We start from the raw sequence: 576,716 nt of genomic DNA, 5'->3' as shown, positions 1-576,716 counted from the left end.
TGCCAGCCCTGATCCCATGCGACTTCACCTTCTGCACCAGTCTGCCATGAGGAACCTTGTCATGGTTTTAGTAAATGGTTCGGGCACATAAAGACTGACTTGAGACAGTCAATTAGAGGTTGAGGATAACTGGCATGTGCGTCCACTGCATGTTGGCAGGGAGGGGTTCTGATGGGGAGTGCTGGTGGTGGGAGGGGTGCATTGAGGAAAATGCTGGGGGGTTTGGTACTGGGAGGTTGCAAAGTGGCACCATCCAAAGCTGATGGAAGGGTTGGAGGCTGAAGGAAATGGGGGGCACTGCACCGTTGCAGATCATAGGAGATCATCCATCTTTTTAGAAGCTCTCACCCTTTTGGTTATGCTGTTCACACTGACCACTACTGTCACTGTCGCCCAGGCCGGATTCACCCCATTGCTGGGGACTTCCTGCCAACCCACGGGTAGATCGTTGCTTCCCTCTCCTCCACTATATATTAAATTCTTGTGAGGACCCCATCAAAGATCTTGGAGCTGGTCTTCAAGAGGCCATCCTCCTGCCTTGAATGAGAGTGAGTGTTGTGGAGTTATGACTGAAGTGCTCCAATAATACCAAGGCAAGTGAATCAGGTGCTTTGTGGCTCAGGAGTGGCAAGAGAAACATTTTTTCAAAGCGCCTGAAGATTGCATTCCGGATTGTGCTGCTGCCGATGGGATTCGCACCGATTTTCACACCAGATAATGACACTTTGCCATTTTTTAGGAAAATTCCTTCTTGTCTATACCTTAATCTTGAGCCTCCTCCAATTTTCCTTCTTCCCATCACTTTTCTGCTCAAAGTGGATCATTACAGCTGCCATTTAGAGGGATGTCCCACATTTCTGCAACCATCCCCCCCCACAACCCCCCATCCTCCCCCCTCCCCACCAACTACTGGCAGCAGCAGCAGTAGATGCCTGGGAACAGACGATCTGTCCAACAGCCTCAGGAGCAGAAAAGCTCAATTTACTCTGAGACTAAAAGAGTGATTTAAAAGGATATTTCCCTGTCACAACACCCATCAATACAGCATATCTATAAAAATTGTACTCACAAACATAATGAATATTTTTAGGTGATGGAAATGTTTCAGTTAGCAGTATATGCTGACAAATATTATAGGGAACAAAGTATGCAACACAAGGTGCATGCCGCTACTCATGATACCATGTAGAAAATGGAACATTTTAATCTTCTATTATTTTTGATGTGGTGAACAAATGATACTGCAGCACTCAAACAGCATCTGGATGCTTGCTTTGACCTTTTGAATGTGTTGTTTTATTGGACGTGGAATTCAAGATTAAGATATGGAAAAGTACTAGCTGACTACAATTGACAATGCCACTGATGATGCTACAAGAGCGAGCAGAAAGCACGAGCCTATAGCTTACATGAAGCGTGTAAGTTACACAAAGGTGGTTATATGCAGTAAACTTATCTTTGAAACATATTCAAGTTGTATTGTTTGAGATATATCACAGACATATCAGTCGACCCCAGAAGCTTCAAAAAAAACCGTCCCAAAAATGGGTGCAGGAGGGTGTGGTGGCAATTTACACATGAGTATGAAATGTGAACTGTCGATGTTGGCGTGGTGGATGCCATCTGCAATGTGAAAAAAGAAACATAACTCCAGTAATTGAGATGAAATCAATGTGACAAGTTTTATTGAATTAACACCACAAGCAAACCTATAACTACAATGTGGGGAAGCTGGTGGCACAGTTGTAATGTCAATAGGCTAGCAGTCCAGAGGCCCAGGCAAATTATTGGGGACTTGTGTTCAAATCCCACCATGGAAACTGGCATGGCTTATTGAGGCATGCATCCAAAGGTGGAACAATGGATGTTAGATCCCCTGGTACAACTGCAAGAATGGTGTTATTTCTTCACAGGCTATTCTATGTGTTATTGATTCAAAGTTTCTTTCCATCCAACTGTTGCCACAAAATGGCATTTCATCCATATTGCCAGTGTGGCTCAATGGGTACTCGTGTTTCTGTCACTATAAGATGATGAATATTGGGAACTAGTAATTTTAGCATTGAGATATTTTGGTTGTCTCTGAGCAACCTTGATATTATGCCGTTTTGTTCCATAGAGTAGCTACACCAATTGACTGTTGCTCTGAAATCTTTAACTAAGATAGAATGAAAACAAAGGGGTTAGGGTGGGTTGAGTAAATCACCAGGAGCTGTTGAATTTGATGTTGAGACCAGAAGTCTGTGAAGTGCCTACCTGGAAGATGAGATGCTGTTCCTCCAGTTTGCATTGGTGTGTTGCATTTGCTGCTCCCAATGTGGTCTCCTCTATATCAGAGAGACCAAGCGTAGACTGGGTGATCGCTTTGCTGAGCACCTTTGATCCGTGCATAATCAGGACCCTGACCTTCTGGTTGCTTGCCATTTTAACACACGATCCTGCTCCCATGCCCACTTATCTGTCCTTGGTTTGCTGCAATGTTCCAGTGAAGTTCAATGCAAACTGGAGGAATAGCATCTCATCTTCTGGTTAGGCACTTTACAACCTTCCGGTCTGAACATCAAATTCAACAACTTCAGATGATTTGCTCTTCCCCACTTCAATCCCTTTGTTTTCATTTAATTTAATTTAATTTTTTACTGTTCTCTACCTTTTATCTCTTTTTTATCTTTCTTCATTTTTCTCCCCCCCCCCGACTCTCTCCCCCTACTTTATCCCCCTTCCCTTACCTTTTCTCTCCCTTTGTTTCTCTTTTCCTAAATTTTACCTCTGTGCCATCCATTTTCCTCCCCTCCACCCTTCCCCAACATCTTCATTTTAGCTTCTTTGCCATGTGGCCACTCACACCCTTTATTCTCTTTGGGAACAGCTGTTAGCAATCTTTTCCCCTGGTTTCTGTGGCTATGACTCATCTTTTGTTCCCACACCCTGCAGTATAAATATCTTCCACTTTCTATGCCCTTTAGCTTTGACAAAGGGTAGGCTGGACTCAAAATGTAAGTCCTTTTCTCTCCTTACAGATGCTGCCAGACCTGCTGAGATTTTCCAGCATTTTTTCTTTTGGTTTCAGATTCCAGCATCCACAGTAATTTGCTTTTAGCTCTGAAATCTTTGCTGGAATCAGGGTTTGATTTGGCCAACTCAAAATTGCACATACGTATTGCATTTGTGGTGATGATATAACCATTCTGACGATATTTGAAAACAAATTCCAGTACATGGTTCTCAAGATCAGGCCACTGGCCCGGTCCGTGCTCTCATGCCATATTTGGTTGTAGACAACTTCTTCTGGGTGGATTCTTCTATTCTCACACCAATTGTTCATTAACAATAACTTCCCTCACTGCAGCACAGTTAATTGATGAGCTAGCAAATGTTATAACTTTCAGCTTGGAACTAGTTTCATATTTCATTCCTTTTGGCAGAGGACCATTTCTGCTTGTTATTCACCTTGACATTCTGCTCTATGTAATCCTAAACCTGTACACATCTTCCTGACAGTACAGCCTGTATCGTCTGCTTGATCATATGCACCAACTCATAAAGTGAGTAAAACATGCATTTCTGAGGTGGAAGATTGAGGCGGACTGCAAATGCAACTATGGCATGGCTTAGCAGGAGCAGAGGGTGGGGGGAGTGGCGGTGGGGCGGTCAACTATGCAGTGACTATAGGTGTAAACAATGATTGAGGGCACCAAAAAAATGCCAGGTTGACTTATGCACAAAATTTATAATGTATGAGTGTCATCCAGAAGTGTGAGTTAATTCTATTGCTATAAGAACAGATTTCTTAGTGGAGAGCATAATGTGAATAGTGGCACATCGCTGGCTACCATGATTAGTCAAATGATTCAACAAACATACTGTTGTACCATGAAATTTGAACCTAAGTGATGACAGCTTTCGTTTCATAGAATGAGGAAGAAGTAACCCCATTTGTTATTTTGAACCTGTAGGCCTCACACAAAATGAAATCCCGAACAAACCATTATCTGTCCAGTATTTTCTTAGCCATCTTAAAGACTATCTATTGCTTTCCTACACCTGCAGTCAGTACTGTATTCTTTTGGAAACATGATTGCGCAATGTATAGTTTGACCTCCAACCATTTAGTTTAATATAGGCTAAATTAAAGAGGTTAACATCTGCTAAAGAATCTCAGTCAGTCAATGCTCCTCCAGGTTAGAGATTATAACCATCTTATCCTGTTTAAGCCTTTGGAGACTTAATTCAAACTTCTGCTTTGGACTGAATGGCATCTTAGCTTTAGCTGTGTCAAGGAGGTGGCTCCTAATATTATCAAATATTTGGATGATAGGCAGTGAGACGTGGAAGCCATTTAAGTGGTTACAGAAATTTTATTCATCTACAACATTCTAGGAACTGGCAGAGAACTTTATGGCATGTCTAAGGTTCAACTCACCATTACATAAAAGTCGTCACGGAGAAAACATCACAAGATTCCCTGAAGTTTAAAATGTGATCAATTGCACACATGTGACTGAGAAAACGCCATCTGGTCAGCCAGGGTCTGTTGTCATTTGCAGATGTTTCCATTCCATTGATGTCCAGCTAGTGTAATCATTGTCAAATGCTGGCATGTGCCCACTATCCTGGGAGTAGTCAAGACTCTTACTTCGTTAGGCATGCCCAAGTGGCATAGATGTTTTGTCTACCAGAGCCATTGGAGAGTTGGCTTCTTGGAGACACACGACAAACACTAATAGGGCTCATGGCCCCAGTTAGAAATCTGCAGACAGAGGCTGAGATTCATTAAAATGAGAGCCATCCATATACCAGGGCTATCACTGAGCAGACCACCGATCATTGTGATCTGCTGCACCATACACAAGATGGCATTCCAGACTGGGGAAATCCTGGCAGAGATGATCTAATGGAATGAGCCAAATCTTCTGACATGGAATCTCAGGACAAGCAGGAAGTCATCATCAAACTGTGGGGCTGTCTTTGATCTCAGCCTCACTATATGACCTGCTGCTGTGTGACAACCCCTTAAAGAAAAGAACATTTACCTTAAAATGGGAGTCCAGGAATTCGGTTCCCAGTGGGACTCAGGGGTTCTGCATATGCACCAGCTGAAGAATGACTGCATATGCTTATTTGGTGGATTTTCTTGACTTTAGGTCAAGAACTGCACTTGAGCAGAAGGAAAATAAATGGCATGAAACCACAGGTCAAGTGACTGGAACAGAAGCATCATTGGAGAGGAGTCCCATGGAAGAAGATAATGGGAGGAGAACAGTGAGAAGGTCCCAGAAGAAGGTCTCAGGCGGCGACAAAAGTGGCAATCAGAACAGATCCCAAATAATAACTACATATATCCTCTATAAAGGACGAGGACAAAGATCAGAAATAGATCTAGTTGAACAAAGATGTGAGAAAGGAGCAGAGCAATTGACTCTGAGTTAAAGAGAAAGCTGTGGGAGCTGACTTAAAGCAAAGTAGGCTCGAGAGAAGCTGGAAGATTCAAAAAGGCAGCCAAAGATTGGTGACTCCTTACTGTAGGTCTTTAGTGCAACTGCATTCTGCATGGCACAACTTGATTTGATTTATTATTGTCACATGTATTAGCATACGGTGAAAAGTATTGCATTTTGCACACTGTATAGACAAAGCATGTCATTCATAGAGAAGGAAACAAGAGAATGCAGAATGTAGTGTTACAGTCATAGCTAGGGTGTAGAAAAAGATCAACTTAATGCAAGGTAAGTCCATTCAAAAGTCTGAGAGCAGCAGGGAAGAAGCTGTTCTTGAGTCGTTTGGTACGTAACCTCAGACTTCTGTATCTTTTTCCTGAAGCAAGAAGGTGGAAGAGAGAACGTCCAGGGTGCATGGGGTCCTTAATTATGTTGGCTGCTTTGCTGAGGCAGCGGGAAGTGTAAACAGAGTCAATGGATGGGAGGCTGGCTTGCATGATGGATCGAGCTATATTCACGACCTTTGGTAACTTCTTGAGGTCTTGGACAGAGCAGGAGCCATACCAAGTTGTGATACAACCAGAAAGAATGCTTTCTATGGTGCATCTGTAAAAGTTGGTGAGAGTTGTAGCCGACAGGCCAAATTTCCTTAGTCTTCTGAGAAAGTAGTCATTGGTGAGCTTTTTTAACTATAATGTCAGACTGGGGGGACCAGGACACTTAAAAACTTGAAGCTCTCGACCCTTTCTACTTCATCCCCATTGATGTAGACAGGGGCATGTTCTCCTTTATGCTTCCTGAAGTCAATGACTATCTTCTTCATTTTGTTGACATTGAGGGAGAGATTATTGTTGCTGCACCAGTTCACCAGATTCTCTATCTCATTCCTGTACTATATCTTGTTATTTTTTGAGATCTGACTTGCTACATTGGTGTCGTTAGCAAATTTGGAAATCAAATTGGAGGGGAATTTGGCTGCAGTCATAAGTGTATAAAGTGTAGGGGGCTGAGAACACAGCCGTGTGGGGCACTGGTGTTGAGGATGATCACGAAGGAAGTGTTGTTGCCTATTCTTACTGATTGTGGTCTGGGAGTTAGGAAGTTCAGGATCCAGCACGCAGAGGGAGATGCCAAGGCCCAGGCCACGGAGTTTGGAGGTGAATTTCATGGAAATAATTGTGTTGAAGGCTGAGCTATAGTCAATAAATAGGAATCTGACATAGGTGTCCTTGTTATCCAGATGTTCCAGGATTGAGTGCAGAGCTAGGGAGATGACCCCTGCTGTGGACCTGTTGTGGCGGTAAGCAAACTGTAGTGGATCCAGGCAAGCCAGGAGGCTGGAATTGATTCATGCCATGACTAATCTTTCAAAGCACTTCATAATGATGGATGTCAGAGCCACTGGCCAATAGCTATTAAGGAATGCTGCTTGGTTTTTCTTAGGTATTGGGATGATGGTCATCTTCTTGAAGTAGATAGGTATTTCAGATTGTTGTAAAGAGAGGTTGAAGATGTCTGTAGTATCTCCACCAGCTGATCCACACAGGATCTGAGTGCTCGTCCAGGTACCCCATCTGGGCCAGTCACTTTCTATGGGTTGACCTTCAAGAAAGCTGCTCTGACATCTGCAGTGGTGACCCCAGGTACAGGTTCATCCAAGGCTTTCAGGATAGAGGACATGGTCTCGCCGACCTCTTGCTCAAAACAGGCATAGGATGCATTGAGCTCATCAGGGAGGGATGCTTTGGAGCCGGTGATTTTACATGCCTTTGATCACATATCTGGAAGTGTGTTAGGGAAGTGGAGCTATTGTGTGCGTGGAAATCCAGTAAAGGGACATAGGAAGACACGATTAAAACTCTGGAAGTGTATCCTTGTTGAACGCATCCAAGTAGTTCACTGTATCCCAATACATGTGACAATAATAAATCAAATCAAATCATTAGGAAGAGAATTCCAAGGTGATTTGTTCAAGGTGGAGATTGGAGGCTCCTGTGAGAAAGATAGATGATGACATTTCCTGGCCCCATAGCCCACATTGTGCTTTTTGGCAGTTGAGCTATCTCGCCATTGGCTACCAGCGGGATCTTCCGGTCCTGCCAATGTCTCCAGTGTTTTGCCTGGCTCGCCTGTCCTGTGGCTCGGAGGAAGGAGTGGTCACTTTCGGCAGGACCAGAAGATCCCACCAGTGGGAAGGGTCAGAAAATTCAGTCCGGAGTGTCAGTGAGACCAGTCGGCTCACAGCATAACAGGCCTTTAAGGAGAGGTTGTTGAGAAATTCTTGGAATATGCTTTGGTAGCATCTGTCACTCATTTGGGATATGTATGTCTGACCACGTTTCATCTATTTGGTCATATATACTGCCTATTTACTCTGAATATTAGAGTATAAGATGGCCATTGTAAATGGTGTTATTTTTATGAATTTGTACGTATCTGTAATGGCATAGTTTACTTGAAGGAATATTGTGGCTTGAATCATTTACTGGGTTTGGATTGAGATCTTTCCAACTTTTTTGTTGAATGTAATAAAGCTCATTTTTCTTGTTTAATAAATGTTTTATTCTTTGTACTATTCTTTTCGACAAGGTCCTCATGGTAGGCTCATCCAGAAGATTAAGATGCATGGGATCTATGGTGACTTAACCACTTGGATTCAGAATTGGCTTGCCCATAGAAGTCAGAGAGTAGTGGCTGGAGGTCTGTGACTAGTGACTAGGGATCTGTACTTGGGCCCCTCTGTTTCTGATATATATAAATGACTTGGATGAAAACTCAGATGGGTGGGTTAGCAAGTTTGCGGACAACGCAAAGATAGGTGGAGTTGTGGATCATGTAGAAGGTTGTCAAAGGATACAGATCAATTGCAGATATGGATGGAGAAATGGCAGATGGAGTTTAAGCCAGGCAAGTGTGAAGTGCTGCACTTTAGGAGATCAAATGTTAAGGGTAAGTACACAGTTAATGGCAGGATCATGAACAGCATTGACATACAGAGGGATCTTGTGGGTTCAAGTCCATAGCTCCCTGTAAGTGTCCACACAAGTAGATAGATTGGTAAAGAAGGCATAAGGCATGCTACCCTTTTATTGATCGGAGCATTGAATACAAGAGTCAGGGTGTCATGTTGCAGCTTTATGAAACTTTGGTAAAGCCCCATTTAGAGTATTGCATTCAATTCTGGTTGCCACATTACAGGAAAGATGTGGAGGCTTTGGAGAAGGTGATGAAGAGGTTTACTCGGATGCTGCCTGGATTAGAGGATATGAGTTATAAGGAGAGGCTGGACAAACTAGAGTTGTTTTCTCTGGAGTGGCGGAGGCAGAGGGAAAACCTGATAGAAGTCTATAAATTATGAGAGGCATAGGGAGGGCTGACAGTCAGAATCTTTAGCCCAGAATTGAAATGTTTAATACTAAGTGGCATGAACTTAAGGTGAGGGGGAAAAGTTCAAAGAAGATGGGACGGGCAATTTGTTTTACACAGAGAGTGGTAGGTGTCTGGAACGCACTGCCAGGTGTGGTGGTGTAGGCAGAAACGATAGGGATACTTAAGGGGCTTTTAGATAAACACACGAATATACAAAGAATTGAGGGATATAGATCAAAGGGAGGCAGAAGGGATAGTTTAATTTGGCATCATATTTGGCACAACATCATGGACTGAAGGGCCTGTTCCTGTGCTGTACTGTTCTATGTTCTATGTTAAAAGTACACCAGCAGACTCCTGTGAATGTGTTCAGTAGCTGCTCTCAAAGGTTTCTAACAAAACCAAAGTTAGGATCTATCAAGCCAGGTTTCACCCTGGATCTCATGTGTCCAGTATTATCAGCTGGGTTTGTAACTGCTGAGAATTCAAAACAGAAAGTGCTGGAAATAGATGGTCTTTCAACCAATCTAGAGAAAATTGAGTTAAAGTACAGGATATGATTCTTTTCCTGAACACTTGTTGCTTCAAAGGGGAATGGACCAGATGTGCTCACATGTTACTTCCTCCCTGGCAAGAATCCTGCATGATACACTGCTGGCACAACAGTCCATAAGACCACAAGACATAGAGACAGAATTACGCCACTCAGCACATTGAGTCTGCTCTGCCATTCAATCATGGCTGATATTTTTCTCATCACCATTTTCCTGCCTTTTCCCCATAACCCCTGATCCTCTTATTAATCAAGAACCTAGCTATCTCTGTCTTAAAGACCCTTAGTGATCTAGCCTCCACAGCCTTCTGTGGCAAAGAGTTTCACAGATTCACCATTCTCTGGCTGAAGAAATTCCTCCTCATCTCAGTTTTAAAGGATTGTCTGTTTAGCCTGAGGTTGTGCCCTCTAAATCCAGCTTTTCCTACTAGTGGAAACATCCTCTGCACATCCACTCTTTCCAGGTCTCGCAGTATCCTGTAAGTTTCAATAAGATCTCTCCTCATCCTTCTAACCTCCAATGAGTGCAGACCCAGATTCCTCAGCTGTTCCTCATACGACAAGCTCTTCATTCCAGGATCATTCTTGTGAACCTCCTCTGGACTCTTTCCAAGACCAGCACATCCTTCCTTAGATTTGGGGCCCCAAACTGTTCACAATTCTTCAAGTGGGGTCTGACCAGAATCTTATACAGCCTCAGAAGTACATCACTGCTCTTGTATTCCAGCCCTCTCGACATGAATGTTAACATTACATTTGCCTTCCTAACTGCCAACTGAACCTGCATGTTAACCTTAAGAGAATCTGGAAAAACAACTCCCAAGTCCCTTTGTGTTTCTGATTTCCTAAGCATTTTCCCATTTAGAAAATAGTTTATGCCTCCATTCCTCCTTTCAAAGTGCATAACCTCACACTTTTCCACATTGTATTCCATCAGTCACTTCTTTGCCCACTTTCCTAACCTGTCCAAGTCATTCTGCAGCCCCCCCACCCCACCCTCCAGCTTCCTCAATATTACCTCTCTCTCTACATATCTTAGTATCATCTGCAAACTTAGCAACAGTGCCTTCAGTTCCTTCTTCCAAATCGTTAATGTATAGTGTGAAAAGTTGTGGCTGTGCACCGACCCCTGAGGCACACCACTAGTCACCTGCTGCCATCCTGAAAAAGACCCCTTTATCCCCACTCCATTCCTCCGCTAGTCAGCCAATCCTCTATCCATGCCAGAATCTTATCCTTAACACAAGGGGCTCTTATTTAACAGTTCCTACGTGGCATCTTGTCAAAGGCCTTCTGGAAATCTAAATGAATCACGTTCACTGTTTCTCCTTTATCTAACTTCCTTGTTACCTCCTCAAAGAACTCTAACAGATTTATCAGACATGACCTCCTCTTGACAAAGCCGTGCTGACTCAATCCTATTTTATCACCCACTTCCAAGTACTCTGCGATCTCATCTTTAATAATGGTCTCTAAAATCTTGCCAATGACTGAAGTCAGCCTATCCGGCCTATAATTTCCCGTCTGCTGCCTCCCTCCCTTCTTAAACAGCAGCATTACATCAGCTACTTTCCGGTCCTCTGGTACCCTCCCTGCCTCCGGTGGGTGATTCCTGGAAAATAACCACCAAGGCCTCTACAATTTCCTCAGCTATCAGCCCACACGATGGAAACACATGCTCTCATCCTACTGCTGCTTCACTGTTTCTGTGGCCACTATAGATACTGCCTTCTTCAAAGAGAACTATCACCAATTTCATTGAGGCTGCCACCATGCCGATTCCAGCACTTCTTTAAATGGACGCAAGAAATAGAAGCAGGAGTAGGCCACCAGGCCCTTCAGGTCTGCCTCACCATTCAATACAATCATGGCTGATATATGCTGACCTCAACTCCTCTTCTGTGCCATTTCCCTGTAGCCCTCTATTCCTCGATCTATCAAATATTCATCCACCTCCATTTTAAATACTTCGACTGATCCAGCCTTTACCACCCTTTAGGGCAGAGGATTCCAGGGATTCAATACCCTCTGTGAGAAGCACTTTCGACGTACTTCAGTTTTAAATGACCAGCCCTTTGTCTTGTATCTATGTTTTCTTGTTCGAGGTTCTCCCACTAGTGAAAGCATCTCACCAGCTCCCTATCAAGCTCCTTCAGGGTTTTATATGTTTGAACAAGATCATCCCTCACTCTTCTAAACTCCAAGGAATACAGGCTCAGACTATTTAGTCTTTCTTGATAGGATACCGCTCTCATCCCAGGAGTTAGCCTGGTGAATCTCCTTGGACATCCTCCAATGCTACTATAACATTTTTTAGGTAAAGCGAACAAAACCAAATGCAGTATTCCAGATAAGACCTCCCCACACCCTGTACAATTGCAACAAAATCTCTCTATTTTTAAATTCCAACCCTTTTGCAATGAAAGTCAAAATGCTTTCTGCCTTCTTAATTACCTGTTGGGCCTTTCTGCTCACTGTTTGTGATTCATGCACTAGATTACCTAGATCCCTCTGTACCTCACTCATCTGCAAATGGGTGGCCGGAACAGACTTCCGGATCATAGTCTAACCCTTTCCATTTCCCACCCAATACAATTCATTGGGTGCAGAGAGCCTCTTCCCAGTGCTAAATGGCTGGCATTTCTGCCAGGAAACTGATACTTGGCCAGCTAATGCGCGATTCTTCATGCTAAATAGGCAGGAGGGAGTGGAGCACACACTTCCTGTTCTCCTTCCCTTACCCTGCCAGAAATCGTATAAGCCAGTTCCATGTGTTACTTGTGGTACTGTGATGACTCCCAGAAACCCAATATTTTGTTGCTTATCCTAAGAGTTTTGCTATTAATTGGAATAGGATTCAGCAAATACCTCCTAAAATTAAAAGACTTAAGTGATCATTTTAACTTCTGCTGAAAAACCAATGAGATGATGTGGACCAGAATTTTACAGGCATGCGGAATTCTCTTTTGGCCCCGAATGGGATCTTGTGAGCCTCAGGCGGGCGAGATGGTAAAATTCTGGCAGTGGAGCTAACAGCCCATGATAACATTGGGGTAAATTTTCCAGTCCTACACCCCTGCCTCCGCAGGAATCATCATAGTTGGGATGGAAACTTTGATGGAGTATTTAAAGGTCCATTGACCTTGAACGGGAATTTCTGGTCTCAAGGTGGACGCGACCGGAAAGTCCTGACACTTATCTGTAGAATATCTATAGAATTCCCATTGAGGTTATTCATATATTCGTGTCCACAGCTGTAAGCTGAGTGTACAGGAGGAAATTGAAGCATCTTCAGATCACTCCAAAAGAGTATGTGCAAAGCCTTATTCAGGCAGAGGTTAAGTCAAGCACTAACAATGCCCTTTACAGAATATTCTAAAGTTCTTGGAATCTCCTTAAGGTGCATAAAGGAACTTGCCCCTGTTTCTTCTGTGGGTTACTTAGTCTCCTGCCAGATTTACAGTGGGAGAGGTCATTGGAACCACTGTGGGCTTTCAGAATCTATTTGTTTATTTTCTAGGAACTATTCAAAACATCTCACTCACGTAAACACATAAAAACAGAAAATGCTGGAAAATCCCAACAGGTCTGACAGCATTTGTGAAGAGAGAACAGAGCCAAAGTTTCGAATCTGGATGTGGGCCATCCTGACTAGAAACTTCGGCTCTATTCTCTCTCTACAGATGCTGTTAGGCTTGTTGAGATTTTCCAGCATTTTCTGTTTTTGTTTTGGATTCCAGCATGTGCAACATTTTACCTTTTAAAAAATCCTAGTGTTTCTTTTACAAACTTCATTCCACCTCTTTCAGTGAAGTTGCGCATCCCTCCCTCACTTTCATATTTCTCCCCTTGTAACTTACCAGAACTAACACTTTGGAGGAATCTGTTACTATTATACTAAATGTATTTTGCACATTGCACACCTGTTAATATAAGTAAAAACATTTTGGGTTTTCACTCTCACTGGGACTGCTACAATGGAAACAAGAATCCAGTTTCCATTGCTTCTCCCATTCTCCCTCTCCCAGCCGGACTTTTCCGATCTGTCTCCATTCCACCCTGACATCCGTGATGTCTGCTTACATCTATTCCTCCCTCTTCTATGGCTGGTATTGCAGGGCTTTGCACAGGGCAGAAAGCTAGCCTCTCAATCTGGCTCACTGTGAAACGGAGGCACAAAATTTGAACCCCTAGATTACTTGCATTTTCTTGGCCTCTACAACCACCTCTCCCATCAACTCTACTCTGTCCCTGCAACCTGAAAATGTTACAGTTTTCAAATCTAAAATAATGCTTTTTGCTCGTGGCAATGAACAATGATAACCAGCTCAGATTTTTAAGCTCATAATCATATTTTTCCCTTCCAAAAAGAGCAATGTCTCTGGTTTTGACTGAGCCATATGTTTTGTACTATTGATGATGAGACTTAAATGTTAAGGACTCTAAAAATATATGCCAGTACTCTTCTAAATAATGTTTTAAATGTTGTTTAGACATTATCTTCTTATCCTCCTTTTATTGTGTGAATTTAGAAGCACGTAGTTATTAAATGTCTACTTAAAGATGTGCTCATAGACTTACATGTCAGTCATTTGACCACATGTAACCAGCGACTTAATGACTTACAATGCAGTGTCAGTGAGATCCGTGGCAACAGAGTTCATTCCTATCGTCATGCTTATCGACACGACCTACTCAATATGGCTGCAAAGAAATTGATTCACGTTGTTAATTAGCCTGTATCCTTATCAGATTTCTCAAACAATTTCCTTCTGTCAAGTAATTTCAATACATTTTAAAGACATTTGGAACTAATTTATAAATCTTTCTTTGCAGCTTATACTCTAGTGTTGCTTTAATATTCTCCAAGAAACATTTATCTCTCCAACTCTTTTGCCATTTTTCATACGAAATGCAAGTCATGATCTCAAAAGTATGTGATCAGTGATCCAGTTAGTCAGGAGTTCCTAGGTGATGTTATGTGTAGATTCAGAATATTAATCTCAATGGAAAAGGCATTTTAAAATATTTTCTGCAGTATCTATTAGTGCGTGTGAAGTTCAAAATAGCCAGTGACTAAGATTTGAGTAGGTGGGGAAATACCCTAGCTCCTGACTTTGAATTACATCCTTACAAAGATATGCTCAGCCAAAGTGTTATGTCAGCCTATCACACACTAATTGCACAATGATAGTTAAAGGTCATGGACATATGACAAAGTTGTGTTTTTATTACAGCTTTGTATCTTGGGGCTTTATTTTTTTCCAAACTGCACACCAATTTGAATCTGGGTGCAAAACATGCAAAGAGTGTCCACAGTCTGTGGTGAAGACGAGCTGGACAGTTGGAGGCTGACAAGTTCAAAAAGCAGCATGGTGGCACAGTGGTTAGCACTGTTGCCTCTCAGTGCTAGAGACCTAGGTTCAATTTCTGGCTTGGGTCACTGGCTGTGTGAACTTTTCACATTCTCCCAGTGTCTGCACAGGTTTCCTCCAGGTGCTCCGTTCTCCTCCCACAGTCCAAAGATGTGCGGGTTCGGTGTATTGGCCATGCTAACTTCTCCCTCAGTGTACCCGAACAGGCACCGGAGTGTGGCGACTAGGGGATTTCCACAGTAACTTAATTGCAGTGTGAACGTAAACCTACTTGTGACTAATAAAAAAACTTAGGGTGACACAGTGGTAAGCGCTGCTGCCTCACAGCGCCAGGGACCCGGTTCAATTCTGGCCTCAGTTCACTGTCTGTGTCGAGTCTGCACGTTCTCCCTGTGGTGCGTGGATTTCCTTTGGGTGCTCCAATTTCCTCCCTTAGCCTAAAGATGTGTGGGTTAGGTTGATTGGCCATGCTAAATTTCCCCTTAGTATCAGAGGGATTAGCAGTGTAAATATGCAGGGTTACAGGTATAGGACCTGGATGGGATCATGGTCAGTGTAGTCTCGATAGGCCAAATGATTCCTTCTGCACTGTAGAGATTCTGTGATTCAAATGTCATCTGTTAAGCATCCTGAATGTATCTGGTAAGCCCAGAGAAGGACGATAATCACCAAGTTTCTGATATTGTGCAAGGACAAATCTGTTGGGATCCATAATGAATTGTAAAATGTGATTGGATATGTAAACTTCACAATTATAATTTGGTGAGAAGTTAACATACTGAGATGAATCAATAGAATGGGCCAGTTTTCAGCTCTTGTGAGTTTGGTTCTGTTTCATTGCTTAAAGCACCTGAATAAATCATTGAACTCTGACACCACGATCAAAAATTGATTGTCAAAGTGCCAGAAATTTGTTTTATCCATCCCCCATAAAAATATAAAAGTTATAAGATAAATTAAAATGCTTTTGTCAAGTGGTTTCCACAAAATAAGTAAAGTACCTCAATTTTGGTAATGCCATTTGTCAAAATTGTATTGCCTGTGTTTTATCTACGTTTCGTATGTATATCAAATAAAACTCCGGTGATTCCTTTGTATCTCAGTGCTGTACCACATCTATTTATGTTTTGAATACACTTAAAATCTAGTTCAAAACATACTCATTGACATCCAGAATTTGGCTATGAAATTGAAGGGGAAAATTGCAAAATGACTGGTTGTTAATGCACACATGGGGTGGGATTTTGAGGCCTCACACCTCTCAAACCCACAAAATCCCACTCAAGGTCAACAGACCTTCCCATTGTCTGCCTCTCGCCCGCTCCGATTCCCATGGCGGGTGGGGTGGCCAAATTCTGGCTATGAAGTTCAGAAATGAGAATGGGTAATCAACTTCCAAACCTACCCGGAGAGAAACAGCGAAATGGCGTGAACAAATCATTTTAGCTTTTGTACCTGGAACAAAACTCATTTGTGAAAAAATGTGCACTGTACAACAAATAAAATGAGGCTTTCTGGCCTAAATATTTCTACTGCCACGAACGCCATTCTCAATTCAATGGCAATGGTAATTATTGTGGAGTGGGGGTAAATATACCATGATGTAATTGTTATTTTTGTGAATGCTGTTCATGAATAATGGCCTGTGGTGGTGCTTAACAACAGAGTCAACAAAGATCAATTAATCTCATAATGAAAGGGGGGAAGAGCGGGAACACTACACGATTACAATTTTCTAACAAAATTCTACTGTTAACCACTGGCAGCATTCAAAACTGCCTGTAAAAGTGCTTAGAGCCTAACACACAGCGGGAGCTGTGAGACTGAAAATGAATTGTTCACATTCTTAGCCCCAGGGATTTTATTTGCTTAAAATGGCAGTTAAAGCTCTAAGGCTTTTGATTTTGTAGGCAGCACCTGAATGAAGTGGAACAGGTACACAAGTTAAAAAGAAGTTACATAACAGACCCTGTTAAAGCACATTTTGGAAGTTAGACCTAAACAGCCCATGGTTTTATGTACAGTAAACTATGTGACAAAAAGGTGTGCCAACCACTCTTGACCTCAAATGAAAATAGAAACATACAGACAGCTATCCAGACTTCCAAACAAGAAAAATGCAAATAAATGTTTATGTATTATGTATTATGAACAAAATAAAAAACTGAGCAGATTCGACTTTCCCATTTATTTAGGAACATAAGAACAGGAGTAGGTCATTCAGACCCTCAGGCCAAATAGATCTTGGTAGATCTGCACTTCAACAGTAACCCGCTTTTGGTCCATTTTCCTGAATAAACTTTCCCAATAAAAATCTATCAGTCTCAGTCTTGAGAATTTCAATTGACTCATAACCATTTTGGGAGAAGAATACCAGATTTCTGCTACACCTTTCATCTAAGTGGCCTCACTCTCATTTGACTACAGTAATTAAATCATCCCTCAATCTTATCAATTCAAGAGAATGCATGATGTCTTCATAATTCAACTATTTTAATCCTAGAATAATTCTGGTGAATCCAGACTTTATTCTTCCAAGATAAATATGCTTTTCTGAGGTACAGTGCCAAAACTAAATGCAATATTCTAAATAAGGTCTGACTGATCGTCATCACTTTTGAATGCAAAACCCTTGAAGTTCCATTAATCTTCATGATTACTTTTTGCACCAATCCACTAGCTTTGAGTGATGTGTGTAAAGAATAGAATCAGAGAAACTCAACAATGCAGAAGGAGGCCATTCAACCCATCGAGGATGCACCAACTCTCCAGCCCAGCATCCGACCAAGGCCCTATCCCTGTAACCTCATGTACTTAGCTCACTGATCCCCCTAAACTACACATTTTGGGATAATTTAACATGACCAATTAACTTAATCTGCAAATCTTTGAACTATGGGAAGAAACCCACGCAGACACAGGGAGAATGTACAATTTCCACACAGATAATCACTTGAGGCTGGAATTGAACCTGGGTCCCTGGCACTGTGAGGCAGACATGCTAACCACTGTGCCACCGTACTGTCTAAACCTAGACATGGATGCTTAAATCACTTTTCTCCTCCATAGTTATTGGTCTCATTATTAAGAAAATATTATGATAAATAAGTTCAGGTTGAAAATGGATGACCTCACATTCTTCCACATTGAGCTTCATCTGTCCATTCATTTGTCTATGTTTCTTTATAAATCTCTGCTCCATCTACACAACTCACTGCTTTTCTCTAATCTAGAATCATTCAGAAGCTTGAATACACAATTGCCTATAATAAATATTTTCCAGTCAACAGCTCTTGGCTATTGTAATGGGTGAATCAGCATTAAGAAACTGAATAAGGTCAGCCTCAGAATTAAGTTGCATTTCAATTACTGTAGCATTTCAAACATTATACAGTCATGCCTACAGCACTCCTTGTTTGACTGGTGACTTTCCTGTGCTATGTAGAACAGAATAATGAAGGGACTTTGCTGATCAATGAACTAGCTGCTCAATGGTCGATTAAATATTCCTCCCTCAATTCCTGTTTCTCTGGATCTTATTCAGCTGGGTCAAGATACCTTACAGGGGATTTTTTATCACTCTGATACCTGAAACTGTTTGCACACCTTCGTGTTCCTTGATGGTAATAACATGATAGCTGGTGATCCTAGAGTTTGATAAGTCTTTCTTTCTTATCGACCTTTCTGTGCTCAATAAATCCAAACAATACGGGAGAATACCTAAGACCAGAGGAGATTACAGAGTTAAGATGAGGCAAAGGTTTGGTGACTTGATAGATAGGAATGAGGATTTTAAAATTTAGTGTGTTGGAGGATAGGGAGATAACATGGAATAGTTTGACTGAAGTGATGGGTAAGTGGGGTAAGTATGGGTGGTTTTAGATCAGGGCCAAATTTAAATTTATGGAGTGTGAAAACTGAGAGATGGCAAGTAGAGGAGTCTGGAGGGTTAAAACATGTTGTTATGATGATTGTGGAACTGAGTAGGGGCAGAAGAAACCAGTGATGCAGAGGTGCGTGTAAACAGTTTTAGCAAGAATGCCAGATTTCAATGGGAGCAATAATTTATACTGCATGAGAAAAAGTGCTAATTAAGTGGCAAACTGCCTCTGATTGGTTGAGGTGTGGCTATGAAGAACGCACCAGGGAACCATTATCCACGACACCTCTGTTTAATTCAAAAAAGGTGCAATGCCTGTATTGCAGGCATTTTGCCTGCAGGACACAGGTCCCTGTGTATGAATATACACAACTTCAGCAAGCGTAAGTGAGGTACATTGTCAGTCCGACTGATAGTCTTAAATTGATTGTTAGTGTCACTGTTAGCACATTAGAGATTGTTCAGCAAGTGCTGTCCAACTGCGAAATCAAATTTGATATTTGACAATATATTCTGAGTTTGCAAACATGGGCTTATGGACGGGTTGAAAATGATGGCTTTGGTTTCCCACAGAAAGCAGTGACAGTCACATAGATTTCTACAAAATAATGGCGCAGTGCAGGCAAGGAATACTACTGTAAAGCTGATGCTTCACAAACTGGGCAAAAGGAGGCTTGTCCCTGTTTATTATGACAGGGCACCTACCTAGTAGAGTATATCAGTAAAGGCTCTGCCCAACACACAAAGGACCTGGATGAATATGGGCAAAAACTGCAGACTGACAAAATCTGTCAAAAACAAAGTTTGCCAGGATTTTCTTGTTCTGATTGAAAGGACAAAATGTATTAAAGAGAAAGCATTTCTCCTTGACTTCTTAAACCTTGACTGTGGGCTTATCAAAAGCTTGAAGATTGCATTGCCATAAATTTACATATATGCCCACATTGCAGAAGGGGTACATTCTAGCAGCAACTTAAAAGTGGAATCATTGTCACAGTAACACCTGGAAAGGTGAGCACACAACCCACACTTACCACAAAACCCATCAATCTGCATGATGTATGTTCAGTTACTAACACATGCTGGGAGGCAGGGTAGGCATTTGATTGTCACAATTTATAGTCTTCAATGTTCCAACAGAACATCATTGCTTGCAGGACAGTATGAAGCAAATGTTAGTGGAGGGGGGACAGCCCACCAGTTTTATGCCCTCTTAAAAGATGCCGCTTTCAAAATCATAAGAATGGAGAGTTAGGAGGATTGAATACAGAGAACAAGCTGGGTCTCTTCCTCCCAACTCAGGGCTAATATCTGCTATTCCTGCATTTGCTGCTCACTCCCCCTCATAGAGACATGCACCCCACTACTGTCCTCTTTGAATGAGTGTCTTGCATTCAGTGTTCTGACAAATATTCATTTTCTCATGCTGTGTAATCCTCTTCTGCTTTATCTGGAGGTCAAAAATGGGGGTGGGGGGAGGGAATCCCATTTCTTCATTATCCTTAGGCTGGTATCCTGGAATTATTTAAATTACCATCATTATAGGAGCAACATCACAAGGACTGCAGCAGATCATGAAGAAAATCCACTGTCACTTCCAACAACACAAGGACAAAACTTGAATGTTACTGAAAAGCTTTTTATCGTGAATCATCAGGACAAATGCAAGAATACCAAATTTCAAATGATCACAACAATTTTTACCACAGGAGAAGGGTGCTGATTGGTTGGCAAGTTGACTCTGATTGGATAAGGATTTGTGTCTGCAACCAGTGGATATCACAGGGGCTGGAGTACATAATCAGCCATAGGAACACCATTTTGATCTAATGAGCTGTCTTTGAAAGTTTGTTACAGTGCTCCTTTAAAGGGCTGGTCATTATTTATTTGTTTTTTTTAAATTGGTTTCAAACAGAGTATAAACACTGGCCATGAGCAGGCCAGCGGATGGGAGCGCTGTGGTGGGTAACTCACTTCCTGAAGACCTGTCCATCATCTCCAATGTACAAATGGAATGCTCCTAGGAATGATGGAATATTCCTCGCTTGCATGAGTGAAGTTCCAATAATTTTTTGCTCCCATTTTTGACCTCCAGATAAAGCAGAAGAGGATTTCACAGCAAGAGGAAATGAATATTTGTAAGGAAAGCACCAAGGAACTGTAGGCTCCTGAAATGAGCTGAGTAGGTAATGACACAGAGATGAATTACTACGATTACGGCAAGCGAGATTAGTCAATTAATCAGCCATCGCTCACATTTTGTAAATTTATCAGTGGGATGTGCATGTTGCTAACAAAACCAGCATTTATTGCCCATTCTAAACTGATCTTGAACCACCTTGGTGAGTCATCTTCTTGAACCGCTGCAGTTCCTGTCCTATAGGAAAACCCACAATACTGTTAGGTAGGGAGCTCCAGGATTTTGAACTAGCAGAAGTGAAAAAACAATGGTATATTTTCAAGTCAGAATTGCGTTTTGCTTGGAGATAAACTTATCGGTGGCAGTGTTTCCCTGCATCTGCTGCTGTTGTTCTTCCAGGCATCTTGTTCGGAAAGTGCTGTAAAAGAAACATTGGCAAATTGCTGCAGTTCCATTTGCATATGGCACACACTACAGACACAGTGTGCTTGTGGTGGAGGGAGTGATTATTTAAAGTGATGGATGGGGTGCTGCTTTGTCACGGACAGTATCAAACTTCTTGGGTGTTATTGGAGCTTCACTCATGCAAGCGAGGAATATTCCATCATACTCCTGACTTGCACATTGGAGATGGTGGACAGGTCTTCAGGAGGTGAGCTACCCACCACAGTGTTCCCAGCCTCTGACCTGCTCATAACCAGTGCTTATACTCTGTTTGAAACCAATTAAACAAATAAATAATGAACAGCCTTTTAAAGGAGCACTGTAACAAACTTTCAAAGACAGCTCATTAGATCAACATGGTGTTCCTATGACAGATGATATACTCCAGCCCCGTGACATCAAGTGTACCGGTGAACACAACATGCTCCCTTTCCAGGGACACCCTGGCATGAACATAAGCACAGAAGATGGCTAGACACAGCTCACTCCCTGGATCTGTTAATGGCCACCTTAGCCAGGTTCAGGACCAGGGTCACAAGTAGGCCATCAAATCTGCCAGGCTCCCTCCACCCCCATACTTGATATCTAAAAGTCAGGAGCATAGGTCTGAAACTCAATCAAAATTGAGGAGCATCCCTTTCAAATAACCTAATGAAATCTCTGGCTTGCTGTATAAACATGGAATACAGACTTCTCAAAGCCGCAGAAAATACAGGTCATCTGGAGTCCACGAACTATCTCAACCTAAGATGGCACAAGACTGCTGCACGTCAAATCTCCGATGGTAAAAGGCAGGAGCCTACATATAGAGGCCTCCACTGTGGACACCCGGCCATCCCTGCACGGTAGATTGGGATGCTATGGTGTGTCCAGATGATTGACAAGGGTGGGGATGTAAAAGGTATGCAGCAGCAAGTGGATTGTACAGGAAACCCCTCTGTGTGGACCAAAGACAGAAAGGGAGTTTCCACTAACTGGCTCAAATTATAGGTTCCCAAAAGAAGTTTTGGGACACAGGGTAAATGTGAAATTCCATCCGAATGGGAATGAGTTCACCCAGGAGTCCACCATACACTTGAGCCACCTCAACACCTCAAGTGCAGTTGGGACCAAGCACACAGTTTTAAGATTGTAGATGACTTTGACTGTGAGATGGACATCAGTAGATGCATGACGTGCAAGCTGTTGTGATGTCATTCACCCCATTCCTCCACCATCCAACACGACCCTAATTCTGAATATCCCAGAAACCTGGGCTCTCTCCTTTTCCAGCTGTAGGAACTCACACTGGTGGAAGTGTCTCTCTGTCCATGATCAATACTCAGGACAGAGAGAGCTCCAGCATGAGGCAGCCATATTCCAGACTTATTCCTGATAAAAGACAGGTGACTCCTGTGTGGAGGCACTGAGACCACCCAGGTTTATAAACAGGAGCTGCAGGTCATAAATGAGATCATGCACCTTAGGGAAGAAACAGGTCGCCAGTGCTTCCCATTAGGGAGGAGGCTCGACATAAAGGTGTTGCTGCAGGGTCTGAAGGTGGCAAGTCGCCATTTGGGTGCTAACCACACCAGTACCTGACTGCCCTCCCTAAGCAGGAGACTCAGCACCTTAGCAGTGACCCAATGCATCAATGAGCTTCTTCTGTATCTTAGTGACAAATTTCAGGGGAGCGATCAAATTGACAAATAAGTATCACAACATAATGGCTTACAACCAGCATTCAACCTCTGTAAGATAACGCTCAGAACAGTCTTATCTGGCGTCCTAGGCGAGTGGTGACTTTGTCCCCTAACTATTGCCAGTTTGCAGCCAGGATCCCTCAGTAGGGATGTCTTATATTTATCACCCCTCAATTTAAAGCTATGTCCCCTCATGTTAGGATGGACCACATGGTCCAGGACAGTGACAAGGTAAGAGGATATGGCCCTGGCAAAGATTTTATAATCCATGCCGAAGCGTGCCAACAAGGCAGAGCTCCTCCCTTTAGGGAACAGGACAATAAATTCCATGCATCATGAGAAATGTATCTCTCTAGTCCCCAGGATGTCCCAGAACTCTCCTCTTTGGGGAGCAAGGATATTGACTTTGCATGAGTTTCCTCCCAAAGTCCAAAGATGTGTAGGTTAGATTGCTTGGCCACCCGAAATTGCCCCTTAGTGTTCCAAGATGTGCAGGTTAGGGGAATTAGCAGGGTAAATGTGAGAGATTATAAGGATAGAGCCTGGGTAAGATGCTTTGACAGAGTCGGTGCAGCCTTAATGGCCCGAATGACTTCCTCTGCACTGTAGGGATTCTATGATGATGAGGAGTTCCCACAGGTACTCAATTCTTATAGGTAAAACATGTAGAAGGAACACGAAACTAAAGTTAAGAAGAAGAATATCACGATGACTCTCAAGTGGGATGGTGGCGTAGTGGTAACGTAATTGGACCAGTAATCCAGAGGCCTGGATTATTTCTCTGAACCAGAAATTAAATCTCACTATGGCATTTGGGGAATTTAATTGCTCGTCTCATTAAAAATGATCATGAAATTACTGGGTTATCATAAAAACCCAGCTGGTGTACTAATGTCAGAAGTCAGAGATTGGGGATGAAGGGGTCTTTTTCAGGATGGCAGCGGGTGACTAGTGGTGTGCCTCAGGGGTCAGCGTTGGGACCACAACATTTCACAATATACATTAACGATTTGAAGGAAGGAACTGAAGGCACTGTTGCTAAGTTTGCAGCTGATACAAAGATACATAGAGTGACAGGTAGTATTGAGGTAGCAGGGGGCTGCGGGAGGACTTAGACAGGTTAGGAGAGTGGGCAAAGAGGTGGCAGATGGAATACAATGTGGAAAAGTGTGAGGTTATGCACTTTGGAAGGTGGAATGAAGGCATAGACTATTTTCTAAATGGAAGAATGCATAGGAAATCTAAAAACAAAGAGACTTGGAGTCTTTGTTCAAGATTCCCTTAAGGTTAACATACAGGATCAGTCGGCAGTTAGGGAGGCAAATGCAATGTTAGCATTCATGTTGAGAGGGCTAGAATACAAGAGTAGGGATGCATTTCTGAGGCTGTACAAGGCGCTGGTCAGACCCCATTTGGAGTATTGTGAGCAGCTTTGGGCCTCATATTTAAGAAAACATGTGGTGGCTTTGGAAAGGGTCCACAGGAGGTTCACAAGAATGGTCCCTGGAATGGAGAGCTTGTCTTATGAGGAATGTTTGAGAACTCTAGGTCTGTACTCATTGGAGTTTAGAAGGATGAGGGTGGATCTTATTGAAAGACCTGGATAGAATGGATATGGAGAGAATGTTTCCACAAGTAGGGAAAACTAGAACCAGAGGGTACAACCTCAGGCTAAAGGGACGATCCTTTAAAACAGAGATGAGGAGGAATTTCTTTAGCCAGCAAGTGGTGAATCTGTGGAATTTTTTTGCTGCAGAAGGCTGTGGAGGCCAGGTTATTGAGTGTCTTTAAGACAGAGATAGATAGGTTCTTGATTAATAAGGGGATCAGGGGTTATGAGGAAAAGGCAGGTGAATGGGGAAGAGAAAAATATCAACCATGACTGAATGGTGAAGCAAATTCAATGGGCCGAGTGCCTAATTCTGCTCCTATATCTTATGGTCTTATGGTCCTTTAGGAAAGGAAATCTGCCATCTTATTTGGTCTGGCCTACACATGACTCCAGATCCACATACACTGTGGTTGACGAGCAAGCCAGAGATCCAATAAGAGAAAACAAGTTGATTACTTTGACCAGAGAGGTTATGATCTCGAGTGAGGCTGGGGAGAGCTGTTGGTTTCACTGCAGTTGTTCCATCTGAATGCTGGACATATCTGCTGCCTCAAGCCCCCAGTGCTGTAGGCATGTGTACTGTACAACCTGTGACAAAAAATGAGTTATCTCTTACAACTGAAAACACTGTAGCGAGGTCACGTCCGTTGGTGCAGAACAGGGCCGCAGAAGGATACAGCATAGAATTGAATATTTGGAAATACAAGATTTTTGTGGAAAAAGATAATTAGACTTGGAATGAAGGAAAGTTGGATGATGTGCAAGAAATTGTATTCATAAGACATGAAGTGCACTACCCTAAGTGAATAAAGTCTTTTTAAAAAACAAATGGAATAGTGGGTTTATGGTAAAGTATAGAAAATATAAAATAATGATGTAAATCTATATATAAATCCTGGTAAGACCACAGTTGGAGAACTGGGTGCACTCTTGGGTTCCACACTATAGGAAGGATGTTGAGGCAATAGATGCAATGCAGATTCACCAGGCTGCTGCCTACTATGAGGAAATACAAATATGATGAAAGACTTGAAATAGGGGAGATTAAGACAGTTTAAAAGATGAGAATGAGTAGATAGGAACGGACAGTCCAACACAGAGGATTGTAATATTGTGGCATGTGCCTTCAGTGTCAGTGATTGAAGAAAGGATCATGAGGATCAAATTCAATATCATTATTTTTTGTTTTGGGCAAAAAAAGGAATCTTAGATCACAATCTCCCAAGCCCAGATTGCCTTTTTAGCTGTCACAGGACTCCACTTGTCAACAACTCCTTAAGATAATAAAACTAGGATCTTTCATCTGTTGAAAACCCAACCAGTAATTCTGAGTGCCAACAGTCTGTAAGCAGAGTGCATTAGCCAGGTGCGCAAAGGTAAGAATTTTTAACTGCAGGTGCGAGCTTTATAAGCGTTTTGTGCCCAATGTTGCCACAGCTTTTTGCAAAATGCAAATCAGGAGCACAGTACGAGATTTGTGCCAGCTCATTCAGGGTATAAGATGAGTGTATGGATCAGACTGTCATCGAGTCTGCAAAGTGAGGAATAAGAACAGAAATAACTGGGAAAAGGGAAGGGAACTGCAGTTGCAGACAGAAGTCTTTCACAGTGGCAGGTGTCTCACAGTGGAACATCCTATCTCTAGTGAAGTAAGGAGAAGTTCTCCTGTTTCACATGGGTAGTTGTTATAGAGCTAAGTCACCCTTTGCATTATTAGAATCATAGAATACCTACAGCGCAGAATTTTGGCCCATTAAGTCTGCACCGGCTCTCTGTCAGAGCATCCCAACCAGGCCCTATCCCTGAAACCCTATGTATTTACCCCACTAATCTCCCTAACCTACATTGGGACAATAAGGGGCTGTTTAGCATGGCCAATGTACCAAACCTGCTCATCTTTGGACAGTGGGAGGAAACTGGAGCACCCAGAGGAAATCCATGCTGACACAGGGAGAATGTGCAAACTCCACGCAGTCACCCAAGGTTGGAATTGAATCCAGGTCTCTAGGGCTGTGAGGCAGCAGTGCTAATCATTGGGCCACCATGCCACCCACTCTGCGCTGTAATGTTCTATGTTCTATGTTCTATAACTCTGCCCACTCACATAAGTGACCATGGCTGTTGTAGCCATGGTGGCCCTCAATCCTTATGCCTCTGGGAATTCCAGGTAGCAATATGTGACATAAGCAACATCAGTCAAAATGCTGCATGTGCACTGTTTTATTGGGCTGGTCACAGATACCCACTTCAAACAGTGCAACCAATTTATTACCTTTCCAATGGGTGCAGCTGAACAAGAGAAAACTGCTATAATGTTCAATTCTGGTCTCCACACTACTGGAAGGATGTGGAGGCTTTGGAGAGGGTACAGAAAAGATTTACCAGCATGTTGCCTAGTGTGGAGGACATCAGCTGTGAGGAGAGGTTGGAGAAACTTGGTTTGTTCTCACTGGAATGATGAAGATTGAGGGGTGACCTGATGGAAGTCTACAAAATAATGAGAGGCATGGACAGAGTGGATAGTTACATGCCTTTTCCTAGGGTGGAAGAGTCAATTACTAGGGAGCACAGGTTTAAGGTGCAAGGGGCAAGGTTTAAAGGAGATGTACAAAGTAGATTTTTTACACAGAGAGTGGGGGGCACCTAGAACTCATTGCTGGGGGAGGTAGTGAAAACAGATAAGATAGTGACTTTTAAGGGATGTGTTGACAAGTACATGAATAGGACGGGAATAGAGGGATATGGACCATGGAAGGGTAGGGGATTTTAGTTAAGTCAGGCAGTATGGTCAGTGCAGGCTTGGAGGGCTGAAGAGCCTGTTCCTGTGCTGTAATTGTCTTTGTCCTTTGTAAGCTCTAGGCTTTGCCAGAATTGTGAGCTTCCCATACAGCCAGGCATCTTTGATTGTACATACATTTCTGGGAGTGTTACGTTTGAAGGCCTCAGATTATTCATCAACAGGGCCTCCATTTCTTGGTTCTGCAGCTGTTCAGAATCCACAGGAGTGGATCATGTAGGCTTCATTCCCAGCAGTAGTCAAGGTGCCTTTCTCCGGTGCCAGTCATCATTTCTCCTCCTCTTCCATTCATTCCCTTAGGTGTCTGGAGACAGATTGAGAACCTGGTTCATGATACTGAGGAGCACGATATTAGCCTTCTAAAGGATGTACCTGAAGCTATCCTTCAGTACAGCCCCACGAAGGTCTGCAGATTTGTCTGACTGCATTCTCTAAAACTTTACCATGCAAAGGGAACAACTCTTGGATACACCTCAGGGGGAGGAAAGGCTGGAGGAGCAAAGTGAAGAGGTTGAGCATGAAGTGAGGATAAACAGGAAGAGCAAGGGATAGCCTACACTCAATCTCCCATAGGCTTCCACTGCCAAATATATTAGGCCACTTGAATGCCCCTTAGCGTTTATTAACAGCAGGTTTGAGTTTAAGAGCAACTATACCAGAGCTTGGTGAGACCACATTTGGAATATTGTGTGCAGTTCTGGCCACGTCACTATAAGAAGGATGTGGAAGCTTTAGAGAAAGTGCAGAGGAGATTTACCAGGATGCTGCCTGGTTTGGAGGGTAGGTCTTATGAGGAAAGGTTGAGGGAGCTGGGGCTTTTCTCTTTAGAGCGGAGAAGGATGAGAGGCGACTTAATAGGAGTTTATAAGATGATGAGGGGGATAGATAGAGTGGACGTGCAGAGACCATTTGCTCGGTTGGATGTAGTTGTTACTAGGGAGCGTAACTATAAGGTTCATGGTGGGAGATATAGGAGGGATGTCTGAGGTATATTCTTTACTCAAAGGGTAGTTGGGGTGTAGAATGCATTGCCTGCTGTGATAATGGAGTCGGACACTTTAGGAACTTTCAAGCGGTCATTGGATAAGGACATGGAGCTCACCAGAATGATAGGGAGTGGGATAGCTTGATCTTGGGTTTGGACATAGCTCAGCACAACATCGAGGGCCAAAGGGCCTGTACTGTGCTGTACTGTTCTATGTTCTATGAATATGTAAATTACAGACCCAATGCCTGTTGAGGAACCCAGTTCAATCCAGAGATTTTTCATATCGCATTCTCTAAGCTGCCAGAGCAACATGGCGGCACATACCAACGAACATTATCATTAATTGCATAAGTTAATTTATGCAGTAATCCAAATGCCACAGAAGGTAAAGCTAATGAAGGATAAGGGACAACTGATCATACATCTTTTGTAGTCAGATTACTTATTTCTAGCCATGCATCAACCATGGTTCAGAGGTAGCTCTCTCACCTCTGAGCCTGAAGGCGCTGGATTCCAAGTTCCACTCCAGGAGTTGAGCACAAAAATCAAGGCTGATTCTCCAATACAGTATTGATGGAGTGCTGCACTGTCGGAGTTGCCATTTTTCAGATGAGATGTTAAAGTGGGGACTAGCTGCTCTCCCAGATGGGTATAAAAGGTTGTATGGTGCTATTTTGAAGACAAACAGGGGAGCTATTCCTGGGGTGTCTTAGCCAACATTTATCCCTCATTCAACATCACAAAAGCAGATCGGTCATTATCACATTGCTGTTTGTGGGAGCTTGCTGTGCAGAGATTAGCTGCTGCATTTCCTACCTTACAAGAAGTGACTACATTTCAGAAGTACTTCATTCAACGTGAAGTGTTTTGAGGGGGTTCAATGGTTGTAAAGGGTGTTATATGAATGCAAGTTGTTCTCTTCTTATAGGCAAGCTCCTTATAAAGATGCCGGGAAAATGACTTTGTAAGATACCCAAGGTGAACTGACATAAATCCAAATAAATTTAAACTCAACGTGCAGTAAAATATACAAATGAAAATGTCAATTTCTGAACTAGAAATACTATGCATACCACTTTAGCTGTGGGACAGCCTGCACTCAATCTCCCATAGGCTTTCACTGCCAAATATATTAGGCCCCTTGAATATGTAAATGACAGACCTAATGTCTGTTGAAGAATCCATTTATCTCTTTTAGCAGGACAGGTTTTGGGCCCAAACTATTTTCAACCCACTTCTACCTATTCTGCTCATTCTCACGGTGGTTAACCTCTCACTTCACTACCTTCTGATAGCTCTAGTTGGAAAACTGTTTACAAGTGAAGTTTATGAGCACCATTGGAAAGGTTGACTTATTGCCCAGCCCCCAATTGCTCTAATGTGATAGTGTTAGTAGACCTGAGTCAGCTGCAGGAGAAGATTCACTGGAGGATCTGAAAGATCCCCTTTTTATTTTTCTTTTTTCTCTGAGGATCCTCACCTGGTAAATCCCTCAGAAATTCAGGGGTGTGGAATATCAGATCAGATTCATTGCTGTGTGTTACTTGTGGGAGCTTCAATTTAATAAAATCTACTTACAGCATGAATAGTACACTAATTATAGATGTGCTTGGGGAATCCTGTGCTGAATCATACACTGTAATTTGTCAGGCCCACAGAGTTTTTAGAAGTGCAACAAATAACCTGCTGGAAACTCCAGTTAACACTTATCACATCGGTAAAAGCTCCCCCATATTGAAGTACCTGTGCTTAATTGAGCTGATTTAAACTTTTATTTAGTAGCATGTCCAAATATTTTTGTGTTTCCAGTACTGGTGTTAGGGTTTCTGTAACACCGTCTGTGAAATACATAAAAACATACTTTTGAGGGGATTAGTTTTGCATATGTCCACTCTCGGTACATTGCTATCCCATTCCACCATACAGATTCGAGCTGAACTCAAAGTGCTTCCTGGTGAAATTAATAAAGCCTTTGCAAATTACTCTACCTCTTTCTGCTGCTCTACTGCAAGCCACATAATAGGAAGCTAAATGACACTGAGCAGATCTTCCACTCTTCTGCATGTCAAAAGAGAGTGTGCATCCACCACATAATCTAATTTTGGCTAACAACTTTCAAAATGCAGTTCGTGGCTTGCAGTTAGGCAAAGCCTCAGGGGCAAAGGCTTGACCCCCAGTTAATCCTTCAGCTACCTGCAAGACAAAGAATTTCCAAAATGCATGATCTTGCCAAGCTTTACTCCAAGTAGAAAGAAAGTAAATTCCTCAGTTCTGACATAATCGGAACATATCCTGTACCATACATCTAGTACACCAGTTAACATGAGACACAGACTGTATCTGGAGACAAGAAAATGCCATTGGTATGGGGGTTCTTCCTGTATGACCATCTCTCCATCATTCCAAGTCTATATCCGAATGGGTGACCCCTGCTGGCCCACAAGCTGACCCCAGAATGACAGACTTATGACATCCACCTAACCCTCACACTCCTTAAGTGCCAGGGATGGCACCATATCAGATTCCTTGGCACTGTCTCCCTTCCTCCTATAATTTGTGCTTGCTGATGCAGAAAGAAAATGAGATTTGTGAATCATAACCCTGATACATAATGAAGAATTGTATCATTGTATACAGACCTCAGTTTATGCATTTGCAGATTCCAGGCTACCTACACAGCAAGAATTCTGTCATTTGGTTCTCTGTTACTACTTGAGAAATTCTGCAAACATTTGTAATAATTAATGATAAAAGATTTTTAGGGGAAAAACAGATTCTTAGTGACTGATCAATGTTGGCCCAATGCCACCATAAGAAACCGTTTAATATTGACCTACTGCTATAGTTCTGATCATTATTCAAATTTTTCTATATATGATAATTCTTTCTATACATGATACATGGAACTTCTTTGTTCATTTACATTCACATTATGGTGAATTTTAGGAGTATAGCCCATAACTTTTGAAGAGCCAATTTTTTAACAAATGTCTTTTTATATTGTTATGTTAATACTGAAAAAAAAGGACAGCAACCTTTATAATCTGACCTCTGTGAGATAATTTATTTACAGTGGCTTGGATGCAGTTAATTAATACATTTCAAGCACAAAATCCTACGCCACAGTATAAAGCATATATTTAATTTGCTCCAAACTTTTCAACTTCAACTGCAAACCTTAAGTGGCTGTTCTGCAGAATGCCAAAGTTAGATTTAACAGACTGTTGGAAAAATACCATGAACTGCCAAAGTTTTAGTAACATGAGCTGCAACATGCAAATAATTGTGTTTTCTAAATTTCCCCATGAATAGTAGCACATTCATTTCTGCACCATTAATGATGGAGTGAGGATGAGCAAATACCCAAAGAGACGCTGCTGTGTATGCTGAAGTTATTTTGCAGGTTTCCTCCTTAGAATATCTTTATAAGTCTTCAACATCTCATCAAATCATAAAATCCCTACAATGCAAAAAGAGGTCATTTGACCCAACACAGACCGCAATCCCACCCAGGCCCTATCCCCATAACCCCACCTATTTATCCTGCGAGTCCTCTTGACACTAAAGGACAATTTTTGCTTGGCCAATCCACCTAACCCACATATTTCTGGACTGTACGAGGCAACTGAAAACCCAAGCAGAGGTGAGGAGAATGTGCAAACTCCACATAGGCACCCAAGGCCAGAATTGAACCTGGTTCCCTGGTGCTATGAGGCAGTAGTGCTAACCACTGTGCCACCATACACCCACGAATCAAACATTGATGGAAATGGCAGGCAAATTACTTGCTTACAAGTCACTGTAAATCAGTTATCGGCTGCAGCTCCATGGGGTAGACTAGAAGAACTCTTTCTGGCTTTCTTTCCCTCCGGGTTCTGGAGAAGAATCTGGCTGTGTTTCAAGACAGCATGACAGAAGGTGGAAATTGAATGTTAATCATAAATCAAAAGAACTTCATTTTTAATTGATTATTCTGAGTTTCAAATTAAGGTGAAACATAAAAAAACCAAGCACTTTAAACAATGCTATCAATAGTAAATAAAATCATTGTGCTTTCTGTCCAGTAAGATGGTGGTTTGCACTGTGGTGGTCAACTCTGTTAACCAACTCCCAATGTGGCTCAGGTGTTCCACACTGGCAGCCTTTGCCCCACTTCATGCAGAAGAAGACAGAGCCTTTTTCTTGGCCAAAGGGTGTTGGTGCCTGAACACAACACTGTTTGAATTGACTGCAGATCTCAAAGGTGGCACGGTGGCACAGTGGTTAGCATTGCTAACTCACAGTACCACAGACCTGGATTCGATTCTTAGCTTGGGTCATTGTCTGTGTGGAGTCTGCACATTCTCCCCGTGTCTGCATGGGTTTCCTCTGGGTGCTCCAGTTTCCTCTCACAGTCTGAAAGACATGCTAGTTAGGTACATTGGCCGTGCTAAATTCTCCTTCAGTGTACCCGAACTAGAGAATTTCACAGTAACTTTATTGCAGTGTTAATGTAAGCCTACATGTGACTAATAAATAAACTTTAACTTTAAACTTTTTTGTACCATCAAAGCTGACCTCACTCATCCTGTTGTCAGAGAAAGAGATCACACTAAGCAGCTTTGCTGAGTAGACGATTTTCTCCAGCAGTTTAAATTTCTGTTCACATGGTCAAATACCTTGGTGAGATCGATGAGGGCAATAAATAACGATCTCCTTTGTCCATGGCACTCCTTTTTGCAGTTGCAGGACTGAGAAGATGGATGCATTTGTAGATCTTCCAGTTCGGAAACCACAACTGCGATTCAGGATAGATGCATTCAGCCCAGATCTGCAGTTAGACAAGGGAAACATGGTCAAATACTTACCCATAATGTTCAGCAGGGAGATGCCTCAATGGTTGTTGCAATTGTTGGGGTCACCCCAGTTGGACAGGGCACAATCGGTGCATCATGCATATCCTGGTACACTGCCTTTAGCAGAGACAGACAAGTCCATGCAAACACTGCAGGTGGGCTGTTTGTTAAGTTCAGGCAGTGTAGCATCAGACCTGGAGTTTTGCCTGTAGCAAGTGAGTCACAATGGGTGGGAGTTGGACATTAAAAGAATGAAATATGGGGAAAACGGTGCCAGCCCAAAATGTGGAAGCCTGTTTTTTTCACTGCGGTAGTCAGCAAGGCATCTGAATGTCTGACCTTAGAGAGGTGGGACACTTAATTCACATATTTAAATCATGTTCTCACAGAGTATTTGGGAAATGTGGATATCAGTCAGCCTAATTTATGACACTGTACAGATCCAAGCTATTGCAGTTAAGAAGACCTGTTAGATTTATGAAAATACAATGGACAAAAACTTACCATTTCTTTCATTAGCTTGCACCCGCACCGCCCCCCCTCCCTGAACGTAGGAAGCTACTGTAACCCTCGCTGGACTGAAACACTCTGGCGGGATGGGAGAGGCCAGCTGGTCCAGAGAATTCAGTCCCTGGCCCGCTGATAGCATTTAAATGATGTGTAAAATATCATTTAAATGATAGCTCCATCTCCCCATCGATTTCCGGCGCAGGGCAGACTGCGCCGGAAATCCAGTGCTGGGAGACATAGCGGGGTGCGACTGCTCATGGGAATCCCACAAATCACTCCCTGCGTGATTCTCCCAGCCCACTGTGCTGATGGGAGAATCGCCCCCAGGGATGTTTGCTTATAATAGGCATGTTTAAAACAAAGGAAGGTCCCTAGCTTAATTAAATTCTCATAAATGAAGTAATTAGTTTAATTGAGAAAGAAATCATGGCAGGAAACCCGTGGGGTCATCCTCTTGTGCAATGTGGGATATAAGTTTACCTAACAACCACATGTGCAGGAAATGTGCCAACTGCAGCTACTGGCTAATCACATTTTGGAACTGGAGCTGCAGGTGGACTCACTGTGGGACACCGCAATGCTGAAATGATCATTGGATAGTATGTTTAGCGACGTGGTCACACTGCAGGTGAGGATTACACAGGCAGAAAGGGAATGGTGACCATCAGGCAAAATAAAACACACAGGAAGGAAGTGCAGGAATCCCTGTGATCACACCCCCTCTCAAATAGACATATCGCTTTAGGTACTGTTGGGGGAAGGGGAGGTGGTATGACCTCTCAGGGGAAAGTAGCAACAGCCAAGTTCATGGCACCATGGGTGGATCTGTTGCACAGAAAGGAAGGAAAAGGAGCGGCAGAGCTATAGTAATAGGGGATTCAAAAGTAAGGGGTACAGGCAGATACTTCTGTGGCCACAGACATGAATCTAGGCTGGTGTATTGATTCTTTGGTGCCAGGGGCAGGGACGTCATGGACTAGCTGTAGGACACTGAGGAGAAGGAGGGTGAACAGCCAGTGGCCGTGACATAGGTAAATAAAGCATGAGGTCCTGAAAGCTGAATATAAGAACATAAGAAATAGGAGCAGGAGTAGGCCATCCAGCCCCTCGAGCCTGCCCCGCCATTCAACAAGATCATGGCTGATCCGCTGTGGCTCAGTTCCACTTTCCCGCCCTCTCCCCATAACCCTTAATCCCCTCTCTTATCAAGAACCCATCAACCCGCTTCTTAAAAATATTTAGCGAGGCAGCCTCCACCACTTCAACGGGCAGAGAATTCCAGAGATTCACCACCCTTTGAGTGAAGAAGTTCCTCCTCAACTCCGTTCTAAACCGCCTCCCCTTTATCTTGAGGCTGTGCCCCCTAGTCCTACTGTCTTTTTTGAGCGGGAAGAGTCTCTCCACCTCTATCCTATCCATCCCATTCATCATCTTATACGTCTCAATGAGATCTCCCCTCATTCTTCTAAACTCTAACGAGTACAAGCCTAGTTTATTCAGCCTCTCCTCATAGCTCAATCCCCTCAACTCCGGTATCAGCCTAGTAAACCTCCTCTGCACTCCCTCCAGGGCCAAAATATCCTTGCGCAGGTGCGGCGCCCAAAACTGCACACAGTACTCCAGCTGCGGCCTCACCAATGCCCTATACAATATAGGAAGTTAGGAGATAAATTAAAATGCAGAACCTCAAATGTAGTAATCTCAGGATAATTTCCAGTGCCACATGCTGCAGAGAGCAGGAATATGAGGATAGATCAGATTAATGCGTGGCTGGAGAAATTGTGTACCGGGGACTAGCTAGATAAATGCATGGGATAATGGAGATAGGGCTTGGGTGGGATTGTGGTCAGTACAGACTCAATAGGCCAAATGGCCTCCTTCTATACGAGAGGGATTCTATTGATTCTATAGGAGGGTTTAAATTCTTAAGGCATTGAGACTGGTTCTGGGGAAGGTGAGGTCAGTACAAGCTGAACGAGTTACATCTGGGCAGAGCTGGGACAAATAACCTTGTGAGGGTTTTTGCTAGTTCTGTTGGGGAGGTTTTATGCTGGTATGGCAAAGGGGTGGGAACCAAAGGGTAGACTTAGATGGGTCAGATTCAGATTAGGAAATAGGAGGTAGATGTGGTGATATAGTCAGCAACTCAGAAAAACTAAGGAAGTGAGGGTTAAACAACATCCAACAAAGGACGTTGATGGGTTGAGCTGTTTATACTTCAATGCAAGGAGTAATACAAATAAGGCAGATGAACTAATGGTGTAGATCAACACATGGCAGCATGATGATGTTGCTTTAATGGGAACCTAGCTAAAGGAGTGACAAAATTGGCAAATCAATAGCCCTGGACGTAGAGTTTTCAGGCAGGATAGAATGGGTGACAAAAAAGGAGGGGTAATAGCATTATTGGTTAAAGAATTAATTACAGCTGTAAGAAGGGATGATATACTAAATGGGTTAAGAAATTAATCTTTATGAATTTAGTTTAGAAATAAAACAGGGGCAGTCACACAACTATTACTTTATTACAGACCCCCAAATAGTGAGAGGAGAATAGAAGAACAAATATGTAACCAAATTTCTACTTTGGAGGGTTATAATAGTAGGATACTTTAACTATCCCAGTATCAACTGGGTTTCAAACAGTATAAGAAGCCTTAAGGGTGAAAAATGCATGTGCTGTGTCTAGGATTTTTGTTTTCAAACAATACATGACAAGCCCAACAAGAGATGCAATTCTGGATTTAGTCTTGGGGAATGGAGACAAATGGGTGAAGTGACAATGGGTGACCATATCAGAGATAGTGATCACAGTTCAGTAAGATTTAGTATTATTATGGGAAAGGGTTAAATCAGAGTAAAAGTTTTAAGCTGGGGCAAGGCAAATTTTACAGAACTGAGAAGTGATTTGGCTGAGGTGGACTGGACAAGACTGCTCAAGAATAATTTGATGGTAAACCAGTGGGAAGCAGTAATAAGTGAGACACTTAGGGTACAAAAAAGACATGTCCCATCCAAAAATAAGAATGACACTGCCAAATCTAGATCCCCCCTCCCTCGTGCAGTTGTCTACAAACAGAAAAAGAGAAAGCTTGTGATCGTCACAAAAAACTCAACACTGCAGATAGAACAAAGAACAAAGAACAACCCAGCACGGGAAACAGGCCCTTCGGCCCAACGAGCCCGCGCCACTATTTCAACAAAGCATTTTCCTACACCTATCCTGCCCTGTGTGTATGTGAATGGTTAAGATGAGCATAGGAAGGACAGGGATCCGGTGAAAAGAGAAATAAATAAATCAAAGAGAGGGCATGAAAACACATTAGTAAGCAAGAATAAGGAAAACCCAAAGACGTTTTACCAGTATATAAAAAGCAAAAGGACAGTTAAGGAAAAAGTGGGACCTATCAAAGATAAAAAAGGGAACTTATGTGAAGATGCAGAGGATATGGGAAGAGTTTTAAAGGAATTTTTCTTGCATTCACGAAAGGGTTGATGTGGATATAACAATCCAAGAGGAGTAGTATGAAATATTGGATAAAATAATCATAACAACAGGGCAAATGTTAGAGGAGTTAGAATCCTTGAAAGTAGAAAAGTCACTATGGCTAGATGAATTGTTCCCTAGGATGTTGAAGGAGATCAGGAAGGAGGTAACAGGTGCTCTGAAGATTATTTTCAAATCTTCGTTAGACACACGTGAGGCGTTGGAGGAATGCAAATGTGGTCCCACTGTTTAAGAAGGGTACAGAGGAATTGCTAAACAATTAAAGGCCAGTTAGTCTTATTTCAGAGGTGGCCAAAGTGTTAAAATCAATCCTGGGAGATCGAATGAACTGTCACTTGGAAAGACATGGACTATTCAGAGATAGTGAGTATGGCCTTATTAAAGGAAGATCATGCGCCTTACAAATTTGATTGAATTCTTTGAGGAAGTGGCAAAGAGGATTGATGAGGGTAGTGCAGTGGATGTTGTCTACATGGATTTTAGCAAGGCATTCGACTAAGTCCCACATACAGTCATAGAGTGATAGAGATTTGCAGCATGGAAACAGGCCCTTTGACCCAATTTGTCCATGCAGCCTTTTTTTTTAAATGCCTAAGCTAATCCTAATTGCCCGCATTTGGCCCATATCCCTCTATGCCCATTTAACCAAGTAACTGTCTGAAAACTTTTTAAAAGACAAAATTTTACCCCCCTCTACTACTACCTCTGGCAGCTTGTTCCAGACACTCACCACCCTCTGTGTAAAAAAATGCCCCCCTGGACACTTTTGTATCTCTCTCCTCTCATCTTAAACCTATGCCCTCTAGTTTTAAACTCACCTACCTTTGGGAAAAGATATTGACTATCTACCTTGTCTATGCCCCTCATTATTTTATAGGCCTCTGTCACACCTCAGCCTGCTACACTCCAGAGAAAAAAAGCCCCAGTCTATCCTGCCTCTCCTTATTACTCAAACCATCAAGTCCCGGTAGCATCCCAGTAAATCTCTTCTGCATTCTTTCTAGTTTAATAATATCCTTTCTATAATAGGGTGACCAGAAATGTACACACTATTCCAAGTGTGGCCTTACCGATGCCTTGAACAACTTCAATAAGACATCTCAATTCCTGTATTCAATGTTCCGACCGATGAAATTAAGAATGCTGAATGCTTCTTCACCACTCTGTCCACCTGTGATTCCACTTTCAAGGAGCTATGAATATGTACCCCTAGCTTCCTTTGTTCTGTAACTCTTCCCAGTGCCCGACCATTAACTGAGTCTGTCCTGTCCTGGTTCAATCTACCAAAATGTATCACCTCACATTTATCTAAATTAAACTCTATCTGCCATTTATCAGCCCACTGGCCCAATTGATCAAGATCCCGTTGCAATCGAAGGTAACTTTCTTCACTGTTCACTATGCCATCAATCGCGGTGTCATCTGCAAACTTACTAACTATGCCTCCTATATTCTCATCCAAATCATAAATGACAAATAAAAGTTGACCCAGCACTGATCCCTGAGGCACACCGCTGGGTACAGGTCTCCAGTTTGAAAAACAATGCTCTACAATGATTCTCTGGCTTCTGTCAAAAAGTCAATTTTGTATCCATTTAGCTACCTCATCCTGGATCCCATGAGATTTAATGTTATGCAACAACCTACCATGCAGTACCTTGTCAAAGGCCTTGTTAAAGTCCATGTAGACAACATCAACTGCACTGCCCTCATCTACCTACATGGCAGACTAGTCAAAAAAAAAGCCCTTGGGATATAGGGTAATGTGCAGGAATCTCAAGGAGTTGGTTTGCAGATGCAGCAGGTAATTAAAACAGCAACTGGAATTTTGTCCTTCGTTGCTAGAGGGATGGAGTTTAAAAACAGCGAGAATATGTTGCAGCTGTATAACATATTGGTGAGGCCACACCTGGAGTACTGTATGCAGTTTTGATCTCATTTGAGAAAGGATATACTGGCACTGGAGGGAGTGCAGAGGAGATTCACTAGATTAAGTCTGGAGTTGAGAGAGTTGGCTTATGAGGAGAGACTGAGTAGACTGTGGCTATACTCATTGGAATTCAGAAGAATAATTGGAGATCTTATAGAAACATATAAGATTATGGAGGGAATAGATAAGATAGAAGCAGGGAAGTTGTTTCCAGTGGTGTGTGAATTTAGAATTAAGGGACATAGCCTCAAAGTAAAGGGAAGCAGATTTAGGACTGAGTTGAGGAGGAACTTCTTCACACAAAGGGTTGTGAATCTGTGGAATTCCCTGCCCAGTGAAGCAGTTGAGGGTACCTCATTGAATGTTTTTAAGGGAAGGATAAATACATTTTTGAACAGTAAAAGAATTAAGGGTTATGGTGAGTGAACGGGTAAGTGGAGCTGAGGCCACAGAAAGATCAGCCATGATCTTATTGAATGGCAGAGCGGGCTCAAGGCCCTACTCCTGTTCCTAGTTCTTATGTTCTTATTTCTTAATGTGACAAATTGGATTCAAAGTTGGCACAGAAACAGGAAACAAAACATAAAGGTCAATGGCTGCCTTTGCGAATGGAAAAGTATTTCAAGTGATGTTCCACAGGGCTCAGTGTTGGGACGCCAGCTGTTTGTTTTATATATTAATGATTTGGACTTGAACATGGAGGGTACGATTGGGAAATTTGCAGCCAACACAAAAATTGGCCAAGTAGTGGATAGTGTAGATGATAGCTGAAAGCTCCAAAGTGATATAGATAAGTTGAGGGATTGACAGGAAAGTGGCAGAGTTCAACTCTGATAAGTGTGAGGTAATGCATTTGGGGAGGTCAAACAGTAAAAGGGAATAAATAATAAATGGGAATATATTGAGAGAGGTAGATGAAGTGAGAGATATTGATCTCCAAGTGCACAGGTCCCTATAGGTAGCAGTACAGATAGATAAGGTTGTGAGGAAGGCATATGGAATGCTCTCCTTCATTGGTAGACGTATAGAGTACAAAAGTAGGGATATAATGCTGAAACTGTATAAGACACTGGTGAGGCCACAACTGGAGTATCATGTGCATTCCTGGTCATCATATTAGAGGAAGGACATAATTGCTCTAGAGAGAGTGCACAGAAAATTTACTAGAATGTTGCCAGAGCTGGAGAATTGATTTGATTTAATTTATTAGTGCCACATGTATTTACAGTGAAAAGTATTGTTTCTTGCATGCTATACAGGCAAAGTATACCATTCATACAGAAGGAAATGAGAGAGTGTAGAATGTAATGTTACAGTCATAGGTAGGGTGTAGAAAAAGATCAACTCAATGCAAGGTAAGTCCATTCAAAGTCTGACAACAGCAGGGAAGAAGCTGTTCCTGAGTCGGTTGGTACGTGACCTCAGACTTCTGTATCTTCTTCCCAAAGGAAGAAGTTGGAAAAGAGAATGTCCGGGGTGCGTGGGGTCCTTAATTATGCTGGCTGCTTTGCTGAGGCAGCGGGAAGTGTAGACAGAGTCAATGGGGATGGGAGGCTGGTTTGTGTGATGGATTGGGATTCATTCACAACTTTTGGTAATTTCTTGTGGTCTTGAGCAGAGCAGGAGCCATACCAAGCTGTGATATGTGCAGAAAGAATGTTTTCAATGGTGCATCTGTAAAAGTTGGTGAGAGTCGTGGCTGACGTGCCAAATTTCCTTAGTCTTCTGAGAAAGTGGAGGCATTGGTGGGCTTTCTTAACTATAGTGTCAGCATGGGGGGGCCAGGACAGGTTGTTGGTGATCTGGACACCCAAAAACTTGAAGCTCTCAGGCCTTTCTACTCTGTCCCCATTGACGTAGACAGGGGCATGTACTCCTTTATGCTTCCTGAAGTCAATGACAATCTCCTTCATTTTGTTGACATTGAGGGAGAGGTTATTGTTGACACACTATTCACCAGATTCTCTACCTCATTCCCGTACTCTGTCTCGTCATTATTTGAGATTCAACCCACTACGGTGGTGTCATCAGCAAACTTGAAAATCAATTTGGAGGGGAATTTGGCCACACAGTCTTAGGTGTACAAGGGGTATAGTAGGAGGCTGAGAACACATTCTTGTGGGGAACCAGTGTTGAGGATTAGTGTGGAGGAGGTGTTGTTGCCTATACTTACTGATTGTGGTCTGTGAGTTAGGAAGTCCAGGATCCAATCGCAGAGGGAGGTGCCGAGGCCCAGGCCACAAAGTTTGTTGTAGCTACAAGGAGAGGTTGGAGAAGTTTTCTTTGGAACATAGAAGGCTGAGTGGTGACATGACTGAAGTATTTAAAAGTGTGAGAGTTAGGGAGAGAGTAGACAGGAGAACCTGTTTTCTTTGACAGATCATTCAAAAATCAAAGGTCATAGATTCAAGCTAAGTGACTGAAGGATTAGAGGGAACATGAGGAAAATCATTTTTAGAGAGGGTGATGGATGTCTAGAATTCCCTGAGTTAATGGTGGAGGCAGAGACCCTAAACTCATTTAAAATTTGCACCTTAAGTGCTGTAACTTGCAGGGCTATGGACCATGTGCAGGAAGATGGCATTTGAAAGGACACCTGGCATCTTTGGGTCAGCATGCATAACATGGGCTGAATCACCCCCTTCTATACGAGGTCATTTTTATGGTTTTAAGAGCTGTTGGGGACATAGATTTAAGATTCTGGGCAGATGTGAGAGAGAACTCATCAAATGGTAATGAACAAACTCATAGTGCGGAAGTGGATCTGGATTTTCTGGCGAGCCGACATGAACTTGGGCCACAGCGGTGGTGGGAGGCAGTGTTCCCAATATGACTCAACAGCCAGAATTTTATGACCCCTCCCATCTTGTGGGACATTACAGTCCCTCCAAAGTAAACAGCAATTTTACATGTCCCAGTTCATCTGTCAGTGGGAGACAGGCCATGGTTGGGCCAGTAAGTCCTGGTCCTTGACCCCTCATAACTCAATTTACATTCTCTAAGTCAACTTGTTAAATCACTCTTTTGCAAATTGTTAATACATTTCTTCCAACCTCACACAACTTTCCTAGTTCTCATATGGAGTGTTTTCTCAGTGGCACGGTAGCCACTGAGTGGAGGTAGGCTGCTGTTCTTCCCTCGATACAAATTCAGATGCCTGTGGTGGGTGACTGTGAGCAACTCCAATTTGGGAGAACCTGGCTAAGACTGGTTAACTATGGTAAAGCTGCATTTTCCAGAAAGCAGCCTTCCCCTTCCTAAACCAGCACAACTGCTGAAATTAAAGACAGGCATGATTTGCTTGTGGTGTGCAAGGAGAGCAGAGAGAGACGTGGCTGGTGAAAGTAACTGTTCATGGGGCAGGATTGAACTTCACGAGCTTGGTGTTTGAAACGTGAATGTGCTGGTTCTCCTTACCTGACCATAACATTTCAATCAGGATTAAGCTGATGTGACCAGTTAGTTTCCCAACCAAAGCTAGCACTTAGCAGCACACCTGGCTTCTTGCAGTGCGATGATCTAAACTCTGTGTTCATGTAGATCAGGATTTGAACTTTAAGAACCATCACTTTCCCTTTTGGCTTCATTCCAGACAAAATGTGACACAAACATGGCATGGCGCCTTGCACTCTACACAATTTTCCATTGAACTTTAGCTTATTAAGAAAATATATACATATATACATATGTGCCCATGAGGTTTTGAAGTTCCATAAGTTATTTCAGTTCAACATCTCAAGAATATAAATTGTGTTTCTTTGTGGTTACATAACACCTGGAAAATGTTAACTTTCCTTTCAGCCTCAGCCTGTAAGTGGCCTGGGTGGGAGGAAGTGAAATTAGAGTGATTTGCCTTTAAATTTACTAAAAAAATACACATGAAAACGTCTTGATTTTATGAAGAAAAAAGCATTCATCAGTGTACAGAATTCCTATTTCTCGATTTCCACAAATAATGAATTTCTAAGGCTCAACAATAAAAACTTCATGTATAAAATGTCCTAAAAATGGAAAAACACAATCAATGAATGTTGAGCTAAAGAAAGATATTGCGCTGGCTGACTAAAGATTTAGTTAAAGTTGTGAAGTTTTAAAGGAGTGTTTTATGAGAGGAAAGGGAGCTGGAGAAGTGGAGAGGTTTTGGGTGACAATTTTAGAGGGGTCTGGACAGCTTAAAGTATAGTCACTCTTCAAAGTGCCAAGCTATTATAGGTAGTGTTTTACCGCACAGACTTATCCTTTGAAATGAGATGATGAGATGCTCTCGACATTGAGAAGTAACAGGAAAATGCAGTGATGAGATGAGCAAAGAGTTCTAGAAGCCATTGAATTCATCTTGTAGTTTCATCCTTCCCATTGTACAGCATGACTTGTCCAGACTTGAAACATTAACTGTATTCTCTCTCCACAGATGCTGTCAAACCTCTGGAGATTTTCTAGCATTTTCTGTTTTTGTTCCAGATTCCAGCATTCGCAGTAATTTGCTTTTATCTTAAGCTGAGGTCTGGCAACCTCTACTCATTTGTCTTAGATGTCAGATCCTCTGGAGACTTGATCTGTTTCCATTGAAAAGGCACTCGAATATAGTCATCAGTGATTTATATTGCCTCTATGACTTATTTCAGCTGCAGGCAGTGTAGTCACCTAAACTGACCTCTTCTTGCGCCAGTAATCATAGTGTCTTTTTGTCAGTCTCAATCCTCGTCTATCTGCTTGTGGGTGAAATGCACATGGTGGATGTTGTCAGCAGACAGGGATGCAAGGATTACAAATGATTGTTGTGATGAAGACTACTTTGTTAGGATTCAACTTTGACAGGGTCGTGGTTGTTCCTACATCATCTTGTTTGTCATAGAATCAGTATGGTACAGAAGGAGGCCATTTGGCCATCCAGTCTATACCAACAACAATCCCACCCAAGCCCTATTCCTATACCCCCACACATTTAGCCTGCTAATTCCCCTGAAACTAGGGTCAATTTAGCATGGCTAATCAACCTAACCCACACATTTTTGGACTGTGGGAGGAAACCAGAGTCCCCGAAGGAAACCCATGCAGGCACGGTGAGAAATGCAAACTCCACACAGTGACCTGAGGCCGGAATTGAACCCGAGTCCCTGGTGCCGTGAGGCAACAGTGCTAACCAGAGTTTCATTTATTTAATAAAATGTGGCAAGTCATCAGTCCCATTAGTGGTTAATAGATGGCAAATGAAGAAACACAAATTTCCTATATTACTTTTTTTATTCCTTTGTGAGACATGGGTGTTGCTGGCTGGCCAACATTCATTGTTCATCTCTTGTTGCCACAAGAAACTGTGTGTCTTGCTCTGCCATTCCAGAGGGCTGTTGAGAGTCAACCACATTGCTGTGACTCTGGAATCACATGTAGGCCAGACCAGCTAAGGATGGCAGATCTCCTTCCCTAAAGGACTTTAGTGAACCAGATGGGTTTTTCCGATAATCGACAATAGTTTCATGGTCATCAGTAGATTCTTAATGCCAGATTTTTTTGTTGAATTCAAATTCCACCAACTGCTGTGGAAGATTTGAAGCCGGGTCCCCAGAACATTAGCTGAGTTTCTGGATTAATAGTCTAGCAATAATAGCACAAGGTATTAACCTTCCAGATTTACAAACTAAAGGTTTGATATTGATATTGGCAAATTTTTGTTCAAGTGTAAAGCATGATTGAATAGTATTTGACTAAAATTAATACCAGTGGATAATGCATGATTTGTATTATAAAGATTTTTCACCATGTTAAATAAGGTCAATCATCTTCAAAAATTAGACATGCGCATGTCTTTTTGTCACATCTAACATGCTGCATTGCCACCATAATTACATATTTACAAAAAATATAGTTGCTCTTCTTCATTCATGTGGTGGTGCCAATGCCCATTTAGCAGTTATACCAAAAACTAATTTTATTTGAATAATCCCACAAACACAAAATTTGCAGTGCTATTCACTGACATTGTACACTGGTCCTTGAGTTCTGAATCACCAACTAAATGAATTATTATGGTTTAAATTAGCATGATTAAATTACATCACCAGCAGTTTGTACTCCTTTTTTGTGGTAAATACATATGCAACATAACATATCTGAAGCAAGAGGTAATACTTATTTGATATAACATGAATGTTTAATTCTAAATCTGCTTTTTAAAAATGTTCTCAGGATGTTGACAATACTGACATGGCCACAGTTATTGCTGCCCATGGCACTGGGAATAAAAGTTGGCCATTCAGCCCCTTGAGTATGTGCCACCTTTCAGTTAAATCACAGCTGACCTGAATCTCAATTCCGCTGACCCAAGCTTTGCTTTAAATGACATGATACCATGAGTTCCGGATTTCCACTGCCTATTGCGTGAAATGAAATCAGAAATTGCTGGCCTGGCATTGAGAAACTTTTTCTCTCTCCACAGATACCTGTTAAGCTGTTCCAGCACTTCCTCTTTTCATTTCAGATTTCCGGCATCTGCACTATTTTACTCCTTTGTGACCTTCTGCATGAAAAGATGCTGACGGCCTTCACTCCTAAATGACCAAACGCTATCTTTATGTAAAGCAATGGAAAAGGATAAGGTACCTTAAAGTTCAAAGGCAGAATGCATTTGGTGAGAATTAAGGAACAATTACACTGCTGGGCATGTACTTACTGGAGGCTGCCAAATAGTGGGAAGGGCATGGAGGAGCAGGAAATTTGCAGGATTTAAGAACTTTAGAGTACATAAATTAACCTCATATAGAGGGGGGAAAAGCACATTTCAGAAATATATACAGGAGAATTTTCTTAATCATTTTTTCCAGTCCAATGATGCTGGATGTTGTTCAGTGGAAGTCAAATAAGTGGGGCATTTGGAAAAGTGATCATAAAGACATTAGTTTTAGATCAATTACAGAAAAAAAGGGGCTGGGGGTTTTTGGGCTCCACTGGGGTTTGGGATGGAGGCGGATGGGGCCCGATCAAACCAGCATCGGTTGGCATGCCGCTTTCCTGAAGTTGTTTCCAGTGCCAGTGGAGGCAGGATCAGGGCTAGCACATGGTGGGTAGCCAATCTGTCGTGTGTGCAATTAAATGAGACCAACATGAGCTTTTAGTTTCCTGCGAAGGAAAGGTCCATTTCAGATTCCTGCAGGCCCAGCAGTAGGCCAAGGTGGAGTCCAATGCTTTAGGCAGGTCTACGGGCAACCATACATGGCCGGATCCAATAGCCACAAGCTGACCTGTAAGAAGGTGACCATCCCATCTGCCAACACTGCCCCCCCCTCCCCCATTCTCCCACCAACTACTATGGTGGCCAGGGTGCAGGCGTCATTTCTGCTGAACATTTTACAAAAGCTGGTGAGAAAGCGCGGCCATGTTGAAGCACTCCCTCTGTTACTCACCTGTTGACACAGTCTGCTACTCCACTCAAGCTGGAAGGCTTCTTGACTGGCTCTCCAGCCTTCAGAGCCAGCTTGCCACCCTTAACGGGACAGGGAACTTGTCTCTGTAAGTGACTATTTTCCCTCGGAAGTAGGTTGGACCCTGGAAGCAGTCCCATCCTCTTTTTCCCAGCCCTGTAGCCAAAATCCAGCCATGGGGAAAAATCAAGTTTGAAAACTCTCAACTGGAGGACTAACTTCAATGGGTTGAATCTGCACTGACATAATTAACACTAAATCACACTAATCTCATTTTCCAGCACTTGTCCCCATATGTTGTGGTATTTCAAGTGCTCATCCAAATACTTCTTAAAGTTATAAGCTTTCGGGCCTCCACTACCTTCCCAGGCAGCACACTCCAGATTCTCAACACCCTCTGAGTGAAAAATATTTTTCTCAAATCCCATCTGAATCTCCATCCTCTTATTCTAAAATTATGCCCCCTCGTGACTGACCCCTCAACCAAAAACAGCTGCTTCGTATTTACCCTGTCCGTACCCTTCATAACCTTATACATTCAATCATGTCCCGCCTCAGCTTTCCCTGCTCTAAAGAAAAAAGTCTCTCCTTACAGCTCAAATGCTTCATTCCAGCCAACATTCTGGTGAATCCCCTCTGTATCCCCTCTATTGCAAACACATCCTTTCTATAGTGAAGTGACCAGAACAGAGCTGTAGCCTAACCAATGTTCTGTACAGCTCCAACATAATCTCCTTGCTCTTATTATCTATGCCACTACTGATAAAACCAAGTGTCCCATATACCTTCTTAACTACCCAATTTACCTGCGCTGCCACTTGTAGAGATCTGTGAATAAGTATCCCAAGAGCCATCTGTTCCTCTGAGCTTCCTAATGTCCTGCCAATCATTAAATGCTCCCTTCTTTGTTACTTTGTCCAAAGTGCGTCACCTTGCATTTATCGGGGTTGAATATCATTTTCTACTGCTCTGTCCATCTGACTAACCCATCTATATCTCCCTGTAATCCACAACCTTCTTCCTCACTATTAACTATGCTACCAACCTTGGTGTCATCTGCAAACGTATTTATCATTCCCCCATATTCTTAACATTTATATGTATAACAAACAACAGGCCCTGCACTGAACCTGGGTACACCATTAAAGTTTATGTATTGGTCACAATTAGGCTTACATTAACACTGCAATGAAGTTAGTGTGAAAATCCCTCAGTTGGCAAACTCAGTGCCTGTTTGGGGACACTGAAGGGGAATTTAGCATGGCCAATGCACCTAACCTGCACATCCTTTGGACTGTGGGAGGAAACCAGAGCACCTGGAGGAAACCCACACAGACATAGGGAGAACATGCAGACTCTGCACAGACAGTGATCCAAGATGGGAATCGAACCCAGATCCCTGATGCTGTGATGCAGCAGTGATAATCACTGTGCCACTGTGCCACCCCACACTGGCCTTCAGTCATTCAAACAGCCTTCTACTATAACCCTTTGTGTCCTATTCCTCAGCCAGTTAATTTTGGATCCATCTTGCCAAGTTTCCCAGAATTCCATGTGCTTCAGCCTTCTCAAACAGCCTTCCATGTGGGACCTTACGAAAGACTTTGCTAAAATCCATGTAAACTGAATCAACTGCATTTTCCTCATCCACAAACTCAATCATTTTTTCAAAAAATTCAATCATATTCATTAGGCATGATCTTCCTCTGACAAAGCCATGCTGACTATCCCTGATCAATCCATGCCTTTCTCTACCCTCGCTAGAACATGGCACCAGGAGCTATCCAAAGATTACAACCTTAGAGATCATACTTTATAATCTAATGCGAATTCTTGATGCAAGTCCTCATTCTTTGGTTTACCTATATTGTTGGTACCAACATGTAGCACAACTTCTAACTCATCACCCTCCCCTTTCAAGATGCTCTGCAACTGTTCAGTGACATTTCTGATCCTGGCATCAGGGAGGCAACATATCATCCTGGAATTACGCCTTCAGTCACAGAAATGTCTGCCTGCTCCCTTGACTAATGAATCTCTTATCATTATTGCTCTTATTTCCTTCTTCCTCTGCACCAACCGCTACCCACAGCCCCCCCCCCCCCCACCACAGTCAAGCTGCTTGTGGTGCCAGAAATGTGGCTTTGACTTCACTCCTCTGAGGCACCAGCGCCCTCAACAGCTTCCAAAATGGAATATCAATTTGTGAATGGGACCCCAGGGGCCTCCTGCACTACCTGCCTGTTCTTCCTGGATTGCCTGGTGGTCACCCATTCCCTTGTTTCCTCTAAACCCTTGACCACATCGCTAAACATGCGATCCACATAATTCTCAGCCTCGCGAATGCATCGCAGTGTCTCCATCTGCTGCTCAAGTTCTGAAGCCCAGAGCTCCAGTTTCTGCAGCTGGGAGCACTTCCTGCACACGTGGTCATCTAGGACACTGGCAGAGTTCAAGACTCCCCAAGTGACAAGCCACACATTCCAACTCGGCTGTCCTCATCTGACATGCCTTAAATGTAAAATTTACCACTTAGACTAGAACAAACCTAGATACCGATAATAAATAATACTTTTCCCAATAAATAATGTTTCTTTTAGCTTCATTTAAACACAGTCCCACTTCTTCACTCCAAAGATGCCAGCTAGTTCCTCTTTTTCGATTTGAGACCAAGTTTTTTCAGCATTGGTCAGAGACCTCAAGAGATAGATGATAGGCTTTTGCGCACCATCTTATGTGATAAAACTGTTCGAATCTGTAAGGAGACACATGGTTATCCGTTTTGGCAGAAAAAAATAGAAACGCAAATTATTACCTAAATGGAAAACAGGTTCATAATGCGTCCGGGCAGATGGATCTGGGTGTCTATGTTCATGAATCGCAGAAAGTCGGTATTCAAGTGCAGCATGTAATAAAAAAGGCAAATTGGATGTTGGTATTTATTGCAAAAGGACTGGAATATAAAATTAGAGACTGTTGTTGCAATTGTATAGGGTGTTGTTAAAATCACATCTGGAGTACTGTGTCCAATTTTGGTCTCCTTATTTGAGGAAGAATGTGGCGGCGTTAGAGACAGTTCAGAGGAGGTTCACCGGATTGATTCCGGGAATGAAGGGTTTGACCTATGAGGAGAGATTAAACAGTTTGGGCTTGCACTCGCTGGATTTTCGAAGGATGAGATGGAATTTGATCGTGCTACTTAAAAAGTTAAAAGGGATTGATAAAGTAAATGTAGACCAAATGTTTCCTCTTATGGAGCAATCTCGAACAAGGGTCACAGGTATAGGTTGTGAGGCGGTAGATTTAAAACTGAGTTGAGAAGGAACTACTTCTCACAGAGAGTGGTGAATTTGTGGAACTCGCTGCCTCTTAGCGCGGTGGAGTCTGAATCATTGAATGGTTTGAAGAGGGAGATAGACACATTTCTAAGAAAAAGGACAGGGGGATATAGGGACCAGGTGGGGAGGTGGTATTGAGACCAGGGAGATCAGCCATGATCTGATTGAATGGTAAGGCAGGCTCAAAGAGCTGAATTTGCCTACTTCAGCTTTTAGTTCCTATGTTCACAGGTAAGAATGATCTGAGGGATCACCATAAACTAAGACTGGTTGACTTCAATGCCAGTTCAATATGTTCAAAGGCTTCTTTCTAATGCTCTCTCTAATATCATCTCTTGCCTTCTTGAGCAGTGTGTGTAGTGGTGTCAACATTGTAGAAAGATTAGGAGTAAATTGTCTGTAATAATTCACCACTCTTGAAAACAGTTTCAATTCTGACACATTTTTGGGGGCTGATGCTTCCTTAATTGCTTTTATCTTCTTGTCAATGAAATGCAGCGCTTAAGTGTCTAATCTAAACCGAAAGTAAGTTACTCCACGAGCCTTCTTTAAAGTAATTTCTGCCTTTGTTCATAATTTTTTTTGAATGGCCATGTTGTTAACACCACAGACTAGCCTGTCTCTCAATATGTCATTGAGCACATACTCCATGATCCAGATTCCTAACTGCCGCACTCAGCCCCAAGATTTGTGTGCTTTGGCCAAACAGGTCACAGGATCATCCAAGAACTTACCCCTTAAATGGGGCGCACCACCACACTCACGTGCCTTTCGACTCCCAGCTCACCCTGCTATCTGACATGATTATCTGCAGATGGTGCTGCCATAGACTTCTGCTTTCTATCCTAGCCTTTTTGGCTTTCAGATACCCAAGAACTGATGTCTACCTTGCCACAGCAACCTAGAAGAGAGCAACAGCTTGGCATTTACGAATGGGCCCTGCCAGACACTCACATCCACAAGATACTGGCACCACGCATACTTTAAAAGGTCTTGGGATCAGCTCTTCGTGAGTCAGCAGGCACAAATAGACTGTAACACGGCCAGGGATAAAAGATAGTATGTGTGTTAATGCTCCTGAGGGCAACAGTCCAGGAATGCTGCAGATGTAGGGCTTTGAGGAGTTATAGAACATTGTTTCATGCACACTAAGATGCTAGGTGCATTGGCTGGCCTGCCAGACAATCTTTTATCACAGACAAGGAGCACAGAAGAGTCTGGCTCCACTTTCATAGCGGGTATAGCATAGAGCTTGCCCCACTGTATCATTGCATTATCAATGAGTGATTCAGTTCATAATGTCCCTGGACTAATTCCACAAGCTCCTCAAACACTTTGGAGTTGGTGACTTCACCTTGACGTTGTGCTGTAGAACTGATGAGCCAATATCTGTTGCAGCCTGCATCTGAATAAGTCACCTACGCCTTTGCCTTCCCTGTGAGATGCTGGAACAAAGGAGCTACTGATTTGATTTTGCATCCAGCCATTGAATGAAGTCAAAAAAGGAAGCAATTTGTTAAAGACAAATTGTGTTTGTCCAACTTAATTGAGTTATTTGATTAAGTATCAAAGAAGGTTGATGAGAGTAGTGCACTTTATGTTGTGTACATAGGATTTGAGAATGTTCTTTTTAAAGTAACATGTAATAGACTTTCTGGCAAAGTTGAAGCCCATGGATAGGTGGCTGTGAGGATATGAAATTGGCTAAGGGATAGAAAGCAGGTGAGGCAGGTGATTATTTTTCACACTGGAGGAAAGCAAACCATTGGGTGCCTGTCAATGATTTGTGTTGGGATCATAGCTCTTTCTGATATTGTGTACACAAGGCATAATTACAAAATTGGAACTGAGACAAAACTCATAAATGTAGTAAACAGTGAGGAGAATAATAAAGGCTGGTGAAATAGGCAGACACATGGCAGATTAAATTAAATGCCAAGAAATGTGGAAATATTCATTTTGGTACAAAGAATAAGGAAAGGCAATCTAAACTAAATGGTATAATTTTAAATTGGTGCAGGAACTGATGTTGCATATATACTCGGCAGAATTCACCCAAAAAATGACTAAGTGTCATCTCCGGCAGCAAACATAATGCAATTCCCGCTGGCTGGGTGAGTGCAATCCCAATCGCAATCCATCCACAGTTAAGTCATTTTTTAGAAGGGGGTGTGATTTGCACTGCTAATAAAAGGATGGGATCTAAACATGCCAGCAGGTCAGGTTCCTCAGAGACTGGGGCTCTTTTTTGAAAGGCACTGACTGGTAGGCAGTAATTAGTGGTACCACAGGGATCTGTGCGAGAACCCCAATTGTTCACATTATATATTAATCATTTGGAAGATGGAACTAAATGTATAATCTCCAAATTTGCAGATGATATAAAGTTGGGTGGGAGGGTGAGCTGTGAGGAGGATGCAGAGATGCTTCAGTGTGATTTGGATAGGGTGAGTGTGTGGACATACAAATGGCATATTATTGCTACCAAAGTGGATAAGCAATTATCCACTTTAGTAGCAATAATAGGAAGATGGATTATTTCTTGATTTGGTGTAAATTGAGAGGTAGATACTCAGCAAGACCTTGGTGTCTTTGTATATCTGTTGCTGAAAGCACGCAGATACAACAGGCAGAAGACAAATGGTATGTTGGCCTCCATAGCAAAAGGATTTGAGTACAGGAAGAAAGATGTTTTACTGCAATTCTATAGGGCTTTGGTGAGGCCACACCTGGAGTGTAGTTTTGGTGTCCTTTTCTGAGGAAGGACGTCCTTGCTATAGAGCGAATACAGCGAAGGTTTATCAGACTGATTCCTGGAATGGCAGGTCTATTGTATGAGGAGACACAAAGTTGGTTAACATTGTGTTCATTTGATTTTAGAAGAGTGAGAGGGGATCTCATAGAAGCTTATAAAATTCTAATAGGGTTCAACATGTTAGATTCAGAAAGAATGCTCCCAATGGTGGGGGAATCCGGGACTAGGGGTCATAGTTTGAGGACAAGGGGTAAAACCATTAGAACTGAAATGTACAATTGTCTGTACCTTTTAAGACTTGATTACCTGTAAAGACTCGCATTCCAACCATTATTTTGTAAATTGAGTTTGTGTCTGTATATGCCCTGTTCGTGAACAGAACTCCCACTTACCTGATGAAGGAGCAGTGCTCAAAAAGAAAGCTTGACAGCAAATTCACTGAATAATTTTGAAAAGGCAATGGATAAGTGCCCAGAGAGAAAGTTTTCAGGGATGTGGAAAAGAGCAGGAAAATGGGTCTAAGAACTAACAGACATAATGAGCCAAATGGTCTCCTTCTTTGCTGTATCAGTCTATGATTGGAAAGTAAATAGTATGCTATAATTTATTGCAAGGGGAATTGAATACAAAAGTAGGAAAGTTATGCTTCAATTGCACAGAGCATTGGTGAAACCACATCTACAGTATTGGTCTCCTTATTTGAAAAAGGATGGAAGTCCATTGGAAGCAATCCAGGCAAGGTTTACTAAACTAATACTTGGATCGGGTATGCTATCTAACGAGCAATGATTGGACAGATTAGGTTTGTAGCCGCGTGATGTTTGCAAGAGTAAGAGGCAACTTGATAGAAACTTATAAGATCCTGAGGGGTCAAGATCGGGTCAATGTAGAAAGAGTGTTTGCTCTTGTAGGAGAATCTAGTGCTAGGGGCCACTGTTTAAAAATAAGGGGTCATCTGTTTAGAACAGAGGTCAAGAGGTTTTTTTAGTTTTGGCTGGTTGTGAGTTCATGGAACTCGTTCTCAAAAGTCAGTGGAAGTAGAATCTTTAAATATTTTTAAAACAGATGTAGATAGGTTCTTGTGAAAGAAGAATTTGGCAGATTATCGGGATGGGTGGGAATATGGAGCAGAGACTACAATTAGACCAGCAATGACCTTAATGAATGGTGGAGCAGAATTGAGTGGCCTACTTTTAATTCATTTAATTCAATTTCTCCTTGCTCTGGATACCTCCACAGGTAAATTTGTTTTTGCATATCTGCAAATTAAATTTTTGCAACCTGTCCTCATAATTTAGCCTGTTTAAGGCTGATATCGCTGATTAAGTTTTAGCCTTTATTTCTCCCACCTCCTCCAATGAGTTATACTTTCACTGTACCTAACCACCCATCTCAAATCCAACCCAATCAGAATGGTTATTCTAAATGTAACAATTGCTTTTTCAAATGAATGACTTGTTTGGTCACTTCAGAGAGGATTAAGAGATATCCACAGCGTGGAGCGGAGTTACTATACACCACAACAGAGTCTAGTTGACAGATTCAAACGTGCTAATTTTTTTTAGAGAAGTACACTCTTTTTATATTTCTAAATTGCACAATTTTTAGAGGCATTTTTAATGTCAATACACTGGTGTCTATTGCATCACGTTGTGCTTTATTATTGGCCTACTCTATATATTTTGCTTAATTTTCCCCATTTTTGATTATTTAATTTGTATTTTTATTGTTTTCAAAATGCCTAATATCTGAAAAGTTATTAGCTATCTGCCAATGAATTGTCTTTTATCTGCAGAAACATCCTTTCCAGCAGGGGTAACTGCGAGTTTTTTGTTCAGTTCTGTTAAAATCTTTGTCAGAAAGAATAAGGAATTGATCGAAGTATAGAAAACAGCAGGATATTGTGTCAGGCATATGCTGAGTGAGCAGCCTGAAGGATCAGTGTTAGGAAAGTGATAATTCAAATTTTAATTGTCTTTCATTCAGAAGCTGAGTGCAAACTAGCCAAAATTGCAGATAACACCAAACAAGAAGAAGCAATTGACTCTAATGAGGTGGCCCAGGAACTATAGAATTATTTTAAAAATGCACAACAGGACAAGTCAATTGGCAGATGACATTTAACATGGACAAATGTAAAGTCAGCACTTAGGAAAAAACAGGTACAAATTATTATATAATTGTTTGAAATAACTAAGGATGAATTAGGTCTGGATAGACTTATAATTTATAGTGCAAAATTTTATTCAACAAAAATCAGCTATGAACATGCTAGTATTGCATGCCCTACACTATTTTAAATTAGAATTAAAACCTTAATTTTAAACAGGGAAATACATGCATAGAAAGCCCAGAAAGCGTAATAACATTAAGTGAATTTCACCTAACAATGAAGCAAATATAATGCTAACCTATGTAGACAAAATAGTAGTCTCGACAGGGATACTGCAAAAACTAGTTGTCTGCTATGGTGAGGAATTTTCTGGCTGGATAAAGGAAGGGATGGATGGCCTTCCTTACGTGTTTTTATCTTTTGTTCATTTGGCTGCCACAAATGTTAATAATCTGAATTTTACATTGAAATATTACATAAACAATATGGCACACAAACAGGAGAGTTAACCCAAGCAGTCTATGCTGGTGTTTATGGTTCACACAAGTCATGAATATTGTCTACGGACTACCTACACCTTTTGTTTAAAAGAAAAAAGTACGTGGAAACATAAAAAATAATCATTTGTAAACAAAAAAGATTTAATGCTGGCTGTTAGTTGAAAATTATCTAAACAATTCTAATTTCACAGTACATAGAAAACAAATTCTATATGATCTTAAAGGATCATGTCTACTATATTGCTTATTTATAAAGGACTAACTGCAATTGTTAATTTTCAGAGTGCAAATGTGCTTCATTGATTTTCCATGGTAAAAGAGATTCCCCAGAACAGCTGCAATTGTAATTCAGTTGTTCACAATGAAAAAAGTGTCTTGTAATTTATGGAATATAACAGGGTGTGGAAGGGAATTTCCAGAAAGGGCAATCGCTACTGCATTTCTTATCAAGCTAACTTCTAGCAAGAATGTCAAAGCTGACAGCACTGGTAGTGTTTTCATATTTCTAACCGCCCTCCCCACCCTCAACACCATGGATTTTTTTTTGGCAGGCGTTCAGGATAATGGTTGAGAATCGCTTCAGGGGCGAGAAGCTGGAGCAAGAGAGGTGTGGGGAAGGAAAGACGGTCAAATGTAAATACCACGCAAAACAGGTTGTCTCCGGCTGGCAGGCAGCTGCCGGCCCTGGGAACGCACGCGGCTTGGCGAACCTCGGAACAGTGATGGAGTTCGCCTCACGCGCTGCTCCCCTCCAGCCCCTCGTGCTTGTCGCCTACACCTGCTGGGGCAGCAACACCGTGCCTGCTCACCCGTTAGCGCGCATGCGTGACAGTCCGCACCCCTCAACACCCGCCACAATCCGCGCGTGCTGAACACATCGACGCACCCCATTCCCATCCACGCTGCCTCTCCGCTCCACAAACACGCGCATGCGAAACTCATCCCACTCAGGACACCCACGTTCCTCCCCCCCCACGTCCTTCTCTACCTACACCCCACAACCCGCGCATGCGAGATTCATCATCCCCACTACATTCCCCCCCCCCCCAGCCCTGAGCCCAACCAACCTGGTTTATCTCTCCCTTTCTTACACTCCGCGCATGCGAGATTCTGAACTACTTCGACAACGTCTTCCCCCCCCCCCGCACCCCGAGCCCGGGCTGCCACCCCCACCCCACAAAATCCGCGCATGCGAGATTCTTAACTAACTCGACACCACACCCCCTACCCAATCTGACTTCTCTGCCCCCGCCCCTCCCCACAATGAGCGCCTGCGATATTCATGAGTCCTTCGATCATACCCTCCCCACCTAAACCGGGCTTCCTGTCTCCCCCGCCCTCCCCCCACCTCACCCCGCACCTTCCATCGGCCAGCGCGTGCAGTGGGGCGGGCGCGAGGGCGTTCCCGGGGAGAACCCGCCGCGATTTGAATCGAGAGGATTCCAGATGTGGGGCAGGTTTTGTGGAATAGGGAGCTGTAGTCAGTCACAACAAGTTACCACCAACAAATTCTTGAGGGGGATGGGGGTGTGGGTGGTGGGCTGAAAACAAAAAGTGTTACTTGGGATCAGAATCCCCTCCCTCCCGTCGCACCATTTTACCAGCTGCTTGAGCCCCACTTTCCCCCCCCCCTCCTCTAAAGGGGGAGGTGGTGGGAAAGGGGGAGGTAGGGGTGGGGTGGGAGGGGGGGAAAAACAGTGTCAATTTTTTTTCTCTGGCCGGTGCTGAGGAAAAAGCAGCGCTGACGGATCGACTCCCGCCCAATGGACACCTCCTTCGGGTACGTGTGAAAGCAATGGTGTGGAGGCGGGGGGTGGAGGAAGGGGGCGACAGTTAGCGGCGTCACGTGGCTGCGGGTTTTGGGGGGGGTTGGTGGGAAAGGGGATGCCCACTCTTTCCCGGTTCATGGTGGGCATGCAAGGTGGGAAGGAGAGAGACACTCTAAATAAACACACATCTCCCTCTCCCCCTCCCCACCCACTACCACCACCATTTTCCTCCCTCCATCCCACAGATGCCGGCTTTGGGCTGGGGTTGTTGGCACAGCGAGGAAGTTCTCACAGCACCCGCTTAAAGTCCCAACATGTATGATGAAGGAGCAGCGCTCCGCAAGCTCGTGCTACCAAATTAAACCTGTTGGACTTTAACCTGGCGCTGTGGGACTTCTGACTGTGCCCCACCCCCACAGTGAGAGAGCAGATAGTGTGCGACGGGGTGGAGGGAATTTAATGGGTGATGTGGTTTGCACCATCGGGTTATTGAACTGCGCTTTCCAGCGGGCATTGGGGGTGGATGGGTGGGTTTTGTTTGACGTTTGTAGAGATCTGTGCATCTTCGTGTTTATTTGTTGATCGTTTACAGAGCCTTATTTATGTCGCGTGTATGTATTTACCGTTCCAAGAGATTTATTTCCCTGTAAACAACCGGTTGGTTGAGGTTTGTGTTTTGTTTGCGCTAGTTGTTGACATGCCAGTGCCTGTGTCGAGATGCACCTTTGGGCATCGGGCATTTGTGACTGACCTGGACCCAAACAAAAAAAAGAAAAATGCTGCTGGAAATCCGATTTTGCTTTTAAACGAGAGAAAGAGGGAAAATGTTGAAAACCACTCAGCAGGTCAGGCAGGTGGAAAGAGAGAAAGGGAAAAAGTTAAGTTTTCAACTCCAAGACTTATTTTCTTTCATAAGGACCTGGAAGAAAATGAGAACTGCAACAATTTTCGTCCATTGGTGAAGTATTTATTTACTCATTAGCCCTGCCATTGTTTTTGACAACAATTTTTAATGCTTTAATCTCCAGAAGCCTGTTGAGTGTTGCTCCAGCATTTTCTGACCCTTTCATTGCAATCCATACTGGAGAAAGAAAAAGCTGTGACAAGAGAGGCAGGCAGTGACACTGCACCTGGTTAAAGTGAAATGTAAACGTTGGATACTATGATATAAAGATTTTTTAAAGCCGCCTTTCCTGTAAGTCAGCTTGGGAAACCTAAGACAGGGTGATTTTCAGAAAAAGAGCATCAGCTGACGGAAATGCAAAGTAACTGGATTATTTTGCACAGGTAAAGGAAAGGTGCAGATACCTGGAGAAAGGAATCGATGGGACAAATATTACTACTAAAGCGGGGGGAGGGGGGGGGGCTAGAGGTGATGGTGCTGAAAGAAAAGTTGAAGAGAAACACAAGGGGAAAGCGACGATAACGGAAATGAGGAAACTAATCTACAAAAAAGAGGAAGATGACAAACTGAAGACATATAGCAATAAAGGTTAAAAAAAGAATTGGCACGACCAAACAAAAAAAATGCAGGCCGGGACAAGTGTGTTCGTCGAATATTAAAAAATGTTAAAGTTGGTTGAAGGTTCAGAGTCTGCCAAGAACCTAATGTGAAGTTATTTTCCCTTCTGAATTTAAGAAATGCAACAAAAAGAAGCCCTAACCAAAAAAGCAAGTGCAGCACGTTGCCACAAATTTTAAATTATAAACGGAATGCCGAAGAGATTCCAAATGGTCCCAGACTCAACATGGATCTACACTGAGATATTGACATTTGAAGTAACAAAAAAAACTATTACCATAATTCCAGAGAAAATAACTTTCTGGGCTGAATTTTGCAGCAATAAATTACAAAGTGACAAGTTAACAGGTATTATAGATTCATGGCAATTAAAAATTAAATGCAAGTTTACCCGAATTAAGTTGTAAACGCAACAAATTACAGACCTTGCAATATTTTGTTTATTTAAGCATTAAATAGTACAGCATTAATCAGATGGAGTTAAGTATATGGGCAAAACATTTAGGAATTTTAGTTGTGGGGAGACTTAGTTATTTTGAATTTGGTTTAATCTGAAGTTTCTGCATATTCTCTGCAGTCCACCTGTGAGAAATATGACCCCAAAATCTTGTGTCAAGCGACTCCAAGTGCTTTATAGGTTTATTGTCCCGTTGTATTACACACGTGCCAGGAGTGTGCAGGAAAGAGGAAGTCTATCACTGCGATCCAAGATCCCAAATTACTGCTTTCACTAAATCTGTAAATCTATTGCTGTGGACAATACATCTAGAAAGTTTATGTTGCTTTATAGTATCTATAACATAAATGGAGATGTTAAGCTTTAATTATAGCAAAACATAACCTAGAATTTTAATCCATGTTTTTTGAATATCACAAGAATGTAGCAAACGTTTTTATAATTAAGCTTGAATTTCGGAAGCTACATAGAGGAAAAATATACATTTTGCTTTGTTGTTTTGTTTAACACCGATACGTTTGCGAACAAAGGACCCTCGTTACTCCATATTTAGGTTTTATTGCAAAACTGCAGGTTGCGCCATCTATAGAATAAGCACTCGACTTTTCGTTCAGTCTAAAATGTGTCATATAATCACTTAAATGTGTAGCCTGACTTTCTTGTAGGTATAAATGTTCATAAAATCATATTTTCTAATAAACCATTTTGTACTCACTTCCAAGAAACAGTAACTGGGACATAACTTCCCCCCCCCCTTCCACTTTTCCTCAAGCAACATTTCACTAATAATCAAACTGTTAAACAAATTTATTGGGTTGTACAACATCTCTGTTTGCGTCTGACTTTCTCTCTGCGGGAGAAAGTAATTCTTTTAGAAACAATATGGTAATTGTATAGATTAGCTGCAGGGAACCCCGCGACTGGATGCTGCGAAAGAGCTGACAGATGAAGGACAAAAGCACATTATCTTTACTTGTTTACTTTCTAAAACTCGTTGTGGGGGCGGGGGGGGGGTAGCTGTGGTACCGGACAGAGCGGGGATTGCAGGAAAAAGGCGGGTTTCACCGAGGACCGCCAAGTAGTACGCAGCGCGCCTGCGTACTACTTTGACTCTGCTTTGGGCGCGAGATTTGGCGGGAGGGGAGGGTCCAAGGGCTTTGTTTGTAGGAATCTGTGTTTACAGAGCGTACACTTTAATCTCAATTTGCTTCCTCCTCGTGTGAGTTTGGGTGATCACTTGCAGCGACACTTCTTCCGCACTCTGAGAGAGACTCATGGCTCGGCGGCCACGGAATAGGTAACAATTCTATGTTTTGGCTGCTGCCTAAATGAACAAAAGTGATTATTGCAGAAAGAGGAAGAACTTTCACTTGAAATTTTGTTAGCTTTATACTGGTTAGAGAAGACTTGCTGAGTAGCGAGCCAGAAGTTCGCTCCTGCTCGTACTTCACATAGCTAAATTATGAATGGATTCGCGTCCTTTTATGTCTACTACGCGGAGTTTCTGCAATACACTTTCCAATCGTAATTGAAAAGCTGGTTACAATGGAGATTATATATATATCGGTCATTGAATTTAGTGTCCTAAATTATGTGGGCATGCTGTAGAAAGCAGATTTAAAATGCAGAACTTTCATTCATATACGCAAGTTCTGAGTGGCAACAACAATCAGTCTTAAATTGAGAAGGGCATTGCAGTATCTAGTAAGAATCCTCTGTACGGGCTGAAGAGACACACTTTACATGATATGTCTCCAAAATATTCACCTAAGTGGAGCTGCAACATTAATATTTTTGGTCTTTTCGCACGTTGTTCATATAGGAAATACTTGACTGTTCGTGTTTATATGTTATGTAGGTTCTCAGTTGCTATGTTCAGCACCCACTGAACTCCGCACGAGTATGAGACAAGTTATTGACGTAGCCGAATGCTTTCATGCATGAAAAGAAAATAAGTGTATCCAGTATTGAGCAATGAAGTAGATCACATATATTGCTAGTACATGGGCTGTGGAATGACACGTGGATTTTAACTTGTTGCAAGTTGTGTGAAACTGCCGAACACAAGATCCTGACCCTAATTTTTCAACATAATAAGGTGGTTCCTGGATGTGTCATGATATGATCTCGGCGAAGGCTGCTACCTAAGTTGTCAAAGTTATACGTAGCAGTGGCTGAAATTGCTAAGAGCTTTTTCTCCTATTTAATCAACATTTGTGGTCACAGAAAACTGAATATATCAGATGCATTATCGAAATTAAAATGTGAATGAAATAGGGAACAGTGACACTAGCAAGTGTGTGGTGCACTACCAGAAGCCACGCAAGGTCCTTTGTATGCTGAACGTATGGAAGTTCCATATGGCCGATCTACTCTTAAAAGAAACTAGTTTCCAATAGGATTCTTTCAAAATTTCAGGACTACCAAAAATACACAGAGTTATAGTATTACGGAAATTTGTGGTTCTTTTGAATTTAGTGTAACAAGCATCTACAGATTGCGAATTTGACTAGTCAAGAGGTCCAGTTGTCATACTTTAACCCATTAACTGCTGAGTTGGTGGTTTAATTTCCTCGCGTCTATGGGTCACTAACAAAACTGTCTATAATCTGGATGTAGGGACATTATAACCACGATGCTGTGAACTCAGCAATACATATTTGATTTGTAAAAAGTTTGCCTTTCATTCTATTTTCAGTAACAGGTTGGTTTGATTTTTTTTCTACAAGCAATGTTGAATCAAATCATTTTCAGTTATATTTAAGCTATAGACACACTTGAATTTTAAATATTTAAATTTCATTTGCCTATGACATTGAGCCTTGTAGACAGATACTAAGAAAATTAGTGTATTTATTTAAATTTAGGAATTGTTTTATTGTGTCCAAATGAATATTGTCACCTCAAGCACTCTTAAGTCAGCAATATACTAACTGGACTTCAGGAGTGCGTCCTTACTGCAACAATGTGAATTCCTCTGCTTTCCTCGCTGAGTGAAACTGTCAATTATTGCTGAATTATAGACTATTGCTCTAAATACATATTGGCTAAGATGTGGATTGTGAGTACCCTAACACAGCCAATAGGAAGAGAAATACCTTCCATTAATTTAGGGTGAATTTGAACCCAGGTGAGAGAGTAGTTAATTGCATATTTCAGTTCCTGTCATCTTTGCTGTGTTTTTTGCTGTGGACCCATGCTAAGTTTAAATTGTCCACATAACTTTCTAGAGCAAAGAAAGCACCTATGCAAGCAATAAGGTGTGTTCTGAACTTAAACATTACGTATAAACATCTCTCTCAGGCATTAAGGAAAATCAGTGACAAGGGCGTGGCCCTTGATGTTACAAGTTGATTCACAATCTCCAAAATAATGAGTTGACATTCCTGACCTGGTATCCAGACCAATGTTCAAGTGGGGCAGTTCTGTTGGTTCTTGTCCATACCACTAGATGGGGTGATGTGTTAGGTGAGAAAAAATGAAGAACATTTTGAATCATATGCCTGTTGGAACAGTGCCTCCTGCAGGCTGAACTTAGAGAATCCTACATTGCAGAAGGAAGCCATTCAGCCCATCGAGTCTTCACCAACCACAATGCCACCCAGGCCCTATCCCCATAACCCCATGCATTTACCCTAGCTAGTACCCCTGACACTAAGGGGCAATTTAGCATGGCCAATCCACTTGACCTGCACATCTTTGGACTATGGGAGGAAACCGGAGCACCCAGAGGAAACCCACACACAGACACAGAGGGAATATGCATAGTGACCCAAGCCAGGAATCGAACTCGGGTCCCTGGCATTGTAAGGCAACAGCGTTTACAACTGTGCCATCGCCCCATACCACTTGGTGTTGAGTTAGTGATTATGAAGTTTAGACCAAGTCTAGAAAGTAGAGCTTAAGAAAAGTAATTGTAACTGCACCTTTGGGGTACTGTTTCTAGAGCACAATGTATTTTTTTGATGAGATTGGAATGACAAGGACTAAAATCCTGCTTTGTTAATAATAATTCATTCTTAATCAGATAAGGTTATTGATGCTGGACTCTTCAAATATCCAGTTGTATTGTGCTTAGACTAGTTAACTTTTGACAAAGTATTGAAACAAAATATAGAGTCATAGAGGTTTACAGCATGGAAACAAGCCCTCAACTGGTCCATGCTGCCCTTTTTTTTGAAACCCCTAAGTTAATCCCAGTTGCCCGCATTTGGCCCATATCCCTCTATACCCATTGTACTCATGTAACTATGTTTTTTAAAAGATATAATTGTACCCCCCTCTACTACTACCTTTGGCAGCTTGTTCCAGACACTTACCACCCTCTGTGTGAAAAAATTGCCCTTCTGGACACTTCTGTATCTCTCCCCTCTTACCTGAAACCTATGCCCTCTAGTGTTAGACTCCCCTACCTTTGGGAAAAGATTTTGCCTATCTACCTTATCTGTGCCTCTATTATTATTTTATAGACCTCTATAAGGGCACCCCTCAGCTTCTTGCGCTCCAGAGCAAAAAGTCCCAATTTATTCAGCCTCTTTATAACTCAATCCATCAAGTCCAGGTAGCATCCTAGTAAATCTTTTCTGCACTCTTTCTAGTTTAATATATTTAAAGGTTTTAGTTAACTTATTTTCAGAAATTTTGAGCTAATTTCCCCTTTTTCTTTAGTTTTCCAATGGTATTAAATTTATGTAGTGCTCTCATCTATTGCTGGTCTAAAGCTTGGAGCTGAGAGTACACAAATGTGACATTGAGTGATAACTCTGTTATATCCGTTTTTGAGGGAAACCCTGAACTAATCTTGCCTTTTCATAATGGCAGCATTGAACTCATAGAAACATAGGAGCAGGAATATGTCATTTAGACCTTCAAGTCTCCTCCGCCATTCAATAAGATTATGCCTGATCTAATTGTGGTCTCAACTGCAGTTTTCTATCTATCCCCCATGAGCCTTAGATCATGTCTATTAACAATCTGTCTAAATCTGCCTGAATAATTTCAATGACCTAGCCCCAGTGCTTTCTGGGGAAGAAAATTCCACATGCATTTGACCCTCAGAAAAAATCTCTTCATTTCAATCTAAAAAGGGAGGTGTCTTATTCTTAAACTACATTCTCTAGTTCCCACGAGTGGAAACTTCCTGGTATCCTATCAAGTAGAATAGGATGAAGTTGCTTTTACTAAAAAAGTTGTCCTCTTATTTTCCCCAAATAGCTATTTTTTTATACAAGCTTTTACAGACTATTTGATAATAGAGGACATCACTGCTGAATCCAAATTATGATCTCATGTGACATCCATACATACACACACCTATGTAAGTTATTAAAAGTCAAGAATAGGAACTTCACCCAAGTTAGATATTCTTCTCTCTACGTAACTATGGGTTCTGAGGTCAATTTATGGTTCTTTCACTACCTCAGCCAAGGTCAGCTAACTCATTGGAGATCAGAGTTCTGACTGTGCCTGTATGGCTCAGCTGTGCATTATATGAAGGGTACATACTAAGTTTTTTATTGCAAGTACATATAGACTATTAGTATAATAAATTAATTTGCCTAATGCAGGAATTAAAAAAAGTCACAAATCTTATTTCTTTAGCACTGAAATTTTGAGCGGACAAAAACCTATTAATCTGTAATAAAACCACTTGTATTCTAGAATTATATGGTCAACTTATTAGGTATGATTGTAAAATATGCTAATGAAGCTTCTTGTGAATGGAAATATACTGCTAACTTAATGTTTTTACTGATCCATTAAGTGTCTCACATGTGTTAATTCTGAGCCATTCTCTCATTAATAGGATTATTTTGCTATTTGAGAGTATGTTTTAAGTGATCTGGCTATCAAAATAGAAGTAAACAATTAAAATAAGGATGCATTTAACTGTGAAGTAATTGGATTGTACTATTAACGATTTAATTGTAGTAACTCATGCTTTTCCAGGCAGTACTGAAAAGGTTATTTGGAATATACTTGTGAATGCTCTACTGAACCTAAATATCTGATATTTCCAGATTTTGAATTTGAAAATACAGTAATTGTTTTCCTCTTTGTTCAACCGTGCAATTTTCTTTGAAAAGAATATGAAAAAAATTATTGCTGCCGAATTTTTAAAATTATTTTGTTTGTAGTTTATACAGTAGTGATGAGGAAGAAGAAGAGATTGAAATGTTTGATCATGATTATGATGGTCCACAACCAAAGTCTTGTAAACGGCAATTAAGCAAAACCAGGTGGACACGTGAAGAGGTATGTCAAGATTAATTGAACATGCTCTTTTTAAACACCTCTCAGCTGAAAGTGTAATCAAATTAAACTAAAAATGGTTTGTCATATTCAAGTTATACCAGGTTACTTTGATTTGCATAATTGTGTATGTCCAGATCCAATAAAAACAAAATAACACTTGTTTTTTTTAAAGGATGAAAAGCTGAAGAAATTAGTTGAACAACATGGAACAGAAGACTGGAAAGTGATTGCCAATTTCCTTCCAGTAAGTGCTATCTTCTGTGGTCTTTACATATACTTCAAAATGTTATTCTTACTTTAAGTAAAAATATATGTACCGATTTTCTGAAAATTCATTGTTGTTCTTGTTTGAAAATAGTATAACAGCATGTATAAATGTTAAGCCTATATGAATAATAATATTATTATTTTAAAGATAATAGTAATATTTTAAAGATAAATCCAATTGCTTATCATCACCTCACCATGACTCAATGACCAAGTTTGAAATGAGGTTTGACAAAGGATTTACTTTACAGTACCTGGTTGAATAAGTTTTCTAATTGCAATGCTCTTCCAGAGAGTTGAATGAGTTTAAAAATACAAATATTATGCAGAGATGTAAAACTTTTGGGTCAGAACAATAAGATATGTCATATTCCATGGGACACATGAGCACGTGTATTGAATGACCCTTAAAAGGGTTGTTTAATTTCTGGATAATTTATGGATCATTTAATTTCACTTTCAGTAATCAGAATTGAACAGTCTTACTGTCAAGCACCTGGTAAACTATCTGACACCTGACTTGCCACAGCTGTTCCATTAATATTATATGTAATTTGATGTTAAGAACTGAAAAGCATGCCATACCGAAAGACAAAAAATATTTTAGTTTAAATTTTTAAATAGAATAATTTCCTCACCATGACAAATTGTTATGTTAAATGGCTATTGATATATGCAGTTGTTGTATTTGACAAGTTATTTCCCTTATCTTACACAGATGCTTGAAAAGTGAAATGCAGAAATGAAACTTGTCTGCTGAGTATTGCATTGAATTAAAGCCACAAAGTGTTGTACATTTTCTTGAAAATGCTTTAAAACATTAGAATTAGTTCCTGTATTCCTTTACAAATCTAGAATCGGACCGATGTGCAGTGCCAACACCGATGGCAAAAGGTTCTAAATCCTGAACTTATTAAAGGCCCTTGGACAAAGGAAGAGGATCAAAGGGTATGGTCATTTATTAAACAGTTGAGTAGTAGAAGTGTGTTATTTTTTCGCCTGGCTTTTGACTCAACCTGACAGACCAGAAACTCACCACTCACCCAAGGGAAATGTCAAATATTGGAGGGCCATGTTTATAGAGGAAGGAGGGGAAACGGGAGTAAGGATTATCATGTCCTGGATTGCATACCTCCCAGAAGTGCATACCTTAATGGTAGGTAACTTGATTGTAATCTGGATGTAATACAGCTTTTTTTATTTGTTCAGGGAATGTGGGCATCACTGGCTGGGCCAGCATTTATTGCCCCTTCCTAATTGCCCTTGAACTGGGCATTTGAGAGTCAACCAAATTGCTGTGGGTCTGGAGTCACATGTAGGCCAGACCAGGTAAATATGACAGCTTTCTTTCCCTAAAGGACATTATATGGGTTTTTACGACAATTGACATTGGTTTCATGGACATCATTGGACCTTTAATTCTAGATTTTTTTTATTGATTTATCAAGTTTAACCATCTGCCATGGTGGATTCAAACCTGTTCCCCAAATAGTCTGGGTTTCTGGATTATTAGTCTGGTGACATTACCACTACGCCATCACTTCTCCCAAAAAAGGAGAAAAATAACTTGGAAATGGTTTGTGAAAGGAAAAGGAACTAGAAAAGTACCTTTCTGCCCAAAAGGTAAAATATGCAATTTATTTAATGGTATGTTGTCCTTTACTGCATGTGGTTAGAGTATAAAAGTAAGAAATATTATGGAGTTTCTGTGAGATCACACCTAAAGTGCTGTTTCCAGTTTTGGCACTTTACTTAAGAAAGGATATACTTGCTTTTGAAGGAAAACAAAGTTTCGCTAGATTGATTCCTGGGCTGAGAAGGTTGTTCTGTCAGGAATGATTAAGTAAAATGGCCCTATGGAGTTTAGAGGAATGAGCGATGATCTCATTACAACATAATTCTGAGAAAGTTTGATGCTGCTGGTAGCTGTTGATAGGCCCTTTCCCCAGCTGAAGATTCTAGAACTATGGTGCATAGTCTTAGAATAAGGGGGTGAGTCATTTAGGACCAAGATAAGGAGAAATTTCAGGGGCGATTCTCCCAAAGGTGCTGAATTGGCTGGATAACTATTCTAAATCCAGACTTCTGACAGTTTAGCTTCTCACTTGAATCTCCACACTCTGTGCACTGAAGAGGTCCCAGTTGTGAATATCATCAAAAACCCAATAAGGCGGGGCCAAATCACGCCAGAGTTTGACAGTTCTGGAGCTCTGCACATGTGCAGTGGCCCCAAACTGTCAACCTCCCATTTGCTGGCCAGCTCGATTGATGGGAGATTCAATCAAATTAACAAATATACATATTTAAAATACATGCAGAAAAGATTTAAATGACTTACCTACCTTCCCGTCGGTTTCCAGCGTGGTCTGGCCGGCGACTGTTCGCCAGCTCTGGGAGATGCGCATGCGTTCCTGGCACAAGCACAAATCTCTGTTCAAGGCTGCAGGCACGTGTCTCTCACCACAACCTGCCAGAAAAGCTGCGGGCTATAATGGAAGAAACGCGGCCTTCATTACTGAGGGTTAGGAATCATTGGAATTTTCTACTTCAGAGGGCTATGTTTGCTCAGTCATTGAGTACGTTCAAGGCTGAGATTTTTGGATGCAAAGAGAAATGTGGGATATGACGATTGAATGGGAAAATGGAATTATGACTGAAGATCAGCCATGATTTTACTGAGAGGCTTGTGGCCTGTTTCTGCTCCGATTTCTTGTATTCTTAAAGTTGCTTAGATATCATGCTGCGAATAATATATGACATAATAAACAATTTTAATCAGCTTGGAATGCCATAACTGTTTAATGATTTTTTTTTCAAGAACGTTTGAGGTCTTGAATGACCTCTTCACAATTCCTAAGTTTTTAATGTCATTAGTTGCAATTCAGAATTGTTGCAAGGAGGACAATTGAAAGAACATTATAACAGTGTACATTAGAGTTTTTTCATACTCAGGAATACATTTCTTTAATGTTGTGGGTGCTATTATCTAGTAGTTCTTACTCCTCTGTCTGTGCTTCATTCAAATATAAAATATATTACATACCTTATAAATTTTAGACAAGTAAGAAATTATTAAAGAATGAATATTGTTTTGTTTACTTAAGAATTCATAATTTACTAAACTATTTTAAGATAAATTTTATAATTCAGAATAATGTTAAATCTGCATAACTTGCATAGGGCATTTCTAAAACAAAAATTTTGTTATAGGTAATAGAACTTGTTCAGAAATATGGCCCAAAACGCTGGTCTGTTATTGCAAAGCACTTAAAAGGCAGAATAGGAAAACAATGCCGGGAGCGGTGGCACAATCATCTGAATCCTGAAGTGAAAAAAACTTCCTGGACTGAAGAGGAAGATCGAATTATATATCAAGCGCATAAAAGACTTGGAAATAGATGGGCAGAAATAGCAAAGCTACTTCCTGGAAGGTAAGCAATGTTGAAGCCTAACCTGCAGAAAATAAGAGCCTGAATTCTAGTGGATCATAAAAAAAGTTACCCTGTAATAAATTATAGAATGATAGCATCCATATTACCATACTGTATAATAATGAGGATCTTTGGAACACTTTGCAACCTCTAGCGAGATAAATTGAGTTGGTAACAACAACATGTAATTATTGGAGGAATTGTCAGAATGTGTGTGGGAAGCTTAATGAATGGGGGCCAAAGGGATAATTGGAACTGGGATATAAGAAACTATGCAAATTTGCAGATGACACTAAATTAAGGCACATTAAAATAAAGAGGAAACTCAGAGATTACATTGACTTATTTAAATATTTAAGTAGACAGGACAATGGCAAATAAAATTAAAAGGAACTGTGCATGAAGTAATGCATGTAGAAAGAAATTTGACGATGCAAGTACAATGACATAGCTAAAGAAGAAGTTAAAAGGCCTGGAAATCTTAATTAAACCAATGTTTGATATGTCTAATCAATGCAAAATGGCCCTCAACAAAATTAATGAAATATTATAATCAAAACAGAAGAATAAATACAGGTCAGAGGGTGCCATGGTCTAATTGTGGAGTACTCTGGTCAGACCATACCTTGAAAATTTTACCCATTATGCTCACTGGAGCACGAAACTGACAGATGAATACTGAAGTCTGCATTGAGATGATCTGTGAGGCTAAACCCTATTTGAGCTATGAAAAAGATGAGTAGTGGAGACAGAAAATCATGTCAGAACCAATTAGATGCTGCAACAGAGGTACTTTAGGGTCCCTTTGGATGCACTCATTGACTGGCTTTGATCTCTGAAAAATGGGGAGGCTTTGGGATGGTAGATGCTAAATTGGTATTCATCTCAGAATGTCAAAAATGAAAGTGTGCAGGGATCCCCAGTATGTTGATCCTCTTGAATCATTGACAGATCACTTAGAGCTGGATCATGTAGGTGCCAAATGGATGACTTGTATTCCCAAAGACATGCTCAATGATGAGCTTGTGATCGGTATAAGACCAACAAATTGCCCACATTTACGAGACAAGGATGTCTGAAAGTAAGACGTTTGAGTTGATATGTGGATGACACATGGAAATGGCTGCATGGGATGTCCCTTGCTGCTGACTGAAGTGCCTGGAGACAAGCTGTCAGACAGGGTGTAGGATAAGCAGAAGATAAAAGAAACATCCAGATGGCAGAAAAGAGAGCCCAAAAGAAGGAAGAAGCATCAGTTAGCCTTGGATCAATGCTATTCATTAATGCCAGCTGTGGGAGGGACTGTCACTCATGAGTCAGCCTGTGTTGCCACAACAGATATGTTCTATTCAACACCATCGGACAGTCCATCTGAAGTGGAAGAGTGCCTTCCCTCTACTATAAATCTCAAAGCTGACCCATCTACTTTTGCTTTTAATCAAATCACAATTGAGATGTGGCATTCTGCTCTAGGAGACAAATTACTCTTTGAATATTTTAATAAGACTTCACATTTTTTCAATATTTAACATTTAGCCCTGATTGACCAAATTTCCTATGCCTTGCGGAAACTCAGCGGCTAAAGGGAGGTGAGAAATACTATAGTATCTAGCAGATATGTGCTTTTTTAACGCTGCATGTGAGTTAAGAGAAGAATTGTTTTCCCTTCGTCCCCAAAGCTTAACTGTGAATTACTACTGTGAGCAACTGGCTAACTTCCAAACCCCCAACAATGTGTAGGTAGGTGAACCCTTCATTCATTCTGAACTCATCCGAGGTGGAGAAACTGGTCAATGCTCATAATTCGCTTTAATAGTTTATTGTAACATTTCTAAACTGAAAACCGTCAGTACCCTGTCCCCCTTGTAAGTGAAATCATTATCATATCTAGTTTCTCTAACTTCTGAGCTTCACTTATGCTCAGAACCTTTGAATTGCTGCTTCTGAAAAGTTGTTGCTTTGGTTCCAGCTGTTCTTTTAGGTTAGATCCAATCCCCACGTTAAACTTAGTTTCTGAGAAGCCTTTTACTGTGCAGTACTACCATTGCAGTGCTGCTGTTTTTACTGTCCTGTTTCTACTGTTACTGCTATCTGCTAGTAAATTATCCTTACTGGTAAACATATGTTTCTTTGAACTACCAAAAAAATCATATCTGTGACAAAGATTGCCACAGACCCCTCGCCAAACCTGTGTCTCCTTACATATTATAATGGTCTCATACCGGGATCATGAATAGACCAGTAACAAACAAAGGCGTTGTGATGGAGAAGAGTCTGCTTATCTGAGGTAGCTTTTGCTCTAAACCAAAGGTTCTCTGAGATTAGCATTTCCATACATTGAGGCCACATTCACAATGGTTCCACAAAGCTTGTTAGCCTGTAGCTATTATTTACAGTTCTGTAGTTTTGTCAACAGGTGCTTAATGGTCAGTACACATACACATCAAATAGCCTAATAGCTTTGTTAGCTGTCTCTCAACTAGCATAGTGAAAAGTCACTCGGATTTTGAAGGTCTCAGATTTTCAAGGTCCTGTAGAATGTTGGGAGGCAGAATTTGGCCAATTTCTGAAAATTGTCCATTACAAATAATCTTTTTGCAGTACATAACTTTGTGCTTTAAATGTTGACTTTGTTTAAGTTGGAATTGTTCTTGCTAAACGACTGGTGACACATGATCTACAGACCATGTATTTTGATCCTCCTTCCTATGCACTGAGGGTGTGGAGAGTCTACAGAAGGATCTAGATAGGCTGGGTGAATGGGCCAGGAACTGGCAAATGGAATTTAATGTTGGCAAGTGCGAGGTGGTCCACTTTGGTAGGAATAATGGTAGGAAGGATTATTACTTATGTGGCGAAAAACTGCAGCAGGCGACGGTGCAGAGGGACCTCGGGGGTCCTTGTGCATGAGTCGCAAAAACCCAGTTTGCAGGTGCAGCAGGTGGTCAGGAAGGCGAATGGGATGCTGGCCTTCATAGCGAGGGGGATTGAATATAAAAGTAGGGAGGTCTTGCTGCAGCTGTATAGGGCATTGGTGAGGCCGCAGCTGGAGTACTGTGTGCAGTTTTGGGCGCCGTACTTACACAAGGATATTTTGGCCTTGGAGGGAGTGCAGAGGAGGTTTACTAGGCTGATGCCGGAGTTGAGGGGGTTGAGCTATGAGGAGAGGCTGAATAAACTAGGCTTGTACTCGTTAGAGTTTAGAAGAATGAGGGGAGATCTCATTGAGACATATAAGATGATGAATGGGATGGATAGGATAGAGGTGGAGAGACTCTTCCCGCTCAGAAAGGACAGTAGGACTAGGGGGCACAGCCTCAAGATAAAGGGGGGGGTGCGGTTTAGAACGGAGTTGAGGAAAAACTTCTTCACTCAAAGGGTGGTGAATCTCTGGAATTCCCTGCCCATTGAAGTGGTGGAGGCTACCTCACTAAATATTTTTAAGACGCGGGTTGATGGGTTTTTGATAAGAGAGGGGATTAAGGGTTATGGGGAGAGGGCGGGAATGTGGAACTGAGCCACAACAGATCAGCCATGATCTTATTGAATGGCGGGGCAGGCTCGAAGGGCTAGATGGCCTACTCCTGCTCCTATTTCTTATGTTCTTATGTCCAGCAATGACCTTCAGTCTCCTCACAATCCTCTGATCTGACCCTGACCATTCCAATGTCCCTTGGTATTTTGAATCTTACCCTGACCTTTCTCTTCCTACTGCAACCTCCAGTTCTTCTGTCCATTCCCTGGCTGTGGCCTTGTGCTGGACAGGTTGTTGGCCTTAATCTGGCTGACTGTGGTCAGGAAATAGGGAGAAATTTGGAAAAGACTTTACAGGAAATTCATGCTTGCAAATTGCTCATCTTATGCGATTTGTAGTTCTTTATTGTTTCACAACGTACCATATATAATGTACATGGTATATAGACATTGTCATTGATATTTACAATGTGGAGCAGCAGACTTTAGTGACTATTTCTATTAAGCGAAGAACCCTACAGTGCAGAAAGAGGCCCTTCGGCCCATCAAGTCTGCACCAAACACAATCCCTCCCAGGCCCTACCCCCATATTCCTACAAATTTTACCCACTATTCCCTCTAACCTACACACCTCAGGACTCTAAGGGACAATTTTTTTTAAGGATTGCCAATCAACCTAACCCGCACATCTTTGGACTGTGGGAGGAAACCAGAGTACCCAGAGGAAACCCACGCAAACATGAGGGGAAGATGCAAACTCAACGCAGACAGTGACCTGAGCTGGGAATCGAATCCAGGTCCCTGGAACTGTGAAGCAGCGGCGCTAACCACTGTGCTATTAAGTAGAAAAAGATGTGGTGTATCTTTCAGTTGCCTATTGCATCAAATGTCTCGGCTTCAGTTGCACTGTTTTTTCCATATTTGATGAACAAACATACAACAGATTTCAAATAATTTTTCTTGATTCAACTTGAGTATATTACAGCAGTGATGATACTTTCATTGACTGGAAAATGCTTTAGGACATCTTGAGGTTGTGAAAAGTTCCATAGAGACAACTCTCTTTTATGATTTTTGAAACTGGGCCCATATCAGTTCTGCCTGTAGGTTATTGTTACAAGAATAATCCCAGTATGATTAGATTTTTGATTTAATAGAATCATGTGGCACAGAGGTTAGCACTGCTTACCCCACAACGCCAGGGACCTGCGTTCGGTCTGTATGGAGTCTGCACGTTCTCCCCATGTCTGTGTGAGTTTCTTCCGGGTGCTTTAGCTTCCTCCCACAGTCCGGAAGGCATGCTGGTTATGTGCATAGGCCATGCTAAATTCTCCCTCTGTGTACCCAAACAGGTGCCAGAGTGTGGCGGCTAGGGGATTTTCACAGTAACTTTATTGCAGTGTTAATGTAAGCCTACTCATGACACTAACAAATAAACTTAAAACGATTATTTGTCCATAAATTACTGACTTGTACACATTTTTATGTTATCTCTGTGTAGGACTGATAACGCTATCAAGAATCATTGGAATTCCACAATGCGTCGTAAAGTAGAGCAAGAGGGCTATCTACAAGAGTCTTCTAAAATTAGCCAGCCAACGGTGACCACAAACTTCCAAAAAAATAATCACGTTATGGGTTTTGCCCATACTCCTCCATCTGCCCAGTTGCCAACCACCCAGCCCCAAGTGAATGGTGACTATGCATATTTTCACATTCCTGATCCACAAGAGGTAGGATGTTAAAATTTTTTTTTTGCTTTTTATTCTCTTCTAGTAACTTGATGGTTTTTGTATACTAATCCTGTAGTATGCATATCCATGCATTAATTTTGAAAGGTTAGTGGAATGAAAGCTGCCCAATTTTTTTTTCTGGAAGGCAGCTTTGTAGTTAAATAGTAGTTTTACTTTTCACTGAAGTTACTTTTATGCATAAATTAAAAATAAATGTTACATGTCCTTAATTGCTTACAAGATGAGCTTTAATAGGGACTTGAGTGCAAAATAATTCTAAATAGTTGAATTTATCATTAGAATCTGAAATAAGTTTTCTTAAAATATAGAAAGTTGCAGCTGTTTCGGAGATATAAATATTTATTACTCTTTTACATGATTTACAAATCATGTAAATATAAAAAGATTAATCCCAGCAGAATTGATTTTAACCATGCTTTATTGTTTTTCCCAGATTTCTAATTCGGTGCCCTACCCAGTAGCTCTACATATGAACATGGCCAATATTCCCCAACCAGGCACTGCAGCTATTCAGGTAGGTTGAATTTGTTTTCTTCCTGATCATTTTTATATGAGCTACAGAGACCACTATTCTTCAAGGTTAGTTTAAATTCAATGAATTCATCCTTCAGAAAATATATGAACAAAATGTCGTTTTGAAAGAAATGTATCCTCTCTATATTAACAGCAAGTCATTATTATTTATCCACGAAAAAGTTCATTTAGTAATTGGTTTTGACCTTCATGGTTGCCTTGACCTCAGCTGTGGTAGCTGAAGTCCGAAAGTCTTAATCAGTATAACATTATATTTAAAGTCATATCCTTTGATCTTTTCTTTCTTTTCCCTCAACTCTTAATTTCAGAGGCACTATAATGATGAAGATCCTGAAAAAGAGAAAAGAATAAAGGAATTAGAGTTGCTACTAATGTCGACTGAAAATGAACTGAGAGGGCAGCAGGCATTACCAGTAAGAATGTCACTGTGTGGCTTGGATAAAGGGCTAGCAGCTTCACCCCAGTGCTCCTCTCTTTCATTTCCACCTTTTAAAGGCTCTATATTAATTTTAAATCTGTGAAACCAAAAATTAATTTTAAAATTGATATCTCTGCAAGATAACTAGAGTAATAGTGGATGCATTTTATGTTGAATTCCAACATAAGTACATTTCCAAAAATCTTAAAAGTTACAATTTGATTAAATACATTTAACACTGATTTACTGAAGTATTCTCATAGTATCACACCCAAAACAATTTAATTTGCTGAAAAAACTAATCTAGAGCCTATTTCCAAATCTGTCATTTGCTTTCTAAGGCTGTGCTCTTTTTTGCATTGCATTTCATTGCTTGCCTACATTAATTTTTAAGGTGCATGTTTGACTGTTTACTTCAATGTTCTTTTTAAACTATGCATTATTTTCCTGGCTGGTTATATTAACCCATTTTGTTTAAATTATCAGCAGATAGTGATGCATGACAAAAACATGTGCTGGCTTTTCAATCAATTCCACAATGTATGAACAGTATTTCAGTTATAAAAGCAACAGTACTGGTTTTGGTTTTACTGTATGTGGTAAAAGCCAGACAAACCCAAGTGACAATAAATGTCCAGCACACTCGGAGGGGGTTTTGAGAGGGTATTGTGGTACATGGGTTTGCATGAAAAATAACCTGCATGAGAATTTATGTAACTGTACTAATAGTTTACATTTAGAAACTATGTAAACCTGGTTTTATTTTAAAAGTTTACCATTTCTTCCATCATCTGACTACATATTAAGCTTGTCTCTAATTTCTGCTCTATTTTCTGATAATTTTGATTTGCACACCCCTGTGTTGCGTTGGTGTGAGCTGCAGCATTAAAAAGGTTAGCTGCAGTAATTCACTGCTACAAAAGCAACTCTAACTCACCATTCTAAAATAGCCTGCAGTAGAATATTAACTAGCTCAGGATGAAAGCCACATGGAACACACAACTACGTAAACTCTATTATGTTGCCCAAAAATGTTCTTTAATTAGACAGAAGCCATGGCCCAATTGTTTTATTGGCTAAAGAAGATATTTAAACCTTGGTTACTATATTGTAATACCTGAAATTTTTTGTTGAGGGAAGAAAAAAGTCAAGAATATGTTTAGCAAATGTGAAGTAGACAGTAGGGCACCATTTTTTTGTAGTGCAGAAAAAGCTCTTTACATAATGTTTCAAAAGTAACTTACAAGAATGATGCAACTACTAAAATGCTTCTGCTAATATCTGATTCAACCTTGTGCAATCTAATTACTAACTTCCTTTACTTTCTCTCTTCCTTTTCTGCAGTCTCAGGCATCAGACTACTCTAGTTGGAATGGTACGGTAGTCATTGATAATGCAGGCGTTCACAACAGCAGCGTGGCCATTACTTGCCTGGGAGAACATAGGCAGCCAGCACATCCACCTCATGTGGATCATGGTTGCTTGCCAGAAGAAAGTGCATCACCAGCAAAATGGATGATTCATTCTAATGGAATACTCTCACCATTGAGAAATGTTCCAAATTCTGAATACACTGAAACACTTCAACTCATAGATTCAGTGAGTGACTTTATCAGTTTTGGGGTCTTTGGTTAAAGTCAGACGTGCATAGCTCATGTTTTTACATAGGATTGCATCTTAAGTGTGGGATTTGAAATTATGGATAATAGATTAGTCAGTGTCACAGGTTTAAAAAAAATAGCATTATCAAAATATTTAATTGCTACACTTAATTACTTTATTTGTTAACCTTTAAATACTAACATGGTACATGATGTGAAATTCAAGGTAACAGTGACATAAAAGCAAAATTTCTGTGTATGAAAAGTTCATCGTTACAGTTTTCAACATCAATGGGGTTGTAAAACAGGCATTATTAGACTGACTGCTCCTTATATACCTCACTGGAAAGGAGAATTGGGTGAGGTGTAGAATAGGCAGCTGATTAGACATTGCTCATTTTGCAACTCTGTCAAAGTTGCATGTTCAACCTTATTAGTTTGCTTTTTCAGTATCGTGAATCGAGTTGCACTGTTAAACCTTAAAATAAGTTTGATTTGGGGGGGGGGAAATGTACATAAGCCTTTAATTAATTTTAATACATTCACAGTCAGTAGGTAAGATTAGCAGAGGCCAAACTGATTTGGGAAAACAAGTTTATATACAATGCATTGCATTTACGTAGCCTGTATAGATCTTACTGTGAAAATCTTGGAGGAAGAATTTAAACGTTTTTAAGACTGACTTAAGTACAAGTAGTTGAAAAAAGGGTATTCCCAGCAAACGTTACCTTGCCTTTGAAAGCTATAGCATTTAGTTACCCAGGTGGCACTGTTCGCCGTTTATAGCTTCGTGCCTCCCAAATTGTTTCAGGATCCATCTACTTGGGGTGATATCAACAGTTTCGACTTCCTCGAAGGGGAAGACAACACACCTAGCAAAAATGTTACAACCAAAATCATGCAGCTTCAGCACAAAGAGAGCAGCGTTTGCCAGTGTGAAGGACTTACTAACACAAGCCTAAGCAAAAGCATGGTATGCCAGGGCTCCCCTGCTTCGCTCAGCTCACTCTCTCCTTCAAAGTTCAGCACTCCGTCAACTATCCTTCGCCGCAAAAAGAGAGGGCAGCCTAACCAATCAACTAGTAGTGATAGTAATTGCTCCACATTAGCTGACTTCAGCTGCTCTACTCCTAAGCGTACCCATGTCAAAGGTCTACCCTTCTCTCCCTCGCAGGTAGATGAATAGTAATCAACAGATATTACTAATACTGCAACAGACATGAAATGGTTAACAATTTAGAAACTAATTCTATGGAACAAATGACTAATCAGTTTTGTATTCACTGATTTGACTATGTATTTTTAACCCACTCACTACTGTCCCTCTGACCACTCTCTCAGATCAGCACAATGCTAATTAGTTATGCTTTCATTTTTGTGCATTAAAATGCCAACATTTTTCATTGAGTTCTCTAGAACATGATTGGCTTCTCTTTTACATTTTGTATTCAGTTTAGTCAAAAGTTGTGTTTCCTGTAACCAAAGCTTGGCCTCTTTTTCTCATTTCCCAAGTACAAAGGTTTCCTATGTTGCAAGTTCAACACAATTTTTTTTGCATCTTGATGCATTTAACTTGTGTCCTTTTAGCTGAATTATTCTAAGACTGCAATTTTAAATGCTATTATTGAGCTTATTAAAAAGAAAGGCATGATCACTCAGCTTGCCATTAAAGTTATCGGGATCGGCTATTGGATGCAAAATTTCAGCCTGTCGTAAATATGACCAACAACGTAAGGGGATGTGTTTACATTGAGCTTATTGCATTCCTACTCCCTGGAACTTCATTAGAACTCAGCGCATGTCAGGTGGGATAGGTCTGGTGAGAGTATTAGCTGAGCAATGGGCTGATGTGGGGAGGGTCTAGGGATGTAGACTGAGATCAGGCTGTATCTGTAAGATTTAGGTACAGTTATTTTTAATTTCTAACTAGGCCCCTTTGTAAATTAGATAACTTCATGACACCCCAGAAAAGTTGTCACAATCAGTATCAGAAGTTCCATTGAACAATGCAAACAAAGATATAGTATCTCTTGCTGATCTGTGGATTTTCAGGGCCTATGTTTTCCTCTTTGTTTTAACATAAGGATAACAGATGTTTAAAAGTGAAATGCTTCCAAATTTAAATTCTGAAATTTTACATTTCATTAGTATCATACTGTTACAACCTTTTATTAAAACTCCTGAAAGTCACATTATGAAGTTACTGGAAACAGAACTTTTTTCTCTTAGGTATCATGTTGTGTTGTGTGATTGCACCTATTAGTAATTTTAATTGTTTGAAAATCATTTCTGTTAGAGGTTAACTTTTTTTTAGCCCTGGCCTCTTCAGATGATACTTTACACTTCAGTTTTTGGTTGCATTCAGTTCAATCTAATGGCTCTTTTCCTTTTCAGTTTTTAAATACATCCACAAATGACCACTTAGAAATGGAATCTCCTGCATTAACTTCTACTCCAGTGTGCAATCAAAAGATTGTTGTAACAACTCCACTACATCGTGACCAAACACCTAAGCCTCAAAAAGAAAATGATGCGTCAGTATGCTTCTGCTTCTTGTCAGTTTTTGTTTGCTTTCTCATAGCATTAATTAATAAAGAAAGCATCTATGAGGATTTGTCTTCTTTGTGATAGTTTTGTTGTGAATTCTGATATAGAATATATATCATTTGTTCAGGAAATTGTCCTTTTGTCATAATTGAATGCAAGTGTTTTGTCTAAATATTTTGTTACCTGATTGACAGTATTTAAGAAAATAATGGCCAGTGCATAAAGAATTTATTTTGTTATGTACTACAACTATGGCTTCCCACTAGACAGATTTACAGCGTTATTACATGTTTTACATTTGTTCATGGAATATGGGTGTTGTTTGCTGGCCAGTATTTATTGCAGTCCCTAATTGCCTGTAAGAAGGTAGTGGCCTTCTGGAATAAATTAATAAATAAAATTTATTTATTAATGTCACAAATAGGCTTACATTAACACTGCAATGAAGTTACTATGGAAATCCCCTAGTCGCCACACTCAGCACCTGTTCATGTAGGGTTAGGAAGGGAGTTTTGGGATTTTGCTCCAGCAACAGTGAGGTATGGCTATTTGGTTCCAGCTCAGGATTGTCTAGCTTGGAGGGCAACTTCCAGGATGGAGGGTTCCCATGCATCTGCTGCCCATGTCTTTTCTGATGATAATGGTTGCAGGTTTGGAAGCTGTTGCCCACAATTTTCCCAAAGGAATTCTAAGTCCACAATTTGTGTGAAAACTGGAGTAGCTCCTGGTTTATTAGCAGGATTTTCAGATTGAATCTCCCACACTCAGAACGCTGAAGAGTGCCCTAGTTGGATTCCCTCTGAAAATCTGTGGGCGGGGCCTATTCCAGCTATGGTGCTGAGCAGGTCACTGCGAATGCGCTGATCTGTCAGCGCCGAGATCAGCGCAAGAGCAGTGATCCTGCACTGCTGGCCTCCTAGCCCGATTGTTGGCCAGCCCTGCAAACACCCATCGTTGCTCCTCAGTGCCCCCACTTCCCCTCTCCCTCCCTCCAATCGGTGGTCTCCTGGGCAAGCCCCAATGTCCCCAATCCATGGCCCGCTCTGATCACCGTCTTCCCTTCCTCTACCATGGATCCCATTGCAGAATGGCAGTGAGATCTCCACCCCCTCTGATTGCCTACCCCCCACCCCCGCCATAGGCACTGCCCCCTTCTGACCCTGTCCCTTCGGCACTGCCTGATGCCTGGTGAGTTGTGCCAAGCTGCCCCTTGGGCATTCCCAGTTTGCCCTTTGGGCAGTGAGGGGACCAGACTGGAACTACCCAGGGTGCACCCCTCCCCCCTTACTCCTGACCTCCAGGAGGGAGCTTCCATGGCCTCTCTTCACTCCAGCAGGGTCATCCACCTGTTCCCTCATTAGCGGGGAGCAATTGCAAATCTCTGGAGTGAACCACTCCTGGTGGTGGGGTTGGCGGTGGTTTTGGAGGGGGGGAAGTTTGCTAGCGGACCAGGAGACTTTATCCCAGGCCTGCTAATGATATGTAAGCGCTGATTATAATACTGAAATCAGCCCTGTGCCGATTTCCAGCACGGAGCTGATGACGCGGAAAAACTTTGCCACAAAGACTGTGGTGTCCAGCAGGAAGCCCGCAATACATCCTCTGATGTCAGGGAGCCTTGGTAAGCTGCTGCTTTGCAGATCTTCAATGGTACACATTGCTGCCCTATGAATTAGTTGTGGAGGGACTGAACATTTATTGTGGTTAATGGGGTGCCAATCAAGTGGGTTGCTTTGTCATGGATGGTGTTGAGCTTCTTGAGTTGTTGGAGCTGCACACATCCAAGCAAATGGAGATTATTCCATTACATGCCTGACTTATGCCTTGTATATTCCACTTTTCCCAGACCTAATGGAAAGTAAACTTTTGTCCATTTCCATAGCTAGTAATTCCCAGAACAGGTTGCTAGTCTGTCCTCAGGCTTATAGCTCAAGGAGCATCACTCCACGTAAAGCATGCTGACCTGGAGTCTCTCCCATTCTTACCACCAGCCATTGGCACGTCGGAAGGATTTGTAGGTTGATACACTCAACCTGTTTGACCACGTTATGAACGCATCTTCCGTGGCCATCAAGTCTAGGGGTGGGACTCAAACATGAAGTTTCTGGCTCAGAGGAAAGGACGCTAGATGGTGGACACATTATGTGGAGTCAGGAGGTGTGTTACTCTCTGTAGAATTCCTAGTTAAAGTATTCATATGGCTGATCCAGTTCAGTTTCTGGGCTAATCCAGGATGTTGATAGTGAGGGATTCAACAGTGATAATGGTCTGTAAGAGCCATAGTGTGACAGATGAGCACTTACTCAGAGTTTACACGTGAAGTACGTGTCTCTTGATATTGTTTTTATGCACCTTAACAAGTCATGTTAAAATTAGCAGTTGAGGAGGACAAGGACTGAAAGATCTTGTGTGTTCATTTCGGCAATATAAGCAGGGAAGTTTAAAAGTGATATGTTGATGTTGAATTTTTAGAAAAATAGTAATCCAGCTGTTCTTGTTTAATCAGTTTCAGAACTCCAAATATCAGACGATCAATATTAGAAGGCTCACCGAGAACACCCACACCTTTTAAAAATGCACTAGCTGCCCAAGAAATCAAATATGGACCTTTGAAGATGCTGGTAAGAAAGTCTAGGTGATGGCTTAGCATTGTGTAAATATTAATTTGAAACTGATCGATAGAAAGATTTTGATAACATTTCATTTTCTTGCATTGTAAGACACCGTCTCACCTTGCAGAAGAGACTCGAGACATAATTAAACAAGAAGCCAGTGAAACTACAATTATAAGTAGTCTTCATGAAAATGGGCAACCCCTTTTGAAGAAAATTAAGCAAGAAGTAAGTTATTTCCTTTCTTTATAACAGGTCTCATCCACGCACAGAACTGGCAGAAAGTCTAGTGCTAGATTTAGGAGATTTCATTTTATTGAGAATACATATGCAAGCGATTAAAGAACCACCCCTTGCACTGTGATTCTTACTCCAACCATGTTTCTATTCTTAGCTTATTGGAGGCAGTAAAGTCTGGAAATTTTATATTGTTATATATAAATGCTTAACATTGCTCTATCAAGATTCTAACTTACTTTAATGAAGGTCTTAACCTGTTTATTTTAAATGGGTTAACAACTATTAAAATAGTCGGGAGAGGAATTTAAAGCATATTGTACAATAATATCTCTCGTAATTCCCAGGTTATGTTTTTAAACCTCGGTTACACCATGCATTCTTTATATCTGCAAGGTTAATAGTACAGCATTGATGCATTACTACATCAATATGCTTTTTTTAAAATAGTTTTGAAACTTTTATTCATGAAACTCTTGAATTCTTACAATTTATCAAGCGGGATCTAAAACACAAACTGTTTAATGGTTTTAACCAAGTCTTTTTTAATTCTTCTTTTACTTGGATGTCTAGGTAAAAACAAGGATGGTACTAAAAATGTTTTTGAATATTGACTTTGTGCTGAACTTCGCTTTCTGCCAAAATAAGTAGACTTTCTAGCTCTAATTCTCCGGTTGTTCACACTGGCAGGATTCTCCAGTCCTACTGTCAGTGCACCACCACCCCATGAGTTTTGTGGCAGCATGGAGTGACATCAATGGGAAATCCATTGACAGTGGCAGGACCAGAGAATGCTGTCACTGGCTAACAGTACACTGCCTTCCACTGCTGGGAAATCCACGGCTGGGAATCTGGAGAATCCCTCCCTCCATTTGGCTGTTTTGGTCCATTGTAAAACTGACATTGCCTAATGGATCATCTTGTTTGTATGTCAAGAAGGCCTTCATTCAGAGAATGAGGATCATTGAATAGAATTGCATGTAATGTACGACACAGAAACACGCCATTTGGCTGAACCAGTCGATGCCAGATTTTATGCTCCACTTGAGCCTCCTCCTGTCTCTACTCATCTAAATCTATCATCATAGCCCTTTACTCTCTTATCCCTCAATGTTTGCCTCACTTCCTCTTAAATGCATTTATACTATTCACTTACTTTTTTATTCTTTTATGGGATGTGAATGTTGCTGGCAAAGCCAACACTTTGTTGCCCATCCCCAATTGCCCTTGAGAAAATAACCACTTGCTATGGCAGTGAATTCCTCATTCTCCACACTCTTTGGGTAAAGAAGTTGATACTGCACTCCTCTTTGGATTCTTTGTGATTATCTTATATTGATGGCCAGTAGTTAAGCTTGTCCCCACAAGACGAAACATTCTCTCTGTATCTATGCTATCCAAATCCTTCATAAGGACCTTATAATCAACTTTCATTTTCAGACCCAGCCTGTAAAGCTTTACAGGTGTTTATGCTCACATGTTTCTGATATCATCCATGTAAATCTTCTCTACAGCCTCTCCATTGAATCCTCATCCTTTTTACAGTATGGCTACCAGAATTGTATACTTGGTGTGGTCTAACAAAGATTTTTTATGTACACTCAAGGAATGTGCATTTCGTTGATTAGGCCAGCATTTATTGCCCATTCCTAATTGCCCTTGAGAAGGAGTTGTGAACATAGTGGTGGTCCCAGTACTTACCTTTATAGAATACCACTTCCAACCTTCTGCTACTCTGAATAACTTTCCTTTATTCTCAGCCTGTTTTCTGTCTTGAAGCCAGTTAGCAATCCATTCTGTCACTTGTCTCCTGACTCCACATCCTCTGATCTTACTCATTAGCTTATGAGTTAACTTATCAAAAGCTTTTTGAAAAGACTGATGAATTACATCTACTACATTACATTGTCTACTCTCTCTGTTATATCCAGATAATTAAATACTGTTTCTTGGTATTTCAGATGTTTTTCCTGATATTCCAGCAGTGTAATCATTATATTTATTTCAGGTGGAATCTCCTGATAAGAAAATGAGAAAGTTCCTTACATTGGCACCATGGGAAAGGGAACACTTGCATTCTCAGCTTTTCTCACAGGGTCCTTTGGAAGAAGTGCCAGTACGTATGCTAAACCTTTCTACACTGTGCTCTCTTTCAACCATTTCAGTTAATAAGATAGCAGTTCATGTTCAAATACAATGCATTGTCAGCTGTTGTGGAGAGATGGTGGTGTAATGGTAATATCATTGAACTAATAAACCAAAAGCCCAGGCTAATCCCCTGGGGCACGGTTTCAAATTCATGGCAGAAATTGGTGGAATTTGCATTCAATTGATGAATAAATTCAATTGGTTCTTAAAAATATGGAATTAGAAGCTAATCTCAGCTATGGTGACCATTAAACTATCATTAATTTTCAGAAAATTCATCTCATTGATTAATATATTTTAAGGAAGGAAATCTGCCATCCTTACCTGGCCTTCGTATGACTTCAGACTCATAGCAATGTGGTTAACTTTTAATCACCTTCTGAAATGGCCTAGCAATCCATCAGTTCAAGGGCAATTAGAGATAGGCAACATATGCTCATCTTGCTAGCAACACCCATGTCCCAAAGATTTTTTTAAAAATGAGGAATGGATTGTATCATCTTGTGTTGTTGAAAATAATTCCAAAACTCCATCACTGAAGACCACCTTGGTGAACAAATTCTGAGTTCTGCAAAATGATTGTACCCTGCTTCCTTATAAGAATACTTCTACTGTGAACACATCCTAACTGCCCAATGTTACACTAGTGAGCTGTGGCAGGGAGATAGCATTTGTAGCTCACTGGCCAAACAGTAATGAAGCCCAGCCTCTAAAATGGACTGGCCACCTAACAACACTAACATTCAGTAAATGGGCATGCTCCACCTGGTAGTGACAATCTACCTGTAGGGTTCTTTCTACTCTGATATTAGATGACCCTGAATACAGGATATGAAGATATAAGGAAAATGTTTTTGTTTTCTTTAAGTCTGACTTCACACACAAGGCTCTGCAGGGACCACATGTACCAAAAACACAATGTGCAGTTGGTGTCCTACCATGCAAGGAACATTATGTTTGTGAATGCTTTCTATCCTCATTTTCAACCTGTGCCGGCAGCTTTTCCTGCCATTCTCAGGCTACCACTATGAACGAGAGGCTTCTTGATGATGAGGGTCACCCAATAAACAGATGGCTCATGACTTCCCTCTGTGCTTTGAACACAAATGCACAGGGCATATATGATGAGAATCATGCTGCCACCAGGAAGGCTTTGTAGAAAGCATCGCTGTTCTAGAACAATGGTTCTGTTATTTGGACCACTTGAAAGCAGCAATTTTTGCTGAAGTGTGTCTCCAAATTTTTGGTTACCTGTTGTATGTTATACAATCTGACTCACCAGGGTGCAGTTCTTGCCATTAGGCCTTGCAAGAAGGAGCTGGATGGGAGGAAGCATTTGAGACTCCATCATTGAATGGTTAATCCCAAAATTATCCAATTATCCCATCACCACTAATGCTCCACAATTTTCCACCTATCCATCCCTCCACTAGGGACAACCACAGCATTCTCTTGTTCAAAATCCTGAAATAAATGACAGCCCAAAAAATATTGAGTGACAACCATATCGAACATTATTCCAATAATACATACATAAGCTGCATCTTTGTACATTCTCTTAATATTAGTCTTGTGGATCTCTGTCTCACATTCATGTAGCCAAGGCAGCTTAAAGTCTAACTTTCTGACTTGGCTACAGCAAGTATTGAGCTGGAGAAAACTTTCAAGGGCAAGTTTTAATTGAATACCAGATATTTTGTGATAAAAGAGGAAATGAAGATTAAAATTACACTGGATAGCTTTCATGAACATCCATATGCGAGGAGAGGTCTGGAAGTAGATCAGCTGGCAATCATCACACAAGTTGATAAAACATACCGAAGAAAGATAGAGGAAGGGAAAGAAATTACCCTTTTAAAAAAGTATAAAATGGAAATTGATTTTGATCATATGCTTCATTCTAGATGCCAAATCTCCTGACTAGTTCTGTATTAATGATGCCTGTATCAGAGAAGACTGATGATTTTCTTAACAAAGCATTTGCAGTACAAATGAGCAAGCAAATGGGTAGTCCCTTGCAGGTGTGTATAAAATGTCATGAACAAAGATTAAGCTACAAAACCGAGTTTTGCAACCTTACAGCATGTAATTTGCTAGTATTCCGATTCAGTGTGTAATATTGTACACAATACGTGTAAAATTCAAATTTGTCAGAGGCAACAAACTGGTGTTAATGGATTGTCTACACCTTACCAGACTTTTCCATTGAATTCAGTGGATGGGGTGTACAATAGGCAGCCACGTTGTTGCCCTGCAGAGGTTGAATTTCATCTCATCATCTTATGCAGTTTAATTGCATTTAATCAATGTGAATGTAATAAATAATTATAATTTATCTGAATTGATCTATATAATTTATCTAACTGTAGTTTATCTGAATTTATCATGTTGTAAGCACAAAGTTATAGTTTTTATATCGCACAAGTTTGCAAAGTTTACATTCACTTTAAAACATTTTTACATTTTTATAAATCAGAAATATATGTCATGCATTTAAAACCAGCATTCAGAACATAAAATTGTTGTACTTACATATCCTGGGGTACTTGTCCACGGTGGTAATTCTATTTTTTATTTTTCTAGCAATCAAAATGTTTGTTTATAATTTTTGCGGTGTGCAGTTTTAAGATTTTACAAGTAACTGGTTAAAACAGGAGGGTGGTGGCAAGTCTTTGACATTGTTATATTGAGGCATTATTTTCCTTTCTGTTTGTTTAATTAATGTTTTTGGAAAATAATAAAAACAAAATTTAGAATTACATTTGCCAAGAATCCAGTGTACATTCAGGTTTTTTTAATGCTGCTTGTGTGATTATTAAAGTAATTGAATTACTGAAGAACGTCAGATTTTTCCCTGCAGGTACTAATTAACAGCATCACATTCTTATAGCTAAAGAATTACATGGTACAACATTAGGCTCTCTAAATGCTTAAAGTCCTCAATTTTCCATTGTTTAAATGCTAAAATGTGAGAAGCTCGTGCTTTGAATTTTCATTCATCGAAGCCTGAAATTAAATCTAACTATATTTAACAGAAAACAAATTGCATGTTGCCTGGACTGGATTCAATCCCAAGACCCAGAGATTTTTCATAAACACTTCCAACCCACTATACTAACTATTTCATCAAAATTTGTTTCATTATTCAATTAGTTCCTATAGAATTCCAAAATTTAATCTTTTCTGGGATGGGGAAAGTTTGATGGTGTAATTATTGTGTACATTCTGTACTTGAATGTGAAATACTGGCAGCTGGACTCGTGTAATATATTTTCAGGTATCCCAGCTGGATTTGAGAAGTCCCTGGACCTGGAACCCTGGTTAGCTGAAACTCAGTTCCAGCACTCCATACGGCCAGTAAGAGATTCATAATAGGAACAATTAGATATTTAATTGTTCTTTTCATTTAATTGCATCTATATTTTCCTTTTTTGTTAAATGTGAATTGTTTTAGTGAAAATGAAGTAAATACTTTGAGGTGGCATTATTTATCACAATATACTTACTTGCAGAATTAGAAAGGTTTAATGAAAAATGTAGGTAACTACAATGGGATAAATTTAACTTTTCCCTATATCTGCTAGTTGGCCATAGTGGAGTCTTGAACTCCAGGTTTTAGGCAGAGGATTTAATTGTTCAGTTTTCAAACTGAGATATAATTTCTGCTGTCTTTTTTTGCAGTTTGCTAATACCTGGGAGGCTGTGGCTTGTGGGAAAACAGAAGATCAACTAATTGTAACTGAACAAGCGCGCAAATACATGAACACATTTTCTACCAGAACATTAGTAATGTAATCTTTTCCATCTAAGCATTAAGAAGTTTTGAAACACATACTGTTGAGTGATGATCAGCATTTCTTCTTATGAAGTTTCCATTGATGGATGTAGAGTAATGTTGTATTACAATAATTCAAAATGGCACAAATTTCATTCTTCACTAAGCACGTTTCTGTTGTTTGTCAAACTAGAGAGGTTTAATGTCACCAGCCAAAAAGACAAGTATCACAGTTACCTACAAGATGCTTGAGGTTACAACAATTACTCCTTGTATTTAAAAAAGGATTGAATAAATATTTTCAGTTGTGGGCAGCAGACTAGAACATATCAGTATTTCTTTTGTATTGGGTGGCGGAAAAGCAATTAGTCTTTGGAAGTACTTCAGGACTAATGTAATTTAAACATGTAAGTTAATAAATTAAATGAAATGCACTGTTGACAAAATAGAGGTATAGCATTACTACAAACCAAATTAGATTTTTTAAAAATCAAGCTTTCAAAGACATAAAATTGACAGGGTTTGAAGTATTGTTTTTGTTTGTTTTTTTGGGCCTTGTTTTAAGCCATATATATATTATATATACATACATATATATAATATGTATGTGCATGTATGTTTTTGTGTGTAGCTTGGATAATACTGATACTGTATGTAAAAAAAACAAAAAGTTTTATGTATGAAAAATGTATATTTTATCCAGTAAGTTAATTTTGTAAATGCCAAATGGATAATGTGTTGTGCTGCTAAAGACTTTAGCATGTAGACATGCTGCATGAAATGGGCAGCAGAGTTATCAGAGAAAATGGTGTTAGCTGATCAACAATGCACTGGTAGCTAGAATTTTTTTAAACCTAGCATTTACAAATACAAACCTTTGGGAAGTAAAATGTTTTGTCTTGTGACAAAATGAATATGATGCACCTTTTGTATTTTGGGAGAACACTGATACATTCACTAATTTTTTTACTTTTGTCCCATTCATTTCATATTTAATTCAAGGCACTCTGGCCCAGATATATTTTCAATTCATTGAACAACTCATGCAAGAAGTCTTGGTTTCAATCTGTTTGCTATATCAAGCGCCTCTGATATACATGTACTGAACACTTGATTTTAAAACAAAATAGTTGATTTTCAAAATGTACTACCTTAGTATCAGTTTGGTGCAATCACCTGCACCAACATTTCGATTACTATTGTATATCCACTGCCATGTACAGAAAATAAAGTGTGTTTTTTACTTAAAACATTTATGTTTCATTTTATTTTAGGAAGTTAATGACGCACAAACTATAACTTCTAAGTTGAATTATTTTTAAATATATGTGCCTGAACTTGGACTAAGGACTTTATTATTCTACGATCTCTCTTATATGGATTTTTTCGTATATAGTTAAAAATGAGTTAATATCAACATTGATTTTTCCAGTACTTGAGAAGGCAATGGGCTAGTGGTATTATCATGACTATTAATCCAGAAACACAGCTAACGTTGTGGGGACCCGGGTTCAAATCCCACCACTGCAGATATTGAAATTTGAATTCAATAAAAAATATCTGGAATTAAAAGTCTACTGATGACCATGAAATCATTATCGGAAAAATCCATCTGGTTCACTAATATCCTTTAGGGAGGGAAATCTGATGTCTTTACCTGGTCTGGCCTACATGCGACTCCAGAGCAATATTGTTGATTCTCAATGTGGTTAACTGGCAGCCGATGGGCAATAAATGCTGGCCAGCATTAATTGCCCACGTCCACGGCCCACAAATGAATAAAAAAACTTTTAAAATTAAGGTTAAGTTTACGTAATTTTGGTATAATGTTGCAAAAAACATCTGTAACATAATTACAAAATATTAGTGAAATGTTTAGATATAGAGGATCTTGCATCAGTCAGTGCTTCCCACATTATTTAACAATGTGACTTCATTTTAACACTTGAACACTAATGTAACTCACTGAATCTATAGAGTACCCTTATAAAGATTAAAAATTGAATACTGTAGTTTAAAATTCCATCTGTTCTATAGAAAATATTCTATAAAACAAGGTTACTATCCACCAGCAGTCAAAACAAAATGGCACTCTAGCAGCATAGGAATATTCAGTATATAATTATTAAAGTTCATTTATGTATTCTCTTATCATAAATATGAAAATGTATTTTAAAGTACTGTGTAAAATTCATCATTTCTTGTATTTATGTAGCTTTCAGTGAAGTTCTCCAAGGCCTGAATCTTGCAATCAGCACGGCCTGAAATGAATGCGATATGCACTTCTTGAGGCGATTGGATCCTGTCTGCAAGATCACGCTGGCTGGCCAATTAAGTGGCAGCCAGCGTGAAACATGCACTAGGGAAAGGCTCTGCAGTGCTTATGGAAAGGGAAGAGGATGGGTGCTGAGCAAAGTGAGGGTGGACTTTTCCAACATGCTTCCTGAAGACTGACGGCTGCTGTGAAGAGTAGTCGCTCACCTCAGTGTACAGTTGCAAGACTATAAATCAAAGACTTGCAAATTCAAACATATGATAGCTTGTACTTTATATCATCCCGGGTGTTTTATTCCGTCCTAGAATGTATTTGTTGCAAAAGTGTGTGGCCGATTGGCCCATCGTTCAGCTGTAAAAGTAGATGGGCTGTATAAAATCACCACCAATTGCCTCCCTAAATGAATGAATTGTCAGCAGTCAGACTCCTGCGCATGTGTCCTTGCCAGCTGTAATGCGCACGAGTGCAATGAGATGAGGATTGCACTTCTTGCAAGATTCCATGCGCTTCTGCTCAATGTAAAATTACATCCCATATTCTTTGGCAACAAGACTCTTCTCTCTGACCCAGAAAGGCCATGCATGAATCGTGTTCCATATTGTTGCCATAAAAATGACAACCCTGGGAGAAACCCCACAACTGCTGCCCACTGGTGCAAATGCAGCAACACTAGCTTCTCATCCAAGGTTCGTGGCGTACATGTGTTCTTTATGAAGCCTCTCAGCCTGTCCGCTGGGGCAATCACTCTTTTCTGTCCCAGCTCAGAGAGCGATGAAATAGGAAAGGACGGCACTGATTTAAATGGTGCAGGGTACAATCTTGAAGGAGACAATAAGGAACAGAAGCAAGCCATTCAGCCCATTAAGTCTGCTTCACCATTCAATAAGACCATACTAATAAAACAAACTTGACAAGCTCGCAACCTCATTTGCTGTTTCTGTGACTCCAGTGGGGATTGTGACCCACAGTTTGGGAAGCTGGCATAAGTGCTTATATATTTCATGAGACAACTTCTAAGCGAATAATCCAAATTGAGTCTAAAGCTTAGAAAACTGTTTGCTCCGAATGGCAAGATGTGATAAACAGAATGCCCCAGGGATATGTACTGGAGCCTCAACTTTTTAATGGAAGTATTAATGATTTGAGTCTTGAAATAGTGTTGTATATCTAAGGTTGCTGAGGCACATTAAGTTGATTGGGGGTCCAAAAAGTTGCGGGATCTAGCCTAGAGTGGACAAAGCTATGACACAAAGGAGTTCAATCTGGAGGAAGAATTAGATTATCCACTCTTGATCTGAGGAAGCTATGTATGAACATTTTCTTATAGAGACTAGGAGCTCTGGAGGAGGAAAGGGATGCAAGTGTCCATGTATATTAATCACTAAAAAAAAGTGCACAGATACAAAAATAATCAAAAAAAGCCAGTACAGAATAGTGAAATGTTTTTGAGATCTTGCTTCAGTATAATTGCCTTATAACCATGATATAGCAGTGCCCACACTTTCAAAAGCACGTTTATATCTGAGAAATAAATTTGCCCTTCCTGAGGTTGTGAAAGGTGGAACATAAAGGAACATAACAGTTGGAAACACTAAGAGTTCACTATCCTAGTGTTGCAAAGTCAAAACCAGAATTATAAAGTTAAAATGGTGTCACTTTATAAACAAAAACAGCAAATACTGGAAAATCTCAGCAGGCCTGCCAGCATCTGTGGTGAGAGAATAGAACAAACGTTTCGAGTCTGGATGACCCTTCCTTAGAGCTCTGATGAAGGGTCGTCCAGTCTCAATGTTGACTCTATTCTAGAACATAGAACAATACAGCACAGTACAGGCCCTTCGGCCCTCAATATTGTGCCAAGCTATGTCCAATCCCAAGATCAAGCTATCCCCTCCCTATAATTCTGGAGTGCTCCATGTGCCCATCTAATTTGTCTGTTCCTCCACATTTCTTAGAACCCTGCCATTGACCCTGTAATCCGCATTCAAGTTTGTCCTACCAAAATGAATCACCTCACACTTATCAGGGTTAAACTCTATCTGCCACTTTTTGGCCCAGCTCTGCATCCTATCAATGTCTCTTTGCAGCTTGCAAGAGCCGGCCACCTCATCCACTACTCCACCAATCTTGGTGTCGTCAGCAAATTTACTAACCCACCCTTCAGCCCCTTCTTCCAAGTCATTGATTAAAAATCACAAAAAGCAGAGGATCCAGCACTGACCCCTGTGGTACACCGCTGGTAACTGGCCTCCAGTCTGAAAATTTTCCCTCCACCAGCACCCTCTGTCTTCTATGATACAGCCAATTACTTATCCAATTGGCCAAATATCCTTCTATCCCACACTTCCTTACCTTCTTCATGAGCCTACCATGGGGAAACTCACTAAAATCAAATGCCTCACTACAATCCATGTATACGACATCAACAGCTCTACCTTCGTCTACACACTTTACCTCCTCAAAGAATTCAATCAAATTTGTGAGGCAGGACTTACCCTTCACAAAACCGTGCTGACTATCCCGGACTAAACTGAATCTTTCCAAATGGTCATAAATCTTATCTGTCAGAATCCTTTCCATTAACTTACCAACCACTGAAGTAAACCTAACTGGCCTATAGTTACCAGGGTCATTCCTATTTCCTTTCTTGAAAAGAAGAACAACATTTGCCACTCTCCAGTCCTCTGGCACTATCCCAGTGAGGACCCAAAGATCAAAGCTAAAGGCGCCGCAATCTCATCCCTTGCCTCTCAAAGTATCCTAGGATGTATCCCATCTGGCCCAGGGGACTTATCCACCCTCAGGTTTTTCAAAATTGTTAATACATCTTCCTTCAGAACATCTACCTCCTCCATCCTATCAGCCTGTATTACGCACTCCTCCTCAAAAACATGGCCCCGCTCCTTAGTGAACACTGAAGAAAAGTATTCATTCAATGACTCACCTATCTCTTCTGATTCCATGCACAAGTTCCTACTACTATCCTTGACTGGCCCTAATCTCACCTTGGTCATCCTTTTATTTCTGACACAAGAGTAAAAAGCCTTAGGGTTTTCTTTCATCCGACCCGCCAAGGACATTTCATGTCCCCTCCTAGCTCTCCTAAGCCTTTTCTTTAACTCATTCCTAGCTACTTTGTAACATTCAAGCGACCCAACTGAACCTTGTTTTTTTCATCCTTACATACGCTTCCTTTTCCCTCTTGACAAGACATTCAACCTCCTTTGTGAACCATGGTTCCCTCACTCGGCCATTTCCTCCCTGCCTGCCAGGGACATACCTATCAAGGACACACAGTATTTGTTCCTTGGAAAAAGCTCCACTTTTCATTTGTGCCCATACCTGCTCCCATCTTATGCTCCCTGATTCTTGCCTAATTGCATCATAATTACCCTGCCCCAATTATAAACCTTGCCCTGTCATGTGACCCTATCCCTCTCCATTGCAATAATGAAGGACGCCGAATTGTGGTCACTATCTCCATAGTGCTGTCCCACAAACAAATATAACACTTGGCCTGGTTTATTACCCAGTACCAAGTCCAATGTGGCCCCACCTCTTGTTGGCTTATCCACATGTTGTATCAGGGAACTCTCCTGCACACACAGTACAAAAAGTGCCCCATCTGAACTATTTGACCTATAAAGGTTCCAATCAATATTTGGAAAGTTAAAGTCACCCATGATAACTACCCTATGACCTCCACACCTATCCATAATCTGCTTTGCCATTTCCTCCTCCACATCTCTATTACTATTTGGGGCCTATAGAAAACTCCTAACAACGTGACTGATCCTTTCCTATTTCTAACTTCAGCCCATATTACCTCAGTGGGCAGATCATCCTTGAAATGCCTTTCAGCAGCCGTTAAACTATCCTTGATTAACAATGCTACTCCTCCACCTCTTTTACCGCCTTCCTTACTCTTACTGAAACATCTATCCCCTGGAACTGCCAACAACCATTCTTGTCCCTGTTCTAACCCCACAGATGATGTCAGACCAGCTGAGATTTTCCAGCATTTTCTGTTTTTGTTTCAGATTCCAGCATCCACGTATTCTGCTTCGAGTCAATTTATAAATATTTGTCAGCGCCATTCATTGTAACTTGAATGTCAAGAAGTCAAGCACTGTCTGTATTTGTACACCTTTGAAGGGCAATTCGAAAAGACAGTTAAGGAAGTGTATGAGATATTCGAATTTAGACCATAAGACAAAGGAGCAGAATTAGGCCACTCAGCCCATCGAGACTGCTCTGCCATTCAATCATGGCTGATTTTTTTTCTCCTTTTTCCCCATAACCCCGGATCCCCTTATTAATCAAGAACCTATCTATCTCTGTCTTAAAGACACGAATGACCTGGCGTCCACAGCCTTCTGCAGCAATGAGTTCCACAGATTCACCACTCTCTGGCTGGAGAAATTCCTCCTCATCTCTGTTTTAAAGGATTGTCCCTTTAGCCTGAGGTTGTGCCCCCTGGTTCTAGTTTTTCCTACTAGGCCTTGCAGTATCCTGTAACTTTCAATAAGATCCTCCCTCAACCATCTAAACTCCAACGAGTACAGACCCAAAGTCCTCAACCATTTGGAAATATAGAGGCATTAAATACAAAAACAAATAACTCATGCTTAACCTTGATAAATCTGCTTAGGCCTTCAGGACAGTATTGTGACATCATACTGTAGGAATTATGTCGAGACCCTCGTATAAGATTTGATCAGGGTAACATTACTCAAGGAGTCACAAGCAGTTTAGCTTAAAGCAGCTTATTGAGACACAGCAGTTAAAATATAACACCTAACCACAACAGGTAAAAATACATGACCTGTGACAGGTGAACAAAGAACAAAGAACAAAATCAGCCCGGGAAACAGGCCCTTCGGCCCAACGAGCCCACGCTGCCATCTCAACACCACCTCTCTACCCATGACCCCTATCTAATGTTTTATGGCCATCCAGATTGAGGGAAAACTGATTTAGGGACAATTTATTCCTGCCAATCAGCCTAACAGTACATCTTTGGGGTGTGGGAGGAAACCGGAGCACCCGGAGAAAACCCACGCAAGCACGGGGAGAATGCGCAAACTCCCACAGACACCGGCCCAAATCCATGTGTCTGCACAGCAATCAGCGATAGTCACTGAGCTGTCGTCTTGCCCAGTATCTTGTCCAGTTTAGGCACACACTAACGACATGAAGCACTAGGCCAATCTCGAACAACCAAGAGCAGCCCCAGTACGACCCATTGTGTGTATGCCCCTCGTTGGACACAAGGTGGACCGACTTAAAACCTGTGAATGAAAAGAGAAAAACATTATTATCATACTATACCCATTTACATTACCAGGGATGCCCCAATGCTAATGACCCTTAATTAAAAGGATCTCCGAAATCCACCCATCTCCAACTCAGTCATGTGCCTGTCTAAGTTACTCTTAAAGGACTCTAGCGTGTTTGCTTCCACCACCTTACTTGGCAGAGCATTCCATACCCCCACTACCCTCTGTGTGAAAAACCTCCCTCTAATATCTGTGTTGTACCTCTCCCCCCTCACCTTAAGTCCATGGCCCCTTGTCCTACATGACTCTATTATAGGAGGTTTACCTTTGCCTGGATTGGAGAGATGGAACAGCCTGGACTTTGCAGCCTGTATTAATGATCTGAAATGAACACACTCAACAATCATGTTCATGCTTTCATGAATTTCTTAAACTTCCACAAATTCACACAGTTTCACCTAATCCAAAATCCCAGCATTCTTTAAGACTTACTGATGTTTGAATTTTAATGTTTTCATTTTGTCCGCACAGAAGCTGGCAGCATTTTAAACCAAACTTCCAACTGTTTTTAAATCTGTTAGCCTCTTCAAACTGATTTTTCACTTTCCGATATTTGCTGTCAACTTCCTCCATTTAACAATGATTCATTAGTGACCGCAGAATATGGAGCTGCAACTTCCAAACTTCCTAGTGTCAAAGATGCGCTGGTGAATCCTTCTCAGACTTTTATAGGTTAGGCTTTGCACAGCAATTGCCCAGAAGCACAGACTTCCTACGACAAATTTTGGAAACCATCTGAAAATGCAATTTAAATTGCTAACTTCACATGGTTCTGCGAGGGTTCTGCTGGTGTTGGGGCACACACAGCCTGAAAGTCCCACTTGTAGTTTGATCAGGGATAGTCACCATGACCTTGTCAAAGAGAGGTCATGCCAAACAAATCTGATGAATTTTTCAAGGAGGGGATTGGGTGTGTAGATGAGAGTAGTGCAGTTGAAGTAGTTTATATGAATTTAAGCAAAACCTTAGCAAGGTCCCACATGGGAGACTGATTGAGAAGGTAAAAGCACATGGGATCCAGGGTAACTTGACACGTTGGATCCAAAACTGGCTTAGTGATAGGACAGTAAGAAGTCTCACATCACCAGGTTAAAGTCCAACAGGTTTTTTTGGTAGCAAACGCTACTAGCTTTCGGGGCTCTGCCCCTTCATCAGGTGAGTGGGGAGTTTTGATCACAAACAGGGCATATAATGACCCATACTTGGTTTACAGAATACTGATTGGAATGTGAGTCTTCACAGCTAATTAAGTCTTAAAGGTGCAGACAATGTAGTGGAGATAGCATTAAGCATAGAATAAAGAGATGTGTATTGTCTCCAGTGTTGGTGAACACTTCAGCGGTCATGGGCATTCGGTCTCTGATCTTCGGGTAAGTGTTCTCCAAGGCGGCCTTCACGACACACGACAGCAGTCGCTGAGCAGAGACTGACAGCCAAGTTCCGTACATATGAGGATGGTCTCAACCAGGATCTTGGGTTCATGTCACATTATTTGTAACCCCCATGACTTGCCTGGGCTTGCAAAGTCTCACTTACTGTCCTGTCTGGAGACAATATGCATCTCTTTAACCTATGGTACCGTGGGTGGCATGGTAGCACAGTGGTTAATACTGTGCTTCACAACTCCAGGGACCTGGGTTCGATTCCCAGCTTGGGTCACTCTGTGTGGAGTTTGCATGTTCTCCTCGTGTCTGCGTGAGTTTCCTCTGGGTGCTCCGGTTTCCTCCCACAGTCCAAAGATGTGCGGGTTAGGTTTATTGGCCATGCTAAAAAAATTGCCCTTAGTGCCCTGGGATGCATAGGTTGGAGGGATTAGTGGGTAAATACGTAGGGATACGGGGGTGGGGCCTGGGTGGGATTGTGTCGGTGCAGACTTGATGGGCTGAATGGCCTGTTTCTGTACTGTGGGGTTTCTATGATTCTATGAAAACAACTCTAGCCTATCAAATCTTTCCTCAGAGGTAAAATTCTCCAAACCTGACAACATATTTGTAAATCTCCTAGTACCTTCTGGAATGATTACATTCTTCCTGTGTTGTCGTGGCTAGGACTGTATGCAGCTCCCTACTGGGGAGATTGTGACAGAGTGGTAATGTCTAGCGATCCAGAGGCCTTGGCTAATGCTGAGTTAACATGGATCTGAATCACACTACAGTGGAATTTAAATTCAATTAATAAAATCTGGTGTCCATAAAACTATCATCAATTGTCATAAAAACCCATTTGGTTCACCAATGTCCTTTAGGGAAGGAAATCTGCTATCCTTCCTTGGTCTGGCCTGCATGTGACTTCAGACCCACAGCAATGTGGTTCACTCTCAACTGTCCTCTGAACAGCCTAACAATCCACTCAATTGTTTGAAAAACCATTATAAAATCCACAAAAAGGAATGAAACTGAACAGACCATCTGGTATCAACCTGGGCACCAGAAACGACAATGGCAAATGCAGCCCTATAGACCCTTCTTACTTGTGCCAAGATTTGGAGAGCTGTTTCACACACTAGTCAAGAAAGTGACTGTCATATTCATAGAACTGTATCTTACAGACATCACCATCACCACACCTGGGTATGTCCTTTCTCACCAACAGGACAGACCCACTAGAAGAGACAGCATAGTGGATATAGAGTGAGGAGGGAATTGACCACATCAGCTCTGGATCCTATGAAATCTCATAGTATTTGCTTGTTCATATTTGATCTGGTACCCTGTTGATTCCCATCTATCACACCCCACCCCCCAGCCATTGATGAATCAGTACTTTTCTGGGTTGAGCACCATTTGGAGGAAATACTGAAAGCTGCAAGGATACAGAATGTGGTCTGGGTGGGGGACTTCTGTGTCCATCATAAAGAGTGGCTCCAAAACACTACGGCTGACAGAACTGGCTGGGTCCTAAAGTAGTCATGATGTGGAGATGCTGGCATTGGACTGGGGTAAACACAGTAAGAAGTCTTTAACCTGGTGTTGTGAGACTTCTCACTGGGTCCTAAAGGACACAGCTGCTACATTCGGTCTGCAACAGGTGATAAGGAAATCAACAGAGGGAATAACCTACTTGACCTCATTCTCACTGCCATTCACAGATACATTTCTCCATGACTAGGAGTGACCACCGCACATTCCTGGTGGAGATGAAGTTCTGTCTTTGCATCAAGGATATCCTCCACTGTGTTGTGTGGAGCTGCCATCGTGCTAAATGGGATAGCGTTTGAACATGTCCAGCAACTCAAGAGTGGATATCCATGAGGCACTATGGGACATCAGCAGCAGCAGAATTGTACTCAAGTACAATTTATAATCTCATGGCCCAGTATATCCCCCACTCTATCATTTGCTAGGGCATCAACCCTTGTTCAATGTCGGGGCAGCAATAAAAATGAAGCATAAGCTTGGTGAAGTTACAACATGGGACTACCTACATGTCAAATAGCGAAAGCAGTATGCATAGACAAGGCAAGCCAAGGCTAAGCAATTCCATTAATGACTCAGATATAAGGTCTGCAATCCAGTAGTGAATGGTGGTGGAGAATTAAATAACTAAGAAGAAGAAGAAGCAGGGATGGAGCAGCCCAGCACATCAGTGCTAAAGATAAGGCTGCTACATTTGCAAACATCCTCAGCTAGACATGCTGATTGGGTGATCCATCTTGGCTGCCTCCTGAGATCTCCAGCATCACTGAAGTCAGTCTCCAACCAATTTGATTCACTCTGGGTGATAGCATGAAACAGGTGAAGGCATTCAATACAGCAAAGGCTATAGGCCCTGACAATATTCTGGCAATAATACTGAAGACTTGCACTCCAGAACTTGCCGTTCTCCTAGCCAAGCCATTCCAGTGCAGCCACAACACCAGCATCTTCTGGGCAACGTGGAAAAATGCCCAGGTATGTCCTGTATACAAAAGGTAGGACAAATCCAACCTGGCCAATTTCCACCCAATCAGTCGACTCTCAATCATCAGTACAGTGATAAAAGATGTCGTCAACAGTGCTAGTGAGTGGAACTTGCTCAGCAATAACCTGCTCACTGACTCTCACTTTGGGACCTTCCAGGATCACTTAGCTCTTGATCTCATTACTTTGACATCAAGGCAGCATTTGACTGAGTATGGCATCAAGAAGTATTTATAAAACTGGACTCAATGGAAATCAGGGCGAAAACCTTCCACTGGTTGGAGTCATACCTGACACAAAGGAAGATGGTTGTGGTTGTTGGAGATCAATCATCTCAATTCTGGAACATCACTGCAGGAGTTCCTCAGGACATCGTCCTAGAGCCAACCATCTTCAGCTGCTTCATCAATGACCTTCCCTCCATCATAAGGTCAGCAGTGGGGATGTACACTGATGATTGCACAATATTCAGCTCTGTCCATGACTCCTCAGACACTGAAGCAGTCTGTGCCCACATGCAGCAGGACCTGAACAATATCCAGGCTTGGGCTGATGTGTGCATAAATGTTATTTTCCACTTAAATGTCGGGCAATGACCGTCTTCAACAAGAGAGAATCTAACCATCTCCCCATGAAATTCAAAGGCATGACCTTTGCTGAATCCCCTATCAACACCCTCCTGCAGATCACCATTAACCAAAAATTGAACTGGATCAGCCATAAAAATACTGTGGCTGCAAGAGCAGGTCAGGGACGGGGAATTTTGAAGCGAGAAACTCACTGACTCTCCAAAGCTGTACACCATCATGTCACTGGAGTCAGTAACACAGAAAGACCAACCTGATGGGATTCTGTCACATACATATTAATGATTGCCATTTTGACATAACAAGCTAATTGAATACTGACATTTTTCCATGTGGTTTAGCCTATGTCCAGCCTGTCTCAATTTAACCAATTTTCTCTCGCAAAGTACCAATAGTCCAACTTAAGTCAGGGAGGCATACTTCAATCTATATCATTGTGAGTAAAATGAATAATTCTAAAGAGGTAGCCCACTATGGCATTTGTTGATGCTTTAATAGTGGAAGGTGTAAAAACATGATGGCTGCTGCAACACCATAAACACTGCACATTTCCGATGCAACGCAAACTTGCTGATGCAGTTCAAACATTAATCCTGTTGAAAAATGATATGGTCCATTTAATGAAGATTTTTAAAAGTCTATTTTAAAGCTTTCAAACAAGTCTGGGGATGTTTTCCCATCCCAACCACCACGGGAGTTGTAGCGGGCTGGGGGCGGACCATATAAAGGTCCATTGACCTCGGGCAGTATTTTCCAATTTTGGACTGAGCGCGGCTGGGAAATTTTGCCCGTGAAGACATTCCACTGTGATTAACTATCTGTATCCAGATGTCAGAATCCAGATATCAGAGTGTAAAGAACCATAAAAACAAAGCTCTTTTGCAAGATGATCTGTCAGAAATGTAGTTTACCCAAAGAAAACATTGATTTGAAAAGAATTTAAATAATTTGATTGTAATGATTACTGTGCAAATTGCTACAATTTAAAAAAAATCTTAGTTGTGACAATACTTTATACTTTCTCCCTAACTAGCCTCTTACTAAATGTAATGACCTTGCAACAGCATAAAGAAACTTGAAAAAAGGAACCACTTTGAAACAAATAACTCCTCCTGGGACAATGCTCTTGCCAGACTTTGCATAAATAAAAGTTAATATGTCTCCTGTAACTTTGTACTGGTCTAATGGGTTAAAAAAATGAACTGCAGTTCATGTACTAACTCCTAAAGATCAGTAGCTTCCATGTTTAATTCTCAGTCCATTGTGAATGGTTTAATTCAATATCATGCTACAATTTACCTCTACACTCTGAAGAAAGAGGAAAAGTTGGCCAGAATTCCTGTTCTTGAAATTTAGTATGCCCTACTGAAAAGTGTATGAGGAAGAATCCTTTGTTTCAAATTCATTCATGGGATATAGGTGTAGCTGGCTAGGCCAGTATTTATTGCCCATCCCTAGTTGCCCTGCAGAAGGTGGTGGTGAGCTGCTTTCTTGAACTACTGCAGCGCTGAGGTGCAGGTACACCCACAATGCTGTTAGGTAAGGAATTCCAGGATTTTGACCCAGCAACAGTGAAGGAATGGTGATACATTTTCAAGTCAGGACAGTGAGTGATTTGGAGAGGAACAGCCAGGTGATGTTCCCAAGTATCTGCAGTTCCTGGCCTTTTAAATGGTAGTGACTGTGGGTCTGGAAGGTGCTGCCTAAGGAACCTTGGTGAGTTCCTGCAGTGCATATTGTAGATGGTACACACAGCTGCCACTGTTGGTCAGTAATGGAGGGATTGCATGTTTGTGGAAGGGGTAGCAATCAAGCAGTGTGCTTTGTCCTGAATGGTGTTGAGGTTTTTGAATGTTGCTGGAGCTGCATTCATCCAGGCAAGTAGAAAGAATTCCATAGCACACCTGCCTTGTAGATGGGTTTTAGAGAGTCAGGAGGTGAGTTACTCATCATAGGAATCCTAGCCTTTGGCCAACTCTGGTAGCCACAGAATTTATATGGCTAATCCAGTTCAGTTTTTGCTAAATGGTAACCCCTAAGATGTTGATAATGGTAATACCATTGAATGTCAACAGGCATTGGTTAGATTCACTCTTGTTAGAGATGGTCATTGCCTGACATTTGTGTGGCATGTTACTTGCCACTTGTCAGCCCAAGTCTGGAAATTGTCTAGGTCCTATTGTATTTAGTATCTGAGGAGTTGAGAATGGTGCTGAACATTGTGCAATCATCAACAAAACATTGCCACTTCTGATCTTATAGAGTCATAGAGTCATAAAAGCTTACTTCACGGAAACAGGCCCTTTGGCCCAACTTGTTCATGCTACCATTTTTTTAAACCTCTAAGCTAATCCCAATTGCCCGCATTTGGCCCATATCCCTCTATACCCATCTTATCCATGTAACTATCTAAATGCTTTTTAAAAGACAAAATTGTATCCGCCTCTACTATTACCTCTGGCAGCTTGTTCCAGACACTCACCACCCTCTGTATGAAAAACTTGCCCTTCTGGACACTTCTGTATCTCTCCCTTCTTACCTTAAACCCATATCCTTTAGGAAAAGATTTTGACTGTCTACCTTATCGATGCCTCTCATTATTTTATAGGCCTCTATAAGGTCACCCCTAAGCCTCCTACCCTTCAGGGAAAAAAGTCCCAGTCTATCCAGCCTCTCCTTTTAACTCAAACCATCAAGTCCCGGTAGCATCCTAGTAAATCTTTTCTGCAGTCTTTCTAGTTTAATAATATCTTTTCTATAATAGGGTGACCAGAACTGTTCACATTATTCCAAATGTGGCCTTACCAATTTCTTGTACAACTTCAACAAGATGTCCTGACTCCTGTATTTAATGTTCTGACTGATGAAACCAAGCATGCTGGATGCCTTCTTCACCACTCTGTCTACCTGTGACTCCACTTTCAAGGAGCTATGAACACATACCCCTAGATCTCTTTGTTCTGTAGCTCTCCTCAATACCCTATCATTAACTGAGTAAATCCTGCCCTGGTTCAATCTACCAAAATACATCACTTCACATATGTCTAAATTAAACTTCATGCGCGATTCATCAGCCCACTGGCCCAATTGATCAAGATCAAAAGGGTGGTGATGGCACTGTCTTGGACATATCTGTAAGGTGTGATTCAGTGAATATGACTATTTCAGGCTATTGCTTGACTAGTCTGTAAGCTCTCTCAGTTTTGGTTCAAGCCCCCAGATGTTAGCAAGGAAGACTTTGCAGGATCAACAAGGCTGGGTTTGCTGTTGTCATTTCCAGTGCCTAGGTCAATGCCGGGTAGTCTGTCTGATTTCATTCCTCTTTGTTCCATTTAAGTAACTTGCTAGGCCATTACAGAAAGCATTAAAGAGTTGTGAGAGTCTGGAATCACATGTAAGCCAAACAAGGTACAGACAGCAGATTTCCTTTCCTAAAGGATATTAGTGAACCAGGTGGGTTTTTACAACAATCAACAATGGTTTCATGGTCATCATAAGACTTTTCATTCCAGATTTTATTGAGTTTTTAAATTCTACCATGTGCTATGCTGGGATTCAAACCCAGGTTCCCACAGCATTACCCTGGGCCGTGAACACCACTGTGCCATCTTCTCCCCTTGGATCACGCAGTGTGTGGAAGTAACTAAAATAGAAGACTATAGATTGGTTTAATCATTACGCAATTGCCTAGAGTGGTCTCTTATTGAGGGGGAGCAAAAAAAGATGAACTACATAAATAAACAATCAGGCTTTGGCAGGGGAGAGAAAGGTCTAAATCTACTGTTATACATCCACTAACATAAATGTCGATTTCCATTTATTTTCATTGCAATGCATTCAAAATTCCAGATCATATTCCATTCTGTTTGAGTGTTTTAAAAATTTGTACATTGACATGACAATTCAAAAATGGCAAACCAGTAAATAATATTGAAAAACATAATATATTTCAGCCCATTCTATTGTAATGATTATTGTGCAAATTGCTACAATTTAAAAAAAATCTTAATTGTGACAATGCTTCAAATCTTCTCCCTAACTAGGTTGTAAATGTAATGACCTTGCCACAGCTGTGATGAACAAACTTTTTAAAAAAGGAACCACTTTCAAGCAAACAACTTCTGGTACAATGCTCTTGCCAGGCTTTGCATAAATAAAAGTTAGCATGTCTACTGTAACACTGCACTTGTTCAGGAACATGATGATTTAAAAGAAATGAATGATTAAAAATGATAACCTACAAAATGTTCTACAAAAATTTAAAATCATAATTTGTTAATAGGCTTTAAACTTTAAATGAAACCTGCCTCACTTATTTGTCTTATTTCAGACAATGGAGTGGAACGGTCAGATATAGCTGTGCAAAAAAAACTTTTGAATTGTTGACTGTTCTCAACTGTTAAGAGTCTTCGGTAATCTAGGTTTTGTGCAATGTGCCACAATGTGCGGCTGACCCCTTTGGGAGTTAAAACGGAAACAGGTCTTGCATTTGAAAATGTTAAAGCACTACAGTGATTCCTCAAAACATCTGTATCCAAAAGTTCTAATCATTTGTTTGAGCATAATTTCTATCTGGTAAGGAAATAACTTAGCAGTGTGGGTTTAAGACACAGGTGCATTGCATCCTCTTGTTTATATTCCATCCTAGACCCAGTCCCAATAGACTGAAAGTGCCGCTCTATGATAACTGTAATCTATCAAGCAAATAGAATTTGCACTTAATGTTTCCTTTTCACAGTGTGCATCAGTCTGATGCTACATTTAGTAGATAATACCTTAATTGAGTTCAGTGAATGCTTGTTTTCTGGTCAGGCAAATGAATTATCATGGCATAATTTTCAGCTCACGTTCCACCATTATCTACTTAGTTTTAAACCAGTACAGCACTTTCACTTTTTTCCTTTTGGGTTTATCACATCTCCATAAAGTGACAAAGAATGTTCATTTAGCCAGCATTGTAGCAACCACATTGTATGTATTTGGAACAAACCAAACTGGGTGTTTCAGTTTGCCTGACCTGTCATATAAAAATTAATTGCAGGATGTTGCGAAAATGGCTTGGCTCCAAGTATTTCATGTCACATTCTATTGAACTTAGTTTCCCCATTTCTAAATTTGTGAACTTCAAAATCACCAAGTGATTAACAACTTTGCAACAATGCATTCTATGATCTTCTTCACGTGTGGCATATTACATTTAAATCATTTCTCTTAAGCTAAATATGAGAACCTCTTCCAAGAACCCATGTTTATTTCCAATTAAAATATACTGTTAATTTCCACTTTTAGATAGGGTCAGTAGTAGCTAATTCATTGTTATTGTAATGACTTATAATACCATCCACTGCAGTGGAATGCGATAAAGAATTGTGACGTTCCTGATTCAAGCTGTTTAATTTGCATGGTTTACTGTTCCATTGTAATTAAAGAAAGAGCAGTCTATTATTTAGTTACACAATGCCAGATGGAAAGTCCTTGGATGACTGCTGACATGTGCCAAGCATGTTGTCTGCCTGTTGCTGTTCAAGGCTCCATCTACTTCAGAATCTCCAGGGGACATATTATTCTCCCCTCTGAAATGGTCTCTGCAAGGCACTCTGCAGTACTTGCAGACAAAATAAGAAAGGCAAGTTCAAGTTAAGAGTGTGTCCCTCCCAGGAAGTTAGCAATTCCAGAATGTATATGAGCTCCTCCTTGTAAATAATGTGATGATATAGACACCATTAAATAATAAAAAATATTCACATTTGTGCATTTCATGGTTTAAACATCTATTTTTACACTGCAGATAAACAATAAAATCAACTAAAGCCATATCCTTTAAAGTGGCAGCAGTGGTGATTCAACTTTCACACTTCAGTCTCAGTGCACGCTTTATTAACAGAGATAGTGATTATGTTTATTTCCTTAAACCTTTTTTAAAATCTCCAAACTTGGCCATGGCTTCGCTACAGCCAGAGAGGGAAATACCAACTTGTTTTTGCTTCTAATGTTAGTACGATTGATACTCAATATATTTTGGCAGTCTCTTTTTAGATTGAGGTATAGATAGGTCCCTTAATGTTCAACTAGACTACTAGTAATGCTGAGTTTTATTTTCTGTGTACTGCTACGATTCAGCAGGAAATATATTAAAGCAATTCATTTACTGTTTGTTTAAGGCTTAGTGTCAAAATATTAGTCATTATTCTATTGGTAGAATCATTGGTGTGGTGTGCGGCCTTAATTTACACAGTAAGGAGTAGCAACTGCATTGATCTAACTTTTGTCTGCAAACATGTACAAATTTCATGGGAGACACAAATATACCTTAGCAGATACATAAAAAGCTGACTATAAATACTGTTAAAACTCCAAATAATTTTGACGGATTTTTAAAATTTTGGCCGTGAAGCTAACGATTGATTTAATACATGAAACATTTATTGTATGTAGAGGAACAAAAAGGTCATCAGTAAATAAACATACTTTTAAATTATTAAAGCACTCACTAATTTTTTTTACAATTCTGATACTTTTGTGAGCAACACTGTCACTTTGAAGGTCATCAAGCAAGTGACAAAGAATGTGACTAACATCCCATTTTAAAAGCTAAACTCTCCAGTACTGGTATAATCATAGTGACAGTTCACGGAAAGGGAGGAGGAAAATTGTAAACATATATTTCAAATTCTTTCCAACTACGCAGCCTAATATTTATTAAAGAAGTGCTTTTGCTTTTCCTCATTTTGCTTTAGACAAAGTATACTCCATTCACCTGAGGAATTAGAGCAGAAGGAAGTAATGAATGTGGTACCTCATTAGTAACTCTGCATCTCCAGCTTCTGCAGAAAGGCCAACAGCCCAGCCATTTTTTATTGCTGTCTGTGCAGGCTTACATTGGACCATTGTTCACTCTAAATGATCCTGACATTCAATTACCAGGAAACAATTATGGCTGGTCTGCCGTTTTAGGCCACTTGTCAGCAAGGACTTTCTGCTGTCATTCCTACTCGTGTTCTCCTAATCACTCCCTACTTGGGTGTGATCCACCCATATTCATTTCTCCATCTTTTAAACTGTTGCAGCAACACTGCAAGATACTGCCCAACAGTTTCTCCCGATAATCCTGCTCACCAAAAATATATAGAAGATAAGGCTCTGATCAAGACAATGGGCTGAACTATCATTCTCAAGTCAGGAGCTCAAAGTTGGGGGAAAAAAAATTCAGGAGGATGTTTCCCAGATTATTTGGGAAAATTCACAATTCCTATGCAATCCTATACCCATCTACCCAATCCACCAATTTAGTGCCAAATCATGACAAACCATTGACCCCCACGTTTTCTCTTATATCTTCCGTGCCAATTCACCTGGTATCTGCCATTGGCTCACGTCAGGATTCATGCTGAGAGGAAATAAACTAAAGTTTAAGTATATTCATTATTTTTAAAAAAAGTTTAGTTGATAAAAAAACACTATTTAAACTACTAAATCACTCATAAAAGCAAACATTTCCTTCAAGTACTTAATCCCCTGTAAAATAAGCATTTGTATTTACAGACTTTATAGCCACTTGGAACTGTTAATCAAACTGTGAACTGACAGGCATCTATCTCACTGTAATGTTAGGTTGTGAAAGTCATGTATTACAAGTCCTGTAACGATAACTCTCAGGATCACGTCAACAGATTGAGTGAAATGGCAAGCTTTGATTTTTTTTTTAATAGCAGCCTTTTCTAAACTCAAAAGGCAAGAAGAGTTAAATGTTCTGGCAGCATCAATGACTTCATCCATTTTTATGCACGTTCATGCTTAACTATCCAAAGACCTCTGCCAAAAGTCACCTGATCCCTTTCAAAAGGACACTAAACCTATGTAAAGGGTTGCCTACCTCTCTAAACAGGTTGCCTGTCTCTTCAAAAGGATTCTCTCTCTCTCTCCAAGATAATACCCTGCCACTTCAAAGGAATCTAGTATGTTTAGACATTTTTCTGAAAAGTGCAAAGCCCAGGAGATATATTTCTGAAACCTAGGTAATGAAAATCATACCTGACTGAAAGCAGCTGCCATTTTACATATGTAGTTGTCTCCATAAGTGATGAATGTGCAAACTACAACCTGTCCCTGTTCAACATCCTTCCTTACCCCCACCCAGGTGAAAATGGTGGGTGCTGAGTCCTGGACCCCCGGAATTGAGGCTGTAAAGTTCTAAGTATCTTCACTATTTTTTAAAAGTCTAACTATTAAAAAAAGACACTACACTTAAAGTTGGCGATCCTCTGTCTTCATGAGATTTCTCATGAACAATAACTGTTCTGCAACAAATTATTTGAATGTATGTTTTCACAAAGCACCATTACCCAATATAATGGAATAAAAATATGCTCTGAAGAAAACTTTGTAATAATCTGACAGTCACATTGCAACATTCTTAAGTTACATTCATACCTTCTCATTAGCAGCCACGTGTTTAACATTCTTTCACAATCAGTCACATTTATTTATTACTCATTCACTAGTAATATTTGTTCTATTCTCTCACTAATACTCCTTCACTAGTAGTTATTGCAGAGTGATCAATGAAGCAGAAGTAGTTTTCCTCCAAAATCATTACAAGGCAGTCATCTGTCAAATATATAAAAAATATATAATAAAAAAATCATTTCAGGCAGAAACAGCAAAACAATTGCTGAATTTAGGTTACAATATTGAAGCATTTTTAGACCTCCTCCCAGGAAAGAAAACTCATATGCATGAATATAGGTGACTTATGATAATGATGTAGATAAACTAGTCACCAGAAATCCTAAAGCATCCCAATATGTTAAAGGCTCAATCTATTTTTTTTCATTTTAAGTGGTAAAAGTGATTTTATCACTGATTGGGTTTCTCCTTTTGCTGACCTACTTTGGAAAAACTCTGATATCAATATGATTATAACATTCAAATATAAAATAGCCCAAGAAAATAGTATTAATGCAGCATTACCACAGCCCTTTTTATTATTCATGGGATAAGTGTCTTCATTATTTTTTTTAAAGTCTAACCAATAAAGAAAACACTACACTCCGCAATCCTCTGTGTCTTCATGAGATTTCAGGCCAATGATGTTGTTGACGAGGCCTGGCATTTATTGTCAATCCCCTAACTGCCCTGGTGAAGGTGCTTTCTTGAACCACTACAATCCAGGTAAGTACACGCAGAGTGCTGCTAGGGAGTGAATTCTAGGCTTTTGACCCAGCGACATTAAAGGAACGGCGATATATTTCCAAATAAGAATGGTGTGCTGCTTGGAGGGGAAACTGTAATGTCCTGGTGTTCCCATGTGCCTGCCATCCATTCTTCTAGGTGATAGAGTCCGAGGGTTTGGAATTTGCTGTCTAAGGAGCTTTGGTGAAGTGCATCTTGCAGATAGCACATACTGCTATTTGGTGTTGGTGGTGAAGGGAGCGAATGTTGAAGATGGTTGATGGGATGCCAATCAAGTGGGTTCTTTGTCCTGGATGGTGACAAGCTTCTTGAGTGTTGTTGGTGTTGCACTCAACCAGGTAAGTGCAGAGGATTCCATCATACTCCTGATTTGTGTCTTGTAGATGGAGGACAGGTTTTGGTGTCAGGAGTTGAATTACCCGCTGCAGGATTCCTAGAGCTTGACCTGCTTCTATTGCCGCCTGGCTGGTCCAGTTCAGTTTCTGGTCAGTGATAACCCTCAGGATGAGGGGCATTCAGTGATGGTAATGTAATTGAATATCAAAGGGTGACAGTTAGCTTCTCTCTCCAAATCAAAGCTTCATCACTTACTTTTAAGTGTACATTAGTATTATAACAATTGAAGGCAGAATGCAGGAATAAATGTCCTGGGATTCAAGAATTCCCATCAAATACTACAGCAACATAATCTATTAAGAATAAAAATTTGAGGGAAAATGTTGCCAAAAATTTCCATTCCCTTTCATGGCTGGGGTTCTCTGGTGCCACTAAAAGTTAATGAGCATTTTGCCTGGAAGGTCAAATTCTCAGTTCTCACTTGCAGCAGGGCAGCCACAGATGAGACCAGAGAATCCTACCCAATGTTTGGATGTTATACTTTGAGCTAGCTCTGTTCTGATCAGTAAACATCCCAGGCGATTCAAGGTCTTTCACTTACAAAAAAGTTTTCACCAAGATTTTCAAAAGCCTGCGAAGCACCATGAAAATTATTTTTACATTCAAGTTGCTATGTAAATGTAAGTTATTGGTGAACACTGAAGCAGCAATAATAAAATTACATTTGGGGCACAATTCTATGGTGAATACTGCTGCAATTGAAGGCTTGGGTTTTTAAAAATGCAGCATGTAAGCCCGCCCACTACCTTACTTGACCTGCCTTCCATTTTAGAAAGGGCAGTACAGGTGTTGGAGAACCCACTTGACCTTGGGCCATTTGTAACCCTTAATTGCCAATTAACTGTCTCGTGCTGCCTTGCTGCTATTTTACCTGCAGCATAGAGTGGCCCACACCAGGTGGGTAATGTGGAAGCTTTATCAGCAAGAAAGAGGATCCTCCTTTGCACTCCTTTAAATGCATTGGAGACACACACTCAATAAAGTCATACACTCCCAGTAATCCTCTGCTCTTCCTGTTGGAGTCTGCCAGCTAGAACCTGTCGATAACCCAGACATACCTGAAGTTTGGCTTTCATTAGCCCAGCTTCTTCAGGCCTGCCTGTAGTCCTAGTAGTGGCTACCACTAGCACTGCTGAGACTTAAAAGCTTGGTGACCAATTGGATTGGCCAACAGGTCCATAAAAGGGAACTTCTTTCCCAGGAGGAGGTGGAAGTCTTACTCCTGTCCAGTTAACACTGCCTCTAATATTAAACAGCTGCAGCAATCAGAAGTGATATGTTCCCATCTACTCTTTGGGTGCTCCCAATTTATTCTGCTTTGTTACTGATGCATGCAAAAAATGACAGATCTTCACTGATGGCACTGGAAGATTCATCCTTCTTGCCTTAATTAAGAAAAGCAGAAAATGTTAAATTTCCACTGGGTACAAAACAATATAACAAAGCATCAGGTTAATAAGAAAATATTTATTGCTTCCAGCATGTTCATTTACTACTGAAAAAGATAAATAAAAGACAATCTCAACAATTATAGGTATAAATCCAGTGGCCCAAAACATGGTAAGGATTTCAAAAATATCTGATACTATAACACGTGAGAGCATTCTTCAGCTGATAATTAAGGCTAAAACGGTGTTGCTTTTCTTATAGTTACAACAAGCAAAACATTTACAGATAAGTAAATCAAGTGTGTAATGGACAAAAAAATTCAAGCTTCTGAAAAGTAAATCTTTGCTTATGAAAAAGTGTATTCAAAGTAAATTTTAACTAGCTGTTTTTCCATAGATAGATCGGCTTGTCTAAAGGGAGACTAAAATTGCCATTACCTTGGAAAAAAATACAAATTGACACTATTTTACATTAAGTTATTCTAGGAGATTGAGGGCTGAAAATAAACTTAACAGACAGCAAATTTGCCATTGTGGATGTTCCTCCTCGAAATATTCTGATTGGTTTCAAGACTGTTTATATAAATTATACTGCAACCATCGAATTTTCCACATTACTGTGAAATAGAAAATAAATATTGACCTTCATCAAACAACAGAAACACGCAGAAGTTAATACTCTACTAAAAAATCATGAAAATAAGACAAACAAATTAAGTTTGGTAAGAAAGGCTTATTTAAATATAATACATCTAAGATAGGCATTCATTTTATTAATAACAATGGCTTATTTAAATATAATACATTTTGTTCTCAGTTAGTAATTTTGCTGCAGCTGATGCAAACACAATACACACTAAATGTACTTTCCTTCAAATAAATTAATCAATCCTTTCCATAATAAACCTAATCATTTGGTACAGTGTTGTTTAAGCTTTTTTTGATATTGTTAGAGATCACCTCTATCAAGTTAGTTCACTGCACTATAAACCAGTCAACATTTTCTATACTTTAAAAGTTATTGCAACTCACTCTGTAAAAGTAATAGACAGATCCACTGCTTTCTTCCACATTATTATTTTGACAATTAAGAGTCATTTTGCTTTATTGAGATGCTGTTCTAGTCCAGCTCAAAAGCATAATTCGTTCCTCCACTTGAACATTGGTCTTTAACAGCTTTCTTCTTTTTTTTCTTGTATGTGGTCTGTGCGCAAATTTTAGGCTTGCTTTCAATGATTGTTAAATTGGATTCAGGAGCTGTCACGCTTGATGATTCAGTTGCTGATTTTTTCTTCTTCTTCTTCTTTTTCTGCAATACTCTGGAAAAAGAGGCAAGTATTATTCATTCAAGTTTGAGGTTTTGTTTGTAGATTTAGGCTGTAGGGCTTAAATTAACTTGCAGAGTACAACATGATTTCACAGAAAGCACCAAGGTGTGTTTCAGTAAAAATAACGCCCATGATTTGGTTACTTCATCGTTGTCCATCATTTAAAGGCAATTCCCACCATATGTTAATGGGAAAGTATTCTTCATGGGTGTGGTACTGAGTAATGCAAATGGAGAAGATACATGGTTTATCCCTTAATTATATCAACTGTATGCTAATCTTGAATTGGGGCAGCACTGAGGAGACTATTCTGGCATTAGTGTCTCTGAACTAAAATGTTGAAAGAGAAAATGTAAGGTAGGGTTCTAAATGCTTCACTGTTGTCTAGTGACGCCTGCTCAGAGTGTATAGTGGATGTTGTGGACAAAAGACAGGTTCAACAGTTATAGCCCATCATCTCTAGCTTCACTGTCTGGTCACTTGGTTAATTCATTACAGGGCTACAACTAGCTGTGGAATTGTGCACCAGCATAAATTGTAACCTTAAGGAGAGGAGACTAAGAGTGGAAAGTTGGAGGATAAAACACAGCAACAAACAAATGGCAGCCTTCCATCTCATAGAATGATAGTCTGCACTGTGATGGTCAATTCTGTGTTATGCTTGTTTCTCATGTTACATTAACATTCTGCAGCGAAACAGGAGTGTTCTTTCCAGGGAGAAAGTCTGGGCATTTATGGAACCCCTGGGCTAACCAAATGTCAGCAGCCCCTCTTGACTTTCCAGGTTGAGTCCAAAATAATGCAAAGCACTATGTTTGGCACTGGCTTGTTTAAGTAGTAATTGGAAAGATGACATGTTTAGATATCAGTTCATCTTTGGGCTCCATTCCAATTCTTTTGTCAGGGTTTACACCCTTAGGCTTACACATTTGGTTTCACTGAAACACCACACACGTCACATCGGTTTGTTGGACACATCAACAAATTTTGATAATGTTTCTGCTTGGGTAAGGTGCAAATAAAAGGAAAACATTGAAGTGGCAATTGTTCTGTTTTCCTCTGGTTTTTAAATACATAAACATTCATCCTATTATTTGTTTTACAGTCCAACACATCATTACACATTAGTGTCTTCACAAAGTGAATTTATGAAATAATATGACAGATCTGGTAAATTAAATTCAACATTCACTTTGTCAATCAATTAAAATAACACTGACCTTGGACAGTTTTTATGGTTTCATATAATACACTAAAATAGAATTTGACTGCTTAATCTTGCAGGCAAGCTTCGGTTAGTTAAAAAAGACTAAACTAAAAAGAAAATCCTAATTGAAAAACTTCTCAGTACCTCTGTTGAAGTGCTTCCTCTGAAAAGATAATAATTCTAATCTCATAGCCAAGGATCCAACTCTCTCTTATGAATTACTTTATGTTAGAATTAAAATTCTATATTAAAATCTAACCATTCATCAACACTCACCTTGTGTATGATTTATTACTTTTATACTTAATAATACAATATTTTAATTATACAATATTTCAATTCTACGGTCTTGCAATTGTTTTGACATGCCATCGTAGCAGATATCAGAATAAAAGTGAGACTGAAATATTGCAATTGGATAAAAAATGAGAATATGAAGTTAATTTCCTGGAATGTACAATGCCTATGGATATAAAAAGCATGAATACAAAGAATTTGCACAAATAGTTGAATTTCAGAGAGGGCTGTGAGTTATAAATTTGGAATCCTGAAGCTTAATTTACATGGGGCAGCATGGTAGCACAGTAGTTAGCACTGCTGCTTCACAGCTCCAGGGACCTGGGTTCGATTCCTGGCTCGGGTCACTGTCTGTGTGGACTTTGCATGTTCTCCTCGTGTCTGCACGGGTTTCCTCCGGGTGCTCTGGTTTCCTCCCACAGTCCAAAGATGTGCGGGTTAGGTTGATTGGCCATGCTAAAAATTGCCTCTTAGAGTCCTGAAATGTGTAGGTTAGAGGGATGAGTGGATAGGATATGGGGGTAGGTACCATTTGGACTCCCACAGTCCAAAGTTGTGTGGGTTAGGTTGATTGGCCATGCTAAAAATTGCCTCTTAGAGTCCTGAAATGTGTAGGTTAGAGGGATTAGTGAATAGGATATGGGGGTAGGGGTTGGGTGGGATTGCGGTCAGTGCAGACTCGATGGGCCGAATGGTCTCTTTCTGCACTGTAGGGTTCTATGATTCTATGACTCCCAATATTGTATTTTATTGTACAGTTAGTCATTGATTCAGAACAAGTATACTCAGTGTGAGATTTGGATTGGAATCATCTTTTACCTGAATAATTCAGCTCCAAAATCTATTGGATTTGAAAGGCATCATTCAAGGGAATCTCACACAAAACAGCCTTTTAATTGTTCAGCTACAACGCCACTGGTTCAATTAATGCAAGATTGAATTCAAAGCTTAAGTAAAACAAAGGATTGAACAATATCTGCATATTATTTATGGTGCTATACAATTACTGACTGTTTTACTTCATGTGTTTATATATTTATAAGTTAGCTTGATCACATTAAGTGGAAAGTAGACAATAACTTCAGGTTCAAGTGATGTGATTCATCACGCTAAAAAGTTGTGACTCATTTGAAAATACTGATGGCAGAATGATTGGTTTACTTAATATGGTTCAGTATTGAGATGATCGGAAGTCTTGCGGCAAGTGATAGCATCACCACCTTTGGGCCAGAAGCTTACGGTTCAGGTTCCATGCTAAGACATGATAGTCATGAAAGATGCCTTTATAATTTGGCCAAATAGGTTGATAGTCTGCCTGTAAAGTCTTCCAATGTTCCCAAAGGCTGGTTTCAAGAGCAAGAGTTTCCTGGTCAGCCATAATGCAGAAGATAATGGCAGTATTTTGCCAAGCATAATCATGGAAAAACCCAAGGGAAATCTACGGTCATCAATGACCTCTTAGAGCATGGTACTTGGAGGAGGAAGGGGATTGAGATGATTCCCAACAATAATCTCCTAAAATCCACAAACTCCAATAAATCCGGCTGAACCAGGAACTGTCATTGCATAAAGGGAGGAGACTGTTCTTGGAAGATCAGGCTCTTTAATGAATTAAGAAATAAAGGAGTGTCAAGACCGTTAATCAAGAGCATCAGGTGTCACAGAGGAAGTGGTGAACACCACTCCTTTTCATGAATGTGAACTCCATCATAATAGTCTAGCAATCTTCCTCATCAATATTAGTTTCCTTCATTACAGCCTCTAGCCAACCCACTGCTATAAGGCAAGAATATTCTGGATTGTAGGCATCATAGAGTGCTGTCCGCATTAGGTGGAAAGAACTGATGAAGGGATTGATCTGAAATCTTAAACTATCCATTCCCTCTGGACTGATTAAGCCACTGAGTTTCAGCAGCACCTTTCTGTTCTTCAGTAAAACTACCTTTTTCATTTAACAAATCTTCATCTGGAAGCAAAGGAGGGCTTGAGCTCTTCTGAAATCAGACCCAGGGCATAATATTGCTCAAATGGTTAATATGCTCTGAACAACATTCTTCTAATTTTGAAATAATTCAAGGAAACACTGCCCATATTTCTTAGTAAAACTGAAAGCTTTTAAGATTTGATGTGTGTTGAATTGAACTGGTGTTACTTACGGTTTCACAGGTGACTCTGTATCTGTGTCATGCTCAGAGATCAACTTGAGTTCTCCTGACTTGCTGATGACTGCTGACATCTGTAGGAGAACAAGATGAGCAAAAGATGTAAGAAATGAAGGGGAGGGGTACTCATGCTGCTTTGTTTGAGCACATATGCAAAGCCACAGGCTTCCTGTACTTGGAATGTATGCAGCTTGTTTGAAAATGCTAAACCTGTCTGCCCTGATCTATCTACCCATGTGTGGTTACAATCTGTAGACTTAACAGGAAAAAAAAGAGGCCCTGACCATTCCCATGATACAGGAGATACCACTTTCAATACTGAGGTAAAACCAAAATAAACCTGGGGCCATGATCTATTGTATGAGTGCAGCTCTTAACTTTTTAATGACTGGAATAATAAACTTTAGCTTAAAAAGTTTGTTTATTAGTGTGACAAGTAGACTTATATTAACACTGAAATAAATTAACTGTGAAAATCTGCTAGTTGCCACACCCCAGCACATGTTTAGGTACACGGAGGGCGAATTTAGCACGGCCAATGCACCTAACCAGCACATCTTTTGGTATTTCTCTCTTCCGGCTCCGGTCACTGTCTGTGTGGAGTTTGCACATTCTTGTCGTGTCTGCTTGGGTTTCTCCGGGTGCTCCAGTTTCCTCCCACAGTCCAAAGATGTGTGGGTTAGGTTGATTGGCCATGCTAAAAAATTGCCCCTTACTGTCCTGAGATGCATAGTTTCAAGGGATTAGCGGGTAAAATATGTAGGGATATGAGCGTTGGGCCTATGTGGGATTGTGGTCAGTGCAGACGCGATGGGCCAAATGGCCTCTTTCTGGACTGTAGGGTTCCTATGATTCCAAGATTAAAAATGGTAAGATCTAATTTGCTTCTTTTGTTTGTTAATAATATAAATAAATGACCAATAGGACTGTACATTACTGTATTTATTTCCTACATAATTCAGGAATTCTACATTTGAAAATTGATTAAAACAAAAACTGCTGGAACTACTCAGTAGGCCTGGCAGCATTTGTGGAGAAAAATCGAGTTAATGTGTGGAATTTTTACTTCTGGAGATTAAGAGCAGAATTTTCTAGCTATCCCGCGGTAGGTTTTCCTGTGGTGCAAATGGCTTGTCATTGGCCATTTGGATCTTCTGGTCCTACTGAAGTGTACGGAGTTTTGCATGGCTCGCCTGGCCCATCACCAGAGAACCTGCAGCAGGGATCGACTTCGGTGAGAATCCCACCGTGGGAAGGATGCCTAAAAGTGCGTGGCACTGAGTGGTCGGGTGGGAAATAGCGCCCGATTTCAGGCTCGGAAAATCATTAATTATGCATCGGTGATTAGCTCTCCGAATCACAAGGCGAGGCTGGCACTGACTGGGGCCAAGGATCTGGGCCATCCAGTGCAGGAAGATCTCATCCGTTCTGCCAGGATAAGTCAACCTTCAGATCACTCCAGTCTCTCACTTACATAATGGCATCATCCAAGCAAAACAGTTGCACTGATCAGGGATCTCACATAAATAGGCAAAAATTTCTGACATTTTCTCAAAGTGTCGGTTTCTGCCCCCTGAGCAGCTCCGGAAGAAATATAGAACATAGAACATTACGGGGCAGTACAGGCCCTTCGGCCCTTGATGTTGCGCCGATCTGTGAAACCAATCTAAAGACCATCTAACTTACACTATTCCAATATCATCCTTATGTTTGTCCAATGAGCATTTAAATGCCCTTAATGTTGGCGAATCCACTACTGTTGCAGGCGGGGCATTCCACGCTCTTACTACTCTCTGAGTAAAGAACCTACCTCTGACATCTGTCCTATATCTATCACCCCTCAATTTAAAGCAATGTCCCCTCATGCTAGAGATGGTGAACACAATCATAGCCATCGTATTAATATACTCTACCACTTAACCACTCTACAAGCCTAAATCATTAGATTAATCTCTTCTAAAAAAGAGCATATTAATTAGCACTAAGTAAGGAATTAAAATACATATTGTATTAGAGATAACAGATAGAACTTAAATATTTGGAACGAAGTGCATGGTACGAGATAACATAAGAGCTAATATCTTGGAGAATAGCACTGAACAGGTATCACAGCTGTCACGCGCACCCTCCACCAGGGCAGATATTCACACCTCGATGGGAGTCATTAGTAGGCAGGCTTCTGGGTCACTCACTGGCAAGTGCCTCACTATTAATGATCCACAGCAGGCGCAGGTAGGGATGTCCCAGGGAACCGGCATTTGGAATAATGCTGGAGCCCAGGACTTTTCTGAGTTCTAGTCAAGTGATGTGCCCCTGGGACCAGTCGTCCAAGACTTTTGGAACTACAAAGGCAGAGATATCAGGAAGAGGTGACAGCATCCCTCTTCGGACTGCAAGGCATTCTGTCCCAGGAAGTGGTGCTGTCACTCCAAGGCAACCTGGTTAACACTACGAGGGCAGTATCTGCCATTTGGAGACCTTGGTGCAGAACATGCATTCCATGGTGGGTGACGTCCACTCCATGGTTCAGGTCTTGCACTCCACGGCTGAAAGCATGAACTCCATGGTTCAGAGCTTTAACTGCATGGTGCAGGCACTGGTGGGAATCCACGACTGTCAGCACCAGAGGACAGCAGGGCTAATGGATCTCATTTCAGATGTTTCTCCATTCCATGGAGGAGCCCAGGATCCCCCAGGTACCGACGGGGAAGAGGATTCTTTGGTGCACAGCCTGTGGCCTTCCATTGAGGAGATCCTGGGAGTGTCCAATCAGTTTGACTCCTTTCCTGTGACACACCTCCAGCCCTGGGTATCGGGGAGGGTGGCAATACAACAACCATGCTGTTCGAAAGCAGGCCCGGACCGTCAAGGTCCTGGCTCTCCAGGTAATCTCAGGCAACAGGGCATGGCCAAGCAGGTCGCCTCATTCTCAGCAGTGAATTCTGGAAAGACACCTAGACACAGCGATAGGGTAAGGAAGGCTTAGAATTGCAGTCACAGCATGGGTGAGTTTAGACATGAGTAGATATTAACCACCAAAGTTCGCACCATTTTATCTATTAAAACTCACACTAACCATCCTTAAAGTGCTGCCTGTTCTCATTTCATTGCAGCACGCAGAGCCAACCTCAATGTTTAGGCGTGAAGTGCAACGCTAGTGGATCTTCAATCTCCTCAGAGGATGGTAGCTCAATGTTTTCCTCCAAACCCACTGGAATGACTCAGTCATGCTGATCTAGATCACAGGCATCAGTTGAAAGCTTGTAAGGGTCTGTCTGCCTGCACCAATGAGAATTTCCTTGATAGCTTGGCCTCCTGGACCATTGGCAGTGTCCGTCTACATTTCTTATGCCCTATATCAGTCCCTTGCAGCCTGAGGATGATTGGCCTTGTTGTCCCCTTTATGTCAGCTACTCACCACCCCATGTAATAGTCCCCCACAGTGCCCACGCGACCTAGAGCATCACCAAACCCCACCTTGGGACCTCACAGTCACCTTCTGTGCTATCCTATGGATTTTCCCATTTCCACTCACTTCCAGCTGCCAGTCCTAAAAAGCAATACCTCCGAAGAACCATTACTCAGACCCCAGCAAGGGCGGCCCAAGATGTGCAAAGCCCACACTAATCTCCCACTCAGCTCCAAACTCCTTTGAGAGCACAAGCACCATGACAACCAGAGGACCATGAAGGCATGCACACACGCAGCAAACAACAGCTGCACCCCCACCCCCCCACCCCCACATTCCTGAGAATGACTTAGCTGGCTCCCCTACATCCTCTCCGTTGCCCTCCCTCCATTGGATTCCCTGGTTGGGCAGTGATAACTTGCGTGCTCACATCCGATATTCCCTTCAGAACTGAGGTCACCAGGTTCACATTTTCATAGAGCTGTTGAAAATCATGCTGTTGTGCAGGCTCGGTTTACATACTCAGTGAGGGTGGAAGTGCTGGCAGGAGGGCTTATTCATGGTATTATGTATTTAAATGAGATTCCTGACCTCCCTGGGCGAGAGCTGCGTATGCCGCGGGCGAGGGGTAGGGAAAACTGGGAAATGAAACCTTGCCAGTGAGAATTGCATTTCCTGCCTCTTGTGAGATTTTGGACCCATGTCGTTGTTTACACTGACAGCTAACACGAGCTCTAAATTCCACCTTATATTAGCAAGGGAGACATCAGCACTGATTGTCTCACAGACATTTTAACATCTCCAGTATCTCATCTAATATGCTGCAGAATTCCATCCAGAGCCTTCAAACAGCAGGCAGGCATTATTCCCAACCTCCTCTAGCCATTCTCATCACATTCCATTCCATTCCTTTATCTTCATAACGTGATAATACCCTTCCATGGACACCTCTTGGTGCTTGCATGGCCCATGACCGCAGGGTCATATCCCAGATGGGAACTGGCACGGCAGACTTCCAGAGCTTTGGGGATAATGCTGTCCAAGAACAGAGATCACTCCCGTGGAGAAGGTGTGATCAGCCTCTCCCAGCAAACCAGCATGGATGAGCCCTCCAGAAGTTGATCACATCCTGATAATCACAGACAGTGCCATGCAATGCTGTGTTCTGCCTGCTTATAAACTATATCTATCTTTTCTCTTACAGCACCAACAGGCCCTGGCAGACCACCAGGACTACCATAAGCCACAGCCCCCAGACCATTTCAGGAAATGCTGAGGGTGCATCAGACAAAGAAATCACTGCTCTCACCTGCACCAATGCAGACACACTGATAATGGATCTAAATTAGATCAGGAATCACATTCTGGAGAACACCGCACAGGCGCGTCTCCGCAATAGCCGGTGGCAGTTACAGCCCAAGTGTCTGGCACTCAGAGGACTGCTGGGGATCAGGCATTTTGCTAAGTCTGAGTCAGATGATGAGCCTCTGCAAGCGACTGTCTCAAACAAGGTGAAGATGGCACAACATATGGTGGAATATCAGGTAGAATTGTGAGAAGCAGTCAACAGATTAGGGCAAAGGATGGAGGAGGTTGTCCACATTCTGTCTGATATCGTGACTCCTTCTTGCAAGCACCACAAGGTCTCCATGAAAGGTAATAGTGCCTTAGAGATCTTGGTCCAGCAACATCACTGTGAGTGCTGGCTAGGATTAGAATGACCAGCAGTTGCATTACTCTGTGAGGTCCACCTAAGTCTGGAGTTGGTGATCTTGGTAAGGCAGAGTGAGTGGGGTGGGAGGGTGAGGAACTTGAAATGGATGTACCTACAGTGGCCCCAGCATTTTCACTAAGGAAGATCGCCTTGCCCAGCATCATCCCATGCAGCTGAAGCTGCTGAGATACTGACCTCCCACCTGCGCAGATGAAATGCAGAGGCTGCAGGATGAGGTCCTCAAGTAGTCAATAATTGGATATTTAAGGGCCTCAATAGGCTCGAGGGTGGACAGGTCATGCCATGCCTTTACCGATCCTATAAAGTTTCAGACACATAGGGTTAGGGTTACCCTAAAACACGCCCAAGGTCAACGGACCTTCCCATGCTCCACCGCTCACCTGCTCCGATTCCCATGGCAGGTAGGCTGGTAAGATTCTGGTCTATACGTGGAATTTTACAGTTGCATCCACACCAAGACCAGAAATTGCCACCTGAGGTCAATGGACCTTTAAATGGTCTGCCAAATTTTCCGTCCTGCCTGTGGTGGATCCCACAGTGGGTGGGTCCAGAAAATTTACCCCTATGGATAGACAGAAAGTACCAAGCAAACAAATGGGACTAAAGGCTGACTAATCCCCTGATAAGATGGCTTCCATCATAGTGCAATAAGTGATTGTGTAAATAGTGGATGCACTGCTTGTAATCTTCCAAAATTCCCTCAATTTTAATGGATTGGAAAATTGCAGATGTAAGACCTCTTTTCAAGAAAAAGAGGGAGGCAGAGAGGAGGAAATTATATGGCCAGATGGTCTAATCACCTGCCATTGGGAATATGTTGCAATTTATTATTAAGAAAGTAGCAGCAGACATTCAGAAATTTATAATGCAATCAATCAGTCAACACGGTTTTACGCTAGGGCAAGAGTGTATTGGAGTTCTTTGAGGATGCAATGAGTATCACTGTTTGTGGGACCTTGCTGTGTAGAAAATTAGCTTCACAAGCCTTACATTATCATGGTGATAAATGTTTCAAAATCATTTCATTGTTTGTAGTCATTTAGGACATTTCAAGGTTGTGAAAAGCATGATACAAATGCAAGCTTTTTTAATAAATTGTCTGGCAAATTCAACAGCAATGTTTGTGCAAATATATTTAAAGCCAAGTCACATTTTGCCCATTTAGGTAAGCCCTTCCCTGCTGTCAGGAAAGATCTAAGAGATATGCCATGCTGAATTTCTGGCATACCACAGATGGGACTTACAGGCCAAGTTGCCTGCAGTCAAATATGGTATAGTGACATTATCCATTGGTCACTGATAACACTTAGTGGTTGTAAGTAGCCTAAGAAATTCCACTTCAAGTGAATCCTGATGCATTGAATGGAACAGGAACCCCTTTATCCTTTAAAACACCACATGATAAAATGCTAGTTTTTTGAGGAAACCCTGGAAAACTAAGATAATTAGTTCAGAAATAGACTGTCTTTGAGGTGAAGGCAAATAATGCTTGGTTTGAAGAGAAATAGAATATCCTTGTAAGAGTTCAATGTGAATGAGTTCCAAGATGGGTCAAGGGTGAAGGGCAAGTCCTACTAGGCTCCACATGGCACAATGGAAAAATGGTCTGAATTGATAAGATAATCTGGATTGTGCTCAAGGAGATTCTTGAGTATCATCAAAATTCCAAATGTAAGTTACATGGCAAGCAAATGGGATTGGAAGCAAGCACATGATATTAAAGAAAGAAGTCTCACAACACCAAATTAAAGTCTAACAGGTTTATTTGGAATCACGAGCGCAGCTCCTTCATCAGGTGAGTCGTCTGATGAAAGAGCAGTGCTTCAAAAGTTAATGATTCCAAATGAACCTGTTGGACTTTAACCTGGTGTTGTGAGACTTCTTACTGTGTCCACTCCAGTCCAACGCCAGCATCTTCACATGATATTAAAGAGCAGAGGTAACTTGAGGCAGTAGAATAGTGATGAACAGATGTTTTTCTGACTGGAAAGGAGTATGCATGTGGTATAATGACCTTTACTGGAATTTTGAAGTTTTCAGATGTCACACATCTTGACAATGGTAATAAATAATGCGCGTTGTTTGTAGCAGGCTTTAGGAAGTCATGGACAGAAGTGTGAAATGGCCCAATACGCAGGAGATGGAAGTGATGTGAAGTGATGTACTTTGGCAGGAACAAGATGTAGGGGCAATGTAATATAAATGGTAGCATCTTAAAAAAGTTCAGGAACAGCAGGGGCCTGAAGGTACATTTTCACAATTGAAGGTGACAGGGTAAGTTTAAAAAGCATATCGGATACCTGGCTTTGAAAACGGGCCACTAAATACAAGGTTATGTTAAACCTTTACAAATCTCTGGTCAGACCTTAGCTGGAGTATTGTGTACAATCCTGGGTGCCACACTTTAAGGAAAGATAAAAGGAGAGTAAAGTGAAGTTTATTTATTAGTCACAAGTAAGGTTTACTTGCGAAATTTCCCTAGTCGCCACACTCCGGTGCCTGTTTGGCTCGATGCACCTAACCAGCACGTCTTTCAGTCTGTGGGAGGAAACCGGGGCACTGGGAGGAAACCCACGCAGACACGGGGAGAATGTGCAAACTCCACACAGACAGTGACCCAAGCCAGGAATCGAACTCAGGTCCCTGGCGCTATGAGGCAACAGTGCTAACTACTGGCTTTGGAGAGAGTGTAGAGGAGGTTTGTCTGCCTGATAGCAAGAATAAGTTTATGTAGAAAGATAGGAGAAGCTGAGGTTAAGAAATAAAAAATTAGAAAGTGCTGGAAAATCTCAACAGGTCTGGCAGCATCTGTGGAGTGAAAATCAGAATGTTTCTCTCCCCACAGATGCTGCCAGACTTGCTTATATTGTGAGCAATTTTGGATCCCGTATCTAAAGAAGGATGTGCTGGCCTTGGAAAGGGTCCAGAGGTTCACCAGAATGATCCCTGGAATGAAGAACTTGTCATATGTGGAATGGTTGAGGACTCTGGGTCTGTACTTGATGGAGTTTAGAAGGATAAGGGAGAATCTTTTAAAACTTGCAGGATATTGTGAGGCCTGGATAGAGTGGATGTGGAGAGGATGTTTCCACTAGTAGGGAAAACCAGAACCAGAGGGCACAACTTCAAACTAAAAGGCTGATTCTTTAAAACAGAGATGAGAAGGAATTTCTTCAGCCAGAGAGTGGTGGATCTGTGGAACTCTTTGCCGTAGAAGGCTGTGGAGGCCAGGTCACTGAGTGGCTTTAAAAGAGAGATAGATAGGTCCTTGATAAACAAGGGGATCAGGGGTTATGGGGAAAAAGGCAGGAGAATGGGGATGAGAAAAATATCAGCCATGATTGAATAGCAGAGCAGACTTGATGGGCTGAGTGGCCTAATTCTGCTCCTATGTCTTATGGTCTTGTTGAATTTTTCCAGAACTTCCTTCCTTTATTTCAAATCTCCAGTAGTATTTCATTTTTATGATAGGGAAGGTTGAGGATATTTAAGAGGTATACAAAGTAAAGGGGAGTTGGTTGAACAAATAGGAAGAAAATTATTTTCTTTGACAATTGTACCCTGCAAAGTATACAACTAAGGCCTGAACAAACTTACTCTAGTTGAGATGTTGTGAAAAAGATTTTCTTTCTCTAGCTCTGATACATGCATTATGAATTAGTCATCAGTCATTATATACTGCACATTTTGTTTTTGTATTTATTTTGAATATTTTGCTTTGCAATGTTGTAACAGGTAAGGTGATTTTTAGTTGGCAAAAAATGCATTGAAAAAATGTTTGTTGATTGTATTTTATCCTTAAATGGGCTGCTGTGCATTGTACCACCTCCTGACTCCCCACTCCCCAAAGCCTGGATCCCATTGACAAGACACAAGTGCAAAGTGTGATGGAATACCCTCTGCTTGCTTTGGTGAGTGCAGCTCCCAATACACTCAAGAAGCTCAACACCATTCAGGCAAAGAAGTGGACATGGTTTGTACCTACCCATCACCTTAAACATTTATCCCCTCCCCAGCTTGTGCATAGTGAGCATAGTGCATCACCTGTAAGATGCACTGGAGCAACTTGTCAAAGTTCCTATGGAGCAGCTTCCAAACTAGCAACCTCTACCACTTAAAAATATGAGGGCAGCAGGTCTATGGGAATGCCACCACTTGTAAATTCCCCTCCAGGTCACACACCACCCTAATTTGGAAATATATCACTGTTTGCTCCTTCACTTGTGCTGGGTCAAAATGCTGAAACTACCTTCCTAACTGCATTGTGAGTGTATCTGAACAAAGGGGACTGCAGTGGTTCAAGAAGGCTCACCACCAGCTTCTCAGGAGCAATTAGGGATGGGCAATAATCACTTTGCCAGCGATGCTCATATTGCAGGAATGAATAGGAAGACATTTAATGTGTGCCAGCACAAATCGTGAGCAAGAAATTAGAATTTTCCATGTAGAACAGCGTAACAATCAAATTTATCCCAAATTCCTCAGGTCATAATCACAGCACTCAATCTGAGGTTATGCTCACCCAATGCTGACTCCACGAAGGATTCTGGGAGCAGCATTGGAGCATACTGAGATAAGGAGACATTTTTTCACGCAGAGAGTGGCAGCTTCCAAACTAGCAAACTCTACCACTTAAAAATATGAGGGCAGCAGATCTATGGGAATGTCACCACTTGTAAATTCCCTTTCAAGTCACACACCACCCTAACTTGGAAATATATCACTGTTTGCTCCTTCATTTTTACTGGGTCAAAATGCTCCAGTATATCTTAAAGGTGATGCACTACGATCACTATGCACCTGCTGTGGGGGGAGTAAATGTTTAAAGTGATGGGTGGTGTACAAACCAAATCCACTGCAGTGCCTGGATGGCATTGAGCTTCTTGAGTATTGTGGGAGTGTAGAATTCACTGCCGCAGAAAACGGTTGAAGTCAAAACATTATGGGTGCAATTTTCTCAGCCCACTACACTGCTTGAGAAGTGCAGTGGGCCAGGAAATGGATTTGCAATCCGGCCAGTCGTAATCTTCCCAGTCCATTTTTTTATAGCGTAATCAGCCTTGCACTGGAACTCAATTGGCTCAGCTTGTTAAAGTTTCTGCCCCCACCAGTGGAGGTCAACACCAGCAGAGATCACATATGGATTCTATCAATGGGAACCAGATGTGATACCATCGCTGGTAGGACCAGAGGCCATTGAGGACACCTGGGAGATTGATGGCAGGGGAATGCCTCTTGGGCAATGGCAACCTGGCAATTCCAGCCTGGCACCCTGGCAATGCCCAGTAGGGACCTAGCAGTGTCAAGGGGGCAGGACCTGAGTGGGCAGGGCCACAGCCAGACCCAGGGGAATGGGGTGAGGGGAGGTAGGGCATCAGGGAATGGGGGGAAACTCTGTACTGGGAGTGCTTGGAGGTAAATGGAGACAATCCATGGGGAGGGGATCTGAGGCCTATCATTGGTGGGGGGCATTGGGAGATGCCTGTCAACCAATCTCCCAATATACTGGAGGTTGGTGCATATACATTGGTGCCCTCTGCAGTCTGAAGCTGGCATTTCTGGCAGGATTAGCCAGTCCCAGTACCAACACAAATCCTTTGACAGACACTACGTTGCAAAGGGTGCTTTAAATTCATTCCACTCAGCTCACCCAAAACATGGGGTGGGAAAAAGTTCCATATTCCTGCCCATGGGCACTTGGGAAAATCACCCACTATATGTTTTCAAGGGGGAATTAGATATAGCTCTTGGGATGAAAGAAATCAAAGGATATGGGTGGGAAAGGTGGGATCAGGCAAATGAGTTGGGTGATCAGCCATGTTCTAATGAACGATGCAACAGGCTCAAAGCACCTTCTCTTATTTTCTACGTTTCTTTACTGGTGAGCGTAACCTCAGTATGATTGCTGGAAAATCTGATGCTTGCTTACCATTGAATGAGGAATCACCCAGGATTTCCCTTACTTCCACTCAATGGCCCTCAGAAGAGGAATGAGCCAAGAATTATTGGGAAAAAAGTTCCTTTGCTTTGGTGCTCTGGCTGTAAACCTTGCTCCCAATGGTGTGTGGCTGAAGGCCAATCAGAAGGTTTTATCCCATTTGGTACATCAGTTTCATATATCAGTATTATATAAGTTAGCTCTTGGCTGAGTGCCATAAGCAGGAATTTCTAATGTCCTGGGGCTGCACTCTGACATCTTTGGCCTTCTGGTAAGAATATAGAGACTTCATCCCTTAATGGCAGACAAAAACTTCTGCAATGATCTGGGATCAGGCGCACATCATATTTTTAAACAGCTTTGGCCTGCCTGTACTTTAAGTTGTTAAAAACAAAGTTTTGCAGCACTAATTCCAAAATAAAGAATCTGGGACAGTGGAGAATTCTGTGCTTATGACCAGAAATAGTTGAACTTGACACTGAGTCAAGTGCACAATTGAATGATGAGCTTCATTGGAACAATGCCTAGGTCAGAGGGGGACTGGGATGAGGAATTAATTCTCAGGTCATGATTAATGCTTCTGTTTATTTTCAGATAGCTGAAGCAGGTAAAGATTCTGTTGTTGCCATTTTTCGATTCTTGTCATATTACCACCACCTTTGCTGTACACCATTTTTGCTATTTAACCTCCTGTCTTCCACACTATCACAGTATCCATGCTTGTTTTTCCCTCCCGTCCGCCCTTTACCTGATGTGAAAGTTGTTACACCTCTCAACATTATCCATGAAGGAACACTGCCTGAACTTTTAGGTATTTCCAGCATCTGCAGTATTTTGTTTCAGGATTCCTACATTTTCACTTTCTAAATCGCTCTATTTCAACCAATGTTTCTACCTGTGTTGGGGTTGGGGATTTCACTTCTGCCTCTCCATCCTCATGTCTGGACGCAGGGTTGATGACCTCTTGATGTGGCTTTGTTTCTTCAGGTATTCCTGTTAAAATGGCACATATTTACAATATAATTAAGTTCCTCTTTTTTAAAAGTGAGTAGGAAAAAAATCTTATGTTATCTGTTACAGACATATTAATAAAGGAGGAAGGGCGAAAGTCAACTTACTTTCATTAGCCACATAATTTGCTGGAAAGTAGCCCTGCTTTCCATTGGCTAGGCAACCAAACCACCAGCTCGCATTATCTTTGTACAGCACTTGGATAATGTCATAACGCTGGATGGTTAGCTCATCTGATCGATTCGCTGTGTAGTCATAAAGAGCTACGACCTAAGGGAGAGATAAGACCGCCACAGTTTTATCACAACTATGCCACAGAGAGAAACCCCTAAGACTAACTTCCTCCTGCAGCAGGGCAGCTGAAACCAAAGCTGCAGTATGGTAAGACTTGAGGCTGTCTAAGGTTTTGATGATGGGATCAGAGGTGGTGGGAACGTAGCAGGAGTTATGAGATAAAGGACTGTGGGATTCAAAAGATGGTTAAACCATTCAAAAAGACTAAGATTAGTTCACAACAGCTGCTGTTGTATTAATGATCTTATTAAACAATGACTGTAGCTTCACCTGCACATGTTGAGAATTTTAACGACAGAACTCTTGAGAAAAAACAACCTGCATTTTTACTACAAAATGCTTTTACATAAGACCACAGACATTTTAAATAACAAAGAATATTTTCAAATTTAAAACACTGTGGAGAATAAAAAGCAGTTGTAATATGCTGGAACAGATGTCGTCATTTTCCGCTGCTACTGATCAAACAGCTTCGATCAAAATACACATAGCTAACCCTTAGAAGATTTTGGAAGAATTACATTTTTAAAACATCTTTATTTAACTTTCTGAGAGAACATCATTCAGTTAGTCTTATAATTCTATTGATTTATCCAATACTATTTTTTATATGTGTTTTTTTTTGCAGCTGCTATAAGGTTAAAAAAAAGCAGACACTGAAAGCTGCAAAAGCATTCAGTACTCACAAGGTTAATTTCCAATCACAAACCGATACGTTTTGGAAAGTTTGAGTGGGATTTTTTTTCTCTGCTATTAATATCTTGTGAAGACTAGTTATGTGGCAGCTGTACATTAAATTATCAATGTGAGGAAACACTGTCATATTGAAAGTATCTGCAATATAAAAATCAGCACAATACCAAATAGTCTGGAAATAGGAGGCACTTCTGCCTTCAACCTATCATGTTTTTTAAAAATTCCCTTCAATTTTCTTTATTTCTTTGATGAAGTTCTTCTCCCACCCTCTTTCCCGCCCGCAAAATTCAAGTCATTTTCCTTTTAGATTCTCCCAAAAACAGACTGAGGGTAGGCCACGAAGCAATTTCTCACAACTCTGTGTCAATGCTGTTTTTGAGCTGGCTGCTCTGTGCTGTGCAGGAAAGAGGCCCATCTTTGTTGGAGGGGGCCTATCTTCCAACCTCTGTCTCTTTCGACAGTAACATTGATATTGTGAATTATCACAAGAAACTGTAGATCTCTACTATTACCAATGGCACATGACGTTTGATGCTAAATAATGCATCATCATTTTTTTTTAACTTTCAAAATAAATGGTATGTCAATAACAATGGTTGAATGGAATTCCCCTCCCCAATCAAAGCTACCTTTACCACGTACAATACTTCTGGTAACTAAACGGGAGCTAAATGGGAAAATTTATTTTGATATATTTGCTGACAGGCATTACAAATATCTAGTCTGTGAAAGTACTTTTGTGTTTCTTATTTGGGTTCATTGGTGTGTCAATTACAGTAAAAACATTAAATGCCAAAAGTTAGTGTATTGTGCTGACAGTATTTGGCTTCCTATCAACATGATAAAGTTTACTAAAATTCAGCACCGACTTTACCTCTCTTCACTCAGAGGTGTTCCTACTGTTAATGGAAGTGGTTGATGGGAATTCCTCAGAGAATCAGGAACAGTGTGCTGTGGCTGAAATAACTCAGCAGCAATGTTAAGAAAAGAAGGCAAAGTGAAAGCAAAAGGTGGAAGGTGGATGTAAGGAATGCTGCTTTGGGTGTGTTCAATTTTTATTGCATGGTAAAGTAATAAAACAACTTTAGAAGTAGAAAAAGGCAACTTCAGACTTCCAGCATTTTGGAGCCAACAGAACAAAAAAAATCAAATAAAATATGTTCATATATCTTGAAATCATATAGGACAGAATTTTCTCAAAAAAATTCCAAGTGTACAGCGGACGAGAAAACGGAGGTTTTTTTCAGTAAGGTAAGTAATGGTAATTTACGGCACTCTGTACAATACAGAGGTCATAATCTGAATCTGCTTCACAATGCAGCATCACGTGATCAGAAAATGCCTTATCTCAGAGGGACGAACTGACAACTTGCTCTGCTTGATTTAGTGTTCCTACTGAAGCACCACAGTGCAGCAAGTTAGCTTTGAGTAATATTGTAGCCCAGGTTTTACATATATTCCAACAATGAGCGTGTCAACTCAAACGCCAACATGCTCACTTTCCAGAGGAAAAAGCATCTGTTTTCATTGAGAATGAAGTTGTCTAATGGTCAGGTCTATTGGAAGACTCAATTAGAACAATGTTCACAATGCTTTTTCCCTTACAAACAGAGCCGAAAAGCTTTAATGGCATCTGAGACACTTAATCACATTTATGAGGCTCTGATTTTCCCTCCTGGGTTAGGTGTGCAGAGACGGGAGAATTCTCAGCTCTGCGAGCCTGGCCTTTAAAAATGGTTGCCTGGATGTCAGATTTTCAATCCAGGTGAGTGCAGTATTACAAATAGGGCAGGTGGTTGCGGCAAACCGAGGAGGTTTTTGGGTATGGAGGCAGGTTTGGTGGAAGGCTGATAGAAGGCCTGTAGAAGTTCAAAATCCCAAGAGGGCTGGTCAGTTATTAAGGAGAAACTGATCCTATTTGGAAAAGGATCAAGAATGAGAGGGCACAGATTTAAAGTGATTTACGAAAAAAGGAAATGCAATGTAAGAAACAAACTTTTTCACACAGAGTGGTTTGAGTCTGGAATGCACTGCCTGGAAGTGTGGCAGAGGCAGATTCAATTAAGGCATTCAAGAGGGCATTAGATGATTATTTGAATAGAAAAAAACATGCAGGGTTTTAGGGAAAAGACAGGAGAACGGTACTAAGTCATGATGCTCTTTTGGAGAGCCAGTGCAGACACGTTGATTGAATGGTCTCCTTCTGTACCATAAAGATTCTTTGATTCTGTGATTCTAACTTGGGGATCCAGCACTGTGCCCAAAGTTTAAAAATAAATAATGAAACATACCTCCAGCCCTCACACACCCATGTCCCAATTATGCCAACTGATGGCCCCTCATGCCCCATGCCAAGCCATGCTCCCTCAAGCATCCTTATGGCCCCTCCATCCACCCATGTCCCCTCACTCTCTCCATGCCAACCTATATCTTCTAACAACATTTCATGGCTCTTTATATCCTCTATGCCAATTTAGTGCTGAATTATGTTGTCCCATATTCCTCCACCTTTGCTTTTGTACAGCGTGCCAATTCACCTCGCATCCAACGTGCAAACTTCAGGACCCATGCAGGAATGATATTAAATAAAGTTCCACAAAATAAAAAAACATTATTCACAAAAAGTTATTTACTACATACACTTTTTCAACTAAATTAAGCCTTATAATAAATATTTCATTCAAGTATACAATTCCTTTTAACAACAAGCAGTGAAACTTACAGACCACATCAAACTACCAAATATTCCACTGTGATAATAGATGGCTGTCAAATCCATTTCGTACCACTAATTTAATAATGGATGTACTCAGACTTATGCCTACAGAGTGAAATAGCAAGTAATTATTTCTTTCAAATTTAAATGGCAGGACATTTAAATGCCTTGACAGCTCATTTTGAAAGGTCCCCTTGACACTTTTGACAGATCCTCTTAACAGCTATTTCTGCCAGATTTGGCAACTGATTTTGTCAAGTTCCAATGAACTTGACAATATTGAGTTTATGCACATTTATGTTTACATTTAAAAATTTCAAAAGTACCTGACCTACCCTAAATGGCACATGAACGCCATCAAAGGATACTTTACCTCCACCAAAAGGGTCCTGGGACCAAATTCAAAGCAGTATATTTTTTCTTCCAAAGGGGTACCCTGGCTATCCAAATGAAACCACAAAGTTCAAGCCTGCTCTTACCAGGCTTAAAACTGCACACTTTGAGCTTCACACTCCAAGGCCAACCAAAATCTTATTTCTGAAGAGATGTTTGATGATTTAAATGGCTAGCTGCCTTCGTAAAACTCACAGGCATGAAGTGCATCTTGCCTGCAGTTTTGCCCCTGTGAAAATGGGCAGTTCAAGGGCAGGATTTACAATTTTCAGGCAATTCTGCTATTTTTGTCACAATGAGAGAACATAAGGACATAAGAACATAAGAAATAGGAGCAGGAGTAGACCATCTAGCCCTTCGAGCCTGCTCCGCCATTCAATAAGATCCTGACTGATCTGAAGTGGATCAGTTCCACTTTCCCGCTTTCTCCCCATAACCCTTAATTCCCTTGTCTATCAAAAACCTATCTACCCGTGACTTAAATATATTTAGCGAGGTAGCCTCCACCACTTCAATGGGCAGAGAATTCCAGAGATTCACCACCCTTTGAGTGAAGAAGTTCCTCCTCAACTCCGATCTAAACTGCATCCCACCCCCCTATCTTGAGGCTGTGCCCTCTAGTCCTGCTATCCTTTCTAAGCAGGAAGAATCTCTCTAGCTCTACCCTATCCAGCCCTTTCATTATCTTATACGTCTCTATAAGATCCCCCCTCATCCTTCTAAACTCCAGACTGACATGATGAAAATGTAAGCCTTAATACTTGTCTCCAGAAGTTGTATATGACAATTAAGAGGGAAAATGTGGCTTGTAAACACTTTCAATTTGTTCGGGGGAGCCTTCTGGGACATATGAAGGATTATTTACATAGGGCTGGTTACATCTGTTTTTTTAAGATAAGGAAGATGTCCTTTGTGGCATCTATCCATTATCTGGTGTTTGGGAAAGTCAGTTTTACATTTAAAAAATTATAGTATCTGGATTTTACTATAGGATACTATTTGGATAGGTTATTGGCCTATTTATTGTGAGTTCCATAACTTTGAATGCTGTTGGTTAATTTGTGCATAAACAGGGGTGGCTCATTTGTTAGCGTGCAGCAACAAGGAAGAGATTGCATAGTATTTATTGGTTAACGTTCACACAGAAAATGAGAAGCATGACTTTATTAATCCATAATGGTTGGAGTTACCATGCCAGAACCATTCAGGACTAATTGATAACCAAAACATTAATAGCCCTGTGACTGGACAAAAACAATAAGACTTAAAAAAAAGTGCATAATGACTTTTATTCACACTACAAGAGATCTTTTTGACAGGTCAACAAAGACTTGAGATTATTGGAGGTGATAAGAGACAAAGGAATATTATATGAACAATTATGAATTCATCTGCTATTAGTAAAAGCAAATTCTGGCCTTAATGTTGAAAACTGAAAGGACATAATTTTCCTGTGGGCTTTGGGAACATGACATCAAAATCAAATGGAGTTCCTGAGCCTACATCAGGAATCAAACCAGGACAGCTAATTGGCTACCTCCAGGCTCAACATCAAATTAAGCTTGGTCTCCCCAGCGCTGCAGGCCCACTCAGAGTCTCAGGAGCCCGAAAGGGCCAAGTGGGTGAAACTGAGGCAGTCAGGACATCTCAAGACGGAGGTGCCTGAATAGGCACACATTTAAACTACAAATTCAAACAGGTATATATCCCTTTGAGCAGAGATCCAGCCTTTGCTACTGGTGGTCCCTTTTTGAGGGCTGGAGCCTCTGGGTCCAATAGTTACCAGTCTCCTGCAGAGAGGCTGCCTCCATTAAGGCTGCTGCCAAAATACTAGAGGACCCTCTAAACTTCCTCTAACTGAGGCTTTAATTATTTAAATTGGTTACCTACCTCTGTTCTGATCGTCATCCTAACCCTACTCTGAGAAATTTTCCACATAATAGAAACATGTCAGGAAGCAGCCGCACATGGCCCCCCATTTTCCCAGCAATTTCTTTCTCTCCAGCCCACCTGCCATCACCCCACAGAATGGTTAAAATGCACAATAGGTTGCCACCTTTCATTGGAACTTTGACCTAATGTTTGGTGGGCTAAGGTTCTGATTCAATCATGCCCTTCTCCCTTCTGAAGCAACTTAAAAGAAATTGATAAATCCGATAGCTTCAAAAATCAATATTTTTAAGGGGGAAATGCCTTGAGGTTTCTTAGAAAAAAATCCTTCAATAATGGCTGTCGGGCAGAAATGCAAGCCACACATATATGCACCTTAAGCATTTTATTTCAGCTTTAAAAGGAATAGACGGTAAATCTGCAGTTTACGTTGCAACATGAAGACCCATTACACTTTTTATATGTTTTTTTCACATGGGAAAAGCATATTTTAAAGTTATTTTAAATTGCCAGCATTTTAGGGTTGTGCTACCTTTTGCAAGATGTCGGAATAGTTTCTGCTAGCTTTCTGGATTAGCATACTAGACTTACCTGGTTAAAGGATATTACAATATAAACAAAATAATTTTTAAAAATAATGCATCAGTCATGTAACTGAGCAATTAAATATGTTCACCGATCAGCCATGTACTTGGCAATGTTAATTATTACATGGTTAATCTGATGATTTAAGGGAAAGTCCAGTTGGGGGAAAGATGCAAAGAAGCTCTCCATAAGTGGCAAATGCTTACTTACAGTTTCTTCCACTGGTGCATTAGAATCAGCTTCTACTTTGATTGAGGATATCGAAGGATTTGCACAAGTCTAAAGAAAAGGAAAAATCCATTAAGCAGTTGAATGTACATTAAGGCATATCAAATAGCTAATTTCTGCTTATCCCACCTCAATGTCCTTCTTGCATTTTACAGAGGACATTTTCTTCACTTTAAAGATTTTGGTGATTGTTTTTGTTTATTGGGCGGCACGGTAGCACAGTGGTTAGCACTGCTGCTTCACAGCTCCAGGAACCTGGGTTCAATTCCTGGCTTGGGTCACTGTCTATGTGGAGTTTGCATATTCTCCTTGTGTCTGTATGGGTTTCCTCTGTGTGCTCCGGATTCCTCCCGCAGTCCAAAAGTGTGCGGGTTAGGTGGATTGGCCATGCTAAATTGCCGCTTAGTGTCCTGAGATGCATAGGTTAGAGGGATTAGCGGATAAATATGTAGGAATATGGGGGTAGGGCCTGGGTTGGACTGTGGTCGGTGCAGACTCAATGGGCCAAATGGCCTCTTTCTGCACTGTAGGTTTCTATGAATGTGTTTCATACTGGAAATAATGTCAGAGGATCTGATTCTGCCAATAAAAACATGAACTCTATTTAATAAGTTCAAAAATATCCTTTTGATCAATTTTTGTTCAATTGCTGAATGAGAATTGTTCCAATTAGCCTGGATTAAACTTTGTCACGATCACCCATAAATGTAAGATAGTTAATCAGAATCCTCCTTCTCCAATCCAGAGCTTTACATAGAGCACTGGAGTCACAGAATGGTTACAGCACAGGAGAGGTCAATTAGCTCATCATTTTGGAACTTCTCTGCGAGAGCAAGTCACCTAGTGGCAATCCCCTGGCTTTTCCCAGTTACCGTGCAAATCTATTCTCTTCAGATACTTATCCAACTCCCCTTTTGCCTCCACCACACACTCAAGCAGTGCATTCTCAATCCTAACCAATACTGCTCAAAGACTTTCCTCATGGCACTATTGCTATTTTTGCCAATAATCTTAAATCAATGGTCTCTGGTTCTCCACCAACAGAAACATTTGCCCCCTCACCTAATCTACTCTGTCTTGACCTCTTGAAATTTTGAATACCTCTATCAAATCTCCTCTCAAACCTCTCTTCTCCAAGGGCCCAGCTCTCTCAATCTAGCCACGTCATTGATGTTCCTTATCCCTAGAGCCATTGTTGTGACCTTTTCAGCACTCTCTCAGATGCATTTACAGCAGTCATCAAATGTGACATTTCTGCTCAATGACCTGTACTCTCATGGAAGGTAGAAGGATATAAGAGTATCATTCCAGGGATGAAAGGCTTCTGTTAATTAGGGTGACTCAATAGGGGGAAGCAGTGGCATTGTGGTATTGTCACTAGACTAATAATGGGTAATGCTCTGAGGACCTGGGTTTGAATCCCAACATGGCAGGTGGGGGAATTTGAATTAAATAAAAATTTGGAATTAAAAGTATAATGATGAGCATAAAAAGCATTATTGATTGTTGTAAAAATCCACCTGCTTCACTAATGTCCTTTAGGGAAGGGTATCTGCCGTCATTACCTTGTCTGGCCTATCTGTGACTCCAGACCCGCAGGAACGTGCGGTTGATTCTTAAATACCCGCTAAATAGCTGGACACTCAGTTTAAGGGCAATTAGAGATGAGCAATAAATGCTGGCTCAGCCAGCGACGTCCACATCGCCTGAACAAATAAAAAAGATAGGTTGGAGAAGCTGGAGTTGTTCTTTTGACTGAAGAGAAAGTTGAGACTAAATTTAGTAAATGTGTTCAAAATTATGAAGTGGCTAGGCAGAACAGATAGGGACAAACTGTTCTCATTGGTATAGTAGTTGAGAATCTGAGGCCACATTTAAGGGTGAACCAATGGCAACAAGAAGAATTTTTTTTTACACAGGGGGTGGTTAGGATCTGCAATGCGTTGAGAGTGTGCTGGAAACAGATCAATTTTGGCTTTTAAAGGGGAAATAGATAAGCACGTGAAGAGAATAAATTTGAGCTCCATGCGGCGGGGGAAGTGGGACTACATGGGTTGCTTTTTCAAGGAGCCAGTTCAGACATGAAGAACCAAGTGGCCTCCTTCTGCGCAGTAAGCCTCTCTAAGATTCTATTCCATATACCAAGACCCTGTCTGATGTCTCAGTTGAATTGAAAAGGTCCCATGACACTATTTCAAAGGACAGTGGAATTATTCCCGGTGTTCTGAACAATACTTATTCCTGAATTAACATTAAATACTGAATTTCTTGTTACTGTCATATTGTGAAAGCTTACTGAACAAAATGGCCACTGTGATTCCTACATCACAACAATGACTACCCTTCAAAAATATTTAATTGGTTGAAAACTGCGTTAGGTCTTCTTGTGGTCACGAAAAAGTGCTATAAAATGCAAATCTGTATTATCCATCCTTTGTTTAGCCACTTAGGTCATTATTAGGGACTTGGATCAGACTGCTATACAACTCTGTGTTACTGACTAGCTAGAAAGCATTATGGGGGCGATTCTCTCATCTCGCTGCACTGATTTTTTAGCACAGCGGGCTGGGTGAATTGTGTGTCGGCCAATTTGCAGGATTCCTGTGGGTGTTCGTGCTGCACTTGGGTCTCCCAGGCCTGGATTTCCGGTGGCGTCTGCATGGCGCTGGAAATTGGCTGGGAGACAGGATTAGCATTTCAATAGTATTTTACATACTAATTAAATGCTATTAGTGGGGCCGGGACTGGATTCTCTGGGCCCGCTAGCATCTCTAACTCCGCCAGTGTGTTTCATTCAAGCTGGGAATACTATAGCTCCTCATTTCCAGGAAACTAGTGGGACGACCCCACTGGAGTGAAGGGGAGGGTGCAATCGGGGCCCCTCAGGGGGTCAAGCGGTGTAGAAGTGGTGCCTGGGTCATGGGCACCCTAGCAGTGCCAGTCTGTGCCCACTGGCACTGCCCAAAAGATAAAGTGCCCATGTCCAGGGGGCAGTTGGCATTGCCCACTGGACATGGGGCTGTGCCAAAGGGGCAGGGCCTATTGGGGAGGGGCCTACAAGGTGGTTGGTGGGGTGGAGGTCCTGCTGCCACTCTACATTGGGATTTGGTCAGGGCTGAAGCGAGGCCAGGAATCAGGGTGGGATGTGGGGGAAAGGGCAGGGGGCACTGAGGGGGGGTTCTGCCAGGGGAGGGGGTCTGCCTATGGGAGGAGGGGAGCTGGAGATCAGGGCAGGCTGGGATGGTGTTTCAGGACTAACCCACAAATGGACCAGGGGCCGCAATCGGGCGGGGGCAGGGCAGCACTGCAGTGGTCCTGGGCTGGTCAGCAATCCAGTTGGCCAGGAAAACAAGAGACTGACACTTCAGGGCCACTATGCACACAGTGATCTCTGCAGTGCACAGAGTGTGGGAAATTCTGTCTGAATTCCCAGAGGGAAAAAAAACCAGCGTGAATTACTCCAGTTGTCCCATGAATTTGACACTTAAAACCTTTTTGGGAGAATTCCACCCTATAAATCTCTCTGTAAACTCCATTCTTTTTAAACCTGGGTTTTGTAGCAGTTGAACTTGATGTAGAAACTGACAATATCCAAATAACAAGCAATGCTTACTGTTTCAGGACTTTTAATCTAAAAAAAACAGAAAATGCTGGCAGATCAGGCGTATTCATTGGAGAGAAACAGAGTTAATAGGTCCACGACCCTTCACGAGAACAGACCAGCATATTTTTAATATTTGGCAATGGCTAATGGGCCTTCTACAGTAATGTCCTGGGGTTGATCAAGAGAGCTGCGATAGGAAATGAAATTGGCATGCAAGGAACATTAAAAGAAATGTTATAAATGTTAAAAAAGGTAAATGAAATATCCCAAGGCAGAGAAAGTCTTGTAAAAAGTAAAAAAGCCTTTATAATCACAAGCGAATTAAGTCTGTGTCGAGTTAATGCCAGATTTTATAGTTAGCTGTCTCAAGTTTTGTTGTTCTTCCCTTCTTATTTTGACATGAGTGCACCTTCTATAGCCTTAACCACCTTTATATCAGCCAATAAGATGTTTAGTCATCTATGGCAGGTTGTTTATGGATTCCCAAGCCCACGCAATAGGAACTTGGCACTCACAACTACCAGACAGGAGCATGGGGCTTGAACCCTGCACTTTCTTACACAAATTCTATCACTGAGTTAAATGCTTCTTCCAGTTTGCAAAGTTGGTGAAGGAGGTGAGTAATGTTAAGCTTTTAAAAAATAAAATGAGGTTTTTATGAAAAGACTGCCCCTTTCTTCCCCATCGGCGCATTAGGATTAATGTTCACGTAGGTAACCAAAATCTGACATTGAGCCAGATAGAAGCTCAGGGAATACCACTACTAAACAAAAGGAAGAAATGCAAAACAGATTGTTTGAATTACAATGTAAACACCATGTGGGTCAGAATTGCTGTAGTGGGGTACAGTATGCAGTGCAAGAATAGTAAATTTGACCATGTTATTTACTGGCAGCTATACAGCAGAAAACATTGTAGGAATATAGTTGCTCTGCTACGTTCCTGGAGTGAGGGCAGCTAATCAATATGAGGGTAGAAAGAGCATTAAATGGAATGCCTAAAGGAGATTTTGTTCATATTCATGTAGGGCAAATACTACTTACAAATGGAGCAAAGTCTGAGAACATCAACTGATGGCATTACAAAAAAATCAACTTTCAGATCTTACACCACCCACGAAGGGTGTTGCTGATAGAACCAGCAGAAATTAATGACCCTCACTCTTGATCAGTTTCCATTCCTGCTAGGTCACCCTTATTCAGCTTTTCCTTCTTGTGAATGTTCTTTGCATGGCTCTCCCTCTTTGATTTCCTTTCGTTGTTTTCCGCTTGCCTCTCTCTCTCTGTACATCATCTCATTCCACCTGTCACATCACCGCCCTTTCTCTCTTTAGCACATTTCCTTTCCCTCTCTGCTATTTTTTGAGAAACATTTTTATCACAGGTACATTATTCCAGGAATCTCCCCGTAAGTGGAAGTGCTTACTCACAGTAAGTATTATCAGTGAAACTAAATTGAGCAGTTTCAGCTGAGAGCGCGAGTATGTGCCTGAGTTAGTGTGTGATATGACTCACTCCCCAAAAATGAACAGTCTGACGTTCTACAATTTTAGTGTTAAGCAGTGATCGATGAGGTGGCAGCGAAGAGTTTTTAACCACGTTAGATCGTAAGCAATGACATGGCTAAAGCGGATGATACAATACTGGCCACAAACATCCTTGGTGGTTTTCCATGCAACTTTGTACTCTAAATTATTAATTTAGAAATTCTTAAAAGTATGTTACAAAAAAAGAGCAAAACTGGTTCTTCATGTAATAGTCCAGGTATTATGGCCAAAGATATTGACCTTGGAGACTCTAGATCCTGAGATGGGGAACATAGCGCATATTGATGCATTGGGGTGTAGCATTATAAAACTGAAACCCATGAACAACATCGGATATTAGCTTCTGAATTCAAATGTAGAGTTTTTTTCAAGTCCATCTGATAAAAGAAGAATGTTTACAGAGTGTACCATCTATGTGAGCAAACAATGGGTAGATTATAAGAACATGGAGCAATAGGGAAGATGATGGCCTGGTGGTATTATTTCTAGACTATCAACCCAGAAACTCAGCTAATGTTCTGGAGACTTGGGTTTGAATCACACCATGCCTGATGGTGGAATTTGAATTAAAACAAAAATCTGGAATGAAAAATTGACTGATGATCATGAAACCACTATTGATTGTTGGAAAAACCCATCTGATTCACTAATGTCCTTCAGGGAAAGAAATCTGCTGTTCTTATCTGATCTGGCCCACATGTGACTCCAGAGCCACAGAAATGTGGTTGACTCTCAACTGCCCTCAGAAATGGCCTAGCAAGTCACTCAGTCCAAGGGTGACTAGGAATGGGCAATAAATGTTGACCAGCCAGTGATGCCCATGTCCCACGAGTAAAAAAAAAATTCATGGCCACCTTTGGTAGGGCTTTAGGGAATGACTTTGTAAATTAGTCAGCAGTGCGTCAACCTCAGCATGTCTAAATAATCATAATTGCTCAGGCCATTGAAGCAAGGCACCTTTTACACTGGTAGATATGTGAGGTTGTGGAACATCACTGTGTTTAGACATAACATCTGCAAAGCCACATCTACCTTCTATCAGAATACAGACCATTGCAGTGGGGAGAAATGCTATCCTGGCGAAACCACATACATGTGCTGCCTGCTTCGCTCTTCCCTTTTTCTGGCATGCAGACCATCAGCTATTTGTACAAGAATTAGCAACAGAGGTAGGCCATTTGGCCCTTGACTCTGCTCCAATATTCAATCAGATTACAGCTGATCTGATTGTGGCCTTGACTCTGCTTTCATGTCTATCCCCCATAACTCCCTTGTCCATCAAAAATTTCCCTAACAGCCTGGAATATATTCAATGACCAAGTTCCACCGCTGTCTGGGGAAGAGAATTCCACAGGCTAACAAACCCTGGGGCCATGGCCTTCAGCCCATGCCTACTTCCTACAGAAGTAGGGGGAATAAAAGGCATTACAGCAAGCAGAGGCATCCAGGAGCTTAGTACACACAAGTGGCCATGATGCAATGTGTAACGTCACCATGCTGGCTGCGCTTGCGCAGAAGTGCTGCCCAGCCTGCCTGTAAAATTCTGCTCAGTAAAATACACTCTGGTTGCCACATGAGAGTCAATTGACTAATAGGAAGTCCAATCGTTTAAAATCTCCTTGGCTGTTTTTAATAACTGCCAGCAGATTGGGACCAATCCTAGGAGTTTTCTGGCCATTCTGGGAAGTTTGGCAACTCTAGTGAGAAGGGAAAACATATACCAAGTTGAAGTTAGGGTTCAGAGATAAGTAAAGCAAGTGACTTAAACACAAATTCATCTCAAGAACATATGAAACAGAATAGGCCATTCGGCCCTCAAGCCTCCTCTGCAATTCCATGCAATCATGACTTATCTGATTTAAAGTTTATTTATTAGTGTCACAAGTAGGCCTACATTAATATTGCAATGAAGTTACTGTGAAAATCTCCTAGTTGCCAGATTCCGATGCCTGTTCAGGTACACTGAGTGAGGATTTAGCATGGCCAATCCACCTAACCAGCATGCTTTTTGGACTGTGGGAAGAAACCTGAGCATCTGGTGGAAACCCACGCAAATACAGGGAGAATGTGCAGACTCCACACAGACTGTGACTCAAGCTGGGAAACAAACCCAGGTCTCTGGTGCTGTGAGGCAGCAGTGTTAACTACTATGCTGCCCATTGTAGCCGTAAGTCCACTTTCCTTCTCGCCTCCTACTACCCTGGACTCCCTTGTCAATCACAAATCTATCAAACTCAGACTTGAATATATTTGATGACCCATCTTAAAATGGAAGACAATTCCAAATACTAACAACCATCAGAAGAAATTCCTCACCTTCACAATTAATGGGTGATCCCTTATTTTTAAACTAGTTCTAGATTCCTCCATGAGTGGAAACATCCTCTCAGCCTCCAGCTTATGAAGCTTCCTCAGAATCTTGTCTTTCGTTATATCACCTCGCTTTCTTCTAAACTCCACTGAATATTGGCCAATCTGCTCAAGCTTCCCTCAGAAAATGATCATTTCATCTCAGGAATGCAAGCAAGTTCCTCCTTAAGTAAAGTGATCAACCAAACATGTAAACAGTACTCTGGATGCAATCTCACCAATGCCCTGTACAGTTACAGCAAGATTTCTTCACTTTAATATTCCAAATCTCTTGCAAAGCATTCTATTCGCCTTTTGAATTTCTTGCTGTCTCTACATGTTGCCTTTTTATGAATCATCTACAAGGACACCAGGTCCCTCTATACCACAGCACTCTGCAGCCTCTCTCCATTTAAATAATATTCTGTTCTTTTATTTTTCTGCCAAAGCGAACAACTCTCATTTTCCCACATTTATATTCCACTTACAAATTTTTGCCCAGTACTAACCAATCTATATCCTTTGGCAAACTCTGTATCCCCTTCCTTGCTTTCCTACCTTAACATCAGCAGCAACTTTGGCTACAATGCAGCCAGTCCTTTCATCCAAGTCATTGGCATATATTGTAAATAGTTGGCCTCAACACTGATCCCTGCGGCACTCTACTGGTTACAGTATTCCATCCTAAAAATGGCCCAGAGATGGTAGCTACCATGATGATTGCAGAACTGGTCTTGAACTCATCCATAATTTCTTGATGCATATTCTGACCCAATGTGTGGCTCCTGTTTGAGCGCTAATAAACAACTCCCACCAAGTGACTTCTTTTCTGTTTCTTATCTTCACCCAAGCCCATCTTGACCTTCTCTACTAATATCCTTTATTAACTGAGATAACTCATATCTCCTTTTCCTTTCCTCCTGAAATTTCAAATACCTTGAATATTCAGATGCCATCCCTGGTCACTTTGCAACCACATCTCTGTAACGGCTATCATGTCATACACATTTATTTCTATTTGCACTACTAAATTATCCATCCAAGGGTACAATTTGGCAACCGTTACTGAGAAGTTGGACATAAATGGGATTTCAATCTTCCTTTTTCAAATAAGTCAAGGGTGGCACGGTGACACAGTAGTTAGCACCGCTGCCTCAATTCTGGTCTTGGGCCACAGTCTGTGGAGTTTGCACATTCTCTCCCTTTCTGCAGGAATTTTCTCTGGGTGCTTCACTTTCCAGCAACAGTCAAAAGACGTTCCGGATTTGGTGGACTGGCCATGCTAAATTGCCCCTTAGTGTCAGGGGGATTAACAAGGTAAATATGTGGGATTATGGGGAAAGAGCATGGGTGGGATTGTTGTTGCTGTAGACTCGGTTGGCAAAATGGCCTTCTTCTGCATTGCAGGTATTCTATGATTTAGAGATGGGGGTTGAGGCCAAAGCTCTAAATTTCCAGGTGATACTAAGCTAGGGGGAAGAATGAATTGTGAGGATGACGCTGAACGACTTCAGGCACATTGACAAGTTGGCCAAACGGACAGACACTTGGCAGATGAATTTCAGTGCAGTGAAATGTGAGGTAATGCATTCTGGCAGAAGAAACATGGGGAGTCAATACAAGTTCAATGGTACAACTTTGAGGGGAACACAGGAGCAGAGGGGCCTCAGGGTTCAAGTGCATAATTCTCTGAAGGTGACCAGGCAAGTTGAAGCAGTTGTTAAGGTTTACAGGACACATGGGTTTATAAATAGAGGCACAAAGTATAAAAGCAAGGAAGTGATACTACACCTGTACAACTCATTGGTCAGACCACATTTGGAGTATTATGTTCCGTTCTGGGCATCTTATTTAAGGAAGGACGTTAAAGCCTCACAGTGTAAAGAAGATTTAATAGAATGAAACCAGGAGTGAGGAATTTTAGACACAGTGAAAGATCACAGAAATTGGGCTTATTCTCCTTGGAGCAGAAAAGATTAAGAGGTAACTTTAATGAGGTATCCAAAATTATGAACAATTCTGACAGGGTAAAGAAGGATCATAGAATCTCTGCAGTGCAGAAGGAGGCCATTTGGCCCATCGAACATGCACCGGCAATGATCCCACCTCAGCCCTATCCCCGTAACCCCACGCTCACCCCGCTAATCCCTCTAACCTCTGCATTCCCTGACCTTAAGGGGCAATTTATCATAGCCAATACACCTAACCCACACATTTCTGGATAGTGGGGAACCGGAGCATCTGGAGGAAACCCACTTAGACATGGGGAGAACACGCAAACTCCACACAGTCACCCAAGGCTAGAATTGAACTGGGTTCCCTGAAGCTATGAGGCAGCAGTGCTAACCACTGTGCCACCATGCCACCCATTCTGTTCATTCCGGATATCCTGTTTATACTAGTTGGTATGTCACTGACTAGGGGATCACAATTTCAAGATGGTCAGCAAGAGAGATTGCAGTGAGATAAGAAGAAACATCTTTACTCAGCATTGTTGGGATTTGGAATGCACTGCCTGGGAGACTGGTGGAGGCAGATTCCATTAGAGGTTCCAAAAGAGAGTTGGATACAGTGATGAATTTAAAGGGGATACAGCTGGAGAATGGGACTATCTGGGCAGTTCATTTGGGAGCCGATGCAGACACAAAGGGGCCAAATGGCCTCCTTCCGAGTTTTAACATTCGATCATTACATTTCAGTGCCTCCAACATGTGTGATGCACACCTGCACAACGTAACCTGAAGTCCACAACTGAAAGGGCTAATGTAGAAATTGAATTTGAAGGGAGTGATGGGGTGTTGAAGATGGACAGAAGGCAATGGCAGCATCCAGATTTAATGTTACTTCCCTGATTGCAGTCAGGAACAGGAGGAACATACTTTTCCCCAGCCAAGGGGAAAAGAAACCAGGCAGTTGTTATCAAGAAAGTAGCCTTTGAGCTGGCTGAGGAGAAGTGCAGCAGAAGCATTGCACTTAGGTCTTGAATGTTGTGCAGGAAGCGGTTTAATGGCCTAACTCTGTCAGAGAAAGTGAATATATTTGTTGGTTCATCTACATCCTGTGGTGTAACCCCACCCCTTTCACTCTGTTTGATCAAGCGCCACTCCTCACACCTACTTCAGTTTCAGCAGCACCTATCCTCCTTATTCTATTGCACTTCTTCACCAACTCACATATCAATCACTGTCACTCACCCCAAACTTTAATCTACCACACAATTATTCACAGAAGACATGATCATCACTAACCCATAGATCTGTTTGCTCACTCCAGTAGAAACTGGAGGTGAACCCCACAAATTGTGCAGCTTACAGATGGATAAGTGGCAGCCATGATGTTAAGTGGCACATGTTTTCTCCCTCTTAACTGGGGATGGAGAGACTGAGAACGTGCAGCTGCCTGAGGACAAGACTAATAATATCTTTGACACACATGTTGACTTTACTTTGACAATTACTGAATAATGAGTAAACTGAATATGGTGATTAAAGGTCAGCAGTTTGCTTGCTTCGACTTTGAAGATGTAGGAGGATGATTCCTTGGGGGATCTCATTCCTGCTGAAGGTGCACAGGACATATCAGCATGCATGAATGCAAATAATTGCAATTTGGTGGATCCAATTGCTGGTGGGTTTGTGAGCAATCCTTCTCTTCAGCTGGATAAAGAGAGAGAGAGAGAGGGAGTTGAGAAGAGAGGAGGGCGGAGAGGGGGGGCGGAGAAGAGAGGGGGGACGGAGAAGAGAGGGGGTCGGAGAAGAGAGGGGGGACGGAGAAGAGAGGGGGGACGGAGAAGGGGGGGGGACGGAGAAGGGGGGGGGACGGAGAAGGTGGGTATGGAGAAGAGGGGGGGACGGAGAAGGCGGGGGCGGCAGAGGAGAGAGGGGGCAGAGAGGGAAGTAAGGGGGGCTGGGGGGGTTGAGAAGGAAGGGGTGATGGAGAGGGGGAGCGACGGAGAGGGGGTGCAATGGAGAAGGGGGTGTGACGGAGGGATGGGGGCGATGGGGGCGGCGACAGAGGGGGGCGACGGAGGGTGGGGGGGACGGAGAGTGGGGGGCAGAGGGTGGGGGGGGGGGCGACAGAGTGGGAGGGGATGACGGAGTCAGGGGGCAGCAGAGTGGGGGGGGGGCGACAGAGTGAGGGGGTGATGGAGTGGGGTGCGACGTCATGAGAGAGACAGAGAGAGAGATACTTAAAGGATTACGTAAATATGAAATAAAGACACAAACAGTTTTTTTCAGCATAGTGGAGATCAATCCAGGAGGAAGCAGTAAAAATCCAACAGATTTATGCAATCACTTCATATTCTTGAAATTTGCAGATGATACAAAATTGGCTGCGAGGATGAGCAGTGAGGACGATGCAGAGATGCTTCAGCATGACTTGGACAGGCTGAGTGTGTGAGCATCTGCATGGCAGATGCAGCATAATGTGGATGAATGTGAGGATTTCCACTTTGGTAGCAATAACAGGAGATTTTAACTTGAATGGGTGTAAATTGAGAGATGGATACTCAGCAAGGCCTGCAGTCCTCGAGTATCAGTTGTTGAAAGTAAGCGCCCAGGTACAGCGGACAGGAAAGAGCGCAAATGGTATGTTGGCCTTCATAGCAAATAGATTTGAGTATCAGGGTACAGATGTTTTGCTGCAATTGTATAGGGAATTGGTGAGGTCACACCTGGAATAGTGTGGATGAACAGAGGGATCTAGGTGTATGTGTACATAGATCCCTGAAGGTTGGGAATCAAGTGGATAGGGTTGTTAAGAAGGCATACGGTGTCTTGGCGTTTATTGGTAGGGGGATTGAATTTAGGAGTCGCAGCGTCATGTTGCAACTGTACACAACTCTGGTGCGGCCGCACTTGGAGTACTGTGTGCAGTTCTGGTCCCCACATTACAGGAAGGATGTGGAGGCTTTGGAGAGGGTGCAGAGGAGGTTTACCAGGATGTTGCCTGGTATGGAGGGGAGGTCCTATGAGGAGAGGCTGAGGGATTTGGGGTTGTTTTCGCTGGAAAGAAGGCGGCTAAGAGGGGATCTTATTGAAACATATAAGATGATTAGAGGTTTAGTTAGGGTGAACAGTGATAGCCTTTTTTCTCGGATGGAGAAAGCTAGCACGAGGGGGCATGGCTTTAAATTAAGGGGGGGTAGTTATAGGACGGATGTCAGGGGTAGGTTCTTTACCCAGAGGGTGGTGAGGGATTGGAATGCCCTGCCTGCTGCGGTTGTAAATGCGCCTAGTTTGGGGGCGTTTAAGAGATCCGTGGATAGGTTTATGGATGAAAAGGGATTGGTTTAGGTTAGTGGGTCATTGTTTTTTAACTGGTCGGCGCAACATCGTGGGCCGAAGGGCCTGTTCTGCGCTGTAATGTTCTATGTTCTATAGTGTATGCAGTTTTGGTGTCCTTATCTGAGGAAGGACGTCCTTGCTATAGAAGGAGTACAACAAAGGTTTACCAAGCAGATTCCTGGGATGGCAGGTCTGTCATATGAGGAGGGATTAAGTCAGTTAGGATTATATTCACTGAAGTTCAAAAGAGTGAAAGGGGGTCTCATAGAAACTTCTAAAATTCTCACAGGGTTAGACAGGATAGATTCAGAAAGAATGTTCCCAATGTGAGGGAGTCCAGAACTAGTAGTCATAATGTGAGGATAAGGGGTAAATCTTTTAGGCCTGAGGAGAAATTTCTTCACCCAGAGGATGATGTACATTTGGAATTCACCACCACAGAACGTAGTTGAGCCAAAACGTTGTCTGATTTCAAGAAGAAATTAGATATAGCTCTTGGAGATAAAGGGATCAAGGAATATGGGGGAGAAGGGGGAAATCAGGATATTGAATTTGATGATCTGCCATGATCATAGTGAGTGGCAGATCAGGCACAAAGGGCTGACTGGCCTACTCCTGCTTCTAGTTTCTGTTTTCCATTAGTGGTCCAAATATCATCACCTGTATGGCATTATCACACTTGTGGCTATAAAGCAATGTATCCCCCAAAAGCACTGCCACAAGAAACCTGCTGCCTCCTATATACTTTCAATGTCTTTTCTCTTCCATCTTACACTATGCAATATTCATCATTCAAACAATCTGTGTATCCCAGCTGCAGCCTTCTACGTATATAGAATTAGCCACTGGATAGGGCCTGACGGACCGAACTAATTCTCTTTGATTTTACTACATATTTCAGTGGTGTGCATCACTTTTGGTTGACAGTCCCCAACAAAGATAAAGAATTCAAGATACAGAATGCCAATCTGCATCACACTACAATATATTTATTTATTGTGTTGTTAAGGTTGACAGTTAGAAACCTATTAATCCCTGTTCCCATATTTAAATACTTGCGGCTGTGAGCACGTGATTGAATGAACAAAGGACAGGAATGCAAACTTTAATAGATATGAAAAGTTGCATGCCAGAGCAATGCAAGTAAAATATTTCAATACTCTTAAGTTATTAGTTAATACAAAGTGTAATTTATCAAGTGAACTGGTAGTGACTCCCTTTCAGTTTTGAACTGGAAGCCTTCTGCCAATTCCTCAATACTGTTCAAATGCCTCTCTGCAGTTTCTGCAACCTGGTAAATAATATTTCTGATTTGATTTGATTTATTGTCACATGTATTAGTGTACAGTGAAAAGTATTGCTTCTTGCGTGCTATACAGACAAAGCATACTGTTCATAGAGAAGGAAACAAGAGAGTGCAGAATGTAGTGTTACAGTCATAGCTAGGGTATAGAGAAAAATCTGCTTCATGCAAGGTAAGTTCATTCAAGAGTCTGATAGCAGCAAGGAAGAAGCTGTTCTCGAGTTGGTTGGTACATGACCTCAGACTTTTGTATCTTTTTCCCGATGGAAGAACGTGTAAGAGAGAATGTCTAGGATGCATGGGGTCCTTAATTATGTTGGCCGCTTTGCCGAGGCAGTGGGAAGTGTAGATAGAGTCAATGGATGGGAGGCAGGTCTGTGTGATGGATTGGGCTACATTCACGACTTTTTGTAGTTCCTTGTGGTCTTGGGCACAGCAGGAGCTATATCAAGCTGTGATACAACCAAAAAGAATGTTTTCTACGGTGCATCTGTAAAAGTTGCTGAGACTCATAGCTGACATGCCAAATTTCATTTATTTTCTGAGAAAGCAGAGGCTTTGGTGGGTTTTTTAACTATAGTGTTGGCATGGTGGGACCAGGACAGGTTGTTGGTGATGTGGACACTTGAAAACTTGAAGCTCTCGACCCTTTCTACTTGGTCCCCGTTGATGTAGACAGGGCATGTTCTTCTTTATGCTCCCTGAAGTTGATGACAATCTCCTTTGTTTTGTTGATATTGAGGGAGAGATTATTGTTGCTGCATCAGTTCACCAGCTTCTCTATCTCATTCCTGTATTCTGTCTGGTCATTGTTTGAGATCCAACCCACTTACGGTGGTGTCATCAGCAAACTTGGAAATTGAATTGAAGGGGAATTTGGCCACACAGTCATGGGTGTATAAGGAGTATAATACAAAATAGTAGAATAATATATATATTTATATAGTATAACCAATCCATGTAGAATCATCGAATCCTACAGTACAGAAAGAGACTTTTGGGTTCATTGAGCTTGCACTGACAACAATCTCACTTAGCTGTAACCCCGTAACCGCATATATTTACCCTGCTAACCTCCCTGACACTAAAGGGCAATTTAGCACGGCCAATCAACCTAACCTGCACACCTTTATTCCATTAAACTTTGATCATGAGTGAGAAATAGGTTATGGCAGTTTTTCTTTCGCATAAAAGCTTGTATTGTTTTGTTTGGTCACCAATGGCAATGTCCTGATGTCTGAGATTCCTTTCCCAATCACTGGTCAGCTTCTGTTTCCCAATGATATTGGGCTGATTCTAGATTGGGCTCACAAATTAGAAAAGTCTGGGCTTCATCCTGCTCAGGTCAGGTTTGGTTCTCTTCCCAAGATAAGATGGGAGCTTTTGTGTCAGCTCCAAGAGGGCCAACTATGCTGGTTTCTTAGTAACCACATCTCTCACTGAGAATTTTTTTTAGTTTCTCTGGAGTCTGGAAAGGTCCCCGTGGTTTAGAAAACCAGAAATGTAACACCTCTGTTCAAGCAAGGAGGGAGATGGAAAGCAGAAACTATCGGCTAGTTAATATAACACCTGCCATTGGGAAAATGCTTGAATCTATTATTAAAGAGGTAGGGGCATTCAGAAAATTATAATACAATCAGGCAGAGTCAACATAGTTTTGTGAAAGGGAAAATGTGTTTGACTAACTTATTAGAGGTGTATGAAGATGTAACAAACAGGGCGGATAAAGTTGATATAGTGCGTTTGGATTTCCAAAGCACATTTAATAAAGTGCCGCATAAAAGGTTATTACATAAATTAAGAGCTCATGATGCTGGGGGAAGGCTTGATAAATGATTATGGATCAAGGATTGGCTAACTAACAGGAAACAAAGAGCTGGAATAAAAGAGCCATTTTTAAGTTGGCAAGCTGTAATTTGTGGAGTACAGCAGGGATCAGTACTGGGGTCACAACTTGGGATCGAGTATATTGTAGCCAAATTTGATAACAACGTGGAGATAAATAGGAGAGCAAGGTTTGGAGGAAGAAAGAGAGAGTCGGCAACTAGATAGAGATAAGAGAATGGACAGAAATTTGGCAGATAGCGTATAATGTAGGCAAATGAGAAGTTTCCCAGCTTGGAAGAAATAAGAAAAATTATTGAAGTGGACAAAGACAGCAGTGTGCTGCATTGCAGAGGCATGTTCTTTTACATGAATCACAAAAAGTCAAAAGGCAAGTGGAAAGTTGGTCTTTGTTGCATGAGGGAATGGAATATAAGAAGTCTTGCAACAACTGTACTGGTCTTTGGTGTGGCACACCTGGAGTACTGTGTACAGTTTTGATCTCCTTAAGAAGGGGTATATTTTCATTGGAAGTAGAGATTCACAAGGCTAATTCCTGGGTCAAAGTGTTTGTCTTATGTGGAAAAATTGAGCAGATTTGGTCTATACTCAGTGGAGTTTAGAAGAATGCAAGGTGACCTTATTAAGGCATATAAGATTCTGAGGAGGCTTAATGGGGTAGATGCTGAGAGGATGTTTTCTCTTGTTGGGGAATCAAGAACAAAGGGGCTGTTTAAAACGAAGGGCTATCTGAGACAAAGGTGAGGAGGAATTTCTTCTCTCAGAGGGTTGTTCATTTTAGAAATTCTCTTCCACAATCAGTGGTCCACGCTGGGTCATTGATCATATTTAAGGCTGAGTTAGACTAATTTTGATCTACAAGTGTATTAAAGGTTATGGGGGAGCTGCAGAAAAGTGGGGTTAAGGTACGATCAGATCAGCCATGATCTTACTGAATAGCAGAGCTGGTTTAATGGGCTGAATGGCCTTTTCTGAAAGATCTGAGGTTCAAGCTCCATTCTAGGATTTGAGCAGCCACAGCAGATTGAGGGAAAATATTGCATTATTAGAGATATTAAACTGAAGCCTAATTTGCCTGCCCAGGTGGATGTTAAATTATTCAACAAAAAGCTGGAAATTTTTCCTCCAGTGTCTTAACCAACATTTCTACCTGGGGCTTGGGAGAGAGGGGGAGGGCACGGTGGGTATGGGTGGTTACAGGTGCAAGGTGGGCCCAGACCTTGGGAGCACTGGGCCTCCATCTTAGGAGCCTTGGAAATCAGCCATCTTCAATCTGTTGAGGCGGTCGAGGGGTGCGAGGGGTGGGGAAGGGCGCGAGGGGGAGGACTGAGTCTGAATTACAAGCAGGCATGCGAGGGGGACATGCGAGAGATCGAGGGAGAGTTCAAGGGAGGGAGGGATCAAGGGAAAGTTCAAGAGAGGGAGGGATCAAGGGAGGGAGGGAGAGATCGAGGGTGGGAGGGAGAGATCGAGGGTGGGAGGGAGATATCGAGGGTGGGAGGGAGAGATCGAGGGTGGGAGGGAGAGATCGAGGGTGGGAGGGAGAGATCGAGGGAGGGAGGGAGAGATCGAAAGAGGGAGGGAGACATCGAGGGAGGGAGACATCGAGGGAGGGAGGGAGAGATTGAGGGTGGGAGGGAGACTTCGAGGGAAAAAGAGATCGAGGGAGAGAGAGAGAGATCGAGGGGGAGAGAAAGAGAGAGATCGAGGGAGAGAGAGAGATCGAGGGAGAGAGAGATCGAGGGAGAGAGGTCGAGGGGGAGAGAGAGAGATCGAGGGAGAGAGAGATCGAGGGAGAGAAAGCGAGAGATCGAGGGAGAGAGAGATCGAGGGAGAGAGAGATCGAGGGAGAGAGTGAGAGAGAGAGATAGAACATAGAACATAGAACATTACAGCGCGGAACAGGCCCTTCGGCCCACAATGTTGCGCCGACCAGTCTTATTTTTAAAAAAAAACATTGACCCACTAATCTAAACCAATCTCTTTTCGTCCATAAACCTATCCACCAATCTCTTAAACGCCCCCAAACTAGGCGCATTTACAACTGCAGCAGGCAGGGCATTCCAGTCCCTCACCACCCTCTGGGTAAAGAACCTGCCCCTGACATCCGTCCTATAACTACCCCCCCTTAATTTAAAGCCATGCCCCCTCGTGCTAGATTTCTCCATCCGAGGAAACAGGCTATCACCATCCACCCTATCTAAACCTCTAATCATCTTATATGTTTCTATAAGATCCCCTCTTAGCCACCTTCTTTCCAGTGAAAACAACCCCAAATCCCTCAGTCTCTCCTCATAGGACCTCCCCTGCATACCAGGCAACATCCTGGTAAACCTCCTCTGCACCCTCTCCAAAGCCTCCACATCCTTCCTGTAATGTGGGGACCAGAACTGCACACAGTACTCCAAGTGCGGCCGCACCAGAGTTGTGTACAGTTGCAACATGACGCTGCGACTCCTAAATTCAATCCCCCTACCAATAAACGCCAAGACACCGTACGCCTTCTTAACAACCTTATCTACTTGATTCCCAACTTTCAGGGATCTATGTACACATACACCTAGATCCCTCTGCTCCTCCACTCTATTCAAAGTCCTCCCGTTAGCCCTATACTCAACACATCTGTTATTCCTACCGAAATGGATTACCTCACACTTCTCCGCATTAAACTCCATCCGCCACCTCGCGGCCCAGCTCTGCAACCTGTCCAAGTCACCCTGCAAACTTCGACACCCTTCCTCACAATCTACCACACCTCCGACTTTGGTGTCATCAGCAAACTTACTAATCCACCCAACTATACCCTCATCCAGATCATTAATAAAGATTACAAACAGCAGTGGCCCCAAAACAGATCCCTGAGGCACACCACTTGTAACCGAACTCCATAATGAATAATTACCATCAACCACCACCCTCTGTCTCCTATCTGCTAACCAATTCCTGATCCAAGTACCTAAATTACCACCAATCCCATACATCTGCATTTTCTGCAGAAGCATACCATGGTGAACCTTATCAAACGCCTTACTAAAATCCATATATACCACATCTACTGCCTTACCCCTATCCACCTCTTTGGTCACCTTCTCAAAGAACTCAATAAGGTTAGTAAGGCACGACCTTCCCGCTACAAAACCATGCTGACTATCTCTAATCAATTCATTACTCTCCAAATAACTATAAATCCTATCCCTAATAATTCTTTCTAAAACCTTGCCCACTACAGAAGTAAGACTCACTGGTCTGTAATTCCCAGGGAAGTCTCTGCTCCCCTTCTTAAACAATGGGACAACATTCGCTGTCCTCCAATCTTCCGGTACTATACCAGAGACCAACGACGACCTGAAGATCAGAGCCAGTGGCTCTGCAATCACCTCTCTTGCCTCCCATAGAATCCTAGGGTAAATCCCGTCTGGACCAGGGGACTTATCTATTTTCAACCCTTCTAGAATATCCAACACATCCTCTGTATCAACTACAATACTTTCTATTTTACACCCCTTCACCCCAGTGACCTCCTCAGCTACATTCATATCGTCCTGCATGAACACCGAAGAGAAATAATGGTTCAATGCCTCTCCAATCTCTTCCGGTTCCACACACAACTTCCCCCTACTGTCTGTAACTGGCCCTAATCTTGCCCTAACCAACCTTCTGTTCTTGACATACCTATAGAACGCCTTAGGATTCTCCTTAATCCTATCAGCCAAAGTCATCTCATGCCCTCTTCTAGCCCTTCTTAACTCCCTCTTCAACTCCCTCCTAGCCAATCTAAAGATCGAGGGAGAGAGAGAGAGAGATCGAGGGAGAGAGTGAGAGAGAGAGAGATTGAGGGGGAGAGAGAGAGATGGAGAGAGGGAGATCAAGGGAGGGAGAAACAGAGAGCGATCGAGGGAGAGAGAGCGATCGAGGGAGAAAGAGCGAGAGATCGAGGGAGAAAGAGCGAGAGATCGAGGGAGAAAGAGACAGATCGAGGGAGAGAGAGAGATCAAGGGAGAGAGAGAGATCGAGGGAGAGAGAGAGAGATCGAGGGAGAGAGAGAGATCGAGGGAGAGAGAGAGATCGAGGGAGAGAGAGAGATCGAGGGAGGGAGAGAGATTAAGGGAGAGATTGAGGGAGAGGGCGAGGGTGAGAGGTCAAGGGACAGGGAGATAGATTGAGGGAGAGGGAGAAAGATCGAGGGAGAGGCAGAGAGATCGAGGGAGAGGGATCGCGGGAGAGGGAGAAAGTTTGAGGGAGAGGGAGAAAGTTCAAAGGAGAGGGAGAAAGTTTGAGGGAGGGAGAAAGTTCAAAGGTGAGAGAGAGAGTTTGAGAGAGATTGAGGAGAGAGAGGGGCAGTGTGAGAGTCTGTTTCTTTTGATAGCTCTTGCTTAAATTCATATAATGCCATATGAAACTTTATCTTTCTGAAATTTGCTCATCAGCAAGTTGAGTGAGAAAAATTTTGAAATGTGGTCCCCTCACATGTGACGAAACTATTGGACAAGTCTTTTTGAAGGAGTGCTGCCAGAATCAAGTCCATGGCACTAGCTGTCAACTGTACAAGGTGGTTCGAGGAAGGTGGCATGGTGGCACAGTGGTTAGCACTGCTGCCTCACAGTGTCAGGGACCTGGATTCAATTCTAGCCCTGGGTGACTGTGTGGAGTTTGCATGTTCTCCCCATGTCTGCATGGGTTTCCTCCGGGTGCTCTGGTTTTCTTCCACAGTCCAAACATGTACGGGTTAAGTGGATTGACCATGTTAAATTACCCCTTAAGTGTCCCAAAATGTGTAAATTAGATGGATTAACCATGGGAAATGTGGGGGGTTACAGGAATAGGGCCTGGATGAAATATTCTGTTAGAGAGTCGGTGCAGAATCAATGGGCCAAATGGTCTCTTCTGCACTGTAGGGATTATGTGATTCTATGAAGATTGGGAAAGCAACTGTTGTAGAAGGTTTTATAATTAGGGGAACAGATTTATGTTTCTCCAGCAGAAGATAAAACTCTAGGATAGAATGTTGTTTCACTGGTGTTAGTGTCAAGGATGTCACTGAGCAGCTGCTCAGCACTCTGGGGGCTCAGCACTCTAGGGGCTGGGATCAGAGCCTGTGGTCCATATTGGCACCTAAACCATAGGTTGAGGTACTACATGAATAATTTGCATCAGTCTTTACCAAGGAAGAAAATATTACCAAAGTCATAATAAAAGAGGAGGTAGTGGAAATACCAAATAGGCTAGAAGTTGTTAAAGACTGAAGTAAATAAATTATGACAAACCTTTGCAAAACATACGTTTGACTCAACTGAAGTGCCATGTCCAATTCTGGGCACCACACTTTAGGAACAATGTGCAGGATTTAGAGAAGATGTAAAAAAGATTTCATGGTTCATGGATGACAGAATTCATTTACGTGGATATATTGATGAAGTTGGGGTTGTTCTTCTTAAAAGAGAAAGTCAAGGGGAAATTTAATAAAGGAATTCAAAGTTATGATGGGGTCTTGACAGAATTGATCGGGAAAAACTATTCACATTGGTGGAAGGATCAAGAACCAGAGGGTATCGACTTAAAGTGACTGACAAAAAATCCAGAAGCAACAAAGAGAAACAATTTTTACGCAGTGAGTGATTAGGATCTGGAATACATTGCCCAAGAATGTGGTAGAGGTAGATTCCATTGCGGCTTTCAAAAAGAATTGGAGAAGTAAATCAAGAGAAAAATTCACAGGGCTACAAGAAGCTGGACTTGCTGACTTGCTCTTAAAGAAGATGGGTATGGACGTGATAGCATAGACGAATGATCTCCTTTTGAGCTGTAACCATTCCATGATCTTGATATGAAATTATGAGATTACTCTTTGGCAAATTTGGAAACTGGTAGAATTATAGTTCATACCTTCTCGAGCTTGACTGATGGGGGTCTGCTAAAACGATGACCCACAGGACTGAATCCACCTAACAAAGTGAAGATTGAAATCAATCATATGTTTCGGTGAAAAGAATAAGTTGTGTTTTTTTTGCTCAATAAACAGACTCTCAATATATTCCAAATTCAAACAATCCTTTTGGCAGAAAAACACTTAAATCATATTCCTGAATCCAGAGATGCTGCACTTTGGGTCAGAGCAGCAAGAAATAAATGTATCAGAGGGTCAGCTATTTTTCCATAACATCAGTTCAGCATTGCAGCAATACCTTTTAAAATAACAAATGCTAATCAGAATTTTAACACATTAGGCATTTTTCTCACTTCATACTTGAGAGCAGTAAAAATGCTTTTACTAAAACTCAAAGAAAACGTAAAATGGACAAATTAGAGTCAAACTTCTCGTCAATGGAAGTGTCATTCAGATACATTTGTTTGATCAGCTTAATTTTTAACTCTTTAGCTCTTGCTTATTCTATGATCAGATAGACAGCAAAATCCAATTGGATTACATAAAATTTATAATGGAGTGAGAACTTAAAAACTTTTGTTTACAAAATTATAAATTAGGTACAGAAAGCCTCAATTATTTCCAATACAACCTTTCATAGCTAGTTCATAGCCTAGTTTCTGCCCAGTAACTGAATAACATGGGCACATTTATTTTTAGTGCTCCTGACATTATGGAATGGAAGGACACAGAATTGCACCTGCAATTTCCACTCGGTCAGTTTCTGGCCTATAAGAACCTCAGTGGTTTTGCAAGGGGGTGGGGAGCACAGGTGGAAATCGGGGAAGAGGTAGAAAGTATAAAATAACATGAAAGAGCAAAGAAAAAGAATGTCCCATTCTCAAAGGAGGATTCCATTGAAACATACCAATTAAGAGTAGGTCATTTGGCCCCTTGAGCCCACTCAGCCATTTGATAAGACTTTAACAAATCAGAATATGCCCTCAAGTTTACTTTCCTATCTATACCTTATAACCTTTGACTTCCTTGTCAATCAAGAATCCATCTAGCTCAGCCTTAAAATATTAAGTGAAAGTGCCCCCATTTCTCTCTGAGTAGAGAATCCCAACTCTAATCAAAACACAGCTTTCAAACATGAGTTGATGATACAGGGAAAAGATAGCCATCTAAATGTAAATGGTGATAGCACAAACAATACTGAACATTAGATGCGCTTTGAAGTACAAATAGTCATTCATTCAAACACTGCCAGAAATATGATTAAAATACAAGTGATGAATGTTTTGATTGTGCTGGATAATGTTAGCTTCATAGAAATCATAGAAACCCTACAGTGCAGGAGGAGTTATTCAGCCCAACGAGTCTACACTGACAATAACCCCACTACAGGCTCTATTCCCACAATCCCACACATTTACCTTGCTAATCCCTCTAATCTACACATCCAGGGACACTAAGGGGCAACTTAGCATGGCCAATCAACATAACCTGCACATTTTTGGACTGAGGGAGGAAACTGGAGCACCCGAAAAGAAACCCATGCAGACAGTGACCCAAGCCGGGAATCAAACCCAGGTGCTAACCACTCTGCCACCATGCCACCCCAGCTGCCACCATTCTGAATAGTCAGCTTGAAAACCTTTCAAAAACAAAACCGCCTTGGAGAAAGCCATCACATTGAGTCCCTACTGGAACTTGAAATTTTCAGCTGCATATGAGGTAGATAGAGGAGTTAGCATTGATTTGCACAAAATGCATTCCCAGCTGGCTGACTCACTGAATCACATCCAGTGAGATTCAGGTTTTTTCCAAATAGGGATACCCAATATGGCACATTTTCATAGTGCTTTGCCTTTGCATGCAGAACAATGAAGACCTCCTCTTAAGAGGCACATCAATGCACAGTTTAACTTGTCTTTTCTATGCAGAATAGATTACAAATGGAAAGTTTGTCAATTTTCCCCCCTACCCTTTGACCTTCAAGTTTAGCCCACCTGGGGGATACAAGTGACTGTATATCAACTGATTAGCTGATCAGAACCAACTCAATGTCATCAAATGTAAACAATGTGAATCGACTGCTGTAAATTGGGTAACTACTAGCCTATTTAAAAAAAAATACAAAGGAACAACAAAACTACTACTGTTTTTCCTGTCACATGGTGCTGATTCACCACATGCAGACCCAAATGTCAAAACTGCAAGTCGGTGAAGAGTGGAAGATAAAAATCCTAACGGCAAAATGAAATGTTTTATACATATATTAAACAAAAGTTGGATTAGATAGTGGCCCACAAAGGAATGGCACAACATCAGTGTTGAGATGAAGTTTTGAAACCTTTTGTGGTTCATGATGTAATCAGGCTTCTTGAATTGTACTACAACGTTGTAACACATTTCAAGTTAGCTATTCAACTTGCTAAAACCGAAATACACTTGAAGTATTAAAGCAAGATAATATTAATATAATGGAAAATGTCAAAAAGCATTTTTTAAAAATTCATTTATGGGGGTGTGGGTGTCGCTGGTAAGCCAGCATTTATTGCCCATCCTTAACTGCCTTCTTTTTCAGAGGCCATTTTGAGACTCAACCACATTGCTGTAGATCTGGAGTCACACATAGGCCAGATCAGGTAAGGATGGCAGATTTCCTCATTAGTAAACCAGATTGTTTTTACAATGATCAACAATGGTCAATATGATCATCATCAGACTTGTCATTCCAGATGTTTATTGAATTCAGATTTCACTATGGTGGGATTTTAACTCGGGTCTCTGGGTTGCTAGTCCAGTGACAATACCACTGTCTCCCCTCTGAGCATAAACATTTGCCATTGAAATTATCTTACAAGTAGTGGAAAACTGGTACAATACTGTGGCTACAAGAGCAGATAGGAGACTGAGAATTCTGTGACAAATGACTCACCTCCTGATTCCCCTAACCTGTTCACCATCTATAAAGTGCAAGTCAGGAATGTGATGGAAGACTTTCCACTTGCCTGGGTGACTGCAGCTCCAAAACTCAAGAACCTTGATAACCATCCAGGACATAACAGCTAGCTTGATTGGCATCACATCCAACACTTCAGACATTCACTCCCCTCCACCACCATTGTGAAGTTGCAGCAACAACTTCCCAAGGTTTCATTAAAGCAGCTTCCAAGCTTATAACCTTTACCTTCTAGAAGGGCAGCAGGCACATGGGTTCAGAATTTTGTGAAGTTGGGGAGATTTTGTGGACTTTTAAAAATGGCAAACAGGACCCAGATGTGGAAGATTCTCTCCCATTTCCAATAGATCAAATTTTTGTCAGTGTAGGGAGGGATCAGGGTATAATTCAAACAGATGAGAAGTTCAAACTCAGCAGGGCCACTTATTATTGATTTCAAACTGGCTCCATTTTGGCTGTTGCAAGGACATCTGATAGAGTTGACGTAAATGCTCTTGCAGGGTGGAAGATGTCTGCTTAAGCACCATGATCTGAAGTTTTTAAATTTCCTGCCCTTTAAACTTAAAACAATACAGGCTGAAGTTGTCAGTGAAAATTAAAAAAAAACTCTGCTGGACTATTTTGATTCACAGACCATCAGCTATAGATTAGAAAAAAAATACCATATGGTCATGCAATTTCAATAGAGTTCTTTGTTGACATTCCCCCAAAAGGCTATTATGTAATTATGAATGTTTGGCTGAGTTTAAAAAATTATAGTTCTCTCTGCATGGAGTTCTGAATTCAGTTTGATTGACAATGTAAAGAGGCTATGAAAGATTAGCTCTCTTCGATGTGCGTTCTGAATAGAACTGCGTTCAAGATTTGAGGAGGTTTAAAATCAAAATCTCCCAATTAAGTGTGTAGGAGTAAGAACTGTATTAGATCATTAAAAGTTGATTTTGTTCATCTCCACATGACTCCTGATGTTTGCCCATGATGGATACTGGGTGAATAACTATGGAGGAGTCATGGGCAGATATGAGGCAGGGTGGTGGGCGAGGAGCATGAGCGTATGAGGGGATGTGGAGGGCAGCTGGGACGCATGAGTTGGCATGGAGATGGCATGAGGAGTTTGAGGGGGTGAGTAAAAGAGGGCCTAACAACTCAGATCATATCCAAGAAAATCAAGGCAGGCCTTCTAATGAGCCCACCTCAGTACTCGCCCCTGGCTGCCCAGGATCTGCTATAGGAGTTGGCTGACCTTAGTCAATCCCACCCTGTCTTTCCAGAGCAAACTTTGGATCTAATGGGGCCTCCGAAACCAAGCTACCCACCTCAGTAGTGAAAATCCAGTCCATGGGATCCTGAACACCTACAAGTTCCCCTCCAATCTTGGCTTGGAAATATACTGTTGTTATTTCATCATTGTTGAGTCAAATTCCTGGAACTCCCTACCTAACACCAGTGTGGGTACACCTCCCTCACATGAGCTACAGAATTTAAGAAGGTGACTCATCACGAATGTCTCAAGGGCAATTAGAAACAGGCAATCAATGGTGGTCTTGCCATTCATCACAGAAATGAATTTTAAAAAGTGCAGGAAATCTTTCAGTGGCATCAAATCATGCTTATATGCTTCTCAGTAAAATTTAAAACAACATATTCCATAATTTTCTTCATAAGCAAAATGTAGCTTACTTCTGCTTTCTCTGCATTTTTCCACAAGGCATATTTCAAGTTATGTAACAGTTTGTGAAATTTAGCGTTTTGATATAAAGAGAAAAAACACTCTCTACAAACTATTTAGTACAAAGTATTTTCCATTAACTTAATAATTAATGCTAGACAAAGGTTTATCATGCCCTAGATAGGTTTGATATTTCTTGTGCTTTTTAGCTATATTAGGTTTTTACTACACTATATGTAAGGTTTGTCCTGTTTCCAATGTGTATAAATTTAATTTATTTTTGCCCTTTCAATCATTTTACCTGGTGTTGCTCATATGTATCAGCAAACTCATTTTGTCTCAGTTAAGATAGATAATACGTTTGAAATGACTATGCTACACAACACAACATTCAGTTTGCTGCAACTAACAGAGACATTTTTACAAGACAAACCAATGAACATCTGTTGCATCAATGAATTGAGAACACAGAGTATGGATTTCAGTTCTACTTCATAAGAATTTATTGGTCAGATGCCAAGTGGTTCCCCAATTGGCGGAAGAGAAAGCTAGAAGCAGAAAAAGCAGCAGGCCAAGTGTCTAAATATTTAAATAACTTATGAAATAACAAATCCAATTGCCTTTTCTTATACTTAAGAAGCATATCAGAAATCCTGCGGCACTTTATAATTGTTGCAATAGTGGAAACTTATGTTGACGAACTGACCTTTATTTATTTGACAGAGCACCTTGAGGTATTGTAACGCACTGTACTACAATAAAGATTGGTCTCTAATGAAAACAAAATATAAAAAAGTGCACTGTAAAAATTAATGGGAAATTCCCAGAAAGAAATAAAGCACAAGGAAAAACTAGATGCCTTTCCATTGAGAAAGAGATAAGGGAGGAAGGGGAGTAATTGGGAGCAGACATTCCCCCTTGTTGCTCCTATCAATTATCAAATTCAGAACAGCAGATCACTTATCCCAGCCTCTCCTCTGTGCTTGAAATGTAGACTGGGGTAAATAGTGCAAGGTCAGAAAAATAGCTTCAAAAATGAGGACATCTCAATCTTCAAACTTCAGACAAGAGGAAACGGAGTAATAGAGTGGGTAAGAACACGTACTTCTATGCCTGACAAAAAGATTCAGATTTAGGTTTTACTAAAAGGTGGAATGGTTTTTCTTCTCCCAAATGGTTGAAAATAGGTTTTGGAGGTTTACAACATCTCTCCCATTTTGCATATCCAAGTACTTTGTAAATACAACAAGGATTTCTGTCTCTTCTATCCTATCAAGCAGTGAGTTCTAGAACCAGAATCAGAACCACCACCACCCCCTGCCCTCTGGATGAAATATATCTCCTCCCAACTTCTCTAATCCTTTTGCAAATTATTTGACTCTATGTCCTAGTTGCACAAGCCATTGGTGGCCATGCTTTCAGCCATCAGGCCTTAACCTATTCCCTTTGGACAGTTGTTGTAAGAAAGCCTCGTGTGATTTGGTGTCAAATTTTGTTTGGTGACCTCCATGTCTTTGGGATGTTTAACTATATTAAAGGCAAGTTGTTTTAACTCTTATTGAATTCTTGAAAACAAATAGAAATTTTGAAAAACCATGCAATAAAAATCAAAATCAACTTATTTTGACTGATCGTGATAATTCCATATCTGGTAATTCACAGCATGTGGTACCAGAGATATCTGTTAGTAGTAAACATTCTTCAACTTACTATGCACAGTGTCAGAGTTTGACTATTACTACATGAAAAATGATGGGAATTAATTTGCATAACCTTGGTGGAAGCTGTGTAGAAATACCAGAACGCCAGTGTAAATTACTTTTTGATTTGCTTTATTATTATCACATGTACTAACATACAGTGAAAGGTATTGTTTCTTGACCACTATACAGACAAAGCATACCGTTCATAGGGAATCAAAGAGAATGCAAGATGTAGTGTTACAGTCATAGGTGTAGAGAAAGATCAACTTAATGCGAGGTAAGTCCATTCAAAAGTCTGACAGCAGGGGGGAAGAAGCTGTTCTTGAGTCGGTTCGTACATGACCTCAGACTTTTGTATCTTTTTCCTGATGGAAGAAGGTAGAAGAAAGAGTACCTGGGGTGTGCAGGGTCCTTAATTATACTGGCTGCTTTGCCAAGACAGAGGGAAGTGTAGTTAGAGTCAATGGATGGGAGGCTGGTTTGTTTGATGGATTGGGCCAAATTCACAACCTTTTGTAGTTCCTTGCGATCTTGGGCACAGCAGGAGCCATACCAAGCTGTGATACAACCAGAAAGAATGCTCTCTACGGTGCATCTGTAAAAGTTGGTGAGTGTCATAGCTGACATGCCAAATTTCATTTGCCTTCTGAGAAAGTAGAGGCTTTCTTAACTATAGTGTCAGCATGGGGGGACCAGGACAGGTTATTGGTGATCTGGACACCTAAAAACTTGAAGCTCTCGTCCCTTTCTACTTCATCCCCATTGATGTAGACAGGGACATGTTCTCCTTTACACTTCTTGAAGTCGATGACTATCTCCTTTGTTCTGTTGACATTTTGGGAGAGGTTATTGTTGTCGCACCAGTTCACCAGATTCTCTATCTCATTCTTTTCCACTTTCGTTACGAGAGAGGCGTGGGAGAAACCCTATTGTAACCTTCTTGCTGCTTGTTTAGTATTTAGACACTTTGCTAATAACACAAAACAAATTTGTTAAGTGCCAAAACTGATGAATAGCTTCCAAATTCCACAGTAAGTTTACTCACATCAGCTTCTGTTTACTTAACAATTGGACTTCAATTGGTCTTTGTTAACTTAATAATCAGATTTTGTTATCTTAGGACAAGAACTTGCTGTCAAAATTAACAATAAGTTTAAATGGTGCTTACCATTCTTAATGTATGAATCAGCACTTGCGAGAAAGAAATGCCGCAAGAGCAGTGAATCATGATAAGTTGCTGGATACTGCACACACTTTCATGCCTCCTGAGAGTTTCATGAAGTTGTTGCAGTTCAGCATTTATTGCCAATTAAACTCATGACATAAAGTCAGGGCTGGTACTTACCAGCGTAAGTACCTTTCAAATGATCATTGCCAAGCAACCTCTCCACCCCTGAAACAGAACAACCAAAAGTATGCAATCTAATTTCCATAACTTATAGATATATTGTTAAAGGCTTTTAAAATCAGAAGTTTTGAGTTTAATTTATTTATGTTTTTCCTTTGTCTTTATCTTTCCCCTTCTCTCTTAACCCAATCTTTCTCTCCCTCTCTACTTCTTTTTCTGCACCCAGTTTGCCTCTATTTCACCATTTTTCCTACTCTGACATTTCCTGGTTTCTTTCTCAACCTTTAATCTTTATTATTTATTTATTGGTCCCATCCTTCACTAAAGTCTCAGCTGCATCCTGCTGTTTGTCATATTATCAGGTCGCATATCCAGTTACATAGCAGGACCAAACCTGTTCAAACCAAAGAGCGAAAGAGAAAGTCTGCAGGGCAAGCTCCAACAAAATCAAGCCTGATTTACAACTGACCAGATCTTTGGTTTCAACAACACAAGGCAATATCACCTTGCAGCCTTAAATGGGCAGACTTCAATATTTCAGCAGCAAAATGTTACATTTCTGTAAACAGTGAATACTCGAATTTAGCATGAACCAAACCAGGAAATGCAAATGTAGTAGGATAGTAGGATAGAAATGGTATTTTTGCCACACCCTTACATTGCAACTGGTTGCAATACTTGTTGCCGCGTGTAGAAAAATTTAAGAAAACTAATTTGAAGTAAGCATTACTTTAAAGCCTGGAATAAGCCTTGTTTAAATATCTGGTTATCTACACAATGTTAAAATTCAGAAATTTCTGTGGCTAAGCTTCAATGGTTCCATTAATGGGTTCAGTTGAAATGCCCACCTTACCGACAAGAACATTTTCATTCTATTTTTAAAATCATATTGTGAATGTTTGAAATACTCAAGGAAACTTAGTGTAATCTACTGTCAGGCAGACTATCAATCCTACAAGAATATCTGTCAGTCTGGAAAGTTCAGTTTAAGTGGCTTTGCCATGCAGCCAGCTTAATTTAATCTATTCAACAACTTCAAACTATTCATTCAGGTTGCGATGGATTTAATGCTGATAAAGAGAAAGAAAATAAATTTCTGTAAGAGTTTTCTAGTTTGTTCATTAGCTTTAGTAGGAATGCCTTGGAACACCTGATAAAACAGTTCTTTCACCAAAACTATGGCGGACAAGTGGAAAACCATTCTAGAAATTACCTCTTGATTCCTATGTAAAATTCTTAGTGGCTTGTGTTTCCTATCAGCAATTTTCATATTTCTTATAGACCTATCTTAATAGGAAATGCATGAATATATCAAGCTTAAAACATATCCTTTTGCACCTCAAACAATATTTTGGTACTCTAGGAGTTAATTGGATCACACTTTTTCTGCTCACTTGCTAAAAACTCACTTCTAAAACATCAAGAATATCAAAATCTATGCAACATAGAATCATACAACATTTACTGCACAGAAAGAGGTTATTTAACCCATCATGTCTGTGAAGTACCTAGTGTTATCCCACATATTGATTGACTTTTATACAGTAAACGTAACAGGCTGTTAGTCGTACATGCATTTTTTATGTTTTAATATTCTCTTTTCATTCATCTACAAAGTTTAATTGTTCAGGATATTGGCATCTCTTAACTATTCTAAGCAATCATAGTTTCCCTGCATGCCTGAACAAATGTAGCAAATATTTTATGAACAATATACAGTGCAAGCCTGCTGTTCACCATCATTTAGTTTGATGCACATAATTACAGTATTGTGACACATACTGTCTAAAAACAAACAAAGCTACAGACAGATGAACTATGCTCATGATCCAGTTGCTATCATTCCATATTCTTCATACGCATTTAGAAATTTGCAATGCAAAAACACTTCAGGCTACAGAAAATGACCAGTCATTGCTTGCAACTTAGCAACACTCAAGTTTCAAAATATGTCATCCATCTGTGACTAAAAGTATTAAGTTTAAAAAAAATCCCTTGTTACATTCAGCTAAAATATCATTTAAATTATTATGTTTCTGACACTTGATCATATGTTATCTTGCAGAAAGCTTAGAACATTATGGGTGTTTCAAGTTTATGAAGGGGGGGTAAAATAGTTTAAAACTTTAAAGTTGCACTTCATTGCAACCACTGCTTGTTATGTTCAATTCATTCTCCATTGAGTTAGCACTTTCAGAGTGTAATGAGTATTCATTTTCTGATAAGGCTGCCAGGAAATCATTGAGTATCAACAACCAAGAATCCCAACAGAACATGACTTTACTGTGACAAAACAAATATAGGAGGAAAAACACACTTCCACAGGTATGTATGTCATCAGGGTGCTTATTGAGAAGATGGTCCTTAATCTCTACCTGTGCGAAGTTGGTTTGCAATTTCCAGTGATATGATAGGCATTGCAAAGTACTGGTTAAACATTTCCAGGGCTCCTCATGTTTTCACAAGTTGGTAAATGGGCTTAGAAATAGAAAATATTTTTAACTAGTCCCCAATTTAGATGGTGTGTTGGAAAGCTTACCATTATACAGAACTACTGCATCATTTGCATTTGCAGTACAATTTATTTTTGTTCTCCTTGTTAGGATATACTTATTGCTGAGTCTACTTTCATTTTGAGTAAAACTGATCTGTTTCATAAAAATTCTCTGCAACAAGGATGCTTATGATTCAGAGAAATCTGCTTGAAGCAAAAAAAGGTAAGAAACTGGCAAAAATGGAGTCACAATTCAAAACAAAACAGAAACCCACAAAAAAAGGCTTTTCGGATTTACTTCCAAATGTCATTTACTATGAAGCCTTAAGGACAAAGCAGTTTAAAACCCACAAACAGTTCAATTTAAAGCAAAGAGTGACAAACTGTTGTCAGATATACATTCTTGAAACAACTGAAATCCAATATGATTGATAGCCTTATTACATTAACCTGGAGAGACTTTTTTCTGGTTTTCCATTTTTGCCTGTTGAAATCCAATATACTCGCTTCTGCCAGGTCAGCCTTACAACAACCATTTTAACACACTTTCAAAACAAGTGGGTGTGCCAGAATCTTCCCTAGGTGAATTTTGTCCAGTCTAACGTCTATAAGAAACTCTCAGGTTCTTGCCTGAGGCAGTCAGACACAACTGTTTGTTTAAGCCATAAGGGAATACAGTATTGGAACACTATATTTCATCATTACCAAAAATCGTTCCTCTCAACTATCCCATCAACCATTCCACTTTACCTTATTGTCATGGCTATTGAAACATTTAATCATATTTTCATTATTATTTTCAATTCATTCAACACTTTCCTTGCTGACTTATCCACCTTCAATCTTGCGCAACCTCTAACTTGTCTAAATCTCTGCTGCCTGTCTTGGGTCTCCTGTCAACCAATTCACTGATAAATTCTTCATGACTGCACATTTCTACCTCCACATTCTCCTTTATATTCTGCAGTCCTCTCTTTACTTGGGTACCTCTTTCTGCTGTTTCACAATTGGTAGTGGAACCTTGATCTACTTTTGCCCTTTGTAAGTCTTAATGTAAATCACTCCTCTACTTTTAAGTCTTCCCAACTCATGTGTTTTCAAGCAGGTTTTCCATTAGTAATCCAAACTCTGCTAATATTTGTGGCTGTTCCTCTTTATGAAATAACTTGATGGATTTGATGTTTCAGGAGTCATAAAAATGCACAGCAATGCCATTGATGAGGACATATATATTTTACACCAATACATTTGATCCTCCCTTACTTGGAATAGGAATGCGCAGGGTCACAAAATGTCACTGTGGTTCCTTCTATTCTGAGCACTATAATGGACTTTTGGAAAGGAAATCTGTGCCACCAATGCATTCAATGACCATATGTTTGGAGATAACCTGAAGGACAAATGGAAAATTTAAAGATATGTTGCCACATGGGGGGTATTTTTTCAATTTTAAAATGATCACTGCTTTAAAACTTTGTCTGTCTTTTCAAAGGCTGTAGGGAATAGAGAAGGTAGAAAGTTAAGCAAAAAAGTGACAAGCCAAAATTAACTATGTTAAATCATAAAAACAGGTTTTGCTAGCAAGTGGCGAAGAGATTCTTATTCTCGGATTGTTGTCTGACAACTCAAGTGCTCTCCAGCATGAGGCAAATGTCTAGAAGCCACTACGTTACATCCTCCCCCCATTAAACAGCAATACACCACATTTGCAGAAAGCTGTAGAAAGATTGAATACTGCATGGCATCTGCAAAACCCAGATACAGATGTAGGAGAAGATAGCATAATATAAAGAATCATTGAACAATTGTATCACATAGCAAGTTGATGATAAGACCAGGAGCAGTTCATTCTGCCCCTTGACCCTATTCACATTCTATTAAATCATGACTGAGCTGTACCCCATTAAACTTTTGTCACATAACCATTGATATCTTCAACAAACAAAAATCTATTTAGCTCTCTCTTCAAAATATCAAATGACGCAGCTTCTCCAGCCTTTTGAGTGAGTTTCAGATTTGCAGTATACTTTCTGGGAAAAAATGTTTCCTCATCTTCTCCTAAATGGCCACTTGGCCCAGATTCCCCGACAATAGGTAACAATTTCTCTCAATGTTCCTTACTGAATCTCTCTATCATTTTAAACACCTTGATTAGCACCCTTCAGCCTTCTCCACTGAAGTTTATGTAACCTTTAAAATGATGACATCATTCTGGTGACTTGTGTGCAATATCTCTTCCAAGGCCAATATATTTTTCCTAACATTTGATGTCTGAAACTGAACACTGCTCAAGATGGTGCTGAATTATTGCTTTGTGAAAAGAAAACGGGCGCCAGGTTTCTAGGTCCCAAACCCGTTCCCAGGTGCAAACAGTGACATACTGGATTTTGACTCGGACGCCCATTTAATTGGCATGGAGATATGCTCCCGTTACAATTAAGGGTGACTGACAGGCACTCGAAGCTGGACGGTTAAAGGCCTTCCAGCTTTAGAGGAGCACTCATTGCAATTAGTGGTAAGTAACTGAGAGGGTGCTTCAAATGAAGGTACTCTCTGTCAATGTTTAAAAAAAATTAAATTTAAAAAATGAAGAAAGCAGCCAGGCCCCCACTGTGGAGAGGAGAATGGGGAAAATTCATCAACAGGGTCATCTTTGGCTGCACCCATTCAAACAGGAAGAGGAGGCTTGGCCAGTATCCCACGTTGCTGCTGGATGCCCATCTCCAAGCATTTAAGTTGCCTAACTGCATTAGGCAACTTAGATGCTGACTAGAAAATCTCAATCGGTCTCCTTTACCTAACTTTAGTGAGGGTCTTATTAAGTCTAATTAGTTGCCTGCCTTGTGGACAGCACTCAGAGGTGTTTGAGAAATTAGTATGTTGGAATCCCAGTATTTTCAGCCTTGCTTGTCTCCATTCCCAACTTCAACGTGACCCAAAGATCCTGTCCACGGTGACTAGCAAAGGCTCTGTAAAACTGAAGTATCACTCTCATCTTTAAGTTGCAACTCCCTTGCCTTAACCTTTCCTGATTATTTGAACCTATGCACAAGCTTCAAGTGATTTGCATCTAAAACCATCTTTGCCTCCACAGCTCATAGCCTGCCATCATTAGGAAATTATTTTTATCGGATCCAAAGTGCAAATATTACTTTACACTTGCCCATCTTTAAATCCTTCTGCCAGTTTTGCCCACTCAGTTAATCTATAATGTGTCTTTCGCAAGGGCCTTGCTGCAAAATGCTGCATTTCAACCCATACTATTTGCCCACCCCAAATCTTGCTGCTCTTTCATTTTGCTTTAAATATCACATGATTCTTCAATGCTAAAGCTGAAACTTACCTGAAATGCCTCAAAGCCCTTTAGATTATGAATTCAGTTCCCATCACTACTCTCAAATCCTATTTCTTAAACATACTGAACAAAAGTTCAAAGATGTGCAGGTTAGGCAGATTTACCATGCTAAATTGCTCCTTAGAGCTCCAAGATGTGTAGGTCAAATGGATTGGGCATGATAAATATGCAGGGTTAAGGTGATAGGATGAGGAGAGGGCCTGGATAAGACATTCTGTCAGAGAGTCAGTGGAGACTCGATGGGCCAAATGGCCTCCTTCTGCAGTGTAGGGTTTCTATGATGAGATACAATTAATTATCAATTAGACAGTAGTTAGATTATAAATAGGTCACATGATTTTGGGCAGTTATATGTTATGAATGTCTATGCTTGTCACATGGTCTACATTTTGCTTGAGTAATAAATGCTTTATACAAGGTCCTCAAAAGAGTGGAATTATTAATTTCTCCAAGAATCTGAGTAATAACAAATCACCTGTCCCAATTATTTACAAGTGATTCAGGCAGATATTATTGGCTATAGGAATTAAGTTTGTTTGGCTCAGACAAATCATAGTATTGTTATTAGATAATTGACTAACCACAGCAGAAGTAAAAATATGAGACTTCACAAATCCCAACAGCCCAACCCATTGAAAGTCTAACATGACAATCTTGGTTTACATTGCTCTAAAAACCATATTTTGAATGTAATGAACATAGAATAATTAGAATTCCTCACTAAAGAAATTTTATTTCAATAGCTGACAAAAACACTGACAATAAAGAGAATGAAGTTTGTACGTAAGATTATGTAAATAATGAAGTCCATGTTGCTTATACAAAATTATACTTTCAAAAACGCTTCACAAGTTACAATACCTATCTGAATCACTATTGTTCATAATTAAAGAAGGTGATTTTGACATCCTCAAAACTAACATTTTTACTGTCTCTAAAACATTTACAGCAATATGCGAGGAGTCAGACCACTATATTTCTGGAAGAATGCCCATTTGGTGCAAAAGGCGTCAGATTAATGATTAGATTCTTGAAGTTTGTGATTGAATGTACATTTTTAGAAGTGTGAACGTGAAAATAAATGTACAAAACAAGTCTGATCATCAGATTATCAAAAATGTTTACACAAAGCAATGATACTGAAGTCATTATTGCAGCGAAGCCTTATTAAATTTACATGTGAGGGATGCAAATTATTTCATTGTCCCCCATCTACCATGAAGCAAAACAAAACATCTACCAGAAAGTTTTGAATGGTGTGCATTAATCCTTTGGCTGTATACAATGTCATTAGTTCATTTTTTGTAAAAGATGACTATGTCATTGTGAAATGTGTATGGACAATAGACAATGAAGTATGATTCATAATGACAAAATTATGAACATAAGAACACAAGAAATAGGAGCAGGAGTAGGCCATCTAGCTCTTCCGAGCCTGCCCCGCCATTCAAAAAGATCATGGCTGATCTGAAGTGGCTCAGTTCCACTTTCCCGCTTTCTCCCCATAGCCCTTAATTCCCTTGCCTACCAAAAACCTATCTACCCATGTCTTAAATATATTTAGCGAGGTAGCCTCCGCCACATCAACGGGCAGAGAATTCCAGAGATTCACCACCCTTTGAGTGAAGAAGTTCCTCCTCAACTCTGTTCTAAACTGCGCCCCCCTTATCTTGAGGCTGTGCCCTCTAGTCCTGCTGTCCTTTCTGAGCGGGAAGAATCTCTCTACCTCAACCCTACCCATCCCCTTCATTATCTTATACGTCTCTAAAAGATCCCCCCTCATCCTTCTAAACTCCAACGAGTACAAACCCAGTCTATTCAGCCTCTCTTCATAGTCCAACCCCCTCATCTCCGGTATCAGCCTAGTGAACCTTCTCTGCACTCCCTCCAAGGCCAAAATATCCTTGCGCAAGTGTGGCGACCAAAACTGCACACAGTACTCCAGCTGTGGCCTCACCAGTGCCCTGTACAGTTGCAGCAAGACCTCCCTTCTTTTATATTCAATCCCCCTCGCTATAAAGGCCAGTATCCCATTTGCCTTCCTGATCACCTGCTGCACCTGCAGGCTGGGTTTTGCAACTCATGCGCAAGGACCCCCAGGTCCCTCTGCACCGTAGCATGCTGCAGCTTTTCGCCCTTTAAATAGTAATCCCTCCTACTATTATTCCTGCCAAAGTGGATAACCTCACACTTGTTAACATTGTACTCCATCTGCCAGGTCCTCGCCCACTCGTTTAGCCTATCTAGATCCCTCTGCAGACTTTCCACACCCTCCGCACAATTTGCTTTTCCACTTCGTGTCACCAGCAAATTTCAACACCCTACACTCAGCCCCCTCCTCCAGATCATCTATATAAATGATAAATAGTTGAGGCCCCAGCACCGATCCCTGGGGCAGTCCACTAGTCACCAACCACCAATTAGAATAGCACCCATTGATACCAACTCTCTGCCTCCTATTAGACAACCAATCCTCTATCCACGCTAACACCTTACCACCAACTCCATGCCCCCTAACCTTCTGAAGCAACCTTTTGTGCGGCACCTTATCAAACGCCTTTTGAAAATCGAGAAACACCACATCCACCGGTTCCCCTCTGTCTACCGCACTAGTCACATCCTCATAGAATTCCAATAAATTTGTCAGACACAACTTCCCCTTAACGAATCCATGCTGCGTCTGCTCTATCAAACAATTCTTCTCAAGGTGCCTCGCTATTTCTTCTTTGATGACGGATTCAAGCATTTTTCCCACAACAGACGTTAAACTAACCGGCCTATAATTCCCTGCCTTTTGCCTGCTACCCTTTTTAAACAGCGGCGTAACATTAGCCGTTTTCCAATCTTCCGGCACTTACCCGGAATCCAGCAAGGTTTGGAAAATAATCACTCAGACATCTATTATCATCTCTGCCATTTCCTTCAGAACCCTGGGATGCATTCTATTCGGTCCTGGGGACTTGTCCACCATCAGTCCCGCTAGTCGATCAAGCACTACCTCTCTAGTGACAGTGATCGCATTCAGGCCCTCAACTCCTACCATCCTTCTATCTTTAATATCCAGCAAACTATTCGCATCCTCCTCCGTGAAGACCGAGGCAAAAAACTTATTTAAGGCCTCAGCCATTTCCTCATCCCCCACCACTAAATCCCCCCTCTCATCCTAAGGGCCCAACATTCACCCTAGCCAGCCTCCTCCTCTTTATATATGTATAAAAACTCTTACTATCCTTTTTTATATTTAGTCCTAGTTTAGCTTCATAGTCTATCCTTCCTTTCTTTATCATCTTCTTCGTCAATCTTTGTTGATTTTTAAACCTCTCCCAAACTTCTACTCGCCCACTACTTTTAGCCACTCTAAACGCATCAGTTTTTAATTTAATTCTCTCCTTTAATTCCTTTGATAACCACGGCTGATTATCCCTTCTCCTATGATCCTTCTTTCCCATCGGAATAAATTTCTGCTGAGCACCGAAAAAGATCTCCTTAAAGATCCTCCACTGTTCCTCAGCAGTCCTACCGACCAATCTGCGCACCCAATCTACATTTGCCAATTCCTCTCTCATCCTATCTGAACTGAATTAGAACTTTAATTTCAATAAACCTGACTTATTTGCATTTATATTTATTGATAATTATGCTACGCCTTCCTAAACTTCTTTCTTTTTAATATTAAAATGAAATCAGAAGCAAAAGCAGTTGGGTTGCATTTTACATGTCCTAGCCAGGCGTGGTTTCAGGCAGGGGTAGGGGGTATTGTTTAAAATAGGGCGCATGCCCAGCGCACCGCGTTCTCACCCACCCTGAGGTCACCCCCCCATAATACAGGGGATGGGTGGGCACCAAAACCGGAAGCCCACTTACCATATTTAAATAAATAATCAAGGGTCAATTGAGCTGGTTAACAAGTCAACTGACCCCAATAATATGCTGCCCACAATAATAACATGGTTGACATGGGCAGCTGGGTGGCAGTGAGCAATTTTTGAACATCTTTTTCAAAGGGTGAGAAGAGGAGTATTCTCTTCAGGGATTGCCCCTTGCACATCAGGACACAACCCCTCTAGGGTGCTATTCCCCCTTTCTTCCTATCACCTGCTCTATAAAATATGTCACCAACCCATATCTCCCTAAACTGCCCAATTCCCCCCTGCTCAAGATCCTGGACTTGCTTGGCTCCAGGATCCACGGAGCACCTTCCTGCAGTCCGGACAGTGCCCACCGATGCACCGATGGTTTTGCCAAGACTGCTGAAGCTGTGGGACAATCAGACATGTGGGCAGTTCCAGGTGGTGCGACCTCCTCTCCAGCGGGGGACTGAAGTCCCATCTTGCCCCAATTTAAGCTGCCTGTCGTATATTATGGCTGTGGGGCAGGTTGGCATGGAGCAGATTGGTTCCATACCAGCTTTGTCTCCTGGGGGTGGGAGAAGTGTTAATGTGCTGCCCATTGTTTAGGAATACACTGCATACTAAAGTTAAAGTTTATTTATTAGTCACAAGTAAGGCTTACATTAACACCGCAACGACGTTACTGTGAAATTCCCCTAGTCGCCACAGTTCGGCGCCTGTTTGGGTCAATGCACCTAACCAGCACATCTTTCAGAAGGTGGAAGGAGAAAACCCATGCAGACATGGGGAGAATGTGCAAACCTCACACAGACAGTGATCGAAGCGGGGAATCGAACCCAGGTCCCTGGCACTGTGAAGCAGCAGTGCTAACTGCTGTGCTACCATGCCACCCCCTTGATACATGCAACTACAAATCAGCTTAAACTGACAACAACTGTGATTACCATATAATTTTAGGTACATTAGCTTTATTCTCCTCACCAGCAAAAGTTGGCCTCTTGTATGAAACACATATTTATATTCTGTTCTTGAAAGGATCTCAACCAGCATTGTGACCAATGTATAATTTTAAAGTTGAAAATATTTGTGTTTTAAGAAAGGTAAAATGGTGTCGGTTTCATTTCGGTTGTTCTGGAGTCTGGTGCCTGGGAGCCTGGAAAAACTCCTGTCTGAAAGCTCAGGGGTGGTATTCTCCTATCCTGCTCACGGTGGGTTTGGTGGCAGGTCAGATGGAAGATCTAGAGGGAATGACGAACCCACTGGCATAAAATTAAATTGCAATTCTCTCAATGGTGGCTAGGTCTTCCTGCTGGTTGGTGCGAACACTATTTGCATCTGTCAAAGTCACAAGCTGTCAGTGAATGATATTATCATAAAGGCTTCAGCTTTGGCATGCTTAAAGGTCCCTGAAGCAAATTCCTCTTGGCTGGACACAGTTATCAGGCAAAACCATGTTGTGGATGTTAGTGTGGCTGTGAACACTCCTGCTGGTCTGATTACTCCCATAGTGTTTAATGCACATATCAAAGGACTGGTCTCCATCAATACTGATGTGAAATCCTTAGCTGAAAAGGCTCGTGGAGGAAAACTCCAGCCCCATGAATTTCAGGGTAGAACATTTACAATATCCAACCTAGGAACGTATGGTGTAAAGAACTTTTCAGCCATTATCAACCCACCGCATGCATGCATTCTAGCTGTTGGTGGAACAGAACAAAGACTGCTTCCTGCTGATAATGAGAGGGGATACAACGTTTCCAATATGATGGCAGTAACCCTGAGCTGTGATCACCGTGTTGTGGATGGAGCAGTTGGTGCCCAGTGGCTAGCTGAGTTCAAGAAGTTCCTCGAAAGGCCATCTAACATGCTGTTATAAATCTCAGGAACCAATGTCTAAGTGTGTCAAGTCCTCCTCCCTCCTCCACCCCCCAAGGTGGTTTTGTTTATAAATGCCAGTATCTGCATGAAATTCTTGTATTCCCATTACCTACGTACGGTTGAAGTATTTGTACAATAGTGAAGAGAAGGTGTGCAGTTGAACTGGCATCCACAGTAGAGGAAAAATCTCATGCTGGTTGCTAATTCCAGTCCAACCTTAGTAACAAATGGTGGTCTAACTGAATTTATAATTGATCATTAACCCAAACTCAGCACCAGAAATGCTGTGCGCTGCACATGATCTCCTTGTTCAGATGCTGTATTCTAGGAAGCAGTGTAAAATAAACCGAGAACTGTTCTAAATCTAAGGGAGTATATTTTTCTGTTTAAAGTTCAAAGTCAATGGGAAAAAATTTCTTGATTTTAAATGCTTTCTTTAGGAACACCCTAGTGGTATGAAATTGCTGGCATGAGCTGGGTTACTCCTCACTGGGGTATGTTTTATATATTTCTCTTAATTAGCTGAATTAAAATCAAAGTGACAAAGTACTAGATTAATTGCATACCTTCTGGTCCAATATTGTTATTAAACTCAAAACTGTTTCATAGAGGCTTGGAAGAATTATAAAAAAAGTGATATAAATGCAATATTGATTTCAGTGTTGTACATTGGTACTCATTAATTGGACAAGAATGACACGTTTCCCATGCTTGCACATTAGATGATCAATTGTTTAAAATAGGTTTTCCCCAGATTGTAAACTAATGTATTTTTTTCAGCACTTTCCCACTGGAAATTGCTATATTTAAATTTGGGAGCAATAAAGCATTTTCAGGGTGTTTTATGTTGCTCATGTGCCACATAGCAAGTAATATATTATTTCATTGCTGTCAACAGACAAGTTAGTATTATGTTCTGTCAGTTTATAAAACTTCAGAGCTGGTCTTTCGTGTGCATCTGGGCTGTAATCAGCTTAGTTTACAAGTCTGTGGTCTCTGAAATGTTTAGAACCCCATTCAGGATTGGTTAGGTGAAATTAAATTTTGAAATGTTTATCTTGATGCAGGCCTCAGAGATTCATGTATGCAATCAACTTTCAGTCCTTTTATGATGCCATCACTGGAATCAGTACGTGCTTTGTTTAGACTGTAGCCGGATGCTGGAGAACAGGTGACACTAAAGTAAATTGGAAGTAAAGGATAACGATTGTCTTTGTCCTGACTTTGGTCAAGTCTGTGTCTTTGCTGCCATTTTGTATGGGTTACATGTTTCCTTTATAATAGGATTGACACTTAATAGTAAAAAAAAGTAAAAGTTTAAGAATCAAAGAATACGAGCCCAAACATATTTTATACAGCCTTTAATTCACGTGCTTGGTGCAGTGCATTTTAATTGTTTTGTTTACTGCCTAAAAGACCATTCTTACCACTCCAGATATTATTCTTTATGCCTTATTATTTAATACACGTAAACAACAAGTTAACAAATAGGAAATGGGGGTGGGGAGGGGGGGGAGAATAAAATCAGCACTTGAAACTAAATATAAATGTAAAGACCTGTACCATATTTCACATTGATATGTCAGTGTCAAAATGCCATATTCTTCATTAAATTAATACTTTTTAAAGTATATTTGTGTGTGCTGTTCACTACGGTGTGATCGATCCCACTGTCCTGAATTCCATGTGTACTGCAAATAGAAATATTGTACTTCTGACATCATGGATACTGGTTGGTTGAACTGGATCAACTTGATTCTCAAATCAGATTACCTTGACATTCTGTATTTCTACCAGGGTGCATATTTTTATTTATTTTGTTTTAAGCCTGGCATGGAAGGACTGAGTTACGAGGAAAGGTTGGGGAAACTGGGGCTCTTCTCCTTAGAAAGACAGAGAGTAAGGGGGGATATGATAGAGGTATATAAAATATTGAAGGGAATAGATAGAGTCAACAGTTGTAGGCTTTTCCCTAGACTGGGGACAATTACGAGAGGTCACGATCTAAGGGTGAGGGGGGAGAAGTATAATTTGGATATGAGGGGAAGGTTTTTCACGCAGAGGGTTGTGGGGGTATGGAACGCGCTACCGAGTAGGGTGGTGGAAGCAGGCACGTTGGACTTGTTTAAGGTTTACTTAGATAGACACATGAGCGAAACAAGGATAGAGGGTTATAGTAGGGGGTATTAAATAGGGACAGAGCCTCGGGACGACACCGGAAATGTAGTTTTACATGTTAACGTTTTGTCTTTTTATTCCACAGGTGTCGGTCCACCTTGTTGTCAAACGAGGGGCATGCACACGGTGGGTCGTGCGTGGGCTGCTCTTGGAGGTTCTGGGAGTGGCCTAGTACTTCGTGTCGTTGTGTGTGCTTGATCCTGGACCAGCAGACGGGTGCTGCAACAGCTCGGTGACTAGCACTGCTAGCTGTACAGATACATGGATTTGGGCCTGTGTCTGTGGGAGTTTGCACATTCTCCCTGTGGTTGCGTGGGTTTCCTCCGGGCGCTCCGGTTTCCTCCCACACCCCAAAGATGTGCTCTTAGGCTGATTGGTGTACCAAATTGACACTATTCTCCCCTGAATCTGGCCACATTAGGGGTTCCACTCACATACACACAGGGCAGGGTAGGTGTAGGAAAATGCGGCGGCGCGGGCTCGTTGGGCCGAAGGGCCTGTTTCCCGTGCTGGGTTGTTCTTTGTTCTTCGCATTTCATGAATGCTCATTAAAATGGCTGTTCACCAGTATCTCATCAAGCCTTTCAATCTTGTGTCATGCCAGCCTAATATTACATCAATTTAAAACCCAACTGCTAAAGAGTGGCATGTACAAGATCAGTCTCAGGTCACAAGAGACTTTCAAGGTTCAGTGCAACAGCCTTTTGGACACAGTTGCTGCACTGGCCCTGATGCATTGTTAATCACTCTGATGGGACAGAGAGGCTCCTGCCCTCCACTTCTATGCCGAGCTGATCTTCATGGACAGCACCATGCTGTTGTACCCATAAACCCTCCTTTGTCACCATCTAAGATCAGCCAGAGCTGAGACATACAGCAATCTCCATCCCGCTGGTACCACATACTACTTTCTATTTGTTTAGCACTGTGCCATGGACTCATGAAGCCACCACAAGCAAAAGCTCCCACGGGCCTGATGAAGGCTGTGCATGTGCGTGACGAAGAGGGCGCGGGGGGGTGGACAAAGAGGGCGTGGGGGGTGGACAAAGAGGGCGCGGAGGGAAGGGCGAGGGCATGCAGGGGGGCAAGGAGTTGGATAAAGAAGATGAATAATGCAAGGCTGAGGAAAGACTGAAAAGAGGAAGCTACACTCCAATAAGGCTGCAGAAAAAGCTCACAAACAAGAGGGTCAAAGGGATACCGCATCATTTGCTGGAAGGGGACGTACAAAGACTCCAGGTGTAGTGTGGCAAGAATGCCTTGCAGGTGATGGGCTTAGGGAGGGCACTGAGGTGGTTTAATTGAAGAACAGATATCTTCTTAAGGCTGCTAGCATTTTTCGTCTGGGTTGTTAACATCCTGCACAGTCTAGTGAAGGTTGGTGGCTAGATAGAGTGATACGAGTTTATTGGACTGGTACTTAAATGTGGCACCAGGACATTCAAATGCACCAGCTGACAGCGGGCAGATGAATCAGGTGAGAATTTGCCTGTACATAATTAATAAGGCTCTGAGCACAGAATCCTGCCATTCTGGCCAGTGGGAAAGGTGTTGCCAGAGCTGCCTGCCACTACACTTGCATCTCAATGGGGAGAATTCTGCTCCAGATCTTTTGGGCTTGTTAGTTGATATACATTTTTAATGTGGTTTTACAACACATAAAGTCAAAGATAAGGGCTAAAAGGGGCTTAAAAGTTTAGAAATTGAGGGGAGGAAACAAAGCAGAAAAAATTGTTGCCTAGTGACAGTAGTCAAGTGACACTGACACAGAGAAAAGACAGGGGAAAAGAAATTCAGTCCATCTCAGAGAAGACAGGAAATTTAAGCTCGCTGGTAAGAAAGGCTACTGGAGACAGCAGTTGACTGAATAGTTACTTGTAGAATTCAGTGAAGTGGTCAATTTAGCAGATGTGAATCATAGAATAGAATCCCGCCAGTGCAGGAGGCGGCCATTCAGCTCATCAAGTCTACACCAACCACTATCCCACCCACACCCGATCCCCACAACCACAGGTATTTACCCTACTAGTCCCCTGACACTAGAGTCAATATAGCATGGCCAATCCACCTAACCTGCACATCTTTGGACTGTGGGAGGAAAACCGAGTACCCAGAGGAAACCCATGCAAACAAACACCACACAGATAATGACCCAAGCCAGGAATCAAACCCGGGTCCTTGACGCTGTGAGGCAGCAGTGCTAACCACTGTGCCACCGTGCTGCCCCAATGTGGCACCGGAAGACTGAGATTTTCTGATGTCTTGGGACAAAAGATGAAGTGGGTGAGAACAAAGAACAAAAACAGCCCGCGAAACAGGTCCTTCGGCCCAACGAGCCCACACCGCCATCCCAACACCACCAGTCCCCCTCTCCACCCACGACCCTTGTCTAATGTTTTATGACCATCCAGATTGAGGGAAACTGATTTAGGGACAATTTATTCCTGCCAATCAGCTTAACAGCACATCTTTGGGGTGTGGGAGGAAACCGGAGCACCCGGAGAAAACCCACACAAGCACGGGGAGAATGCGCAAACTCCCACAGACACCGGCCCAAATCCATGTGTCTGCACAGCAATCAGTGATAGTCACTGAGCTGTCGTCTTGCCCAGTATCTGGTCCAGTTTAGGCACGCACAAACGACATGAAGCACCAGGCCAATCTCGAACAACCAAGAGCAGCCCAAGTACGACCCATCGCGTGTATGCTCCTCGTTGGACACAAGGCGGACCGACTTAGAACCTATGAATGAAAAGGAAAAAAAACATTATTATTGTACCATATCCATTTACCTTACCAGGGACGTCCCAATGCTAATCACCCTTATTTAAAACAATCTCCTATATCCACCCATCTCCAACCCACTCATGTGCCTGTCTAAATTACTCTTAAATGACTCTAGCGCGTTTGCCTCCACCACCTTACTTGGCAGAGCATTCCATACCCCCACTACCCTCTGTGTGAAAAACCTCCCTCTAATATCTGTGTTATACCTCTCCCCCCTCACCTTAAGTCCATGGCCCCTTGTCCTATGTGTCTCTACCATAGGAAATAGCTTACCTCTGTTTACTCTATCTATACCCTTCATAATCTTATATACCTCTATTAGATCCCCCCTCAGTCGCCATCTTTCAAGGGAAAAGAGCCCCAATTTCTTCAATCTTTCCTCGTACCCCAGTCCTTCCATACCAGGCAACATCCTGGTAAACCTCCTCTGCACTCTCTCCAGAGTCTCCACGTCCTCCCGGTAGTAAGGCGGCCAGAACTGTACGCAGTACTCTAAATGCGGCCTTACCAAGTTTTGTACGACTGCAACATTAGACTCCAGCTCTTATATTCTATACCCCTTCCTATAAAGGCTAACATACCATAGGCTTTCTTCACCACACTCTCCACTTGCACTGCCACCTTCAAAGACTTGTGCACTTGGACCCCCAGGTCTCGCTGCGATTCTATACTCCTTACGGGCTTACCCTTTATCATATAACTCCCCCCTACGTTATTCCGGCCAAAATGCATCACCTCACATTTATCCAGATTAAACTCCATTTGCCATGTATCTGCCCAATCAACCAGCCTATCAATATCCTGTTGTATTGCCAGACACTGCTCCTCACTGCCCGCCAATCCAGCCATCTTGGTGTGATCAGCAAATTTGCTGATCACACCACCTACTCCCTCTTCCAAATCATTTATATACACTACAAAGAGAAGAGGTCCCAGTACTGAGCCCTGTGGCACACCACTAGTGACAGACCTCCAGCTAGAAAAGGACCCCTCCGCTACTACTCTCTGACTCCTCTTTGCAAGCCAGTTCTCTACCCATCTAGATACCTGGCCACGTATCCCATGAGCTTTAATCTTCTCTACCAACCTACCACGAGGGACTTTGTCAAATGCCTTACTGAAATCCATATAGACGACATCAACGGCTCATCCCTCGTCGACCGTTTTTGTCACCTCCTCAAAGAATTCTATCAGATTCGTAAGGCAAGACTTCCCCTTTACAAAGCCATGCTGCATATCCTTAATCTGATCGCAACGCTTTAAGTGCTCACACATCCTATCCCTAAGAATCCTCTCCATCAACTTGCCTACCACTGACGTTAAACTCACCGGCCTATAGTTACCCGGGCTATCCCTCCTACCCTTTTTAAACAACGGTACCACGTTCGCTATCCTCCAGTCCTCTGGGACCTCACCTGTGTCCAAAGAAGAGACAAAGATTTGCGTCAGAGGCCCAGCAATCTCATCCCTAAGCAGCCTAGGATAAATGCCATCGGGCCCCGGAGGTTTATCGGTTTTAATGCTACCTAAAAGCCCTAACACTACTTCCCTCGTAATTGATAGATCTTTCAATTGGTCTACCGCTCCCTCGATGACCGTACCAGACATCAAGCCCCTCTCCTTCGTGAATACCGACGCAAAGTATTCATTCAGGATCTCCCCCATTCCCTCTGCCTCTAAGCACAATTCCCCACGTCTATCCCTGAGAGGACCGATTTTACTCCTAGCCACCCTTTTGCTCTTAAGATAGGAGTAAAACGGCTTTGGATTCTCCTTAACCCTACTTGCCAAAGCCATCTCATGCCCCCTCTTTGCTCTCCTAACTCCTCTTTTAAGATCCCTCCTACTCTCTCTGTATTCCTCCAACGCTCTCTCCATTCCCAGCTGCTTAGACCTGACATACGCCTCTCGTTTCTTCCTAACCAGGTCTGCTATATCTCTAGTAATCCACGGCTCTCTAATCCTACCTTTCCCATCCTTTCTCCTGACCGGCACATGCCTTTCCTGCACCCATTGCAGTTTTCCCTTGAAAGACTCCCACATGCCTAACGTGGTCTTGCCTTCCAACAGCCTATCCCAGTCTGTATCCCTAAGCTCCTGCCTAATCCGGCTGTATCTAGCCTTCCCCCAATTTAGCACCCTTCCCTTAGGACAACTCTCATCTTTTTCCATTCGTATCCTAAGAAAACAATTTGCAACTGTACCAGGCCCAAGTAATAAGCATTTATAGAACATAGAAAACCACAGCGCAAACAGGTCCTTTGGCCCACAAGTTGCATGAGCATATCCCTACCTACTAGGCCTACCTATAACCCTCAATCCCATTAAATCCCATGAACTCAAAGTCTCTTAAAAGGCCCCAATAAGATTGCCTCTACCACCACCGACAGCAGCCGGTTCCACTCACCCACCACCCTCTGAGTGAAAAACTTACCCCTGACATCTCCTCTGTACCTACTCCCCAGCACCTTAAACCTGTGTCCTCTCATAGTGACCATTTCAGCCCTGGGGAAAATGCCTCTGAGAATCCACCCGATCTATACCTTTCAACATCTTATAAACATCCATCAGGTCACCTCTCATCCTTTGTCTCTCCAGGTAGAAAAGACCTAGCTCCCTCAACCTATCCTCATAAGGCACGCCACCCAATCCAGGCAACATCCTTGTAAATCTCCTCTGCACCCTTTCAATAGCTTCCACATCTTTCTTGTAATGAGGCAACCAGAACTGCGCACAGTACTCCGAGTGGGGCCTGACTAGGGTCTTATAAAGCTACGTCAAGTTAGTGGTAACTCTTCACTGGTTTGTGTGTCTGTAAAGATATTGTTAACGTAAATGAATAGTGTGAATTTGAATTATGTTCTTGTGTTTTACTGAGATTTTCCAATCTTTTTAATCTGGTCTAATATAGTTCATTTTTCTTCTTAAATCAGTTTTTTTTGTTAAAAGCACATCAGCAGAGTGAATTTTTTCAGAAGTTTATTCCATGGTTTCTAAAAAAGTGAGGATCCATCAAGCCAGATTTCACTCTGGAATTTGACTTGTCCAATATTATCTGTTGAGATCATAATACCAGTTATTTACAAGTCCAGCTTTTTTATAATGCATCTTTCAAAAATAGTAAAAAAGTACACAATAAAATTACATCTTGGATAATCTTTTATAAATTCTTACATCTGCATCCACTCTTCTCTGCACATGACCACAATTTTGTCATACTTTGTGTCAATGTCTTCTATCATAATTTCCTACATTGATATTTACATTGGGTTTTCTTCTTGTCAAATTCCCAGAGTCAGTGTGCTGTTGATCAGAGATATATTAAGACATGACAGCTCCTAACTTGTACCCTTTACTTTATACATAAATATATAGTTATGAGTAGTCAAAGACTTGCTGTTAACACACAGAAGACAGAGAAGATATCTTTAAAAGACACGTTCTGTAACCAACACTGTGTGTGTGACCCCATATGGGCTGCAGCAGCTCAAGGAGGTGGCTCAGCACCACCTCCAGGGAAATTAGATATTGACGTACACATTAGTCTTACCAGTGATGCCCACATCCCATGAACAAATAAAACAAAGGAGTGTGGCAGTATAGGGAAATCAGCTTGTACATCAAGCAGTGCTGAAGAGATCTGCACAGCACTAACGACTAAGAGCCAAGGTCAGGATTTTATGTGAATGAAAATGTCAAGGCAAAATTTTAATATTTAGATCAGTATGCTGTTTTCTATTATTAATCTAACATGCCTTTAAAATTACTACACATCTTTGGGGCCAAGCCCAGCTAGGCTGGTTACAAATTGCTGTGCCCATTGCTACGTGATAAGAAAGGCCGTTTGTGATTTTCAAACTTCCTGAAATGAAAAGGAAATGGGCAAACAACCTTACATGTACACATGGAGGACACGAGATATGAAGCAGAGTTTTGATTATATCAGATAAATAATGCCACAAATGTTTTGTGAATTAAGACATTCCAACAGAGCAAAGTAATTAGATAAAACTCTTTCAGTAACTTGGTCAGCCTTAGCAGCGTTTACTTAATGATGTTTAAATGTAACCACAATTGTTAAATAAGGTCAAATATAATAAGGGTTTAGTAGACATATGAGCTGGATTTCCCTCCTTTACGCTGCCAGAAAATAAGCTGGAAAAAGCAGCAGCTCTGTCCTGGACTTCACCTATTTGTCTCAACAGGGTAGTTCCTGGTGACCCACTCACTATCCCATTACATGCAAACGAGGCCAGAGGAGGACGGCCAAGAGAGACAGCTGATTTCGTGATTCTCTACCACTGATAAAGCAGACTGCAGGTGGCAGTAGTCCCTAGGGGAGCTGTTTAATCTAGAGGGAGGGTCCCAATAGTCAGCCCTGCTCTCTCTCGGCAGGCCCCAAACTTGAATGTTTATAGTCCATACTGCCCTGACAAACAGTACAAGCTACTACTTATTCTTGGCAATCTTTTGCCTTCTTGGAAGTGGGCTCCTTTTCTCTAGTGTTGTAATGGGTGCCCTGCTTCTTGCAATTTCCTCATTGGCAGTGATGAGTTCTTTCTTGGCAACCTTGCTAGGAGCCCAAACTCCAACCCAGGAAGATGGCTGGGTCACAAGCAGGACTTCTACTGTGACCATCCTTTAATGGGTGCAGGCAAATCATGCCCACTCAGTCTACATTTGCTAATTTAAAATCAATGCTTTCTTCAAAACAATTCAGTCAATCAAATAAAGATTGTTTGCATGACTGCAATTTAAATTAATACAATTTTATGTGCACGATATAAGCAAATAAAAAGCAAGACAGATCTAAGAGTATTACTCAATTGCTAGCATGGCAAGAGGTAAGAAAGCAATAGAAATGGTCCAATAAGGAAAACAACAGTAAATAAACACACCCATGATTTAAATCTTGAGGAGTGTTAGAAAAAGAGATAGTGCAAAGTAATTTATATTTGTTTTTGTGGACATTAGACATCCAGTACAGCTTTAGTTTATTCTTAATTTGTATTCCTGTATTGGTGTGTTAAGAAGCGTTAAAGCTTCATGAAACTAAGGTGCCTGCAAGTCGGTAGTTTGGTTTACATGCTGGCATCGTAATGAGGGTTTAGAACATAAGAACATAAGAAATAGAAGCAGGAGTAGGCCATCTAGCCCCTCGAGCCTGCCCTGCCATTCAATAAGATCATGGCTGATCTGTCGTGGCTCAGTTCCACTTTCCCGCCCTCTCCCCATAACCTTTAATCCCCTCGCTTATCAAAAACCCATCAACCTGCGTCTTAAAAATATTTAGCGAGGCAGCCTCCACCACCTCAACGGGCAGAGAATTCCAGAGATTCACCACCCTTTGAGTGAAGAAGTTCCTCCTCAACTCCGTTCTAAACCGCCCCCCACTTTATCTTGAGGCTGTGCCCCCTAGTCCTACTGTCCTTTCTGAGCGGGAAGAGTCTCTCCACCTCTATCCTATCCATCCCATTCATCATCTTATATGTCTCAATGAGATCTCCCCTCATTCTTCTAAACTCTTAACGAGTACAAGCCTAGTTTATTCAGCCTCTCCTCATAGCTCAACCCCCTCAACTCCGGTATCAGCCTAGTAAACCTCCTCTGCACTCCCTCCAAGACCAAAATATCCTTGCGTAAGTACGGCGACCAAAACTGCACACAGTACTCCAGCTGCGGCCTCACCAATGCCCTATACAGCCGCAGCAAGACCTCCCTACTTTTATATTCAATCCCCCTCGCTATGAAGGCCAGCATCCCATTCGCCTTCCTGACCACCTGCTGGCTGGGTTTTTGCGACTCATGCACAAGGACCCCGAGGTCCCTCTGCACCGTCGCCTGCTGCAGTTTTTCACCCCGTAAGTAATAGTCCTTCCTACCATTATTCCTACCAAAGTGGGAAAGTTTGGTGATGTTAAAACAAATAGGGCTTAAAGAAAAAACTACACTGTTGCTTAGCAACTGGAACCATAATGGTATAGCAAGAGCTTTTTAAGTCAGTTGTAAGATAGGGCCAGGAGCAGCTGGGCACAGGACAGGTAACTCAGAAAGCAGATTTCCCAAGAGTTGTCCCCAGAAAGCAGGGAGTGGGGAAAAAAGAATGTCCCAGGAAGACAGTTAAGTCAAAGGAACAAAGAACAAGAATCTGAATGAGGTGCTGTTCAGGAAAATAAAAGAGCACAGAAAAAGCTCTGAATTAAAGAGATAGCTGCACAAAGTAGATTTGAAGTCAACTTGCGCAAAGCCAGACATCGAAGATAATCAGGAGTTTGGTAACTAGGTGGGCCTGTAAAAACAGTGATGTTGGCATGACTGAGTACCTGAGAGTTTGTGGAAGGGGAAGCTTGAATGCATAAGGGCAGAGCGATATCAAAAGGAGAAGCTGAACCCCTTGGAAGTGGATCCTTGGTAAAGATTTCTGAGCATTGTTTGGGGAAGATTCCAAGGCATGTGCTTTGACAGCAGAGATTAGAAACTCTGTGAAAGACAGAGTTCCTCACAATGTGATAGCTGTCTGGTGGGGAATTGATGAGAGGTTCATAGAAGTTTTACTGGGTGGTATCTGTCATATGGCTTCAGTGTATGGGGTGTCTGACCATATTTCACATACTGGTTTACATGGCTGCATATTTACTGTGAACAGTAGAGTAAAAAATAAATTTTGTAACTTGTGTTGTCCTCAAAAATTCATAGATGGGTAAAGCTATAGCTGGTGTAAGAGTAGAGTTTTATGGTTAATTTTGCTAAATAATTGTTTTATTCTTTTGTTATAAGTCATTGGCAGTCTTGTGACTGTGTATGCCCGTAGCTAAACAAAAAATAAAAGTTTGGATCTATCAAGCCTAATTCCATCCTGGGATCTGACTTGTCCAGTAATAACATCAGCTGTGATTTTAACTGGAGATGCATGAAGCTAGTAATCTAACAGGCTGGTCTGTAGGGGGCAAGTGGAAAAGGGGGTAAGTACATCATGTTGAATATATATTTGTTTATCAAATATTATTGTCAAGGGAGTCATTTTTGTTTTCTAATTTTATTTTTCACATTTTAACAATATCACTGTGACAAAATTTTGTGCTTGTACATTTCCTAACCACCAAACTTAATCCTAGTTGTTGCAATTTTTATAACACTTCCTTTTGTGTTCAAATTGCACATAAACATTATATAACAAGTTAGCCATTTAAACATTTGCCTGTAGTGATTTGTCAATTGAGTCACTCAAATGCTTTCTCCAAATACTTTCAACAGTCACTTTTGTCAGTAGCAATCATTTCTTATGCCCAAGACAGGTTTTTAAAAACTAAAAGTGAGAAAGTTTACATACTTCACAACAACAAATTTACATTTAGGGCGGGATTTTTCTCCTTCTTCACGACATTTCGCAGCAGTGGGAAGTGGTACATCGCTCACTGGCAGCAGGATTTTCTGGCCCGGCTGCTGTCATCAGGGTTTTCTGTTGAATGCATCTCTTGCCACCTAGAAACCTGCAGTGGAGGTGTGCTGCCAGCGAAACAGTAATATGCCACTGGTGTGAACTGGAGCAAGATTTCAGCGATAATGCCCACCAATGTGTGCAGCATGGAACACTAATTTAACATCACTTTGGACTCAATGCATCAAGCAGCAATTTTGACAAATACATGAATAGAATGGGAATACAGAGATGTGATCCCTGGAAGGGTAGGGACTTTTAGTTCAGACGGGCAACATGGTCAGTGCAGGCTTGGAGGGCCAAAGGGCCTGTTGCTGAACTTTAATTTTCTTTATTCTTTGAACACACTCTTAGCCTCACACACATGCTCATTTAAGTTCAAGTTTATTTATTAGTATCACAAGGAGACTTACATTAACACTGCAATGAAATTACTGTGAAAATCCCCTAGTTGCCACACTCCAGTGCCTGTTCGGGTACATACTGAGGGAAAATTTATCATGGCCAATGCACCTAACCAGCTTGCTTTTTGGACTCTGGGAGGAAACTGGAGCACCCAGAGGAAACCCACACAGCCATGGGGGCAAGATGCAGACTCCACATAGACAGCGACCCAAGTCAGGAATCGAATCTGGGTCCCCTGGCACTGTGAGGCAGCAGTGCTAACCACTGTGCCACCCTGCAACATCAGGAAGGATCCCATACCAACTCTATTTAAAGGGTTGTCAATAATGTTCCCTCTGAGCTGTGTAGTACTTATTACACAGCAATCTGGAAAGTTTGAAATAGAAATCAAACTGATGGCTTCAGTTTCCTGAAATATTTAATTGGAGGAAATTGTGCTAATTCATCTGTAGAGGACTGAAAATTTAGCAGTGTTGAAGGAGTTGAGATAATTGGTGAAGCAGAGCTCGTGCCAGTGTACATGTGAAAACTAGCTCATTGCTTTCAGGTAATATCACCAAGGCTAGCATGTAAATGAGAACTGGTGGGTGGGGTGGGGGAAACAAGGATAGATTGTAGTGCGCCTCCAGAGAGAGAGCAGGAAAGGAGAGAATTGCAAGTGATACTCTGGCTGCAACCATGTAGGTCGGAATAGAAGAAAGTCCTGTTTCAGCTTTTGGTTCCCCCTCTCCTCATTGTGTTCCATCACATTAGTTGTTTTATAAAACATTTTTTCTCACCTTGCCTGCTCAAAACTGGCACCTAATAAGCATTCCCTGGGAATCAAAAGTTGAGGAGTAGCGGAATCATTCATTCCTGTTGTTTGTTTCTCAGGTATACCATTTACAGAAATGGCAACATCATGATAATGTCACTGCAGTAGTAATCCCAAGGCATGGAATAATGTTGTGGAGACAAGGGTTCAAGATTTAAACACAATTAATAAAATAAATCTGGAACAAAAAGCTTGACTCAGTAATGATGATTACAAAACCATATTTGAGTGTCATACAAACTCACCTCCTTCATTGATGACTTTCTAGAGAAGGGAATATAGATTTATAGGGAGTAGTGTGGTAGGTATTGCAGGAGTTTTTACTGACCTCAAGGCTTAGAATCCTACAGTGCAGAAGGAGGCCATTCAGCCCATCGAGTCAGCACTGACCACAATCCCACCCCAAGCCGTATCCCCACACCCCACAAATTTAACCCGCTAATCTACACATCCCGGGACATTAAGTGGCAATTTAGCATTGCCAATCAACATAACCCGCACGTTTGAAGAATGGGAGGAAACTGGAGCACCCGGAGGAAACCCACAGACACGGAAGAATATGCAAAGTGTACACAGACAGTGACCCAAGCCAGGAATTGAACCCAGGTCTTTGGCGCTGTGAAATAGCAGTGCTAACCACAGTGCCACCATGCCACTTCTGCACAAACCAATTGCTTCCAGACACTGGGTGCATTAGTTGGCATGCTCTTTGGAATACAGCACAACTTGGGCAATGAACAGATGCAAAACAGCAATGGTTTTCAGCAGGCCGGGGCGGGGGTGAGGGGTCCACAACTGTTGACAGGCTCTGAACCATGTTAGACAGACCTCATACTCCTCCTTGGAGTTTCCTTTGCACAGAGACAGCTAGCTTCATAGTGTGTGACAGAATGCTTGTAATCCTTCAGGTCAGCAAAGTCGATGTAGCCAGTGAAACGTGAATAAGAGCCAGCTCCCGTCAGCTTTCCGAATGATTCTGCTATTTCCAACTGTATTTTATGTAGGCAATGGCTTTCCAGTAGCTTCCCACTTTAAAGCAGGGATCCTCAAGGAGCTCTCTCAGTTGCAATGAATCCTGCTCTTGCTTACCAGGCAGATTGGATAAAGGCTCCTCAAATCTATACTCTTTCACAGTTCTCGAGGTTTTTCCTCACTGCGTTGTGCAGACTGCTGCTGGAGCCCAGTTATAAAAGCCTCCTTCAGCAATCACTTGGCGACTGCAAAATCTATGAGGTATGGGAAGACCTGCCCAATGCTGCTGAAGCACTTGCTTTCCAGAAACTACTCCTTCATTTTCTTGGCACATTCCTTAGCAGCTTCCAAACAGCGGACAGCTTTGGAATGCTCTCCATTACACCAATGGATACTCCTCAGGTTGAAGTCAGTTTGGTACAGATCCTCATACAGCTAGTTCTGATCAGCAACGAAGACATCTACATTTCAACAGGGCCTGCATGAGTTCATATACACATCGAAATTGACACTGAACTAGGCACAGGAATAATTCAGTTTCAGGGCAAATGGCTGGATTCTGCTCTAGATCCAATGTCCCTGGAGCCAATCAAGCTGCATTCGTCACGTTACTTCCAAACATGTCCCAAAAGGATGTTCTCACATCCATGCCTGACTTTCATAATCAAATCTTCAGTTATTTTGTTTAGAATGTAATGTCCGATTAAGTACTATTCGCCAATGTCATCACAACTGTAAGATACCATAGGAGAGATGTAGTGCAGATATCTATATAGACATATTAATTGTGATTGCAGTGTCACCCTGCTATGCTTAAACGTCGATGGAATACTCTCTTTGAGGAGAAAAGCAGACAGAGAAAAAAAAATTACATCATAATTTCCATAAGCGCAGGCTGATACAAAGCAGAGACTGCCTGTTGAATTTGCTCCGGGTGCAACTCGATCAGAAACACTTGCTATTTATCTGACTCAGTCGTGTTGACAATCTGTAGCTCTGGATTTGCAATGCAACAGTTCTGGTTAAACTGCAGGTACATCCATTCAGGAATCCATTGTCTTGCTGAGGAAGGACAACGGGTTTTACGCGTGTATGACACATGGTTAAGAATAACCAAACTTTCAAGTGCAGGAGTTAGTTAAGAAATGTGAAAAGACGAACAGCATGTCACTGTAAAATGTGTAACATTAACTTCTAGAGGTCCAGCAAATGAGAAGTCAAATCATTAGTTTTCAACTCCGAATAAAGTTTCAAAAATAAGCAGAATTCCCAAAACTGCAATCTAGTGAATTTGCTTTGAAGTTGGCCCTCTGGTAAGAACGTAACCACAATAAATATACGTAAATGTGATGTTTATGGGCAATCGATTCAACTGAAAAAAGCGTGCCGTGGAATTGTTTGTTGCAGTGAAATGAAAAAGTTGGGAACCACTGTTATCCAGGGCAGGGCAAGCTGCTGCAATACGTATGAGTAACACTTCAGTTTCCAGTCTATTGTTGCAGAGGGTGGCTGAGTGGGGGCACTCAGCAGGAGGCCATATCTGCTTTCGACATTTAAGGAGCAATTTTCCTACCTGAGCCTCAGTGAAGAATAATGTGCTTCGGTGAAAATTTTCCAACTGGATCTGCCACTTGCTGTAGCTACAACTGCAATCTGAGAGTAGGGCAAGAACTGTGTTGTCAATGTAAGTAGTCTCACAACACCAAGTTAAAGCGCAACAGGTTTATTTGGTAGCACGAGCTTTCAGAGTGTTGCCCCTTCATCAGGTGAATGAAGTGTTCGGTTCACAAACAGGACATATATAGACACAAACTCAATTACAAGATAATGGTAAGAATATGAGTCTTAATAGGTAATCAAGTCATTACGGGTGCAGAGAATGCAAGTGAAGAGAGGGTTAAGCACAGGTTAAAGAGATGTGAATTGGCTCCAGCCAGGACAGTTAGTGTGATTTTGCAAGCCCAGGCAAGTTGTGGGGGTTACAGATAGTGTGACATGAGCCCAAGATTCCGGTTGAGGCCGTCTTCACGTGCACGAACTTGGCTATCAGTTTCTGCTCAGCAATTCTGTGTTGTCGTGTGTCGCGAAGGCCGCCTTGGAGAACACCACACCAGCCTGCCACAGCAACCTCTGCAAGACGTGCTGTATCATTGACACGGATGCCATCATCTCACATGAGAACACCATCCACCAGGTACATGGTACGTACTCTTGTGATTCAGCCAACATCGTCTATCTGATACGCTGCAGGAAAGGATGCCTCGAGACATGGTACATTGGCGAGACCATGCAGATGCTTCCACAATGGATGAACGGACAATCAGATAGGAATGTTCCTTTCCTATTGGGCAACGCTTCAGCAGTCAGGGGCATTCAGCCTCCGATCTTCGGATAAGCATTCTCCAAAGCAGCTTTCACGACACACCACAATGCAGAATCGCTGAGCAGAAACTGATAGCCAAGTTCTGCACATGAGGATGGCTTCAAGTGGGATCTTGGGTTTAGGTCACGCTATCTGTAACCCCCACGACTTGTCTGGGCTTGCAAAATCTTATTAACTGTCCTGGCAGGAGATAATTCACATCTCTTTGACCTGTGCTTAACTCTCTCTCCACTTGCATTGTCTACACCTGTAAAGACTTGATTACTTGTTAAAATTCATATTCCAACCATTATCTTGTAATTGAGTTTGTGAACCAAACTCTTCACTCACCTGTTGAAGGGGTAAAGCTCTGAAAGCTTGTGTTACCAAATAAACCTGTTGGACTTTAACCCAGTGTTGTGAGACTACTTACTGTGCCTATCCTAGTCCAATGCTGACAACTCCATATCATGCATTGTCAATGGTTGTGAAGGTGACAGTTGTGACAAAGGCATTTGGCTCCTTCAAGGCCAAAGATGGAAATATGAGCGAGACTTTACAGTTTCCAGTCTACTGAAGGGAGATCACTGATTCTTAACTGCAAATGTGCAGGCAGAGTAAACACGTGACTTCAGTAGAATTGCAGGCTTCCCAAATTGCAGGGTGTAACTGACAGCTCCCTGCTACATTTAAGTCCTGTCTTACACAAACACAACACTGCTTCCATGTGCTGTGGTGGTCTGCTGCACAACCTCACCATTGTAAATGGACAACCGTTGTTATCATTTAAATATAGAGCAGCTAAGAATCAAGAGGATGAGGAAGATGAAGAGAAAGGGAAGAGGCAAGCAAGACAGCCACTTTCTATTCAGGCTGTCTGTGAAAACAGTGCAATACCAGCAACCACAACTGCAATTCCCCATTCATCAACTGTGCTATGCGATTCCGATGTTCCCTTTAAAGTGCAGTGTTCGCAGCCAGTTTTTTTTTAAATCAGTCAACATGGCTTTTGCATGCATGGTATTTATCATGAAGCAAGGCCTATGCAGTATCTTCCAAGCTGCTGTGTGGCCACATAAACCAGCTTAGCAGGAACTCTGCACCTTACCTCCCCTCTGTCACTGACCAGTATCCGCTTAACCACAGTGAAAAATAAAGATGGCCACAAAATAATCATTCCCAACAAAGTTTATAAATTAACTCATTGCATATTGCATTCAAAGTTAACTAATCATTCTGAAGGTTTCCCTTGGTGCCTGCCTTCCTCGAGGATTTGCATGACCTTGTGCTCCTTAGTTTTCTCAGTTGTCTGGACAGCTGGTTCATGATGCAGAGTGACGCCAACTGTGCGGGTTCAGTTCCCGTACTGGCATGATGCTATTCATGAAGACCTGCCTTGCCAACCTTGTCCTTGGCCTGAGGTGTGATGATCCTCAGGTTAAATCACTATCAATCAGCTCTTTCCCTCAAAGGGCAACACAGCATATGGTCATCTGAGACTATGGTGACTTTACCTTTTACCTAGGTAATAGGATATGGCATTTGAAGATCACTCCTGTGATGTTTAAATGTCATATCCTACGCATGAAACTTCTTGCGGGCATTGATCTTGATAGCTATCTGCTCATACTGCTTTTTTGTCTCTGTCTAAAACCCTCCTGGTCCCCTTGTGGGATATGTCTATCTCGCTTCCTTTGCACTGCCTGCACCAAGGCCTCCAGAGCAGTATTTAAAAATCTTGGAGCCCATGCTCTCCCATTCTTCACTATTCCCCAGATCCAATCACTTCCTGCATAATTGCCAGAAACGCAACTCTCCTTTAAGACAGGCAGACTGTCTTTCATTGGTGATAGCAAGTTACAAATTTGACCTCCTCTGCGCAGACATTCAACAGTATAGTTAGCTCTGGCTGCATGAAAGAATCATTCAAATAGAGATGGTGTTCTGCTTGCACTCCAATAATCAGGGATGGGTTAATCACATCCCAATCCCCACACCAAGTTTTGGTGGCTTTCCCATTTAGCCCAGTATACATCTGAAAATGTAGCAACAACTCAGTAGTCTGTTGAAGTATCAGTGACCAAGTTGTTGATCAGGGCTTGAAATTACAATCTTTTGACTCTGGAGCACTTCCACTGAACTAGGAGGAAACTAATCATCAGGAAACAACGAAAGAAGTTTCTCAAATGTGGATAACCAAATTGTTCTTAAAATCGTTGATGCTGATGGTTTTTCTGGGTAACTAAAATTTTATCTGCCCCAGGAAAAGTGCCCTTTGCATGCCATTATGATAAACTCAGGTTAGTAACAACAACCTGTTCAAATATTTGGCAAAAAAATGTTTTGTCTAACGTCTTTCTTTTGAGTAGAGTACATTGGGAATTAAAAACCACGTCAAATCCTTGAATCATCCTGTTTGTTTTGAAACGAAAAGTACCAGAATATACGTATCATATGTTATAGTGTCCCAGAGCAGAACCAGGGGTGCTGGGTGGGACAGAGGAAGGGTGCTAGAACACAGGAGTATTTCAGGCACCTTCTGGATTTAACCACAGGATCCAGGCAATTGTGTGTCAGGTCTAAATAAGGGACCATTATTCACATGAAAATGGTTTTACCTGTATTTACATTTGATTGGCAACTCTCAATTTTATTTTTTTTCTAGTCATTCTATAAAAATAGTGGAACTCTTAGCCTGTCATGTTTAGTATCAGCTATAAAGCCTTAGACAGACAAAAGGATAACTATGAATGCTCGATAACTAACAATTGACCATCTGTCTCCGGTTACTTTGCAATGATGTGGAGATGCCGGCGTTGGACGGGGTGGGCGCAGTAAGAAATCTCACAACACAAGGTTAAAGTCCAACAGGTTTATTTGATATTATGAGCCTTCGGACCACTGCTCCTTCATCAGGTGTGTCTGTAATCACTCACCTGATGAAGGAGCAATGCTCCGAAAGCTTGCGATTCCAAATAAACCTGTTGGACTTTAACCTGGTGTTGTGAGACTTTATTTTGCTACTTAGTTGATTGAACTGACGTTTACTTTGTTTTGCAAAAAAGCTTTAAGCATTTAATTAATGAGAATTTACACTGTGTCATTGTTTCGGACTACTTATCTGATTATTAGTTAACATTTGCTTGGCAGTTCATAAATAAACCTGCAACCTAAAAGACTAAATTATGCAAACATAGGCGATATAAGTAATGAACTAAAATATATGAACAAGGGCTTTCTCTTTGATCCATTGGCTGTCAAAGATTACTTTGATATTGGGTAGGTAACAAAACACACGACATTTGTATGTAGTGAAAGCTTTTTTTATTCTTTCATGGGATGTGGGTGACGCTGGCAAGTATTTTTTGCCCCTCCCTAATTGCCCTTCAATTGAATGGTTTGCTAGGCCATTTCAGAGGATAGTTAAGGATCAACCACATTGCTTTGGGTCTGGAGTCACACAGAGGCTAGACTGGATAAGAATGGAAGATTTCCTTCTGCAAAAGGACATCAGTGGAACAGATCAGTTTTTACAACAATTGATGATGGTCAACATTCCTTATTTTATACTCCAGATTTATTAATATAATTTAAGTTCCACCAGCTGCTGTGCATGAGTTTGGCCTCTGGGTTACTAGTCCAGTGACATTACCATTGTGCTACCTTTTCCCTCTAAAAGCTTGACAACACGAAAACGGAAAATGCTGGAAGTAAGCAACAGATCAAGCGGCAGAGAGAAGCGGAGTTACAACTTCCATCTTTCATCAGAACCTTCTGACCTTTCATCAGAACCCAAAATGCAATGCTATCAAAATAAATCGCACTATATTGTTAAAAGCCTCAAGAAAAAGCAATGGGCTGTTGATTATGCTCTGTTCCTTCCACTCCCACTTTCTCTATGGCTTGCCCAGTGTGCGGCTGATGAAGGCACAACAACGTAAAGTACATATTAAATGCACGGCAAATAGCTCAGCACAGTATTATCTATTATAGAGTGCGTAAAAGTCAGTGGCAAGCCTCACCCATAAAAATGTAGTGCTATAGTTTTTGGAGCTACTGCATTTTACAAGGGTAGACCAATGTTGCAGGACAAATATCGAATGTTTTGGAAGACAGTATTAAATTCTCACCAATGTAGGAACAACTGCAATCTCTTTCCTGGCCTTGAGTGACTTAATAAACCAACCTTTAGCACAAATTTCTATTTTGGGGTTCTCCCATCCCTTAGCATAAATATGATTTTTACCACTAGAGCTGACAATTTAACCATGGTCATTACATATTTTAAGTAGTTGTAAGTAAAACCCAGTCCACAAACTTTAGGGGAGTGCATGTTCTTTATCATTAATGCCTCTACTTTCTCAGGAGGCTAAGGAAATTTGGCATATCCACTATAACTCTCACCAATTTTTACTGATGCACCATAGAAAGCATTCTTTCCCGAAGACAGCTTGGTGTGACTCCTGCTCTGACCAAAACCTCAAGAAACTACAAAGGGTTTCTCTATGAACAGTATGTTTTGTCTGTATAGCATGCAAGAAACAATACTTTTCAGTCTATCCCAACCCATATGACAATAATAAACCAAATCAATTCGCAGTACCATACTGACATAGGAACATTTAGCTCCTATAGCCATTCAGATCGATCATGGACAATCTGGAACTTGACATATGTTCACCTTTTGCTCCATCTCCCTTAAGGGCTTTGAGGAACAAAAATATATCGCTCAAATTTAAAATCAACCTTGCATCAACTGCCATTTGTGGAAGAGTTCCAAACTTTTATGTGCCTTAGCATCTTCACCCAATTATCTGGGCTTCCTATTGCAGTGGAGCTGCAGCTGTATGCATACCTACATTACTCAAATTAGGCCGAAAAGGAACATTAAGCTGCTTATCTCGTTCTCAATAAAGCACATTTCCTATATGCTCAGCCAAACTACCCCTCAACGCACCTATAGAGAAAAATAAAAGGTCCAATGTTCACCATGACTGCAACTGCCATGTCGTTCGAGGGCATAATTAAAATGATTTTTGCTCAAAAGCAAAGATGCTAGTACTACACAATTCAATTTTGGTCCCCAATGTCATAATCAGGAACTCAGATCAGATTATACCATGGTTACATGCAGCAAAAGGAGTCTTCCGCCTGATGCAGTAAGATCTCCGTGACACAATTTTAATTTTTCATAGCAGATAGTTACTGAATTAGACTGGTGGTTCTGCACAGATTTAAATTTCTGTGCTGTGAAAACAATTGCATGTGGCAAGTCATCAGTTCCTTTTCCAGGGCAAACAACAGATCAAGTCACCATTTCAAATGTTAAATACTTAGCTTTTAGTTTTAGATAATGATGGGTAGAATGATTAAGTGCACAGCATGTGAAAGCTGATTTTGAGCCACAGAACCAAAGTATACCAATGTTGAACGGAGTCACTGTTCATCCACAGAAAACAACTTTTATGGGAATGGACAGCAAGGACTAAGAAGTTATTAGCGTCAGAAAACAATGTGAAGAACGATCAAAAGATGTGTTTAGATGATCATGTATGTCAATCTCTCTCATTTTTAGATGCTAACTGACCAACTTTATATTTCCACCATTTTACGCTTTTTCTTCAGAGTCTGAAATTCATCTTTTCATTTAAATAATCAAGTAGTGGGACATGTCACCTGGCATTGAATTATTGGTCGAACTAAGGTTCTAGTTGCGTGCAGAATGCCATATTAGGCACCAATTCTTCAAGAAGACATTAATATGGTGGAGAGATTTAGAAAATTGAGCTGGACAAAAGTCTGAAGTCAGACTAATATAAATAAACTTGTTTTCACTGCAGAAAGGATCCACACCTGAAATGTTACCAATCTTGCACTCTTACCAGTTGCTTACTGACCGGCTATGAAACTTTTCTGCATTTTCTCTTTGCTTTGGAGTTTGAGTCTTGTGACAATAAATTTCTCTATCCTGGATAGTGCTGTGTTCTTGTGGCAACATTCATTCAGGTTGGTGACAAACTTTCCATCATGATCTTAACTTGAGTTTCGCAAGGCCTTTGATAAGGTACCGCATGGTAGATTGTTGCATAAGGTTAAATCTTACAGGAACCAAGGTGAGGTAGCCAAATGGATACAAATTGGCTTGATGACAGAATGTGGGTATGCCGGCGTTGGACTGGCGTAAACACAGTAAAAAGTCTGACAACACTAGGTTTTAGTCCAACCTATTTATTTGATAATATACTCACAAGCTTTCGGGTTAGCCCCTTCGTCAGGTGAACGGAGAGTTCTGGCCTCAGACAGAGCATATAAAGCACAGACAGTTTAGAGATTACTGATTAGAATGCGAATCCTTACACCTAACCTGCTGTTCAAGACCTGAAGTGGCTGATAATGTGAGTGGAAGGAGCACTGATCACAGTTTAAAGAGATGTGTATTGTCTCCAGACAGTACAGTAAGTGAGGTTTTGCAAACCCAGGCAAGTCACGGGGGTTACAGATAGTGCGACATGAACCCAAGATCCCTATCTGTAACCCCCGTGACTTGCCTGGGTTTGCAAAACCTCACTTACTGTACTGTCTGGAGACAATACACATCTCTCTAAACTGTGATCAGTGCTCCTTCCACTCACATTATCAGCCACTTCAGGTCTTGAACAGCAGGTTAGGTGTAAGGATTCGCATTCTAATCAGTAATCTCTAAACTGTCTGTGCTTTATATGCTCTGTCTGAGGCCAGAACTCTCCATTCACCTGACGAAGGGGCTAACCCGAAAGCTTGTGAGTATATTATCAAATAAATAGGTTGGACTAAAACCTGGTGTTGTCAGACTTTTTACTGTGTTGATGACAGAAGACAGAGGTTGGGTGTAGAGAGTGGTTTTTCAAACTGGACGCTTGTGACCAGCAGTGTGCCTCAAGGATCGGTACTGGGTGCACTGTTATTTGTCATTTATACTAATAATTTGAATGAGAATTTAGGGGGCATGGTTAGTAAGTTTGCAGATGACACCAAGATTGGTAGCATAGTAGACAGTGAAGGCGGTTATCGCGGATTGCAATGGAATCTTGATCAACTGGGCCAGTGGCCTGACGAATGGGAGATGGAGTTTAGTTTAGATAAATGTGAGGTGATGCATTTTGGTAGATCGAACCAGGGCAGAACTTATTCAGTTGGAGAGAAGTATAGAACAAAGAGACCTAAGGATACAGGTTCATAGTTCCTTGAAAGTGGAGTCACAGGTGGACAGAGCGGTGAAGAAAACATTTGGCGTGCTTGTTTTCAGAACATTGAATACAGGAATTGGGATGTCTTGTTGAAGTCGTACAAGACATTAGTAAGGCCACACTTGGAATATTGTGTACAGTTCTGGTCACACTATTGTAAAAAGGATATTTTATTAAACTAAAAAGAGTGCAGAAGAGATTTACTAGAATGTTACCAGGAGTTGATGGTTTGAGTTATAAGGAGAGGCTGAATAGATGGGATTTTTTTTCCCTGGAGCATAGGACTCTTAGGAGTGATCTTATAGAGGAATATAAAATAATGAGGGACATACAGTCAGCATCTTTTCCCAAAGATAGGGGAGATTAAAACTAGAGGGCATAGGTTTAAGGTGAGAGGGCAGAGATACAAAAGAGTCCAGAGGGACAATATTTTCCACATCGTGAGTGGTGAGTGTCTGGAACAAGCTGCCAGAGGTAGTAGTAGAGGCAGTACACTCTTGTCTTTTAAAAAACATTTAGACAGTTACATGGATAAGATGGGTTTAGAGGGATATGGGCCAAACGTGGGCAACTGGGACAAGCTTAGTGGTTAAAAAAGGGGTGGCATGGACAAGTTGGGCCAAAGGGCCTGTTTCCATGCTGTAAACCTCTGGAGGGACTGAGGCTCAGGATGGAATACATGCACTCGACTGAATGGGTGCAGCACCCTCAATAAATTTATACCTCAGCTGAACATACAGAATGGCTCAATATACAAGTCGCACTCTTAGTCAATGTGGATGGCTTGTAACTTTAACAGAATGTATAGAGGTATTCAGACGAAAACTCCAAGCCCGGAGAATAGTCTATGCATGAAAACTTTGAGGGGTACAGGTTTCAGAAAGAATGTCCGAATTGAAGTCATCATAATACCCAAATGCAGGCAATTGGGATTAGTTTAGGGGTTTTATAAAAAAAGGGCGGCATGGACAAGTTGGACCGAAGGGCCTGTTTCCATTCTGTAAACCTCTATGACTCTATAATACCCATATCAAGTTAGGATAATTTGAGTTGGATTTCCTTGAATTATTGAAAGCTGGTTTTGAAATTGAAACCTACAAATAGTATAGCACGTGATTATATAAGTATTCCTTATGCAGAATTTTCAGAGTTTTCAGAAAGGCATGCAGATGTCCAAACAAGCATTCATCTACTCTGATGAGGTAGTCTGAAATAAAAACTTATTTTAATTTGAACAATTTGCTGTCTCATTCCCTACATTTCCACAGGGATTTTGACATCATGATGCCTAGTTCCTCATTTCATATATCATTCATTCTGGCCATATACTCTGCCACTGACTGCTAAAATATTCATATCTAAAATTCCTAAGTTGCTGGCTTTTTGGAAGCCAGATGCTACAGTACAAATGTACCAATATTGAATGCCATTACTACAAAGTTAGCTCCCTAATTGACCCAAAACTATTGAATAACCAAGAGATCCAGTGCTGGGCAGTGACTGTTAACTCTTCTTGTACGCTATGTGTACAATTAATTCTGCAGTCAGAAGGTATGTTTGAAAATTAAACAGTTCTTGCTCACACAGTGTTTAGCATTGTAACTTTTTAAAAATGCTATCTTCATTATAAAAAACGACAGGAACATCATCTTGGCATCTAAATTTTAAACAGAGAAGTGTAACTTGAAGTTCATATGAGGTATTTGTTTTTCACTTTTGTATATAGTTTTATCACAAATAACATTCATCTAAAAATTAATTATCTTTTTAAAAGACAGAATTATGTACATATTCCTATTTACTGAAGAGTAGTTTTAGGTATGTGTTCTGGATATTTCCTATCCCAGGCAAAGCAAGTACATGATTTATTTATAAAGTACATTATAGGCATTCAGCACGGCATGTTTAATTTCGGAGAGAAAAGCCAGCACAAAAACCTGAAACTGCAACCAAATTAGAAACAGTACTCACCGGTCTGTGAGGTCAGCGACTGCTGTGATAACAGCTGAGCACCCACAGTAGTTGGGAGCCTCAACTTGGAGTGTGGCGACAGCAGTGATGGTGCAGGAAGAAAGAGATTTGACCTGGTCTGTAATAGGAAAGGCAAATCAGAAACCAAAGCACAATTTCCTGGGTTACTCACTGACGTAATGCCTGCGAGTCAGTAAATAACACCCCACTAATTCCGGTTATGCCCACAGATTTGTTTCTGCTTTTTCTAAAGTTATATGCATTGGGAATCAATTTGAAATTAAAAAACCTTCACTGATAAATGAGCCACTTTCCTTTCTTAATCAGAAAGCCTTAAAACTAGCTATTCCCCCTCCATCACCCTTCTTGATAAATGAAAATGGCTGAGGAAAGAAAATTGCACATAGTCTTATCACACAGTATCGTATCATCAAATGCACTGATATAGATAAAGTTCAAACCTACATAAGAATTAGGAATGTAACTATGCATTGAAATATTTTCGTAGTGATAATAGTCTGAATGTTAAAACTCCCAGACATCTTCACAGGGAAAAAAACTTTCTTTAAAATAGTCATGTCAAAGGCAATCCACTGGATGCACAAACATTTTCATATCAGAGTAGACTCAGTCTGTAGAGTTACAGTAACCATGGAGAATTTTTGCATAAAGGTCACTGTAATTGCTTCTTTCCTTAAACATCATCCTAACTACAATGCTCCAGTTAGCAAAAGGTACACCTCGAAACGTAATTTATATGAACACATAATTTATCTGTATTTTTTTTCTTTCTGATCAATTAAAAGCTAAGTTTGACATAGAATTTCCTTTTACAATAAAGTTTTGAAATACATGGAAAAGTAATCATAATTTTCTGAACTTACTATGTAAACTGTGTAAAATGTACCAAAGCAATCTTTATGCCTTACTGTAAGCCAATGATAAAGACTTTGATAAAGTCTATGTTTTTTACCTGGATTTCATACAATTTTATATTAGTAGGAGAAACTCTGAACTTTAATCAAAGAGTGCACATCAATCTTGGTATGATACTTGGAGTATTAATTAACAAAGTGTTGTAATACTGAAGTTCAGATGTACAAATATGGAAGGGAGCGTGTACGTGTACATGCACGCGTGTGCGCGCAAGCGGAGCATTATGTTACTCTATATCACGGGGGCTGTGTGTAAATATATTTTGGATCATGCGATGCGAAGAAAATCAGAATACACTCTTACGGTCAGAATGCGTGTTGTTCCTTCAAGTCCAGAATCAGATGATTGTATGTAAGGTGTGTGTACTCCCTTAGCCTCAGTGTGATTTTTCCTAATTCAAAATAAATTCCTGCATAGGCATTTTGGAGATTTTAAAAATAAAGTTATATGGCATCCAATTCATCTCATTCACTTTCACCCATGCAAAGGTTGGATAAGGATTAAGTTAAAGCTGTAATTATAAAAAAGGAATTCAACACCATCTCTATGTCGGTGCAGGCCTGATGTTTGATTAGCTGAATTCATACTTTAATTGGTGTGAAGGTCTTTTAGGAATAAAGGACTTTCAAGAAGCTGTGAAGCTTCTTGTGGACAAATAGCCAGGAGATGGGCTCTCAGCTGGACTTGAAAGCTGGAACAAGCACAGTACTTTGGCTGCATTAGGTTTTCAGCTACAATGGTTTAGTTGCTTCAGATGCTTTTTCCTGCCTGATTTGCTTTGTTGGTTTATCTCTGCCCCAAATATTCCCGAGTTCAATATGACATTGGGAGATGATCAGTTTAGAATAGTCCTCAAATACTGGTTCATCCTTTAAGAATGAGGGCTGGGATTCTCCCAAAGTAAATCCAAAATTTGCTTAAAAATAAGAGTAACTCCCGTTGTTTTTTTTTGGGATTTTCAAAATGAACCTCCCATACTCTGTGCATCAAATACTGCCTTAGAGAAACCCATGCTGAAAATCCGGGGGCTGGGCCTATTCCCGCTGGAGAGGCTGGTAGCATAGTGCTGAGCGGACGTTGCGCATGCACCAATCTGTCAGGGCTGAGATGGGTGCACGCACAGTAGCCGCACACTGCTGGCCTCCCGATCACTGGTGATCAGCCCCACAAACACCAATTGCTAGTCATGCCACCCCGCCGCCATCCGATGGCTGGCCTCCTAGATGTCTCCTGATGTTTCCTCCCACAGCCCTGACTGCCCAGAACCTCCCAATGCCAACAGCCCTGATCAGCTCCTTCCCTTTCTCTGCCACTGATCCTGACTGCAGAGTGGCAGCGAGAGCCCTCACTGATCTCCCCCCTCACTAAGGCCCTGCCCCTCTGGCCCTACCCTCTTGGCACTGCCCAATGCCTGGTGGAGTGCCAAGGTGCCACTTGGGCATCACTTTTTTCCCCTTGGGCAGTGCCAAGGGGCCAGGCTGCCAATGCCCAGAGCACCCCCTACCCCCGAGGGCCTCCATGGTGTCCCCTCACTTTAGTGGAATTGGGTTACCACCTGCAAACCCTGCTGGAGTGAACTATCTGGGGTGAGGGGTGGGGGCACTAATGAGATTTCAATCCTGAGTGTTAAAAAGGGCAGCGTGGGCTTGTAGGGCCAAGGGGCCTGTTTCCTGTGCTGTGTTGTTCTTTGTTTTTTGTAAGGAAATCAGCTCCTTGTGAATTACCAGTCTGGAGCTGGTGACACCAGACATCCTAGCCTCCCGACATGCATGGAGGCCATGATGCCCAGCAGGGAGCCTGTTAAACAGCCTCTGCTGATGTCTCCCAGCCTGTTGCGCTTCTAAAGCAGCGCAGTGGGCTAGGAGAATGACTCCCAAGATGTGTAAACTTCACACATGGTTGCAAAGTACCCTTATTTAAGTCCATGTTTAACAAAATATTGGCCAAAGAATTGAACACTGTCCACAGACACATGCTAAGTTGTAGCCATCTTAACAGGTTTTGTAGCCACTTTCACAAAATATTATCTTAATAATGATATATTGATATTATAGTATATTAATAGTTATACCCAATGTTCCCCATGCTTTCACTGAATGTAGTAAAAAGTCTGACAACACCAGGTTTTAGTCCAACCTATTTATTTGATAATATACTCGCAAGCTTTCGAGTATACAGCTTGCGAGTATAAGAACATAAGAACATAAGAAATAGGAGCAGGAGTAGGCCATCTAGCCCTTCGAGCCTGCCCCGCCATTCAGTAAGATCATGGCTGATCTGTTGTGGCTCAGTTCCACTTTCCCGCCCTCTCCCCATAACCCTTAATCCCCTCTCTTATCAAAAACCCATCAACCCGCTTCTTAAAAATATTTAGCGAGGCAGCCTCCACCACTTCAACGGGCAGAGAATTCCAGAGATTCACCACCCTTTGAGTGAAGAAGTTCCTCCTCAACTCCGTTCTAAACCGCCTCCCCTTTATCTTGAGGCTGTGCCCCCTAGTCCTACTGTCTTTTTTGAGCGGGAAGAGTCTCTCCACCTCTATCCTATCCATCCCATTCATCATCTTATACGTCTCAATGAGATCTCCCCTCATTCTTCTAAACTCCAACGAGTACAAGCCTAGTTTTTTCAGCCTCTCCTCATAGCTCAATCCCCTCAACTCCGGCATCAGCCTAGTAAACCTCCTCTGCACTCCCTCCAGGGCCAAAATATCCTTGCGCAGGTGCGGCGCCCAAAACTGCACACAGTACTCCAGCTGCGGCTTCACCAATGCCCTATACAGCTGCAGCAAGACCTCCCTACTTTTATATTATCAAATAAAGTATATTAAAGTATATTAAATAGAGTATATTATCAAATAAATAGGTTGGACTAAAACCTGGTGTTGTCAGACTTTTTACTGTGTTTACACCAGTCCAACGCCGGCATACCCACATCATGTTCACTGAATGTGACAACATGGAATTTATGCAGTGGGATTTTGCCTTACTGCATTAAAATGAAAATCACATTCTGCAATTTTCATTTTAATACAGTAAAACTGCAGGATCTATTATTCTGAACAATCAATTATTCTGTGTTTTAAGGCAAATCATCAACTTTTAATCAACAAAGGAAACTATTTTTGGGTCTAAAGCTGGACTAAATAGATTGCTGTCCAGAATTTTGCTCATGTGACAAAAAGCACAAACACAAAATCAAGTTTACCGGACTTACTAATGATGTTAACACCTGGCCACTAGATGAATCCCTGAAATGGTTTACATAGTGCTCTTTTTGAACCACAGTACTATAATTTCGTGCAACACAATGATGGATCGTAATTTCCAAACACTGACCCATCAGTGAAGGGTCCAATTTTAGACCCTTTTTATCAAAGCCCAGTTTTCATAACAGAGGGCTTTCTGTTCTCCCCATTTACAGTCCCGATCTCTCATTTTTCATTGCTTGGACATCCTGCAACATGCAAGATTGCATGCTATTTCCCAGTTCTTAGCCGAGAGCATACATTTATAGATTGAACAACCCACTCTGACCACAGACCTTGGCACTGGGACAACAAATAGTTCCCTTCTGAGCAACTATGGATCAATTTGTGTAACAGAAAATATGCTGCCACCAAAAAATACTGTGTTGTTCTTTGTTTTTTGTAAGGAAATCAGCTCCTTGTGAATTACCAGTCTGGAGCTGGTGACACCAGATATCCTAGCCTCCCGACATGCATGGAGGCCGTGATGCCCAGCGAGGAGCCTGTTAAACAGCCTCTGCTGATGTCTCCCAGCCTGTTGCGCTTCTAAAGCAGCGCAGTGGGCTAGGCGAATGACTCCCAAGATGTGTAAACTTCACACATGGTTGCAAAGTACCCTTATTTAAGTCCATGTTTAACAAAATATTGGCCAAAGAATTGAACACTGTCCACAGACACACTGTCCAAAGACAATGGATGGAATTTTCCATTCCTGCCAATGACGGGAATCAAGGCAGATGGGGCAAAAAATCTGGGATGATGGTGGGTTGAAGGAGAATCAGGTCTCATGTTGTTCTATCTCAAGAACTACATTTGCATCTCGTGAATGTTTATTAAAAGCCAAACTCTCAGGAATTACCTTTACAGATGCAAGACTTACAGAGACAATGCCCAGTCATCATTTTCATATAAGAACTGCCTTTGTTCATGTCACCTATATGCAAGTGAAGATGATTGACTGAGATGAGATTGAATGACACCTCACAGAACTGAGGCCAAGGTGGGAAATAATTAGGGTGGGCTCATATTTGGTAATCTTGAATGAACATGGGACCCACTGAACCATTCAATACCCGAGACTTGGAGAGATACAAAAGCAAAATATATTTACCAAAGTGAAAAGTATACAAAGTGAAAAGTGGTTGAACAGACCACTACGGGCATTCACAACTTCTTGATTTATCTTACTCTGTCATTATTCTAAGTTATAGCCTTGACATTCAAACAGAAGTAGAAAAAATCTGCTGAATGCTATGTCCTGAGATGACTTTAGTGGGTGTCTTCTAAGGCCCAAAGGTTGGGTAGCAGCACCCTCCTCAGTCTGACCTGGAGTTCATGGTGTCATAGACGGAGGGGGTTTGAATGGTAAGACATCCTTGGAGCGTCAAGTTGATACCTCCAGGGTGTCAGGCTGACGCTCCTCCTTCTGGGATTAGCGGCACCCATCTGACTCCTTGCGAGGTGGCACCTGGAGTGAGGTCGAAGTACCCTATCCACCTCTTGCCTAGCCACTTCAGGAACACACTCATGTCTAGAACGATGGAGTGTAGACCTGAGCCCATATCCAGCAGAAACTGTGCGATCCACTGGACCTGGATTTCCAAGGCAGCCGTCACCATTCCAATGGATATCAATGCGCTCATATGCTGCAGCCACAATGTCAGATTCTTCCATACTCTGTTCCAGTCTGACAACACAATGTGTCCTTGCATCTCCAACATTCTGTTAGGGCTGACTGCAGAAGTTCACCATTGGACTTGGACTCTGAAGGGCCTGGTTGCCAGCAGTCATCAGTGTCAAGGGCCTCAGCCAGCTGTGGACTTGTGTCTGTGAGGTGATCACCAGGTCGTGAACCTGAGCCCACTCTGGTTACTGGTACAGAGAGAAGAGGTAATTAGCAAACAACTAGGCAGGGTTCTACATTATAGATTACTCAGTGATGTATACTAGCTGGATGCTCACTGATCTGTTCAGGAAGATTCCACACAGGAACGATCTCTATCCTCACTAGCGCACTCTGCCGACTGCTCCTTATGCTGGGAGAGCGTCCTTAACTCCATAGTCCCTCCCTAAGGTCTTTGATCTTTCCTTTTTGTGGGAAATATTGCCTGGCATAAAGACGAATGGATTGACTGTGAGCACTGCGGATGGAAGAGCAGTTCAGAAAGCATGCATGCTTGCCATGTGTGCTAAGCCCTCCCCAGGAAGTGAAATAATATCATTCATGCAGGATCTTACATGAGATGGTGATCTTAAGGTGGTTGGCAGACATTCAGCGTTGATGTCCCATACGCTGGTTGTGTGTGACGTCCTTGGGAACACTAGCCCTGAGAGTGCCTGATTCCCGAATGAGAATTTGAAGTGATAAAAAGGTTCACTTACTCTAGCAGAGTTGTTCAGATCATCCACCTCATCCCAGGCAAACATCATCAGGTTGGTTTATCTCCTGTTCCCATTGCTCAGGAAGAGGATGGCATGTAAGAGCTTCTCCATGGAGGCCTTGCTAAGCCGTGGAGTGGAGAGTTTATTTCTTTTGGTTGCTTTGCTAATTTATCCTTTAGGTCAAACCTGCCGTGCAGTGAGTGAATGCGTTTAGATGCTGTTTAAATATGATGCCAGCATCTTTGACCCAATGAGGTAATCAAGGGTGGACATATCCTTCCCCAGCCTGCCATAATGAGCTCCTTGCTGATGCACAATTGATGAGCTGAAAAGCAGAAAACACAAAAATCCACCCTGCTGCCAGGAGAAACCATACTGCCTTTCCTGCCTGCCGCTGCATTTAATTTCCAGAATGGAAAATTCCATCAATATTTGTTTATAAGAAGTAGCAATGATTTAGAATAAATAAAAAACCTATTTATTCTACACCACTACATAACACCATTAGGTGAGGAGTAGACAAAAAGGATGCAGTGCAAGATCAGCAAAAGGATTTAGGTTGGCTTTGCAAGTGGACAGACACATAGTGAAACGAAATGTTGCACTTAGAATGACTGGAATTGAATTATCATGTGGAAAATTAGACCAGGGAGTAACATAGCAGGAGCATCACTTTCAGTATCCAGATTATGTGCTTTACTTCATGCCTAACCACAAAGATGCAGAACTGAAGAAAGGTTTCTCGGCCCCTCTTCATTTCATTGTCAATATTTTAATTTATGGATTGATGTTTATGAATGGATTTAATGCCATTAAGCAGTGGGAGTGATATGTTGCCATCATCATGGGCGTTCAGCAGGCCACCAGTCCTAATGTTCACTTAAGCAACTTCAGAACTTAGGTAAAAAGCCTTCTGAATTCAACATCCAGTTCAACAGCTTCTGGGAATGAAGTCTGTCCTTCATTTTGACTTTTTTTGCAAGTACCAGTCTGAATTTTGTTTTCACTTTCAGACTGAACCAACCTTTATTCTGCTTTTAACACCTCCTCTAGATCAATGCTTTGTTTCTTTACTATAATCATTGCCACTCCCTTTTCCTTTTGTTGCATGATATCTTTGATATTTAATATTCCCCTGTCCACTAGGCCATCCCTAATCTTCCCCTTTTTTCCCTCACTTGAAACCGTTCACCTGTCCTTTTCAGCAGCATAAAACTCACCACATTTCAATCTTTCTTCTGTTCTGGAGAGGGTTATGGTTATTTGAAGTATAGAATGTGAGCATTGCCAAAAAAAGCAATTTTCCATGGCAATATCTCAACCAGTGTGCACTTCACAACAAATAGCACTCTCTTCGCATGCAATACAAATAGTTGTTCCCTCTACATTTAATATTCTTGCAAATTGTCCTGATATGTGCAAGATGAAAAGCTTCAACAAGATGTCTTTCTTCAACAATAGTCATATTGGACTTGAAACGTGAACTCTGCTCCTCTCTGCAGACACTGTCAGACCTTATTTCAGAACTGAATGTCTCTCTCATTTTCTTTGAGATTGGTTTGTTTTATTTTCCTCCTTTAGTTAGGTTTTGCAGTCTCACTGCATGGACAGTATACCATGTTTTAATTTCATACCCGATAAACTGCTGCCAGTTTCTTCTATTTTGTAGCCTTTTCCGCAGGTGTATCCTTCACTGCCCTACCTATTTGCACACTCTTTTTGATTTAATGTCTTTAGTTTTCTTCCCCGTTGCCTCAGATAATTTTACACATCATCTAATTATCCTGTTTTTCTTTCACTTCTACATTCTGCTTTCATCAGATTCTATTATAGTGTTTACTCAGCTTTCAATCAGCAGTTCCAAGGAAGGTCCTGGACCATGACATCAGTTTGTCACATATGCTGACTGACATGCTGTGTCTTGCTAGCATTTTCTGTTTTAATTCAGCATTCTAGTTTTTTTAGATTTTGTTTCCTTATTTTCCTGCCTTTTCCTCTGATGCATGGAATTTATAGACCAATAGACAAATTATTCATACACTATGCTCTGTGTCCAGCTGGGTGGGTTTGTATTTGCCTGCTTCTATTCTTGTCTATCCAGTTGTAGCTATAGCCTCAACTATTAGCTTCCTGTCCTGCTCCCCCCACCATACTTCAGCAAGGCGTTTCATAAGGTCCCCCATGCAAGAGTTCTTGAAAAAGTGAGAGGGCATGGGATCCAAGGGGCTGTTGCCTTGTGGATCCAGAACTGGCTTGCCTGCAGAAGGCAGAGAGTGGTTGAGGATGGGTCTTTTTCTGCATGGAGGTCGGTCACCAGTGGAGTGCCCCAGGGATCTGTTCTAGGACCCTTGCTGTTTGTCATTTTCATAAATGACCTGGATGAGGAAGTGGAGGGATGGGTTGGTAAGTTTGCCGATGACACGAAGGTTGGTGGTGTTGTGGATAGTCTGGAGGAATGTCAGAAGTTGCAGCGAGACACAGATAGGGTGCAAGGCTGGGTGGAGAAGTGGCAGATGGACTTCAATGCGGATAAATGTGTAGTGGTCCATTTTGGCAGGTCCAATGGGATGAAGGAGTACAATATCAAGGGTAGGACTCTTAGCAGTGTAGAGGAGCAGAAGGACCTTGGGGTCTGGGTTCATAGGACTCTTAAATTGGCCTCACAGGTGGACGATGTGGTCAAGAAGGCGAATAGTGTACTAGCCTTCATTAATCGAGGGATTGAGTTTAGGAGTCGGGAAATAATGCTGCAACTTTATAAGACGCATGTCAGACCCCACTTGGGGTACTGTGCACAGTTCTGCACGCCTCACTACAAGGAGGATGTGGAAGCTATTGAAAGGGTACAGAGGAGATTTACAAGGATGTTGCCTGGATTGGGTGGCATGCCTTATGAGAATAGGTTGAGGGAGCTAGGTCTTTTCTCCCTGGAGAGATGAAGGTTGAAAGGTGACCTGATAGAGGTTTATAAGATGTGGACAGGTATAGATAGAGTGGATTCTCGGAGGCTATTTCCCAGGGCTGAAATGGTCACTACGAGAGGACACAGGTTTAAGGTGCTGGGGAGTAGGTACAGAGAAGATGTCAGGGGTAAGTTTTTCACTCAGAGGATGGCGAGTGAGTGCAATCGGCTGCCGTCGGTGGTGGTGGAGGCGAATTCATTGGGGTCTTTTAAGAGACTTCTGGATGACTACATGGGATTTAATGGGATTGAGGGTTATAGATAGGCCTGGTAGGTAGGGATATGATTGGTGCAACGTGTGGGCCGAAGGACCTGTTTGTGCTGTAGTGTTCTATGTTCTATTACCTCCAGTGTGCTGCAATGATCTGTCCTTAGCCCTCTTCTATTTCTCACCTACGTGATGTCCCTCAGTGGCATCATGCGCTGACACAGCAGATTCATATGAATGTAGATGGCATCTAGCTCCACCTCAACATCACCTCTGAGAGCTGCTCAACTGTCGCTAAATTGTCAGGCTGCATGTTCATCATCCTGCACTGAATGAGCAGAAATGTTGCCCAACAAAATATTGGAAAGACCAAAGCCATTCAATAGCCGCCACAAACACCAGCCACAAGCATGACATCTCTTCCTAGCAACTGTCAGAATGTAAAATTTGGTATCATATTCTGACCATGGATCGATGCGACAACCGAACATAACATACTATTCCTATTATCCTTAGAATGTCAGCCATGCTTCAATTGGTTGCACTATACCTTAGAGTTATTCAGATTTTATTCAGATAATGAAAGGGATGGATAAAGTAGAGGTAGAGAGATTCTTCCCGCTTAGAAAGGATAGCAGGACTAGAGGGCACAGCCTCAAGATAAGGGGAAGGTGTAGTTTAGACCGGAGTTGAGGAGGAACTTCTTCACTCAAAGGGTGGTGAATCTCTGGAATTCTCTGCCCATTGAAGTGGTGGAGGCTACCTCGCTAAATATATTTAAGTCACGGGTAGATAGGTTTTTGATAGACAAGGGAATTAAGGGTTATGGGGAGAAAGCGGGAAAGTGGAACTGATCCACTTCAGATCAGCCATGATCTTATTGAATGGCGGTGCAGGCTGGAAGGGCTAGATGGCCTACTCCTGCTCCTATTTCTTATGTTCTTATGAGTCAGAAAGTTATGGTCAATGGTAAAAGCAGGCTTCAGAGGGGAGACTGGAGATTAATAAAAAAAATACAGGGACTCGTACCACAGTGCTCTGCTGAGTCATTATGAGGAAGACCATGAGAGAGATAGAAATATATTTTAAATTACATGACATGAAGCATTAACTAAAATCAGAATAGGAATCTAACAGTGAAATTTTGAACAATATTAAAAAGACAAGATCGCTGATAAAAATACAATACATCTGTGCCATGCTCCTGTATATGCTGAATTTTAAAACTGACCGAAACGGTTGCAAAAGATGGCCATGCATGCATCACCTAACTTCTGCGAAATGAAACCTCATCAAGAGGGAGCACAAGGAACATTCCAGACTGGTGCTGAATCAAAGCCTTTTTCTGAAACTACGTCTCACATTCATGCCTAGATCATTAATGCACACCAAAAACACAGGGAAGGCAGCAACGATCCCTGTGCTACAGTACTGGACACAGGTTTCCAGTCACAAAAAACAAACTTGCCTTTCAAGGCTAATTCGAGATAAATTGGGCACTTTTCAGGGCCAAAAGTGGAAGCTTTAGTGAGTTTGCTTGTACAGTGCAAAATCATTTAATTTGGGTAGCCATTATCCGGCAAGATGCCTTTGAATGAAAATATGCCAACATCGTAAGGCTTTTCTTTATTTTACAGTCGTTACTAAATTAAACATTAGAATAGAATCCCTACAGTGCTGAAGGAGGCCATTTGGTCCATCGAGCCTGCACCAATAACATCCAGGCCCTATCTCAATCACCCCACATATTTATCCTGCTAATCCCCCTGACACTAAGGGACAATTTTGCATGGCCAATCAACCTAACCCACACATCTTTGGAGTGTGGGAGGAAACAGGAGCATGCGGAGGAAACCCAGACACGGAGGGAACATGCAAACTCCACACAGACGGTGACCCAAGGCTGGAATCGAACCCGTGTCTCTGGTGCTGTGATGCAACAGTGCTAATCACTGTGCTGCCTTCATACTCTTATCTAAACCTTTGGGTTCTATGTAAGTTTCTCTTAGCACAGATTTTAAAAAATGAAATTTTGTGGCTGTGCAATAAAGGTAACTATCAACTAGGCATTTTCATAGCTTTTTCATATCTATCATAAAGCAAGTCAAATTTAATAAAACTACTTTCAATACAGCTTCTGGGTTGTGTAATAGTACCGATGTAAATTGTCTGTATTAGGTAAAAGGAACAAACGTTCAAGAGTAGGTGCCAAGTTCTATACAGAATGTTTTGCATTTCATATTTATATAATGCAAATGATGTAAATGACATGGATTTCCAGACATGTAAAATTTCCATACTGAAACAATTAAGTTTGAAGTCTGATGAAAAAAAACAAGATTACTACCTTCCTAAAAAAGATCACATCTGTGCCTCACCATTTCAACTCCAAACATTTGACCTTCAAGAGCAGATACTAATTTGCATAAACTTGCAAGTCAAATTTTCTGTCATTCTTTACCTATCATCAGAGCACAGCATTCTACTATTAGTCTTCTTACAGTTGACCTTCATTGCCTGAGGGCAATACTGTTGTCTTCTCATTCAAATTATCCTTTTAATTATACTTCATAAACTTTTATACACTGCAATTCATATAAGCCCAATATGAAAAAAACTTTTCTTAGTAAAACATATCCAAAAACAAGCTGTATATTGAACACCCAATAACAGATAATTGGCAGGTCCTCTGCAAGTGAAAACGTTCCAGCCAAAACTCCATTAATTTTCAGCGGTACAGGAGAATCCCAGCCACAAACATGGACAAAAATTTTCTGCCCATATTTTAATCACACCATTCAGACCCTAAGCCATCCACTACAAATACATCACCCAAAGGATTTTATTCTCCTCATATATTAATTTTAATATGTAACTTTTTTTTGAAAGGAGGAAAGATCTACCAATCACCACACAATTTTCTTTCCCTTCACTTTTTTTTAATTCATTCACGGGATGTGGGTGTCATCGGCTGGCCCAGCAATTACTGCTCAGACATTTCAGAGGGTATTTACGAGCCAACCTCCTGCTGGAGTCACATGTAGGCCATACCAGGTAAGGACAGCAGATTTCCAGACATTCGTGAACCAGATGATGAACAACAATCAGTGATGGTTTTGTGGTCATCATCAGGCTTTTAATTCCAGATTTCTATTAGATTCAAATTTCACTGTATGGTGGTATTTGAACCAGGATCCTCAGAGCATTACTCTGGGTCTCTGAATTACTAGTCCTGTGCCAATACCACTATGTTATTGCCTAGGAAGCATTAAACCTGATGCTATGCATTTGGTAATAAACTTGAATGACTTTCTCTTCGAGAAAAATTTTCCCTGATCATCAAAACATGACCTGGAACTTAGAGAAACCGTAAATTCATTGCGAAGTCAATGCAACATGGCCAATTAACGTAATTATAACGTACAGGTGCTATACCAACTAATAATTATCGAAGCATTGCATCACACCCACCCAGGATGCTTTGGTGGCAGATCATGACATATTTCTTCTTCTTTACAACTCCATTTGTGACCATCCATTGCCATACCTTTCCCTCCCCCCCACCCTCTGCCATCTCCTTCTACTCCTTGCTTAAGGTCCCCAATCCTTATATTTGGTATATTTTATCTGAATCTACCTTAAAGTTATTTACACCACTGCTGATCTTTGACCATACCTGTTCTGTGTTCCTTTTCAGCAGCTGGGACTCTGCTTGAATTAAATTTCTGGTATTTTGTTTTTTAATCAGTACTGTACAGCTCTGTTGAACTATATTGCATGCTTTGCTGCAAATCTGCTCTGCCACTCAGTTTTAAGTTTAATATGACCTGCTTCAACCCAAAATGTGAATGATCCATCTCCTGCTGGTACCCACTGGACTTTTGCATTGCACTCCAATATATTCCTATCTTTGCTCTTCACTCTGTTGCTATTTTGTGACCTTGGCTAAAACATATTTCCTCCTGGGCTGAATGTAATTTCTCTGCCTCTACCAGGTCTTGTTATGACCTCCACTGTTTCTGGTACTTTCTACTGAACTTGCACTATCTTCTAGGATACTTCTGTTACAATAACTGCCCTGCTCCTCACTTGTGAGCTGAGATTCTTGTCCCTTTTTCAGGCTTTTCACTATGCTGCTCTAATTCTTGACTCCATCATCTTTTGTCAGATTGAATTCAAAAGGTTGTTCGAGTTCCGAGTTCACAGCTGTTCCTTGGCTCAGTTACCTCATGTATGTTGATCCCATGGATACACCCTCCACCCACAGTGATCAAATTTCAGACCTGTTTATTTAGCTCTAGAATGCTTTGGGGCATCCTGAGGTTGTGAAAGGTGCTATGTGAATATAGTCTGTTATGCCTTGGCATTTCCAGAAAGGCTTGTTGAAGCACATATCACTGCCTCATTATGAGCTCATTACTAATAAGTAACCAAGGTGTATATTTAAAACGGTTTAATGATAAAACGTTTAAGAAATTAGTTCCAGCGTATACACTGAGGAATTCCTGCAGTGATGGCATTGAGCTGAGATAGTTACAGTCTACGGCTAGTTGTGTGACAGGTGTTGAGAAGGAGTTTTTGCTCATTTTAAAGTTTCTCTGCAAATCAGCTGTTTCTAGGCATAGATGCATTTGTACAAATTCCCTTTGGAAAAAAGCATGACTTGAAGAATGGAGAGGGGTGACAAAAGGACAAGCTTTTAACAGAGGGGATAGGAGAAAGGAGGGCTCTCAGCAAGAGGCCATAGCAACTCAGGATATTGAATATAATTTTTTTCTCCAAACCTCGGTGAACAGTGTGAGATGTTTGGCGTTTCAGCATGAACATCCTCACTAAAATCTGCCACTTACTCAGACAACCACAACCTCTGAACAGGCAAGAACCACATTACCAGTGATTCTGAAGGTGATCATGGCAATCAACACTTATCTGTTCGACTTCTTCCAGGTTGGAACTAGAAATATTTGTGACATCTCAGTTTTCTGACCATCACTGAGATTCAATATGCAATGAGAGCAAACTACATTTCATTCTTTTTTGCCAGAAAAAAGCAAGCAATGTGAGCATGTGACTTCACTAGGACTGTAGGTTTTCCCATGGTGCAGGATGCCATTGCTAAATGCATGTTCCTTTGTGAACATCACATCTAGGTAAGGGACAGATGTAGGAAACATTTCTTCACCCAGAGGGTGATGGCAGTCAAGAACTCACTGTCTAAAAGGCTGGTACAGACCCTCATAACATTTAAGAATTATTTAGATGTGCACTTGCAATGCCAAGGCATGTAAGGTTGTAGGCCAAGTGCTGGAAAATGGGGTTAGAATAATTAGATGGTTTGTCTTTGACCAGTATAAACGCAATGGGTTGAACAAACTTTTTATGTGCTGTAGACCTCTATGACTATGACTCTGTGTCAACTCTGTGCTATACTGAGGGATTTTATTCTGTCAACATTCAGCTGGTGTGTGAATATATGCAGTGGCTCAAGCAAATTTACGATGAAGTTACCGGGACTACTGGGCTTGAGTTATAGAAAGCGGTTTAGCAGGCTAGGGCTTTATTCCTTGGAATGTAGGAGAACGAGAGATGACCTTATTGAGGTGTATAAAATCATGAGAGGCACCCAGATAGGCTGAATACACATCGTCTTTTTCTCAGGATAGGGGAACTGAAAGCTAGAGGGCATAGGTTTACAATGGGAGGGCAAAGATTTAAAAAGGACCTGAGGGGCAACTTCTTCACACAAAGGATGGTGTGTATATGGAATGAGGTGCCAGAGAAAATGGCTTAACAAGCATTTGGATAAATATATGGATGGGAAAGGATGAGAGGACATAGGACTAGCTGGAAAGGCACCATGGTCAGCATGGACAGTTGGGCTGAAGGGCCTGTTTCCGTGAGAGATCGCTCAATGACTCTTAAGTTAATGATCAATATTCGAGCAACAGTCATGATCCTTTCATTTTGCAGTTCGCTGAGGCAGCTGCATTTGAATCACCATGGAAAACCAAACGGTGGATACTGAGCAGGCTACTTGTTGACAATATAGCTGATGCATTCAGTACACAATCCATACACGTGTACGTGTATACAATGAAAGCAATGCTGTCAGAGGACAAGGGCAGCAGATGCATGGGAACCCAGCACCTGCAAGTTTCCATCCAAGCCAAAACAAGAAATCAATGCTATACAATGGCTGAGCATGGCTGGTGAAGGTTGCACACTTTCTGTGAAGGAGACTGCACTGACTTTGGGGGACTATCTCAAGTATCTCTGAGCTTTAGAAGTCCCAGATGCAGACTGCACCATCTTGGCATGGCCAACAGATGTCTGGGCTTGCAGTTAACAGCAAATGACAGAGGGAGGGAGGAAGAATGATCTCTGCCTGGAGGAGGATAACAGATTTGTGTTCCATGGGGTCACCACAATCCTATTAATCAGTTAAAGGACTGATTACTGGGCTGCTTTGACACCCTGCAAGCCCCTTTGCTTACTGTATTCCATGCCATGATGCAGAAGTTTGAGCTTGAAAGACTTGTCCTTGTATGTCTGGCAGTATGAGCTTCCATTGTAGCACTCAAAGTGAATGGTGGTGGTGCTTCAACCTCAGCCAACGGCTACTACATCATGGCTAACTCCACAAGTGAGAGAACAGACTGGCCACCACTTGTACATTGTAAAGGATAGGGTCAAAGCTCCGTGCAAAGTAGTTGTTATCACATAACTCCATATTCTTCACATTGCATGCAGGCTTTTTAGTAGGTTTCACAATGCACCATGCATTTTGTAGTACGCTCTCTGAATCAGAAGGTTTTGGGTTCAGGTCTCACTTAGAGATATGAACACAAAATGTGACCTGACACTTCAGTGCAGTATGGGAGGAATACTGCACTGACAGAGATGTGCCTTCAAATGAAAAGTTAAGCTGACGTAAAAGATCCCATGGCACTATCCTCAAGAGCAAGGGAATTATCACCAGTTTTACCAATATTCATTTCAATCAACGTCATAAATTGTCACTTTGCAGTCTGTGAAACCTTGTTGCTGTGTTTTCTACATTCCAAGAGTAAGTACACTTCAAGGGACTTCACTAGTTGTAAAGTACTTTGGGATATCCAGAGACTGTGAAACTCACTACCTAGGCATATGGATAACATTGGAATAGTTTAGGTTAGAGGGTCATTAGATTGGTTCCACTGGTCGGCGCAACATCGAGGGCCGAAGGGCCTGTAGTGCGCTGTAATGTTCTATGTTCTATAAATGCATGCCACCCTTTTTTCTTGTTGTAGACTGCCCATCACGTTACATGTCTGAGTTCTCTGCAGCAAAACCAGTGTGCAACCTCACTCTCTGGAAGCTGGCAACTACACCATCCTTGCCCCCTGCACCGTTGCAGGCCACTCATGCTCAGTGTCCAACCAGCCTCTATGCTACCCTCTAAATGATGCAGGGTCAGTATCTGAGTTGGTGGCTGAGTGTGAGAAATTGCACGATGGCAAGTTTTGATCATCATCTTCTTGCTGTTCTTCCACTGCCTGGACAGTTTGCATTTCCCAGACATACAATAAGAGAAAGGCACAAACATAAGGTTGTAGTGCAGTAAAGAGAAAGGAAATAAGAGATGCATGCTTCAACCAACTGCAACTTGTAAATTAGATTTGTGTGGAATGGGGGGCAAATGGGATGTGAAGCGGAGGACTTTATATAGAAGACCATCATCTTCAATGGCTTTAGTCTGCCTGGAATGTGGTTTCAGCAATGCATATCCCAACAACGGCCAGCATGTCTCCTTCACAGGGGTTAGGATATGCATGTAAGTTTGTCCCCCGCCATTTAGAACCTGTTGGCTTCAATTGTTCTGCAAGAGAGAGGGAAGCGTGTCAGTGAGTGTCACAAATCTGTTTGCGTGTTGCGGCTGTCATGGTCGAATAGCAGTGTTTGCAAGATGAGATCTGGGTGTGAGGCATGCAGTAGCAATAGGCAACTAACAGTGCAGTGAATAATATGAATATCAGGTACATGTTCTGATTGACTGAGATTGTTAGTAGGTGAATGATGGGGAGTGGGAATTTGAGCAGTGGCTAAGGCTATTCTTGCAGTTAGGAGGATATGGGTACTTGAAAATTTATTCACTGAACTTGCTCACAAATTTAAGGGCACTGCATCCAGGACTATGGGATTAACTTCTAGTTTAACCTCCAAAGCAATGAGCTCCCACTGCATTTTGAGCATGTTTAACAAGTCTCTGCTTTCCACCTACTGCACGTAAGAATATAAGAACTAGGAGCAAGAATAGGCCATCTGGCCCCTCGAGCCTGCTCCTCCATTCAGTAAGATCATGGCTGATCTTTTCGTGGACTCAGCTCCACTTACCTGCACACTCACCATAATTCACCCTTAATTCCCTTATTGTTCAAAAATTTATCTATCCTTGCCTTAAAAACATTTATTGAGGTTGCCTCAACTGCTTCACTGGGCAGGAATTCCACAGATTCACAACCTTTTGTGTGAAGAAGTTCCTCGTCAACTCAGTCCTAAATCTGCTTCCCCTTATTTTGAGGCTATGTCCCCTAGTTTTAGTTTTACCTGTCAGTGGAAACAACTTCTGTGCCTCTATCTTGTCTATTTCTTCATAATCTTATGTTTCTATAAGATCTCCCCTCAATCTTCTGAATTCCAATGAGTATAGCCCCAGTTTACTCAATCTCCCTCATAAGCCAACCTTCTCAACTCTGGAATCAACCTAGTGAATCTCCTCTGTACCCTCTCCAGTGCCAGTATATCCTTTCTCAAGGCGACCAAAACTATACACAGTACTCCAGGTGTGGCCTCACCAGCACCTTATACAGCTGCAACATAACGTCGCTGTTGTTAAACTCCATCCCTCTAGCAATGAAGAGCAAAATTCCATTTGCTTTCTTAATTACCTGCTGCACCTACAAACCAACTCCTTGTGATTCTTGCACAAGGACATCCAGGTTCCTCTGCACAGCAGCATGCTGCAATTTTTACTATTAAATAATAATCCATTTTGCTGTTATTCCTATTAAAATGGATGACTTCACATTTACCAGCATGGTACTCCATCTGCTAGATCCTTGCCCACTCAGACTATCTATATACCTTTGCAGACTTTCAGCATCCTCTGCACACTTTGCTCTGCCACTCATCTTAGTGTCATCTGTAAATTTTGACACACTACACTTAGTCCCCAACTCCAAATCATCTATGTAAATCGCAAATAATTGCGATCCCTGAGGCACACCACTAGTCACTGACTACCAACCAGAAAAACACGCTTTACCCCCATTCTTTGCCTTTTATTAGCTAACCAATTCTCTATCCATGTTAATACATTACCTGTAACACCGTACACCTTTACCTTATGTAGCAGTCTTTGGTGCGGCATCTTGTCAAATGCCTTCTGGAAATCCAGATACACCACATCCACATATTCCCCACTGTCCACTGTACATGTAATGTTTTCAAAGAATTCCACCAAAGTAGTCAAATATGACCTTCCCTTCATGAACTCATGCTGCATCTTACCAATGGGACAATTTATATCCAGATGTCTCGCTATTTCTTCCTTGATGATATATTCAAGCATTTTCCTTACTATAGAAGTTAAGCTAACTGGCCTTTTGTCTCCCTCCTTTTTTTAAACGGTGGCATCACATTTGTTCTTTTCCAGTTTGTGACACCCCAGAGTCCAGGGAATTTTGATAAATTATCACTAGTGCATTTGCTATTTCTCCTGCCATCTCTTTTAATACCCTGGGGTGCATTCAATCAGGGCCAGGAGACTTGTCTACCTTTAGCCCCATTAACTTGCCCAACACTATCCCCCCCACCCCGTCTTTCACGATAATGATAGTTTCTAAGTCTTCACCTGCCATAGCCTTTATCAATTTTTGGCATGCTAGTTGTGTTTTCCGCTGTGAAGACCAAGTGCACCAAGCCCTCTAGCGCAGTGTCTGGAAAGCTTGGAGTCTGCTCTCTCCCCTGTTGTGCCATTTTGTTTTTGATAAGAGAGGGGATTAAGGGTTATGGGGAGAGGGCGGGAAAGTGGAACTAAGCAGTGACAGATCAGCCATGATCTTATTGAATGGCGGGGCAGGCTCGCAGGGCTAGATGGCCTACTCCTGCTCCTATTTCTTATGTTCTTATGTTCTTATTCTTCACTGTTCCAGACACAATGCATCTCCTCTGCAAGAGGTGACGGCTAGCTATTTAAGCAGTGCTAGACACTCAGAGTATTGCTCCTCATCTCCCCCCTACACCCCCTTGCTGATGCATTCAGCTGCATAAACAGTGCAGTTAGCACTGGCTGGATGCACCAAAGGCTGCTACATAAGATAAAATGAGCAGGCAGCGTGAAATTACCATGCCGCCTGCACTGCACTCAACAGGGCACAGGTTAATCACCCTTTGTTGAGGATTATAGATTTTAGCCTCCAAAATATTTTTACCTTGCAATCTGTTCAAACAGTTTATAATGGAAGGCATGTACAACACAGATCTCATCATTCATAACTGAAAGTTCAATAGTCTAACAGTTGTGCAAAGTTACTATCTGTACTTACACTGTTGAAGTAGTTACTGTCCATTGAATAAATCGAGGAATTCCATTTCATATCCAGTGACTTCATGGGAACCATACCTATTGAAGAAAAATGGATAAAGATATGCCTAAAAAAGCCTGCTTTACCAAAGTACAACATAAGTGTTGTGCTGAAGAAGAGTTGTTTGGACTCGAACTCTGTTTCTCTCTCCAGGCTGGCCAAGTTTTTCCAGCTGTTCTTATTTCCCATCACCAGCATCTGAAGAATTTTGATATTAGGTGACTGTTATTTATTTATTCTAGCAATTTGCAAACTTAAATTTAGTTTACTACATAGCCAAATAAACTTCAGACTCCTTGGCTCAGCAATGTATTCTTCAGATGTTACACACTGCAACATTTTAATCAAGCATTAGAAGTAATGCAGCTGCTCAAATGTCAAAAGAGAAAACGCTGGAATATCTCAGCAGGTCTGGCAGCATCTGTAAGGAGAGGAAAGTCTGACGTTTCAAGTCTGGATGGCCCTTTGTCAAAGCCTCAGCAAAGAACTCAGTTTCATACCCTTGCATCCCCACCTCAATGAATTCCATATTTATCTTCATGCTCAAATGTCAGTTTTATTACTCTAATCAAATACAGTACAGAAATTGTAACATGAAAACAGGTCATTTGGCCCAACAATACATGCTGCTGTTTATCACTTGCTATTAAATACTGTAAAAAATAATTTTACATGCAAATTTCACATGATATTTCTGTTCATCACCTTCCCTTTAATTGTTAGGCTCTCTTATTTTTATCTTTGCTTTTTAAAATTGCACATTCTATTTTCTGTAGTCTTTTCCCTTAAAGTGTACAGTTTACTTACCTACTTTGCTTTTTTCTTCAGGACCTTTTTAATACCAAATAGGCTGGCCTCTGATTGGCCTAATAAAATGCCCCTCCACAATAGTTTTCTCCTCTAACTGAACAGTGACAAGTGATTCTGACATTAACTCAATCTTTTACACAAACCCCTCCAGCACAATGTTGAACATGTTGTCACATCTGTGCCAACAGTAGGCTAATCTCATCTGAATCTGACAACTTGCTCAATGTATTGCAGAGGGTTTAAAAATTGTAGTAGCCAAAATCAATCTGAGGGGAAAAACCTGCAAATTCTGAAAGTGCAAAACAAAAATGAGAAGTGCTGGAAACAAATAACAGGTGAATCAGTATGTACATTCACATACCTGGCTGATAAAAATAGCGATCCATTTCTGAAGTGCTCTGTTCTACTGACTTCTGTAATAAATGAAATTCAGATTTCAATGAAGAGAAATATTTTGATATTTAGTAACCATGTTAATATCATTAACGGAGCTATATTAAATGTGAGCTTGCCACACTTTAAAAAGGGAAGCTACATAACTCATCTTATTCATCGATTCCATCACTGTATCATGTAGTCTACACCATCAGCATATCATGTCACTGCCAAAGTACGAATTATATCGGCAGTGTGTGGCAGTTACACTAAGAGTCCTACTTCCTCAAGTGGCTGAAATATATTCATAATCATTCTGGGGGGATGGAGACGTAGTGGTAATGTCATTGGACTAGTAATCCAGAGGCCAAGGCTAATAATGCATGGGTTCAAATCCCAGCATGGTGGCTAGTGAAATTTAACTTCATTTAGCAAATACAATTGATTAATTTTTTAAATCTGGAATTGTCAGGAATGGTGTCATGAAATTATCATTGATTTGTCACAAAAACCCATCTGGTTCACTGATGCCCTTTAGGGAAGGAAATCAGCCTCCTAATGTGGTCTGGCCTACCTGTGTCTACTGACCCACAGTAATATGGTTGGCTCCCAAATGACTTCTGAAATGGCCTAGTAAGCTACTCAGTTGCTCCACACTGCACCTAGCATCGACTTAGGCTTGGGGGAAAAAACCCAGAACAACCAGCCTTGTCGATCCTGCAAAGTCCTCCTTATTAACTACTGGGTGCTGACCCACAGATTAGTAGAGCACCAATCTGACAATCATACTTGCCAAATCGTACCTTACTGGCAATGTCCCAAATACTACCAACATCACCCCTGGGTATATCCTGTCCCACTGGTAAGACAGGCCCACCAATGACAACACCATGATATCATAGAATCATAGAATTCCTACAGTACAGAAGGAGGCCATTCAGCCCGTGTCTGCACCAACCACAATCCCACCCTGGCCCTATTCCCGTAACCCCACCTATTTACCCTGCTAATCCCCCTGACACTAGGGTCAATTTACCATGGCCAATCAACCTAACCCGCACATCTTTGCGCTGTGGAAGGAAACTGGAGCACCCGCAGTAAACCCATGCAGACATGAGGAGAATGTGCACACTCTGTACAGAAAGTGATCCAGAATTGGAAACAGAACCCTGGCACCGTGAGGAAGCAGTGCTAACCCCTCTGCCACCATGCCAGGAGGGAGTCCTCAACATTGGCTCGCCATCCCATGAAATCACACAGCATTATGTCAAGTACTATTTACTGCTCTCCTTCAGTTGATGAATCAGTACTCCTCCATCCTCCATATTGGACACCACTTGGAAGAAACACTGAAGGTAGCAAGGGCACAGAATGTACTCTGGGTGAGAGACGTCAAGCTCTATCACCAAGAGTGAATTGCTGGCACCACTACTAAACAAACTGATCAAATCCTGAAGGACATATTTTCAGACTGGGCTTGTGGCAATTGGTGAAGGATCCAACAAAAAAGGAGAAAGCTACTGAATTTTGTTCTCAGCAATCTACTCAGCAAACAGATGTATCTGTTTATGATAGCACAGGTAGGAATCTGTATGCTGACAAGTCCCAACTTAACACTGAGCATTAGTTCCACTGTGGTGTGTATTGCTACCAAAGATGGGGGAGCATAGCACATCAATGGAAATGTGAAACAATTCCAACCATCTTCAGCCAGAAGTGTAGATTGGATGATCCTCGCAGCCTCCTCCCAATGTTGCAGATCACAGATGCCAGTTTTCAGCCAATCTGATTTCATTCCACATAAAATCAAGAAATGACTGAAGGCAATGCAAAGTTTATGAGTCCTGACAACATTTTGGCAATGAAAGAACAAATAAAGCAAAATTAATTGCCTGCAATATTAGTAAACAGATAGAAAACAAATACATGAACATCCAATTATGAAGTAGAAAAGTTATCAATGTAGTAACAACATTAATCAAATAACAAGGAAACCAAATAAAAACATTAAAATCATTCCAAAAGAATTTTGAAAAATCTTACAGGTATCTACGTTTTTTTTGCAGTTCTCCTGGAACCATTAACAGATAGATATAAGAACCTAAGAAATAGGAGCAGGAGTAGGCCATCCAGCCCTTCGAGCCTGCCCCGCCATTCAATAAGATCATGGCTGATCTGAAGTGCATCAGGTCCACTTTCCTGCTTTCTCCCCATAACCCTTAATTCCCGTCTATCAGAAACCTATCTACCTGTGACTTAAATATATTCAGCGAGGTGGCCTCCACCACTTCAACGGGCAGAGAATTCCAGAGATTCACCAGCCTCTGAGTGAAGAACTTCCTCTCAACTCTGACCTAAACTGCCCCCCTTATCTTGAGCCTGTGCCCTCTAGTTCTGCTATCTTTTCTAAGCAGGAAGAATCTCTCTACATCTACCCTATCTATCCCCTTCATTATCTTATACGTCTCTATAAGATCCCCCCTCATCCTTCTAAACTCCGAGTACAGGCCCAGTCTATTCAATCTCTCTTCATAGGCTAACCCCCTCATCTCTGGTATCAGCCTAGTGAACCTCCTCTGCACTCCCTCCAAGGCCAATATGTCCTTCTGCAAGTGCGGTGACCAAAACTGCACACAGTACTCCAGCTGTGGCCTCACCAGTACCCTGTACAGTTGCAGCAAGACCTCCCTGCTTTTATATTCTCCCCCTCGCTATAAAGGCCAACGTTCCATTCGCCTTCTTGATCACCTGCTGCACCTGCAGACTGGGTTTTTGCGATTCGTGCACAAGGACCCCCAGGTCCCTCTGCACCGTAGCATGCTGCAGCTTTTCACCTTTTAAATAATAACCCCTCCTACTATTACTTCTGCAAAAGTGGATAACCTCACAGTTGCTAACATTATACTCCATCTGCCAGGTCCTCGCCCACTCGCTCAGCCTATCCAGATCTCTCTGCAGACTTTCCTCACCCTCCACACAATTTGCTTTTCCACTTATCTTCGTGTCATCAGCAAATTTCGTCACCCTACACTCAGCCCCTCCTCCAGATCATCTATATAAATGGTAAACAGTTGAGGCCCCAGCACCGATCCCTGCAGCACTCCACTAGTCACCAATCGCCAACCAGAATAGCATCCATTGATTCCAATGAAGATGAAGGCGGCTAAGAAAAAAAGAGGCTAAGAGTAAAAGCATGTGCAGGTGAGAAAGATTAAAAAAAGTTGATATTTGTGTAAACTGTCAGAGTCTGCGCTCTAATTGCTATGTAATCGATGCATCAAGAAACTCCTTTTAAATTTGCGATGCGTGCCCAAATTGGGAGATTTATCTTACTGACCATTTAAGGAACATTTTGATAGCCAATATCTCATGACTTCTCCATCACCATTCTGGGTACACCCTATTTCACAAGAAGGATAGATTCATCAGAGGTGGGAGAAGTGCTATACAAATAGTCAGGAAGTTCTTAACACTGACTTGGGGCACCAACCGTCTCAACTTTAGGAGAAAGAAATGTGTCGGAGATTATTGCTTATAAACTATTACTCCCCTTATCCTCAAACTCTGACCCCTAGATCTCAACTTTCTCATCATTGAGAACATTAGCTGCCAGATGGCCACCTCAATTGAGCTGGCAGCCTCCACATACAACAGGGCAACACTTGGACATTGGTAAAATAATGGATCAGTGAAAAATGGCTCAAAAATAGAGCCTTAATTGCATTATAAGGCTGCAGGTCTTCATGGAGTAGGCAACTGACCCAGTTCCCAGTCACCTTGGGAAAGTCAGGATATGGCTCCCCCTCTGCGTTAGGCTAGATTTTATGGCCCCCAACCACATTTTGAGCAGAGAAGGATACACAAAATACATCAGGTTGCTAGCTTTTTGCCCATCTCAGGTGTGGTCCCCAGAATACATCCAAGATACTGAAAAGGAGGGATGGGGGGGGTATATTCTTTGGGGCATGCTCTGTGCACATTAGGTACATTCCCCTAAGAACATACCCCCACCTATATGCCATCCCACCTGGTCTCCAAAATCCACCCACTCTCCATCCCATTTCTGCCTGATCTCACCCCACTCAAAAGTTCTTGGACTGATACTCTCCTCTAGTGCTGCTGGGATTGCAAGTGCTGCCATCCAATCAAATTGACTGGCAGCTCTCAAAGGTGGGACTTCCTTTCACTGAGAGGTGGAAGTCTGACTTTCTTCCTTGATAAATCCAACCCATTGTCTCCACAAGATCTAGGAAAATACAACCCCTATGAGAGTTGAGAAGTGCCATAGGCATGAATGAAGAATGGTTTTCAATGGTAGTTGGGCTGAGGTAGGCAGGCAGCTTTACAGAGGTGGAAGCAGGTAGTCTTTGCGATGGAGAGGATACGAGATCAAGGATGGATACCAATAAACAAACCTTCAGTTACCAATCTTGATCACATCTGAAGTTGGTATTTAATGGTCAGGTTCATAAAAGGGAAATTGAAGTTGAAAGCCTGAAATGAAGCAGTTTGGCTAGTGGCAGTGAAGTCTGTACTTCAAACTGTCATGCTGACAGAGTGGTACAGAAAAGAGTGAAAATTCTATTGAAATACAGGTTTAGATACACAAATGAGTTAAAAAGCTCTGGCATGAAATCCATACTTTTCCATCATAATAAACGTATCACCACTCACATTAAAACAATTGTTCTCTAAAAGTATAAATTTCTAACAATCTTGAGCTTCAATGTACTCGGGGGTGACAATATTCCAAGACCACATCTGCTTGCATAAGTCTTAATGGCCTTCATCAATTGACACCCCCTCCCCTCCACACACACAAACAGGTGCACCATCCACAGATACTTCTGCTAATAGCACCAGCACACACGGTAATTCTCTATCTTGTTGCCCCCATAGCCTTGTTAACAATTGCTTCTATTGAAAATGAAATGCTAATTTTTTTCTATGGAAAGTGGTTCAGCTTGGCAGGATTCCCTGGATTACACCCACAGGGTGAATGCACCTGGGCAAAGACTTTACAAATCAGGAACACCTGGCTTGCACGAGCTTCAAAACAACAAATTCTATTAAAAGTAAAAATGGTCTTCTCTTCAGTATTTATGTCAGTGCTGAATAATTAAACAATTCCGCTTGCTGCGTAACAGTGCTGCTGGTGAAATAATTAACCAAACAGCTGAAGTGCACATAGGTCTCCAATCTAGCACATTATAAACTAAAACCCAAAAATATATTTTTAAAAATGCATTATTTAATTCAAATTCTTTCCCTAAATCCTGTTACACTAATTTGTCTGTAACTATTACACCTTTAACTGCTCCCAACTTTCTTCCATATACAGTATTTTCATTGTTTTCTTTAAATACTCATACAAAAAGTTTCCTGCTTATTCCAATTTTTTTTTAAACATTATTGTCACTGGAAACTTTCCAACCTGGAGTCAAGATTCTTTTGGGGTTGTAAAAGCAGAAATATAAATTTGAGGTAATTTTCTTTTTATTCATTCATGGCATATGGGCGACACTGGCTGGCCAGTACTTATTGCCCATTCTTAGTCATTCTTGACTTTGTAGCAATTGATACATCAGAGGGCAGTTGAGACTCAACTGTGGCTCTGGAGTCACAGATAGGCAGACCAGGTAAGATCAGCAAATTTCCTCCCCGAAAGGACATTAGTGAACCAGATGGGTTTTTGCCAACAATCAGCAATAGTTTCATGGTCCATCAGTAGATTCTTGATTCCAGATACTTCTATTGAATTCAAATTCCACCATCTGCTGCCATGACAGGATTTGAACCTGGGTCCCCAGAACATTAGCTGAGTTTCTAGATTAATAGTCTAGCGACAATACCACTAGGCCATCGCCTCCCCATGAAGGTAATGTCACAGCATAAAATGTTGCACCATATTTATCCAATATATCAGTGCTGATTTCAGTCACCTGAATTGACATTTCATGCTAGTGAAATAACCGCCACTTTTTTTGGGCAACAGGGGCCCTAATTAGGTTCCCCTTCTGCCTGTCCAACACATGGTACTTCACTCAACAGCCACAAACATCTGTCTATCCCCTTCGTTTCTGTGGACTGTGCGTACCTCTTGGCCCATTGTGGTTCCACATCCCTATCAACTTCTGCAACCTCACCAGACTGGCGTTTGTCAGGATTGAAAGTTTGGCATCAGGTTATTAACACCTGCTGCAACCCAGCTCTGCTGAGCAGCTTTTGAAACTTTTTAAACATTGATGTCGCAGGGAGCAAACATTAAGTTTATTTTTAGAATTTCTGCTTTTGAATATCAACAGCTATTTACATATATTCTTACATTCATTTTTACAGCAGCTACATTACACATCATCTGTTGCAAAGTGCTTTGGCAAGTTCTGAAGTCACGATACCTGCTACATAAAAGCAGAGCTTTTAAAATAGCAAAATATAAATCACTACATTTTTTGAAATTTTGGACCATTTTGATACTCATTCAGTATTTATAGGTAATTTTACAGCCAAATGGCAGCAACTTTCATTGGTCAAGGTGTAATGAGTGACAATATCCATTTAGAATAATGCTGACCAATAGTTACAAAAAAATCTTCAAGAGTCAGCATTCCCCTTTCTCCTCTTCTTGCTTCAGGTGATGCAATCCTCTGTCAGCCCTGATTCAACACTCAAACATAATTCCTGACCCATATCATAATTTAATTTCCCATAAGCCTGTGTTAAACATAGAATGCTGACTATTGGTACATTTTTTAAAAATTTTTTATTCGTTTATGGGATGTGGGCATTGCTAACTGTGCCAGCATTTATTGCCATCCTCGAGAGCACTTAAGGGTCAATCACACTGCTATGGGTCTGGAGTCACATGTAGGCTGGACCAGGAAAGGGTAACAGATTTCCTTCCCTAAAGGACATTGCTGAACCAGATGGGTTTTCACAACAATCAACAATAGTTTCATGGTCATCATTCGATGTTTAATTACAGAGTTTTACTGAACTCAAATTTCATCATCTGCCATGGTGGGATTTGAACCTATGCCCCCAGAACATTACCCTGGTTCTCTGGATAATTAGTCCAGCGACAAAACCTCTACGCCATTGCCTCCTCTAATGTCATGGGAAAATTAAAAATACTCTATCCATCCTGTCCGATATATTTTATGTTTTCATTGATAGAATTACAAATGACCCCTTTTTGCTGCAATGAACACTGCGATTAAGTCCTTAAAGTAACATCTCTGTTATCTTTGATTGCAGTTTCACAAATGGTACATACCGTGACTGAGTCCAGTTTTTGTTTGACTTTCTGTACTTTCATAGATAACCTGGATGCATGATTAATTGAGGAAAATGAGGAATCATACATGGTGTTATTATCAAAAATACTACTGTCAAAAGTGCTGCTCAAAATCTTGGGTCCTTTTGGTGTAGATGTAGTTCCAGTTCCAGACTGCAAATTTGATTTACATATTTCTTTCATAGTCTCAGCTTCCATTTCAGCAACTAGAAGATAAGGGAGAAAAAAAACTGGTCATTTACATAAACCACCATTCTATGCTGTTTTAAAGATTACAATGTAAAATTGAACGTGACTGCTTTGTGTGGTTATATTTGTACAAAAAAACAGATTTATATCTAATTTACTGTAATGAAATCGGATAAGCTGCAATAGGAATGGAAATACCCTTTACCACAACAAAGACAGAAAACAAGGGCCGTAAGTTCCTCGGAGTGGCAATCAGCATCAGATTGCTACTCTGCCCAAACACTTGTGCAAAATTTCTTCTGTGCCCGTTTCACCCAACCTTCTGACTCAGGCTAGGCAAGATGATCCAGGCAGCATAACCATCTCTGAAACCTAGGATCGCAATGCAGAGATTGGGAGTGGGTGGTGCCAGAGTTGTTGAATGTTGAAGTGGGGTCTGAGCAGGGAAAATCTTTAAGGGAGTCCAGGAATGCGGTGGGAAAAATAGTCCCATGGGGATGTGGGGGAGGGGAGGGGGGGCGGATCGAGTCCTGTGGGGATGTTGGTCTGTGCCTTTACAATAATTACCCAGAAGTTAGAGGAGATTTTAGTTCTTCTAGTTTTTCTGAGCTAACTATTTGTGCAACACACCCAGGACCATCCAAAGTTTGCAATTTAAATTACATTTTTGGATTGTTCCCAGCAAAGGACAATTTGCTCAGTAGTCGTCAGCATTCCTGGGAAATTATACTTTCACTTTTAAAGTTCCAAGAGGGGTTCCCCAGTGCGTTTTGGGGATACACCCCAAATCCGATGCTGGGAAGCTCCAAATCACGATCCATAGTTACCTCATGGAAACAATTTTATAACCACTCATCATTGTTAACTGCAGAAGTTGCATTTGGTGCCATTCTCACAATTTCTCTCTTTTTTAGGCTGAATATGGCTAGGTATGCTAACATTAGAAAGCTTCTGAAGGATATTGCCAATAAGATAATTCAATACACAGTGATTGTAAATTTGAGTCCTATGGCTGCTTTTTTTGCAAACTAAATTGTTTTGGTGAGTAAATTTAGTCAGCATGTTACTGGATGTGTTGCAAGCACATCCATTGGACAGCACAGTAGCAGATCCACGTTGCTCTTACTTTATGGAACAGCCAACAACAGATAAATGGATTCCGCTAAATTATTGCTTCTGTTGAATGCTTGCAAAATAACACTGCAACAAAGAGGGCACTTCAGGACAGAGAAGCCTGTGTGGTTAATAAATAACATCCCCAAGAAGAAAAAGCTGCAAATAATAGGCAAATTAGCAAATCCTGTTGTTGAATTGTAAACTAAAAACATTAGAATATTTTTACATAGGTTGCTGAAACACCGGGTGTTTTATCATCAAGAAAGGCGATACTTTGTTTTCTACTGGTGTGAAATAGCTATACTTCATGGTCAAATGCATCACACAAGCATGTTTTGTTGCAGTCCTGATTGAACACAAGCATCTTCCAAACAAAATAATCCATATAACTGGCACAGTGTTAAGGAGAAAACATTACAATTATAAATTTCAATAGTATTGTTCAAATACACAATCGACAAAAATTATGGATTGGATGCTGGTTTGCGATGTTTGTCCTTACTTCCATTTGACCCACAATCACCCATGATTTGTAATAATCCTTTGAATTGAGTCCTCCATGTAAAATAAAATGGAAGTGTGATGGTGGGGTTGGAGGATGACAACACAGGAGGTGTTGCCTTTTTACTATATGAAGCATTAATCATCCAAATGACTTATTTCCCAACACAGGCCTCCCTAAATTAAATTTGCTGATGACACCAAAGTCAGAGGTGTGGTAGATAGTGAGGAAGGGTGTCATAGTTTGCAGGAAGACTTAGACAGGTTGCAGAGCTGGGCCGAGAGGTGGCGGATGGAGTTTAATGCAGAGAAATGTGAGGTAATTCACTTTGGTAGGAATAACAGATGTGTTGAGTATAGGGCTAACGGGAAGACTTTGAATAGTGTGGAGGAGCAGAGGGATCTAGGTGTATGTGTACATAGATCCCTGAAAGTTGGGAATCAAGTAGATAAGGTTGTTAAGAAGGCATACAGTGTCTTGGCGTTTATTGGTAGGGGGATTGAATTTAGGAGTCGTAGCGTTATGTTGCAACTGTACACAACTCTGGTGCGGCCGCACTTGGAGTATTGTGTGCAGTTCTGGTCCCCACATTACAGGAAGGATGTGGAGGCTTTGGAGAGGGTGCAGAGGAGGTTTACCAGGATGTTGCCTGGTATGGAGGGGAGATCCTATGAGGAGAGGCTGAGGGATTTGGGGTTGTTTTCGCTGGAAAGAAGGCGGCTAAGAGGGGATCTTATTGAAACATATAAGATGATTAGAGGTTTAGATAGGGTGGATAGTGATAGCCTTTTTCCTCTGATGGAAAAATCTAGCACGAGGGGGCATGGCTTTAAACTAAGGGGGGGTAGTTATAGGACAGATGTCAGGGGTAGGTTCTTTACCCAGAGGGTGGTGAGGGATTGGAATGCCCTGCCTGCTGCAGTTGTAAATGCGCCTAGTTTGGGGGCGTTTAAGAGGTCTGTGGACAGGTTTATGGACGAAAAGGGATTGGTTTAGGTTAGTGGGTCATTGTTGTTTTTTTTTAAACTGGTCGGCGCAACATCGTGGGCCGAAGGGCCTGTTCTGCGCTGTAATGTTCTATGTTCTATGTTCTAAATTAATGTATCAGCTCTTTTTGTCAGAGAAACCAGACCATCACAATACAATAAACTATTGCAGTAAGTATTGCTTCTGTTTATGGTGTAGAAAAATTGAGTGCACATAATTTTGTTTGTTCTTACTTCCAACATTCTTATCAACCACCAAGGAATGGTCCAGTAGCATGAGAAAAAAACAAAAATTAATTTGTTGGTGGGACTAGATGGTGCATTTGTATTCAGCAGTCTTCTGTCAAAGGTATGATAAGAACATAAGAAATAGGAGCAGGAGTAGGCCATCTAGCCCTTCGAGCCTGCCCCGCCATTCAATAAGATCATGGCTGATCTGTCGTGGCTCAGTTCCACTTTCCCGCCCTCTCCCCATAACCCTTAATCCCCTCTCTTATCAAGAGCCCATCAACCCGCGTCTTAAAAATATTTAGCGAGGCAGCCTCCACCACTTCAACGGGCAGAGAATTCGAGATTCACCACCCTTTGAGTGAAGAAGTTCCTCCTCAACTCCGTTCTAAACCGCCTCCCCTTTATCTTGAGGCTGTGCCCCCTAGTCCTACTGTCTTTTTTGAGCGGGAAGAGTCTCTCCACCTCTATCCTATCCATCCCATTCATCATCTTATACGTCTCAATGAGATCTCCCCTCATTCTTCTAAACTCTAACGAGTACAAGCCTAGTTTATTCAGCCTCTCCTCATAGCTCAACCCCGGTATCAGTCTAGTAAACCTCCTCTGCACTCCCTCCAAGGCCAAAATATCCTTGCGCAGGTGCGGCGCCCAAAACTGCACACAGTACTCCAGCTGCGGCCTCACCAATGCCCTATACAGCCGCAGCAAGACCTCCCTACTTTTATATTCAATCCCCCTCGCTATGAAGGCCAGCATCCCATTCGCCTTCCTGACCACCTGCTGCACCTGCTGGCTGGGTTTTTGCGACTCATGCACAAGGACCCCGAGGTCCCTCTGCACCGTCGCCTGCTGCAGTTTTTCGCCACGTAAGTAATACTCCTTCCTACCAAAGTGGACCACCTCACACTTGCCAACATTAAATTCCATTTGCCATTTCCTGGCCCATTCGCCCAGCCTATCTAGATCCTTCTGCAGACTCTCCCTACCCTTCGCACAATTTGCCTTTCCCCCAATCTTGGTGTCATCAGCAAATTTCGACACCCTACACTCGGTTCCCTCCTCTAGATCATCTATATAAATGGTAAATAGCTGAGGCCCCAGCACCGACCCCGGGGCACCCCACTAGTCACCAACCGCCAATCCGAATAGCACCCACTGACCCCCACTCTCTGCCTCCTATTTGACAACCAATCCTCTATGCTCCTTGGTTGAAAAATCCAAGCCAAGATTTGGGGGTGGGGTGGAAGCCCGCTGGTTATATGTCAATGTATTGAAATGAGGTTCCCTACCATCCTGAGCAGGAATCTCACTACGTCACCGGTGGGGGCCAAGAAGAATCAGAAAACAAGATCTTGTCAGCGAGATTTTTATTTTGGAGTCCCATGGCATTTTGTGCCCAGACTGAAAATGTGGGCACAAAATCATGGCAATGATGTTAAACATCACAACACCAGTTTGCTAACAAAAGACATTTCCCAACTAGAAAACATCAAGTGCAGAAGCATTTTAAAACAAGCCTAACGTCACAAACCTTAAGTACAAATATGAAAACCAGTAGTAATTCAGTAGGTCAACAATTCAAACAATTTAACTTTATATTTAAACCATAAACATAAAATTAGTTCACCTCCTCATCCTCCTTGTCTCATTTTTTTTTAAACTTGTTTCAAAGAATAGCAAGGACAGGGAGTAGATAATATATAAACCAAGGAAAGTAGCTGGGAAACTACCAACAAGGAACTACTTGGGACTTAGAAAGGAAACCAATCCCAAATGAGAAATCAGGAGAGCCTAACAAAGGAAAAGAGAAGGAAGTCTAGTCAAATTACTCAAAATACTTTTTTTGGCCATTTAAGGGCCTTGGCCAGTCCAAGGGCAAGCTACAGATATCTCCCCTGCATCCCCCATAAAATTTCAGACAAATCAGGACAGGCAGTTAACTGACAGGAAGGCCACCAACTGGATCAAACCTACTAGCAAGGGCGCAGAAACTCCACCCGAATGTGAGTGAAGGGGTTAGTATATCTATTTTAAATTAATCCATAACACTTTGCTATGTCAAATAAAATAAAATCATCAAGCTCCACTATTGTGAACGTTAGATTAGAAATATATTTTAAAATTTTCTTTTTGGTCCTACTTGTAGTTCTGTAAAGCTGTGTGTTTATTTGATAGAATCCGGATGGTTGTGGCAAAAGGACAGTCACCAGCCAAAAAAGATTGCCACCAATGGGGCTCCACAGGTGTCTGCTTTGAATCCTCTTTTGTTTAGTGTCTTCATAATGATGTCGAGCTACCAATCATAAGTACAATGGCCAAATGCGCAGACAATGTAATGTTAATGAAAGTGATAGAGTCTAATGTTGATCAGAATGCACTTTAAAGGATTAGAAAATACTTCAAGTATATTAATAGAAAAATAATAACTGGAGAGAGAATAGGACCCCTCAAGGACCAAAGCCGACACGTGCATGGAACTGCAGGAGATAGTCGAGGCTCTCAATGAATATTTCTCCTGTGTTTACCACAGAGAAAGACAAGACGACTTGGGAACCTGGGAAAGTTAGTGGCAATATATTGGGAAAGGTTCATATTACAGTAGAGGAGTTGATGGATGTTTTAAAATGTATGAGGGTGGATAAATCTCCTGGCCCTAACCAGGTGTATCCAAAAACATTGTACGAGGTTAGAGAAGAAATTGCAGGAGCCTTGGCTGCGATATTTGCAGTAAAAAGTCTGACAACACCAGGTTTCAGTCCAACCGATTGAACCTGGTGTTGTCAGACTTTTTACTGTGTTTACCCCAGTCCAACGCCGGCATATCCACATCATGCGATATGGATCATAGCCATGGGTGAGGTACCAGAAGACTGGAGGGTAGCAAATGTTGTGCCCTTATTTAAGGGCTGCAAAACAAAACCTGGAAATTATACAGCAGTAAGCCTAACTATCTTTACAACAATCTGAGTCCCTATCTGCTTCAAGGCGGCAACCATCATCCCGGTACTCAAGAAAAACCAAGCAGCATGAGTCAATGACTATCGGCCGCCTCTGACATCCATCATTATGAAGTGCTTCGAAAGGTTAGTCATGGTATGAATCAATTCCAGCACTACCTGGTTCCACTACAACTTGCCTACTGCTGTAACAGGTCCACAGCAGACACCATTTCCCTGGCCCTGCATTCAACCCTAGAACTTCTAGGTAATAAGGACGCCTATGTCAGACTCCTATTTATTGACTGCAGCTCAGCCTTCAACATCATTATTTCCATGAAACTCATCTCCAAACTCTATAGTCTGGGCTTCAGTCCCTCCCTTTGCAACTGGATCCTGAACTTCCTAACTCCCAGACCACAATCAGTAAGGATAGGCAACAACACCTCCTCCATAATCATCCTCAATACCGGTGCCCCACAAGGCTGTGTTTTCAGCCCCCTTCTATACTCCTTAAACACCTACTACTGTGCGGCCGAATTCTCCTCCAATTCAATTTTCAAGTTTGCTAATGATACCACTGTAGTGGGTCGGATCTCAAATAATGACGATACAGAGCACAGGAGCGAGATAGAAAACTGGTGCGGCAACAATAATCCCTCCCTCAATGTCAACAAAATGAAGGAGATTGTCATCGACTTCAGGAAGCGTAAAAGAGAACATGCCCCTATTTACATCAATGGGGACAAAGTAGAAAGGGTTGAGAGCTTCAAGTTTTTAGGTGTTCAGATCACCGACAACCCATCCTGGTCCCCCCATGCTGACACCATAGTTCGGAAAGCCCACCAATGCCTCTACTTTCTCAGAAGACTAAGGAAATTTGGCACGTCAGCTCCGACTCTCACCAACCTTTACAGATGCACCATAGAAAGCGTTCTTTCTGGTTGTATCACAGCTTGGTATGGCTCCTTCTCTGCCCAAGACTGCAAGGAACTACAGAAGGTCGTGAATGTAGCCCAATGCATTATGCAAACCAGCCTCCCATCTGTTGACTCTATTTACACTTTCCACTGCCTCGTCAAAGCAGCCAGCATAATTAAGGACCAAACGCACCCCAGACATTCTCTCTTCCACCTTCTTCCTTTGGGAAAAAGATATAAAAGGTCATGTACCAACTGACTCAAGAACAGCTTCTTTCCTGCTGCTGTCAGACTTTTGAACGGACTTATCTTGCATTAAGTTGATCTTTTTCTACCCCCTATGACTACATCTATGACTGTAACACTACATTCCGCATTCACGTTTCCTTCTCTATTAACAGTATGTTTTGTCTGTACAGCGCACAAGAAACAATACTTTTCACTGTATGTTAATGCATGTGACAATAATAAATCAAAATCAAATAACATCTGTGGTGTTTAAGTTACTAGAGAGGATTCTGAGGGATAAGATATACAGACATTTGGAAAGACAGGGTTTAATTAGTAGTCAGCATGACTTTGTGCATGGGAGATCATGCCTTGCAAATTTGTTCTTTGATGAACTGACCAAGAAGATTGATGAGGGCAGAGCGGCAGACGTAGTCTATATGGACTTCAGTAAGGCCTTTGATAAAGTTCCACATGTTAGGCTGCTCTGGAAGGTTAGATCACATGGAATCCAGGGAGAGTGGCAAATTAGATATATAGTTAACTTAACGTTAAGAAGCAGAGCCTAATGGTGGAAGGAGGCTTGTTGGACTGGAAGCCTGTGACTTGTGGTGTGCCTCAGGGCTCAGTGTTGGGCTCATTGCTGTTTGTTATCTATTTAACGATATGGATGAGAATGTATAAAGCATGATTGGTGAGTTTGCAAATGGCTGTAAAATAGGTGGAGTTGGAGACAGTGAGGAAGGTTATCAAAAATTGCCCAGCTGATCAAGATCCTGCTGCAATTTTTTGATGAAGTGACCAGGAAGGTTGATGAGGGTAGGGTGGTAGACATAGTCTATATGGACTTCAGCAATGCCTTTGATAAAGTTCCACATGTTAGACCGCTCTGGAAGGTAAGATAATCTTCCTGGTCACGTCATCAAAGAATTGCAGCAGAATTTTAATCAACTGGAGGAGTGGGCCGAGAAATGGCAAATGGAGACCAATACAGATAAGTGTGAGGTGTTGCATTTTGGAAAGTCAAATCAAGGTAAACGGTAGGACCATAGGGAATATCATGAAACCAGAGGGACTTTGGAATTCAGGTGCATTGATTCTCTAAAGGTGGAGTCAGTGGTAGATAAGGCAGTGAAGGAGGCTTTTGGCTTGCTTGCCTTCATCAGTCAGGGCACTGAGTATAGAAGTTAGAAAGTTGTGTTGCATTTGTACAGGATGTTGGTGAGGCCACACCTGGAGCACTGTGTTCAGTTTTGGTTGCCTTGCTACAAAAAAGATATGGGAGAGCAGAAGAGATTTACAAGGATGTTGCCAGGACTCAAGGGACTGAGTTATAGGGAGAGGTTGGACAAACAAGAACATTTTTCTTTAGAGCGTAAGAGACTGAGGGGTGATATTATAGAGCTGTATAAGATCATGAGAAGCATGGATAAGGTGAATACACTCAATATTTTTCCCAGGGTTGGGGAATGAAGAACTAGATGGCATAGGTTTAAGTTAAGAGGGGAAATAATTAGTGGGAACCTGAAGAGCAACATTTTTTTATACAGAGGGTGGTATATATGTGCACTGAGCTGCCAGAGGAAGTGGATGAGGCAGGGACATTGACAACATTTAAAAGGCATTTGAACAGATATATGGATTGCAAAGGTTGAGGGGGATATGGGTCAAATGCAAGCAAATGGGTTTAGCTTAGATGGGCATTTTGGTCAGCATGGACCAGTTTGGGCCAAAGGGCCTGTTTCCATGCAGTTGATTCTATGATTGATTCTGTGGTTGGCAATTAGGGAACCAGGTAGCAGATTGAAGTGGAGAAATGTAACAAAGAAAAACAAAGATTTGAGAATCCTGATTGATAATGTAATGAAGTAATTACAATGCTGTGCTTTGGCAGTAAAGCAAATCAGACCTTGGGATGTATTACAAGTTCAATAATGAGCCAAAGGTGTGGGATTGTCCTGACACTTTGCAAATCATTGATGCAACCACACGCAGGTTACTGAGTCCACAAAGGATATTGCAGCTATCAAAAAGGATGTACGAGAGCTATAGATTTTGTGTCATTTGAACATGTTTTCACTGAAACAGAAAAGTTCGTGAGGGAATACAATTACAATTTTTTGGATTCTAAAGGGACTAAAGAATCTTACCATGACAATTGTTTGATCTTATGCAGAACAGGAAAGAAACAACTAAACTCGAAGGGTGGTAAATTCAAAATAAGCTGTGGAAACTTTTCAGTGAGAGGTATATCTGCGTGCGATGGGATTGATTTTTTTTTGAAAAAAACGAGGGTTTGAGGGTTACATTTTGTAAATGTTGGACTGAGTTTAAAGACCATGGGTGGGATTCTCCCAGAAAAGTTCAAGTGCCAAATTTGCATAAAAACTGGAGTAAATCCCACTGGTGTTTTCAGCAGGATTTTCAAAATGAATCTCCCGCACTCTGTGCATCACCCAGTGCCCTAGTGTGAATCATGCTAAAAATCCTGGGGAGGGGCCTATTCCCACTGTAGAAGCCGGCAGCATAGTGATGAGTGAGTCACTGTACGTGCGCCAATCTGTCAGCGCAGAGATTGATGTATGCGCAGTAGCCCCACACTGCCAGCTTCCCGATCGCTGACCACGTATCCCCCACCACTCCCCAGTCGCTAGCCTCCCGGACATGTTCAACCACTGGCAGCCTCCACCTCCCCTGCAGCCCTGACCCCCTTGGCAGGCCAACCCTTACCCCAACCCCAATGTTCAGCCCTGATCAGTCCCTCCCTCCCTCTGCCACTGATCCCAGTTCAGAGTGGCAGCGGGACCTCCACCGATCTCTTCCCCACTCCCCCCTCCCACAGGTCCCATCCCCCTCTGGCCTCATCCCCTTGACACTGCCTGATGCTAGAAGGGGAGGCAGTGCCAGGGCAGGCTGTCATTGCCAAGCTGGCAATGCTCAGGGGGCACCCTCCCTATCTCTGACCCTCTGGGAAGCCTCCATGGCCTCCCTTCACTCCAGCGGGGTTGGGCTGTCAGCTCCCTGCTACTGGGGAGCTGTTGTAAACCACACTGGAGTGAAACACTCCTGGCGGGTGGGGTGGGGGAGACTAACATTCCCCAGAGACTTCAGGCCCGTGCCTGTTAATGAGATGTAAATCTTTATTATAATAATTTATGCAACTCTGTGCTGATTTCTGATACGGAGCTGACAATGCCTGAAATTCGGTGGCCGGAGACGTGGAGGGCGTGGCACCCAGCGGGAAGCCACTACACAGCCACTGCTCAAGTCTCCCGGCTCACTGCAATGCTGTCTCCCATTTAGTTTTATCCTCATTTGCAATTAAAACTTAATGTGTCTATGTTATAACTAGATTTTCTTAAGTAACTTCCAGAGCAATATACAGTGAAATAAAGTAACCATTTCTTTTGTAAGTAACAAGGCTTTGCAATTGAATTTCTCACTTCATGGGTAAGAACACACAAACATATATGCACACACTCATGAATGAATACATTGTTCTAAGGCAACTTAAAGCGTCCATGACATGTGATACTGGCACTCTAGGGAGACAGTAGAAGCAGATAATATTGATTTATTCAAATATAAAATGGATAATTTCAAAAAATAATGATTTGAATAGACACAAGGTGGAGGGGTGGCAATCTTACTTTCATGTCCTACCAGTCAATGGTGGGTGGGTGGGTGAGTGAGATTATGGGAGGGACAAAAAAAATTGGGTTTGTGTCCAATTTCTCACCTCTCTCGACCTGACTGGCAATGGATATCTGGTGAGATCAGCCTTGTGCCCTTTTTGGGCATGAGGCAGATTATAATATTTAGAACATAGAACATTACAGCGCAGTACAGGCCCTTCAGGCTCAATGTTGTGCTGACCTGTGAAAACAATCTAAAGCCCATCTAACCTACGCTATTCCAGTATCATCCATATGTTTATCCAATGACTATTTAAATGCCCTTAATATTGGCGAGTCCACTACTGCTGCAGGCAGGGCATTCCACATCCCTACAACTCTGAGTAAAGAACCTGCCTCTGGCATCTATCCTATATCTATCAGCCCTCAATTTAAAGCTATGTCCCCTCATGCTAGCCATCTCCATCCGAGAAAAAAGGCTTTCACTGTCCACCCTATCTAATCTTCTGATCATCTTATATGCCTCTAATAAGTCACCTCTTAACCTTCTCTGTAACGAAAATAGCCTCAAGTCCCTCAGCCTTTCCTCATAAGACCTTCCCATCATACCAGGCAACATCCTGATAAATCTCCTCTGCATGCTTTCCAATGCTTCCATATCCTTCCTATAACGTGGCGACCAGAACTGTACGCAATACTTCAAGTGCAGCCGCACCACAGTTTTGTACAGCTGCAACATGACCTCATGGCTCCCAAATTCAATCCCTCTACTAATAAAAGCTAACACTTTGTACACCTTCTTAACAACCCTATCAACCTGGGTGCCAATTTTCAGGGATCTATGCACGTGGACGCAGAGATCTCTCTGCTCAACGACACTACCAAGTATCTTACCATTAGTCCAGTACTCTATATTCCTGTAACTCCTTCCAAAGTGAATCTCTTCACACTTTTCCGCATTAAACTCCATTTGCCACCTCTCAGCCCAGCTCTGCAGCTTATCTATGTCCCTCTATAACCTTCAACATCCTTCCGCACTGTCCACAACTCCACCGACTTTAGTGTCATCCGCAAATTTACTAACCCATCCGGTCATTCATAAAAATGACAAACAGCAGTGGCCCCAAAATAGATCCTTGCGGTATACCACTAGTAATTGAACTCCAGGATGAACATTTCCCATCAATCATCATCCTCTGTCTTCTTGCAGCTAGCCAATTTCTGATCCAAACTGCTATATCACCCTCAATCCCATGCCTCCGTATCTTCTGCAATAGATTACCTTGGGGAACGATATCAAACGCTTTACTGAAATCCATGTACACCACATCAGCTGCTTTACCCCGATCCATCTCTTTGGTCACTTTCTCAAAGAACTCAATAAGGTTTGTGAGGCACGACCTACCTTTTACAAAATTGTGTTGACTATCCCTAATCAAGTTATTCCTTTTTAGATGATTATAAATCCTATCTCTTATAATCCTTTCCAAAACTTTGCCCACAACAGAAGTAAGGCTCACTGGTCTATAATTACCAAGGTTGCCTCTAATCCCCTTCTTGAACAAGGGGACAACATTTGCTATCCTCCAGTCTTCTGGCACTATTCCAGTAGACAATGATGACCTAAAGGTCAAAGCTGAGGGCTCTGCAATCTCCTCCCTAGCCTCCCAGAGAATCCTAGGATAAATCCCATCTGGTCCAGGGGACTTATCTATTTTCATACTTTCCAGAATTGCTAACACCTCCTCCTTATGAACCACAATCCCATCTAGTCTCGTAGCCTGTATCTCAGTATTCTGCTCGACAACACTGTCTTTTTCCTGTGTGAATACTGACGAAAAATATTCATTTAGCACCTCTCCTATCTCTTTGGACTCCGCGCACAACTTCCCACTACTGTACTTGACTGGCCCTAATCTTACTCTAGTCATTCTTACATTCCTGACATACCTATAGAAAGCTTTAGAGTTTTCCTTGATCCTACCTACCAAAGACTTCTCAAGTCCCCTCCTGGCTCTTCTTAGGTCTCTCTTTAGGTTCTTCCTGGCTAACTTGTAACTCTCAAGCGCCCTAACTGAGCCTTCATGTTTCACCTTGACATAAGTCTCCTTCTTCCTCTTCACAAGCGATTCCACTTCTTTAGTAAACCATGGATCCCTCGCTCAGCCACTTCCTCCCTGCCTGACAGGTACATACTTATCAAGAACATGCAGTAGCTGTTTCTTGATCAAACTCCACATTTCAACTGTGCCCATCCCCTGCAATTTTCTTCCACATCCTATGCATCCTAAATCTTGCCTAATCGCATCATAATTTCCTTTCCCCCAACTATAACTTTTGCCCCGCAGTATATACCTACCCCTTTCCATCGCTAATGTAAATGTAACCGAATTGTGGTCACTATCACCAAATAGAATTTAAATATTACAAGCGAGCCCAGGATGGAATTATCTGGGCACACTTGCCTCAGCAGCCTTGCTGATAAAGGTCCTCACTAGCAAGGATCATGTATGGTGCCTACCAACGAGGACCTGTTGTGATGGCTTTGCCACTTGAGCCATTGAGGGTCTCCCAGGAGGTCAGGGCTGGGGCACCCTTTGGGCAATACCCACCAGGCACTGGGCAGTGCCAAGGAGGCAGAGTCTGAAGGGGGTGGGGGATGCTAAGCAATTTGCAAGTGGCAAACGGAGGCGGAGGCAGAGGTCCAATCAGCTTCCTGTTTTGCTCCTGCACCATTACCACTGATGTCCTCCGAGGATCTATCCTTGGTCTCCTCCTTTTTCTTATCAAGGTGCTTCTCCTTAGTAATGGCACTCAAAATCATGGTGTCAGTTTCCACATATGTGCTGACAACATCCAGATCTATCACTCTTGACCTCTTTTTGGTCTCTAAACTGTCAGACTACTTATTCTGTATTGGATGAACAGAAATTTCCTCGAATTCAGTTAGAAAAATAGAAGCCACTGCCTTCAGTCCCTTACCACAGATTCCATCTTGCTTCTTAACAAATGTCTGCTGCTAGAAGGGACTGTTTGCAACCTTGGTGTCATGCTTGACTCCTTGATGAACTTTCTACACAAACCCACACCAACACTAAGACACCTATACATTTCTTTGGAATAACTTGACTTTGGGATTTTTTAAGCTTACTTGTTGCTGAAACCCTCTTTCATGCCTTTGTTACCTTGAGACTTAACTATCCCAATTCAATCCTGATCAGCTTCTCATGTTCTATCATTAAAAACTCCGCTGTGTACTTACTCACATCAAGTCCTGTTCCCATATACCCCCTGCTTGCTGATCTATATTTGCGACCAGTAAAACAACAGCTCAATTTTAAAATTCTCATCTATATTTCACAATCCTCCATCATGGCCTTGTTCCTCCCTATTTCTGTAATCTCCTTCAACCCTCTAGGCCTCTGTGCTCCACCAATTCTGGCAATTTGCACATCCTGATTTTAATCACTCCACATTGGTGGCTGTTTAACTTCAAGCTTTGGTAAGAAGTCTCATAATACCAGGTTAAAGTCCAACAGATTTATTTGGGATCACGAGCTTTCAGAGCGCTGCTGTTTCATTCATCAGGTGAGTCACCTGATGAAGGAGCAGCACCCCAAAAGCTTGTGATTCCAAACAAATCTGTTGGACTTTAATGCCCATCCCAGTCCAACGCTGGCATTTCCACATCATCCTTAAGCTGTGGCACATGGAAATTTCCATTTCTCCCCCTTCTTTAAAACTACCTTTTAGTCAAGCTGCTGATCTTTTAGCTTAAAATGTCAATATGAGGCTTAGTCGCAAATTGTGTCCGTAACTCCCTATAGAATGCTTTCAGCTGCTTTATTGAGAGAGAAGTTGCTGTTACACTAAAAAAAAATTGTCCCAACATGGTTTCTGCAGCAATTTGACACAACTCGGTGGCTTGCTAGGCCATTTCAGAGGGCAGCTAAGGGACGACCACGGTCTGGACTCACGTGTATGCTAGAACGGGTAAGAACGGTAGATTCATTCCCTGAAGGACTTAGTGATCCTGATGAGCTTATAGGAGAAGTCAGTAGTTTCATGGTCAGCTACAATTTTGTATTTTAAGATTTTAAGTCCACCAGCTGCCTTGGTGGAATTTGAACTTGTGTTGCTAGATTACTAGTCAAGTAACATCACCCCTGCATTGCCATTCATGGCAACTCACCATCTCCACAGAGGCAGACAACTTCCAAAAACTCAACTGGACCAGCAGGACAGATATCGTGCCTAAAAGAACAGGTCAAAGGTTGGGAATTCTGCAGCAAGTAGCTCACTTCCAGACTCCCCAAAACCTGCTCACCATCTACAAGGCACTAATCAGAAGTGTGACGGAATGCTCTCCACTTGCCTGGATGAGTGCAGTTCCAACAATAAACACTCAAGAGGCTCAACACCATCCAGGACAAAGCAGCCCACTGAGCAGCCACCCCATCCATTGCCTTCATTCCCTCTAACACTGCGCTTAGTGGCAGCACCATATACCATATACCAGATGCACTGCAAAAACTCACCAAGGCACATTTGATAGCAGAACCCAAATCCTAGAATGACAGGGGCAGCAGATATATGGGAATACACCAACTTCCAAGTTCTCTCTAACCACATACCATCCAGACTTGGAACTATATTGTTGCACCTTCACTGTCACTGGAGGGAAAATCCTGGTGCCTCCTCCCCAGTGAGACTTTGGGTGCCCCACATGACTGCTGCTCACCAACACCTTCCAGAGGAATGGGTAACAAATGCTGGCCTTGCCAGCGACGCTCACATCACAGGAAAGAAACAAAAGGTTTACGTGGAGGGTGTGGAAATATTTCTCTCTGAGCAAAGTGCTTCATTCTCAATTTTTCTCATATACTTATGACATTCAATTCAATTTCACGCAGCTGCAGCCATGCACGTGAGGAAGTCTGCTGCTGTTAAGTTTTAAATAATCCAGATTGCACCTGCGTTTATGTAAGCATCAACAAGAGCTGAACTGTATAATTTTGAACAATTTGACGATGTTTTTCACTGTCTAGTAAATGATTGGTAACTCTAAAATCTATTGAATCTCCCTTGGTGATTATGAAATGCGGCATTAAACACAAATCTGATCAAATAGATGGGTCAATTCAACTTCTATCACAAGAAAATATATTTTCAACATTTTGAAAAATTCTCTGGTTGAAGATTATCTCTACATATTGTTTGGAATTTTCCCTATTCCACTGGGGTAATTCTTTTTCCAGGCAGTATTTCTTCTAATGTAATTTCTGGAAATCCCCAAACCCAATTCTACTGCAACACAAAATTGCTTTCAGATGAGTGTTCATCCATTCACTGTTCGGTATCGGAGCAGAATTATAAAATGCACAAGGCAGGCTTTTTGCTCCATGAAGTCTGTGTCACTATTTACCTCCAAATGAACCAATAGGTCCAACCCAACTTTACTGTTCACTTACCAAGCATTTCAATATTTTTCTGTTTTTCAGAAAATGCAGTTATGGACTCTGGCAATATTTCCATATTCAGTAATTAGATAAAAACGTTCAAATGTAAGAATGGTAAGCCAATAACTATAAAAAACTTTAAACTGTCAAGTCATAAAACTAGCAAGATATTAAAAATAGGAAGAGAGAAAGCATCAAACATACTGGTTCCAAAGTTTAAGGAGTTTTGTATTTACATGTGGAAGTTCAATCAAAGAATGAAGACTCTAGCTATGTTAATATTTACCCCTCGTTCACCAATTCTCTGTGTATAGTCACAAATACATTAATGCAAAACACCACCAGTGGCATTAGGGTTTTAACAGCAGATGGGCTAAGACAGAAATAGAAATGGGGAATAACATCACCAGTTTTTGCAATGGTTCATGTTGAAATCCTAGCTCTCGATCAAATAAGATGCCAAGATGGCAAACAATCTCATTCAACCTAAGACAGTGACCTGTGAGGAAGGTGGAATGGGTGCAGAGTTCATGTCAGAGAGCCTAAACAGAATGGCTTTGGTGTTCAGAATTCACAACTCCCTCAGGACAGAATGTTAGACAAGTGAGGTAGTGAGGTAGCACTGCAGCAGGTGGCAGGAGTGGTATTGAGTGTGGCAGTGGAGAGGTACAGCTGGCATCATCAGCTTACACACAGAACTGGACGCCACGGCTTTGCCTGATGTAGCCATGAGGCACCACAAGATGAGGAAGAGAAAAGGACCAAGAATATAAAGGTTTCATCAGTTCTAAAGGGTGAGGAAATAGCACACAAAAAATGAACCACAAGGCGAGTAGCTTGATTTGCTTTGAATCACAAAAGACATATTGGGCTCAATTTGGCCGCGTATGTGAATTGAAATCAGGCTCCTTGTGTTATGCTCCAAAATGTCAGGGTGGTGAGAAGTCAAGAACATCTACAGAATGATGATTGTGCACTTTGACGTTTTTGGTCAGTATACAGTTGTAACTAAGAAAACCAGGACTCCGCCACATGTCTGAAAAACCTGCAATCTCTGCTGTTAAGTAATGCTAAGGGTTTTAAAACAATAAAAAAAATCAATGTTATGGGTATTCAAATCATTTTTGGACAATTATGTAATTTACGTTACTGGATATATAAGAACATAAGAAATAGGAGCAGGAGTAGGCCATCTGGCCCTTCGAGCCTGCCCCGCCATTCAATAAGATCATGGCTGATCTGTCGTGGCTCAGTTCCACTTTCCCGCCCTCTCCCCATAACCCTTAATCCCCTCTCTTATCAAAAACCCATCAACCCGCTTCTTAAAAATATTTAGCGAGGCAGCCTCCACCACTTCAACGGGCAGAGAATTCCAGAGATTCACCACCCTTTGAGTGAAGAAGTTCCTCCTCAACTCCGTTCTGAACCGCCCCCCCTTTATCTTGAGGCTGTGCCCCCTAGTCCTACTATCTTTTTTGAGCGGGAAGAGTCTTTCCACCTCTATCCTATCCATCCCATTCATCATCTTATACGTCTCAATGAGATCTCCCCTCATTCTTCTAAACTCTAACGAGTACAAGCCTATATATATATAATATATATATATATTATATATATAATATATATATATATATATAATAACGGCAAACTAACACTTGGATTCTTAGAAACAGAGCCACAACCAGTGTTTCCACATAACAATCTGGACGTGACTCGGACACCACTCAAGTTGCCTCATTGAAAATAACGTGTGTGGCTGTGTAAAACTTAAAGGTAACACGCATTGAAATGAACAAGTAGCAAACGACAAAAAAAATTAGAGGGAACACAGGCCATGATGCTATCCTTATTCACAGAAACTCTACAGTGCAGAAGAGACCATTCGGCCCATCAAGTCTGTCCCGATAATAATCTTACCCAGGCCCTATCCCCACTTAGTTACACTGCTAATCCCTCTAACCTATCACACCCCGGGACACTAAGGGTTAATTTAGTATGTCCAATCAACCAAATCCTCACATCTTTGGACTCTGGGAGGAAACTGGAGCACCAAACTCCTCTCCCCATTCCTGAGGCCTCCAATCCTCTTCATGCCACAGATTTCTGAACCCCTGTCATTCAACAGGCCTTCAATCTCCCCAGATCTGCCAAGACCCTTCTGATCCTACTACCATCATCCCTGCCACGCACCCTCCCCCAGAGCGCTTCCAATCTTTCATCGACACTGAGCTTTTTGACTTCCTCTCTCCATCCCACTGTGGCATGGTGCTGATGGTCAACCCACTGAACAGCCAGCTATTCAATCCGGATGGCAGTGGTCAGAAAACAGGCAAAACAAGTTAATCAAGTCTTGCTTCTACATTGGCAGGGCCTGAGGATAACCTATTCTTCCAAAGATCCTGACCTCAAAGCAACTGATTTGTAGGTTAATAGTCTGGTTAAAACTTGAAGAGTGAGAGTCAATGCCATCTTTTCAAGCAATCAACTGTTCCCAGATATAACATATGCCAACAGCAACTTGTATTCACATGAAGCCTTTAATGTAGACAATGGCCAAGATGCTGCCCAGAGATATAAGGAAAAAACATTAAGCCTAAGATGGGGTAACCAAAAATTTGATGACAAGCATGAGTTTTACAGAGGGAGAAAGAGATAGAGTAGGTTTAGGAGAAGAAAAAGAGATAAAAGAGGTAGAAATATGAGGAAAATATGAGGAATATGATAAAGTAAATGATGGATGAAGGCACTGGCAGTTTATATTTTGGTTCATGGGACACTTATTTTTTTCTGTAGGGTCTTGCATTTCTGTATAACCAAATGTGTCCACTCACTGGCATTGACATGGGTGAATGCACATATCTTACCTACTTCAAAAGATTGACAAACTTGGCCTACATTACATGCACAATGATGTCGTGGGTATGATGTATTCACATTGATAGGTAGATTCAAGCAATCGTGTTGAAACTGTATGAATACTACTCCATCAAGTGGTAGCTTTACACATATACTTAAGACCAGGAACTTTGAAGTTTATGTAACTGGCAATTTGACTAGCGAAACATACTTAGAAGTGATCTAAGGCCAGATGATGAACAAAATGCATTTTATTAGTTAATTGTTTAGGGATGGTCTCCCCTTAGGCTACATAATGCTCATTATTTTATACTAAAATAGATTTAACGCTTACAACAATTCCAGGTAGAGTTGCAAATCCTAACTGGACCTAAAGTTTGGTCTCAAAACATTTACTTTAGTATATTATACATTGCTAAACATATCAGAGAATATTCCTGAATAAGAGTCTCACACTTGACCCATCATGTCTGTGTAGTGTCTTTGATAGAACAATCTAATCAGTGACACTCCTCCATTCTTCCAAGAGCTCTGCAATATTTTCTTTTTCAACAATATATGCAAATTTACTTTAGAATATTTTTCCACGATCCCATCAAGCAGTGCATTCCCCGCTCTAAAAAAAACCATTTTCTAAACATTAACACATTACTGTTTCCCAGTGTTGCAGCAAGGTCAGCGTGCATTATCGATTCCCAAGGTGATGGTGGGTTGCATATTTGAACCATTGCAGTCTGCGTGGTGTAGCTATGTACAAAAGATGTTAGAGAGGGAGCTCCAGGATTTTTACCCAGCAACAGGGTTGAAGAAACTGCAATATCATTTCAAGTCAGGATGGTCTGTGATTTGGAGGGTAGTGTTCCCTCACCACTGTTGCCATTGTTCTTCTAGGTGGTGAAGGTAACGGTTTTGTAAGGTGCTGCTGAAGGTACCTCAGCATGTTGCTGGAGTGCATCTTGTAGATGTTACGCATTGCTGCTGCTGTGTGCTGGTGGTGGAAGGAATTATTGTATAAGATGTGGGTGGGTGGTGCAATCAAACAGGCTGTTTTGTCCTGGATGGTTTCAAGCTACTTGTGTTGTTGCAGTTGCACTCATCCAGGCAAGTGGAGAATATTTCATCACACACCTGACTTGTGCCTTGTAAATGGCAAACCGGATTTGGGCAGGCAGGAGGTGAATTACTTGCTGCAGAATTCCCAGCCTGTGTGCAAGTAACCCTGAACTGATGAAAGAAAAGCCGAAAAAGCTGCAACCTCTTCTGAGAACGCTGGAAGTCAACACACAGAAAACAGCAACTTCTGCACTGTCTAAATCACCCACTTTTCTTCTGAGTCTCTAACACCAGCACCCAACAGACCAATCATCTCTAGAAGGGTATCTTGAAATCACAGTTCTAGTGTTGGTTAACCCCCAAAGGACAATACATCTCCCTGGTTATGCAAGGTGGTGCACAACATTGCATGAACAGGATACATAATACTCCTAGAAGCACTCCCTGCTTCAGTTCAATCCACCACCTGAATGATAAGTCTGTTTCTATGCAGAACTGAAACCTTAGCTCTCTCAGCAGCTGCAGGAATCAAACTTTGCCATCTTTGAAGGCAGAATAGCCACCGAGTTAAGGGTTAGTCACCACAAACTCCTGTTCTGAAAAGGCTCCATTTTTCAAAGTTGTGCATCAAGGAAAGTCAGTAAAAATTGTGAGGCACTGAGGAAGATAGATGTTATACGTATTATTCAACAAATTAAGCTGACCTCAATGCTTGTAATTATTTACCCTGAAAAATTTGTGAAAGGACCCCTTCGTGAACCAATCATATAATCATTGAGAATCTTGCTGCAGCACTTCAGAGGAAATTATGAATCTGCCCCGCTCTTGCCTATTGACACGTCAGTTAGATTGGGTTGAGAAATGAGGTTCACTTCTCTGAAGGACACTGGCAAACCATTTGTCTTTCTGTAACAACCTAGTGGCTGACATGGTCATTTTTTCTGGTGTCAGACCACACATTCACTTTCCAGAATTGTGGGTGTACCTAGACCTCAGGGACTGCAGCAGTCCAATAAGGCAGTTCACCACCACCTTCTCAGGGGCAACTAGGAATGGGCAAGAAATGCTGGCCTGCTAGCAATGGCCACATCCTATAAAAATTCATTTTAAAATTCAGTGTTTGATATGCAGTAGAACTGTCCCATAACAGGACATTCTGTCCATTCCTCACTTCCTAATTCATTCTAGTTCTGCTGGTTATTCTTCTAATTCTTTATCTCTGTATGACAGTGTCAAATATCCATCACTGTAAACAAGGAACCTAGGCCTCAACACAAAGCAGAAACTCTGGGTAAATGTGCTAATATCATCTCAAGATCTTAACAACACAAAGGAACATATGAAAAGGATTAGACTGTTCAGTTAGCTACATGCCATTTGGTAAGCCTCAGTATCTTTCAATTGTTTCATTCCCAAATGCATGCTGTTTTCCATACCCATTAACTTACCATTGCCAGTTCAGCTAATTCTACAACAAACTCTAACTTTTTCTGTAGTGTGCAGTGTACTCATTTAAGTGGTTGGGACCTTTGCATTTTTGACGCAGCCACTCATTTGCAACTTAAAAGGGTCAACTTGTGCTCGACTTGCAATGGAAGTTGCAGCTTAGGGCATACACGGTGGAAAGGGCTCTAGGGGCTTTTCTTGTTCCCATTTCTATTGTTCATATGCAACAAAGCTTGTGAGCAATCTTATATGAGAAGTCATTGCATGGAATCAGGATACTTTGCCCCAGTTCTAATTGCTTTCAAATAAAGTGTAGCAGTTATTAGACTCAGAGCAAAGTAACAAGATAACATAATGGTTATGGTAAAAGACGATAAATTCAAAGATCGTTAATTAAAATCCCATACAGCAAATTGTAAAACTCAGAATCCTAACAGTGCAGAAAGAGGCCATTCTGTCCTTCTGAGTCTGCACCAATCCTTGAAGAGCATTTTACCCAGGCCTACCCACTCGTACAACCCCACATATCTACCATGGCTAATCCATTTAATCTATGCATCTTTGGACACTAAAGGGCAATTTAGCGTGGCTAATCCACCTAACCCTGCATATCTTTGGGCTATGAAAGGAAACCGAAGCATCTAGAATAATCCTATGCAGGCAAAGGGAAAATGTACAAACTCCACAGAGACAGTCACCCAAGGCTGGAATTGAGCCTGGGACTTTGCTTTTAAAATATAGCAATTTGTGGACTAACATTAGAAAATTACAAAGAAAGCTGACAGGTTATTGCAAAGTCCAAGCTAGCCCACTTGCGTCTTACTCCAGTCCACATTATGTGATAACTTTACTGTTCTTGGGGGTAATATATATACACATTACTAATGTTTCTACATCTTAATAACAAAAAGAAGTGAAATTCAACCTCAAATGCAGCTGCAAATCCATAATTCAACACTTCAATTTCAAAACCAATGAATTTTGTCATGGGAAGTTGACAATTCTGAATGTATCCAAATTTGTTTCACTAGTGAGATTGGGAGGGAAAACCTTTGTCTCATTAGTACTACAAGTTGAATTCATTCTACAGAAGTGAAAGGGCAGTGCTAACCCCATTGCACCACGTAAGTCTTTATTTAGGAGTACAAAGTTTCCACTAAAATGTATGGTGCTCTTCCTCCACCCACACAAAAACACAACTTGTCTATTCCCATTTGATTTTTTCCCATCAGCTTAATGACGTACTTACATACATAACAGAAACCGAGTTCATCTCTACAGCTGAATCATATTCAAATACATAAAGTTAATGGGTTGACCTACATTACATTGGCCCTGGTGTTAAACAATGCAAGTCATTCTTAACTAGGCGTTGAGTTTTGAAACTCTAGCTTAATCTTGTGGGCAATTTTATTCTGGTTACTTTATTCAGCAATTCTTTAGTGAAACACTAAGAGCTTCCACGGGAATCCAAAGCATGTAGCTTGTGGTCTTGAAGTTGATTAAAAACAATTCTACAGAATAGCTACACAATTGAAACAATACCAATTCAGAGTAAACTTAAAAATAGGTAGGCTGAAACAAAAAGTTACCACAAATTTATACAACTCCCTACCCCACAACGTGCTCAGGAATACCATATTTGTAAAGTAGCTAATTTTCATAATTATTAAGCACCATCTAAACAGGACACCTAAATAGAGACTTTAATTAGTCTTTCCAAATATATTTGTAGTCTTTCCAGATATACTTTAAACAAGAAGCTCACCTTTCTGATCATATATAAAGATGAGTATAGGTTGATTCGGTCCAAAAGCACAAAAAGCTACCATGTGTTCATGAGGATGAAAAGCTACATCACGGACTGCTGATGTATAATTAAGGTCAGAATACATGGCCACTTGGTCACCTACCAAATGGAAGAAAAAGAAAAAGCTGGAATCATGGTCAATACAGATAGCCAAAAACAATCAACTGGACAGTGATCTTAACTGACCCACAAAGACAACAAAACATTCAACTAACAACTGAGCCTCAAGTCTTATTACTTCAATCAAGCAGAATTAAAAGGGCTTGAAGAGGCAAACTAAACTTTAAATGTGACTCTTTTCTGAAAAGTAATTTTGAAGTGACCATATTTAAAACACTGGTTGTGAATTCTACAGGTAATTCGAGGACTTTTTATTGAATCCATTAACTGGTATGTATAATCATTCATTTGGCGTCAGTCTATCACAGTCGCTCCGAGGTGGGTATTTGCTTAATCGTGAAATTGGGAAAGTATCCTGAGCAGTGTAGTTTTTACAGATCCATTTCCTTTTTGGAATGTTGATTTGAAAATTTTGTCTAATGTTCTGGCAATGCTCTTGGAAAAAATCCTTCCTATGATTATCCAGGGTGATCAGACTGGAATTACTTAAGGGTTGGAATTCAGCGATAATGTTAGGAGATTGCTGAATATTATCAAAGTTTTCCAAAAGCGTGCTTTGGGTGGATTAATGATCTTCCAGAATGCCAAAAAGTCTTTGATGGGGTAGAATGGAATTATTCATTTTATATGGTGCATAAATTTAGATTTGAAGGGGATTTTGTGAAATTAATTCAAGCACTCTATATAAACCCAATGGTGGCGGTCCTTACAAATGTAGAACTTTGGTCTTTAGAGAGGAACTCTGAAGGGATGTCCCTTCACCTCTTTATTGCCTTAGCTATTTGGCTGAGGCCACGAGATATGATCCTCAGGTTTATGTTGTCCAGTAGAGATAGCACCAAATTTTGCTTTATGCATTTGGTGTTTCTGTCTGTTTAAGAACATAAGAACATAAGAAATAGGAGCAGGAGTAGGCCATCCAGCCCTTCGAGCCTGCCCCGCCATTCAATAAGATCATGGCTGATCTGTCGTGGCTCAGTTCCACTTTCCCGCCCTCTCCCCATAACCCTCAATCCCTTCTCTTATCAAAAACCCATCAACCCGCTTCTTAAAAATATTTAGCGAGGCAGCCTCCACCACTTCAACGGGCAGAGAATTCCAGAGATTCACCACCCTTTGAGTGAAGAAGTTCCTCCTCAACTCCGTTCTAAACCGCCTCCCCTTTATCTTGAGGCTGTGCCCCCTAGTCCTACTGTCTTTTTTGAGCGGGAAGAGTCTCTCCACCTCTATCCTATCCATCCCATTCATCATCTTATACGTCTCAATGAGATCTCCCCTCATTCTTCTAAACTCTAACGAGTACAAGCCTAGTTTATTCAGCCTCTCCTCATAGCTCAATCCCCTCAACTCCGGTATCAGCCTAGTAAACCTCCTCTGCACTCCCTCCAGGGCCAAAATATCCTTGCGCAGGTGCGGCGCCCAAAACTGCACACATTGATGTGATGGTTAGATTTAGTATTTTTTCAGGTTTGGCATGGTGGCGCAGTGGTTAGTTAGCATTGCTGCCTCACTGCTCCAGGGACCCAAACTCAATTCTGGACTTGGGTGACTGTGTGAAGTTTGCACGTTCTCCATGTCTACGTGAGTTTCCTTTGGGTGCTCCAGTGTCCTCTCCTATAGTCCAAAGATATGCAGGTTAAGTGGATTGGCTAGAGTGCCAAACATTATGTTAGCGTTCCATCTTAGACAAATGTATTAGGGGAGACCCCTTCTCCATGTGGCTTGACGTTGAAACTGATCAGTCTTTGTATTCCTTGCTGTCACTTTATTGTTTAGGGATTCTAAAGCGTTGTTGTACAAGTTTAATAATCCTATCATGATTTTCACTCAAAGTTTGGAGAATGGTCGATGGAGGGCAAATCTAATTCAATTTCCCCTCTTTCTCCTATTCAGGGTAATCTGGATTTCCCACCACGCATTTTGGACCATGGCTTTGGTATCTGGAGGGATAGAAGTCTCCATAGATTAGGGGATGGGCTTGATGCTATTACCCTGTTTAACTGTTGACACAAGTGCTCAAAAGATAATATTCCAAAACACTCCTTCAGATATTTGGAAATTAGGGACTCTGACCTTAATAAGGCAACTCTTCTTTCCAACGCTAAGATTTTCCGAGTGGAAAAAATCCCGCTAGTTGTGGAGTCCGGGTTTTTAGCGAGTAAATTTTATGACACTCTATGCTCTAAATCTTGTGATAATGCATTGGATATGCTGAGGTCTTGAGAGAGAGAGACCTCATAGTAACTGACAATGAGGAGAAATGTGGTGATATTTGGGAGTGTGCTAATAAAATTTCAGTTTGTAATAGAACAAAAGAAACTCAGCTTAAGATACTGTATCATTTGTATATTACTCCAGGCTTGCGGCACAGGTTTAAACCTGCTCTATCTTCATGCCAGGAGTGCAAGGTAGATGTGGAAGGGCTTACTTGCATTGTTTTTGGTCCTATGTCAAGCTTAAAGCCTATTGGTTTATTTTTCTTAAAGGGGTTGAGATAATCTTTGATATGGCCTTAGAGCGCGATCCCTTGCATCTGATACTGGGTCTCCCAGACAAAAAGATCAGCAATGTGAATGGGAAAAGGCTGTGCAATATCCTAACATTTGCAGCACGGAAGAATATCCTTTGCTCATGGATTACTGATAAGCCTCCCTCAATTTGGAATTGGCATACAATCATTCTGGAATGTATACCAACAGAACTTTTGACGTGTTCACTTCGGGGGTTGAGCTATGAGGAGAGGCTGAATAAACTAGGCTTGTACTCGTTAGAGTTTAGAAGAATGAGGGGAGATCTCATTGAGACGTATAAGATGATGAATGGGATGGATAGGATAGAGGTGGAGAGACTCTTCCTGCTCAAAAAAGACAGTAGGACTAGGGGGCACAGCCTCAAGATAAAAGGGGAGGCGGTTTAGAACGGAGTTGAGGAGGAACTTCTTCACTCAAAGGGTGGTGAATCTCTGGAATTCTTTGCCCGTTGAAGTGGTGGAGGCGGCCTCGCTAAATATTTTTAAGAAGCGGGTTGATGGGTTCTTGATAAGAGAGGGGATTAAGGGTTATGGGGAGAGGGCGGGAAAGTGGAACTGAGCCACGACAGATCAGCCATGATCTTATTGAATGGCGGGGCAGGCTCGAAGGGCTAGATGGCCTACTCCTGCTCCTATTTCTTATGTTCTTATGAGCTGAATAGGATAAATTCCTTAAAGTGTGGGACCCTTATCTTAAATTTCTGGCTTCCGCATTGTTTAGTTTACGACTACAAGATTTTCCATAAGTCCTGTAGCTCTATCACCATTATATTGTGAATTTGGTAGTGCGCCAATGAGCCAATTGTGGCGGTATCCTGTTATTCCCCCCTTCCTTCGATATATCCTTTTATTACATGTGTGGTGGGAGGCATTGGATACAGCGAATAATCCGAGACAACTATGTTTGTCATTTTCTTTTTTCTCGCTCTTCTTTTTGTTTGAAAATGATTCTGCTGTACTCTACCAATCTTTGGGAATTTGTTGCGTTTTTTGTACAAAATGAAAAATCTTCAAAATATATTTAACAAAAAGAAAACACATGAATTATGATTTTTTTTGTTCAAATCCTTGTTATGTCTTAATTCAATGCCTAGGCCATCCAATTTTATTGCTGATATTTGCAGTAGATTTATACAACTGGATGGGTTGCAAAGTCACTTCAGGAGGGCAGCTAAGAGTCAGTCACGTTGGTCACTTAGAGGCCAAACCATATTGGTGCACAATATGGTTTGGCCTCTAATAACACAATAATTGTTTTCGCTGGAAAGAAGGAGGCTAAGAGGGGATCTTATTGAAACATATAAGATGATTAGAGGTTTAGATAGGGTGGATAGTGATAGCCTTTTTCCTCGGATGGAGAAAGCTAGCACGAGGGGGCATGGCTTTAAATTAAGGGGGGGTAGTTATAGGACGGATGTCAGGGGTTGGTTCTTTACCCAGAGGGTGGTGAGGGACTGGAATGCCCTGCCTGCTGCAGTTGTAAATGCGCCTAGTTTGGGGGCGTTTAAGAGATCTGTGGATAGGTTTATGGACGAAAAGGGATTGGTTTAGATTAGTGGGTCAGTGTTTTTTTTTAAAAACTGGTCGGCGCAACATCGTGGGCCGAAGGGCCTGTTCTGCGCTGTAATGTTCTATGTTCTATAACAGAATCACAGAATACCACAGTGCAGAAGAGGCCCTTCAGCCCATCGAGTCTGCACCAACGTAATTTTGAATACCTCAATCAGGTCGCCCCTTAGTCTTCTCTGCTCCAGTGTAAACATCCAACCTCTCTTCATTATTTAACAGCATGGTTATGTTATAAGTCTAGTAATCAAGATGACTGAGCTAATGATCCAGTGACATGAGTTTAAATCCCAACACAGCGGTTGCATAATTCAAGTGTTATTAAAATCTGGAATAAATGCTAGTATTAGTAATGGTGACTGGATTGTTGTAAAAATCCACCTGGTTCACTAGCATCACTAATGGGAACGATATCTGTAAAAAATCTGTGATTCTAATGAATCTTTGATTCATTGTAAGCAATGCCAACAGAAGATATTCATTTGGCTTTGTACAGGGCAGGTCATGTCTTACTAATTGACTGATTTGTTTCGAATGATCAATGAGGGCAGAGCAGTGGATGTTGTCCACATGGATTTTAGTCAGGCTTTTGACAAGATTCCTCATGGTAGGCTGGTCCAGAAGATTAAGCTACATGGGACCTATGGTGACTTGGCCACTTGGATTCAGAATTGGCTGTCCATAGAAGTCAGAGAGTTGTGGTGGAGGGTGTTTTTCTGGCTGGAGGTCTGTGATTAGTGGTGTTCCACAGGAATCTGTACTGGGACCTCTGCTGTTTGTGATGCATATAAATTGCTTGGATGAAAACGTAGATGGCTGGGTTATTAAGTTTGCAGATGACACAAGGACAGGTTGTGGATAGTGTAGTAGGTTGTCGAAGTATACAGTGGGTTATTGATCAGTTGCAGATCTGTGTGGAGGAATGGCAGATGAAGTTTAATCTGGGCACATGCAAGGTGTTGCACATAGTGAGATCAATTGTCAAGGGTAAGTACACATTTAATGCAGGACCCTGAACAGCACTGATGTGCAGAGGAAGCATGGTGGCACAGTGATTAGCACTGCTACCTCACAGCACCAGGGACCTAGGTTCGATTCCCGGCTTGGGTCACTGTCTATGCAGAGTCTGCACACATTCCCAGTGTCTGCGTGGGTTTCCTCCAGGTGCTCCAGTTTCCCCACACAGTGCGAAAGATGTGCTGGGTAGGTGCATCAGCCATGCTAAATTCTCCCTCAATGTACCCAATCAGGCACCAGAGTGTGGTGACCAGAGGATTTTCACGGTAACTTTATCACAATGTTAATATAAGCCTCCTTGTGACGCTAATCAACAAAATAAGACATTGTGGGGTTCAGGTCCACAGCTGCCTGAAACTGGCCACAAAAATAGATAGGTTGGTAAAGACGACATATGGCATGCTTGCTTTTAACTGGACGGGGCATTGAGGACAAGAGTCAGGATGCCACGTTGCAGATTTAGTTAGGCCACACTTAGGGTATTGCATTCAAGCTTGGTGACCATATCACAGGAGGGATGTGGAGACTTGAGAGATGGCAGAAGAGGTTTCCAGGATGTTGCCTGGATTATGAGTTATAAGGAGAGGCTGGACAAACTAGGATTGTTTTCTCTGGAGCAGCAGAGGCTGAGGGGAAACCTGACTGAAGTCTATAAAATTACATAAGAACATAAGAACATAAGAAATAGGAGCAGGAGTAGGCCATCTAGCCCTTCGAGCCTGCCCCGCCATTCAATAAGATCATGGCTGATCTGTCGCTGCTCAGTTCCACTTTCCCGCTTTCTCCCCATAACCCTTAATCCCCTCTCTTATCAAAAACCCATCAACCCGCTTCTTAAAGCGGTATAGATAGGGTTGAGTCAGAATACTTTCCCCCCCAGGGTTGAAATGTCTAATACTAGGGGGCATGCACTTAAAGAGAGAGGAGTACAGTTCAAAGGAGATGTGAGGAGCAGGTTTTTGTTTTTACACAGAGTGGTAGGCATCTGGAATATGCTGCCGTCGATGGTACCGGAGACAGATACAAAAGGGGCATTTAAGGGGCTTTTACATAAGCACATGAATATGCAAGGAATAGAGAGTTATGGACCAAGGGCAGGCAGAAGGGATTAGTTAAATCTGGCATTATGTTTGACAGAAAATTGTGGGCCGAAGAGCTTGTTCTTGTGCCGTATTGTTCTATGTTCTATTTCCAGGTAAGAAAGAGAGAATAAACAGTCTCAGTTTCAATTTCTCTGACTTGGAGCTTTTACCATGTTTCATGATTGTAGTTCCCCAATTCTAGTACTTGTATAATATAAAATGATCTATATTTGGTAATGGTTTATTTTGTTCTTTGATTGACAGTAACTTCTTTTTGATTTACTATTGCCGAATGTATCAGAATACAGTAAAAGATACTGTTTCTTGCGCACTTTACAGCCAAAGCATACCATTCATAGAAAAAATAGAGGAGAAGGAAAGGAGAGGGTGTTCAACACAGTGTTACAGTCACAGCAAGGATATAGAGAAAGAACAACTTAATATATAGTAGAATCATTCAAAAGTCTAATGGCAGGAAGGAAGAAAGCTGTTCTTGAGTAGGTTGGTACATGATCTCAGAATTCTGTATCTTTTTCCTGACAGAAGAAAGTGGAAAAGGGTATGTCCGAGTTGTGTGGGGTCCTTGCTAGCTGGTTTGCCAAGGCAATGGGAAGTGTAGATGGAGCCAATGGATTAGAGGCTGGGTTTGCATTTATGTTCATAACCCTTTGTAGCTTTTTGCGGTCTTGGTCAGAGCAGGAGCCATTCCAAGCCGAGATCGGGAAAGAATGCTTTCTATGGTGCATCTGTATGGTAGCGTGGGGGGAGGGGGAGGAGGAAGTTTACTAGGCTGATACCGGAGTTGAGGGGGTTGAGCTATGAGGAGAGGCTGAATAAACTAGGCTTGTACTCGTTAAGAGTTTAGATGAATGAAGGGAGATCTCATTGAGACGTATAAGATGATGAATGGGATGGATAGGATAGAGGTGGAGAGGCTCTTCCCGCTCAGAAAGGACAGTAGGACTAGAGGGCACAGCCTCAAGATAAAGGGGGGGCGGTTTAGAACGGAGTTGAGGAGGAACTTCTTCATTCAAAGGGTGGTGAATCTCTGGAATTCTCTGCCCGTTGAAGTGGTGGAGGCTGCCTTGCTAAATATTTTTAAGACGTGGGTTGATAGGTTTTTGATAGGCGAGGGGATTAAGGGTTATGGGGAGAGGGCGGGAATGTGGAACTGAGACACGACAGATCAGCCATGATCTTACTGAATGACGGGGCAGGCTCGAAGGGCTAGATGGCCTACTCCTACTCCTATTTCTTATGTTCTTAGGAGTGGGGGCGGGGGGGGGGGAGGTGTGGAAAACAGGGTAACCTCTTATTTTTTTTAAATGACATTGGAGTCAGTTTATATTTTGGTAATCAAGATTGGGACTTTAACCTAAAGCAAAGAACAAAGAACAAAGAATAACCCAGCACGGGAAACAGGCCCTTCGGCCCAATGAGCCCGCGCCGCTGCATCACCCTACACCTACTCTACCCTGCGTGTCTACAAATGGAACCCCTAACTTAGCCAGATTCAGGGGAGAATAGTGTCAATTTGGTAAAAACCAATCAGCCTAAGAGCACATCTTTGGGGTGTGGGAGGAAACCCACGCAACCACAGGGAGAATGCACAAACTCCCACAGACACAGGCCCAAATCCATGTATCTGCACAGTCAGCAGTGCTAGTCACTGAGCTGTTGCGGCACCCGTCTACCGGTCCAGGATCAAGCACACACACCGACACAAAGTACTAGGCCACTCCCGGAACCTCCAAGAGCAGCCACGCACAACTTCTGCATCAGAGGCTAGTGTTACCATCTGAATCATCGTCGACACATTTGCGTCTCCTTTGTGTTGATCTCACTGTCCCTCTTCTCCTATCTCAGATAGGGGAGTCAGTGGTACGTTGGTAATGTCATTGGACTAGTAGTCTAGAGGCCCAGACTAATGTTCTGGAGACATGGATTCAAATTCCACCATGGCAGCTGATAGAATTTAAATTCATGAAGCTGCGTGTTTTGTCAACTGTGTACGTGATACAATTGCATCAATTGTAAAACCCATCTGGTTCACTCATGGCCTTTATGGAAGGAAATCTGCCATCCTTATCTGGTCTGACCACTTACGTGACTCCAGATCCACAGTGGTTGTGGCAATTAGACAGGGCAATGCCCATGTCCCATCAAACAGCAAAGAAGTGTTACAAGAGAAAATCTGTCTTGTAAGTAATTCGTGTTAACATTTCTAATTCAACAAAACACTGAAGAGATAATTAGTTTAATTCAACTGGAGTTCCTCTGAACTTTTGATAACATTAAGCAAAGAAAGTATTTCTCAGTTAAATTCATTTAATCTTACTGAACATAAGACGCTGACATTCTCTTTTCAAAGGTTTGTCAAGATTTGTCTTGATTTTTACAAATGATGTGGAAAAAAAAACTTCAGGAAAATGCTATATGATAAAGAAAAGTGGAACTGATGCATCCTGTGCAATCAGATACATAGGACATGCTTAGAATAGACAATCCAAATTTAGCTGACAGAATTACAGGGAAAAAGGAGAGACTGCGGCTTAAAAAAACTTAAGTGAAGTCACAATAGCGAATTCAACTAATTATAGTATCACAAAATATGTAAAATTGAGTAAATTCTTATTTCAACATTAATAACTAAAATTCTCAAAAACATAACTAGCAGCTGGTTACAAAAAAGCATTTTAAGCAGTTGATGGATGGTAACTTGAGGCAAACTATCGCAACTGTAGTGACATGCTTAACTGCAAAGCTTTTACAAACATGGACAAAGAAATTTATAATATAAAAACTTGACAAAAAGTGTGACAAAAGCATGACATCAGGAGTTGGATTGTGTAGACAGGAAATACATGCAGAAGAGAAATGTTTTAACAATATAAATATCTTATCTGTTGTGATGTGGGTTTTTTTTAAATTTGTTCAGGGAATGCGGGTGTCACTGACTGGGCCAGCATTTATTGTTCATTCCCAAATGCCCTTGAACTGAGTGTCTTGCTCTGCCATTTCAGAGAGTAGTAAAGGGTCAACCACATTGTTGTGGGTCTGGATCAGATGTAGGCCAGACAAAATAAGGACAGCAAATTTTCTTCCCTAAAGGATATTAATGAACCAGAGGGGTTTTTGACAACGGTTTCATGGTCATCATTCTTTTAATTCCAGATTTTTATTGAATTCACATTTCACAAACTGCCCTGGTGGGGTTTGAACCTGGGTCCCCTGGTTTTCTTGTCCAGTGATTTTAATGATGCTAGTCTCTCACAATGAACCAATCTCAAGCTCTGTAAAGATAATGGCTGTCATTTTTTGGCCATTTATGCCCTGCCAGCACTGCAAGCGAGGATGGAGAATTTGGCCCTTACCCAAATCTCCATTCATTGCAACAGAACCAGAGAAACAGCCAGAAAATTCTGGCCAATCTCTCTATTGAATAAGTCTAATCAATCCCAAATTAAAATGATGGTGGTAACAGCTGAAACATACCTGTCTCTGAATTCCAAACATAACATATTCCATCTTCACTGCCGGAAAACAGAAAAGTGCCACATGGTGTGAATGTACTATATAGCTGTTCACGGTAATTTGTTGCCCCTGTATACTTCTTTGCAGCCAATCTGGAAAATGAATGGGAAATATAAAGGTGGGGATTCCAACAGTCCAGAAAATAAACACATCAAAACATCAGGAGGATATAATAACCAGCTATTTCTAATTATATTTTCAATATTATTATACTCAGACTATCTCCTACAAGGATCAGTGCTTGGGCCCCAGTTATTCATAATCTGTATCAATGATGTGGATGTGTAATAGTTCCAAGTTTGCTGATGACACAGAACTTAGTGGGAATGCAAGTTATGAAGTGGATGCAAAGAGGCTTCAAGAAGACTTGGGTTCAATGAATGGCAAGAACATGGCAGATGGAATGTAATGTGGAAAAATGTGAACTTATCCACTTTGGTAGGAAAATGCAGAGTATTTCTTAAATGGGGAGAGATTGGGAAGTGTTGATATTCAAAGAGACCTGGGTGTCCTTGTTCATAAGTCTCTGAAAGCTAACATGATTTATTGCCACATGTATTGGGATACACATTTCTTGTGCACCATACAGACAAAACGTACTTTTTATAGAGTACATGGGGAAGAAGGAAAGGAGAGGGTGCAGAATATAGTTGCAGATTGGTATACAGAAGGATCAGCTTAACGTTTGGTAGGTCCATTCAAAGATTTGATGGCAGGAGAGAAGAAGCTTTTCTTGGATCGGTCGGAACATGATCTCAGACTTTTGAATCTTTTTCCCGACGAAAAATGGGAAGTGAGTATCTTCAAGGTGCTTGGGATCCTTGGTTATGCTGGTTGCTTTTCCGAGACAGCAGGAAGTGTTGACCAGTCAATGGATGGGAGATTGGTTTGAGTGACAAATTGGACTACTATCATAACCCTTTGCAGTCTTGGTCAGCCCCATGTTTCCCACTAATCCAGTTAGTTGCTATTTACTCAACTTTGCGTTTTGCTCTGATCTAATAAATTTAGATTGCATATTGCAAACTTCTAAGGGCATAACAATGATAAATGTAAATAAATGTAACATGCATGATTCAGCTAAGCAAAGAAGTGTGCGCATTGTGGACTTGTCTTTTTGGAGTGTGCCATGTTGCTGAAAGATTGGTGATCACTGGACTAAAAGTTTCGTCATGAGATAATTCTTTTGCTGTTGCACAAGGAGTGCAATTAAAAAAAAAGCACTTAACCTTATGGGGCTAGCAACTCTTGTTTGCTTCCTTGATGTTTCTCCAGGTTTCCCATAACCTGAAAAACCATGTGCCAACTGTTAAATGCAAGCCAGAGTCACAATATACTAAGACTTATTCAATTATGTTAATCAAGTGCCTTGATTTCCCAAGTCACACACCTCACTATTTGCACTATGAAATTGACAGCAGGTGCGCATGTGTCAGGTTTGGGCAGGTTGTTTTAATAACTTACACTCTTAGGTCCATCACTCTCAGAGTGCTGTCTCTGGCATGAATTAGTAGACGTCTACCATTTGGGTGAACTTCCAAGTGATTTATAGGAACACCTTTTAGATCATTCTGCATAACGTTCTGTAAATAATTTGGAATAATGTTTTCAATATATTGTAACTACTCAATCTTCAAAATATTCTACAAATACATTCACTAGATCAGGGAAATGCATCCAAATCAAAATTTATAATATGCTACAATCTGCTCATCTCACCTGTATGGATTACAAGTTAAAACAGTCTAATAATTGCAATTGGCTTTTATATTTCACCTTTAATATAGAAAATGCCCCCAGATGTTTCGGCAGAGAATGTTAAAATGAATAATTGAAAGGTTTTGCATAAGAAATGTATTTGGAGAGTGCATTTCACAAGTGGGAGGGGAGGTAAAAAGTTAAAGTTCCAAAGACAACCATTTTTAAAAGTCAGGTTAGTGGAGCCAAAAATTCTCCCAACTTTGTGCACCTTACTCGAGGGAAATCGGGCCATCGTTAACTAAGTAACTAACCCTGCATGACAGGTGTTGGTTATAACTTTCAAAGATTTTGAAACACATTTTGATTTTTTCCTCAGAATAGACCTATTTCAATGGAAGTTGTCAATCAATTTGTTAAATAGACACTTCGTTGACACTTAATGTTCATCAGCCTTTAGAGAGGATTTAAACTATCATGGGACACATTATGATCAATCAGGATCTGTGGTAGTTACTTAATACAGATAAATAATTACTTGAGATTTCCAGCAAGTTAGTTCCATTAGATTTACACTATGCAGACCACAAAATACACAAGTAGCTACCACTTACCAGCAAACTGATGATTGCTTTTGCATTGCAAAGTATGACCAAATTACAAATGTCAAAGTTAATTAATTTAGGTTATTAGCATATTGTTACAAGATGCCATCCTCATTAGAACATGAAAATTGTCTTTGGGAATAGGTGATATTATAATCCAGACACTGTAACCCTTGCAAGATGTTAGAGTTTAGAAGAATGAGGGGAGATACGTATAAGATGATGAATGGGATGGATAGGATAGAGGTGGAGAGGCTCTTCCCGCTCAAAAAAGACAGTAGGACTAGGGGGCACAGCCTCAAGATAAAAGGGGGGCGGTTTAGAACAGAGTTGAGGAGGAACTTCTTCACTCAAAGGGTGGTGAATCTCTGGAATTCTCTGCCCGTTGAAGTGGTGGAGGCTGCCTCGCTAAATATTTTTAAGACGCGGGTTGATGGGTTTTTGATAAGAGAGGGGATTAAGGGTTATGGGGAGAGGGCGGGAAAGTGGAACTTAGCAGCGACAGATCAGCCATGATCTTATTGAATGGCGGGGCAGGCTCGAAGGGCTAGATGGCCTACTCCTGCTCCTATTTCTTATGTTCTTATGTAAATGGCAGAGCGGTTGAATTTCCTGTTACTGTACCTCAGTAATAGTCCACTGCTGAACTAAGTTTTCCCGTGAACTCTGATTTACAAAAGTGCTCCAAATAATGATCAGTCCTGAATTGTCTCCCGAGAACATACGTAGTCCTGTTCAATAAAAAAAACTCTTAATACCTTTTAGAAACCACCCAATGTAAGTTACATTTTTTAATACAGCTCTAACAAATTTAGTTACTGAAATCCAGTGTACAACAGTGAAGACAAAATTGTTAGAAAATACAAAGTGCGGCTTTAAAAATAATTCACGTTTTTAGATCTTGTATATTAAAAATGGACACAGAATGGACCAATGACAGCAGTATCAAGGCAACCGACTAGTTCCGGCTCCTGGGCATTGAACTCCCAGTCACACTTTAATAGCATGAACCTCAGAATCAACAATAGTTCAAACTCATTAATATTAAGGCAAATGACTTTCAGCAAAAATAGCAACTGAACGCTGGAAGATCACATTCATTTTCAGTCCCCACTATTAATTCAGCAAACTTGTCACCAACTCCTCAGCCATTTGAACAGACTGATACAGACCACACAAAATTGTGGCATCCTGTTTGACCCGAGAGTACAGATTCGCTTTGCCAAATACCTAACCATCTTTTCCCTTCTGAGAAAACCGAAGTGAAATGTTTAGTCAGGATTGGTTCTCAGGCTGAACTTCCTGTTGTAACTTCCAAGTTGTGCTGCAGTAATGTTTGTGCCGTTTATACCTTACTACTTTGGGTTTCTGGAACTCTTTCTTTGTTCCTTTTGAAAAAGTCAAATTTCCTTGAATGACACATGATACAAAAATATTGTAAACAACTCTTGAGGTTTCAGAAGGCATTTTTTAATGCATTCTGGGTGAAACTATTTCTTCCAGTTAAAGTCCACATCTTGCTAAACCATCACTCTGGATCACTGATCATCTATTTAATGGTTTCAATCACAAACATGTTGCCTTTTTAAATGTATAGACTTGCTTTGCAAATTATCAGTCTCTGTTCCTTGCACGGTGGCTCGCACTACAGCCTCACAATGTCAGGGATCTGTATGGAGTCTGCATGTTCTTCCCACATCTGTGTGGGTTTCCTTAGATGCAATGACTTCCTCCCACAGTCCAAAAGACGTGCTGGTTAGGTGCATTGACCATGCTAAATTCTCCCTCAATGTACCCGAACAGCACCAGAGTGTAGCAACTGGGGGATTTTCACAGTAACTTTATTGGAGTGAACTAATTTGTGACACTTTAATTTCTCTACAACTGAATTCCACTAGACATCAGAATAGGTGAAGCTGACATGCCATCCTATATCTTCCAGCCCTATACTCACTTGGATGGAAATTGCTTTTCACAGTGTGAGCAATTTTGACATTGTGAGCAATTTTGGGCCCCGTATCTAAGGATGTGTTGGCCTTGGAAAGGGTCCACAGGAGGTTCACAAGAATGATTCCTGGAATGAACAGCTTGTTGTATGCAGAATGGTTGAGGACTCCATATCTGTACTCATTGGAGTTTATAAGGATGCGGGGGATCTTACTGAAACTTACAGGATACTGCAAGACCTGGATAGAGTGGACATGGAGAGGATGTTTCCACTAGTAGGAAAATCTAGAACCAGAGGACACAACCTCAGGCTCAAGGGACGATCCTTTAAAACAGAGATGAGGAGGAACTTCTTCAGCCAGAGCAGTGAATCTGTGGAACTCTATACCACAAAAGGCTGTGGATGCCAGGTCATTGAGTATCTTTAAGATGTGGATAGATAGGTTCTTGGTTAATAAGGGGATCAGGGGTTATGGGGAAAAGGCAGAAGGATGAGGGTGAGAAAAATCAGCCATGATTGAATGGCAGAGCAAACTCGATGGGCCAAATGGCCTAATTCTGCTCCTATGTCTAACAGAATCAAATGCAAATTTAGCCAGATATTGGGTACCATATTAATCAATCATAGACTCATTAGGCATCTGCTATTGCTACAGTTTCCTCCATGGGCATAGTTTGAATTTATTTGTTAGAAGTACATTTCTACCTGTGTACTGGTGTGTGAATGAGAAAAAGGATGCACAGTAAGAAATATGGCTCAAGACAAATCACCCCAGAAACACTGACATATACAGGTTGCACAGCTAAGCTAAAGATATTAAGTGAAATATGAAAGAGTAATGAGTGGATGCATGCCTTTTATTTTGAACAAAATGAAAAAGCTTTACAATAATTAACAATGATTCTTTATTGTAACTAGATTTAATGTAATGTAAATGAAGCGGGACTCAATCAAACTTTAAAACATTAACAATAATCATTGCAAAGAGTAATGCATTAGCATTTTTATACACCAACACTGCATTTAGGGAGCACGTTTAAAATTGCAAAACACCTCAAAGATGTTTCAGATGAACATTATCAAACAAAAATTTGACACTAGACCACACAAGGAAATATTAAGAGAATAACTTGATCAAAGAGGCAAGTTTTAAGGAGCAACTTAAAGGGGGAAAGATACAGGCAAGAAGTTCAGAAAATAATTCCACAGTTTAGCTAATTGAAGGCAAAGTTGCCAATAGTACAAAGAACAAAGAACAAAGAACAAAGAACAACCCAGCACGGGAAACAGGCCCTTCGGCCCAACGAGCCCGCGCCGCCGCATCATCCTACACCTATTCTACCCTGCATGTCTACGAATGGAACCCTACTCAGTCAGATTCAGGGAAGAAATAGTGTCAATTTGGTAAAAACCGATCAGCCTAAGAGCACATCTTTGGGGTGTGGGAGGAAACCGGAGCGCCCGGAGGAAACCCACGCAACCACAGGGAGAATGCGCAAACTCCCACAGACACAGGCCCAAATCCATGTGTCTGCACAGCCAGCAGTGCTAGTCACTGAGCTGTTGCGGCACCCGTCTACTGGTCCAGGATCAAGCACACACACCGACATGAAGTACTAGGCCACTCCTGGAACTTCCAAGAGCAGCCCACGCATGACCCGCCGTGTGCATGCCCCTCGTTTGACACGAGGTGGACCTCCACCTGTGGAATAAAGACAAAAATATTAATCTTACAGCCTGCCTTTCCGGTGTCTCCCGAGGTTTAACCCTATTTAATAGCCCCTACCATATCCCTCCATTCTCGTTTCACTCATGTGCCTATCTAACTGCATCTTAAACGAATCCAACGTTCCTGCCTCCACCACCCTACTCGGTAGCGCATTCCAGACCCCCACAACTCTCTGCGTAAAGAACCTTCTTCTCACATCCAAATTATACCTCTCCCCCCTCACCCTTAAATGATGACCTCTCGTGTTCGTACCCAGTCTAGGGAGCAGTCTCTCACTATTAACTCTATCTATTCCCTTCAGTATCTTATATACTTCTATCATGTCCCCTCTCAATCTCCGTCTTTCCAAGGAGAATAGTCCCAGTTTCTTCAACCTCTCCTCGTAACCCAGTCCCCCCATGCCAGGCAACATCCTGGTAAACCTCCTCTGCACCCTTTCCAGAGACTCCACGTCCTTCCGGTAGTAAGGTGACCAGAACTGGACGCAGTACTCCAAATGCGGTCTAACCAACGTTCTGTACAACTGAAGCATTAGATGGCAGCTTTTATACTCTATGCCCCTTCCTATAAAGGCTAACATCCCATAAGCCTTCCTAACAACGTTCTCCACTTGTGACGCAACCTTCATGGATTTGTGAACCTGCACTCCCAGGTCCCTCTGTATGTCTATACTCCTAATCGGCCTACCTTTTATCACATAGCTCCTCTCTGCATTATTCCGTCCAAAATGCATCACCTCGCATTTGTCAGGATTAAATGCCATCTGCCACCTATCTGCCCAATGCACCAACCTATCTATATCCTGTTGTATCACCTGACAATCCAGTTCCGTACCCGCCAACCCTGCCATCTTGGTGTCATCTGCAAACTTGCTGATCACACCACCTACGCTCTCTTCCAAGTCATTTATGTAGACTACAAAGAGGAGAGGTCCCAGTACTGAGCCCTGCGGCACACCACTGGTCACTGGCCTCCAGCCCGACAAGGTCCCCTCCACAACTACCCTCTGTCTCCTATTGCCCAGCCAGTTCTCAATCCACCTAGCTACCTGGCCTCGTATCCCATGCGCCTTAACCTTTTCTACCAGCCTACCGTGAGGGACTTTGTCAAACGCCTTACTGAAATCCATATAGATGACATCAACGGCTCTCCCATCGTCAACCGTTTTTGTCACCTCCTCAAAGAATTCCACCAGATTCGTAAGGCAAGACCTCCCTCTAACAAAGCCATGTTGCGTATCCCTAATCAGATTGCAACGCTCCAAATGCTCATACATCCTACCCCTAAGTATTTTTTCCATTAACTTCCCTACCACCGACGTCAAACTCACCGGTCTATAATTTCCAGGGTTATCCCTACTACCTTTTTTGAACAACGGGACCACATTTGCTACCCTCCAGTCTTCTGGGACCTCACCTGTGTCCAAAGAAGAGACAAAGATTTGCGCCAGAGGCCCAGCAATTTCATCTTTCGCCTCCCTAAGCAGCCTGGGATAAATACCATCAGGCCCCGGAGCTTTATCCGTCCTTACGCTACCTAAAAGCCCTAGCACTTCCTCTCTCGTAATAACTATATCCTGCAACTGAACCTCCGCTCCCTCCAAGAGACCGCACGATTCCAAACCCCTCTCCTTCGTGAATACCGACGCAAAGTATTCATTCAGGAGCTCCCCCATTCCCTCCGACTCAATACACAACTCTCCACTCTTGTCCCTAAGAGGACCAATTTTCCCTCTAACTACTCTCTTGCCTCTAATATAGGAATAAAATGCCTTTGGATTTTCCTTAATCCTACCAGCCAAAGCCATCTCATGCCCTCTCTTCGCCCTTCTAATTCCCCTTTTTAGCTCCCTCCTACTCTCTCTATATTCCTCCAGCGCACTCTCCGTACCCATTTGTTTTGACCTAACATACGCCTCCCTCTTCTTCCTGACCAAGTCTTCAATATCCCCCGTAATCCACGGCTCTCTAATCCTACCTTTCCCATCCTTTCGCTTAACCGGAACATACCTCCCCTGCAACCATTTCATTTTGTCCCTAAAAGCCTCCCACTTGCCAACCGTGGACTTGCCAGCTAACAGTCCCTCCCAATCAGTTTGCTGCAGCTCCCTCCTAATCCTGCCATAGCTCTCCTTCCCCCAGTTCAGCACACTCCCGTTCGGACGGCACTCGTCCCTTTCCATTTTTATCCTAAAGTAGACGGACTTGTGGTCACTGTTCGCCACATGTTCGCCTACCTCTACCTAACCCACCTGCCCCGGCTCGTTTCCCAACACTAAATCCAGTATAGCCCCTCCCCTAGTCGGGCTAGTTACATACTGTTCTAGCGACCCTTCCATAACACATTTCACAAACTCCTCTCCCTCCGTACCCCCAGCTCTAGGCCCCCTCCAATTCACTCCGGGAAAATTAAAATCACCCACTACAACCACTCTATTCTTCCTGCACCTGTCCAAAATGCCCCGCAAATGCCTTCCTCCACTGACTTTGGGCTGTTGGGTGGCCTATAGTACACCCCTAGCAATGTGATCTCTCCCTTTTTATTCCTCAACTCCACCCACACTGACTCAATCCCTATCTCTTCCATATCGTCCTCCCTCTGCACTACTGTGATGTTTTCCTTGACTAACAGTGCCACCCCACCACCTCTCTTCAACCCTCCTCTGTCACACCTAAAACACTTGTACCCAGGAACATTCAGCTGCCAGTCCTGCCCTTCCCGTAACCACGTCTCCGTTACAGCCACCACATCTAACTGCCTCACAAACATCAAGGCTCTAAGCTCATCCGTTTTCCCTGCCACACTCCTAGCATTGAAACAGACACAGTTCAACCCACAAGTGTCCCTCGGAACCACCTTCTCCCTTATAATTTTCCTTTCACCCGACTCTCCCCCAGCCACCTCCCCACCCCCCCTCCCTATTAGTTTAAATCATTCCTGAACACCCCAGCTAACCTCCCCGCTAAGACACTAGTCCCCCTCCCGTTCAAATCCTCCCCACCCCTCCTGTACAATTGCCTTTCTCTCCTAAACACCTCCCAGTGATCCACAAAAGTAAACCCCTCTACCCTACACCAGTCCCTCAACCATGCATTCAATTGCATGATCTCGTCATTCTTAGCCCTGCTCGTACTGGGCAGCAACCCAGACAGTGCCACCCTGGAGGTCCTGCTCTTTAGTTTGGCCCCCAACTCCCTAAATTGCCTACGGACCTCTCCCCTACTCCTCCTTCCTATGTCCCCCTCCCCTACGTGTACTATGACCTCTGCCTGGGTCCCCTCCCCTTTCAAAATTCCCTCTACCCTTTCCATTATATCCTTTACCCCTGCTCCAGGGAGGCAGACCACCATCCTGGAGTCGCGCCCCTGCCCACAGAACCTCCTATCAATCCCTCGGACCCTCCCATCCCCTACCACTATCACCTTACCAGCCCCCTTCCGTCCCTCTAAGTCAGTCTCCCCTTCCTTCCTATTTTTCTGTGCCCCTGCCGACGAACCTTGGGGGGCCTCCGAGGAGGCCGGGGGACCCTGACTACTCTTCTTCTTCCTCTTTCCCCTCCTAACAGTCGTCCATCCTCCCTTCTCTTCAGCCCTTGAGACCTCCTCCTGCTCATGGTTCCCAGCCATTATCTCCTCGTTCTCCCTGACTAGAAATGCATCTTCCAGCCGCCCCTCGAGTTGCCTGACCCGGGCCCTCAATCGCTGCAGTTCTAAACATTTACTGCAGATGTGGACCTTGGGGACACGTGACACCACCAGGAACTCCCACATGTGGCACCGGACGCAACTTACATTCCTCCCTATATTCCCTACCATGTCCCAACCTCCTGTAAGTGCCCAAAGGTAAAAATCTGTCACTCACCTTCTCTAAGCCTGCACTCGCCTAAGCCCAGCAAGCCAAAGCCCTTCTCACTCAGTTCCCACTCACTCCGCTGCCCGCTCTATGCTGCTACCCCTTTTTTATACCCCCCGCTCCCCCTTAACGACAATCCCCTGGCCTAACTTCCGGTACGGAAGTAAACTACACTCTAACAAGCCCCGAGAACCGGAAGTAGAGGAAAAAAGCGGTTTTTAATTCAAATCAGTCACTCACCACAGCCACAGCCACCAGGTTCAATGCTCCGGAGAACAATGAGTAGAGGGATTAAAGTTGAGAAAGTGCAAGAGATCAGAATTAGAGAAGCAGAGAGATTTCAAAGGGTTGTGAGATGAAAGAGGTTATAGAAATAGGCCATAGAGGATTTGAAAACACTGATGAGAATTTTAAAATCAAGGTGTTGCCAGGTTAGGAGCTCATGTATGTAGGTCATTGAGCACAGGGATTGGTGATCCGCTGCAGTAATTCCTATGACATATCCCATGGATTGGATCCACACCAGATAGCTTCCACAGCCGGTATTTTACGACCTTGCTTGGGTAAGGCTCATAAAATCTCATCTGAGGCCATTGGAGAATTCTGTAATTCTGTTTTGAGAGCCTCTCCTCTCCCGACTGCGGGGCAGGCAAGGCAATAAAATTCCGGCCCACAAGTTTCTGAGGCCAATGGAGAATTCTGTTCTGAGAGCTTCTCCTGCCCCGATTCTGGGTTCAGGTGAGGCAATAAAATTCCAGCCCACAAGTTTCCAACATGCAGGGTTGAATATTAGCAGATGCCAGCATGATTGGGATAGAGATGATGAAAAGGACAGCTACAAACTTTCAGTTGTCAGGTCCTACTTTTCTATATTGGAGGATATCGACGAGGAGATCGCCTGCCCCCTCTGTATCTGCTGTGACTCAGTAGATAGCATGTTCATCTGAGTCAGAAGGATGTGTGCGTGAGTGCAACTCAACCAAACAAAATCCAAGGTCGACACACCAGCCAAAGACCCAGTTTGCCCTCTTAGATGGATGAAAAATACCGATGGAGTATTTAGAATAAAAGTAGGGAAGTTACCATTGGTGTAAAAACAGAAGGTGTTGAAAAAACTCAGCTGGTCTTGCAGCATCTGTGGAGAGAGAAACAGAGTTAACACTGAATTCAGAAGAAAAGTCACATTCAACTTTAAGTGTTAATGCTGCTTCTCTCCCCACAGATGCCGCTGAACCTGTTCAGTTTTTGCAGTAATTGATGTTCCTGTTTAAGACTTTCAGCACCCACTATATTTTTCTTTCTCCTAATAAAGATACTTGAAGATCTGTTTAGTTGACATTGAAATTCATATTCAGCCATAACTGTGCCTGATGAGCTCCTATGTTACATCATGGCTTCCTGTTGTGTCGATCCTGAAGACATGATAGTCACCTATGAAGGCATGAGGACAAAATTTACTTTAATTGACTTTGAAGAACGCATATATCAGAATTGTGAATGTTAAGTAGAACTGTTGAATTATTACAGAAGGACTAACACTTGTATGTACTTTAACAGTAGCACATTAGACATCAAATATTAACAAAAATCTTAACAAAGAAGTTTAATAAAAAACGCCACACTCACCAGAATTAGTGGAGCAGCATCAATGGTGGAATATCGTGAAAAACCAATTCTTTGGCTCATCTTAAGGGTCTGCCTTGGGTATATTGTTATCCAGCAATGTTTCTTTCTTGTTTTTTTTCCAACTATGAATTTTGTTTTTCTCTTAGCTATGCTTCACAGATAGATTACACATCTAACAGACCTTAGCTGTTACAAGGCTTCTGAAACCTTGGTTTTCTTTTTAGCAGCAATTTATCAACCACGTAAAAGCCTGAATTGAATGTGGTTTTAGTGTCTAGAAATGTTGCAATTTCATAAATTAAGATAACTTTCAAAGCCATTTGTATAGTCTCAAAGCTGGTTTCTGCTGTTTAACGGTTCTATGAAGCTGGAAGAAAAATAAGTAGTTTAGTGGCTTCACACCATACAAACTGATAGGAAACAAGCACCTTTGGAAGTAGCCTGCAATACTTAAAACTAGGCTGCACCTCTTAGAGAAGTTGCATCTTGGATTGAGCAGGTAGTGGAATTCTTTGCACATGTCACTGTAACATGGAAAAAACTCAATAATAGCACAAGAGAAAGCGTGTGCTCCAAGGCTCTAATGCTGCACTGGAGGCACTGGCAGAGCAGGTGCAAAGGAGGTGAGAAGTGCCATTTCCACAGGAGGTCACCAGGTTCTCATAACAAATGTTCAGAAGGCAGGGAAATAGACAATGTGGTAGTTAATGGCAGTGTCAAGATCCAGGGATCTTGTTGCCACAAAATGTTCAATAATCTCAGGAGTGGTAAATGTCAGTGAATTTTTCAAGTGCCATATCCCATATTCACTGCATAAATATTATTCAATGCACTACAGCATCACTCATCTGCCAACAATCTCTATCAACAGATTTAACTAAAATTCATGATTGCAATGCATCCACACATACTTGGCTCAGGTTGCAAGCCTCCTAACCACATTTCACAGTTTATGTTTGTTGCCAGCTATTTAAATACAACAGCCACATTATCCAAGCAGATTGCACACGGACATATTTCCTTCTCCCCTGTAGGACAAGGTGGTGCATAACTGGAAACAGCAGGACTTACCTGCAGGGCACAGGCATGTGTCCTGAACACAAAAGAACAGATGGTGCTTACCATCATTCAACTGGCCACTGCCAAGGCTCTAGCAAACAGTAGGGCATCATGAATGAGGCACAGGCTGTGTGTTTTTTGGGAATTTGCACTGAGAGCAGTTTCTTTACTGGCTAACAAATGTTTTAATCTTCAGAGAGTGGTCTTACTTTGCTGCGTTAGTAGAGGCGCTAAGGGAGAGTTGATTGGTAAATAGTTAAATTCGGATAAGTTTTTACTACTTTTATCACCTTTGTAAGTTCTTTAATAGTTTATATTTTCTAAGGGCTACATTCTGTAGTAAGGAGGACCAGTGAAGAAGGGCCCTGGATTTATTGATATCGTGCAATAAACCTTTCAAGGTTTAACTTAAAGAGGTACATCATGGTAGAACAGCTCAAACCAGATGGGAAGTACCCCAGGTTACTTTGGGACATGAGGGAAGAGATTGCAGAGCCCCTGGCGATGATCTTTGCATCGTCGATGGGGATGGGAGAGGTTCTGGAGGATTGCGGATGTGGTTTCCAATTTCAAGAAAGGGAACATGGATAGCCCGGGAAATTACCGACTGGTGAGTCTGACCTCAGTGGGTGGCAAGCTGATGGACAGGATTCTGAGGGACAAAATTTATGAACATTTAGAGAAGTTTAGTATGATCAGAAATAGTCAGCACAGCTTTGTCAAGGGCAGGTCGCGCCTCACGAGCCTAGCTGAGTTCTTTGAAAATGTGACTGAACACATTGACAAAGGAAGAGCGGTGGATGTGGTTTACATGGACTTCAGCAAGGAGTTTGATAAGGTCCCCCATGCAAGACTTCTTGAGAAGGTGAGAAGGCATGGGATCCAAGGGGCGGTTGCCTTGTGGATCCAGAACTGGCTTGCCTGCAGAACACAGAGTGGTTGTGGATGGGTCTTTTTCTGCATGGAGGTCGGTCACCAGTGGAGTGCCCCAGGGATCTGTTCTAGGACCCTTGCTGTTTGTCATTTTCATAAATGACCTGGATGAGGAAGTGGAGGGATGGGTTCGTAAGTTCGCCGACAAGAAGGTTGGTGGTGTTGTGGATAGTCTGGAGGGATGTCAGAAGTTGCAGGGAGACATAGATAGAACATAGAACATTACAGCGCAGTACAGGCCCATCGGCCCTCGGTGTTGCGCCGACCAGTGGAACCAATCTAATGACCCTCTAACCTAAACTATTCCAATGTTATCCATATGCCTATCCACTGACCATTTGAATGCCCTTAAAGTTGGCGAGTTCACAACTGCTGCAGGCAGGGCATTCCATGCCCTTACTACCCTCTGAGTAAAGAACCTACCTCTGACATCTGTCCTATAACTACCACCCCTTAATTTAAAGCTATGTCCCCTCGTGTTAGCCATCACCATCCGAGGAAAAAGGCTCTCACTGTCCACCCTATCCAATCCTTTGATCATCTTGTATGACTCAATTAGGTCACCTCGTAACCTCCTTCTCTCTAATGAAAATAACCTCAAGTCCCTCAGCCTTTCCTCATAAGACCTTCCCACCATACCAGGCAACATCCTGGTAAATCTCCTCTGCACCCTTTCCAATGCCTTCACATCTTTCTTATAACGCGGCAACCAGAACTGTATGCAATACTCCAAGTGCGGCCGCACCAGAGTTTTGTACAGTTGTAACATGACCTCACGGCTCCGAAATTCAATCCCTCTACCAATAAAAGCTAACACACCGTATGCCGCCTTAACCACCTTATCAACCTGAGGGCCAACTTTCAGGGAGCTACACACGTATCCAGAGATCTCTCTGCTCGTCAACACTACTAATAGTCTTTCCATTAGCCCTATATTCTGTACCCCTGTTACTCTTACCAAAGTGAATCACCTCACACTTTTCCATATTAAACTCCATTTGCCACCTCTCAGCCCAGCTCTGCAGCTTATCTATGTCCCTCTGCAAACGGCAACATCCATCCTCACTGTCTACAACTCCTCTGACTTTGGTGTCGTCAAGCAAATTTACTAATCCATCCTTCTACACCCTCAACTAGGTCATTTATAAAAATGACAAACGGCAGTGGCCCCAAAACAGATCCTTGAGGTACACCACTTGTAACTGAACTCCAGGTTGACTATTTCCCATCAACCACCACCCTCTGTCTTCTATCAGCTAGCCAATTCCTGATCTAAACTGCTAAATCACCCTCAATCCCATGCATCTGCATTTTCTGCAGTAGCCTACCATGGGGAATCTTATCAAAAGCTTTGCTAAAATCCATATACACCACGTCAACTGCCTTACCCTTATCCACCTCTTTGGTCACCTTTTCAAAAAACTCGATAAGGTTTATAAGGCATGACAAAACCGAGTTGGCTATCCCTAATCAATTTATTTCCCTCTAGATGATCATAAATCCTATCCCTCATAATTCTTTCCAAAACTTTGCCCACAACAGAAATAAGGCTCACCGGTCTATAATTCCCAGGATGGTCTCTACTCCCCTTCTTGAACAAGGGGACAACATTTGCTATCCTCCAGTCTTCCAGTATACCTGTAGCCAAGGACGACATGAAGATCAAAGCCAAAGGCTCTGCAATCTCCTCCCTAGCCTCCCAGAGAATCCTAGGGTAAATCCCATCTGGCCCAGAGGACTTATCTATTTTCATACTCTCGAGAATTGCTAACACCAGATAGGACGCAAGACTGGGCGGAGAAGTGACAGATGGACTTCAATGCGAATAAATGTGTAGTGGTCCATTTTGGCAGGTCCAATGGGATGAAGGAGTACAATATCAAGGGTAGGAGTCTTAGCAGTGTTGAGGGGCAGAAGGACCTTGGGGTCCAGGTCCATAGGACTCTTAAATCGGACTCGCAGGTGGAGGATGTGGTCAAGAAGGCGTATGGTGTACTAGCCTTCATTAATTGAGGGATTGAGTTTAGGAGTTGGGAGATAATGCTGCAACTTTAAAAGACCCTTGTCAGACACCCCTTGGAGTACTGTGCGCAGTTCTGGTCGCCTCACTACAAGAAGGATGTGGAAGCCATTGAAAGGGTGCAGAGGAGACTTACAAGGATGTTGCCTGGATTGGGTGGCATGCCTTAAGAGGATAGGTTGAGGGAGCTCGGCCTTTTCTCCCTGGAAAGATGAAGGATGAGAGGCGACCTGATAGAGGTTTATAAGATGTGGAGAGGTATAGATAGAGTGGATTCTCGGAGGCTATTTCCCAGGGCTGAAATGGTTGCTACAAGAGGGCACAGGTATAAGATGCTGGGGAGCAGGGACAGAGGAGATGTCAGGGGTAACTTTTTCACTCAGAGGGTGGTGAGTGAGTGGAATTGGCTGCCGTCGGTGGTGGTAGAGGCAAACTCACTAAGGTCTTTTAAGAGATTTCTGGAGGAGTACACGGGATTTAATGGGATTGAGAGTTATAGATAGGCCTAGTAGGTATGGATATGATCGGCGCAACTTGTGAGCCAAAGGGCCTGTTTGTGCTGTAGTGTTCTATGTTCAAGCTGTGGTGTGCTCCTTGTGTTCTACATGGGAAGCTGGGAACATTTCCAGTACCCAAGGCCAGCATTTGAGCAGGAAGTGTCTGCAACTGCAGCTCCTGGAAGCCTGTAGGCTCAGATTCCACAGGCAGGAAGGGAATAAATGATCACTAGGCAGAGCAAAAGGACCCAGCAGGCAGTGCAGGAATTTCCTATGACCATTCCCCTCCAAAACGGATATAACTGCTTTGGATACTGCTGAGGAGAATGGCCTCTCAGGGGAATGCAGCAACAGCTAAATTTGTTGCATCATGATTGGCTTTGTGGTATAGGGGAAGAGTAAATATGCAATAATTTAAGGAATCTAATTGTAAGGGAACTAGATAGAGGTTTCTGCGGCCACAAACGAGACTCCAGGATGGCATTTTGCCTCCCTGGTACGAGGATTGAGGATACCTCAGAGCAACTACAGACTTTCTAGAGGAAAGAGTGAGCAGCCAGTGGTCATGGTACACATTGGTGAACATAAGAACATAAGAAATAGGAGCAGGAGTAGGCCATCTAGCCCTTCGAGCCTGCCCCGCCATTCAATAAGATCATGGCTGATCTGTCGTGGCTCAGTTCCACATTCCCACCCTCTCCCCATAACCCTTAATCCCCTCTCTTATCAAAAACAATCCCCTCTGGTGCAAACTAAAAAGGGATGAGGTCCTAAAAGTAAAATATAGGAAGTTGAAAAGTAGGACCTCAAAGTAGAGATCTTAGATACTACCAGTGTCACATGCTAGTGCTATTTGGAGGTAATGTATTAAGATGGATAGAAAACTGATTGCCAGCCTGGAAACAAAGAGTAGGAATAAATGGTCTTTTTCTAAATGGCAGGCAGTGATGAGGAGTGGGGGATCATAAAGATCGGTGCTAGGACCCCAGCTGTTCACAAAAATATATAACAATGATTTAGATGAGTGAAGAAAATGGCCCAAAGTTGTGGTTTGGACAAGTTGAGTGAGTGGGTGAACGTATGGCAGATGCAGTATAATGTTGATAAATGTGAGGTTATTCACTTTGGTAGCAAAAACAGGAAGGCACATTAATATCTGAACATCTATAAATTGAAGGGGAATGTGCAACAAGATCTCGGTATCCTCAAACACCAATTGCTGATGGTTAGCATGCAGGGGGTGCAGCATGCAGTAAAGAAGGGAAATGGTATGTTGGCCTTCATATCGAAAAATTCTACTACAGGAGCAAAGACGTCTTGCTACAGTTATACAGATTAGTGAGGCCACATCTGGAATATTGAACGTGGTTTGATCTCCTTGTTTGAGGAAAGGTTGCTACGAGGGAGTGCAGCGAAGGTTTACCAGACTGATTCTGGGGATAGCAGGACTGATGTAAGAGGAGAGATTGAGCATGTTAGGATTAGATTCACTGGTGTTCAGAAGAATGAAGGGGAATCTCATAAAAATTATAAATTTCTAACAGGACTAGACAAGGAAGGTCATTGAATTCCTGCAATACAGAAGGCAGCCATTCGGCCCATCGAGTATGTAACGAACAAAAATCCCACCCAGATCCTATTCCCATAAACCCTCATTTAGCCTGCTAATCCCCTGACACTAGGGTTAATTTAGCATGGTCAATCAACCTAATCCGCACATCTTTGGACTGTGGGAGGAAACCACGCAGAAATGGGGAGAAAGTGCAAACTCCACACAGTCTCCCGAGGCTGGAATTGAACTCGGGCCCCTGGTGCTGAGAGGCAGCAGTGCTAACCACAGCGCCACCATGCCACCCCAACAGGATGCAGGCAGGACGTTCCTGGTGGTGGAGTCGTCCAGAACCAGTGGTCATATTCTAAGGATGCGGGGTAAACCTTTTAGGAGCCATATTTTGCACCTATGTTTTTTCTGGTTTCCCAAGAACCCAGAACAGCAAGTTCTGGTGCCGGCACAAAAACAGAAAATGCTGGGAAATCTCAACAGGTCTGACAGCCTCTGTGGAGAGAGAACAGAGCCAACGTTTTGAGTCAGGATGACCCTTCGTCAGAGTTCTGGTGCCACCCTGGAGCCCACTGAGAAAAAGGGTGGTCTGATGTGATAAACACAGATCAAGAAGAGTTCCCAGAAATGCTGGCAAGCACTAAAAGTAGATAGGTCTCCTAGTGCAAATGAAATGTATCCTATGTTGTTGAGGGAATTAAGAATAGGAGCTGCAGAATAATGGGCATTCTCTTTAGATACTAGGGTGAAACAAAGGACTGCAAAATTACAAATATGATACAAATCTGTTGAAAAAAGAGGAAAGAAGGGTAAACCTGGCAAATTACTACAGGCCAGTCGGTTAAATGCTGGTGGTGGAGAAGCTTTTAGGAACGATAATCTGGGAGAAAATGAACCGTCACTTGGACAAGCATAGATTAACAAAGAAGAACCAGCAGAGATTTGCCAGGAGTGACTCATGATTTATTAGCTTGACTGAGTTTTTTGGTAAGATGATGAAGTGGATGGATGAGGCCATTGCAATTGACATATATATGGACTTTCAAAAGATGATTAATGCGTATTACGTATTAGGCTTGTTGACAAAATTGAAGCCTGTGGGATGTTGGGCAGTAGCGGCATGGTTAGAAAACTCACAAATATTTAGAAAACAGTTGTGGTGAACTGTTGTTTTTCAGACTGACAAGGGACAGTACAGTGGAATTCCCCTGGGTTCAGTACTAGGACCAGTGCTGCTTTGTTACAGGGCACAACTTCATCTCTCCCACACAAAACCTTAAAGTATAGAGAAGTGAGAAGATAGTAATAGATTCAAGAAAACACAGTTTGGTGAAATGGGTGGACACTTGGATTGATGAAACTCAATGCAGAATTCAACATTAAGTGATACATTTTGACAAAGTTTGTGAAGACAATTTTTGATAAAGAGCACAATTTTATAGAGGATGCAAGAGGAGAGAAACCTTGGATGTCTTACAAATATTTAAAGATGGCAGAATAGGTTTACAAAGCAGTTAACAAAGCAAATAGAAGTCAGAATACGAAAGCCAGGAAAATATCCTACGTTTATACGAAATACTCGCTCAACTGGAAATGATGTTCATTTGTGGACACCACTCTTAGGAAGGACATGAAGGTTCTGGACAGGGATGGAAGAGATTTACTAGAATGACTCCAGAAATGAGGAAATTACAGTTATATAACTAGATTGGGGAAGCTGGGTTTGTTCTCTTAGAACAGCTAAATTTTCAGCCATTTAGCACAACGAAATGGCTGAAGTATCAATAACCAGACGTTGCAGATTTAAAGGTGAGTGGCAAAAATAACCATGAGATGACAAGAGGAAAGACTTTTCCTATTCAAGCAGTGGTTAGGATTTTAAGTGCACTGCTTGATAAGATAATGAATATAGATTCAATCGTTATTTCAAAAGAGAATTTGATAAATAAATCAAGGATAAATAATTGCAGGTCATAAGAACATAAGAACATAAGAAATAGGAGCAGGAGTAGGCCATCTAGCCCTTCGAGCCTGCCCCGCCATTCAATAAGATCATGGCTGATCTGTCGTGGCTCAGTTCCACTTTCCCGCCCTCTCCCCATAACCCTTAATCCCCTCTCTTATCAAGAACCCATCAACCCGCTTCTTAAAAATATTTAGCGAGGCAGCCTCAAAAGTGGATTAGTGGGGCTTACTGGGATGTTCAAAGGGTGGGCCGCATGGATAGAAAATTGGCAAATATATAAAAAACAGTTGTGATGAACTGCTGTTTCTCAGACTGACAAGAGAGCACAGTGGAATTCTCCTGGGTTCAATGCTAGGGCCACCAGAAGGAAACGATCTCCTTCTGCACTGTACTATTCTTCATTCTTATGAGTATTTGCTCCGATGGATTGCACGCTCTTAACACTGACACCAGGAATAGAAGGGTGCTTGCAAAGCTTGTACAATTTGCAACAGGAGAGAATTAAGTAGAAAGCAAGTCCTAAAGAAGATTCTCAGTGTTGAGGAAGGAGTTTTTGGAGAAGCCCAATGACTCTTTTGGGTCAGGGTGCATGGTGAAGCGAGAGGCAAAAGGCAGAGTGGTCTTGAATCAAGATTTCTGTACTTACAGTTGATTTATCATTTTTGAACTGCTGAACAATTTTGGGGATGGTTAGCAAGGACTTTGCAGGAACATTGGAAGTTCCAGCTTCTAGGCCAATATATTATGGAGCAGGGGAGTGGAACATGTCCGGTGACAGGCTGCAAGGGCATTAATTTTACAGGGTTCACTGAAAACATTAAGCTCAAAGTTACAAAATGAGGAAGGAGTCAACACACAAAATGCAGGTCATCACAGTGAAGCAGCTGAAAATACAGCCATGGTGTTATGGAGTAATAGAAGGGAGTTACCTATACTAACTTGCAAAGCATTAAATAAGTCAAAAACAATGGCATAGAGGCACCAGGAAAAAAAAGCCTGAAAGATGATCCTTCCGCATTTTGAGAATCATAAGCCTTTGTAACGTACCATAACATTCACCCGAGGCAAAACAATTTAATGCTGCAATACTTTTGGATGTTTCTCATTTGTGCAAGCAGTTGCTGGTCCTATTCTGCCAACATCAATTTAAGGCATCCACTGGTGGGTAACCTGTCACAATTAGTTCAAAGGCTAAATAGAGACCGAAGACTTGAGCAGAACACCATCTACAAGCATAACGGCAATTAATTGCTGATACAATTTTAATGGGTACTATAGACAATGCCTGACATACCTGTCCTTGATAGGTATGTCCCTGTCAGGCAAGGAGGAATTGGTAGAGCTAGGGAACCGTGGTGCACTAAAAAAGTTGATTCGTTGGTCAAAAAGAAAAAGGAGGCTTATGTTCGGATGAGACTTGAGGGCTCAGGTAGTGCACTAGAAAGCTATAGATTGGCTAGGAGGGAGTTGAAGAGTGAGTTAAGAAGGGCTAAAAGAGGACATGAAAAGACTTTGGCTGATAGGATTAAGGAGAATCCTAAGGCGTTCTATAGGTATGTTAAGAACAGAAGGTTGGTTAGGGCAAGATTAGGGCCAGTTACAGACAGCAGAGGGAAGTTGTGTGTGGAACCGGAAGAGATTGGAGAGGCATTGAACCAATATTTCTCTTCAGTGTTCACGCAGGGGGACATGAATGTAGCTGAGGAGAACACTGGGTTGCAGGGGTGTAAACTAGACAGTATTGCAGTTGATAAGGGGGATGTGCTGGATATTCTTGAGGGTTTGAAAATAGATAAGTCCCCTGGTCCAGACGGGATTTGCCCTAGGATTCTCTGGGAGGCAAGAGAGGTGATTGCAGAGCCTCTGGCTCTGATCTTCAGGTCGTCGTTGGTCTCAGGTATAGTACCGGACGATTGGAGGATAGCGAATGTTGTCCCATTGTTTAAGAAGGGGAACAGAGACTTCCCCGGGAATTATAGACCGGTGAGTCTCACTTCTGTTGTGGGCAAGGTTTTAGAAAAAATTATTAGGGATAGGATTTATAGTTATTTGGAGAGTAATGAATTGATTGGAGATAGTCAGCATGGTTTTGTAGCGGGTAGGTCGTGCCTTACTAACCTTATTGAGTTTTTTGAGAAAGTAACCAAAGAGGTGGACGGGGGTAAGGCAGTTGATGTGGTATATATGGATTTTAGTAAGGCGTTTGATAAGGTTCACCATGGTAGGCTTCTGCAGAAAATGCAGATGTAAGGGATTGAAGGTAATCTAGGAAATTGGATCAGGAATTGGCTAGCAGATAGGAGACAGAGGGTGGTGGTTGATGGTAAATATTCGTCATGGAGTTCAGTTACGAGTGGTGTGCCTCAGGGATCTGTTTTGGGGCCACTGCTGTTTGTAGTTTTTATTAATGATCTGGATGAGGGTATAGTTGGGTGGATTAGTAAATTTGCTGATGACACCAAAGTCGGTGGTGTGGTAGGTTGTGAGGAAGGGTGTCATAGTTTGCAGGGAGACTTAGGCAGGTTGCAGAGCTGGGCCGAGAGGTGGCGGATGGAGTTTAATGCGGAGAAGTGTGAGGTAATTCACTTTGGTAGGAATAACAGATGTGTCGAGTATAGGGCTAACGGGAGGACTCTGAATAGTGTGGATGAACAGAGGGATCTAGGTGTATGTGTACATAGATCCCTGAAAGTTGGGAATCAAGTAGATAAGGTTGTTAAGAAGGCATACGGTGTCTTGGCTTTTATCGGTAGGGGGATTGAATTTAGGAGTCGCAGCGTCATGTTGCAACTGTACACAACTCTGGTGCGGCCGCACTTGGAGTATTGTGTGCAGTTCTGGTCCCCACATTATAGGAAGGATGTGGAGGCTTTGGAGAGGGTGCAGAGGAGGTTTACCAAGATGTTGCCTGGTATGGAGGGGAGGTCCTATGAGGAGAGACTGAGGGATTTGGGGTTGTTTTTGCTAGAAAGAAGGCGGCTAAGAGGGGATCTTATTGAAACATATAAGATGATTAGAGGTTTAGATAGGGCGGACAGTGATAGCCTTTTTCCTCGGATGGAAAAAGCTAGCACGAGGGGGCATGGCTTTAAATTAAGGGGGGGTAGTTATAGGACGGATGTCAGGGGTAGGTTCTTTACCCAGAGGGTGGTGAGGGATTGGAATGCCCTGCCTGCTGCAGTTGTAAATGCGCCTAGTTTGGGGGCATTTAAGAGATCCGTGGATAGGTTTATGGATGAAAAGGGATTGGTTTAGGTTAGAGGGTCATTTTTTTTTAACTGGTCGGCGCAACATCGTGGGCCGAAGGGCCTGTTCTGCGCTGTAATGTTCTATAACAGCTTTCAATGCATTTTGAAATTTAATTTCGCAACCCTTTCATTATTTTTAATATATACTAGATATAAAACATAAGACATTCAGAATAATGGTAAGAGCCATGCCTCATAACTTTTAGTAAAGCCATATGACAAGTCAGATGCTTACTTTTTTTCTTGTTTATACAAACAGAATGTAGTAATTACTAAACTAACCTTCAGCATCAAAACAAAGTACGTTAATGAAGCTCCTGTGCCCATCAAATTCCTGCAGTAATTGACCATTTCCTTCATTCACATTTATATCCCAGACACGGATTATAGCATCATAGCCTCCTGTTACTACAAGATACTGCACAAATGGATGATATTTTGCAGTATAAATAAATGAAGGATGTGGAAGGATCTTTTCAGCTGGGCTCTGATAGTTCTTTGTATTCCAAACCCTGAAACAGTAAACACATCACACTAAAGTTTGTTTAGCTTCTTCTAAAACAACTTACCTAATAGAATCCATGGGCATCCAGTGCTTCGAATGCTCATATTACAGAACAACATTTAGTAATTGGACAAATTTTACAATTGCATAAATACACACAAACTGAAATATTTTGCAGAACTATTGGCACAGGAGTTTTCTGTAACTACCTCCACAGTAATGAGCTTGCATCAACAATATCAACCAGTTATTGCCACACACTTCAAATTCCAATCTTAGAAACTCTACAGGAACTGTCCGAGCTGATCTCCGTAGTAACTAATTATCCTAAATTATTTATTCAAAGAACGAGATGACAGAGCATTAAATAACAGCACCACTCAAATAATGTTAAGTAAAACACTTCTTAAAGACATGTTTACTGTCTCAATTGTCATGGTTCAATATTGTCACATAAGGCACAAACACATACAAGCACAACGGATAGTGATTAGGAACGGGAAACATGGTGAATTTAACTCTTTATATCCTAATGGCAAGGCTAACGGAAAACGCACTCATTACAGTAACATGCCACAAACATGGTAACTCAACAATACCTCATCCAAGTGCACATGAGCCAGGCAATGAATAAAAACAGGCTGCTTGATCAGAGAGGACTGAGATGGGCACATCATGTCCTGGCCTCATCACTCGGCATCTAGACACACTCATTCCCAGCTGGAATTGCTAAACATTGATTACAGGCTCTGACCATGCTGATTTAGATACATCTTTTCACCAGCAAATGCCAGGATGGACTGCAATTCTCTGATGTCACTCCTGTGACAAGCTAGGTCAGAATAGACAAATATCAGGACTGAGACCAACTGGTCTGAAAGACTCAGTTCTATATCATGCAATGCGTTGCATTGAGCCAACTGAATACTTGAATTGCTGAAAATTGGATGTATTAAACTTTTACTTAATCAAATTTCTGTTTACAGCCAGTTACATTTGAAAGCATGGTGTGACTATGCCAAGTACAATAGTAGATACCTACTAATTAAAAAGTACCTAAAATATTATGTCACAGTTAGAAAAAGCCAGAATAATATTAACTTCCTCAGTGATGAATTATGTTTGTTCATAAATATTTATTCACAATTACGTCAATTAATACTATGTCTGTTGTGACAATTCACAGCACCAAAATTAATTTCAGGCATTTATTCAGGGCTTCTGCTGAGAATCATGGTCAACAGCAAAGGTCTGATTATGGCTCCTTGGACAGGTCTTTTGTCAGTTCTGAACAAACAAAACTGCATTTTTCTTTGTTTGACTTAGATCAGATATGTCCTTTCACATTTCATACAACTTCATGATACCTTGTATGCATCACTTTTTTTTTAAGTTTTGTTTTTTTAATGACATTGAAACACTGGCACAAAGCAAACTTCTGGAAACAGTGAAGATCAGTGCAACCAGCTTTTGGTGGAAAGAAGTGCTATCACCACTTGGTTAAATTGAAATTGGCTGCAAGTCAAAATCATGCAAAAACTGTTACAAAATCTCTAAATCAACCTCAATTTCACCAAACTTAACTTGAGATAGCACTTACCTTTAGAAACTTGATTTTCTGGTTTGAAAACCATGAGTCAATATCAAAACTAAACAGGGTTGCCTTTCAATATCCAGGAGACTTGGGGAAAAAATGTTTCAGACTGCCAATTTAAACATTGCTTTTAAGCATCTTACTCCTGAAGCGTGACTCCTGACATAGAAAAGTTCTCTTTTTTGTGCCAGTTCGATTTCAAGATTATCAGGAACATGCTCTATGCTGGATTACTGGAAGCACAGTAAAATTCAGTACTGGGAAAAGAAAATCACAGGACTTGAGAATAATTTGGATTCCCAAGATAAAGTCTGGTTTAACCACACTCAGCAAGTTCATGCAAAGAGCAAACCTAAGTTCTTTATGGTCTATCAAAAACTTGATTACTACATGGATGCGATGCCGAAGGGTGACCAACATCAATGGTATTTATTGTAGGCAGGAATGATGTTAATGATTTCAAGTATAAGAAGGGCAGTAAAGTTGGCAAGGGCAAAACATTGCAATTAGTATGCTTTCAATGAAAATTATTCCACTCTTATCAGAAGACATGAATTTGAAGCTGGCACTAACCTTACTGTACCATCTGATGATGCTGACAGAAGAGTTTTATCATCATTCGACCAGCACAGAGAGTACACAATGTTAAAATGTCCATTGAATTCTCCTAACCGATGCCCAGAAGGGATTTCATAAACTAAATCATGAGACAAAAAAGACACGAGTTAGGCTGGAAGGAATCAATTAGAAAATCTTATTTTTCACACCACGTTTGCAATTTCTAAAGAACAAACATCATATTTTTCTGTTATCTAGTATCGTTTTGCAATTAATTGTCTAATTAGCAATTCTGAACAAATATAAAACTGAAACTGTTTTGTTTAGTTCAGATATCTTGTGTGCATCACTTTTTTAGAAAGTTTTGATTTGATACAGCAGTGATACACTGGCACTAAGCAAACTCCTGGGAACAATGAATATCAACACAACCAACTCATCTTAGTTTTCCTTTAGGCTCCAGTAGTCTGTGGCTGGAAAGTGGTGGACGTTTCCTGCACCAATGACAGTAGTTAGGAGCCACTTAAGCTAGGTTTTGAAGGGGAGCGGAATAAGAGTTTGACAAAATATTTCAGCAAGTAAATAACGGTATGCCGGTAGATCAGTAGGTTAAAGGAGGTAATGGGTGGAATTCTCCCATTTTGATACTAAGAGCCCTGTTCTACCATTGCGTTGCGCCCGTTTTTGGGTGCGAGAATGTAATGAAGTCAGGTGTGAGGTCATTAATGCGATCCGCACCCGCGTCTGCACAGATGGCCACTTAACCAAAACTCGGGAATGGCGGCAATCCGATTTGTGCCCGAAACGGGTGCAACGTCAATTTAAATGCATTTCAATTGAAATAATGAACCACCTGCCCAACTTCATCAGCATTTCCCCCTTTACCGCTGTGCCAAAATGCTGAATAAAAGTCTGCATTGGGTGCTCCAGCTGCCAAAGAGCGAATTCAGAGCTTCCAATGGTTCTCTGACTCAGATCAGTGGTGGGGGAGGGAGGGGGGAGGGAGGCAGGTCAGGTCATTCTCTGGTTGGGGGAGAGGGGTGATCGTTGTCTGATGGTGGTGAGGGGGGGGGGGGGGAGGGCTGATTATTGTCTGGTGGTAGGGAGGGGGAGGACAGATCATTGGTGGTGGGGAGGGATGAGGAAGCGGGTCAGATTTCCTCTTGGGGGGTGGGGAAGTGTAGGGAATAAGGCCAGATTGTTGTCTCGGGGGAGGCGGAGGGAGGTGGGTAAGATGTATCTCTGGTGGTTGGGGTGTCGGGGGGAGGGGAGGCCCCATCGCTCACAGGTGCAGGGGCAGTGGGGGGGGCAGGTAGATCTCTGGTAGGGGGAGGGGGGTGGGGGCAGAGGAATCTGCCCTCTGTGGGCGATTGATTGGTGGGTGGGGGTAGGGAGGCAGGGGTCACGATTGGTCTGGGTAGTGGAAGGACAGGTGGATGAGGGGGACAGCGATGTCTGTGGAGGCCATCACTCCTGGGCCACTTTCTCCACTTTCTGCGGCCCGGGGGCGATCTGACATTTGTTCCAACTGCACACGCACAGTTCAGAGCTCCGATCGTTTCAGGCGTGCTAAGCACCGCCCAGCCTGAATGGGACCCGTGATTTTTTTTTCAGGTTGAGTGTGTATGGGGGCACCTGAAAGCAGATTTCTAAGTCAGGTCTGAATTATGCCCAGATTCAGCACTTAGAATGAAAATGGTAAAATCAAACCCTAAGTGTATGGCAGGAGCTGGAACGTTCAGAGGTTTTCACTGGGAAGGCTGGTGGGAAAATTCTAAACCTTCAGGCCCCAATCTCATTAAAATAATCATCTTGTATTTTACACTGCATTCAGTGGTGGAGGCAGGCCTTGATGGCGCATATTTCGCCATTGTGTCCAAATGTCCAATATCACTGACCCTTAGGGAACAAAGGAGGTAAATCTCCTGCAAATGAAGGTAGATCTATAGGAACACTGAGACCAGAAGTTGGACCTCCTGGGAACAAAGATGGATTCTCCAGGAACATCCTGAGGTTGGAAGATGGACAACTTCCAGCGTTACCGAATCTGGAAGATCCACCTGCAAATGCTCTTCGACCTATAGTTGTGAGTGTTCCAGGGTCAAGAGTTGCCAGCTGCCTCCATCACAAACGCTGGAGGCAGCCCCAGGCATTGTTCAGGCACAACCCAATATCTGCAAACCACATTGTTTCAAAGGTGTTTCTCACCAGCAGGTTTTCCTGTATAATCCACAGAGAATCTGGTGTGGAAGGCTCAGGCCTTCATCTGTCTCCCATTAACAGGATGCAAATGATATTCACACCCAGCCACAGGCTGGTTTTCCGACCCACCATGGCGGGTAGCAATGGAAGATCACACTATAAATTTACGCTGGTGTGAAACCCATCTCTGGACATCCCATCATATTCTCCCCTCCTCTTGCCCACCACTGAACCCTCCAGGAAGAGTTTGGAAGAATTTCACCCAATGTTCCCCCAAGAAAACAAAATCAAATGCAAATATAACAGAGATCACCAAAATATAAAAAAGGACATGTGATGAAGTTGGATGTTTCTATAACAATGCAAAGAGCATTTGGAACTGTGTCATTTGGTGAAACTATGCAAATACCAAAACATGGCTGTGAATGAGATATGGAGCTAAAAGATACAGGATGATTAATAAAGATACAAAAGTTTAAGTAGGTTAAAGGAGGTTATTGTTGAGGAAGAATAGAACTGGAGAAGGTGAAACAGATCCTAAAGGTGTTAAGTTTCCTTATGCCAAAGCTGGAGGCAAACGACAGTATCTGGCTAAAATCCCCCTCTGGCAGGTTTTACGGACCCAAAATATTTTATATTCATTTGTGGGACATGGGCGTCACTGGCTGGCCAGCATTTATTGCCCATCCCTAGTTGCCCTTGGGACGGTGGTGGTGAACTGCCATCTTGAATCACTTCTGTGGTTTGACCCACAATGCTGTTAGGGAGGGAATTCCAGGATTTTGACCCAGTGACTGTGAAGGAATGGCAATATATTTCCAAGTCAGGATGGTAAGCAGCTTGGAGGGAAACTTGCAGGTGGTGATACCCCCATCTATCTGCTGCCCTTGTTCTTCTAAATGGAAGTAGTCGTGGGTTTGGAAGGTACTGTCTAAGGACCTTTGGTGAATTGCTGCAGTGAACCTTGTAGATATTACACACTACTGCTACTTTGCTTCGGTGGTGGAGGGATTCTATGTTTGTAGATTTGGTGCCAATCAAGCAGGCTGCTTTGTCCTGGAAGGTGTCAAACTTCTTGAGATTTGTTGGAGCTGCACCCATCCAGGCAAGTGGGGAGTAGTCTATCACACTCCTGACTTGTGCCTTGTAGATGGTGGATAGGTTTTAAGGAGCAAGGAGGTGAGTTACTCACCATAGTATTCCTAGCCTCTGAACTGCTCTTGTAGCCACTGTGTTTATGTGGTGAGTCCAGTTGAGTTTCTGGTCAACGATGACTCCAAGAATGTTGACAGTGGGGGATTCAGTGATGGTTACACCATTGGATGTCAAGGTACAGTGGTTAGAGTGTCTCTAATTGCTGATGGTCATTGCCTGGCATTTGTGTGGCATGAATGTTACTTGCAACTTGTCAACCCAAGCCTGGATATTGTCCAGATCTATTTGTCCAGGTTGGATTTGTCCTCCTTCGTGTGTTCAGGGCATTCCTAGGCAATTTTTCATATTGTTGGGTAGCTGCCAATGTTGAAACTGAACTGGAAGAGCTTGGCTGGGGGAGCAGCAAGTTCCAAAGTATGAGTCTTCAGTACTATTGCCAGAATGTTATCAAGACACGTTGCCTTTGCAGTATCAAGTGCCTTCAACCATTTTTTGATATCATGTGGAGTGAACTGAATTGGCTGGAGGCCGGCATCTGAGATGCTGAGGGCCACTGAAGCAGGCCAAGATGGATCATCCACTCGGCACTTCTGGCTGAAAATTGTTGCGAATGCTTCAGCCTTATCTTTTGCACTGATGTGCTGGGCTCCTCCATCATTGAGGACGGGGATATTTGTAGAGCCTCTTCTTCCTGTGAGTTGTTTAATTGTCTACCACCATTCATGACTGGATGTGAAAGGCCTGCAGAGTTTCGATCTGATCTGTTGGTTGTGGGATCACTTAGTTCTGTCCATCACTTGCTGTTTTTGCCATTTGGCATGCAAGTAGCCTGGTTTGGTAGCTTCAACAGGTTGACCCCTCATTTTCAGGTATGCCTAGTACTGCTCCTGACATGCCCTGCTGCACTCTCCATTGAGCCAGGGTTGATGGTAATGGTTGAGTGGGGGATATGCTGGGCCATGAGATTGCAGATTGTGCTAGAGTACAATTCTGCTGCTGTTGATGGCCCATAGTGCCTCATGGATGTCCAGTCTTGAGTTGCTCGATCGATCCAAAGTCTGTCCTATTTAGCACGGTGATTGTGCCACACAACATGATGGAGGTTATTCTCAATGTGAAGGTGGGACATCATCAACAAGGGCTGTGCAGTAGTGACTCTTACTGATACTGTCATGGACAGATGCATCTGCAGTCAGCAGATTGGCAAGGATGAGGTCAGGTATGTTATTTCCTCTTTTTGGTTCCTATACCACCCGCTGGTGGTTAGGCCCAGTCTAACAGTTATATCCTTTAGACTTGACCAGCCACTCTTGATGGTGGACATTGAAATCCTTCACCCAGAGTACACTTTGTGCTCTTGCTACCATCAGCAGTTCTTCCAAATGTTGTTCAACATGGAAAAACATTGATTCTTCAGCTGAAGGAAGATGGTAAATGATGACCAGTAAGAGGTTTCCTTGCCCATGTTTAACCTGAAGCCATCAGACCTCATGGGGTCCGGAGTCAATGTTAAGGACTCCCACGGCAACTCCCTCCCAACTGTATACCAGTGTCGCCACCTCTGCTGGGTCTGTCCTGCTGTTGGGACAGGACATATCCAGGGATAATGGTGGTGTATGGGGTGTTATCTGTGAGATATGATTCTGTGACTGTGATAGGCTGTTGCTTGACTAATCGACGAGATAGCTCTCCCAATTTTGGCACTAGCCCCCAGATGTTAGAAAGGAGGACTTCGCAGGATCAACAGAGCTATTTGTTTTGCCGTTATCTTTTCCAGTGCCTAGGTCGATGCCAGGCGGCCCGTTTGGTTTCATTACTTTGTTGAGACTTTGTAGCGATTGATACAATTGAGGGGCTTGCTAGGCCATTTCAGAGGGCAGTTAAGAGTCAAGCACATTGCTGTGGCTCTGGAGTCACATGTAGGCCATACCAGGTAAGGACAGTAGATTTCCTTCCCTAAAGGACATTAGTGAACCAGATGGGTTTTTCTGACACTTGACAATGGTTTTGTGGTCATCAGTAGATTCTTAATTCCAGATATTCTTTATTGAAAGTTTCATGCAAGGGGTCTAAGCTCCCAACCCAGAATACTAATGTTTCATCTCTTTCCTACCATCACATTTAGCTCCAAGTAACAAAACCAGAGGTCCACCCTGAACACAAAGGTAAACAAGATTTAAAATGATATATAAACATTTGTCAATATAGCATCATTTCCCTCTGAAATTGACTTCAAGTCTGATTACTTGAACTAACTGAAACAGTATATAATTTATTTCAGGGGCTATTGGACCGAATGGATGTTAGTGCCGTTTTTAAATCGGGCCAGCCATATTTAAACAGTCAAATCCAGGGGATTCAAATACTTAAGTTTCTTCACAGGTTAGGGGATGGGTGCTTTTACACATTCTTGATCACCTAATTGCTTATTCTACTACTGCTCTATGCAGCTCTGATGTACAGTTTTAGAGTGGAGCACTGGAGCAGAAATTGTACTGATCCCTACTCTGAACAGCCTTCTGTTTCTCAGCAGCTACAGAAGAAGTGTGATTCTGTAACCCTTTTAATGCAAAGTGGCTAATGATGCTGGAGAATTTTCTGAAACTCTAAAATCATTCATGCCATAAAACTAATAAGATGCAAGCAGAAAAAACAATGTTTAGAGCTTAAGCCTCATATCATAATTCTTGACTGCCTGAAATTTTAGGATACTAGGCATTTTAGGTGACATAATTGAAGAACAAGAACAGGCTCTTTTCTAATTATTGATGGCTGTTTTCATTCAAGGACCATTGGTAAAAACGATATGACACTGAAATGTAGCGCACAATCATACCAAGAACAGAAAAGCTACATGTAGAAATTTATGTGTTTTTTTTGTTTCTTCATTCTTGCTAATTCTCACCTACAATGAAATGGCCATTCCGGTCAGCACATGATGCTGCCAAACATTTTCCATCATGAGAAAATTCGATAAAGAAGCATCCTATCTGTCCTCCCCGAAATGACAGCAAAAGCTGGTTAGGAATACGACAAACCTAAAAGGAAGGTAGCCAAGTTGTAAATTTTATATGTCAGCATTACTATTAGAACATAACAAAGAACAAAGAACAACCCAGCACGGGAAACAGGCCCTTCGGCCCAACGAGCCCGCGCCGCCACATCACCCTACACCTATTCTACCCTGCGTGTCTACGAATGGAACCCCTAACTTAGCCAGATTCAGGGGAGAATAGTGTCAATTTAGTAAACCAATCAGCCTAAGAGCACATCTTTGGGGTGTGGGAGGAAACCGGAGCGCCTGGAGGAAACCCACGCAACCACAGGGAGAATGCACAAACTCCACAGACACAGGCCCAAATCCATGTATCTGCACAGCCAGCAGTGCTAGTCACTGAGCTGTTGCGGCGCCCGTCTACCGGTCCAGGATCAAGCACACACACCGACACGAAGTACTAGGCCACTCCCGGAACCTCCAAGAGCAGCCCACGCACGACCCACCGTGTGCATGCCCCTCGTTTGACAACGAGGTGGACCTCCACCTGCGGAATAAAAAGACAAAAACGTTAACCTACAAGTCTGCACTTCCGGTGCCTCCCGAGGTTCTGACCTTATGTAATAGCCCCTACTATAACCCTCCATCCTCGTTTCACTCATGTGTCTGTCTAACTGAACCTTAAACGAGTCCAACGTTCCTGCCTCCACCACCCTCCTCGGTAGCGTGTTCCATACCCCCACAACTCTCTGCGTAAAGAACCTTCCTCTCACATCCAAATTATACTTCTCCCCCCTCACCCTTAAATCATGACCTCTCGTATTTGTAACCAGTCTAGGGAGCAGTCTCTCACTATTGACTCTATCTATTCCCTTCAGTATCTTACATACCTCTATCATGTCCCCCATCAACCTCCGTCTTTCCAAGGAGAAAAGTCCCAGTTTCTCCAACCTTTCCTCGTACCCCAGCCCCTCCATGCCAGGCAACATCCTGGTAAACCTCCTCTGAACCCTCTCCAGAGCCTCCACGTCCTTCCGGTAGTAAGGTGACCATAACTGGACGCAGTACTCCAAATGCGGTCTAACCAACGTTCTATACAACTGAAGCATTAGACAGCAGCTTTTATACTCTATACCCCTACCTATAAAGGCTAGCATTCCATAAGCCTTCCTAACAACCTTCTCCACTTGTGTCGCAACCTTCATGGATTTGTGAACCTGCACTCCCAGGTCCCTCTGTATATCTATACTCCTAATCGGTCTACCTTTTATCACATAGCTCCTCTCTGCATTATTCCTTCCAAAATGCATCACCTCGCATTTGTCAGGATTAAATTCCATCTGCCACCTATCTGCCCAATGCACCAACCTATCTATATCCTGTTGTATCACCTGACATTCCACTTCAGTACCCGCCAACCCTGCCATCTTGGTGTCATCTGCAAACTTGCTGATCACACCACCTACGCTCTCTTCCAAGTCATTTATGTATACTACAAAGAGGAGAGGTCCCAGTACTGAGCCCTGCGGCACACCACTGGTCACTGGCCTCCAGCCCGAAAAGGTCCCCTCCACAACTACCCTCTGTCTCCTATTGCCCAGCCAGTTCTCAATCCACCTAGCTACCTGGCCTCGTATCCCATGCGCCTTAACCTTTTCTACCAGCCTACCGTGAGGGACTTTGTCAAACGCCTTACTGAAATCCATATAGATGACATCAACGGCTCTCCCATCGTCAACCGTTTTTGTCACCTCCTCAAAGAATTCCACCAGATTCGTAAGGCAAGACCTCCCTCTAACAAAGCCATGTTGCGTATCCCTAATCAGATCACAACGCTCCAAATGCTCAGACATCCTACCCCTAAGTATTTTTTCCATTAATTTCCCTACCACCGATGTCAACCTCACCGGTCTATAATTTCCAGGGTTATCCCTACTACCCTTTGTAAACCACTTCTACACTCAGCAGAAGGTAACTTCCAAAAAGTTAGAGGGGCATTCAGAAGGATAATTTTTAAGTTATCCAACTTTATAAATGTACTGGAGGTAATATTTTAGTGAATGCTAGCCCATGTTATATCTTTCCTGATTTTAATTTCCATCACAGTCAAAACACTAGTTAAGACAGCTTCTTTACCTGCCCAGGTAGTCTGGTCCATTTCAAAATATCCAACTTCTGGTAATCTACAGTTGATGAAACACCTCTCTCCACCAGCTCAGTGTGAAGCTCACTGTATGAGATGGTGCCCTGTTCTTGTTGAATAGCCATCATGGAACGTATAGAAGGATTCACCTATTTAAGAAATACAACAACGTAAATGACAACATGCATTTTTAGAATGCCTTTCACAACCTCAGGACATTCTTAAGTTAATGTAGTATTTTGGAAGTTTAGTCACTATTATAACTTGGGAAACTTATTGAACAGGACATTTTCTCAGCTGCCTATTATGTAAATTTACATGTAATTCATGATAATAGATAGGGAGCTTTTCACAAAAACATACTCTAAGTGCTATTAAGGTGGGACATAAACAACTCTATCAGCGCTCGGAGTTGCTGAGAATGTAGTATCAAGCTCAATATTGAAATTCTAGCTAAAACTATAAGAAATGGTATGAAAAGTTTCACAGTCCATCTTCAAAATTGCTTTTAAAAGTGGAAAAGAAAGCAATGCTTAAATAAACAGTTAACAATTCTATACGCAGGAATATTTGCTTTGTGGGGTTTCCTACTCTGACCCTAGCGGCGGCAGAAAACATTCCCATCTATACTGATTGCCTTGCAGCTATTTTATGCTTGGCAGTGTTAATTTGTTAAGGGCAAGACTTCTGCCCCCTTGCCTGCCAATCTGATTGCTGTCAGCTCTCTAGTCGCACCAGCATCAGGTTTGAGAAGTGGCCAGTTGCTGGGACTACAACCATTCGCCAAGGAGGAGGCAGATATGAATTGGCCACTTAAGGGCCTCAATAGGCCCAACGGTGAGTGGGCTGCTGACAACTCCACTGTGAAAAAGGAGGCTGGCAGGCGACACGCTGCATTAATGAGACCTCTACCATATAGATCTGCCCTAAATGTTAAAAGATAATTAAATGACAGAGTTGCCAAGAGATTTGACTTGTCTCTACAACTGCTGTAATGTTGCATTTCAATCTGTGCTGGCCTGAGGCCAGAGCCAAATTTGGCTTAACGCCTTGTGATTGCTGCTAACTCCGTTATTTGAATACAAATTTTCAGTGGCCTGATTACTTGTGGGGTTGGGGTTGCTTCCTATTCTTTTCAGGTGCACATCTTGAATGCTGAAATGCCTCCCAGCCCAATGCTACGACCAGCACCATTCTGATAGTTTTACACAGGAAAACTGCATGGCTGCAAATTGAATTCCAGCATCATATCCCTAACTGCTCACCCCATAACATCAACACTGGTTTGCCTGTATGCGGTACAAACACCGATCAGAACCTCATACTATGAAATGACTAGCGAGGAGAAATCCATTTAAGAGAAAACAAAGTGAAATCCTTTCAAGATTTAAATTAACCGAAACATTGGCAGTAACTAATCAGTATATTGTCTGGCTTGTGCTTGAATGATGTATCTATCTTCTCCTCCTACTATAATGATTTTCTAGATTCAAGTTAAAAACACAAAGGAAAATACCTATATAAATTGAAAGCACAGCATGTGATTTAGCCTTGCATATTTCACTATTATATTATGACCATCAGAAATGCTCCTTCCTAAGAACGTAATTTTGTGAATAACATTTAAAGTATTTTTCTATATAAAATCCTGCTTTCCTCAATTTACATTTAAAAAAGACTCCTTGATGATTTTCTATAAACTTAAAAATTTTTTTTGTATAAGGTTTGAAGAAGCAATTCACAATTTCAGAAAGTGCACAGCATGTGTACAGGCTTTTGAAGATTCTTAATTTAGACTCACGTTTTGAGGTAGCCTTAAGCCTTTCACTGTGACATACAAAGTTGAAGGGTAATGATTCCAAGGACGTTTCTTCCACCATTCAAACACTTCAATGGAATTGGAAAGCTTCTTGATTTTTACAGGTGGATAATATAACTGTAGACGTAGTTTTCGATCAATATTTAGCACTCCATTAGCACCAACCAACTAATTAACGACAATAGAAATGTTTGTATTTATATGTGGCACGTGTTAAATAAAGCATCTGTGCTTTCCAGCATTTATCAAATGAAATGTTATAATATCATACAATAGTTTTTTCTAAGTACAAACAAAAATAGATACTAACAAATTCCTGAGGGTCTGCCCTACACCAGAGACCTAATCCCACTGCAGTAAAGAAAACACCACTCTTTAATTTCTGATTTGGTAAATCTACCCACTCTTGGTTCAATTCTCTCACTAGGGAACACTAGTTCTGAACTGACTTGCCTTCTCAATGAAACCCATTTTATATGTTGCAACACCTCAACATGGAATTTAGGTAGGAATTTTAGATCAGGATAAACTGGATAGAATTGATTTAATTGGATTCCCTGAAATGACCACAAGCCCCCCCCACCCCCCTCACCCAGCTATCACCAGCCTCAGGAAGAGAGCTCAAGGGGGGAGCTATGCAGGGAGGAGCTACACAGGGAGGTTGTGCAGGGGTGGAGCATATCAGGGGTTAAGCAGTGGGACGCATCGAGAGGACCTATTGCCCCAATGCTGGTGATTCACGTGGGTGGAACATGCTGCTGATGGGGTTGGGGAGTATTACACATTGCACTGAGAGATCAGAGTGCCCATGTAAGATGGCGCTCAAATTGATCTGCTGCCAAGCTTGCCAGCATATTTAGGCTCCACCTCCCAGTACCGGCATGCAACTCACCACTCTCCCAAAAAATGACCAAGTGTGGGACAATTGCAGTCCAGAACACACACTACGGACTGGCGTGGATTGCTCCAGTATTCTTGCTTAGTTTTGGGGGATGTGGGATATGTACAAACTGGACAGGGTACACCTAGTCAGGACTGGGACTTGCTAGAGTGGTTGGGGAGAGTTTAAACAAATATAGCAGGGGGGAGGAGGGGGTGGAAACCTATGCAAGCATTCAAAATAAAATGTATGAATTAGTTGTGCAATTAGAAGGGGTATGATATAGTTGGCATTATGGAGACGTGGTGCCAAGGTGACCAAGGATGGGAACTAAACATTGAGAGCTAATCAATACTTAAAAAGGCCAGACAAAGGAAAAGGTGGGGGAGTTACATTGTTGATTAGAGAAGATATTGATACGATAGAGGAAAGATATTAGCACAGACAACGTGAAATCCATATAGGTTAAGAAACACCAAGGAGGGGGAAAAAAACTCGCCGGTTTTCTCCCACAGTCTAAAGATGTGCGGGTTAGGTGGATTTGCCATGCTAAATTGCCCCTTAGTGTCAGGGGGACTAGCTAGGGTAAATGAGGGTTGCGGGGATGGGGCTGGGATTGTGGTCGGTGCAGACTCAATGGGCCAAATGGCCTCCTCCTGTACCGTAGGGATTCTATGATTATACAGGAAATCAGATATGCATGTGATAAAGGAATATCTGCGGTTATGGGTGACTTTAATCTGGATATAGATTGGATGAGTCACAGTACAGTACAGAAAGAATTTCTGAGGTGTATACGCGATGGTTTTCTGGACCAATATGTTGAGGAACCAACCAGGGAACGAGCCATCTTAGACTGAGTATTGTGCAATGAGAAAGGATTAATTGATAGTCTAGTTGTGAGAGAACCACTGGGGACAAGTAGAATTCTTTATCAAGTGGATAGTGAAGTAGTTGATTCTGAGATCAAGCCCTGAATCTCAATAAAGGTAACTATGACGGTATGAGGCATGAGTTGCCTATTCTGTGCTGGGAAACATTACTGAAAGGACAGGCAATGGCAGGCATTCAAGGAATGGGTGAACTCCAAAAGTTGTTTATTCCCATTTAGCACAAGAGTGGAAAAGAAACTGTGGCCAAACAAGGGAAATAAGAATTAGTATCTGATTCAAAGAAGAAGCATACAAATAGGCAAGAAAAAGCAATAGACCTGAGGATTGGAAGCAGTTTAGAATTCAGCAAAGGAAGACCAAGGGATTGATTAAGAAAGAGAAAAGGAAGTATGAAAGTGAGCTAGCTAAAAGCTTCTATGGGTACGTAAAGGGAAAAAGGTTGACTAAAATGAATGTAGACTCCTAAATAGTCAGAAACTAGGGAACAAAGAAATGGCTGAGGAACTAAATTTGTACTTTGCTTCAGTCTTCGCAAAGGAAAACACGAATAATGCACCAGAAGTTATGAAGTTTTAGTGAGGGGCTGAAGGAAATTAGTATTAGTAGAGAAATGTTTTTTGGGAAATTGATGGGATTGAAGGGGGATAAGTCTCCAAAGCCTAATAATCTTCATCCCAGAGTACTTAAGGAAGTGGCCTTAGAAACAGACATTTTCCATTTTTTCCATTTTCCAAAATTCTTTGGGATCTGGAATGGTTCCCACAGATCGGAGGGTAGCTGATATAAGCCCGCTATTCAAAAAGGAAAGTACAGAGAAAACAGGGAACTATGGCCCAGTGAACCTAATGCTGGTAGTAGAGAAGTAGATTCCATTAACAAGGATCTTATAGCACAGCATTTGGAAAGCAGTGGTATAATCAGACAAAATCAGCATAGATTTACAAAAGGGAAATCATGCTTGTCAAATCTACTGGAATTCTTTGATGATGTAACTAGTTGAGTTGACTAGGGAGAATTGGTAGATGTGGTTTATTTAGACTTTTGACAAGGTCTCACATACCAGATTACTACAGAAAACTAAAAGCATATGGGACTGTGGGTAATGTCTTAAAATGGATAGGAAGTTGTTTAGCAGACAGAAATCAAAGAGTTGGAATAAATGGGTCATTTTCCAATTGGCAGGCAGTGACGAGTGGGGTGTCTCAGGAATCTCTGGTAGAATCCCAACTGTTCACAATATATAAATGATTTGGACAAGGGAAGTAAATGTATGATCTCCAAACTGCAGATGATGCAAAGTTGTATGGGAGGGTGAGCTACAAGGAGAATGCAGAGATGCTTCAGCGTGATTTGGATAGGCTGAGTGCGTGGGCATATGCATGGAAATGCACTATAATGTTGATAAGTGTGAAGTGATCCACTTCAGTAGCAAAAATGAGAAGGTAGATTATTATTTCAATGGGTGTAAATTGAGAGAGGTGGATACTCAGAGGACCTTGTTGTCTCATGAATCAGTAGCTAAAAATAACTGTACATGTATAACAGATAGTAAAGAAGGTAAATGAATGAGTATTGGAATAGGAATGTTTTACTGGATTTGTACAGGGCATTGCTGAGGCCATGCCTGAAGTACTGTGTTAAGTTTTGGTGTCCTTATCTGAGGAAAAATTTCCTTGCTACAAAAGGGATACAGCAAAGGTTTACTAGGCTGATTCCTGGGATGGTAGGACTGTCATATGAGAAGAGACTAAGTCAGTTAGGATTATATTCATCGACATTTATAAGATTGACAGGCGATCTCATAGAAACTTATAAAATTCCAACAGGAATGGACGGGGTAGATTCAGAAAGAATGTTCTCAAAGGTGGGCGAGTCCAGAACAAAGGGTCATAGTTTGAAGATAAGAAGTAAACCTTTAAGAATGTAAGTGAGGAAAACTTATTCATTGAGAGAGTGGTGAATCTGTGGAATTCACTACCATGAAAAGTAATTGAGAGATTTCAGGAAGGAATTAGATATAGCTCTTGGGGTTAAGGGGATCAAGGGATATGGGGGAAGGCATGATCAGGGTATTGAATTTGATGATCAACCATGATCTTAATGAGTGGCAGAGCAGTCTCAAAGGGCCATTATTTCTGCTTCTATTTTCTGTGATGTTTCTATGTAAGCATTGCCAGCATATAAAACCCCATGGTCCTCGTTGACATGTGAAATGCCTGTTAAACTAAAAGATTCTGCAGTAGCCTCACAGTGACAGCATGTTATATTTTATATGGTATTACTCGAAAGGGAGGTTTTCCAGAGTGATCTGGAGTCAGTTTTGTCTACACCTGCCAAATGCCACAAACAATTTCTGTAGGTCCTATCAAACTGGTAACGATAGTGCTGCATCCACAGGTCTGGATCAGTAGAGGGGCAGGAATTGAGCTTTGTGATACAGGAACATCTGTGGCCACCACGTTAGATGAAATTTGCATATAAACAGGACAGTCAGTGGTGGCCTAGATCTTGGCTACAAGCATATTACAGTGATGACCTTTGGGATGGGGCTGTGAAGTGGCAAAGGGCACAAGTATCGCATGCAGCACTGCTTTGATTTCAGCAGCCAAAAAGGACACTCACTTTTAATCTACATACACACAATTTCTCTTTCCTCCAAGTGGTATCACAATTAAGCTGTGAATAATTATTAAAATTTTCTCAGACTGGAAATAGAGTGCTATTTTGCTCCGAGACAGGTATTATGAAACACAAACAAGTCAGAACTGATGTCAAAAACCAAAATCTGCAGACATTACAGACAATTACCTGCTTAATGCTTCAGAATATGGCTATGTCCATAACACATTACCTTTAGAAATGCCCAGGCTATTTTCCGCCAACCGCTTTCACTACTTTGAGTAGCATAGTTGACTTTAGCTTCATCCATACTTACAAAATCAAGGATCTATACAAGTATCAAAATAACTGATTAAGAGTTTCAAACAAACCAAAACAAATATTGCAAAATATCTAACTTAGAGTAGTAAATACAGTTGCCATATTGAATGGCTGGTTGTTAATGGATAATTTTCAAGGTTGCTATTTACAAATCAGCAATGTAGGAAAAGAAGAAAAATAATACAATGATAGGATCATAAAAATATTGTGAAGAAAGTAGACTAATGTTAAAAAGGTGATGGAGGTGATCACGTACATAATGAAATGACTATTTTCTATTATTCATGAGAGCAAAACACTGATTCACTTTCCAATCAGATCACAGTGAAGACCAATTAATTCTCATCATCTAGATGGCATTCATTATACAGTATACCATTTTTCAAAAAGAGATAAAACTAACTTGATCCAAAATACTTACCACTTGATCTCGCTACAGATTCATCACTTGTGGTAAAAACCTAAATATTAATCTTGATTTTCATTACATAGAAAGATGCTGTGGTACTTTTGCCTCTAGGTTCCCAACAGGCTCCTAACCAAATGCAGTCTATAGGCAGTGTATTGTGCCTGTGAGGAGAGGGAAGCACACCTGTGCCTTAAGTGGACTTGCACTAGAATCAACAGGTGGCAGGAATGGAGCTGCAGGCCTTCTAAGTCTGAAGCTGTTCTTCCTGTCCACAGATCTCCTGCAGGGAGGGGAGACAAACTTTAATTTCCATTTCCAATCAGCCTAACCCCTGGGTAGCCCTGTAGAACTCAAGTTCCCAGAGGGACACAAATCCCAATGCACGATTATTCAAGTACCCGTATACCGAGCAACACTGGAGCTACATTAAGAAGAAACAACAGCAGAAAATGAGGAAAGCTCCATTCTATTTCACTTAAACATTAAACTGGGCCTGCACTTACTTCAGCTGCTGGCTAAATTATTCTACCTTGGGAAATCTGGAAATCCCAGAGCAGCGAAGTAGAGGTGAACAGATGGTGCAACTATATCTTCATTCCTTTTTCTACTTACTAAGCCTGAAAATGAACATTGTTGAGGCACAATGACATGGAAGATCTCTCCTTGTTATCTGCCAGTTAGATTTGCAAGGTATAAAATCATACTGATTAAATCTATGCCGTTTAAAAAAAGTGCAGTTAAAATTTTAAAATAAATTCACCTCTGTAATCACAAACGTGAGGCTCAGGTTTAGGATGTGCAAAACTGTGAATTCCGCAAAAAGAAAACTAGCATCCTACTTGTTGTTGTTTTCAATGGCAATTTCCAGACTTTGGCTCTAACTTCGATGGCCATATCTGCATTTAAATCCAAACATTCAAACAAAAATTAGTTCACTCATTCCAAAATATACTAAAATATTGCTCTCATGAGTAATAGAAAATAGTAATTTCACCATGTTCCTTTCTCCCCGAGTGTATACCATTCACCTAAGTCTAATTAGCATACAGAAAAGTTAAACAGGAGCTAATACAGAATCAACACGCAATATCCAGCTCAAACATTTGATACCTCGAAGAACAGAAGGCTGCTAGGTGCATTTATGAATTCTTGAAGAAAATAACCAAATCGCTCATTGAAGATAATTTGCTCCTCCCATGCTGGAATTGGTGACTTTTTTTTCCTAAAATCGTAAGGCTGTGTCATGATGGGAAGGATATGCTCCACGTTCTGTTGCTCATAATATGAAGTGACAGGTCGATTGCTATTAACACACAAGAATTAGAATGGAAAAATAGAAAATGTTCTTAAAGTTTCAAAACTTCCAAGAGCTTTTTATTCCAGTAAGCTTTTGGATAATAAGTTCAAAGTATTTAGACCTTGCAAATCTAACTGGTACAAATTGAGCCCATCAGTTTCAAAGATGTCAACAATGCATTGGTGTAAAATTTTAAATTATGAAATCATCATTAGGTCCTTGCCCACACTGTATTTGTTTCATTCACCGTACAATTTATGTTGGCCCCAAGAGGTTACTTTCTTCAAAACTAGGTAATGCTTCAAACTAGTACATTATAGATCTCCGATTTCTGCATCAGCAACATCTCAAAATCATCGGGTTTCAAGGCACACAGCTTTTGATCATCAACATTTCAATCTATAAAAGCAATTTGAGTTAACCAGCTCTATTTTGACTTCATCAGAGCTAAGAGCAAAAAAAGCCAAAATTAATATTAAGTTAGCTAAGGGAAGTCAGGAAGTACCAAGGACTTTGGCTACAAACTTTGAAACACTCTTATAGATATAAAGTTGTGCTCGATGATTGGAAGGTTGCAAAATGTTAACACCTGTTCAGAAGAGCAGAAGGGGATAAACACCAGATAAATATGGACAGATCAACTCACCAATAGTGGGGAGCTTTTAGAGGCCAGATGATGTTAACCATTTATAAGATATGGATTCATCAGGACAGATAACATGGACTTACGAAAGGTGAGACGTTGTAGGTGAACAGTGATATCGCTCAGAGGGAGAGGAACATGTGACATTGTTATATAAAAATGATCTGGGCTGGTTGTGGGCAGGGGGTGGGGGGAGAGAGTGGGGGCAGGATGGGATGGTTGTCAACATTTTTGGAAGATGACAAACTGACAGAAAAGAACTTGTATTTATAGTCTGTATTTCACAACATCAAGACATCCTAAGACACTTTATAGCTAATTAAGTACTTTTGAAATGAAGCCACTATTGTAATGTTCCATAAACAGAAATATGATAAACCACCAGATAATGTTCTTTGAAAAAGCAATGATGAATTTAGGACAAATGCCAGTCAGGACACTTAGAAGAACAGTGAAGGCAGTTCTCCTATGAAGTGTGCAATCTTTCACATTGTCTGTAAGAGTGGAAAATGTCTCAGTTTAACATCTCAGTTGAAAAGCAGCGATGCCAACACCGCAGCACTTCCTCTGTATTGTCCCAGGGTATCAGCCTGAAACTGGAACCCAAGTCTTTTGGAGTGGTGTTTAAATCCACAACCTTCTGATTCAGAAGTGAGAGTGGAGTTATTTCCAAAAAACTACATTTGTGTAGTTCCTTGTACACCCTCAGGATGTCTCAGGTACTTCACAGCCAAATTGTTTCCAATATAGGCAAAACTAAAAGCCAACTTTCGTACAAAGAAGTTCGACAAACAATAAATAATCTTGTATTAGTCAAGATACAGGGAAATATTTCTAAGAACTGTGCCAAGTGATCGTTATCTGTTCATGCATTTTTAATATGCTGTGTGAGAAAGGAAACTCAAGCAGTGCACCGACAAGTTGCATGCACACCTTATGCTTGTACTGCAATCACTGCAAAATACTCACTGCTGTAAGCAGAAAGCTAGACCTTTTTCCAAAGTCTATTCTGACAGATAAAGAAAAACACCATTTACAAAAATCACATTTTAGCTGAGTTAATGGAACAAATAAAACCACTCCCAGGCCTTATATCCATATTGTGGGATCCTTTGTATGGTTTTCTTCAATTAAAAAATTTCATTTTAAGGTATTTTTGCCTGCGTATCTACTTATGCTGATCTTTAAAGCTAACTTGCCCACATTTTAAAACTCAGCTGGGAACTCTGGGATGGACTTAGAAATTGACTGCATTTGAAAATACAATGTTAGCAGAAATGACTGAACGGAAGACTTTCACGGCCACAAAAAATTGTTTATGTAAGTTGGAGACCGTGTGTGCCCAGCTCTTTCAATAACACATAAGAATGCATATATTGTAGTAACAATTATCTGTTGAGTTGAATTCAATGCAAGGTTTGGATCAAGTCTGTTTTAGGACTAGTTTCTGCTGGTCCCTCTCTTTTTACTCTCTCCCTCTCTCAAGTAATCCTCTTTCGCTTTCTGTCATGTTAATTTTAAATGATGCTCAATAAAAGAAGTTTAACTTCGGACCAGTGCTGCCTATGTCTACTCTAAGGAATGAACAGACCCTACACCTGTAATTCAAGTATTTATTATAAATGGGATTTTTAATGTTTTCTAGACAAATGATTCACTGGTAAAAGGGAAGCAATGTAAAGTTTTATTCCATTCCTGCAATAAATTAATAGGGAAGGAGGGAGGAACATTGAAGCAGGCAGTTGAAGCTGCTTTAAGATGCAACTGGGTCCATTTTTAAAAAATAGATGGGATTATAAAATGAGATGAGAAGGCATTTAAGGCAGTACTATCAAATGAAAGTGCAGAGACCAAATGCAGTGCATGATCTTTATCCTATTCTAAAAACTATATTGAATTTGCTATTTATTGATGACCTAACCGCGCTCAATGAGAACTCTAAAGGCAATTATGTTGTAACCCAATCTTTTTTGCAATTTTTCACTTCAACCAACATGAAGCATTTAATACATATTACAGTAACAGAATAAAACAGAAATGGGTCTCATTCTACTGGTTTCAGCAACAAATACATTCTGAATGGCAGCATCAGCTTGACTTAGCTGATTGTCCCTCAGCAGTGTGCACGCATCGTTTCAACCCTGTCCCAGACTCCATCCAGTGTGTTATAGTGTAACTGAAAGGGAGTGCTGCATATTCAGATGTGCTTCTTTGGATGGAATATTAAACTGACAATTCTGTCTACTTGGTCCAGTGGGATACTGGAGATCACATGAAATTACTGAGTAGCTTGTTCTCCATCAATCCTGTCTCAGCTGACGGAACTACAAAACAGATCGACATATCTTTAATTTTGTGGTATTTAGCTGCATGTCAGTCCCAGCCTTTCAAAGAAAATAACTGTATTTGAAAGTTTTTGGAGCAGTTCAGAAAGTCATGAGGAGGTGCTATATCAATACAAGTCCTTCTCTTGTTGTTAATTTAACACTTCAATTTGCATAACCTTGCAGATTTACTCAGACCAATAGCTATGACACACACATCAGTGTCTGTACAGAGTCAGTCATCTAATTTAGTATTCCAAAACATGGAACACCAGTTAGATGTGCTGCCCATTACTACAAACTATGGTATTACCACAGACAAATGTTACTCACATATATGAAAATCATTCCTGTAATATTGATCATCTTTATTGGCTTGCGGTTTTGAAAAATATTGCGTGCATGGTATTCAAAGTAAGCATGAGAGAATTACAAAATGACTAAGTATCTATATTTGGTTACAAAGTATGGCCTAACATTGCTGATGACCAATCTGCAAATCAATTTAATTGATGCAATAGTTTAAGGGATGTTCCAAGCAGGTTAGAGGATAGAACAGACATCACGTCTCATATTCCAATCTGCATTTTCTCTTCATCAGTATACTTTAGAAATGTGTCAACTGCTGAACGTGATGCACATTTATTGGAATTGAGGGGAAGAAATAAATAATCCAGACTAGAGTGCCATTGACTCTATGTTACACACATACTAACTCAGACTAACAACTACACTAATGCATTTCACTGCCAAACCAAGAGGTTCTTTAATCTAAACATCAATCTGTTATTTATTCTAGAATAATTGGATCGATTCTCCCATCGTGACCCACAAAATTTCTGGCTGGTCTGGTCCAGAGAATCACGCGTCGGCCATTTCGCGGGATTTGCGCAAGCGTCGGCTTGAGTAAATGTGAGGTCATCCATCTTGGTAGAAATAACAGCAAAATGGACTATTATTTAAATGGTAAAAAATTGCAGCATGCTGCTGTGCAGAGGGACCTGGGTGCTCTTGTGCAAGAATGACAAGAAGTTGGTTTGCAGCCACAGCAGGTAATTAAGAAGGCAAATCGAATTTTATCCTTCATTGCTAGAGGGATGGAGTTTAAAAACAGTAAGATTATGTTGCAGCTGTATAAGGTGCTGGTGAGGCCATACCTGAAGTACTGTGTACAGTTTCGGAATCCTTACTTGAGGAAGGATATACTGACACTGGAGGGAGTGCACAGGAGATTCACTGGGTTGATTCTGGATTTGACAGGGTTGGCTAATGAGACACTGAGTAGACTGGGGCTATACTCATTGAAATTCAGAAGAATGAGGGGAGGTCTTATAGAAACATATAAGATTATGAAGGGAATACACAAGATGGAAGCAGGGAAGTTGTTTCCACTGGCGGAGTGAAACTAGAACTATGGGGCATAGCCTCAAAATAAGGGGGAGCAAATTTAAGACTGAGTTGAGGAGGAACTTCTTCATTAAAAGGGTTGTGAGTCTGTGAAGTTCCCAACCAAATGAAGCAGTTGAGGTTACCTCATTGAATGTTTTTAAGCAAGGACAGATAAATTTTTGAACAGTAGAGGAATTAAGGGTTATGCTGAGCGTGCAGGTAAGTGGAGCTGAGTCCACAAAACGAACAGCCATAATCTTACTGAATGGCAGAGCAGGCTCGAAGGGCCAGATGGCCTACTCCTGCTCCAAGTTCTTATGTTGTTATTCATTGGGGTCTGCCAGAGCCAGGGAACAAGCGCAGTCAGGACCACACTGGAAACCGGCAGGAAGACAGGCAAGTGATTTTAATCTATTTTAAATATATTTTAAATGTTATTATTGGGTCTGGCACAGAACCTGCAGGCCCAATAGCATCTCCCACCCCGCCAGGAGTATTTTACTCCAGCGGTGTTTAGAGTAGCTCCCCACATTTGGGGAACTAGCCAGAAATCCCGCTGGAGTGAAGCAATGGCAATCAGGGTCCTTCAGGGGGTCGGGTGGTTGGGGGTGGTGTCTCCTGGGGATTTCACGCTGGCAGTGCTGGAATATGCTGCCTGGCAATGCCCAAGGAGCAAAATACACTTGTCCAGGGGTCATCTTGGCACTGCCCATTGGGCATCAGGTAGTGCCTAGGGGGTGGGGCCTATTGTGGGCCTTGGGGCAATTGGTGGGGGTGGGGGTGAGGGGTGGTCCTGTTGCCACTCTGCATTGGGATTGGTCTGGGCTGGAGGGAAGCCAACAATCGGAGTGGGCTGGGGGGGGTGGGGGGTGTGGGTGGAGGGGTGGGCTGGACATCGAGGCGCTCCAAGATGGGATGGCTGGGGGCGGGGGCGAGGGGGTTGGGGACGTAAATTGTCATGGGGGTCGTAATCAGGCCATTGGGGGGGGAGGGGGGGGAGCTGGAAGGGCAGCATTGCGGGGGTCCTGGTCTGGCCAGCGATCGAGCTAGCCGGCAAACGGGAGACTGACAGATCAGAGTCACTGCACATGCGCAGAGTTCCACAGCTTTCAGCCTCTGGTGTGAATAGGTTTCGTCCCCCCTCCCCAGGTTTTTAAATGAGATTCACAATTGTGACCTCTGCAGGGCACAGAGTGCTGAGATTCGGGTCTAAAGCTCCACTGAAAAAAAGTCGTGATCTAGACCAGTTTTCTCACCAATTCAGCACTTTTAAGAGAATTGCCCCCAATATTTCTAATGTAAAGTACGTGGCATAGAATCTAGGCCATTGAGAACACTGGAGTGTATTTTATACTTTTGTACCAAGACAACCAATTTGACCTCCATCTGTCCTTAGTCTTCTTTCATTTCTGTTTTAGTCTTTTCTTGCAACGTTACATTTTGTTTCATTTTTGAAAAGGTGTTCAACTCATTGATGATATTTAAAAACACTTTGAAGATAAAGGACATAAATCCTTAAAATGTGATGGAAAAGACTTTCCCAAGGGCCCCATATATTTATCCCAAAATAAAAATTTGTTTCTGCTATCACAAAATATAATAAAGAAAATTCACCAATAGTGCAACGTCCAGGCTACAACTGACCACAGTTTTCATGTCAGGAAGATCAGCAATCGTTCATACTTTCGCATGATTACTGTTAAGAAATACGTCTACATGAACCTTGGCTCAGTACAAGATTGGCCTCAGCTATGTTGCCCCCTACAGTCAAATGGTCTTACAAAACTTGCCATTAAGACCCATAAGAAAAACAGAAAATTGCAGGAGATAACGAAGGTGCTATTTACCAAGCAATAAATCTGGGGAAAACATCAATGGACTTCACATGAGAGTGTATCACAGAATAATATGAGAGTGACAAAGATTCAACAAAAAAAAACATCTAGCAATTTAAGCATGTCTGTCAAGACGTGCAGAAGTTTACTGCACTTACAAAAGCAAATCAGGAAATCTGAAATAAGGACAGAAAATGCTGGAAATACTCAGATCAGACAGCATCTGTGAAGAGAGAAACAAAAACCAAAACTTCCTAACTCTCCAGTGTATCAGATTTGGACAGTATTCAATTATTCAACAGCAATTCTCTGGAAGTGCTAACTTCCCAACGACAATTGTGCTGAGCTGGGAACCATCCAATAAAAAAATTTAAACTGTGGAACATTGGATGGGTTCTGCTAATGTTACGCTAATTGTTGCCTTCACCCAGGGCATTCGTAACTCCAAGCAACCGCACAGACCTCCCTGCAGGCCTGACTCCAAGTGTCCGCCACTTCCCTGACTGTCCGACCCACCCCCTCAAAGATATTTGACTTGTGACCTTCCACTTGACCTGACAAACCCATCTCCTCTCCCCTCCCTTTTCATCCTTCAACCCCACTCCCGTCCTCTACTGGTACAACTCTTCTGATCAGCCAAATATCATCCACTCACCTTCTCCCTGGCCTATAAATTTCACTGGGCCATTTAAACCTTGCTGCTTTACAGCAGACAGTGCAGCGTCCCCCCTGAGCTCACTGGAGCTGCATTGCATTGGACCTGCAGGAACTCTTTCACTGCAGGCTCCAAACATCTTCGGCCAGTAGAGTTTAAGTTATCCAGGACAGGTTAAGCCAACTTAAAACTTCTGGAATGCCAGCAGGCCGTGACTTTCCGCTGTTAGTAAGTTAACGTTCCAGCCCTGTGATGACCTTAACCTGAAACATTAAGTCTCTTTCTCTCCACATGGGCTGCCTGACCTGCTCAGTATTTCCAGTATTTTGTTTTTATTATGTTGCTTTTGTTTGCGCTAGTAATTATTAATTCCATCAGTCAAATAAAGCTCAAAATATTCATCACATCAGGGCCTGATAATCACTTTCTCCTTCCCTTTGGCAGAGATGCTGGCATGGCCTTGAAGTTTTAAAGTTTTGCTGTGTGAGGTCAGCTGGAGCTGAAACGCTCTGGACTTACCCCTTCTCCATCCCTAATCACAAGACTCTCTTGGTTAACAGTGAGGAAGGATGTTCCAAGTGCAGACTGGTGACCAGAAGGCTGGCAGTTTTGCTTTCCTATCCATTCCATCCATTCTAGGAGATGGTCCAACAGTACATTAATATGAGGTCCAGGAATTAAAATAGCTTGCGTTTACCATTTTCTGACTGACTTTATCATAAGTCACTAAAAAGCAGTTCCTTTTATTATTTGTGATACATGGATATGCACCCATGGTCTACAAACATGTACTAGATATAAACCTTTAAAGAAATAGATGGAAAACTACTAACATACTGACTGCTAATTGCAATAATTTCAACATATACAAGAATTGTCTTTTAATGTGACTTAATTGATCACCAACTATTCTATAAACTTAAATTATACACCAACCTCCACAGCCCAGAAACTTTGTATTTATTTGGCGTCTTTAAGTAATAAGATATCCCAAGGTGCTTCACAGACACATACTGAAATGGCAAATGACCAGTTAAATAAAAGGGGTGTTTCACACTCATGGTACAAGTCCTTCCTTTCAAAGATGGCTTTGTAACTTACATGCTCAGTGCCATCATTCTCATTGGAATCAATAGTTTATAGCATCAAACTCCAGAAACACTGGCACGCAACCTAATCTGATATTTTAGTACGCTACTGAGAATGTGCTGCACTGTTTTGTGCCATCTTTTGAGTAAGATGCTAAAATCAAGTTAGTTTGCCTTGGCAAATTGCATAGCTCAATTTGAAGTGCAAACAGTCAAAGCAGTGTCGTGGCCAATACTTATCCATTGATTAACAATATCAAAACAAGTTAATTAGTCATTTATCTCCGCTGTTTATTGGATTTTACTGTGCAGTAATTGGTAGCCTGGTTTCCCAACATTACAACAGTGGCCTCATTTCAAAAAAATAAATCATTGCCTTTAAAATAATTTGGGACATCCTGATGACACAAAAGTCTCTCAGTTACAAGTGGTGTACCTCAAGGACCTGTTTTGGGGCCACTGCTGTTTGCCATTTTTATAAATGATCTAGATAAGGGTGTAGAAGGATGGATTAGTAAATTTGCTGATGACACCAAAGTCGGAGGAGTTGTAGACAGTGAGGATGGATGTTACAGTTTGCAGAGGGACATAGGTAAGCTGCAGAGCTGGGCCGAGAGGTGGCAAATGGAGTTTAATACGGAAAAGTGTGAGGTGATTCACTTTGGTAAGAGTAACAAGAGTACAGAATATAGGAAGGACTCTTAGTAGTGTTGACGAGCAGAGAGATCTCGGGGTACATGTGCATAGCTCCCTAAAAGTTGGCACCCAGGTTGATAAGGTTGTTAAGGCGGCATATGGTGTGTTAGCTTTTATTGGTAGAGGGATTGAATTTCGGAGCCGTGAGGTCATGGTACAATGTACAAAACTCTGGTGCAGCCGCACTTGGAGTATTGCATACAGTTCTGGTCGCGGCATTATAAGAAAGATGTGGAGGCACTGGAAAGGGTGCAGAGGAGGTTTACCAGGATGTTGCCTGGTATGGTGGGAAGGTCCTATGAGGAAAGGCTGAGGGACTTGAGGTTATTTTCATTAGAGAGAAGGTTACGAGGTGACCTAATTGAGGCATACAAGATGATCAAAGGATTGGGTAAGGTGGACAGTGAGAGCCTTTTTTCTCGGATGGTGATGGCTAACACGAGGGGACACAGCTTTAAATTAAGGGGTGGTAGTTATAGGACGGATGTCAGAGATGGTTTCTTTACTCAGAGGGTAGTAAGGGCGTGGAATGCCCTGCCTGCAGCAGTTGCGAACTCGCCAACTTTTAAGGGTGTTCAAATGGTCAGTGGATAGGCATATGGATAACACTGGAATAGTTTAGGTTAGAGGGTCATTAGATTGGTTCCACTGGTCGGCACAACACCGAGGGCCGAAGGGCCTGTACTGCGCTTTTTTGCCATTTTTTTTTGCAGCTGCTTAAGTTGCATTAATGTTTTACAGCAGGTTACAAATGTGTATCAATTATTCCATAATCATAAATTGCATAACAGATTTCTTTGCATTCTGAAACACCAACTCAATTTGTTATACATTGCTTGACTGAACAGATTTTTTTCAGCCTTGCATCTCACCTGTGTTCTTTCTTTATATATTGCCCTGTCCCTTCATCAACAATATGAACTTTGACTGAGGGATGTGATGTCAGAATGTCTGTTTTCAGTAGGTCTGCTCTGTGGATATATACACCGAGGACCAAGCTGTCATCATTCAAATACTTTTGTTTCTGCTGCTGAAGTTCAGTCTCTAACTCAGGAGCAGTTTCTTCATCTTTATAATATTCTTGTGTTATCTCTTCTTTCACCTCCAATTCCTCTGTTTCTGATGCTGCTGACATGGAGAAACATCATTATTACAATTATATTTTTTTGAAAGACCTCTCTCTGAAAGTTACATTAGGGTACTCAAAGTTGCATACTTTTTTCCCAGCTTAACTCCTCTTCCCAAAAGCAAGACTGATATTAGAAACATGAGAAGCCTGCACTTTTTTCTTTTCTTTTATACTGCATAATGGGTCAATGACCCAGGTGTTTGTTTTTAAAAAATAATATTCAAGTGAATTGTAATAATGTGTTATAATCCAATTTTTGCCAAGTATCTTAGATCTTTTTCTTTTTAGCAACTGTTGAAAATACTGTATGCTGATAGAGCTCCAATGGTATTTTTGTAACTGGGTCAAAATCCTGGACCTCAATTCCTAACAGCACTGTAGATGTACCTGTATCAGAGAGACTGCACCTGTTCAAAAAGACTGCTCACCACCACCTTCCGAAGACAGAGGAATAGAGAACAAATGCTGACTTTAAGCATCACCTCCCACAGCCAAAACCTGCATTCCCAGTTGTCAAGAACAAGTCTCCTGCACTTTAAAAATTAACAATAAAGTCTTTGACACAAAGATGTTCCAAAGTGCATCAGAGGATAAAGACAGTTAGCATTATGTCTTGGGAGAGGATGATTGAATGACGTAGAGATGTGCTTTGTGAAAGCTTTTTACCTTCTCACTTATAAGACACAAAGGAATTTAAGGAAAAGTTTTCCAAAGAGGCAGGTCCATTGATTTTCTGAAACAAAAGCAGAGTTAATGCTTCAAATCTAATACTGAAACATTAACTCACTTTCTTTCTCCACAGATGCTGCCAGACCTGCAGAGGCTTTCCAGCACTTTATTGCAGATCACCAGCATCTGTCGTCTTTTGCTTTTATTCCACTCTTTACCAGTTTGGCAGCATGTTTGCTTATCCAGTGTTGGGTGAGGCACCATTTCTCCATTAAACAGCAGGAAGATCATGGACTTAAGACATTCTTACTCCGTCATTTTATTTTCCCAAGACTCTCTGCCTAAAGATGTTGGCATCTTTTTTCAATCAATTTATATTTCCCTACAATTTTGTTAGTATTTGTCTCATGAACGAATGCCTTTTACTTGTGTTGCAACCTCTATTGCTGCGTTAATGTATGTAATTCTTCTTCAGTAATGTCAGCCTCTGCCCCTTTATGCCTTTCAATTTCAATTTCCTTCGCCCATTGAATCTTTGTCTTTCTTTCTGTCCACTCACTCAATCTGTTTCATTGGTCCATCAATTTGCCTTTCTGACTGCACCCCAAAATTCATACACCTGTTCCCCACAATTTTTATTTCTTTCATCCCCTCATTCTCTCTCTCTCTCTAACTCCAATACTTTTATTTTTCAACTGCATCATTCTCTGGTACATAATTATTGTGGGTGAATTGATCATAGCTTTAGAGAACATGTTAAAAGCCCTTGAATAGGCCATGCACCAAATAATTGTTGTGTTGCACACCACTACACAGTTTAGAAGGGTTTCCTGTGAGGAAGGCAGGGCAGGAAAGGGCTGGGGAGTAGCGGAGAGATGGAATAGCAGAATTTGTGAGGTAACAAGAAACACGGCGATACAGAGTAATGAAAGCAAAAGAACAAAGACACTAAAAAACCTAAATTTAAATGAAGCTACACAAGTTTTGTTTTTAAGTATCTCGGAAAACTGAAAAACGATATATAGAGACAATTGAAAAATAACTTTTTAAAAATTTGCACTGCAGCTCTCATAAATGCTTACAGATGCAAAACAGTTGTATAATAAAAACTATATTCTCAGTGTAGCGCTGCAGCTAGTGGACATCACACTTCATAGAAAGTGAGATATGGTTGCAATATTTTAAACACTTAAACCACCTATTGCATCATCTCTAGGCCCAGCTACTGTAGGTAAATGTGGGCACCATTATCTGGAGAATTTCTTATATTTGATATGGGGTTTTCATTGCATCATCCATCGCGCATAATTAATCATGTATTAGAGAACCGCCAATTTGCTGGATGGAAAATCTTGCAAACACATGACAATAGTGACACCTACTGGTGCTAGTTTAGTGAATTTTTTTTTCATTGCATACATGTAAAAGAAAGAATTAGTCTGATAAGTTCCACATTTTTAAATGTATCCAGCTGAAGTTGTCTCTTCAAACCAGAACAATTATATTGTTTCAGTGCCAGGGACCCAGGTTCAAGTCCAGCCTTGGGTGACTGTCTGTATGGCGTTTGCACATTCTCCCTGCGTCTGCGTGGGTTTTGTCCCACAGATGTACAGGTTAGGTGGACTGGCAACGATCAATATGTGGGGAGAGGACAGGGGAGTGATCTTTCAGAGGGTTGGTGCAAATGGGCTGAATGCTGATCTTCTGCAAGGTAGGGATTCTATAGTTCAAATTCAATACCAATTATCTAGTAAAATCTATGGTAAGTGAAATTTGTCTTATCATAAAAGGTGATAATTTTATCAAAAATTTATTTCAAAACAGGCAAGCAAATAAAACATTAAATTAATGGCACTGAAATTAGTGCTTAAAAATGGAGAAGTTATCTAAAAACATGGTAATATTAATTAGGGTGCAGCATAATTTTACCATAAAGAAATCAGCTTTCTTCAAACACTTATTTGATTAAATTCAAACAGGAATGGCAAGTTTTTAACTGCTGAATTTTGACATCCTGAAAGTTTTCAGAACCTGAAAGTTGTCCATTCAACTGTTCACAATGATCTGAAATTAAAATCCGTCAATAGATTTTATAAAAGAAGTGGATCTAGTGGAGGAAAAGGACCTGTCTGAAGAACTAAAATACTTTGTATCAGTTTTCACTGAAGAGCATGCTGCCTGTAATGGTAGTAGCAAACACAAATCATGAATGCAATAAGAAATAAATATAGGCTGGGATTTTCCAGCCATTCACCCCAGCAGGATTTTCTGATCCCATCTGTGGTGCACCTCAGCGGTGAGGGGTGGATTCAATGGGAAACCCAATTGACATCGGTGGGACCAAATCATACCGCCTTCTGCCAACGGTGGGCCACATCACACCGCCATGGAAAAGATGGCAGGTTGTGCAATTAATCTCACCCATCTGGTACTGTCAATTTGCTGTATGGGAAATCTCACAAACACACGACAATAGTCACAATAAAGGAGGAGGTAGTCAAGATATTAGATATAAAACTGGGGAAAAATTGATAGTTGCGTAACCACAGAGAATGTACCAGTTAATGGTGACTGACATCATTTGAAAATTTAAACCAGGCAGCTTGACTCTGATTAAATTTACTCATTCACAGCACATGGGCATTGCTGACAAGGCAAGTCTTAATTGTTTCCGAGAAAGTTTTCGTGATCAGTGGCTGAAATCATTTCACAGAGCTACACTGGTATGGGTCTGGAATCAGGTATGGGTCAGATCTGGTAAGGTCGGCAGGTTTCCTACCCAAATGGGCATTAGTTATAGAGGTTTACAGCATGGAAACAGGCCCTTCAGCCCTATTTGTTCATGCTCTCCTTTTTCTTAAAACCCCTAAGCTAATCCCAATTGCCCGCATTTGGCACATATCCCTCTATACCCATCATACCCATGTAACTATCTAAATGCTTTTTAAAAGACAAAATGGTACCCGCCTTGACTACCACCTCTGGCAGCTTGTTCTAGACACTCTCCACCCTCTATGAAAAAAATTGCCCCTCTGGACATTTTTGTATCTCTCCCCACTCACCTTAAACCTATGCTGTCTAGTTTTAGACTCCCTTACCATTGGAAAAAGGTATTGACCGTCTAGCTGATCTATGCCCCTCATGATTTTATTGACCTCTAAGATCACCCTTCAGCCTCCTATGCTCCAGAGAAAAAAGTCCCAGTCTATCCAGCCTCTCCCTATAACTCAACCATCACGTCTCGATAGCATCCTCGTAAATCTTTTCTGCATTTTTTCTAGTTTAACAATATCCTTTCTATAATAAGGTGACCAGAACTACACACAGTATTCCAAGTGTGGCCTTACCAATGTCTTGTACAACTTCAACAAGACATTCCAACTCCTGTATTCAATGTTCTGACTGATGAAACCAAGCATTCCAAATGCCTTCTTCACCGCTGTGTCCACCTGTGACTCCACTGTCAAGGAGCTATGAACCTGTACCCCTAGGTCTCTTCGTTCTGTAATTCTCCCTAATGCTCTACCATTGAATCAGGGCAGGACTTAATTAATCTACCAAAATGCATCATCCTGCATTTGTCTAAATTAAACTCTATCTGCCATTCATGAGTCCACTGGCCCAACTGATCAACATCCTGTTGCAATTGGAGACAACTTTCTTCACTGTCCACTATGCCATCAATCTTAATGTCATCTGCAAACTTACTAACCATGCCTCTTATATTCTCATCCAAATCATTAATATAAATGACAAATAACAGTGGACCTAGCACTGATTCCTGAGGCACACCGCTGGTCACAGGCCTCCAGTTTGAAAAACAACACTCTATAACCACCCTCTGGCTTCTGTCAAGAACAGTAAGAAGTTTCACAACACCAGGTAAAAGTCTAACCAGTTTATTTGATTGTAAACTCACAAGCTTTCAGGATTTGCCCCTTCATCAGCTATCAAATAAACTGGTTGGACTTTAACCTGGTGTTGTAAAACTTCTTACTGTGTTTACCCCAGTCCAATGCCGGCATCTCTACATTCTGTCAAGAAGACAATTTTGTATCCATTTAGATACCTAATCCTGGATCCTGTGAGATTTAACCTTATGCAATAACCTACCATGTGGTACCTTGTCAAAGGCCTTACGAAAATCCATGCAGACAACATCAACTTTCTGCCCTCATCTACCTTCTTGGTTACCCTTTCAAAAAAATTCAAAGTTGCAAGACATGATCTTCCACTCACAAAGCCATGCTAACTGTCCCTAATCAGTACTTGTGTCTCTAAATGCCTGTAGATCCTGTCTCTCAAAATACCTTCCAACAGTTTATCCACCACAGGTGTGAGGTTCACTGGTCTGTAGTTCCCAGGCTTTTCCCTGCAGCCCTTTTTAAACAATGACACAACATTTGCCATTCTCCAATCTTCTGGCACCTCACTGTGATTACCCATGATTCAAATATCTTGGCTAGGGGACCCGTAATTTCCTCCCTAGCCTCCCGTAATGTCCTGGGATACATTTCATCAAGTTCCAGGGATTTATCTACTTTGATGAGCTTTAAGACTTCCAGCGCCTCCTTCTCTGTAATATGTACACTCCTCAAGACATCACTATTTCTTTCCCCAAGTTACCTAACATCCATGCTTTTCTCAACAGTAAATATTGATGAGAAATATTCATTTAGGATCTCACCCATTTCTTCTGGATCTGCACATAGATATCTTGTTGATCCTTACGAGGCCCTACTCTCTCCCTTGTTACTCTTTTCCCTTTCTGTATTTGTAGAAGCTCTTTGGATTCTTCTTTGCTTTATCTGCCAAAACAATCTCGTGTCCCCTTTTTGCCCTCATTTCTCTCATAGCTCGACTCCTACACCCCCTATACTCTTCAAGGGATTCACTTGACTCCAGTTGCCTTTGCGTGTCATATGCCTCTTTCTTCTTCTTGACCAGGGCCTCAATATCCTGAGTCATCCAGGCTTCCCCACTTCTGCCAGCCTTGCCCTTCATTTTAAGAGGAATAAGTTTACCCTGAATCTTGGTTAACACACTTTTGAAAGTGTGCCACTTACCAGACACTCCTTTGACTTCCCACAGAGTCCCCCAATTAACTTTTGAAAGTTCCTGCCTGATACCATCAAAACTGGCCTTGCCCCAATTTAGAATATCAATTTTTAAGCCACGCCTGTCATTCTCCATAGACATCTCAAAACCAATATAATTATGGTCACTGGTCCCAAGTTGATCCCTCACAAACACTTCTGTCACCCGTCCTTCCTTATTCCCCAAGAGGAGGTCTAATTTTGCCCCGTTGGGCCATCCACATACTGAATGAGAAATTCCTCCTGAATACACTCAACAAATTTCTCTCTCTCCAACCCTCTAATACTATGGCTGTCCCAGACAATGTTGGGAAAGTTAAAATCTCTGACTATTACCACTCTATTTTTCTTAGAGCTATCTGTAATCTCCTTACATATTTGCTCCGCAATTTCCCACTGACTATTTGGGGGCCTATAGTACAACCCTATCAAAGTGATTTCCCCATTCTTATTTCCCAGTTCTACCCATACAGACTCAGTGGCCGACCCTCGGATATTTCCTCTTTCAGAACGGCCATGATGCTTTCCCTAATCAAAAGTGCAACTGCCTCTCCTCTCTTACCTCCTGTTCTATCTTTCCAATAGCATCTGTACCCTAGAACATTGAGCTGCTAGCCCTGTCCCTCCCTTAGCCATGTTTCAGTAATTGCTATAATATCCCAGTCCCATGGACCCATCCATGCCCTGAGTTCATCTGCCTTGCCTGGCAGGCCTCTTGCACTGAAATAAATGCAGTTTAATCTGGACTTGCCTTGCTCTCTGTCTTGCTTTTGCCTGATCTGTCTGGTACTAGGATTACTGACACTGCCTTTACTATTTAATGTACTCTCTTCAACTTCTGTGCTGTGCTCAACCTTCTCTTCTGTCTCCCTACTGCTTTGGGTCCCACCCCACTGCCAAACTAGTTTAAATCTCCTGAGTGGCTCTTATCACCGTAATGTCGTAAAAATCCTCTAGTCGCCACACACCGGTACCTGTTCAGATACACTGAGGGAGAATTTAACATGGCAGATGCACCTCATCAGCACATTATTTGGACTGTGGGAGGAAACCCATGCAGGCACAGGGAGAATGTTGAAGCTCTGCACAGAGTGAACCAAGGCCGGGATTGAACCCAAGTCCCTGGCGTTGAGGCAGCAGTGCTAACTGCTTAATACAGCCATATAGGATATGTATAATACTCTCAAAACACAAGAGAAATACAGAGAACATAAGAACATAAGAAATAGGAGCAGGAGTAGGCCATCTGGCCCTTCGAGCCTGCCCCGCCATTCAATAAGATCATGGCTGATCTGTCGTGGCTCAGTTCCACTTTCCGGCCCTCTCCCCATAACCCTTAATCCCCTCTCTTATCAAAAACCCATCAACCCGCTTCTTGAAAATATTTAGCGAGGCAGCCTCCACCACTTCAATGGGTAGAGAATTCCAGAGATTCACCACCCTTTGAGTGAAGAAGTTCCTCCTCAACTCCGTTCTAAAACACCCCCCCTTTATCTTGAGGCTGTGCCCCCTAGTCCTACTGTCTTTTTTCAGTGGGAAGAGTCTCTCCACCTCTATTCTATCCATCCCATTCATCATCTTATACGTCTCAATGAGATCTCCCCTCATTCTTCTAAACTCCAACGAGTACAAGCCTAGTTTATTCAGCCTCTCCTCATAGTTCAACCCCCTCAACTCCGGTATCAGCCTAGTAAACCTCCTCTGCACTCCCTCCAAGGCCAAAATATCTTTGCGCAGGTGATGCTCTGAACTGCAATTCTTCATCGCATAGGTGCAACATCCTCTGCAAAATAACGCAAAATGTGAAGCAAAATGTAAATATCCTACAGGGTTGGAGACAGTTTCAGTACCCAAATAGTGGGACTGATCCTCTCCAGGAAGTGGGAGTTGCCAGCGCAGTGGGAGTGGTAAAGGCAGTAGCAGCCATGATGGAAGCCTGCTATGGCTGCTGCTTGCTTAAGAAAGCAAACAATTCTTGAGGCTCAGCAGTGTGAACTAAAAGAAAATTGGCCATACTGTCAAAAAAAAGATCCATCAGGATCACAGAAACTTTACACCAAATAATAACAAACTTATTATTCCCACACTGAATCTGATAACTCTATACTAAAATATACTAGGTTGTTTGAGTTCACCCAATTGACAAAATCCCATCCTTGCTTTCCCCGGCCCCTTAACAAGCAAGTTTCCCATCCCTTCATCCTGTTCTATCTTCAAGAAGTTTGACTTCTTGAAAGTCAAAATGTGTGCTAAAGCATTGGGACTCAGAGGTGTTTTTGGGAATATGATTTTTAAATCTTGCATGCACCGGATCCTGCTGGCAATTCTGCCCAAAGTGCCAGTACCAAATATTTCTTAGTTGGGACGGAATGAACAACTGCATTGTTAAGCATGGAAGGAGCTTTATTTTGTACCTTAATGCACACGGAACAGCACGTACTGCAAAAGTGCAACATATCCATTTCACATGCTAGCCATTTTTGTACCCTCTCCAGGAGAAATTGCTAATTTAGTTTTAATTAATGCCACTTTGAGGCATACTTATACTATGGAACATTAGTTGAGTTGTGATGAGACTGCCCCTACTTATAGGATCCTCAGTACCAGCAGCCAGAGATAATCAATCTACATAAGTCTGGGCTAAACACGATCCAACTTTCAGATGAAAAGATGATTTCATATCTACTGCACCAGTCAGTTACTCCTTATGCACAAGACCAACTGGACTTCTTAATCCTGGGTTTTGACAGTGAGAGATTCTTTATTCTCTTCTTCTCCCTCTCCTTCCCTACCTCCCAAAATCCCCAACATTGAGTTGCAACTAAACCAAGCTCCTATTACCATTCCATATCATTAATATGTCATATAAGTAATTTAGTTCACGGTGGCACTGTGGTTAGCACTGCTGTCTCACAGCACCAAGGACCTGGGTTCGATTCCGGCTTGGGTCACTGTGCGGAGTCTGCACGCTCTCTGTGTCTGTGTAGGTTTCCTCCAGGCGCTCTGGTTTCCTCCCACAGTCCAAAAGACGTGTTGGTTAGCTGCATCGGCCACGCTAAATTCTCCCTCCATATACCCAAACAGGTGCCAGAGCATGGCGACTAGGGGATTTTCACAGTGACTTCATTGCAGTGTTAATGTAAGCCTACTTGTGACTCTAATAAATAAACTTGAAACTTTAGCAATCATTTTTCAAATAGAAAAAGATTACTTAGTTTGGTACCAAACTTTATACCAACAATGCTCTCAGTGAAATATCAAAGTACGTAGTTGTGTCTACATTAGAGCTTTGAAATCCCTCTTCAAATGAAATTTCACTTACATTTTTTTGCAGCTTTTTTAGTTTTTTTGGTCCTCTTTTTTCTCACTGCTTGTCGTTTCTCTTCTTCCTCGTCTTTCTCTTTTTCTTCGGTGCATATCTCTTCTAACCCAGGAATCAATTTTTTATGAGGAATCTTCTTTTCACGGTCAGTTTCATCCTGCATTTCACTTGGGCAGGAGAGGATAAAAGTGTGTTTTAAAAATAAATAAAATGCACTTCCTGGATAATATAATCAAATTGAACATATAGAACAGTACAGCACAGTACAGTTCAGACCCTTCAGTCCTCAATGTGCTGAGCTATGTCCAAACCCAAGATCAAGCTATCCCACTCCCTATCATTCTGGTGTGCTCCATGTGCCTATCCAATAACCGCTTGAAAGTTCCTAAAGTGTTTGACTCCACTATGACAGCAGGCAGCGCATTTCACACCCCAACCACTCTCTGAGTAAAGAACCTACCTCGGACATCCCTCCTATATCTCCCACCATGAACCTTATAGTTATGCCCCCTAGTAACAGCTACATCCACCCAAGGAAATAGTCTCTGAATGTCCACTCTATCTATCCCCCTCATCATCTTATAAACCTCTATTAGGTCACCTCTCATCCTCCTCCTCTCTAAAGAGAAAAGAGCTAGCTCCCTCAACCTTTCCTCATAAGACCTACCTTCCAAACCAGGCAGCATCCTGGTAAATCTCCTCTGCACTCTCTCCAATGCTTCCACATCCTTCTTACAGTGAAGTGACCAGAACTGCACACAATATCCCAAATGTGGTCTCACCAAGATCCTGTATAGTTGTAGCATAACCCCACGGCTCTTAAATTCTAACCCCGTTAATAAATGCTAACACACAATAGGCCTTCTTCACTGCTTTATTCGCTTGAGTGGCAATCTTCAGAGATCTATGGATATGAACCCCAAGATCTTTCTGTTCCTCCACATTCCTCAAAACCCTGCCGTTGACCCTGTAATCTGCATTCAAATTTCTCCTTCCAAAATGAATCACCTCGCACTTATCAGGGTTAAACTCCATCTGCCATTTCGCGAACCAGCTCTGCATCCTATCAATGTATTTTTGCAGCCTACAACAGCCCTCCACCTTATCCACTAGTCCACCAATCTTGGTGTCATCAAATGAGCACACAAACGTTTGTGAATTTACTATCTAGACACAAGCCATCTTCAATTGCTGATCTGCAATTCCCATATGTAGTGGTAAAACAAGTAATTATTGCATTTACAGTACAGCACTGACAACATTTGATCCTCTATCTCAACTTCATGCTCCTGCGCCTTTCCAAAACTCGGCACCTTCAGAGTCTGGAAAGCTATCCACTTCCTTCTTAAATATATTGTGATTTGACTTCCACAGCTTTCAGTGATTGAGAATTCCACAGGTCCACCACTCTTAGAGAAGAAATTTCTCTTGATCTCAGCCCCATATCCAGTGAATCAATCCTTGGTCTACATCCCCAGATGAAACAACCTCCCTGCATCCAGTCTGTGCAGCCCTGTCAGAATTGTAATTAGATCCCTTCTTATTCTTCTAAATTCCAGTGAATAGAGACCAAGTCGACCCAATCTCTCCTCAAATGACAAACCAATCATACCAGGAATTAGCTGGGGAACCTTCACTGCACTCTCTCAACGGTATGTATAAGATCAAAAGTGCACAATACTTCAGGTGTATTCTCATCAAGGCCCTGTACAGCTACGGAAAAACATGCTTGCTCCTGTACTCAAATCTTCTTGTAATGAAGGCCAACATACCATTTGCCTTCCTAAATCCTTACTGTGCTTGCATGATTACTTTCAGGTGACCGTTAAATGAGGACATCCAGGTCCCTTTGTACATACACAGACTCCAAACGGGATAGGCTTGATAGGCCAATTGGGCTTTGCACTCACACCAAAGAGATTTGGGCATTTTTAGTGCAACAGATCCAATTTTTTTCCATTACAATTAATGGATGGGAAATAGACAGCAGTGAAGCTGGTGCCAGATGTAATTTGACTACATGCTCCCAGCACACCTAACTCAAAATCTACCAGCATTTATGAAATTTACTTTCGCAGAATTTTGGAAAAAAATCTTTAGCAAGCTGCTATAAAATCTACTACTTGAGCTGTATTTCATATGTTGTTTACGTACACTTGTCATTTTTAGATGTGACAGTTATGTAACTGATACATCTGTAAACAAATATCATTGAGGAATAAACATACAAGTTATACAAGTTGTATACAAGTTGAGTTCTACAATGGAATGCTTTGAGAAATGACTTTGTTACATGTTCTCATCCTCACCTTATTTCCTCTTCATTTGTCAATGGTTTTGGCGTTGGCATTTTATCAAATTTCTTACTTAACAGTGAAGAGACGAGTGAAAATGTTTGTAGTGAACGCTTTGTGATGTTCTCAGTTTTCTTTTTGCTACCTCCTGCAACTTTGGCAGCTATGTGCTGCTGATAAGCCTGGATTAGGGAATCCCCATCCTCTCCTAAATCGCTCTTCAGCACATTCACAGTCTGGTCTTCCTCTTTAGAGGCACCTTTTGACCTCTTTACTTTCGATTTTTGTAGAGTGGTTACAGATTCTGATGCAGCAGAGTCTTCAACAAACGCATGTTCTTCAATCAACAATTTCTTTTTCTTCTTTTTGTTTTTTTTGGGGGGGATTTCATCTTCCCGGAGCTCATCATTGTTAACTTTTTCTGCCACAGAAGTCCTTTCATTCAGTTTGTTTTTTGAGAAGCGGGGACTTTGCTCCTCTGGGTTATATGTGTTTTTTAAAATAGTTTCATCACCTTCATTGTCCTTATCTAAACCAAGTTTATTCCTCAATTTTTCAAGCTAGACAAAATAAAAACAAAAAGGATTTTAATACTAATTTAAAGCCGTGTATCAAGATCATGCACAACACAAGAAAAGACCACTGGATGCATTCAAATATCCCCATAGTTCAAAAATCACCATTCGATCCTTTATCTTCTCTTCAATTTAAAAGTGAACGTTATCTACTTTGATTTGCAAGCTTTCAATAGGATGCCACACAGGTGGTTGCCAAGTAAGATAAGAGGCCATGGTGTTACAAGCAAGGATATAACAGTGGGTGTATCCTTGTAGCTGGTAGAAGGTAGAGAGTGGGGATAAATGGGTCCTTTTCAGGATTGCAGCCAGTGACTAGTGGAGTTCTGCAGGAGTCGCTGTTGGGACTACAACTTTTCACTCTAGACATAAATGGTCTGGATGAAGGAACTGAGGGCATTATAGCTAGGTTTGCAAATGATACAAAGATAGGTTAGAGAGACAGGTAGTATTGAAGAGGCTGAGGAGGACTTGGACTGGTTAGGAGAATGGGCAAAGAAGTGGTAGATGGAAAACAACATGGGAAAGTGTGATGTTATGCACTTTGGTAGGAAGAACAGGAGTAGACTATTTTCTAAATGGGAAGAAAATTCAGAAATCGGAAGCAGAAAGAGATTTGGGAGTCTTAATTCAGGATTCCCTTAAGGTTAACTTGCAGGTTGATTTGGTAGTTAAGAAAGCAAATGCAATGTTAGCAATCATTGAGATGATTAGAATACAAAAGCAGGAATATATTGCAGAGGTTTTATAAGGTTCTGGTGAAACCATTTTGGGCCCATCTGAGGAAGAATGTACTGGCCTCGGAGCAGGTCCAGAGGAGGTTCACAAGAATAATCCCAGGAATGAAAAGCTTAACGTATTGAGAACATCTGAGGATTCTGGGTCTGTATTCGATGAGCGTACAGAAGGATGATGGAGAAATCTCACTGAAACCTACAGAATAATGAAAGGCCTGGATAGAATGGACAAGGGGAAGATGTTTACATTGGTAGGAGACGTAAGAACCCAAGAACACAGCCTCAGAGTAAAGGGACGACTCTTTACAACTGAGATGAGGAGGAATTTCTTTAGCCAGAGGGTGGTGAATCTATGGAATTCATTGCCACGGAAGGCTGTGGAGGTCAGGTCATTGAGTGCATTTAAAACAAATAGATAGGTTCTTGATTGTAATGGGATTAAAGGTCATGGGAAAAAAGTGGAATAATGGGATTGAAAAACTCATCAGCCATGACTGAGTGGTGCAGCAAGCTTGATGGGCTGAATGGCCTAATTCTACTCCAGAAGATTATGGTCTCTGCCACCTCCCCGACTGCAGAGTCCAGTCAAGCAACGTTGGAATTTTAGAATTCTCATCCTTGTTTTCAAGGAGGACTTGGACAGATTAGCACCTCTAGGCTTGTGGAGCTGGGGTTGGTTACAGTGGTAGAGGTAACTGCATTCCTAATTCTAGGTACGGGGGGTGGGGGGCGGGGGCAGTTGAACTGGAGTTCCACCTTACTTGCGACGAGGTGCTCAAGTTGGAGTTTGATGTTTGAGTGAGTTCGGTGAGGAAAGGACGACACGTTCCTTTCCTTTTCCACCAATCTTCAGAAAGGCAAGCAGTGGCCTTGCAGTGGGGATCATCTGGGCCACCAACAGCCACTTTTGGAGGTGACATCACCATTCAGAACATGATACAGTCTCAATGGAAACAACCTATTGGCTGGCAAGTGATACCTGAAGACTATTTTCTTATGATTTTAAAAGTATAATATATGAGCTTTAATAAATGTAGGGACTTGCGATAGGGATAATATCCTAAACAGGTTAAAATGAGGCTTTATGGGTTTAGCTTAGGAATAAAGAAAGGGGCAGTCATACTACTATGATTATACTACAGACCCCCAAAGAGTGACAGGCAGATAGAAGAACCGAAGTGTAGACACATTTCTGCTTGTAGTAATAAATAGGAGACTAACTATCCCAATATCAGCTGGGTTTCAAATGATATAAGAGGCATTGAGGGTAAAAAAATTGCATCCAGGAATTTTTTAAAACAGTACCTGACAAGCTCAATAAAAGGAGAAGCATTTCTGGATTTAGTCTTGGGGAATGAAGACAGGCAAGTGGGTAAAGTGACAGTGGGTAACCATACCAAAGATAGTGACCACAATTCAGTTAAATTTAGTATTGTTATGGAAAAGGACAGAGACAAACAACAGGAAAAGTTTAAATCGGGGGGGGGGGGGGGGGAAGAGAGAGAGAGAGAGAGAGAGAGAGAGAGAGAGAGAGAGAGAGAAGGTAAATTTTACAAAACCGAGAAGTGATTTGGTTGAGGTGGACTGGACAAGACTGCTTAAGGATAAATTAGTGATAAACCAGTGGAAACACTAATGAGTGTGATCCTTAAGGTGCAAAGCAGACATGTCCCCTCCAAAAGTAAGAACGGTACCGCCAAATCTAGACCCCATGGTTATCTAGAAAAACATAAGTCTCACAACACCAGGTTAAAGTCCAACAAGTTTATTTTATTGTAACCCACTAGATTTCGGGATTTGCCCCTTCATCAGGTGAGTGGAAAGCTCTGAACAAGATAATGATAAAGTTAACAACCAAATCAAAGAATGGCATGCCATAGTTATACTCACCACAATGTTTTCTTGGGAAGGTATAGTTTTCTTTCTGTATTTCTTTTTCCCAACATCTAAACCAGAATAGTTTTTGAACACCTCTTCAAACTGAGCTTTAGTCTTTGCCTTGGCTTCACTTTCTCCTATAACGTTAGCCACAATTGGTCAATTGGTTAGAAAATTGCACAACACAAGGGAAAACTTTTGAGTATATAAATTGAATTTTTTTTTAAACAGGAACTGAGATTCATGTGACTATTTTTTGCCTTGTTAAAAAAAATCAGGAGGGAAGCAAAAACAATTCTGAAATCTTAAATGAATATGAAAATTAAAAAAATGGAAAAAGCAAAATATTCACTGAACATAAAAAAACGCTCAAGGAATTATGCAGGTATATTGTTAGAAAAACGAACCTCAGATTAATTACAGGTCATTCAATGAGTACAGCTAAATTAAAAAAATCTAAAACATGAAAATTTCTCTCTGCATCTGCAGTCATTTTTAAATAATTGATAAGTTCATAAGATATAGGAGCAGAATTAGGCCATTCGGCCCATCGAGTCCGCTCCGGCATTCGATCATGCCTGATATGCTCCTCATCCCCATTTTCCTGCCTTCTCTCCATAACCCTTCATACCTAGTACCAATTAAAAATCTGTCTAACTCCTCCTTAAATTTACTCACTGTCACAGCATCCACCGAACTCTGGGGGAGCGAATTCCACAGATTCATAACCCTTTGGGAGAAGTAGTTTCTCCACAACTCTGTTTTAAATTTGCTGCCCCTTATCCTAAAACTGTGACCTCTTGTCCTAGAATGCCCCACAAGAGGAAGCATCTGCTCCATGTCTACTTTATCCATATCTTTTATCATCTTGTATACCTCACTTTGATCTCCCCTCACTCTTCTAAATTCCCGAGAGTATTGGCCTAAACTATTCAATCTCTCTTCATACGACAAACCCCTCATCTCTGGGATCAATCTAGTGAACCTCCTCTGAAATGCCTCCAAAGCCACTACATCTTTCCTCAAATAAGGGGACCAAAACTGTGCACAATACTCCAGGTGTGGCCTCACCAATACCTTGTATAGTTGCAACAACACTTCCTTGTCTTTATACCTTTGTTTCATTTTTGCCAAGAAATTATTTATCTTTAAACAAAGTTTTGCATTAGCTTCTTTTTTCTCTGATGCTCTTACCACCCCATCTGTCTACCTTCCATTTATCTCAGTTACATGGTTCACAAAGAAATGTAAGTACTTTTGGAAAAACTGGTCATGTCCAGATACAGGAAACAGTCATAATTTTCAAATAGCTTTTGTCAAACATGAATTTGAACAAGTGGGAAAAAGTGACATTCATATAGGAGGCAGAGAAGCGTTGATATTACGTTATTCAGGATATTAATCACAAGCCATTTATCTTTTAAAACTTAGAGAAATGGAGTAAAAGTCTTCCTTGGTCATTGGCAAGCAAAATCCCACTAAAATTGATGACCTTTCATGCGGAGGCAGTAGAAGTGAGAAAAGTTTGTAATTTTGTCAAAATATCTGTGGATTCTACACTCTGATGAAGGGGGTTCTGACGAAGAATCAGACTTGAAACATTGTCAGACCTGCTGAGATTTTCCAGCATTTTCTGTTTTTGTTGTGGATTCTATTATGGCTTTAAGAAAGTTTGAAAAGACTTTAAGCGTGTGCATCAATTGTAAAGGATCATTTTCTTGGGAACCCTTGACTGAGGAGTACTATCAAAAATGAAGACAAGACAGAAGGTCATGGTACCAGTCAGTCAAAAGAAAAAAGAACTGCAGGATTGGGAATTCACATCAACAAGGTGGTATGTGTATGGAATATGATTAAATAGGATAGAACGCTGAAGATAGGGTTACTACAAGAATCCATGCAGGAATGGCAACATAGTTCCAAGTTAGGGAAACATTCAAGATGATGATGCTTCTATGCCTCTGCTGCCCTTGTTGTTCTGGTGACAGAGGTCACCTTGTTACAGAATTCCTAAATTTGACCTGCTGTTGTAGCCACAATATTTGTGTGGCTAGTCCAGTTCAGTTTCTGCTCAATGGTAGCCCCAGGGATAATTGACAGTTGGGCTTCAATAATGGTAATTGAATTCCATGGGGGAAATGGTTAGGTTTTCTCTTGTAGAAGATGGTCATTGCCTGGCATTTATGTGGCGTAAATGTTTTTTGCCATTTCTCAGCCCAAGACTGAAATTATCCAGGTCCTGCTGCATTTAGACATGGACTGCTTTGATATCTGAGAAGTTACAAATGATACTGAACATTGTGCAATCAATGAATACCCCCACTTCTAAGCTTATCATTGAGCCGAAGATGGTTGGCCCTAGGACACTACCCTGAGGATCTCCCATAATGACGTCCTGGAGCTGAGAAGACTCACCTCGAACAACCACAACTCCATTCCTTGTGTTAAATATGATTAATCAGCACAGAGTTTTCACATAATCACAGAATTGTTACGGCATAAAAGGAAGCCATTGGTCCATCATGTCTGCACTGGCTCTCCAAATACAGCACTATGTCTTCCCGCTAATCCCCTTTGACGCCACACTTGGTCAAATGCTGTCTCAAAGTCAAGGGCAATAACTTCCACTCACAAGTTTGGCTTTTTTGTTCATATTTGGATGAAAACTATAATAAGGCTTGAATCAAGGCTATAATGAGTTCAGCACCTGAGTGACCCTGGCGGAAGCCAAACTGAGCAAATCATTACTGTGAAAGAACCACTTGATAGCGCTGTCAATGACATTTTCTATCACTTTGTTGATTGATATGTACGAGGCAAGTTTTTTTTTAGAACAGGGGGTGGTGGGTGCCTGGAACTCACTGCCAGGGGAGGTAGTGGAAACAGATAGGATAGTGACTTTTAAGGGGTGTCTTGACAAATACATGAATAGGATGGGAATAGAGGGATATGGTCCCCGGAAGGAGTTTTAAGTTCATTTGGGCAGCAAATCGGTGCAGACTTGGAGGGCTGAAGAGCCTGTTCCTGTGCTGTAATTTTCTTTCTTTTTTACTCTTTGATAGCAGCTGATGGACCAGTAATTCTCCAGGTTGGATTTGTCCTACTTTTTATGGACAGGACATACTTGGGCAATTTTTTAGTTATTAAAAGACATAGATAAGGAAGTTTCTGGGAAATCAGTGATTCAAGGCTGTTGTAAACTTAGCTAAGAAGATATGCAGGAGTGAGCCTTTCAGATAGCAACCGTCTTCAAGAACTTTGAATGGAATGCTGTTCCCGGTGAATGTCATTTGAGTGTTGAATTGGTAGGATGGAAAAGTGAGGGATCCTACATACTGCAGGCTGAGTAAGACAACTTTTGAACTGCACGTAGTGTCACACAGTGTGGGAAAGATGTAGGTGTTTGTGGTTGTCTAAGATGTACCTTTGTTGTCCCGTCTATTTAACGTGAATTTTACCATTCCATTTCAAAGTCGTATTTCTGGTCATTCATGTTCAATTTACATTGATTTGGATTAGTATTAAAGTAGGAGGTACAAGAAAGTGAAATCTTTATTCTGCAGGAGTCATAGCAACAGAAGTTAGAAGCAGGAGTAGGCCATTTGGCCCTTCGAGCCTCATCTGCCATTCATTTTGATCATAGCTGATCATCGAATTCAATATCTGGATCCCCCTTTCTCCCCCCGCCCCCCTTTAGCCTCTACAGCTATGTCTAATTTATTCTTGAAATCAGACAACATTTTGGCCTCAACTACATTTTGTGGTAATCATTTGGTAATCTTGGGTTTGTCATTCCCCAACGGGATAATAATAAAATTGGGGGCTCATCCGGAAACAGACCAGAAACCAAAACTGATTCATTGGAACTTTCCAGCGTTTAAGCAAACAAGATTTCATGTTTACTTTTGCTATATTGAATGAGGAAATCAACACAAGTTTCCTTTGTGGCTCTTCTTTAGGAAGATCATTTGGTAAACGTGGTCATTTTGGTTTAAGTTTCCCCGTTGCGGATTGTAACGAAAGTGGAAAATATTAAGCTAATCTGATTCAAAAGCTGAAAATTCACCTAAATCCGGAATTTAAGTGTCAGAGAATGGTTATGCACCTATTATGTTGAAAGTAAAATTATAATAAAGCTGCCTTTGAGGTCAGGGCTAAAACATTGTTGGGACAATTAAGCTGTGAGTAACTATGCTGCATCTGAATTGGGAGCATTAAGATGGACATCGAGTAATAAAATGAGAAGTGTTGCATTTCCCAACACAAATATCCTTCAATTTGATGTGTGCAACACACCCAAAATATTTTTCAATATCAAAGAGATTATTTTTCCCAAGAAACAAAAAATGTGTTTTCTCCGCAGGCGTTCCCTGACGTGCAATGTTTCCAGCTTTTTGGCGTCATTCGACATACCTCCACACACCCTAGATGCTGACTGACCATAATTATGTACTTCCAAAATATGTTTTTTATTTCAAATGTCTAGTACTCTCCTATCAAAACCCAAGACAGTTGTGTCCATATCATACCTGCTGGCATATTTCTGAAGTCAGTGGAGATCTTCCTTACTCATTACATTTTCATACAAAACCTTTAGCTGATAGCCAACCTAAAATGAGTAAAAGAAAGAGCATCGTAAGACACTAAAATAAATGGTTTGTGCATGTAGGAACAGGATTAGGCCATTCTGCCCATCAAGCCTATTCCGCCATTCTGTATGCTCATGATTGATTGGACACTTTAATGCCTTTTGCACACAGAATCCCATTATCCTTCACACAATTGTTAATCAGACACCTACCAATCTCTACCTTAAACATATTGACTGAACTTTCATAGCCTTCTGGGGAGGGAATTCCAAAAATTGTCATGAACTGCACAGATGTTACCTGTGAGGGCACCTCAACTCAAAGCTTTACATGGTGGTGTAGTTTTGTTTTTGGAATGATGTGAGGAGAATAACCAGCCTAGTCATTGCGTAACAATTGCTAAAGATTATTTATTAAAGACAAATACATGCAACTTGGATTATAATACTCGAAGACATTAAATATTTGAATTACTAAACGCACACCATTTTTATAGAAATTACCTCTTGTTCCAAAATATCTCTCTGATTCCTGAACTCTAAGACTTTCTCATTCTGAAACAACATCCAACTTAAGTAAATCTAGAAGTCAAATCCAGTTTATAGTTATCACGCATTATAAGGTGAATGATTGAGTCTAGGAAATGTCTTTTCCCATTCTAGAGAAAATATTTAAACTGCCTTTACAAAGGTTTCTGCACTATCTTGGTTTTAAGACTTCTTAGGTGTTAAAATGGCCTCCCAGCTGTGAACTGTGACCCTAGCTGGTTGGCTCTTAGATGTTACAATGCCTGCTGCGTCTGCAGGTGCAGGCAATTATATTCTGGTTTGTCTTTAGCTCTTCTTTCTGTATATTTGGACCGTCTGCATTTCTCATATTCTGTGACTCTCAAAATTAACATCTGCATACCTCCACTGATCGCTCAGTCATCTAGGCAAGCTGTTCCTGATGATATGGCTATTTACACTGGATTCTGTCTAGGTGCCTGTTAATCTTGTTACTGAGAAAGGTCGCATCTCCTTATCCCCTCTGAATGTTGGCTACTGCTGTCACTAGGCAGGTTTTCACCTGTTGCTGGTCAGAATATATCTTTTAATTTCTAGTTAAATTCCTGTGCCTGCTGATAGACAGATAAGAACATAAGAAATAGGAGCAGGAGTAGGCCATCCAGCCCTTCGAGCCTGCCCCGCCATTCAATAAGATCATGGCTGATCTGTCGCTGCTCAGTTCCACTTTCCCGCCCTCTCCCCATAACCCTTAATCCCCTCTCCTATCAAAAACCCATCAACCCGCGTCTTAAAAATATTTAGCGAGGCAGCCTCCACCACTTCAACGGGCAGAGAATTCCAGAGATTCACCACCCTTTGAGTGAAGAAGTTCCTCCTCAACTCCGTTCTAAACCGCCCCCCTTTTATCTTGAGGCTGTGCCCCCTAGTCCTACTGTCTTTTTTGAGTGGGAAGAGTCTTTCCACCTCTATCCTATCCATCCCATTCATCATCTTATACATCTCAATGAGATCTCCCCTCATTCTTCTAAACTCTAACGAGTACAAGCCCAGTTTATTCAGCCTCTCCTCATAGCTCAACCCCCTCAACTCCGGTATCAGCCTAGTAAACCTCCTCTGCACTCCCTCCAAGGCCAAAATATCCTTGCGTAAGTACGGCGACCAAAACTGCACACAGTACTCCAGCTGCGGCCTCACCAATGCCCTATACAGCCGCAGCAAGACCTCCCTACTTTTATATTCAATCCCCCTCGCTATGAAGGCCAGCATCCCATTCGCCTTCCTGACCCATGACAAGATTCATAGCCTTCCATGTAAAGAAATTTCTCCTCATCATGACCAATATTATCTAGAATAGCAGCAGAAACATGGGATCACCACCACTATCTGCAAGCTCCCACACCATCCTGACTTGAAAATATATCACCGTTCCTTCACTGTCACTGGCTGAACATCATGGAACTCTGTCCCCGACAGCACTGTAGCATTTTCTAGATCATGTGGAATCCCTACAGTGCAGAAGATGATAATTTGGTACGTCAAGCCTGCACCAACAATCCCACCCAGGCCTTATCCCATTAACCCCATGTATTTACCCTGCTAGTATGCCTGACACTAAGGCAATTTACTATTCAATCTATCCCGCACATTCTGCTTTGAGTGTGGGAGGAAACTGGAGTACCTGGAGGAAACTCAAACTGACACCGGGAGAATGTACAAACTCTACACAGACAGTAACCTGAGGCCAGAATCGAACTCGGCACCCTGTGTTGTGAGGCAGCAGTGCTAACCACTGTGCCAACATGACATCCAGTTTAGGAGTTCAAGAAGGCAGCTCACCACCACCTTGTCAAGGACACTGTGAATGTGCATTAGTTGCTGGCCTAGCCAGTAATGCCCACATCGCATGAATGAATTAAAGAAAATGTGTGTATTGATTTTAACTTAAGTCCGCTGACACACTCAGCTAATTTGACTGTGCTTCCTCATGCTCTGCTTCCTGTTAAGGCTTCAATTTCATTCTTCTAGTTTCTCTATGTCCACTGCACCTTCCACCTCACAAGCCTTCATGTTCAACATATAACTCTTTACCATTTTTGCTACCTCCAAGTCAAAGCCATCACCAACACATCTCCCCTGCCATTTCAGCAATGAAAAGGGAGTGTTCTTTCTGTGATTTCCTGGCCCAGCACCCCTCCCCCTTAAATGTTCCAAAGGAAGCATTGCCTTTGCAACACCATGGCTCAACAACCTTCTCTTCCCCAGTGATTCAAGTACAGGAGATGCAACACTGCCCTTTTATCTCCTCCCTAAACACTGTCCAATGTACCAAACACACCTTCAAGGCAAAGAAGCAATTTACTTTTGCATCTTTCAAATTACTTTATTGTATTTGCTGCTCACAATTCAACTCTAAATTGGGGTCACCAAGCGCAGACTGGATGACAGCTTTTCAAGTCTTTTTATTCAGTATACAAGTGTGCCCTGAACTTCCAGATACAATTTTAATTCTTGACCTTGCTCTCACTCTGACCTCTCTGTTCTTGGCCTGTTGCAGTGTTTTAATAATGAAGCTCAACGTACAGCATCTGATCTTCTAACTGGATGCTTTACAATCTTTTAGAACCAACTTGGAGTTCAATTATTTTAGATCATATCCTATAATCCCATTTTCTTTCTTTGTGCCAGTATTGTTTTTGTCTCTTGGTTATTTCTCTTTTTGCATTTAGACAGCAACTGTTTATGATTGTCACTTACACCTCCTCGAGACAGGTCTTTTGTTTATTTACATTCCCATTACCTTTTTCTTGGCCTTGCACTATCAACTCTTTTATCATTTAATTTCTCCTAGGTCCATCCTATCACAGCCCTTCCCTTTTGTTCTCTCTCCCAAGCTCCTTCCTTTCATTTTCTTCAAGTCTGTTCCACCCACTGTTATGAACGCCAGAAACGTGATCATGTTTTAAACTGTCTCCTTCAATTCTAAATAAAATGGAATAGTTCATAGAAGGGGATGAGACCTCAAACAGGAGACACACCCATGTGACCTGCTGGTTGTGGACCCAAACTCAAATTGAATCTTGCTCAAAATTCAGTGCAAGTTTTTAATATCTAGGCACAAAGGATAAGGAAACTAGCCTTATTACTGCCCAGACACATGGACTCCCAGGATCAGAGAAAAAGATTAGCAGGTAAAGGCTGAAAACAGTTGCTTTTAAAGCAGGTGGAAGAAAAAGAAACTGCTTTGGGGTTAATCATCAAGCTAAGTGCTGGCGACAATAAGAACATAATAGGAGCAGGAGTAGGCCATCTAGCCCTTCGAGCCTGCCCCGCCATTCAATAAGATCATGGCTGATCTGTCGTGGCTCAGTTCCACATTCCCACCCTCTCCACATAACCCTTAATCCCCTCGCTTATCAAAAACCCATCAACCCGCGTCTTAAAAATATTTAGCGAGGCAGCCTCCACCACCTCAACGGGCAGAGAATTCCAGAGATTCACCACCCTTTGAGTGAAGAAGTTCCTCCTCAACTCCGTTCTAAACCACCCCCCCTTTATCTTGAGGCTGTGCCCTCTAGTCCTACTGACCTTTCTGAGCGAGAAGAGTCTCTCCACCTCTATCCTATCCATCCCATTCGTCATCTTATATGTCTCAATGAGATCTCCCCTCATTCTTCTAAACTCTAACGAGTACAAGCTTAGTTTATTCAGCCTCTCCTCATAGCTCAACCCCCTCAACTCCGGTATCAGCCTAGTAAACCTCCTCTGCACTCCCTCCAAGGCCAAAATATCCTTGCGTAAGTACGGCGATCAAAACTGCACACAGTACTCCAGCTGCGGCCTCACCAATGCCCTATACAGCCGCAGCAAGACCTCCCTACTTTTATATTCAATCCCCCTCGCTATGAAGGCCAACATCCCATTAGCCTTCCTGACCACCTGCTGCACCTGCAGGCTGGGTTTTTGTGACTCATGCACAAGGACCCCGAGGTCCCTCTGCACCGTCGCCTGCTGCAGTTTTTCGCCACGTCAGTAATAGTCCTTCCTACTATTATTCCTACCAAAGTGGACAACCTCTCACTTGCCAACATTAAATTCCATTTGCCAGTTCCTGGCCCATTCGCCCAGCCTATCTAGATCCTTCTGCAGACTCTCCACACCCTCTGCACAATTTGCCGTTCCACCAATCTTGGTGTCATCAGCAAATTTCGACACCATACACTCGGTTCCCTCCTCCAGATCATCTATATAAATGGTAAATAGCTGAGGCCCCAGCACCGACCCCTGGGGCACTCCACTAGTCACCAACCGCCGATCCGAATAGCACCCATTAACCCCCACTCTGCCTCCTATTTGACAACGAATCCTCTATCCACGCTAACACCCTACCCCCAACTCCATGCCCCCTTACCTTCTGCAATAACCTCTTGTGAGGTACCTTATCAAACGCCTTCTGAAAATCAAGACAGACCACATCCACCGGCTCTCCTCTATCCACCGCCCTAGACACATCCTCATAGAACTCCAATAAATTTGTCAGACACGACTTCCCCTTAACGAAACCGTGCTGCGTCTGCTCTATCAAGCAATTCCCCTCAAGATGCCTTGCTATTTCCTCCTTGATGACAGATTCTAACATTTTACCTACAACAGACGTTAAACTAACCGGCCTATAATTCCCTGCCTTTTGCCTGGCACCCTTCTTAAACAACGGCATAACATTAGCCGTTTTCCAATCTTCCAGCACTTCCCCGGAATCCAGCGACGTTTGGAAAATAACCACCAAAGCATCCACTATCACCTCCGCCATTTCTTTCAGAACCCTCGGATGCATTCCATCCAGTCCTGGGGACTTGTCCACAATCAGTCCCTCCAGTCTGTCGAGCACCGCCTCTATAGTAACAATAATGTCATTGAGACCCTCCAGTCCTACCACCTTTCCATCGCTAACACCCGGCAAATTATTCACGTCTTCCTCCGTGAAGACAGAAACAAAAAAGTTATTCAAGACCTCAGCCATTTCCCCATCCGCTACCACTAAGTCCCCCCTCTCATCCTCTAAGGGTCCAACGTTCACCCTAGCCAGCCTCTTCCTTTTTATATATTTATAAAAATTCTTGCTATCCTTTTTTATATTAAGCGCCAGCCCAGCTTCAGTTTCTCCTACCCTTCTTTATCAACTTCTTTGTCAATCTTTGTTGACATTTAAACCTCTCCCAATCCTCTTCTCGCCCACAACTCTTAGCTACTCTAAGCACCTCCGCTTTTAATTTAACACTTTCCTTCACCTCCTTTGTTATCCACGGCTTATTACCTCTCCTCCTACGGTCCTTTTTAACCATCGGAATAAATTTCTGCTGAGCACCAAGAAAGATCTCCTTAAAGATCCTCCACTGCTCCTCAGCAGACCTACCTTCCAACGCGCTCCTCCAGTCAACATTCGCCAATTCTTCTCTCATCTTCCCGTACTCCCCTCTGTTCAAACAAAAGATGCGTGTCCAGGAACCCACTTTCTCCTCCTCCATCTGCACCAGAAACTCCACCATACAATGATCACTCTCCCCAAGAGGATCCTTCACCGCAAGGTCCCTAATTTACCCGCCCCATTACATAACACCAGATCCAAGATAGCTCGCTCCCTCGTCGGCCCCAACACACACTGTTCAAGGAAACTATCCCGGCAGCATTCCAAGAACTCCTCCTCGAGCCCACTGCGTCCAACATGGGTCGACCAATCAATATGTAGATTGAAATCTCCCATAATTATGGCCATTCCATTCTTATTTGCACATTAACAGCCCGCCCCACCTCCAGATCATTATTCGGGGGCCTATAGACGACACCCACCAGCGTCTTCCTCCCTTTGCTGTTCCTAATCTCCACCCACAACGATTCCACGTTCTGCTCTTTGGTTCCTATATCATCCCTTGCTACCACCCTGATGCTATCCTTAATCAGCAGAGCTACACCCCCCCCCTTTTTCCTCCTGCCTATCCTTCCTAAACACTTGATACCCCTGGACATTCAGCTCCCAGTCCCTGTCACCTTGCAGCCACCAGATCATATCCATTTGTGCTGATCTGCACCACCAGCTCATCCACTTTATTCCGAATGCTTCGTGCATTCAGATAAAGCGCCTTCATCCCAGCCTTCACCTGGACCCTATCTGCCAGAAGGCCACCAACCATACTCACGCCCCATACTCCCTTTATTATTGGGACATCCTCGGCCTCTTCCCTTACCTGTACCCTCTCCTTAACTTTAGGCCCCGTAATGTCACCAACCCTCGCAAGCTCCCCCCCCCCCCCCCCCCCCAATTAGTTTAAAGCCCTGTCTACAGTCCTATTTACACGATTCGCCAGGACTCTGGTCCCAGCACGGTTCAGACCAACCCCATCCCACCCGAACAGGTCCCACCTACCCCAATACTGATGCCAATGCCCCATAAATTCAAACCCATTCCTCCCACACCAATCCCTGAGCCACCCATTCACTTCCTCAATCTTATCAACCTTACACCCGTCTGCACTCGGTTCAGGCAGTAGCCCAGAGGTAACCACCTTGTCGGTTCTACTTTTTAATTCCATTCCCAGCTTTTCATACTCCCTCCCCAGATCCTCAGTTCGCATTTTGCCTACGTCGTTGGCACCCACATGTACCACAGCGACCGGATTCTCACCCTCCCACTCCAGGTTCCTCTGCAGCCCAAATGCGACATCCCGGACCCGAGCACCAGGCAGACAACACACCCTTCTGTGCACTTTGTCATTGTGACAAAGGACAGTGTCAATACCCCTAACCCCACTATCCCCAATTACTACTACGTTCCTTTTCACCTTCTAATAGAAGCCTTGTTCAGCAAACAGGAATGTGAAGAGTAAAAAAACCCAGAAGGATATCTTGCTACTGGAAGTCCATGCGAATATTCTCAGAAGATTGATTGAAAGGGGCTTTGTTTAAAAGGACAGTGGAAGATTCACTATATGGGGTAGGGCAGAGGGATACAGTTGCAGGTGGAGATTTTTAAACACAGGCTATGTTTCTGCTGTGAGTGTGGTGTAATGAATAGACAAGCTGCAGAGCTTTTGATTGTGTCAAGTTAATAAGGAATACCTTTTCTGGAGTTTAGTGTATTTGTTGCCTGCCAAGTTATATTGATTTTAGTGCACTTGTTGTAGTAAACGTCTTTAAAACATGAAATCACATTGTCTGAACCTTTCAGCTAGTCACTGGGAAATTAATTTCTCTTATTAAATTTTAGCAGCCTCTCTGGGATTGTAATACTCTAATATATGCTAGTCACTGACTCCAAACGTTAAACCTTGTTTCCCTTTCCACAGATGTCAGGTCTGCTGAGTGTTCCCAGCATTTTCAGTTTTTATTACAGATTTCCAGTATCCATCGCATTTTGTGTTTGAAATGAGACTTTGCTGTGGTCCATCAGCTTACCCTCTCATCAGGAGAGTATTTGCATTGAAGAGTATGTATACATAACTGATAAAACAGTCATCCAAACTGCAAGAGACCACAATCTTATGATTCCCACATAAAAACTCTGACAGCCGCTTCTTGTTCACTTCCCACCCATTCCCAGCAATTGGATCAGCTCTTGCCCACTTCCCATCTATTCCCAGTGATTGGATTCACCACATATTAATGGGGCTTACAATGAAAACCACAAGGCCTCTATATGAAGGCAGGAAACTTCATTTTCCCCACAGGAAACTCATTGGCAGTTAGCATTCCTTCCAGATAATGTGGTTTACTATAACTTCATAACTGACAACATTCGAGTGAATCTATCTGTCCCTTTTCCGTCATTCCTATCACTGTTGAGAAAAAAAATCACTGACACATTTACTACAGGACAAATGAACAATTTCAATGCAGTTAACTTTTGAAAAATTTATTTCCAGTCTGTGCTGGGATTTTCTAAATTTACAAGTAATGATGCCCACAGATATATCACCATTTTGCAATAATACAAACATGTTCACTACGGTCCTTTATTACTTTTCGATTAATGGCACAGAAGTAGAGATGATGGCAAAGAAAATTACAAGGAAGAAAGATACCTTTGGCTCCTTAAATTTTAATGCTGAACCTCCAAGCAGATTTATGATAAAGCCAATCTATGTTGAAAAGCATTAGCCTTTCTACTAAAATAACTTTCATCGATTTTACAATGTCTATTTATAAAATGTTTTATAAGCAACCTGTGACAGCATGGAATGAGATTGGAATAATTATATGTCAGTTTGTTAATAAGCCTGTAAGGCAATTTATATTGTCTTGCAAAACAAGATAATAAAGCAAGTGAGAGCCAACAACCTTTGGAAAAGTAAGCTTTTAATAGCAGACTTAGTATAATATTACAATCGCTAAAAAGTTTATCAATCTTTTCAAAGAAAAAATTCAAACTTACAGTGAATGACTGAAAGGACTGTACAAGGTTCAAACTTTACAGGAATGAAAAAAACAACACTGACTAAATACTATTTCAGTGAGCAACTGATAGTCTAAACAATGAAAAATTTCTCATTAGCTTTTAAATCCACTGAAAATCCCCCTTCATGTTTACCCTTTACTCTTTCCCTCTACAGTGCTTTACACTATATCCCAACACGTGGGACAATAATAAATCAAATCATTTGGACCACTTCATCGCCAAGAACCAGTGCAAGATGATTCTTAGTTCCTGAGGGCCTGCCTCCTTTCTTCCTAACTCCAGAACTGAATTAGAGATAGTCCTCTCTAAACAAAGCTAGACGAATGGTCTCTCAACTGGTGCACAAGCTCCCAGCCGCATTCTTCCTGGTGAAAGAATTAAAGAAAGAACAAAGGAAAAGAAGTCAGTCAGTTCCACTACTTCCTTCACAATCTTTTTCAGATTCTTGCAGACAGTCTGTGAGGTTCAGAAATCTGAAAACTGTTCCTGCAATCATGTAGAGATGCCACCAATGGACTGGGATGGGCACAGTAAGAAGTCTCACAACATCAGGTTGAAGTCCAACAGGTTTATTTGGTAGTACAAGCTTTTGGAGCGCTGTTTCTTCATTAGGACTCACCTGATAAAGGAGCAGTGCTCTGAGGGCTTATGCTACCAAATAAACCTGCTGGACTTTATTTAACCTGGTATTGTCAAACTTCTTATTGTTCCTACAATGGTTTCCAATAGAGTTCTCATTTCACTACCTCCATGGAAATATGAATCACATGGTACTTCTATCCAGGCAGGAATGCTGACGTCCTAACTTTAATACTGCAAACTCCGTCCTAGCTTGAAATTAAATGGAGTGCTTTGAATACAACAATTTACATAATCTGATACTCTTAACAGTTTCTTGTGACTTGGAATCTAACACTCTTTCCATGTCACCACCCTAATTATTATCTGCGGATATGAATAACTCTTACTTTCTATTGGATGCGAGGGGAAGCAAGATCAGGATATTGAATTTGATGATCAGCCGTGGTCAAAATGAATGGCGGAGCAGGTTCGAAGGGCCAAATGGCCTACTCCTGCTTCTTTTTATGATGTTTCTGTTTCTTCTCAATCAATCTGGGCTTCATTGCTACTATAGCAACCAACTCATCCGGGCTGCTTATCAAGCAGGTCACATGACCTCTTCACAGTTCCATTTTATTGTAAGCAGACATTCCCAAATCAGACAAAATTTATAGACTTCTATTTTTAACATAGATTATAAAAGCATTTTATAAAAGGAGCACCGACTGACAAACGTCACTGGTCCAGCACACCCGAAGAAACTAAAAATGTAGATCCACTTCTATACAAAGACAAGGAAAGTTTTTATGAAAAATCTGCATCACATTTTTCTTGCATAGGGAAAGCAACTAAAAATATGTTGTTAATTGAACATTCAGGGCTATGACAACTAAGTAACGCCTTCACTAATCTAGATTCTTAGCTCAAAGTGTTGGCTTAATTTAGATCACTACTAATTCTGACACCCATTAAGGATCTCACTTCAGATGTTAAGCACATTCTCTCCCCTTACTGGACTAAGTCAGTCAGTCAGAGCTACTCCTGGTACAAACAGAAAATGCTGGAAAATGCTTTTTTTGAAGTTCTGATGAAGAGTTATCCAGACTCAAAACATTAGCTCTCCGCAAATGCTGAGTGAGATGAGCTGAGATTTTCCAGCTTTTTTTTTTCAGATTCCAGATTTTCTGTAGTAATTTGCTTTTAGTTATTCTGCCTCATCTTTTTAAAGGAAACAGTAAAATTCCAAAGTAGAGAATTCATCAGTTCAATATTTCAGACATACAGCCTTCATCAAAACTAGAAACCTAATTCAATAAAGTTTTTAATGTGGAACAAATGAAGAGGCTAAGGGCAATGGTGGGAAAGATGTAAAAGCTGGTTATGCTGCTTTCTGTCACAAGAAATCAAATAAGAGAGAAAGGAGGAGGAAGCCCACTTAGGTTTGTCAGCATTTCAGCTGCTTGTCCTCTCACTGTAGAGAATGCATTAATATAAACATATTAATGGTAGGCTTATCACATGACTGTTACCCTCTGATTCAAGCATGGTCACATCTAGGGTATCCCCCTTGTAACTTAGTTCATGTTTGGAAATCCTCTCTTTTGGCCAGTGTCCGATTATTCAAGTGATAGGGTTTAACATAATCCCACTGTAGTTTGACAAGTTTATGTTTCGCAACCTGCCCTCCTTTGTTGAATATCCGAGATGATTGACTCAATGTTTGCAAATAGGGACAGGATATGTGGTTTACTCAAATCCTGCTGAGGCCATTGCCCTTTGCTGTCTGTTGTAGTTGCGGTGTCCCCATCTCAATTAGAAATACAGTGATGCAAATTGTGGCCATTGTAGTGAACTCAAGTCATACTCTTAGCCTGTTTTAAAAGGTCTTTCAGTCTCAGTTCAGTTTTCTAGCTATTTTAAAAATCTGTAGGTGGCAAGAAGCATATTTTTGATAGAACAGTTTACAAACTACAAATAAAAACAGATCTACATGCTGGCAGGTAAAGTAAAAGAAGGATGGGTAGGAAAAAGATCATAAAACGCCAGAAGCATGAACGAGACAGGAAACTAAAGTGGTACCCCAAAGGAAACTTATTATACTTGGGAACAAAACAGGTTATTCAGCAAAGCAGTCGCAAATGTATTTTTAGTCTGACCGTCAAAGATAGCAGATGCTAAGCTAGAGATGTGATATAATCAGATTTGAAGCATAAACAAATTTGTGCATCATGTGGGAAGAGTATGCGGCTCTGTACACTTGGCAGTGGTTATTTCCTTTTTCTCATCTGACCTTATATACTGTGCATCAAGAGCCATTTTACCAATGGAATTATTCACTAATAAAAATCAAACCCTGGTGTTAATCATGGATAGTGTTTCTTCTTCTGTGGGCCAAAAATACAGCCTAACTGCTTAAATCTATATCTTTCAGTCAGCTTTTCAATGGTTTTGTTGTACCAAGGTTTATGAGCAGGAAACATGTTAATCTGTGTAGATGAATAAATCAATTTATTTACTTGCCAATTCCTTTTTTTCTAACCAAAAGAAACTGAACACTGCTATATTTCGGGTAGTAAATTCAAGTCTGATATTGAAAAGGTGTCCTAGTCACCTTTGTAACGTTAAAACAAATTACACTGGTGGGTGACAATGGATTTTGTTCTTCGGAAATGAAAATTTAGTTGATTAGTTTTTACAAAGATTGTGGTCAACAACTGTGAGACCTTATCATTCAAAGGGTCAGCTTTCATAGAATCCCTACTGTGCAGGTGGTGGTCATTCGGCCCATAGAGTTTGCACCGACCACAATCCTATCCAGGCCCTATTCCCGTAACCCCACATATTTACCCCACTAATCCCCCTGACACTGGGGTCAATTTAGCATGGCCGATCAATCCAACTCATACATCTCATAAATCCATGCAGACATAGGGAGAATGTGCAAACGCCCTGGGTTAAGGTGCAAGGTTTAAAGGAGATATGAGGCAGTTTTTTTTACACAGAGTAGTGGGTGCCTGGAACTCATTTCCAGGGGAGTTAGTGGAAGAGAATACGGTAGTGACTTCCAAGGGACGTCTTGACAAATACACGAATAGGATGGAAATAGAGGGATATGGTCCCGGAAGAGTAGGGAGTTTTAGTCAAGTCAGGCAGCATGGTCAGTGCAGGCTTGGAGGGTTGAAGGACTTGTTCCTGTGTAGCAATTTGTTTTCTTCTTTGTTCCACACTGACAGTGACCCGAGGTCGGAACTGAATCCAGGTCCCTGGCACTGTGAGGCATCAGTGCTAACCACAGTGCTACCATGCTGTCCACACCATTCTATCAACTCACAGGATCAACTCATTAGATCACGTGAGATTAGGGGTAATTTATTAGCTTGGATAGATGACTAGCTGATGGACAGAAGACAGAGTCGGGATAAATGGGTTATATTCTGGATGGCATGAAGTAACTAGTGGGGTGCCACAGGGTTCAATCCTTGGGCCCAGCTACTTACAATCTATACTAATGACTTGGATACAGGGATAGAAGGCTCTATAGCCAAATTTGCAGATGACACAAAAATAGGCAGGACAATAAGTTGCAATGAGGAAATAAGAACCTAACAAATAGATATAGCTAGGTTAGGAGAGTAGGCCAAAATGTGGCAGACGGAGTTTAATGTGGATCAGTACGAGGTCATGCATTTTGGTTGCAAAAAATGGGAAGGCGACTTATTATCTAAATGGGGAGAGACTTCAGGGTGCTTGGTATAGAGGGATCTGGGCGTCCTCATTCATGAGTCACGGAAAACTAGCATGCAGGTACAGCAGTTAATAAGTAAATGGAATGTTGGCATTTATAGCTAAAGGAATAGAATATAAAGGTACGGAAGTACTGTTGCAACTATACAATGCATTGATGAGGCCACACCTGGAGCACTGCACGCGGTTTTGACCTTTGTATTTGAGGAAAGATGAAGTGGCATTGGAGACAGTTCACAGAAAGTTCACTAGACTGATTCCAGATATGAGGGTGTTTGTCATATGAAGAGAGATCAAACAGTTTAGGCCTATACTTTCTGGAATTTAGAAGAATGAGGGGAGATCAAATTGAGGTAGTCAAGATGATAAAAGGTATGGATAAAGTAGATGTGGAGTGGATGCTTCCATTGGTGGGGCACTCTAGGATGAGAGGTCATAGTCTTAGGATAAGGGGTAGCAAATTTAAAACTAAGTTGAAGAGAAATTACTTTTCCCAAAAGGTTGTGAATCTGTGGAATTCGCTACTGCAAAGTAGGGTGGATATTGGGACAGTGCTTAATTTCCAAACTTCCATCTTCTGCCACCTTATGTACCCAAAACTATTCACTTGCTCCAAAAGTCTTCACCCATACTCTTTACAAATTCACTCTCATCCTTTCCTAGGCTCAAAATGACAATCCATATATTAGGCCTTTAGTCTCCTAAGCTTCATACCCTTGTCCTTCAGTGATTCTCTCCAGTTACTCCATCACATTCCCATGATCCTTACATCACTCAATGTCATCTGTAAACATCACTGACCCTGAATGACACCTGCCTCAGTTGGTCAGTCAGAACTTCAGGAAAACAATCAGGAAGAAGCTCATTGATGTAATCTAACTTTGGCTTTTAAACACTCATTCTCTCTCATTGAAACAGAAATTAGGAAGCGTAGACCATTCAGCCCATCGAGCCTACTCCATCATTCAATGTGATTGTGGCTGATTTTGTATCTCAATGAGATTCTGTATCTCTTACTGCTTCTTCCTCTTTCTGGCATACAAGAGCTTTTACAAAAAAACACTAAGAGCTTGGCGAATCTATTTGAATTCTTACAGGACATAACTAGTAGAGTTGACTGAGGAGAACCAATGGATATGGTTTATTTAGACTTTCAGAAGGCTTTCAACCAGGTTTCACATAACAGAGTATTATGTAAAGTTAAAGCACATGGGATTGCAGGTAATGTCTCAAGATGGATAAGGGTCCTTGTGCATGAGTCGCAAAAACCCAACTTGCAGGTGCAGCATGTGGTCAGGAAGGCGAATGGGATGCTGGCCTTCATAGCGAGGGGGATTGAATATAAAAGTAGGGAGGTCTTGCTGCAGCTGTATAGGGCATTGGTGAGGCCGCAGCTGGAGTACTGTGTGCAGTTTTGGGCGCCGCACCTGCGCAAAGATATTTTGGCCTTGGAGGGAGTGCAGAGGTGGTTTACTAGGCTGATACCAGAGTTGAGGGGGTTGAGCTATGAGGAGAGGCTGAATAAACTAGGCTTGTACTCGTTAGAGTTTAGAAGAATGAGGGGAGATCTCATTGAGACGTATAAGATGATGAATGGGATGGATAGGATAGAGGTGGAGAGACTCTTCCCGCTCAAAAAAGACAGTAGGACTAGGGGGCACAGCCTCAAGATAAAGGGGGGGCGGTTTAGAACGGAGTTGAGGAGGAACTTCTTCACTCAAAGGGTGGTGAATCTCTGGAATTCTCTGCCCGTTGAAGTGGTGGAGGCTACCTCGTTAAATATATTTAAGACACGGGTAGATAGGTTTTTGGCAGGCAAGGGAATTAAGGGTTATGGGGAGAATGCAGGAAAGTGGAACTGAGCCACTTCAGATCAGCCATAATCTTATTGAATGGCGGGGCAGGCTCAAAGGGCTAGATGGCCTACCCCTGCTCCTATTTCTTATGTTCTTATAATAAAATCAGAGAGCAAAGATAGAAGAGATAGCTGTAATCAAAGCATAACAACTAGCATCGATCTTAAAGAAATTAGAACAGCACTGAAAAGAATTGAGAAATGCCATCAGCAGAAGTAGATGAGATACCAGCAGCAATATGGAACTGCCTACATGAAAATGGGGTCCTGCTCCTGAACAAACTATATAAATGTTGTCTGATGAGAGAAAATCCCAAGGGCATGGAAGCAAAGCATTTTGGTGCCATTATTCAAAGGAAAGGGAAAAATTCAACACTGCAAAAACTACCAAGGAATTAAACTCCACACGCACACTCTGACATTCAGATTTTCTTCTTGATTTTTGTAGGCAAAATTAGAGTTAACTTATTTCAGCTATTGTGCCCTGAAGCAGATAATATATTCATATAGATTTTGAATGGAGTTTACCTGTACTCAAGGATTCAGCGTTACTTTGTGTGTGTCCTGAGTGCTAAAGATCAGTTTTCTCCATAAAGGCTTGTCAGGTTTAGTTAAGTAAATGTTGAACTATAGAAATTGCTGCCGAGCCAACAGATTATGGCTATGGCAACTCTGTTTTAACTACTTGCACTAATTTTAATTGAGAATACCTTATGTATGCTTCCAAAAGAAAGACAGATTTACTTCATTTGCATATTTGTAATATTGCCTGGAACTCCATGTTTGAAACTCTCCAATCAGCTTTCCACTCTGCCACAGCACTGGAGCAGCTCTGATCAAAATCCCAAAAACATCCTGTGTGTTTGCAACAAAGGTAAACTTTCCTTCCTTGGTCTTCCTGACCAGCCTGTTGCCTTCGACATTATTGACCACACATGATGGGGTGGCATAGAGGCACAATGGTTAGCACTGCTGCTTCACAGCACCAATGACCTGGGTTCAAATCAGGTGACCGTCTGTGTGGAGTTTGCACATTCTCCCTGTGTCTATGTGGGTTTCCTCCAGGTGCTCCAACTTCCTCCCGCAGTCCAAAAATGTGCAGATTAGGTACACTGGCCATGCTAAATTGCTCCTCAGTATCAGAGGGATTAGTAGGATAAATACGTGGGGTTACAGGGATAGGGTGTGGATGGGATTGTTGTCAGTGCAGGCTCAATGGGCCAAACGGCCTCCTTCTGCACTGTTGGGATTCTATAATTCATCGTCCTCCAATGCCTTTCCACTGTCTTCCAACTGGATGGGACTGCCCTCAAGTGATTCAATTCTTAACAAATCAGAGCCAGAGACTCACTTGCCATGGCTTCTCTCTCTTCGTGGGTCTGCACTGTTGAAGAGTTTGAACTGTTCACCTTGGAGAGAAGGGAGTTAAGTGGAGATTTGATCAAGATGTTCAAAATCACGAGGGAGCTAGGCAGAGTAGATAGGGAGAAACTGTAACAGGATCAAGAACACGAGTGTAAAAGAACACTTGTAAAAGGATCAAGAACACGTGTGCACAAATGGAGACAGAGTGCGCAAGAGTGACTGAGGAAGAGAAGGGATGTTTTGGTGATGGATAACGTGAAAGTGAGAGAGGGATGGAAATGGGAAAAGAAAAAAAAATTGAGTATACATTGTCATTTGTAGGAAATGAGACAGAGTGGTGGTGGTGGATGGGAATTGTTCAAGCAAGAAGTGAAAAGCTCTCATGCCCTCTTGGTGAGGGATAGAGGAGAACTAGAGGCAGTTAGGGTCAAGAAACAGGCAACTGGTGACATGACGTGGGGCATTAGAGGAATCGTGAATATAGATGGAATGGGAGTGGAGAAACAAAAAAAGACGATTTACGTGCACTGGAACAAGGTTGTGTTCAGGGTGGTCCTGTTTGTGGACTTTCTGAAAGACGTAGAAGTAGGATGTGCAGGGTTGGGCAACTGAGGTTGGAAATTGTGGAGGAAACATCTCCAGAAGACCATTCTGGAAACAATGGCTTGATGTTTGATGTGGAGTCATGGTCTGGAGGAGATAGGAGGAAGTGTTTGAGAGTTGGTGCTCAGCGTGCCTTAGAGGTACAGCGTTATCCTTGTCAGCAGGTTTGATAACAAATCAGAGTTGGACTTGAGTGAAAAGGCTGCAGCAAATTCAGAAGAAATAGGTTAAGTGAGTGAGAGGAGCAGAGAAATTGAGTCAGGAGGAGGTCACATCAATAGTTCTCAATGAATAGGTCAACGGCAGGTAGGAGGCCAGAAGGTGGGGTCCAGGTAGAAGGAGGCAGGCAAAAAGAACCGTTGAACAGGATGAAGACTCCTGGCCAAAGAAGTGAGCGTGAAGAAGAGATGGGAGAGTTCAGCATCGTACAGAGCCTGAAGGCAACATGATTGCTGACTTGATACATTTGATCCTGAGGAGTTATTCCCTCATATTCATGCCATATCTAACAACGCTTATTTCCAGCTCTATAACATCAACAGACTTCACCCATCTCAATTCATCTCATGCTGAAACCTACAGCTATATCTTTTTTAGCTCCACACTCAGCTATTCCAATACACTCCTGGCTGTTCTCTCACATTCTACTCCATAAACATACCATTCAAAACTCTGTTGATGCTATCTTAACTCACACCAGTCTCTAGGCCCCACGTTCTGGAAATCCCTCCCTGTACATCTCTGTATCTTGCTTTTGTCCTTTAAGACACTACTCAAAACCTACTTCTTTGACCAAGCTGTTGGTCATCTAACTTAACAGCTTCATGAGGCTCAATCATATGCTTTTGTTTTATAATGTTCCCATTAAGCATTTTGGGATAATTCATTACTTTAAAAGGTGCCATATAAATATGTTGTTGGTACATCCTAAGGTCATAAAAATGTCTTATAAATGCAATTTTTAAAAATTTATCTGAAGAGACCATAATGATTCACTCCATTAAATTAAAAATCATCAGTTTAAGTCCATTTCAACATTCAAATACACAAGGTTGACCTGTCAAACAATCTAACAAATCAATGCATCTCCCATCGTGGCACAAATCAATTCCAGCCTCCCATGAATGGGCCTACCTGGCATCAAGGTCATCTTTTTCTACATCCTAGCTATGACTGTAACAATACATTCTGCACTCTCTCCTTTCCTTCTCTATGTATGGTATAGTGTGCAAGAAATAATACTTTTCACTCTATACTAATAGATGTGACAATAATAAATCAAACTAAATCAAACTCAAATATTACCACAATCATCAAATGTGAAGACAAATCCAAATGAACAGAGGAACACTACCCTGGTGTGACTGTCAAGCTAACTCGTCAACATCTACCGCTTCGTCAATGTCAGACAAATTTTGTGAGCAAATAAACAATAATCAAGTTATCCAAGCATTATTCCTTTTTATAATCAACATATAAATTATGTTTACTAACTATGTAACGCACATTTCAATATTTAAAGTGTCATTGTTCCAGTTCCAGGATCTACTTTTTCAGGTGATGTTGCAGCCGCTCAACAACTTTTGCTTGTGTTGTTATTGTACGTTAAGTACATTTTAAATAATAAAAACTGCCTTGCATCAAAGCCAGAAAAGGGCGTGCATAATGTTGATAAACTTGCAAGTGTTGCATAATACCCATTCCAACATTCATGAATTATGGACAACAAAAGTGGCTTCTCGGGTTATCTCTACTTCTACAGTAGGCAGCACTCACCTGACTTTGTAAGCAAATATCAACGATAACCCACTACCATCGGACCGAGCTGATGATAGCATAATCCAGAGACCCAGAACTCGCACTACTATTCGTTCAGCAGTGCACTGACTGGCAGGGATTAGGTCCCTCTTGTTCTACCATCCTTTGGACGGTTACAGAAGCGCACAAACGCTGCCAGAGAGACTGTACGCTTCACATTGAGGAAATATAAATCTCAATCAAGCGTCAATTTTTTTTCAAAACAAATTCAATTCGAGGAGCTTAAAACTGGGAGACAAGTTGTTGTGCGTCTCCGACCAAACTGAGTAACTGGATCCACCAGACGAATCATATAAAAACATGGTGGGGGATACTCAGCAGACATGTTAGGGAGATGTTTATCCTGTACATTGCTCCCTGTGCCCCGCATTACAGTGACCGGGGTTTCAGACACAACAGCACAGTGAGGGGCCGGAGGGCGGACCGGACGCCAGGGGACAGGGGGCCGGAGGGCGGACCGGACGCCAGGGGACAGGGGGCCGGAGGGCGGACCGGACGCCAGGGGACAGGGGGCCGGAGGGCGGACCGGACGCCAGGGGACAGGGGGCCGGAGGGCGGACCGGACGCCAGGGGACAGGGGGCCGGAGGGCGGGCTCGGAGCCGGCCCCTCCCCGCATTGTTTGAAACGGCGGCCTAGCAACGCCGCCTCCAAGATGACAACAATACAGAAAACCCAGCCCGAGCGACACAAGACGCTGATTACTGACCTGGGGAGAGGCAGTGAGCTGCAGCTCCGGGGCTGGGCCGGTATTCCCGCCGTCAGGATGCGGCTCCGGGGCTGGGCCGGTATTCCCGCTGTCAGGATTCCCTCCCGCTGGCGACCGGGATCAGACCGCGCGTGCGCAACTGGCGCTGTCAGGGGCGGTGCCAATCAAACTGCGTCACAATAGCTCCGCCTATCGCAAGGTCAGCGACGCCCCTGCTGGCCGCAAGTGCTCATCACAGCCACCAGACCGGGGAATGAGCCCAGCTCAGCTCGATCCCAGTCCATTCAGACAGCTCAGCGAGATCCTGGTCCATATAGACATAGTAAAAAGTCTGACAACACCAGGTTTAAGTCCAACTGATTTATTTGATAGTAAACTCACAAGCTTTCGGGTTTAAGCTTGTGAATTTACTATCAAATAAGTCGGTTGGACTTAAACCTGGTGTTGTCAGACTTTTTACTGTGTTTACCCCAGTCCAACGCTGGCATATCCACACCATTCAGACATATCAACTGGATCCCAGTCCCCTCCGACAGCTCAGCTAGATCCCGGTACACTCAGGCAGCTCAGCTAAATCCCAATCCATTCTGAAGCTCAGCTAGATCCTAGTCCATTCGGACAGCTCAGCTAAATCCCAATCCATTCTGACATCTCAACTGGATCCCAGTCCATTCTGACAGCTCAGCTAGATCTCAGTCCATTCAGACATCTCAACTGGATCCCAGTCCACTCAGGCAGCTCAGCCAGATCCTAAACCATTCTGACAGCTCAGCTAGATCCCAGTCCATTCTGACAGCTCAGCTAGATCCCAGACCATTCAGGAAGGTCAGCTAGATACCAGTGAATCCAGGCAGCTCAGGTAGTTCCCAATTCAGCAAAGCCCCAGGTCAGGAAGAGTTCAGTTTGCATTGGTAATGCCCTCTTCCACCTCAGGATGGTCAGAAGGCACAAAATTTGTTGTGGCTGGCAAACAAAGAACAAAGAAAATTATAGCACAGGAGCAGGCCTTTCACCCTCCAACCACGCTGCCCGACTTAACTAAAACCCCCTACCCTTCCGGGGACCATTATGAAGGGTATAGATAAAGTGAACAGTGGTAAGCTTTCTCCTAGGTTGGATACAATAACTACAAGGGGCCACGGGCTTAGGGTGAGGGGGGCGAGGTATAACTCAGATGTTAGAGGGAGGTTTTTCACACAGAGGGTGGTGGGGGCCTGAATGCACTGCCAAGTAGGGTGGTGGGGGCAGGCACGCTAGGGTTGTTTAACGCTTACTTAGACAAGCACATGAGCAGACTAGAGAGGGAGGGATACAGGAGACTTTTCTAAATAAAGATCAAGAGCTTTGGGACGTCCCTGGGAATCAATTGACTCCTATGGACCTTCCAACATATTTCATGGCTCACTTGCTTTATTTCTACACTTCTGGGATTCCGTAAATGTCTGTCTAAGTTTTGCATGTTTATTGATGTCTTTTCTTTTACTTCACAGGTGATTCGGTCCGCCTTGTTGACCAACAAGGGGCATACATGCGGTGGGTCGTGCGAGGGCTGCTCTTGGATGTTGCTTCGAGAGTTGCCTAGTGCTTCACGTCGTTAGTGTACGCTTAAACTGGACCATCTGACGGGCAACATGACAGCTCAGTGACTATCACTGTTTGCTGTGCAGATACATGGATTTGGGCGGTGTCTGTGGGAGTTTGCACATTCTCCCCATGATTGCATGGGTTTTCTCCAGGTGCTCCGGTTTCCTCCCACATCCCAAAAACATGCTCTTAGGCTGATTGGTATAACAAATTGTCTCTAAATTAGTCTTCCCTCAATCTTCCCCAATAGGTGTAGACAAAGGTCATGGGTAGAGGAGGGCACTCATAATGTTAAAATGGCGGCACAGGCTCATTGGGCCAAAGGGCCTGTTTCCCGTGCTGTGTTGTTCTTTGTTCTTTGTGACTAAGTGTGTAGATGAGGGCAGTTATTTGATGAAGTTCACATGGGCTTCAGTAAGGCTTTTTACAAGGTCCTACTGAAGGTTAGGAAGTTAAGAGCCCATAGGTTCCAGGGCAATTTGGCAAATTGAACCCAAAATTGGCTCAGTGGCTGAAGACAGAAGCTGATTGTCCAAGTTTGTTTTTCTAACTGGAAGCCTGTGTCCAGTTGTGTACCAGAGGGATCAATACTGGGTCCCTTGTTGGTGGTAGTGTACATTAATAATCTAGACATGAAAGTAGGAAGTATGATCAGTTTGCCCACAGATGACACGCAAATAGGTGGTGTGGTAAATAGCAAATAGGGAAGCCTTAGATTACAGGATCATATAGAATGGCTAGTCAGATGGGTGCAACAGTGGCAAATGGAATTTAACCCTAAAAAGTGTGAGGTAATGCATTTTGATGGATTAACAAGGCAAGGGAATACACAACGAACTGGAGAAAGAACAGTGAAACCTTGGGGTGCATTTCCATAGACCCCTGAAGGCAGCTGGAAAGGTAGACAAGAAGATTAAAAAGACGTATGGCACACTTATAAGAGCAAGGATGTTACGATGGAGCTTTGTAAACATTCGTTAGGCCACAGCTAGAGTGTAGTATGCCGTTCCAGTTGTCACAGAGACTGCACTGGAAAGGGTACAGAGGAGGTTCACTAGGATGTTACCTGGGCTGGAGTATTTCAACTATGAAGAGGGGCTGGTTCAGCTGAGGTTGTTTTCCTTAGAGCAGAGAAGGCTGAGGGGCATACAAAGCTAACGAGGGATATAGATATTGTAGATAGGAAGGAACTTCTCCCCTTAGTAGAGGGGTCAGTATAAAAGCAAAATACTGCAGATGCTGGAATCTGAAACAAAACAGAAAATGCTGGAAAACCTCAGCAGGTCTGATAGCATCTGTGGGGACAGAAAAGAGCCAACGTTTCAGCCTGGATCACCCTTTGTCAGAGCTGAAGGGTCATCCGGACTCAAAACATTGACTCTATTCTCTCTCTCCACAGATGTTGTCAGACCTGCTGAGGTTTTCCAGCATTTTCTGTTTTGCTGTAGAGAGGTCAATAATCAGGGGGAATAGATTTAAGGTAAGGGATTTAGAGGGGATCGAAGGAAAAACATTTTCACCCAGTGTGATGGGAATCTGGAATCATTCCTGAATGGTTGGTAGAGGAGTTTGACAAGCATTTAGACGAGCACTTGAAAAATTCCTGCAGATTTTGTTTTAGATTCCAGCATTTGCAGTATTTTGCATTTATCTTCGTTCCAAGTCAGGATTGTGTGGCTTGGAGGGGAACTTGCAGGTGGTGGTGTTCCCATGAATCTGCTGCCCTTGTACTTCTAGGCGGTAGAGGTCACATGTTTGGAAGTACTTTCGAAGGAGCCTTCATGTGTTTCTGCAGTGCACCTTATAGACAGCACACAAGGCAGCCACTGTGCATCAGCAGTAGGGGGAGTGAATATTTAAGGTGGTGTATGGGATTCTAATCAAGTTGGCTGCTTTGTCCTGAAAGGTATTGAACTTCTTGGGTATTGTTGGAGCTGCAGACAAGGGAAGAGTGGACAAATCCTCTTGCTGAGAACTTTTCTCCCCTCCATTCTCCTCCTCCTATCTCTGTGAGCATCTTGTCATCTTATTTGCAGCCTCTTTTTAATCTCTGTCTCATGCTGCAATTAAATGGGCTGCTACTATAGCCACCATTTCTGTGAGCGTGTAACCACAACCCTTCTCCACATGCAACCCCACTCCCTGCAGATTTCACCAATTGTAACAAACTGAACCAGTAGAGAATACTCAGCAACTAACCTGGCAGTTGTTAATGCCCGTTTTAAATAGAATTGGTAGAGAATACTTCATGCTGCTGAATATATATTCAGCTGTGTCTGTTTAAGAGGGAACATTAGCTAGAATGACAGAGTCCAAAATGACTACACTGACATCCGGTCAGCATTATACAGTGATGAATGTCATGATCTACTCTGTACAGTTAAGGTATGTATTCATTGTGCCTGGGCCAGCATGCATTTGACACAAACTGACCCTGAAGTGAGCAGAAATTACATGGACACTATTTACTTCTAAAACAGTGCTCATGACAGCAAAACAAATGGTGCTAAAAAGCCCAATTTTGCAGCAAACCTTTGCTTGCATTCAAATTTTTAATTAATTACAGGCATTCCAGAAATTTTGCTTAACATTATTAAACTTCACCTTGAAGTGAATTAAATTGTTACTCTGTGTCATTTATAGGGATTTCATGTTTCTGTCTGTAATGGGTGAAAGTTTGACCTCCATTCAATTGCTCCCAGGAAACATGTTTCCTGTGGAATTGGGGCAGAAACACTGCAACTCCACTCCTATTCCCTGTCTCCTACAGCCTGTGATTACACAGTATTAAGGACAAGAAGATTTGCTTCATACAGCTCAGAAGAAGAGTCATGTGGACATGAAAGGTTAACTCTTTCTCGCTCCAAAGATGCTGCCAGGCCTGATGAGTTTTTCCAGCAGTTTCTGTTTTTATTTGCTTTGAACAATTTGTTGAATGAATGTCTGTACATCATTCATTTACCCTCCTATGGGAAGGTTCTATATGGATTTTTCCTGATTCCCAAAAGATAATTAAATAAAATCCCTTAATATTCATCTCTCTTATTCAATTCCTGGCTGGGTGATGTCCAAATATGATACACCTTTTTCAGTTTCAGCATTACAGGAGCTATTATATCTGGTGGATCATTGCAAACTATACTGCTCCCTCAGGACTTCAATCCCATTTCCATCTAGCTATTGTCCAATAGTTGACTCTTGGCTGAAGTTTACTTCAGAGATTCCCAGCTCTGTATGAACCTTTTTCTCATTTTATCTCCATGCTCACTTAAGGCTTGTTAATTTGAACTTGTCTTTCAGTTTTTTTGTCACAGTCCAAGTTTTAAAATCTAACATTCATAAACATTAAAATTTGAAAAACCCAGAATCACACCCACCATTAATTTAATGCAGCAAAAAGAAAGTTTAATTTTATGAGTCCAAGTCAGCATAATATTCCATACTATTCTACATTTAATTCTCCCAATTATTTTTTGAAGGCACTTTGTCAAAAATAACAATCCATTTTAGAAATAGTCTCAATAGTAATCTGCATTCGATGGGATAAGTTGAAGAATGAAATTGCTGTATTTACTAATTTTCTTGGAGGAATGGATGGTGTCATTTTTGGCTCAGTTGTTAGCACTCTTGTCTCAATCAAAAGGCTGTGGGCTCAAGTTCCACCCTAGAGACACAAACTCATCATCTATGCTGCTAATTCACCACAGGACTATGTATTTTGCTATCTGTCAGCTCAAATGGAGGTCTTGGCTGCCCCCACAGTTTAACATAAAAGATTCCATGGCATGATTCAAAACAAGGGAATTCACTCAGTGCCCTGACCAATGTTTATCCCTTGGGCAATGGAAATGGAAACCTACAGCAATATTTAATAAGAGCTGTAATGCATTTTAAACTATTATCTAGAGCCAAAATTAATTCAAAGTGTGGTAATAACAAATTGCCTAAATGAATTGAAAATGGCTTGGTTACAGACAGCAGGAGAAAATGGATATTTTTCAAAACCCTGTTCTGGCTTCCCTTCAATAAGTATAAATTGGAGGAGATTAATTTCTGTAATATGAAATACAATCATTTATCAAGCACAAAGGAGATAAACAACACTGGAAGAGACCTAGTGTAATTGTATAATGGAATGGCAGATTAATTTCACTGTGCATAAAATAGTAAATGCAAATATTAATATAGTTATTTTAATGTAGTTAATGTTCTGAGTCAATTAACATAGGATAAAAGTATGGTATTCCCTTTGCATACCAGGTGTCACACAAAGTGGGTTCTCTGAAGCATGATGGATAAAACAAGGTCTGGGTACAATATTTTAAATATATTAATAGATCTCTGTGGCTATCTTTATATGGAAGTCATGATGTGGAGATGCCAGTGTTGGACTGGGGTAAACATGGAATGCTTCTGAAAGCTTATGGCGTTTACTATCAAATAAACCTGCTGGACTTTAACCTGGTGTTGTGAGACTTCTTGCTATCTTTATAGCACCTTGCCATTGGAGAAAAATGCAAAGAGTTTGATGAGAGAAGTTCCCACAGATTGTACTATGTGATTCTGGATTGGTTCCTGGAAAATAACTGAATGAATAGGTTATGGGCCACATTTTTCTGTGAGCAGGGAACAAATGGCTCCATCTGTTCTTTAGACTTGCTCTGCCCAAAGACATCCTGCAGCATTTTGCATGTTAATGCCAGCAACATCAACCGAGCGTCTGGGATCCGTGTGAACAGGACAAGCAACTGTACATCTCCTGAAGCAGTCAGATTGATGAATTATTAATGAGCAGCACAGTGCTGGAACTGGGAGATGGTTGAAAACAAGAGGGTTGGATTAAGAGCAAGGCTTAAAAGGGACAGAAGGAGAAAGTAAAAACTTTTATAAATGTCCAACAATAATTAAATACTGAAGTGAGATTCCACCCTTGTAAAAAGGTAATTTTCAGTGCCTGAGATGTCTTCAACACTAATTAAGATTCATCATGCTATTAAAAGGGTAGTTATATTGGAACAGATAAGCCCTAACTTTTTGTGCTGAATATAGTTTCTGTAGCCATAAAATCAGTGGAGAAACTTTACATTATTCAATATTTATGAATGGGGCCCATCAATCAGGTGCCATTTTCCTACAGATAATGGAGGAACAGAATACTGTGACTTCATGATTTTAATTTTTTAACTGTATATATGTAGTTGCCAACAATTGCTGTCAAATTTGTGTGTAAATAACAGTAAATACTGTGAGCCTCCCTGTCATTTTCACAGCAAAGTCTAAGTATTTCCCCACTTGCAGGTAGTAGATAAATAATCAAATACTTAATACATCTTTTCTATTTAATATCCACCCTTCCAGATCATGTGCTAATTTGCAAATCTGTGACTGATCTTGAGCTCCAGACAGTCCTGAGTCTCAAGCCAATACCTGATTTATATATGGACATTGATAGCCATCCAGGGCATTCACAAACCCCTTTGTTTAAGGATGGACCATCAGTAGAAGATCTAGCATTCCAACAGGTTAGTCTTTTTGTTTCATCCTGGACAAAAGAAACCTTCAAACTCAATGCGTATTAAACAATTTTTAAAATTCATTTATCCGATGTGGCTTTTGCTGGCTAGGCCATTGTTTATTGCTCATCCCTGCTGCCCTCAAGAAGGTGGTGGTAAGCTGCCTTCTTGAACCTCTGCACTCCTGAGATGTAGGTACACCCAATGTTGCTGGGGGGGGGGGGGGCGGGGGGGGGGGCGGGGGGGGGGCGGGGGGGTAGTTCCAGGGTTTTGATCCCGTGACAGTGAAGGAACGGCAATACATTTCCTAGTCAGGGTAGTGAGTGACTTGGAGGATAACCTCCAAATGGTGGAGTTGCCAGATATCTCCATGTTTGGTCTTCTTGACAGTAGCTGTTGTGGCTTTGGAAAGGAGCCTTGGTGAGTTCCTACAGTGTGTCATGTAGAATGTACACACTGTGGCTACTGTATGTTGGTGGTGGAGGGAATGAATGTTAATGGACGTGGTAGCAATCAGGTGGGCTATTTTGTCCTGGGTGATGTTGAGCTCTTTCAGTGTTGATGGAGCTGCACTAGGAAAGAGGAAGGTATTTCATCACACACCAGACTTGTGCCCTGTAGATAACAGACAAGCTTTGGGGAATCAGGAGGTGAAATTCTCACAGCAGGATTTCTAGCCTCTGACTTGCTGTTGTATCCAGTGTATTTGAATGGAATGTCAATGGATCCCATCAACTCTCCAATGTATTATGATAGTCCCTGATCCAAACTAGAGTGGGTGAATTTCACATTGTCTCCTTTTTGGGAAAAGGACATGAGAACTTATAAATGCTATTAAGGAAGGACAACATTTTGAAGTTTTTAAAATAAGTAAGAAGCTGATTTGCAGACAGAGTTATATCGGACTAGTTGCAAGTCATCTAAGCAGCCGTGTCAATAATCAGCAATATTTTGAAAGTGGAAGAAAAATTCCCCTAACCAATTCAAATTTTGGTTTCGTCTGAGAACCAAATCTTCTGAAAATTTGACAAAACAAAAAACCTGCAGAATATTGAGAATTCTCTGCTTACAAGACCTCCACGTCAAATAAAGTTTCATCTAAAGAATTACAGGCTTGCTATGAAAGAGACCGAGATAATAATAAATTACAATTATATTATTTTACCTTTATCTGTGTCTAATCTTCGTGTGTGTGAGTCAGACGAGTGAGATGTTGGGCTGGCTACTATGACTGTGCCCACAGCTGAGATTTTCCGGCCCTGCTGCAGTGAACAGAGATTTGGATTTTCCATTCTCGCTGGCAGCAGCGTTGGGGCATGAATGGCAGGACAATTCTGGCCATTGTGTATTAAATTTCTAGGGCAAGTATGCAATAATATTTTATTTTAAAACTCACAAAAGCTTGCTGCTAATCTTATTTAATTGGGATAAGATAATCAGTCTGAGGGTAAGAAAATACCCACCCCTTCCATACAAACATATTGATCACAGGCAGTAAAAATCTAAGGAAAGAACCAGGTCAAATATAAGAATTTAAAAGGGTCAAACAAAGTCACTTTGACAGGTGGATATGAGAATTGAAAATAGCCAAATGTATGGCATTCTTAGGGAAACGGTTATTTTAGAGAAGTTTAAAAATTCACTTGCCAAAGTAGTGGGAACTCAAATGGAAGAGCAAAGGCTTAAAACTATGAGGTTAGAAGCAGAAATGGCAGCTAATTATGAGTTAGTCCATAAATCAAAGTTTGGTTTTCAACATCAATTTCAATGCGCACACTTAGGAAAAGTGAAATGCTCAGGTGGTAAAGGCAAAGGAGATCTCACTGGAGATAGTAAAGGTAGTTTGCCTCATGTTAGGAAGGAAACAAATGAGGGTGGAAGAGAAATAAAAATCCTCAGATGTTTTCATTGTAATAAAGTTGGACATAAAAAGTTGCAGCACTAGAGGCTTAAAAAAGCAATGGGAAGACAGACATGGTAAAATAGGATAAGTCATTGGGATTTGTGAAGGTGATAAAGGAAACCATAGTCAAAGCTAAAGAGGTGCAAAAGAATGTACAGCCTGGTGAGGGGTTGGTTGATAAAAGAGTGCCAGATTTCTTTGAAATAATTTACTTGTGGGTAAGACTTACTCATGTGGACCAGGAGGAGTAGGTACAGAAGTTGGGATTTTTAGAGGTATGGGAGCAAGTCAATCTTTAATGGTGAGAGATGAGGAGATACATAGTTCAGAAGAAGTATTGTTAGATATGCTAGTAATATGTGGAATTCATGGTGAAAAGAGCAGTGTTCCATTATATAAAATGAGGTTGAAGAGTCTGGTGAAAAGTGATGATACGAGTAGCAAAGAAATTATCTTTTCAAGGAATACAGTTCATCCTGGATAATGATATAGTTGGATCACAAGTGGGAGTGATGCACATTGTGACTGAAAAGTCAGTGGAAAAAAAAATCAAACAATTGAGGTGCTGCAGGAAGCATATTTTGGGATTTTTCCTGACCATGTGGTAACAAGGTCACAAAGCCACAGCTTGAGACAGCAGGAGAAATCAGAGAGTGAAGATAAAGAGACTGAAGTTCAGTTATCATAATCAATTTTTAACCTGATGGTTGAGAAAGAACAAGAACAGATGAAAGACAGAGTCTTTAGTTCAGGAAAGTTGGCAGAATTACAACAGGAAAATGTAGAGATAATTAAAGCAGTTGTATCAGAAAGCATACAATGCAGAAGGATCTGTGTATACCGGCAAATTATTACATTAAAAGTGATGTCTTAAAGAGGGAATGGAGACCTTTACATATTCAGGCAGATGAAAAAATGGGCAGAAGTTTTTCAAGTTGTATTACTGGAGGATTATAGAAAGGAGATGTGGTGGGTGGTGCATGAAGTAATAGTAGGAAGTCGTTTAGGAGTAAGGAAAACTCAAGCAAAGTTGGAAAAAAAACATTTTTATTGGCCTGGATTGCATAAAGATGTGGTTGAATTTTGCTGGTCATGTCACATACGTCAGTGTAAGGGGTGAGTTCAGAATACCTGGGACTATTAGATCAGGGAAGATTAGATCAGTGAATATACTACAGAGGAGTCACAAAGTGCCTGGAATATAGCTTACAAAGGTACTGTTTGCACAGACATATATAACCACTGTTGGAGAATTTATACATGTATTTTTAAAAACATATTATATTTTGTATTAAAGCATACACCTTGGGTAATGACACAGTGCTCTAAGGCTTGATGGAACATAGTCAAGTAAAAAGAACCACATTCCTTGGAACAATGCAGCTACTGAGTGAAGGGAAAAGCAATTCTTATCAGTGTCTCTGGACAATCCTAATGAATAGAATACTCACTACCCAAGGATAGTATCAAAGGTCCTAGACAGTTCGAATGAATAGGTCACACATTACACCAGATAACAGTAAGTATCAAGAGACTGTGAAAAAGACCTTTGAAGTCCACAAACTCACATAGTCCCACGCTGTTAGAGGGTAAATGTTATTGGCTGAGGTAAGTAAACTATATTATTAATAATTGGCTCATATCTAGCTTGGCTGGGCAAGGGGCAGGCAAATGACTTTCAAAAATTGTATAATTGTAATACTGAGAGTAATGTAATTTTAGAATGATTTGAAACTGTCTCAAATCTCTCTCCTTCATATGTTGACCAGGCCTGGAAAATAAAGAAACTCTTTTAACCAGAATACTGTCTCCATGGGTCTTTGTGTTAGCTGAGCTGTAATTAAGTGAAAGCCATCTTAATACATAGTCTCTGAAAAAAAAAGGGTCCAACAGTCAGGTAATAGGAAATCCTCAAGTGGTAAAAAACCAGCACCCTTAAAACCCATTTAAGGAACATTTTATGAGGGCCCTAATTGATTACGTAAGGCCCTCCCTAAAACAAAAAGTGGGAATCAATATTTGTTGACGATAATCAATGTGTCTTCTAGGTTTCCAGAGGCCATTCCATTGCACAATATTACAGCTAAAAGGATTGTGGAGGAGTAACTTCAATTTTTTTACTAGATACGGACTGCCCACAGAAATGCAATCAGATCAAGGACCAAATTTTATGTCAAAGTTATTCAAGGAAGTCATGGATACCTTAGGAATAAAGAAATTTAAATCAACTGCATACCATCCAGAATTGTAGGGAGCATTAGAATGGTGGCATCAAACTCTAAAGACCATGTTGAGGGGGCATACAGTCTCATTGTTCAATAACAGGTGGGTTCTTGATGCTGCTGACCTAAGAGGGCCTGCAGCTCCAGAGCCTCGGAGGGGTGGCTGCTGTTGAGGCAAATCAGTATGGGAGAGGGCACCACAATATGCTAACAATCTTGGAGGTGTAAATGTTAAAATAAATTTTAAAGGAGCCAAAGGCCCCTCACAGAAGAGCCCCTTCAAGTGGTAGGATTTGGGCTTCAAGTGTGACTATTCCTGTCATTACCCCCCTTTCGACGAGCCTCTGGCTGTGATGATCCCCCTAGCCTGCCACAGGGAGACTATTTTCTCGGCTCTATCTCCAAGCCCACCGCCTCTTAGCCAAGATAATTCCACCTACCAACTCGCCTTTAATATTACTGTTGAAGAGCAATTTCACCAATAATATCTGCGCCCAAATTACAGAGTAAACAACCTGTTCTAAAATCTTCATTATTACCACTCTGCAACTGTTCACAATGTGCTTAAAAAATGACCATACCCCCAGTATTTATCATTTTTATGTGGATCAGTGCCTAGCTTCCAGCTGACATTCACATCAATGATGTAGCAAGGATAGAAAACTCCATTATGCTGCTCCAGTTCTTCTCCCATTTGAAGGCTTTCTTTGATAATTTTCTGCAATAAATGTACCTCTTAAAGTTGATTAAAACATTTTGAGCCACTTTCAATATCTAAGTAGAAAGACTGCAACTTACTGAGTGCTGCAGCCGATGTCTGTTGCTACACTGTAGTTATTTCCTGCAGATAAAAGCCAGAAACCATTGTGCTAGCAATTTTTATTGGACACTGGTTCCAATTAGCAGATGCTTGATAGGAAAAAAACAGATGTTAAAGTCGGAAGGAACTCAAAGAGTGCACTTACTTAATAAATGTGCTACTATACTGCTTCAGAAATTGTGACAGGAGTGACTTGTAGAAGTTTGGCTTTAAGCAAAATGCAAAAGTCCAATGTGTGCTGCCAAAATATAAACTATTTGTATCTTTTAGGAAGTTAAAAAGATATGAAATATTTGAGCAATTCTGGCTGTATTCTGAGTAATACTGCAGATTAAAATCAAATTGTTTGTTTGCGTCCAGATGTGAGCTATTTCAGGGATACTCCATTATTATTATCCTGCTACACTTCCCCAAAAAGTTACTTATTGAGCAATAATTAGGCAGTCTGACAAACCTTTAAAGAAAAATGGAAGGTATTGTCCTCTTCACTAGAGATGAACTGTGGGATAGTTGATGAAAGGATTTCCTTTGAGGTCCAGAGTGACACACGTAGCTGTATTCCTGATACATGGTTGCAGTTTGGTTAAAATTGTGGGGAAGAAATACAACTATGGCAAGCCAGTCTTATTTTGCTGACTGCTCTGTTAAAGCTCCTGACATTTTCATTAATTGGCTGCTGTCAGACTTCAGAGCACAAGCAATCTTCACCACACCTGGAACTTTTCAATGTTCCTCAATTTCCTATTCACTCTGCTGTTACTTGGGAAAGAGTTTGAATGGCGATCCAAATGCAAGGGGAGGCTGTGGGGCTGGAACTCTGATGGGCTCACTCTACCAACGTACAGGGGCTGTAGTAAAACCAGTGACTGCCCAAGCTGGAGATTCCTGATCTCATGTGAAATGAGAGGGACAAGGTCAATCCAAAAGTTTGGATGGGTGACTGAGACCACACTGGCACCCCAGAATGTGAAAGGAGCTCCAGGTATACTTCAGAAAAGGCCTTGCAGACACAAGAGTAACTCCAGGTGGAATGACTCTTGAAATGAACTCAATCACCATCAGGATGTATTACCTGAACGCTGAGGCACCCTGGGCCTTTATGATGTCTGTACTGTAAGCTGCTCATAGTCTCAGAAGTCTTCGGTTCTGTTGGGACTTGAGAGAGGTGTACTGGTCAGAATCTCCTAGGGAGGCCTGGGAATCCTCTTTACTCTTAACACAGAGGGGGCTAGCATTAGATCCACTCACAATCCCACTATCGTAATTTTTAGCCCCCTTCTCCATTAGATGGAATCCCAGTTGATCCATGTCCTGTCCAACACAAGCTATCCCACATCATCACCCTGACCTCTATCCCTCTTCTCCCCTTCATTCCCGAAAGCAGTACCTGAGATGCTCCTGGCATGTGGACAGATGTTAGATTCCACATCGCCATCCACGATGGTGCCAGATGTGGTGACTTCTTGCAAGCTGGGCCCAGCTTACCCTCTAATTCTATTTTTTACTCTTGTTCTATGTTTTAAAGACTTTATAATAAAGCTTTAATTCAATCTCTTACAGATCTTTCCCTACACTCTAGATAACACTATAGACCACATTTGGAATATAGTCTTCAATTCTGGTCGTCGCACTACCAGAAGGGTTTGGAAGCTTTGGAGAGGGCACAGAAAAGATTTACCAGAATGTTGGCTGGTATGGAGGGCATTAGCTATGAGGAGAGGTTGGAGAAACTTGGTTTGTTTTTACTGGAATGACTGAGGTTGAGGGGCGATCTGATAGAAATCTACAAGATTATGAGGGCATGGACAGAGAGGATAGTCAGAAGCTTTATCCCCAGGTGGAAGAGTTGCTTACTAGGGGGCACAGATTTAAGGTGTGAGGAGCAAGATTTAAAGGAGATGTATGAGGCAAGTTTTTTTATACACAGAGGGTGGTGGGTGCCTGGAATTCGCTTCCGGGGGAGGTAGTGGAAGGAGATACAATAGTGAACTTTAAGGAGCATCTTGACATGTACATGAATAGAAAAATGTGGTGCCTGAAAGGCAGCATAATCGGTGCAGGGTTGGAGGGCCGAAGGGCCTGTTCCTGTGCTGTAATTTTCTTTGTTCTTATATTCTGCACCCTCTCCTTTCCTTCTCTGTTACGGTATGATTTGTCTGCACAGCACACAAGAAACAATACTTTTCACTATATCCCAATGCATGTGACAATAATAAATCAAATTCTAAGAGCTTGTCAAAGATGGGCCTTGTTTCAAAAGAACCAGCTATTTAAAAAAATGTTAAGAGTTTGGCTTATATAGACTTATTCCTTAATATTCTGCTTGTGTATTATTTAACCTGTAAACAAATCTAAATAGGAACTTTAGCCTCTAGGCCAGCGGTCTCCAAACTCCGATCCACATGCAGCCTGCTGCATACCGGATGTGGCCCGTGGGCCGTAGTTTGGAGACCCCTGCTCTAGGCAATAATTTGTGATGTGGTATTTTAGCTGACAGAATGATGGGCAAACTCTATTTATTCTGCAATGAGTAATTTTCCATGACTCGGGCTTAATTGCTTGAATAAAGACATAGAAAGTAGGTCAGAGGTGAGTTAGCCTGCTAATGGAAACAGTCAAGCTGTTTGTACAATTAAGCATGTGGGAGAAAGGCCAAGCTGCAACTAGAGTGATTGCTGCTTAGTTCTAGAAACTTCAGCTAGGCAGTCGGAAATAGTAAGTCATCAAAACTGTCAGACATCGTACTCTTTAACCCAGCAAAAGTGACAAACTACAGAATAATGTGGACACTGATATTACAACAAACAAACAGTATTCAAGACTGTACAACACTGAAAGCACTCTCTGTGGGGCATCTCTATAAAATAGGTTGAGTTTGATTTCATAATGCAAGTGGATGAGCTTCATTTTAGCTGCTAACAGGGAATGAGAAAAGGCCACTCAGCCCATCTTCCTCCGATCCGTAGCATCCCATAATCTGTTATAGGGGCAGTGAGGGCAGAAAAATCACCCAAACCATGTTCTTTCCATGAACTCCACTTGCTTTACCAGTGTCCTTGTCACAGTGTGTGAGATTTATGTTTGACTGTAGGAAATATAGGATAGATACCCCAAAACTGATATTGAAATAGGATGCCTGTCTGAGACAAGTATTTCTAACATTTCTGGTGAGGGGGTGGCGGGGGCAGGGTTGGGGTGGAGGACTTTGATTTCTTTTTCTACTGGCTGCCTATCATGAACGTGGATGGTGAGGAGCAAAAAATCTAGGGCTTAGGCCGGAAGCAAGACTGACTATAATTCTTACAAATCAAAAGTTGTGATTAATTAGATAAGGATCAATTCCTGCTTTCACTAGATCAAACCTTTGAGTAAATATTGCAATGCTGAAATCATTACTCTCCTATTACACTCAGAATTACAGGTGATTACACTCAGAATTACAGGTGAGTGGGTGGTCTTCTTCCTTTATTTAACAGATATAGCACATTTTAATGTAACCACATTCACAGTTCATATCAATGACAAGAGTGCCAAAAACATTTAAAAATGGGAGGAGTAGTAACATATAGGATTAATTCAGACAATTCCAAAAATAACTGCATGTTAAAGCCTGATTTATTCTCAAGATATGAGTCATTTACTTCCCATCCAAGTTACCCTGAGATGACGGTGGTGCCTCTTTTCCTTGAGCTGCTGCAGTCTTTGATGCTATAAACTTACAAAATAAGAGCAGAAGAAGGCCATTCAGCCCCTCGAGCCATTCGATAAGATCATGGTTGACCTGTTTCTGTTTTGAGTTCTATGTTTCCACCAATCCTGATAACCTTTAATTCCTTGTCTAACAAAAAGTTATCTATCTTCGCCTTAAGAACATTCCATGACCCCGCTTCCACCACCTTCTGAGGCTGAGTTCCAAAGTCACGCAACTTTGAGAAAAAAGTTCTCCCTGTGTCTGTCCTAAAAGGGCGACCCCTAATTTCCAAGTGGTGCCCCTTAGCTCTGGACTCATTTACAGGAAGGAACATCGGGGGCAATTCTCCCAAAAGCGCTGAATTGGTGGGAAAACTGTTCTAAATCTCGACTGTTTCGTCAGTTCAGCTTGTCACCTGAATCTCCGCACTCTACAGAGGTCCCAGTTGTGAATATCGTTAAAAGCCCAGGGGTGGGGGGAGGGTGGTAGGGCCAATTCATGCCGGAGTTTGACAGTTCTGGAACTCTGCGCATGCACAGTATTCCCAACTCCCTGTTTACTGGCCACCTCGTTCACTGGCCAGCCCGGGACAACAGCAGTGCTACTCCTTCAGCCCGCACCGTGGCCCAATCGTGGCCCTCACAACAATTCTTGGGCCAACACTGAATGTGGTGTTGAAAGGGGTGGGGGAAAGGATTAAATTAATTGCAAAGAAGTTAAAAACAGATTCAAACCCTTGTTCTTGGTCTGTGGCTGACATATTTTGGTAAAATGAACAGCCAGTTTGATCCCACCAGATTCCTGCTGGCTAATTAGGTTCAAGTAACTACCATGGTCTTCCAACAGTCCGACATCAGTATAGGGTTTGAAATCAATGGAAAAATGAACATTTTGACTGGAAACTGATCCTGGATACTGGTTTTACACCCAGATGCCTGGAAGTTTCCATTATAAATGAAACTTTTACACAAAATATTGATGCTGTAATTAGCAGTAATGTGTAGGAAGTGCAAGAGAAAGTGGTTGTATAGAGTTAACGGCCAAAATTCTCTGTCCATTCACATCCCACTGCTGCTGCCAGCGAGGATGGAGAATTTGGCGCTCAGCCAAATCTCCGTTCACTTCAGCGGGACTGGAGAATCAACGTTGGAGAATCTGGTCCAATCTCATTTAAATTTCAAAAAATGTTTTGAGTTAATTGTCAGTCACCATCAACTGGTGCACTCTCTATAGCAACACCTCTATCAATTAGAATCCATTTGCCAACCAATCAGCACTCTCTTTCCATACAGCATGAATTGTCGTTTTCCATCTATTTGGTATTCTTGCAAAATGTCCTGATGAATGCAGGGTGAAAAGCTTTGACAAGTCCCTCTCTTTCAGCAATATCAAGTACTGTACTGCCAAATGACTAGATGAAAAACAAAGTTTATTCTGTGACCTATAACCGTTCCCATATTAATTTTTTCCAGATCCCTGTTACACTTGATGCTGATAGGTTACATTTAGAGCACTTGGGAATTATTTTGGTCAAAGGGTGAAAATAGCTTCAGTGGATATTGCGTCAGTAAGACAGATGTTTGAAAGTCTGCAGGCAACTTTGGTCCTAATTGTTGATTACTGTATTTAAATTTACCTCGAGATTAAAAGTCAACTATTTGTAGACCTAGTGCTGAAAGTGCTGACCAGAAGCTATGTTCATGGAGCAGTAAATGAGCTCTGTGCAATCAGTAATGATGTGGAGTGTGCTGGCTGAAACGCAATGGCACATTTCAGGGTGGATGGGGGACCAAACAAGAGGGCACGCAGGTTCTCAGATGTGACATTGTAGGCCTTGGTGAAGGTGGTCCAGGAAGAGGAGGAATGTCCTTACCACCAGAGGGAAAGGACACCATTTTCGCTGTCTTTTTCGTCTTTAACTCAGCAGCTGTTAGTACTAATCTGGTCTCACGTTCTCTTCTCATTCCTCCTGCAGATCAGGGTAACCTTTACCAGGACGTTTTCCTCCTGCTAACTGCTGTATGGTGACCGACAAGGTTGAGTATTACAGCACTTACTCTCTTTAGGTGAATTACTCACAGGATTTCCAGAATAAATGTATCGCTAAGCATTGACAAAATGTCTCAAGTTACCTAATGTGTTTGAAAGGACCTCTGCAAATCTCCAGCAGCAAGTAAACCGTGATAGCTTTTATTGACACTTGAATTCGTCACCAATGGCTCATTTACTTCCAATCAATTGACTGCTGTTGGGAGAGGGCATTAGGTCAAAAATTAATCACTAAAATGCCGTACAACCTTGTTAGTGAACAATATTTGGACGTGTAAGTGTCCATTAGCTGCCTATCAATCCCATCAGTGGTCCTTCCTAGCTCAACTTCAAGGGGTCAACTTTTGCTGGATATAGATTAGGTGCTAAAGGGGCAGTTCGGTGGTTAGCACTGCTGCCTCACAATTTCAGGGACCCAGCTTCAATTCTTGGCTTACTGTTTGTGTGGAGTTTGCACATTCTCCCCATGTCTGCATGGGTTTCTTCCAGATGCTCCAGTTTCCTCCCATGGTCCAAAGATGTGCAGGTTAGGTTGATTGACCATGCTAAATTGCCTCTTAGTGTCCAAAGATGTGTAGATTAGGGAAATTAGTGGTATAAATATGTGGGATTGCAGGGATAGGGCCTGGGTAAAATGCTCTGTGGACATTTGATGCTGACCTGATGGGCTGAATGGCCTCTCCTGCATTGTAGGGATTCTATGATGCTATAAAGCGCTCCTCAAAAGGCCAAGATGGAGTCTTAAGCTGAAGCGCTGGAATAGCCAGAATTAATGTCTGAACTTAGAGCATTTAGCACTGTTTTCACCCTTTTACCAAAGCAAAACATTGCCCCATCTCCCCCCTCCCCCCTTACCCCTCCACCCCCACAAATTCCAATCTATGCATCCTGAAACAGGATGAAAGTTTCACCCTGTATGATTCCCAATTAAAAAGCTGGGCCAATGCTGCATGCAGCTCCTTGCTACAGCCACTGGGTGTCACTGGCAAAGCAGTTTGATTTTCTTTTCTCCTGGTTCTGACTTGCTATTTCAGTTTTGGATGTTTCCACCTTATTTATTTCTGAGTGCAACATGGTTCAATTTTAAAGTATCTTTCAACATAGCTTTGCACATTTTAATTTTTCTAATCTGTTCCACATTCTCTTCCCAACTTACATGGGACGGCACAGTAGCACAGGGGTTAGTGCTGCAGCCTCTTGGCGCCAGGGTTCAATTCCAGCCTCAGGTCACTGTCTGTGTGGAGTTTGCACATTCTCCCAATGTCTACGTGGGCTCCCTCTGGGTGCTCTGGTTTTCTTCCACACTCCAAAGATGTGCAAGTTAGGTGGATTGGCCATGCTATACTTGCCCGTTAGTGTCGGGGAAACAACAGTGTAAATATCTGGGGTTATAAGAAGATAAGAACATAAGAAATAGGAGCAGGAGTAGGCCATCTAGCCCTTCGAGCCTGCCCCACCATTCAATAAGATCATGGCTGATCTGTCGTGGCTCAGTTCCACTTTCCCGCCCTCTCCCCATAACCCTTAATCCCCTCGCTTATCAAAAACCCATCAACCCGCGTCTTGAAAATATTTAGCGAGGCAGCCTCCACCACCTCAACGGGCAGAGAATTCCAGAGATTCACCACCCTTTGAGTGAAGAAGTTCCTCCTCAACTCCATTCTAAACCACCCCCCCTTTATCTTGAGGCTGTGCCCCCTAGTCCTACTGTCCTTTCTGAGCGGGAAAAGTCTCTCCACCTCTATCCTATCCATCCCATTCATCATCTTATATGTCTCAATGAGATCTCCCCTCATTCTTCTAAACTCTAATGAGTACAAGCCTAGTTTATTCAGCCTCTCCTCATAGCTCAACCCCCTCAACTCCGGTATCAGCCTAGTAAACCTTCTCTGCACTCCCTCCAAGGCCAAAATATCCTTGCGTAAGTACGGCGACCAAAACTGCACACAGTACTCCAGCTGCGGCCTCACCAATGCCCTATACAGCCGCAGCAAGACCTCCCTACTTTTATATTCAATCCCCCTCACTATGAAGGCCAACATCCCATTAGCCTTCCTGACCACCTGCTGCACCTGCAGGCTGGGTTTTTGCGACTCATGCACAAGGACCCCGAGGTCCCTCTGCACCGTCGCCTGCTGCAGTTTTTCGCCACGTCAGTAATAGTCCTTCCTACTATTATTCCTACCAAAGTGGACAACCTCGCACTTGCCAACATTAAATTCCATTTGCCATTTCCTGGCCCATTCGCCCAGCCTATCTAGATCCTTCTGCAGACTCTCCACACCCTCCGCACAATTTGCCGTTCCACCAATCTTGGTGTCATCAGCAAATTTCGACACCATACACTCGGTTCCCTCCTCCAGATCATCTATATAAATGGTAAATAGCTGAGGCCCCCAGCACCGACCCCTGGGGCACTCCACTAGTCACCAACTGCCAATCCGAATAGCACCCATTAACCCCCACTCTCTGCCTCCTATTTGACAACCAATCCTCTATCCACGCTAACACCCTACCCGCAACTCCATGTCCCCTTACCTTCTGCAATAACCTCTTGTGAGGTACCTTGTCAAATGCCTTCTGAAAATCAAGAAAAACCACATCCACTGGCTCTCCTCTATCCACCGCCCTAGACACATCCTCATAGAACTCCAACAAATTTGTCAGACACGACTTCCCCTTAACGAAACCGTGCTGCGTCTGCTCTATCAAGCAATTCCCCTCAAGATGCCTCGCTATTTCCTCCTTGATGACGGATTCTAACATTTTACCTACAACAGACGTTAAACTAACCAGCCTATAATTCCCTGCCTTTTGCCTGGCACCCTTCTTAAACAACGGCGTAACATTAGCCGCTTTCCAGTCTTCTGACACTTCCCCGGAATCCAGCGACGTTTGGAAAATAACCACCAAGGCATCCACTATCACCTCCACCATTTCTTTCAGAACCCTCGGATGCATTCCATCCGGTCCTGGGGACTTGTCCACAATCAGTCCCTCCAGTCTGTCGAGCACCGCCTCTCTAGTAACAATAATGTCATTGAGACCCTCCAGTCCTACCACCTTTCCATCGCTAACACCCGGCAAATTATTCACGTCTTCCTCCGTGAAGACCGAAACAAAAAAGTTATTCAACACCTCAGCCATTTCCCCATCCCCTACCACTAAGTCCCCCCTCTCATCCTCTAAGGGTCCAACGTTCACCCTAGCCAGCCTCTTCCTTTTTATATATTTATAAAAACTCTTGCTATCCTTTTTTATATTAAGCACTAGCCCAGCTTCATAGTTTCTCCTACCCTTCTTTATCAACTTTGTCAATCTTTGTTGACATTTAAACCTCTCCCAATCCTCTTCTCGCCCACTACTCTTAGCTACTCTAAACGCCTCCGCTTTTAATTTAACACTTTCCTTCACCTCCTTCGTTATCCACGGCTTATTACCTCTCCTCCTACGATCCTTTTTAACCATCGGAATAAATTTCTGCTGAGCACCAAGAAAGATCTCCTTAAAGATCCTCCACTGCTCCTCAGCAGACCTACCTTCCAACATGCTCCCCCAGTCAACATTCGCCAATTCTTCTCTCATCCTACCGTACTCCCCTCTGTTCAAACAAAGGACGAGTGTCCGGGAACCCACTTTCTCCTCCTCCAGCTGCACCAAAAACTCCACCATACAATGATCACTCTCCCTGGGGGTAGAGCCTTTGTGAAATTGTGTTTGGTGCAGACTTGATGGGCTGAACGGTGTCCCTCTGCAGAGTAGGGTTCCTATGATTCCAAGTCTACTTCTCAAGCTGTCCCTCGCCCCAATCCTGCCCTGCCTTTCCCTTCCCAGCGTGGTAGTCCTCACTCACGGTGGTCCAATTAGCCTCACTTAACCACTAGGTAAGACTTCATCTTGAAACTCCATGCGCACTGTCATTGCAGGTTAGCCAGAATGTGCTAATGCAGTTTTACTAGCATTTTGACACAGCTTCAGACAACCTGCATTAAAGATGATAGTTGCTGCCCTGGGGGGCGCGGGGGGTACACTCAATCCTAGCATTGATCCAGGGAATGGGTCGGCAGAATGGAGTGAAAACTTGAGAGGGTGGGGGTGCAAACACTGTACTTATCTTTCTGATGACATGAACGCTTAGGCTTCCCTACCCTTGGTACTCTAAAACTAGAGGGCATAGGTTTAAGGTGAGGGGGAGAGATACAAAAGGGTCCAGAAGGACACGTTTTTGATGCAGAGGATGGTGAATGGCTGGACCAAGCTGCCAGAGGTATAGTAGAGGTGGGTACAATTTTGTCTTTTAAAAAGCATTTAGACTGTTATATGGGTAAGATGGGTATAGAGGGATATGGGCCAAACATGGGCAATTGGGGCTAGCTTAGTAGTAAAAAAGGGGTGGCATGGACAAGTTGGCCTGAAGGCCTGTTTCCATGCTATTGACCTTTATGGTTCTAAGTGAAATAATCCATCAGTGTAGTCATGTAAAAAAAGAATAGGTGTACAAATTCCTAGTAATAATGGAAAGTCTGCTTTGCTTCCAGCCTATAAGACTCCTCTTGGGAATGTGTATTGGTGAAATCAACCTTTGGCTCCAAACCTACATTTACTTACAGCCCAAAAGAGCCCCGAGCTGAATCCACAGGCAGAGTTTTTCAGACAGCAGATTTTCCTGATCCACCACTGGAGAGGTCAGTGGAGAATGCATCCCCACCAAGCGAAGTTACCTGCAACCATTTGTGTTAATTGGCTTCTGCCCCTCACTCAACCAAAGTCCTGCCTTAGAGAGCCACCTGATTGACTAGCAGCTTTATAATCCCAGCAGCATCACCAAGAGTGGTGGTCATTGCCGGGAGTGGTGATCACTGCTGGGAGTGGTGATCACTGCTGGGAGTGATGGTCACTGCTGGGAGTGGTGATCACTGCTGGGAGTACAAACCATCCCCAGAGTCAAAGCAATGGGAGCCCAGAAAACACAGAAGTTCAAGAACTCATAACAGCAGGGGAGGGTAGGCCCAGAGATGTAGAATTGAGGTGGGGGAGTGAATTGTGATTTAAAGAGCAGGCAATAAGTGCGAGTGAATGAGCTGGAAAGGAGACAGTAATGGATCCCCTGTTCCATCCAAGTCTCAAGCAGGATAATCGACTAGGCTTCCCCCTCATCCCTGAACCCATCACCAATACAAAATTGAGGGTGGGGCAGAAAGTGGCCCTTAAAAGGCAAACTTATGAACAAAATATGAACAGGCCCTTCAAACCTGCTGAGCCATTATCTGATAGTAAACTCAAATCTGCATCTTCAATAACCTATCACCCCCTTGGTTACCAAGAATCCATCCACCTCTGCCTTACCCACCCCAGCCCTCATAATTGCATGTGGCCCTGTATTGAAAGACTGCTGAAAGTCCATGTACACCACATCAACCACATTATCCTCATCAACCCTTTGTTACCTCCTCAGAGAACTCCAGCAAGCTAGTTAAACATTATTTCCCTTTTAGAAATCCATACTGGCTCTCCCTAATCAACTAGCATTTTTCAGTCTTTGCTAATTTTATCTTGAATGCCTTTTTCTAGAAATTTGTCCACCACTGTTGTTAAACTGGCTGACCTGTGAATGCTGGGGTTATCTTTAGAATCTTTTTTGAACAAGGCCACACATTTGCAATTTTCCTGTCCTCTGGCACCTCCCTCAAGTCTAGAAAAGGCTGGCTGATTATGACCAGTGCTCCTGCAACTTCCATTCTCATTTCCTTCAATATCTTCATTCCTAGTGCCTTGTCAATTTCCAGTTGCAACATTTATTCAACACTTCCTTCTTATTAATTTTGAACCTTTCTTGGAATCTTGTCTTTGCCATGTCCTGGACAGCACCTACCTCATGGTAAAAACAGATGCAAAGAATTCATTTAATATCTCAGCCGTGCCCCCAGCCTCCATGTGTAAATATACCTCTCAGAATCATAGAATCCCTACAGTCCAGAAGGAGGCATTCAGCCTATCGAGTCTGCACTGGCCACAATCCCACCCAGGCCTTATCCCCGTGATCCCACCTATTTACCCCATTAATCCCTCTAACCTATGCATCCCGGGACACTAAGAGGCAATTTAGCATGACCAATGCACCTAACCCGCACATCTTTGGAATGTGGCAGGAAACAGGGGCACCCAGAAGAAACCCACGCAGAAACGGGGAGAATTTGCAAACTCATACAGACAGTAACCCAAGCTGGGAATCAAACCTAGGTCCCTGGAGCTGTGAGGCAGCAGTGTTAACCACTCTGCCACCGTGCCACTCTTTAATTCCTCAATTGGCCATACGTTCCTTTTACCAGACCTTTACTATTTATGTACCTGTAGAAGACTTTGGGATTCTCCTTTATATTGGCTTCCCATTTTTTCTCAATCCCTCTTCACTTCTCCAATGTGCTTTTCTACCTCCCCTCGGAACCTTCTGTCTTCCTTTTGGCTCCCAACTGCATTTTCTACCTGACACCTGTCATAAGCACAAGTCCAGTTTTTCTCACCAACCTTTCATTCCAGTCTAACTGGCTCAACTCTGTTCTCGCTCGACTGAAGTTGGCTCTCTCCAACTAAATATTTCTACTCTAGATTGTCTATTTTCCTACTCTATCCTGTCCTAAGATGTGTGACTGCCTCCTGGTACAAAGAATCCAGGTATCATTTCCCCTTCCGAATGAATCAGTGTCAGTGTTTTAGACTCCAGCTCATAAACTATGAGCCAAAGCTGCTTGAACGTCAAACACTGCAAATGTGTTTGTCCTCGGTCAAACTAGTGTTTGACCGAGGACAAACACAGCTGTGACACATCATCTCTCCTGCCATCCTTAATGTATTGTAATTAGCTATTTAATTACTTTCTTCAATTATATATTTTACAATATCCGTAAATTACTCCTTTATTTTTACTTCCTCGAGTTAATGTGGTGGTGTTTCTTGATTTTCAGAAGGCGTTTGACAAGGTGCCTCACAAGAGGTTATTACAGAAGGTCAGGGGGCATGGAGTTGGGGGTAGGGTGTTAGCATGGATAGAGGATTGGCTGTCAAATAGGAGGCAGAGAGTGGGGGTCAATGGGTGCTATTCAGATTGGCGGTTGGTGACTAGTGGAGTGCCCCAGGGGTCGGTGCTGGGGCCTCAGCTATTTACCATTTATATAGATGATCTGGAGGAGGGAACCGAGTGTATGGTGTCGAAATTTGCTGATGACACCAAGATTGGTGGAACGGCAAATTGTGCGGAGGGTGTGGAGAGTCTGCAGAAGGATCTAGATAGGCTGGGCGAATGGGCCAGGAACTGGCAAATGGAATTTAATGTTGGCAAATGTGAGGTTGTCCACTTTGGTAGGAATAATGGTAGGAAGGACTATTACTTACATGGCGAAAGACTGCAGCAGGCGACGGTGCAGAGGGACCTCGGGGTCCTTGTGCATGAGTCACAAAAACCCAGCCTGCAGGTGCAGCAGGTGGTCAGGAAGGCAAATGGGATGCTGGCCTTCATAGCGAGGGGGATTGAATATAAAAGTAGGGAGGTCTTGCTGCAGCTGTATAGGGCACTGGTGAGGCTGCAGCTGGAGTGCTGTGTGTAGTTTTGGTCGCCGCACTTACGCAAGGATATTTTGGCCTTGGAGGGAGTGCAGAGGAGGTTTACTAGGCTGATACCGGAGTTGAGGGGGTTGAACTATGAGGAGAGGCTGAATAAACTAGGCTTGTACTCGTTAGAGTTTAGAAGAATGAGGGGAGATCTCATTGAGACATATAAGATGATGAATGGGATGGATAGGATAGAGGTGGAGAGGCTCTTCCTGCTCAGAAAGGACAGTAGGACTAGGGGGCACAGCCTCAAGATAAAGGGGGGAGCGGTTTAGAACGGAGTTGAGGAGGAACTTCTTCACTCAAAGGGTGGTGAATCTGCCCGTTGAAGTGGTGGAGGCTGCCTTGCTAAATATTTTTAAGACGCGGGTTGATAAGTTTTTGATAAGCGAGGGGATTAAGGGTTATGGGGAGAGGGCAGGAATGTGGAACTGAGACACGACAGATCAGCCATGATCTTATTGAATGGTGGGGCAGGCTCGAGGGGCTAGATGACCTACTCCTGCTCCTATTTCTTATGTTATGTTCTTATGTTCTTAAGGCCCAATCAAGGACGTACTCAATCGGTCCTACTTACCAAAGCAGGAGTTCTTCCTTCTGAGGAAGGGTAGAAAAGGAAAAATGCAGCTCGGTCCCTCCTCATTAAACTCCCTCAGTCACCAAACTTCAACTTATTCTACTGCAGCCGGAGGAAAACTCCAGGACAAACAACTGTGCGATGGCCTGCTTTTACACTCTCTGAATCAAGTCTCTGACAACCTGTTTAAGACAGTTATCCAATTAACTAGCTGCAGCCACAAGCAAGGCTTGTATAAGCCCGCTTACAAAGATGGGCTAAAATTGGGGTGAAGATGGGCAGGCTGTCCTCGGCCATCCCAAGTAAAATTTCAGACAGCCAGTTTGAGAGAGAGCAGCAGAATGTCCATCTGTTGAGTATAATCATAGCATTATAGAATCCCTACAGTGCAGAAGGAGGTCATTTGGCCTATCGAGCCTGCACTGACCACAATCCCACTCAGGCGCTATCCCTGTAACCCTGCATACTTATCCTGCTAATCCACCGACACTAAGGGGCAACTTAATATGGCCACCCAACCTAACCCGCTCATTTTTGGACTGTGGGAGGAAACTGGAGCACCCGATGAAACCCATGCAGACATGGGGAGAATGTGCAAACTCCACACAGACAGTCACCTGAGACTGGAATTAAACCTGGGCTCCTGGAGCTGTGAGGCAGCAGTGCTAAACACTGTGCTGCCATGTCACCCCATCTGCAAACCTCCCTAGCCTCACCTTTGCGAGGGTCTGTAATATTCTGCCCCTTATCATTGGGCTGCAAGTACACTGCCCGCTAGTAAACAGGATAGTCATTGCCAATGGCTCTGCATTCTGCTGAACCACCTTAACACAGGACAACCCAGTTTTCTTTATTTGGATGATGGCAATTTCCGTAGTAAACAAATCTAACCCAACTGTTTGATTACTCAAGTTATTATTTATTTATTGTGGTGCTGGACCATCAAAGTTTTCCATGAGCAAGACTTTACCAAACCTAAAAATGAAGCATCCTAATTGACACAGGCTGCAAACAGACTGAAAATAGATACAACAGATACACAGCAATGTGGGGACCCTTAACCGGCCTCTGAAATGGCTTTGTGAATCACTCAGTACAGGGCAATTCAGCATGGGCAGTAAATGTGGGCCTTGCCAACAATGTCCACATCCCATGAAAGGATATGTTTAAAAAAATCCAACACCTTCTCAGGGCACCAAACAATAGGGAATAAATAAAACATTGTCAGCATTGACATCCTATGATTAAAATTTGAAACAAAATATTGCATTTATAATCTTGATAAAAATAGCAAATGTCTTCATTCATTCTCGGGATTTGAATATTGCCACACGTAACATTAATTGCTCTTTCTTAGTTGCCGTCTATTGTGCTGCAACTACGTGTCCTACATGGCCACTTTGGAGAGACATTAATGGCTACCTACTTCATGTCGGATTAGAGTCATGACTGCATTCTAGCAACATGAACACAGATTTCATTCCCTAAAGGAAGATGGTTCACCATTATCTTCTCAGTAACATAACCACTAAAATACTGTACCTTGTATTCAACCTGTGCCATAGAATCCCTACAGTGCAGAAGGAGGTCATTCAGCCTATTGAGCCCGTACAGAGAACAATCCCAACCAGCTCTACTCCCATAACCCCACATATTTACCCTGCTAATCCCCTAACACTAAGGGGCAATTTGCATAGTCAATCAACCTAACCCACACATCTTTTGGACTGTGGGAGGAAACCAGAATAAGCGGAGGAAACCATGCACACACAGAGCGAATGTGCAAACCACTCAAGCCAGAAATTGAACCCAGGTCCCTGGCACTGTAAGGCAGCAGTGCTAACCACTGTGCTACCATTCATTAGCCCAGTATAACCAGAGGAACTCTTGCACTGCGTTGCTTGCCTTAAAGAAGGCTCGTAGTATGTTAGAATATTTAATTTTCAACATCTGAATCTCATGAATAATATTCTTTAACATTGGGCTGTGGCAGGATTACCTGCCTTTGCTTTAAACAGCACGGGATAGAGTTTGCTGCAAAAAATATCAGCAAATAGTGGCATAGTGGTTAGCACTGCTGCCAGTGACCGGGGTTCACAATGCCAGTAACCTGGGTTTAATTCCAGGCTTGGGTCACTGTGTGGAGTCTGCACGCTGTCTCTGTGTCTGTGTGGGTTTCCTCCAGTTTCCTCCCACAGTCCAAGAAACGTGCTGGTTGTGTGCATTGGCCATGCTAAATTCTCTTTCAGTATACCTGAACATGTGCCTAAATGTGGCGAGTAGGGGATTTTCATAGAAACTCCATTGCAATGTTAATGTAAGCCTACTCGTGACACTAATAAATCAAAAAAAGTTTCATGCCCTCATCATTATTAATGTGTAGATTTTCTAGAAACTTGTGGTGAGCAAGATATACCCTGTAAAATGTGAATTTCCATTAGCCTTATAGGCTTTAATCACCACCCACCCATACCACCCCCACACACCACCACCCCCCCCTTGAGTTTCAAGAAATTGCTGCACTTGCACGTTAATTGCCAAACAAAATTGTGCAGGAAGTTAAGGCTAGCTCTTAATGGCGTAAATACTATTGTATTGATAAGGTTTGTACACCTGCCTCAACCTTTCACACCTCAACAAGTAAAACTATGAAGTCTCATTCTTCGTTTGAATTTTAAGTTTTTCCTAAATTTTCTTTCCTGCTTCATTCTTATTCTAAAGTTTCTTCCCCTCTCTTTATTCCTTTTTCTGTATCTGCTTTGGCTTCATTTCACAAATGTTCTCCTGCACCATTCCTGTTCTTTTCCCAATCCTTAAATCTCAATGGTTAAGAAGATACATCGTTGGTCCCATTGTTCACTGGTGTCCCAGATGCTCCACTGCCCTCACACCATGCTCACACTTCCGGCAGCTTGCAAATCAAAGATACTTTGAGCTGAAGGATGCCCAGCTGTTGTGGTATGCTGCAAGATTTCAGCGAAGTTCTAGGCCAGGAATATCTAGCTGAGGGTTAGATTTGTTTTCATGTTTGGTTGATTTGTCCGTAAGCTTACTCTGTCAGCCAGAGTACAAAAGCTGGAATTACTGAAGTGTAGGTCTACATCCTCTCATTTGTTTTCACTGAAGATCACATTTTGATAAGTCCCCAGCTGCAGAAGGAAATGTTGTCAGTTTCAGATCTCTAAATATATCATTGCATACGAGCATGTAAACAGTTCAGAAAAACTGCTCAGATCATTGGCATCCCTTAAGTGACCCATAACACTGATTACCTTCCCAACATTTCTAACATTCTTGGAACTACTACACAAACACACACTTGGACAGAAACTGCTTTATCTTAAGCTCTCAAGGGCACCTGATGTTTGTATTTCTTTCCTGGGTGAAAAACTTACTACTGAGTTTGAAAAGATCAGATTTAAGTGATATTTATAACAAGAGAAAAAGGTTTGGCACAAACAGCAAGTAGGCTCTTCTGATCTACACTGGTTATATGTTTTCAATTATCAAACTAAGGGAAAGTGTAATTGTGTAACAAGTGTGTTACAGTAAAGTGATTTGGTGTTCTCTAATCTCACCGACAGTAATTATTTGATGATCTTTCTGAATGAAGTTTCCTTTCGTAAAATTAACCAGTAAAATGGGAAATTAGAATAGTCAAGAAATTCAGAATATAATACAGAATCCAACATTTAGAACTAAGGGGGCGATTCTCCCCCTGAAGTGCTGAATTGGTGGGAAAACTGTTCTACACCATGACTGTTTTTTCAGTGCAATTTCACACTCGAATCTCCGCACTCTGTGCACTGCAGAGGTCACAATCGTAAATCTCATTAAAAACCCAGGGGGCAGGGCATATTCATGCTGGAGTCTGACAGTTCTGGAACTCTGCCCAAGTGCAGTGGCCCAGACATGTCAGTCTTCCTGTTTGCTGGTCAGCTCGATCGCTGGCCAACCCAGGGCCCCCACTGTGCTGCCCCTCCAGCCCACGCTCACAGCTCAATCGCGGCCCCCACAACAATTCCCGAGCTAGCCCCGAACCCTTCCCCTCCCCCCCCCGTCCCAGAACGCACCGAATTCCAGCCACCAGTAGTGGTGATATCCCCACCCCCCTCACCCTGGCAGACCCTCCCCCTGCTAACCCCTCTGGAGTCAAACCACACCCCACCCCCCGCCAGTAGACAACCACCACCCCCCTCAGCCCGTTCTGATCGCTGGCCTCCCTCCAACCCAGATCGATCCCAATGCAGAGTGGCAGTGGGAACCCCCCCCACCAAACACTACTAATCACCCCTAGGCTATGCCCACAATAGGCCCGGCCCTCTTGGCACTGCCCGATGCCCAATGGGCAGTGCCTAGATGCCCCCTGAGCACAGGCACTTTGCCCCCTTGGGCAGTGCCAGGGGGCACAAGCTGGCACTGCCAGGGATGGTATCCCAAGGGCACCATCCCCTGTTGCCCGACCCCCCTGGGGGTGGGGGGAGGGGGTATCCTGCTAGTTCTCTGAATGTGGGGAGCTACTCTAAATCTGGAATGAAGTACTCTTGGCGGGGTGGGAGATGCTATCGGGCCTGGCAAGTTCTGTGCCAAGCCCAATAATCACATTTAAAATACATTTAAAATATACGTAAAACAGCCTCAAATGACTTACCTCACTTCCCGCCGATTTTCTGCTTGTTTCTGGCGATGCCATTTTCCTCAGGTTGGGGGATGTGCGTGGGTCAAGAATACTTGTGGGGAACCCGCGAAATGGCCGACATGTGCATCTCCCAACCTGACCCGCCAGAAAAATTACGAGTTGCAATGGGAGAATTGGACCCTAAGCTTCTAACATTCATACCTTGGAGAGTAAATTATTTGGAAATGAACCTGTTGTATCTCCAAAGAGAAACCACCAAATCTTAAAATGGTTACAGGTCAAAAGAAGGCATGTCCTCTACAAGAGCAATTGGGCGGCACAGTGGCACTGCTACCTCACAGCACCAGGGATCCAGGTTCAGTTCTGTCTTCGGTCACGTCCGTGTGGAGTTTGCACTTTTTCCCGGTGTGTGCCTGGGTTTCCTCCGGGTGCTCCAGTTTCCTCCCATCGCCCAAAGATGTGGGGGTTAGGTCGATTGGCCATGCTAAATTGACTGTAGGGTCGGGGGATTAACAGGGTAAATGTGTGGGGTTATGGCGAAAGGGCCTGGGTGGGATTGTGGTTGGTAAAGACTCAATGGGCCAAATGGCCTCCTTCTGCACTGTAGGGGTTTTACGATTCTATGACTAATTGGTCTCACTTGCCCTCTTTTTCCCTATAGCCTGTAACCTTTTCTCCCCAGATAATTAAACAATTCCCTTTCAGTGCCATGTGCTAATCAGAGTAGGAATGTCAGAATCGCTAAGATGAATATGTGCCTTCAGAGATGGCGCAAGAGGGAGGGACTCAAATTCCTGGGACATTGGAACAGGTTCTGGGGAAGGTGCGACCAGTACAAATCAGGAGGTCTACATCTGGGCAGGATTGGAACCAACGTCCTGGGGGATAGTGTTTACTAGTGCTTCAGAAGGGATTTGAACTAATGTGGCAGGGGAATGGGAACTGATGCAGGAAGTCAGAGGGAAGTAAGGTGGGGACAGAAACAAAAGACAGTCAGGGGAAAAGTGGAAGGGAGAGAAACCAAAGACAAAAATCAAAAAAGGCAACAGTACAGAGTACAGAGACTGTGGAGAAATCAGTGAATGGGTCCAGTAAGGTTAAGATAAATAAAACACAGGACAGTGTGCAAAACGTGACAGGACAGATGGTCTGAGGAGCATGACATGTAAGGCAGATGAACTTAAAGTTTGGATTACTATATGGAACTATGATATTGGGGTAATTACGGAAACTTGGATGAAAGAAGGGCAGGACTGGCAGCTCAGCATTCCAGGATTTAAATACTTCAGGCTAGATAGAAAGGGTGACAAAAGAGGCGGGGGCGTTGCTTTACTGATTAGGGAGAAAATCACAGCTATACAGAGGAAGGACTTGGTGGGAGCATGCAGTGTGGCCAGTAGAATTCAGGAACAGGAGCGGTGCAATCTCACTGTTGGGGTTGTACTGCAGACCTCCCAACAGCCAGCGTGAAGTGGAGGAACTGATATGTCAGCAGATTACGGAAAGATGTAAAGATAACAGGGTTGTTTTGATGGACGATTTTAACTTCCCCAACACAGACTGGGATTCCTTTTGTACCAGAGGCTTGGAAGGGGCAGAGTTTGTTCAGTGTGTCCAAGAGTGCTTCCTGTGGCAATATGTAGATAGTTCAACTTGGGAGGGGGCTATCTTACACCTGGTTCTGGGAAACGAGCCCGGACAGGTGATTGATGTCTTAATGAGGGTCCATTTTAGGTACACTGATCACGATTCTACAAGTTTCGAGATACTTGTAGAAAAGGATCAAAATAGCCCCGGAGTGAAAATACTAAACTGGGGGAAGGCAAACTATGACAGTATTAGGCAGGAGTTAGACTGGGGGCAGCTGTTTAAGGGTAAATATGTGGGACTGTTTTTAAAAGTCAGTTGTTAATAATTCAGGACAACTATGTCCCTGTAAAAATGAAGGGTAAAGCTGGCAAGTTTTGGGAACCCTGGATGACGAAAGATTGTGAGCTTAGTGAAAAAGAAACAAGTGGCATTTATAAATTTCAGGAAATTGAGAACAGATAAATACAATTCTTGAGAAATACAAAGAAAGCAGGACTTAGTTATTGGAGGGCTATAAGGGACCATGAGTCCCAAGGCTTTTTAATGTATATATAAGGAAGAAAAGAGTAGTTAAGGAAAGGGTAGGTTCATTCAAGGACAGTGGGGGGAATTTGTGTGTGAAGCCAGATGATGCAAATACTTTGCATCAGTATTCACAAAGGAGAAGGATGTGGTGGATGGTGAGTGTGGAAAGGAGGTTGTTGACATTCTAGGACATGTTGAGATAAAAAGGGAGGAGATATTGGAGGCTTTGAAAAACATTAAGGTGGGTAAGCCCCCAGGGCCAGATAGGGTCTATCCAAGAATACTTGAGAGAGGCGAGGAAAAATTGCTGAGGCCTTGGCCAAAATCTTTGTATCCTCCTTAGTCACGGGCGAGCTACCAGAGGATTAGAGAATAGCTAACGTTGTTCCTCTGTTTAAGAAGGGCAAAAGAGACAATCTGGAAAATTACAGGCCTGTGAGCCTTATATCAGTGGTGGGGAAATTTTCAGAGAAGTTTCTTAGGGACAAAATATACTCAGCTAGAAGAGAATAGGCTTACGGTGGTGCAGTGGTTAGCACTGCTGCCTCACAGTGCCAGGGACCCAAGTTCGATTCCCGGCTTGGATCACTGTCTATGTGGAGTTTGCACATTTTCCCTGTGTCTGCATGGGTTTCCTCTGGGTGCTCTGGTTTCCTCCTGTAGTCTGAAAGATGTGCTGGTTCGGTGCATTGGCCTGAAAAGGCACCACAGTGTGGTGACTAGAGGAATTTCACAGCAACTTCACTGCAATGTTAATGTAAGTCCAACTTGTGACAAATAAATAAAAATAATAAGATAGGCAGCATGGTTTTATGCAGGGGAGGTCATGCCTCACAAACTTGATTGTGTTCTTTGAGGAAGTGACAAGAAAACTTCACCGGGGCAGGGCAGTGGATGTTGTGTACATGGACTTTCATACAGACTTGATGGGCCTAAAGGGCCAGTTCTTGAGCTGTACTGTTCTTTGTTCTTTTGAAGGTATTGATTGAATCAGCCTCCACTACACTCCCAACCAGGTGATGTGTTCCAGATCCTAAGCACTCACTGTGTAAAAAGACTTTTCCTTATACCACCATTGCTTCATTTGCCAATCACCTTTAACCATTGACTTCTGTCAGTGTCAATCCTTCCGAAAAGAGGACATTTTCTCCCTATGTACTGTGTCCAGACCCATCATAAATACTATCAAACCTCCTTTTAATCTTCTCTTCCTTATGGAGAATGGCTCTGGCTTCTCCAATTTATCCACACAGCTGAAGTTGCTCATCCCTGGAACCATTCTCATGTATCTTTTATACACTCTCTCTAATGTCTTCATTACTGCTTCTTCTTCCATTTTACTTGATGTTGTCACAATGTTGGTTTATCACCCTTCTCCATCTCCTCTTGTCAGTCACCCAATCTGCTTTCAATCCCACTGTGTTTAAATCTCTCCCTACCCTTTCTTCCCATCTCGTCTCAGACCTTCCACTCCTTCCTGACGTGTCATCTGCATCACTCACCTCACCAAATTTCCTCTCTCTCTCCAAACAGCTGAACTTACCATTTTAATCTCTTCTCAGTTACATCAAAGCTCCCAAAAGCTTTACTGGTCTACTTACTTTGATTTGATTTGATCTGATTTATTATTACCACATGTATTGGAATACAGTACAGATATTGTTTCTTGCGTGCCATACAGACAAAGCATACTGTAGAATACACAGGGGAGAAGGAATGGGGAGGCTGCAGAATGTAATGTTACAGTCACAGCTAGAGTGTAGAGAAAGAACAACTTAATATAAGGTAGGTCCATTCAAAAGTCTGACAGCATCAGGGAAGAAGCTATTCTTGAGTTGGTTGGTATGTGATCTCAGACTTTTGTATCTTTTTCCCGTCGAAGGAATGTGATCTTGTCCTTTCTCATCACTCCACCCACACACATCCATCTCAGCACCTGCATCTCATTACTCTCCAGAAGTTGTTTTTTTCTTGAAGTTGACCAAGTATCTGCACGATATAATAATGCCCAGTTCAATTGTCTCTTTATCGAGTGTCTTTTAAAAATCCATGTACACCACATCAATCTTATTAACCTCATCAATTTCTTTGTTACATCACTAAAAGACTCAAGCAAGTTTCTTACATGTGACTTGCCCATAACAAATCTGTTCTGGCTTTATTTAATCCAGGTGACTCTTAATATTTTGAATAAAGCTGTGGCATTTGCAATTTCCCAGTCTTCTAGCACCATTCCTGTTTCTAAGGGGCTTAGTGGCTAGTACCACCCCAATTTCCACTCTTGATTCTCTCAGTTTCCTTAGATGCATCACATCTGGTTCTGATGTAAGTTTAGGCAGATGATTTGTGAATTTAAGGAAATTCATGTTGTATGGTACTACCACCATGCCAAATCGAATAAATTGAGAACCAATCTAATAACACAAAACTGGGCATCCATGAGGCATAGTGGGCTATCAACAGCTGAAGAATTGTATCCAACCACCATCTATAACTTTATGACCTAGCAAACTACCATCACCACAAAGTCAGGAAACGAATCCTGGTCAATGAAAAGTGCAGGAGAGTGTGCCAGCAGCATGCTTTCCTGAGGTGTCAACCTGATGAAGGTACAATGCAGAACTATATGGATGCTAAATCATGAAGCTGCATGCAATAAACAGAGTTAAACAATCTCACAACCAACAGATCAGATCTAAACTCTGCAATCCTGCCACATCCAATCATGATCACTGGTAAGGTAAACAACTGAAGGACACATTTCCAGAGCTTAGGGCTTAAAATGAATGAAAGAACAGATGATAAAGTGATATGGTATAGAGTTGGAGGAGATTCCTAACTATGATGGGGTTGTTATTTTTAACAAAAAAAATTTGCTTTGCACATATCGATTCAAACTAGTTACAACAGATTTATTCTAAGACCTTTTGCCTGTATAGAGGACAAACTGAAATTAAAACAGCAGCCTTTGCAATACCCTAATGAGATCACCATCAAAACATGTGATCAGCTCTTAAAGCAATCTGCAACCACTTAAATATAAAACAATTTCAGAGATCAGGATGAGCAAATGCACAATGAGATTTCAAGACAACTATGAGCAATTTAATTACTGTCAGACAGCCCTGACCATTCTGTTGTTCAATGTTGAAGAATTCTCCCATTGCATTGGAAATGCCATAAGACACTTCCTGCAGTCGAACTGTTTATTTATGGACTTTGTCTGAAGCCAATGTCTGGCACAATTGAGTTCCATTCTCATTCATCAGCTCAGCTATGCTCACTGTCTAGATTCATACATGAAAAATGATTGCCCTTGAGACACCATTCCTGTGTGAACCATTGCTTTCAAGAGAAGGATGCTTAAATCAAAACAGGTGTGAAGCTTAGAAGGAAGAAAAATATCTCCATTTAGCAACATTCTTGAAATAAAAATGAAATTTTCTTCTTTGAAGCCCAGTTGATACTGGATGGATTCATTTTTGGCTCCCTGTATCGTCGAGACATTTACTAGATTTTTTAAAAATTGTAAATATATTCTTTTGCAAGAATATATCTTACCTATTTTGAAACATCTGAGGCGCACTAGGGTGAGTAGGTTGTCGTGTGATGAAAGGCTCAGTTAATTGGGTCTGATTCTGAAGGAGCTTTACAGGGTAGATACAGAGGTTGTTTCCCATGGCATTTGGAATACATAACATGGGGCAAAGTCTCAAGCTAAGGGTTTGGGATTTGAGAAGAGAAGAAATTTCTTCATTCAGAGAGTTGTGAATCTTTGGAATTCTCTATCTTAGAGGGTTTTGGATACTCCATTGTTGAGTACATTCAAGGCTGAGATAGATAGGTTTTTGGTCCCTCAGGGAATCAAAGGATATGCAGAGCAAGTGGGAAAATGAAGTTGAAGCAGATCAGCCATGGTTGCATTGGATGAATTGAATTGTCTACTCCTGCTCTTATTTCTTCTATTTTTATGTTGATGCCTCATCTTGGGAAAAGTTAAGCCAGTTGATGGAATGTGAACTGTAATTGTGTAATTATTTGAGCAACTGTAAGTGATCTCCATTCCAATTACTCAGGGGCTATTTTCACTGATAAACTATAGAAAGTCTCTCTTAATATGCAATGGGTTTGGGGAAACAGAAGCGTTTGCTCATTGTGCAATCACTTTTGAGCAATTTTTTTAGGGTGCAGAGGGCATGTTCTCAAACTGGTCAAGCTTTATAATTCTTAGTCTAAAGTTGTCCAGGAAATGGCCATGATTACAATAATCAAAGGTAACACAAGAGGTGACTAAAAGCAACAAATGGCACAGAAAATTTGCAGAGATGAAAATCACTTACAAGAACGGTTTGTGTCATAATGGAAAAATGATTCCAACAAGCACAGAACATTGCTGCCAAGGAGAAAAGTGATACTATGGTATGAAATGCTGAGGAAAGAAATGGTCTCCAAACAGTTACTTGATTATGATGCCTATCAATAAACTATTTTGCAGTTATCAACAATATAATTCTAACTAATCTAAATTTGTGCGTTATGCATAGGCATCCTGTTCCATTTGAAATGGTCACAAAGTGCCCGTGGGAAACCACATTATCATTTAGCTACATTAATTCGGTGAAGGCTAACATCAATAAAGTAAACAAATGATACACAGAATTTACAGTGGTATGTATATTATTTCTTCTTCCCTGTCACACTTTCCCCACTTCGAGAAACATTGAGGAAAATCTCGCCAAAAGATGGCAGAGGGTGTGATCTTACTGCCTGTTCACACCATGCTCCCACTGCCGAGAAGACGGAGGATTTGGTGACAAGCTAAATCTCCATTCACTGCAGCAGGATGGGAAAATCCCGCTGGCTTGAACAGTCAGAAAATTCCAGCCAGAGTGTTGTTTCCAGTGAAAAAACTGATGTGTTTTTCTCCAGATCTTATAACACTCTATCTAAAAAAAATCAAGTGGGTGTGTTTCATGCTTTCATGCAAGGGGTGGGGGCGGGGGGTTTCCTCAACAGCCTGGCAAATCCCAGCTGCACTGAGATCGGGATGCTTCTTTAAAGGGCACTTCCATCATTACAGGGATAAAGAAGAGCAAGACTATGAAGACATTTAGGCAGGAGGATGAGGATTTTAAAATTGAGAAGCTGATGTACTAGGATCCAGGAAGAATAAGTGTGGTGGGTAAGCAGAACTTGATGTGGGTTAGGATGAACCTGTTTCAGGTGAATTCAGGTTATGATAGGTGGAAGCCAGGAGAACATTGGAATAGTTGGTTCTGGAGAGGAGAAACAAATAGGTGAACAAATCGGGAATAGAGGGACTGAGGCAGGGACACTGACAGGCAACAAAATGATTTCCATTTAAAAAGGCTCCAGCTTGCATCTGCAATTGTAAAGCAAAGGCTGGGATTCTCTGCCCATATTTTTGCAAGGTGGGAAAGCCAATGAGGATAGAGAATCCAATAAGAGTTCCCAAATGGCTTTTAACCTGGTGGGTTTTCCCATTGTCCCCGCTCCCCCCTCTCCCATCAATGATGTAATGGACTTCCCACCATGAAAGGTCAGGAACCCCAAGAGGCACAGCCAATGAGGGGGGATTCACTGGGGAGGTTGATGGATGGGTTGCCATGCTTGTGGGAGTTCCGTGGCCGGGGGTGGGGTTGGGAGGGGGTGGTCTCTCCATGTGCTTGGTGGGAGAGGGGCTAATTTTTATTTTTTTAAGATTGGCATGGGGCAAGCTCATTCAGAACCCACCCTGCCAGCTGATGCTGTTGAACTTGTTTTGGGTATGTATCTAAAAATATGGCAGGAAAAGCTGGCAGCAAGGCTGATGGGCTACATACTGCTTTTCCCACCTGAGTGACGTTTGGTTAAAAGAAATGATAAAATTCCACCCAAAGTAACGAATCAATTTCCTGATTTTTTTTTGTTCTTTAGACTGAAAGTGTTGAAGGAGAAACTAAATGGAAGAAATGCAAAGCAGGCCTGCCAACAATTCAAAAGGTAAAAGATGAATTCATATTTTTGATGTAAACTCTTCCACTCTTTTAAGTATTGAATTTGCTAATAGTTAATAAATAATTTTTCTCAATTATTAATAACTTTGACAGGGTTACCAAATTAAATTGCAGTTAAATGGTTGCTAGCCAATCCAGTGACGCAGGAATCCAGTCACAATAACTGTAGATATCTTGTCTGAGTCAGATTTTAATCTGCTGGTTTTGCTTCTATCCTAAGTTAAAATGATTTGCAGTGAAGCATGGTCTTGAAAAAAGTGTGTTTCAAGTGCTGGAAATGTTTGCATGAATTCATAAAAGAAATGGCACAATCTGAGATGCAGCAGCAACCCATCATGGCAACACATTGAACCCCTTCCAAGATCTTCAAACGACACTTGGCAGCTCAGAAGCTAGGACAGCCAAGCTTAATTCCTGAGCCTCTTACCAAGGCAAACAATTCATGAACCAGGAACGATAAAATAAGCACATTCTAAGAAATGTAATAACTGAAGGTTTGCGGCTATTTGTGTTCCAGCCATTATTTTACAGAAATGTGGCTGACTTCAAGCCAAGCTTCAGAGTTACTATTTCTGATGGTGCTCAGCAACAGAAAAGAAAATCTAAACATGGGTTTTTTTGGCCTCTCGGCTTGAGCTGTGGCATTTTATGGCACAGCTGGAATAGTAAATTCTTAATGATATGTGACAAGACAGAGACATTACAGCATTTATTTTGGAGATGAAGAGAATGGAACACTGCCACAGTATTGGAAAAGTAGCTTCCCACTTCAGAATTTATTGGGACAATTTTGGGAGCCTTCCATTTTTGTGTGGAATCATGGTAGACAGGAGTGTGGGTTTTAGGCATGGGCCAATACTTCTGAAGTTCCATTTCCAATCTATATTCCTTTCTTGTGAAGCACCACCTTTCAATCTTCACGTTATCAAATGACATTTACTTACACGTTTTTGAGTGACTTTGTATAATATGTGCATTTCTGGTCAATATATCTGGCTTCCTTTGTCATATTGTTTGGTCACATTTTTCTGTCAGCATTTACAATTGTAAATTTGAGCTTAATATTTCACATTTAATTTTACTGTGACAACTGTAACATATAGTTGTAACATACAGCCCCATATAGTGCTGTGCCATAAAGGTAGCTCAGTGGAGCAAGTTTCTCTTCCAATTCCATTGACGTCTTATATAACATATCTGATTGACCTGAAGTAATGCCACAAGAATTATATGTAACAAACCAGATTTTACACTCCTGCCCAGCACCAAGTTGAGTTGGGATGGAAATAGGAAATTATTGAGCAGTATGCCCAGATATCCTGTCTCCATTTTCATCCTCAACCATTTTCACAAGAATAGGAAAGGGAATGAGCCCCAGAATGCAGCAACTCCTAGTAAGGAAGCAAGTGACAGTGTTGTGGGTTTACTGACTGTCCAATTCCAGTAAACATTTTAACTTTCATGGAGGCAGCTGGACTCCAGCAGCTGAACGACCTGAAACCAACTGCATGGAGACATGAACTTTGGATTGGGGGGCAGGAATAGTTTTGAAGACAAGTAAAATGGCTTTGGCTCTTTTACAGCTCATCATTAAATGCAATAGAATAAAAAACAATGAACAAAGAAAAGTGCAGCCCAGGAACAGGCTCTTCAGCCCTCCAAGGCTGTGCCGATCATGATTTCCTAACTAAGAAAAAACTTTCTGCTCTTAGTCGGTCCATATCCCTCTCATTCCATATCCATATCCATATTCATGTACCCACCCAGATGCCTCTTAAATGTTGCTAATGTGTCTGTTCACCTCTGGAAGCACGTCCTGTGGAAGCACGTTCTGTGTGAAAAATTTCCCTTGCACATCTTCCTTAAACTTTTCCCTTCTCACCTTCAACCTGTGCCCACTTGTAACTGACACATCCAACTTTGGAAAAAGCATCTGACTATCCACCCTGTCTATGCCTCTCATAATTTTGTAGACCTTTATCAGGTCTTCCCTCAGCTTTCCAGTGAAAACAATCCTAGTTTATTTAACATCTCCTCATAGCCAACACCCTTGAGACCAGGCAACATCCTGGTGAACCACTTTTAGGTAACTGTGGACCTGCACGCCCAGATCCCTCTGTATGTTAATGTTCCTAAGGGTTCTGCCATTTACAGTATATTTCATACCTAAATTTGATCCTCCAAAATGCATCATTTCACATTTGTTCGGATTAAACTCCATCTGTCATTTCTGTGCCCAAATCGCCAATCCTTGGCAGTATCAGCAACTCCGACAATCTTTATGTCATCTGCATATCTACTAATCTGACCACCCACATTTTCCTCCAGGTAATTAATATATACTATAAGCAACAGAGGTCTCAGAATTGATCCCTGTAGAATACCACTAGCTATAGATTGCCATTCTGAAAAACACCCTTCCACCGCTACTCTCTGTCTTCTATAACCAAACCAGTTCTATATCCATCTAGCCAGCCCGCTCTGAATCTCATGTGATTTTAGTTTTTGTACCAGTCTGCCATGTGGGGCCTTGTCAAACGCCTTACTAAAGTCCACATAAACTAGGTCCACAGCCATTCCCTCATCAATTTTCTTTGTCACTTCTTCAAAATACTCAGTCAAATTGGTGAGACATAACCTTCCCCATACAAAACCATACTGCCTGTCACTAACTAGTCCATTTTCCTCCAAATGTGCATATATCCTATCCCTCAGTATCTTCTCCAAAAACTTCCCCACTATTGATGTCAGGCTCACTGGCCTATAATTTGTTGGATTATCTCTTCTTCCTTTCTTAAACAAGGGAACAAACATTGGCTATTCTCCAGACCCCTGGAACCTCACCTGTGGTCAAAGAGGATGTGAAGACACCTGCTCAGGCCCAGACTATTTCTCCCCTTGCCTCCTGCAGTAACCTGGGATAGATCCCATACAGCCCCAGGAACTTGTCTGTCTTAATGCAACTTAGGATACTCAACACTTCCTCCTTGGATATTTTGACATCCTCAATAGCGTTCACTCACCTATCCTTGACCTCTACATCTGTTATGCCTTTCTCCTTGGTGAATGCCGATAACAAGTATTCAGTAAGGATTTCACCCACTTCCTGTGGTTCCACGCATACTTTCCTCCATTATCCTTGAGTGGGCCTACTCTTTTTCTTGCTACCCTCTTGCTCCTAATATATGCATAAAAAGCCTTGGGATTCTTCTTGACTCTATTTGCTAAAAACATTTCATGGTCCCTTTAAGCCCTCCTAATTCCGTATTTAATTCTGCCGTTGTGCCAACGTGAATGGGTTTTCTGCTGGGGTTGGAGGGGGCTTAGATTCAGGCATTGGAGCTGATAATGATATGATGATGATTGCATGCAATGTCCCTGAAGTTGAACATCAGGAACTGTCCTGTCAGTGGCAGGGGAGGGGACAATCATGCCACCTGGTTACACTGATGTAAGCCATGATTTGGCTGTTAGAGTGATATTTTCCATTCCTGTCGTGGAAATTCCTGGTTGTAGTTTCTATCCTTGAGAGATCCTACGCATGTTAAGCCCTGTTTGCTTCATCTATGCAAAGACTACAGTGTAAGATGTTTCTGCCTATGCAATTACATTTAAATGCTAGACTGTTGGGGTTAACTAACTTGATACATTTTGAAACTTAGAAGGCATGCTGGGTTAGCTAAAAATTGACTGCACTCGTGAAAGGTACGCCGAGCAGGCAAACAACAACAGCTGCAAGGATTGTTTTTCTTTGATGAAGACAAATAAGAGGAAAACATTTATAATAATGAAATAAGGGTTGAGATATATTGTGGATTTTAGGGTTAGTGTTCAGTTAAGTTTTTCAAGCTTGTGTTCAAGCTCAGTTCAGGGATCCCAAGTTCCTTTTAGTCTTGTTAATTTTCTTAAGTTCTGTTCAATAAAATAAATTAATTTTAAAATCCTGTACCAGTGCTGTCCCCTCATCTGTTCAAAGGAATGAATGGACACAACAATCCTTCAGTAGGTAACAGTACCTGTAATACTGGCTATATTTCCTTCTCCCACATGATGGCAGTATAACTTCTATTACAAGAAGACCTGTCCTTACTTGCTCCAGAGGTGCTGCTGCAAAGTCTCTCAGCCTGTTACAGTAAACATCATGAGAGATACACTGGAGGATGATTAGAAAAAGCATGCAAACTGATGATGAGCTTCCCCAATGTCTCATTAAACTTGCCAAGTGAGTAGGTGTATTGTGTGGATGAGAAAGTTTAATTCCCCAACTGGGAACTAAATAGAGAGTGAGCTGATTTCAGCTGAGATCTCAGTACTGATCGTACAATCATCAGTGTTCTTTTGTTAGGGAGGATTTCTGCTCTTGCTCACTGTCGATCGACTCCCCTGGAATTTTATTTATTGGTAACAGGTAAGAAAGAAACCTGATTTGATTGTAATAAAAGCAAAATACTTCGAATGCTGGAATCTAAGCTCTGACTCGAGATCTTAACTCTGTTCTCTCTCAACAGATGCTGTCAGACCTGCTGAGATTTTCCAGCATTTTCTGATTTAATTGTGATTTCCTCATGGGATAATAAGCCGGTCTTGCACATTGTCCATGAAATGAGGTGAGGTTCCACTGCAAAAACCCATAGAAATGAACCTCAAGCAGCTGTCAGCAAGAACTGATTTAAACTCTGTGTAAGTGAATGGGTTTTGAGCGAAATAAAATCCCTAGTGTTTTCAGGACAGGAGGGCCAGGGGAAGAAATGGAGGAACAGTTGTGAAAGTGACCAAACCAAAGTATTGTTTTGCTGGAATCCTTATCTTGTCGACAGGCACAAGTGGGGGTTATGCAAGGTGCATTTTAAAGCAGCAGCTTTCTTCTGCACCAAACTCTGCAGCAAAAAGCTGCATATTGGATCTCGACTGTAGTCCATTTCAAAAAAGCACAGTTACTCTGCAAATAAACAAAGAGAGACTGCAGTGTATGCACCCTAGTGTGACTCAATAAAAAACCTTGGTAATAAGTCAGCTTGCTGGACATTTAGTAATATCGTCTTGAAATTGCTGAATGATAATGAACCGGGTTATCAAATCAATCCAGTGCTATGAATGCAGCAAACGCTTAGAGCATTCAGCAGGCCAGGCAGCACCTGTGGAGATAAACTAAAGGTTTCAGGTATCCGGCTTTGTCAGAATTGGAAAATGTCACAGAGGAAGAAGAAACAGAGCAAAAGGAAGTGGGTGGAACAGACAACAGAAAAGGGAAATAATGAACCTTCAATTGAATTAGTGGGCAACAGGGTGTAGGTAAATCATAGTAGTGATTTTGGTGCGAGAAAGAAAGCGGCACCATGAGGGGAATCAGAGAAATAGGAGATTAAGACAATGGGTGAATATTTAAAGCAGGATCATCTTGAACATAATAAGATAGTAAAACTCCATGGCCCAGGAGTCTGGTCAATGAAAATGACAATTCAGTGCCAGGGTTGCAGAACACTTTGCCAACCTACTTAATCCCCATCTCGTGTCACTAGTATTTACTGTCGAAATAAAAAGTCTGAACTTATTGAAGTTAATATTAAAACTCACAGAGCAAAGTGTCAGAGAGAAGGATGAGATGTTATTGCTGAAGCTTATGATGAGAGTTTCATTGGGCAGCGTTTATATTGATAGGTGTTGGAGAACAGGCATGGAACTCCCATCAGTTCCAAGGGGGAGGCCCAATGGAAACCAGCATCCTTCAGGCATGTAAGTAACCAGCACCAGGCCTTCTCCGTGGTTGAGTACCCTGGCAGTAGATGATCTGCCCGCTGAGAACTACCAGCCACAGTAAAAAGTCTGACAACACCAGGTTTTAGTCCAACCTATTTATTTGATAATATACTCGCAAGCTTTCGAGGGGTTACCCTCTTCGTTAGGTTCACCTAACGAAGAGGGTAACCCCTCGAAAGCTTGCGAGTATATTATCAAATAAATAGGTTGGACTAAAACCTGGTGTTGTCAGACTTTTTACTGTGTTTACGCCAGTCCAACGCCGGCATACCCACATCATAACTACCAGCCAAACAGAGGTCAGCAGTTCCTCATGCTGCCAGTGCCAATGGGAACAACGGTTGCTGCTGGCATTGCATCCACCTGAGACCCAGGGTCATGGAGGGGTAGTGGAGGTGCATGGTGACGTCCTCTAACCTTGTACAGAGGGGAGATTGGCTAGAAGGGACACAAACCCAGAATGGAAGGCAGTGGCAGCTGTGCTCAGCACAACTCCTGTAGAGGATGACTGACATCCACTGCCGAAAATGGATGAATAATCTCTGTTCCACCTGGGGGTAAGTCACTCTTCTTATCACTGTCAACTCACACACTCACACACCCATCACACATCCACAGGAAGCTCACCTACTGCCAGCCCAAGGGTCACATCTTCATCTACCCTGCTGGTCCTCTCCTCAACATCCCAGTGTCCCACTCACCGTCCTCACACACCAGGCATCTTAACAACTGACCAGGCATACGGCCTGCTTACACTCTCTCCATCTGTTTTCATGCAGGACGAGTTGTCTCACAATAAGAGGGAGAAATCCCAGACAGGGGGGAGGGATGCTCGAGTTGAAAGTCCTCTCCAAATTTGAGGAAAGAGCCTTCCAGCTGGCTGGGGAGGTACTGGACTGCTCCTGCGCTGAGGGTGAGGTAGGCAACAATAAATGAAACGAAGATCCAGAACACCATCATCTATCACACCAAACTGACATGAGTCACGTCTCCTGTATGTGTAGACCCCGCCACGCACAGATGAAATCTCGCTTCTTTTGTAGTACATCGAGGGAACAGCCCACCAGCCAGGTCCAAGAAAGCTCTGACACCAGCACAGATGATTTCTTGGATGTTGACATTGAAAAACCGTCACAGTGTCACCCACACGCTTCACCAGCATAGAGTCATACATCTTGATGTGACTTACTTTTTAGAGGCTTCAGAGTCACAAACTGGTGAGCACCTCTGATCCTTGGTAGGCATAGGCAGGAAACCCAGCGTGCGGGCATTCAGAGGGTTGCTGAAAGCCAGGAATCTGCTAAGTCCCAGTTAGATGATGAGGTGCCTCTAGACTCAGTCATATCTCAGTTGCTGGAACTCCAAAGGCAAAGCTGGGAATATCAGGAAAAGATGCCATCGACTCTGCTCAGAGTGAAAGGCAGAATAGAACAGTACAGCACAGTACAGGCCCTTCAGCCTTTGATGCTGTGCCAAGCTATGTCCAAACCCAAGGTCAGGCTATCCCACTCCCTATCATTCTCGTGTGCTCCATGTGCCTAACCAATAACTGCTTGAAAGTTCCTAAAGTGTCCGAATCCACTGTCACAGCAGGCAGTGCATTCCACAGCCCAACCACTCACTGAGTAAAGAATCTACTTCGGACATCCCTCCTATATCTCCCACCATGAATCTTTTAGTTATGCCCCCTAGTAACAGCTACATCCACCCGAGGAAATAGTCTCTGAACGTCCACTCTATCTATCCCCCTCATCATCTTATAAACTCCTATTAAGGTGCCTCTCAACTTCCTCTGCTCCAAAGAGAAAAGCCCCAGTTATTTCCTCATAAAACCTACCCTCCAAACCAGGCAGCATCCTGGTAAATCTCCTCTGCACTCTCTCCAATGCTTCCACATCCTTCTTACAGTGAGGTGACCAGAACTGCATAAAATATTCCAAATGTGGTCTCACAAAGGTATGGTATAGTTGCAGCATAACCCCATGGCTCTTAAACTCAAACCCCCTGTTAATAAACGCTAATAAACGCTAAATGCTAAATAAACCTCTGTCTGAGGAGATTGCGCTGACACTCCAATACAACAAGGTCAACATAGTGAAGGTGGTGGCCGCAGTAGAGACTTTGGTGCAATGCCCTACACTGCTACAGGACATGCACGCTTGTGGGCATCCATGAGTGCCAATGCCAGGGGACAGCTCCAGTTGCCCCTATCCGAAGATGGAAGCCACAGTGCACGTGGGCACCCATAGGGAGGAGGAAGAAGCTGGTGCACAGCCTGGGGCCATCCACTCAGTTGGCTCCTGAAGTGTCCAGCCCATCAGAATCAGCTCTTCAGGCTCAGCTTCACAGGCTGCAAGGGGTGGCACTGCCCCATAAGCAGCATCCCGAAAGCAAGGCAGGGCTCTCCAGGTCTCGGCCCTCCAGAGGATGCCTGCCAAGGTCATCACAAACAAGAGGGCATGGGAGACAGCAGGCTGCCTCCACCTCTGCTGTGGATCCTGGGGAACTGTGTGCTCACTTTCAGGTGAGCTTGGCAGATTCCTATGTTTTGAAAGCAGACGTAATTCATTCCATCGTGTTGCCATGCGCCATGGATGGTCTTTTGAACATGGGGGGGTGGTGATTGCTGCAGGGAGACTCGATAATGAGATACAGATGTAATAAAATGAGGACCTTGCATGGTGGGAAACCCATTATGTCACTGGTGGGGGAAGATGATGATTGCAGCACGATTTTGTGATGAGGTAAAACATGTTTCGGGTCTCTCGTGAAATTTTCCACCCCCATGGCCAAACCACCAAAAAGAACAGGAGCAGAAAATCCTGACCATACATCAGAAACTTCTGTTCTTAAAGAAACCACAGATATGCCTCGAGTCATAGAGCCATAGAGATTTACAGCATTGAAACAGGCCCTTCGGCCCAACTCGTCCATGCCATCCTTTTTTTTAACCACGCAACTAGTCCCAATTGCCTGCATTTGGCCCATATCCCTTCAGACCCATATTACCTGTGTAACTGTCTAAATGCTTTTTAAAAGATAAAATTGTACCCGCCTCAACGACTAACTTTGGCAGCTTATTCCAGACACTCATCACCCTCTGTGTGAAAAAATTGCCCCTCTGGACACTTTTGTATCTCTCCCTTATCACCTTAAATTCCAAAGTAAATCCATCTCTGTGGGCTTCATGACGGTAGAACGCCACTGACAGGATTGTGCCCTCTCTTGGAGTCTTTTTTATAATCAATCTCCACTCTAAGAAAGCATTGTCAGTGACTGTCAAAGTTACCACATTTCTAAACCTTTATATATTTGGCTCCTTTCAAGATGCCATAGCAGACATTAGCAATATCAATCAATCCATATTTCACAGAGGTATTAAACAGGTGGCTGATGTACTGTTTTCAAGGACAGACAATATCAGCACTTTCCCCAACAAGATTAGAGGGCTGTGCAATGTCTCACTGATGGTTTTTATCCATCCATAGGAGTTGCACACAGCCAATTGCATAAAATGCAAAAGCTTCTATTCTAAGCTGTTCGTGACCATCAAAGGAAAATCAAGCCAGTGAGTGCTCAGTCCCAAACAACTATTATTCCATCAAATGAAGCAATTCACCATGTCAAGATTTTTTGAAGGAAAAATCAGAACATGTGAATGGATCCTAGGAGGCCTGCGTAACCCTCTTCAACCTTAGCTCTTCCTTTCTCTAAGACAGTTAAAAGCACCAGCATCCAGCACAGAGCAGCTGTCAACAGTAAGATTAAAGTAACTACAAACTTCATTGAACACACTATAGTAGCGCACTTAAAACAACACTTCAGATATCTGAACAAAGTGGGGAGAAAACAAAATCACTCTGCCAGAGGATCTAAGATTTTCACAATTTTGTTTTTTAAAGAGATATGTGCACCTGTCCATGTCAGTATTGATAGGAGTGACCACCTGCACAGTCTTTGTGGAGACAAAGCCCGGCTTCACATTGAGCATACCCTCCATTGTGTTGTGTGGCACTATTCCTGTGCTAAATTGGATACATTTCGAACAGATTAAGCAACTCAGAACTGGGCAACTATGAGCTGCTGTGGCCATCAGCTGCAACAGAATTGTACTTAACCACAATCTGTAACCTCATGGCCCTTCAAATCCCCCACTCCACCATGACCTTCAAGCTGAGAGATCAACCCTCATTCAATGAAGAGTGCAGGAGCATGTGCCAGGAGCAACACCAGGCGCATCTAAAAATGAGGTGTCAACCTGTTGTGCTACAACACAGAACTACTTGAGGGCCAGACAGCAGAAGCAGCAAGTGACAGAAAGAACTAAATCATCCCACAACCAATGGATCAAATCTAAGGTCTGCAGTCCTGCCACATCCAGCTTGAATGGTGGTGGACAATTAAACAACTCATTGGAGGAGGAGGCTCCACAAATATCCCTATTCTCAATCAAAACAGAAAATGTTGGAAATTCTCTGATAGCATCTGTGGAGAGAGAATACAATTAATGTTTTGAGTCATGATGAAGAGATCCATCTCCCTATGACATTCAATGATATTACCTCTTCTGAATCCCTGCTATTAACATCCTGGAGGTTACAACTGACTGGAAATGTAACTAGAGTATCATATAAATGCTGTGACTACAACAGCAGGTCAGAGGTTGGAAATTCTGCGGTGAGTAACACCCCCCCTGACTCCCCAAAGCTTGTCCACCAGTTACAAGTCATTGGCCTTCCTCCCTCTGCCACTCAGCCTGAGTGCAGGGTGGTAGCAGGATACCCACCTCCACCAAGTGCACCCCCCCCACCCCAGAGGCCCTATCCCTCACCAGGCCCTGCCCCAATAGGCCACTTGGCACTGCCCCATGCCCAGTGGGCAGTGCTAGGCTGCCCCCTGGGCATTGGCACTTTGCCTGTTGGGCAGTTCCAGGGGACACTGCTGGCACTGCCAAACTGGCAATGCCCAGGGGGATCCGCTGGCGCCCGACCCTCCTTCACTCCAGTGGGGTTGGATCGTCAGCTCCCCCGAAGTGCAGAGCTATGCTAAACCCTGGAGTGAACAACTTCTGGCTGGGGTGGGGGGGAAATGCTGGTGGACCTGGAGATTTCAGTCCTGGACTGAAGATTAATCTCAGTCCTGAGATTAAGATCGTATGTACATATATTTGCATAAATTATGCAGCTCCATGGCGCTTTCTGTCGCAGAGCTGACGGTGCTGGAAATCCGGCTGCTAGAGATGCATGGAGTGGGGGGAGCCTACAAAACAGCCTCCACTGGAGTCTCCCAGCCTGCTATGCTTCTTTTGATGGGAGAAAATGAGTTGACAGGGCATCTATATGTTCAATCTCGCATCAGACCCATTCATCAAACATTAACTGACCTTCTAAGTCACAAATTTGGGGAAGGAACCAAACACACCTTTCCATCCAGAAGTGCACGCTCTGCCATCTCGGGAAAGGTTTCCCTTACCAATCAATGAAGGTGGCATTAAACCCTTTACAATGCAAAATTATTTCTCAGCTGCTGTGCTTCTCCTTGACAGATCATTGTTTTTGGATTCGCCTGTTACCTGCTTGAGGAAGCAACTTTGTTTGATGGACGGGCCCCTTTTGGTTGGCCTATTCCTTTGATGTAGCCTTAATCCATGTGCCTCCCTCATTTCCACTTCTCGCTGTTACTGCTCTGCCCCCATCAGAAAGACATATACAGAAATAGCCAAAGTGAACCTCATGGTCAGAGCTGCATCACAAATGCTGGGTAGAAAGGATTCCCCGCCTAAAGTTGCTGAAGAGCCCAGCATGGAATCAATTGTTAGCAGCATCACCGAGAAAATATTTTCCTAATTGCTTCAATTTAAGCAAAGGTTATGGAGAATCAGGGTAAAGTTTGGTTGGGTAGCAACAAGAAATGGACGAAAACAAGTTTATCACTTTTCCTTAAACCAGGCGGAACGTAAACGGGATACAAATTCATTAACGTCCAACTTCTGCTGTCACCCAAATTAAATTAACCTCAGTCCCCACCACAAAATTTTATGAACTTCAGCACTTCCTGGATTAAGGCACTGTGCAAATAAACCTGATATTGTATGGTGCAATTTTAAATTAAGCCAAGTACAGTTGAAGTATAAATGATGGAAATTTAGGGAGAGTTGCTTTTGCCCTTAATTTCCTGTCATTTGACACATGCATCACTTTGGAAGCAGGCCGATCTGCCACCCACACTCAATTCTACTGGAATTTAACATGTACGTTAGAACAGATGTAACTCTGGTGTTAAAGACTCATAGCCAAAATTGCAGCCTCTGGTGCTAGAACTACAATGTTTTTCTCCTGCTAGATAATCAAGAAATTACAGGCTCCAAATGCCACGAGATCTTCCAAAGGGGGAGTGGTTAACAACGAATTTTGCTCGTACCTTTACTTGACACTTACAGGTATAGGACTGGATTCCTTGCCTTTCTCCCTTGATGTCAGATGGTAGTGAGCTGATCGGGATGTGTGGTATCCTCCAGCACATCCAGGATTTTCTGCGAGAAGTGTTGATAAAATACATTTGTCTTTATTTGAAGATAAAGTTGCCATAGTCCTAGATAATCAAAGCTTGCTCTGACCTTTGAAGGTTTGATTTGATTTATTATTGCCACAAGTATTAATATACAGTGAAAAGTATTGTTTCTTGCGCGCTATACAAACAATGCATACCACATATCGAGAAGGAAAGGAGAGGGTGCAGGATGTAGTGTTAACAGGCATAGCTAGGGTGTAGAGAAAGATCAACTTAATGCAAGACAGGTCCATTCAAAAGACTGATGGCAGCAGGGAAGAACTGTTCTTGAGTCGATTGGAATGTGTCCTCAGACTTTTGTATCTTTTTCCCAACAGAAGAAGGCAGAAGAGAGTATGTTCAGGGTGCGTGGGGTCCTTGATTATGCTGGCTGCTTTTCCAAAGCAGTGGAAGTGTAGAAAGTGTCAATGGATGGGAGGTTGGTTTGAGTGATGGACTGGGCTTCATTCACGATGCTTTGTAGTTTCTTGCAGCTTTGGGCAGAGCAGGAAACATATGAAGCTGTGAGACAACCAGAAAGAATGCTTTCTATGGTGCATCTGTAAAGGTTTGTGAGAGTCATAGCGGACGTGCCAAATTTCCTTTGTCTACTGAAAAAGTAGAAGTATTGGTGGGCTTTACTGATTAGAGTGTCAGCATGGGGGGGACCAGGACAGGTTGCTGGTGATCTGGACACTTAAAAGCTTGAAGGTCTCAGCCATTTCTGTTTCATCCCCATAGATGAGGCTGGGAAATGTCCTCCACTAAGCTTCCTGAAGTCAATGACTATCTCCTTCATTTTGTTGGCACTGAGGGAAAGATTATTGTTTTCACACCAATTCATCAGATCCTTTATCTCTTTCCTGTACTGTGTCTTGTCATTATTTGAGATCTGACCCACTGCAGTGGTGTCATTAGCAAACTTGAGAAACAAGTTGGAGGGGAATACGGGCACACAGTCATAGGTGTATAAAGAATATAGTGAGGGGCAGAGGACAGAGCCTTGTGGGGCATGGGTGTTGAGGATGATCGTGGAAAAGGTGTTGTTGTCTATCCTTACTGATTGTGGTCTGTAGGTTAAGAAGTCTAAGATCCAGTCGCAGAGGGAGAGCTGAAACCTAGGACATGGAGTTTGGAGATGAATTCTGTAGGAATAATGCTGTTGAAGGCAGAGCTGTAGTCAATAAATAGGGGTCTGACTGACATAGGTGTCTTTGTTATCAAGGTGTTCTAGGGTTAAGTGTAGGGCCAGGGAGATGGCATTTGCTATGGACCTGTTGTGAGGGAGAGCTGACTAGTTGTGATTTAATCTGAGGATCACCACACCTCGGGTGAGGGCCAAGGTTGTGAATAACCTTAGCCGTTAAGGGAATTGAACCCGCACTATTGACATTACTTTGCATTACTAACTAGCTGTCCAGCCAACCAAGCTAAACTGATCCAGATATTTACACAATACATTAATGACAAGAGTTGGATTTGTATCATGTCATTAATTGCTTAACATTTCTGGCATTCAGCATTGTATATGCAGCTTATTCATCACACCTGACTTTGCTGAGCTACATTGGCTCATTGAGCCCGAAAGTGTCAAGTGTTTGCAGATATAATTTGCACATTGGGTTGCTCAGGAGAATGGGGCATAGATTGGTCCTTACTGCTTCTCTACTATCATACTGCTTGGAGGGGGGGTGGAATTTTCCCATCCCGCCTGCCATGGGAATCATAGCAGGCAGGGTGTGGACCATACAAAGGTCCATTGACATTAGGCAGGATTTTCCGGCTTTGGGGCAGGCATGGCTGCGACATCCAGTTTTCAATGAACTTCAACAACCACCGGCTAAACAATGAGAAATATAAAGTCCTTTGACCACTTACACAGATTCTATACTTTTATCATTGATCCCATCAGCTTCTTTGCCACTGTTCCATGTTTGCAACAGGCTACATCTATATCACAGAGGATGTCCATTTCTTTCTCTGTAAGGTTACCCATTACTATTCTCTCCATCACTCTCAGACTTGCTTACTCAGTGAGCCTGTGATCCTCCAGCCTTACGTCAATTCAATTCAACTATATCCTACCCTTCATCTAGCCCTGCTTGTTCATCACCCCTGACTTTGTTGAGCTACATTGGCTCATTGTGCCCGGAACTGTCAAGTTTTTAAAATCCTCATCCTTGTCTAGCAAGGAATGTGCTTTTGGAAGGTGTCAAACATCTTCAACACTAATCAAGATGTAATAGAAATGAATAAATTGCCAATTCTGTGATTGTTGTATTTTGATAATGTTCTCTCCCAGTTGTCAGGCAGACAAAGGTTGTTGTCTGTCTTCCTGGTTGCCGCAGCTGAGTGATTCTGGCCACAAGACGATTAAACAGACACATTTCTCTCCTTGTCCTCTTTGAAGGTAGACTAGTTCATCGTCCAACTCATCCTTCTGCAAACGTGACAGTTGGTATTGGCAGGTTAGCAACCCACATGTGGTTTCAAAGCCAAGCCTCATCCTATCCTCACCTAATGGCACATTTGCCAGCAGGTGTCACACATTAACAAGTAGTAAAGAGCCTGGGTGAATTTAACTCTTCCTAGCCCAGGTGCACTGAGTCTGTTGTGGCATGCTCACCACTGCACCAGTTGAGATCATCTAACTCTGCACACATGAGGAATCGAAACTGGATATTTCCTGCATGACTGAGTACCAAACAGTATATGGCAGTGTGCTTACCAAGTGATCCAGCATCAATGTCAAGACACCTTTGTTTGTATTTCAGGTGTGTGAGTCTGATTCAAAAGTTTCATTAGAAAGACAACTTCAAGCTACAGTTATCAATTGCTGTGGTACAGATCCTTACTATTTGCAACACAACTGATATTTTAACCTTCTTGGTTATATACCGTGACAGTCGGATGGAGCTATGAATGTTGCAAGGAATTCAAAAACAGCAAGTGACAAGTTCATTCTTGTTCAGTCAGCTCAAATCGCATGAAGGCTATGGCTCAAATACATGGAACATCTGAAAAATATTTCAAAAAAACTCTAGAACATGCAGTCTAAGTTGAACAACCTTTTGTTTTGCATTAATGGTCAAGTGTGGCCAGTGTAAACAAATCTTGTATCAGGTACTCAGTTAGATTTGGTGGCACTGCTTGAAATTTTATCTTTTATTGAACAAGCATGTTGAAATTAATTTTGAATTAAACATCCAATAATTATTACTGTATTCCTTTCATCTCAGAGTCCAAAAGAATTTATGCCACAATCCAAAGATGTGTTTATTAGATGGATTGGCCTGCTATATTGCCCCTTAGTGTCAGGGGGACTAGCTAGAGTAAATGCATGGGGTTATGGGGATCGGGCCTGGACGGGATTGTGGTCGGTGCAGACTTGATGGGCCAAATGGCCTCCTTCTGCACTGTAGGGATTCTATGATGCTCAATGATAGGTGACATGAACAGACATCAACCTTTAGACATTTTCTTCTTCCTGAAAAACACAGATCCTTAAATTCTTTGAACTGAAATTCCAGACACTATGCTGGACTTGTTTCTGATAGTCCTCTCCAGCATGGCTCTGCTGGGATGTGTGGAATCAGATGCATGATACATGTTTGCCTTGGTGAAGCAGGATAAGGTGGAGACCATCTCTACCACTTGTCCGACCATATCCCCTTGAACTTTAATTCTCACTCATTCATGCTGAGTGGGAAGGGGAGGCAGTGCATTTCCCAAGCTCTGACCCACAGTCCATCCCTCAATTATGCTTCTGCTTGTCTGAGTGAAGGAGATAATTACATTACAGGGAAAGAAAAACCTGGGGAGCTCCAGTAGTCCAGACATTTCCCTGGTCAGATCCTCACTTATGAGCTTATGCTAACCCCTGTGATCTTGCTGTATTGCACACAACACAAGCTCCAGATCTTGGGTAGGATTCTTCCAAAAAAATTCTAAGTGTCGAACTTACATAAAAACTGGAGTAAATCTGGCTTTTTTTCCAGTGGGATTTTCAAAATGAATCTCCCACATGCTGCACATCAGCATGAATTTCATTAAAAATCTATGGGCAGGGCCTACTCCCGCCCGAGAGGCCGGCAGCATAGTGCTAAGTGGGCCACTGCACATGCACTAATCAGTCAGAGCAGAGATCAGCGCATGCACAGTAGTCCTGCACTGCCAGCCACCCTATGGTTGGCCAGCTCAATTGCTGACCAGCCCTGTGACCCCGCTGGCTGTGCAAACACCCACACCACCCAATCACTGGCCTCCTGGATGTGTCTCACTGGAATGACGGAGGTTGAGGGGTGACCTGATAGAAGTCTCCAAGATTATGAGGGGCATGGACAAAGTGGATAGTCAGAAACTTTTTCCCAGGGTGGAAGAGTCAATTACTAGGGGGCACAGGTTTAAGGTGCGAGGGGTAAGGTTTAAAGGAGATGTACGAGGCAGATTTTTTAAACAGAGGGTGGTGGGTGCCTGGAACTCGCTGCCGGGGGAGGTAGTGGAAGTGGATACGGTAGTGACTTTTAAGGGCCGTTTTGACAAATACATGAATAGGATGGGAATAAAGGGATATGGTCCTCAGAAGGATATGGGGTTTTAGTTAAGTTGGGCAGCATGGTCGGTGCAGACTTGAAGAGCCAAAGGGCCTGCACTGTAATTTTCTTTGTTCTTTGTGTCCAGGCCAGCCCCAACCCCAAACCACCACCCCCCCCCATCCCTGTTGGCCCACCTCGATCCTCTGCTGCAACCCCCCTCCCCCGCCTAGCTCTTCTGATCTCCCCCCCTCCGCCCACCACATACCGCCCCCACCCACTACACCCCTTGCCCCACTGGCAGCCCCAATCTCCCAATTACACCTCCCCTCACTCACAGCCCCAACTGCACCCTCTGCAATCCCTTCCCCTCCTCTCACCCATCTCACCCCTCAAACCGCCCTGAAACCACTCCCAGCAAGCCGACCCTCTCTCCCACCCCAATGTCCAGCCCCAATCACTGGCCTCCCTCTCTCAGGGCAGCAGGGTGGCACAGTGGTTAGCACTGCTGCCTCACAGCGCCAGGGAATGGGGTTCAATTCCCAACTTGGATGTCTGTCTGTGATGAGTTTGCACATTCTCCCCATGTCTGCGTGGGTTTTCTCTGGGTGCTCCGGTTTCCTCCCACAGTCTGAAAGACATGCTGGTTAAGTGCATTGGCCATGCTAAACTCTCTCTTTGTGTATCCAAACAGGCGCCTAAGTGTGGCGACTAGGGGAATTTCACAGTAACTTCACTGCAATGTTAGTGTAAGTCTTACTTGTGACACTAATAAATAAACTTTAAAACTTTAAACTCTGTTACCAAGGCCAATGCAGAGTGACAGCGGGACCCCTCACCCCCACCATACTTCCTCCAGAGGCGCCACCACCATTAGGCCTCATCCCCTCTGGGTCCACCCTCTTGGCACACCCTGATGCCCTGGGGCACCATTAGGCCCCATCCCCTCTGGGTCCACCCTCTTGACACACCCCGATGCCCCGGGGCACCTCTTCTTACCCCAATCATTTGGAGCACTTCCATGGCCCCCTTTCTCTCCAGCAGAGTCGGGCCACCAGCTCCCCGCAAGTGGGGAGATATTGTAAATCCCGCTGGAGCGAAACACACTCCTGGTGGAGGGCAAACATTAGCTTGTGTCCTGGGACTTCAGTCCCAGACCCACTAATTACATTTAAATGGTCATTAACATAATTCATACTGCTCCACGCTGATGTCTGACATGGAGCTGACAACGCCAGAAACTTGGTGGGCGGAGATGCACGGAGGCCATTGTGCCCAGCGGGGAGCCCGCTACACAACCTCCACATGAGTGTCCTGGCCCGCTGAGCCTCTGGTCCTGCACAGTGGGTTGGGAGAATAACCCCTCCTCTCTCCCCCCGATTGTGGAACACGAATGGGAACATTCTACTGAGGATCTTCCGATCCCTTGCTTTGCCTACTGGCCCTCACCCAATAACCCTGCCACCTTCCCGTCATTTACCTTGTAAGGAGTAGATGGAAGTCAATAAGGAAAGTGCCAGAAAAGTCAGAGATTCCAGGTAACGAAGAAAAAAACATAGTGTAGGCATCTGAAATTTCCAGTTTGTCATTTGCAAGTGATGCAGTTGTATAGAAATTTAAAGGGAAATTTATTTTCATTGACTTTATCTTTGGAGACTCTTACGTTACAAGTACTTCTTGCTTTAATGTCACTGAGAGAAATCTCGTTTGGCAGGTCTAATCTGAGAGCAATTTGGCAAAGAAAATCAGCCAACAAATTATTTCAAAATGAAATAGAAAGTAGGGTTTTAATTCATTTGCATATGTCCATTATAACGGACTAATTTTCTTTTGTTGGAGTCATTAATTTCTGAATGTTTTCAGTATCGAATATTTTAATTCTGACTTGTATCGTTCGATCTTCAAGGAAGGGGGATTTGAACCAGCCACATTCAAATGAGATCTTATTCATTTAGAGTGAGCATGAGGGTTTTTGAGATGGTCCCTGGTGTAGCAAATGTGCTTGCTGAAAGATCATGAGTTGTGCAAGCCAGCTGCAAGGCTTCTGTCACACAGATTCAGCAAACTGTCCTTTGTAACCACAAATGTGGCCACAAAATAACCCGAATGACGCAAATAGTTATCTGAAAGTGGCAACTGTTTCCTGCACCAAACTTGAAAAAAGTTTCGCATTATCGCATTTTTGTTGTTGCATAAAACTTCAACATGTACAGAACTAGAGCAAAACTAAATAGTAAAAACTAAGTCTCTGCTTTGTTTCCATGAATATATATATATATAAATCTACATTTTCACTGAGTTTACAAACAATGGTTGCATTTTCATAGAAATTCAGTTGATCGACTAAGTGTCAGCAATTGTCCCCATAGCCTTGTGTTCTTCTTTGTGTGCACTTTTCCTATAAAAGTACAATGGTTTTTACTTCATCACTCCCTGTGGCAAAGTATTCCACGCTCCAATAACTCTTGTTGACAAAATAATTCATTTAACTTCTGTCCTCACTTTCACTCAGATTTCCTTGCCAGAGAGCATAGTCTTTAAAGGTAATTTTCAACTGTGCGCCCAGGTGCTAGGCAGAGCCTTCTGCTGAAATGCCGGTTTAGCCCACATTTTTGCTCAAGACGCCATCTTAGTAAAGAAGTTGAAGCCAATGCCTGAGAAAGGCTGTGAGGCATTTCAGTAGCAAAGACCTCAACTAACTCCCTCTCTCCTAATACCCACCAGCTGCTTTGGAGTAAACATGGCATTAGTGTCGATTTTAAGTAGCCTTAAAGGGTTACTCACCAATTCAGGTTCAATGCTGTTGGAGCTGTAAAGATGATCTTCAACACATCAGGGGACGTTCTGGGGCACTTCATTACAATTTCTTTAACAGTCAAGCAATGTTTATTCCAGAAATTTTCTGAGGACTTCATCTAAAATGAATAAGTGCTGCGCTAGTCCACCTTATAGAAGTCACCAGAAGAACAGGAGCTCTTGTTTAGGAAAATTTTGCTGAGGGTTTCCCTTGGCCTAGGCAATGAATGGAAGGAGGGCATGAGGCCAGGCAAAGAAACACCGTTTACTGCAGAGAAAGGGGCAGAAGGGAACAGGAATGAGGTGTCATCCTCCTCCCTTCAGGCATAGGACATCCCTACTCCTCTACAGCTCCGTCCACAGAACCTCCAGTGTCACCTCCGACAGACAGTGACCCTCACCCTCAGTCTCTGAGCCATCCTGCAATGTGTGTCTTGTGGCAGCCAGAGCATTCCACTTCTTCAATGGAAAAATCTGTGAGGAACCCACGTACACTGCTCCATGAAAATTGCATCTAGTCAGCAGTTGAATGCTAAGTGTGCAAGCTGCTTAGTGCTCAGTTCTTTGGTACCTTTAGTGCCATTTTGCCCCCAAATGTGGTCTGTGTTGCCACACACGCTTGTCCTGTAGGTCTCGCTAGAAGCTATTTATGAAAGAGCGTTGCATATTAACTGGAAGAATGCAATGTTGGCAGATTGTGAAGCCAATCTGTGTGCAATGCTAATTAGATGCCAGTGCTGCCATTTTGGTACTGACTGCTCCAGCTGATGCTGTCTCTTAAATACCCACAGCTGAATGTGTGTCCAGCAGCAGAAATAATCCTCTGTCCTCAGCAGCACTCTTTAAGCTACTTTCTGATTGAATTCTATTGGCTGTTGCTGTGATTGTAGAAATACAAGTAGTTTCTTGAGTTATTTAATGTTTCTAAAGTCTGCAGAGAGCAGTATGGCATGTGTCGAAAGTCTTTGTCCTGATTTCAAAGGTTCTACCTGAATCACTTGCTCCCAAATCTGGATGTAGAAGTGTGTAACCCACTTGGACTATAGCATGGTAGGGCGAACGGCCAGAGGAAACAAAAAGCAGGGCACGCTGCTGGAAGGGCGAGATGGGTTTTCGGCAGAAGGTCATATCTACTCAGGGAGCTTTGCTCCTTCCTGAACCTGAGTAAGAAACATTAATTCAGGTTTCTGAGCTCTATAAGGGCCCCTTGACTGAAGTGTGCTACCTGCTGCATGATGTGGAGATGCCGGTGTTGGACTGGAGGAAACACAATTAGAAGTCTCACAACACCAGGTTTAAGTCCAACCAGTTTATTTGATAGTAATCCCACAAGCTTTCCGTCAGGGGACAGAGGAACAACGTTTCCAAAAGCTTGTGGGATTACTATCAAATAAACTGGTTGGACTTAAACTTGGTGTTGTGAGACTTCTTACTACTTGCTGCAGCCATAGCTTGAAACCCTGAGTAATGGGAGGATGATATTGTCAGTGGCTGTTGAAAGGATTGTGGCTAGGAACTTTGATGTTTCTGACTCCTTCCAGGCTGGAAGAGGTGATATTCAGAATATCTCCCCATTTTCTGTTCAGTGCTGCATAAAGAAGACCACTGAGTCTCTGTATTCAAAGAAAGCTGAATACGTTTTCATTCTCGCTAAAGAGAAGCAGGCAGAGTGAATAGATAGCTTTATGAAGATTGCAAAAACCCCCATGGCACTGGTTGCCATTACCTTCATGGGCACTGCATATCAGCTCTGAGAAGTACCAATGCTGAAGGGGCTAGCACTTGCTCGTTATCCAACTGATGTGTGACCGTACACAGCTCATCATGCGGGTCAAGTCCCAGTATCCTGGCAGCAGTCATGAAGCCTTCATTGTGACATATGTCTTTGAGCCAGTATGGCAAAGCAGAGGATGGCTACTGGGCAACAAGGACTATCCTTTGAGGAAATGGCTCATGAACTCCACAGCCACACTCATGTCTGCAAATAGCAAACTGTAATAGGATGGGTTCCTCGGGTGCTTAAACAGTGCTTCTTCACCTAGACCATCCTGGATGAGCTTTGAAGTACTCACAGAATAGACATCAAGATTTGTGATGGTCCACCTGATTATTAAACAACTTTACATTTTTCCAGGTGGCGATCTAAAAGCAACTGAGGCTTCATTAACATGTAAACAAAATAATTTAAAATCATTAAAATGATGTAAAAATCAATAAACATCATTATGAAAGAAATCAAAGAATTAAAAAGGGCTGAAAATTGCACAGAAAAGAACTAGGTAGCACTGGAAAAAGAGAGAAAGCTAACCCCAAGAGAGCAATCGGTGTGTGAAACTGTCGGGCATTGCAAGGGTGTTAAATGAATACTTCTCATCAGACTTCACTCAGGAAAAGGAGAACATAGGTACAGAATTCGGAAAACCAGTCCATGAGGCCCTTGAGCAGTTTCAGTAGGAAGTGAGGAGATATTAGAGGCAAAAAAAGGACAAATCTCCAGGCCTGGATGAATTGCATCCCAGACTACTGTGGGCAGTGAGGCAGGATAAAGCCACGCTGGCTATCCCTCATCAACCCACACCTTTCCAAGTGGATATTAATCCTCTCCTTCTGTATTTTATTCAATAGTTTCCTTACCACTGATGAGAGACTCATTGGTCTGTAATTCCCTGCTTCATCTCTACCTCTATCCCTTCTTGAAACATAAAGCTGTATTAGCCATTCTCCAGTGCTCTGGCACTTCTCCCATTAAGAAGTCTCACAACATCAGGTTAAAGTCCAACAGGTTTATCTGATAGCACGAGCTTGCAGAGCGCTGGATATCGGAAGCTTTTTCCCAGGGTGGAAGAGTCAATTACTGGGGGGCATAGGTTTAAAGGAGGTGTGCAATGCAGGTTTTTTTACACATAGGGTGGTGGGTGCCTGGAACTCGTTGCCGGGGAAGGTAGTGGAAGCAGATCCAATAGCGACTTCTAAGGGGCATCTTGCCGAATACATGAATATGATTGTAATAGAGGGATATGGCCCCTGGAGGGGTAGGGGGTTTTAGTTCAGTCGGGCAGCATGGTCGGTGCAGGTTTGGAGGGCCAAAAGGCCTGTTCCTGTGCTGTAATTTTTTTTGTTCTTTGAAGCAGCTGTTCCCCTTGGTTGAGTGACCAGTCAGGAAGGGGTATAGTTTTAGAGTGAGGAGCAGAAGATTCAGAGGAGATTTGAGAAAATAAAATCACTCAAGGGTGGTGAGAATCTGGAATGCACCATCTGGGAAGGGAGTGGAGGCTGGAAACATTACAACAGTAGTTGGATGAGCACTTGCACATAGAACATAGAACACTGCAGCACAAACAGGCCTTTCGACCCACAAGTTGCACTGATCATATCCATACCTACCAGGCCTATCTATAACCCTCAATCCCATTAAATCCCATGTACTCATCCAGAAGTCTCTTAAAAGACCCCAGCGACTTCGCCTCTACCACCACCAACGGCAGCCGATTCCACTCACTCACTGCCCTCTGAATGAAAACTTACCCCTGATATCTCCTCTGTACCTACTCCCCAGTACCTTAAACCTGTGTCCTCTCGTAGCGACCATTTCAGCCCTGGGAAATAGCCTCCGAGAATCCACCCTATCTACACCTCTCAACATTTTGTAAACCTCTATCAGGTCACCTCTCAACCTTCATCTCTCCAAGGAGAAGAGCCCTAGCTCCCTCAACCTATCTTCATAAGGCATGCCTCCCAATCCAGGCAACATCCTTGTAAATCTCCTCTGCACCCTCTCAATAGCTTCCACATCCTTCTTGTAGTGAGGTGACCAGAACTGCGCATAGTACTCCAAGTGGGGTCTGACAAGGGTCTTATAAAGTTGCAGCATTACCTCCTGACTCCTAAATTCAATCCCTCGATTAATGAAGGCGAGCACACCATACACCTTCTTGACCACATCCTCCACCTGCGAGGCCGATTTAAGAGTCCTATGGACCTGGACCTCAAGGTCCTTCTGCTCCTCAACACTGCTAAGAGTCCTACCCTTGATATTGTACTCCTTCATCCCATTTGGACCTGCCAAAATGGACCACTACACATTTATCCACGTTGAAGTCCATCTGCCACTTCTCCGCCCAGTCTTGCATCCTATCTGTGTCACGCTGCAACTTCTGACATCCACTTGTAATAACATTCAACAATATCTATCAAGTTGCTGGAAAATGGGATTAGTATAACTTATTGACCGCTTCTGGCAATATTTCAGGGTCTTCACCAAGGTTCTTTGTGGGATCTCTGAACTCTAAATGAATAAAACCAAAATGGGCGTCACAGAGAGGGGTTTGTGTGAGGAGGAGGAGGTGAAGGGAAGTGCAGGACGTGGCTTTCAGTAGCCAACCACCTTCTCAATGCCATGTCCCTCGATTGGGCATTCATACCTCTCAAAGAGGGACTTCTAGAAGGCTGCAGACAAACCTGACAGAGTTTCCTTGACAACCTTAGGGAGACACGGGAAAGACATGCCAGTCATTTAACCCTGAGCTACCAGTGGGCTCAGGAATAATTGGTGTCAATTAGTGCAATAATAAACTAAACTGATATCCTGCTGCAAGTGGGACATTTCCCCACCCCCTCCACAAAAGCCATTTATCGCCTTTAACATAATTGTGGCAGGTTTTACATCCACTGCGAGACCATCGAGCAGCTCCTCACATGATTAAATGGACCCACCCATTAAGTTTCCTCCTGTGACAGGCTGCATTAAATCCTGCTCCATGAAACTCAGTAAGGGCAATGATAAGAACACACCATCGGGTGCACATTTTAAGGATATAATTGTTAATTCTCTAACTTTAATGTTATTAGACAAGATCACCCAATAAATATTTCTTTATAATTTTGTACTTTAGACAAACCAACTGAATCAATTTTATATCAACCCAATTGTCGTTGTTTATTGTTTTATTTTTATATATCATTAATAGGAAACATGGGGCTGAATTTCATGAGGGTGGTCTTGTTACGGTGGCAGGGGCAGGTCTATAAAATGCGGCAAGCCATTCAAAGGATTAGAAGATCGTACTGGTGGGAATGACCATGAAATTCCGTAGTAAAGTCAAACTCGCAACCCGCTGTCCCCAGTGCAAGAGTTGATAGGTGGCTGAACCACCTATAAGGAGAACACGCTACTGGCAGGTTAAGCAGACTGAGAGTGGGACACCTACCCCTCTATGCTAGGAATTCCCACCCTTGGGTGCTGCCAGCAATCAGATTGGCTGCAGTAATGACTATCTTCCGTAAGAGACAACCTATCCATTCCCCCTTGGCATTCATGAAGTGCTGAATGCACCAACACTAACACTCCGGGGGTTACGATTGACCAGGACCTTAACTGACCTAGCTATATAAATACTGTGGCTGTAAGAGCAGATCAGAAGCTGAGAATTCTAAGGCAAGTAACATGCCTCCTGACTCTCAAAGCCTGTCCACTATTTACAAGGCACAAATCAGGACCATGATAGCATACTCTCTGCTTGCTTGGATGATTGCAGCACCAACAACACCGGTGGTCCTGACATCTATCATTATGAAGTGCTTTGAAAGGTTAATCATGGCACAAATCAATTCTGGCCTCCCAGATTCCCTGGATAGTTCACCTATCGCTGAGACAGATCCACAACAGACACCATATCCCTTGCCCTACAGTCACCTCTGGAATGCCTAGATAACAAAGACACCTATAGCAGACTCCTATTTATCGGCTACAGCTCAGCCTTCAACACCATTTTCCTAGAAAACTTCAACCACAACCTCCGTGGCCTGGGCCTCAGCTCCTCCCTCTGTGACTGGATCCTGAACTTCCTAACCTACAGACCACAATCTGTAAGGATAGGCAACAACACATCCTCTATGACCAGCCTGCATACTGGTGTCCCTTAAGGCTGTGTCCTCAGCCCCTTACTATACTCCTTATACACCTATGACTGTGTGGCCAAATTCCCCTCCAACTCAATTTTCAAGTTTGCTGGTAACACCACAGTAGTGGGCCAGATCTCAATCAATGATGAGACAGAGGAATGAGACAGAGAATCTGGTGAACTGGTGTGACAACAATAATCTCTCCCTCAATGTCAACAAAATGAAGGAGATGCCCCCGTCTACATCAACAGGGATGAAGTAGAAATGGTGGAGGTAAGGTAAGTGACAGGTCGACAGGTAAGTGAAGGAGGACTGAGACACCTGATGATGGAGCAGCACTTCGAAAGCTTATGATTCCAGATAAAACTGTTGGACTTTAACCTGGTGTTGTGAGACTTCTTACTGTATGTAAGTTAGTTACTGTGGGCAAATAGAAATGTGTGTGAATTTTAGAATGTACTGTGCTGGTGCATTCACTTTTAAGGAGTCATCTGTTCATTTATACATTAAGGAATGATTGCTATCTGGAAAGAATTTCTATTTTTGCACAAATGGTTTTTCTTCAAGTTCACACTTATTGCTTTAATTCAAGCAATGTGTGATACCTCTATGGAAATCATGAAAAATTCTTTAAATTAATCTTTTATTTTGATCTCTTATTTTGCTATTTTGAATGAACATCCTTATATATAATTTAGATAAGAAATTCAATTGTTTGACAATCTAATGGTGTGTGAGCATTTCCTGTTCACCCATATTTTGTGGGGTTAGACCATAAGACCATAAGAGAAAGGAGCAGAAGTAGGTCACTTGGCCCATCGACTCTGCTTCGCCATTCAATCATGGTTGATTTTTTTCTCATCCCCATTCTCCTGCCTTTTACCCATAACCCCGATTCTCTTATTAATCAAGGACCTAGCTATCTCTGTCTTCAAGACACGCAATGACCTGGCCTCCATAGCCTTCTGCAGCAAAGACTTCCACAAATTCACCACCCTCAGGCTGAAGCAATTCCTTCTCATCTCTGCTTTAGAGGATCATCCCTTCAGCCTGAGGTTGTGCCCTCTGGTTCTAGTTTTTTCTACTAGTGGAAACATTCTCTCCATATCCACTCTATCCAGGCCTCGCAGTATCCTGTAAGTTTCAATAAGATCCACCCTCATCCATCTAAACTCCAATGAGCACAGACCCAGATTCCTCAGCTGTTCCTCATACAACAAGCTCTTCATTCCAGGGATTATTCTTGTGAATCTTCTCTGGACCCTTTTCAAGGCCAGCACATCCTTCCTTAGATATGGGGCCCAAAACTATTCACAATACTCTAAATAGGGTCTGACCAGAGTTTTATACAGCTTCAGAAGTACATCACTGCTCTTGTGTTCTAGCCCACTCAAAATGAATGCTAACTTTGCATTTGCCTTCCTAACTGCCAACTGAACCTGCACATTAACCTTAAGAGAATCTTGAAAAATAACTCCCAAATCCCTTGGTTTTTCTGATTTCCTAAACATTTTCCCAATTAGAAAATAGTCTATGCCTCCATTCCTCCTTCCACAGTACATAACCTCTCATTTTTTCACATTATATTCCATTTGCCACTTCTTTGCCCACTCTTTTAACTTGTCCAGGTCCTTCTGCTGCCCCTTGCTTCCTCAATACTATCTGTTCCTCTACATATCTTTGTATCATCTACAAACTTAGCAACAGTGCCTTCAGTTCCTTCCTCCAAATCATTAATGTTTATTGTGAAAAGTTGTGGTCCCAGCACTGACCCCTGAGGCACACCACTTGCTGCCATCCTGAAAAAGACCCCTTTATCCCCATTCTGTGCCTTCTGCCAGTCAGCCAATCCTCTATCCATGCCAGGATCTTTCCCTTAACCCATGGGCACTTATTTAACAGTCTCCTATGTGGCACCTTGTCAAAGGCCTTCTGGAAATCTAAATAAATCGCATCCATTGGTTCTTCTTTATCTAACTTCCTTGTTACCTTCTCAAAGAACAGATTTGTCAGACATGATGTCCCCTTGACGAAGCCATGCTGACTCAATCCTATTTTATCATGCATTTCCAAGTACTCTGCGATCCCATCTTTAATAATGGACTCTAAAACCTTGCCAATGACTGAAGTCAGGTTAACCAGCCTATAATTTCCTGTCTACAGCCTCTCTCCCTTCTTAAACAGCAGTGTTACATCACCTACTTTCCAGTCTTCTGGTATCCTCCCTGCCTCTAGTGATTCCTGAAAGATCACCACCAACGTCTCCACAATTTTCTCAGCTATTTCTTTTAGAACCCTGGGGTTAGTAAGGAACATTTCTTGACTAAACTAAGCACTTGATGGGGTCGCATAGTTAAAAGAAAGGTCTTCTCTTAATTCACCTCACATTAAGCTGCCATGGCTTTTGCATACTTCTTCAGTTTCTCCTACCTTCACCAAATGACATTTGTAAATAATTGCAATATTTGTTGTTCCACACATGGTCTTGCTGTGGTTTGAATGTGCGTAAAAGAGGTTTGGCCTGTGGCTTCACTGAAGATGCTGACTGGATGGAGCAATAGGTATTTAAAAATAAGTATTGAAAACAGTTCCTTACTCCAAATGAACAGAAAGCTTTCATTCCTTTTCAAAACAATATTTCACAATTTTTATTTGGCTGAGTAAGCATGTTATGATGCATGTCACAGTAATGTAGATTGCAATATGTGATTACAGCCTTTTTTGTGTGTTTTTCCAAGATTAAGTAAAGAGTAAACAAGATTTATGATATTGTAATACAATTTAAAATGGGCTGCTAAATTAATTGTGGGATACAGTAGCTTTAAGCTGGGAATTTTTAATTCAATTAAGTATATAATTAAATGCTGGTATGATAACCGTGAAAGAACTGAATTGTTGTGAGAAAAACTACCTGGTCCATTAAAACCCTTTTAGGAAAATAAATCTGCCTTCTTTACCCAAACTAACCTATATTTAAAAAAAAATCATGGGATGCAAACATCACTAGGAAGGCCAGAATTTATTGCCATCCCTAACTGCTTTTGATTAAGTGATTTTCTAGGCCATTTCAGAGTGAACCAGATGAATTTTTAAGACAATTGACAATGGTTTCATGGTCATCATTAGTCTTTTGATTCCAAATTTTTATTGGATTCAAATTTTACCATCTGCTATTGTGGGATTTGAACTTGGGTCCCCAGATCATTACCCTGGCTGAATTTAGGACACTATCCAAGGGAACCCATGCAGCAATGCTCTTGGGCTGAAATGATTAACCTCTACCATTTTCCTTTCTGCTGGGTATGATTCCCACCAGTGAGATTTCACCCTTGACTCCCAGTGACATATGTTTTACTGGAGTCCTTGATGCCACACTCTCTCAGATTATAATGTGAATGTTCACAGACTTCATTAGGAACATGGAATGATTTAGTAATAAGAAGAACTGTACAGCAGTACAGCAGCCACCCTCCTGTCTAAGAAAGGACTCCACCTCTTGGGGTGACTATCCACTCTAAGTCCCAATTGATCACACAGATCATGAGGCCCTTACCCTGCTGTGTTGCCTTACAGGAACAATTACCACAAATCACCACAAAGATGTTGCCTTGATGTCAAGGGCAGTAATTCCTAAGCTCAAAGTCCTGGAATTCCCTCCCTAGTAGCACTGTGGGTTTACCTACAACTCAGGGACTTCAGCAGTTCAAAAAAGCAACTCACCTCAGTCTTCACAAAAACAACTAGGGATGGGCAATAGATGCTGGTCTAGCCAATGAAGCCCACATCCCATTAAAAAAATGGATTAAAAAAACCCTCACCTTTTGAGTTCTTCTCTTTTGTCCAAGTCTGGACCAAGGCTGCAATGAGGTCTGGAACTAAGTGCCCTCGCAGAACCCATACTGAATGTCAGTGAATAGGTTATTGCTAAGTAAGTGCTTTTTCATAGCCATAACAAAATCACCTTTCATCACTTTGATGATCAAGAGTAGACTGATGGGGTGATATTGATTAGATTGGTTTTGTCCTGCTTTTTGCAGACAAGACATACCTGGGAAATTTTCCATATTGTCAGTAGGTATTAATGGTGTAGTTGTCCCAGAACAGCTTAATTAAAGGTGTAACAAGAGAATAAGTCTTCAGAATAACAGTCAGAATGCTTTGATGTGTCCAGTGTATTCTTTCATTTCCTGATATCATGTGACTCCTTATATGTGACTCCAAGTCCTCGGCAACATGGTAGACTCTTAATTGCTTTGAGAAATGGCCTGTTAAACTATTCAGTTGTATTCAGGAAGGCTTCTCAACGGAAGTTAGACACAATGGGGGTGAGGTGGGGGAGGGTGATGCAGCACGGTGGCACAGTAGTTAGTGCTGCTGCTTCACAGTGCCTGGTTCAATTCCTGGCTTGGGTCACTGTCAGTGCAGATTCTGTATGTTCTCCCCGTGTCTGCATGAGTTTCCTCCAGATCCTCCGGTTTCCTCCCACAGTGTGAAAGATGTGCTGGTTAGATGCATTGGCCATGCTAAATTCTCCCGCAGTGTACCCAAACAAGTGTCAGAGTACGGCAACTAGGGGATTTTCACAGTAACTTAATTGCAGTGTTAATGTAAGTCTACTTTTGACTAATAAATAAACTCTAAACTTTAAAACTATTATGGTAAATGAATAAAAAATGCAGTTTGACTCAATTGGTAGCCTGTGATTAATAAATAAACTTTAACTTTACTGGAGTTGTGGAATGTGGGTTTGTGATTACTAAATGGCTTAATGCTAGAAACGTGCCCAAAAGTAAAATTATTTCCTCTTGTTCCTTTTTAAACAAAAATGTTGGTGCCACTGTCCAAGTAATGAGTCATCACATGATCCTTTCACCATGATCCAAATCATGACCAGTCCAATGGATTCAATTTGTGTGGAGTTATCTCCACTCAGTTAGTACTGAACACATGCCCAAAGCACGAAACAGAAAGCAACCTGCAGACCTGTACCAGTTTAACATCGTTAACATGCAGCATAAGTAATTCTATTACATCTAAAGTATCCAACAGGACAAGAATTTTGCAGCCTTATAACGTAAAACCCATGATGATTAAAGGAGAATAATCCCTCGATTCTCTAATCATATAAAAACACTGAAAACTGACACCTGCGAATTGACTTGCATGCGAAACCTCACACATTTCCCATATTAAATCTCATAATTTTGTTTAACCATTTATTCCTTCTGCTTTAACTGTAAGAATCACGCACATAACCAACACATCCACACTATGAAGTTTTCTAACTACCTAACTGACACATGATGACCTAAAAGACTCCACGCTTGTTTGATCATGCTAGCCGCTCATGTTTGCTTAATGAAAACAGAACTGTGTAGTGAATTCATTAATTCCTCCTACGGACTATGTGATAGCTCTAGATAAACACCTGCTGGAGATGTGGACAAGGCAAAGAATCAGAGAAAATTTCAGCACAGAAGGAGGATGTCCGAGCCAGTGCTAAGTCTTCATCTGGGGCCTATTTTGTTGTCTGCTCCTTCCTTGTATTTATTTGTTTTCTTCAGTTGCAAACACCTCTTCAACTCCACTTTCTATGAGGTTATGAAGGTGAATTATTTCTTATTGCATTGGAGCATAAAGGGTTATCAGGATTGCATGAGTGCTTGCCATCAATTTTCCATTTATTAATTTAGAACAGGCAGAATCTTGGGCAGTGTCTGCAACACAAATGCATAGCTCCTCATCTGAGTTTTTTTCAGTTGTGTTATATGCCCATAGGCAACCTATTTGCACCCAAGCACACTAGCAGCAAAATCTACCCCTCTGAATTCTCTGCCTCAGTAGATAATCTGTTATTCCATTCTATTTAATGATCCACTGTTCAAAAACATGAACTCCAAATTCCTCCCTCCCCAGCACCTGGGTCCAGAACCTGCCTGTATTTGTGAGTCAGCTTGTGAGCATGGCTCTGACACACCGATGGAACAAGTCTGCTCAGGCAAGGACGTGCACCCAGAATTAGGATTGGAGATCCAGCCACATGACAGGGCAACAGTAGCAGGAATAGTCTTTTGGCAGCTGTTCAACGAGGATTCAGTGCAAGATTAGAGAGTTAAAGTTCGTTTGGCTCATCAGACCAGGTTAGCCTTCTTATTTGTCTCTCACAATCCTCTAATTTGAGGGAGCTTCTTCAGCCATCCCAATTAACATTCTCACTCCCATTTTCTTGTACATACTTGTACAATGCTTCTTGTTCTTACAGACGCAGATGCTATTCATCTCCCCGAAGAAAGAATCAAAAATCCAGAGGGAACTTAAAAGGGAAAGAAACTGAAGGAGGGGAGATGCGGGTTGAAGAGAGGTCCAGTGGTCACCAAGCCTTAAGGGGACAATACCTCCAGAAAGAACCCCCAGCTCACCACCCTCACAGCTTCCCGCCGATATCTGAGATCTAACTTTGGTTCTTTCCAGCCTTATCCCAAGGAGTTTCAATGTTTACACCAGCCTAAAAATTGAGGCTGGATTAGAAATGCAACCCCACCCCCTCCCCACAACCCCTCAACCCTCTGCCTAAAAACTCACTGGTGGGGAAATGTAACATTCAGGCCCTAATTTATCAATCTTGGTTCAATCTCAACCTTTGTCTGATTACACTTCTGTGAAACATCGTGGAATCTTTCTCTGCACTGAAGTTCACCTTTTAACCTTCCCTTAAGGCCTGGTCACCTCTGGACTACCTCCCCCCCGCCTCTCCATTACCCCCTTCACCATTCCCCACCTCTCTGCCGAGACTCCGATCAATACAAGTTTAAGTTTCTTCTTCCAATAATAATGCATAATTTATTTGGCTTGGTACTAATTTTCCAAACTATTTTTATGCTGTTTAGTCTAATATATATAGTCAGGGCAGCACATTGACACAGGGGTTAGCCTCACAGCGCCAGGGACCTGTGTTCAATTCCCAACTTGGGTCACTGTCTGTGTGGAGTTTGCACATTCTCCCCGTGTCTGTGTGGGTTTGCTCCGGGTGCTCCAGTTTCCTCCCACAGTCCAAAGATGTGCAGGTTAGGTGGATTGGCTAAATTGCTCCTTGGCGTCGGGGGGATTAGCTAAGGTAAATGCATGGGGTCATGGGGATAGGGCCTGGGTGGGATTGTGGTAGGTGCAGCGTTTATTGTGTGTCCCGAATTGTCTTTGAGAAGGTGGTGGTGAGCACCTCCATAACCACTATAGTCACAGTCTTCCACATATTTATTTGTGCTGAACTGCCCACCATCTGTCTAAAATAAACCTTTCTCTTGGATTTTGATAGTGGAAATGAGAACATAGATTGCCGCAGGAGGATCAGTATTTAATAACAGAGCTAACTCTCTGCTTCAGTGTACTTTTTGTAAAATCTGGCATTTGCTTTAATTTAATTGTAAGACTTGGGTCAATTACAGTCACAGACTAAATTGGGCAAGCTAAGCAAAAAGGGACTTTCAGCTCAGATGAGTTACAAAATGGCATGAATACAAAGGTATTTTCTTAAGCTTCACAGACTTTATTAAGTTTTATAAGTGCAAAGTTGTGATACTTAGCAAAGGACAGTGATCATTAGTCATGTTCACGATGCTACACCAGTCCTCAATCTTCAGTTGATTGGGCAACTTGTCTTTTGATTGAAGACATGAAGCAGAATCAATGTAACCAAAATTGGTTACCAGTTCCAGGTTGTTCTTTGTCACGCTGCTTATCTTTGTTTTGTCATTAACACATTCTAATCTCTTGAAAGCCCACATCATCACAATTTATATTCCCTTTTTCTTTTGTTTATGACACCTTTGTCAATCTCTCATCTCTCCCTAGCTTTCACTTATCATTCAAGCTCTAACCAGCCCCCACTGCTCTCCCTCCCTCCACCATAACAATATAAATCTCATCTTATTTCCGATTCTCTTTAGCTCTGATGAATGAGCAATTTGATTTGATTTGATTTATTATTGTCACATGTATTAACATACAGTGAAAAGTATTGTTTCTTGCGCGCTATACAGACAAAACATACCATTCATAGAGAAGGAAACAGGAGAGTGCAGAATGTAGTGTTACAGTTAGGGTGTAGAGAAAGATCAACTTACCTAAGGATTGCCAAATCTGTAAGAGATTGAATTAAATCATTGTTAGAGAGTTTAGAAGAGTTAGAGTGAAATTTTAGAAGCATAGAACGAGAGTAAAAGATAGAATTAGAAGGTATGCTGGGCACAGCTTGCAAGAAGTCGCCTCGCTCCGGTGCCATCTGGAAATTTAGGCCAGACTTGAAACATTAGCTCTGTTTACCTCCACAGATTCTGTCAGGCCTGCCGAGATTTTCCAGTATTTTCTGTTTTTATTTCAGATTCCAGCATCCACAATAATTTTATCACAAGGAAATTATCTGCAGAAACTCTAAAAGCCTTGTGGCTCTGTTCACTCAGGTACAGGAGCATACATCCAACCAAACAAAAACCACACGCAATATCTAACAATGAACATGATTTTATGGCCTCGCTTGGGTGAGAGCCGAAATTCTGATCTGAGGTCAGCAGAGATTTCCGTTGTCGGACCCTCGACCATGCTGATTCCATGGCAGCAGAGTTCCAGCCAAGCTAAGTACTGTCTCTTGGAGCCAGCACTAACCAAATGCATGAGAACTATAGGAAAATCAAAACAGTACCTTCACTGGCATTGACCTGAAGCCCAGCTGCAGTATTTTTGTGCTGTAGGATCAGAGAGTGAAAACCTAGAGGCGACGATTGGCAGAATTCAGGTCCGTTCCCATACAAATCAGAAGATATGGTGCCCAGCAGCAGAAGCATAGCTTTATTCGGCACAGTTTGGCTGCTATGTTTCTGTACAATGTCTTTTTCAGCCAAACTCACCTCATTGTAAGTTTTAGTCGCTGGTCACATAATACCTTCTGTCGTTACATACTGTTGGTCAGTTGGTATCCTGCTTTGGTTTTGGTGAGGGGCATGTAGCATACCACAATAATTTTCAATACCCTGGCAGAGCTGTACATGTTAAGACATCTGCATCTTAATATGTGCAACTTCCAGATGCCAAAGTTATATGTTCCATGAATATTTTGGTATCTACATTAACCTTGTTTTATCCTTCCCCACAGATGGCTGCAATAATACTCTCCTTAGTCAGCAAGGATATTCTCTTCAGTCCTGTTGAAGAAGCAATTCTTCCAGCTTCTCTTCACTTTAAAAGCGACTGACTGATGCATTAACCTTGAATTCCACAGGGGTTCTCCTCACTTTCCCAGTCGGAAAATTGGGTAAATGAATGCTTGAAGCCATTTATGTTATTTCTCCAATGATCAAGTTAGGACACAGCACAAGTTAGGACAGAAAATAAGGTCAACCCCTCACAAAAACCCATGACCATTTTTATGTGTTCCTCAAGAAGCATCCATTGGTTTGCAAGATATAATACTTGCAGTTGCCGACCAATTTCATGATGATGGGTACAACATCTGCTCTTTTATATCGGTTATTACTTTGTGCCAATGCATCTGATGGCCAAGTAGAGCCTGTATTTTGAGAAACCCGTGAGAGGGAAGTTATGCAGTTAAAGTTATTACTATGCAATGGAAGAAGAGATGGAAGAATTAAACCTGCCGAACAGTGGCTAAGTCACCAATTTGATGGATCTTTGGATAACCATGCTACAGCTGTTACCTACGCTTGTCTGGAAAGTGCTAGAGGCATAACATTTGGAGCCATGGCCACTTTGATAATAACCAGCAGCGCCAACTTTATGCAGGTAGTTGGCACAGGGCTGCTTGAAGCAGATGGTACTGCTTCACAACTGTGTCCCTGTTCAACCTAAGACTGCAGTCAGTGTCAGATGGCTATGTCTAAAACTGGAGGTCATGTGGGTGGCATTTTGGCAGCTGTGGCCAGTTTTTTTCTTGCTGACTACTGCAATCTTGCAGCATTTCTTAATCCCTGTTCACCCTCTTCAGTGAAATCAAGTGAAAGCAATCGCCATGGTAAAAGTGCCTGGTAGTCAAAACAAACCAACACTACTGATGTTAAATTTCAATTACTGTTAAGAGAAAGCCTTGTTAACCCTTAACAGTTACTTAAAATGGGCAAAGTTAACGCAGTGCACATTTGATGAAAACTAGTAAATTGTAGCCTTTTCTCTTCAGTAAAGCCTCCCACTCTGCTGTTGAGTAATTATGTCAAAAGTGATTCCCAGACCATTATACCATCAAAGTTCATAACTCCATAAAATAATGTGGAGATAGATGAAAATCAACACCTTGGAAGGTTACTATTGACCAGAGACTGGAATGGACTAGCCAGATAAATACTGTGGTTACAAGAGCAAGTCAGAGGCTGGGAATTCACCAACTACAAAGCACAAGCCAGAAGTGCGATGGAATACTTTCCATCTGTCTGGATGGGTGCAGCTCCAACAACACTCAAGAAGCTCGACGCCATCTGGGATAAAGCAGCCCGCTTGACTGGCACCCCGGTCTGAGTTGATTTGCTAAATATTCCCATAGTATAACAACTTTGGCCCTAAAAAAGTAAAGTTTATTTATTTATTAGTCACAAGTAAGGCTTACATTTACACTGTAATGAAATTACTGTGAAAATTCCCTAGTCACCACACTCTGGCGCCTATTCTGATCAATGCATCTAACTAGCATATCTTTCAGACTGTGGGGGGAAATGGGAGCACCGGAGGAAGCCCATGCAGACACAGGGAGAATGTGTAAACTCCACACGGACTGACCGACACTGAGAATCAAACCCAGGCCTCTGGCACTGTGAGGCAGCAGTGCTAATCACTGTGCCGCCCGCCATTCTGCCTGTTGTGCAATACTTATAGTTTTTTAAAAAATCTAGAAACTAAATACCTCTAATCAAATAAGAGGGATGGACACAGTTACATTTTTGGGTCTTCATCTGTTGTCCATCTGTAGATATGTTAGCTCTCATACCTGAGATCACCTTCAAGGGTAAATCCCAACTACTCATGGCTTCCAAACAGAAAATGCTGGAAATACTCAGTAGGTCTGGCAGTGTCTGCAGAGAGAGACATAAGAACATAAGAAATAGGAGCAGGAGTAGGCCATCCAGCCCTTCGAGCCTGCCCCGCCATTCAATAAGATCATGGCTAATCTGTCGTGGCTCAGTTCCACATTCCCGCCCTCTCCCCATAACCCTTAATCCCCTCGCTTATCAAAAACCCATCAACCCGTGCCTTAAAAATATTTAGCGAGGCAGCCTCCACCACCTCAACGGGCAGAGAATTCCAGAGATTCACCACCCTTTGAGTGAAGAAGTTCCTCCTCAACTCCGTTCTAAACCGCCCCCCCTTTATCTTGAGGCTGTGCCCCCAAGTCCTACTGTCCTTTCTGAGCGGGAAGAGCCTCTCCACCTCTATCCTATCCATCCCATTCATCATCTTATACGTCTCAATGAGATCTCCCCTCATTCTTCTAAACTCTAACGAGTACAAGCCTAGTTTATTCAGCCTCTCCTCATAGCTCAACCCCCTCAACTCCGGTATCAGCCTAGTAAACCTCCTCTGCACTCCCTCCAAGGCCAAAGTATCCTTGCGTAAGTACGGCGCCCAAAACTGCACACAGTACTCCAGCTGCGGCCTCACCAATGCCCTATACAGCTGCAGCAAGACCTCCCTACTTTTATATTCAATCCCTATTAGCTCAAAGACCTTCCTTCAGAAGTCAGGTGCCTCCAGACCTGCTGAGTATTTCCAGCATTTTCTGTTTTTGTTTCAGGTTTCCAGTTTCTGCTGTGTTTTGCTTTTGCGCCCATAGTTTATCCTATGGCTTGAGATCTAGGTTAGCTAGAGATGTCCAAGTAATGGGGGCGATTCTCCGAGCCTGCTGCACTGCTCTAGCAGTGCAATGGGCTGGGGGATATCAGCAGACGCCGTTTAGCGGGCTCCCTGCTGGGTGCCATGGCCTCTGTGCAGCTTGATCTCCAAGTTTCCTAGAGTCATCAACTCAATGCTGATTTAAATATTGAAATGTTGATTTAAATTGTATTAGTGAGCATGGGACTGAAGTCTCCAGGCCTGCTAGCATCTAGCCTCCAGAGAGAGGGAAGGGGGTGATCGGGGCTGGCCATCTGGAGGGGTGAAGAGGGGAGGAGAATTGGGGTCGGGACTGCCAGGTTTGAGGGGGTGGCTCAGAAGATCAGGGCTGGCCTGGAGACATCTAGGAGACCAGCAGTTTCAGGGTGGGGGCTGGGGTTCACATGGCCAGTGATGTGGGGCAGCGATCAGGAGTCCAGCAGTATAGGGCTACTGTATTTGCGCCAATCTCCACTCTGACAGATCGGCGCATGCGCAGTGGCCCGCTCAGCACTATATTGCCGGCTTCTCCAGCTGGAATAGGCCCTGCCCCGGATTTTCAACATGAATCATGCTCGGGCTCTCTGCAATGCTCAAAGTGTGGGAGATTCATTTTGAAAATCCCATTTAAAAAAACCAGCAGGAGTACTCCAGCTTTTATGTGAATTCGGCACTTCTAATTTTTTTGGGAGAATCGCCCCTAACAAAACAGGAAACCTCATTTATTAATTATTTTGATTAATTAACTCACGTTTTGCCTACATAAGATCTTACTCATCATCTGTTTACAGACAAATAGAGCATATCTTTAGATTTGATTTCAAATTTTAAACTATTTACTGTGTTCATTTAATGAAAAAAATAACACTGGTAAAATAAAGTTCTATATTTGCATTCGAATTCCTTAATGGGAGCAAGCAACAAAAGAACCACAGGCTGATTTCTGCATTGGCTCCAAATTGAACAGTGTTCCCACTGTCCGCACAATGTCATCAGCAAGAAGCTGAAACTGTTCTCATGTTTGGACCTCAAACACAATACTTGCACTAAAATGACAGTGGTCAACAAACATTAATAGTCAGCTCGCTGTTTTAAGGAAGGATTGGCAAATCCAACAGGTCCTCAATTGAGCTAAATAGCAAGTGGGTACTTAAGGGGCGGCTTTCCCTTTAAGGCAGTCAGTGGGGATGGGGACAACAGTGGAAGTGAGTGCAGAGAATTTGGCAGCAGCTAGGAATAATTTTACAGAATCAGGAGACATAAGCCTTGTGGAGACGACACCACGTATGCTCCAGTTGTATAGTCACCTCTTTATACCTTTGCTTCTCTAAATTATTTAATTGTAAATATATTTGGGCAGTAGTTTTATCGTGTATAAACAGATCTCGAAATTTATATTTAACCTTCTGGATCAATGGGAGACATAGTGAATCCAAGTAATTCACTGTAATCAAGGGTTATTTTTATACTTATGCTGTGTTAATGTGCTACGATGTGGAGATGTAAGTGTTGGACTGGGGTGAGCACAGTAAGAAGTCTCACAACACCAGTTAAAGTCCCACGGATTTATTTGGAATCACAAGCTTTTGGAGCACTGCTCCTTCATCAGATGCACTCATCTGAAAGAGCAAAGAACAAAGAACAAAGAACAACAGCATGGGAAACAGGCCCTTCGGCCCAACGAGCCCGCGCCACCATTTTAACATTATGAGTCCCCTCTCCACCCATGACCCTTGTCTATGCTTATGGCATTCCGCATTGAGGGAAGACTAATTTAGGGACAATTTGTTACACCAATCAGCCTAAGAGCACATCTTCGGGGTGTGGAAGGAAACCGGAGCTCCCGAAGAAAACCCACGCAAGCACGGGGAGAATGCACAAACTCCCACAGACACTGGCCCAAATCCATGTATCTGCACAGCAAACAGTGATAGTCACTGAGCTGTTGTGTTGCCCAGTATCTGGTCCAGTTCAAGCGTACACTAACGACGTGAAGTAAAGCTTGTGATTCCAAATAAATCTGTAGGACTTTAACCTGGTATTGTGAGACTTTTAACTTAATTCACTATGGTAGAGAATTTAAGACACTTTCAAGATTGTAAGGAATATGGTCACCAACAAGAGTTTTTTTAAAAGACTGAACAATAAAAATGTGTTTCATTTGACACGTTCTTTAAATGGGCAGGACAACTTAGATATTTTTTAATCTAAGATATTTTCAGGCTCCGAGGAAGTTTTCAATTTAATATTTAAAAGGTTAATTGTAATTTTCCTTTCTTTAAGTCACAGAAGCTTTATCTGTTTCCACTGGGTCATTGTTGATGGTTCCAGTGGTCAATTGGCAGCTGTACTGAAACCTGAATAAGTATCAATGCCTGGTTGCCATGGATTTTAAACCATGTATTAAATTAATTCGAGAGTTGTGACAAAGTTTGCAGTGCATTAAAGTGAACAGCATTCAGCTCACATATTGAATCACAAATTGAAAGATCTTTGGAGCATTTTATGTGAAAAATGTAAAGGAGTGACAACAGATTAGAAGTATTGAATGGTTATCGCATTTTAATTTGTTCTTAATTAATTTCCTTGCCCTTTTCTGAGTTAGTGCACGGATCATCTCATGAAATGTTCATCTTGTTATTCCTAGCAATTGGTGTAAAATAAATTCCATTGCACTAAAAATTAATGATGTTCAATCCAGGTACCCGAGCAAAGGACAGGTATTTCAATTCTCCGAGGAGCTCTGTTTGCAGTTCAGCTTTTTATCCTTCACTGCCTTTTGGCAAACATAGTAAACTCTATGGAAATGCTACGTGCTTCCAACAGTATTACTTTTATTTGGCTCAAAAATATATCCTAGACATTAAAGAGATTTTACCCTCTTCTTAACGTTGTTCTCTCAAGGCTGTGTACAGAAACATAAAAATCCAATCCACTGATCATGCCATATCAAAAATTCCTGACTTACCCAGCAGTGCTTTACAAATTCTGTTTGAAATTTAACAAAGTATTTTAGTCCAGTAGGGGGAAAGAAGCCAACTAACTTTAAATTGCATTCTATGCATGTTTTTCAAGACTGCTTTGCACAATCCATATAAGAAGACCACTGGAATATATACTTATATGCATACAAGCAAATCAGAAAGAAAAACCCAAGACTGTCAATCATATTGTAAGGATGAGAAATCTCCTATTTAAGTAATGGGAGAATTCTTTCCCAGTCCTTATGCAGGCTGGAGTTGAGTGGAACCTGTCAACAGATGTGACAGTTCAGGCTGAATATGTAAAGGGGAGATTTATAACATATGCTCTCTCCTAACATATTCTTTATTTTGCACTTCTCTTGTTATGCACACTCTATCTACCAGCTATTCTTCTGTAATGCTACTGAAAGATGGAAGAGAAATACATTTAGACTTTGTATTTTCCTGTTTTATCTGTATGTTCTTCTCCTTCAGTTCTCTGTCTCCAGGGACAAGTCTCACTCACAGTGCTACAATTTCCACCATGGGTAGGGTAAGGGGAAGGGTACTGAATCCACACCAGCCAGAATAGGGATGAAACGCCATGCCGCTGGCACTGATCTAAACAAGTACTTTGCTTCGGTTTTCACTATAGGGAATTCAAGTAGCATTCCAGAAATATCTGTAAGTCAAGAAATTGAAGGGAAGGAGGAACTCAGAAAAATTAAATCACTAGGGAAGTGTGATTAAGCAATGTATTGGAACTGCGGGTTGACAAATCCCTGGGTCCTGATAGACTTCATCCTGGGGGCTTAAAAGAAGTGGCGAGTGAGAGAGCTGATGCTTTCGTTTTAATTTTCCAAAATTCCCTAGATTTGAGGAAGGTTCCGATAGATTTGAAACTAGAGAATGTAACTCCTTTATTCAAAAAGAATTGGAAACAGAAAGCAGGAATCTACAGGCCAGTTAGCTTGACCTCTGTCATAGGAAAAATGTTAGAAGCCATTATTTATGACTTGGAAAAATTCAAGGTAATCAGGCAGAGTCAACATGGTTTTGTGAATGGGAAATCATGTCTAGCAATTTATTGCAGTTCTTTGAAGAAGTAATGTATGTTGTGGATAAAGGAGAATCAGCAGATGCACTTAGATTTTCAGAAGGCATTTGATAAGGTGTCACATCAAAGGTTACTGTGTAAAATAAAAGCCTTTTGTGTAGAAGGTAACATATTGGCCTGGATTGAAGAATGGCTGGCTAACAGGAAACATGATGTGGGTATGCTGGCGTTGGACTGGCGTAAACACAGTAAAAAGTCTGACAACACCAGGTTTTAGTCCAACCTATTTATTTGATAATATACTCACAAGCTTTCGAGGGACACCCTCTTCGTCAGGTGAATGGAGAGTTCTGGCCAGAACTCTCCATTCACCTGACGAAGAGGGTGTCCCTCGAAAGCTTGTGAGTATATTATCAAATAAATAGGTTGGACTAAAACCTGGTGTTGTCAGACTTTTTACTGTAACAGGAAACAGACAGTAGGTATAAAGCAGTTCTTGTTTGGTTGGCAAGATATAATGAGCAGTGTGCCACAGGGACCAGTGCTGGCACCTCAACTTCTTACAATTTATAGAGATGAGTTGGATGAAAAGTCCAATGATTTGTCAACCTGAACTTCCCACAATTTGCTCAGTACCACTTCCTGGCAATTGTAATTTTCCTGAGTTACTCCCTCTCTTCCATTTCTTGATTTGCAGATATCTCTGGGATGTTACTTGTATTCTCTATGGTGAAGACCGAGGCAAAGCATCTGTTCAGACTGATCCCAGCAGCATGGAGTTTGATCCTTGTTTTGGCTGGGGACCAAAGCATGGTTGCTAAATTTACTGATGACAGATGGGTAGGAAAGTAAGTTGTGAAGAACATGCAAGTAGGATACAAAGAGAAATAAATAGGTTATGTGAGTGGACAATGATCTGGCAAATGGAGTATGACATCTGAAAATGTGTCCATTTTGGCAGGGAAAAAGGGCATATTATCTAAATAGTGAGAGATATCAGAACTCTGACAGGCAGAGAGATCTAGGTGTCCTCATGCATGAATTGCAAAAGCGTAGTGTGCAGGTACATCGAGTAATGAGGAAAGCTAAGAATGGCAGCAGTTTATACAGTATGACTGGAGCTCTGATAATGAACAGGAGGAACAGCAGGAACATCAGCAGCTATTCAATTACCAACTGCTCCACAGGACAGAACGGATGGACACAGGGCTCCAGCTCACAGGAAATGATATTCCCAACAAAGTATACAGACCAAGGATTTGCCCTATAAGCTCACTGACCCCCACAACAGCATTGACTACACTTCCAAACACCCTGCTTCTTGTAAGGATTCTCTTCGATTTTAGTAGTGTTAATGTCAATGGATTGGTAATTCAGAAACTGAGGCTCATGCTCTGGGGGCATTGCTTCAAATCCGACCATGGCAGCTGGTGGAGTTTAAATTCAGTTCATATATCTGGAGTGTAAAACTAGTCCTAATAATGGTGACAATATTTATGACAGCAATCACTGATTGTTGTAAAAACCCATCTGATTCACTTAGGGAAGGAAATCTGCCATCCTCACCTGATCTGGTCTATATGAGGTTCCAGACCTATCGGCACTAAATTGCCCTCTGAATTGGCCAAGCTCAATACTCAACTCAAGGAGAATTAGGGATGGGCAACAAATGCTGGCTTTGCCAGCAATGCCTTCATCCTATAAAAGAGAAAAAGATATTCTTTGTCCAACTTTCTCCATTTCTGTCACATCTATTTGACCAATACAATCTTCCTCACTCACATTTCTAATATGTCTTTCATTTTCTTCAATCTATTAGATTGTCCAAAGAAGGTTCACAGACTTGAAAATCTAATTCTGATTTGGGTTTCGTGAGCCCTCTGCAGAGGGGTGTGGAGGCAATAGGACTGGTTAATTAGTGGTGGAAGATTCCGGAAGGGGAGCCCCTCATCTTCCTGCTGCAACAGGATATTACCAGTGGAGGAAACGACAGTGGCTCTACTGCCCATCAGGTGGTCAAATATGTGAACTACTAATGAGTTCTCAGATACTGAAACAGTCTATGTCCACATGCAGTAAGACCTGGACATCATCTAGACTTGGGCTGACAAGTGGCAATTAACAAGCGTACCACACAAACGCCAGGCAATGACCATCTCCAACAGGAGAGAATCTAGCATCATCCCTTGACGTTCACTGCCATTATCATAGCTGAATCCTCCACTATCAAAAACCTGGGGTTACCATTGACTAGACTAGGCCTGTAAATACTGAGGCTCAGAGCACGACCAAAGGTTAGGCATCCTGTGGTGAGTAACTCACCTCCTCCAAAGCCTGACCACCCATCTACAAGGGACAAGTCAGGTTGTAATGGAATACTTTCCATGTGCCTGGATGGATGCAACTCCAACATCATTAAAGAAGCTTGACACCATCCAGGACAAAGCAGCTTATTTGATTGGTACTGTTTCCCTTAAACTCTGATCAACTTGTTGAAATGTTAAAATATCTCTGATTCTTTAGACCAGTTTGCTTACTGCAATGTTTTACCCCGGTGCCCTTATTTGCAAGGTGGACAAACAACAAACACAAGTAAAGGTTCAACAAGTTTATTAACAATAACACTATTAACCCTTAAATTACCCACATAAAACAAGAGGATACCCCAAAATCAGATATAGAACATAGAACATAGAACATAGAACATTACAGCGCGGAACAGGCCCTTCGGCCCACAATGTTGCGCCGACCAGTCTTATTTTTAAAAAAACATTGACCCACTAATCTAAACCAATCCCTTTTCGTCCATAAACCTATCCACCAATCTCTTAAACGCCCCCAAACTAGGCGCATTTACAACTGCAGCAGGCAGGGCATTCCAGTCCCTCACCACCCTCTGGGTAAAGAACCTGCCCCTGACATCCGTCCTATAACTACCCCCCCTTAATTTAAAGCCATGCCCCCTCGTGCTAGCTTTCTCTATCCGAGGAAACAGGCTATCACCATCCACCCTATCTAAACCTCTAATCATCTTATATGTTTCTATAAGATCCCCTCTTAGCCGCCTTCTTTCCAGTGAAAACAACCCCAAATCCCTCAGTCTCTCCTCATAGGACCTCCCCTGCATACCAGGCAACATCCTGGTAAACCTCCTCTGCACCCTCTCCAAAGCCTCCACATCCTTCCTGTAATGTGGGGCCAGAACTGCACACAGTACTCCAAGTGCGGCCGCACCAGAGTTGTGTACAGTTGCAACATGACGCTGCGACTCCTAAATTCAATCCCCCTACCAATAAACGCCAAGACACCGTACGCCTTCTTAACAACCTTATCTACTTGATTCCCAACTTTCAGGGATCTATGTACACATACACCTAGATCCCTCTGCTCCTCCACTCTATTCAAAGTCCTCCCGTTAGCCCTATACTCAACACATCTGTTATTCCTACCGAAATGGATTACCTCACACTTCTCCGCATTAAACTCCATCCGCCACCTCGCGGCCCAGCTCTGCAACCTGTCCAAGTCACCCTGCAAACTTCGACACCCTTCCTCACAATCTACCACACCTCCGACTTTGGTGTCATCAGCAAACTTACTAATCCACCCAACTATACCCTCATCCAGATCATTAATAAAGATTACAAACAGCAGTGGCCCCAAAACAGATCCCTGAGGCACACCACTCGTAACCGAACTCCATGATGAATAATTACCATCAACCACCACCCTCTGTCTCCTATCTGCTAACCAATTCCTGATCCAAGTACCTAAATTACCACCAATCCCATACATCTGCATTTTCTGCAGAAGCATACCATGGTGAACCTTATCAAACGCCTTACTAAAATCCATATATACCACGTCTACTGCCTTACCCCTATCCACCTCTTTGGTCACCTTCTCAAAGAACTCAATAAGGTTAGTAAGGCACGACCTTCCCGCTACAAAACCATGCTGACTATCTCTAATCAATTCATTACTCTCCAAATAACTATAAATCCTATCCCTAATAATTCTTTCTAAAACCTTGCCCACTACAGAAGTAAGACTCACTGGTCTATAATTCCCAGGGAAGTCTCTGTTCCCCTTCTTAAACAATGGGACAACATTCGCTGTCCTCCAATCTTCCGGTACTATACCAGAGACCAACGACGACCTGAAGATCAAAGCCAGTGGCTCTGCAATCACCTCTCTTGCCTCCCATAGAATCCTAGGGTAAATCCCGTCTGGACCAGGGGACTTATCTATTTTCAACCCTTCTAGAATATCCAACACATCCTCTGTATCAACTGCAATACTTTCTATTTTACACCCCTTCACCCCAGTGACCTCCTCAGCTACATTCATATCGTCCTGCGTGAACACCGAAGAGAAATAATGGTTCAATGCCTCTCCAATCTCTTCCAGTTCCACACACAACTTCCCCCTACTGTCTGTAACTGGCCCTAATCTTGCCCTAACCAACCTTCTGTTCTTGACATACCTATAGAACGCCTTAGGATTCTCCTTAATCCTATCAGCCAAAGTCATCTCATGCCCTCTTCTAGCCCTTCTTAACTCCCTCTTCAACTCCCTCCTAGCCAATCTAAAGCTTTCTACTGCACTACCCGAGCCCTCAAGCCTCATCCGAACATAAGCCTCCTTCTTCTTCCTAACCAACAAATCAACTTTTTTTGTGCACCACGGTTCCCTAGCCCTACCAATTCCTCCTTGCCTGACAGGGACATACCTATCACAGACCCGCAGTAGCTGCTCCTTGAAAAAACTCCACATTTCAGACGTTCCTAGTCCCTGTAATCTCCTAGTCCAACCAATGCTTCCTAATTCTCTCCTAATGGCCTCATAATTACCCTTCCCCCAGCTAAAACTACTACCCACAAAGATGGTTTGGCTAAAACTGCAGGCTCGATTCTCTAAGTCCCTCTGGTCTGTTGTCACGAAGGTGAGTCTCGATGGCAGCTTCTTCCTTCCTTCTTCTCTGGTCAGCCTTCTGAATGGTCAAGGGTCACCTCCTTCATCGAATCTTCTCCAGTCTTCCCTGCTGGTGTCTGCAAGTGTGTTCCTTTATCCCCTGCCTGCTTGCCTTTCTAGAAACTTCTCTGGCTTCCGGCCAATGAGCTCCCAGGAGGGTGTTCCAATACCCAGTGGGTTTCTTGATGTCTGCCTGACAGGACACCAGGGTCCGCCCCCAGGTGTCCATCTCCATGCTGCTGCTTGCCTGTAACCTGTTATCAGATTAAGCCAACTGCAGGAACTCTTGGTGACAGAAAGTCTGTCCCGACCTGGGCTTCTAACAATAGGCTGGTGCATTTCAATGGGGTGCAATGATCTCCTGCTAAGTATCAGTAGGGTGCAATGACCTTTGGTAGGAGGTTGATGAGTCAGGCCCAGACAGGTTTGTGTATTGAACAACTAGCCTGCCTGAGGTTTGACTGTGTTTGATTTTTAATATGCCCAACTCTTTAATTTAGGATATCCAATTTTATATCCAATTTTATCAGCCATAAAACTAGGCCCTGCTTATGTTACAAACTGATAGCGTGGACAAAGACTCAAACCCTCAAATTATTGTACAACAAATCTCCTTCACTGGACTGTACCAAGTTATCACAAAATCACACCAGGCTTCAAACTTTACTACACATGAAGTAACTGACCTTTGGCCTACACAGAAGAATCCAAAAGATATCAAACCTTCTCAAAATACCCAAGCTCACCATTAAAACTCAAAGATACTAGATGCGATCTTACTGCCCATTCAAGCTATGTTCCTGCTCCAGCAAAAATGGAGAATTTATCGACAAGCCAGATCTTTGTTCTCTGCAGCAGGATGGGACCATTCCACTGGCATGAACAGTCGGAAAATTCCAGCCACTATCCATGGCGAGGTGATCTGACCTGATGGGTTTTGCTTCATTGTCCGATTATATATGCGTTTTGTTTGAGTCTGGGATTGCTCTGAGTCCTAGCCTTGTGGTCTTGCTTCTACAGTGATTGATTCTGGGTTATTGTTGCTGATGTCTCTTTGTGGTTAGCATTGCTGCCTCACTGCACCAGGGACCCAGGTTTGAATCCCGGCTTCGGTCACTGTCTGTGTGGAGTTTGCACATTCTCCCCATGTCTGCATGGGTTTCCTCACACAGTCCAAAGATGTGCAGGTTAGGTGGATTGGCCATGCTAAATTGCTAAAGTATCAGGGGGCTAACTAGGGCAAATGAATGGATTATGTGGAAAGTGCCTGGGTGGGATTGTGGTCGGTGCAGACTTGATGGGCTGAATGGCCTCCTTTTGGTCTGTATGATTCTATGATCTTGTTTTGCTATGGTTCAGGTTAGAAAGTTTTGCATTTTGAATTTGACTAGGATAAGCATGAGGTGTTTCACTTCAGGTATGATTCAAGTGACCAGGGACCTTTTATCAAACAAAGTTTATTTAAGAATATAGTTAACAGGTATAGTAAGAAAATGAACACAGACTTTTATCAATTACAAACAAGAAACAAACAATCATGATAAAGTTTAACCCTTAATCAATATGTATAAGCTGTCCCAATGACACCAATCTCCATAAACAAAGGACCCTTTTCACAGGCTGAACACAAGCACCAACTAATGCTCATGTGATACTGAGATCAAGGCCATTAGTTGAATTTTGTAGTCAAATGACCTTGAGACTCAGAACAGTTTGAAGACAAGACAGCTTCACAAAACACCAGAGAGATTCTGGTCCAGCCCCCAACAACAGCAGATTTTCACAAGATCTGTTTTCAGCTAACCAACAGAATTTCCAAAATAACAGGGAGAGAGGGAAAACACTTTTTTTAGCTTGCTGTCCCTTCTAAAACTAAAAACTCAAACCTGCAGCACCAAACTAAAATTGAAAATGAAATCCATGTCACCTGAGCTATCCACAGCTTTTTCTCCTTCCTACAATGACACCATCTGAGGCTGTGAGCATGAATTAAAAAAAAAACTCCTAAAGGTACACTAACATCTCCTTAAAGAGATCCTGCTGGTACTGGTCCTATTTCTGCAGCCACATATTCCAAGTTCAGACATTAATCAATATTGTCTTTTTGATAATGAATACGGAGAGTCATGCCTCTGTCAGAGGGTCGTAATTCTCCTTAGGAACATGACATTCAGGGATCTGTGCTCAATCACTGTCTGTTCAAGCATAGCAACAGCCATTGTCCAATCAATTCCTATGTTTGTTCCATAAGTGCATATCCTGTTCTTTGCTGCTTCTACAGTCCTTTGTCTGATACAGAGTTAGCCTTATTAACCATGAGGATTTGCTGGTGTCTTCACTTTGCTCGTGTCTTTATGAATACCCATCAGGCTACAATGTCCCTTCCACAAACATTCACTCCCTCCACCACTGACAAACAGTGGCATCTGTGTCTACCATCTACAAGATGCACTGCAGGAACTCATCAAGGTTCCCGAGGCAACACTTTCCAAACCCATGACCACGACCATCTAGGAAGATAAGAGCAGCAGACACTTGGGAACACCACCACCTGATGGTTCCCCTCCAAGTCACTGAACATCTTGACATGGAAATACATCACTGTTCCTTCATTGTCTCTTTATCCCTCCTTAAAGAGATCCTGCTGTTACTGATCGAACTTCTCCAGTCACATACTTTAAGGACAGACATTAATCAATCAATCATTGTCTTTTTGGTCTCCACAGATACTGCCAGACCTGCTGAGCGTTCCCTGCATTTTCTGTTTATATTCCAGATTTCCAGCATGTACAATATTTTGCATCTGTCACAGAGAAACTATTTGTAGACAAGCCCTTTACAAGAGTTCAGCAGTAAATAGCTTTAAAGAAAAGAAAATTGGCCCCGACAACAAGAAAGCTGATTCTATCTCAAGGTATAACACAGTAATTATTACTTGTACATTCTATTATCTTTTGGCAAGTCACTGTGACCTTAGCGGTTGCTTTGAAACTACGAGATGAAATATATTCCCAACACCACTTTGGCAGAAGTTTGCACCATCGACTAGAGGCACTCTTCTGACAGCATCTTTCAAACCCATGACCTCAGGAGACAGATGGGAACATCACCAGCTGTAAGCTTAAAACCGCCAAGATGCTATGACCTAAAACTAGTGCCTGGCACATGTACCAGCATTGAAAATGTGAATCTATCTCCACAGGTGTTGGATTAATGTAGATCTGTACCATCCACTGTCAGAATATGCTGTCTACAAAAGATGATGTTGCCTTGCAGTGGGAGTAAAGGTCACCATCCCATACAACTGCTTTCCCCTCACCTTCTAAGTCATTATTGCAATCATTTGCTCTGTCGATCGGCAGTTGCTCACAAGTATATGAACCACCTGATTATCGCAGCAATCAGCATAGCCAATTATTTAAATTACAGCCTTACTTGTTAGCGACAAAAGTGTGATACAACTCTACATTGTGCTTCACTGCCCAATGTCACTACAAGTAGTCACTTGGTAGTATGGAACTTGAGTATTGCTGAAAACAAATAGCTGCTAAAAGAGAAAAGTCCTGCCTACTGCACAACTGAATAACTTGGTGTGTGAATTTCAGTGCTGGTGTGATACCAGGTACAATGGCCATACGTCTCAACAACTAATGGATCGTAGCAAACAGCAAGTCCCTTTCAATGTTCACAGTAGAAGAGTAGTCACTATGTTCAGCCAACTAGTGCTTGCAAAACTCAAAACGTAACCTGTAACATTGGATGTGATTCAGCCATTGGGCAGCACTTGCTGAACAATCCAGTGTGTGTTAAGAACAACTGCGGCAACCAATTTAAGGTTATCAGTCAGGCTCACAATGTATCTCACTTATACTCATTTGAAGCTATATTTATTCATATGCAACCTATCCTCTATAGGCAAAAAGAGCATGTCCAGGCATGCGCCCTTTTTGAATTCAAACAAAAGTTTGCTGGACAGTAACCCTTTAATTTTCTTCAACCTACCCGATTGTCCAAAGCTTACAGACTTGAAAATCTAACTCGGATCTGGATTATGCAAGCTCGCTGCAGAGGAGCATGGAGGCAAAAGGACTAGTTAATTCGTGATGGAAGATTCCAGGAGGGGAGCCACTTGTCTTCCTGCTGCAACAGGATATTACCAGCGGAGGAAACCACAAGTGGTCAATTATGGCAACTAATTGCTCCTTAAGAGGGGGGTGATAGTGACAGTCCTTGATGTCAAGCCAGCATTTGACTAAGTCTGGCTTCAAGAATCCCTAGCAAAACTAGAGTCAAAGGGAACCAGGTGAAAAATCATCCACTGGTTGGAGTCATACCTGGTATAAAGGAAGATAGCTGTGGTGGTTAGAAGTCAATTATTTCAGCTACAGGACATCACTGCAGGAGTTCCTCATGGCAGTGTCCTGGGCCCAACCATCTGCTTCATCAATCACCTTTCTTCACGCATAAGGTCAGAAGTGGGGACTTACGCTGAACACTGCACAATGTTCAGCACTGTTTGAGACTTATAGAACATAGAACATTACAGCGTAGTGCAGGCCCTTCGGCCCTCGATGTTGCACCGACCTGTGAAACCAATTTAAAGCCCATCTAACCTATGCTATTCCAATGTCATCCATATGTTTATCCAATGATCATTTAAATGCCCTTAATGTTGGCGAGTTCACTACTGTTGCAGGCAGGGCATTCCACACCCTGACAACTCTGAGTAAAGAACCTACCTCTGACATCTGTCCTATATCTATCAGCTCTCAATTTAAAGCTATGTCCCCTTGTGGTAGCCATCTCCATCCAAGGAAAAAGGCTCTCACTGTCCACCCTATCTAATCCTCTGATCATCTTATATGCCTCTATTAAGTCACCTCTTAACCTTCTTCTCTCTAACAAAAACAGCCTCAAGTCCCTCAGCTTTTCCTCAGAAGATCTTCCCACCGTACCAGGCAACATCCTGGTAAATCTCCTCTGCACCCTTCCCAATGCTTCCACATCCTTCCTACAATGTGGTGACCAGAACTGGATGCAATACTCCAAGTATGGCCGCACCAGAGTTTTGTACAGCTGCAACATAACCTCATGGCTTCGAAACTCAATCCCTCCACCAATAAAAGCTAACACACTGTAAGCCTATTTAACAACTTTGTCAACCTGGGTGCCAACTTTCAGGGATCTATGCACATGGACACCGAGATTTCTCTGCTTATCCACACTACCTGGTAACTTACCGTTAGCCCAGTACTCTGTATTCCTGTTACTCCTTCTAAAGTGAATCACTTCACACTTTTCTGCATTAAACTCCATTTGCCACCTCTCAGCCCAGCTCTGCAGGTTATCTATGTCCCTCTGTAACCTGCAACATCCTTTTGCACTGTTCACAACTCTATCGACTTTAGTGTCATCCTCAAATTTACTAGCCCATCCTTCTATGCCCTCATCCAGGTCATTTATAAAAATGAAAAACAGCAATGGCCCCTTAACAGATCCTTGCAGTACACCACTAATAACTAAACTCCAGGATGAACATTTTCCATTAACCACCACCCTCTGTCTTCTTACAGCTAGCCAATTTCTGATCCAAACCACTAAATCACTCTCAATCCCATGCCTTATCAAATGCTTTACTGAAATCCCTATACACCACATCAACTGCTTTACCCTCATTCACCTATTTGGTCACCTTCTCAAAGAATTCATTAAGGTTTGTGAGGCATGACCTACCCTTCACAAAACCGTGCTGACTATCCCTAATCAAGTTATTTCTTTCTAGATGATTATGAATCCTATCTCTTATAATCCTTTCCAAAACTTTGCCCACAACAGAAGTAAGGCTCACCGGTCTATAATTACCAGGGTTGTCTCTACTCCACTTCTTGGACAAGGGGACAACTTCTCAGATACTGAAGCAGTCCATGTCCAAATGCAGCAAAACCTGGACAATATCCAGACTACAGCTGACAAATGGCAAGTAACAGGTGTACCACACAAGTGCGAAGCAAAAACCAACTCCAACAGGAGAGAATCTAACATCACCCCTTGACATTCAATAGCATTAACATAGATGAATCCTCCACTATCAACATCCTAGGGGTTACCATTGACTATACTCGGCCTGTAAATACTGAGGCTGCCACAGCAGGAGAAAGACTAGGAATCCTAGAAGGTGAGTAAGTCACCTCCTCCGAAGCCTGTCAATCATCTACAAGGCACAAGTCAGGAGTGTAAAGGAATACTTTCCACTTGCCTGGATGGTTGCAACTCCAACATCACTAAAGAAGCTTGATATCATCCGGGGAAAGACAGCTCACTTGATTGGTACTGTTGCCTTCGAACTACGATCAACAGATAGTGTGGACAAAGACTCAACCGCTTGATTAATAGTACAAAAGATCTCCTTTATTGTACAGTACCAATATACCACAAAATTACACCTGCTCCATTATACATGCTCCATGGCAACAATTAGAGATGACTTGTCAACCAAGTGGCATCCTTTTCCCATGCAATATAAATTGTTGGCTCCTTTGAAATTTGGCATTCTTGCATCTGTCCTGGTGAGTGCAAGACAAAAAAACTTGATTGCAATTCTTTGTTTACACCATACTCAACATCACCACACAACTCAGGAATTCCTTTATGGTGACCAATAGGTTCTTCTGAAATAACCACCTGTTTCTGCCCATTCATACTGTAACTCAAGTTATGCTACCTCCTCAATCCCTTGAGCTGCATCCTGCTCACCTTATGATGTGTGCATCTGTACTGGTGCTTGCAGACGTTGTTTAAAAATATATAGGGAACTGCATAGTACTGTCATTCATTTTCTCTACTGGCGGATTGCAGTGACAGAGAAGTGACTAATGTCAAAATGCTGACACAAAGAGACATCTGCCGTCATAGCTCAACTTGTAACATACTGAGAGGTAAATTCTATGATTCTTGTCCGAAATTAAGAATTATTACTTCAGGTTGGTGACTGGAAGAACAAAGGGGGTGTTGCAAGACATATTGTGATATGGAGGGCCATTTGAACATAAACACAAATGCTTCATCATAAGTGTTTACTGCTGTTGAGACAACAACATCAATTTTAAAAATCGGATAATCATTTGGAAAGGAAAATTAAAGTCTTCATGGAAAAGGTAAGAAAATGGAATTTGCTGCAGTTTCCAAGTTCACTCTAGGATAGCAATAGTGGACCGAATGACCTTTTGTCATTCGGTAATTCCATTGCTGAAAAAGGCAAGAGCAAGAAGCTGGAAAATAGAGCTGTTTGTCCCACATCTACCTTGTGGAAGTTATTGGAATAATTAAAGGAGAGTACATGAGCGTTTAGAGCAATTTGAGTTGATTAGAAAGATTCAACATGGATTTGTAAAGTATTGGTCATGTCTATTTGAGACAGCAACTGAATTATTAGACAGATGAATCTCCTTGGATGTAAATTAGACAGACTTCCAAAAAGCATTATATAAAGTTCCACAAAATGCACTGTTAAAGATTAAAGCTGATAGAAGGCAATTTATAGGCCTGGTTCGGAGATAGGTTAGGCAGTAGAAGATGGATAATATAGATAATGGATATGCCCTTGAAAAGAAAGAAGTCACTAGTGGAATCCATGAGACCATAAGACATGGGAGCAGAATTAGGCCACTTAGCCCATCAAGTCTGCTCCTCCATTCAATCATGGCTGATATTTTTCTCATCCCCATTCTCCTGCCTTTTCCTCATAACCCCTGATCCCTTATTAATCAAGAACCTATCTACCTCTGTCTTAAAGATACTTAATGACTGACCTCCACAGTGTTCTGCGGCAAAGAGTTCCACAGATTCATCACTCTCTGGCTGAAGAAATTTCTCCTCATCTCTGCTTTAAATGATGGTCATTTTAGTCTGAGATTGTGCCCTCTGGTTCTAGTTTTTCCTACTAGCAGAAACATCCTCTCCACGTCCACTCTATCCTGGCCTCGCAGTATCCTGCAAGTTTCAATATGATAACCCCCCTCATCCTTCTAAACTGCAACGAGTAAAGATTCAGAGTTCTCAACCATTCCTCATCCGACACCTCATACAAGTCCTTCTAGAATCTGTGCTAAGGCCTCAACTATTTGCTATATTGTATATTCACTTAAAGCATTCAATAGAAGATCATATATCAAAGTTTGCTGATGACACAAATTTCATTTTTTTTGATTTAATTTGATTTATTATTTGATTCGATTTATTATTGTCACATGCATTAGTATACAGTGAAAAGTATTGTTTTTTACATGCTATACATACAAAGCAAACTGTTCATAGAGAAGGGAATGAAAGAGTGCTGAATGTGGTGTTACAGTCATAGCTAGGGTGCAGATAAAGATCAACTTAATGCAAGGTCCATTCAAAAGTCTGATGGCAGCTGGGAAGAAGCTGTTCTTGAGTTGGTTGGTCCATGACCTCAGACTTTTGTACCTTTCTCTGATGGAAGAAGGTAGAAGAGAGAATGTCCGGAGTGCGGGGGTCTTTAATTATGTGGCTGCTTTGCCGAGGCAGCTGGAAGTATAGACAGCACCATTATTCCCATGAAACTCATCTCCAAACTCTGTGGCCTGGACCTCAACTCCTCCCTCTGTGACTGGATCCCGAACTTCCTGACCCACAGATCATAATCAGTGAGAATAGGCAACAATGCCTCCTCCACGATCATCCTCAGCACTAGTGCCCCACAAGGCTGTGTTCTCAGCCTCCTACTACACTCCTTATACATCTATGACTGTGTGGCCAAATTCCCCTCAAATCAATTTTCAAGTTTACTGATGACACCACCGTAGCGGGTCGGATCTTGAACAGTGACAAGACAGAGTATAGGAATGAATAGAGGATATGGTGAACTGGTACGATGACAATAATTTCTCCATCAATGTCAACAAAACAAAGGAGATTGACGTTGACTTCAGGAAGCGTAGTGGAGAACATGTACCTGTCTACATCAATGGGGATGACGTAGAAAAGGTCGAGAGCTTCAAGTTTTTAGGTGTCCAGATCGCCAACATCCTGTCCTGATCCTCCCACACTCACACTATAGTTAAGAAAGCCCATCAACATCCTTGGATCAATGGATGGGATGCTGGTTTGCTTGATGGATTGGGTTACATTCACAACCTTTAGTAGTTTCTTGCAATCTGGACAAAGCAGGAGCCTTACCAAGCTGTGATACAACCAGGAAGAGTGCATTCAATACTGCATCTGTAAAAGTTGATGAGAGTCGTAGCTGATATGCCAAATTTCCTTAGTCTTCTAGGAAAATAGGGACGTTGATGGGCTTTAACTATAGTGTCAGTGTGGGAGGACCAGGACAGGTTGTTGGCCATCTGGACACCTAAAAACTTGAAGCTCTCGACCATTTCTACTTCATCCCCATTGATAAAGACAGGGACATGTTCTCCACTATGTTTCCTGAAGTCGATGACAATCTTCTTTGTTTTGTTGACATTGAGGGAGAGATTATTGTCACCACACCAGTTCACCAGATTCTCTATCTCATTCCTGTTCTCTGTCTTGTCATTGTTTGAGATCCAACCCACTACGGTGGTGTCATCAGCAAATTTGAAAGTCAAATTGAAGGGGAATTTGGCCACACAGTCATAGGTGTAAAAGGAGTATAGTAGGGGGCTGAGGTGTTGTTGCCTATACTTACTGATTGTGATCTAGCGGTCAGGAAGTTCGGGATCCAGTCATAGAGGGAGGTGCCGAGGCCCAGGCCACAGAGTTTGAAGATGAGTTTCGTAGGGATAAAGGTGTTGAAGGCTGGGTTTTGAACAATAAATAGGAATCTGATATAGGTGTCAGGTGATTGGTGCTGTCATCAGTAGCATAGACAAGAACATGAAATTACAGAGACTTTAATACATTAAGTGAGCAGGCAAAATTGTGGCAGATTGATTTCAATGCAGACAAGTTTGAAGTCATCCATTTTGGCTTAAAATAGGACTGAATCAAATGTTGTTTTGAATGGTGAAAAGGTACAAAGAATGAAGTGGAAATAAGTTTCAGGGCTTATGTCCACAGATCACTAAAATGTAATAGGAACACAAAAATGATCAAAAAGACTAACAGCCTTATAACTCAAGTGTTGGAATATAAGTGGAGAAATGTTTTGCTGCGGATATACAAAGCCCTGCTGTAGACACATCAGAATGTTACTAGGCCTCGCAGATTATAAGGGGGGATTACATATGATTCGAAATCCCTGCAATGTAGAAGATAAGGGGCGATTTGACTGATGTTTTATTGGATTTTAAAAAGAATTGATAAGTTGGATAGAGCCAAACATTTTCCTCTGGTGACAGGGGGACATGACCTTAAAATCAGGATCAGGTCATTCAGGAAAGAAGTTAGGCAACATTTTTTCATGCCATGGGCAGTAAAAATGTGGAACTTTCTCCCATGAGAAGCAGCTAGCTCAATTAATAATTCAGAATCTGAGATTGATGTTTTTTTATTAGACAAGGCTATAAAAGTAAATGGAGCCATTATAGGTAGATGGAGTTAAAATACAGAATAGCTATCATCTCCTTCAATGGTTGAACAGACATGAGAGGCTAATGGGCTACTCTTGTTCCTGTAAACCTCTCTGCACTATAATTTCAATCATAAACTAGTTAGCATGTGATGACAGTATCATGCTCAGGCATTCCTTCTTATGAGCTTTCAGTCAATGCTTTTAAAAATTGGACACAAATAAGCTGCTGAGATCTCTACCGTGTATCATGCGTCTTTGCGATCTGGACTACTGACAGTATAAAGTCTCTGTGCACATCTAATCAAATATGGACATAGGGTAGGATATTTGCGGAATTCACAAATCTCATTGTTTAAGGATGGTCCAATATCTGAAGAATGTAGAATTTCCAGACTACCTATCTTCATTTTTTATACTGAACCAAAGGGGAGATTAAAAGTCAATGGCCATTATCACTCTCCCATTGTATCATGATGAACTCCCTCATTCAAATCAGACTGGTTAGGCTTCAGAAGTGTTAACCGAGCAGTCACGTGAATGAAGCTGGTTTCAGGGACCACATCCTTTATTATCCTGAGACCCAGAGGAGACCAGTGTAAACTGCAAAAGAACACTAACAAGACATGATGTCACTGAATGGATTAGCTTCCAAGTGACCATGAACAAATTAGATAGACAGATACAAGCACTTTTTTCTATGTCACCTAAACATGGAAGTTTATCATCTACAAAAGAATAAATTGTGCCACTATTTTTTGCAGCTTAAGTACCTTCAAATCAGATGCAACAAAGTGGGTTTTAGTATATTTTTTCTGATAGTTATGCCTTTGGAATCTATCACAATTTCTGTGTCCCATTCAGAAGCTGTTGCCACCACTGTGTTCCATTTGGAACCCATTTCCATCTCATATTCCATTCAGAACCTATTTCCACCCCTGTGTTCCATTCGGAACCTATTTCCACCCCTGTGTTCCATTCGGAACCTATTTCCACCCCTGTGTTCCATTCAGAAACTATTTCCACCTCTGTGTTCCATTCGGAACCTATTTCCATCCCTGTGTTCCATTCGGAACCTATTTCCACCCCTGGGTTCCATTCGGAACCTATTTCCACCCCTGAGTTTCATTCAGAGCCTATTTCCACCTCTGTGTTCCATTCGGAACCCATTTCCACCCCTGTGTTCCATTCGGAACCTATTTCCATCCCTGTGTTCCACTCGGAACCTATTTCCACCCCTGGGTTCCATTCGGAACCTATTTCCACCCCTGGGTTCCATTCGGAACCTATTTCCACCCCTGTGTTCCATTCAGAGCCTATTTCCACCTTGTGTTCCATTCGGAACCTATTTCCACCCCTGGGTTCCATTCAGAACCTATTTCCACCCCTGTGTTCCATTCGGAACCTATTTCCACCCCTGTGTTCCATTCAGAGCCTATTTCCAGCTCTGTGTTCCATTCGGAACCTATTTCCACCCCTGAGTTTCATTCAGAACCTATTTCCACCCCTGTGTTCCATTCGGAACCTATTTCTACCTCTGTGTTCCATTCAGAGCCTATTTCCATCTCTGTGTTCCATTCGGAACCTATTTCCACCCCGAGTTTCATTCAGAACCTACTTCCACCCCTGTGTTCCATTCAGAACCTATTTCTACCCCTGTGTTCCATTCGGAACCTATTTCTACCTCTGTATTCCATTTGGAACCTATTTCCACCTCTGTGTTCCACTCAGAACCTATTTCCACCCCTGTGTTCCATTCGGAACCTAATTCTACCTCGGTGTTCCATTTGGAACCTATTTCCACCTCTGTGTTCCATTCAGAACTAACGATAGACTAATGGAACTGATGATTGCCCCACGACATTCAATGGCATTACCATCACTGAATACCCTAATCTCAACATCCTGGGGATTAGAAGATTGGGAAAGGTTTAAAAATCAACAAAGAATGACTAAGAAGTTGATAAAGAAAGGTAGGATAGACTAGGAAGCTAAACTAGCACTAAATATAAAAAAGGACAGTAAGAGTTTTTACAAATATATAAAGAAGAGGAGGCTGGCTAGAGTGAATGTTGGACCCTTAGAGGATGAGAGGGGGGATTTAGTGGTGGGAGATGAGGAAATGGCTGAGGCCTTAAATAAGTTTTTTGCCTCGGCCTTCACGGAGGAGGACGTGAATAGTTTGCCGGATATTAAAGATAGAAGGTTGGTAGGAGTTAAGGGCCTGAATGCGATTACTGTTATTAGAGAGGTAGTGCTTGATAGACTAACGGGACTGACGGTGGACAAGTCCCCAGGACCGGATGGAATGCATCCCAGGGTTCTGAAGGAAATGGCAGACGTGATAGTGGATGCCTTAGTGATTATTTACCAAAATTCGCTGAATTCCGGGGAAGTGCCAGAAGATTGGAAAATGGCTAATGTTACACCACTGTTTAAAAAAGGTAGCAGACAAAAGGCAAGGAATTATAGGCCGGTTAATTTAACATCTGTAGTTGGAAAAATGCTTGAATCCGTCATCAAAGAAGAAATAGCGAGGCACCTGGAAAGGAATGGTTTGATAGAGCAGACGCAGCACGGATTCGTGTTTGACGAATTTATTGGATTTCTATGAGAATGTGACTAGTGCGCTAGACAGAGGGGAACCGGTCGATGTGGTGTTTCTCAATTTTCAAAAGGCGTTTGATAAGGTGCCTCACAAAAGGTTGCTTCAGAAGGTTAGGGTGCATGGAGTTGGGGGTAAGGTGTTAGCGTGGATAGAGGATTGGTTGTCTAATAGGAGGCAGAGAGTTGGTATCAATGGGTGCTATTCTGATTGGCGGTTGGTGACTAGTGGAGTGCCGCAGGGATCGGTGCTAGGGCTTCAGCTATTTACCATTTATATAGATGATCTGGAGGAGGGGGCTGAGTGTAGGGTAACAAAATTTGCTGATGACACGAAGATGAGTGGAAAAGCAAATTGTGTGGAGGGTGTGGAAAGTCTGCAGAGGGATCTGGATAGTCTGAGCGTGTGGGCGAGGACCTGGCACATGGAGTACAATGTTAGCAAGTGTGAGGTTATCCACTTTGGCAGAAATAATAGTTGGAGGGATTACTATTTAAAGGGCGAAAAGCTGCAGCATGCTATGGTGCAGAGGGACCTGGGGGTCCTTGTGCATGAATTGCTAAAACCCAATCTGCAGGTGCAGCAGGTGATCAAAAAGGCAAATGGAATGCTGGCCTTTATAGCGAGGGGGATAGAATATAAAAGCAGGGAGGCCTTGCTGCAACTGTACAGGGCACTGGTGAGGCCGCAGCTGGAGTACTGTGTGCAGTTTTGGTCGCCGCACTTGCGCAAGTATATTTTGGCCTTGGAGGGAGTGCAGAGGTGGTTCACTAGGCTGATACCGGAGATGACGGGGTTGGACTATGAAGAGAGACTAAATAGACTGGGTCTGTACTTGTTGGAGTTTAGAAGGATGAGGGGGGATCTTATAGAGACGTATAAGATAATGAAAGGGATGGATAGGGTACAGGTAGAGAGAGTCTTCCCGCTTAGAAAATAGCAGGACTAGAGGGCACAGCCTCAAGATAAGGGGGGGCAGTTTAGAACAGAGTTGAGGAGGAACTTCTTCACTCACAGGGTGGTGAATCTCTGGAATTCTCTGCCCATTGAAGTGGTGGAGGCTACCTCGCTAAATATATTTAAGATACGGGTAGATAGGTTTTTGACAGACAAGGGAATTAAGGGTTATGGGGACAAAGCGGGAAAGTGGAACTGATCCACTTCAGATCAGCCACGATCTTATTGAATGGCGGGGCAGGCTCGAAGGGCGGGATGGCCTACTCCTGCTCCTATTTCTTATGTTCTTAGAACCTATTTCCACCTCTGTGTTCCATTTAGAACCTATTTCCATCTCTGTGTTCCATTCAGAACCTATTTCCATCTCTGTGTTCCATTCAGAACCTATTTCCACCTCTGTGTTCCATTCAGAACCTATTTCCACCTCTGTGTTCCATTCAGAACCTATTTCCATCTCTGTGTTCCATTCAGAACCTATTTCCACCTCTGTGTTCCATTCAGAACCTATTTCCACCTCTGTGTTCCATTCAGAACCTATTTCCACCTCTGTGTTCCATTCAGAACCTATTTCCATCTCTGTGTTCCATTCAGAACCTATTTCCACCTCTGTGTTCCATTCAGAACCTATTTCCACCTCTGTGTTCCATTCAGAACCTATTTCCATCTCTGTGTTCCATTCAGAACCTATTTCCACCTCTGTGTTCCATTCAGAACCTATTTCCACCTCTGTGTTCCATTCGGAACCTATTTCCATCTCTGTGTTCCATTCAGAACCTATTGCTGCCGCTGTGTTCCATTTGGAATCTGTTATCACCTGTGCGATCCATTTGGAACCTATTGCTGCCTCTGTATTCCATTTGGAAGCTATTGCCATCTCTGTGTCCATTTGGAAGCTACTGCCCCCTCTGTGTTCCATTTGGAACCTATTTCCACCCCTGTGTTCCATTCAGAATCTATTTCCACCTGTGTTCCATTTGGAACCTATTGCCATCTCTGTGTTCCATTTGGAATCTATCAGCACTTTTGTGTTCCATTTGGAATCTATCACTACCACTATGTTCTATTTGGAACCTATCACCACCTCTGTCTTCCATTTGGAACCTGCTGCCACCTCTGTGTTCCAATCAGAACCTATTGCTGCTGCTGTGTTCCATTTGGAATCTATTGCCACCTGTGTGTTCCATTTGGAACCTATTGCTGCCTCTGTGTTTCATTTGGAATCTATTGCCAACTCTGTGTCCATGTGGACCTGTTGCCACCTTTGTATTCCTTTTGGAATCTTTTGCCGCCTCGGTGTTCCATCTGAACTTATCACTATCTATGTGTTCCATTTGCAACCTATTGCCACATGTGTGTTCCTTTCAGAACTTATTGCATGACCTCTGACCACTAATCTGTGCCTTTGAGATACTTTAACGTGTTCTAAAATGTTGCATCATTCATTCATTGCTGCACATTTGGTGTTCACATCAATATCATGAAACACAATAGGAACATAGGACCAACAATAGGTCATTCAGTCAGTCCCTCAAGATTATTCCAATGTTCAAGCAGATCATCGTCAATCATTGCTTCAATTCTGTTTATGCTTGTTTGCTCCATATCTCCCTTTTTTAAACATACTTTCACACACATACACTTTTTTCCCGCTCAGGAATAATAGTGGAAGTGGTGAAAGGATCTTGGAGCTGATTATCAGCCCATTCAACCGTGTTACGAGCGCTCCTCCCATGGTCAACAAGTCCTAGTGTTGGAATTGACCCCGGAGCTTATCCCCTGATCCTGTAAATCAACAAAAATCCATTGCTCTCATAGAGTTACAGCACAGATGGAGACATTTGGCCCAGTGAATCTGGGGAAATCCAGTCAGCACCATTGCCCTGCTTTATCCCTCTAACTCCGCAAGTTTATTTCCTTCATGTACCCATCCAATTTCTTTTTGGAATCATAAACCATCACCACTATCCTCATCGGCAGAGTTCCAGGTCATTATCACTTGCTGAATAAAATGTTTCCCCTGCATCTCTGGTCCAAAACCTTAATCTGTGTCCCTCAGTCCTTGTAGTATCAGTTAATGGGAACAGTTTTGCCTTGGCTTACCTAATCCAAATCTGTCATGATCTTCTACTTCTCTGTCACATTTTCCCTCATATCCTTTGCTTCAAGGAGAACTCCAGTTGCTCCAACCTAACTTTGTCACCTAATTCCACAACCCTGATGAATCTGCTCTGCACCCTCTCAAAGATTCTCATGTCCCTTATGTGAGACTGGCACTGGGTACACGACTATTATTGTAGTCCCTTTCTGTGCTGTATCATTTCTATGGATCTAAGTCAGACTCACAAACAAGGAGTTAAGGAAATGACATTGGAATGGATGTTCATGTAGCCAGTGGGATGGAACGATAGCTAGGGAGGGATTCTTCACGCAATCCGCCGTGTGACCCGCCGTTGTCAACAGGGTTTCCTGTTAAGTGCAACATTTGCCACCAGGAAACCCGTGGTGGGGTTTCGCTGTCAGCGGGACTGGAAACCTGGGTCTGTTTATGTTGAAACAGATTAAAAAGTGTGTATAGCTCATGAGTGGGACAAACCACACGATTAATTATTTTTCTGACAACAACATGCATCTATTTATATTGCACAAGGAAGGAATTGGAATTTACTCATGTGAGTGACGTTTGATTGCTCTGTACATTCACTTGCAGTCAGTAAAATTAAGTAACTTAAAGATTTGTATCTGACTGTCCCTCACTGAAGTTTTCTCAGTCTGCCTAATGAAGGATTCAAGAAGGGTAAGTGAGGAGATTTGTGAAAGACTGATTAACTCGAATGAGTATTAACATTTTGCCCCCATCATGTTTTTATAAGTATCATTTCTGGCTCTGTGCAAGAGCAATTTTTACCTAGTGTCACTCAGGCTGCCATTTGATCATATCGCTGCAAATTTTTCCCCTTCAGATAATGATCCAATTTTCTTCTGAAAGCCATAATTGAACCTGCCTTCATTACATTTTCAGGTAGTGCATTCTGGACCCTAACCATTTGTTGCCATTGCTCCTTTTGCCAAACTCCCTAAACTGGTGTTCTCTGGATCTCAACCCTTCCACCAATGAGAACAGTTTTTTTTATTCACTCTGTTCAGACCCCTCATGAATTTGAATAACTCTTATCATTTTAAATCTCCTCTCAATCCTCTCTTCTCTAAGGAGAGCAATCTTAGCATCTTCAATCTATCTATGTAATCGAACTTTCTTATCCCTTGAAATATTATTGTAAATTTTTTCTGCGCCCTCTCTAATTTGTTCACATCTTTCCTAAAGAGTGATACCTAGAACTGGATGCAGTGCCCTAGTTGATGCTGATCCAGTGTTTTCTACAGGTTTATCGAAAATTCTTGTTCCTGTACTCACAATATTTCCACATTTTAGCATCTGCAAATTTTGAAATTGCGTCCTGTAACCAAAGTCTAGGTCATAAATATATCAAGAAGGGCATGGGTGCTAATACTGACTCCTGGGAAATCTCACTATAAACCTTCCTCCAGTCCATAAAGAAATAATTGCTCCAAAAATAAAATACTATGGTTGCCAAAGTCGGAAATGAAATAAAAGCAGAAAATTTTGGAAATACTCAATAGGTCTGGCAGCATCTGTTAAATTTAGTTGGTAGATGGATCAGAGGGACTTGAGGAAAAACTTCACCCAGAAGGTGGCCTGTCTGGAATACTGGAATTCACTGGTTGGGGCTGAAATGCTCAACTCACTTAAAGGTTACCTGGTTCTGTATCTGAAGCGCTGTATCCTGCAAGACTTTGGACCAAAAGTCGGAAAAAGGGATTAAAATGAGCGATTAGTTTATTTTTTTCTTTTCTATGGCCTGTGCAGAAACAATGGATTGAATGACCTGTGTCCGTCTTGTAGCTTTTCAATGGTTCTAATTAACCTTTGTCCACCCAACTAACTATTAATTTTGTCCCAAATTATCATGTCTAGAAGTTTTCTTACCTGAGAAACAAGTATGTAACATTTGCCATTCTCCTGTGATATGGCACCATGTCCTGCATCTGAGGAGGATTAGAAGATTTATGGTCAATGTCTCCACAATTACCTTCCTCATTTCCCTCAGAATCTTGGATGCATCTCATCTGATCCTGGTGACTTATCAACTTTAAGTGCAATCGGCCAATCTCATACCTCCTCCTTGTCAATTTTAAGCCCATCGAGATCTCAACTACCTTCTCTTTCACCATCATTAAAGCAGCATCTTCTTCCGTGGTAAAGACAGGTGGGAAATATTAATTTAGTACCTCAACCATCACTCCTGCCTTCATATGTAAATCCCCTCTTAGGCTCAAAATTGTCCCCATTTCATTTACCTATCTAATCATTTGCTATACCTTCATACTAACTTTCTGTGACTCATTTACCAGTACACCTAGATCCCTCTGTATCTCAGAGTTCTTTCTCCATTTAAATAATATACAACTTTTCTAACCCACTATCAGATCAGCCATGATCTTATTGAATGGTGGAGCAGGCTCGAGGGGCAAGATGGCCTACTCCTGCTCCCATTTCTTATGTTTTTATGTTCTTATGTTCCTGCCAAAGTAAATTTTCTCAAATTATACTCCACCTGCCAAATTTTTGCTCACTCACCTAACATATCTATATTTATTTGAAGATTCCTTATGTTATCTTCACAACTTACTTTCCTGTCTATTTAGCAAATGTAGCTTCCATACATTCAACGCCTTCATTCAAGTCAATGATATGAATTGCAAGTAACTGAGTCCACAACACCGATCCTTGTGGTATTTATTACATCTTGAAAACTAGAAAATGTCCCCTTTATGCCTACTTTCTGTTTCCTATTAGCTAACCAATCCTCTATCTATGCCAATATGTTACCCACTACGAGCTCTTATTTTGCATAGTAGGTGGCATTTTGTCAGATGCCACTGGAAACCTAAGTACATCCATATATTCCCCTTTATCCACATTTTTTATTTTCTCAAAGAACCTTACTAAATTAGTCAAACATGATTTCCCTTTCACAAATCCATGTTGGCTCTGTCTGATTGCAATGAATTTTTCTAAGTGCCCTGCTATAACTTTCTTAATAATAGATTCCAGCATTTCCCCATGACAAATGTTAAGCTACCTGACCTACAATTTCCTGCTCTCTGTCTCTATCCTTTCCTGAATAGGAGTTACAGTCACTATTTTCCAACTGATGGGATCTTTCCGGAATCTAGGAATTTTGGAAAACTATAACCTATACATCTACTATCCCAATAGCCATGTATTATAAGATGTGAGGATGAAATCCATCAGGATCTGGAAACTTGTCAGCCTTTAATTCTAATAGTAAATAGAATCCTTTCCCTGGTGACGGTATTGGTTTTTAGGTCTCTTTTCCTTTCCTCTCCTGATGCACAATTATTTCTGGGATGTTACCTCTATCCTCTATAGTGAACACAGTTGCAAAATATCCGTGTACTTCATTCTTCCTTGTTTTCCAATATTAATTTCTAGACTCTCACTTTAGAGGATCAGTGCTATTCGGAATGGCAGTTGGTGACTAGTGGAGTGCCCCACGGGTCGGTGCTGGGGCCTCAGCTATTTACCATTTATATAGATGATCTGGAGGAGGGAACCGAGTGTATGGTGTCGAAATTTGCTGATGACACCAAGATTGGTGGAACGGCAAATTGTGCGGAGGGTGTGGAAAGTCTGCAGAAGGATCTAGATAGGCTGGGCGAATGGGCCAGGAACTGGCAAATGGAATTTAATGTTGGCAAGTGTGAAGTTGTCCACTTTGGTAGGAATAATGGTAGGAAGGACTATTACTTACATGGCGAAAAACTGCAGCATGCAACGGTGCAGAGGGACCTCGGGGTCCTTGTGCATGAGTCGCAAAAACCCAGCCTGCAGATGCAGCAGGTGGTCAGGAAGGCAAATGGGATGCTGGCCTTCATAGCGAGGAGGATTGAATATAAAAGTAGGGAGGTCTTGCTGCAACTGTACAGGCACTGGTGAGGCCGCAGCTGGAGTACTGTGTGCAGTTTTCGTCGCCGCACTTACGCAAGGATATTTTGGCCTTGGAGGGAGTGCAGAGGAGGTTTACTAGGCTGATACCGGAGTTGAGGGGGTTGAACTATGAGGAGAGGCTGAATAAACTAGGCTTGTACTCGTTAGAGTTTAGAAGAATGAGGGGAGATCTCATTGAGACGTATAAGATGATGAATGGGATGGATAGGATAGAGGTGGAGAGGCTCTTCCCGCTCAGAAAGGACAGTAGGACTAGGGGGCACAGCCTCAAGATAAAGGGGGGGCGGTTTAGAATGGAGTTGAGGAGGAACTTCTTCACTCAAAGGGTGGTGAATCTCTGGAATTCTCTGCCCGTTGAAGTGGTGGAGGCTGCCTCGCTAAATATATTTAAGACGCGGGTTGATAGGTTTTTGATAGGCAAGGGGATTAAGGGTTATGGGGAGAGGGCGGGAAGGTGGAACTGAGCTACGACAGATCAGCCATGATCTTATTGAATGACAGGGCAGGCTCGAAGGGCTAGATGGCCTATTCCTGCTCCTATTTCTTATGTTCTTATGTTCAATGCTTACTTTGCCTACTCTTTTCCTTTTCAAGTATCTATAAAAACTATATTTCTAGTAGCTTTCTCTAATATTCAAATTTCTCCCTCCTTATTAATCTTTTGGTAATTTTGTGTTGTTCTTTAGCAATGTATGGTGCATCCTTTGCTTGGAATCTTTCTTCTTTATAATCATTTATTCTTATTTTTCTGAAATATCTCTAAATTCTGGAACTGCATCTCTTCTGACCTATCCCTTAACCTAACATCCCAGTCCACCTTCCCAGCTATTTTCTTCATCCTCTCATGATTGTTCTTATTTAAGTTTAAAACACGACTCTTAAATCCACTCTTCTCTCCCTCAACCTGTGAAATTCAATCATATTATTGATCACTGCTTCCTACAGGCACCTTCCCTGTGAATTTATTAATTAATTCTGCCTCACTGCACATTACCAGACCTAGTATAGCCTTCTCTCTGCTTGGCTTTAGAATGTGCTGCTCTAGAAAACTGTCCCCAAAATATCCTATGAACTCATCATCTGGGCTATCTTTACCAATCTGATTCAATCAATTTATATGTACATTAAAATCACCCATGAATATTGCTGAATCTTTTTTGCAATAGTCCCCATTATTTATTTATGTATATCTTATCCTATAGCGCGGTTACTGCTAGAGTTCCTATAAATTATCCCACAAGTGGCTTCTTACTTTTACTATTTCTCATTTCCATAATCTGATCATGATCCCCAGAGCTAAGGTCAGCCTTCCCTATTGCAACAGTGTCATTCTTAGTTAACAGAGCTACCCCTCCACCTTTCCCTAGCTTCCTGTCCTTCTTAAATGTCATATACTCTTCAATATTCAGGTCCCAGTCTTTGTAACCTTGTTTTTGTATTTTTACTTAACACTGTGTCTTGTCCTTTTCCATAGCCAACCTAAACCTTATGATACAATAATCACTATACCTGGCACTTGATCCTTTTGCCCATTTTATTCCCAAGAATCAGGTCCAGCAATGCTTCATTTCTAATTGGATTGGAAACATACTGATGTAGAAAATTCTCTTGAACACATTCTAGGAGTTCTTGCCCCTCTCTGCCCTTTCTACTATTACTATCCCCATCTGTATATCATAACTACTCTATATTTTTGCATATCTCTGGAATTTTCTTGAAAATTTGTTTCTCTAACCTTTCACACAATTTGGTGACCAACAAAATACAGCAATGTTCTGATACCCTTATTGTTTCTTAACACGAGCTAAATAGATTCTGTCCTTGACTCCTCTGCGACATCTTCTCTCTCCAGCACTGTAATGATCTACTTAATCAATTTTGCCACCCCTCCTCCTTTCATTTCTTCCCTACATTTTCTGAACACCTTTTATCCAGGAACATTTAACACTCCGTTCTGCCCTTCTTTGTGCCAGTTCCCTGTTATAGCCACAACATCATATTTCCACATGGTTATCTGCATCTGAAGCTCACCAGCCTTATTTACCACACTCCATGCATTCGCATGCATTCACAGCAAACCTAATTTTAGACTTTGGTCAGGATTCTCCAGCCTCCCAGTGGGTTTCTTGCCAGCGACAGGTGGTACACCATTCGCTAGCAGCGGGAGCTTCACTTGGCAAACCCGTGGTGGTGGTGCGCTGCCAGTAGGACTACAGAATTCCAGGCTTTATCTCTTAATCTGAGTCCACCTAATATCTTACTGTTTCCTACTGTGGTAGTATCTGTCTCTCTCAACTTTCTGTTCACCTTAATATTCCTCTCTAACCTTACCTTCTAGTTCCCACATCTTCTGTGAATCCCTCTCTATTGCCAAAGAAGAAATCCTTTTTGTAATATGGTGACTAGAACTGCATGCAATACTCTGTGGTCTAATAAAGGTTTGGTGCAGGATTGGTTTACCTCCCCTATTTTTCGATTCTATCCCCTGGAAATAAAGCCTAGTATTTGCATAGCTCGTTTTCTGTCCTTGCTAACTTGTGGTGCAACTTTTAGTAATTAGTGTATTTGTACTCCAAAATCACTTTATTCTCTACCCCCAACCAGAGCTGCACTTTCTAAATGATAAGCGACCTCCCTATTCTTCCCAACAAAATGTACTACTTCACATTTACCTATGTTGAACTTCATTTGCCAATTATTTGCCCATTATTATCTACCTCCTCATTATTAACTATTCCCCCCTCCCACCCTCACCAAGTTAGTGTCATCCACAAATTTAAAAATTGCACTTTTGATTTCAAATTATTAATGTAAATTGTGAACAGCAGTGCTCCCAGCACTGATTCTTGTGAGCACCACTTCCCACCTTCCACCTCCCACCTTGTACTACCAATCTCTGCTTTTTGTCTTGAAGCCAGCTAGCAATCCATTATGCTACTTGTCTAAAGGCCTTTTGAAAAAACCCAGATAATAAATAACATTCACTACAGTGCCATTGTCTACTCTCTGTTACTGCCTCACAAAATTCAATAAGGTTTCTAAATATCACCTCTGCTTTCTGGCCAATCATCACAAACCTATACTCTCTGGTTCGTGGCTCTTTAGTCTCTGAAAACAATTTGGCCAGGATCCTGTCCCCAGCATGGTGACACAGTGGTTAGCACTGCTGCCTCCCAGTGCCAGGGACCTGGGTTCAATTCCAGCCTTGGGTCACTGTCTTTGTGCAGCTTGCACATTTTCCCCATGACTGCATGCATTTCCTCCAGGTGCTCTGGTTTCCTCCCACTTTCTAAAGATGTGTGGGTTAGGTGGATTAGCCCTGTTAAGTTGCCATTAGTTTCAGGAAGACTAGCTGGAGTAAATACATGGGGTTATGGGGACAGGGTCTGGGTGGGATTATGGTCGCTGCAGACTCGATGGACCAAATGGCCTCCTTCTGCACTGTAAGGATTCTATGATTCTAAGTGCCAAATTTGTGTTAAAAACAGGAGTACCTCCCGCTGATCTTTTTTTAGTTGGATTTTCAAAATTAATCTTCCACACTGAGCACTGCAGAGTGCTCTAGTGAGATTCACATTGAAAAGAGATCCTATTCCCAGCCCTTGATGTGTCTAAATTACCTGCTGCATTTCCCTGCACTTTTAAAGGCTTCATTGGCTGTACACTTCAGATTTCTTCAGATTCTGAAAGGTGCTATATAGGTGGTCAGAGGGAAGGTCTCTTATTTGCATGTAGTCATTGTTACTGGCGCAACCACAGGTAACATTATCAACTGCGCAGTGGCACAGTGGTTAGCATTGCTGCCTCACAGCTTCAGGGACCCGGGTTTGATTCCCGGCTTGGGTCACTGTCTGTCTGGAGTTTACATTTTCTCCCCTTGTCAGCTTGGGTTTCCTCTGGGTAGTCCAGTTTTCCCCCACAGTCCAAAAGGTGTGCTCATTAGGTGCTTTGGCCATGCTAAATTCTTCCTCAGTGTGCCCAAACAGGTGCTGGATTGTGGTGACTAGAGGATTCTCACAGTAAACAACAGCCATGACACTCAAGTTGCTGGGAAGTCCAGTATCTTCTCTTTTTCAGTGGAAGCGAGGTATACACAATGCCCTGTGCTTATCCTTGCTACCCCCATCACTGTACCAAGACCATACTCAACTTCCCCTTAAGCATTATTTTTAAGCTACATATATTTTTTTGTTTTGAATAATTTGGCTTTCTATGTGGATCTAGGGATTTACCTGCTCAGGCACATCCTTCCAGCAATCATCCCACCCCACCCCAGGACCTGGTCCATTTGCGTCCTGCTATAGCAAACTTCTGTCTGTGTGCCAGCCTCCAATGTTACACCTGGAGTCTTCTGATCTAGGCAAATGGAAACTCCCAGTCTAAGGAGGCTCAGCCCTTGCCCTTGTCCCCTTGACACAACTGACCTTGCACGGAATAGTAGTGGTTCTGCCTCCCAGCGTGGTCCGAGTCTGTGGAAACTTGCTGCATCCGAGTCCCTACCTTTTCCAATACATTCCCTTAGATGCCCACTGAATGTCAGCAGGAGTCTTCTGAAACTCTCGAGGAGGTTTGGAACTGGGCTTTGCTCGTGGAAAGTTAAACTCAGCCTGGTATAACAGGTGGTAGAAATATTGCAAAACAGATGTAGCAGTATCAAAGGATTAAATCAACATGCATCATTTAGTCACATGGAAGTGCAATATTGCGCGAATCAAAGTGTGTGCTAAGTACAATAAACCTGTTTACATTTTACTAATTAGAAACGGCAAAGATAAGGTAAATTATTGTTTTGATTTCCCTTCAACTAAAAAACATAGCAGGTTATAAAAGTGATTATAATAAAAAGGTAGTTTGCAAAGCAACATTGAAGGAAAACACCAAGGAAGAAATTACACCATTAAACTATTGTTAATATATAGCAGATTGAATCCACTTATAGCCCTTTTCGTAGCTTGAATGGCGACTGGACATGGTGGGCGGAATTTTATCCAAACCAGCCTGGAACAGTAAGGAAGCCACCAGCCCAAAAAGTAGCTTTCCCCATCATATTGTTTGGCAGATAGATGAAAGAAATGAAGGGGTGAGTCAATTACATCACGCTGCCTGCTTGGTTCTGACCAAGAGTGCCCTGTCAGAAATTTCAGTTGTCCTGATAAAAGAAATCGGAAAAAATCTCCACTCCAATGAACACTCCTCCCTCATGTAATCTCACCCATGGAACAACTGCCCCGGGAACATCCCCCCAGTGAACACCTACCCACGCAGCACTCGCTCCATATAGACAGATACTGCTTCAGCTCTGCACAGGTGCAAATGATTCTACAGTTCAACCCATCATCTGTTAACATTCCCAATCCTGACCTTATGATGGAAGGAAGGTCATTGATGAAGCAGCTGAAGATGGTTGAACTTAGGACACTAGCCCAAGGGACTCCTGCATCGATGTCCATGGACTGAGATGATTGACTACCAAATACCACAACTATTTTTCTTTGCGCTGATATGACACCAACCAGTGGAGAATTTTCCCCTGATACCCGTCAACTTCAGTTTTGCTCGGGCTCCTTGATACGCCACTGTGGCAAATGTTGCCTTGATATCTAGGGCAGTCACTCCCACCTATTAATAAATGAATCCATAGATTTTCCTCCAAACTTTTCAACTGAACATAACAAGAGCAATGGTACATGAGGCAAGGACTTACTGAACCTTTCCTCTGCAGGTGAAATAAAGGGCGTGATTTTTCCAAAAGGTTTGTAAGTGCATCACAGCATGGAAATGGGTGTCTTCCGCGCTCGGCTTTTGGATGAGTTCAGCACTGCAATCTTCCGGCACTCTGACAATTTTTTGATAGCTGAGAGCTTTACGCTACTGCCACCACCACCCCGATGGACATTGGACCCATCCCCCCTTCAGCAGTGGCATTTCTGACGCCCACACCAACATGGGTCACTGGCATCCGCACATCAGGACCCTCCTGATGTGTCCTGACAGACTCCGACATGACTCAATCCCTTCTCCACAATTGACCCCTGCAAGGCCTTACCCCACCCCCTTCACCACAAGGCCCACCCATTTATAGAGATCTTCCCCACCCCGCACCCCGCCCATTGCAGAGCGTGTCTGAATGTCCATATTCTGTACATAAACCTTTGTTGTGACTACCTGAAGAAGCTCACCTCTTCTCATCTGGCTGTAAGAAAGAACGTATTTTTCCCTATTCTTTCCCTTCCAGTTCTCACTGTGGTTATACCTAACTGCTGTTCCTCATGAATTTTTAAATTTTTTTACCTTGCAAAAACTAAACATTCATATTAAATCTTCTGGCAAGTTTCAAAACAGTACCAAACCTAGACGTTCCACAGTTGTATGTAAAACTTACTGAAGTTCTGCCAAGATTTTCATTTTAGAACCTCAGATCCTTTTGCAACAGCACAAATCAAACATGCCCAAAACCACCATTGTGCTCAGAAGATAGCAATAGCTTAACATCAGGTGTTGGTCTTCATAAAAAAAGGTAGCATTAAAAATAGCTGGTGACTTTTGCACTTGTCAGGATATTAAGTAGGGCTATACCGTTGTAGTCCAAGTCTTGCATATTCCTAACGGGCCCAGTTCAAGGTAGTCATTAGCTAATGGAAATCAGAGACCCATGAGGTCCTGTTGGAAGGCTAACTGCTATTTGTTGCTAGTATCCTCATGGGTATTTCAAAAAGTGATTTTTGCCATTACTCAAAAATTGCTGAAACAGAGGAAAAACAGAGATGAAACAACCAATAATTCTAGCACAGAGAAAATCAACCTCACCTGCCCATTCCCCCAGAATTGCTTCCTCACATTTACCTTTCTTACATTGGCTGATCTCTGCAAGCAGGCCCAGCTCACTGATAGTTCAGACCTCTGGTCACTTTCAGTTACAAGGCAGCAGGTGACAGGCTCTCTCTATCCATCTCCTGCCTGATCATATAGCTATCAAACACCCAGAGAAATCTGAAGTAAATATGGGCAAGTATATAAGCAAGTACGCAACCGCAAAAGGTTGTTTAAAGCTGATCCCTCCATGTAAAGCCTGCTTCACTCTGGAACTCTAGCCAAATTTATGCTCTCGAGGCTACTTGAAGGAAAAGCCAAAATATCATTCTAGACTTAGAATGCAAAGCTGTTGGGCTCAGAAATTTGGTGTGTTGCAATGTTATTTTCTGACTGCAGGCACTGCCTTGGAGACAGGGATCTCAAACAGATACCACGCTCCTTATTAGCATATGCTAAGTGTCAACGCCTATTTCAATAATCATTAAAGGTTGCCCCTTGTCTGTTCATACCCAATATATTGAATTGTGCACTTCTGGCCAGGAATGTGTGCTCATTACTACAATGAGATGTGTATATTTTTATACTTCTATGTTTATACAGATATTCTGTGTAGGTATCTGTAAAGCTGTCAGTACATGTCCAAGGCTAATTAAAGGGGAGGTTGTTGAACTCAGATTGTCTAAGGAATGAAAGATTAAAGGGGTTGGGTGTGATTCTCCTGGTCCACTGTGCTGCTCGAGGAGCACAGCAGGTTGGGAGATATTGACAGGGGGCCTGTACCAGGATTCGCAACCGGTGTTCAGCAGATCACGATTCTTCCAGGCCCATTTTTTACGTGTAATCAGCCTCACATCGGAATTCACCATGAGGCTGATTACCATATGGGAATATTTATTTCCATATTATTAGTGAGCCCAGGATGCTATCGTCCAGCTTGCTAATGTTTTCCCTCCCCACCGGGAGAGGTCCCCACTAGCAGGGAATAAAGCTGCTCCCCACAGACAGGGATCAGACATGATCAACCTGCAGGTGGAGACAGTGGCCACGGAAGGTCAGGATTGGAGGAAAGGATGCCGCTTGGGCAGTGCCAGCCAGGCATCAGACATTGCCAAGGGGCAGGGCCTACAAGGGGCATGAGGCACAACAGTGGTGGGGGGTAGGAACCTACTGTGCACTCTGCATTAAGAATTGGTGAGGTTGGGAGGGAGGGAAGGGGCAATCAGGACTAGCCAAGGGGAGGGGGGTATTAGGCTATCCATGGGGGTCAGAAATTGGGAAGCCAGCAATGGGGGGTCAGTGCACATGTGCTGATCACCCCACTAACAGATTTATGCATGCGCTGTGGCCCGATCAATGTGCTGATTCTAGCCTCTTGAAGGGGATAAAGCCCCACCTTATCTCTGTTTAAAATGGAAGAATTTCTTAGTTTGGGTAATATTTTCTGAATTTTATGGTTCAGAATCTATCAGAGCAATCGCCAAAAAGATATGTGTGATTTTGGGCATTATTTTGTAAGATTTTTCTAGCTATGCATCTTTTATCTTGCATGTTTAAGTTTTATTCTTTTCCCAATTAGTAAAGATTCTAATACTTTACATTTCAAAAGTTGTCACTGGAGTCCTGTGATTTTGTGTTCAGCAACATTTTCTCCTTATTTTACCAACACTAAGAAAGGATTATGATCGGACGAGACAGATTCCAACCAGAGGTCTGGCTTGTTTAACATTAACATCAGCAGTTGTAACAATCATTTTGGACTCTTAGGGTGGAATTTTACTGTATCGCCCACCTCAGGAATCATTGTGGGAGGGACACAAACAATGCAAATGTCTATTGATCCCGGGCGAGACTTACTGATCTGGAGGCGAGCGCAACCAGAAAATTCTGCTCTTGGTGGCAATTTACCCTTGACTTGTCTTTTGCTGTGCATGTCCAATTCATTTAAGTGCAGAGGCCATTTTAATTTTTTTTGTATAGTTGCACATACACATTAAAGAGAGGCACTGAACTGTGTGATGCCTATGGGAGTTTTCAGGCTGCTGCTGTGTGCTGTGTGTAGCTTAGAGAGAACATTGCTCAGTTGTCCAAGTAGTGCTTAATAAGTAGGTGCTGCATGGACCAATTCCCAATCTGCCTGCTTCGATTGCATTGTTAACATAACCAGACTTACTGGCAGTGTGGCAGTTTTTTTACACTCAAACTTGGAATAGGTACTTGTGCAATTCCATTATAACCACACACTATTAATGAATCTAAAGTCATTGAACTTAAATATGTGTTAATGCTCTGACACTATGTAATTCAAACAGAACCTGGAAAACAGCTCCACAAACTGCCAGATCATTCATCCCAAACTTTTTAAAAATGTATTTGTGGGATGCAGGCAACACTGCCACGACTCTATTTATTGTATTCATTAACTTGGAAAAGTACTGATGGGCCTGCTTCTTGAATGATGGCAGTTTTTATGCTGATATACCAATTATTTTATGATTAAATGGGCCTGCCAAGCTATTTTTGATTTGATTTGATTTATTGTTGTCACATATAGTAACATACAGTGAAAAGTATTGTTTCTTGCACGCTATACAGACAAAACATACCTTTCATAGAGAAGAAAACGAAAGAATGCAGAATATAGTGTTACTGTCAAAGCTAGCATGTAGAGAAGGATCAACTTAATGTAAGGTAGGTCTATTCAAAAGTCTGATTGCATCAGGGAAGAAGCTGTTCTTAAAGTTAAAGTTTATTTATTAGTCATAAGTAGGCTTACATTCACGCTGCAATGAAATTATTGTGAAAGTCCCCTAATCACCGCATTGCGGTGCCTGTTCAGGTACACCGAGGGAGAATTTAGCATGCCCAATTCACCTAACCTGTGTATCTTTTGGACTGTGGGAAGAAACTGGAGCACCCAGAGCAAACCCATGCAGACATAGTGAGAATGTGCAAACTCCACACAGACAGGGAAATTGAACCTGGGTCCTTGGCGCTGTGAGAAAGCAGTGCTAACCACTGGGCCACTCAACTTTTCTTGAATCGGTTGGTACGTGATATCAGACTTTTGTAACTTATTTCTGATGGAAGAAGGTGGACAAGAGAATGTCTGGGGTGTGTGGGGTCCTTAATTATGCTGGCTGCTTTGCCAAGATAGCAGGAAGTGTAGACAGAATCAATGAAAAGGAGGTTGGTTTGCATGACAGAGTGGACTACATTCACAACCTTCCGTAGTTTTTTGCAGTCATAGGCAGAGCAGGAGCCACACCAAGTCGTGATACAACCAGAGAGAATGCTTTCTATGGTGGGTATTAGAGGGAACCACATATTGTGAATTCAATGGCATAAAAATTTATTTGGACAAATTTTCAAGCCCATAATGGCAACAAGTTGCAAGCGCTCATTACAAAGGAACAGGCTCTTGGCCATCCAAGCCTGTGCTGATCGTGATGACCTAACTAAACTAAAACAAACCTTCTACCTTTACTCAGTCCATATCCCTCTATTCCCTCCCTATTCATGTACCCATCCAGATGCCTGTTAAATGTTGCCAATGTGCTTGCTTCCACCACGTCCTCTGGCAGCACATTCCAGGCACCCATCACTCTGTGTGTGTGTGAAAAACTTCCCCCGCCCATCTCCCTTGAACCTGCCCCCCCCCACCTTATAATTGACACTTCTACCTTGACTGTCCAACATGTACATGCCTCTCATAATTTTGTAGACTTCCATCAGGTCTCCCCTCAACTTCCCACTTTCCAGTGAAATTTTATTCAACCTCTCCTCATAGTCAACACCCTTGAGATCAGGCAACGTCCTTCTGTGCACTCCCTCCAAACCTTCCACATCCTTTTGGTAGCATGGTGACCAGAACTGCACAAAATACTCCAAATTAGAAGCTGAAGGCCTGAAATCCATTGGAAGTTGGCCTCTGGCTTTATTTTAATCGTAGCCGTGATTGCTGGTGCCTAGTAAAGGCTGCTTGGCAATAGCAGGGATTGAATTTGGGTCTACCACATCATTGGTAATGGCCCTATTCTGAGGGGAATAGGCTGTGGAGAGAACCATGAGGAGCTGAATAAGGCTGCAAGGTGCTGGCAGTATTGCTGTGTTGTCAGGAAAACAAAAAGAAAAGCTAACATTTGGTCCATGGGAGGAGAAATAAAATGATCTTTCCCTAGAATTTCTTTGATGGCCTCTAGGTGATCCTTAACAGACCACTGGGTGCAGCTATCAGTTCATACCATGGCTAGTTTTTCATAGGCAGGCTCAGGATCCATTTTGCACTTTAAACTGGATCAACATTAATCTTCAGAGAGCCACCAGAGATACTTAAAAACAGCGAGGATCAATATGGTGGCACCTGGCTTCACCTGAGTCTCAAAGTAACCACATGTTTCCACTAGTAGGGAAAACGAGAACCAGAGGGCAAAACCTCAGACTAAAAGGACAGTCCTTTAAAACAGAGATGAAGAGGAATTTTTTCAGCTAGAAAGTGGTCAGTCTGTGGAACTCTTTGCTGCAGAAGGCTGTGGGGGACTAGGCCACTGAGTGTCTTTAAGATAGATAGCTACTTGATTAATAAGGGAATCTGGGGTTATGGGGAGAAAGCAGGAGAATGGGGATGAAAAAAATTTCAGCCATGATTGAATGGCGAAACAGACTCGATGGGCCAAGTGGGCTAATTCTACTAATTCTACATCATAGTGAGGGGGATTGAATATAAAAGTAGGGAGGTCTTGCTGCGGCTGTATAGGGCATTGGTGAGGCCGCAGCTGGAGTACTGTGTGCAGTTTTGGTTGCCATACTTATGCAAGGATATTTTGGCCTTGGAGGGAGTGCAGAGGAGGTTTACTAGGCTGATGCCGGAGTTGAGGGGGTTGAGCTATGAGGAGAGGCTGAATAAACTAGGCTTGTACTCGTTAGAGTTTAGAAGAATGAGGGGAGATCTCATTGAGACGTATAAAATGATGAATGGGATGGATAGGATAGAGGTGGAGAGGCTCTTCCCGCTCAGAAAGGACAGTAGGACTAGGGGGCACAGCCTCAAGATAAAGGGGGGGCGGTTTAGAACGGAGTTGAGGAGGAACTTCTTCACTCAAAGGGTGGTGAATCTCTGGAATTCTCTGCCCGTTGAAGTGGTGGAGGCTGCCTCGCTAAATATTTTTAAGACGCGGGTTGATGGGTTTTTGATAAGAGAGGGGATTAAGGGTTATGGGGAGAGGGCGGGAATGTGGAACTGAGCCACGACAGATCAGCCATGATCTTATTGAATGGCGGGGCATTCAAAGGGCTCGAAGGGCTAGATGGCCTACTCCTGCTCCTATTTCTTATGTTCTTATGTTATGACTTATGGTCTTATGTGATTGAAGTTTGAGTATTATTATTTTTGCCAGTGCAAATCATATGCAGTCCTTTGCATCAAGAAACTGATAACCCGTCTGCCCATTTTATCCAAAAAAAATGCCAATTCCTGCTCCTATATATTTTTATAAGGAAGTAGAGCTACCATTTTAGTTATTTGTCAATACTAAAACTGTATGAAATAAAATACAAAAAAAAATCTGTTTGGTTACATAAATTCTTCGGTAAGTGTCCAGTTTTCCTAGTCTCAACATCATATAGTTCCCTCACATTGTGGCTGTAAAATTCCTGACACAGCTACAGAAAGACATGGCCATAAATGATCTATGATTTCATGTAGTTCGTTCTCAGACTTATAAAACTATCATGTGGGTTGGCTGAGAAAACAGATAGGAAAACTGTAAATCCGATATGTCTTTTATTATTGTTTATTTTGGGAGTTTATATGAGAGTTCAAAATCCAACAGGCTTTTTATAACTCACACTTTGTTCTTGCAAGGCAGGGTTCTCACGCTTTGAAAAGTGTCTTCCCACCCACTGAAAAAAAAACGCATGATGCCTGTCTGGTTGTCAATGGACAAAGCAAAAGAAAGAATTATATAAATAATGCTCTGTCAAGGGATACCAGGCACTGCAACAACATACAAACTGTTTACCATGTGTTAACAATAATCCATCAACAGAAATAGAACACTGGCGCATCTGGTTAAATGTTTGCCAAAGTGTTATATCATTTTCTTTACAGTCGACATATTGGTGTTCTCACATGTAACCATCTTTCCTCTCGGGTTGGCAGAAAAGGTTTTACCAGCTGTCAGCCTCAGCAAACCTCGGCGAATTTACTTCTGAAAAGGGCCAGCTGCACAAGGCATACATATCTTGAGTTGATGCCACAAACATCCATCTTAGCTCAATATAAAAACTGTTACATTTTCATGTATTGCACTATTCTCAAACTCTACCTTGCAAGGGCACAATGGCACTCACACAATTTGCTTTAATGCCTCTCCTTTAAAATAATGCAACTTACAATTTCCTGACTACAGTTTTACCGATTATTTTGTTCTTGCAGACTCCTCACAGCCTATATTGTACTGCTGATACATGTAAACAAGCACAGATGGTATCACTCACTCTAGAGTTTGCCCCCGAAACTGAATATGCGATTTGTTAACAGTGCTGAGGAGTTCTGCAGTAGAGTGCTCCTGACCCCTGCTCTATCTTTGTCAATGATCACATCTTGCCAAGGCCATCCCTATACCCCCACTACTCATCTTCAAACAACCATGCAAACTCAAATGGACCATTGTTCACAGCCAGCTACCCAGCCTTCAGGAGAACATCAACCACGACATCACACAACCCTGCCATAGCAACCTCTACAAGACATCCCAGATCATTGACACGGATACCATCATCTCACATGAGAATATCACCCATCCAGATACACAGTATATATTCATGTAACTCGGCCAATGTTGTCTACCTCATATGCTGCAGGATAGAATGTCCTGAGGCGTGGTACATTGGCGAGACCATGTAGACACTACGACAATGGATGAACGGACACTGCGCGACAGTTGCCAGGCAGGAGTATTCCCTTCCAGTTGGGGAACACTTCAGCAGTCATGGGTACTCAGCTTCCAATTTTCAGGTAAGCATTCTCCAAGGCAGCCTTCAAGACACATGACAACGCAGAATTGCCGAGCAGAAACTGATAGCCAAGTTCTGCACATGCAGACAGCCTCAACTGGGATCTTGGATTCATTTCACACTACATGTAACCCCCATCATTTGACCTGGGCTTGCAAAATCCTACTAACTATCCCGGCTTGAGACAACTCAGACCTCTTTAACCTGTGCTTAACCCTCTCTCTACTCGCATTGACTGTACCTGTAAAGACTTGATTATCTGTAGAGACTTGCATTCCAAACATTACCTTGCAATAATGTTTGTGAATCCAGCTCTCCACTCACCTGATGAAGGAGAAGCGCTCTGAAAGCTCATGATTCCAAATAAACCTGTTGGACTTTAACATGATATTGTGAAACTTCTTACTGTGCCCACCCCAGTCCAACATGGGATCATCACATAATGATCACACAGTGTGTAACGACAGGAGGACAAGAGTATATATTGAAGCTCTGGGCAGCCTTAATGGGAGTTGCCTCCTGGCTTAGTTGCTTGGTTGATCCAATATTTAAAAGGCTTTTAAGAGCATGGTGTGATTGTGGTGTTGGGGCAGGTAGGTGCTGTTCTAATGCTCATCTCTGGCAGACAGAACAGTATTTCTCATAAAACTAAAAGTAAAATTCTGCAATGCTGGAAATCGGACATACAAAAACAAAATGTTGGATAAACTTAGCAAGTCTGGCTGTCTCTGTGGAGATCGAAACAGAATTAAGTCCATATAATCTTTGTTCTTCTTTGTTCTAATACTTCTACAGGACTGAAAAGGAATAGAAATGTGGTGAATTATATACCTGGAGAGGGGATAGAGCAGAATGGAAAGTCAGTGATACAATGGAGTTAAGGAGAGACTTACGAAGGACATGAGACAAAGGGCTGTTAATGGTGCAATCATGGACTGAAGAGTTTAATAGAGGCAAAGTTAGGATCACAGAATGTGTTAATAGGAGAATAGAGGTCAATGCTCAGTGGGAACAAAACTGAAGAACAAGAAACAGTGGCCATGTGGGGGAGAGTGAGATTGTGTTTGGACAAACCAAATAACAAGAAACAAAAGGGCAAATCCACATAGAGGGGAAAGTTCAATCTAAAGCTGTTGAACTAAATGTTCAGTCCAGAAGAAATATTTCAATCTCTCCAGTCTGATTTCTGAAACTGCCACAGCACTGAATCAACAAATAAAAGTCACAGATGACATCCTCTGTTATTTGGCCAATGTATAATATATCTCCTTGTCCTCTATGACCTCTTTGCAGCCTTTTATATGGTTGACCACAATAATCACCCCAACACTTTACATCTCTCAGTTAGTTCCACTCTTACACATTCAAACATAGTTCAATAATCTCCTGAAATGGTTTATTTAGGGGGTTTTCATAGTAACTTCATTGCAGTGTTAATTTAAGCCTACTTGTGACACTGATAGAAGAATAGTATCATAGAATCTATGGCACGGAGACAGGCCCTTCAGCTCAAACTGGTCCATGCCGACCAAAAAGCCCATCTAAGCTAACCCCATTTGCCTGTATTTGGCCCATGCCCCTCTAAATCTTTCCTATATATGTATCTGTCCAAATGCCTTCTAAATGTTGTCAATGTGCCGGCCCATACACTTCTTCCAGCAGCTCAATCCACACACATACCATCCTCTGTTTAAAAAAAAGGTGCTCTTCAGGTTCCCATTCATTCTTTCCCTTCTTAACTTAAATTATGTCCTCTAGGTCTTGATTCCCCAACCCTGGGAAAAAGACTGATAGAATCATAGAATCTACAGCATGGAGACAGGCCCTTTGGCCCAAACTGATCCATGCTGACCAAAAAGTCCAAAATAGCTATATCTTTCTCTTGCAGCTTCACCATTACTTCTGAAGCACCTGAGGAGCTATTCTTGTCCTTCCCCTCTTCTCCATTTACACGTTGCCCCTTGGCCACAATGGACATGTACAAAAACAAAATACTGCGGCTTTTATCTGTAGGTATGTGACATGCTCTCGTATTAAGGTTGGTGACACTTGGCTCTATCTCTCCATCAGCTGTTGCTACACTACCCATCTAACATTGGGAAGACAAAATTGAAGAAAGGCATGATTTTAGACGCAGGGATGACAAATTTGCGAAAAGCCATGTTCTTCTTGAGGCAGTCACCATGCAAACTTTATGCAGGCTGCTTACTTCAATGTGTTTCATGTACAACCTAACTCGAAACGTGTTAATATCCAGCTGCAATGCTCCACTGGAAATCCAGTGGCATACTTAGCTAGCATGGTGAACAGCTGGCCAAAGAGATGAGCCACTCAACTTCTCCTCAACTGGCCGTAACAACAGGCACATGTCTCTTCATTATTATTCTGACTACTGGTTACAAATATTCTTGGTGAAGTTCAGTCAGACATGATGATACCAATGAAACAATCAGAGAAAAGAAAGATCTTCATGTATGGCAATACAATTCTGTCAGTTACCTTATTATGTGTTCAAAAATGTTTGCTCTTTGGACTTTTCCTGCTTAATTAAATTCTTACCCATTATCAATTACTCATGTTGTTATCTACTTACTTTCAGTATATGATGTGTATTTAAATTACAAATAATACTAGGATTCCTATACCATGCCCTTGCTTAAATTTGCATTCCTGATTTTTCATTTTAATTATCACTTGATCCTAACGCTGCCTTACATTTACATCTCAGTTGAAAGTTTAAAGTTTATTTATTAGTGTCACAAGTAGACTTTCATTAACACTGAAATGAAGTTACTGTGAAAATCCCCTAGCACTTTACTAAATTGCACCTGTGTTCTAGTCATCCAAGCACAAGAAAATGTCAATATACAGCCAGCATCAACACTTAGAAAGATAGGTGGAAAATTCATTTAGAGAACATTGATGTGCAGATTTATAATTGTTTGTCTTTTGATCTTTAAGAACTAAATTTTCATCAACGTGGAAAACTAGTTCAAACCATGCCACCTCGCTCTATGACAACAATAGCACATAAATGAATATAAGAAAGCAATTTTATACAATTCATTTCCTTGCCAATACACAACAACACTGATGCCTACTGGAAGCAGGTCCCAGTAGGTCTGCTAAAATTCTTATTTCCTCACAATTTAGTATCCAACCATGTGAAATAATTAAGGTCCCTGATCTGACATTGAATATTTGACCTTAGATTTGATGAGTGATTGATATTGGCTGGAGTACAACTGTCTCTCACAAATTGGCATAGAAGTTTTGTTTTTATCACCATAGAAGAGTGAGTCAGAAAAATCATCTCACATAAGCTTTGCCAATATTGCAACAAGAGGTGGTTTAAAACAGATTGAATCATTTGGACAAAGATAGTGGAACAGAAGATCTTTCAAGATTTGAATGCCAGGTGTCTGGTGATTATCTGCGCTTTGAAGAACATTGTTTTCATTTGAAATTTAACCTACACTTTGTATCAGTAATCCACCACTACTACATGGCACTTCCACATTTGGTATTGGGATTAAATGTTTGGAACAAAGCACCTTCCATCTGTTCAAAAGCAAGGTTTTATTGATGTACATCCTCTGCGTACATCACACCGTTGGAAAAAATGTGATGCACGCAGAGGGTGAACGTCAAGAACATATGAGGTGAAATCACTGCAATATTAATGATTAACACAATCATATGCCATCAGGCACTAATTTTAGTAAGAGTTAACCTAATTTGCATAAACAATCACTTCTATTGAAATTGTAGACAAAGAGATTTCATAAAGGTGTTAAGATCACAATTCACCTCAATAAAGAAGAGAACTAAGAAGCCTCTGTAGCCTATCAGTCCACTCCTTTTAACAGAAACGTAAACTTTGCAACCCAAGTTTATTTCAACTTGTGAGTGAAGTTATTAATCATTGGCAAAACATGCAAGACAGAAAGCTGAAATTTCTCTTGGTCTTCCCTCTCTTAAAGTAACTGAGCTAAACTCCATATCAAACTTTCATTCTGATTCAAATCCCGATGGATTCGAATGTAAACTATGAAGAATCACCTGTGGCTCAGTTGGTAGCACCCTCACCCGAGTTGTATTCAGGCCCCACTCTAGAGACTTGAGCACACATCTAGGCTGACACTCCAGTGCAGTACTGAAGGAATGCTGCACAATCACGGTGAAACACTAAACCCTTTTTAGTGGATGTAATAGGTCATAGAGTTCAAAGCATTTTTGCTCACTTACTTAATCTGAAGAGCAAATCCTTCCAATCCCTAGTCTTGCGTGAGAATTGACAACTTTGTAACTTACGACTTAATTACAGATCATACCCGGTAAATTCTGGAAGAATTCTGCAAAAAAGAGAGAAGTGTGTCAGCAAGTGTCATGCAATATATTTAGATGATGTGGTTGTCATAGTTGAATAACTATCAGTATGTGAAAACTTTGAGATGTAGTCATAAGGCTTGCAAAAGTATTAAGTGCATGAGAGTTAGTTGAAGCATATGAATGTTAGGTATGGGTCCTGTTTGATAGAGCTTGTTGACAGAGACAGTAATATAGTGCTAATATTACTAGATGGGTAATTCTGAGGCCTGAGTTTTCAAATACATATATCTCCTCACAACATGGAAAGTTGCCCAGCTATATCCTATCCTCAAAAAGCTGGACAATGTCAATCTTCCAATTACTGCTCCATTTGTCTACTGTTAATCAGCATTAAAGTGATAGAAATTACTATCAACTGTGTTATTATGAGACACTTACTCAGCAATAACCTATTGATATCTAGTTCAGGTTGCACCAATGCACCCATTTCCTTACCTCATTACAGCCTTGGTCCAAATGAGGAATTCCAGATGTGAAGTAAGGATGGCTGCCCTTGATATCATGGCAGCATTTGACTAAGTGTGTCACGAATATGGCAAAATTGAAGTCAATGAACATTGGGGCAAGTTTCTCCACTGATTGGAGTAATGTCTACCATTTAGGAAGATGGCACTGCTTGTAGGATGCCAATCATCTAAGCTTCTGGTCATCACTGCAGGGTTTCCTCAGGGCAGAATCCTAGGTCCAACCATCTTCATAAAGTCATGAGTTTCACAGCATGGAAATAGGCCCTTGGCCCAACTTGACTATGTCGTCTTTTTTCTAAACCCCTAAGTTAGTCCCAGTTGCCCGCATTCGGCCCATATCCTTTAATATCCATCCTATCCACGTAACTGTACAAATGTATTTTTAAAGACAAAATTGTACCCGCCTCTACGACTACCTCTGGCAGCTTGTTCTAGCTTTATGTGAAAAAATTGCCCCTCTGGACACTCGTGTATCTCTCCCCTCTCACTTTAAACCTATGTCTTCTAGTTTTAAACTCCCCTACCTTTGGGAAAAGATATTGACTATCTAGCTGATCTGAGCCCCTCATTATTTTATAGACTTCTATAAGATCACCCCTGAGCCGCCTACATTCCGGAGAAAAAAGTCCCAGTCTATTCAGCTTTTCCTTCTAACTCAAACTATCAAATCCCGGGAGCATCCTAGTAAATCTTTTCTGCACTCTTTCTAGTTTAATAATATCCTTTCTATAATAGGGTGACCAGAACTGTTCACGTTATTTCAAGTATGGCCTTAGCAATGTCTTGTACAACTTCAACAAGATATCTCAACTCCTGTATTTAATGTTCTGACCACTGAAACCAAGCATGCCGAATGCCTCCTTCGCCAGTCTGTCAATCTGTGACTCCACTTTCAAGGGGCTATGAACATGTACCCCTAGATCTCTTTGTTCTGTGACTCTCCCCAACATCCGACCATTAACTGATTAAATCCTGCCCTGGTTCAATCTATCAAAATGCATCACCTCACATTTATCTAAATTAAACTCCACCTGCCATTCGTCAGCCCACTGGCCCAATTGATCAAGATGCTCTTGCAATCCGAGATAACCTTCTTCACTGTCCAAGGGATAACCTTCTTCATTGTTCATTTACTTCACCCATGATTTTCCCTCCAAAATAAAGTCAGAAATGAGGATGTTCACAATCTTCAATATCATTCCCAACTCCTTAGATACTAAAGGAGTATATGCCCATGCACATCAAGACCTGGCCAACATTTAGATTTGAGTTATTTGATGGCAAGTAACATTTGCTCCGTACACGTCATTACCATCAATGTATCCCCCACTATCAACGTCCTGGGGGTTAGAACAAAGAACAAGGAACAATACAGCATGGGAACAGGTCCTTCAGCCCTCCAAGCTTGCACCAACTAGACCACTTGTTTGTATCCCTCTATTCCCAATACCACTGACCGGAAATTTTGCTGAACTAGCCACACAAATGGCTACAAGAGCAGGCCAGAGGTTGGAAATTCAACTGCAAGACACAGGTCAGTAATATGAAGGAATATTCTACACTTATTTAGATGAATACAGCTCTAACAACATGCAACAAACCCAGCAGGAACCAGCACAAGCAGCCTGTTTGATTACCCCCACCCCCAATATCCACCACCTTAAGCATTCATTCTCTCCATCCTTGATGCACAGTGACAGCAGTATGTACCATCTACAGGATGCACTGCAGCGACTTGTCATAATTCATTCAACAGCACCTTGTGACCTCTACCTCCTGGAAGGACAGGGGCAGCAGATGCATGGGGGAACTATCACCTGTGCATTTCCCTCCAGGCCACACATCATCCTGACTTGGAATTATAAGAACATAAGAAATAAGAGCAGGAGTAGGCCATTTAGCCCTTCGAGCCTGCCCTGCCATTCAATAAGATCATGGCTGATCTCAAGTGGATCAGTTCCACTTTCCCGCTTTCTCCCCATAACCCTTAACTCCCTTGTCTATCAGAAATCTATCTACCCATGACTTAAATATATTCAACGAGGTAGCCTCCACCACTTCAATGGGTAGAGAATTCCAGAGATTCACCAGCCTTTGAGTGAAGAAGGTCCTCCTCAACTCCATTCTAAAGTGCGTGTCCCCCCCCCCGCCGTTATTTTGAGACTGCGCCCTCTAGTTCTGTTTTCTTTCTAAGCAGGAAGAATCTCTCTACCTCTACCCTATCTAGCCCCTTCATTATCTTAAATGTCTCAATAAGATCCCCCCTCAGCCTTCTAAACTCTAACAAGTTTAGACAGGCCCAGTCTATTCAATCTCTCCTCATAGGCTAACCCCCTCACCTCCGGTATCAGCCTGGTGAACCTTTTCTGTACTCCCTCCAAGGCCAATATATCCTTTCGCAAATGCGGCGACCAAAACTGCACACAGTACTCCAGTTGCGGCCTCACCAGTACCCTGTACAGTTGCAGCAAGACCTCCCTGCTTTTATATTCAATCCCCCTCGCTATAAAGGCCAACATTCCATTTGCCCTCTTGATCACCTGCTGCATCTGCAGGCTGAGTTTTGTGATTCATACACAAGGACCCTCAGGTCCCTCTGCACCGTAGCATGCTGCAGCTTTTCACCCTTTAAATAATAATCCCTCCTACTACTATTTCTACCAAAGTGGATAATCTCACATTTGCTAACGTTATACTCCGTCTGCCAGGTCCTCGCCCACTCACTCAGCCTATCCAGATCTCTGCAGACTTTCTGCTCCCTCCATGCAATTTGCTTTTCCACTCACCTTCATGTTATCAGCAAATTTTGTAACTCGACACTCAGCCCCCTCCTCCAGATCATCTATGTAAATGGTAAACAGTTGAGGCCCCAGCACCAATCCCTGCCGCACTCCACTAGTCACCAACTGCCAACCAGAAAAGCACCCATTGATTCCAACTCTTTGCTTCCTGTTAGATAACCAATCCTCAGTCCATGCTAACACTTTACCCCCAATTCCGTGTACCCTAACCTTCTGCAGCAACCTTTTGTGAGGCACCTTATCGAACGCCTTCTGGAAATCTAAAAACACCACATCCACCGGTTCCCCTCTGTCTACCGCACTAGTCACATCCTCATAGAAATCCAATAAATTTGTTAAGCATGACTTTCCCTTCACGAATCTGTGCTGCATCTGCTTGATCAAACCGTTCTCTTCTAGGCGTGTTGTTATTTCTTCTTTGATGATGGATTCTAGCATTTTTCCAACTACGGACGTTAAGCTAACCGGTCTATAATTCCCTGCCTTTTGTCTGCTACCTTTTTTAAACAGCAGCGTAACATTAGCCATTTTCCAATCCTCCGGCACTTCCCCAGAGTCCAGCAAATTTTGATAAATAATTACTAAGGCATCCATTATTACCTCTGCCATTTCTTTCAGAACCCTGGGCTGCATTCCATCCAGTCCCGGGAACTTGTCTACCTTCAGTCCCATTAGTCTACCAAGCTCCACCTCTCTAGTGACAGTAATTGCATTAAGGACCTCATCTCCTACCATCCCTCTATCTTTAATATTCGGAAAGCTATCTGTGTCCTCCTCCATGAAAACCGACACAAAAAACTTATTTAAAGTCTCAGCCATTTCCTCGTTACTCACCGCTAAATTCCCCCTCTCGTCCTCCAAGGGTCCAACATTCACTCTAGCCAGTTCCTTCTTCTTTATATATTTGTAAAAACTTTTACTTTTTTTATATATTTAGAGCTAGTTTAGCTTCATAGTTTAGCTTTCCTTTCTTTATCGGTTTCTTAGTCATTCTTTGTTGTTTTTTAAATCTTTCCCAATCTTCTAATTCCCCACTATTTTTAGCTGCTCTGTACACATCGGCTTTTAATTTAATACTCTCCTTTATTCCCTTCGATAACCACAGCTGGTTATCCCTTCTCTTACAGTCTTTCTTTACCATCGGAATATATTTCTACTGAGTACTGATAAAGATCTCCTTAAAAATCTTCCACTGTTCCTCAGCTGACCTATCAACCAATCTGTGCCCCCAATCTACATTCGCCAATTCCACCCTCATCTTTTCATACTCCCCTCTGTTCAAACAGAGGACACAGGTTTTGGACCCTACTATCTCATCCTCCAACTGCATCAGAAATTCAACCATACTATGATCACTCGTCCCAAGGGGATCCCTCACAAGAAGATCCCTAATCCTACCTGCCTCGTTACACAGAACCAGATCTAAGATAACTCGCTCCCTTGTAGGTTCCGTTACATACTGTTCAAGGATACTATCCCGACAGCATTCCAGGAAATCTTCCTCAAGCCCACCGTGTCCGACTTGAGTGAATTATATCACTGTTCCTTCATTGTCGCTGGGTCAAAATCCTGATATTCTCTTGCTAACAACACTATGGGTATACCTGCAACACCTGGAACACAACGGCTCAAGAAGATGAGTCACCACCTCACTCTCAAGGGCAGTAAGAGATGGAAAATATATGTTGGATTTGTACATTGATGGTTATATCCAAGAACTGAATAAAAAAGGTGACTGGTGAAGATGTAGTGAATTGAGCTGTGTCTGAGCCTAATTGTGTAATTGCTGGGATATGGCATTTGATGATGCATTCACTGATTTTGACGGCTCATGTGAATCATTAATCTTCTCCCTGTACTGCATCCAGCTCCTGGGCTCAGGTTTTGGCATTGATCTATGTCACTACCTCTTGCCACTGCCTTCAGAGCATGTGTCACAGAAGAGTCTAACATCTATCCTGCACCCTGCCCCCCCTTCCCTACCTGCTGCCCTGGGACACTGGACATCTCTCTTTCTTCCGCCATGACCTCCAGTGCAGAGTTCAAAAGCCTTGGTTCATGCTTTCACCCGTGATCAGAAAGGATTTTTTCTTTGTACAATGCATCTTACCTTTAAGAAATGCAGGATAGCTTGAAGGACTATGTTCTTGAGATACTGGGCTGATGTGTGGAGTCAGTCAACAGCGCAAAATCTGTTTGCACGGAGCAAGTATGGAAATGAGTAGGGAGTGAGAATTTGGTGTAAAATCAGGAAATATTGGAAAAGCTGAATAGAGCTGGCAGCATCTGTGAAGAGAAAAACAGGGGCCAATTTTTTTTTAAGACCTCACTTGGGCGAGGCTTGTAAATCCTGCCCAAGGCCAACAGAGCATTCCGTTCTGTGAGATGCACTTGCTCCGATTCTGGGGCAGATGTCGTGGTAAAATTCCGGCTAGAATTAGCATTTTGAGTCATGATGTTGGCCTCAATGGGAGTGGGTGCAGGCTGGGTATAAATGCCCAAAAATGTGGGTCAATTAATTTGCGTCCATTCCTCCCTTTGTGTGAACCAGGTGTCTGTTATAGCCACTATAGCAAACTCCAAATCCATCATACACTGCCTAACATTTCACCACCACACCCTTCCCATCGCCTAACACTGCACACCCGCCATACCATCCCAATTGTTAAATATCATAATTATGATGCTGTTTGTCCCTTGGAGTACTCTGTGCAACTTGTATTGCATCTCTGATGTTTCAACACTATGCCCCTTCCACATCCAGATGAGTTTAAATCTTTCCCCACAGCACTAGTTAACTTCCCAGAAGCATTTGTGCAACTCCTGTTGAAGTGAAACCCGTCTATCTTGTATGACAGAATAGTCCCAATATTCCAAAAGGCTGAAGTCCTCTCACCTTTTTCCAGTCATGTGTTAACCTGATTTATTTTGCTGTTTCTAATGAGAGTAATCCAGAGATTACTTCACTTGAGCTCCTGCTCTCTAACTCTTCTTCTAGCTTCTGAAACTCTGTAGGTTGGAGTCCTTCTACCCTTTGTCTAACTATGTCATTGGTTCCAATATGGACCACATCTTCTGGCTAATCTCCTCCCACCGTCCCATTCCCTCCACAAGGTCTTCAGCCCCCATTCAGTCGTATCCTTTAAATGCATGACAATATTGAGGTTGGCAATGAAACTCCATTTTTGTGAAACCGATGGCAGAGTAGCACAACTCAGACTGCATCTTAAAGATATTTGCATTTTTCCTCTGCCCCTCAGCCTGAAGTGGCTGTACTATTTATGAATAAAAAAAACAGGTGGCATGAGCCTTACCATTATTTTGACAGCCCATTTCTGGCCCATTACTTTCTGAGTATAGCATACAATGTTAATAATAACAACATGTTAGGGTGGAAGAGAGCAAGTTTGGTTTAGTTATTTTGATAGTGACAATAAAAGGTGGGTTTTGTCATGCTCTTAATAATGGAGATAAGGATATAGTTGCTGGATGGTGTTAAGGTTTGCTTTGCAGTTGGATTCTATGATGCAAATCTACAGATAGACTGAGTCATAACTAAAGAGTCTAGTGAGGAGATATAGTGTGAGGGCCATCCCCCTCCACCTCTCGTGGCTAGTCAGGAAAGTCCAGATCCAGTCACCCTGTAGTTTCATTCTCATGTCAGCAAGAATGCTGAAGTTAAAATGTCCTGTAAGATTGTAATTTGGACAAATTGGATTAAAGATATCAAACTGTACTTAAATTTGATTTAGTTTGCATACAAAAATTGAAATAACTCTAATGATTGTACAGGCATGGGTTTGTTTACTGTGTCCTTTACTATGGGAGTTGATGGCTGGAATTCTCCGGTTTTGCTACCGCTGTCAGCGAGAACGGAGAATTTGGTGCTCAGCCAAATCCCCATTCGCTGCAGCAGGATCGGAGAATCCCAGCCGTGGGCAAGGTCAGAGAATTCTGGTCCAGTTTACAAAATGTGGATCTAAGTCATATCCATTTTAATAGAATTCCACTTCTGATGAGTACATGCAAAGCATACAGCTGGAAGAAGCCAAGATTATTTAACAAGATGATGGGTTTTCAGAGAGGAAACAGGATAGGATTGTTTTTCCTGGCTGCTGAATTGGTTGCAAGAAGGCATGAATTCCAGAAGAATTGCATATTTAACATCAATAGAGTCATATAATCATACAGCACAGAAGGAGGCCACTTGGCCCATCATGCCTGTACCTGCTCTTTCAAAGATCTTTCCAATTATTTTTGTTATTCGGTTATGGGATACCTGCATCACTGGCTGGACCAGCATTTATTGCCCATTTATAATTGCCCTTTAGAATGTGGTGGTGAGCTGCCTTCTTGAACTTCTACAGTCCATGAGTTGTAGGTATATCCAAAATGCTGCCAAGGAGGGAGTTTCAGGATTTTGACCCAGCAACAATGTAGGAATTACGCTAGAGTTCCAAGTCAGGATGGTGAATGACATGGAGGGGAATTTGCAGGTGGTGGTGTTCCCAGGTATCCAATACCCTTGTCCTTCTAAATGGTAGTGGTTGTGTGTTTGGAAAGTGCGATCTAAGGATCCTTGGTGAGTTCCTGCAGTGCTTCTTGTATACACTGCTGCCACTGTGTGTTGGTGGTGGAGGAAGTATATGGTTATGAATGGAGCAGCAATCAAGCAGGCAGCTTTGTCCTGGATGGTATCAAGCTTCTTGAGTGTTCTTGCAGCTGCACCCATCCAGGCAAGTGAAAAGAATTTCATTATACTCTGCTGACTTGTGCTTCAGAGGCACAGGCGGTGAGTTACTCACCACAGGAGTCTTAGCTTTTGGCCTGCTCTTGTAGCTACAATTTTTATATGGCTAGTCCAGTTCAGTTTCTGGTCATTGATAACCCCCAAGATGTTGATAGTGGGGGCTTCAGTATGGTAATGCCATTGACTATCAAGGGGGGATGGTTATATTCCCTCTTGCTGGAGATGGTCATTGGTTGGTACTTGTGTGGTGTAAATGTTACTTGTCACTTTTTTAAAAATGTGTTCTTTCACAGGCTGGGCCAGCATTTATTTTCCATCCCCACCTGTCCTTGAACTGAGTGGCTTGCTAGGCCATTTCAGAGGGCAGTTAAGAGTCAACCACATTGCCATGGATCTGGAGTCAGGTGTACACCAAACCAGGTAACAACAGCAGATTTCCCTCCACAAAAGATGCTCATGAACCAGCTGGGTGTTCATGGCAAACAATGGTTTCATGATTATCATTACACTTTTAATTCCACATTTTTATTGAATTCTTTTAATTGAATTTAAATTTCACCATCTTCTGTGGCAGGATTTGAACCCAGTTCCCTAGGCATTATTCTGGATTACAGATAGCCCAAGCCTGGATACTGTCCAGGTCTTGCTGCATTTGGACATGGACTGCTTCAGTATCTGAGGAATTGTGAATGATGCTGAACATTGTGCAATCATCAGTGAATATCCTCACTTCTGGCCTGATGGAAGAATGGTCATTGATGAAGCAACTGCAGATTGTCAGCCCTAGGGCACTAGCCTGAAGAACTCCTGCAGTGATGTCCTTGAGTTGAGATGATTGATCTCCAACCACCTCAACCATCTTCCTTTGTGCTCAGGGTGACTCCAACCAGCGAAGGGTTCTCCCCCCAATCCCACTGACTCCAGTTTTGCTAGATCACACTTCATCACACACTGGGTCAAATGCTGCCTTGAAGTCCAGGGCAGTCACCCTCAGCTAAGCTTTCAAGTCCAGTTCTTCTATCCATGTTTGAACCAATGTTGTAATGAGGTCAGGAGCTGATTGACCCTGGTGAAACCCAAACTGGACATCACTGATCAGGTTATTGCTGAGCAGAAGCTGCTCGATAGCACTGTTAATGACTCCATCCATCACTTTACTGATGATCAAGAATAGACTGATGGGGTAGTATTTGGCAGGGTTGGGTTTGCCCCACATTTCGTGTATAGGACATACCTGGGCAATTTTCCACATTGTCAGGTAGATGCCAATGCTGTAACTGTACTGCAACAGCTTGGTTAGGGGTGCAGAAAGTTCTGGAGGACAAGTCTTCAGTACTGTTGCCAGAATATTGACAGGGCCCATTGCCTTTGCCGTATTCAGTGCCTTCAGCCGTTTTTTTGATATCACCCAGAGTGAATCAATTTAGCTGGAGACTGGCATCTGTGATGCTGGGGACTTTTAGAGAAGGTTGTGATGACTCATCCACTCAGCACTTGTGGCTGAAGATTGCTGTGAATACTTCAGCCTTATCCTTTGCACTGATGTGCTGAGCTCCCCCATCTGTGAGGATGGGGATTTTTGTGGAATCTTCTCCTCCTGGAAGTTGTTTAATTGTCCACCATCATTTATGACTGGATGTGACAGGACTGAAGAACTTAGGTCTGATCTGTTGATTGTGAAATCACTTAGCTCTGTCAAGCACTTTCTACTAATGCTGTCTAGCATGCAATAGTCCTGAGTTGTAGTTTCCCCAGGTTGCCATATAATCTTTAGTATGTCTGGTGCTACTCCAGCATGGCCCTATGGCACACTACATTGAACCAGGGTTGATTCCATGGCTTGCCGGTAGTGGTAAAATGGAGAACATGCCAGACCATGAGTTAACAAATTGTGGTTGAGTATAATTCTGCTGCTGCTGGTGGCCCACACACCTCATGGTGGTCCCATCTTGAGTTATGAGATCTGTTTGAGCATTACCTTGGGATTCTGAATTTCTAGCCCAGTGACAGTATCTCTCCGGTACCACCTCCCATGCCCTACATTTTTCCCCATTGAATTCAATGAATTCTCCTTTGAAAGATTCTATGAACTCTACTTCCATTATTTGTTCAGGCTGTGTTTTGTAGAGTTTAAATATCCTCTTTGTGAAAAGAATTCTCATTTGTCCTCTGGTTCTATTGCTAATTATTTTACATCTGCAACCTTTGGTTACTGACCTACTTGCCAGTCGAAATAATTTCTCCCTACTTGCTCTATGAAATTCCTCAATTTTAAATACCTCTTTTAGATCTTCCCTTAATCTCCTTTTCACCAATGAGGACAAACACAGTTTCTCGTGTCTCTTCACCTAATTGAAGTCATTTCCAGCTCTTTGCTTCAAAACTACCTTCCTGTGAATTCATTAACAAGTTGATAATTAGGGACAAAACCAAGCATTCACCACATTTTTGATTAAAAGGGCAATTACAGTGAAACCCTGATATTTCGTGCCTTGATTTAGCATGAATTCGAATATAACGTGATGAATCATTGGACCTTTATTCTGCTCTTTCTTATAACGGGGCTGCACTGTATCTATTCTGCAGTAAATGAATACAAGAATAGTGAGATAAAGCTTCTGCTTAGAGTGCAATCAGTGATTCTGTCACAAATCACAACTACTGTGAAAGATGCTTTTGTTCTCCTCCCATTTCCACCTAATCAGTTTGAATGCTGATTTTCTTGAACCCCGATTTAGTGTGACCTTGCTTTTTTTGCGATAACATTTTATGGACCCCAACCATCGCGTTATAATGGGGCCGCACTGTACTTGCATAAATTACACATACGCTGGAATTTTATCTGCCCGTCCGCCACAGGAATTGGAGTGGGCGAGGGGCCCAGCATGGGAAGGTCCATTGACCTCGTGTGGGATTTTATGGTTTTGGGATGAACGAGGCTGTAAAATCCCACCCATTGATTCTTTTCTGGAAATTCTTATCTGCATCACTGTACTGCAGAGGAAGAAAGAAGAATCAAACAAACAATCCTTAATGTCTTTCATGACCACAGGATTTCTCAAAGCTACTCACTGGAATTCTACTGCCCCGCCAGCCATGGAATCGGAGCTGGCAAGGGGCAGACAATGGAAATGTCCATTGACCTCAGACGGGATTTTCCAGTCTCACTCGAACGAAGCCATAAAATCCTGCCCGATGTCTCTGAAATCATCCCTGCAGTAATCCCCGTAAAGTTGTACTTTCCCAAAAGCCTTGATGTCTTTCCTAAAGTGTGATGTCCAGAATTGTTCAAATTTTTTTTTGTTTATATATCCAATTCAATCCAATCAAAGTCCAATTCATACTACATGATGCTTAGTTGCAAGATATTACGTTCATTACATTTCAGTTCTTTAAGCTACATACATTCGTCAGATTTTACTGTGTGCTGTTTCTTTTTCAGATTAGCACACAGTTACGCAGTGCGAGGATGTTCTCTAGTTACTGGGCCCTCAGTCTGCCTTGGTTGAAAGGCTTTACACGGTGGCCTTTCCCTATTGTGCCTTTGCGGTGGCTGCCCCAAGCTTGAGCGCGTCCCTCAGCATGTAGCCTTGGACATTGGAATGTGCCAGTCTGCGACACTCGGTCGAGGACAAATCTTTACACTGGAAGATCAGAAAGTTTCAGGCAGACCAAAGTGCATCCTTCACTGAGTTGATGACCCTCCAGCAGCGAATTGTTCAAAATTTTTTTTAAGCCAATTCAATCAAATCAAGTCCAATTCAGAGTCTCAACAAGTTGAGATGCTCCCAATCCAAGCTGATAAGACAGGGCTCTCACCTCCTGTCTTGGGCTTGATCTACATGGTCCAAGCTGATTGGAGTAGGCATAGCTCTTCCTCCAAGGCTTGATCTTATTTGCAACTTAGCCAAAAGACTTTTAAAAATTGCTTCAATTGAAGCTAAAATGTAACCTAATGACTTCAACCAAGTACAGCATGTTGATACTACGCTTGATCTCAGCCAAAAGGCTGAAAAGTGATGAATTGTTCAAAATACTTTAGCTGAGTTTGAACCAGAGATTTGCAATGTCTTTTCTTGACTTCCTTTCTTAACTTTCTTAACCATCTTACCAACTTGCGCTCCAGCTTTCAAAAGTTTGTGAATACATACTCCCATTTCCCTCAGCTCTTGGTAACCCTCAAGCTAGTATGATTTAGATTATACTGTAACTGTACATGCAGAGCCTAACAAAACAATGGAGTGGTTCAATCAGAAGCTAGTCATCTTCAAGGACAATTGATTTTTTTCACATCCTTATGGTTCTTTCTTCAGATCAGTAAACCAGGAACACCTATCAATTCTAATGCTGCTCAAATTGGCTTCTTTCTTTCTATTCTTTTCTTCCTCTGTAATATAATGATGCAGATAAGCATTTCTAGAAAATGATTAGTAAGTGTTTCCTTTATTTATGAGGGTAGTTGCCCTCTTAAATGTGTGAATACTTGGTTTGGTTAGTAATTACCAACCTGCTAATGAATTTGCAGGAAGATACAGTTTAGAAGCAAAAGCCTGGAAATTTGATTGCAAGGAGCAACCAAAAAGATGTAAATGGAAGGCATTATTTGCGTGGCAGGTGCCTGTTTGCCAGATCAATGATATTGGTAAAGGTAGCTCCCCATCATGAATCAATCACTATTTATTGCCTGATCACCTGTCTGACAGAGGCTGTGCACGGGATATTGTGATTCACTGATGCCACTTAAAGATAGTTAGTGCCTATTAAAGGGTGCAGACAGCAGGGTAACTTTGTTAGTGGAGGAGAGAGGGAGGGCTAATGAGTGGGGTGACAGTGAGGGAGAGAATTATTGGGGGGTGTTCTGAGAATTGCAAGGGAAAGATTGCAGCTGGAGATTCAGAAAGGACACCCAGGTTCTTGGATGCAGTGCTGAAGTTTTTAATTCAGTTCAGGGTGATCAAAACTCCTTCACGTCGTCAATGCAAAGAGGTTCCTAACCAACCAGGTCTATGCCCAGAGATTATTTCCAACAATGTGGATGCAGTGCCAAAAGAAATTTGATGACCTTAACAGAGTTGTCAAAGTAAGAATCATATCTCTTAGCTTGACTACTCCTCACATCCTCATCACCGGCAACCACACCAAACACAACACTCTATTTCACCTCTTCCCTTTATTTGTCTACAATCATCGGATCTCACTTCATTCTATTAGCCTAAGCTGATAGAGAATAATAGTGGGTAGGTGTAAAACAAAGCTTTCACCACGTTATTCTCCAACAGGTGAGATAGCTTTATATTTCCTTGGGGGGAAACGATAAGCCCCCGCTCCCAAACATCAGGCAAGGCTGGAATGGTCAGGGAGTTAAATTAGCAAAAACATGAAATACAAAACCAACCTCCTGCAAATACAATAGCTTTTGGTTTAATTGTGGCATGTTTCGGGGGATCCAAGGAGAAAGAGTCAATTGTTATAATATTTAAATGAATTTAACAGATCTCAGGAAATCTGGCTGCTGAAAGGAGACAGGAGTCGTAAGTGCACCCACCCCACCCACACCCACACCCCCACCTCCTCAAGGAAATCTCCAGCTGCAATCTCCCCTCCTGCAATTCTCAGAACACCCTCCCTCCCAAAACAATTCTCTCCCTCACTGTCGCCCTGCTCTTGACCCCTCCCTCTGTGCTCACCAACTTGTTCTGGGCCCAACAGATTCCAGATAGAGCCTACAACTACAGTTTTTCCTCAAAATCTGTTGGCGCAAGAAATGGACAAAGATGAATGTGATCCTGGCATTAACTTTGGCACAATCTCTGGCATTTCTGGGTTTCCTGCTAACAGGTACATGTATCCTGCTCCTTCCCACCTCCTCAGAAAATTCAAGGTTTCCAATAACAGTAGATTTCAAATGTAGAGTCATAGAATATGTCAGACAGAGAAGAGAATGAAGAAAATGCATAAATCAATCTGATAGCCTTCTGCCGACAAAACTGTTATTAGAATCCATACTTCATAATGCAAGAGGCTAAGGTGGGCATTGCTTCTGCAATGTTGAAAGTGATTAACTTGCCAAGGAGTACCTCAAAGTATTAGAAAGCCAGAGAATGTTTTCAGTTAGTTTGTGGATAACTTCAGCTAGGAAACAAAGTTCTATCAACATTGATTTGCAAGTTACCTAAAGGTGACCCAAGGAGTCAGATTGGTACACCTGTCTGAGTCTTTGGTGCTGAGGTGCTTGATAGAAACTGTGAGGAGGTGGGATAAAAGAAGGATCCTTGTGGTTTGGCCACATATGAATGTGTAGACACTGAAAGAAATCTCAGTATGGATTCTAATAACAGGAAGAGAGGTTGAGCAAGGTTCACTTGGCAACACAGATGGAAAAACACCTTAAAGGAAACAGATCTGGCCATGGAGGATGGAAAAAAATTACAAGCACTGTTCAAAATAGAAACTCAGTGCCAACTTTTCTGCCTTAAGACATGGAGGCATTTACATTTAAATAACGGGATTCCATTAGGTAAATTATAAATCTTGTTAAATTACAATTTTGTTCAACAGATTATACAAATTTTCATAGCACTACTAAGAATACAGAAGACAGCTAAATACAACGTTTAGCCTTAATATAATCAATAGCCGGCTATATAATTCATGTCTCCTTACAAAAATCTATCAAGTTCTTGAACGTCATCCCGTTGTCTCAATTTTATTGTAGGTTTCAGGATTAACATGCAGAGTAAATAGAGTGCATTGTTCCAGCACTGTCAAATTGCTAAAAAACAGTAATTCCCAACTGAAATCCAGCAGTATTATGGAACCTGAGAAGTCATTTCAAATGATGCTCAACCCTTTCCATCAGGATCATTGGATACTCTATGTGAAGTTAATTATTAAGCGGCCTTTGCATGAGTAGAGATTTCTACTGAGGCTGCACTGTGATTTCTGATCATACCGCCTGCTGCAACTGACTGTCCACACCCCACAATGATCAACACACATTGCCAAACAAATTGAAGCAGGCATTATCACACCTTTCCTCATATCTGCTGGATACCTAGCACCAAGGGAACATTGCGCACTGTGACATTTCTCAAATGCTATTATTAATTTCCCAGCCAGCTGGGGAGCTTTCTTTTTTAAGGTCAACCAGTGCAGAGGAAATCAGCTGGTTTTCTGGAAGATGCCATCTGTATCTTATTTCTTGGAAAACTTAATTAAATGAACTCGCAGGAGTCCAGTAACCCTGACCTGACCGCCCTCAGTCCCCCGAGACATAGGGACCAACAGCAATGAGCATTTCCAACACAGTGATTCTCACTGCTCCTCCGTGACCCACTCCTGAATACTTTCGCAGAAAGGTTTCCAGAAGGTCTGTGTTGTTACTTTTATTTTGCGTCATTGCATATTGTAAGCACAATATAAAGAGTCAACCTCATCAGAGATTAGTGACCAAGAATGGCTTTTCCGCAGGGGTTATGGTTTGGTCGTTTTGTGCATTTTTGCTGTCTTATTTTCCAGTCATTGGAACTGGGAACTGGAGAAAAAGCCAAAGCATTGCAGCTTGATGCTGCAATTGTACTGGCTAAAGCCTTGTCACAGAACAGAAGCAGCTGGGAAAAAAGCCATGCCGATGCAATCTCTCAATTATTACATGTCCATAACTAGTAACTCACTTTCATTAATCTTCAACTTCCAATCACTTCTTGTTAATGAAAGAATTAAATGAATAAATAACAATTGACACAGCGCAGAGACAATTTAGCCCATCAGACCTATGCAGTTCCTGCAAAAAAGCTATTGCCATTTTCCTGCCATTTCTATAGAGTCATAGAGCTTTACAGCACAGAGAGAAGTCCTTTGGCCCATTATATCGGTGCTAACCATCAAGTACCTATCCATTCTCAATCCATTTTCTTGATCCATAGCCTTGTATGCTCTGGTGTTTGGAATGCTCATCTAAGTACTTCCTAAAGATAGTGAGATTTCCTGCTCCTGTCAAGCAATGAGTTCCAGATTCTCATCACCCTTCAGGTGAAAAGGGTTTTTCTCCAGTTCCCTCTAAATCTCCTACCCTTTATCTTAAATCTATGCCTCCTCGATATTGACCCCATGCTAAAGAAAACATTTTATTCCTATCTATCCAATCTACATCCTGCATAATTTTGTACACCTCAATCAGGTACCCCCTCAGTCTTCCAAAGTGACAACCAGAACTGCACACAGTACTCTACTAAAGCCTAAAGAGTGTTTTATACAACTCCATCATAACCTCCCTGCTCTTGTTTTGCAGGCCTTGGCTAATAAAGGCAAGTAACCCAAATGCATTTGTAACCACCTTATCTTCCTGTCCTGCTGCCTTCAAAGATCTTTGGGCATGCATCCCAAGGTCCCTCTGGTCCTCTGTACTTTCTAGCATCCTACCATTCGTTATATATTCCATTGCCTTGTCAGTTCTCCCAAAATCCTTATCTCACACTTTTAAGGTTTAAATTCCATTTGCCACTGTTCTGCCTTCTGACCAGCTCATCTATATCGTCCTATAATCTAAATTTTCATTCCTTTTTAGAAGGGGTAACCAAGAAGGTAGATGAGGGCAGTGCAGTTGATGTTGTCTACATGGACTTTAGCAAGGTACTACATGGTAGCTTGTTGCAAAAGGTTAAAGCTCACAGGATCCAGGGTGAGGTATCTAAATGGATACAAAATTGGCTTCTTGATAGAATCCAGAGGGTGATTGTAGAGGGTTATTTTTCAAAGTGGAGGCCTGTGACCAGCAGTGTGCCTCAAGCTTCAGTGCTGGGTCCACTGTTATTTGTCATTCACATCAATGATTTGGATGAGAATATAGGAGGCATGGTTAGTAAGTTTGCAGATGACACCAAACAGTGAAGAAAGTTATCTCCCATTGCAACAGGATCTTGATCATTGGGCCAAAGGGCTGATGAATGGCAGATGGAATTTAATTTAGGTAAATGCGAAGTGATGCATTTGGTGGATTGAACCAGGGCAGGACTTACTCAGTTAATGGTAGGTTGTTAGGGAGGCAGAACAAAGAGATCTAGGGGTACATGTTCATAGCTCCTTGAAAGTGGAGTCACAGGTGGACAGAGTGGTGAAGAAGGCATCCAGCATGCTTGGCTTCATCAGTCAGAACATTAAATACAGTGGTTGGGATGTCTGGTTGAAATTATACAAGACATTGGCAAGACCACATTTGGAATACTGTGTACAGTTCTGGGTCACCCTATTATAGAAACGATATTATTAAACTAGAAAGAGTGCAGAAAAGATTTACTAGGGTGCTACCAGGACTTGATGGTTTGAGCTATAAGGAGAGGCTGGATAGATTGGAACTTTTTTCTCTGGAGCATAGGAGGTCGAGGGGTGATCTTATAGAAGTCTATAAAATAATGAGGGGCACAGATCAGTTAGAACGTCAATATCTTTTCCCAAAAGTAGGGGAGTCTAAAACTAGAGGGCATAGGTTTAAAGTGAGAGGGGAGAGATACAAAAGTGTCCAGATGGGCAATTTTTCACACAGAGCGTGATGAGTGTCTGGAACAAGCTGCAAAAGGTAGTAGTAGAGGTGGGCATAATTTTGTCTTTTAAAAAACATTTGGACAGTTACATGGGTATGATGGGTATAGACGGACATGGGCCAAATGCGGGCAATTGGGATTAGCTTAGGGGTTTTAAAAAAAAGGGCGGCATGGACAAGTTGGGCCGAAGGGCCTGTTTCCATGATGTAAACCTCTATGACTCTATACCACACAATCAATTTTCATATCATCTGTAAACTTACTGATCATTCCCCCCATATTCACATCCAGATCATTAATGCAGCAGTATTAATCATTACTACAGCAGTAAAGGATCCAGCACCGATCCCTATGGCACATCACTTGACTCTGGTTTTCAGTCACAAAAGCAACCTATGACCATTATTCTCTGCCTCTTGCCATTAAGCCAATTTTGGATCCAATCTGCCAAATTGCCTTGGATCTCAGGGGCTCTTACCTCCCTCACCAGCCTCCCATGTGAAACCTCATCAAAAGTCTTATTGAAATCCATGTAAACTACATCAGCTGCACTACCCTCATCTACATACCTAGTCACCACCTCAAAAAATTCAATATAATGTAGAACATAGAACATAGAAAAACTACAGCATAACAGGTCCTTTGGCCCACAAGTTGCACCGATGATATCCATACCTACTAGGCTTACCTATAACCCTCAATTCTATTAAGTCCCATGTACTCAACCAGCAGTCTCTTGAAAGACCCTATTGAATTTGCCTCCACCACCACCGACGGCAGCCGATTCCAATCATCCACCACTCTCTGAGTGAAAAACTTTCCCCTGATATCTCCTCTGTATCTACTCCCCAGCACCTTAAACCTTTCGTAGCAACCATTCCAGCCCTTGGAAAAAGCCTCTGAAAATCCACCCTATCTATACCTCTCAATATCTTATAAACCTCTATCAGGTCACCTCTCACCCTTCGTCTCTCCAGGGAGAAAAGACCTAGCTCCCTCAACCTATCCTCATAAGGCATGCCACCTTTAATGTGTTAAACATGATCTCTCCTTGACAAAGCTACGCTGACTATCCCTGATTAATCCCTACCTCTCCAACTGGAGATTAATTCTGTCCCTCAAAATGTTTTCTGATAATTTCCCTACCACTGATGTTAGACTGGCAGACTTATAATTACCTTGTTTGTCCCTCTCTCTCTTCTTGAATAATTGTATCACATTGTCCTCCAGTCCTTTGGCACCTCTCCTGTGGTCAGAGAGGATTTGAAAATTAGCATTAGATTCCCTTCAATCTGCTCTCTTACCTCACACCATAACTCTGCAAACTTTCTCCTTTCCTGGAAGATATCCAACTGCCTTTTGAAAATGACAAATAAATCTGCTTTGTTGGTAGTGTGCTCCTGATTGTAACAACTTGCTGCATTAAAAAAAGAGACTTCTCATACCCCCCTGGTTTTTTGCCAACTATTTTAAATATGCCAATCATCATGTTATAATCTAATGATTCCTACTGATCTGTATCAGTAGATAAAGATTAATGAAGCACTATATCTAACACCTGTATTGAGAACAGTCATTATTACTTGGATTGAGTGGAGTCAGTTGTGGGGAGGACAAGAGGAGAATTTCATCTGCAATTGATACTCCAATAGTTCAGGAGATCATGCTTGACTTCCAACCTGAAGGTCACAGTTTTGAATTCTGAGATTCCGTTTCTCAAACCGAGTCCTGGATATTCGCCCACAGATTAGGTGCACAGAAACTGAGGAATTTCTTGGAGGAAATGCTGCTGATTGGCCAGGTGAGTATCAAAGCTGTAAATGTTGTCCAACTGTTTGATTATCCTAGATGTGGAGATGCTGGCGTTGGACTGGAGTAAACACAGTAAGAAGTCTGACAACACCAGGTTTACATCCAACCAATTTATTTGATTGTAAACTCACAAGCCTTTGGGGTTTGTCCCTTCGTCAGGTGATTGGAGAGTTCTGGCCTCAGACAGAGCATATGACAGCACAGAAAGTTTACAGATTACTGATTAGAATGCGAGTCTTTAAGACTTGAGCAGCAGGTTAGTTGTAAAGATTCACATTCTAATCAGTAATCTGTAAACTGTCTGTCCTGTTATATGCTCTGTCTGAGGCCAGAACTCTCCATTCACCTGACGAAGGGACAAACATCGAAAGCTTGTGAGTTTACTATCAAATAAATCAGTTAAACCTGGTGTTGTCAGACTTCTTACTGTGATTCTCCTAGAACAGATGGCCCATCATGGGTTTTCTCTGGGGGGGAACTGTCATTAATGCTTCCTATGGGTGGCACAGTGACATAGTGGTTAACACTGCTGCCTCACAGTGCCAGGAACCCATCTTCAATTCTAGTTTTGGGTCACTGTCTGTGTGGAGTTTGCATATTCTCCCCGTGGCTGCGTGGGTTTCCTCTGGGTACTCTGGTTTCCTCCCACACTCCAAAGATGTGCCGGTTGGGTAGATTGGCCATGCTAATATTTCCTTTATGACCCAAGTTGTATAGGTTTGGAGGATTAGTGGGCTAAATGCATGGGTTCTGAGGATGGAATAGGCCTGAGTAAGATGCTCTGTAAAAGAATAGATGCATACTTGATGGGCTGAATGGTCTCTTTCTGCACTGTAGGGATTCTATGATTCTATATTGAAAAGTGTGCTAAACAAAACCACTGAGTGGATTCTCAAGTCACAACCATGGAGATCACATTCTCCTGCCACCATTATTTGATGCAGATAAGATGCATTGATTTAGTAAACTGGCTACATTCAGTGGACAACATGGTCAAGTTTATTATTCCATCCACTTGCCCTACTTGTATCTCTGGCTGTGCCCACACTGTGGTCTGTTGACCAGGTCCCTCACTTTTTCATGAAATAATGTTGTAACAGTCTGAGTAAGATAGAGTAAGCTATTAGGGATGTCTGTTATTATTGAGCATAGCATGTCACCTTGGAGTGACAGCTGTAGCATATGAGGCAGCAGAGTACTGTTAAGAGATATACCTGAATATAATGATGTGAATGGTTAGTGCATGTAAGCACATAAAAGAAAACCATGGCAACATATGAGCTGCTCGTGGCCCTTCTCGCCTTACGTTTTCATTAAGAGAATGTCACACAGAGCAGCTGCATCTGGAGGATCAGCTGTCCCCCATACTTTCCCAACCAGGACCGAGATCTAGAGGCCCTGATAGATGAGGTGCAACGGTCAAGAGATATTATCTACCCGCTTGGCTGTCACAAGCTGCCTGCCATAACCGAGATGTTATGAATTAAGATCGCAGGAGCAATGACTGGAGACCACAGGAGATCATGGATGCAAGGTTCGGTGACCTTTTGTGTTCTGGCAAGTTGAGTAGCTTGGCTCAAAGACACGGAAGTCCAAAGGAAGGATCACATCTGCACGTTGCAAATAAAATGGGAGATCTGCAACATACATTCCTCAAATTCTAAAGCAGAGGATTGTGTAAGCAGCTCACTTAGCTGCAAATAAAACGAACGTGTACTGACAGTGTGAAGTGCTGACGCAGTGAAGAGCATTATCTCTGCGTGCGCTATTTATGAGGTTGACATGAATTCATGTTGTGGTTGCAGAACAAAAGGGTGAAGAATGCAAAACACTTAGCTCGGACTGGGGGAGGGAGAGACTATCTGAGACACAGGCACCCCATGGTGAAAATGGCCATGGTTGTCATCAAGGTGGCAGAGCTACTGGTATAGGTTTGTTCAGGACAGAGATCAACAGAATTTTAATCAGTAAAGGAATCAATGGTTTTGGGGATAAGGCAGGAAATTGAGGATTATTATTTCAGATCAGTAATGATTTCACTTGAATGGCAAAACAGACTTGATGGGCTGAATGGCCTACATCTGCTCCTATGTCTTATGATCTTATGGCTGTTGGTGATGTTGAAACTCCAGCAGAAGATGATAAAGGAGATGATGAGAATGCCTTGGCATATAATGGCGCTATCACGTCACTGAGTACAATGTAACATTGACATGAGACGGAGTGGAATGATAGTGTTGAGTCAGACAGGCAGTGTGGGCAGTGTTAATGCAATGTGTGCATCAGTGCCTGCTTTCATTATGAGAAGGGCTGTGCCTAAATGTCTCATTTTGTATCTCCTAGCTGTCCCAACTCTGTTGGCTCTCTCTCCCTGGTCCAAATCTCCCCTTGGGCAACAAAGGGAGCAGGAGATGGTGGATACAACAGAGTCACGTTGAGCCAGCCCACACCCCACCAACTCAGATCCAGGCACATTGGGTGGTAGTGCATGTTTAAAGTGGGCACCATGACCGGAGACCACAGGAGATCATGGATGCAAGGTTCGGTGACCTTTTGTGTTCTGGCAAGTTATTATTTCAGATCAGTCATGTTAACCTCATAAATAGCGAATGCAGCGATAATGCTCTTCGCTGAGTCAGCACTTCACACTTCAGGGTGAAAGAGATCAGTGCACCAGAACGCAGGGGAAAGTAACTTAGTCAGAGATATCAGTACACAATTCTCTCGGAGGAAGGAGGAAAATCATGATAACATTCTGATAGGAAGAAACATGGAGCCTCAGGAGTCTGCTTTTGGGTTACAGTGTTTGTCCAATCAGGAGCAGATGTGTGGACACCTGGCAGAGTTTCCTGAGGCAGAGTGGAAGCTCTCAAATTGTAAATGGAGAAGTCCATCACTGTCACGAGTTCCACATTGTCCCAGAGGCTCAACTGCTGGAGATCTGACTATGGGAGATTGGCCAATCTCATGGAGAGACACATGTAGCAGCACTCAGATTAGATTCAAGGGCAATCTCTCAGCCAGGACAGGGTGCAAGCCTTTTTCAGTAGCCCAGATCAGTCCACTCAGATGATGAACATTGACATTCACAGAGTACAGGAGAGCTGTGTACACTTAACAGTACTGGCGCAATGTTGGCCCAGCAGCAACTGGATCAGATGACTACTGCACACTAACAGTCAGCCCCATTTACCCCCCTCGAAGACCAGCCCAGAGCTCATGCATTGATTTAACCCTATGTCACCTCTGTCCACAAGTGGCAGTGACCACTGCTGCCCATGCAGAGATGCAAGTGCCACAGTCTGAAGGAGGTCCCCAACAGATACCTGTATGACAAGGGCCACTTTGATCTTCATTTCCCTTTTGACAGATAAGCCTGCCTCCAGCTCCTCTGAGGCAACACAGGATGGAGAGGGGAGGGCACTTCATGAGAATGTGCACAAGTCGAGGACACCATTTCACCTAGAGCACTAATGGGTTATCTATGGTTACTGTACTCAGATTGTGTATGGGTAATGCTGTGGGAACCCAGATTCAAATCCCACCAAGGCAGATGGTGAAATGTGAATTCAATAAAAATCTGGAGTTAAGAATCTACGGATGACCATGAAACCATTGTCAATTGTTGTAAAAATTCCACCTGGTTCACTAATGTCCTTTAGAGAAGGCAATCTGCCGTCATAATGTGCTCTGGCCTACATGTGACTCCAGAGTCACAGCAATGTGGTTGACTCTTAAATGCTCCCCTGAAATAAGGCAATTAGGGATGTGCAATAAGTGCTGACCCAATCAGCAATGTCCACATCCCATGAACAAATATAAAAAAGGAGCACTTGTTCAACATATTACTATTCATTTTATATGATTCAGTACATCCTTATACAATAAACAGCTCAAAAGAAATGATAAAAAATATAAGGACTGGAATTTTCTGATCGTTGATAACAGCAGGAAAAGAAGAGCTCACTGCCAGCCAATGGTGGGCCACCTCTACCACTGCGAAACTTTTAGTGGTTGCGTGGAAAACCCTGCCCAAGTTGCTTTTTTTACCAGTATCATGGAGACTGACATGCTGAGTTGATGTGGCTTCACAAGGAGCAATGATGTGACCTGATTGGTGAAGTGTATGAGGGCTTCTTTATTCTCTGACCTATCACACAAGAGTCCAGATGTCAAAGGTCCAAATACTAAGATGCTCCTTGTATCTTTAAGTTTCCACTTAAGTGTGACTTTAAGGGAGGCTCAATGATCCAACTCCATGATCAAATGCTAGCCAACAAGTGAATCTGAAGTATAAATGTGGGTGCTAGACATTTATCTACACTGCAATGTTACACTTTGGTTTTTGTGTGGACCACGCAGCTCGGTAGGCCATGTATCGTCCAGATAATGTGGGTCATTTTTTTCATTTTTTTTGTTCATTTGTGGGACATGTGCATCGTTGGCAGGCCAACATTTATTGTCCATCCCTAGTTGTCCTTGGAGGGCAGTTGAGAGTCAATCACGTTGCTGTGACTCTGGAGTCACTTGTAAGCCAGACCAGGTAAGGGTGGCAGATTTCCTTCCCTAAAGGACATTTGTGAATCAGTTGGGTTTTTCCGACAATGGTTTCATGGTTATCAGTAGATTCTTAATTACAGATATTTTTTATTGAACTCAAATTCCACCATCTGCTGTGGTGATTTTCGAACCTGGGTCCCCAAACATTAGTTGAGTTAATGTCGTCACCACTACAGTGCTGCGTTGTTATTTCCCGTGTCACAGGATGTGGTTTGTGTGGTTTGCAGAGACATATGTAAGCAGGGACTGTTGCATATGGTGCCCAGTTTTTATCCCGGGACATTGCCTGGAATGGATGTAGCACAAAATATTCCAATGAGCTGTAAAAGAGAGTTTTCAAATCATCATGCATGAGATGCCATTTCTGCATGAATGAGGCAACATACACCTGCGTCAGCTTGTAAAAGGTTTCATATCCTCATTTGTGTTATTATCTGCGTTGTGGGCAAGCCTTGCGTATGATTGAGATGGTGGCGAGTGTACCTCATTTATGGCTAATAATATTCGTGTGAGGGACTTATTACCATGAATGGGCCCATAACTTCCGACTAGCGGCAGAAAGCCAGGGGCCACCAAAAAAAGGTTAAATTTGTTGCAAAGTTACCTGAGTTGAAAAACTGTGATCCAACTCCTGATGGGAGCAGCAGCTTTCAGCAGGACAATCTCCACAGGCCCCAGCGTGGCGCAGCAGGATTCTAGCCACATCCCCTTATGACAGGGCCATTTTGGGAACGCCGATTAAGATTTCGCTTTGAACAGCATTTTAAAGTGAAGGCAGAGAGATCAAAAAGATGTCCTGCTATTATGAAAGCATGTTGATTTTTTTTGCTATTTCTTTTAAGCAGTTAATCCTATTGTTATTGGCTCATTTAAAGTGTAATTTTTAATTTTATTTTTACGATTAAAGATGAGTATTATTTAACATGTATAAATTAATATAGATTTTGTAATTTGTTTTAAATCTGTGAAGCTATTATTTAAATCTGCATTATATTATGATGTAACTTTACATGTGGCATGCTTATAAGTGTTTGTATATTTTAATTTAGAATATGGAAACTGAAGGAGAGAGGTCAGAACTTCTCAGTCCATGATTTGGACCTTATTGCATGAGTTTGAGCAAAGAAGAGTTCACGTTTTGGGCCGTGGAAAATCAAAACCACCATGTGTTTATCATTAGTATTCTTCTGCTTTGTTTACTTCATCTATAATCTATCTCATATTTAAAAGTTGTGTTTTGGTGTTTCAATAACACATTAGTTGAATTCTGTAAATTTAATGGAAAACATTTATTAACAAGATTAATGTTATCAATACAAATACTATGTTAAATTTAACTAAACATTTACTTTAGCAGCCACACTATGACTTTTCGTTTAATTGCCTCAACTTTTCAAATTTCTTGCAACAAAATATATCGATCAATAAAATAAAGTTTTTACTTTAGCATAATGGTTCTATTGTCCCCATATAACAAGGGGGTAAGGGAGAGAGGGGGGTGTGTGAGGAGGGGTAAAGAGGGGAGCGGAAGGGAAGGGAGGGGAAGGGGAGGGGGGAGGGAGAGGAGAGGGTTTGGACATTTTACATGTAGCCTGAGTTTTCTCTCATGATCTCTGCGCCTACATTGAAGCCTCAAAAGAATTTCAATGATTTTAAGGACCGAGCTAAAAGTTTAATGTCCCAGTGGTGGTGGAACATGACTCCAGATCTTCCATCTGCACTGGATTCTGCAATACCTATCAAACTGAGTGTTCAGCTTACAGGAGGCTTGTATATGTCATCTTAAGGAATACGCTTTCCTAAAGCATTTGAACTAGCCAAGTTGCATACTTCCCAACGTAAATGTAGAACTCATTTTACCCTGTATCTTAAGAAGCTTCAAAAGATTAACATTGCATCAGGGGAACTCTTAAAATTGGGATAAACAACATTGCTTAAAATACACAGCATATCCAAATGGGCTTTAGCTGAATCCTATTAGCTGGGCAGCAAGTCCACTTTGTTATTTATGAATGTACTTTTTAATAGAACTACCAGTATGTAAGAAATTGTAAAAATGATCTTTTTTTCACTCTTTGTGCATTACATGTATTTTAAAAATATTTTAAACACATTTACAAAAAAAACTCAAAGAATGTCTCCTGCCTCAACTCACTGCAGTTCAAGCAGAAAAAAGTGTGCAAATAAAAACTCACCTAATATTGGGGCAAGTAAGCAAAGCTAGGGCTTTTCTTTGAGGGACTTCAGCGCCTTAATCCCGACAGCTTTAAAAAATAGAACCAGAAGTTTAAACTTGGAGTGCTTTCAGCACACATGTCCATGTGTTGGGACCTCCACATTATCCTGATGTGCATGTGCAGTGCAGAATCCTCCTAAGTCAGGATGCAGGACAGAAGTTATGGACCCATGTGTATTTGAAAGATGCTGATAACCATGTCTATGATGGAGAGGGAAACTGCAGCTTGAATGTGATTGAAAATGTGTTTGGAACAAGGGCCTGTCTGATTAAGGATGCTCTGACGCACAGAGTCAGCCCTGGAAGGTTGTCTAGGCCTCTGTGCTGCACTGTCAATGACAGAATCATTACATTCATCCATTTTTAGAAAGACCTGGCTGTATGTGGCTTCCTCCTCCTGTTCATCATCATCTCATTCCACAGAGGTTGGAGCTCTGCCCATGGCCTCACCATCATCAAGCTTGAGGCCCCTCTGCTGCGCAGTATTGTGGAGCATGCAGCAAACAACTTGAAATGCTTGCTGGGGCATATTGGAGAGTTCCACCTGAGTGATCGGAATCTCAGCTTTAAAATGCCAGTGACCTGCTGGATGGTGTTCCTGGTGGCTGCTATTGTCATTTTTCTCTGCCTCAGATTATGGGTTCCTAAAGGCAGTCATTTGCCAATTTCTTAAATTCTTGTTCATAAAGGAAGCATCCCTGAATCCATGTGGTAGATAAAGTGGATTGGGGAGTTGCAAATTCCGTAGTATGAATAAGATGCAGCAGGTGTTCAGGAATTTTGCACACGTTTGAAGAAACGTAAAGTATATTAATCACAAGTTAAGTTTACATTAACACTGCAATGAAATGTAAAATTGCCCTAGTCACCACAGTCTGGTACCTGCTCAGGTCAATGCACCTAACCAGCATGTCTTTCCAAATGTGGGAGGAAATCGGAGCACCTGGAGGAAACCCATGCCGACATGGGGAGAATGTGCAAACTTCACACAGACAATGTCCCAAGCCAGGGAGCGAATCCGGGACTCTGGCACTGTGAAGCAGCAGTGCTAACGACTGTGCTACTGTACTGCGGTCACAAACCACTTGGACATTGATTGAATGAGATGACTTTGTGGTTCACAAAGGCGTCCGCATGCTGAGTTCCAACATGACAGCAATCAGTGATGCCTTACACCTGAGGGAAAAAGTTGTGCCTTTCTGAGCTTGAGATTCCAGATCCATGGGGAATGTCTTCCCCTAAATGAGCAAACAAAGCATTCATCAAATCCTTAATGCATTGGTGTGCTGCGGATTTGGAAATATCAACCAGTTATCTTGCTGAGCCCAGGAAAGAGATATGCAATCTGACAGTTACCTTCACAGCCACTGGCAGGATATGGGGGTCGCTGGGTTGAGTCTCCTCAGGCACTGGTTTTCCATCCTGGTGAGGTAGGGTTCCTCAGTCTATATACTTTCCCCATTGCGCTTTCAGAATCTAGCACTGGTTCCAGTCCTGCCTCCACGGAAATGGAACAAGTCACGTTCACCACAAGTGCAAAAAATGAACGGGGTGCAAATCTCACGAGACCTGAAAAATGAGAATCCCACCGGCAAGATCTTATTTTCCTCATTTTTCTCATCTTTTACCAGTGACATATTGAGGGTCCCACCCAGAGAAGTCCGGAACCACATTTTAACACATTAGCGGGCTTTCTCACCATACCACACCGCCCCCACATTTGGAAATTCTCTCTTGCCAAAGTGACTTCACATTGGCAAGGTTTACAACGACGGGAACCAGGCAAAGGGGGTCCGCCTGTGGAACACAGGAAAGAATAGCCCCCTAGGGAAGGGGACCTGTCCAGGCCATGCCCTGACACTGCTCCTGGAATACTAGCACTGTCCCTTGGCACTGCCCCTAGCACCCTAGCAATTCCCTTGGTAGTGCCAGAGGGGCAGTGCCAGAGGAGCCATCTGGGGAGCTCCATTCAGGAGTAATCTTTATTAGTGAGTGGGGGGCGGTTCCCATGTGTGGATAGGGGATTCTCCGTCTGCGTGTGTGGGAGGTTTCTGTGTTTCGTATCAGATATTGGGGTGCCCTTTAAAAACTGTGCACAGTTGCTGTTTTTTCCCAGCCCTGTCCCACCATCGTGACAGCATAGACAATGTCTCCTGATATCCTCTGCACAGGGTGCTGGAATATCTGGTGACAAAAGCCATTACTATGCAGCCTGCCAACTGCAACATTGTCTTTCTCAGCTCAGCTATCACTCTGCGCAGAGAATGGAAAATTCCACCAGAGGGGGTTTAAATTGGGAGGCACCAGGATTGAAAGGACCCATCATTTCTTTCACAATCTCACCATCTGACCTTCCGAAGGCCATGCAAGCTATGATAATCAAAGAAGCTGGACTATTCTAATCTCTATGTGGAGATGCTGACGTTGGACTGGGGTGGGCACAGTAAGAAATCTCACAACGCCAGGTTAAATTCCAACAGACTTATTTGGTAGCATGAGGTTTTGGAAAACTATTCTTTCATCAGGTGAAGGATGAAGGAGCTGTGCTCCAAAAGCGCGTGATACCAAATAAACCTGTTGAACTTTAACCTGGTGTTGTGAGACTTCTTACTATTCTAATCTTGTTCTAGAGGAACATGTGTTATTCTGACTGCCCTACAAAGGAAGAAAGGTGGAGCCAAAACAGAAATATTTCTATGAAATACACAAGCAATTTGAAGCACTGGAGCATATTTTTGCAGTTGTATATTTGACCTCCAATGAGGCATTCTAGTCTGATACATGTTTCAAGATGGAGTGTGTATTGGCAAAGTCTGTTGGTGGTATTAATGGACATCACTTAACTGGTCCATCCGACATTTTTCGACTGTTTTGTTGGACACATTAATCCACTTAAAATAACAGATTAATGGCATTAAAGTAGCAGAGTGAGGAATGCCATGGGAACATGTTCAGCGTTCATCCGCCAGCAGTCATTTCAAAGTTATTACTTTCTTTGCCCCTAATTTATTTGCAACCCTATGATGCACTTCTCAAGCTGGTGAGTAAAAGGTGAGTGATCTTCACTGAGGTTGATGAGTTCAAGCAACAAACAAGTGTGGCTCCAAAATCACATAACCAATGATCTGTCATTAATCATCTGACAACGGACAATTTGACTGTCCAAGTTTATGTTTTAGACTTAATAAACAGGGAGCATTATTAGTTTATTTGCTGACATATAGAACCATTGATTGTTGTACGGCACATCAACTTGAGGAATATATTAGAGCATTTGTATTCCTCTTAGCTTTGTCTAGAATTTACATATCTGCACACACACACTGATACACACACATAGATACACATACACCCACACACGCACTAATAGCCTGGACTCTTTCTAACTGATTAAACACGAGAAGTGACAGTATTAAATGCAACTTCATTATTTAAAATAAAGTAAGAGAGGAAAAAAAGTATTGAGATCGATAACTGGGCACAGAGTGATTGAGTACTTACAGCACTTTTGCTAATTAGAAATATCCTCAAAGTTAGCTCATGTCTGATGAACATAATTGACTATTTGATGAAATAACTAAAGTAATGGACAGAGACTGTCTATGGATGTAATTCAGTTGGACTTCATGAAGGTATTTGATAAAGTTCTATGTAAGAGACTTAGCAAAAAATTAACGTTCATGGAATTGAAGGCAAATTATTGATCAGATTAGGAGATTGGTTTAGGTTTTGTCATCCTGAGCACAGAGACATCATATTATGAACTCTCAGACAATACTTTTAAAAGTTGACAACAAACAAACTGTTAAAATGACTACTGCAAATCAGGTGACGTTTGGTATTTGGACTACAGACAGCGGCAAGTCTCAGGCAAATACAAATTAAATATAGACATTCAGACATCCAGGGAATTCACACATTGCTTTATTTAAGGATGGTCCAAAGCAAAAATACTATGGGGTTCACAGACTGCCTGTCTCCATGTTTCATACTGGCCTAAAGGGAAAATTAAAGCGCTATTAGGGTAGACATAAGTGAATGGTCACAATCAACTTCCCACTGTCTCACATTGTCTTCCTCCATCCAAATTAGACTAGGTGAATCTTAGAGGTACAAACCCACAACACTAGATTGTGGAGTCAGCAGAAACATGAAATACCTTGAATTGATGAAAAGCCACATGGTGAGACAGTCATGTTGTCCTTTATTTAGAGAAGCTCAGCTAAGAGCTGGAACATCCAAATAAATCACCAAATAAGCCAATTGGACTTTAACCTGGTGTTGTGAGATTTCTTACTGTGCTTACCCCAGTCCAATGCTGGCATCTCCACATCATGACATCCATCAAAGCCATCAGTTTAGCCAATCTGCAAACCAGTCCTTCAGGAGCAAGGACATTAGACATCCAGAATACATATCCTGTTCAATTTAAATGTTCGCCTGAAAACCAACATCCAACCTACTCGGTTACAAGGAATCTCACAACGTGATGTGAATCTTTTGCTTTACAAGACCCCAACTTCAAGTTTGAATCATCAAACCCATTCAAAAGACCACAGACCTGAGAGTGGAGCTTAGAGACTGAAATAACTGCAATGTATTGGAACAGTGCATTGACTTTATCTGTGTGTGGGCGCATGAGTGAGATCATGTGTGTGTGACATTGCATTTCATTCGGGGTAAGTGTTTATGAATAAATCACCTTCTTTAATTTTTAAACACACTAAAGCTTGCTGCTGAATTATGTAAAGGTAAAATCGCCATATTCCCAGATGCCCATAGGCTGTTCTCCTCATTGAGGGGGAGAGCTGACTGTGGTGATCTAACCTGAGCATTACTATACCTCAGGCAAAGCTGTGAAGGTAGGGCCTTGATAAATAACGTCAGCCGGCACAGGGATTGAAAATGTGCTGTTGTCATTGCTCTGCATCATTAACCAACTATCCAGCCAACTGAGAGAACCAACTTCCCATGTGGCAAAAGGAACACACATTCTAAGATAAGACAAGGTTAAGTAGGATGGCATGGTGGCACAGTGGTTAGTACTACTGCTTCACAGCACCAGGGACCAGGGTTCAATTTCCGGCTTCGGTCACTGTCCATGTAGAGTCTCTGCATGGGTTTCCTCTCCGGCTTCCTCCAACACTCCAAAGGTGTGTAAGTTAGATGAATTGGCCATGCTAAACTCTCCCTCAGTGTACCCGAACAGGCACCGGAATATGATGACTAGGGGATTTTCGCAGTAACTTCATTGTGGTGTTAATGTAAGCCTATTTGTGACTAATAAATGAACTTTAGATGAGGCACACCTCTTTTCATATAAACTATACTGATCATGGGCTGTAAATGAGCATGAACATTCTGTCTGTAAAAGTTGCAGAACACAGAACAGGGACAAAGGATTTGGACTCAAATTGAATGGTAGTGATTACCACAAGGGTTGGTGCTGTGTCCTCAACAATTCATTACATTTTTTAATGGCTGAAATAACACAATAGAGAGCCATATGCCCAAGTTTACTTCAACACGAAGACTGATCATATTGTAAATAGTATAATTATAAGTAGTGCAGGCAGGAACATAAAATTACAAAAAGACACTGATACATTAAGTAAGTGAAAATGTGTTGGGTAAATATGATAGCATCCGCTTTGACCAAAAAGGATAGATCCATTAGTTAAGTTATAAAAATATGGTAACGGTGAAGGTCCAAATACAGTCACCACAAAAATATAGTTGGCGATGAGTCAAATATTTTCAGATGGACCAATATGGGAATGCCATGATTACTTGCAAGAGGGAAAAATGTGTTGGTGTTACTGATCATTGCTTTACACAGATTCCTAGTAGAAGTATATGTAGCCAAGTAAGGTGAAGACATGTTCAGTAAGGTCAGATATCTTATGTAATGGCTGCAGTAGTCATTTAATTAGTAAGATCTTTCTTTCAGGCAAAAATTGCAGAGAACTCTTTAATTATAACCCAATATATCAAGGAAGAACACCCAGATTTGTTGCATCAACAGAAGGGCAACTTTAAGAAGTGGGGGATGCCCAGAAGAGAATGGTCGACAATGAGTTGCATAAACTGGTACCACGCATCAATTCAGCTTATAACATGCACACCGCAAATATGGAAAATGTGGCTTTTAAATCTGAAGAAAATAACCAAGATAAGGTGGCCCGCAAACACCTTATACTAAATAAATGGGAAAAGTATACTTTTCACGAAACAATTGCTGTATCCATGGAATGGTCAATAATGCTCATTTGTGTGACAGTCCCTGGTGAAATGCATTGCAATTCCATGGGCATTAGCAGCATAGCTGGCAGTACCAACTATGCAAAGGAAAGTTGGAACCTTCATCCCTTAATTAATGTTTGTATTTTTGTAGAACAAAGCTAACAATACAAAGTTTTATTTTCCGCGCTGTTCATTCTACACTAAAAAAATTAGGCCCCTTTAGTGTAGATCCTCTGTTGACCTTGTATTGAGTAAATAAACACCCAAGCAAACTCACAGCACCGGGCAAGGCCTTTTAGCCTATCATGCCCGTATTTTGAAGGAGCAATCTAATTAATCCTTATCCCGCACTCTTTCCCCATAATCTCATCTTCCTTGTTTCTTTTGTCAGTTATCTTATATCATAGAACTCCACATGTACAGTCACTCAAGGCAGGAATCAAACCCAGGTCCCCGGCGCTGTGATGCAGCAGTGCTAGCCACTGTGCCATTGTGTTCTGTGTTGTCTGATTACAACCCAGCTACCAATTTGTCCTTTATGTTCTATCAAAACCCATCATAATTTTTATCACCTCTATTAAATCTCCTTTATTTTTTCTGATCTCTCCACATTTGATTTAGTTTGATTTGATTTATTGTTGTCACATGTATTGGTATACAGTGAAAAGTGTTGTTTCTTGTGCACTATACAGACAAAGCATATCGTTCAAAGTGTAGATAGAGGAGAAGGAAAGGAGATGGTGCAGAATATAGTGTTACAGTCATAGCTAAGGTGTTGAGAAAGATCAGCTTAGTATAAGGTAGATCTTATACTAAGATCTACCTTAGTCTGATGGCTTCAGGGAAAAAGCTGCTCTTGAGTCTGTTGGTACATGATCTCAGACTTTTCTATCTTTTTCCTGATGAAAGAAGATGGAAGAGAGAATATTCAGGGCATGTGGGATTGTTAATTATACTGGCTGCTTTTCTGAGGCAGCAAGAAGTGAGGACAGAGTCAGTGGATGGGAGGCCAGTTCCCATGATGGACTGGGTTACGTTCATAATCCTCTGTAGTTCCTTGTGGTCTTGGTCAAGGCAGGAGCCATGCCAAGCTGTGATACATCCAAAAAGAATGTTATCTATGGTGCATTTGTAAGTACTGGTGAGAGTTGTAACGGACATGCTGAATTTCCTTAGTTTCCTGAGAAAGTAGACGCATTGCTGGGCTTTCTTAACTACAGCATCAGCCTGGGGGGACCAGGACAAGTTGTTAGTGATCTGGACACATAGAAACGTGAAGATCTCAACCATTTCCAGTTAATCTCTATTGATGTAGGGGCATGTTCTCCACTACAATTCTTGGAGTCAATGACCAACTCCTTCCTGACATTGTGGGAGGGATTATTATCGTTGTATCAGTTCACCAGATTCTCTATCTCTTTCCTGTACTCTGTCTCATCATTGTTTGAAATCTGACCCACTATGGTGGTGTCATCAGTAAACCTGAAAATTGAGTGAAATTTGGCCCACAGTCATAAGCATAAGGGGCTGAGCATGCAGCATTGTGCGGCACCAGTGTTGAGAATAATCGTGGTGTGCACTCCTTGAAATTTAGCTTGTTTGCAAGTCAGTTTAGAACAGTATAACAATTTCATCAATACAATCCAGCTTTAGTCTGGAAAGATAGTTTCATAGAATCCCTACAATGCTGAAGGAGGCCATTTGGCCCACTGAGTCTATGCTGACAACAATCCCACTCAGAGCTTATCCCCATAACCCCTTATATTTACGTAGTTAATCCTCCTGACACTAAGGGGGAGTTTAACAAAGCCAATCTACCTAATCCACACATCTTTGGAGTGTGGAAGGAAACTGGAGCTCCCGGAGTAAAACCACGCAGAAACAAAAGAACATGTACACTCCACACAGACAGTCACCCAAGGCCAGAACTGAACCCAGGTCCTTGGCACAATTAGGCAGCAGTGCTAACCACTGTGCGACTGTGCCACGCCCCTATTCCTTTTGAGTGTCCTTGGGCTCACAATGACAGGCTTCCTTTTTTATAATTTTTTAAATTCTATCTTTAAGTTACAAAAGCCAATGCTTAGGGTGGACTTGGCAATCTAAATCCAGTTCCTTTCTTGCTCCAAAAACCAAATCCAATTGAATTCAATTCATGGTGCCCACAAGAGAGACAAACAAGGACCAAGCTGACAAGATAATGCAAAACACCCCATCTTGGGCTTGATTTAACGCTTGATCTTAGCCAAAAGGCCAAGAAGCGCTTGATCATTGCCTCTACCCTGCCAGATAAGTATTACAATGACAAAATTCCTTTGACACCAATATATTGCCCTTTCAGCTTCCAGAAACCTAGAGATAAGAGTATCACAGGATCCAATACTCATTCTGACGAGCTCACATGCAGCAATTAATAACAAAATAGATCTTCAAGAAGATGCTTTGTGGAAAGCAGAAATTGACTCACCTTCTACAACAAGCTGGCATGGGTGACATGAGCACACTGCATTAATGAAGCAATAGTGTCTTAGTGGGATTGATTTGCACAAAATTACAAACAAATTGATCTCTTGCACTTTTTGCATGACAGCACCAAGCTCGAGTCAGAAGAAGAAACAAATGCTGTGGATAAGGGTGAATAGCTGGATGTACTGTTCTTCCATTTTCAGAAGGCATTTGATTAAGTGTCTCATTGAAGGATATCGCAGAAAATAAAAGCTCATGCTGTAGGAGGCAACATATTGGCATTGATTGAAGATTGGCTAGCTAACAGGAAACAGAGTTGGCAGAAATGGATCATTTTCTCGTTGGCTGGATGTGATTAGTGGTGTGCCACAAGTACCAATGCTGAGACCTCAGCCGCGATTCTCCCATCCTGCTGCTCTAATTTTTTTAGCGCAGTGGGAGGGGAGACTGTCACAAAGAGCAAAGAACAACACAGCATGGGAAACAGGCCCTTCGGCCCAACGAGCCCGCGCCGCCATTTCAACATTGTGAGTCCCCTCTTCCACCCATGACCCTTGTCTACGCTTATGGCATTCCACATTGGAAACCAGATTGAGGGGAGACTAATTTAGGGACAATTTGTTACACCAATCAGCCTAAGAGCACATCTTTGGGGTGTGGGAGGAAACTGGAGCACCCGGAGAAAACCCACGCAAGAACATAAGAACATAAGAAATAGGAGCAGGAGTAGGCCATCTAGCCCTTCGAGCCTGCCCCGCCATTCAATAAGGTCATGGCTGATCTGTCGTGGCTCAGTTCCACATTCCCGCCCTCTCCCCATAACCCTTAATCCCCTCTCTTATCAAAAACCCATCAACCCGCGTCTTAAAAATATTTAGCGAGGCAGCCTCCACCGCTTCAACGGGCAGAGAATTCCAGAGATTCACCACCCTTTGAGTGAAGAAGTTCCTCCTCAACTCCGTTCTAAACCGCCCCCCCTTTATCTTGAGGCTGTCCCCCCTAGTCCTACTGTCTTTTTTGAGCGGGAAGAGTCTCTCCACCTCTATCCTATCCATCCCATTCATCATCTTATATGTCTCAATGAGATCTCCCCTCATTCTTCTAAACTCCAACGAGTACAAGCCTAGTTTATTCAGCCTCTCCTCATAGCTCAATCCCCTCAACTCCGGTATCAGCCTAGTAAACCTCCTCTGCACTCCCTCCAAGGCCAAAATATCTTTGCGCAGGTGCGGCGCCCAAAACTGCACACAGTACTCCAGCTGCGGCCTCACCAATGCCCTATACAGCTGCAGCAAGACCTCCCTACTTTTATATTCAATCCCCCTCGCTATGAAGGCCAGCATCCCATTCGCCTTCCTGACCACCTGCTGCACCTGCAAGCTGGGTTTTTGCGACTCATGCACAAGGACCCCGAGGTCCCTCTGCACCGTCGCCTGCTGCAGTTTTTCGCCACTCCTACCATTATTCCTACCAAAGTGGACCACCTCACACTTGCCAACATTAAATTCCATTTGCCATTTCCTGGCCCATTCGCCCAGCCTATCTAGATCCTTCTGCAGACTCTCCACACCCTCCGCACAATTTGCCGTTCCCCCAATCTTGGTGTCATCAGCAAATTTCGACACCCTACACTCAGTTCCCTCCTCCAGATCATCTATATAAATGGTAAAAAGCTGAGGCCCCAGCACCGACCCCTGGGGCACTCCACTAGTCACCATCCGCCAATCCGAATAGCACCCATTGACCCCCACTCTCTGCCTCCTATTTGACAACCAATCCTCTATCCACACTAACACCCTACCCCCAACTCCATGTCCCTCGACCTTCTGCAATAACCTCTTGTGAGGTACTTTGTCAAACGCCTTCTGAAAATCCAGAAAGACCACATCCACCGGCTCTCCTCTATCCACCGCCCTAGACACATCCCCATAGAACTCCAGTAAATTTGTCAGACACGACTTCCCTTTAATGAAACCATGCTGCGTCCGCTCTATCAAGCAATTGCCTTCAAGATGCCTCGCAATTTCCTCCTTAATGACGGATTCTAACATTTTACCTACCACAGACGTTAAACTAACCGGCCTACAATTCCCCGCCTTTTGCCTGGCACCCTTCTTAAACAACGGTGTAACATTAGCCGTTTTCCAATCTTCCGGCACTTCCCTGGAATCCAGCGACGTCTGGAAAATAACCACCAAGGCATCCACTATCACCTCCGCCATTTCTTTCAGGACCCTCGGATGCATTCCATCCGGTCCTGGGGACTTGTCCACAATCAGCCCCTCCAGTCTGTCGAGCACCACCTCTCTAGTAACAGTAATGTCATTAAGACCCTCCAGTCCTACCACCTTTCCATCACTAACACCCGGCAAATTATTCACGTCCTCCTCCGTGAAGACAGAAACAAAAAAGTTATTCAATACCTTAGCCATATCCCCATCCCCTACCACTAGGTCCCCTTTCTCATCCTCTAAAGGACCAACGTTCACCCTAGCCAGCCTCTTCCTTTTTATATATTTATAAAAACTCTTGCTATCCTTTTTTATATTAAGCGCTAGCCCAGCTTCATAGTTTCTCCTACCCTTCTTTATCAACTTCTTTGTCAATCTTTATTGACATTTAAACCTCTCCCAATCCTCTTCTCGCCCACTACTCTTAGCTACTCTAAATTCCTCCGCTTTTAATTTAACACTTTCCTTCGCCTCCTTCGTTATCCACGGCTTATTACCTCTCCTCCTACTGTCCTTTTTGACCATCGGAATAAATTTCCACTGAGCACCAAGAAAGATCTCCTTAAAGATCCTCCACTGCTCCTCAGCAAACCCTCCCTCCAACGCGCTCCCCCAGTCAACATTCGCCAATTCTTCTCTCATCCTACCGTACTCCCCTCTATTCAAACAAAGGACGCGTGTCCGGGAACCCACTTTCTCCTCCTCCATCTGCACCAGAAACTCCACCATACAATGATCACTCTCCCCAAGAGAATCCTTCACCGCAAGGTCCCTAATTCTACCCGCCTCATTACATAGCACCAGATCCAAGATAGCTCTCTCCCTCGTCGGCTCCAACACGCACTGTTCCAGGAAACTATCCCGGCAGCATTCCAAGAACTCCTCCTCGAGCCCACCGCGTCCAACATGGGTCAACCAATCAATATGCAGATTGAAATCCCCCATAACTACGGCCGTCCCATAACTACGGCAAGCACGGGGAGAATGCACAAACTCCCACAGACACTGGCCCAAATCCATGTATCTGCACAGCAAACAGTGATAGTCACTGAGCTGTCGTGTTGCCCATCAGCTGGTCCAGTTTAAGCGTACACTAACGACGTGAAGCACTAGGCTACTCTCAAAACATCCAAGAGCAGCCCTCGCACGACCTATCGCATGTATTCCCCCTGTTGGACAACAAGGTGGACCGAATTCGTGGGATTTGCATTCACGTTCACATCCCACTAGCATCTCTCAGTGCCGGATTTCCAGTGGCATCTGCTCTGCGCAATAGGTGGGAGGCACGAAGTTCTGGTAATTTTAATACAATTTGAATGTAATTGGCAGGCCCAGAATTGAAGTCTCCAGGCATGGGGCAGTGCCAAGGGGATGGGGCACATTCAGGGAGGCCTGATGGGGAGGGCCTAGGGGTAATTGGTGGGACTGGGGGGTCCCGTTGTCACTCTGCATAGGGACCAGTGCTAGAAGGAGGGAGACCAACAATGAGGCGGGCTGAGGCTGGAGATAGGGGCAGAACGGGGGGAGGGGTTGTCAGTACTGGGCCCAGGAATGGTCAGGTGTCAGCGATTGGAGAGTTGGCATTGCGGGGTCACAGGGCTGGTCATGGTTGATCGAGCTGGCTAGCAATCAGGAAGCCATCAGTACGGGGCCACTGTGCATCCACCAATCACAGCACTGATAGATCGCCGCATGTGCAGTAGCCCGCTTAGCGTGCTGATTTCAACCACTCCAACGGGAATAGGCCCCATCCCTGAAATTTAATGATACTCACACTGGTGACCTCTGCAGTGCACATAGTGTAGGAGATTTTTCTCTGAACTGCTGAAAAAAAGTGTGAATTACTCCAGTTTTTGCACAAACTCTTAGGGTCCAATTCTATCATCAAGTTGAGCCCAATTTCAGGCGCGAAAACTTGGTAAAGTCAAGCATGAGATGAGTAGTGTGATTCGCGACTGCCTCCGTGCCAGCTTCCCCTTTACCAAGGCCCGAAAATGGCCGCAATTGGGACCGCATCCGAAATGAGCGTGACCGCCAATTAAATGCATTTGCATGTATTTAAATTGACTTAATGGGCAGCACACTCAACTTTACCGGCACTTTCCCCTTTACCACTGCATTCGCCCATCCAGAAACAGTGCGAAACAGATATGCTCCACAAAAGTCCAGTCCAGACCCTTCAGTTAGTGAGGAGATAAGTGTTGAGTGTCCAACAGCTGCTGCTTGAGATTGGTGGGGGAGGGGTGGGGGGGGGGGGGTCCGACGGCTCTCTGCTTGAGATTGGTGGGGGAGGGGGGTGGGGGAGGGGGGGGGGAGGGGGCTCCAACGGCTCTCTTTTTAAGATCGGTGGGAGGGAGACGGGGGATTGCACTGCTATCCTGTCTGAGATCAGTGGGGGAGAAAGGGGAGTCTGATGTCACCCTGCCTGAGATCAGTGGGGGGAGGGGTGAGGGGCTCGCGATTGGTCTTGGTGGCGGAAGTGGTGGGGAGATAAGGGGGTCACTAATGTTGTGGGGCTGGGGCAATGTCTTTGGGAGCCATGGGGAGGCATAATCCGGCCCGGGAGTGATGTGTTGGGGAGATGTAATCTATCTTTTTTTTCTGCGCATATGCAGTTGGAGGCGCCAATCAGAGTTGCAGGGTTTTGGGTGCGTTAAGCCCCACCCACAGTCCTATGCAGTGCAATTCAGAGTTGCTGATATTTTTGCAGGTGGAGTGCTTATGGGGGCACCTGAGAACGGGTCAAAAAGTCAGATCTGAAACACTCCCAGTTTCAAGTCTACCCAGCATGTAGAATCAAAATGGTAAAATAGGGCCCTTAGGATTTTTTTGGCAGACTTCTACCTTCATCTCTTCATAATTTATATAAATGATTTGTATGAAGGGACAGATTGTATGGTTACTAAGTTTGCTGATGACACAAAGAAATTAGGAATGTAAGTAGCGAAGAGGATATAAGAAGTCCATAAAAGGATATAGCTTAAGTGAATAGCCAAAGAATGTGGATAAATGTGAGATTGTTCACTTTGGCAGAACAAGTAAAAACGAAGCTGAATGGTGAGAGATGGCAGAGCACAGAGATGCAGAGATATCTGGGTGTCCTAACGCTGGAATCGCAAATGGTTAATATGCAGGTACAGCAATGCACCATCTTCAGTATCGTTCGCATCTCTTCAGATACTGTTACAGTCCATGTCTAAATGCAGCCAGACCTGGACAATTTCCAGGCTCGGGCTGAGAAGTGGCTAGTAACATTTGCGCCACATAAGCAGCAGGCAATGGTGATCTCCAACAAGAGAGGATCTAACCATTGTCCTTTGACTTTGCCATCACTGAATCCCCACCATCAACATCCTGGAGGTTACCACCGATCAGAAACTGAACTGGCTTACTACATAAATACTGTGACTATAAGGGCAGATCAAAGACTAGGAATCCCAATCTTAGGTTAAAATTAGATCAGCCGTGATCTTATTGAATGTCAGAGAAGTTTCAAGGGCTGGAATGGCTATATTCCTAATTTGAATGTTCATACGTTTGTACATACTCAAGTTTGTATATTTAAGTTTGAGGTAGGCAGATTTCTCATGAATTAAGAGAAATGAGAACCCATAAGGAAACTGGAGTTGAGGCAGGAGATCTTCCAGATTGCACTGAATAATGGAGCAGGCTTGAGGGAACATCTGGTCTCCTACTACTCCCATCTTTCATGTTCGTAAATTACCCATGGAATGTTTTACTATGGCTGGAATTTTCCAACTGTGCCCACGGCTGGGATTCTCCGGTCCAAGTTTGAGCGCTAAATTCTCCATTCTTGCTGGCAGTGATGGCAAGGCGTACAAGATTGAAGAGTTGTGGCCTATGTAACAGGTGCTATGTCAATGTCACCTTTCCTTAACTGAAGATAATGATCAGCTTAGCTATGGTTCAATGTGAACCACATAGTTTATATTGGAACCACTGGTTTAGTTAATCATTGGGAAGATTTGTTATGGTTCTGGCTTATTCGCAACAGTATTGTTGACTATCCACAGCTGGAGACCAGGTTCTCAAGGGGCTGCAATCTTCCATGAGCCATTAGTCATCCTGCACATTGAATTTGCTGTTCCTGGGTTTCAGACAGGAAGCAATTTTTGCCCCAGGCTTTGATGGCATATTTCTGATCCAGACGTGATAGCCTCACACGAACCATTAAGGAGCAAAAAGGTTACCAAATTTTATTTTTATTAAGTGTCCATTAAAGTCAACAGGAAAGCAAACTGGGGGACATTGTAACACGAGCTTTTGATTCAATTTGCACTCCCATCAATGACCATTTTTGACCTCAATTTTTTTAATTGCTCTTTATCTTTAGAAAATATAAGGCCAAATGAATTAAGAGCTAATTGCTTGTGTTTACTGACAAATGTGAAGAAATTCAGTGCATTGGGACCTGTTTTAATGCCCGCTACATCTCATTTGTGGCTGCAGCTAACACGTAATGGGCTGGAAAATTGAATGAAAATCGGTTCTGTTTGACTTCCACTCATTCTTGAATTCATCTGTACTTCCAGCAGATTTTTGGATGGATAGTGAGAGGCTCTGTGTGAACCAGATGGATATATTTATATGGAAACTTGTCTAACCGCCAAAATAGATCATTACTTTGCCATGTTGCAACATGGTGAGTGACTGGAGAGTCCAAATCTCAAGCGACAGTCCTCATCACAGATGGTGCAAGCATGAATCACTCCCTGTGCCAGATAGTGAAACCTGTACAATATCAACACTTAAAACTTGATGCCCTTTTCACACTCTTCTCTATTGTCTCTCTCTCTCAAACACTTCTCGAAAGGCTCTATGGCTCTCCAATGCAGCAGAAATCCTCAATATGACCTTTTGATACCATAACCTACTCAGCTTGCAATTTCATGTTAAAAATTTCAAGTTTCTCATAACCACTTTAAACCTGAGCCGAGGTCAGCCTTGAAGTATCATCAAATTCCTCAGACAAAGGTTCCTGGGATGGCAGGACTGTCCCATGAGGAGTAGATGGGTCAACTAGGCATGTGTTCACTGGAAAGAGAGAGGGTCTAATTGAAACGTATAAAATTCTGACAGGGCTCAGCAGACTGGATGCAGAGATGTTATTTCCTCTGACAAGTGGTTTGAAAACAAGGGTTCACAGTCACAGGATATGGGGTAAGCCATTAAGAACTGAGATGAGGTGAAACTTCATCACTGAGGGTGATGAATCTATAGAATTCTTTGCCACAGAAGGCCATGGAGGCAGACTCAGGGTATGGGAAGAGCACGGGAGTGTGGCATTGCGTTTAAGGATGAGCCATGAATGGTGGAGCAGGTTTGAAGGACCGAATGGCCTACTCCTGCCATTTGTCTACCATTTCTAACATGCTGCAAGCTTTGATAACATCCCCCTGGAGGCAAGAAGCCCTAGGATTGAGCCAGAAGTTCAAAGAGGTGAACTGCCCCTCAATTGGCCACCCCCAGTAAAATCCCCCTCCTCAGTCCCATCATTCACCTGCAGGGGCTTGGGCCCAGTATCTGATCCCAGCAGCTCTACCCCTGGTGTGTCAATAATATTCTGGTCACAGGCAGTCAAAACACACACTGTGACATTCTTTTTGTGTCTCCTTTGGACTGATGGTTTGCCAAAGTTCATTAAGAGGTAACATAAACCTTTCGCAAAGTTGTTAAAGTTGCTGAATATGGAGTCAGTTGTCCCTCAGTCTGATCCAATTTATGTGTCGTGTTAAAAAGGCTACAGTTCAGTATGAATGATAATCAATCTGACAGTTCTGAAATCTGTAGGGGTGTGAAATGGTGATACATTTTGATGTGAGCACTCTTTAGTATGTTATTCTCTCTGCTGCTTTGTTATGCTTTTTCATTTAGTCCCGAAGGTGTAATATCTCAGACAAGGTCAGATGGAATAATCTTTAATATTGCACTGTGCAGAGCAACAAGTAAAATCAAAGGTCTATTGATACAACTTTTCACCATATATACAGTGCTCATTGCACACAATGGGCTGAATTTAATGGGGTGGCCCCATTGGGATAGCCAATGAACCAGAACAGCCAACAGAGAGATCCGCAGTGCAGCAACCGAAGAGGAAAGAGTTGAATTGGACTTCTCCAGAAAGAATTGGGCAATGTGACCCTGTGCGAGAACCTCTCTGTCTATGTAGAGGCCATCCTGAAACCCATTGTACAAAGAAACCCAGCTTTTGTCGCGACACTACGGACTTCCCACAGAAACTCAGCACACATGGAGCAGTTAAACCAGGAGCGCTCCTTGTCACAGTAGATGTCTCAGCACTCTATACCAGCATCCCCCACAACGATGGTTTTGCTGCAACTGCCTCAGTGCTCAATGCCGACAACTGCCAATCTCCAGATACAATTTTACAACTCATCTGCTTCATCCTGGACCACAGTGTCTTCACCTTCAAAAACCAGTTCTTCATCAAGACACACGGAACAGCCATGGGGACCAAATGCGCACCTCAATATACCAACATCTCCATGCACAGGTTCGAACAAGACCTCTTTGCCACATAGGACCTTCAACCGATGTTATACACTAGATACATCAATGACATTTTCTTCCTTTGGACTCACGGTGAACAGTCACTGAAACAACTATATGATGACATCAACAAGTCCCATCCCACCATCAGACTCACTATGGACTACTCTCTGGAATCGGTTGCATTCTTGGACACACGCATCTCCATCAAGGACAGTCATCTCAGTGCTTTATTGTACCACAAGCCCACGGATAACCTCACGATTCTCCACTTCCCCAGCTTCCCCTAAACATGTTGTAGAAGCCATCCCCTATGGACAAGCCCTCCGTACATGCAGGATCTGCTCAGATGAGGAGGATCGCAACAGACACCTCCAGACGCTGAAAGATGCCCTCATAATAACAGGATATGGCGTTCGACTCATCGATCAACAGTCCTGATGCACCACAGCGAAAAACCACACCTACCTCCTCAGAAGACAAACACGGGACATGTTGAACAGAGTACCCTTCATTGTCCAGTACTTCCCCAGGGCGGAGAAGCTATGACATCTTCTCCGGAGCCTTCAATATGTCATTGAAGAAGACGAACATCTCGCCAAGACCATCCCCAAACCCCCATTTCTGGCCTTCAAACAACTGCACAACCTCAAACAGACCATTGTCTGCAGCAAACTACCCAGCCTTCAGGAGAACAATCACCACAACACCACACAACCCTGTCACAGCAACCTCTGCAAGACATGCCGGATCGTCGACCCGGATGCCATCATCTCACGTGAGAACACCATCCACAAGGTACTCAGTACATACACTTACAACTCAGCCAATGTTGTCTACCTGATACATTGCAGGAAAGGATGTCCCGAGGCATGGTACATTGGGGAGACCATGGAGATGCTACAACAAAGGATGAATGAACACTGCTTGACAATCACCAGGCAAGGCTGTTTTCCTCCTGTTGGGAACACTTTAGCGATCACGGGTATTCGGCCTCTGATCTTCGGGTAAGCGTCCTCCAAGATGGCCATCACGACAGTGCAGAATTGCTGAGCAGAGAATGATAGCCAAGTTCCGCACACATCAGGACGGCCTTAACCGTGATCTTGGATTCATGTCACACTATCTATAACCCCCACGACTTGCCTGGGCTTGCAAAATGTCGCTTACTGTCCTGGCTGGAGACCATACACATGCCTTTAACCTGTGCTTAACCCTCTCTCCATTCACATTGTCCGTACCTTTAAGACTTGATTACCTGTAAAGACTCACATTCCAACCATTATTTTGTAAATCGAGTCTGTGCCTTTATATGCCCTGTTTGTGAACACAAGTCCCACTCACCTGACGAAGGAGCAGCACTCCAAAAGCTAGTAGCTTTGCTACCAAATAAACTTGTTGGACTTTAACCTGATGTTGTGAGATTTCTTTCTGGTAGAATGTCAGAGGCAGCAGAAAGAGCCTCTTAAGCAGCCCTTAGCTTTCTTCTTTAGGTCCTCAATTGATGTCTGGACTGGAAGGCCATGTTCCACGTTGCCTACTGGAATGGCAAGGTTATGGGTACCCCACTCTTGCCTTTTCTCTCAACTCTGTGGCCTGCCCTCCTCTGAGACTATTCCTGTGGGCCAGATTAAATACTGCCCAGTGAAACTGATACATTTAAATAAGGGCATCAGGATGACATGGTGGCACAGTGGTTAGCACTGCTGGCTCACAGCTCCAGGGACTCAAGTTCAATTCCAACCTTAGGTGACTCTCTGTGTGGAGTTTGCACGTTCTCCCTGTATCTGTGTGGGTTTTCCTCCCGGTGCTTCAGTTTCCTCCCACTGTCCAAAGATGTGTAGGTTAGGTGGATTGGCCACAATAATTGCCCTTTAGTGTCGCAAGATATATAGGATAAGGGGATTAGTGGGGTAAATACATGGGGTTACGGGGTAAGCTTGGGTATGAGGTGGTGCAGACTCGATGGGCCAAATGGCCTTCTTCTGCACTGTAAGGATTCTATGATTCAGACATCAATATTAACTTATATCATTTTGACCACAAAGCACAAATGTTTAGAATTAGGTGGCGCAAGTAAGAGGAAAGATTTGTAAGTGAACAGCAGCTGCTCCAATTTATCGCTATTGGTTACGCAGAGTATATTGTGGTAAATATTGGTATCTGAATACAAAGGGGTTGGAAGTGGGGATTTTTGTGAATCCACTGATGCAAGACATTTGATTTTGCGCTATGTGAGTTGGCTTTTGGAAATCCCACAACATTGAAACTATTTGGATGAAGAAGAAAATAGGGATGTTTTATTGGAATACAAGTGGTGGGAGGAGGACTGCTCTCCTGCACCTTGCTTTCCAAACTAACTAAACAGGCCTTTCAAAGCATTCCAACCTTTAAGGCTATAAGGTTCTCAGAAGATATTGAAGTTTATGTCACCTGCTGCGAATCTCTTTAACCAAAATCTTCTGTGGGATTCTCCCGCTGCGCTCACCTCAAAACCAGAGAATCCCACCTGAGGTCAATGGACCTTCGCATGGTTCGACCCCCCACGCACTGCAATTCCCATGGTGGACGGGAAGGGAAAATTCTGGCCCTAATTCCCGTGTAAGGGTGGCATGATGGCATGATAGTTAGCACTGCTGCCTCACAGTGCCAGGGACCCAGGTTCAATTCCTTGCTTGGGTCACTGTCTATTTGGAGTTTGCATGTTCTTCCCATGTCTGCATCGGTTTCCTGTAGGTGCTCCGGTTTCCTCCCACACTCCAAAGATGTGAGGGTTAGATGCATTGGCCATACTAAATTGCCCCTTAGTGTCCTGGGGATGTGTAGGTTAGAGAGATTAGCAGAATAAATATGTGGGATTACAGGGATAGGCCCTGGGTGGAATTGTTGTCAGTGGCCTCTTTCTCCACTGTAGGGTTCCTATGGCGATTTCTATGATTCTGTATAAGCATTTCACCCCCACTTTGAATGTTTATCTCTGGATCTCCTGGGCCCCTCCATAGAGGGCCATATCAACCAATCTTCAAACCATCCATGTACCAGACTGGATTTTGCTCGATTTTGCACATATTACAAAATTCATAGATTACACACATGTTACTTACAACAATACTGGAATCATCATGAATTGCAAAGATTTCCACTCATTATATTAGTTTGTGAGTATTTGCACAGGATCATTCAAGCTAGTGCTGAATTTCCCCAAAGTTGCTATTATGTCTTTTACTTACACCAGTCCATATTGCTAGACTATGGAAGATGTACAGTCGATCATGTCTATGGACTTGCCTTTTGACACCTGTTATGTAAACACCAGTAGACTACAGATGTTCTAATGCCCATGGAGCAGATATATAACAGAAGAGCAAAATATCCATGGATCTACGAGAGCCATCATCAGCACACAATTGGAATCTTGACGCAAAAGCTCTGCTTTTAACTTCTGCCCCAGTTAGTGGAGTTCTAGCTTATTCCTTTTCCAGCCCAATCTAACCATGCCTACCTTAAAACTCCAAGTGACAAGAACACCCAGCTCAAACAATCAAGGTTCTCCTTAAATTTGCCGATTGAGCTTATTTTAACCAGAAGTCTGAATAAGGGAAAAATGGAGGCTTCCCTGCCAGGCCTGAAGTGACCCAACAAGGCAATCTTTTCGGTTTCTTTATTGGAAAGAGGACCAAAATCTAATTGTGCCTGGAACTCCCTCACCCCCACCCCCCGCTCTGCTAATTGGCACAGACTTTCCCACAGGTCTCAAGAAGCAGACCATTGTTGCTCAATTTCACACGCATACCATATAGTGATTTCTACCAGATTGGGTGGGTATCAATGCCTGAACATTAAAATAAGACCTTGGTGCTAAAAGGCCTCTGCGTGTTGACACAAAAACTAGCTGCTCATCTGGGCCTTTCACCCAAATTATGTCAGCCCACAATAAAATTGTGCTAATGCTTCCAATGTCTCCAGCATTAAGAATGTCGGTCATCAACATAGTTTGCTGCATAGTGCACAACAACATTGCGGAAAGAGTTACCCAGACGAGGGTCATCAACTCACGAAGGAGGAAGTCAAACACAGCGGTGAGGATGCTGAGGAGATTGCTAATGAGCAACAGTTAGCAGTCATCAGAGCCATCTGGCAAGATATGTTTAATGAATCGTTTACATAATGACCCATCCATCCTTCCTGCGTTAACAATCTTGCCAAACATCTCCATTCCCTGCAAGTATACACCGCATTTCAAATTAGTTCACAACTGGCAAAAAGACATTTCATCTGATCTCAAATATCGATCTGCAAAACTGTACAATGTTGGATGTGATGTAAGTGGTGGAAGGAGGGCGGGGAGGGAGGTAGGTGGGGGGCTGGGGGGACAGGAAGCGCAGACAAGGGGGGCTTGTTGGTAGAGAAGTGGAACTATCCTTGACATCAAAGCTTAATTTGACCATGTGTGGCATCAAGGAGCCGTAGCAAAATTACACTCTTTGGGAATCAGAGGCAAAACTCTCCGCTGGTTTATAGTCAGACCAGCACAAAGGAAGCTAGCTGTGGTTGTTAAAGACCAATTATTTCAGCCATCGTGACAGGAATTCCTCAGCATAGGTTCTTAGGTCCAACCATCTTCAGCTGCTCCATCATAAGGCCAGAAGTGAAGATGTTTGTTTATGGCTACAAAACGTTTGACACCACTCGTGACTAATCAGATACTGAAGTAGTTGATGCAAATATGCAGGAAGACTTACCTCTGGGTATAGGTTGCACTGTCTTTATAACTTCAGTGTCGATACAAAGCAAATCCATTTTCACCCACACCCTACAGTTATAGAGTAAATCTACCTTCAGTTGTAACACAAAACCTGCCACCACTAGATATTCTATCAATTCATTATATAGAAAGGTCAAATAGATGATAAAAAGTAATCTTAAAGACATCCGTGGCACTTATTAGATCTCTTCATATCTGAGCCAGTTGTTGATGAGTATGATACGGAAGCATTCTGAATTCAAACAGTGATTCAAACTTGCTCAGGTTCCAAAATAAAGCTGCTTTTCTCCGGCTACTTATTTTGTTTCCAGGATATGTTGAATAATTTGCAGACGAGCTGGTATTTGACCCAAGTAGGAAATACTCAACCCGGAATGTGAGCTGCAACCCATTCTGTCTCAGGAGTGTATTTAAATTAAAACAATTTTGAAGTTTTAGTCCATCTAGACTGTCGAAAACAATTGACTGAGAATGTATTTATCCATGAACAAAATAATGAATAGACCTACATATTATTAGGCATGGTGCACAGACACAGGATTAGACACATTCAAATGCAGCGATTACATTCCACTCAAATATCTTTTATTTATAAAAATTCCTTTCCCTTTTTCATCTAGTCCACAGGAACCTATCAAGCTTTTTTGTTGTACACTTTAGCTTATAGAACGTTTTGAGGATCTATGTTTTAGCAACTCCTTGTATAGTGCACATAAAACCTGGGGGACAAACAAAACACCCATAACTATCGGAGTCCAGAAACCAAAAGCAAATTATCAATTATTTTGCCTTAAATCCATGTACAACCATGGCAAATGTATGATCCAGTCCCACTCTCTATTTTGTCTGGATCTGATAGGCCCACCCCCCCAAATAAGCCATTTGCTTGATACTGACAGTCCCCACTGTCAATGAGAAATGCTGGCTGGATTTGACTGCATGGGTTGACAAGCCGACTGTCAGTTTTAAAAGTCTGTAGTTGGCATCTGTGCAGCCAGGCATCATTGAAAATTGTTTTAAATTGAGCATGCAATCTAATTGCAGGCAGGCTCATTGAGCATTGCCATCTGCCACTCCACATGGCAATTTGAGACATATGAAGATATTTAAAGTACAAGCCTAATTTGTTCTTTGTTTCCAATGCAAGAGTCTTTAAAAACAAAATAAAATGGCCAAGTTCTGCAAAGAGAAAAAAGCAAAACTCTTCCAAATGAATACAAAAGGGTGTTCTTTATAGTGCATTTTTTCCTTTTTTTTAATCAGAGAGTGGAAAGTTGTCACTTAGGAATATCAGATTAAGTCCTGCACAATTTTATCATAGAGTTCCTTCTGTGCAGGAAGAGGCCATTTGGCCCATCAAACTTGCACCTACAACAATCCCACCTATCCCCATAACCACATGTATTTACCCTGCTAATCCCCCTAACACTAAGGGACAATTTAGCACAGCCAATCTGCATACCTTTGGACTGTGGGACAAAAGCCATACAGACACAGGGAGAACATGCAAACTCCATGCAGTTACCCAAAGCCAGAATTGAACCTGGGACTCTGATGCTGTAAAGCAGCAGTTCTAACCACTGTGCCAATGGTAGTTCTTCTGAGATACAGAATAGCCAGAACTGACAAAAGATTTGAATGAAAGTAGAGAAGACAATAAAAGAATTTTAAAAATAATGATCTTCAGGAAGAGAGTATAGCATGTACTTAGTTATTTTACCCAGCAAGTGTGCAATATCTGTAACCATGATAAATTTTATGTAGTTTGAAGCAAGAATGGTTGCAGTGAAACACTATTCACTGAAGAAAGACTTTCATTAATACAAAATACAGTAGCTCATCATATGAGTAAACTCTTTACAAAATTAATTACTTTTTGGGTATGCTTAACTTCGAACTATGTTGTGAGATTTTTAGCATCTATTGCTATGCTAAGTAGGACAGACTAAGGGCAAATGCAGTACCCCAAAACTGGTCATCTGTGAAGTGCTGTATGCTGTCAGTAGAAATATCGCCAGATAGTAAACTCCTGACTTCACACATCGTTCACTCCTCAATCATCCATGAATTTTAAAGATTGGCCTGGGTTCAACAAGGAGTATAGAAAGGCATACCAAGAACAGAATCAAGATTACCTTAGAATAAGGTACCAATCTAGTGAAGCTCTAGCATTGTACTACTGCATGCTGAACTCCAAATGCAACATCTATGGAATGGGCTAAGTGTACCATAACCAATAGGTCAAAATAAATCTCTCTACCTGTACCACAACCAGTCAAGAATGGTGGTTGACAATGTGGCAGCTCATGGGATGAAGAATATCTACATCCTTGTCAGTGATGTAGTTCAGAAAATAGATCCAAGAAACACGGCTGAAATATTGGTAAATGTCTTAATCACAAATGGCAGTAAATCCCCTCCTGGGGTCTCTACCATCTTGATTTGATTTGATTTATTATTGTCACATGTATTAGATACAGTGAAAAGTATTATTTCTTGCGCACTATACAGACAAAGCATACTGCTCATAGACAGAGTGCAGAATGTAGTGTTACAGTCAAAGCTAGGGTATTGAGAAAGATCAAGTTAATGTGAGGTACGTCCATTCAAAAGTCTGATGGCAGCAGGGAAGAAGCTGTTCTTGGCTCGGTTGGTACGTAACCTCAGACTTTTGTATCTTTTTCCCGACGGAGGAAAGTGAAAGAGTGAATGCTTGGGGTGCATGGGCTCCTTAATTATGCTGGCTGCTTTTCTGAGGCAGCAGGAAATGTAGACAGAGTCAATGGATGGAAGGCTGGTTTGCATGTTAGGTTGGGCTACATTCATGACCTTTTGTAGTCTCTTGCAGTCTTGGACAGAGCAGGAGCCATACCAAGCTGTCATACAACCAGAATGAATGTTTTCTATGGTGCATCTGTATAATGCCAGTGCCCAGCCAATTGGGTTCATTCTATATGACTATATGGAGGAGTGAACTGAACACAGCAAAGGCCATGTCTGCTGATAGCATTTTGGTTGTAGTTCTTTAGATCTGTCATCAATGTTCCCAGTGTGACAACCCAAAACACCCTACTCAGGCCAATTCAGCCTCTTGGAGTTACTGCACATTGCTGGGATGCTGGCCTTCATAGCGAGGGGGATTGAATATAAAAGTAGGGAGGTCTTGCTGCAGCTGTATAGGGCATTGGTGAGGCCGCAGCTGGAGTACTGTGTGCAGTTTTGGGCGCCGCACCTGCGCAAGGATATTTTGGCCCTGGAGGGAGTGCAGAGGAGGTTTACTAGGCTGATACCGGAGTTGAGGGGGTTGAGCTATGAGGAGAGGCTGAATAAACTAGGCTTGTACTCGTTAGAGTTTAGAAGAATGAGGGGAGATCTCATTGAGACGTATAAGATGATGAATGGGATGGATAGGATAGAGGTGGAAAGACTCTTCCCGCTCAAAAAAGACAGTAGGACTAGGGGGCACAGCCTCAAGATAAAGGGGGGGCGGTTCAGAACGGAGTTGAGGAGGAACTTCTTCACTCAAAGGGTGGTGAATCTCTGGAATTCTCTGCCCGTTGAAGTGGTGGAGGCTGCCTCGCTAAATATTTTTAAGAAGCGGGTTGATGGGTTTTTGATAAGAGAGGGGATTAAGGGTTATGGGGAGAGGGCGGGAAAGTGGAACTGAGCCACGACAGATCAGCCATGATCTTATTGAATGGCGGGGCAGGCTCGAAGGGCCAGATGGCCTACTCCTGCTCCTATTTCTTATGTTCTTATGTTCTTATGTTCCACATGTAAAAATAAATGGGCTTGAACTTAAAAGAAACTCATCCATCCACTTCCAAAAAAAAGAGCACATTGTTGACCACCAAACTGAGCTGTGGCTTTAGCCATGTCTTTAAAATGCAGCTGTGACACTGGCAACTACTCAACAATTTGGGAAATTGTTGAGGGGGGTCGTTGGGGGTGGGGAGGGGGGAGGACCGCCACTGCTGGGGGCGTTAGGCTTGACATTGGTGTGCTCTGGGACGAGGGGTGTCAGAGGTGGCCTGGGAATTGTTATAGGGCTTGCAATCAGGCCATGGGGGTGCTGGAGGGGCAGTACTGTGGAGGTCCAGGGCTGGCCAGCAATCGAGCTGGCCAGCAAACAGGGAGATTGACAGATCAGGACCACTGCGCATGCACAGAATTCTAGAACTGTCAAACTCTGGCACGAATAGGCCTTGTCTCCTTGTGTTTTTAATGAGATTCATGCCTGGGACCTCTGCAGTGCACAGAATGGGGAGATTCAAATGTGAAGTTGAACTGAGAAAACAGTTGTGTTCTAGAACAGTTTTCCTACCAATTCAGCACTTTTGGGAGAATCTCTCCATTGTTTCTTGTGCACTATACAGACAAAACATACTGTCCATAGAGAAGGAAACAAGAGAATGCAGAATGTAGTGTTACAGTCATAGCTGGGGTGTAGAGAAAGATCAACTTAATGCAAGGTAAGTCCATTCAAAAATCTGACAGCAGCAGGAAAAAAGCTGTTCTTGAGTCGGTTGGTACATGACCTCAGATTTCTGTATCTTATTCCCAATGGAATACATGGGGTACACGGGGTCCTAAATTATGCTGGCTGCTTTGCTGAGGCAGTGGGAAGTGTTGATGGATGGGAGGCTGGTTCGCATGATGAATTGGGCTATGCTCATGACCTTTTGTAGTTTCTTGCAATCTTGGGCAGAGAAGGGGCCATGCCAAGTTGTGGTATAACCAAAAAGAATGCATCTTTAAAAGTTGGTGAGAGTCATAGCTGACATGCCACATTTTCTTAGTCTCCTGAGAAAATAGAGGCATTGGTGGGCTTTCTTAACTATAGTGTTGGCATGGGGGGACCAGGACAGGCTGCTGATGATCTGGGTGACTAAAAACTTGAAGCTCTCAACCCTTTCTACTTCGTCTCTGTTGATGTAGACAGGGGCATGTTCTCCATTACACTTCCTGAAGTCGATGACAATCTCCTTCATCTTGTTGACACTGAGGGAGAGATTATTTTTGTTGTCACCAGTTCACCAGGTTCTCTATCTCATTCCTGTACTGTTTCATCATTGTTTGAGATCTGACCCACTGTGGTAGTGTTGCCAGCAAACTTGAAAATCGAAATAGAGGGGAATTTGGCTGCACAAATCATAGGCATATAAGGAGTATAGTAAGGGGCTGAGAACACAGTCTTGTGGAGCACCGGTATTGAAGATGATTGTGGAGGATGTGTTGTAGCCTATCCTTACTGATTATGGTCTGTGAGTTAGGAAATTCAGGATCCAGTTGCAGTGGGAGGTGCTGAGGGCCAGGCCACGGAGATTGGAGATGAGTTTTGTGGGAATAATGGTGTTGAAGGCTGAGTTGTAGTCAATAAATAGGAGTCTGACATAGGTATCCTTGTTATCTCGGTGTTCCAGGATTGAGTACAGGGCTAGGGAGATGGCTTTTGCTGTGGATCTGTTACGGTGATAGACAAACTGTAGTAGATCCAGGTAGTCCAGGAGGCTGGAATTGATTCGTGCCATGACTAGCCTTTCGAAGCATTTCATAATGATGGATGTCAGAGCCACCGACTGATAGCCATTAAGGCATGCTGCTTGGCTTTCCTTTGGTACCGGGATGATGGTCATCTTCTTGAAGCAGATAGGGACCTCAGGTTGTTGTAAAGAGAGGTTGAAGATGTCTGCAAATAATCCCTCCAGCTGATCCACGCAGGATCTGAGTTCTCGTCCGGGTACGCCATCCAGGCCAGTCGCTTTCCATGAGTTGACCTTTGAGAAAGCTGCTCCAACATCAGGAATGGTGACCTTGGATATAAGTTCATCCAGGGCTTCCAGGGTGGAGGGCATCTTGCTCAAAACGGATGTAGAAGCATTGAGCTCGTCAGGGAGAGGTGTGTTGGAGCCAACGATTTTAAATGCCTTCATCTTGTAGCCTGTTATGTCTTACTGGCCATCTGGTCCTGGGCTTTCCTACAAGGGAAAGAAACTTCACGGCATTTACCCTGTCAAGCTCTCTGGTGTCTCAATAATATTGCCTCTCATTCTTCTAAACTACAATGAGTAGAGGCCCAACCTACTCAACCTCTCCTTTTAAGAAAATTCCTTCACACCTAGGATCAACCTGATGAACCTTCGTTGGACTGCCTCCAATGGCAGTATATCTTTTGTTTGATGGGGATAGTAACTGTTCAGTTATAACAGAAACATGTAAATCCTAAATCTCGGATGCAATGTGGGCATGTTTCACTCCCATCAGAATCCCCTTTTACCCAAAATGCTTCTTCTCATGTCTTAACTCATGGAAAGTCAAATTCCCCTATCATCCCTGTGCTCGCTGACCTACACTAGTGAAGCAACATCCTGATTTTAAAATTTGCTCTCTTGTTTTCAAATTCCTCTCTGGCCTCATCCCTCTCCCCTAATTCTGCCCTCCTGGGCCTCCTCCATTTATTGCTCCAACATTGGTGGCTGTGCCTTCAGTTACCTGGACTCTGAGCATTGAAATGCCCTCTTTATAATTCTACACCTCGCTCTCTCGCAATTTTATCTTTTAAGAAACAGATCTCTCTGACCAAGCCTTTGGTCATCTGATGTCACACTTAATTTTATTATGTTCCTCGAATGTTTCTGAGACCATATCATTTTTGTTAAAGGCTCTGGGGCGAGGGATTTCCACTCCTTATTTTAGGGGGCAAGAACAGTGGAGGAGGCAGAGAATTGAGCAGGAGTCTTCAAACAGCTTTTACTCCAATGAGATTTCCCTGGTTGATTGTATCCGCCCCTCCTCCCCTTACCAATGATATAATTGGAATTCTGATTGGAGAAGTCAAGGATGGCAACTTGCATCTATGTAATTATGCATATCAGGACTTCACGTGTGATAGTGTCCCCACTTTAAATTGTCTATTCACATTGGCGTGCATGAACCATGACAGGTTCCCCGCAATGTGCACCTGGTGATCAGAACCTTCTAGAAGTGCACGGGTGAGTACAGTCCCTGGGGACAGAACGTCATGTATGGGCAGCACCCTGTCACTGCATCCAGCACTCAGCATGCAATGGGATTTTGTGAGGGAGGTTTTGTGGGGGCGGCAGTTTCTGTGGCAATGGAGGATGGGAGATCCTTGGTGGAGAGTGGAGGAGTTTCCAGTTTTATTTTGTTTACATCTGCTCTGACCTTTTAAAAGCCAAAGTTGCTAGCAAGCTGGACCTGCTGCTTGGATTTTTTTTGGTCAAAATATCAAAAATGTAGCTGGCAGGCTACCCTCTGCTTGTCCCGCCCAAGGTGACAATTTGCCAAAAAAAACCAAAATTCCGCCCTCTATATAAATATATCTTTTTCTGGATGTTGTTGTAGCTTACCACCTCTGGTTCACTGTGGCGACTGTATGTCTTATCTGCAGGATGCCCTATCCTTACTTTGACAGCATCTCCAAGTCCCATGGCCCCCACCACCAAGAAGGACCAATACAGCAAAACCACAGGGATGCCAAGACCACCAAGGTTCCTTCCTAGTCACACAGTATCCTTACCTGGGTGTACAATGTCATTGCTTCATTGTCACTCCAGCCAAATCCTGAAATTCTTTAACTGATCCCATCGTGAGATTAGGACCAACCCAATGACTACAGGGGTTCAAGAAGGCTCCCCTTCATCTTCGCCTGTACCTTGGCAATAAATACCACTTTGTCACATCCCAGTTAAAAATCATCCCTATTCAGTTTAAATCACCATGTTTTTAATACAATGTTTTCCAGTTTATGCAATCTAATAGTGAACAAAATTTAAATGATATGTTAATTATAGATATGGCTTGTTTGAACTGCAGCTTTCATTACCAAAGGTTTTTAGTGAATATCTGACTTGTGTAACACTAAGATTAAGTACAGTTTTATGATGGAGGTTGTTCTCTCCCAGTCTTCATTCCCTTCAGACATCCAGGGGATAATTCTACCAGCCTGCTGCACTGCTTTTGATGCGCAGTGGGCTGGGAGGCCATTTTGCAAGCTCTCCGCTGGGTGCCATGGCCTCCGTAATTATCCGGGTGCTGGATTTCCAGCATCGTCAGCTCTGTGCCAGAAATCGGTACAGAGCTGCATTATTTATGCTAATACTTATTTACATGTACTTTAAATCTCATTAGCGGGCTCGGCACTGAAATCTCTGGGCCCATTACTGTCTCACACCGTGCCAGGTGTATTTCACTCCAGTGGGGTTTACTATAGGTCCACAATTCTGGGAAGCTAGCAGCCTGACCCTGATGGAGTGAAGAGGGGTAATCATGGTCCACTAGAAGGTCACAGGTAAGAGAGTGCCCCCTGGGCAGTGCCACATTGGCAGTGCCAGCATGCCCTGGTACTGCCCAAGCGGCAAAGTGGCAAAGCCCACGGGCACCTTTGCAGTGCCCACTGGGCATTCGGCAGTGCCAAGAGGGTGGGACCAAATGGAAGGTTTGAACTGATGGAGATAAGGCCAATGGGGGGAGATCAGTGGGTGTTGGGGGCTCCAGCTGCCACCCGACATTAGACATGACAGAGGGAAGGAGGCCAGCAATCAGGGCTGGCCATCGGGGTGGGGGGGGTGGCCTGCCGGAGGGGTCGGGGCTGTTGGGGGGGGGGGTGGCCCGGACATGTTTGAGGGACAAGCAATTGGAAGGCGAGAAGTTCGGGACTACTGTGCATGCGCTGATCTCAGTGCTGACAGATTGACGCATGCATACTGGCTCGCTCAGTGCTATGTTGCCAGCCTCTCCAGTGGAAGTAGGCTCAGCCCGCAATTTTCGGCATGATTCACACGGAGGCATTCTGCAGTGCACAGAGCATGGAGATCCAAACCCAGAACTCTCTGAGGACTCCGCATTCCATTAATTTTGGTCTCTTCTGCACCCTGATTCATTTTGCCCCTCCATTATCAACTGTGCCTGCAATTCTGGAATCCTCTCTCTGATCCTTTACACCTCTCCATTTCTCACTACCTCTACGATGGTCCTTAAAGCCTATTTTTATCAACAGGCCTTTATTCACCTATGCTAACAACTTCTTCAGACATTGATGACATTCCTGTGAAAAATAGTGAAACATTTTATGATGATAAAAATGTTACATAAATTCAAGCTGTTGCCTGCATTGGTGCATCTTATTTTTCAGTGTTAAGAATTTTGATTTTTTTTATCAGGATGTCTATGTGAAGCTTGGTCCACATAATTTCTTTAAAAACTTACTCACATTATAGTTTCATTGATCTCTACTGTGCTTTGAGGTAAAAGGATAGGTAGCTACATTTACATTGTAACAGGCATAAAACAGTGAATGGAATCATGGAATCCCTACAGTGCAGAAGGAGGCCATTTGGTCCATCTAGTCTGCACCGACCACAATCTCAACCAGGCCCTATTCCCGTAACCTCATGTAGTTACCCTGCTAATCCCCCGACACTAGGGTCAGTTTTGCACGGCCAATCAACCTAACCCGCACATCTTTGAACTCATTCAAGATGATTTGGAGAAAAGCATTGCACTCGCAAGGCTGAAGTGTCTACTAGTGCAGATAAAGGGTGACAACTACAGATGTCAGTCTAAACCTGGTAACTTGGTGGCTACATCTGATGTGCACAGCAGACTATCTAATCTGGTGAATTCCGCACATCTGGCCTTAGCTCTGCACGTTGTCTTGAATGACATTGAAATTGAGAATGTTTTACATGCTGGCATGATAAGTTTTGCAAAGTAGAAGTGTCAGCAACTACTGGTGGAGACAGCAAAAGATTCAGTGCTGCAGGAAATCTGGAAAATGACTATCGAGAAACAGCCAGAGTCCATTCAGGATGAGCATGAGGACACAAGACAGGTTTGGGTTTATTGAGATAATCAGGAGTTTTCTTCAAGGGCAATCAGGTCATTATAGCACAATCATTGTGACATGATATACGACAGTAGTTTCATCAGTCACATGAACAGATTGCATTAGGAGGCTCGTGACAGTGACAACCTATTGGCTGGGTATGAACGATGACACTGAAGTTGCTGTTAAGAGATGCAAGGCACAGCAGGAAGTTATAGAAATTTAGAAGATAGGAGCAGGAAGAGGCCATTCGGTCCTTCGAGCCTGCTCCACCATTCATCATGATTATGGCTGATTGTCCAACTCAATAGCCTAATCCTGCTTTCTCCCCATAACCTTTGATCCCATTCACTCTAAGTGCAAGGAACTGTTTTTATCACTCAAACACCTTACTCATTCTAATGTAAAGGTTGATTCAAACCTCTTGCACGTTCATGGGGAAGACATCTTATTACTTTTTCCAACTATCCTATCATCCGTTAATTGCATCATTCCAGATTTAGTGACATGGCCAAAAGAATGGTTTGTACAGTGAAATCTTTAATTCTGAAGTGTAGACAGACCTAACAAGAGCTATACATTGCAATGCTACACTTTAGGGTGACATCTCCAAGTGCAACCATCCCATCATGGTGAGACTCATGTCTGGTAGATGTTATAGAAACTATACTCGGAGATTGAACTTAGGGGTTGGGAACTTCAACTCTCAATGGACCTTGGACATTTGTAGGCCGGGAGCAGGCTGCACATGCGCAGCTGTGCAATTTGGACAAGCCCAGGGCACCTGCACGTAAAAAGGGAAAAAAGAAAGGTGCAAAAACCTGGATTAGGCAACCGGATTTGGAGTGTCCCAGGCAGCGGACAGGGACGGAGGTCAAGGTGAGATCGCAAAAGGAAGTCCCAGGTCAGGGACAGAGACAGGAGACATGAACAAGTCCAGTTAAATTAAGGAAAAAGAGAGGAGCAGAGAAAGATAATACTTTGAATTACAGAAAGGGCTGTGAGTTGCAGACTTTAAGTTGAGTGGGCTCAGGAGAAACACTGGAGTTCAAAGAGGTCTCAGGAGAAGGCAGCCAAAGGTGGTGATTTATTGCTGTGGACCACTCAGCAAAGTTGCCCATTTGGAGCAGTCGTGTTCTGCTCAGCATGGCCAAAGAGCTGAAGGTGTTCTTCTGAGCTGATGTTTCAGTGTACACTTGGGAATCTCGCAGAACAAAATCTTCAGAAATGAAATCGAAACTCTGTGAGGTGGGCTGGTGTTGACACTGTCTGAGCTGGAGCGACATCTGATGAGAGTTCCAAGGCTAGATTGCTGAATGCAAAGATTGGAATCCCTCGTGAGAGAGAGATGGAGCTTCTGTGAGGTTGCTTGACTCACTCTGTTAACAATGTCTGGGTGGTTTGTTGAGGAATCTGTGGAATCTGTTTTGCTTGCATTTGGCATTTATTGTGTAGCATGTTGTGTTCAACCACATGTTTGCCGGTTAATTCATAGATATCTCACATTTACGCTGAATATTAGCATATTGGAGAGATATTATAAACTGGTTTATCTTTCTGACCGTGTGGAGTAAAGTTTTTGTTTGTTCAAAACCCATGGAATCCTATGGCTTGATTCACTTAGTAAATGTCTTGAATTTAAACTTTTGCCTACTTTAAACAAACATTATTGGCCCCTAAATGGATATTAGCTAAAAAGCTGATAGTCTGGCCTAGGACCAGAGCATAAATTGGGGGCTCTTGCGGGATTTAGAATCCACAGACAAATATGAGTGCTTGTTGAAATTAAGGTTCATAAGATTCCTATGATGAATTTTGCAAATACTGATTAAAAAGCAATATAGCTTTATCAATTGAATATAAAAGTAGGGAGGTCTTGCTGCAGCTGTATAGGGCATTGGTGAGGCCGCAGCTGGAGTACTGTGTGCAGTTTTGGGCGCTGCATCTGCGCAAAGATATTTTGGCCTTGGAGGGAGTGCAGAGGAGGTTTACTAGGCTGATACCGGAGTTGAGGGGGTTGAGCTATGAGGACAGGCTGAATAAACTAGGCTTGTACTCATTAGAGTTTAGAAGAATGATGGGAGATCTCATTGAGACGTATAAGATGATGAATGGGATGGATAGGATAGAGGTGGAGAGACTCTTCCCACTCAGAAAAGACAGTAGGACTAGGGGGCACAGCCTCAAGATAAAGGGGGGGCGGTTTAGAACTGAGTTGAGGAGGAACTTCTTCACTCAAAGGGTGGTGAATCTCTGGAATTCTCTGCCCGTTGAAGTGGTGGAGGCTGCCTCGCTAAATATTTTTAAGACGCGGGTTGATGGGTTTTTGATAAGAGAGGGGATTAAGGGTTATGGGGAGAGGGCGGGAAAGTGGAACTGAGCCACGACAGATCAGCCATGATCTTATTGAATGGCGGGGCAGGCTCGAAGGGCTAGATGGCCTACTCCTGCTCCTATTTCTTATGTTCTTATGTTCTTAATTGCTACAGTATTTCTGGAGTGAGTTCATTTATCTCTTATTTGTAACCAAGGCTAAGTTAATTAAGTAAGCAGAAGAATTGGAGTTAGATTTAAAGCAGGAGCTAAGGAAGTAAAAGTAATTGAGGTAATAGCACAGCTTCTGGGATTGAAAGAAGAAACGTTACTCCAGATAGCAATTTAATTGAGTTGTTGGAATTTAGTGGCAGATGAAACGGCTTCGGATAGAATGAGAAATGAAAAAAAACCTTGAACTGTGTAATAAGTCTTCAGAAGCAGAAGTCCCTTCAGCAAAATCCCTTTATTTACAAACTCTAACAGCATTACACAGAGTGCTGGCAGTTAGCAGTCTATCTCCAGGGGTGCTAAAGAAACTGACACTCCGGGTAAAGTACAAGGCAAAGACTCCCTGATTTGTCCATCAATTGGATCCTTAATCAGGAAGTTCATACTCCAATAGGCCAACCTCAATGGCCTGACTGACATCATTACAAACTGGAAAAGAAATGGAAATGCAAAAGTTTGAGTTTCAAAGCGGGAAATAAAACAGACTGAATAAACTGGCTAGAGAAGACCTTTGGTTACGAGTGGGAGAAGTGTTCAGATGAGAAATTGAGTCCCATTCTGAGCTTTGATATAACAAAGAATCTTTATCTATTGCCTGAATTCACCAAAGACAGAGTTGAGAGGTATTTTATCTCATCTGAAGCGGTGGGCTACAAAGTCCAAAGGACAATGGACTCTTATTTTGCAACGTGTTTGGCCGGGAAGGTTCTAGATGTGTGTTCTAGCCTTTCAGAAGAGCAATCTTCAGATTATGAACCAGTTAAAACTGCAATATTTATTGCTTATAAGCTTGTCCCTGAAGCCTTTCAATTTAAATTTCTGACTTTAAAGAATGAATGATACATGTATAGAAGTTGATAGAGATAAGGAAATGCTGGAAGGCTATAAGGTTTCTATAGTAGCAGAAGCAGTTGCCTTCGCAACCTCCCTTACCTCCGAACCCAAGACCCCACAGTTACCCACTCCATGAATCCGTGGGCTGTGATCTTTTCTACGACTCTGACCAACTTTTACAGATGCACCATAGAAAGCATTCTTTCTGGTTGTATCACAGCTTGGTACAGTTGCTGCTGTGCCCAAGAACGCAAGAAAGTACAAAGGGTTGTGAACGTAGCCCAATCCATCACGTAAACTAGCCTCCCATTCGTCGACTCTGTCTACACTTCCCGCTGCCTCAGCAAAGCAGCCAGCATAATCAAGGACGCCACGCACCCCGGACATTCTCTCTTCCACCTTCTTTTGTTGGAAAAAAGATACAAAAGTCTGATGTCATGTACCAACCAACTCAAAAACAGCTTCTTCCCTGCTGCCATCAGACCTTTGAATGGACTTATGTCACACTGAGCTGATTCTTCCCTAACCCTAGCTATGATTGCAACACTAGATTCTGCACCCTCTCCTTTCTTTCTCTATGGATGGTGTGCTTTGTCTGTATAGAAGGCAAGAAACAATACTTTCCACTGTAAACCAATCCATGTGGCAATAATAAATCAAATCAAATCTAATCTTTTCCTCCTACAGTCCTGGCAGTGGCCATTAATGCTGTCCTGGCAATGCTGGTTCGATGGAGCTGGCTGCCGACTGAATTGACTAATAGCTCCAGAGAGGGTGATGGTTCCTTTCGGCTGTCATCAGTCTGCTTTTCAGCACTTTGTGACTGCAGGGCAGGACTGCTTGGAGCATGTCACCAATGTTACTTCTGGGGTGAAGGTGGGCGGGGGAGACACTGTGACCTCCCCACCCACATATCATTCTGTTATCTTCATTTTCCACAAAGCCAGACTTGATCTTGGACTAGAGAGAAGAGAAGGCAATTGTGGTAGGGACAGGAAGAGGAACAGAAGTGCAAAACGGAGAGTGAGAAGATTTGTATTGGGATCTGGATAGGATATGAATGCTTTTCACAACTTCACAAGCCTTTCACTGACATTTCTGACTGGCTGGAAGCCACAGTTCTGGCCCCTGTAAACCATTGGTACCAGGCTGTACAAAGAATGTTCCTCTTTGTGTCACTATATTACATTTTTTTAAACTCCTTCCATTTGTATTACATTTCCTTAAATATTAGCACCCATGGTCATATGGGAATGTGCAGTATATATATTAGTTGTAATTTTCATGTGAATCTGTAATCGCACGAAGATTTTAAACAATGAATCCCACCAGCACTTGCTAGCTGCATGGTACACATATTAGCACATCGATAAGGGCATCATTCAGTTTGTGAAAAGAAGCCATGTGGCGAATTTGGGCAGCTTAGATCTGCTTCTATTACGGTACAGTGACCAAGAAAATGAAAGATTTGCCTGGTAAAATAGCACATCAGTTAATTTTTTCATACTTCAGGGCAGCAAGGTGGCACAGCGGTTAGCACTGCTGACTCACAGTGCCAGGGACCCAGGTTCAATTCTGGCCTCAGGTCACTGTCTGTGTGGAGTTTGCACATTTTCCCTGTGACTGTGTAGTTTTTCCAGGTGCTCTGGTTTCCTCCCACACTCCAAAGTAAGTTAGGTGGATTGGTCATGCTAACTTGGCCCTTAGTGTCCCAAGATGTGTTGATTAGAGGGTAGTAGTAAGGTAAATGCATGGGGCTACGGGGATAGGGTGGTGGATGGGCCTGGGTTGGATACTCTGAGAGTCAGTGCAGATTCGATGGGCCAAATGGCTTCCTTGTGCACTGTAGGGATTCTATGATTCTATCAGTTGGCTTTAAAATCGCTGATAATCCGGGTATCTATACTTCTATATTAGTCTAAAGGAAGGTGAAAGCACACCAGTTGAACGTGAGTTTAGATGCTATCTATAACCCCATGTTAACAGTATAACCAGTTGGAGGTATCCATGTAGCAAATTGCATAACTCTGCACTTGACTTGATGGTGACCAGATCAGCCATAATGGCAAGGCAAATTCAAGGAGCTCAAATGCTTACTCCTGTCGCTATGTTACGTGGAGCCTGTGAGAACAGTTCTCATCTATCATTGCCAGCTAGGTTTGCCAGGGCTAGTTCAATGCAGTTGGCGATATAATGATAGTCGCCAGCACTTGGTGCTAGCTGATGTTTCTGGGTCCATTTTGTTGATCACCTTCATTGTCAAGCATGAATACTTTGAAAGAAAATTTCCCATTTTCAAAAAAGAGGCAGTTTAACAGAAAGGTTCTTTTGCTGAGGATGCAATAATGTTCCAGTGTTGATTCATCACTTTCAATGTGTGAGCTCAATGCTGGGTGGGATTACTGTCCAAAACAGAGAAAATCCAGGGCTAAACTCCGGTACTTCCATTAATATAGTTCTTCATTCATAATAAAGCTTCTGCACATTCTGTACAAAGGCAAATAATGGGTAACGTACAGTAGAAAATAGCTTGCTGTAGCCCACCAACATAAATAACATCCGATTTCCAATCCTTACACCCTCATCACGAGCAGGACAATTACTGCCATCAAACCATAGATAAGGTTGTTAAGAAGGCATACGGTGTCTTGGCGTTTATTGGTAGGGGGATTGAATTTAGGAGTCGCAGCGTCATGTTGCAACTGTACACAACTCTGGTGCGGCCGCACTTGGAGTACTGTGTGCAGTTCTGGTCCCCACATTACAGGAAGGATGTGGGGGCTTTGGAGAGGGTGCAGAGGAGGTTTACCAGGATGTTGCCTGGTATGGAGGGGAGGTCCTATGAGGAGAGACTGAGGGATTTGGGGTTGTTTTTGTTAGAAAGAAGGTGGCTAAGAGGGGATCTTATTGAAACATATAAGATGATTAGAGGTTTAGATAGGGTGGACAGTGATAGCCTTTTTCCTCGGATGGAGAAAGCTAGCACGAGGGGGCATGGCTTTAAATTAAGGGGGGGTAGTTATAGGACGGATGTCAGGGGTAGGTTCTTTACCCAGAGGGTGGTGAGGGATTGGAATGCCCTGCCTGCTGCAGTTGTAAATGCGCCTAGTTTGGGGGCGTTTAAGAGATCCGTGGATAGGTTTATGGACGAAAAGGGATTGGTTTAGATTAGTGGGTCATTGTTTTTTAACTGGTCGGCGCAACATCGTGGGCCGAAGGGCCTGTTCTGCGCTGTAATGTTCTATGTTCTATGTTCTATGTTCTATGTTCAAACCTATGTTGAGTTACAGAGCTTATGGAACCTTACGTGGGAACAGGAGGACTTTCACAAAACCTTTCCTGAGGACATTATATAGGTTTAGTTCATCCAGTGTCACAGACATGGTCATATAGCACCAGGACATACACATAGGAAATAAACAGCCTTTTCTTGTTCCATGCTTTCTTCTGACTTTAGTGCAATTGTAAATGTCTCTATAGCTTATTGTACAAACACAGGGAGGCAGAACTTTATATAAGCATTAATGAATGGTTGTAAGACACGAATCACAATGACAATTACTCACTTGATTTGAAAATGTGGCTATTTTGATGTGCACTATGTTTAAAAATAAAGACAGCTGGGTATGTTTAAATGTATTTCTATGTGGGCCCCTATTGCTAATCATAAATGCCTCGCCTAACATTTTCCAGACTTGACAGCTCTGTTACAGATGCATGCATGTCTTAAATGTCAGTTCAGAAAATAAACCTATTTAATGTATGAGTTAAGCAATTACTTTGTAACAAATGCCTTAATTAAGTAATTTCTATCTAGCGTGCTTTAATTCAGGACATCTCAAATATGAAATATTTCAAGCATGAAATTTCTGTGGTGCTAATTAGTTCCATATGTCATTGGTCCTTTCTTTGCAACAATCTGTGGAGGCATGACTTGATTTTACAGTCTTACAGAGCTTATTAAGAGCTCCACAAGAAGTAAATCTGAATGATTTTGCAACCACTTTAAATAGCTACAATTAATCCACAAGACATAGTTTCAAAAGAACAATCATTTAACTCGATACCTGCCAATAGCTATCTTGCCACTAACTGAGAAGAATTACAGAACCCCTACAGTGCAGAAGGAGGCCATGTGGCCCACCGAGTCTGCACTGATAATAATCCCACCCAGGCCCTATCCCCATAACCCCAAATATTTACCCTGCTAATCCCTCTGACACTAAAGGACAATTTAGCATGGCCAATCCACCTAACTTGTACATGTTTGGAATGTGGGAAGAAACCAGAGCATGCGGAGGAAACCCAGGCAGACACGGGGAGAATGTGTAAACTCCAGTCACTCAAGGTTGGAATTGAACCGGGTCATTGGCACTGTGAAGCAGCATTGCTAACCACTGTACCACCATGCCACCCATATCAATATGAGTGGCCAGTCATTCTATAATAGCCATTTGCGGCACGAAAAATGTGGTGAGGCACTTAAGTGAACAAGTGGATTAAGAGTTCACAGAGGCTCGATCTCATGGCACCCTGGTCTTGTGATTTTCAATCATGTGAACTTAGCAAATGTTGTTGTAGTCCTCTTATGAAAGTTGGATTCCCTGTTCTTGTGGATGTTGTGGATTCACACTAGCAGCTTTTGGGCGAGAACCTGCGCCAAGTACCAGGAGGTCACCCGTGAGCAAGCACAGGGGAACTGAGGGAAGGGCAGAGGGAGGAAGTGGAAGCTGTTTCTAGATATCACATAAAATGAATTGAATTGACTGAAAACTGGGATCTGTAATGCTGGTGACCTCAGGAGGAGAGAAATAAGGACCATCCACTCTGGACTTCTGACTGCAAATGGTGCTTCATCCTTGACTTTCGCACTGATGTGTTGGGCTCTACCATCCTCAGAGACTGGGATATTTAAGAAGCCTCCTCCTTTGGTTAGTTGTTTAATTGTTAGTTGTTTAATTAGGGGAGGAGATGGCTCTTGTGGTACTATCGCTAGACTATTAATTCAGAAACTCAGCTAATGTTCTGGGGACCCATGTTGAAAGCCCACCACAGCCAATAGTGGAATTTCAATTCAATAAAAAATATCTGGAATTAAGAATCTACTGATGACCACGAAATCATTGTCGATTGTTGGAAAAACCCACCTGGTTAACTAATGTCCTTTAAGGAAGGAAATCTACCATCCTTACCTGGCCTAGTCTACATGTGACTCCAGACCCACAGCAATGTGACTGACTCTCAACTGCCCTCGGGCAACAAGGAATGGACAATAAATTCTTGCCAGCCAGTGATGCCCGCGTCCCATGAATGAATAGAAAAAACACCATTCATGATTGCATGGGTTAGTTCAAAACTGAATGCAGTTGATTGCAGGATCACATAGCTCTATATTTTGAATGCTGCTTCCAATGCTTAACACGCATGTGGTCTTTTTTTAAGTTTCACCAGTTTGGGACCTCATTTTTAGGTATGACTGGCACTGCTTGCGATATGCTCTCCTGCGCTTATCACTGATCCCCTGGCTTTATGGTAATGGTAGGCTGAGGGATATTCCAGATGCTATTAGAACAACTCCCACCCAACTGTACGTCACTGTGCAGCCATTTTGTTCAGCCACTGAGACAGGACATACCCAGGAATGACGATGGTGGTATCTGACTCATTGGCTGTAAGGTATGATACAGTGAGTATGGCTGTGTCAGATTTTTGCTTGACTTGTCTGTTGGACAGCTCTCCCAATTTTATCATAAACCCCAGGTGTTGGTGTTCCGATCTCAATGGAGGCTAGCAACTTTTTTTTAGAAAGGAAAATAATAAACCTGAGTTACTTATTAAATGAATGAAGCCATAAGATACCACGGTCTAAATCAGAAATTTCCTTTTCAAGCATCATAAAGAAGCATCACTACATACTATCTTGGGTACACTTCTATACTCTAAAATCTAGAATCAACATAAATCAAATATGAATTAACAGGAAGATTGCAGTCAATTATAAATTACATGGTAAATAATAGATGTTACAAATTAGCTCAGCAGTCCACTCAGAATATGTATTGTCAGACTCTCAAAGACATTCAAAACTTTGCCTTCCTCATAAAGAATTTCTGCCCCTGTCTTTCCTGGATTTAGCTCGACTCCCAGCAGTGCACAAATAACCCAAGTTCCTTTGGTATGCTCTTCACCATAAATTCCACATGTCTGAAGAATTTCCTCAACTCAGTCTTGAAAGCAGTTGCTTACTCCATTTTCTGATTCTAACCCCTGTCTTCTTCAGCTTGCTCATACTGCATCACTGGACTTAACGTCGATGTCTGAGGTCATTCTATGTCCTTTTATGATGGCTAATCTACTTAATATATACATTTGAATGCCATGGGGCAATTTAGTCATAGAGTCATAGAGATTTACAGCATGGAAACAGGCCCTTCGGCCCAACTTGTTCATGCCGCCTTCTTTTTTAACCCCAAAGCTAATCCCAATTGCCCGCACTAGGCCCATATTCCTCTATACCCATCATACCCATGTAACTACATAAATGCTTTGTAAAATACAAAATTGTACTTGCCTCTACTACTACATCTGGCAGCTTGCTCCAGACACTCACCACTCTCTGTGTGAAAAAACTGCCCCTCTGGACACTTTTGTATCACTCCCCCTCACCTTAAACCTATGCCTTCTAGTTTTAGACTCCTCTACCTTTGGGAAAAGCTATTGACTATCTAGCTGATCTTTGCCCCTCATTACTTTGTAGGCCTCTATAAGATCACCCCTCAGCCTCCTACGCTCCAGAGAAAAAAGTCCCCGTCTATCCAGCTTCTCCATATAACTCAATCCATCAAATCCCAGTAGCATCCTAGTAAATCTTTTCTACAATCTTTCTAATTTAATAATATCCTTTGTATAATAGGGTGACCAGAATTGTACACAGTATTCCATGTGTGGCCTTATTAATGTCTTGTACAAATTCAGCAAGTCGTTCCAACTCCTGTATTCAATGTCTGACCAATGAAACCAAGCATGCCAAATGCCTTCTTCACCACTCTGTCCATCTATTACTCCACTCTTAAAGAGCTATGAACATGTACCCTAGATCTCTTTGTTCTGTAACTCTCCCCAGTGCCCTACCATTAACTGAGTAAGTCCTTTCCTGGTTCAATCTATCACTTCGCATTTGTCTAAATTAAACTCCATTTACCATTCGTCAGCCCATTGGCCCAATTGACCAAGATCCCATTGCAACTGGAGATAATTTTCTTCACTGCCCACTATGCCACTAATCTTGGTGTCATCTGCAAACTTACTAACCATGCCTCCTATATTCTCATCCAAATCATTAACATAAATGACAAGTAACAGTGAACCCAGCACTGATCCCTGAGGCAATCCAGTTTGAAAAACAACTCGCTACAACCACCCTCTGGTTTCTGTCAAGAAACCAAATTTGTATCCATTTAGATACCTCACCCTTGATCCCATGAGATTTAATCTTATGCAACAACCTACCGTGCAGTACCTTGTCAAAGGCCTTGCTAAAGTCCATGTAGACAACATCAACTGCACTACCCTCATCTACCTTCTCGGTTAGCCCTTCACAGATCTCTTGTGGATCCGCACATAGATGACCTTGCTGATCCTTAAGAGGCCCTACTCTCTCCCTAGTTACTTTTTTCCCTTCATGTATTTATAGAAGCTCTTTGGATTCTCCTTTGCCTTATCTGCCAGAACAATCTCATGTCCCCTTTTTCCCTCCTGATTTCTCTCTTAACCCTACTCCTACACCCCCTATACTCTTCAAAGGATTCACTTGATCCCAGCTGCCTATGTATGTCATGTGCCTTTTATTCTTTTTGACCAGGACCCCAGTATCCCGATCCATCCAGGGTTCCCTACTTCTGCCAGCCTTGCCTTTCACTGTAAGAAGAATTGGTTTACCCTGAACCCTGGTTAACTCACTTTTGAAAGCCTGCCACTTACCAGATGACTTTTTGCCTTACCATAGACTCCCCCAGTTAACTTTTGAAAGTTCCCTCCTGATACCATCAAAATATGCCTTGTCCCAATTTAGAATTTTAACTTTTGGGCCAGACCTTTCATTCTCCATAGCTATCTTAAAATTAATAGAATTATTGTCACTGTTCCCAAAGCAATTCCTCACTAACACTCCTGACACCTGCCCTTGTTTATTTTCCAAGAGGAGGTCAAGTTTTGCCCCCTCTCTAGTCGGGCCATCCACATACTAAATGAGAAATTCCTCCTGAACACACTCAACAAATTTCTCTCCATCCAACCCAATTTGTCATGGCCAATCCACCTAACCTGCGCATCTTTGGACTGTGGGAAGAAAATGGGCCACCCAAAAGTACTGAGGAAGACTTTACCTGGTAGACTCAGAGGAAACCCGTGCAGACACTTGGAGAACAGGCAAGGTCCACACCGTCACCCAAGGTTGGAATTGAACCTGGGTTGCTGTGAGGCAGCAGTGCTAATCACTGTGCTGCCCACAAGATTTACATGATTTCAATTGCGTAAAGTCTCCCCAGGACTTTTGGTTTCTACTCTGTTTCCTCAGTGTAGTAAAGGGAAAGGTTGCCCCCCACCCCGCCCCCGCCAATCTACTAGTGAGCAGTGCCAGTGCTAGCTCCTGCACAGTAAGATGGTGATGAGCCTGTAAACATCTAATGTGTGTTCCCAGTAAAATCTATGTGTGTTTCCAACAAACTGGCTCCTGCCTCAAGTTATCACACTTAAAAACCGAGAGGATCGGTTCCCTTTCTAAGTTTTCTTTTTAGATTTCTTTCCAGTTAGGGTCTGTCTCAGATAAGTGGTCCTGTGCTATTTTACAGGTGTCAGAGCTAACTGGTTCTTACGGCAGTCTCTGTGGGTCAGGTGGAAGAGGAGTGCTTCCCCAAGGCCCTGTCAGGAAGCCTTTGGCCTCCATCAGCTTAGCTATCAATAGACTTGCGGTTGTGTTTCTCAGCTGAAACATGATACTCTCATCACATCTATGGGGAATTATTCTTCAAACGATAATGTCACAGTGACTTCTGACAACCTTCAGTCAATTGTACTTTTGACAAGTTTAATGATCAGTAATTTACTTTGAACATAATATAGATGAAGTCAAGTGAGTAGAAAATCTAATCCAAGAATGAGGTTAAGAGACATCAATAAGCCACTCAGGAGTTGGGACTAATGACATCTCAATTTCGAAATTAAATTAAATGTTGCTCTCCCCACTAAATATTCATATTTTAATGTATTGTAAGGAGGAACCGATATATTCTGTGTGATTTACAAGAATGTCACATCATTATTTTGTTTAAATATCTAATTTTCACGTCAGGCAAAGAGACGTTTTTCACAACCACCTTGGTTTGTGATGACGAGGGTGAAGGTGATGGAATATTGAGGCTTTGTCATGGGATGCAATCTTGAGACAAGTATGGGTCTACTCCTATATATAAAACCAAAATGCTGCAACTGCTGGAGGTCTGAAGTAAAAACAGAAAGTGCTGAAATCCTCAGCAGATTAGCCAGCATCTGTGGAACTAGAAACAGAGTTAACAGGAATTACTAGGATGCTACCAGAACTTGATGGTTTGAGTTATAAGGAAAGGCTGGATAGACTGGGACTTTTTCCCTGGAGCACGGAGGTGATCTTATAGAGGTCCATAAAATAATGAGGGGCATAGGTCAGTTAGATATCCAATATATTTTCCCAAAGGATGGGAAGTCTAAAACTAGAGGGCATAGGTTTAAGGTGAGAGGGGAGAGATAAGGAAGGGTCCAGAGTAGCAATTTTTTCACTCGGAGAGTTGTGAGTACTTGGAACAAGCTGCCAGAGATAGTAGTAGAGGTGGGTACAATTTTGTCTTTTAGAAAGCATTTAGACAGTTACATGGGTACAATGGATATAGAGGGATATGGATCATAGAGGTTTATAGCATGGAAACAACTAGGCTAGTCCCAATTGCAGGCAAAAAAAAGGGCGGCATGGACAAGATGGACCAAAGGGCCTGTTTCCATGCTGTAAACCTCTATCACTCTATAACTGCTGGAATTTTACAGCCTTGCCCACCTGAGATTTGTAAGATCCTGCCTGAGGCCAACAGAGAATGCCATTCTGCAGGCCTTGCCCACCCCAATCCAGGGTGGGAGTGCCAGTAAAATCCCAGCCAACCTTTCAAGTTGACAATGAGTCTTCTTCAGAACTGAAGGAAGGTAGTAATGTTTCATGCCAAAATGAAAGATTTGGTGGAGAGTGGTGGGCAGGAAAGATTAAATGTCCAAGATGTCATGGAACTAAAGACAAAGTGAATGGTATTAGTTATGGTAAAGAGACAAAGGATTTGTTTAGGCCGAGCTTAATGCCAGCGTAACGAACAGTTCGCTCCAAAAGCAATAACATGAAAAGTAGATTCAAATGGGTACATAAAACAAAAACACAATCAAAATGGGAACAGGGTTCATGGTCTGAAATCGTTGAACTCAATGTTGAGTCCAGAAGGCTGTAAAGTGCTGTCCCTTGAGCTTGCGTTGAGCTTCATTGGAACACTGCATTAGGCCAGGACAGAAATCTGAGTGTGAGAACAAGGTGGTCAATTAAAATGGCGCAAAAGCCTTGGTTCATGGTTGCGGTCTGTGTATACTCCCCCTTTGTTGTTGAAGGAACTTCTCCATGGAAGCTTTCAAACGACATTTTCAGTGCTGAATAAGAACATAACATTTCCTTTTTAGTGAATGAACAGGAAACTCCATGTGCTTCCTTCTTTGTGAGATGGCACAGCTGTCTGGGGCAGCCAGAAAAAGCAACCTTTTTAAGATATGACAGGATCTACTGACCCTGCTGAGTGACACTGGTGTCATCCTGTAGGAGAAAAAAAGTCAGTACAAAATCAGTCGATGTAAAACGTCACTGTGACAATTTAACATACACCCTACTGTGAAGTGAAGATTGCTTCTGGACAAGTTTTACAATATATATATGTACACATTTATTATTCAGATGTACCATTGACTAAGCCGTGAAAGTCACTTTTATCTAACAAGAAAACAAACTTCTGGATAACAAGTTCCAAGAGCATAACAATATTCCAATTACTGAAACATCCCATGTTACCTCCCCAGCTGTGAAATGCTACAGGTTTTCCTGATTCCTTTTTTTATGGGCACAAATTAAAATGGTATGAAGTGTAAAACCGCCAATGGCTCACTGTAAGAGCAGGAGAGATTCCTGATCAGCCACACATGATGTGGAGTGATGCTTCTCAAGCAATAAGCCCCTAGTGACAGACTAGTAACCTGTTCCAGGAAGTGCTAGTTATGGAAACAGATGAGAGTCTGTCTTAGTGCATCATTAGATGTGGGGACGGAATTGGAATTGGAAAGTATAAAACAGTTAATAGATTTATCTCATGATAAGCCTGTTGCACTGCAAATAATAATCAAGTTGTTAGCACGATTCACTGCGGGAATAAGATGTCATTGTACATGGAGATATATTCCTTTTCAACACTTACAATTATGAGGTTTTGTATCTTTCTGTGTTGTGTAAAAGCAGTTTCCACAAATAGATCTTTGTCCTCTATTGCTAAATTGTTTTAAAACAACATTTCCCTCAGTAACCTGCTTATTACATTCAACATATTCCTTTACTTCTTGATAAATTTTCTTCGAAGTGCAAAAAGCAATGATTTTAGAAACAAAAATGCAAATTGCTCAAAGCTGATAAAATTGATAAAAACTCAAATAACTTCATTAACAAAATTATAAAGCACAATCATCAGGAAATATTTATGGGCCAACTGAATACTGTCACTTTAATAGAATATAAGACAAAACAAAATACTACAATTGTAGAAACATAAAAAAAAATGGAAAATGCTGGAAATGTTCAGCAGGTCTGACAGAACCTGCAGAGAGACAAACAGAGTTAAGGGGCCAGCTATCCAAGGAGGAGGCTGGAAAGTTGAGTTGGAAAACTTCCTGACATGACAGACCTATTTCCTTTAGAAAATATGGCCATCAATCATATTTTCATTTTGGGGAAGCAGGGGCAACAATGGACTTGTGCAGACACAAAGCAGCAATGGAGGCAGGCAGGTAACAAGGCTTGGCAGGCTGGAATATTGGCCACCATTTACTGGGACAACAGCCCAGTGTTAATGGTGAATTTTAGACCCTCAAACCCTCAACCTGCACTCTGTCCCCCAATTCTCATCCACTGTGGGGATGGCCTTGGCGAGACATTTGTCTTCATCAATAACATGTTGAAGGCTCTGGAGAAGATGTCATACCTTCTCTGCTCCGGAGAAGTACTGGACGATGAAGGGTACTCTATCCGCCATGTCCCGTGTTTGTCTTCTGAGGAGGTCAGTGGGGTTTTTCGCTGTGGTGTGTCAGAACTGTCGATCGATGAGTCGAGCACCATATCCTGTTCTTATGCAGACACCTTTCAGCGTCTGGAGGTGTCTGTTGCAATCCTCCTCATCTGAGCCAATCCTGTGTATACGGAAGGCTTGCCTGTAGGGGATGGCTTCTTTAATGTGTTTAGGTGGAAGCTGGAGAAGTGGAGCATCGTGAGGTTATCTGTGGGCTTGTGGCACAGTGAAGCACCAAGGTGTCCAACCTCAATGAAGATGCATGTGTCCAAGAATGCAACCGATTCTGGAGAGTAGTCCATGGTGAGCCCAATGGTGGGATGTAACCTGTTGATATCATCATGTAGTTGTTTCAGTGATTGTTCATCATGGGTCCAAAGGAAGAAAATGTCATTGATGTATCTATGTATGTAGTGGAGGCAGCTTGCCATTGGCTGCTGGCAGGATCTTCTGATCCCACTGATATCTACAGCTTTTGCGTGGCTTGCCTGTCATGCTGTGTCAGAATGTCATTGGTGAGACTGGAAGATTCAACCAGCAAATAGGGCTGCAACACCCTGCCACTTGTTACAATCAGGTGAGAAGAGGCAGACTGGCTCCTCTCTATTCAATCTCCTCAATGTTGATCTGACAGTAAGGATACTCCAATAACAAGCAATAAAAGAACTAACTTCACAAAGTAAATCAAATAATAGGTTTAATAAAGAAACTTCATTACACCAACACTTGGGCCACACCCTGGGCCACAAATCATTCCAAAATCCCCATCTGCTATCTGTTTATACTAGGTCAGCTGGTCAGCTGACCCTCACAACATGTTACCATTGGTTACATGATAACACTCAATAGGTCACAACAAAAGTTGACATTTTCTTTTTCACAAAGATATGCCTTTTGCAAATCAGAACTTTTTTTGAGCTAAAGGAAGAGAAAATGTATTAACCAGCAAATCTGACAAAAATAATAAAAAAAAGTTAAGCATTCAGCCTTCAGCCATTAGGATCTCCACACCACCACCACCCCCCCAGCCCTCCACAAACAAACAAACATATGTACACTCATGCACACACAGACACACACACACACACACGCACACATACATACACACACACGCACACACACATACAGGCACACACACACACACACACATACACGTGCACACATGCACAAGCACGCATGCACGCACACAGGCAGACACACACACACACACACACACACGTTTCAGAAATAAGGGGAGTTAGAGCCCAAATTAAAAAAGGTCACATTTAAGTGTCCTTTGATTGTCCTTGAGACTTGGTTTTTTAACCTGGCAGTTAAATTTCAGTTAACTGATTTCCTGGAAATAGTCAGATAAAGGAGATATTGCAATTATTATGAGATTTCAGTCGGTCTCTGGTTTCTTGAACCTGGCTACATGCTTATTTCAAAAAAGAGAGAGGGAGAGAGCAACAGCCCTCAAGTTTTCTTCCCTGCTGAAGACTTTCTGGATATAGTCTGTGTCACTTGCAATATCTCTCTAGTGGCTGGCAGCCTTGCCTTGAAAACTGTGTATTTCCCAGAGGTTTTGGGTGTCCCTATCTGTGACAGCCATTATTTCAATATGCAGTACTTTGCACTTTTAATATCTCTTCCTTAAGCAATTATAAATTTCAATAGGTGCCTGGATTATAGGAAATGCTTCTCTCGTCACACTCCCTTGAAGTTTTTCATCTTCAACTTGGAATGTAGACTTGTATTTAGAGTCATAGGGTGGAATTTTCCAGAAAAAATTCTTAGACAGTCAGACCTTGACTGAAAATCAACGTGTTTTTCATATAATCGAGTTTTAAAACCAGATTTTCTGGCAGTAAATGCACAGAAAATCTGGTGGTGTGGTTTAGAACTTCACTCTGATGGTGTAGATTCTGATACATCAGTAAGGTTGGCTCCACAGTGATTGGGCGCCATCTTTAAAGGGTGCCTCAATCAGTGTTTAAAGTAAGTTTCCCTGGATCCCCCCCCACAGACATGGAGAACCACCCCTTTGGGTGATACCCCCTCATCACAGAAGCACCGGGGTGCATTCTCTCCCCTCTCTCCCATATACGCTCTGTAATCGAGGCACTCTCTGTATCCCTCCCCCACACTCTCATTAGGGCTCTCCCTCTACCCCACCACCCTCCTAAACATGCATATTGGGAACACTCCTCCCACTGCCCATTTGGCACTACTCACTTCAGTGTCCACTTGGCACTAACCATGGTGTCAGGGGGCAATGCCCAGCCTTGGCCCTCAGCCTCCCAGAATCTCCAGGCATCTCCATATTACCAGTGTGGTAATCGCGGCTGATTTTCACTTTTGAAAAACAGTTGTGATTCACGTCAATGTGACATCAGGTGGTGGCCAGGGATATAGGATCCATCGTGGGCAGATGCTATGGTGTAAAACTGTTTAAGTACATTTAAATTTATTCAAATTAATGGAAATCATGTCACTGGCAGGGGTGGGGAAGATCTCAAAACCAGATCTATGGAAGCAAATCCCATTTGGCCCTCTTGTGAGATATAGTGGCAATAACAGGATTTGTACCCATGGGACCACTAGATCATGCTGAAAGTGTCATTTTCAGTGGGAAAATTGGCACAATTAACATCGACCCTGGCAGCGCGATCCAGACTGCAATTGTCAGGCGCTTTGCAAGTGTTCTTTCACTTGAGGGATGAAGTATCTGATTCACCCGCCCCAGGAATCATCTGAGCCCTTTAATGAAGGGGTGGCTGCTTTTAAACGGCTCCACAGCACTTGCTCTGATTCAAGTCAGGAGGATGGCAGAATGCCGTCAGCAACCTGACCAAGAGGATGGAAATGTAATGCAGGAAGAAGATGAATGACCTACTCCGATCAGCAAGGATAAGTTCTCCCGGTCTACTCTCTGCACTTCACACTTTTGTCACCTCCTGGAATGTCCACTCAATCCCACATGCTGTCACCTCATAGGGCCCAAGGACCTGACCTCTCTGCATCATCGTCAAATCACCCCAGCAGTCCTCATCAAAACCTGTCTCTGCTTATGCCCGGTGTCTACACATGCCAGGTGTCACTGACCTCTGATCCGTCAGGTATCCAGCTCAGGAGAAACCATGAGTGAGAGAAGATGGCCAGTGGGATGCTCAAGCTGAGGATCCTGGGGCCTTCCACCCAGGAGACCGTGGGAGTAACCAGCCAATCTGAATCCCCCCAGCCTGAGACTGTCACATCTCAGGTGCAGCGGGCAGAACAGAATGACACAGCAACACCAGGTGTGCCATCCAAAAGCAGGCTGGGGCCTTCCCAGGTCCCGGCTCTCCAGAGGACGCCTGCCAAGGGTATCTCAAGCAATAGGGCACAGAAGGCAACAGGCCGTCTTCATCTCTGATGTGCATCCTGGGAACCACACTCAGATCTTCATAAGTGTAAGGTTTTATAGGGGAACTTGGGTAGTTGGGGAGCATTCTCATTTGTAACATCTGTACATGTCACTGAATACAAGATTATTGTTGTTCACCAACTTAACACCTCACGTTCTTTAACCCCCCTCCCAATGGCATAACACTTCTCCACACCAGGACAACGTTCTTCTCATTCAGACGGTTAGCCCCTCTCTGTGTTTCATTTGCTGTGATAGGACTCAGGCATGTTTCAGTGCAACCCAGATCCTCACCCCTAATCTCTCCCTAGTGCTTATGGACAAAGGAATGTAGGTAAGAACCTCATTCAGACATGAGCTGAAGGTTCAGCATGCTGACAGCAGACAGACAGGAGTCAGACATAAGCAATGGCTGAGGAGCAACACTTCCTCTCTGCAAGTCGTTATCACTCTCCTGCATTGATTGGGCAGGAGGCCCTCAAGGGCTGCACATCCCAAATACCCTGATGAGTAACTTCCCAGCAAACTTGATCCGCTGGTCGCAGAGGGGTCACGACGTCCTACAGGGGGCAGTGGTTTTGTCCTGTTGGTCAACGTGCTGGCCCTACTCCATGAAGCAGGAAGCGATTAGGGCGGTCCTTCGCCCTCCTGGCCATCTGCACCCTTCGTCCCTGCCTGGCCTCCATCCTTCAGACTGTCATCAGTCTCTTCTTCAACTCTGTCTTGATTGTCATCCACATCTGAAGACATGCACCACTCCTCAAGCTCATCCTCAGGAAGGTCATTGCCCTGCTACTCATAATGAAGTGATGCATTAGTCTCCTCAAGATGTGCTTCCATTGTCTTGATAGGTCCGATTCAGTCCTACTGTAGAGCCCCTAGAAGGTCTCCTACATTGTGATCTGCTGTGCTCTATATAACCTGGCTCAGTCCACACAAGACCTGCAACCTTGTGCTGGTGATGTTATTCTGACCCACATGCAAACCAGACCGGCTAATTATTAAAGCTTAAAAACAGAAGTTGTGGAAAAGCACAGCAGGTCAGTCAGCGTCCGTGAGAAAGGGCAGGTTGACATTTGGGGCATTGACCCTTTCAGTTGAATATTAATCATAAATCCTGACTCATGACATTTATATAAAATTGCTTGCAGTCACAGTCACATTGTTAGGAAAAAATCCAATTACAGTTCAATTCTGTTAAGGGCAAAGACAATTTTCAAAAAAAATTGGAGGAAAAATCGAGTTTTTTTTCTGGTGTAAATTAGACTTTTTCACAGAACTGATGCAGTTGCAAACTGTTTCCAAAATGCACGTCTCTAAACAGAGTAAATTATAGAAAGCAGTAACTTTCGAAAAGCTGCAGTGAAACATATGAACAGTCAAGTTTTAAGCCTCAAGTTTAAGGGAAAACTGTCTTCAATGGTACCTATCATTCAGAAAAGTTAACTGGGAAATACCAGAAGCCATGCTTTGAACTGTATCCCAATACATGTGACAATAATAAATCAATTCAATTCAACGTGTTCAGAACGGAGGAAATGCAAGTAGATGGCAGCTTTATCTTTGCTTGTAGATCCCAACATGTCTGACCCCAGGTCAAAAGCAGTGAAACAATTTAACTTTTTGCCCTGTTTCTGACCCAGACTCGAGTCCTGCTTGATGGAGAAGCTACAATAGCTTCTCAGTGCATCTATCTGGTTAAATAGCAATCAGACCTCGATCATGTCGTCAAAGTCCAACTTGCATATTTTTAAAAAGTGTCCCTCTGATCTCTGGGGTGTTAATCCCACCCGCTCAGTAGAACAGGTTAAAATCAGAAACTGTAGGCAGAGTTGGTGGGTAAGCATCATGAGCCATTTTAACCATCAACCCACCTGGTTTGTGCCACCCTGCAGACATGGTAACAATCGGCTCTTTAGCCATCTCACTTACATTCACATAAATAAACCATAAGACTAACCAGCCCGCTCTTCAGTGAAACATGCATTCTGATTGCTCTTGGTTAGAGTTATACTTAATCCCAGCTTCTCTTCTCTGCACAGTCTAATGTGGTCAAATCCATGATATTTTGTTTAGAAAATTACTAATGATAAGCAAATTCTTCTAAATCTTAAAGACAGTAACAGTTTTTCTTTTAATATTAAGGCAAAAATATATTATTTTGATACAACTGACCCTAGTAACTACACACCGTCTTAAGCAGGTCAGGTGTTAGACTGCTGGAATATAAAGTTGTCTACAGCAGTATTCCCAGACCTTCATTTCCTTGCCAAATGCTCAAAGATTCCTGGACTCTTCTCTGTGAAGAAGGTGATGTGCCTATATGCTTGAAACCTGTCCATGACAATCACTCTGTACTGAGCAAATTACTAACTGTACTGTTGTCTACAAAATAAAGCATTGCTTCATGAAACTGACTGAAATAGTGATGGCCAGATCCAACCACAATACCTTTTTGCCCTGCACTCAATGACTGAAGAGTATGGGATATGTGGAAGAGGTTCACAAGACATTAATCACACTGAAAGTTCACTCAGAGCATTTATCACTAATGTTACTTCATGCAGTTATAATTAATGAATGGAGCCCAAGACTGGGTGTCTTTATAATCCAGGCAGGAAACCAGCTATTTTAATCAAAGGGATAGTTCTCTTATTTGATTTTTATATGAGCTGTAACTGTAGTTAATTGGGACATTCAGTGGCTAGAACATGAGTAATTTAAGTCATTACAAGGCAATAATCTCATCTGGACATTCAGATAACATCACAAAATGCAAGTGTTCTCAGGATCATCTAAATCCTTCCCAGAAGAGTGTACTTTTTAAAATCAGACATGTGAATTGGTTCATTTATATTTCAGAGAGCTTAAGTGGTTTTCTTCTGTTCTTATATATAAGATAAAACACTGCTGTTCTTAATGTTTATTTAATAGCAGCACAAGTAGGCTTTTATTAACACTGCAATACAAACAAAGAACAGCATAGCACAGGAACAGGCCCTTCAGTCCCCCAAGTCTGCACCAATCTTGTCATCCTATCTAGGCCAACTGCCTGTATCCCTCTATTCCCACCTGCTCATGTGTCTATTCAGATAAGTCTTAAATGTCGCTATTATAACTGCCTCAACCACCTCACTTGGCAGGGCATTCCAGGTCCCCAACACCCTCTGTGTAAAAAAATTCCGCCGCACGTCTCCACTGAACCTTTCCCCCCTTACCTTGAACTTGTGCCCCCTTGTAATTGTCATTTCAGCCCTGGGAAAAAGCTTCTAACTGTTCACCTTATCAATGCCCCTCATAATTTTATAAATTTCTATCAAGTAATGAAGTTATTGTGAAAATCCCCTAGTCGCCAGACTCTAGTGCCTGTTCGGGTACACTGAGGGTGTATTTACCATGGCCAATGCACCTAATGAGCATATCTTTGGACTGTGTGAGGGAAGCAGAGCACCCAGAGGAAACCCATCTAGACAACATGCAGACTCTGCATAGTCACCCAAGCTGGGAATTGAAGCCAGGTCTCTGGTGCTGTGAGGTAGCAATGCTAACCACTGTGCCACCGTGCCTCCCTGGTTCTTCAGTCTACTTGCGCATATAGCTTTGCTGCTGAGACAAGCTGCTCTCAGATCCCTTTAATCACCCCACAGGATCTAATCCAATTTCCCCGTCTTTCTAGAAAGATCTCATTGCCTTAGTTTTAACATCTATCGGCTTGGTGAAGCAGAGGCCAGATACTGAATGGCACAGAGAGTTGGACGTCAGGCTCCCATCTTTTGTTGCCTGACACGGATCATTATTATGCAGTGCATACTATTATTTAGGCTTGGATGCTACTGCCAACATGTATGCTGCGAAACTGATAATTAGGTGTAGACTACTAAAGAACCAGTAATGGTAAGACACTCATTAAATTATCAACTCTGCATTCTTTTGCTTAAACACTTCCTGCACAATCACCCACCAAAGTAATGTTTGCAAATGCTCACAGAAGAATTGAATATCAAGCACCTTATTTTGGAGCCAAATCAGCAACTGTAGCACTGGGAAACCAGAAGGTATGGAGACAAATTTGTGCCCATAATCATAGAATCATAGAATCCCTCCTGTGCGGCAGCAGGTCATTTGACCATGGGGCAGGATTTTATGGCCACACTCAACCTGAGACTGGAAAATCCTGCCTGAGGCGAACAGACCGTTCCCTGGCCCACCCCTCACCCAATTCCCGCAGTGGGCGGAATGGGAAAATTCATCCAATCGAGTCTGCACCCACTCTCCAAAAGTGCATTTTACCCAGACGCTATCCCCATAATCCCATGTGTCCACCTTGCTAACCCACCTAATTTACACATCTTTTGACTCTGAGGGGCAATTTAGCAAAATCAATCCACCTAACCTGCACATCTTTGGACGGTGGGAGGAAAATGGAGAACCTGGAGGAGACCCACGCAGACACAGGGAGAAATTTCACAGTCAGTTGAGGCTGGAACCGAATCCATATCCCTGGCACTGTGAGGCGGCAGTGCTAACCACTGTGCCACTGTGCCAGCCATTATATTGTCTGTATGGCTGGGAAACTATTTATACATCAATGTTGAGATCTACAACCCATTTAACGGCTGTATGGTATCTGCAGTTAGCTCAGATAGTACTTAGTATTTGTTTTGTTTAACTAGCATAGTAAAAATTCATCTGTTTTTAAACAGTGGAATCTTGTGGCTTCATTCTTTTGGTAAGTAACTGGGATTTTGGATTTCTTATACTTTAAGAAAAATGGTCTCTAATGAGATTGTAACATAACTCATAACTGACCATCTGAAAACAGTAGCCACTTGACATTGGGCCAAATTTCCAGTGTCCTTAAGGATACCGACACTGCTCTATTTGGAACTTGTGACAGAGGCTCCCAAATGAAAGCTTTCATCTGGGAACCACTGCCACAAACAAGTTCTGAGTAGAGCAGTTGTTTTGGGCTGGTACATTGGTAGAGTGGTTGCATTGCTGCTTCACAGCTCCAGGGACTGGGGTTCAATTCTGGCCTTAGGTAACTGTCTGTGGGGAGTTTGCATGTTCTCCTTGTGGCTGCTGGGTTCTCCGGTTTCCTCCCAGTCTAAAGATGTGACGGTTAGGTAGATTGGCCATGGTATATTGCCCCTTAGTGTCAGGGGGATTAGCAGGGTAAATATGTGAGGTTACGGGGATAGGGCCTGGGTGGGATTGTTGTCGATGCTGGCTTGATGGGCTGAATAGCCTCCTTCTGCACTGTAGGGATTCTATGCTTCATTGAGTCAGGATCAGGCAGCTGAACAATACATCCAGCCAGTGGAGCTGCTATTGAATGTTGGGTAAGTTGACTTGAGACAGATGCTGCCATTAGAACATCTGCTTTAATTTACTTATGGAATGTGGACATCGCTGCCTACCTGAAATTATTGCCAATCCTTAATTGCCCTTGTTCAGACGACATTTAAGAGTCAACCACATTGCTTTGGCCCTGGAGTCACATGTAGGCCAGACCAGTTAAGGACAGCAGATTTCCTTCCCTAAAGGACATTAGTTAACCAGATGGGTTTTTACCCTAATCAATGATAATTTCATTACTGAGACTCGCTTTCAGATTCAATCAATTAGTTTAAATTCCACCAACTGTTGTGATGGTTTTGAATCTGTGTCCACTGGACATTAGCCTGGGCCTTTGGCTTACTAGTCCAGTGAAGTTATGACTGCACCACTGTCTCTCCTCAGTCAGTCAGATGGCCAACACCTCTTCAGTCCCAGCTGTGTCAAAGGGAGCTGTGGTAACTCCAGGCCACTCCCCTGGTTGGCTTGCAGTGGGATAGCAGGGCAGTGGAGTGCTGGGGGAAATAGGTAAATTTCCAGCCACTCTGAGCAAATACTACTACATCAATTGAAGCATTCACTGGGTAAGCTGTGTGTGAGGTGTTCTGCTGATTTTAAAAAAATGTTAACATGTAGCTTCTGGTTATATTGAGTTTGTGAGGCAAGTTGTTGCTGTGGATAATTTTTTAATCAGATAGCAGACGCTTTCATTCACTTAAATTGCAAAAGTCTACATTTCCTGAATAAAAATTGTGCTAAAAGAAATAATTGAAGGCTCTCAACTGATGCAACTAGAATAATTGGCTTCTGTCTTTCTCAGTGTTAAAGAACCCCTGTAGGAAATAGCAAAACTAAATGTTACAGTGTAAAACAAATTAGTTTAGTCCGCTTTTTGGAATAGCTTTCTGGAACAAGTCCACCTCAGGGTGTAACACAGCACCTGACTGGATATCCCCCATATCTTTAAGTGGTAAATTAATTTTGTACTCCCTTGCATGGATCTCTGCTGAAGTAACCTTCTGACCCTATGTCTGTCAACGAGCTTTCAATGCCAGGCTCAACCTGGGGTGGGGGCTGGCAGTGAACATTTAATTCTAGCTGTCCTGGACAGCCATGAGAAATTGGGCTAGTTGAAATCAAAGAGTGTTATAATTGCCATCTCATAACTTTTTTCTAAATAATTGTGGAAATTCTGTCATTGTACTTTAATTCTTTGCCACTGTTCTTTTCAGATAAAGACATCACCGGAGTATTTGGCCCTTTAACATTTTCCAGCAGGAAGGTCAATTCTTCCAACAGCTTTATCAACACAGGATATTTTTAATGTACACACGAGGAGATACTTGAGATGCTTGGGGGTCTAATTCCAAAATTATGATCCTCTTCTGAATGCAATGGCTGCTGCAAACACAGTTCAGCTCTGGCACCACACAACCGTACCTTGTCTGACTCCCACCACTGGACTCTAAGAGCTCTTGGAACTGTTGGAGGAACTGCAGCGCTGCACGTAACTTGATTCACATGAACTTGAACTGCCTGACGTCGCTGGATCGAGTTCAAATAAGAAATGGAGAACATCAAAGACTCTTTGAATCCACTGCCCACATCACTCCCTCAAGAAATTAACTCTTTCATTTTCTTCCTCAAAGTAACCTTTGCTTCAATTCTTTTCTTTCATTCCCCTGGATTCCTCCCCACAAAACTACACATCCCCCACCCCGGCCTCTCACCTCCTCCAGTATGTTGATTGATACTGGATGATAATTTCACATATCTCCGATATCTCATCCAAGTTGTCAAGTGTGACCCTCGGTGGTGGATTCCAGCATGCCACTTATGTATGAAGCTCAAACCTTTGCACCAGAACTGTGAAAGTTAAGAGGTACTTAAGATTACAAGGAGAAACAAAAAATGTAAATAGAAATGGTTCATTCCACAGTAACTAAAAGGCACAGATTTAGAATAATGAGAAAAATAAAGACGTTAAAAAATGTTTTAACACGGGTTAGTTAAGATTTTAATACCTCTCCAGTAAACTTTGTAGTAGAAAATCATTTAAAAGGATTGGTGTTTATAAACAAGAAATATAAAAAGGTAGGGGAGAGAGCTAGAGGATTGGTTTTGTTATGAGGTTTAATTTTAAAAATGTGTTAATGGATTTACTGGCTGAAAACCGGATTGAGTTCTAAAAGACCGAAAGTGCATTCCAGTGACTTGAAATCAGCAGTCTCTAAGATCACTGAACATTTGCATGACTGAATCTTACACTTTCTGTGTGTGTGTGTGTGTGTGTGTGTGTGCATATTGATTATCATAGAATCCCTACAGTGCAGAAGGAGGCCATTCAGCCCATCAAATCTGTACTCATGTATTTAGCATAGACAATCCACCAAACTTGCACATTTTTGGATTGTGGGAGGAACCAGGGCACCCAAAGAAAACCCACACAAACAAGGGGTAAACATGCAGATGCCACACAGATAGTCATCCAAGGCCAGAATCGAATCCAGGTCCCCAGTGCTGCGAGACAGCAGGGCTAACCACTGTGCCACTGTACAACAACGCCAGCCTTAATTTATTTTTACAAAGTGGGTTAAGTATGATAAACATTATTTTCTCTTTTAAACCAACCTATAAGGAAACTAAAAAGTGTGTGTCTTTGACAATAACAGCACACTGACAGCATTGAATTGGCAAGTATATCTTTTTACCAGGTTTACCAGGCTGATTCCGGGGATGGTGGGACTGATGTATGAGAAGACATTGACTAGGTTAGGACTGTTTTCGCTGGAGTTCAGATGAATGAGGGGGAATCTCATAGAGATTTATAAAATTCTAACAGGACTGAGTTACAAGGTAGCTGGGAATGAGTTAAAGAAAGGGCTTAGGAGAGCTGGCAGGCGGCATGAGAAGTCTTTGGCGGGTCAGATAAAGGAAAACCCCAAGGCTTTTTACTCTTATGTGAGAAATAAAAGAATGACCAGTGTGAGATTAGGGCCAGTCAAGGAGAGTAGTGGGAACTTGTGCATGGAGTCAGAGATAGGTGAGGCATTGAATGAATACTTTTCTTCAGTGTTCACTAAGGAGAGGGGTCATGTTTTTGAGGAGGAGTGCATGGTACAGGTTGATAGGATGGCGGAGGTAGATGTTCTGAGGGAAGATGTATTAGCAATTTTGAAAAATCTGAGGGTCGGTAAGTCCCCTCGGCCAGATAGGACACATCCTAGGCTACTTTGGGAGGCAAAGGATGAGATTGCGGAGCCTTTACCTTTGATCACTGTCCAAAGGGATTGTCCCAGAGCACTGGAGAGTGGTGAATGTTGTTCCTGTCTTCAAGAAAGGAAATAGGAATGTCCCTGGCAATTATAGGCCAGTTAGTCTTACTTTGGTGATCGGTAAGTTAATGGAAAGAGTCCTAAGAGATAGGATTTATGATCATTTGGAAAGATGCAGTTTAATCTGGGATAGTCAACACAGTTTTGTGAGAGATAAGTCCTGCCTCACAAATTTGATTGAATTCTTTGAGGAGGTAACTAAGAGTGTAGACGAAGGTAGAGCAGTTGATGTCGTATATATGGATTTTAGTAAGGCGTTTGATAAAGTTCCCCCTGGTAAGCTCATGAAGAACATAGAACATAGAACATTACAGCGCAGAACAGGCCCTTCGGCCCACGATGTTGCACCGACCAGTTAAAAAGCAATGACCCTCTAACCTAAACCAAACCCTTTCCATCCATAAACCTATCCACGGATCTCTTAAACGCCCCCAAACTAGGCGCATTTACAACTGCAGCAGGCAGGGCATTCCAATCCCTCACCACCCTCTGGGTAAAGAACCTACCCCTGACATCCGTCCTATAACTACCACCCCTTAACTTAAAGCTATGCCCCCTCGTGCTAGCTTTCTCCATCCGAGGAAAAAGGCTATCACTGTCCACCCTATCTAAACCTCTAATCATCTTATATGTTTCAATAAGGTCCCCTCTTAGCCGCCTTCTTTCTAATGAAAACAACCTCAAATCCCTCAGTCTCTCCTCATAGGACCTCCCCTCCATACCAGGCAACATCCTGATAAACCTCCTCTGCACCCTCTCCAAAGCCTCCACATCCTTCCTATAATGTGGGGACCAGAACTGCACACAATACTCCAAGTGCGGCCGCACCAGAGTTTTGTACAGTTGCAACATGACGCTGCGGCTCCTAAATTCAATCCCCCTACCAATAAACGCCAAGACACCGTATGCCTTCCTAACAACCCTATCTACTTGATTCCCAACTTTCAGGGATCTATGTACACATACACCTAGATCCCTCTGTTCATCCACACTATTCAGAGTCCTACCGTTAGCCCTATACTCTACACATCTGTTATTCCTGCCAAAGTGAATTACCTCACACTTTTCCACATTAAACTCCATCCTCCACCTCTCGGCCCAGCTCTGCAACTTGTCCAAGTCTCCCTGTAAACTAAGACACCCTTCCTCACTACCTACCACACCTCCGACTTTGGTGTCATCAGCAAATTTACTAATCCACCCAACTATACCCTCATCCAGATCATTTATAAAAATTACAAACAGCAGTGGCCCCAAAACAGATCCCTGAGGCACACCAACTGAACTCCATGACGAATACCTACCATCAACCACCACCCTCTGTCTCCTATCTGCCAGCCAATTCCTGATCCAATTACCTAAATCACCCTCAATCCCATACATCTGCATTTTCTGCAGAAGCCTTCCATGGTGAACCTTATCAAACGCCTTACTAAAGTCCATATATACCACGTCAACTGCCTTACCCCTGTCCACCTCTTTGGTCACTTTCTCAAAAAACTCAATAAGGTTAGTAAGGCACGACCTACCCTCCACAAAACCATGCTGACTATCTCCAATCAATTCATTACTCTCCAAATAACTATAAATCCTATCCCTAATAATTTTTTCTAAAACCTTACCCACAACAGAAGTAAGACTCACCGGTCTATAATTCCCGGGGAAGTCTCTGTTCCCCTTCTTAAACAATGGGACAACATTCGCTATCCTCCAATCTTCTGGCACTATACCTGTGACCAACGACGACCTGAAGATCACAGCCAGAGGCTCTGCAATCGCCTCTCTTGAAAGAAAGTAAGGAGGTGTGGGATAGAAGGAAATTTGGCCGATTAGATAAGTAACTGGTTGTCTCATAGAAGTCATGATGTGGAGATGCCAGCGTTGGACTGGGGTAAACACAGTAAGAAGTCTGACAACACCAGGTTTAAGTCCAACCGATTTATTTGATGGTAAACTCACAGGGTGCTCTGCCTGAGGCCAGAACACTCCATTCACCTGATGAAGGGGCAAACCCCAAAAGCTTGTGAGTTTACCATCAAATAAATCAGTTGGACTTAAACCTGGTGTTGTCAGACTTCTTACTGTGTCTCACTGAAGACAGAGGGTGGTGGTGGAGGGAAAATTTTCAGACTGGAGGTCAGTTACCAGCAGTGTACCACAGGGATCAGTGCTGGGTCCTCTGCTATTTGAGATTTTTATCAATGACTTGGAAGAGGGGGCTGAACGGTAGGTTAGTAAATTTGCTGATGACATCAAGATTGGTGGAATAGTGGATGAGATGAAGGGCTCTTGCAGGCTGCGAAGAGACATTGATAGGATGCAGAGCTGGGCCGAAAAGTGGCAGATTGAGTTTAACCCTGATAAGTGCCAGGTGATTCATTTTGGTAGGACAAACATATATGTGGATTACAGGGGCAACGGCAGGGTTCTGAGGAATGTGGAGGAACAGAGAGATCTCGGGGTTCATATCCACAGATTTCTGAAGGTTGCCACTCAAGTGGATAGAGCCGTGAAGAAGGCTTATAGTGTGTTAGCGTTTATTAACAGGGGAGTTTGAGTTTAAGAGCTGTGGGGTTATGCTGCAACAATACCAGACCTTGGTGAGACCACATTTGGAATATTGTGTGCAGTTCTTGTCACCTCACTATTAGAAGGATGTGGAAGCATTGGAGGGAGTACAGAGGAGATTTACCAGGATGCTGTCTGGCTTGGAGGGTAGTTCTTATGAGTAAAGGTTGAGAGAGCTGGGGCTTTTCTCTTTAAAGCGAAGGAGGATGAGAGGTTTACAAGATGATGAGGGGGATAGATGCAGTGGATGTGCAGAGACTATTTCCTCAGGTGGATGTAGCTGTTACTAAGGCATAACTATAAGGTTCATGGTGGGAAATATAGGAGGGATATCCAAGGTAGATTCTTCACTCAGAGAGTGGTTGGGGTGTGGAATACACTGCCTGCTGTGATAGTGGACTCGGACATGTTAGGAACTTTCAAGCGGTTATTGGATAGGCACATGGAGCACGCCAGAGCGATAGGCAGTTGGATAGCTTTATCTTGAGTTTGGACATAGCTCGGCACAACTGTGCTGTACTGTTCTATGTTTCTATGTTCTATGACTGGACAGGGTAGATGCAGGAAGGATGTTCCCGATGGTGAGGAAGTTGAGAATCAGTGGTCATAGTTTGAGGATTCAGGGTAGACCATTTAGGACGGAGGTGAGGACACATTTCTTCACCCAAAAAATGGTGAGCCTGTGGAATTCATTACCACAGGAAGTAGATGATGCCAAAACATTGAATGTATTCAAGAGGAGACTGGAAAAAGCACTTGGGACGAATGGGATCAAAAGTTATGGGGAGAAAGCAGGATTAGGCTGAGTTGGATGATCAGCCATGATCGTGATGAATGGCAGAACAGGCTCAAAGGGCCAAATGGCCTCCACTTGTTCCCATTTCTATGTTTCTATGTTTTTCTAAAAGACTGTTGTGTTCAAACAAGGGGCTGACAATATAGCCACACACCGATGGCAGGCTCTGCACCAGAAAGTCGATGAGCTTAATACATAAATTGCCACCAATTAGAAACAAGGGTGGGTTATAGATTGTTATTGAGTGCTGGAGGCTGTTTTGGTCTCTGAGGCTGCAGGCTGTGACACAGAACAAGGTCACAGCCAACACTGTTCTTGGCATTGAACAGTGATGACCATTGAGAAGATTTGTGCACTTTCCAGTCTGAGCAGGTAAGTGAATTTAAATTTGTTTTTCTTTGCCAGTCATGTCAATCTTCACAGGTGGTAGAAATCAGCTATTCTCCGAGCTCTCAGCACTGGGGCAACATACTTTTATGACGTATTTCCACACATACATCTGTGTCATTAGAGTGAGAAGGGAAGCTCCCTAAAAGGGGAAAAGCTGCCCTACAGTCAGTGAGGCTACCTGTAATCCCCCTCCTGTGTGCAATACAGGATTGACATGACCAGCACATGCGAAGTGCAGGCAAGAGGAGGAAGCCCAACCTAAGTCATCCTGCATGGGAGGACATGGTCAAAGAGGTGAATAGTGTTGGCATGTTAAGAAACAGCTAGTCCCAGTGCTCGGTGACTTCATGAGATCAGCCAGAGTGAAAATGGCATCACTGTGAGCAATCTTGGCTCACTGTAATGCAGAACTTGCTAGTGAATGCAGGAGATAATTGAGGTTAGCTTCTCATTAAAACCAATATGATTCCACAAGGACATAGCTGTCCCATACCATGGCTTTGTACAATTCAGGCAATGGTCTAGATTTATGGCAGGTGGTTGGAAGGATCATCTTATAATGCCTGAGCACAGGCTTCAGGCTGGTATATACTAACCTGATAATGGATTGGATGTATCACATTCGATAGTCTAAAATCTGTGATGAAATGTCTGCGTCAAATCTTTTCCGGAGAAGCCAGCTTGCAATGACCATGAGAGAACATATACAGGCAGGGGTTTGTCTAGTCTGGAAGTCCTGACTCCTAATGAGGAGCAAGTGCTGGCCCTGCTGGAGTCCAACTTCTCCAAGAGTATAGGAGTGGTGAAATCTGGGGAAGGCCTGGTTCTAGTGAAATGATGTGGGTATGCCGGCGTTGGACTGGCGTAAACACAGTAAAAAGTCTGACAACACCAGGTTTTAGTCCAACCTATTTATTTGATAATATACTCACAAGCTTTCGGGGTTAGTCCCTTCGTCAGGTGAATGGAGAGCTCTGGCCTCAGACAGAGCATATAAAGCACAGACAGTTTAGAGATTACTGATTAGAATGCGAATTAGGTGTAAGGATTTGCATTCTAATCAGTAATCTCTAAACTGTCTGTGCTTTGTATGCTCTGTCTGAGGCCAGAACTCTCCATTCACCTGACGAAGGGACTAACCCCGAAAGCTTGTGAGTATATTATCAAATAAATAGGTTGGACTAAAACCTGGTGTTGTCAGACTTTTTTCTAGTGAAATGGCCAAAGAATCAGAAAGTTCAAAAGAGGAGATGACTTTTGGTGGTTTAATGGAGGTTCAGAATTATGCAGTTTGTCTGGTGAATAGAGTCCACACACTGGCACTTTGATAATAAAGTCATTGTTCATGGCTTCATTGTATCTGTGGCGTTTAATCATTCATGTCAAAACATGCAATGGTTGAGGTACATTGGGTGATGTTGCTGATGTGTTACTTACCGATGTTTCCCTGTTACAGATGAAGTCTCTCCAGTGCAAGCTGCACGAGAAGCTATCCAGCAACCTGCTTCCTCTGGGGATGAGGAAGCCTCAGAGGCGCAGCGTCTCTCTGGACACAGCATCGTCGTAGGTACTGGCACTTCGGCAACATTTCACACTCAAAACAAGCGCCACACACGGGTGAGGACACCACATTCACACGTGAAGTTGCTGGAGAGCGGGAGAGCAGGTCTCTGGCAGTCGGAACAGCATCCAAGGCTGATCTTTATTCCAAGTCGGATGATGAGCCTCTGGAATTGTCAGTGATACGGTGGATGTTCAGCACAAGGTGTGTGGAGATTTGGCGGCTGTGTCAGAGGGATTGCAAGCACGAGGCCGCACTGTTGTGGTGTCCATCCAGGCCATGAGCGGTGTGTTCACCTACGCTTTGGAGTTCCAAGATTCCTCTAAAGACAGAGTATTGACAGCCCTGAACGGGCAAACCAAATGCATTGCAGACGCAATTGTCGGGATGCACTCTGATGTGCACAGCCTCGTCCTGGTTCTGAGCTTAGGGGCTGAAACCCAGAGTGACGGGGAACTGGAAACTTGGTCATCCAACCAGCTCCAGGGACCTCAGTGTTTGGCAGGGAGGACCGACCAGTCCTAGTGACAGAGAGTGAGCAGCAGCTGCTTCCATCTGGAAGCTCCTCTCATGGCACCTCTGATGGAGGCAGCATTTCCTTTGTCCATCAGCCGTCAGCACGAGCCTCGAGTATTGCCATGGCGACTGTGGACAAGCATGCAGTCAGCAAGAGTCGCCTGGAATGACCGGCCGCTCAAGGCCAGAACCTCAAGAGGACTGTGAGGTCATCCAGGGCAACAGAGACCCATCACTCCTCACCAGTGCAACCACAAGCGAGGCGACAACACTGCGCTGGAGCACCACAAACCTATTTGTAAATATGCACAATAGTCATGAATAGTGGGACATAGGCAAGGTTTTATTCTTTGATGGTGCTAGACTTTTCAAGCTCATGGATAAACACAAATCTCACATTCCCTCATTCTGATGTTCTTATTGATTGTCGTGACCATATGACCCATACCTTGAAGTTGACCAAAGCATTAAAGGTTGAGGGAGGACAGGAAGAATTGTGTTCTTGTGTGCAGTATGAGATGATGTGTGGATATAAGGGTGACAGGACTCTCTAATGGCCCATGGGAAAAGAAGGACCAAGGTTTCACCAGACCCATTCTGTGACTGTAGCAAGGTGCACTTTTGAAGCTTTTGCTGTATTAAGGCATCCCTGCTGTCAAGGTCATCCATTCAATCATGGCAAAGACTGCTGTGGTCCCCAACTCTTACTCTCCCTTGTCCGCAAAGCTCACATCTGGCATGCCCTCATCTTCCAGCACATCTTTATTGACAGTGTTATGGAATAAACAGAAAACCCAGACCATCAAGGATATGAAAAAAAGGAAGAGGCTGGCTAGGGTGAACGTTGGACCCTTAGAGGATGAGAAGGGGGACTTAGTGGTAGGGGATGGGGATATGGCTGAGGTCTTGAATAACTTTTTTGTTTCAGTCTTCACGGAGGAGGACGTGAATAATTTGCCGGATGTTAGAGATGGAAAGGTGGTAGGACTGGAGGGTCTCGATGACATTACTGTTACTGGAGAGGTGGTGCTCGACAGACTGGAGGGGCTGATTGTGGACAAGTCCCCAGGACTGGATGGAATGCATCCGAGGGTCCTGAAAGAAATGGCGGAGGTGATAGTGGATGCCTTGGTGGTTATTTTCCAGACGTCGCTGGATTCCGGGGAAGTGCCGGAAGATTGGAAAACGGCTAATGTTACGCCGTTGTTTAAGAAGGGTGCCAGGCAAAAGGCGGGGAATTATAGGCCTGTTAGTTTAACGTCTGTTGTAGGTAAAATGTTAGAATCCGTCATCAAGGAGGAAATAGCGAGGCATCTTGAGGGAAACTGCTTGATAGAGAAGATGCAGCACGGTTTCGTTAAAGGGAAGTCGTGTCTGACAAATTTACTGGAGTTCTATGAGGATGTGTCTAGGGCGGTGGATAGAGGAGAGCCGGTGGATGTGGTCGTTCTGGATTTTCAGAAGGCGTTTGACAAGGTACCTCACAAGAGGTTATTGCAGAAGGTCAGGGGGCATGGAGTTGGGGGTAGGGTGTTAGCGTGGATAGAGGACTGGCTGTCAAATAGGAGGCAGAGAGTGGGGGTCAATGGGTGCTATTCGGATTGGCGGATGGTGACTAGTGGAGTGCCCCAGGGATCAGTGCTGGGGCATCAGCTATTTACCATTTATATAGATGATCTGGAGGAGGGAACCGAGTGTAGGGTGTCGAAATTTGCTGATGACACCAAAATTGGTGGAAAGGCAAATTGTGCGGAGGGCGGGGAGAGTCTACAGAAGGATGTAGACAGGCTGGGCGAATGGGCCAGGAAATGGCAAATGGAATTTAATGTTGGCAAGTGCGAGGTGGTCCACTTTGGTAGGAATAATGGTAGGAAGGATTATTACTTACGTGGAGAAAAACTGCAGCAGGCGACAGTGCAGAGGGACCTCGGGGTCCTTGTGCATGAGTCGCAAAAACCCAGCTTGCAGGTGCAGCAGGTGGTCAGGAAGGCGAATGGGATACTGGCCTTCATCGCGAGGGGGATTGAATATAAAAGTAGGGAGGTCTTGCTGCGGCTGTATAGGGCATTGGTGAGGCCACAGCTGGAGTACTGTGTGCAGTTTTGGGCGCCGTACTTACGCAAGGATATTTTGGCCTTGGAGGGAGTGCAGAGGAGGTTTACTAGGCTGATGCCGGAGTTGAGGGGGTTGAGCTATGAGGAGAGGCTGAATAAATTAGGCTTGTACTCATTAGAGTTTAGAAGAATGAGGGAAGATCTCATTGAGACGTATAAGATGATGAATGGGATGGATAGGATAGAGGTGGAGAGACTCTTCCCGCTCAGAAAGGATAGTAGGACTAGGGGGCACAGCCTCAAGATAAAGGGGGGGCAGTTTAGAACAGAGTTGAGGAGGAACTTCTTCACTCAAAGGGTGGTGAATCTCTGGAATTCTCTGCCCGTTGAAGTGGTGGAGGCTACCTCGCTAAATATTTTTAAGACGCGGGTTGATGGGTTTTTGATAAGAGAGGGGATTAAGGGTTATGGGGAGAGGGCGGGAATGTGGAACTGAGCCATAACAGATCAGCCATGATCTTATTGAATGGCGGGGCAGGCTCGAAGGGCTAGTTGGCCTACTCCTGCTCCTATTTCTTAAGTTCTTATATTCAAAGATATGCAGGTTAATTGGATTGGCCATGCTAAATTGCCCCTTAGTGTCCTAAGGGTAGGAGGATTAGCAAGGTAAACACTTGGGGTTACGGGGAACTGGTCTGAATGGGATTGCCCCTTGATGTCAGAGAGATTAAGTGGGGTTACAGGGATTGTTGTCATTGCAGACTTGATGGACTGAATGGCCTCCTTTTGCATTGTAGGGATTCTTTGATTCTATAATTCTAAGGGTACACATGAGGAACTGCACACATCTATCCAGACATTGCAATCACATCTTTAGGAGCCTGATGGTCTGCTCTATTATGACCCTGGTGCTGGCATAGCTCCCACTGATCTCCTTTCTGTGCTAGATCTGAGCAGAGGCATCATTAGCCGTCTCTTCAATGGGTAGCCCTTGTCACCTATTAGCCATCCATCCGAGGAATCCAGACCAGTGGAAAGTTCTGGAATCTGCAAGTTCCTAAGGATGTAGGAGTTGTGACTGCTGCCTGGGTACCTGGAAGACATCAAGATCCATTGTAGCTGGACATTGCTGGAGTGGAATCCCAGCCTATTAATGAGTATGCCTGGTTCCCTGGCAGGAGCAGCAAGAGCTGAATAAAGCAACTGCAAACAGGATAAAGGAAAATGTGCCCATGTAGTACAACAGGATGAGAGGTACCAACCAGTGCTAGCATTACAAATTGATACTGGGTCATTCCAGTGCCTGATAGACAGCCAGTAAAGATGGGCGTAGGTACTGTGGCAGAAGTCTCAATGGTAGCAAAGACTGTCCACAAAGAAAAACTCTGACATATCTCTCTGAAACCCTTGAAGATGATGTTAAAAATTTACAGTGTTTCTGTTGAAGGGGCATATTGATGTAACAGTGCAATTGAATGGCCAGATGGCAGATTTATCCTTGCACATAGCCGAAGGAAATTATTTGTCACTAATGGGAAGAACTTGATTGGAAAAGATCAGGTTAAATTGGATTAAAGTAAACCTAATGACAGGTCCCGAATCAGACCTCACCAAAATCCTGAAGAAACATGTTATTGTTTTCAACAGTGAACTGGGAAGTATGAAGGATATCTCAGTAAAGTTGAACATCAACGAAGAGTTAGGTGAAATGCTTAAAGGATAGATCAGCGCCTAATGCAATCAGACCTAAAGTAGAGATGAAAGTAAGGTGACTGGTCAAGATGGGAGTCTTAAGACCTATGAACATGAGTGACTGGGCCAATTGTACCAGTATTGAAAAAGGACAGGTCCATATAAATTTATGGTGATTTCAAAGTAACTACTATTCCTGTACCTGTGCAGAATAATACTCTACCCTAGACTGGTGACCTATTTGCAGGGTTAGCTGGAGGACAACATTTCAGTAAGATTGACTCTAGTTAAGCTAATCTACAGATGATGTAGATGAGAATTTGCAAAAGTTCCTGAAGATTGTGACACTAAAAGAGTTATTTTGATCCAAAGATTACCACTTGGCAATACTTCAGCCCTGATATTGTTCCAATGAGCTGTGGAGCAAATCTTAAGCAGATTCAACAGAATCCTGTGTTACCTGGATGACATCCTGGTTACTGGGAAGAATGAGAAAAAACATCTCTGTAACCTAGATGCCATGCTTCAAAGATTAGCAGATTGTGGATCAACAGTTCAAAAGGACAAATGTGAGTTTTTCCAAACTTCAATCGAATTTCTGTAATCAATGTCAAAGGACTGCATAAGTTGCCTTCGAAGGTCAAAGCTACTATTGAGGGATTTGCATCTCGGAATGTTAACCAACTCTGATCCTTCTTCAGTTTAATAAATTACAATGGGAAGGTTTGTCCCCAGTCTGGCAACTATCATAAGATAATGTACTGTGTCAAAATAAAAAATGGAAGGTGGTGGATCAATGTGAGAAAGTGTTTGTGCGAACCAAGGCACTGCTCAAGTCAGAAGCCCTGACACATTTTGATCCAAACCTCCTCCTTCAGTTAGAGTGTGACAAATCACCCTTTGGTGTTGGGGCAATGGCATGCCACATCATGTCTTCGGGTGAGGAGAAACCTATAACCTTTGCATCCAGAACATTGAATAAAGCTCTAAAACTTGCTGAGGCCAAAGCTCAGGCTAGCAGTGCTGAGCCAAAGCTTAGCGCACTGTAACAAATGTGGTTCAGGATCGAGAAACAAAGGATCAAGAGTTTATAAAAGATGTAAGTGAATGCTTCGACCAAAATGAAGGTCAAAAGAACATTGAAAAATATGGTGAGGGTTACCAGAATGCATTTACACCCCCCCCCCCCACCCCCGACCCTTTGTAAATTCCAAATCACAGGAGGACAAGAAATTGACCTTGAAACTCCTTACCATAAGGACCCCATGTACCCCAGACACATTCTTTTCCTCCTTCTTCTGTCAGGAAAAAGATACAAAAGTCTGAGATCACATACCAACTGACTCAAGAGCAGCTTCTTCCCTGCTGCTGTCAGACTTTTGAATGAATCTACCTTATATTGAGTTGATCTTTCACTACACCTATGACTGTAACATTACATTCTGCAGCCTCTCCCTTCCTTCTCCCCTGTGTACTCTGTGGATGGTATATAGCACAGAAGAAACAATACTTTTTACTGTATCCCAATACGGGTGACAATACTAATCAATTCAATTCAATTCAATTCCACCTTTACACAATCCCCAACCATGTGTCACAAGATTTTTGTGTGCCACTGACTTTATATTGAAGGACTTTATTAAAAACTGTTTGATATTAATGAGTAATCATGGCATGCAACTATATTACAAATAGAACCAACCAAAAGCCGGAGTGATGCTCGGCTCACTGCAAACAAACTGCTATCTCTATCTCAGCTTGTCAACCTGCCACCATAAGGAAATCATCATTTCCCATCCCGCCTCAAGTTAACCCTCACACACAATGTTATCTGCTCTTTTGGGATCCATAAAGTACCCTCAATCTCCTAAAATGAAACACAGTGCCGACCCAATGGAAAGAAATAATATCAGTCCCACTGGCCTGGAAAATTATGCTAGAAATGTAACATGTTTTGCCAAATAATATAATATAACTGCTCTCCTCATGTTATTCAAAAACAACTCGTGAAAAAGTTGGTTAGATTCCAGGAAGCACCTATGTCTTCAAGAGAACAAAGAAATCACTCATTAAATAATTCAGACTATTTTGTTTTTATTTTAGAAAAACATGTAAATCAATACATTTGTGCAAGTGACTTTTATAGGCCACTGGTATGTCTCACTTATTAAATCCATGTCAGTTTCTCTGACTTTCAGATCATTTCAGCTGTTGGACCTGGACCAGGCTGAGATGTTCCTTCGGAGAGTTGGTGCAGACTCGATAGACCAAGTGGCCTCCTTCTGCACTGAAGGGATTCTACACATTTTCTCACATTTTCTAGGTTTTACCATTGATTTCTGCACTTCTGAACACTTTGTCCCGCCTACTTGTAAAATGTGGCATACAGGATTTCATTCCTTTTTTCTACATTCCCCACTGTCTTTGAAATTCATCACAAGGAATTCTACTTTAATTCTTCCTTTTCTCTAGGTCCCCAGAACTATGCCTATCCTAACTGCCTTAAGTCTTTATTTTTTGAAAAGTTGCTTTTCCAGTCAATTCTTGCTGACACAGGTCAACTTCTCCATGTTTTTGCTTTGTTGGTGATACACTAGACTTCATGGCCCATCGCCTGCATCACTCAGTAATAACATTGAGTAAACTTATGTATCACTAGTGTAGTAGGAAATTTGTTGGATCTCAGACCACCCATCAACTCCAAAGT

The 576,716-nt window shown here is 42.3% G+C and overlaps 2 protein-coding genes and 1 pseudogene across 7 annotated transcripts; 2 read left to right on the top strand and 1 right to left on the bottom strand.

The window, feature by feature from the left end:
• The first annotated feature begins 60,129 nt into the window (after positions 1–60,129).
• Positions 60,130–89,217, top strand: myb (MYB proto-oncogene, transcription factor). 3 transcript variants are annotated; one of them, XM_080193363.1, is made up of 16 exons: positions 60,130–60,230; positions 65,071–65,188; positions 65,361–65,432; positions 66,311–66,403; positions 68,666–68,886; positions 73,862–74,093; positions 74,548–74,628; positions 74,957–75,061; positions 76,411–76,665; positions 77,479–77,841; positions 79,062–79,201; positions 81,721–81,835; positions 81,935–82,054; positions 84,072–84,179; positions 86,116–86,232; positions 87,893–89,217. In XM_080193363.1, exons 1-16 carry the CDS (start codon positions 60,208–60,210, stop codon positions 88,004–88,006), a joined length of 2,277 nt encoding a protein of 758 aa, XP_080049489.1. In that variant the 5' UTR covers positions 60,130–60,207; the 3' UTR covers positions 88,007–89,217. The 3 variants fall into 3 exon arrangements, with proteins under 3 accessions (XP_080049489.1, XP_080049490.1, XP_080049491.1); XM_080193364.1 differs by lacking the exon at positions 77,479–77,841; XM_080193365.1 differs by lacking the exons at positions 74,957–75,061; positions 77,479–77,841.
• A 21,922-nt stretch (positions 89,218–111,139) lies between these two features.
• Positions 111,140–355,001, bottom strand: ahi1 (Abelson helper integration site 1). Of its 4 annotated transcripts, none has more exons than XM_080192718.1 (27): positions 354,889–355,001; positions 335,221–335,300; positions 330,704–330,828; positions 327,517–328,061; positions 325,208–325,374; positions 315,864–316,119; positions 306,175–306,367; positions 304,567–304,662; positions 299,925–300,110; positions 298,117–298,272; positions 295,891–296,023; positions 289,644–289,767; positions 287,254–287,483; positions 267,157–267,263; positions 265,694–265,812; positions 264,191–264,321; positions 254,339–254,479; positions 230,993–231,219; positions 223,703–223,754; positions 222,493–222,569; positions 202,172–202,289; positions 156,770–156,828; positions 134,934–135,002; positions 128,257–128,419; positions 128,034–128,131; positions 116,051–116,130; positions 111,140–112,381 (listed from the first exon to the last, which is right to left on the bottom strand). In XM_080192718.1, the coding sequence occupies exons 2-27, from the start codon at positions 335,228–335,230 to the stop codon at positions 112,183–112,185; spliced, it is 3,861 nt and encodes a 1,286-aa protein (XP_080048844.1). In that variant the 5' UTR covers positions 335,231–335,300; positions 354,889–355,001; the 3' UTR covers positions 111,140–112,182. The 4 variants fall into 4 exon arrangements, with proteins under 4 accessions (XP_080048844.1, XP_080048846.1, XP_080048845.1 ...); XM_080192720.1 differs by having other exon boundaries at positions 315,864–316,116; XM_080192719.1 differs by lacking the exon at positions 354,889–355,001 and adding an exon at positions 354,140–354,609.
• LOC145345282 (dihydrolipoyllysine-residue acetyltransferase component of pyruvate dehydrogenase complex, mitochondrial pseudogene) lies at positions 174,522–176,981 on the top strand (annotated as a pseudogene).
• Positions 355,002–576,716: the final 221,715 nt, after the last annotated feature.

This window comes from Carcharhinus amblyrhynchos, chromosome 7, assembly GCF_965287045.1.
Source record: "Carcharhinus amblyrhynchos chromosome 7, sCarAmb.v2.hapA, whole genome shotgun sequence".
In the NCBI taxonomy this organism is placed as follows: Eukaryota; Metazoa; Chordata; class Chondrichthyes; order Carcharhiniformes; family Carcharhinidae; genus Carcharhinus; species Carcharhinus amblyrhynchos.
This window is presented reverse-complemented; position numbering and strand designations above follow the sequence as displayed.

Excerpts from the sequence above, each read along its gene's own strand:
- myb (XM_080193363.1), top strand. The coding sequence starts at position 60,208 with ATGGCTCGGCGGCCACGGAATAG. Across the intron at positions 75,062-76,410 it reads GAGGGCAGCAGGCATTACCA|TCTCAGGCATCAGACTACTC; the intron begins GTAAGAATGTCA and ends CCTTTTCTGCAG. Across the intron at positions 84,180-86,115 it reads GTCCTTTGGAAGAAGTGCCA|ATGCCAAATCTCCTGACTAG; the intron begins GTACGTATGCTA and ends GCTTCATTCTAG.
- ahi1 (XM_080192718.1), bottom strand. Across the intron at positions 328,062-330,703 it reads CTTCCCAAGAAAACATTGTG|CTTGAAAAATTGAGGAATAA; the intron begins GTGAGTATAACT and ends TATTTTGTCTAG. Across the intron at positions 264,322-265,693 it reads AGAGTGATGGACCTAAGAGT|ATTGGCTGCAAAGAAGTATA; the intron begins GTAAGTTATTAA and ends TTCATTTTCCAG.